Source organism: Theobroma cacao, chromosome 9 (assembly GCF_053813885.1).
Source record: "Theobroma cacao isolate CCN51 chromosome 9, ASM5381388v1, whole genome shotgun sequence".
Classification (NCBI taxonomy): domain Eukaryota; kingdom Viridiplantae; phylum Streptophyta; class Magnoliopsida; order Malvales; family Malvaceae; genus Theobroma; species Theobroma cacao.
In genome coordinates this window covers 1,669,171-2,211,789 of record NC_142647.1, presented here as the reverse complement: position 1 = coordinate 2,211,789, position 542,619 = coordinate 1,669,171, and the positions used below count along the sequence as shown (strand labels likewise).

At 36.1% G+C, this 542,619-nt stretch overlaps 88 protein-coding genes, 2 long non-coding RNA genes, 3 other non-coding genes and 7 pseudogenes across 155 annotated transcripts in view; 46 read left to right on the top strand and 54 right to left on the bottom strand.

Moving 5' to 3' along the window:
- The window catches only part of LOC18587963 (protein JINGUBANG-like), a 1,534-nt gene extending 434 nt beyond the window's left edge, over positions 1–1,100 (top strand). The window contains exon 1 of the mRNA XM_007012049.3: positions 1–1,100. This exon is cut by the window's left edge and continues 434 nt beyond it. Within this exon, the coding sequence (XP_007012111.1) occupies positions 1–943 (943 nt within the window). The 3' untranslated portion in view covers positions 944–1,100.
- A 1,117-nt stretch (positions 1,101–2,217) lies between these two features.
- On the bottom strand, positions 2,218–3,485 carry TIP4;1 (tonoplast intrinsic protein 4;1). The gene is made up of 3 exons (XM_007012048.3): positions 3,255–3,485; positions 2,888–3,126; positions 2,218–2,747 (listed from the first exon to the last, which is right to left on the bottom strand). Exons 1-3 carry the CDS (start codon positions 3,379–3,381, stop codon positions 2,370–2,372), a joined length of 744 nt encoding a protein of 247 aa, XP_007012110.1. The 5' UTR covers positions 3,382–3,485; the 3' UTR covers positions 2,218–2,369.
- A 4,445-nt stretch (positions 3,486–7,930) lies between these two features.
- Positions 7,931–10,992, top strand: LOC18587961 (putative lactoylglutathione lyase, chloroplastic). The gene is made up of 9 exons (XM_007012046.3): positions 7,931–8,207; positions 8,793–8,985; positions 9,085–9,209; positions 9,344–9,408; positions 9,733–9,945; positions 10,069–10,116; positions 10,213–10,320; positions 10,429–10,569; positions 10,671–10,992. Exons 1-9 carry the CDS (start codon positions 8,042–8,044, stop codon positions 10,710–10,712), a joined length of 1,101 nt encoding a protein of 366 aa, XP_007012108.1. The 5' UTR covers positions 7,931–8,041; the 3' UTR covers positions 10,713–10,992.
- Positions 10,900–15,803, bottom strand: LOC18587960 (phosphoinositide binding protein). Of its 10 annotated transcripts, none has more exons than XM_088810314.1 (12): positions 15,664–15,803; positions 15,410–15,493; positions 15,204–15,330; positions 13,607–14,874; positions 13,239–13,510; positions 12,994–13,059; positions 12,602–12,670; positions 12,145–12,517; positions 11,739–11,894; positions 11,581–11,630; positions 11,290–11,347; positions 10,900–11,210 (listed from the first exon to the last, which is right to left on the bottom strand). In XM_088810314.1, exons 4-12 carry the CDS (start codon positions 13,734–13,736, stop codon positions 11,008–11,010), a joined length of 1,377 nt encoding a protein of 458 aa, XP_088666440.1. In that variant the 5' UTR covers positions 13,737–14,874; positions 15,204–15,330; positions 15,410–15,493; positions 15,664–15,803; the 3' UTR covers positions 10,900–11,007. The 10 variants fall into 10 exon arrangements, with proteins under 10 accessions (XP_088666440.1, XP_088666437.1, XP_088666439.1 ...); XM_088810311.1 differs by having other exon boundaries at positions 15,444–15,493; XM_088810313.1 differs by having other exon boundaries at positions 15,410–15,443; positions 15,664–15,797.
- LOC18587959 (casein kinase 1-like protein 3) lies at positions 15,553–19,832 on the bottom strand. Of its 2 annotated transcripts, none has more exons than XM_007012044.3 (15): positions 19,463–19,832; positions 19,311–19,351; positions 18,884–18,953; positions 18,626–18,774; positions 18,390–18,485; positions 18,229–18,299; positions 17,973–18,034; positions 17,822–17,885; positions 17,554–17,638; positions 17,328–17,454; positions 17,013–17,095; positions 16,671–16,731; positions 16,415–16,536; positions 16,025–16,204; positions 15,553–15,918 (listed from the first exon to the last, which is right to left on the bottom strand). In XM_007012044.3, exons 1-14 carry the CDS (start codon positions 19,536–19,538, stop codon positions 16,028–16,030), a joined length of 1,284 nt encoding a protein of 427 aa, XP_007012106.3. In that variant the 5' UTR covers positions 19,539–19,832; the 3' UTR covers positions 15,553–15,918; positions 16,025–16,027. The 2 variants fall into 2 exon arrangements, with proteins under 2 accessions (XP_007012106.3, XP_017982801.2); XM_018127312.2 differs by having other exon boundaries at positions 15,553–15,892; positions 19,463–19,831.
- A 711-nt stretch (positions 19,833–20,543) lies between these two features.
- LOC18587958 (Major facilitator superfamily protein) lies at positions 20,544–23,722 on the top strand. Of its 2 annotated transcripts, XM_007012042.3 has the most exons (4): positions 20,544–20,804; positions 20,909–21,126; positions 21,996–22,543; positions 22,673–23,722. In XM_007012042.3, the coding sequence occupies exons 1-4, from the start codon at positions 20,702–20,704 to the stop codon at positions 23,559–23,561; spliced, it is 1,758 nt and encodes a 585-aa protein (XP_007012104.3). In that variant the 5' UTR covers positions 20,544–20,701; the 3' UTR covers positions 23,562–23,722. The 2 variants fall into 2 exon arrangements, with proteins under 2 accessions (XP_007012104.3, XP_088665529.1); XM_088809403.1 differs by lacking the exon at positions 20,909–21,126 and having other exon boundaries at positions 20,549–20,804; positions 22,673–23,720.
- A 1,353-nt stretch (positions 23,723–25,075) lies between these two features.
- LOC18587956 (bark storage protein A-like) lies at positions 25,076–26,691 on the bottom strand (annotated as a pseudogene). Its single transcript, XR_016028435.1, has 5 exons — positions 26,451–26,691; positions 26,253–26,320; positions 26,008–26,161; positions 25,651–25,902; positions 25,076–25,571 (listed from the first exon to the last, which is right to left on the bottom strand). The product of XR_016028435.1 is annotated as a bark storage protein A-like (transcript).
- Positions 26,692–26,820: 129 nt separating this feature from the next.
- VTE1 (tocopherol cyclase, chloroplast / vitamin E deficient 1 (VTE1) / sucrose export defective 1 (SXD1)) lies at positions 26,821–32,184 on the bottom strand. 2 transcript variants are annotated; one of them, XM_088810064.1, is made up of 10 exons: positions 31,768–32,184; positions 30,999–31,243; positions 30,020–30,099; positions 29,798–29,874; positions 29,113–29,282; positions 28,781–28,909; positions 28,547–28,632; positions 28,203–28,319; positions 27,840–27,989; positions 26,821–27,306 (listed from the first exon to the last, which is right to left on the bottom strand). In XM_088810064.1, exons 1-10 carry the CDS (start codon positions 32,073–32,075, stop codon positions 27,130–27,132), a joined length of 1,539 nt encoding a protein of 512 aa, XP_088666190.1. In that variant the 5' UTR covers positions 32,076–32,184; the 3' UTR covers positions 26,821–27,129. The 2 variants fall into 2 exon arrangements, with proteins under 2 accessions (XP_088666190.1, XP_007012099.3); XM_007012037.3 differs by having other exon boundaries at positions 28,547–28,654; positions 28,812–28,909; positions 31,768–32,181.
- Positions 32,185–33,190: 1,006 nt separating this feature from the next.
- TRNAS-CGA (transfer RNA serine (anticodon CGA)) lies at positions 33,191–33,272 on the bottom strand. Its single transcript has one exon. It is a non-coding gene; the product is annotated as a tRNA-Ser (tRNA).
- Positions 33,273–33,631: 359 nt separating this feature from the next.
- LOC18587953 (putative beta-1,4-xylosyltransferase IRX9H) lies at positions 33,632–38,007 on the bottom strand. The gene is made up of 6 exons (XM_088810398.1): positions 37,686–38,007; positions 36,292–37,519; positions 35,301–35,550; positions 34,709–34,917; positions 34,060–34,197; positions 33,632–33,782 (listed from the first exon to the last, which is right to left on the bottom strand). The coding sequence occupies exons 2-4, from the start codon at positions 37,200–37,202 to the stop codon at positions 34,747–34,749; spliced, it is 1,332 nt and encodes a 443-aa protein (XP_088666524.1). The 5' UTR covers positions 37,203–37,519; positions 37,686–38,007; the 3' UTR covers positions 33,632–33,782; positions 34,060–34,197; positions 34,709–34,746.
- A 3,920-nt stretch (positions 38,008–41,927) lies between these two features.
- On the top strand, positions 41,928–47,634 carry LOC18587952 (uncharacterized). Its single transcript, XM_007012030.3, has 12 exons — positions 41,928–42,161; positions 42,281–42,408; positions 42,541–42,603; positions 42,802–42,923; positions 43,329–43,444; positions 43,551–44,358; positions 44,823–45,554; positions 45,948–46,169; positions 46,253–46,348; positions 46,440–46,634; positions 46,799–46,912; positions 47,191–47,634. Exons 1-12 carry the CDS (start codon positions 42,064–42,066, stop codon positions 47,449–47,451), a joined length of 2,955 nt encoding a protein of 984 aa, XP_007012092.3. The 5' UTR covers positions 41,928–42,063; the 3' UTR covers positions 47,452–47,634.
- A 235-nt stretch (positions 47,635–47,869) lies between these two features.
- Positions 47,870–49,779, top strand: LOC18587951 (ARM repeat superfamily protein). Its single transcript, XM_007012029.3, has one exon. The coding sequence runs from the start codon at positions 48,410–48,412 to the stop codon at positions 49,481–49,483; it is 1,074 nt and encodes a 357-aa protein (XP_007012091.3). The 5' UTR covers positions 47,870–48,409; the 3' UTR covers positions 49,484–49,779.
- A 1,012-nt stretch (positions 49,780–50,791) lies between these two features.
- LOC18587950 (L-gulonolactone oxidase 3-like) lies at positions 50,792–53,503 on the top strand. Its single transcript, XM_007012028.3, has 3 exons — positions 50,792–51,708; positions 52,072–52,327; positions 52,428–53,503. Exons 1-3 carry the CDS (start codon positions 51,031–51,033, stop codon positions 53,246–53,248), a joined length of 1,755 nt encoding a protein of 584 aa, XP_007012090.3. The 5' UTR covers positions 50,792–51,030; the 3' UTR covers positions 53,249–53,503.
- A 619-nt stretch (positions 53,504–54,122) lies between these two features.
- LOC18587949 (L-gulonolactone oxidase 3-like) lies at positions 54,123–56,566 on the top strand (annotated as a pseudogene).
- Positions 56,567–59,273: 2,707 nt separating this feature from the next.
- Positions 59,274–66,979, bottom strand: EMF1 (embryonic flower 1 (EMF1)). 3 transcript variants are annotated; one of them, XM_018128034.2, is made up of 7 exons: positions 66,699–66,979; positions 65,564–65,735; positions 64,444–64,865; positions 64,248–64,361; positions 62,689–64,133; positions 59,980–61,727; positions 59,274–59,857 (listed from the first exon to the last, which is right to left on the bottom strand). In XM_018128034.2, the coding sequence occupies exons 2-6, from the start codon at positions 65,722–65,724 to the stop codon at positions 60,003–60,005; spliced, it is 3,867 nt and encodes a 1,288-aa protein (XP_017983523.2). In that variant the 5' UTR covers positions 65,725–65,735; positions 66,699–66,979; the 3' UTR covers positions 59,274–59,857; positions 59,980–60,002. The 3 variants fall into 3 exon arrangements, with proteins under 3 accessions (XP_017983523.2, XP_088666137.1, XP_088666136.1); XM_088810011.1 differs by having other exon boundaries at positions 59,274–59,854; XM_088810010.1 differs by lacking the exon at positions 66,699–66,979 and adding an exon at positions 66,326–66,609.
- Positions 66,980–68,835: 1,856 nt separating this feature from the next.
- Positions 68,836–70,720, bottom strand: LOC148760616 (uncharacterized). 2 transcript variants are annotated; one of them, XR_016028405.1, is made up of 3 exons: positions 70,353–70,708; positions 69,542–69,628; positions 68,836–69,361 (listed from the first exon to the last, which is right to left on the bottom strand). It is a non-coding gene; the product is annotated as an uncharacterized LOC148760616 (long non-coding RNA). The 2 variants fall into 2 exon arrangements; XR_016028404.1 differs by lacking the exon at positions 69,542–69,628 and having other exon boundaries at positions 70,353–70,720.
- A 2,728-nt stretch (positions 70,721–73,448) lies between these two features.
- LOC18587947 (protein tesmin/TSO1-like CXC 5) lies at positions 73,449–78,674 on the top strand. Its single transcript, XM_018128381.2, has 9 exons — positions 73,449–73,615; positions 73,724–74,132; positions 74,558–74,665; positions 75,236–75,413; positions 75,709–76,065; positions 76,508–76,611; positions 76,722–76,819; positions 77,280–77,699; positions 78,083–78,674. The coding sequence occupies exons 2-9, from the start codon at positions 73,732–73,734 to the stop codon at positions 78,346–78,348; spliced, it is 1,932 nt and encodes a 643-aa protein (XP_017983870.2). The 5' UTR covers positions 73,449–73,615; positions 73,724–73,731; the 3' UTR covers positions 78,349–78,674.
- An 801-nt stretch (positions 78,675–79,475) lies between these two features.
- LOC18587946 (uncharacterized) lies at positions 79,476–83,596 on the top strand. The gene is made up of 13 exons (XM_007012021.3): positions 79,476–79,771; positions 79,879–79,955; positions 80,031–80,111; positions 80,207–80,335; positions 80,422–80,508; positions 80,741–80,794; positions 81,053–81,143; positions 81,232–81,302; positions 81,385–81,454; positions 81,882–81,934; positions 82,612–82,705; positions 82,835–82,932; positions 83,339–83,596. Exons 1-13 carry the CDS (start codon positions 79,504–79,506, stop codon positions 83,423–83,425), a joined length of 1,260 nt encoding a protein of 419 aa, XP_007012083.3. The 5' UTR covers positions 79,476–79,503; the 3' UTR covers positions 83,426–83,596.
- A 796-nt stretch (positions 83,597–84,392) lies between these two features.
- Positions 84,393–88,332, top strand: LOC18587945 (uncharacterized). Of its 2 annotated transcripts, XM_007012020.3 has the most exons (13): positions 84,394–84,649; positions 84,788–84,864; positions 84,951–85,031; positions 85,343–85,471; positions 85,548–85,634; positions 85,986–86,039; positions 86,235–86,325; positions 86,418–86,488; positions 86,575–86,644; positions 87,071–87,123; positions 87,232–87,325; positions 87,697–87,794; positions 88,090–88,332. In XM_007012020.3, the coding sequence occupies exons 1-13, from the start codon at positions 84,475–84,477 to the stop codon at positions 88,177–88,179; spliced, it is 1,170 nt and encodes a 389-aa protein (XP_007012082.3). In that variant the 5' UTR covers positions 84,394–84,474; the 3' UTR covers positions 88,180–88,332. The 2 variants fall into 2 exon arrangements, with proteins under 2 accessions (XP_088665717.1, XP_007012082.3); XM_088809591.1 differs by lacking the exon at positions 85,986–86,039 and having other exon boundaries at positions 84,393–84,649.
- Positions 88,333–88,412: 80 nt separating this feature from the next.
- LOC18587944 (peroxisomal fatty acid beta-oxidation multifunctional protein-like) lies at positions 88,413–94,911 on the bottom strand. The gene is made up of 18 exons (XM_018127641.2): positions 94,715–94,911; positions 94,040–94,111; positions 92,767–92,829; positions 92,616–92,669; positions 92,424–92,491; positions 92,260–92,341; positions 92,080–92,135; positions 91,690–91,992; positions 91,459–91,545; positions 90,675–90,849; positions 90,424–90,545; positions 90,141–90,304; positions 89,798–90,052; positions 89,585–89,706; positions 89,348–89,463; positions 89,080–89,228; positions 88,843–88,981; positions 88,413–88,741 (listed from the first exon to the last, which is right to left on the bottom strand). The coding sequence occupies exons 1-18, from the start codon at positions 94,815–94,817 to the stop codon at positions 88,721–88,723; spliced, it is 2,151 nt and encodes a 716-aa protein (XP_017983130.2). The 5' UTR covers positions 94,818–94,911; the 3' UTR covers positions 88,413–88,720.
- A 2,293-nt stretch (positions 94,912–97,204) lies between these two features.
- PEX4 (peroxin4) lies at positions 97,205–100,242 on the bottom strand. Of its 4 annotated transcripts, none has more exons than XM_088809628.1 (7): positions 100,043–100,242; positions 99,757–99,839; positions 99,477–99,596; positions 99,258–99,386; positions 98,633–98,762; positions 97,864–97,981; positions 97,205–97,691 (listed from the first exon to the last, which is right to left on the bottom strand). In XM_088809628.1, exons 2-6 carry the CDS (start codon positions 99,760–99,762, stop codon positions 97,893–97,895), a joined length of 474 nt encoding a protein of 157 aa, XP_088665754.1. In that variant the 5' UTR covers positions 99,763–99,839; positions 100,043–100,242; the 3' UTR covers positions 97,205–97,691; positions 97,864–97,892. The 4 variants fall into 4 exon arrangements, with proteins under 4 accessions (XP_088665754.1, XP_017983055.1, XP_017983053.1 ...); XM_018127566.2 differs by having other exon boundaries at positions 97,898–97,981; XM_018127564.2 differs by lacking the exon at positions 97,205–97,691 and having other exon boundaries at positions 97,769–97,981.
- LOC18587942 (uncharacterized) lies at positions 100,223–101,426 on the top strand. Of its 2 annotated transcripts, XM_007012012.3 has the most exons (3): positions 100,223–100,541; positions 100,711–100,829; positions 101,044–101,426. In XM_007012012.3, the coding sequence occupies exons 1-3, from the start codon at positions 100,378–100,380 to the stop codon at positions 101,061–101,063; spliced, it is 303 nt and encodes a 100-aa protein (XP_007012074.2). In that variant the 5' UTR covers positions 100,223–100,377; the 3' UTR covers positions 101,064–101,426. The 2 variants fall into 2 exon arrangements, with proteins under 2 accessions (XP_007012074.2, XP_088665755.1); XM_088809629.1 differs by having other exon boundaries at positions 100,711–101,426.
- Positions 101,427–101,588: 162 nt separating this feature from the next.
- LOC18587941 (ENTH/VHS/GAT family protein) lies at positions 101,589–107,697 on the bottom strand. The gene is made up of 10 exons (XM_007012011.3): positions 107,342–107,697; positions 106,422–106,500; positions 106,187–106,285; positions 105,990–106,103; positions 105,636–105,793; positions 104,850–104,931; positions 104,386–104,471; positions 103,819–104,010; positions 102,823–103,286; positions 101,589–102,559 (listed from the first exon to the last, which is right to left on the bottom strand). The coding sequence occupies exons 1-10, from the start codon at positions 107,440–107,442 to the stop codon at positions 101,982–101,984; spliced, it is 1,953 nt and encodes a 650-aa protein (XP_007012073.1). The 5' UTR covers positions 107,443–107,697; the 3' UTR covers positions 101,589–101,981.
- Positions 107,698–109,801: 2,104 nt separating this feature from the next.
- Positions 109,802–112,765, bottom strand: ADCL (D-aminoacid aminotransferase-like PLP-dependent enzymes superfamily protein). The gene is made up of 5 exons (XM_007012008.3): positions 112,459–112,765; positions 112,320–112,366; positions 111,889–112,067; positions 110,663–111,336; positions 109,802–110,103 (listed from the first exon to the last, which is right to left on the bottom strand). The coding sequence occupies exons 1-5, from the start codon at positions 112,628–112,630 to the stop codon at positions 110,009–110,011; spliced, it is 1,167 nt and encodes a 388-aa protein (XP_007012070.3). The 5' UTR covers positions 112,631–112,765; the 3' UTR covers positions 109,802–110,008.
- Positions 112,766–116,902: 4,137 nt separating this feature from the next.
- Positions 116,903–119,738, top strand: LOC18587939 (uncharacterized). 2 transcript variants are annotated; one of them, XM_007012007.3, is made up of 3 exons: positions 116,903–117,663; positions 118,380–118,439; positions 118,939–119,738. In XM_007012007.3, exons 1-3 carry the CDS (start codon positions 117,279–117,281, stop codon positions 119,355–119,357), a joined length of 864 nt encoding a protein of 287 aa, XP_007012069.3. In that variant the 5' UTR covers positions 116,903–117,278; the 3' UTR covers positions 119,358–119,738. The 2 variants fall into 2 exon arrangements, with proteins under 2 accessions (XP_007012069.3, XP_007012068.3); XM_007012006.3 differs by having other exon boundaries at positions 116,905–117,663; positions 118,359–118,439.
- Positions 119,739–120,104: 366 nt separating this feature from the next.
- On the top strand, positions 120,105–123,571 carry LOC18587938 (RNA polymerase I-associated factor PAF67). The gene is made up of 8 exons (XM_018127157.2): positions 120,105–120,628; positions 120,707–120,865; positions 120,997–121,328; positions 121,493–121,832; positions 122,478–122,626; positions 122,732–122,825; positions 123,139–123,210; positions 123,327–123,571. The coding sequence occupies exons 1-8, from the start codon at positions 120,257–120,259 to the stop codon at positions 123,369–123,371; spliced, it is 1,563 nt and encodes a 520-aa protein (XP_017982646.2). The 5' UTR covers positions 120,105–120,256; the 3' UTR covers positions 123,372–123,571.
- A 698-nt stretch (positions 123,572–124,269) lies between these two features.
- LOC108663434 (tetraspanin-19-like) lies at positions 124,270–126,686 on the top strand. 3 transcript variants are annotated; one of them, XM_018127165.2, is made up of 5 exons: positions 124,270–124,738; positions 125,244–125,323; positions 125,598–125,678; positions 125,959–126,063; positions 126,384–126,686. In XM_018127165.2, exons 1-5 carry the CDS (start codon positions 124,690–124,692, stop codon positions 126,636–126,638), a joined length of 570 nt encoding a protein of 189 aa, XP_017982654.2. In that variant the 5' UTR covers positions 124,270–124,689; the 3' UTR covers positions 126,639–126,686. The 3 variants fall into 3 exon arrangements, with proteins under 3 accessions (XP_017982654.2, XP_017982651.2, XP_017982652.2); XM_018127162.2 differs by having other exon boundaries at positions 124,277–124,738; positions 125,224–125,323; XM_018127163.2 differs by having other exon boundaries at positions 124,279–124,738; positions 125,224–125,323; positions 126,387–126,686.
- Positions 126,687–126,940: 254 nt separating this feature from the next.
- On the top strand, positions 126,941–131,223 carry LOC18587937 (aspartate aminotransferase, cytoplasmic-like). Of its 2 annotated transcripts, none has more exons than XM_088809585.1 (12): positions 126,941–127,082; positions 127,711–127,782; positions 128,243–128,304; positions 128,386–128,469; positions 128,749–128,848; positions 128,924–129,044; positions 129,336–129,499; positions 129,575–129,712; positions 129,826–129,947; positions 130,371–130,441; positions 130,589–130,709; positions 130,908–131,223. In XM_088809585.1, the coding sequence occupies exons 1-12, from the start codon at positions 126,984–126,986 to the stop codon at positions 130,990–130,992; spliced, it is 1,239 nt and encodes a 412-aa protein (XP_088665711.1). In that variant the 5' UTR covers positions 126,941–126,983; the 3' UTR covers positions 130,993–131,223. The 2 variants fall into 2 exon arrangements, with proteins under 2 accessions (XP_088665711.1, XP_017982648.2); XM_018127159.2 differs by having other exon boundaries at positions 130,347–130,441.
- Positions 131,224–131,525: 302 nt separating this feature from the next.
- Positions 131,526–134,583, top strand: ASP3 (aspartate aminotransferase 3). The gene is made up of 11 exons (XM_007011999.3): positions 131,526–131,835; positions 131,931–132,002; positions 132,089–132,234; positions 132,321–132,420; positions 132,524–132,644; positions 132,863–133,026; positions 133,200–133,337; positions 133,591–133,712; positions 133,887–133,981; positions 134,151–134,271; positions 134,368–134,583. Exons 1-11 carry the CDS (start codon positions 131,644–131,646, stop codon positions 134,447–134,449), a joined length of 1,353 nt encoding a protein of 450 aa, XP_007012061.3. The 5' UTR covers positions 131,526–131,643; the 3' UTR covers positions 134,450–134,583.
- Positions 134,584–134,659: 76 nt separating this feature from the next.
- Positions 134,660–140,391, bottom strand: LOC18587935 (transcription factor MYB3R-1-like). Its single transcript, XM_007011998.3, has 12 exons — positions 140,212–140,391; positions 139,670–139,884; positions 139,414–139,468; positions 139,162–139,219; positions 138,984–139,078; positions 138,766–138,869; positions 138,301–138,429; positions 136,289–138,080; positions 135,615–135,961; positions 135,337–135,451; positions 135,034–135,261; positions 134,660–134,943 (listed from the first exon to the last, which is right to left on the bottom strand). Exons 2-12 carry the CDS (start codon positions 139,750–139,752, stop codon positions 134,818–134,820), a joined length of 3,132 nt encoding a protein of 1,043 aa, XP_007012060.3. The 5' UTR covers positions 139,753–139,884; positions 140,212–140,391; the 3' UTR covers positions 134,660–134,817.
- A 2,147-nt stretch (positions 140,392–142,538) lies between these two features.
- Positions 142,539–143,532, bottom strand: LOC18587934 (dynein light chain 1, cytoplasmic-like). The gene is made up of 2 exons (XM_007011997.3): positions 143,014–143,532; positions 142,539–142,929 (listed from the first exon to the last, which is right to left on the bottom strand). The coding sequence occupies exons 1-2, from the start codon at positions 143,149–143,151 to the stop codon at positions 142,774–142,776; spliced, it is 294 nt and encodes a 97-aa protein (XP_007012059.3). The 5' UTR covers positions 143,152–143,532; the 3' UTR covers positions 142,539–142,773.
- Positions 143,533–143,869: 337 nt separating this feature from the next.
- LA1 (La protein 1) lies at positions 143,870–147,266 on the bottom strand. Its single transcript, XM_007011996.3, has 10 exons — positions 146,993–147,266; positions 146,812–146,890; positions 146,548–146,697; positions 146,302–146,444; positions 146,014–146,162; positions 145,656–145,757; positions 145,207–145,570; positions 144,722–144,869; positions 144,320–144,398; positions 143,870–144,179 (listed from the first exon to the last, which is right to left on the bottom strand). The coding sequence occupies exons 1-10, from the start codon at positions 147,041–147,043 to the stop codon at positions 144,080–144,082; spliced, it is 1,365 nt and encodes a 454-aa protein (XP_007012058.3). The 5' UTR covers positions 147,044–147,266; the 3' UTR covers positions 143,870–144,079.
- A 559-nt stretch (positions 147,267–147,825) lies between these two features.
- On the bottom strand, positions 147,826–150,493 carry LOC18587932 (coiled-coil protein). Of its 2 annotated transcripts, none has more exons than XM_007011995.3 (6): positions 150,179–150,493; positions 149,906–150,033; positions 149,697–149,800; positions 149,513–149,600; positions 149,163–149,224; positions 147,826–148,545 (listed from the first exon to the last, which is right to left on the bottom strand). In XM_007011995.3, the coding sequence occupies exons 1-6, from the start codon at positions 150,289–150,291 to the stop codon at positions 148,393–148,395; spliced, it is 648 nt and encodes a 215-aa protein (XP_007012057.3). In that variant the 5' UTR covers positions 150,292–150,493; the 3' UTR covers positions 147,826–148,392. The 2 variants fall into 2 exon arrangements, with proteins under 2 accessions (XP_007012057.3, XP_088666381.1); XM_088810255.1 differs by lacking the exon at positions 147,826–148,545 and adding an exon at positions 148,930–149,031.
- A 994-nt stretch (positions 150,494–151,487) lies between these two features.
- Positions 151,488–157,461, bottom strand: LOC18587931 (sulfite exporter TauE/SafE family protein 3-like). Its single transcript, XM_088810327.1, has 13 exons — positions 157,276–157,461; positions 156,477–156,640; positions 154,665–154,875; positions 153,781–153,940; positions 153,346–153,546; positions 153,194–153,258; positions 152,892–152,916; positions 152,729–152,808; positions 152,524–152,647; positions 152,114–152,370; positions 151,918–152,010; positions 151,656–151,797; positions 151,488–151,573 (listed from the first exon to the last, which is right to left on the bottom strand). Exons 1-13 carry the CDS (start codon positions 157,459–157,461, stop codon positions 151,488–151,490), a joined length of 1,794 nt encoding a protein of 597 aa, XP_088666453.1.
- A 2,698-nt stretch (positions 157,462–160,159) lies between these two features.
- LOC18587930 (sulfite exporter TauE/SafE family protein 3-like) lies at positions 160,160–164,434 on the bottom strand. Its single transcript, XM_018127985.2, has 12 exons — positions 163,765–164,434; positions 163,492–163,651; positions 162,635–162,835; positions 162,479–162,543; positions 162,119–162,146; positions 161,950–162,032; positions 161,792–161,878; positions 161,655–161,705; positions 161,290–161,511; positions 161,011–161,104; positions 160,676–160,816; positions 160,160–160,565 (listed from the first exon to the last, which is right to left on the bottom strand). Exons 1-12 carry the CDS (start codon positions 163,966–163,968, stop codon positions 160,480–160,482), a joined length of 1,422 nt encoding a protein of 473 aa, XP_017983474.2. The 5' UTR covers positions 163,969–164,434; the 3' UTR covers positions 160,160–160,479.
- A 9,934-nt stretch (positions 164,435–174,368) lies between these two features.
- On the top strand, positions 174,369–176,848 carry LOC18587928 (Rhomboid-related intramembrane serine protease family protein). The gene is made up of 7 exons (XM_007011990.3): positions 174,369–174,992; positions 175,214–175,338; positions 175,559–175,644; positions 175,807–175,847; positions 175,950–176,116; positions 176,264–176,326; positions 176,429–176,848. Exons 1-7 carry the CDS (start codon positions 174,749–174,751, stop codon positions 176,618–176,620), a joined length of 918 nt encoding a protein of 305 aa, XP_007012052.1. The 5' UTR covers positions 174,369–174,748; the 3' UTR covers positions 176,621–176,848.
- Positions 176,849–176,947: 99 nt separating this feature from the next.
- On the bottom strand, positions 176,948–180,266 carry LOC18587927 (Tetratricopeptide repeat (TPR)-like superfamily protein). 4 transcript variants are annotated; one of them, XM_018127333.2, is made up of 4 exons: positions 180,119–180,264; positions 179,233–179,795; positions 178,235–179,159; positions 176,948–178,008 (listed from the first exon to the last, which is right to left on the bottom strand). In XM_018127333.2, exons 3-4 carry the CDS (start codon positions 179,096–179,098, stop codon positions 177,118–177,120), a joined length of 1,755 nt encoding a protein of 584 aa, XP_017982822.2. In that variant the 5' UTR covers positions 179,099–179,159; positions 179,233–179,795; positions 180,119–180,264; the 3' UTR covers positions 176,948–177,117. The 4 variants fall into 4 exon arrangements, with proteins under 4 accessions (XP_017982822.2, XP_088666517.1, XP_007012051.3 ...); XM_088810391.1 differs by having other exon boundaries at positions 179,697–179,795; XM_007011989.3 differs by lacking the exon at positions 179,233–179,795 and having other exon boundaries at positions 180,119–180,266.
- Positions 180,267–180,420: 154 nt separating this feature from the next.
- On the top strand, positions 180,421–183,788 carry LOC18587926 (uncharacterized). Of its 4 annotated transcripts, none has more exons than XR_001929441.2 (5): positions 180,421–181,045; positions 181,563–181,603; positions 181,837–181,928; positions 182,286–182,752; positions 183,430–183,788. XR_001929441.2 is itself a non-coding variant. In XM_007011986.3 (3 exons), exons 1-3 carry the CDS (start codon positions 180,896–180,898, stop codon positions 182,692–182,694), a joined length of 651 nt encoding a protein of 216 aa, XP_007012048.2. In that variant the 5' UTR covers positions 180,440–180,895; the 3' UTR covers positions 182,695–182,800. The 4 variants fall into 4 exon arrangements, 1 of the variants encoding a protein (XP_007012048.2); XR_016028648.1 differs by having other exon boundaries at positions 180,422–181,045; positions 182,286–183,323; XR_001929440.2 differs by having other exon boundaries at positions 180,423–181,045; positions 182,286–182,756.
- Positions 183,404–187,233, bottom strand: PERK14 (Protein kinase superfamily protein). The gene is made up of 8 exons (XM_018127332.2): positions 186,022–187,233; positions 185,479–185,934; positions 185,221–185,307; positions 184,936–185,006; positions 184,577–184,662; positions 184,318–184,465; positions 183,874–184,035; positions 183,404–183,671 (listed from the first exon to the last, which is right to left on the bottom strand). Exons 1-8 carry the CDS (start codon positions 186,854–186,856, stop codon positions 183,426–183,428), a joined length of 2,091 nt encoding a protein of 696 aa, XP_017982821.2. The 5' UTR covers positions 186,857–187,233; the 3' UTR covers positions 183,404–183,425.
- Positions 187,234–188,092: 859 nt separating this feature from the next.
- On the bottom strand, positions 188,093–194,300 carry LOC18587924 (adaptin family protein). Its single transcript, XM_007011983.3, has 11 exons — positions 194,119–194,300; positions 193,451–193,967; positions 193,232–193,356; positions 192,869–193,067; positions 192,266–192,494; positions 191,980–192,146; positions 191,632–191,841; positions 190,963–191,073; positions 190,677–190,853; positions 189,117–189,563; positions 188,093–188,706 (listed from the first exon to the last, which is right to left on the bottom strand). Exons 1-11 carry the CDS (start codon positions 194,169–194,171, stop codon positions 188,416–188,418), a joined length of 2,526 nt encoding a protein of 841 aa, XP_007012045.2. The 5' UTR covers positions 194,172–194,300; the 3' UTR covers positions 188,093–188,415.
- Positions 194,301–194,407: 107 nt separating this feature from the next.
- Positions 194,408–197,625, top strand: LOC18587923 (P-loop containing nucleoside triphosphate hydrolases superfamily protein). The gene is made up of 4 exons (XM_007011981.3): positions 194,408–195,009; positions 195,405–195,474; positions 196,809–196,971; positions 197,167–197,625. The coding sequence occupies exons 1-4, from the start codon at positions 194,526–194,528 to the stop codon at positions 197,383–197,385; spliced, it is 936 nt and encodes a 311-aa protein (XP_007012043.1). The 5' UTR covers positions 194,408–194,525; the 3' UTR covers positions 197,386–197,625.
- Positions 197,626–199,754: 2,129 nt separating this feature from the next.
- On the top strand, positions 199,755–200,444 carry LOC148760615 (putative F-box protein At1g67623). Its single transcript, XM_088810325.1, has one exon. The coding sequence runs from the start codon at positions 199,755–199,757 to the stop codon at positions 200,442–200,444; it is 690 nt and encodes a 229-aa protein (XP_088666451.1).
- Positions 200,445–203,152: 2,708 nt separating this feature from the next.
- On the bottom strand, positions 203,153–204,365 carry LOC18587921 (large ribosomal subunit protein eL37z). Its single transcript, XM_007011978.3, has 4 exons — positions 204,226–204,365; positions 203,995–204,130; positions 203,454–203,555; positions 203,153–203,356 (listed from the first exon to the last, which is right to left on the bottom strand). The coding sequence occupies exons 1-4, from the start codon at positions 204,226–204,228 to the stop codon at positions 203,310–203,312; spliced, it is 288 nt and encodes a 95-aa protein (XP_007012040.1). The 5' UTR covers positions 204,229–204,365; the 3' UTR covers positions 203,153–203,309.
- An 8,223-nt stretch (positions 204,366–212,588) lies between these two features.
- On the bottom strand, positions 212,589–216,664 carry YUC6 (Flavin-binding monooxygenase family protein). The gene is made up of 4 exons (XM_007011976.3): positions 215,472–216,664; positions 214,251–214,499; positions 213,745–213,867; positions 212,589–213,601 (listed from the first exon to the last, which is right to left on the bottom strand). Exons 1-4 carry the CDS (start codon positions 216,165–216,167, stop codon positions 213,410–213,412), a joined length of 1,260 nt encoding a protein of 419 aa, XP_007012038.2. The 5' UTR covers positions 216,168–216,664; the 3' UTR covers positions 212,589–213,409.
- A 13,831-nt stretch (positions 216,665–230,495) lies between these two features.
- Positions 230,496–232,413, top strand: LOC18587918 (BURP domain-containing protein 3-like). Its single transcript, XM_007011975.3, has 3 exons — positions 230,496–230,657; positions 230,752–230,857; positions 231,338–232,413. Exons 1-3 carry the CDS (start codon positions 230,619–230,621, stop codon positions 232,204–232,206), a joined length of 1,014 nt encoding a protein of 337 aa, XP_007012037.3. The 5' UTR covers positions 230,496–230,618; the 3' UTR covers positions 232,207–232,413.
- Positions 232,414–236,761: 4,348 nt separating this feature from the next.
- Positions 236,762–255,185, bottom strand: LOC18587916 (MUS308 and mammalian DNA polymerase-like protein). 7 transcript variants are annotated; one of them, XM_088809769.1, is made up of 32 exons: positions 255,037–255,185; positions 254,340–254,767; positions 253,991–254,204; positions 253,041–253,913; positions 251,985–252,049; positions 251,673–251,778; positions 251,380–251,580; positions 250,997–251,197; positions 250,447–250,608; positions 250,089–250,328; positions 249,691–249,903; positions 249,148–249,498; positions 248,853–249,005; positions 248,327–248,548; positions 247,729–247,947; positions 247,327–247,444; positions 245,887–247,043; positions 245,513–245,710; positions 244,793–245,052; positions 244,351–244,540; positions 244,127–244,234; positions 242,863–243,215; positions 242,175–242,283; positions 241,958–242,098; positions 241,630–241,726; positions 241,380–241,547; positions 241,084–241,292; positions 240,912–240,977; positions 239,441–239,531; positions 237,456–239,320; positions 237,176–237,294; positions 236,762–237,032 (listed from the first exon to the last, which is right to left on the bottom strand). In XM_088809769.1, exons 1-26 carry the CDS (start codon positions 255,070–255,072, stop codon positions 241,450–241,452), a joined length of 6,513 nt encoding a protein of 2,170 aa, XP_088665895.1. In that variant the 5' UTR covers positions 255,073–255,185; the 3' UTR covers positions 236,762–237,032; positions 237,176–237,294; positions 237,456–239,320; positions 239,441–239,531; positions 240,912–240,977; positions 241,084–241,292; positions 241,380–241,449. The 7 variants fall into 7 exon arrangements, with proteins under 7 accessions (XP_088665895.1, XP_088665898.1, XP_088665897.1 ...); XM_088809772.1 differs by having other exon boundaries at positions 237,558–239,320; XM_088809771.1 differs by lacking the exons at positions 236,762–237,032; positions 237,176–237,294 and having other exon boundaries at positions 238,098–238,278; positions 238,353–239,320.
- Positions 236,803–238,663, top strand: LOC18587917 (BURP domain-containing protein 3-like; annotated as a pseudogene). The gene is made up of 3 exons (XR_016028346.1): positions 236,803–236,856; positions 236,951–237,056; positions 237,518–238,663. The product of XR_016028346.1 is annotated as a BURP domain-containing protein 3-like (transcript).
- Positions 255,186–259,282: 4,097 nt separating the features above from the next.
- LOC18587915 (bromo-adjacent homology (BAH) domain-containing protein) lies at positions 259,283–266,785 on the top strand. Of its 6 annotated transcripts, none has more exons than XM_007011969.3 (14): positions 259,283–259,518; positions 259,895–260,279; positions 260,572–260,740; positions 260,843–261,987; positions 262,553–262,579; positions 262,712–262,804; positions 262,958–263,036; positions 263,546–263,636; positions 264,212–264,311; positions 264,478–264,594; positions 264,678–264,760; positions 264,854–264,937; positions 265,022–265,688; positions 266,363–266,785. In XM_007011969.3, the coding sequence occupies exons 2-11, from the start codon at positions 259,935–259,937 to the stop codon at positions 264,726–264,728; spliced, it is 2,217 nt and encodes a 738-aa protein (XP_007012031.3). In that variant the 5' UTR covers positions 259,283–259,518; positions 259,895–259,934; the 3' UTR covers positions 264,729–264,760; positions 264,854–264,937; positions 265,022–265,688; positions 266,363–266,785. The 6 variants fall into 6 exon arrangements, with proteins under 6 accessions (XP_007012031.3, XP_088665937.1, XP_007012032.3 ...); XM_088809811.1 differs by lacking the exon at positions 266,363–266,785 and adding an exon at positions 259,615–259,668 and having other exon boundaries at positions 265,022–265,283; XM_007011970.3 differs by lacking the exon at positions 266,363–266,785 and having other exon boundaries at positions 264,685–264,760; positions 265,022–265,283.
- On the top strand, positions 266,667–270,458 carry LOC18587914 (DNA ligase (DUF630 and DUF632)). Its single transcript, XM_018127698.2, has 4 exons — positions 266,667–267,878; positions 268,526–268,701; positions 269,005–269,228; positions 269,509–270,458. The coding sequence occupies exons 1-4, from the start codon at positions 266,858–266,860 to the stop codon at positions 270,311–270,313; spliced, it is 2,226 nt and encodes a 741-aa protein (XP_017983187.2). The 5' UTR covers positions 266,667–266,857; the 3' UTR covers positions 270,314–270,458.
- A 4,347-nt stretch (positions 270,459–274,805) lies between these two features.
- GLB3 (hemoglobin 3) lies at positions 274,806–276,648 on the bottom strand. The gene is made up of 4 exons (XM_018128307.2): positions 276,245–276,648; positions 276,006–276,136; positions 275,158–275,302; positions 274,806–275,034 (listed from the first exon to the last, which is right to left on the bottom strand). Exons 1-4 carry the CDS (start codon positions 276,379–276,381, stop codon positions 274,938–274,940), a joined length of 510 nt encoding a protein of 169 aa, XP_017983796.2. The 5' UTR covers positions 276,382–276,648; the 3' UTR covers positions 274,806–274,937.
- A 924-nt stretch (positions 276,649–277,572) lies between these two features.
- On the top strand, positions 277,573–281,224 carry AME3 (Protein kinase superfamily protein). 3 transcript variants are annotated; one of them, XM_007011962.3, is made up of 13 exons: positions 277,573–277,689; positions 277,804–277,925; positions 278,061–278,166; positions 278,271–278,297; positions 278,393–278,546; positions 278,638–278,686; positions 279,049–279,163; positions 279,327–279,418; positions 279,511–279,658; positions 280,152–280,216; positions 280,299–280,396; positions 280,476–280,581; positions 280,651–281,224. In XM_007011962.3, the coding sequence occupies exons 2-13, from the start codon at positions 277,839–277,841 to the stop codon at positions 280,786–280,788; spliced, it is 1,185 nt and encodes a 394-aa protein (XP_007012024.3). In that variant the 5' UTR covers positions 277,573–277,689; positions 277,804–277,838; the 3' UTR covers positions 280,789–281,224. The 3 variants fall into 3 exon arrangements, with proteins under 3 accessions (XP_007012024.3, XP_088665939.1, XP_017983173.2); XM_018127684.2 differs by having other exon boundaries at positions 277,585–277,925; XM_088809813.1 differs by lacking the exons at positions 279,327–279,418; positions 279,511–279,658 and having other exon boundaries at positions 277,584–277,925.
- A 43-nt stretch (positions 281,225–281,267) lies between these two features.
- Positions 281,268–283,910, bottom strand: LOC18587910 (Tetratricopeptide repeat (TPR)-like superfamily protein). Its single transcript, XM_007011961.3, has one exon. It carries the CDS (start codon positions 283,602–283,604, stop codon positions 281,526–281,528), a length of 2,079 nt encoding a protein of 692 aa, XP_007012023.3. The 5' UTR covers positions 283,605–283,910; the 3' UTR covers positions 281,268–281,525.
- A 134-nt stretch (positions 283,911–284,044) lies between these two features.
- LOC108663467 (uncharacterized) lies at positions 284,045–285,539 on the bottom strand. The gene is made up of 2 exons (XM_018127685.2): positions 285,277–285,539; positions 284,045–284,897 (listed from the first exon to the last, which is right to left on the bottom strand). The coding sequence occupies exons 1-2, from the start codon at positions 285,464–285,466 to the stop codon at positions 284,221–284,223; spliced, it is 867 nt and encodes a 288-aa protein (XP_017983174.2). The 5' UTR covers positions 285,467–285,539; the 3' UTR covers positions 284,045–284,220.
- A 676-nt stretch (positions 285,540–286,215) lies between these two features.
- Positions 286,216–290,526, bottom strand: LOC108663179 (DDT domain-containing protein DDR4). Of its 2 annotated transcripts, XM_018126663.2 has the most exons (11): positions 290,181–290,525; positions 289,964–290,074; positions 289,522–289,608; positions 289,395–289,432; positions 289,201–289,282; positions 288,866–288,969; positions 288,627–288,786; positions 288,460–288,552; positions 288,214–288,337; positions 287,535–287,577; positions 286,216–287,014 (listed from the first exon to the last, which is right to left on the bottom strand). In XM_018126663.2, exons 1-11 carry the CDS (start codon positions 290,364–290,366, stop codon positions 286,480–286,482), a joined length of 1,563 nt encoding a protein of 520 aa, XP_017982152.2. In that variant the 5' UTR covers positions 290,367–290,525; the 3' UTR covers positions 286,216–286,479. The 2 variants fall into 2 exon arrangements, with proteins under 2 accessions (XP_017982152.2, XP_017982153.2); XM_018126664.2 differs by lacking the exon at positions 289,522–289,608 and having other exon boundaries at positions 290,181–290,526.
- Positions 290,527–292,313: 1,787 nt separating this feature from the next.
- On the bottom strand, positions 292,314–315,706 carry LOC18587909 (zinc finger FYVE domain protein). 2 transcript variants are annotated; one of them, XM_007011959.3, is made up of 36 exons: positions 314,555–315,706; positions 314,046–314,190; positions 313,246–313,524; positions 312,944–313,111; positions 312,633–312,848; positions 311,545–311,639; positions 310,417–310,588; positions 309,638–310,056; positions 308,944–309,073; positions 307,092–307,187; positions 306,931–307,002; positions 305,842–305,979; positions 305,547–305,700; positions 305,041–305,408; positions 304,267–304,730; positions 303,838–304,179; positions 303,366–303,590; positions 302,478–302,568; positions 302,253–302,330; positions 301,858–302,148; positions 301,555–301,752; positions 300,807–301,292; positions 300,243–300,404; positions 299,723–300,052; positions 299,553–299,635; positions 299,331–299,435; positions 298,838–299,066; positions 298,050–298,415; positions 297,397–297,498; positions 296,839–296,982; positions 296,028–296,116; positions 295,213–295,295; positions 295,001–295,116; positions 294,128–294,213; positions 293,203–293,302; positions 292,314–292,739 (listed from the first exon to the last, which is right to left on the bottom strand). In XM_007011959.3, the coding sequence occupies exons 1-36, from the start codon at positions 315,475–315,477 to the stop codon at positions 292,674–292,676; spliced, it is 7,611 nt and encodes a 2,536-aa protein (XP_007012021.3). In that variant the 5' UTR covers positions 315,478–315,706; the 3' UTR covers positions 292,314–292,673. The 2 variants fall into 2 exon arrangements, with proteins under 2 accessions (XP_007012021.3, XP_007012022.3); XM_007011960.3 differs by having other exon boundaries at positions 308,950–309,073.
- A 1,088-nt stretch (positions 315,707–316,794) lies between these two features.
- On the top strand, positions 316,795–324,572 carry KAT3 (potassium channel protein). Its single transcript, XM_007011957.3, has 13 exons — positions 316,795–317,099; positions 318,475–318,690; positions 319,396–319,557; positions 319,723–319,780; positions 319,867–320,184; positions 320,522–320,761; positions 321,103–321,201; positions 321,281–321,313; positions 322,233–322,418; positions 322,750–322,827; positions 322,973–323,039; positions 323,646–323,798; positions 324,257–324,572. The coding sequence occupies exons 1-13, from the start codon at positions 316,927–316,929 to the stop codon at positions 324,358–324,360; spliced, it is 1,887 nt and encodes a 628-aa protein (XP_007012019.2). The 5' UTR covers positions 316,795–316,926; the 3' UTR covers positions 324,361–324,572.
- LOC18587907 (polyamine-modulated factor 1-binding protein) lies at positions 318,684–326,161 on the bottom strand. Of its 2 annotated transcripts, none has more exons than XM_018128202.2 (4): positions 326,021–326,161; positions 325,515–325,566; positions 324,659–324,814; positions 318,684–318,771 (listed from the first exon to the last, which is right to left on the bottom strand). In XM_018128202.2, exons 1-3 carry the CDS (start codon positions 326,082–326,084, stop codon positions 324,664–324,666), a joined length of 267 nt encoding a protein of 88 aa, XP_017983691.1. In that variant the 5' UTR covers positions 326,085–326,161; the 3' UTR covers positions 318,684–318,771; positions 324,659–324,663. The 2 variants fall into 2 exon arrangements, with proteins under 2 accessions (XP_017983691.1, XP_007012018.1); XM_007011956.3 differs by lacking the exon at positions 318,684–318,771 and adding an exon at positions 321,583–321,824.
- An 807-nt stretch (positions 326,162–326,968) lies between these two features.
- Positions 326,969–327,989, bottom strand: LOC18587906 (uncharacterized). Its single transcript, XM_007011955.3, has one exon. The coding sequence runs from the start codon at positions 327,849–327,851 to the stop codon at positions 327,327–327,329; it is 525 nt and encodes a 174-aa protein (XP_007012017.2). The 5' UTR covers positions 327,852–327,989; the 3' UTR covers positions 326,969–327,326.
- Positions 327,990–333,112: 5,123 nt separating this feature from the next.
- LOC18587904 (ENHANCED DISEASE RESISTANCE protein (DUF1336)) lies at positions 333,113–346,833 on the top strand. The gene is made up of 22 exons (XM_018128038.2): positions 333,113–333,636; positions 334,866–334,937; positions 335,215–335,268; positions 336,576–336,641; positions 336,767–336,825; positions 337,127–337,203; positions 338,125–338,250; positions 338,719–338,753; positions 339,204–339,304; positions 339,381–339,476; positions 339,759–339,823; positions 339,921–339,992; positions 340,386–340,556; positions 341,125–341,321; positions 341,486–341,552; positions 341,798–341,973; positions 342,736–342,837; positions 344,053–344,100; positions 344,683–344,826; positions 344,917–345,012; positions 345,507–345,608; positions 346,310–346,833. Exons 1-22 carry the CDS (start codon positions 333,328–333,330, stop codon positions 346,400–346,402), a joined length of 2,328 nt encoding a protein of 775 aa, XP_017983527.2. The 5' UTR covers positions 333,113–333,327; the 3' UTR covers positions 346,403–346,833.
- A 3,737-nt stretch (positions 346,834–350,570) lies between these two features.
- Positions 350,571–354,122, top strand: MOL1 (Leucine-rich repeat transmembrane protein kinase family protein). Its single transcript, XM_018128151.2, has 2 exons — positions 350,571–353,124; positions 353,551–354,122. Exons 1-2 carry the CDS (start codon positions 350,571–350,573, stop codon positions 353,856–353,858), a joined length of 2,862 nt encoding a protein of 953 aa, XP_017983640.2. The 3' UTR covers positions 353,859–354,122.
- A 133-nt stretch (positions 354,123–354,255) lies between these two features.
- Positions 354,256–355,422, bottom strand: LOC18587903 (uncharacterized). Its single transcript, XM_007011951.3, has one exon. It carries the CDS (start codon positions 355,353–355,355, stop codon positions 354,450–354,452), a length of 906 nt encoding a protein of 301 aa, XP_007012013.3. The 5' UTR covers positions 355,356–355,422; the 3' UTR covers positions 354,256–354,449.
- Positions 355,423–355,514: 92 nt separating this feature from the next.
- TRNAD-GUC (transfer RNA aspartic acid (anticodon GUC)) lies at positions 355,515–355,586 on the top strand. The gene has a single exon. It is a non-coding gene; the product is annotated as a tRNA-Asp (tRNA).
- Positions 355,587–356,928: 1,342 nt separating this feature from the next.
- On the top strand, positions 356,929–370,107 carry DCL4 (dicer-like 4). 4 transcript variants are annotated; one of them, XM_018127929.2, is made up of 25 exons: positions 356,929–357,275; positions 357,651–357,828; positions 357,998–358,108; positions 358,383–358,523; positions 358,631–358,706; positions 359,075–359,139; positions 360,273–360,416; positions 360,503–360,631; positions 360,955–361,093; positions 361,420–361,516; positions 361,944–362,136; positions 363,104–363,264; positions 363,364–363,570; positions 363,699–363,964; positions 364,110–364,387; positions 364,466–364,899; positions 365,052–365,152; positions 366,051–366,256; positions 366,405–366,614; positions 367,170–367,628; positions 367,771–368,040; positions 368,531–368,857; positions 369,082–369,436; positions 369,506–369,620; positions 369,740–370,107. In XM_018127929.2, exons 1-25 carry the CDS (start codon positions 357,121–357,123, stop codon positions 369,888–369,890), a joined length of 4,968 nt encoding a protein of 1,655 aa, XP_017983418.2. In that variant the 5' UTR covers positions 356,929–357,120; the 3' UTR covers positions 369,891–370,107. The 4 variants fall into 4 exon arrangements, with proteins under 4 accessions (XP_017983418.2, XP_088666118.1, XP_007012011.3 ...); XM_007011949.3 differs by having other exon boundaries at positions 356,930–357,275; positions 364,113–364,387; XM_088809992.1 differs by having other exon boundaries at positions 364,113–364,899.
- Positions 370,108–371,116: 1,009 nt separating this feature from the next.
- MCM5 (Minichromosome maintenance (MCM2/3/5) family protein) lies at positions 371,117–376,248 on the top strand. Of its 2 annotated transcripts, XR_016028511.1 has the most exons (19): positions 371,117–371,541; positions 371,631–371,774; positions 371,854–372,033; positions 372,119–372,217; positions 372,311–372,447; positions 372,536–372,641; positions 372,863–372,997; positions 373,080–373,157; positions 373,356–373,460; positions 373,612–373,703; positions 373,785–373,917; positions 374,016–374,111; positions 374,342–374,433; positions 374,541–374,631; positions 374,815–374,924; positions 375,105–375,234; positions 375,335–375,436; positions 375,727–375,950; positions 376,073–376,248. XR_016028511.1 is itself a non-coding variant. In XM_007011947.3 (18 exons), exons 1-18 carry the CDS (start codon positions 371,251–371,253, stop codon positions 375,808–375,810), a joined length of 2,205 nt encoding a protein of 734 aa, XP_007012009.3. In that variant the 5' UTR covers positions 371,117–371,250; the 3' UTR covers positions 375,811–376,248. The 2 variants fall into 2 exon arrangements, 1 of the variants encoding a protein (XP_007012009.3); XM_007011947.3 differs by having other exon boundaries at positions 375,727–376,248.
- Positions 376,249–377,127: 879 nt separating this feature from the next.
- On the top strand, positions 377,128–379,981 carry LOC18587899 (FAD-dependent oxidoreductase family protein). Of its 2 annotated transcripts, none has more exons than XM_018128380.2 (9): positions 377,128–377,422; positions 377,504–377,561; positions 377,656–377,764; positions 377,954–378,035; positions 378,238–378,289; positions 378,388–378,534; positions 378,620–378,731; positions 378,997–379,123; positions 379,506–379,981. In XM_018128380.2, exons 1-9 carry the CDS (start codon positions 377,331–377,333, stop codon positions 379,957–379,959), a joined length of 1,233 nt encoding a protein of 410 aa, XP_017983869.2. In that variant the 5' UTR covers positions 377,128–377,330; the 3' UTR covers positions 379,960–379,981. The 2 variants fall into 2 exon arrangements, with proteins under 2 accessions (XP_017983869.2, XP_007012008.3); XM_007011946.3 differs by having other exon boundaries at positions 377,891–378,035.
- A 392-nt stretch (positions 379,982–380,373) lies between these two features.
- On the bottom strand, positions 380,374–383,197 carry DRS1 (DROUGHT SENSITIVE 1). Its single transcript, XM_007011945.3, has 5 exons — positions 382,999–383,197; positions 382,142–382,910; positions 381,620–382,023; positions 381,011–381,109; positions 380,374–380,878 (listed from the first exon to the last, which is right to left on the bottom strand). The coding sequence occupies exons 1-5, from the start codon at positions 383,127–383,129 to the stop codon at positions 380,665–380,667; spliced, it is 1,617 nt and encodes a 538-aa protein (XP_007012007.3). The 5' UTR covers positions 383,130–383,197; the 3' UTR covers positions 380,374–380,664.
- Positions 383,198–383,933: 736 nt separating this feature from the next.
- LOC18587897 (ATPase 8, plasma membrane-type) lies at positions 383,934–388,650 on the bottom strand. Its single transcript, XM_007011944.3, has 13 exons — positions 388,158–388,650; positions 387,700–388,056; positions 387,293–387,607; positions 386,872–387,198; positions 386,664–386,783; positions 386,449–386,571; positions 386,231–386,335; positions 385,823–386,132; positions 385,207–385,721; positions 384,944–385,117; positions 384,655–384,837; positions 384,392–384,564; positions 383,934–384,270 (listed from the first exon to the last, which is right to left on the bottom strand). Exons 1-13 carry the CDS (start codon positions 388,212–388,214, stop codon positions 384,174–384,176), a joined length of 2,856 nt encoding a protein of 951 aa, XP_007012006.3. The 5' UTR covers positions 388,215–388,650; the 3' UTR covers positions 383,934–384,173.
- A 2,371-nt stretch (positions 388,651–391,021) lies between these two features.
- On the bottom strand, positions 391,022–391,791 carry LOC18587895 (large ribosomal subunit protein eL39x). The gene is made up of 3 exons (XM_007011942.3): positions 391,671–391,791; positions 391,366–391,469; positions 391,022–391,254 (listed from the first exon to the last, which is right to left on the bottom strand). Exons 1-3 carry the CDS (start codon positions 391,671–391,673, stop codon positions 391,206–391,208), a joined length of 156 nt encoding a protein of 51 aa, XP_007012004.1. The 5' UTR covers positions 391,674–391,791; the 3' UTR covers positions 391,022–391,205.
- Positions 391,792–393,792: 2,001 nt separating this feature from the next.
- On the top strand, positions 393,793–396,997 carry LOC18587894 (uncharacterized). The gene is made up of 11 exons (XM_088809492.1): positions 393,793–393,805; positions 393,904–394,003; positions 394,425–394,509; positions 395,092–395,166; positions 395,250–395,286; positions 395,399–395,482; positions 395,596–395,656; positions 395,772–395,878; positions 396,016–396,081; positions 396,415–396,554; positions 396,675–396,997. The coding sequence occupies exons 2-10, from the start codon at positions 393,973–393,975 to the stop codon at positions 396,514–396,516; spliced, it is 648 nt and encodes a 215-aa protein (XP_088665618.1). The 5' UTR covers positions 393,793–393,805; positions 393,904–393,972; the 3' UTR covers positions 396,517–396,554; positions 396,675–396,997.
- A 1,387-nt stretch (positions 396,998–398,384) lies between these two features.
- Positions 398,385–399,650, top strand: LOC18587893 (class V chitinase CHIT5 pseudogene; annotated as a pseudogene).
- A 537-nt stretch (positions 399,651–400,187) lies between these two features.
- LOC18587892 (class V chitinase CHIT5b-like) lies at positions 400,188–401,781 on the bottom strand. Its single transcript, XM_007011937.3, has 2 exons — positions 400,525–401,781; positions 400,188–400,428 (listed from the first exon to the last, which is right to left on the bottom strand). The coding sequence occupies exons 1-2, from the start codon at positions 401,633–401,635 to the stop codon at positions 400,400–400,402; spliced, it is 1,140 nt and encodes a 379-aa protein (XP_007011999.3). The 5' UTR covers positions 401,636–401,781; the 3' UTR covers positions 400,188–400,399.
- An 8,745-nt stretch (positions 401,782–410,526) lies between these two features.
- Positions 410,527–414,615, bottom strand: LOC18587891 (uncharacterized). 2 transcript variants are annotated; one of them, XM_088809479.1, is made up of 8 exons: positions 414,398–414,615; positions 413,040–414,215; positions 412,496–412,624; positions 412,213–412,388; positions 411,725–411,935; positions 411,356–411,593; positions 411,124–411,274; positions 410,527–411,014 (listed from the first exon to the last, which is right to left on the bottom strand). In XM_088809479.1, the coding sequence occupies exons 2-8, from the start codon at positions 414,154–414,156 to the stop codon at positions 410,706–410,708; spliced, it is 2,331 nt and encodes a 776-aa protein (XP_088665605.1). In that variant the 5' UTR covers positions 414,157–414,215; positions 414,398–414,615; the 3' UTR covers positions 410,527–410,705. The 2 variants fall into 2 exon arrangements, with proteins under 2 accessions (XP_088665605.1, XP_017982538.2); XM_018127049.2 differs by lacking the exon at positions 414,398–414,615 and having other exon boundaries at positions 413,040–414,244.
- Positions 414,616–415,695: 1,080 nt separating this feature from the next.
- Positions 415,696–416,755, bottom strand: LOC148760614 (cysteine-rich receptor-like protein kinase 19). The gene is made up of 3 exons (XM_088809914.1): positions 416,441–416,755; positions 416,211–416,361; positions 415,696–416,115 (listed from the first exon to the last, which is right to left on the bottom strand). The coding sequence occupies exons 1-3, from the start codon at positions 416,671–416,673 to the stop codon at positions 415,807–415,809; spliced, it is 693 nt and encodes a 230-aa protein (XP_088666040.1). The 5' UTR covers positions 416,674–416,755; the 3' UTR covers positions 415,696–415,806.
- Positions 416,756–417,756: 1,001 nt separating this feature from the next.
- On the bottom strand, positions 417,757–419,827 carry LOC18587890 (G-type lectin S-receptor-like serine/threonine-protein kinase At1g61390). Its single transcript, XM_018128441.2, has 5 exons — positions 419,404–419,827; positions 419,073–419,201; positions 418,789–418,964; positions 418,300–418,510; positions 417,757–417,821 (listed from the first exon to the last, which is right to left on the bottom strand). The coding sequence occupies exons 1-5, from the start codon at positions 419,825–419,827 to the stop codon at positions 417,757–417,759; spliced, it is 1,005 nt and encodes a 334-aa protein (XP_017983930.2).
- Positions 419,828–420,480: 653 nt separating this feature from the next.
- On the bottom strand, positions 420,481–424,526 carry LOC18587889 (class V chitinase-like). Of its 2 annotated transcripts, XM_007011932.3 has the most exons (7): positions 423,132–424,512; positions 422,437–422,571; positions 422,162–422,343; positions 421,635–421,845; positions 421,320–421,557; positions 421,070–421,220; positions 420,481–420,971 (listed from the first exon to the last, which is right to left on the bottom strand). In XM_007011932.3, exons 1-7 carry the CDS (start codon positions 424,216–424,218, stop codon positions 420,663–420,665), a joined length of 2,313 nt encoding a protein of 770 aa, XP_007011994.3. In that variant the 5' UTR covers positions 424,219–424,512; the 3' UTR covers positions 420,481–420,662. The 2 variants fall into 2 exon arrangements, with proteins under 2 accessions (XP_007011994.3, XP_088666039.1); XM_088809913.1 differs by lacking the exon at positions 420,481–420,971 and having other exon boundaries at positions 421,068–421,203; positions 423,132–424,526.
- A 1,098-nt stretch (positions 424,527–425,624) lies between these two features.
- Positions 425,625–427,113, bottom strand: LOC18587887 (class V chitinase-like; annotated as a pseudogene). Its single transcript, XR_016028384.1, has 2 exons — positions 426,098–427,113; positions 425,625–425,996 (listed from the first exon to the last, which is right to left on the bottom strand). The product of XR_016028384.1 is annotated as a class V chitinase-like (transcript).
- A 759-nt stretch (positions 427,114–427,872) lies between these two features.
- On the bottom strand, positions 427,873–431,602 carry LOC18587886 (cysteine-rich receptor-like protein kinase 10). Its single transcript, XM_018126451.2, has 7 exons — positions 430,327–431,602; positions 429,820–429,951; positions 429,477–429,661; positions 429,175–429,385; positions 428,776–429,013; positions 428,537–428,687; positions 427,873–428,435 (listed from the first exon to the last, which is right to left on the bottom strand). The coding sequence occupies exons 1-7, from the start codon at positions 430,679–430,681 to the stop codon at positions 428,127–428,129; spliced, it is 1,581 nt and encodes a 526-aa protein (XP_017981940.2). The 5' UTR covers positions 430,682–431,602; the 3' UTR covers positions 427,873–428,126.
- A 1,764-nt stretch (positions 431,603–433,366) lies between these two features.
- Positions 433,367–437,457, bottom strand: LOC18587885 (putative cysteine-rich receptor-like protein kinase 20). 3 transcript variants are annotated; one of them, XM_018127073.2, is made up of 7 exons: positions 435,732–437,443; positions 435,149–435,283; positions 434,804–434,982; positions 434,441–434,651; positions 434,067–434,304; positions 433,839–433,989; positions 433,367–433,749 (listed from the first exon to the last, which is right to left on the bottom strand). In XM_018127073.2, the coding sequence occupies exons 1-7, from the start codon at positions 436,807–436,809 to the stop codon at positions 433,441–433,443; spliced, it is 2,301 nt and encodes a 766-aa protein (XP_017982562.2). In that variant the 5' UTR covers positions 436,810–437,443; the 3' UTR covers positions 433,367–433,440. The 3 variants fall into 3 exon arrangements, 2 of the variants coding, with proteins under 2 accessions (XP_017982562.2, XP_088665630.1); XR_016028243.1 differs by having other exon boundaries at positions 433,609–433,749; positions 433,839–434,003; positions 435,732–437,457; XM_088809504.1 differs by lacking the exons at positions 435,149–435,283; positions 435,732–437,443 and having other exon boundaries at positions 434,827–434,918.
- Positions 437,458–438,153: 696 nt separating this feature from the next.
- On the bottom strand, positions 438,154–439,819 carry LOC18587884 (class V chitinase-like). The gene is made up of 2 exons (XM_018126708.2): positions 438,478–439,819; positions 438,154–438,336 (listed from the first exon to the last, which is right to left on the bottom strand). Exons 1-2 carry the CDS (start codon positions 439,559–439,561, stop codon positions 438,314–438,316), a joined length of 1,107 nt encoding a protein of 368 aa, XP_017982197.2. The 5' UTR covers positions 439,562–439,819; the 3' UTR covers positions 438,154–438,313.
- Positions 439,820–440,701: 882 nt separating this feature from the next.
- LOC18587883 (Calcineurin-like metallo-phosphoesterase superfamily protein) lies at positions 440,702–444,104 on the top strand. The gene is made up of 9 exons (XM_018128419.2): positions 440,702–440,944; positions 441,053–441,103; positions 441,553–441,574; positions 441,945–442,059; positions 442,200–442,232; positions 442,581–442,706; positions 443,051–443,157; positions 443,236–443,307; positions 443,529–444,104. The coding sequence occupies exons 1-9, from the start codon at positions 440,816–440,818 to the stop codon at positions 443,924–443,926; spliced, it is 1,053 nt and encodes a 350-aa protein (XP_017983908.2). The 5' UTR covers positions 440,702–440,815; the 3' UTR covers positions 443,927–444,104.
- A 3,438-nt stretch (positions 444,105–447,542) lies between these two features.
- LOC18587882 (alpha/beta-Hydrolases superfamily protein) lies at positions 447,543–451,062 on the top strand. The gene is made up of 5 exons (XM_007011922.3): positions 447,543–448,293; positions 449,327–449,363; positions 449,610–449,846; positions 449,941–449,988; positions 450,331–451,062. Exons 1-5 carry the CDS (start codon positions 447,995–447,997, stop codon positions 450,607–450,609), a joined length of 900 nt encoding a protein of 299 aa, XP_007011984.3. The 5' UTR covers positions 447,543–447,994; the 3' UTR covers positions 450,610–451,062.
- A 7,729-nt stretch (positions 451,063–458,791) lies between these two features.
- Positions 458,792–463,397, top strand: LOC18587881 (two-component response regulator ARR18-like). The gene is made up of 6 exons (XM_007011921.3): positions 458,792–459,416; positions 459,808–459,960; positions 460,211–460,603; positions 460,712–460,788; positions 461,260–462,525; positions 463,115–463,397. The coding sequence occupies exons 1-6, from the start codon at positions 459,269–459,271 to the stop codon at positions 463,187–463,189; spliced, it is 2,112 nt and encodes a 703-aa protein (XP_007011983.3). The 5' UTR covers positions 458,792–459,268; the 3' UTR covers positions 463,190–463,397.
- A 448-nt stretch (positions 463,398–463,845) lies between these two features.
- Positions 463,846–468,628, bottom strand: LOC18587880 (calmodulin-binding protein 60 E). 2 transcript variants are annotated; one of them, XM_018128306.2, is made up of 7 exons: positions 468,118–468,628; positions 467,394–467,469; positions 466,941–466,999; positions 466,197–466,690; positions 465,725–465,885; positions 465,386–465,589; positions 463,846–464,947 (listed from the first exon to the last, which is right to left on the bottom strand). In XM_018128306.2, the coding sequence occupies exons 1-7, from the start codon at positions 468,213–468,215 to the stop codon at positions 464,222–464,224; spliced, it is 1,818 nt and encodes a 605-aa protein (XP_017983795.2). In that variant the 5' UTR covers positions 468,216–468,628; the 3' UTR covers positions 463,846–464,221. The 2 variants fall into 2 exon arrangements, with proteins under 2 accessions (XP_017983795.2, XP_088666157.1); XM_088810031.1 differs by lacking the exon at positions 467,394–467,469 and having other exon boundaries at positions 468,118–468,261.
- Positions 468,629–469,198: 570 nt separating this feature from the next.
- On the bottom strand, positions 469,199–471,931 carry NKS1 (ubiquitin-associated protein (DUF1068)). Its single transcript, XM_007011917.3, has 3 exons — positions 471,597–471,931; positions 469,920–469,943; positions 469,199–469,748 (listed from the first exon to the last, which is right to left on the bottom strand). The coding sequence occupies exons 1-3, from the start codon at positions 471,787–471,789 to the stop codon at positions 469,447–469,449; spliced, it is 519 nt and encodes a 172-aa protein (XP_007011979.1). The 5' UTR covers positions 471,790–471,931; the 3' UTR covers positions 469,199–469,446.
- Positions 471,932–472,654: 723 nt separating this feature from the next.
- On the bottom strand, positions 472,655–476,656 carry LOC18587878 (alpha/beta-Hydrolases superfamily protein). Its single transcript, XM_007011915.3, has 10 exons — positions 476,069–476,656; positions 475,637–475,817; positions 475,161–475,294; positions 474,951–475,063; positions 474,236–474,359; positions 473,972–474,127; positions 473,414–473,566; positions 473,232–473,311; positions 473,030–473,079; positions 472,655–472,929 (listed from the first exon to the last, which is right to left on the bottom strand). The coding sequence occupies exons 1-10, from the start codon at positions 476,441–476,443 to the stop codon at positions 472,799–472,801; spliced, it is 1,497 nt and encodes a 498-aa protein (XP_007011977.3). The 5' UTR covers positions 476,444–476,656; the 3' UTR covers positions 472,655–472,798.
- Positions 476,657–478,096: 1,440 nt separating this feature from the next.
- LOC18587877 (temperature-induced lipocalin-1-like) lies at positions 478,097–479,084 on the top strand (annotated as a pseudogene). Its single transcript, XR_016028439.1, has 2 exons — positions 478,097–478,729; positions 478,896–479,084. The product of XR_016028439.1 is annotated as a temperature-induced lipocalin-1-like (transcript).
- Positions 479,085–479,740: 656 nt separating this feature from the next.
- On the top strand, positions 479,741–481,108 carry TIL (temperature-induced lipocalin). Its single transcript, XM_007011912.3, has 2 exons — positions 479,741–480,364; positions 480,670–481,108. The coding sequence occupies exons 1-2, from the start codon at positions 479,993–479,995 to the stop codon at positions 480,853–480,855; spliced, it is 558 nt and encodes a 185-aa protein (XP_007011974.1). The 5' UTR covers positions 479,741–479,992; the 3' UTR covers positions 480,856–481,108.
- Positions 481,109–481,509: 401 nt separating this feature from the next.
- Positions 481,510–485,023, bottom strand: YKT61 (SNARE-like superfamily protein). The gene is made up of 6 exons (XM_007011911.3): positions 484,664–485,023; positions 484,193–484,290; positions 483,530–483,634; positions 483,310–483,375; positions 482,256–482,342; positions 481,510–481,882 (listed from the first exon to the last, which is right to left on the bottom strand). The coding sequence occupies exons 1-6, from the start codon at positions 484,854–484,856 to the stop codon at positions 481,832–481,834; spliced, it is 600 nt and encodes a 199-aa protein (XP_007011973.2). The 5' UTR covers positions 484,857–485,023; the 3' UTR covers positions 481,510–481,831.
- Positions 485,024–486,434: 1,411 nt separating this feature from the next.
- LOC18587873 (glycerophosphodiester phosphodiesterase GDPDL7) lies at positions 486,435–490,212 on the top strand. The gene is made up of 10 exons (XM_007011910.3): positions 486,435–486,586; positions 486,917–487,047; positions 487,153–487,449; positions 487,632–487,741; positions 487,858–488,359; positions 488,495–488,533; positions 488,644–488,925; positions 489,013–489,155; positions 489,339–489,822; positions 489,920–490,212. The coding sequence occupies exons 2-10, from the start codon at positions 486,933–486,935 to the stop codon at positions 490,210–490,212; spliced, it is 2,265 nt and encodes a 754-aa protein (XP_007011972.3). The 5' UTR covers positions 486,435–486,586; positions 486,917–486,932.
- LOC148760613 (uncharacterized) lies at positions 489,184–490,037 on the bottom strand. The gene is made up of 2 exons (XR_016028390.1): positions 489,901–490,037; positions 489,184–489,804 (listed from the first exon to the last, which is right to left on the bottom strand). It is a non-coding gene; the product is annotated as an uncharacterized LOC148760613 (long non-coding RNA).
- Positions 490,213–491,710: 1,498 nt separating the features above from the next.
- On the bottom strand, positions 491,711–495,727 carry LOC18587872 (Calcineurin-like metallo-phosphoesterase superfamily protein). The gene is made up of 9 exons (XM_007011909.3): positions 495,033–495,727; positions 494,039–494,122; positions 493,847–493,881; positions 493,560–493,671; positions 493,032–493,120; positions 492,588–492,699; positions 492,304–492,434; positions 492,171–492,219; positions 491,711–492,008 (listed from the first exon to the last, which is right to left on the bottom strand). Exons 1-9 carry the CDS (start codon positions 495,225–495,227, stop codon positions 491,931–491,933), a joined length of 885 nt encoding a protein of 294 aa, XP_007011971.1. The 5' UTR covers positions 495,228–495,727; the 3' UTR covers positions 491,711–491,930.
- A 225-nt stretch (positions 495,728–495,952) lies between these two features.
- ABCI1 (non-intrinsic ABC protein 10) lies at positions 495,953–497,908 on the bottom strand. The gene is made up of 2 exons (XM_007011908.3): positions 497,689–497,908; positions 495,953–497,197 (listed from the first exon to the last, which is right to left on the bottom strand). The coding sequence occupies exon 2, from the start codon at positions 497,053–497,055 to the stop codon at positions 496,366–496,368; it is 690 nt and encodes a 229-aa protein (XP_007011970.1). The 5' UTR covers positions 497,056–497,197; positions 497,689–497,908; the 3' UTR covers positions 495,953–496,365.
- Positions 497,909–498,036: 128 nt separating this feature from the next.
- FIP1[V] (FIP1[V]-like protein) lies at positions 498,037–507,499 on the bottom strand. Its single transcript, XM_007011906.3, has 9 exons — positions 506,455–507,499; positions 504,703–504,953; positions 504,319–504,445; positions 504,169–504,237; positions 503,913–504,050; positions 503,535–503,636; positions 503,093–503,433; positions 500,600–502,238; positions 498,037–499,312 (listed from the first exon to the last, which is right to left on the bottom strand). Exons 1-9 carry the CDS (start codon positions 507,307–507,309, stop codon positions 498,764–498,766), a joined length of 4,071 nt encoding a protein of 1,356 aa, XP_007011968.3. The 5' UTR covers positions 507,310–507,499; the 3' UTR covers positions 498,037–498,763.
- Positions 507,500–510,038: 2,539 nt separating this feature from the next.
- LOC18587869 (Transport protein particle (TRAPP) component) lies at positions 510,039–513,739 on the top strand. The gene is made up of 8 exons (XM_007011905.3): positions 510,039–510,232; positions 510,664–510,752; positions 510,987–511,050; positions 511,838–511,915; positions 512,108–512,184; positions 512,285–512,351; positions 512,435–512,542; positions 513,396–513,739. The coding sequence occupies exons 1-8, from the start codon at positions 510,161–510,163 to the stop codon at positions 513,423–513,425; spliced, it is 585 nt and encodes a 194-aa protein (XP_007011967.1). The 5' UTR covers positions 510,039–510,160; the 3' UTR covers positions 513,426–513,739.
- Positions 513,740–515,478: 1,739 nt separating this feature from the next.
- Positions 515,479–517,225, bottom strand: LOC18587867 (putative CCR4-associated factor 1 homolog 7 pseudogene; annotated as a pseudogene). Its single transcript, XR_016028625.1, has 2 exons — positions 516,945–517,225; positions 515,479–516,827 (listed from the first exon to the last, which is right to left on the bottom strand). The product of XR_016028625.1 is annotated as a putative CCR4-associated factor 1 homolog 7 pseudogene (transcript).
- Positions 517,226–518,618: 1,393 nt separating this feature from the next.
- On the top strand, positions 518,619–518,692 carry TRNAT-AGU (transfer RNA threonine (anticodon AGU)). The gene has a single exon. It is a non-coding gene; the product is annotated as a tRNA-Thr (tRNA).
- A 189-nt stretch (positions 518,693–518,881) lies between these two features.
- On the top strand, positions 518,882–520,227 carry LOC18587866 (RTF2 RING-finger protein). The gene has a single exon (XM_018128471.2). The coding sequence runs from the start codon at positions 519,029–519,031 to the stop codon at positions 520,058–520,060; it is 1,032 nt and encodes a 343-aa protein (XP_017983960.2). The 5' UTR covers positions 518,882–519,028; the 3' UTR covers positions 520,061–520,227.
- Positions 520,228–521,459: 1,232 nt separating this feature from the next.
- LOC18587865 (small ribosomal subunit protein eS12y-like) lies at positions 521,460–523,404 on the top strand. Its single transcript, XM_018126415.2, has 5 exons — positions 521,460–521,590; positions 521,791–521,834; positions 522,241–522,529; positions 522,924–522,989; positions 523,156–523,404. The coding sequence occupies exons 2-5, from the start codon at positions 521,827–521,829 to the stop codon at positions 523,207–523,209; spliced, it is 417 nt and encodes a 138-aa protein (XP_017981904.1). The 5' UTR covers positions 521,460–521,590; positions 521,791–521,826; the 3' UTR covers positions 523,210–523,404.
- A 3,180-nt stretch (positions 523,405–526,584) lies between these two features.
- ALDH11A3 (aldehyde dehydrogenase 11A3) lies at positions 526,585–530,253 on the top strand. Its single transcript, XM_007011900.3, has 9 exons — positions 526,585–526,876; positions 527,077–527,270; positions 527,372–527,500; positions 528,445–528,564; positions 528,685–528,821; positions 528,926–529,081; positions 529,179–529,557; positions 529,653–529,769; positions 529,858–530,253. The coding sequence occupies exons 1-9, from the start codon at positions 526,732–526,734 to the stop codon at positions 529,969–529,971; spliced, it is 1,491 nt and encodes a 496-aa protein (XP_007011962.2). The 5' UTR covers positions 526,585–526,731; the 3' UTR covers positions 529,972–530,253.
- Positions 530,254–537,254: 7,001 nt separating this feature from the next.
- LOC18587863 (bHLH transcription factor RHL1-like) lies at positions 537,255–540,711 on the top strand. Its single transcript, XM_018128316.2, has 7 exons — positions 537,255–538,094; positions 538,178–538,282; positions 538,402–538,563; positions 538,762–538,827; positions 539,272–539,337; positions 539,601–539,669; positions 540,084–540,711. Exons 1-7 carry the CDS (start codon positions 537,561–537,563, stop codon positions 540,489–540,491), a joined length of 1,410 nt encoding a protein of 469 aa, XP_017983805.2. The 5' UTR covers positions 537,255–537,560; the 3' UTR covers positions 540,492–540,711.
- The last annotated feature ends 1,908 nt before the right edge of the window (positions 540,712–542,619 follow it).

Sequence of the window (542,619 nt, the reverse complement as noted above, 5' to 3'; positions counted from 1 at the left end):
TTATGGTAACATGCTTTTCTCTACACATAGAGACTGCAAGATCAGGATTTGGAACTACACAGTTACAGATAATTTTAAATTCAAAAAGATCTCAACACTCCCTAAGAGAAGCTCATTTCTTCTGTTTTCTAAGACGAGCGGCCAACAACATAAAGACTGCGTTTCTTGCATGGCTTATTACCATGCTGAAGGGCTTTTGTACACTGGCTCTTATGACAGAACAGTTAAGGCTTGGCGTCTTTTAGATAAAAAATGTGTAGACTCGTTTGTGGCTCATGAAAGCAACGTCAATGCAATAGTGGTCAACCAAGATGATGGGTGTGTTTTCACTTGCTCCTCCGATGGCTCAGTGAAGATATGGAGGAGAGTATATAGAGAAAACTCTCACACTTTAACCATGACGCTGAAATTCCAACAATCACCTGTTAACGCCTTAGCCTTAAGCACAACATTCAACAACTGTTTTCTCTATTCGGGTTCATCTGATGGCACCATCAATTTTTGGGAGAAAGAAAAAATGTCCGGGAGGTTCAACCATGGTGGTTTTTTACAGGGTCACCGTTTTGCAGTTTTGTGCTTGACGGCTATAGAGAAGTTAATATTTAGTGGCTCAGAGGACACAACGATTAGGGTGTGGCGGAGAGAGGAAGGAAGTTGTTTCCATGAATGCTTGGCAGTGTTGGACGGACATAGAGGCCCTGTCAGATGCTTGGCTGCTTCTTTAGAGATGGAAAAAATTGTCATGGGATTTTTGGTATACAGTGCTAGTTTGGACCAAACTTTCAAGGTATGGAGGGTCAAAGTCATGCCCGAAGAGAAAGTCTGCTTCGATTTTGCAGACCGAAACGATTCAAAGTCGACAAAGACGATGGAGTATGAGATGAGCCCTGTGTTGTCTCCTTCTTGGGTCGAGAAGAAGCTTCAAGGTAATCATTTCCAGTAATTTAAGACAATGTTTCCCTTGCTAGTTCATTTTTTGACTTTTACATTATTAGTTCCGGTTGGTAGTTCTTTTCTCAACAATCTTGTACAAACAAAGGCTAGCCCAAAATAAAATCTCGTTATTTCGAGGAGCTGCCACGGCGTTTACTTGAGTTTCATATACATATAATTAGTATTATGCATGGCCATATTTCTCCGTCCGCATGCTTATAAAAAATATCAATATGATCACTTAATCCGAACCCATGAGCTTTCAGACCATAAATTTCAAGCAGGCCTACAGTTCACCCCAACCGTTGAGGCAAAATTAGATATTGACGTAACAATCGTCATTCATTGTACTGCTTAGATTCACCTAAGCTTAGCGTTGAAATCAATATTCCAGACAATGCTTCTCACATGCATTCAGAGGCCATCTCGATAATTCACTGCAATAATTTCTTGATTTCAATGTGACATGAGAAAGACCAACTCATGGCCGAGAATTAGTCAAAGGCTCAGATGATCTTATTAGCCAAGAAAATGGGTTTTTTCTCTCTCGTTTCTTGAGGATGGGGTCGGGTTTGGGTATGTACTTAGAATTTCGTTTTCGGACAACATTCAGTCAAGAGATTAGGTAGCTTCCATAGGTGCCTTGAATTATCCCACATGGCCCTAACTACTGAAAATAAAAGACGATATAACATTTGGCAGATCCATTCTCGGAGTGACTACTTGCCATAGTACGATTGTTAAAGAGAAATAAATATATATGCATCCCCGCATTGATGAAACATCCATGTCCGGACTCCATACTGAAAGGATATTAATCTGGCAGAACGACTTCGCACCTAAAAATTGTAGTGGCTATTAATTGGACCTATTCACCTGCCTCCATCACCATCGTCTCAGCTACTCGACAGGGTATCATTTAAATAAGAGTAACAAGGGATTACGACCGCAACCTTGGGAAAAAAAAAGGTAGGTTCTTAAATATCGAAACTGAAATGGTAAATGGTAAGTGCTGTCAAGCATTGGCAGAGTCACGGTGAGACTATTGGCTCGATAGTATTCAATTCTCTTTTGTCTAAATGGTCAAGGACCTTGGCTGGTTAAAATCCTCCTACACAACACATTGCCCCATTGGAATTGTTCAGATTTGACGAAGGATCTCTATTCACCAAGGAATTTGTGAGGCAAGGTTTGAGTTCACGACATAATGCAAAGTTTTATCATATTTTTGGATTGGGTGCTAATGCTTTTCAGTTAGGCAGCATGTAGCATTTGCCCTTGAAATAGAACAAATTAAAATTCTTGATTAGTTATAGATTAATTCACAAAAAGGTAAACTAAACAAAGACCCAAAGTACATAGAGCTATCATGAGAGAAAGGAAACATGCAGGGAATTTGATACATTGAGACAGAAAAGAAACTTTAATGTAGGGGATTAAAAAGCTTCTTCCTCGTGTGGAAGGGGAGCATGAGTTCTAACGATGAAGAAGTACTCGTAGATGAAACCAGCAAGGCCACCGCCGATCAGGGGTCCAACCCAGTAAACCCAGTGATCTGTCCAGTCCCAGCTCACCAAGGCAGGTCCGAATGACCGAGCTGGGTTCATTGAAGCCCCGGAGAAAGCTCCACCAGCTAAGATGTTGGCACCAACAACAAACCCAGTAAGCATTGGGCCTAGCCCATCGATGGAACCTTTCTTGGGGTCGACAATAGTGGCATAGACTGTGAATAACAAGGAGAATGTCAGAACAACCTCCCATATAACACCCTGGAGGAAGCCCACTCCACTTGCCAGTGAATGAATTGGAGTATTCTGCATAATAAAAGAAGGAGATATAAAAAATGAACAATTCCAATATGCAGATTTTGTTTGTAAGGGAAGTTTTGTTCACAATTTGTTAACCCAAATCTGTAATACAAATTCATCAGAATCCTGAAGCTCTTTAAACTTACTAATCCTCCAGTGAGATACTTGAGAAGAATACAAGCAGCCGAAGAGGCTAACAATTGATCGATCCAGTAGAGGATGGATCGGACCACGGTGATGTGACCTCCGAAAAGCAAGCCAAGCGTGACTGCTGGGTTAAGATGGCCACCGGATATGTGTCCAGCAGAGATCATAACGCCTACCACAAGGGCATGAGCCACCGCCACCGCAAACAAGCTCACCAGTGTATTTGCCTCCAGCTCACCTGTGATCATCACAGCACGTTAAACCCCCCGCACCCCCCCCAAAAAAAAAAAGGGCACAAATCCTTTAGCACAAAACAAGTTGATTAACGATAATGTTGCAAATTAAGTTAATTAATTAATTGATCACCAGCAGCCATGGAAGTTCCAACTCCTACAAAAACGAACAGGAAAGTGGTGACAAACTCGACTACAAGGGCCTTGATGCAGTCAGTCTGAGCAGCCTCCCGGCTTGTTCCTAAAGCGATTTTCGGCATGGTCACCGGAGAGTATCAAAGGACTGAGCCTAGCTAGAAACGACAGGCTTTAAGATAATTGAGAGCTAGCTCGGCTGTACTTGTTCGACGACGATGCTATATATAAGCCTGATGGTTCGACTATTTCTTTTCTTTTTGCTTTTTTTTCAGAAGTGATGGCACGTTATCATGCAATACAATTATTATGGTAGGACACATTACATAAATACCTGTTGCTCGTTGACTTGCTGTATGCGTATTGGTTATAAATTTGCCAATTACTGTGAGGATTAACATTTGGTTAAATTCAATGTTTACTTGCCAATTTTGGTGTCGAAACGCCCTGTTTTGTATTATACCAGCTAAGCAATGGTATAAAGTATAAGGAAAATAACTTTTACAGCTAATTTGTGATGAGAAAGAGTACATCCTGAGGAAAGGAATGAACACAAATGGAAGAGAATCTTCATCTAAAGATAGGAAGAAGCAGGACATTGAAAACCAGTTTCTCAAATTTGGTGTGAGTCTCCCATTGTGCATGTCTCTCCATAAAAGTCAAACAAGTTGTTGATGATAAGGTTACCCAACTTAAAACAAAATTAAAATTTGCATGTTATTGTCAAGTAAAATATATATATATATATATATATATTGTAAGATTGAAAATAAAGAAGTGGATAATATTTTTCTACTTATTTTACTAATCAAATATCTCTATTCTATCTTTTTACCCTTCTTCCTCTCATAAAAGCATGAATTTACTTGGGATGTCCTTTTTTTAAATTAAAGGAATAATAGTTAAAAAAGTTTTTAAATTAATTATTTAAAAAAATTTAAAAAAGCTTTTATTTTTTTATTATGAATAATCAAGCTTTTATATTTTTATTTTGAGTTAAATAAATCCTTATAACTAAAAATCCACTAGTTGTTATTAGTTAAAATATCATTTATCATTTTATGTCACGTGATACTAACATGTCTTAATATATGATTACATGATACGTTAACATGACATAATGACATGATTATATGACATGATAACATGATTATATGATATTTTTACTATTCACATTAGCATCAAGTCAACAGCAACATGAGTATAAAATGACAAATGATATTTTAAAACAATTAGTCAACTATTACTTATAAGAGTCTATTTAATATAAAATAAAAATATATGGACTTGATTGAATATAATAAAAGAATAATGATTTAGTTAAATTTTTTTAAATAATTTAAAAACTTTTTAAAATATTATATCAAAAATAAAATAGAAAGGTACCTTTGCATTACATTATGTAATGAAAATTATACATAAACCATTATCATTATTTAAAAGCTTGGTGCAAGATTATTATGGATCCACCGCGCGTGTAAATGAGAAAAGCAAAACAGTGATGAATGAGGGATTAAATGTTCATTGGTGTACATACTGCCACTAGAACTATAAAGCAATTATAGCCAAGACCAATGGAATGGGTATATTGTGTTTCTTTCTCTTGAAACCCTTTGCTTTCTAAATTTAATGCTACTTTTGTGAATAAAGAGAAGATGGGTTTTGGGGTTTCAATCATAGGCATCACTTTTCCACATTCCACCGCCAGAAGAAAAAGCTGAGCTTTTCCGAGTTTGCCATCCACTATGATTTTCCATCGCTCAATCTGTGTCGTTTTGAAATGAATATGTCGAGTTAGTGAAGAGTTTGGTGCAGTCTTCTTCACCTTATCTTTCCATCATTTTTTTTTTTTACTGTCTTTGAGTCTACATTTGAGGTCCCAACAGTGAAAGATTGAATCCATTGGAAGCTTTAATTCCTTTCACTGACCATATCCTCTTCATCAACACCAAGTCCCCCCACTTTCCCTCTATTTTTTCTCTTGTCAAGATAAAGGTGGCTAAGGTACCGGAAGCTCACCTAGTTGACTTGTGATTAAAAGCAAAGCCTCAATACTTAACCAAGACAAAATATGAAAAGCATATTTAAACTACCGGCATCATGATCATTTTCCCATCAATAAAATATGCAATAACCCACGCTTCTTCTTCCTCAACACCCGCTGAATATCATCATAGGACCAAGTTATCCCACATCAATTGGCATCATCACTACCAATGCCATTAATTTGAGAATACATCAAAGTCTTGGTCCAATCATAAGCCTCCTAAATGATCTTTTAAAGCTTAAACTCATCCTTGATTTTCATGAAAATTTAGAATAAAATATACTTGGTACAAGCCAACATTGACCTCTGGCAATGACATGTTTGTTGTCCAATAAAAAATGGGCCTATGGGTGTATGATTACTGCAAAAGTTGGTCACTGCTTTGTCATTTTGTTCATCATGACTCCACCGGGCCAGAGCTATGTCAATTATTAAAACATGAAAGAAAATAGTATTCAATGTATACCAATACGAAAAAACTGGCAAAAAATGGGTTACTATTGTTCAATATATCTATGTATAAACTACTCAAAAGTAAAGGTTTGTTTATTAAAAAAAAAAAACAATGGTTTATTGGATCCAAAGAGGATGCATTCCATTGGGGCCTTGATCTCTTATAATTTTGAGCAAAATTTCTCTCTTGATGATCACAAATTACTTACTTATAAACATAGCAATACTCAAGATTAATATGACTATATTTAACTTGAGTTATTGGTTAATTGTAATTGTTACTGAAATTATAAAAAGTTGCAGCATCAAATATACAGTTGTTTGTTCTCTTGTGCATGTCAACGAAGTCGTGCGTTGATGCGTGATGAGCAGATAGGAGCCAGCGCCATTGATGTTGATTAAAAGCTGATTAAAGAAAGGCTGAATAATTGTTATCACACGTTTGAAGAAAAAGGCTGTCCAGTTGGACACCAAATCACACCCTCTATTTTATTGAATGATAAAAGCATTCATTGACCAAACCCTATGTATAAGTGCATGTGTTGTTAAATATGATAAAGTTTTAGTATATTTAAAGTCCTAGGTAACTTTCTAGCCAAAAAAAAAAAGTCCAAAGGCATTTCCAAAGGATATTAATGACTAATTAATGACGTTTTTTCTTTGAAAAAAAGGGTAAAAATCACTTCCTGATGAAGATAACAGTACATAATAAGAGCATGTTAAAATAAAACAAAAATATTCATTTAAACTAACAATAAGTTTTTTTTTTTTTAAGAAATAAATTTATAAATGATTGAAAAACAAATTACTCTAATGTCCATTCAAGTTTACTATCAAAATTATCAGACTATAAACTCATTGCAGCATTATGAACGTAAAACTCAAAACCCCCCTTAATTAATATAGAGATTGCTCTTACAGGGCATCATCCATAAGAACAAGGAAAACAAGAAATCAACTGTAAATAAACACTAAGTTAACTAATTACCAAAATCATATTTTGTGTTTGTTTAAATTATTAGCAGCTCGAGAAATGTGTTAAATTCGTTAATTTTTTGAACTTGTTACCGATAGTAGTGTGAGGTTAACTATTTGTCAATTTTTTTTTTAATTGTGAAATGTCAATTCATAGTATATCTTTAAAAGCAATCTTGGAATTTTGTGAAACTGAAGCTCTGGTTTTGGAATCAAGGCATGTGCAACCTAAACTCATCATAATTCTATAGCACATATTGAAGGGGGAAACCAACAGAAATTTAAGGCAAACTTTGGTTCATCACATGCTTCTAATTTGATGGTTTATACGTTTTTTTTTTTTAGTAAATGAGATTTGTATTTATCCAAAGAAGTAGGCAAGCCCACTTCACTATAATCAAGCTGCATATGGCAGCAGATGAATGAAACAAACCCTTTCTTGGAAAAACATGTGGTGTGTTTCAATTTGGAAATACTTGGAATCCTTCTCGTCATTGGCGGAGGTAAGGAGGGTTACTAGGACTCTCATCTTTTTAAAAATTTTAAAATTTTATAATATATTTTTATTTTTTAGAATTTTATAATTTTACTCTATAATATTTTTTTATGAGATATCTTACAGTAATTAATTAATAATTAATTTTAATAAATTTAAAAACTAAAATAAAACCTATAACAATAAAATTATTCATCAAATCATACTACCTCAATATTCTACGACCAACTCATTTCTTTTTCGACCCTAAACATGAAATTTTAACTCCATCACTGATTTCGGTGCTTTTCAATGTGAACACAAGAGAAAAATGTAAAAGAAAAAGCTATTCTAATTTGTTTTCTTTTGCTAGCAATGAAAAGACCTCGTCTCACATCAATAAACTATCTTCAATATGATGATTATATCAACTTAGAAAGGCCTAAAGAAATGATCATGGTTCTATGTCCTTTGGTCATGATAAAATACTCTCTTTATTCTCTAACTTTGTTTTCTTTTGCTATATTTTATTTTGTCCTTAGTAAATAACAAATCAATGTCAGGTCCGAACATTTTCAACATTAACCCTTGGCCAAGGCCCAGCAAACTAAGATCCAAGGCCGTCTACTCCTTGAAAGCCCACGGCCTTGCCTTGACATTACTGGCCGTCTAGGCCAAGCCCGTTGTTTAAATACTTTCAATTTATCTGTAATCTGTTGGAAAGGCCAAAAACAGAACAGCAAGCCAGAGAAGTTTATGACCAAACAAAGCTCTGGATTGTGTCGGACAGTCGGAATAAGAATAAGATACTGGGAACAAACACAAGGTAGAGGAAATGCTGATGGGAACATTGCCAATTGCATCCGCTTCCTCCCTGAGTTTCTCAAGGAAGAGGCCTTCTTTCCCATCAAACTCTGTTACATATTCTTCTGTTTGTTATATTCGTAACTGTTACAATCACGGTCCTTCTCGAAGACTCGCTCTCTTCCAACTTGGCACTGGTAAAAGCTCTAAAATCCTTAATAAGGAAAAACCCATTTCTTTTTTTTCTTTAACTGTTTCACATGTTCATTTATGTTTTGGGATAGAATTTTGTTGCGAAAGCCAAGGAAAAGACAAGAGAAGCAGAACTTATTTATATTCCTACAATGTGGTAGCTTAGATTGAGTCATTCAAATTTTTAATGCAGTTCATTGAGCTCAAGAATATACCATTTAATTTTTTTTCACTTGCTTTCTTAGTGAACCTTTGGGGGTGTCAAGGTTGTTATTCAATCTGCTGCAGACTGATACGTATAATTTTAAGTAGAGTGTGAGGCTATTTTTTTTTTTTAACTTTCTTTAACAATGTTTCCAGCGATATAAATTTTGCTTGTATATGTAAGCTCTTTGTGTTCAGTGGGATGTCACATCATGGTTTTTTCACTTGACAAAATGCCAAAATCCAGTTTGGCATTTGGTGCTATGGATTTGATGTTTGGTTCATTGATTTAAGAATAGGCTGTTAATTCTTTAAACACTTGTTAGGCATATTTATGCAAAACGGATTATTTCACCAATGCTAATGGAATTTTGATGCTTGTTCAGCTATCCCTCAGTCACAGTTGTTTGGTTCAAAAGCTGCTAAGTTATTAAGAGCAGAAGGAAACTCAATTGAGAGTACATCTGGAAATATGGCTACTGCTGTTAAGGAGCAAGATGCATTAAATTGGGTTCAAAATGACAAAAGAAGAATGCTTCATGTTGTTTACCGTGTTGGTGATTTGGCGAAGACTATAAAGTATGCTTTCTCATAGACTGGCACAGTGAATAATTGACACATATACTCTTTGGTGATTCAGGATATATTCAGATGACTACTTAATTTGTCAAACTGCAGGTTTTATACCGAATGCTTAGGAATGAAGCTGTTAAGAAAACGTGACATACCAGAGGAGAAATATTCAAATGCTTTTCTTGGATATGGGCCTGAAGATTCTCATTTTGTTGTTGAACTTACTTATAGTGAGCCATTAGCTCATTTCAGCATGTTTGAATGCTTATATGTCTATGTCACGTTTAACTACTGATGAGAAATTCATAATTTCACATGTTAAAAAGGTTGGTCTCTAATATACTTTTGTATTTTATTTCTTCAGATTATGGAGTTGACAAATATGACATTGGAAATGGATTTGGTCATTTTGGTATTGCAGTAGAGGATGTAAGTTCTTTCATCAACCTGATCTTCTTGTAGCTGCAATTAGTGAAAACTATGAAAGAAAGAAATGTAGTTGCTGTTTTGATGAGCATGCATCTGTTTGTATAGCCCATACTGCTTATTAATCCAACATGTTCTCTATCATTTGACTATATCTGAAGCTGTTGCCTCTCACCAAAGAACTGATATAGGAAAGAGGGCCATGCATAATTTTAGTCATGTCAGTTTGGAGTCATCCATTTCATTTCAGCTCTGCCTTTTCCATAAAAATAGTTTCATTCATGCAAATTGATGTACTTAAAACTTTTGTATTCTAATTGTTTGTAGGTTGCCAAGACAGTAGATCTAATAAAAGCAAAGCGGGGCAACGTTACCAGGGAACCTGGCCCTGTCAAAGGTGGGTATACAATAATTGCTTTTATCGAAGATCCAGACGGTTATAAGTTTGAACTTTTAGAGAGGGGGCCTACACCTGAGCCACTTTGTCAAGTAATGCTTCGAGTTGGTGATCTTGATCGCTCTATTAATTTCTATAAGAAGGTGAGTGGCTTTTTACAGTGTAAAGGAACCTTTTTTTTTTTTAGGATTACCAGTTTTAATTACTTTTATAGCTCATAGCACTATAAAATGCTTATATCCCAATCTTTGTTCCTGGATTTGTAGGCTTTTGGCATGGAGCTTCTTCGTAAAAAAGATAATCCTGAGTATAAGGTAAAGATACCCCCTTTCCCACCACCAAAATATCTGAATATGTGATCTTATCTGGTCATTTTCACATTTATGCGAATATTTGTGCATAAATTTCAGTATACAATAGCCATGATGGGCTATGGTCCTGAAGATAAAAATGCTGTGCTGGAACTGACGTACAACTATGGGGTCACAGAATACGATAAAGGAAACGGTTATGCACAGGTAAACTCTCTTTTTTTTTTTTCCTGCATTGTTTTTTAGTGTTCCAGTTTGAACCCACGTTAGGCTTATTCTATGTCATATGTAGACTGAAGTTTCGTATCTTACCAGATTGCAATAGGCACGGATGATGTTTATAAGACTGCAGAAGCAATTAAGCTATGTGGAGGAAAGATTACCCGTGAGCCTGGGCCCTTGCCAGGCATTAACACTAAGATTACTGCTTGCCTGGATCCAGATGGCTGGAAATCGGTATGGCTGACAATGCTTTAGCAGACGATGTATGTCTTTGTGGGTTCTATTTCATGTGATTTTATAGTTGTTTTAATCCCAATGAATTGATTTCCTTACAGGTCTTTGTTGATAACATTGATTTCCTCAAGGAGCTAGAATGACCAAATATAATGACGGCTGATACCCATATTGATTGAATCCAGTGAGAGGTTCATAACAATTTTGATCATTAGGTGCTGCCATCTGCCAAGCTTTTTCTTTCTCAAACAAAAACCTTGAAGGAGAAGCTCAATCCCATCTTGTATATTTTTTTTCCCCTTCTTTTGTATGGTAGCGTAGAAGTTGCTATTATTGGAAATTAAACCCAGTGCCTGGGGAATCAGATATATACATGTCAACGTAATTGCTTTACAGAAATGACAATCTACTTTTCCCATCAAATCCATTTAGTTTCCCTCAGAAATATGCTAAGTTGTTACAACAATTCAACATATGCTGGATCCCATCTGTCCACATCTGTTTGTCACCTTTACTTCTGCATTCAAATTCTATTATTCTGTCAGCAGTTTTAATCCCAAAATAAGCTCTCTGCTCACCATTGTCTTCCCTCTCCCTTCTAGGCCATGCTGGGATGTCACTATGGACTCCTGAGATCACACCTGGAAGCACAACACAGACTGTTAACGCAGGCACGAGAAATAAGGAAATTGATTTATTTGAGTATGAGGCTTAGCTTACTCTTCTTCTTTTTAGTGTATGTGCCTGCCATATGCTTGCTTTTCAATTTAGCCACCACCTATTTTTTTTTTGACAATTTTGAAATAATTACTCACAGTGATCTTTTCTAACAGATCAAGGTAAAAGTATGCATTGAAAAGAAAAAAAAATTACCACCTTGTGCCTATGTAGCTAAACTTGTAAGCTTTTACATTTTGAGGATCAAAAATCCATATAATCAAATTCGAAATGGTCTTAATTCTTACAAGCCTGTAATATGGTAACTAGGATTTCTTTTCTCCTGCTTTATACCTGCCAGTTAGAGTTTATGTAGAAAGAAACTTGCTTCCAGTGCAGAGCTCCTGTCATCAACATAAATAAATATAGTGATGAGTGCAAAGTAATATTGTTACCACAACTGAAGACCGAAGATTTGATATTTCTGACTAATGAGACTTGTGAAAATGTACCTTTTCTTGTGCGCTTGAGTAGTTCCCCTCCTGTAGCAACAAAGTTCAATGCATATGAGATGTTAGATTCGATGCCTCGTTCACCCTTTTCCTCTCCTAGAGCAATTGTTGTAGTCTTTTGCAGCCTTGCCCTTAGTGTGGCAGCTCCTCGCAAGGCTGCATGAATTTGTAAAATTAAAGTTGACAGACCTCTGAAATCATTTGAATATTGAACTATTAATGATACGTTCATGAAGTTTACTGATAATTCATTCCATTATCATGTTTCAGCTATTAACCCCTTCGCTTGTTGGTCTCTAATTCAATTATGGCTGTCTTGCAGCCATGGAAACAGTAAAGTCAAAACGTGAATGGTACCATATATATTTTCTGGCTAGATGATGGAATTTAGATGCGATTGAACAACCTGTAGCTGCTCCAGCTGTTAGTGTCATGATATCTCCATTTGTTCTTGCATTAATTGCAGAGTTGACTACCGTTAAAATTTGGTCATGATCAGCTCCCATGTCCTCTGCAATCTCAATGCAGTGCGACGCAACAAGAGCCGCTGCAGACGCAATAGCAGTTGTTACTTTAGAAGATGTCTTCTGACAGGTAGTTGCCATTTCCGGCAACATTGCACTTGAGGCTGCAAGTGCCGCAACGGCAGCTGCAACTCCAGCAACTGATACGGCTGCATGCAGTTGTGCGTTGTGGGTTCTGATTTCCTGCTTCTTCCTTTCTTTCTGATCCTTCAACCATCTCCCCATTGTTCGCCCTCTTACTATGCTCTTGTATATCTTCAAATTGGTGATAAGGTTAAGTATGATGATTCTGTTGAGTAAATTAATGATTATGATGAGGTTGAATTAGGAGACACATACCCCATATTTAAGCAGTTGTTGATTAGAGAGAAATTCTGGATGCAGTGCTTGACGAAGTAAAACTAATTCCTGCACATTAAACAAATGTTAGAAGTTAGTGTAAGTGGTTGTAGGAGAATCAGATAGATTATTTTTCCCCCGCTTTGCATATTCCTGACAATCCTCAACAATATAATATTGTTACACACGACTACAATCTGGTGAACAGTATAATATTCTATCAATTGCTGCAGGACAGGAGCCAGGGCATGCTAACTGTTGCAGCAGAATCTGGCAAACTAATAATAAGGGCTTGAAGGGCATTATCAGCTTGCGTCTATATCTTTTAGATGAACATTATCATTAGCATCCACCAATGCGAGGCCACATAAAGAGAACAGGAACCGAGGTACCTTAAAATCTTCACTCTCCCTTGGTGATATTGGAGGGCTACCGCCACTAGGTAACTGCTGAACTAGCTGTACAGAACAACCAAACAAACATGAAATTTTTCATACTAATTATCGCTTTCTACATATATAGCTAAGTCTTTATTTGAGCTGATCCCGAGAACATTTAAGCTCCTGGTTCTCGTATTGAAACCAAAAACTATGTAAGAAGTCGTCTACAACAGGTTGAATTAAAGAAGGGATCTTACAGGTTCCCTTGAAGCAGTAGAACTTGCATCATGCGTTTCATTTCCAACAGAAGAAACAGATGGCTTCTGATCAAGACCGTCGGAAGCTACATGCGTCTTCGCAAGAGCTGTGGAGAGTTCCATAGCCGAGAGGCTCCATGATCTGGCAAGAAACTCCATGGACTCTGTAGGAGTTTCAGGCGGGGGGCAGGACAGTGGTAACCACCTTGCAGGACCATTCTCATCTATATTTTCCAGCCTCTGTGACGAGCTCTTTATACTGCATGAGCTCACTAACGCCATAACAAGTAAGTAAACAACCATTCAAAAGAGCCAAGTTAGTGGTCTGGTATTGATGGCAACCAAGCTCAAAATAGTAAAAGCCTTACTTTTAAACTTGTCTGCTTCTCCACTTTCACTCAAGCTGAGACTTCGATTCCAGCAAACACAGCAAGAACAAGCCAAGGAAGAGAAAGAAACAGTTTGACATTTAACATGGGAAGTGAATCTAAGCTGCATGGTTTCTTTATTGGGAAGAACTAAAGGAGAGAAAAAAATAAAGTGCACGGGATATATTCTATTGTACCGGAAAGGCTCCCATGAAACGCAGTTCAACTTTGTCCTCAACTTCCCCCGTTTTCCAGCTTTACATAATAATTTATAAAGAACAAAGGATATAAAGGGTGAGCGGCGTAGTCATAATGACCTGAGTTCTCTTTTGTCACCATTATCAGTGACTGAAGCTAGTGGCCAGGGCCCTCTCGCACGCCCAATACACCCTTTGGAGTACAAGGTGTACCCGAAGCTTGCCATTGAACAGATGTCTAGAAGCAACTGCAAAGCAAAAAACAGGGGCCCCAACACGCACCTAGGCTCAACAGGGCCGTACCTGAGCACTTACAGTTTCTCCGTTCCTTTTTTTTTTCTATTGCACCGACTTTTTCTCTCTCTACTCTAAAAAAATGTTGATATCTGATAGGTTTCTGGAAAAGTTTTTCTTTTACTTTGTACTAAATTCTGTCAAAGGCAAACGGTGTTTCCCAGTTAGGGTTGTGATTTTACTGTTTTTGTACTCAGTGGGAAACATTTTGGAACAGAAAGTTATATTACTCCTGGAATATTGAATACTGACCTGACAGACCTTGTTTCTTTTGCATAGTTTGGAATATACAGTTTGGACCAAAATGAGCTGAAAATTATCCTGCTCAATATGGTAATGGAGTATGGTATTTGAGTGTGGTCTCATAATCCAATTTATAATGTCTATGGACTACCATCTGGTCATTTACCAAAGAGTGTCGCCAAACAAAAACCTTCAAATGCCTTCATGACTTGGAAATAGTAATAAAATGGAGCCAAGTCAACGATGCTTTTGCTGGGAAATACAGCGCATCCAGGCACCGAAATCAGACGACAAATACTGATTTTATCTACGTCTAGTTTTTAATGGATGAAAAATATCCAACAAAGGGTAGGGTAGAACTCAGGTTCAAACTTGTGGACTTCTTGATTTGGGGAAAACATTGTTGAACTTCCACAGTACCTTTGGTGGAATTCAACGCAAGCATGCTACCTAATACTCAGGACACCTTGACTGCTTAAGTTTCCATCTTATAATATGTGCCATGGCCCTCAGCATGGCTCTTTCCCCTTTGACCTGTAACAACGCAATAAAACAATTACTGATAGATGCAAATGTTAAAACAAAGTTACAATGGTTCATACACGGGCAAAATGACATGAGCATAAAAAAAATATAGGTAAGAAACTGGAAAACAGTCTCATTGATGACACCCTATTCTACCTGAAAACGTTTATGGTTCTCCATCGCATTTAAGCTCCATATGTCATACCAAGGAATCAATAGAGCCCGTAAAAATCAATAAACAATAAGAGGGTTTCAAAGTTCAATCAGAACAAAATTAATGACTGGAAAGGTGCTGCAATACTTTGATTAGAAAGAACAAATTAAAGCGGTATAATTACCTCAATTCTCTAAGGTATAAACCTCCCAGATCCATACCCCAAATGGATAATTACAAAACTATCTTCATATCACTTCAATATTAGCAGTGACTGCTATTGATCAATTAAACTCTTCTCATATCCACCACTGGCAAATGAGAGACAATTGTATAAAGTCAAGCAAATAAAATTCCAAAACATATAGTTATAAAATAATGACAACTTACAGAATCTCCAAAAACTAACAAGATAGTCCAGTACCTGAAACAATAGATTACAGTACTTTTTCAGACTCTGGTGAACGCAGGTACCTAGATTCAAATTGATCCAGGTAAACATCAAGGGCTCTGATCCAAATTATGAAGCAATGAGAAAAGAAAGCAAATGCATCTGAATTAAATGAGATACAAGGTCAAAACAACCGTATCACACAAATGAAACCTTATCATCTATTAACAGAAGAATGGAGAAAACACTTTACACATCATTCATCGAACAATTAAACATGAAACTGGCTTAACCATTCTCCCCATCTATGCATGCAGAAAAAACCAGGCTTTGATGGACCAGATCCCAGCACAATCCCACACATTTGCCCCCTCATGACCACCTTGTTGAAAGCAGATAACACAATCTGCCATCTCTCAGCAAAGATCTTGAGCTATCCAATGTCCAAACTTCATGACACTTGCAACACCAATTATGGTTCCCTAAAATCCAAAGCCGAAATCACAACCTGAGGTTAACTGATACATATAAGTCTATGCATTGACTCCTTAGAAAGTGAGAATATATGCAAAATAACTAATAATGAGATAGTTTTGAAAGATGTATTTCTATACCAATCACTTAGCTGAAGATATTCTGTGAAATGATGGCATCCAGCTGCTTGAAGCACCAGTCTTGTTGGCCCCACGGCCATTATTTGCAGCTTCAGTTGGCCCCTCTGCTTTTGGCAGATTTTTTTTCAAGGAACCAGGCAGAGCAACTGAAGTGGGTAGCATTACTGAACTGCCCCCCATCTGCAATAGCCATATCCCACAGCAGTTATTTTAAATTGACTGACTACGGGGATGAAGCTACATTATACTAAAACTAGTAAACAGAAATGGTATGGAACAGAGCCACTTTAAAGCATGCCACATTAATTTCAATACATTTCATTTTCTTTAAACTGGCAGATTACAAGTACAAATGAACCAAGATATAGCATGATTCATTAGGTAACGTACATGTTTCTCACTCATATTTTGACCAACTGAAGGTCTAAACTGCATACGAACGTCTGGACGACCAAGGTTACGTGGTCCTCTCTGCTCCATAGCTTCACCTGAATAAGAAGCATCCTTAATTCCTGAAATTCAAAAATGAGTTAAGGCACGATGTGCTTCACAAAAGACAATTTCCTACATGAGGCATAAACAACCATGAGCTACCAAATGGAAAAATTATTATTAAAAAATATCACTAAACGCTTGAAGCACTTACCTTTAAGCTTATCCATAGGCATTGCTTGACTGTTACTTGTTCCAGAAAAAGGCTGCAAATCCTGAAAAAAATCAAAAGAAAAGAGTATAAACTGTATAATCATACAAGATGGAGTAAGAGAACCAATTAGAATTTGAAGTAACATTAAAAAAAAAATTAGAATTTGAAGCAGCCTCTATCACTGAGCCATTGCATCTCTAAACAAATCACTCCTGATACATTTTTGGTTGAAAAGCTTTGTGAAATACTTGTGCCACAAACAATTCATCAAATGCAAGTCTTTTAAATCACCAATCAAAGGGAAAAAATATTGTAATAAAAAGGAATTCAGAAAATACTAACAGATGATTGAAGACGTGTCTTTGTCCTTTGTGTCTGCTGGTACTTTAGAATGGTCCAGTCAAATATGTAATCAAACTCATATCCTGCCGCATAGAATATAAGGGAGTTGAAAACCAGCAAACACAAATATCAGTTTGATATTGTCCGGACAGAGACATGATTTGCAATAAATGCCAGACAGGACTTCAAAACAAAAGGTAGCTGGTTTGAAAAGTCTAGATCAATGAAATATTATTAGTTGTGAACATACCTACCCAAACATGCAATTTATTGGAGAAAGCATGAGGAATATAGTGAACTTAAGTAGTTCATTACCTTCTCGAGCAAACAAATCTTGAAACAAGCGCTTCAAGAATCCATAATCAGGCCTTTGATCAAATGTCAAAGAGTGGCAATAATGAAAGTATGATGCAAACTCCACAGGGTGTGACTTGCACAAGACCTTTTGAACACAAAACAAATTATATGTAAGTATTGAACAACTACTGATGCTAAAATCATTTGTCTTTTGTGGGTAGGGAGATATCTATAAAGGAAATACCTCTATGGGTGTTGATAACTTCTTCTCACATATTTTATCATACTTCTGCTTCTTTGTAGCAGCTTTTAGTCCCTGCCAAGGCAGGCTAAATGCAGAAATTAACAAAATCAGTTAGATAGGTACATTCAGAATCACAGTGCAGCAGAACATCTAAATAAATGAAGCTATTAAGATGAATAAGGTACAGATTACAGCAAAACCACGTCCAACTACAAACCCTTACATAGTTTGAGTCGCAGAAGATGAATGACAGTAAATTAGGGCATACCTTCCTCTCAAGAAATACAAAAGAACATAGCCAAGCGATTCTAAATCATCTCGACGGCTTTGCTCTGTGGAGATTAAAGAGAGAATAAAGACAACTTCAGAAGTCTGCCTTGTATTAGAATAGTAAAAAAAAAGAACGTAAAAACTCTTACCAATTCCAAGATGAGTATTACAACTTGCATACCGTGCAGTCCCTGTTAAATTTTTATTCTCCCTGTAAGAGTCATCAAGGGAAAATCACAACTTAACCAGGGAAAAGAGAAAAAATAGAAATTAAAATGAATTAAGAAAAATATAAATTAAAATGGAAACAAAAATGGGGCCTCATCAAGTAATTTTGATTGATAATCACGTTAAAAAGGAAAGCCAACCAGATATTGAGAAAGAACATGGTAATTTAATCCTTACCTGTAAGGAATATGACGATTTGTGGTGGGATCACGATATCTTTTGGCAAGACCAAAGTCAATGATGTAGACCTGATGAGGACAAAACAGCAATACAAAATAAAGCAGAACAGAAAATAAGAGAAGGATTATCTGTGCAAATCAAACATTGAAGAAATATACCTGATTCGCTTTCCTGCCGAGACCCATGAGGAAATTATCCGGTTTGATGTCTCTATGCAGAAACCCCTTAGCATGCATAAATTCTATTCTTGTAATCTACACCTCATCAAAGGAAAAAAAACATTCAAATGGAATAGCATGTAAATACTAACAGCAAATTGAAAGCAACTAGCCTATTGTTATATAAGACTAGAAAATATGAACAACTCTTCTTTGCAAAATCTTTATCTGATTACCATTTGATCAGCCAACATTAAGACTGTTTTTAATGAAAATTTTCTCCCGCAATAGACAAACAAGTCTTCCAGACTTGGTCCCAGCAAGTCAAGAACAAGCACATTATCTTCCCCATTTACTCCACACCACTTCATATGTGCAATACCACCTAAAATGGAAGAAATTTGAGTAAATATGAATAGTATTAACATAACTAAAAGAACATTTATACAAAAATCTGCATTCCCAACATAAAACTACCAAAAACTTGTACTTACTTCCTCCTTGAAGAATATTATATAGCTTGGCTTCATATAGCAATTGTGGATGTTTTGTCTGCCTGTTTTCCTGCCACCAACCCAAAAATAAAATTTACTAATTTATATCAAGTAGATTTTACTCTCTTCAAATAATAGATATTTCATCAAAATGATGAAACTGAAAAGTTATTTTCAAGTATAAAATCAAGCTGCATAATCAATTTCACAACTTGACAAAAATATTGACTAATTTCTGTGTCACTATGCAAAAATTAGGCAAAATTTTAAATATTACAAAATCAGCTAAATTTTGTGTTACAGAATTCAGTATCCACCTCACCAGCTTAATATTTCAGCTAAATTTTCTTTTTATGTTACAAATTCAAATAAATAAACGAAAAAAAAAGAACTTGCTCATAAATTCACTTGTAGAGTGAAGACTTACAATCTTTACCGCGACAGTTTCACCTGTGTCAATATGAGTAGCTGAAACAAAGCAAAAACAAAACCAAAGAAAAAGCCTATGTTAGAATCTGATCAATTCGAGCTGAATTAGCATAATAAAAGAAGAACTACAGCTAAAAAGAATAAAAATACCGAGAAAGATTTCGCCAAACGATCCGCTTCCGATTTTGCGACCTAGCTTGTACTTCTCTCCGACGATCCTCTCCATATATCAGCCGGATTTCTTCCTCTCCCTGTTTCTCTCACTTTCCCGAGGATCAGTCGATTTGTGGTTGGATTCGGGAAAGAGAGAGAAAATTAGGGCTCGCGATTGAGAAATTGATGAAGAAAAGGGAGATTTTTAGGGATCGAGGGAATGAGGTGAATGAGGGAAAACGGTGACTTTTTGCGAAGGGCGTTTTCGGGATTTTGTTGAATTTAGAAGAATTGAACGGAGATGACGAGAGGGAAAGGAAGTCGGGAACGGGAAAAAGGATTGGGGAGCGTTCTGAAATTTTAAAGAATCACAGGGAGATAATTACATTTTGACCAATAGGGTAGAATTTTGAAATTTAGAGAAGTAATGGGGTTGTCAAATAAATTAGATTATTACACTTTTTTCCTCAAATTTGAGTATTTATTACATCTTACCCCGTTAGAAGGCCTTAGAAGGGAGAACAATGGTTCACGGATGGTAATAAAATGTTGATCTAATTTTTGAAAAATCTCTTATTTAATGGTTAATCAAAAATTAATTAATTATCATTATTTAAAATAAAATTTATTATTTTATATTTACATGACGATGATACAATATTGATATGAAAAAATAAAAAATAATATATGATCATGTTATCATATCATATTAGCATGTAGCATATCATATTATATAAAATGATGATAAATGATATTTTGATTAATAATAATTATTTAATTATTAATTATAAAAATTTACTTAAATCAAAATAAAAATGTAAAAATTTAATTAAATATAATAAAAAATAAAATTTTATTTAAAATTTTTTAAATAATTTAATTTTTTTTATATTTTGTTACTCGAGTATTTATATATCTTTTCTTCCCTCTTTTCTAACTATCAAATGCATATATTTTTGTATAATTAAATAATCTTATTTGAATTATTTTTCAAAAAAATATTATTAAAATCTATATACACACTTACACTAATATAAATACAATAAGCTCGCCATCCACGTCGGCATGATTGATGAAACCCCTCTTGTTTTTATAACTAGAAAATCAGTCACGTTGCAGGAGGCCTAGATTCAATATTGAGACCATCAATAGGAGCAGCACTCATCTTTCATTTTAATTCTCATTGTTCTGAGTAGTGCAGCAACTCCTTTGTCAACGAAACCGAAGAAAATCCCAATGGAAACAACTCCTTCAGATGAAAAGAAGACGATCAATGAACCCCTCCTGATCACACCCTCTCTCTCGAAGGGTGGATTCAGAACCTTGCCTTTCATCTTAGGTACGTACGCCCCGAAAACTTTCCCATTTCTTTTTCCAGTGCATGCATGATCGATGATTCTTTTCACTTTTCCATACACATTTCATGCAATTTCTTTTGATTAGCAAACGAGGCCTTTGAAAGGGTGGCGACTTTGGGGTTATCGCCGAACATGATACTGTATCTGACGAGAGAATATGGTATGGAAACTGCTAGAGCGGCCAAGGTGATCTTCATCTGGACAGCTGCCAACAACTTCACCCCGATCCTTGGTGCTTTTGTTGCCGATTCTTATGTGGGAAAGTACCGGATGATCGGATTAGGGTCCATTCTTAGTTTTCTGGTAATCCTGTTTAACTTCCTGCCGTCTTGATATATGCTTCCATTTTGTTAGGTTTAAGTCAGTGGACAATGTTGTGACTTGTCACTTTGTGTTGTTGTTGGTTTACGTTATTGGTGGGGGGAGCCTAATCTTTAGGATGTCTCTTTCATGGCATTTCTACGTGGGGGTATTGAAAATAACTATATTCATTGAGCGAGACCCTGCCTGCGTTTGTCCAACGCAAGTGTTTGCTTTCACCTTCTTTGAATGAGACGGAAAGTAAAACTTTATAGGAAGCTCATTGATTTTTTAATAAATCCAAATCTGAGTTTCTTCCTAATCCCATTTTCCTACCATTTCTTTTTTCTGCTAAGTTTGCAGCATTTGTTAAATGGGAGTGAGAAAACAAATAAATTATAAAATTTAGCCAACGACAAAAGGTAAGACCAAGAATGGTGTGACTGGAAACAAAGGGCTTAAATCTACTAGCGTCTTCAATCGAGTCAGATAAAATAAAAAGGAACCAAGGGAACTAGCTTGGCATTTCCTGATGGAACCAACAATAATTGGCTGTTTCCCGAATTAGTCAACCGCTGATATTGCAGCAAGATTTTCCATCTGTGATAATTGTTTATATCTGGTGGCTTGTTTATGCCCGAGTAGGTTGCTCCATTGAAGTAAACATTGGAGAAATTGAGTATATGATATGTTGAATTCTGTACAATACTATCCAGAGTAACATGTTAAACACTGCATGGGGAGTGCTCTGTCCGGGAGTTCCTGATAAAAATTTTGAAGTTTTTATGTAGAGATATGCCACCATTCTCAAAAGGAATCTCTATTTTTTTTTCTCATTGGTTAGTTTACCTGATTAATTTTTTATGTTACAGGGGATGGTTCTCTTATGGTTAACAGCCATGTTTCCGCAAGCAAGACCTTATTGTGACCAATTTAGCAGCATATGCGAATCCCCCACGGCACCTCAACTTCTATTTTTATATTTTTCCTTAGGCCTAATGTCTATTGGAACTGGTGGCATAAGATCGTCTTCCTTGGTCTTTGGTGCAGATCAGTTGAACAAGGGAATCAATCCGGAAAATGCAGAAACCTTACAGAGCTTCTTCAGTTGGTACTATGCTTCAGTCTCATTTTCAGCTCTCATTGCAGTAACCGGCATCGTTTATATTCAAGATAACCTGGGGTGGAAAATGGGTTTCGGCGTTCCTGTCATGCTAATGTTCATTTCAGCTCTTTCCTTCTACTTGGCATCTTCTCTCTACGTCAAGTTGAAAGCCAGGACAAGCTTGTTCACTGGTTTTGCTCAAGTTCTAGTCGCCTCTTTCAGAAATAGACACATTAACTTACCATCCCAAGCCACAGATGAGGTGTACTGTCTCAGAAAGGGATCAAGGCTTCACATGCCAAGTGAAAAACTAAGGTATTACCAGAATTGCCTGTTCATCATTGCAAGGTTGTGAAGCTGGTAGAAATATATATATTGCCTTGCTAATCTGCTAACTTTAGCTTAATCATCCTTCTGATGAGTAAATTTTTGTAATCTGTCCAGGTTTCTGAATAAAGCTTGCCTGATAAAAAATCCTCAACAGGATTTAACCTCGGATGGAACCGCTTCAAACCCATGGAGTCTTTGTACAGTAGATCAAGTAGAAGAGCTTAAAGCATTAATCAGAGTAATACCACTCTTCTCTACTGGAATCATGATTTCTGTGGCTCTTACTCAAAGTTCTTTTACAGTAATTCAAGCAGGCACCATGGACCGACATATTACTCTAAAATTTGAAATTCCAGCAGGTTCCTTCAGCATGTTTTTGATGATCTCTCTGATAGCATGGATTGCTTTCTATGATAGGATAGCACTCCCTCTAGCATCGAAAATGAAAGGAAAACCAGTTCGTCTTGGTTTGAAACAAAGAATGGGGATTGGAATTCTATGCTCTTGTGCATCCATGGTAGCATTAGCAATTGTAGAGTATATTAGACGGGAAATTGCAATTCAAGAAGGACTTTCAGATGAACCACAAGCCATGGTGCACATGTCTGCACTATGGCTGCTACCATATAATGTCTTGAGTGGCTTGGCTGAGGCTTTTGCTGGAGTTGGACAGATTGAATTCTTTTACGCTGAGTTACCTAAAACAATGTCAAGCATCGGATCCAATCTTTTCGGATTAGGAGCGTTTGTTGCAAGTCTGGTGGCAAGTTTTATAACAAGTGCAGTTGATGATGTTACTAAAAGAGGAGGGGAAAGTTGGGTTTCAAGCAATGTCAATAAGGGCCACTATGATTACTATTATTGGCTTCTTTTTGGCTTGAGCATTCTTAATTTCATGTATTTTCTTGCTTGTAGCAAGGCTTATGGTCCTTGTCGAGGAGACGACGAGGTTCAGTCTCAGGCAACCAGAAGAGGAAATCATGAGAGGATAGATGAATGTTAGTCTCTCATAACATTATAGCACTCCAGTTAGATATCTGCACAGTCAAAACAAAATCTAACTGTATGAGTGAATACACAGAAATAAAAGATTTTGGAAAAATATATAAACTCTTGATTTAGGAAGAGAACAAACTATTTTGATAATATGGTGCAACACTGATATATTATCTGATCTTTTTCAAGCACTTTTGTTTCACTTGATAAACTCTACAATTACATTAGCAGAATTATCTGCAGCAAGAGAAATGAAAGTATAAGCTCTATTAATTTGACTCGGCAGAGCCACCACCAGACAAGTCGGAGAGAGCCCTAATAATGATAGAAAGGAACCTGCAGTCATATCAGTCATTAAACTGTACATGAATCATTTTCTTTAACATACATCTGTAATTAATGAAACAGAGAAAAATGAGACTAGGGAGGAGAAGAAATCTATAGGAAGCAAGAAGACAGTAGGCTGGTTTTAAAAACAAGAAAAAAATGTAAAAAGGGTTAAGTTAATATGAGAAAAGGAGAGTTTTCTTGAGAGTTTTCTTTCATAGATAATTACCAGCAGCATCTATGGCTAAGTCAATGGAAGTATAGCTTGGATGTTGAAGAGGGTTCATTTCGTAAAAGTTAGGAATGATCACCAAGCCTGGGTAAGCTTCATCATCAAATAAGTTTTTGTTCATTAAGCATCAATATGAGAGCAATAAGCATCATGGAAACAACTTTCATGGCTGCCATCTCTCAGAAACAGAGAGAGACGGTAGGTAGAAAGGTTTGTAGAGAGTCGAAGTGACCAGCTAGGTATCAGGTATTTTGTAGAGGATATGGTGATGCAGGTTAGGATGAAATTCATAATAATCCTGTAAGGTGTAAACCAATGGAAATGATATAGTTCCTTCGAGAGCCATTAATGTGTTCCAGCCGCTGGGACTATATTCCACGTTAAGAAATAAAAAATTATAATACTTGGCTGACTTATCGATGGAACTTGCCTAGCATATTTTATGGCGATTCTGGATTTTTATTTTTATTATTATTTTTTATTTTTGCTTATGATCAAAATCGAGGACGAAATCATGCTGTTTCTTTGTTATTATTATAAAAAGTTAAAGCATGCACAACCAAATCTGTACGCAACCAATAGATTAACACATCGTGGGTGCTCCCACCATGGAGCAGGGGACCCTGCACCAGGCACTGCTACTCCAAGATATTAAGGACCACCATCAGCTATTGACCGGGCACCTAACTTTTTTTTATTATAACATGCTTATAATCATCCAGCTTGCCAAGAGAATCAATGGTGAAAGGGCATAGACTCTGTTAATTTTTTACTTTCAACATGTTTGGTTGGCAAGAAAATCGAAACAGAAAAGCATGTCGGTTTTCGTTTCCCAAACTTAATCACTATAAATCTCCATTCACAACTAGTATAGATTATTTATTTTGTGATACCAATCCGGATCTAAACCAGGTTTTCATCAGCATGAACTTTGACAAGAGAGACAGTATAGGGTTATACTTTTAGGTATCATGAAGGTTCTTCCAGGCTCTTTGAAAATGAAGGCACATCCATGCTGTACATTTATTTAGTAAACAGTATCTATATATACTCGCAGAAGCATATCCAATTTCAGTGAAGTATAGACTATAAGCATGAAGATTATATCAGCCTCATTTAGGCGGACAATTGCTTAATAAACTCTATGACCACCGTGACAGCATTATTTGCAGCAAGAGAAGTGAAAATATCAGCCTCATTTGATTCAGCAGAGCCGCCTCCTGCCAAGTCGGAGAGAGCCCTGATAATGATGAAAGGTACCCTTTGCAGCAGACATATCAGAGCCACCGATGCGCTCTCCATGTCGACAGGGCTTACGTTGAACTTGCTGTAAATGAAGCTGCGATAAGCAGCATTGTCTAGGAAAACGCTGCCACTTGTTCCTCTTTGGACAGTGACCACCCTCGGTTGCTCATCCAAACATGTCGTTGAGTTCAGGCAACCCTCCAATTTCAAGTCCTGCTCATATAAAGTACCAATACCTTAAACAATTTTACTCCAAAATTGTTTTAGGACAATGAAACTAGAGAAACAGTACCGCCAGAGTTTTAGCAATTCTTAAGTATTTGGAATCAACAGGGACCCAAAAGGCATGCTGTCTTTGTTCAGGAGTTCCATCTATGAAAAAAACTTCCTCTGGCTGATACCAAACATTGTTCAATAGGTTGTCATGTGAGGGGCTGGCAGTCACATTTGTGGTAAAATTAGCAAATTTAAGGAACCCAAGTTCCCTGGTGTAGTCTCCATTTGATTCGAGGGTTAGCTCGTCTGAGGGTCCATCTCCGTACCTCTGCTTTACATCACACGGAACAATTTAACTGCATTCTCCCTTATTAATGAACAACTAATTAGTATAACTGTGAAGCATACCAAATTGGATACCACAATGCAATACCTGCCAATACCAAAGAGGTCTGTGACCAATATTTAGGAATAGTGACATCTCCAATGTTCAGGGAGGGATTGGCATTTCCAGCTATTCCATAATGGACAACCCCTTCGATCTTGAATAAAGTCGGCAATAGCTGGGTGGTTATGCCTGCATTTATCTATTAATGAAACCCCCTAATTACATTTACATACACACGTATTTACCAGATAGCAATAGGATATCACTTCGTCTGAACTTTATATATATACCAAGCTCAGTCCGGTCATGACTAATATGACCCTTTTCTCTCCAATGGCTCCAAACCGGAATCTCCTTCCTAAAATCCAGAGTCAGAGAGAAAAAAAGCATCGTAATTAAGTAAAATGGCAAACAATGAGCAACAAACAAAATTAACAAATAGTAACCAAAGGGTATGATTTCCTTAATCTGATATATAATTAAGTTACCAGAAAAAGGTATAGTGAAGTTGGCGGAAGTGAAGTTAGGATTGTGAAGAAGAGGGCTCAATTCGAAAAGGTTTGGAATCACCACGCCTACGTAAGGGCCATTCAGTTTGGCTTCATGGATCAGCTTTTGCACTTCTGCCGACACCGCACCATCTGCTTGGCGTTCATCAAGCACCAACATGAGAGCAAGAAGCATAACGAAAGCATGTCTCAAGGTCATGGCCATGGCTACCAATCTCTCAGAACTCAGAAGTCAGAAGAGAAATTATTAAGAGAAGGAGATGAGGTTGCCAATTAATTATGAAGTGATAGGGGTTACGTATGTGCTAGTATAAATTTGTGGAGGAACATATCAGATAATGTGGGGGTATGAACAAACAATTTCTTATCCATTTCAGCAATTTGCCAAATACCTTGCCTAACTACAAGTTCAAATTGCCATTAATTAGGCCAGAGAATTAGGTGATAGGACGCACCACGCTAAAAATTTAGCCAACCTAACTATTCAAGTACGACCTGTCTTATACAAATTGTTACTATATGATTTATACTTGTCATTGTGTTTTGCCAGTTGCTGAAAACCAACAGACTAGCATTGATCATCAGGCTACAACACTTTCTCATGGAACCATGAAGATTGAAGAGTATATTCCTCTCTGTGAACAAACGCAATGATCTCTTATAGCCCGGGGGGTTTGAAAAATGGAGCCAAACCAAAAATCCCTTCCACATCAACATCAACTTGTAGAGCATTTTTAATGACCTCTGGTGTTGTAGTCTCGCCCTTCCAAGTGTTGAACCACGGCCCTCCTCCTACTTCTAGTGCTGCCATGTCACTTTTAACATCCAAGATTAGCTGCATATTGAAAAGACTGGAAGCGTAAATATATTATATATTATATATCATCACTTTTTTTCTTTATTAGAAGTCAAATTATTGTATTAATAAGATAAGAACTAGACTTGAAGATGTTGAGTTCAATGAATTTATCAAAAACAACTTCAGGCTTCAAATGGTTTAGTTGTTGGATTCATCAACCCCGTGTTATAGAATAAAGCTAAGCGATTTGCCTTGAGGACAACATGTAAAAGTTACACAACTAGTGGCTTTGTTACACCAAGAACAATATTAAAACTAACAAGGCACTTTTGCATTTTCAAAATTATCCATTCCTTGATTCCCGTCTCAATTGGAGCAAATTTGGATGAGCAGAAAGCCTCAAAGGCAGTATGCCATAAAGGTAAAATTAATATGTGAAAATTTTCCGAGATTTAGAAAAGCCAATGTTGTGAAAATAATCATCGCTTAGCAGGAATTGGAGCAGATAGTTTTTCCTATCCCTAAATTGATGAAAAGGTAAACTCATAATTGTCAGGAAGATAACATACCTTCCCCTTAGTGCCGCCAGATTTTTTTTCCCAGATCTTCAATCTTAGATCACCAAAACAAGTGTCCTTACAGGCTGGAGCAAGGCCAGCCACTGTCGTTGGAGCACGCAATGTTGTACCTGGATCATTTGTTGTAGCTTCTAACTCAGCCTGCTCATAAATTGGAATCAATAAGAGTGCATAAATAAATAATTTTAAATAGAACAGAAGCTTTATCAATCATTCAGACCCCCTTGCATAATCTACTTTCCAGGTCCACACATTCATCAATATTATATTTCCAAAATTAAGATTTCTGGTCTGAAAGCTCTTGACACTAGCACAATGGAGGGAAGAAAATATCAGTAAAAGATGCAAACTTACCATATGTGTCTCGTTCTTCGCCTCCATGTACCATGAACCCCATTGAGCAATTTCCCAAGATACAACACCATTCCATGGCACAAATTCATAGAAAACTCCATCATAGTGCACTCCTATCTGCACCAGCACATGTATGCCAAGATGTAGAAAACAAACCAATAACTACAAGTTTAAAACACTGGCCAAGTAAAAAAACTACTAGTTTAAAACAAAAAATATTGTTCCCTCCATTCTATAGCTGATATCTTATTTTCTTTCCAACAAAACTCTTTTCATGCTAAAGGAAAATTAACAGAATCAAAAGAAAGCAAACCAAACATAAAAATGGCTACAAAAAGACGTACCAATGCAGCATTTTCAAAGGTCTCAGTCAGACCAGGCAGTTGCCTTAACCCACCACCAGCAGTCAGAGAAACTTCCCCACTTGCACCTTCAAAGACATTACATTGAGCCTGTAGTGATATGTTAATGATGAAATCACCGTGATTAAATCGCAAAAATTAGGCTTAATTCAATGCAAAACCTAACACAACCAAAAATGTCTTTGGAAACGTGAGCGATAGTTAGATAAGCCTTACTACAGGGAGATGTGAAGGAATGAAGATTTACCCAGAACCATTTTCTAGGGAAGCCTCCACCCCAATTCTTTTCTGAATATGAAGGGGCATTTTGAAACTCAAACCTTTCACTGTCCCACTCTATCCAGCCTGAAATTCAAAGTCATAACCTGAGATAATATTCTTATAGCAAACATGGATTTCTAAAGAGATCAAATTTCAATCAAGGTGATAGGCAAATAATGGTGAATAATGTAGTAAACTGAGCATAAATGTAGACTATACAGAATAGAGCAAGAAGAGGAAATCAATTCAAAGTATAATTGACAAATAGGAAGGAGATAAGCAAGTGCCTGTTGAAAGTCCACCAGCCATGCAAATTTGCCAATGGGGTTCAAATATGGGAAGAGCTGCAAGCCAGCCAGCTGTTGACTTCTGCTTGGACCCAACATTACCCCATCCATAGATGGGGCGAGTACTGTACTCCCAACGTGCAGTTTTAACAATATTAGCATAAGTTGTCCTGCAATTAAAACCTGAACCATGTCAACAAAAATGCGGACATAAGTGGTAGTAAGTAGATAATTTTGCTCAATTTGTAGCATTGATTAACCCAAAAAGTAATATAATCACAACATAAAACATTGGCTAAAAAAAGGAAGTGGGACTTAATCAAAGAACCACTTCTATTCTTTGGCATGTTCTTTATGCCAAAGACTAGACAAGGGAAAGAACTTGCAAACTATGCAGTAAGAACTCCTACGAGGGAGCGTAAGCACATCAACCATCAAAATTAACACTTCTTCGATACTTCTCACAAAGCCATAACAATCTTAAATCTTTTAAGATATCCAAAATTTAAAGTATTTGTTTATTCACATCCTCGCACACAAGTCTGGGACACATTCAACATTAGAGTTAATTGCTTTCTGTTTCTGCATAAAAGAAGAAAAATAACAGCAGATAAAAACAAAGAAGGATTTATTAGTTCTGTTTAAAATTAAAACCATGCTTATGGGTTCAAAATATAAGGAGCACCTGCCATCATCACGAATAAAACCTTGATGCCAAAGTGGGCTAACTTGGAAGCCTTCCAAAACTTTTCTATTGAATTCCTACGAGGAACAACCACATAAAATATGAAAAACTAACAAAGGATCAAGATTAACCAACATAAAATATCATCATATCAGCAGCATTTCGGCCTGCTTTGCAGGTATTTTCCTTCAAAGAGTAGAATCCCAGAAACTGCTTGTTCACCTGCGGAGGAACCTCCTTACTTGGAGGTCGTGAGTCTTTGTTGGCTAAAAATGTATTCCCCAATATTAACTCATGCCTACCTATGCATTAAAAAAAGTTAATTAGGCACAGAACGCTACCATATATACATTTTGTTGTTGCAACTATTAAGGTAATAATACCAAAACATAGAATGATGATAGTAGTAGATTAAATACTCTAGCTAACAACTACACTGAAACAATTGAGTTTTTAAAATTTATTAAGAATGGGTTATATTGATGCAGAACTGTTCAAGAACGCGTATCACGTTCTTAACTAACAAGACAACATAGAGGAAACAGAATCCTTTTTTGAAGTCCAAAGCTAAAGTTAATTGGACTCAGAAATTAACATGATGGATGGAAAATCACAGAAAAACTAATGAGAGGCCATAATAAAATCAATTTGGATAACCCAAAATTAAAAGTTTAAAAATGATTAAAAAGAATCTCTAAAAAATTATTAAAATCAGATATGACTCCTTATATGTTCGAATTGCTAAAGTCTAACAAAACCAAAGGATTAAGTGACCATGATGCATTAAATGGATGGAATGTCACAGCACAATAAAATTCAGAGGTTGAAGTGAATCAACGTTGAGTTAAATTTCCTTGGTAAAAAAATTAATGTATCAGGCATTTTATTTCAAAATTCAGGGCAAATGCCTGAGAAGCTTTTCATATAGGTTAACCTACTAACTTGCTACATACTCAAGAAGAAGGACAGCCACCATAAATGCTATTTTCGTTTAAAAGAGTAAAGGATAAAATATTTTACAATGAAGTCGACAAGGTGTCATTCCTGCAGCCACTATACCAAATAAGAGATATTGACACCTAATAGTAATAGATCACAATTGCATTACTGCATGATTAAAAGCACAGGCACAATGGGGCGGCCATAATAAGATTATATCTTAGATTCAAATCTCACGAAGCCAATAAGGGAGAAACCTTACTTCCCCAAAAGTTTTGAGATTCCTCAGTGTATTGACATATATACTTGTCATAAGCACCAAGAATTTGAGCCCCAACTCCTGTAAATCTAGGTCCATGCTGCAGCATTTCCAATGGCGTCAATTTCCTCCTAAACGCAGGATTCTCAACCGAGTACATGAAGCAAAAGCTCTGTCTTTGTTCTGGGATTGCTACCTTGAAGTACCAACCCTCGAAAAATTGTCGAGTAGTTCCATCAAAATGGTACCTATATACAACTTAAGCTTTTCAACAATTGGAATTAGATAAAACAGAGCCGTTGAGTAGCTGATCACCATGAATGGTAGTCTGAGGAACCCCATATTAATATTATCAAATGAAATTTAGACAATAGTAAAACTACGCTTCCTTGATACTTAATAGATTAAACTAAAAAAAATATTACGAACCTAGAAAAGTCTTTAAATTTAAGCTTCCAAATGCACTTACTAAAAATCTGCTCTTTAAAGTATTATGCTTAACTTTACTACTTGCTTTTAATTTCAGAGAACAAAAGCAAAGAACAAAACATATTTAAATAATAAATAATTGAAAATATGATTTTTGTAAATAACGAAATGCATGATAATCAAATTGTAGTATTTTCTTTACAATGATAACGAATCAAACTAAGCCATTTTTGGAAAGGAAGAAGAAAAAATTATCACCCAAGTCAAACTAAGACTTGAATACAAAAATTACTAATTTTCAACCGAAATTATTAAAAAATCATTAAACAACAACTCCAAGTACCCGCTGTGAGGAGTACGAGCGTTTCGATTAGCCGGCGTGGGGACATAAACCGGATTGACGGAGACGGCGCTGCTCTCGGCTGCCGGGGAAGAAGTTCCCGTTTCAGGTTCTGCTACAGAGCTGCAGGCGATAATCCGCGAGTTCGACCGAAACCCCACCCTCAGAGGGCGGAGGCCTCGAGGAGAGAATCCATTGAAGGTTGAAGATTGAGAAAATTTAACGGTGGGTTTGGAGTTCAGAGGGCGAAATCCAATACAACATGAAGAGAAATGATGAAGCTCGTTGACCGAGTAAATGTTTGGCTCCATGGAAAACTAGTCGTAAGTAAACTGAACTCTTTAAAAAGAAAAGGTCTGGAGGTTCAGTATATAAATGTATTAAAAAAATATTAACAGAGGTGAGTGAGGTGTGGCGCTAAAAAGGAAGTGCCAACTGCCAACTTCTGTCTCCTACTTATTCGTTAATTAATCTTCAATAACGTCAATCAATTATTATACGTTGACAACGCATTGGGATTTTTTTTTTGCATAAATTTTATTACATTTTTGCTATTTTTGTCGTATCTTTCATGTGGTGATCGTCGTCACACGCAAAGCATTTAAAACAACATATACTACATATTAAAACAGGGGATTTAACAGTAAAATCGCATGAATAACATTGAATTTCTTCTTAGAATTTGCATGCAAATCTTTAGATTATTCTTCTTTTAAAACTATTGGTACTACAATCTTCTAGTGTGGACTAGCAGCGAAGCGTCGACGCGATTCATGGCACGTTGGGCCTTGACTCTGAGTTGAGAAACCAGGCGATCGACTGATGGCTTTGAAGCCATAGCAGCAGAGATCGCATACCGCATCAGACTGCAGAGAAGTAGAAGGAAACCCAGTTCGAGATTAGCCTCTATTGATCCAACATACCGAGATAGCAAAGAGTAGACGCTGTATAAATCGAGGAAAACAATGGAGAAGGTTGAGAAAGAGAAAGCGAGCAAGAGGGTAATCAAGATGACAAAGGCGACCACAAGAAGAACGCAGGCAATGAAGGAGCCATAGAGAAGTGCTGCCAGGATCAAGTCTAAGTTGGGAACCATTGGCAGAAAGGAAGTGAACCAGGATGAAGCTCATGGGTTGTTGAGTTGAGAGTGATGAAAAATCAAGGTGAATTTGAAGGAAGAGAGCAGAAGAGAATGACGTGAGTTGCACTCATGCTCGTTCTGCATATGAATTGAATTGCCCCCAATACCCTTTTCATAAAATAATCTTTGGGTGTATATGAACCAAATAAGGAAAGAATTATACCAAGAAGAGCTCATTAAACATTTCAATAAGATTGCAGCAATTATATATATATATATATATATATACACGAAGTTCATGCAAGTGAATTGTCATAGAAAGACAAAAAAAAAAAAAAACCATTGCGTCGACAGCAGGATTCGAACCTGCGCAGGCAATGCCCAACAGATTTCGAGTCTGTCTCCTTAACCACTCGGACATGTCGACGGTTGTTCTAGAAAAATTTTCTTACAATTACTTATTGGAATTTCCCATTCTATTATCAATGAGACCGCCTACCACATGTACTTTCTATGATTGCAAAGTTGATTCGCATTGCTAATGGCCGAAGGAGATAAAACAAAGAAGACTTTTGTTGACAAAAAAGGTACCACCGTGACTGGAAAAGTTCACATGAAAACAGGATGTCAATGCAGCAAGAGAAGGCCAACGTTAGGGGGCTAACCTATACTGTAACTATAAATACCTTTGCTTTTTCTAGCAGATGTTCTCTTATTCGAGAAAGCTTAGAGAAACTTATTTGTAACAATAGCATAGAACAAACCCCTCATAGTAGACAAACCAACTTAAAATATACTCAAAAGTCCTTTCATAATAGGGCATCATTATAGTCTAATACAGTCATTTGTTGTCCATGTCTAAGTTGGTACTCTGCAGTTTAGGATAATCTTAGTGGTCTCTGCCACCCTGAGATGGCATTTGCTGCTGAGTTCAAAGCTGCATCAGAAATGAAGAAGATAAATGCAAGATAAAAATGTAACAAAAGCCAGAGCTGGAGATAACAAGTAAATAATCAAAATTGCTTTCAGTTTTACTAGAAGGAATTGCTAAAAACAGAATGAGAGCCAAAGTAACATTACAGTCTGTATCACACAAGGATGCTTTTAATTTGACCACCCTTTCCTAACTAGTTCCATGAAATTTCCCTCAACCAAAATGAGCAGGCAATGCAGAAATGGAAAAATAATATACTGTACAAAGAGTATGTTTACACCTGTCTGCAAAATACCCTGCCATTTCAGCTAGGAGGTAAGTACATCAACGAGTTGTATGCTTGGCCATTTGGTGTCGGTATCAGCCTAGTTATGAGTCTCAATTCGCTGAAATGATATGCGATTCTCAGCCATCTTTCCTACAACCCAAAATAATCACCATGAAAAATCAGATAACTAAAACTTGAGATATAACACTTTGCTCACATGTACAGAATAAGTACAGAAAATTAATCATTCCAGCTTATATACATAGTTTTTAAATTATTAGGAATAAAGCTTGAATCAGCTCATTAGAAATTGGTTGCTATATTTCTAAACCCAACGGTGGTAGAATCCAGCTAAGTCTGCTTGCCAGGAGGCTAATCTCACACACTGGTGCAGCTTTCATTGTTCAATGAATTGGCCCACCAGGTCTAAACTTGAAAATCTGAAAGCAAGACAGCTAAAAGTTTGGTTTCTTATTATCCAGTAGATAGCCCAGAAATTTATGTTTTATTTTCCTGTATATCATTTGGTCTCACTTTGATGATGAATAAATTGAACTGAAGATAATATAAAATTACTTTAATTTCCATGTCAATTTTTTATATTTCATATGCAAAACTTTTTGAACAAATACGTTGATTGCTTGAGAAGAACTGCACTCACCTTGAAAATCAAAATTAACTCCTTCCACATCCAGAATTTCATGCAAGTGGAGCAATAATATCTAAATTATTCTTCATTGACCATTTTTGGGGGTAGAAGGAATTAGATGATTCAGCATTAAGCTCCCAAACCATGACTCTTGAGCAGTCCTGCAGCAAGCCTTCCATCTGGCTTTCATCTTCCACAACTTGTTCAATAAACAAGCTTGCCTGAAAATTCAAATCAATAATTAAAACGATGAAGTGAAGTCCACCACCAATTTGTGACAAGGCATTTCAAATAGGTTATGGTGCAAAATACTCTTCTATGGGTTGATTTTTGAAGAACAAAGCCTCCAATCATACACACCAAGTTTGGGAGATTACTGCTCACTTTTTTGTGTGTGTGTGTTTTATTTTTGTCTCCATTTTTTCACTGCTCCAATATCAAGAATTCTTATCTCAACTGCCAACATCCTTTTCTCTTTTTCTTTACCTGCCCTACCCAAAATTGGCTTAAGTTGCAGATGTAGTAAATCAGCAGTGGTCACTGCAGTAAGGTGAAACTATATGAAACTTAAAGGACAATCAAAGAACAGTCAATAAAAACTAACTTGAAAGCCATCTTTGACTGTGTCGAGTTGTCTAACTGGTTCAAGAGTTGGTCGGTGCCATCGCTTTGGGTCCCAGAGTATGGTACTGTTGAAGGCAAACCCTGACATTTCAGCATGGAATCTTCGGAATCTCCTACTTAATCCATTTAGGTGCCATCCAATGACTTGAGTTCCATTACAAACAGGGCCCTCCAATATAGCACTACTTTTGTCCCACGTTTGTTTGGCCACAGTCCATGTCCCAAACCGCCTAAACATAGAAGGCATTGAGAAATAAACTGCTGTATTTAGACACATGTAAAAGGGAGAAGGGGATTGTGGCAATGACACGTATAATACTTAAGCAAAGTGGTCCATGCAAAGAATGAACAGCAGGAAACCCTATGGAGAAGACAAACGCCTAACTGGAGGCATCTTCAGTGGTTAGAAAATGAATGGAAATAAACTGAAGGGAATAACTAATTGCCCATGAGAAATAACAAATCAAATAAAAAGTTTCGTCATTCCTTTCATATTTCCATGTTGGTGGTAAGTTGTATGTATCTAATTCATATTTTAGTCTAGTGCTAGGATAACATATCATCTCAATTCTCAACCACTATCAACTATCATGCTTATAATAAGTCATGTTACGTAACCTGTTCCCAGTTAAAGACATAGCATCACCAAGAGAGATGCAATTGCTTTAAGGAATTTCAGGATTATTTCATAGTTGTTCAGTTCCTTCTTTTTGTCCAATTAAAACCCCTTATACTAATGATTCTCACACTTCACTGAGAGCTCAAAAAGAAAGAAGAAACAAGCTATGATCTAAATAAGCTAACTTTCTGCTTTCTTTCTTGTCACTCATTAGGGTGTCACAGTAGACAAACCAGTCACCAGATTTGCATTAGAATACAATCAAGCGAGAAATGAAGTAGGAGAAATTAGGAATACATAATAAGCAGAATTATAATTATTCGACTGAAAAATGAAAATATAAAGGAGATACCTAATATGCCTCATTTGCTCAAAGAGATCGATCGAGTAGATGTTATCCTCATTGGCAAAGTAGACAATTCCATCAAGATGATGAGTTTCAATGTGAGACAGTGCCACATTTCTTTGGTGAACATTTCTGTCTTTTATATCAGTCAGATTTTTCTTGCAAACAAGATGCCTGTACATAACACTGCTCCTTCTTAGGATGTCAGCTGCTTCCTCAGACTGGGAGGTCATCTCCACAACTACCCACAATAGAGGAGGTTGGACCAGCCTTAATGTGTATGCCAAACGATTTAGATAGTAGGCTTGAAGTGGTCGAGCATATGTTGGAGTCACAACTATTAAAAGCTTACGAGATTCCAGATCTATATCTTGAGGAAGTGACTGATTAGTGAAGGCATTATCTAAATTCCCTTCTATCACTTTCTGTTTCTGCACTAATGCCTCCAGTGTGACATTACTTTCAACCTCCGCTTTGTCCATTATTGAAGTTACATTTCTTGCTGAACTGTTAAGCGTTTGAAAATTCCCAGCAGTTGATACTACCTCAAAGGAGAATGCCTGGTGTTTTGAAATGGGATTCATATAAGAAAAGTCCATGGAAATGAATGGTGTCAATCCAATAAAAAAACCAACTATGAAACAAATGAAGAAATGACAAAGAGCCCTCCTCCAAACTTGTCCTTTCTGTTTTGACCTGTCAAGAGGCCTAGAGGATCTCGGAGAGAAAACACGAAGAACCAAAGATTGAGAATCCGCTAAACCAAAAAGAGAAGATAGCAATCCGCCGGAAGGTGGGTAGTTCTGATTACATGATGAAGACTTGGACAAAGGAGAAGGAACTGAACGTTCAGCCTCCCCAGTAACTAGAGTCCCCTGCCGAGGCACTGGAGATAGTGTTCTTCTAATTGATGCCATCGACACTAACCTGATGTACTCCTTGATCAATAAAGAATCACGACAAGAGAACAACCAAATTTATCACAACCTCGTTTTCTTTATCAACACACATCTTAAACATGATCATCCAAGTATGCAATGTCTGCTTCTTGCTTCTTTGCACGTTATTTAATATAGCTTTTTCGCAACAATCTAGTGACCAAGAAATATTAAATCAATCCTACCAGATACATTCACCTATCGAAATCCAATTTCAAAAAGACAACTTTCCCTCCCATCTTAAGAATGCCGGTAAATCCACCAAAGCCAAAGCAAAGTTCTTGATCTACAATGAACTGTATAAGCAACTATCAGTAACTTAAAATCAAACAGAATGAACCCAAATACTCCACTTAAACAAAACAAGCAAAAAAACACACCGGTCTTGACTACAAAACAGTGAGATTCCAAACCAAAAAGTTGTCAAGACTCCAACCTTAATGAAATGGGCAACTGAATTACCTTCCAATGAAAAATGGGTCTTCGATCTTCTTTCCCAAAAGTCACAGAGGAGAGAGAACCGGTATCATCTCTGAGCCTTCGTTCAATGCTCTAACAGAGATTTTTAAAAAAGAAAAGAAAAAGAAAAAAGCACTCAACATTTTCAGATCTTCCGTCGCCTTTTTTAATAACCAAAGGTCAAACTGGAGAGTAAAATAAGAAGCTTTAAAACAGGTGCTCCAGGAATCTTTGTAATGGCCTTGAGAGTTGAGAGCCTGCAAAAAGGAAGGAGAGAGAGAGAGAGACTTAAAAACAGTTCAGAGAACACGGTCCCTGGCTCCCAATCACGAGATTAAGACAGAACACAATAAATTCGATTATTTTTTTCCTTATTATACGAGGATAGTTTTAGGTGACCCAGGGTAAGACTGAGTTGGGTGAGATTAAGGCGTTGCATACACTTATAAATTTTCCATACACTTATAAATTTTCCATACACCTATAAATTTTATGAATCTCATGAGAGTTTTAAGTATATAATTAAAGACTTTTCTCTATCTAATTCGTATATGATTTGGTTGAAAATATGATCCGTAACAAATGAGATTAAATTTTTTATGAGAGATGTTAGTTTTAAAGTAAGTCGAATTAAGTAAATTTTTTTTTTAAAATATTACACAATTAAATAGAATAAAATATTACGAATCAATAAAAAATATGATGAATTTTGTATTTATCAGTAAAATATTTCCTTACCTAACAAATATATATATTTTGACATAACAATATCAACTGTGACATAATCATGTGCTAGATGCACAAACCTTTCCATGACCCCAACAGTTTGAACTTAATTTCCTTACCCTTTGGGCAATTGGAGTTTGAGTGTTGATTATTGACTTCCCTAGTCCAATAAAATCGACTCCCAATGATAATGGTATTTTTGGAGACCGTTAACAAAAGGAATAATGGAGAGATGAAAATAATTTTTTTTTTATCAAAAACAACTACTAAAAGAAGGGTTTTAGCTTTATATGGTAGAAAAATAACTATAAAAAAAAAATCCAAGCTGTCAGACCATGACTTTCTAAAAAAAGCAATAATTCAATAATAATGGTACGGTATAAAAAAGCTCTTAAAATGAAACTTGGTTTGGAACATTGTCCCACTGTTTCTATAATAAATTTAGGCATGTTAGGTTTGATCCTGACCCGCACCTTGGTTAGGAGTAGCATTTAATTAGTTTTATTTTACCCAAATAACTTTGAAATCTTAATATTCTTGTCAAAAAATTAGTAATTTTTGAAATGTATATAATATTTTAAAGTATTGGAAAAAAAATTTAAAATAGTCGATTTTAGTATAACTACTTAACGACTGATTCATTAAGAGGCTAAAATACTTAAAAAGTCATTAAATTATGTTTACTTGTACAATTAAACTCTTATTCTTTTTATTGTATTTAAGTAAATTATTTATCTTTTGATTTGTATTCAAATAAAATTTTACTTTTAATAGGAAATTAATCATTGTTAAGTCTAATTCAGATTGATATTTTTTATTTATATGGTATATGGTATGACAATTGACGTAATCACATGATAATTTGTATAATTACACATCAAATAATATAAAATTAATTATATAATCATGATATCAAGACACTAGATGGATTAGATGAAAAAAATGTTAACTGTTATTGGCACCCTTAAGATTAAGGGTTTATTGTGTGTGTGTCTAAGGTAAAATATAAGAATTTGTTTAGATATATTAAAAAATAGGAATTTAATTAGATATAATTCAATAATTTTTTTATTAGTTAAGGATTATTATCTAAACTATAATGATTCTAAGCTACACAAGTTCTCTACATTTTATTAGACTTGATAATTTTAAACATGATACGTTAACACGACACGAAAAAATATGAGTTAAATAGGTTTTAGATTTAGTCTTAACGTATTTCGTGTCTAATCATGTTTGACACGTTAAGACACGAAATTTTTCGTATCTTAACGTGTCAGACACGACAAACACATTTAAAACACGTTTAAACACGTTTACTTAATCGTGTTTATCATGTTTAAACGTACATACGTGACACATTTATTAACCTATTAAAAATTAAGAGTTAAAAACTATTTTAACCTTATATAAAAATTTTAAATAATTATTTTAATAAGTTTTTTTTTAATTTTATAAAGGGTATAATGTAATTATACATTATCAACCGTAATTTTTAACTTTTGATGGTTATTTGATGTTATTATTAGTTTTGTTTTGTTATAATTACTTTATAATTATAGATTTTAAATTTAAATAATAAAATTATATTTAATTGTAAATTTTATTATTTAATCGTGTTAATCGTGTTATTAATCGCGTCGTATCGCATACTGATACGTTTAATAAACGTGTTAATCATATCGTGTTACACGTATATTAAACGTATACGTATATATTTTTTAAATTTAAGATACGAATATTAAATGTGTCGTGTTCGTGTTTAACTTTAACGTATTTCGTATCTAATCGTATTTGACATATTTACGACGAGTTAACACGAATTATTAGATCTACATTTGATACCTGTTTTTGAAATTTCAAGATATTTAAAAGGTATTTTTAGACTTTCTGTCTCTTTTCTCCTTTTTTTTTTTTTTCACCTTCCTTCCCCTCTAATTAAGCCATTGCTCTCTTTTCTCCCTTTCAACTCACTTTCAACTCATCTAAACTATAATGACTTTCAACTACACAAGTTCTCCACACTTGACAACTGTTTTTAGAGTTTGATGATATTTAAAGGGTATTTTTGGACTTTCCCTCTTTTTCTCCTTCTCTCTTTACCTCCCTTCCCTTCTAATTAAGCCATCCCTCTCTTTCTATCATTTCCATTTCAACTCATCCCCATTCCTAATGCAAACGTTCTCAAGTAATGAGAGAATTATAAAGGACAAGGGAAGGTTTAGGGGAAGAAGGATGGGGAGTTGGTAGGAGTTGGAGGTGCTTCTGTTAAGAATACGTTAAGCATGAAATTGATGGTTAGGACTATGTAGCCATCGTACTTGCAATTTGAAATCTAAACCCATCCAATTTAGAGCATGACAAGAGAAGGAAGGTAGGCTATGGCTTATCTTTAAGGAAGGTTTCTATTACCTTCACTAAAATGGCTTTTGAAAAGGGTGAGAGAGGGATGGAGACAAAATAAATTAGAGGAGTTTGGAGTCAAAGTTTGTTTGGTTAGTGAGAAAGTAAAAGAAACTATAAGAAATTCTGTGTTCTATGTCTTTGTCTACAATTCGGTTTCATGTTAACAAACTTCAAAGATTGGGAATAGAAGAATAACTAAGGTGAATTTATTTGTGGTTTGTGAAGAAAAAAAAGAGTTAAATTTTTTGTTAATTTTTTAATTCTAAAAATAACAAGAAAGAAATGAAAAATGAAATAGACAAGTAAAACAAGAAAAAAATGAAATTAAAAAAAGAAAATAGTTAGTCCATAAAGATAAAATAAATAAAATAAATCTAATCGTTGATCTCTTGTTTGCATGGCCTAATTACTTGATACAATAATTTCATAAGGATAGAAATTCAATGGGCCACAAGGCTCAGTCCAATTTCCTATGAGTTTTACATTTTTTTATTTTCACAAAAATTAACACACAAATTATTTGAAATATTTTCATCAATATAAATATTCAATACCTCTTACCATGAAAAATATATTTATAATATGAAAAATAAAAGTTAAACATATAAAAATAAAAAAAAATTATTTTGAGAATTTCAAAAAGAAAAAAAAAAAGAAAAAGTAATAATTTTCCTTCCTGCATAAAGGGGACGTTGTAATTAAAATCATAATTATGTTATCCAAACACTCTTATCTCTTAAATTCAGCCTAAAAGAATTTTTTAATTTTTTATTATCATAAGAATAAATAAAGATTACATTAATAATTTTCATGCTTTCAGAATCTTTTCATTCAAATGGATAAGGAAGCCTTTGGGTGATTAATTCAACATTTTTATTATATCCAATGAATTAAGATTTAAGTAAATTTTTTCGACATAAAGTTTATATTCGAAAATCCCCAATCATTAATTTAAGGCATATATATATATATTAGGGATATTTCATAATGTTATTTTAAAATTTTAAACTTATTAATGTTCTCTTAAGAAAAATTAGAGTGCTTATTTTCTTTTCCGAATTTTAATTACCAACAAATAAAGGAAAAAAAAAAAACCTTAAAGAGGCCGGCTTTTATTTTTTGTAAGTAAAGCGGTGTTCTAGTCGGTAGTCCTTGCAAACTCCTCCCCCGACTTTTCTCAGATCTGTTTCTCTTTTCCCTCCGACATATAGAGAGAAACAGATAGAGCTCTTCTTCAATCGCCATAGCCATGGCAATTAGGTCTTTTCTTTTTCTTCTGCTTCTCTTCTTCTCTTCTCTAAATCCGATCCTTTCTCTTTACGAAGATCAAGTAGGCCTCATGGATTGGTAAGTTCAACTTCTCCTTTCGTATTCGCAATTGATTCTTCCCGCTATCTTGATTTTATTGAATTCTTTATTCTAATTTAGCTTTATTTTCTTTATTCTGATTAATTGTTTAATCTTAGGCATCAACAATTCATCGGGAAAGTGAAGCAAGCGGTGTTCCACACTCAAAAAACTGGTCGAAAACGAGTGGTAGTGTCCACTGAAGAGAACGTTATAGCTTCACTTGATCTCCGCCACGGCGAGATTTGTAAGTCCGATTCTATTCAATTGGTGCTGATTATTGAAATTTATTTTATTTAATTTATAGTTTTCTTCTTCAATTTTTTGTTTCAATCACTACTAAATTCTTAATGGATTTATGTTTGGTTGTTTTATGAAGTTTGGAGACATGTGCTTGCGACTAATGATGTTATTGATGGAATTGATATTGCTATTGGAAAATGTGAGTATTTTTTGAGTTGGTTTTTTTATTGTTAGTAATTGTATTACTCGTTTTAGTTTCCAGCTTGTGTTTGTTGAGTGTTGATCAGATATTTTGTTTGATTAAATGTTGGTTTTTCCTTCTGTTGTCAGTAAGGGAAGGTGTGCCTTCTTGCTTGTATAGCCCATTAAGTTTTGAATAAACATTTCATTCCTGCAGATGTCATTACTCTTTCATCGGGAGGAAGTATTTTAAGAGCATGGAACCTTCCTGATGGGCAGATGGTCTGGGAATCTTCTCTTCAGGGTCCAAAGAACTCAAAATCATTGTTATTGGTGCTGGTTAGTATTGGGGTTTTCATATGCCAAATTCTTTCCAGTTAACATAGTTTTTGTTCCTATCTCTTGGACACAGAGTCTGTTTTCAGTGGATCATGGTTTCTGAAAGTTATACCCTGCTATACTCTATTAGTTATCCTGTTATACAGTAAAGATTATTCTCATTAAGTTTTCATCTAAAAGATTTTAAGTTGTCTGTAATACATCCTATACAGCGAGGCTAGTATCTACAGAAGTGTGCTTCATTGAACATTTCTTATTATTGTAACTTGTGTCTTCCTGGAACTTTGTGCCCTGTCTTTTAACCAATCTTTAAAGCTGTATTTTGAGGGGTAGATAGAAATCATGGTTTATAATTTATTCTATAATTCTAAAAGACTATGGGATGACTTTATTAATATTATGCAGACAAATTTGAAAGTTGACAAGGATAATGTTGTCATTGTTTTTACCAATGGCCGTCTCCATGCTGTTTCTAGCATCGATGGTGAGGTTCTCTGGAAGAAGGATTTTGAAGCAGAAAGGTTAGTCCAGTTCGAAAGTTTTACATTTCAACAGCTTTCCCCTCCTCCCACTCCCCTTTGAAAATAATGGTATCATTTATGTATTGCATTGCTATGCTACCTGCAGCCTTGACGTTCAGCAGGTAATTCAGCCTCCTGGCAGTGATTTAGTATACGTTGTAGGATTTGCTGCTTCATCCCAGTTTGAGATGTATCAAATCAATGCCAGGAATGGAGAGTTGTTGAAGCATGAAAGTGCAGCCTTTTCTGGTGGGTTTTTGGGAGAAGTTTCACTAGTTTCTAGTGAGACACTTGTGGCTCTTGATTCCACAGGGTCAATTTTGCTAACAATAAGTTCTCACAATGGAAAAATTAGCTTTCAACAGACACCCATTTCAAATCTTGTTGGGGATTCTTTGGGACCAGCAGTAATAACACCTTCATCAGTTACAGGAATATTTTCACTTAAAGTGAATGCAATTACTATATTTATTAGAGTGATAGGTGAGGGAAAGTTGGAAGTGTTGGAAAAAACAAATCTTAAAACAGCTGTTAGTGATGCTCTCTCAATCTCTGAGGGCAAACAGGCATTTGCATTGATTCAACATGCAGGCAGTGAGATTCATCTCACAGTGAAGCCTGCGGATGATTGGGATGGTAATTTGCTTAAAGAAAGCATTAAAATGGACCGGCAACGAGGGCTTGTCCACAAGGTTTTCATAAATAATTATATCCGAAATGATAGGTCTTATGGATTTCGGGTGTTGATTGTGATGGAAGATCATTCATTATTGTTACTACAACAAGGTGAGATTGTCTGGAGCAGGGAAGATGGTCTGGCCTCAATAATTGATGTAACAACTTCAGAACTCCCTGTGGAGAAGGATGGTGTATCAGTAGCAAAAGTGGAGCACAACCTCTTTGAATGGCTTAAGGTATGGAATATGTATCTTTTAAATGATTTCAAGAATATTATGAGTTCTCATTGAAAAGCACATTTGTTGTTTACATTTAACTAAAAGCAACTATAGAATGCAATTAAATTTAAGTAATGCAACCCTTTTGATTGCTTTCAACAGGTTATTGATTATTGATTTTGTTTCTGATACATGTTGGATTTTGATATGGTACGAAGTCTTTCATGTGGTTCTGAAATTAGAAAGATTATGGATAGACAATGTGCGAGCATACTTTTTTGTGTATTCACCACAGAGTTTGTTAAATGGTTTTTAACTCTTTGAATGGTATTGTGTTGTGTTAGTTTTAATAACATGAACTTCCTATTGTCAAAGCATCCATAATTGCATTCATTATTTGAAAATGGACTTGAAGATGCATTTCTTTGATTGAATCCTCTCTGACAATGTGATTTTGACAAGATGCTCTGTTTTTTTTAAAGGGACATATGCTGAAGCTCAAGGGAACACTAATGCTAGCAAGCCCTGAAGATATGGCAGCCATACAAAGTATGAGGTTGAAAAGTTCTGAGAAGAGCAAAATGACTCGAGACCACAATGGCTTCCGGAAGCTGCTCATAGTACTAACAAGAGCAGGGAAGCTCTTTGCCTTGCATACTGGAGATGGACGAATTGTCTGGTCTCACTTGCTACAGTCTCTACACAAACCACAGGCGTGTCAACATCTGATAGGACTAAACTTGTATCAGTGGCAGGTTCCTCATCATCATGCTATGGATGAAAATCCATCTGTGCTTGTAGTTGGCAGGTGTGGTCCAAGTTTAGATGCACCAGGTGTACTTTCTTTCGTTGACACTTACACAGGAAAGGAGCTTAGTTCTTTAAGTCTCGCCCATTCTGTTGCACAAGTTATTCCACTGCCATATACAGATTCAACAGAACAGCGACTGCATCTGCTAATCGATGCTGATCAGCATGCACATTTATATCCAAAAACTCCCGAGGCTATTGGTATTTTCCAACGTGAGTTCTCAAACATATACTGGTACTCAGTTGAGGATGACAATGGCATCATCAAGGGGTATGCATTGAAGAGCAAGTGCACTAGTGAAGTGGCAGATGAATTCTGCTTTGACAGTAGGGAATTGTGGTCGGTTGTGTTCCCATCAGAATCAGAAAAGATCATTGCAACTGTCACGAGAAAATTGAATGAGGTAAAGTGTTTTTTCCCCTTCTGCTTATTTGTCGACCAGTGTGAGTCATCTTAGGAGTTTTCCAGACTCATTTCTACCATATAGCATTGTGCTCAAAGTAACTGCTCTCATGAGTATAGCTTTTGGTTATGCACTTCTCAGCCCAAGACTTTGAACCATTGCATGAGACATTCTTCATTTTTATTTTGTTTTGACTTCTTAATAACCAATTGTAGATGATTTTATTGTGCTTAATGCCATGTGGTTAATGGGTGTTATGGACGATAACTAAATTAATGTTGTTAATTCCCTATTGTGCATATTCTTCTGCATGTTTTGAATGTTAATTGGTGCATTGCTGCTCGTGCTGCATGTATAAACCATAATGAATGCTTTGTGATTTGAGATCTCCAGGTGGTTCATACTCAAGCAAAGGTGATAGCAGACCAGGATGTCATGTATAAATATTTATCAAGAAATCTACTTTTTGTGGCTACCGCTGCACCCAAAGCCAGTGGTGAAATTGGATCTGTTACACCAGAAGAATCGTGGTTGGTTGCATATCTTATTGACACTGTAACTGGTCGTATATTGCACCGGGTGACCCATCATGGTTCACAGGGCCCTGTCCATGCTGTAAGTTCTCATTTATTCCTCATATTAGTTTTACAAGCGGCTACAAAAGGGATGCAGTTGTTAATGCTTTTTGTTTCTTGTAGGTTTTTAGTGAGAACTGGGTTGTCTACCACTACTTCAATCTTAGAGCGCACAGATATGAGATGTCAGTCATTGAAATTTATGACCAGTCTCGGGCTGTAAGCAGACAAACTTGAATTATTTATGTTGAACTGCCTGTACCTCCAGTTCTGTTAAATTTATCTTTTCCAACTTAAATACCCTCCACAGGATGACAAAGATGTTTGGAAGCTTGTTCTTGGAAAGCACAACCTTACTTCACCGATTTCTTCATATTCTCGACCAGAGGTCATAACAAAATCACAGTCCTACTTTTTCACCCATTCTTTGAAATCTATAGCAGTGACATCAACAGCGAAGGGTATAACTTCAAAGCAGCTTCTGATTGGTACAATTGGTGATCAGGTTCGTTAAAATTTTCAGAAAGACCTAAATCATGAATATCTTTCCTGCTAATTATGAGCTGTTCATGTCTCCTTTTTTGAGAATTAAGCGTTATGCTCATTTCTACAAATATTAGTGTTGTATGGTACTTCTGCCTGTGGCATGATTTTAACCTTGTTTTACAGGTTTTGGCACTTGATAAGCGTTTCCTGGATCCTCGGCGATCAGTCAATCCCACACAAGCAGAGAAAGAAGAAGGAATTATACCACTAACAGATTCGTTGCCAATCATCCCTCAGGTTAGATTTGTTATGTTCTGTCCCCCATGCGAGCTTTTTCTTTCATTCTTTTTTTTTTGGGTATCATTATCTTCTTGAGAAATACTGTTCTATTGAGATGCTCCTTTAGTATGCACGAGGACATATACATATGGTGGAACTGGCCTGGCCAACCATGAGCATTTTATCAATTTAATCCATCCTTCTCTCTCTCTCTCTCTCTGTGAACTGATGGGGGTTGGGATAAGGGAATTGATTTTAAGTAGCATAACTGATGGCTGTTCGTAAATTGTTTCCAGTCCTATGTAACACATGCCCTTAGAGTGGAAGGTCTTCAAGGTATAGTGACTGTGCCTGCCAAGCTGGAATCAACAACCCTTGTCTTTGCACATGGAGTGGACCTCTTTTTCACCCAGCTCGCACCCTCAAGGACTTACGATTCGCTCACAGAAGATTTTAGTTATGCCCTACTTCTCATTACAATCGTGGCACTTGTAGCAGCAATCTTTGTAACGTGGATTTTGTCTGAGAGGAAAGAACTACAAGAGAAGTGGAGATGAGTAAGTCTCTGCTCATTACATTTGTGTACTAACAATTTTCCATTTTTATTAGATGACAGATGCTTTATGATTTGAATTTAGATTTAGGAGGTTCCCTCCTGACTTGTAATTCTTCTAAATTTTGTAGCATGCCCCATCATTTTAATTTCAATGTTTTACACGATGCAATATCTACGGTAAAAATCTCTTATTTTGTTGGCCTTGTTCTTGACCCGTAAACACCTAGCATGCGGGGTTTGTGGGGATGTGGTCCACTTGGCCCGAGTTTGTTCATCATTAATACAGCTAGAGTGGAGGTTATCATTGAAGGCTGGCTGAAGCCGTCAAAGACGTGGGCCATATATTGCAGCCCACAATGTCTCGACATGATTGATTCCCATCCACTCTAGCAAGCGAGTTAATGTTTTCTTGCATCGTGTCCAAAATCCCTTCTCAGAGTTCACACGACTTTCCCAGTTTTCTTCCCTCTCCCTCTCCCTCTCCCTGCCTCAGCAAAGTCCAAAACTTCTTTTAGACACTGGTTTTCACAGTGTTTGTTACTGTTTCTCTGGTAACCACATGTCCAAGCCACGCGTATCCATCAAAGGCTTAACAAAGAAGTTGAAGGATGAAGAATGAAGACTACAAAATGTCCATCAAATATTCTAATTAACCAAAGTTGAAAGTGACGTGAATCACAGAACTTCGATGTTTGAACTTTGAATTGGGATTGCCCCGTTCGCCACCTGCATTCCCCCTCCCCACCCCCAAACAAAACGACGACATATCCTGAAGGTCCTCTGTTTCTTCTGCCCCCTGAGTACCCCTGCCACCTCTGCAAACTGCTCAGTTCCCCCCCGGCCCCCCTCACTCTCGCAGTTGCATTATTACGTTCTGCTATTTCTCTCTCTCTCAGTCTCCTTCACTCCCATTCCCATATCTCCACTAAAAAAACCTTCGCTGTTAGCCTGAAATCAGCATGAAAACTCATCAACACCACCCAAAGCTAAAAACCCACCCACGTCCACTCTTCTCATGCGGATTTTTCCGTAATTGCACTCAATCCACCCTCAGCCCCACCACCCCCCACTCTCCTTCCCTCCCTCTTTCTTCCTCCCAACCACCACCTTCCTCTCCGCCGCCATCATCGACGCCACCTCATCCTTCACCGCCTCCTCCACCACCAGCGCGACCACCGAAAAACTCATTCCAGCAACGCCCAGAATCATCCTCTTCCTCCTCTTCGTCCTCTGCTTCCCATAGCTTCACTCAATGGAAATTCCCCATCCCCACTTCCCCGCTCCACCAACACCCATCTCAACCTACTCCTCATTTTCAACCACCGCCGCCGTCTCCTCCCCCTCCTCCGCCGCTTTCCTCCGCAAACCTCCAAGAACTCTTCCACATCGCCGAGCTTCAACTCAGCACCGGTTCACAATCAGAACAACTCGCTGCCCTCCAGCTTCTAGACCGCTCTCTCGTTCCCAACCCCCCATCCGACCCGATTTGCCCGCCTGAATTGATGCGCGGGATCGTTTCGAATTTAAAAAACGACGCAGGGGTAAAGCCAGCAACAAAAATTCTACTAGCGTTATGTTTGGCGGAAGGCAACCGCCACGTGGCTGTGGAGGCTGGAGCTGTGGGTGCGGTGGTGGAGGTAGTGGCGGAGCTGGAAGGAGCGGCGGCGGAGAGGGCGTTGGCGGCGCTCGAGCTCATGTGCACGGTGGCGGAAGGAGCAGCTGAGGTGAGGGCCCACGCGCTTGCAATGCCCGCGATGGTATCCGTCATGGGACGGTTGGCGGGAAGAGGGCGGGAATATGCCATAAGCGTGATCTCCGTGATTTACGGAGGCGGTTGCGTTGGAGGTGGCGGTGGGGAAGAACAAGAGGAGGAGATGGTACCGGCGCCGCCGGAGGAGGTTGCGCGGGCGGTGGTGTTGGCTTTGCAAGGGGAGTGTACAGCTAGGGGCAGGAGAAAAGGGGCCCAGCTCTTGAGGACGCTTCAGGAGTACGGACGGCTAGATTTAACCCAAGATGGGAATGAAGGGTTCTGATTCGTCCATGATTTCGGGGCTGTTTTCATTTCTCGGGAATTTACCAGTGTACTTTAGAGTTCACTACTATTTAAAGTTGGAAAAAAAATCCAGTGTGGGAATAGTGCGTTATTCCCACGTCTATAGCTGGACGTAATTAAAAAGTAGAAAAAGTTAGGTGGTCCAATTTAGAATATTATTGAAAATTTTCCGGTTCCTTTTATTCCACCCATGTCCTCCACCATCAGATGTGAAATTTGTCCAAGTAATCTTTTTGCTTTGTATCAAAGGGTAGAGATTCCAGAGTTTAATACTCATACGATTAGAAAGCTAAACTCTCCACACCTTAATTCTTTTTCCTCCTTTTAGGTGAAAAAGATAATTCAACTATTAGCGTAGAAAGCAAGAGTGGAGAGACATGTCCAAGCAAAAAAGCCAAAGGAGGTATGATTTTGTGCGTTGACGGTAAGATCCTGATAGCCTCAGCCGGCCTGCATGATCTTCCCATTAAGTAACAGCAAGGCAGTGTTACCCAAAGTGGAAAATAAACATTCTATGTAGTAATTTTAACAAATTTTCACCTAATTTAAATGAATAGTCCTAAGGACCCAACAACAAAACAATCATTTAGTTTCATTCTCCTAATCTCAAGATAATTATCTTTCTAGTTTCTGCAGAAAGCAAGTAAAGGTTCCATTAAATACAATTAGTGCACCAATGAGCCTAATTAACCGTCCATTTATTGCGGAAATAATTACTCTATCAGTTAAAACACCAAAGAATGCTTGACTTAATATTGTTTTATGATACGAGGACCATGTACCTGATGGCAATGCTGCCGCAAACTGACATGATTATACTCTTATCAACTATTAATAGTTTGCTAATTAACTCATCATCTTCATAGTCTTTTATAAGATAAAACTATAGTTTTAGGGTAAAAAGAACAAATTAAAACAAACATAAAATTTTAGTCATAAACTAACCAAATCATCCAAACTTTAATTAACAACGTCTTAGTTTTAGCATAATCTGATATAAATCAATTTTACTGTATACAAAATTATAATTTTAATATAATTTTTAAAAATTAAATATTAATATCACATCAAATATTGCAAAAAATATATAGATTTCAATTTTATTTCGAACAATTATAAAGATCTTAAGCTACTTATAAACGTTAAAGTCAAGTTAACAAATTTAAGAGAGATTAATGATCCCTTTAACATTAGAATTGACCCTACTTAAAAGTGGAATGAAAGTGTTCAAAACGTTTTGGGTTCTTTATACCCTCACCATCATGAAAAGAAGATGATTTCATAAAAAAGTCCATAACAAAGCATCCATCTCTGTATATTATTTTATTCTCTTTACCCTTCCAAATTCTATCTTGGTTTTCAATGCAAGTACCCTTCTTTTTTTTTTTAATCTCATTTTTTGTTCTAAGCATTGCCTTCTGTTCTGTCCACCTTCCTCTACTAGTACATTCTCTTTACCGAATTGATATTCTCCCTGTCACAGTTCAAATCTGCAAATACTGCTAGAATTATCCAGGGACTAGCTAGATGTATTCTTTTCGGTGGCTCCTAGGTGTTCTGCACCTGGTTGTATGGGGTTCAACCTTGCAAAACATCCGGGCCATTCCACCACGGGATCCGGTTCAATGCAACGGAACAGTCTGCACCCTCTACAATTCCTATGGTGCATGGGGAGATCGGAAGGACTGCCACTTCAAAACTGTTGCATACCCAACAACAGAAGAAGAGCTTCGCTTGGCCGTGGCCTATGCCAATAAGAACAAGTTCAAGGCGAAAGTAGTCAGCAAATTTTCACACACCATCCCAAAACTAGCCTGCCCTTCCTCGCGGTCTGATGATTCGTTGTTGATAAGTACAGCAAAATATGATTCGAACATCGAAATTGACTCGGCCAATTTCGCTGTGACAGCCGATGCAGGAGTGGCCCTACGAGAGCTGATTGATAAGGTTGAAGAAGCCGGGCTAAGTCTAGTGGCTGCGCCGTACTGGGAGGGCGTGAGCGTTGCCGGGCTGATAAGCACCGGGGCGCATGGGAGCTCATGGTGGGGTAAAGGAGGAGCTGTTCACGATCATGTCATTGGCCTCAGCCTTATAGTTCCTGCTAGTGAATCAGAAGGGTATGCAAAAGTAATCCAAATTGGAGCTCAAGATCAACTTCTTAATGCAGCAAAAGTATCATTAGGAGTTCTGGGGGTCATCTCCAAGGTCAGTATTTCTGTTCTTTCTTTGACTTGCTGTGCTAATCATTGATTAGGATCTTGGATTATATTAAAGCTGGTGCCAACAATCTTCAGAAAAGGTGTACGTTAGAGTTTGGCAGATGGCTGGAATCTTGTCTAACCAAATCAATGCACGCGGAAGAAATCAAAAAAATCCAATAGAATGTAAAAATCTTTAAAGATTTTCTTTGGAAACTCAATAGAGGAGATATAGCTAACTGCTTTCTAGGAAAAGTACAAAGAAACTGATAATAGGGACTGCCTTAATTGCATTTGTCTGTATTATGTTATGCCCTTAATTTTCTTTCGCATTGCTGCTTTTCATATCCGTTGTCTAAATGAACGATAGGTGAAGTTCTCTCTAGAGACAGGATTCAAGAGAATCATTACATTTAACTACACAGACGATTCTTTAATTGAAAGTGAATTCATCGAACATGGAAAGAAATATGAATTTGGAGACATCACTTGGTACCCATCAAAACATACAGCTGCGTATAGATATGACAGCAGAGTTTCCATGGACGCCTCTGGCGATGGAATTAACGACTTCCTTGGTTTTCAAGACAATGAAATTTTGGCCTCCGAATCAGTCAGAGCAGCAGGTAAAGCTTCACTTGTCACTAGTATTTCACACGCACCTTTCGCTAGGAAGTGAAAAATAGATATTAATGCCTTGGTTTCAATTATGTGGAAATATTGCAGAAAAGGCATTCGAGAGTGCCAAAAACGTCAATGGGAAATGCACGCTGGCAGCCATTACTTTGGGGTACAAGAAACTGATTGCCAATGGATTGAAGAACAATGGCCTGATTTTCACAGGCTACCCAGTTGTGGGCCGCCAAGGAAAAATGCAAGCATCTGGTTCTTGTTTGTATTCACCTATCACGAGAATCGATAGCTCATGTGCTTGGGATCCAAGATATAAAGGGCTTTTCTTTTACGAGTCAACTGCAATATTTAGTGTTTCAAAGTTCGGAGAATTCATCCGAGATGTTAAAAGATTAAGGGACCTAAAGCCAGAAAAATTTTGTGGGGTTGATCTCTATAACGGGTTTCTGATTCGTTACATCAAGGCTTCAAAGGCGTATCTAGGTCAATCCGAGGACTCCATAGTTGTTGATTTCAACTATTATCGTGCAGATGATGCTTCCACTCCGAGGTTAAACCAAGATGTAATTGAAGAAGTTGAGCAGATAGCCTTCCTCAAATATGGGGCTCGGCCACACTGGGCCAAGAATAGGAACCTGGCATTCTTGAATGTGCAAACTAAGTACCCAAACTACAATAAGTTCCTTGCAGCAAAGAAGCAATTAGACCCACAGAACATGTTCTCCAGCGAATGGTCGGACCAGATATTATTCGGAAAAGAAGCTGTTAAAAGTGATGGATGTGCCTTGGAAGGGCTGTGCATATGCTCGGAAGACAGACATTGCAGTCCAAGCAAAGGGTACTTTTGCAAGCCAGGTCTTGTTTACACTGAAGCAAGAGTATGCAGATATCCACCATCCTCCACGCTGATTTAGTTTTCCAGCAGATTCTTTTGTTTTCTTAAATTAAGAAACAATTCTTAATTAATTCATTAATTAATTTGAATTGCAAAGCAAAAGGATCTGTGCTTGTGAATGGAAAACAGGAGTTGTGGCCTCCAAGTCCTGGAATTATTGCAACATTCGTGCTTTCACCGTCCTTTACAGTTTTGGCCTATTGGAACCAATTCTGTATTTAAAAAATACTTCAAATTGTTTATTTAATAATAAGGACTTCTCCATAAACATAATCACCCTTATTTTGTGTCATCCAATTACTTAGATGAGCTGGTTTAAAAGAATAAAAAAAAACTTTTTTAAATTCTTAAAATGATATCTTTCATGATTTTTTTTTCATATTTTATAAATAGAATATTCATATCGTGAAAATTATATATTTTTCACTTATGACCGCTTGATAATATACTATTATTGATCATAAATTTTTCTATAATAAATAAATACGCATATACATATATATATATATATATATTTATATTTTATGTGTACTTGTCGATAAAAATAAATTATATTCATAATGTCTTATGATTGGTTGTATATATATACATATATATATATATATATATATACATATATATATATATATATATATATATACATATATATATATATATATATATATATGGAATCAAAATGCAAAAGAAGCCTTATGTTCTGTCAGCCAGGCTGGCCTAATCTTTCTCTTGAAGCTATTTGCTGGTTGCTGTTATCACCATCGCTATCTTTAATTTTCAGGAAATATGTTATATCTTCTATATATATATATATATTAATTTTAAAAACAAAATAATTTAATTATATTAAAAATACGAATCACTTAAGTGGTGGATTAATAAAATCTAGGTGTACCATGAGAAATGGCTCTCTATACCACATTGTAACGCCTCCGAAGAGGCTCACACTCGTCTTCCTTAACCTAAAAGGTGTGAACAACCCTCTCAAATACCACTTCTCTGTTGCTCAGCCAAAAACAAGTTATTCAGCAACCCAAGATGGAAGAAAGCTCAACCTTCAAAGCTAAGTGCTAAGCTTATCTAGCAGCAATACTGCAAAAGCTAGGAGAAAAACTTTTTGCTGCAAATACAAAAACAGAACACATGGCCCACCCGAAACTAAGAAACAGAAAACAGGTTCCATGTGTTAGATTTGGTGTTGGGCAACTGCTTGTGTGGGGCTCAACCCTGCAAACTATCCAGGCCTTTCCACCGCTGCAACGGAACAGTCTGCACCCTCTACAACGCCTACGGTGGTACATGGGGAGATCGAAAGGGTACTGCTACGTTACAAACGTTATATATCCAACAACAGAAGAAGAGCTTTGCTTTGCTTAGCTTTGCTCAAGGTGAACGTACCTAGTGAGCAAATTTTCTCATTCCATTCCGAAACTAGCCTGCCCTTCAACACATTCCGGAAATTCATTGTCGATCCGTCCAGCAAAATATGATTCGAGCATCAATATTGACTCAGCCAGTTTGGCTGGCTGTTTCAGTAGATGCTGGAGTAGTGCTAGAAGAACGGATCGATGAAGTTGAAGAAGCCGGGCTAAGTCTAGCCGCTGCGCCTTCTTGGGAGCGTGTGACCCTAAGTACAGCAAAGTCCGGAAATTCATTGCTGATAACTACAGCAAAATATGATTCAAACATCGAAATTCACTGGTCCAATTTGTCTGTGACTGTAGATGCTGGAGTAGCGCTATACGAGAACTGATTGACAAGGTCGAAGAAGCTGGGTTAAGTCTAGTGGCTGCGCCTTATATAGGAAGGGATGAACGTTGCCGGGCTGATACGCACCGGGGAGCATGGGAGGTCATGGTGGGGGAACGCAGGAGCTATTCATGATCATGTCATTGGAATTAGCCTTATTGTTCCTACTACTGAATCAGAAGATTATGGAAAAATAATCCAAATTGGACCTCAAGGTCAACTTCTTAATACAGCAAAAGTTTCATTGGGACTTTTGGGGTAGTTGTCTATTCTCGTAGTATTCTTTATTTCTTTGACTTGCTGCTATATTATTGTTTAGGATATTCCTGGCTTATAGCATAGCAGGTAGATGCAAGTGCAATCTTAACTTTAGTTGGAATCTTTTCTAGGAAAACTTCCAGTCAGCCTTAAATTTGTTGAGAACTTGGAAGTTGGAACTAAAGGAAACATAGAAGAAAAGCAATCAAACTTTTGAGTGAGCTTAGATATACATTTTCCTATTTGTCTAATGAAGTAGATTTATAATTGCCCGAATAAATAATAGTAGGTGAAATTGTCTCTAGAGCATAACATATAACTAATGGCACAAGCGATGCTCTCATTGAAAATGAATTCATACAACATGCTAAGAAATATGAATTTGCAGACATTATTTGGTATCCATCAAGACATGCAGCTGCGTATAGATATGACAGCACAGTTTCCATGGATACACCTGGGGATGGATTAAATGACTCTATTGATATCCAACCAAGTTCTATCTTGTTCTCCCTATCGGTCAGAGCAACAGGTAATTAACCATCACATGAAACTGATCTCCTGCAAGTTAAGTCATATATTAATGCATAGATTTAAATATGTGAAAACTTTGCAGAAAAATCGTTCGAGAGTGCCAAAAACGTCAGTGGAAAATGTTCGTTGGCAGTAACTAGCTAGTGTGGAGGCGCAAGAAACTGGTTGCCAATGGATTGAAGAGCAATGGCCTGAATTTCATAGGATTCCCAGTTGCCGTTCGCCAAGGAGAGATGCAGACATCTGGTTCTTGTTTATATTTATCCACAGCTGATAGTTAATGTATTTGGGACCCAAGGAATAACGGAGTCTTGTATTCACCCGAGACGTGCAAAGATTAACGGATCTAAAGCCAGAAAACTTTTGTGGGGTTGATATGTACTTTGGGTTTCTGATACGTTACATCAAGGCTTCAAAGCCATATCTAGGTCAATCCACAAGGACTCCGTTGTTGCTGATATCGACTGTCATCGTGCTGATGATGCTTCTACTCCAAGGTTAAACCAAGATTCTTTAAGGATGGGGCTAGGCCACACCGGGCCAAGAATAGGAACCTGGCATTCTTCAATGTGCAAAGTAAGTATCCAAACTATAACAAGTTCCTTGCAGCAAAGAAGCAATTGGACCCACAAAACATGTTCTCCAGCAAATGGTCAGGATGGATGTGCCCTAGAAAGGGCTGTGCGTATGCTCCGAAGACAGACATTGCGGTCCAAGCAAAGGGTACTTTTGCAAGACAGGTCTTGTTTACAATGAAGCAAGAGTAGGTAGATATTCACCATCCTCCGTGGTACTGTAATAACAATGTAATAAACCTGTTGTGTTATCTAATTCCGAAGTGACAACGGTGATCATTTTGAACCTTAATTAAATTGAAGGTCATCGGTTCTTAATTTGCACTAATTTTCTTAAGATGTTGGTTGGGCAAAGATGTTAATTATTATAGCACATAATTATCAGAAATATGCCATAATATATAGTATCCAAGTAATTTGTTCCAAATCTTACCTAATCCATGATTGTTTCTTAGCTTAATGTAATAATTTTGATATTTCAACTTTTCGACCTCAAATAATAAATTGATCATAATATTATTTGACAATCTTAAATTTAGTATAGTGAGATGATGATATATTAACAAAAGTTCATAGTATGAGAATTATTATAATTTCTCTTTAATATATTTTTAATGACCACATTCAAATTCGATTCATAATGAAATTCAATTTAAATAAATAAACAAACATATATATAGATTTGGATAAAAAATATATGTATACGTAACAAAAATAATTTAGTACTAATGGTCAAGGTAATTAAGCCAAAACTAGGATAAATTGGAAACATGGGTGGCAAGATAGATTGGATTAACTCATTGATCACTGTATAATCAAGTAATTAATCTGCACGAAGTAATGTGAGAACTTAATTAATTATATAGTCAAGGAAATCTTAATTAGGTCTACTCCTAGGCTTGTGATTAAAGAAATAAATTAACCAAAGGAGAAAATTACTACTCTAGAATCCCCCTAATTAAGGCTTAAAAGAAAAAACTATACATTTTGCATTGCTATTTCCATGCAATTTCTGTTCACATCTTTGTTCTTTTACACTTTCAAAAGGGAATCATCAGCCGTTCATTGTTTTATTTGTCAGTTTATGAGGAAATCTGCAGGAGAATCAAGAGCCAGCTGACTAGATATAGGGAGCTCATGCAGAAACGGCCACCAGTTATATGTACTCCAATCAAAGGGTCATTCCTTACAGCAACAAGAGCTAGCTCTGTCGTCCCTGCATTCTTCAACAACTTCCTCCAGCTTACTTTTTCGCGACCTGACTCACCAGCGATATGCCTTTTAAACCTAGCTAGCTAGGCCAGCGTTCATGAAGCACTGAGCTGCTGACTAGTGACGTAATAATATATGTATATATACATATATATTGATATTGTATGCATTTACAGCTACAAGGGCAGAAGGCTAGACTAGTGGCAATTCGGTGGGAATTTTGCATGAAAGAGGCGCGCGCGTGATGATCCTCAGGAAACCTCAAGCTATGGAGTAGTAGTATGTACAACTACAGTTGAGTTTTTTCAACATTTTGCTTTGCGACCTTAATGGCTGATGAAATCTGCTCCAGAAAAGGAAAAGTGATGGCGTAGATAGGGTTCATGACGTGGCTGCTAAGGAGTTATTTCTGCTTTGTAGCTATGGGTATAGGTTACATAGGCCTGCCCATTTGACTTCAAGCAAGGCTCAAAAGTTTCATGCAGTGTTGAACGAATGAGCCTGATGAGGACATGGGTGAGCTGAATTATTAGTCATTTCGACTTTTTGGGTGTTGTTTTCACAGCAGAATACATACATACATATATATATATATATACATACATATATATACATATATATATATATATATATATATATAGAGAGAGAGAGAGAGAGAGAGAGAGAGAGAGAGAGCCAGGCAGTAAGGATAACAATAATGTCTTGGCCAACTGCGCCCCACGTATTTGTACATACTACTCCACTTAATCAAAGCCTATATTTAAGGGGCAATCAAATACATATAGTAACAGTGGAACGCATGATAAAGTTGATCTGATGATAAGTTCAAAAGGAGAGGCAAAGCCCCACTAGTACGTGTCATTCTCCATAGCGGCATATAAGCTGATTTGATGTCCATGAACCATGAAAAATGAATATGAATATATACTGACATATATCGGTTGTCTCAAATACTACTTAACTTTATCTGATATTTTTAGCTCATTTGGACAACTAGATGTACTGGTACCCTCCTTTTTTGTTAATCTTCACCCCAACCATTATTTTAGCTAGTTAATTGCTGGCTAAACTTGGTTAACTTAGAACATATTAGAGCAATTGGCAGGGAAAGGTATCTTCCTCATTCAATGCTGTTACAGTAATTGATTCATAATACTTTCAAATGGTAACTAAGGGATGAAGCAGGCTTAGTTTAAGCCAAGAGACTGAGGATTAAGTTCTGGTTTTTGGCTTCTGCATTCTGGTATAGTTAAGGTATCATAATCGTAAAATATAAATCCACCAATGAAATGTCCTATCCACCCCTTACACTTCTAACCCCATCTTCAGGCCAGGTGTGTCGCCAAGATAAGACCTGTAGCTCATTTTTGTAGATTGTATAGTGTATAGATACAGATTATTATGAGACTTGTCTCAATCACTGTTTGAAGTGATGATAAAGAATGATAGAGTGCCAGTTTAGGGCTTTTAATTGGCCACTTCTCACGCTAAAGGGATACTCCACCATTTTTGAATTATTCCCTTTTTACTTTGATAATCTTCAGGATTTTGCCTCTAGTTAAATCTTAAAGCTTTTGTCCATTGGTTATCAAAACAAGAATCATGTTAGACATGCACTCTAGCATACATCCCTCTGAATGTCCATGAAAGTTTAACTTCTCCAGTTTAGTTATCAACAGGGAAAAACAACTGAAAAGAATAAAACCAACAAAACTAATACAACAGGAAAGGAAATTTCTGCTTTCAGTAACTTGGTAAGTATCCCAATAGGATTCAAAGTTACCATCTCTATCTCTCTATTTTCAAATCTTAGAGCTATAAATTACAACTGAATAATTACTAACAGTACTGATATTCCTCTGGTGCTCTTCAGATTCATGCTTCAGATCATATGTAATTAATTGGTGTTCTCTGTTTCCAATCCCACTAGCTGCTCAGGGATGGAGCATAGACCAAATTATTTAACTAACACACAAGCCCTTCTGAGTATTAAAGGGCAGTATTTAGAATTTACAAACCCTTGTCCAGCAGAACACTGGCATACAACATCGAATAAGTTCAGTTGGTACATAAGGGTGGTGGTGCAGGATCGAGGCATAAGCAAATATTTACAGGCCTTACCTTGCACCTAGCAATGTTTTTCATGTTCTCTTGGAAATGGAAAAATGCCGGCGCAAATAGAACAATATTAGTTCGAGAATGAAAAATCAACTTGTGTGACTGGTTTGATGTCTGACACTTCATAAAGCTTTTAAGCTTTTCTTTTTTTGCAGCAGCAAGGAAGGTGCTTCAGATTTTGCCTGCTGAAAATTAAACAAGTCAAACACTGATTGAAGAACTCAAGAAAAGGAAGTGCAATAACTGGGTGTTTGGAAGAGATTAATTTGAATCCATAATGATAATGAAAGAGGTTCTGAGATGCTACCAGCATATATAACGATAACAGTTTCACGAGGTTCGATTTCGTGATTGCTCTTTTCTACCAGTAAGCTTCCTCTGACGCTTGTGCCCAATCAATTTTATTAAGCCAGATGAGGGAGCTTCCCTTCCAAATTTCAGGTCTTCACCTCCAATCATGTACATGTTTCCTGCTTCAGGCACAGTAAAATCAGCAGGGTTTCTGTTAATGCTGCAGATTTCATTCTCTGAACCACTTTTGGGATGGAAAAGAGTGGCACTCATAGTATGAGCCTCCTGTTTGTGTTTTGTTGCACTCTCCATTGCATGAAACTGTACAGGAAGCATCATAAAATCTGAAGTGTCATGCACCATTTTTGGCATACTATGTACAGGAATAGATCCACAAGTTATGTTCAAGCCACTACTTAAAGATGCGGGCTTTTGTGATTGGCGGTTTCTGTTCTGTCGTTGTGAGTCTGAGCATTTTTTCTTCTCTTTCTCTCTAGACTTCAGTGAAAATTGACCTGTAAAATCTGTTGCCTTCTTGAACCTTCTGTCATGTTGGAATGAAGTAGAAGGACCGACCGTTGGAGTGACTGACATACATTCACAGAAACTCTCAGGCTGGTGGTTTTTACCATTACAATCATACGATGGATGTTTCATTGAATTGGTCCTATGTCCCCCAGACGGCAGGCCTGCAAACTCTTTAGAGTGATGACCATGAAGAAAGGACGTTTTCTTAACGCATCTTTGGTTTCCATCCACATCAACTGGTGCACCTGACGTTAACCGTGCATCCATAAGGCTAAGTAAATGCATGGCTGGTATGGTTTCATTAGAATACAGATCTAATGACCCCATCCCATTATGTTTGCAAGCAAATGGGTAATCTGCATGAGTCCTTCTAAGGGCTTCAGGATCAAACTTCCTACTATGCTTTTCAAAGTTTGAAGCCAGATTTAAGAAGTTCCGATCATCATTTCCATTTATATTTCCCTTATGCAGACTGCCAGGGCAATGTGAAAGCACATCTACATTTGCCACCTGATTTGCACACTTCTGAGGGATGCCGTATAGATAGGGCATGCTATTTGTTATCACAGATGGCCATAAATGAGCTACTTCTTTATTCTGCTGTGGAGCACTCTGGCATGTGTTACAAACTCCCAATGTCTGCATGCTAGCGTGGGAGGACCTCTGCCCAACCATGTTCCCAATCCACTGGCAATTTTGAGCACTGTTTTGCCTGCTGGAATTGGTGGCAGAAAATTGGATTCCATTCAATGGCTTCTCTCCACACAGAGGAAAAGGCCTAAAGCCTGCAGGGGAATAACTTTGTTCCATTTGGCTCATATTGTACTGGTTTCGGTCCATATGAGAGAAATAATCAACTGATTTTTGTCTGCTGGATCCCACATTATCACCTCTTAAAATTTTGCCAATTCTTCCATTTTTAACTCGAGGTTTTGGTTTTTGAGTGGTCTCATGAAACAGGCTCATTTTTTCATTTCCAAACACTTTATTAAGATCCACCCTCTGATCATTTCTGGTGTTATTGGTTGTTTCTGATAGCTGATTATCAATTTCAGTATCAGGACGACACCTCTCAAACTGATTCTTTGCCATGAGTTCAACGATTTCCATTGGGATGTCATCTAAAGCTCCTTGCTCAGATGACATTTCAGCTCGTTGATCATACTGTTTCCTAGCAGCTGCTGAATGCTCCTGAAGCTCCACTGTTTTGCCGTTGTTTCTTGTACCACTGTAATCCTGCAAAAGGAACAGATAAAAGGGAAAAAAATCTCCTCTTAATTTCACAGAAATAAAAAAATGAAAAAAAAAAAGATGCATTGACTAGCTGAATTAATCCTAATTACTCAGGAAACAGAGGGAAACATCTGCCATAAAGGTCAATTATGTTTTCAGGAAAATGTTTAACCCACTCACAACAATGAAATTCACATGATTGATTATGCTAATTAATGCTACATGTATATGCCATTTTCAAAATGATGAATGAGAATGCTAGTATCTAAGTTTGCAGATATAAGATGGCATGAACTTATATCAGAACCACAATGGTCAAAAGTGTCTAAAAATGTTCCAAGAGAAATTTATATTTTGGTTTATGGAAGCAGAAGTTGTTCCAACGTCTAACCAAGATAGGGAAAGATTTGATACTTAATCTTTGCAGATACTATCTAGTGGAACACTCAAGGCTGGAATAAGCAAAAGACAATGGCTTCACTTTTCCATAGAAATAAGTATGAAAGTCATAGCAGAGTTCTCAATTATGTCAACCTGTTTTCTCCAAAGGAAAAAGAAGAAGAAGAAGAAGATATATATACTTTTTTAGTGATTCTTATATGTCCTACAGAATCCCAGCATCAAGGCAATAGTGTCTTAACTGTGTTAGATATAACAGCTTACCTTCTGATTCAATTGTTAAAAACTAAAGATTTATAAGTGATAGTGGAAAAGGGAATGTTTGTGGCTCAAAAGCCAGAACCATTTAATCTGAATGTTCCAGAAATTTTACTCTGAACGTTAATCATAACTTGAATAATTCATGTATACCTAAACTGACTGTAAAAACATCTTATCTACAGAGGCAGAAAACCAAAATTTGGGGAAAAGATCACAAAATTTGTCCTGCCACAAATCTTGTGCATTCTTTTTTTCTTTTTGAGTGCTAGTTCGATAACTGGAGTAACAAAAGAAAAGCTCATACCATTTGCTGAATCAGTGAACAACTCCTAACTTCAGCATGAGAGCTGTGCTTTTGCTTCTCATTCAGGAATGGAATTCTGTACATAGTTCGGTTACTATTGAGGTCAACATGTTCCTTCCAAAGATAGGCATCTAGTTCAGATTTAGATGGGAAACTAGAGTCTCCAACATAGTCCAGCTTTGGATCTTTCCTCCCAATCTCATCTTCTCTGAGAACACCCCCTTGCCAAGGTAATAAAGATGGTAGCCCATCTCTGATTGGAGCAATATATTTTCCATCATATCTTTTAGCAGGCAAGCAATTATTAAGAGAATAATGAAATCCTTCTTCAGCTGATGCATCTTGGTTTACTTTCAGTGGAACAGCAATGGACCCAATTTGTTTTATTTCGACATCTTTCCTTGAAGTCAGACCTTCTCTGAACATGCCATGGTTCCAAGGAATCGGAGAAGCATGCCCATCATGATCTTGATGCATCTTGATCTTTTTCTTCGATAAACTAGATTTTTTCTCTGCCTTTTGGGCAGATTCAGGGAAGGGATCCAACCCACTGCCTGTAGATACAGCATTTGATTTGTACAGAACAATATCAGTTGCATTGCTCTTACTGGCATCTCCAGTCTTTTTCTGTCTTTCTTTCTGCAGATTTTCTTGAGACAGACTCAAAGACAAACATTCATCAAAATTCTGGGTCATTTTATTTTTCTTCTTTCCTAAAATAGGACTTCTATCAACTTTAAGGTTAACCAAATGGCTCTTTGCACCAGTTTGTGAGCCACTTCCATTAACTGTACCTTCAGAATCAGAACTAGCAATTCCATTGGCAGTTTCAGCGCCTCTGTTGAAGGTCCTAAGGTTTTTGTGCCCGTTATTGGGAGAGCTCATTTCTGCAGGTCTCCATTCTTCATCCTGAGGCAACTTTCTTTTCCTACTATGACCCAAACTGCTTGTAACATTTCCTTGCAAACTGACCTGACCTTGGGGAGCAGATATTGAGTCTACAGCAATAGATGCATCAGGAATGGCATTGGAAGGAGAATCTTCTGTACTTGTGAAATCAGTTTTTTCATCACCATTTTTACCCAACAATTCAGTCAGCAGGCGCACCTTACGGTTTTTTCTACGATGCAAGCTGCCAGATGTAGTTCCAAGCAATACCTCGGCACTTTCAGATGATGCATAATCACAATCATCTAATTCCAAAGAAGGATGTTCGGCTCTATGAGTCTTGGTAGCAGCAGGAACCCTATTAACCATACTGGTTATCCCAAAGGATCCACAAACTTTCACTAAATCCATCTGCTGATCAAAGACAGAAGCATGTTTTCCTGTTTGATGTGTTTCAGCGGCATCCTTAACTGTGCACTTCAGTTTTGAATCAGGAAGCTTGACACCAGCAATTTCATTATCTTTTAAATCAGGCTTTTGAGGTTGCATAGAAGCCACTGTTGCAGAAATCAGAAGCATTGTTATTGCAACCACTGCAGTTCTAAATTCAGTTGCAAAGCAGAAAAACTGTAAAGCTTTTTTAACTGGTCTTTTATTCATAGTAGACATACCTTTATCATCTATATGAAGTGTTTGTTGCATAAGGCTAGCAATAACTTCGATTCCAGCATAATTTGAAATATGGATTTCCTTATTAATGTTATTTTCTAAGACATCTGTTTGCCCTGGAAAAAGCACCAAAAAAATTAATGCTCTAATGTAGTGGTAATCACATCAAAGTAGATTGAGCTAGGAATAGAAATATACCAATTATTGGTAAATTAGCAATTTCAGCCTTCTTTTCACTTTTATCACTAAATAAAGGATGACAGTCACTGGTCTTGACATTGACACAAGCATTAGCATCATGTTGCCTTGATTCAGCATTAATCTTTGCAGCCTGCTGCAAATCTGATAACCACATTGCAGCATCACCATGGGATGACACATGGGGACAAATACCAAAGGACTTCAATTCGCTACTATTTTTAGCAACAGCTCCTTCTTCATTTACACTTCCTTCAGCCCCAATTTCCTGCAGACAGCTTTGGCAACACCACCATCTGAACTTCGGAACAAGTAAAGGAGGAAGCTTACAGTTTTGTTCTTCAGATATTTTCTGACCACCATCTAAAGCAAATGGCCAACATTTCTTCCAGTCTTTTTTACGCATCTCAGATGCATATCCACTGCATTTAAAACAAAGAGAACTTATGAAGAAGGCTTTCCAACATGAACATTATTGTACTACATAGCAAGTCAGAGAATTAGTGCACAGAGAGCTATCTTATAAGCCATTGATACATATCAAATCTTGCAATAAATTCCCCTCAATATCTAACTTGCATCTCTTTAAATGCCATTTCATAAAATAGCAATTTAGTATCCTCTCCTACTTCTTGGAGATATGGTCCTATCTGCCACTATGTTAGTCCCATATTCATTCGATCTTATGCTAATAAAGAATAAAATACTTCAGCTGATGCTACTAGTTAAATAAAAAGGAGCTCCAAAACATTCTGGTCCTATATTCTCAAAATTATAGTATCCATAAAAATGGGAAAAAGAAAAACTCATGTACACACACAAACAAGCAAGTGATGAAGTTTGTGTGGAAGCATAAACAACGGAAAAAGAAGTTAATTCATTTTAATAATTTAGAAGTCATTTGTTTATAAAAAGGGAGTGACCCAATATGCATGCAGTACCCTCATTTATCAAAGTTTCTGCTGAAGAAAGACATCTCTCGCAAATACATAGTTCATATAGCTCCATCACTCAAACAGACACCATACCAGACACTTATTTTCAAACACAATGGCAACGTAGAAAGGATAAGATAGTTCAAAAAAATTTAGAAGACGGAATAATAAGGATCATGGCTTACCGAATAGAAAAATGCTCACACTTCCCAGTATCAATGTCATCATTAGCATTAATGAGATCTATAGATATCGAGTCAATCTTTATCGGTGATTCCACAGACTTGGCAACAATATTAGAACTGCTGCTCTGATGAATGTCCTCAACCGCAATAGTTCTCTCCATGTTATGAGTAACTAATTAACACCACCAATGTGCAAAAGTAAGACACCCTATGTGCATAGAATAATAACATGTAGTAACATTGTAAATATGTCCATATGCTATGTGATCGATATGCATGAAGCCCTAAGACATCAAGTAGATCACAAGAACTTAAAGCACAGCACCAAAAAACCATGTTAGGGTTATTCATAATTCCTAGGAAATTCATAATGAAAACAACATAGTCATAGTAAAACGGATACACAAAACAGATGAGAAGCTGGAAAGCCCTTATATATGGTGATTTATTACATAAAATAATAACCTATAGCAGTAGACAAGTAAATACTATTGAAAAGGAACAAAATTGGAAACCCTAATTCCAATGAAATCAAACATAAAGATGTTTGTAGTTACTGCATTAATGTTTTAATAAAATCTTAATAACTTACATAGCAAAACCCATCCATTTATGATACAAAGTAAATCATGAAATAACACAGATAAGATAAACAACGTGTTAGGGTTTTATCAGATAATAAGAACTAAGAAAGTTCGCGACGAGCAGAATAGTTTTGTTAATCTCCCCTATACCAAAGAAATAATCCACCTTAAAACTCACCTCCAAAACCTTCGAGTTAGATGGTAAGATAATCCACATCAATCCATAAAATGAAATTTTTTCTAGGGTTTCGTCATTTCCAATTCACAAACCAGTGACCAGTGAAAACCATTGCTAACACCAGAAAACCCATCAAAAGCAACACAAAATATCCACAAAAGCGAAGAGATTACCTCAAAAAGCAAAACCCAGATGCCAAAATGTTAACAAAAGACTAAACATAACGTAATAAACACAGTAAACTAACCCCAAATAACTGAAACAAACAAGCTCCAGCTGAGTTTAAACTGATATTAATCAAAACAAAACCAATTTAAAACCAACGAAAAAAACCCAGAGCTTTAAATTGTAATTAGATTAGAAAAAAACATACCTTTATTTCACGTAGCTATCTTCTAAGACAATCTAAAACCAACCCAGCCTCGATTCTTCACGGCCAGTAGAGAAAATGGTATCAAAACAAAGAACATTGAACGACCAAGGAAAATATACAATCTTTTTGAAGAGATCTGCAGCTTGTTGCTTAGAATTTGAGTGCGAAGTTTGAAGAAACCCTAGCTTTAACAAGGAGAGGTTTTTCGATTCTTTTAGAGAGAGAGAGAAAGAAGTAGACAGCAAAAGAGTTTTTATCTTTTGTCCTTGAAAGAAGGGTCTTTGTTGTTGTATTAAAATCCTCTGTTAAAAAAGAAAAAATATATTTTAAAATAGAAATGAGGAAGAAAGGACATGGCCATGCCATGTCATGAACACTCAACCATGCATCCATGTGTAGAGAGAGAGTAAGAGAAGAAAGTCAAGAGAGAGAAAACCGATGTGGGGGGACAAGTACCAATGGTTTTTGCCCACGTGGAAGGATGGTGCGGTTCTTATCACAATCCATTATGGGTGTTGTGTCTTAAAGGAAAACCCTAGAGCGAACAGTGGAAGAGCAGTATTCCCACGCGTTGTTTTCACGCTCCTGTTCCCCCACCCCCGCATCAAATTTTATTAGTCATTGTCGTATCATGCGGTCTCACAGATGCCTTTGCACGTTAACAACCTTCCATTGGAGCGTATGATGAACTCTCCAAGGTAGCGCGTGGAGTTAGTTTGACATGAAACCCTAAAGCTAACATTTTGATTTTTTTTTCTCTGAGAAATGTAATATATAAATGTAATGTGTAACCCTAGCTCTAGCCCATTTTCTTCAATAAATATCTAACCCTAACCCTGGCCTAGTAAACTAGTTGGTGAATTGAGGTGGGAGGGGGAGGGTGAGGGTGTGAATTACATACTGTTGGGAATTGGGGGCTTCCAATTATGGAAATATCACTTCTTCTTTTTATTTTTCTTTATATTTATCGTTTGAGGGCACTCTTTTGCTTTTATTCCACCCTTGAATGTCACCCCACCTTTCACCTACATTGTATGCTTTAAAACTAAATTACAATCTCCTCATAATAAATTCTTTCATTATCTATACATATAAGCAGATAATGTTTCAATACCAAATGACAGATTCTTTACTTGTAGAATAGGGAAAACTTAAATCAAGTCATAAAAATAGAACAAGGGGAAGAAGTTTTATCCTTTTGAGTAGGTTGGGGTTTAAGGTAGTGAAGAAAAACAAAAAGAAAAAGAAAAAGAAAAACACCCTAGGAAATGTAAGTGAAACAGAAGATGACTTTTGTTAATTAATTATTAGGTGTTGGGTGAGGTAAAAAAAAGTTGGGATCCTTTACTTATGGATTAAGTATAAAATTGAATTCAGGGTTTTCAATTTAAAAAGAGATCATGAAATCCATTTATGTCCAAATATGCATGATATCCTCCCCATTCTAATTAAGTGCATGACAATTGATTTATCGAATTAGGATTGATTTTCATTACGAAGATTTTAATTATGTTTTAATTTTCGTTATCAATAAATTTTTATGATCAAACTCCCTTTTAACAAAATTTTCATTTAAAATCTCAATATTCGGAAGATATATGTGGAGCTATGGTATAGTTAGTTCAATCGTGTGTGGTACTGTTAGCACATGTTCCCAACTAAAAAGAGTAATTAGGCTGCAAAAAAGAAGCCATGCATGACTTGGATCGACAAAATCATGTCAGCCATATGTTTCCTACTTCCAACAGCAAAAAATGACTACAACTCACTTTCAGGGTCGAAAGAACAAAGAAAAAATATCAGGGCCGGCATCAATTGTTTTCGACTAGTAATGAATGGTTCTAGACATGGGTTTTGCCAACTTTAATTTATTGTAGTAATTATATGTAATACGGACTCTTTTTATAATTGTGTACTAGGAATTAAGACAAAATAATGGAAGAAGAATTAAGTGGCATGGATGGTGTGGCTAAGGTGGATCCAGAACAGTACCATTTCTTCATAGGAGCTTGGGTTTTTTTTTTTTCTTTTTTGGTTTCAGTTTCTGGCTCTGGATCCAGGGTCTGTGAACCCATTGATATTTGTGTTGAATTTGGCAAAAATATGTCATAGATCTTGAGGATTTGTTGGGTCTAAATGGCTGAAAGGGATACATCATCCTTCTTGTGGAGAGGGCCCTCCTTATAATGTTCTGTCATCATAGGCACAGACCCAACACACATCCAATTAAAAAAAAAAAGGAACAAAAAAAATATATCTGTTTCCAAGAGAAGTGTTTTCTTTTAGATGACCTAAGTTCCCCAAGCTGCCTGTTTTCCTGAAACTTCTCAAACGGCTCATGGCTGCAGTTGCCGCACAAACATTAAAGTTGTGTGAAAACTTTAAAAATGACTTGGAATATTATACGTACAAAGCTCAAATGAGGGTAAATTAACCCATTTGATGTAGGGTATAGCAGTTAGATATTTTGGGCCAATTAATCAAGCAGCAGTATCTCACTCAATTTGTCTGGGATATCTCTGATTTTCTGGCTCAGATAATTTCTCAGAAATATCTCACCTGAGATTTTGGGTAAAGAAGGCATAAACTATTCGACCAACCTTGTTGAATCAATGTTGTAAATGCCATAAACCTTCCCCTCCTTTGCCTTTTGCCACCAAAACCTGCAGAAAAAATTGCTGTTTTTGATTTTTTCCTAGTTGATCTGTTGTTCTTTATTTACTTCAATTTGCAGAACATGGAGTGGTTTTGCTATATGTATAATCTGGGTAAGAGCCAGCTAACAGAAGACTCGTCAGCCAGCTAATACATAAAGGGAAAGGGGTATGTCATCAATCACGAACCTCTTTATGCTGGAAATGGTTCAGGAGCATTATTTATCTGAAACCCTTTGGGGCAAAAACCCAAAAAAGCATTTTGAGTTTGTTTCTCTGACATAAAAACAAAACCAGTTCAAAGTTGGAACAGTTCTTCAAAAACCCAAGTACATATACATGGCTGGGTACTACATATTCAGATGAATCTACTCATTTCCCTACCAGATCTCTTGTATATACTTTTCGTCTCGTTATGCCTAATGTGCTGTGGCTTATGATATCTCCTTATTGTACTTTTAATTTGGCTAGAACCCGAGTTTCCCATAGCTTTTTGACAAGTCTCCGTAAGTTTGTCTTCTTTTATTCATGCATGCGTCCATGCTTGTATTACTATATATTAGTACATATGCATCCCATTCATGGATATTTTCTTTGGCAGGTTTCTTTCTGCTAAGTTTCCTTTTTAGGTTAATTATAATCAGTAGTGATTGATTGTCATATAAATAAATAAATAATCCTTAACCCTTGTTATGATCATAATTAGAATTTCAATTTTATTTTTCGAACCATAAATTATACACTAATCATTAAATTAAATGCTCGTATACTTTTTATGATCATAATTAAAATATTGCAAACAAAACTTTACTTATGTCAAAAATTAATTAAATACTCACACAAAAGGTGGCATAAACTGGCTTTACTTATCCCCAAAAATTAATCAGAACATAGAGCAAGAAAGATTCCAAAATTAAATATAATTATATGGGAAAGAAGAACAGTTGCCCTAAACAAGGGGTTTAGGCAAAGAAAAAAAAATACTGGGCATAGATTTTACCGAACAAGAAGGTAGTTGATGATCACATGGCTACACTGTTGCATATACAAAGAAAGCCTGCTATGGGGGGGAAACGATTTGATTGTGATCAGACAGCTGCTAGATTGATTCAGCAGATTTTAATCACTTCCCTTCCTTGTCCAAACTATCACCACAGAGGTCTACCATAGACATGCATGCCGGACATTTGTGGTTGCATGCAGCGTGATTTCGGCTCCAGCTAGCCTCTAGTGATTGAGCGTAGATAAGAATTCATCTCTCCAAAAACACAAGTACCCCAAGATTTGTTTGTATTTTTCTTTCTTTTTTGTGGTTTAAAAATATTTATATTAATAATATCTTTTCCTTTAAATAAAAACCAAACCAGGACTTTGCACTTTAAGATTTCAGGATGTAATGATGAAGATCCTGGGCCAGTAAGATTCCTGAGACTATGTCCCACGTATGATGTATACATGGATAGGGTTTATCTATATATAGTTCATCTTCTTTTGTCTGGATTTAATCTTGGGATTCAATCTTGGAAGATAAATATGCACTTTGGGCACTAATTTGTTTGGAAACACTAAATTAGTTCTTTTTTTTTATAAGATGGGTAACAAATTAAATGTTTAAATTTTCATTAAAATTATAACTATATTACTATTAATTAAATTAAATGTTTAAATGAGATTTTTGTATTGATATGTTGAGATACGATGAGTCATGTCCGTTCCAGTTTTTTTTTTTATAATCAAAAGATTAAATACTTAATCGATATCTTTGTAAATCCGAATTAATGATGAATACAAATATAAATATAGTTCAACAAAATTTAAACAGAGATCATACTTACTAAACTAAATCTTTTCATTTAGGTTTGTTTAAAAGAAATTAAATCATACAACCACATGACTTGCGAAAAAGTATATCAAATATTTAGTAATTCGATAAAAATGTTAACTTCTATAAGGTTGGGTGATTAAATTAACATTTTTATGTTATGGGATCAACAAATCCTTGCACCCCCATTAACTTAATCATAGGTTACATTACCATGTGATACCATAATCATTAAATTTCTTGAATTTTTTAATTTCCTCCATTATTGTTTTCTTTTGACATTATCTTGTGTACATTTATTTCATTTTCATTATTCTCCCAAGGGGGTGTTGTCATGGTAGGTGAGGTCTTTAAAATAATTAACCAATTGCATATACAAGCAAATGACGTTTGCCAATGGCGGATTGAGGAGAGAACAGGTGAATATTGAAAGAGGAAATTATGAAAACGATTCTTGCAAATGAGAATACCATTATAGCTTCGTTCGACCACCAGTGTTGCTGTCAATCTTAATTAATATATATGTTGTGGAGTAGTTGTTTAAGTCTTTGTGGTCCTCCCAATGGTAGCAAATTTGAGTTATAATATATATATATATATATATAATTATTTTTTATTTCATATATTAATAAAAGCTCGCAACCATTCAAAATAAATAAAGTCTTTTATTAAGTCGATCAATGATACATTACGACAATATATAGTCATAATTGTCGTCGAGAGGATCGGACACAATCAAACAAACACATGTATCAATCTCTTAAAAATAACGAAAATTTATAATTTCATTCAAGTTTATTAAATTTATCATTTTGTAAAAAAAAAAAACATTTATGATTATTAGCTTAATTTATACATTATTGGAACTCTTTGAACAAGTTAGAAGCATTTGCATTGGGAGATACACGTGGTTCAGAGAGAAATACTTTGTCGATAGAGATTAATTCTAGTATAATTATTGTATATAAGGAATCAATCCCAACAATAATTGATATGGAAATATGTTAGTTATCTTTTGTCAAAAGTAATCTGCATAAAAAGAAGATCTAATGTTTATTAATTTATTAATGGTATAGTTAGAATTATTGATTTTAATACCATATGATTCATTTATATTTTTCAATTACATACAATGTAAGCTTGTTAAGTTTTTAAATGAAATGATTCCAACTTAATATTATTAATTTCATTAGATTAACAAAAATGGTAAATCCATGATAAGGAATGAATTATGAATTTATATATTATCAGTGAAATTTTTAAACTTTTAAAAATGAGATTAAAATATTATCACTTTTTTTATTTATTAAGTTTCATAAATATATCATAATAAAATGTATATAAGATAAGATAATAATTTTAAAATAATTAACATGATATTACTAATTTTTAATTAAGATTAACACAAATAATAAATGATGCAATAATAGATAAAATACTTATTTCTACTTAATTATCCTTACCATTTTTTTTTTTACATTTTTATGTATTTTTTTCTAAAAAAGAAAGATTGAGCATTATTTACTTCTCATAAATGAAGATAGTTTATTTATATTTATGATAAGGAAACATTCTCAAATACTACCACTATTAATGTCACCTAACATTACCTCGTGCATCAAAAAAAAAAAAACTTTAGATTTTTTTGTGTTTAGTTATATTAAAATTAATCATAATTAGCATATTATGATTATTAGTTAATAACAAATTTTTATACTATATATGTGCTTTATGCATTTAAAAAAAGAAGAAAAAAAAGATGAGAGGATAAAGAGAAAATTCAAATTGAACCCTAGTCTTAAATAAAATATCTTTTTAGGGGGCCAAATTTGTTTCATGGAGGGTCCCGCCATAAATCCGGTCAGAACAAGGTTTGAGGTTTTAAAAGCGACGGCGTCTCTCCTTGCATTTTGTAACAAATTTCCGTGGCAAAATAAATTTTAATTTGAAATGTTACTGGAAGACGTATATTGCTTTTTGATATTCAACACTTGGAAATATCTTCCGTCCATTTTACAGAAAACCAATCTTAACCGTACACGTGTGGAAGAGAAACAAGAATCCAATCGCTTTCGGACTCCATTAGCGCCAAATTCCACTTCCCTCACTTTCCCAGAAAAATAAAAACCTAAACATATCTTAATCCAACGGTTGTCAATCACTCCTGACTCCTCTCCGGAATCTCATCCGTCAATAAAAAATTTCAATTTTGTCCGTCCGATTTAACCCAAAACAAACTGAACCGTCCTTTTTTCTAAAATTTCAATTTCAAAGCGCTGAGGGAGAGAGGGAGTGAACCCAAGGATGAGGAAGAAAAATAAAAAGCCTCACACTTCCGTGCAGAGCTTTCGCTAATGGCGGCTTAGCTCCCAGCAAACTCTCTAAACCTTATTTTTTTCTTTTTTTTTTCTTTAGATTTTCGTTTAACGGAATTTTGAACGGTAAAAAGAAAGGAAAAATTCATAGGTTGCGTTTTTTTTTTTAAAAAAAATCAATTTAATTACATGTGATTTTAATTTTTTTATTTAAGTTAATTTATTTATATGAAGATTGAATAATGGAGCAAGGAGAAACGGTTTCGGATTTTGCACCAAAGAAATTGGCGAGGCAATTAGATTTCACAACGATGTGTCGCGCGTCGGCAAATGCGATGTTACCGGATCACCCGATGCACTTACAGTCGCAGTCGCAGCCTCAACCGCAATGGCCATCACAAACGCCGTTGCAGACGAAGCATCAGCAGCAACCACAACCGCAGGAACTGCAATTGCGGTTATATTTCCAGCCGCAAACGGTGCAGTCGCCACCGCAGCCACAGCTAAAACCTCAGTCACCACCAATGCCACAAGTTCAAACGCGGCCGCCCCCTCCGCCGCCGCCGCAGCAGCAGCAAGTTGCTGTGGTGCATCGGGTGCCTCACCCAGTCCAGAAGCTTTCACTGCCGACATTTCAATTGAGGTAGCTTTTCTTAAAATCTTTAATTTGCCTCTAGATTATAAATATTTTTTTGTTAGAAAAAAAATCACGATTTTATTTATGCCTTAAAGATTTATTTATCGTGAAAACAAACGTAATTGTTTTTTGCAATTTTTTTTCTAATTTATAATCTAGAGGCAAATTAACTATTTATCCTAAACAAATTCATTTGTTATTTTTTGCAATTTTTTTAATATCAAAATGTAAATATTTTTCTGTCTTATGCATAAGCAACAACAGAACTTCTAAAAGTACTGTTGTCTCTTTGGATTTTTGGGTTTTTCTGCTTAAAGAGAGACCTTTTAGATTGTTGTGGCACTGTAGAATGGTGAGAACATTTTGTACAAGTAGAACTATATTTATAGCATAATGTTGTTTGAAACCCTTGTGCGTATATGTTTTTTCAGCAAACAAGAGTCTCCTAGGTCCGGACCACGTGGGCACGTTGATGGTAAAGATGGGACTCCAAAGAAACAAAAGCAGTGTAACTGCAAGAATTCTCGGTGCTTGAAGTTGTAAGTTCATTAACACCTATTTAAATTCTACGTCCTCTTTCTATCTACATGTATGTTCAGTTCTGTGATAGATATTGAAGTGCCATGTGATAAGATATTGATTATTTGTGGAGACTAAATGTTGTCTACTTGAGTTTAGCCTTTAGGAAGCATTGTTTGAATAAGAGTGACAGGTCAAAATGCTGCTTGCCTTTTGGTTACTCCATTTTCTTCTTCTGCATGTGATAGAGGATCTGTTGTTCTCCAAGTATATATGGAGTTCTCTCTAAGGAAAACGTTTTTGTCACATCCAGTAATCGTTTCCTCCTATTAGTGGTTTGTTTGTTGAAATGTGACACAATCTCCGTTTGGTTACAATTAAACTAATGCCCATTTGGTTTATATGATCTTTCCTTTGCAAATATTTGGGTTATATTAGTCAACTGAACTAGCTGATCTGAAATGGAGCAATAAATTCGTGGAGTTGTTAGTGTGTGTTAGAACTTGTTACTTTACGGTTGTGTTCCATCTGATTTTTCCTGCATTTCTCTCTCTGGTATTAATGTGCATTTTGTTTTTGGTTATTATTAGGTACTGTGAGTGCTTTGCTGCTGGAATTTATTGTAATGGTTGCAATTGCATAAATTGCCATAACAATGTGGAGAATGAAGCGGCAAGGCAAGAGGCAGTTGGAGCAACCTTAGAACGCAATCCAAATGCGTTTAGACCGAAGATTGCTAGCAGTCCCCACAGACCTCAGGATGCTAGGGTATGTCATCTGACACCTTCAAGCTGCCTCATTAAAAGTCTTACTAGGTGACAGCAATGAAACTTTGCGGTTATTATTTCCTTCCATGGGGTTCAAATGTGAAGAATAAAGTTAATCTGAGCCTATTTTAATTATTCTTTTCATTTCATTCTTTTTAGTTTAAGTTTGGGTATGTGTCGTTGCATTGTGCAACCGGGAACGGTATAAGCGAGTGCTGATATATTTGTTTATATAGAAAAATGAAATTTGATTTTGCCAAGTTTTGATAATTTCTTATGTCTGAAAATAAATCCAGGATGATGCACGTGATGTCCAAATGGTCGGAAAGCACAATAAAGGATGTCACTGCAAGAAATCTGGTTGTCTCAAGAAGTATTGTGAGTGCTACCAAGCGAATATTCTATGCTCTGAAAATTGCAAGTGTATGGACTGCAAGAACTTTGAAGGAAGTGAGGAAAGAAGAGCTCTCTTTCATGGGGACCATAACTCCATGGCTTACATGCAACAGGCTGCAAATGCTGCCATTAGTGGTGCCATTGGATCATCTGGCTATGGTACTCCTTTGGCATCCAAGAAGAGAAAAAGTGAAGAATTCTTATTTGGTGTAGCAGTCAATGATCAATTCAATCAAAAGATTGTTCAACATCAACAGGTAAAACATTGAATCATGATTATATGCAAGAGTCATCTTGGTTGATCAAGGTCACTGATTTGATGCTTTTTCATCCTTTTTATGTTTTTGGATCATCTATAGCCACCTTTTCTGCTTGGAATCAAAGATTTTTGCATTACTGATGGTGTATAAATGAGAAATAATTGCATACTCTCATGATTCTTGTGCTGGACTCTGTGGCTTTCCCATCAGGAATCTTCTATTCTATATGGTACCTTTAAAAATTGATTCAAAGGATGACCTTTGGAGATGAATGGAAAAAGCACTGAATATTTCAAACCTCAAATTTTGTCTCAGCTGCTTTTAAGCTTCTAAGTTGTTACACCATGCAGCTAGAAGAAAAAAATCTGGCATTTCTGTTTCCTCTCTTTTTTTTTCAAGGAAAAACTGGATACTAATATATTTCTCTGATTCCTACTAGGAAAATCATCTAAAAAATCCTGTGGCGACATCTTTTCCATTTTCTGCCCCTGTTTCTCGTGCTGCTAATACAGCATCATTGGGATCTTCGAAATTAACATACAGGTAGGAATTGCTTGTATTTTTTGTTCTGCCTGTAGTTAACAGAAGCATCCTTTTTCTTCTATTTCACCCTTCTTTTTGGAGCTAACCAGTGTCAGTATACATTATTGAAGATCTCCATTGGCGGACATCCTCCAACCACAGGACGTGAAGGAGCTGTGCTCAGTTTTGGTCTTAGTTTCATCAGAAGCTGAAAGGGCACTAGCTGCAGGTACTAATAAATCTGAACTTCTTGTTGTTTCTTTTCATCTCAGTATTACTTTTAACTTATTAGTTAATCATATTACTGAAATTGCCAGACAATGAATGTGTTGTATGTACTATCAGTCTATCACATGTTTGCAAAAAAAATTCAAATTCTTGAACTTGCTTCCCTTAGACTCCTAGGAATGTCATATTATTTGTAGCATCTGTTTCAGAAACATCAAGCCAAAAAAAAGGAAAGTGTAAAAGATGGTTTCAATTCTGTTTCTCGCCCAAATATATATGGTCCCTCCATGATTTATTAGTCATGTAATGTAGATTGTTAAAAAAAAAATATTTTCCATACTTGATTCACCTTGGGCTAGCGTGGTTAATTTTTCAATTTTGGATTCACAATTTGAATCCATTTTGTTATTTTAGCTGAAGATAGCATATAATAGTACTTATGTGAAAGTTACAATCTCCAGAGAAAAGTAGCAAAATGGATTCGCAAACAGAGAAAGGCTCTATTGAAACTATTGTTTCATCTGGTCAGGCGGGTGAAATGTGTCAGCAAGGTAATGGTGTTCATAGGGGTGCCACTAATGACCGCACCAGTGAGAACCAGGCAGATGCAGATAGAAGTGGCAACTCTGGAGCGGATGGGGATGATGTGCAAAATGGAAGGCCATTGTCTCCTGGAACACGCGCATTGATGTGTGATGAAGAAGATGCAATGTTTATGGCAGCTGGGTCATCTAATGTATTGGCAGACCATTCTCAAAACATGACTCAGAAATCATCAAACGGGCATGAGTGCACAGATGTCTATGCAGAGCAGGAAAGGCTTGTTTTGACAAGGTTCCGTGATTTTCTCAACCAGCTCATTACGTGTGGGAGCATAAAAGGTAAGCTATTTGGTTTAACAATTCTCGACTCCAAATTTTGATAATTTATTAGGGCCAAAATTTAATCAGGGTTTCTTCTTGGAAACTTTTCTCCAAATGGTTAAGTTGCTTCCTTATATCCATTACTGTTCTCAATCCGTTATGGGTGTTGTTTAGGGCTACATATAAACCAATTAATGCTGAAAGTTTTAATTACCGGATGTTGGTACTAAAATTGAAAGAAATAAAATAGTAGGTGTGTGGAAACTTTGAAATGGCTGGTCTTTCATTTCCTCTTGAGCTTTAGTTGATTTTTCTGACCTAGATTGTGGATATTCTTATCTAACTTGTTAGGTGTTCATTTTTCAACTTACTTTTGATCATTTTTCTCATCCATGTTGCAGAAACAATGTGTTCGCCGTTGGCCATAAGTGAAAAAAGAAGTCAACAACAACCTGTGGAGAATGGTGCTGTAAAATCTGGAAATCAAGGAGGTGGGCAAAAGGAGCCTTATCGTAACGGAATTGTAAAATCTTCAATCCCGGCACCCGTAGAAATTGGTCAGACTGTCTCTGCAGCCTGTTCTGCTTTACATACTGATCTGCCTTCAAAGCATAGATTGCCCATTGGAAATGGAGACACAAATGTAGAGATTAAGGGCTGGAATTAGCAAGGAAAATAGTTGGAAGTATCAGCATTATTTCTTAAGCTCATGCCCATTTTCTCCCTACATTTGGGTCCTATAGTTAGAAATGTTGGTTGAGGAATTAACCATAGCTAGACGCCTAGACCCTACAGTCCCTCTTACAACATTAGGAACCACTAAAATAATTCTTTCTAGGTATATTTTTGGGCTGTTGCGCTAGAATATGCAGGGTAATGAAGTTTCTGTTGGCCCTAATTTGCTTTGTATATTTCGTAATAATGTCAGTTTTGTTAGACACGCCTATGTGACCCTAAATCGATTAATCCAGTCTTCACCTTTTGTTCTGATCACATTTACCTTTAACACTAAGCCTTTTTTTTTTTTTTAAAGTTTTCAGTTTTCTGTAGGTGGTCTGTTACTGAAAGCATTACTTTTTGGCAAAAGCTAGTCTTCCAAAACTAATGCATACTGGAATTGGATCGTACCCATCTGAATTCTGAGGTATAAAATGCAAAAAAAAAAAAAAAAAGATTAAGAAAAAAAAAGGCTCGGATTGTACTAAGTCTGGGTATAGGAGCTTCCTGGCAACTTCCTATACTGGTTTTGCATTCTGAAATAGAAAAAGCTATGTAAGAAAATGGAGCTTCCAGACACTTTCGCCCCCTTTTTCAGCTATGAATCGAACAAAACTTGGCTTTTATTTCAGGGTTATCTCTGGGTTTCCTTCCCTTAATTTCGCTTTAAAGACAGTGTGCATGGCATATCGAAAATGATAAACATGTTTTTATTGAAGTATAACTTTTTACGAGACATATTAGGGTCGATATAAATTCGAATCATGGTGAATTTTTCTCTTTTATTAATGAAAGAGTTAATATCACAAATCTCTAATAAATATATATTTTTTATATTTTTGGTTGAAAGTATACAAATATGGACAAAGGAAGAAACAGTGTTACAGTTTATTATGGACCTTCTCTTTGGTATAACATTTTGGGCTTTATATCTTTTGTCTAATTTCCATTTTTCAATCGCATCCATATGTGGACAAGAAAAGGCTGCTTCCCTCCACGTGCCACGTTGTCTTTCTTTTTCATTTTTTTGGGTGTTCGCATCCATCACTTTCATAATTCCTGTTTTTCTATATAAAAAGAAAAAAAGTGAAAAATAATAAAGAAAATGGCTGCCTCTCACCTCCCGCACCCTACTATAACTAGATTTCTGCTACCAACGACGAGACACGTGCCCCCTCTCCCACACGTGCAACCCCACCTTCCAAAAACCATTCGCTATAAATACCGGATCCAAATTGTAAATTCACCCATTGCCAGCAGCAGCAGCAGCAGAGTGAGTGGAACTGAAATGGAAGTAAACTGCACCGTTCCCGATGCTGCGGAAATCCAATCTCAGTTCCTTCAGTTACTTCGTAGCAGACGAAATGCTCAAGGTAAGCAAGAAGAAAATCATTAATTTCTCAAAAATATTTCCAATTTTGTTTCTTTGTTTATACTAATTACAGTAATGTGAACTTCCTCTCCTTTTTTTTTTTCTCAGTTCCTTTGACTGTGGAACCTGCAAAACCTGTAGTTAACCCTTTGTATCAAGAAGTTCCTCCCCCAACCTTCAGTAAGGTAAAATTCTCTTTTACTGTGATCAATAACATGTTCAAGACTAAAATCAAATGCATTTGTTTGTAATTTTATCAGGAAATGGAGTCTTGTCCAAAGGCCAACATTGGAAACATTAAGGAACTGCTTAAAGAGGAAAATCTTTATCTCCATACTGAGGTAATTAATTGGTGCAGTAAAATAAGCTAATTTTAATTATATCACTTTTTTTTTTTGTGAAAAATGAAAACTTACTGTATCTTGGTCATGTATAGGCAGGAGAGCAAGGGAAATTGCCCTTGTTGATTTTAAGTATGAAGGAAAGCAATCAACAAAAGAGGCCTGCTGTTGTTTTTCTGCATAGTACACATAAGTGTAAAGAGTGGTTACGCCCATTGCTTGAGGTAAGATCAGCTAAGCTTTTGAATTTGTCAGGGTCTTCTCTTATTAGCTATATTTTGCTAAATCCAGTTTTGTCATCTTGTTTAAGGGCTATTCTTCACGGGGATATGTAGCCATTGGTGTCGATTCCCGCTACCATGGTGAACGTGCCAGCAGTCTAACCACTTATCGAGATGTATGTAAATTTTGTCCAACTTTTATTCTACTAAATCCAGCTTATCTAGTTTAACCGTGTGATTTGAGAAAAATGAATCAGAATGTGAACTAGTCAGACTTGTATAGTTGTATTAGTGTAACAGGTGCCATTAAAAAGAAAACTTGATTCTTAGTTGTACTTTTTTGTTATTATATTTTGAGATAAACGATTAGGAAGTGATTCTAATGTCATTTGTGCTATCTAAGTGCAGGCCCTGGTATCATCCTGGAAAAATGGAGATACAATGCCTTTCATATTTGATACTGTAAGTCCTTCATTTTCAATGAATTTCTGATAGGAAGCTTCATGAGTAGTGCTTGATAAAAAATAAAAAATAGAAAGGAAATTTCATGAGTAGTCAGGAGTTATGCGAAACTAATGAAGTTCTGTTGTATAATTTTCCTCATAATCATGGCTTGCAAAAAGATGCTTTTTTAAGTTTTCAATGGAATTTTAGTCCTCAAACTGTTGTGGTGTTTTTTTTTTTGGCATTGCAATTTATTTAAGGTTTTCATTCTTTCAGGTCTGGGACTTAATAAAACTTGCAGATTATTTAACCCAGAGAGAGGATATAGATCCTACTAGGATTGGAATTACTGGTGAATCACTTGGAGGTTTGTTGACTGAGATTTGAAGTGCCTGAAATAATAAATATTTGCTCACTATTGCATGTTGAATTTATGCAAATCTTATGAAATGCAGGAATGCATGCATGGTTTGCTGCTTTTGCTGACACTCGCTATGCAGTGGCTGCCCCAATAATTGGCATCCAGGTAATTGAAAATTTATAATTCCTGTAAACATTAATAAATATTTTTTAAGTTATTAACCAAATTTCATATTATGTATTTGCAGGGATTTCGATGGGCTATAGACAATGACAAGTGGCAGGCTCGAGTTAACAGTATAAAGGCTGTATTTGAAGGTAATCTGTGCAAGGATTCTGGGAAAAGGGAATTTGACAAGGTTTGGTTTCAGCATGATCGGTTTCATCAATTTATGTTCATTCTGGGAGAGCTATCTTTTCTCCAGTTTGGGACTCTGCATGAAGCTACCTTAAATATTTCTGTGTGTACTTAAAAACAATTTAGATTTAAAATTTACCAACTTCTAGTTATGCTGAACTTCCTGAAGTTAAAGCCAGTGTATAGCAAAAAGAAATGGCTAATATCTGATACAACTCTGATAATTTTGTATAAATGATTATATTTAGTAGATTTATACTGATTCTTTAGATTAGAACTGGTACATTATGTCACTTAATTAAAGCAGGTTACTTACTCTGGCTTCATTTCAGTGGGAATCTGTTTTGGCTTTTGTTTCTCTGATGTTCTTAAATAATTTTGTTACAGAAGCAAGGATTGATTTAGGCAAGAATGAAATTGATAAAGAAGTGGTGGAGAAGGTCAGTTATGTTTTTCCCTGCACATATATTCCATGTAACTTGCTATTCACCCCTTAAAAAAGTGGAGTATCAACATTTCTTCATGACTCGTTTTGTGCACTTTCTTTGTCTCATTTTGTATGTTACAGTTGTCCTGAACATCATTTTAGGATGATCAATATAGTTGATTTTACTTTTTTCTTTTTGTAATGGATATTTTCTAGAACTTTTAGCTAAACTGTTTAGAGTTTTTTTTTTAAATGTAAAATAGTTTTAAAAATGTAAAAATTCATGAATCAAAGTCCTTAAATTATGAGAGCTAACATTCAGTTTGGGATATCCAGTAAAGTAAGTGACGTATTATCATTTTTTATATACTTTCCTAGATGAAAGAAAACCCACCCACAACTGAGATTCACAAGTCCAATCAAAATTATGATGTTAGATAATGGTACATAAGCATAATGTACAATCCAAAACCACATTCAAAAGGCCTTAACCTTTGGGAGAGTTGAAGTTAGATGGAGTGACACATAAGTCATTGACCTTTTATCGTGTTGATAGAGCCAATTCTGCTATCAGACTTGGTGTTTTGACACATTGTCATACATTTTCATCTTTCACAAGCCTCTTTAAGGTTGGTTCTTTCATGCTGTCACGATGTCGATCGAATTTTATGGTTCTACTTTTCTGACCAGGTCTGGGATAGGATTGCTCCTGGTCTAGCCTCCCAGTTTGATTCACCTAATACAGTCCCGGCTATTGCACCACGCCCTTTACTGATTGCAAATGGTATAATACCTTTTTCTTCGTTGGTATTCCTTCTAATTGAATTGCTTTGGAAATTCATCTTTTACTGGTAGTTCCTGATGTTTACATATATGGTTAAAACTCTCTCTTATTGGTTTTAACAACTTTTAGGAGCCAAAGATCCTCGTTGCCCTACTGATGGCCTAGAAATTCCCAAGACAAGGGCATGCAAGGCTTATGGAGATGCCCATTGTTCAGATAAGTTTAAGGTATGGAATTGCTGTTGAATAATTCTGAAATCACCAAAATCTGTTTCTTTTTATGATTGCAAGTAAGGCCTGTAACCAAGAATGTCTGCTCACATAGCCAATAGTTTCATGGGAAACACCCTAAAGATTGAAAGCAGAGAATTGCTCTGCTAGTACATCTTTTTATGGGGCATCTTTGGAAACTATAATACGTCCTCCCTCTTTGACATACACAAGTGTGCTAGAGCACGAATATATGGGTCATGTGAATAAGCATGGGTCTGATGGATGCATGTGCATGTACTCCATTTAACCATGTTTGGCATCTTGGAGTACATGCTGTATCATATCATTTCAGACGTAGTTTCAATCCCATTGGACCTTTGGGCGCTTTTATCTCATATCTTTTGCTTCCTTAACTTTGCAGCTCATTGCGGAACCTGAAATAGGGCACAACATGACACCATTAATGGTGAAGGAAGCAAGCGATTGGTTTGACCGGTTCCTCAAGTAATAGTGTGGTCCTAGTAACGGTTTCTTTGTTTGTACTTGATAGATGGAGGTGTATTTTGTAACCGGGATCCTGAAAAACTCAATTTGAATGATGTGATGAACTCTGTGATAAAATAATCCTTTAATAATGTAGTTCTAATTAATAATAATAAGAAAGCAATTCCATTGTACAGATTTTGATGCAATCTGTGTCAGTTTTCCTTATAGCACCACATCCTTTATAGTTGAAAAATCAATCAAAGCTAGTGAGTGCGGCCCTTAGCTTCAGTATCTGCCAAATAGAAACAACAGTAATAACAAAGGTAGGCAAAAAGAATGAAGAAGAGCGACCATGGATTTGTGCCCGAAAGTCCAATATTAAAAATGTTAGGTTTAGGCTACTTGGAGGCCCCAACACCACACTTAGGTCTGCATTATGGGTGTGTAAAAGTTCATATTATTTGCCATGTTTTCTATCTGTTGGTATTGAAAAGGCTCACCTTGAAATAAATAGAGATAATAATGTTTTAAAATAAATTTTTATATACATTTTTATCATATTTAATCAAGTTTTTTTTTATAAATATTTATAATTAATACTTGACTAATTGTCACGTAATTACGTTACTATATATTAATATGTCATGTTACTATTTAATATGATATATTAATAAAAAAATTACGTGTTATTTTGATAAATCATAATAAGTCAAAAATTAGTTTAAAATTTAGGTATGACTGAAAGTGAAAAAAAATAAAAAATTATTTGAATTATTTAAAATAATTTAATTTGTTAAAAGTATTATGGTGAAAAATATTAAAAATAAAGTAACTTTGTTGTTTTTTATTAAAAAAAAAAAAAAGAAAAGGAAAAGCGGGCTAGTTTTAAATAGGACGAGGTTTCAACGTGGGAGTTTGACCGACAATGCCTGTAGGGCCTTGTTGCATTTTGCACCAGACATTGCAAGTCATTTATTACACCATGCAACTAAATGCGCAACCTCATCCCGTAAGCAGAGAAAGAAGTCAACCATAGAATGGAAGACAATTGTCTTTGTTTTCCTTTAAAGAATGAGGAACAGGATATCTTCTTCTTCTTTCCCAGCCATTTGGCTCTTCTTCTTCTTCTCGTTGGGCCTCGCAGCATTGGAAGCAGAACACAGACACAGTTCTGGTGTTGTTGATGACGCTGACAAGATTCGGGCTCAGTTCCTTCATCTTCTCCGTACCAGACGATCTCCTCAAGGTCGAACCACCCTTTCCAAATGAATTTTCTAATGCTCTGTCTGCTTTTTGTTTTATACAATGATTGAACTTACTTATATCAGTACATGTACTGAAAAAGTTTTTTTTTTCCATATATATATATATTTTAAATTCTCAGTTCGTCTGACTGTGGAACCTGCAAAACCTGTGCTCCATCCTTTGTTTCAAGGAGTTGCTCCACCACCCTTGAATAAGGTCGATTTCGCTTTTTTCAGCAAAGGGTGTATTTTGAGTAGTTGGCTAATGCCTAATGTTTGATTAATGTACTTTTTCTTCACCAGTCAATAGTGTCTTGCCCAAAGGCTGATATTGAAAATCCCAAGGAACGGCTTAAAGAGGAAAACCTTTATTTGCGAACTGAGGTAACTGGGGCTCTGACTACCGTTCATTTCATCTCACTTCGTTTTTCCTTTCCTTCTTTTCCATTTTAATTTTTCGTTGCCGAAATTACTTATTCAAATAACTGGACCACTCAAGTAATTTGATTTATAAAATATGCTAGTTTCATGTCAGAAATTGGTAATCTTTCATTCAAAACCTTCTAAAGCTTATTAATTAATTGACATGATAAATACATGTACCTGAAATTGCATGTGTGGGATTCCACCAAATACACCATATGGCACGTGAAGTAAGCTAAATTACTTCATGGTTTTTGGCTTTTCACTGATAGGCTGCAGAGCAAGGACGGTTGCCTGTGTTAATCTTAAGCTCGAAAGACAGCAATCAGACAAGAAGGCCTGCTGTTGTTTTCCTGCATGCTACCAATACGAACAAAGAGTGGTTACGACCATTGCTTGAGGTAGCTATATGTCTCTGGCCTTCCTTATTTTCTAGGATGAGCTCAATCTTCTTCATTTTCCTCCTTTTTGTTTCAGGCATATGCTTCAAGGGAATATATAGCCATTGCTATTGATTCTCGCTACCACGGTGAACGTGCCCACCATCAGACTACCTATCAAGATGTGTGTATTTATATCCCATTTTTTTTAGTTTAAACTGTGTTGAAGTCAGTTTCACTTCAATATTTGATGTTGAAGAAAAGTTTTAAATTTATATGCTTATGCTCTCCCATACTCTAATGAAGGTCGGATTCATGTATAAATGTTTGTTATTGTTTTAAAATAAGTGTCAATATAATTGATTGCTTTTGAGGAGAGTAGTTTTCTCTCAGCTGAAGGACACTCGTACTTGTATTCATGTGCAACCTAACATGCTTTTAATTAAGTGATAATGTGGACCAATCTAGGGTATGATTTCCTCCTACTTTTCTTTTAACCAATGATCCTAATAGCATAATGCTATTCAAAGTGCAGGCTCTAGTGTCATCATGGAAAAAAGGAGATACAATGCCATTTATATTTGATACGGTAATTCCTCTGTTCTTTGTTTTTATTTCTTTTTCTTTTGTCTTGTGTCGTGTGAAAATTATTGTTTCTACCATGTAGTTCCTATGGCTGAAAAAGGAATGCTGCTTAAAGCCAGGGGAGATTTAGAACTTCATAAGACTGTCACGGTTAAATTTCCAAAGTGTTCTGCTTCATCTAAGGTTTTCATTCTTTCAGTTGTGGGATTTAATAAAACTAGCAGATTATCTATCATTGAGGAAGGATATAGATGCTTCTAGAATTGGAATTACCGGCATATCACTTGGAGGTTCGTTAACTGAGATTTGGAATGATGGTGATATAGCATGTATGCTTACTATATTAAGCATGTAGAATTTAAGTGAACATCATGAAATGCAGGAATGCATGCTTGGTTTGCTGCCTTTGCTGACACCCGCTATACAGTGGCTGTTCCAATAATTGGAGTTCAGGTAATTAAAATTTTTTGGATTCTTGAAAGCACAAGAAGATATATATTTTTAATAATGAACAAAACTTTCATGTTATATATTTGTAGGGGTTTCGATGGGCCATAGACAATGACAAATGGCAGGCTCGAGTTGACACTATAAAGGCTGTATTTGAAGGTAATGCTGACAGGAGTACTTGGAAATAAGATTTTGATTCGGTTTGCTTACAAATTTCCAATTTATTCTAACAGAGGTATCTTTTATCCAGTTTAGGCTAATGCTGGAACTATGAAAAAAATGAAGCTACTTTGAAGACTTTTATCTGGACGTGAAAGGTGTCTGGATCTATAATTAGCTGACCTTTCTTAAATGGAGTTCCCGAAGTAAAAGCTTGCATGTAACAATGTGAAATGTCTAACTGATTATGAAATTGCACAGATATTATGGAAATGATTACATTTAGTCGAGTTAAATAGTGGGTTCATCTGACTATGACCGGCATGACCTATCAATTCCTTGAAGCATACTTGTTCCTCTAGCTTCATTTCAATGGAAGTTGCTTCAGCACTTGTGTGTCTGATTCTCTTTAATACTTTTGTTCAGAAGCAAGGATTGATTTAGGCAAGAGTGCAATTGATAAAGAAGTGGTGGAGAAAGTCAGTTAGCTTTATTATCTTTAATAGTTTTCTTCAGAAGCCTAATTAACTTTGTTTTCTTTTATGCTGTCTCTAATGTCAATATTATGGGTCTGCTATTCTAACCAGGTCTGGGATAGGATTGCTCCTGGTTTAGCTTCCCAGTTTGATTCACCTTACTCAATTCCAGCTATTGCACCACGGCCTCTGTTGATTTTAAACGGTATAATTCTCTTTTCACACTTTGAGTCACCAGAAATTTAGGGGGATGTTTGAATTTTTATCCTTGGTTTCTCCCCTATTGCTCTTGAATAGTTTAATTGTAAGCCTAACTCGCATGCGATGGTCTTTGCTTTCAACTCTTTCCAATTTGTGCATGATAAAATTAACTTCACTTAGTGGAATGGCTGTGGCAAAGCACTTTGAAAACTTACCGGGCATAAGAACAGGATGCTCTAAAGTCATCTTATCATATCTCTAAGTTAATGTTTTTGCATGTTCTTTAATTGAAATCGCTTGAAGGATAATTCTTCTATTATTTCCTAATAATGTAAATTTTGGGTTAAAAGATGTTTTGGCTTTGACAATTATTAGGTGCCGATGATCCACATTGCCCACTTGATGGTATAAGAACTCCCGAAAAAAGGGCTCGCAAGGCTTATCGAAAGGCTCATTCTTCAAATAATTTTAAGGTATGGAGTATTAGTATGTGCCAATTACTCTGAAAGTACTTACATCAGTTCCTGTATTGACCCTTAAAGCACGTATGGTTCAAGATGTCTACTCAAGTAGGTAATTGTTGTATGCTAAAAAATTGAATGGCAGCACCCACTTCTTTTCTGTAGCGAATTTGGGACCGTTTAATGCCCTCTAACACAGTCACACACGCCCATGCCAAATCCTGGAGTTGCGTCCACACACGGGAAAAAGGGGAATGGCACTATCACGAGTTAGTATATTCATGTGTTTTGTTTCCTGAATACGCAGCTCATCGCACAACCTGGAATAGGCCACCAATTCACACCGTTAATGGTGAAAGAAGCATGTGTTTGGATGGACAGGTTCCTCAAGCAATAATTTTTATAGTTATATGTGTGTGTGTGTATATATATATGTATCAGCTGTCAGTGGAAGGGTCTGCTGTAACTTGATTTGAATGATGCAATGAGCCTGTGATCAAGACTTTGTATTAATCTTAAACCAATAAAATCATTACTCTCCATTCCACAAGGTTGGTGCAATCTCTCTCTCTCTGTTTTCCTTATGCAACCACACTTTTTGCCGGTGCCCATGGCCTTTAATCATGAAAATTATTTTCAAAAATGATTATCGGTGACTGCAACGCTTGGTTGCTATTATTATCCTTATAAATAGAATCAGATTACATAGCTTGGTTTGATCAGCAGACCTATACAGTAACTATTTGAAAGGATGGGAAGTATTTTCCCTTACATGTTGAGGGGAAACTTTGCTCAAAAGCCGCTGCCACTAGTAAAATACTATACCTATAACTTCAGTCTCACCTATACAAGAACAAATGCCTGCAGATTTGTTTCTTGAAAGACGAGCACTTTTTATTTCTCCTGCGTTATCCTGCTAGGAGTCACGATCTCAAAGCTTATGCCTCAACAGGTGCACCCTGCAGCAGTTAAATGGGAGGTTAATTTAGTACAGATAATCTACTGATCTCTGCACGAAAAAAATGGTTTCTAGCACTTCCTTAAAGATGCCAATTCTTACCAATGGGATGCCTTTCATGGCCCTCTCTTCCAAGAATCTTGAGGGTCTGAAGAAGGGGCCGTACAGAGCTGACCACTTTTTGAGACTTGTGTATATGTACTTTGCTCCGATTGTGTCAGCCCAGAACATTATACCTCCCCTGGAAATGTAACATAAAGAGAGAGTAAGCAGTCTGAAAGGAAGAAAAGAAGCAATGCATAGATTTCTTTGAGCAATAGATAGATGTAGAATACTGACAGGCGGGAAGGGAAATTGAACCCAAGAACAGATGCAACGTCAAGCTCTGATGCCCGAGCAATCACTCCCTCCTCTATAATGCGGCATCCCTCATTCACCACCGGGAAGAATATCATCTCCACGATTTCTTGGTCGCTTATGGAAATGGGCTGAGAATCACATTGATATTAACCTTCTTTATGAGCACAAACAGCAACTCGGTAGAAACATACACATGCCCCTGCAGTGGGGGATAACTATATACAGTAAACAGAAATTTGTGACTTACGTTCTCAACCAGGTTTGTAATTCTCCTGGACTCCTCAACTATTGGTAGCACGGTGTAATCAGGCTTTGGCTTGCTTCCCTTCTCGAAAATGTAATAGCCTTTTCCATTGCTTTTACCTGTACCGTTTTCAGAACGTCCAATGAATCCAAATACAATGTTAGCAAAACAGTTTACATTAATCTTAGCTATGCCATTTTGTCTAAGAAAAATGTGAGAAAAGCAGTTTCTTTGCTTTACCCTGTCGGCCATGTTGAAGCATGAGCCCATGTAAAGCAGACTGGAACGTCCTGTCAGGGAAGGTAGCAGCCATCTCTTTGGCAAATGCAATAGCCAAGCCATATCCAGTTACATCATGAAGCCTGAATAGATAAGAACATTGAAGTTAGTTTAAGACAAAAATGCTAAAAACTAATATATATATTGCATGCGATCAGGATCGATGAACTTAACAGGTAAGGCCCCATTGACAAGCCAAATGAGCAAATCACTCTGTCAATTCTGAAAATGTCGACACCTAAGTCTGCCAACAGAAATGGTCCTTGAAAATAAGGAGAGAAGGTACGATTTACAGCAAATCCGGTGCAGTTTCCAACAATGAGAGGAACTTTCTTAATGGCCTTCCCAATTGTCATAAGATCAAGCAGAACTTGTGTCGAAGTTTTCTCTGTCCGGACAATCTCCAAGAGTGGCATTATATGTGCGGGACTGTTTATTAAAAGAGACAGAATGTAAGCACCCAAACCCAAGAAGGCAACAAGAAACTACTATACGCAATAGAATGCTGTGACTTAACCTGAAAAAATGAGCTCCAACAATGCGATCTTGAGAGCTGGTTCTCTCTCCAATTTTATTAAGATCGATGCCTGATGTGCCTGATGCCAAGATGCAGTGAGGAGGACAAACCTTGTCAATTTCTTCAAAAATTGATTGTTTGAGTGACAGGTCTTCAATCACAGCCTGAGACAGAGTGAGACTCAGATAGTAAATAATAATCTAAACAAGAGTAGCTAGGAAAGAATGATCCCACTCATAGTCAACACACTAAACATTTTTCAGAAGCCTCAAAGACGACTAACCTCTATTACCAAATCCACATCTTTGAATTCTGAGTAATCTGATACACCTCTTAGAAATGAAAGAGCTTTCTTGACCCCATTCTCATCCAACTTCCCTTTCGTAACTAAGGCTTGGAGATTAGCTGCAAGACAAGGCCATGAGCAGAACAATTACTTTTGATTTTAGACAATATTCTCAGATGACCCCCTGCAGTCAAATTCTCAGGAACTTAAAAGAATTGAAAATCTGTATCTATGAAATGAAAAGAGACCTTCAATCTTTTTAATCCCTCTCTGAAGGTATTCAGAATTGAGTTCCTTAAGAACGACATGGATATTGCTCAAAATGAGAGCAGTGGTGATCCCAGAACCCATCAGACCAGCACCAATTACACCAACTTTCCCTATTGGCCGTGGTTTAAGCCCAGCATCAGTCACACCACGCACCTGCACGTGCATTGCACAAGTTAGGAGAGATAATGTTATGCTTTTTCTTTGGGTCGTATTACAACTCGGATTATGAGGGTTTTCCATCAAATTGAGTTGAAATCTGAGATATTTCCTTACCTCCAAGATAGCTAGAAGAAAACGCAATGTTATAATAATAAAGCATGGGGGATTTGTTGTCAGTAATCCATTTTTAATTAGATTTCTCCTTATTTAGTATCTATTAACCATCAATGATTGGATTGTCAGCCCAGGCTCTCAATCTGAGCTTGCTTCTGGTTAAACTTGTTGGACTTGAATCTTTAAGCCTAAGCCTGGTCTGGACCATATATATGTATGCGGGCACTTGAGTTAAGTCTTCAAGGACATAACAAATTAGCTGCCTACAAACAAGTGGTCATGGAAAGCCTCTCCTTTGACCAAAGTTAAAACCCTTCCTTGACCTCAGAAAAGGGGGAAAAGTTAAGTCGTAACATGCCATCGCCGCCTTAATTTATCCAAAATCTACTTTGTCTATTTCCTATACCTTTGAACAAATTTACGGCCACTCTTATGTTCTATCATCAATGTCAGTGAAAAAGAAAAAAAGGGAAAGAAAACCTTGTCTACCTGAGATGTTGCACGTTGGGCACAGGAGACATGGACAAGAGCTTTTGCAGCGGTTGAGAGCACCAACTCTCTAAATACTTCCATTTCCTGCATCATCCAACCATGCATGGAGAATTATTCTTATTATTATTATCATTAATTAAGCTAGTATCCGTAATACTAGAATTTTGATTAGCTAGCTTTTACCATTCATTCATTAACAAATGCATGCTGGAAATTATTTTGTACTACCTTTAAAACGCCAGAACGTCCTCCAGAAGTAATTCCCTCTCCAATGACATCAAGACAGGCCAGTTTCTCAGGCATAGTATGAGCAGTCTCTTTCGCCCCCTGCCGAAAGCCCTCTAATATCTCCATTGCTTGTTCGGTAGAACCAAGTTTATCGGTTCTTGAAAGAGAGGAAAGGCGCGGTCTACGGCTCTCTACAATATCTAGAGCCAAGTCGCATGCTACTTCCAACAACTCTTCAGGAGAAGCTATGGCATCAATAAGCCCAAGGCTTTTCCCTTCCTCTGACATTACTGGCTTCGAAGTCTGCAAGTAATAATTTAATGTATTATTATATGCACAAGCCAGAAAATTGTATATTTGAGGACCAAGAACGAAGATTTCAGGTTTTACCAGCAACATTTGCGCAGCCTTTGAAACTCCTACGAGCCTTGGAAGACGTTGAGTGCCTAAGAGCAAAGACCAATGATATATCAGTTATGGTAATTGTTCGGCTCATTTTTTGCGTCTGAGCAGCAGAAAAAATGTGTCAAAAGGATGTAAGAACTTAGGGAAGGAAGATATTAGCAATACCTCCAAGCCCTGGACTGAATCCAAGTGTAAGCTCTGGCAAACCCAGTTTAGCTCCTGGAGTGGCAACCCGTGCACAGCATCCCTGCGCAAAATTAAGAACCATTCTTAGCAAATTGCCAAAGATAAAGTATATAGTTCATCAGCTTAATTAGGAATCAACAAACCATTGACAGTTCCAAGCCCGCTCCCAGTGCATATCCTTGAATTGCAGCAACAGAAGGTTTTTTGCCATCTAAAAAAGATTACCCAAAAAAATAACAAAGATTTCAGTCTGTATAAATGTTTCAAGCAAACGGAATTAATAGCTCGCTAGCATGATCTTGTTGTACAAAAGGGTAGTTGATTAAGGCTTTCACCTTCAACTTGATCGATTAAATCATGAGATATTTCAGCCAGAACCGAGTCGTCCCCTGCCAGAACAAGATATGTTGATCAATAATTCCTAATTATGGGAAAGTATTACTAAAAATCTAGCTCAGCTCCATCGTGAAATGCTACAACATTTACCAGTTCTCTGAATATCTTGCACTAGACTCATGTCCAAGCCACTACAAAATTTGCTGCCAGCACCTTCAGAGGGGATAAACAAACCATGTTATTACACATCAGAGATTCTTTCAATACTGATTTAGAAAGAAGCTATCATTGTCCCCAATCACACAGTCAGGATTTTATGTTTGGGGGGCAAAAAATTGAAAAAAATGTTCATAAATTAAACAGTTGTATTAGAAATTTAATGTTTGACAATAAAATAAAATAACTTAAGCAAAAAAAATTCATATGAAAATTATATAAATAAATCCAGAAAATTATTCAAATGAATTAATCTTAATAATTTACTTAAAGAAATTAAGTAGTATAATCATAAATAATTTAATAATGACAATAATGTCAATTTCTAGATAACCTTAACAACAAACAAAAATTAACAAATATAATAACAAAAATCTCAATGGGAAGCAATCTCTTAAAAAATATTAAAGATTATCGATAAATAATTCAATGAAGAAGCAATCTTTGAATAAAAAATTTAATTGTTTACAAAAATCTAAGCAAAAAAAAAAAACGTAACTAATTTGTAAGAAAAAATCAAGCAAGTGGTGGTTCTAAAGTTTAGGAGTAGTGAGGTTTGAAAATAATTTTATTACAATTGATTTTTTTTATATGTAATTAGTTTCATTTTAATTCTATTAAAATTAGTTGTTAATTAATTATTGTACGACATTTCACTAAATAAAAATATATTGTAGAGATAAAATTATAAAATTTTTAAAAAATAAAAATATGTTAGAAAAAATTTTAAAAGTTTTGTAAGGCTGAAATGATAAAATTTCTAAAAAATAAAAATAAGTTATAAAAATTTAAAAATTATTGAAGAAACGAATTATAAAATTTTTAAAAAATACAAATATATTATAAAAATTTAAAAATTATTGAGAGGGCGGGGCCCTCTAACCCCCCCCCCCCCCTCCCCTCCGCCTCCGATTGTCCCAGGTAGGGTGCTTACGAAGAAACCATGAACAATGACAAATATTTTAATTTAATACTATGTTGAAAGGGTATGTAAGAACATCCCAATTGCATATGTACTCTTTGATGGTGACATGTCGAACCCTTCTCTCCATTTTGAAGCAATCAAATAAGCATATAAATAAATAAATAAACACAAACATAGCATTATCAGATTAGAAAAAGTCAATTATAAAATATAATACTACGAAGTGTCTATCTTGGGTGGCTACATGACTTGGACAACTTAGCCTCAGAGTCAACGATTTACCGGTCAAAACGACAGCTTTCACGTCATCTCTCTCCATTGATTCCCTGTGCATCCTCTTCAACTCGGTCAGTGCTGCAGACCGGAAACGACAGGTACGTTAATTCTAGAACGAAGACCCCAAACTCATCACAATCAATGAAAATTGCTTACTATTTGTTTTGTTCTTAATATCCCTTTTCTTTTATGATACTGGGTAATGAGAGTTTGCACCAGTTTCAGGTTGAACAGATAAAAAGCACCCAGAAAAAAAGAATATATGTAGCTAGTTAAATGCCTTCCTCAGGTTGAACAAGTGTAACTTGGTTGGCCTGCTAGGTTACTGGCTTTGGATTTGATACAAATAATGATCATGTGGAGAGTAGAGGGAAGGTCCACTGTTTGATACCCACGGCACATATAGGTATTCTCCCAAGTTGAGAATTGACAGTGATATAACTCGACGTGAGATTTATGATTTTTATTTAATTTATTTTTTTAAACGTAATTTAAAAATTTTTATTAAGTTAAAATTTGAATATGTTAACATATATTGAGAGAAAATATCTCACGTTAAAAATAATTTTATTTTACATAAAACAAATTTGATGCCTTACCTCTTTGCAAAATGGGGACAAATATAGAATAAAAAGCTTTAACACAAAAACATAATTAGAAAACTGCTTATCTAATACGCACCTGGGATGTGCAACGCATTAACAGGTGGACTAGAGAAGGCGATGACAGCGATCCCATCACCCCTAACTTCCATGGTCACTCGGTGAGCTTCGCCGCCGGCCATTGCTGCAAACTTGTTTGAAACCTTTACTGGAGTTATAGGAGGAACCAAAGGGCTTGCTTCACTCGGCTCTGTTTGCTATGGTACAATGAAATGAAAGCTGATTACAACTCCTATTTATAGAGAGACCAAGGAAAGGTAAATATCTACGATGATCGTCCCACGTGTAGACTTATAAGTGTTTCACTGTTTCTCTCCGCCTGCCTCTCGGTAGCACGGGGTATAGATTTTGGAAAAATCAGCGTACACGTTTTAATTAACGTGATGCCTTTGGACCAATCAATGTTAGGTTAATTTGCCGCCATAATTAATTACACTGACAAAGCAACTTAATTTATTTATTTTTTAAGTATATTAATTAAATGTTAAATTAAACTCAACAATTTAATAAGACCGTTACCTTTTAGGTAAATGTATAATAATGTCTCTATACAATGTTTAATACTATCCCTATATGCACTGTACACCTACGAGTTTTATATATTATTCATTAATCAAATGTTACGCATTGCTAATATATAAATTAAGAATGGAAAATTTTTTGAAACAAAATATTTTATAGGTTTAAAAATATTTATTTAAAAAAATTTAAACTTTTTACATTTCATATTAATGAAATATTACTTTTATAATTTCATGAAGATATACACTATAAAATTATAGTAGATCAAATATAAATCCTTATAAAAACATATTAGCTTAGATTTTACTTTGTAAATATAATTATAAAAATCGAAACAAATTCTAAAGTTTGGTTTGTAATGTTTTGGAATTATAAAATGTCAAATTAGTTTTTAAATAATATTTGAATATTTAATTTATTGATTGATACATGATGTTTTATTTAAAAGAATAAAATTTAAATTTTTTTTAATTAAAAAAATTAAATTTTTAAATTTTAAATTTAAATTAATTCGAGGTGTTCCTAATTTAGAAATGAAGCAAAATAAATAAAAATATTTAAGCTAATTCAAGCTATGCAACTGGCGGCATAGCCAAAAAAACCTAAAAAATAACAATACTTATAATAACATCGTAATTAAACCCTTCTTAACTTTGAATCGATGATTTGGGAAGAAAGCATCTTATTCCGTACCCTATAACGTAAGAACCCGACAAGAAGATGTGTAACTTTTTTGACCGCCGCAAGTTCTGCGACGTAATATCCCAGAAATTTGACCACATGATACAGTAAAGTTTGTTGACCTTGTCTTGGATCTCCGTCGACGGTCGTGGTTGATGGCAGCCTGCCAAAGGACTTGTTTTTGGAGCAAGTTTGACGTTGGGATGGTATAGACAAAGAATTCATTATTCACGGAGATGGTTTGGTCAAGTCTACACCAACCATGAACCCAACAACCCATCATGTGGAGCTTGGAAGACAAGCAGCCAGCTGCGGCTTGGAAAATGGAAAATTTTATACTCAAATTGTCTCCTTCTCCTGGCTGAGTTTCAGGGAAATTTTGGGGTTATTGATGACTAAAGTTTGTGCTATATTTGAAAGATTTGAAAGTTATTTAAGTTATATAAAAATTTTTATTTTATTTTATAAATTGAAACTTTGATTTCACGAATTTCGTTAGGTGAGAGTTACGAAATCTTATAATCACAAAACCTTAATTCATAATAAATAAATAAAAATTATTTTAAATATTTCAATTAGATAATTTTGATTTTATTTTTTATAAATCGTTGGGATTTTTATAACAATTAATTATGCAGAAGGTAGTGCTAAGGGACAACCGCGTCTAGCAGTTGCTGGAGGTGCATCGCGGGATGCAAATAGCAACCGGCTAGCAGGTTTTACCTTCTAGTTGGGTATCTCCTTTTCACTACCTGCCGAATTGTGGAGTATTTATCAAGAATTAAATCTTCGTTGGATTAGAGGCTATAGAAACGTAGAGGTTGAATCAGATTTCTTATTAGTTCTCCAAAACATTGATAATCACAGCTCAAAGTTAGGTCAAAATGCTTGTTTATTGCAAGATATCAAGAAGCTGATTGATCGAGATTGGAATTATTCTCTCATCCACATTTATCATGAGACTAATCAGTGCACCAATTGAATAATCACCCATCATAAAAACTTCTTTTCGGATGACATAATATGAACTCTCCACCAGCAGGAATATTCAGCTATCTTTTAGTCAACAATTTAGGAATATCTTATTTAGACTGATGTAATTTGTTTTATTCCACAATATATATATAAAAAGATTCACCAAACTATTAAACTTAAGATAAAAAAAATATAGATATAGATATATTTTTTTTAATTCCTTCGTAACGTAGTATGCAAGTGATAATGCATGTTTGAAATAGTCTTGGTAGAGCCTTATCAAGCTGCATCTGGTATGGCGGAAAAGAGTTGACATAAAGTAAGAAAAAAAGAGAAAACTTTGACATCATCTCGTTTATACTTTATATGGAGAAACGCATTAACGTTTTGGTTACCCAATCTGGACTCAAACAAATACTTAGGGGGTGGCATTGTCGTAGCCGAGTGGTTGAAATTGAAAAATGCCTCTACTTCTTCTAGTTCCAGCTTTATGTTATCTATCTTCTAGTTCCATTCATTCATTAAAGTACTCTTTATTGACTGGAAAATTAATGCCTGCTGATAGACAATAGACTGACCCATTCCTCTAATGCCTTCTGTCCAAAATCTACAAAGAAGATATCTAGTTTGAATTTGATGATAAAGTTTTCAATGCTCCTGAAGATCTCTTCATTGACTTCTGTTACCCAACCCTTGTTCTTTTTCACAGTCGAGCCAAAGACGTAATGCATTAGGCAAGATACTGGAATGGCAATTGTAACAATCTTATTTAGACAGGATTTGATTGCCCAGTAATCAAGATAATGCGAGCTGCTAACCTGGAGATGAAAATCAGTGTTGTTTCATTGCTTTAGGAATAAACATCACATGAGAAGCTATAGCTAGAATTTAAATGTTGGAACAGAAAAGCTGGAAGTATTCATGAATTTCTATCACAATGTTTGAAATGTGCACAACAAGTTTAACCGCAGATAATAAATCAGCTCTTACGGTTTAAGACAGCTTATAGTGCTACAAGTTCAACCTTTTTTGGGCATGGCAGCAAGTCTGGTGTACATTCTTGCCATAGACTGGTATCCTCTGACATCGCCAGATCTTAATAGATTGCCTGTCCACAGGTGGGAGTGGTGTTTGTTAGGGATAAACATCAAAAGTAAACGCAGCTCAAAGTTCCATATAATCTATATAGCCATACAGATGCCAACATATCAAACCTTCAAAGAAACTACTAGTGCATAGATATGCCTACTCGATGTACTTCTTTAGCAGGGACCTAGGGGTTTCAGTTTCTCTCATATTTTTCCTTCAAAAAGGATCAGCCTCGTTATCAAGAAGTTAAAATGCACATAAATTCTAATAAGATGCCACGTTAATAACTGCGCAAGCATCAACAATTCCAGTTCCTTCTCTAATTTACTTGGAAGGAGCAGGAATGATAGAAATGAGGACAGCAAAAAGGGCAGGAGAAAAAGGACACTGTGGCTTGGCAAAACAGGAGAGATCTTAAATGCTTATGTATCCTTTTTGGAACAATAACATACGAAATTCACTTTTCATTTCTCCAATTCACCGAGGCCTTATTATTTGGCTAAAAATACATTTTTGAAACCACTGCCTATCAGAAAGAAATACATTCTTCAAGGACCAAAACTTTCTTGCATGATGATATACACTTCGGACATTCTTTTACAATTCCCCTAGGTAAAGTCATAATGTTGAAAACAGGGGTAAAAAAACACATTAAAATAGACCAACTTACCAGAATCACAATTAAGTGGGCTATCAGGTTCCGGGTGAGCCATTAAAGCTATTATAGCCCTACAAACAGACTGAAGTGTCCAAGCAGGGCTCCATGCATTCTTCAATATATCAAGGCAAATCTCTCCTGTCTGTAAAAGAGATTAACAAAAAATAAGACTAAATTCTCATATGAGCATCTTGGAAACTATTATGTTTCACATATCAATAATCTGTAGACCTTATCAGAAGAGGGATTCCTATGATATATATGGCAATAGAATGGATGACCAAGCTCCACCTTTTTCCACCAGTAAAACATGTCCTAGAGTAGAGTTTTCATTTATATACAAGATTGTAATGTTAAATTTACTGATTTTTATTCTCAATCTCTGACATTATGACTACCATTCCTCCATCAAGATCTCTCATTTTGGCAGTCATGGCTGCCAAGTTGAAAATCACCAAGTATCCCATATCCCCAATGAAGGAACAGAAGAACATTACATTTCAGTTTGATAGATATTAAGTTGCTATCATGGGCATTGATATATTTTACCTTCCTTCCATTTTTTTTCTGTCTTGATATTCAAGTAGAGCATATAAGGTTATGACTTATGAACTCATCGTATCAAAAGAATTCATACCTTGAAATGCACGTTGGGATGAAATATTTTCGTCAAGAAGCGCACTTGAGGAGGTTGCAAAGGATACTGCTCAGGAACAGCAAAAGCAAGCTGAAAGACTCCACCTTCATAAGGAGTCTCAGATGGTCCCTATATAAAACGTTATAGTTCAAACAAAATCAAACCAACTACTAAAAGCCTACACCATTTTTTTTCTTTCACTACTTTGCTTGAGCCAACCTTGATAAGAGCAGTCCACTTGAATATGTTGGAATCATCACAAACTAGTTGAATGTCCGGATCGGCCGCCTTTTCTCGCTGCACCTCTTTGTATTCCTTAAACAACCTTGCTCTTGATGCCTTCACATGAACATTCAACCATATTAATCAAGCAAAGAATTGCTTTTGACAAAAACCCACACTCAATTCTTAGGTAATCACCATTTATTTAATTAAATACACAACAAAATTACATAATTACACCAAGAAGAAACAGCAATCTACATAAATATCAGCTAACCTGCATCTTTGGGTTTGTTGCTCGAAGGAAGTTCAATTATACTTCAAAAAGTATATATATTTAGATATCAGCGTGACAGATTGCTGCAAAATTGAAAGCAAAACATAACATTGTTAACAATTTTACACCACAAAGCTAATCAGAGCCAATTTTTCGCGTAAATAATTAATTATCACCGGTTTGATAGAGATCAGATCAAAGAAGATATGGATTAAAGAAATTAAATTGAAACGATAATTGAAATTTTGAAAGGAAGAGAAAGGAAAGAGCTCATTAGAATCCTGACCTGGTGCTGAAGTTACCTGAGAAGAGAGAAAAGGAAAAGGCTTCTTTGCTCGTCTTTTACTTAAACAGAAAAGCTCGATGAGGGAGTTTTGATTCTGTGTTAGACGATCTATTTTTTTAATTCTAAATCGACGGTCAGAAAAGCATACGCGTGTACTAGGTTGTTGATGCTTGACCCGACCCGAATAAGATAACACTCCTGGAGGATGACGGAAGATGCGTAAGCAAACTTGGGGAAGTTGTGGCATAAACCCTAGACATTAGGAAAGCTTAAACCCCTCTGTGACAGCAGCTTAGGATCGCAAAAAAAGAAAAGCAAGAAAAAAAAAAGTTTCAATGGCTGGTTCGACGATTCTATCGAGATTATCATCGGCTCGGTTAAATGCGCTTGCTCTCAAGCTTAAGAGCAACAAATCAGTGGTACCCACGATTTCTCCATTGAAACCGAGCTCTCAGTCTCAGGTTTCTTCTTCAGTGAAGCGCATCACTGGGATTTCAAGGTGAGCTTTTTTACAAGTAGAAGTTTTTGGGGTTCTAAAGTTATGAACTTTACTATTCTCTTTTCTCCTTTTTCTGTTTGATTTCTGAGAGAAATGAGATGAAGGGAAGGTTAAATGGATTAAGTATTATAACAGTGTCTCTTTTTCCCTTACTCGCACGGAATTTTAGATTACCAGTGGAGCTGAGCTGCTTAATGTCAATGATGCCATTACACAGTGCAGTAGCTTCGGCTCGCCTCAGATCATTTCTTGCCGTAGAATCTCAGAGTTGGGGTTTGATTTCTCAAGGTCTCTCTCTCTCTCTCTCTCTCTCTCTCTCAGAAAACACATGAGGAATGATTTTATTGCTGGCACCCAGTGTTCATTGGCTTAGCATTGCCAATCATTAATAGAAAAAATGAACTGATTAAAGCGACATTTTGATCTCAAGAATTATTCCGGATGATTGGCTCTTGATCTCAACATTTTGATCTTCTAATCCGACTTGTCTTCAATGTTGCAGGTATCTCCTTGCCTTTATAACAGCACACTCTGTTTGTGGTTTGACAATGGACAAGATCTTTGTCATCACAGTGAAGTGTAGTTCCTTTCTGAAACTTGAAAAAATCTGTAAGGGTTAATAATTTTTCTCATTGTTTCATAATGATATGATGAACGCTGGAAAGTGTTGATCAATGGGGAGACAGAGAGACTTGAATTGTTATCAAGAAACCAAATCGATCTCTCGGATTGAGCTGAATCTTTTATCAGTTTCTGACTATGGTTCCCTTGTTGTCTTGCATTATCTTGCAAGGCTTGGTTTTTCTTCCTCGCTGTTCTACTGCTGCATTTCTATGAACATTTGTAATTTCAGACTGTTGGCAGGATGATCTCCATGCTCTCAAATGTTGGTATTGAATTTCAGGTTCTGAACGTTTTTTGGTCTTAACAAGAATTCTTGCATGAGTTAATCCAACTCAACATATAACGTACTAAGGCAAATGGTGCATAATCTGTTCCAGCGCCATTTATATGGAATTCAACACCGCCCTGCAATTCAGTAGGCCAAAAGCAAATTCCAGAGTGTAGCATATATTACAACGGCCATACAATTAAAAATGCCTACAGAAAATTTATGCCCCTGTTAAATTATATTACAAATGAAAATATAATGTCCATAAGCCTGAGAAGAAAAAGAAAAGAGCCTAAGAGAAAATCAAATCTCATAAAATCAACCTAACTCAAAAGAGTCGATCTTTCCATTTTCTCTACAGGGAATGTACATGGTTCCAATGCCAAACATGCAAAACAAATGGGCCAAGGGGCTGGTGAAGAATATATATATATTAGAAATTTAAAAAATATTTAAGATGAGGAAAGGGAGAAAATGAGAAAAAAGGAAACAAGTTAGCAACCAAAAAATATGTAATATAAAAAAAATGCAAAAAAGCAATTCCAGGTTCACATGCTACCAGCTCTTCCGGGAGTGGTTTTGGTTGATTTAATTTTTGCCATGTCAACAAGGTCTCCAAACAGCTTATCCTCTGGTTTTGAAGGCTTGCTTGGTGGAATGTAAGACGAAGTGGAAACCTGGTAGGAAGAATTTTTTAGGCCATTGTCATCTCTGATGGATAGCCCATACATTTGTTGATCAAGATACTGTTGCTGACCATAGCCATATACTCCCATCTGGTTGCCATACATTTGTTGAGGATACATAGAAGCCATCTGACCAGCTGGCATTTGCTGTGGAAGCATGCCCATATACTGTGCTCCCTGGATTGGTTGGGGTTGAAAACCAACAAACTGGCTCCCCTGCACAGCCTGGTTATTAATTGCTGACAAATGACCAGTCGTGATCGGCCGAATGTACATACCCACCACCTGATCACTTCCCATATGTTGAGGTCCTTGAGGTTGGGCATGTGTTACTAAAACTTGAGTAACCATTGACTGGGGATACTGAGCACCTGATACTAGGCTAGTGTCTGCTTGTGCTTCCCAGGGTGGTGGTGGTAGTGAGCCACTACTCTGGGCACCTTTATCAACATGCAAAAAATAAGCTTCATCAATTTTACGCTAGTAGTAGCAAGAACATAACTATTCAGACAACCAAAGAAGCCTAGAACATCACTACATGAATTTGGTGAGGGAAAAGTCCATGAAGATGTATATTAATGATTTCCCAAGTGAATGTGGCATGCTGTGATTACATGCATCAGTCCCTAAAAACAAGAAGGGCCTGTGCCAAAAGTAAAATGCTCTACTCATGCATAGAAAACCTCTTATAAACAGAACAAACCATAGACAGGTGAGGGGGGCTGCTGCTGCTGAACTAGCTGACCATTCCAAGCAGGACCAGTGCCTTGAGCATATGACTGCTCATATCGAGGTGATCCCATGTTTGGTGCAGTTCCATTTGCATGATAATTTTGCTGCTGCTGAATTTGAGGAGTCAAAGGGTTGGTTTGTCCAGCCAAACCTGAAGACTGGATGTTAACAGAATTGGACGTGTTGTTACCATCAGAAAACATATCAAAGAGAACAAGGGCATTCTGCTGTGATGCAGGAGTTGTTTGTTGCAGTTCCCCCAAAGGAACAAGGGCCAGTGAATCATCTGCCTTAGGTGAATTGTAGTCATCACCACTAAGCAGGTCCATTTTGGGATTGACTGCAGCTGGAGGAGTTGAACCATTAGTTGTAGGAGGAGCAGGAAGCAATAACTGATTAAATGGATGAGAACTTGCATCAGTGCTTGAAATGGATCTGCAAAGAAATCCTGTTAGTTAAAGCTTGAGCTATCAGAAACATCTGTTCAAGGGTTTCAGATAACCCCCAGATTAATTCAATGTCAATCCTAGCAACCTAACATTGGATAAGCAAATAAGCCATGCCTGACAAAGAGAAATACATGATTAAATATAAATAATTAAATCCAAAAATGTTCAAAGGTTTCCACTCCAACACAATCAACCACCTGCAATAAAAGTATCATATCTCAAAAACCTCAGCAACTAAACTCTGCTGAGAATTCCTCCAAACAAAGAAAAATTGGTGGTGTAGAATAACAAAAAAACCTTGTAACCAAGTTCCAGGGTGCTGACAGGGTGCTGACTACAAGAGCATGATTAGCACCAGTATTCCGGTAATGCTTAGGACAAGAAGTGTAATGCAGCACTCAAAACAGAAGTTATTATCCTTAGCATATTCTATCATTTTCTATAGAAACACAAAAGACCAATAATTTTAATCACCAAATCACTGCATAAGGTAATCCAGTTCAAAGAAGCCTAATTACCTCCCCTCAGACTGCTTGCTGCTATCCCCAGTATCAACTAGGGGACCATTGACATTCACGAGCTCTCTTGCAGGTTCAGGCTTAGGTCTCTCTGCTTGTAAAGAAGTTCCTGAAGCTATTGCTTCATGCTTTGCTAGTACCCGCTGCAAATCATCATTCAATGCTAAGCCTTGACATAGCAGTGACTCATCCCTACAAAAGATAAAAAGAATCAAAGGTGATAGGTGTTTTAAATGTAACAATATTTCACACATATCCTTCTACCATCCCGCAGAGGTTAGAAACTAACTACCAATGAAACTCTTACACCAGGCAATAAAATTACAAAGTCCTTAGGTCTCAATACTCCTGAGGATTTCACTCCCTCTTTTGGGCAAGCATTTTAATAAGTGATACTGGCACAATCACCTTAAGGACCAGGTAATACAAAAAGAATGCATCAAAAAACCAACACAGACAAGCTTGTCTGGGCCATGAAAACAGATGAGAGCATCAACGTAGAGAAAGGTACTAAGGGCCACTAAGCATAACTAAAGGAAGTTATAGTAAAAGAAAGGCTGTCCTTACGATGTTGAATTAACAAGGTGTACAACTCTTTGTTTGTAGGCACGGCACTGGTCCACTAAGTCAACAATCACCTCCTGCCTAAGTCCCTGAAATTGTAGAAGAAAGATCAATCAACATTAAAATAGAAAATGAACTTATAGAAAACCACAACATGCATTATAAGATTAGCAGAAGATTTACCAGCATGAAACCTCACAAACTTTTGGAAAGGTTTTTCACTATAAAAGATGAAAAAACATAAAGTTTAAACTGAAAAACTGTTTCAATCTGACCAATTTGAGCATTACAAACCAAATTATTACACAAATGTTTGTTACATTAAGACTTAAGTAGTCACTTTATATAAAATTAATGGCTTGTCAAGTAGAAACTACATTACTATGCTCTTGCGGGAACACAAAATCGTTTTAGCAAGTAAACAAAACATCTTCTTTTTCTCTAATTTCAATATTGTGAACATCTACCTCCTTGTTTCCAGGATCTAATGCATTTAGCATTTCTGCAAGGACATCCATAATACCCCGCGCGTTCTGAATTTCTGTCAAACTAATAAAAGAAACTCCAGTTAAAAGACTAGATGCATCATCAATGATAAAATACCAAGTAGGAAAAAGTGAATTAGCAATGTAATGTCTATCAATAGTATGACAGAACAAGTAGTCCACATTTTCGACTATTATAACTGCTCTAGTCCATGGAAAGTCCCTACTGCTTTATTTCCAGGTGAAAAGGGTATGCATTGCTGTGACAACACCACAGCCAAGTTTACAGGCTAAGGACAGGTAGCACTGCTGACCAAAACTGAGAAATTAAAACAAGTAGGAATTTTTCACGTAACAACTCACTTTGATCTCTCTAAAAAGTACATTAAGGAGTGCCTAAAAAGTTTGTTTTGACAATTACTTTATTTTAATATATAGAAGACATTAAATTAGCCATATGCAGTGAATGGAAAGAAATAGTATCCTTATTAAACAATTGAAATTCACTGCAAAACCGATATTAAAAACATAACTCAATAAACTTTGTAATTTATTTATTGGGTAATGATAATATGAATTTATTATAAGCAAAAACTTTCCGCTTAACCAGATTGCTGCAGCACAATCTCTAACAAAGACATCATTCAGCAAGGGAAGTTTAAAAAAACAAAACATAGGCCATCATAGAACTGAATAGGAATAATGAAAAACCAAAAAAAAAAATCACTCTGCTTTTACTACTCAGACAACTTAGGAACAACAAAATACCTCAGGGTTGGGAACTCAGACTCTGCAGAAGACTCGGCTGTCTCTGGCCGATCAGCATTGCGAATATTTTGAGGATAAGAAGACAAAGGTTGTGATTGAGGAGGTGTAAATACAGGTGCGGACCTCTCAGATCTCTGAGGGAATACTGCCCCAGCACGCTGAAATAATAAACCAATTTGGCTCAGAGAAAAAGAAGAGGAAAAAGGCCATATTATGTAAAAGTATTACTTCCATAACTGCATGTTTTAAATATAATGAGATAATCATGAATAAATGATAGCATATGAGGAAACGAATCCCAAGAAATGCAGCATGTCTGATACAGTTTGAGATGAAAGGCCTCAGCAGACATACCAACAACTCTTGGTATGCAACATAATATTGTGGATATCTTGCCCTTGCTCCTCCAAAAGCTTCTTGCCAAGTGTCAATAAGAATCAATATCTTCTCTTTGACATGAAAATCAGGCTACAAATGAGCAGAACAAAAACTGAGAACAAGTTTGACTAGAAGAAAATAAATACAAAATGGGAATTAAAATTACTTCCTACCTTTTTCTTTACTATTTTGACCATCTCATGAAGAACATCTCTCTCTGCAACATGCATATGGACAATGTCCCCACAGTTTTTTATGATAGTCTCTAGTAGCTAAACATAGCAAGTAGATCAAAATTTTTAAACAAGTTTAGTCCTATGAGACCAAAAGGTGCTAACAAAGATGAGAGAATTGATAATTATATCTAGGGATTAAGAGAAATCAATGTAAAAGTTCTCAAGAGCTTACAGTTAGTGCAAGAAGTTGAACTTTAGCATTTTTACTTCCGAGCTTCTTTTTTATGCCTTTCACAACATCTTTTGCTTGCCTGATAATAAAAATCATATTTGAATACTAAATTTAGTAAAGCACAAAAAATTCAAACTTAAAATATATAAATCCAACCAACTTCGCCTCCCTCCCTAGAAAGAGAAATTGAAAAAGAAATGCCAATATTAACCAGAAAATGAGGAAATAAACCATTTGGACCTTTCGGCTTTCACAAGAAAGCACAGTAAGTAAAAAGCAACCCGAGAAAATGATCAAAAGTAATTAAAACAACAATATTATATAACTTAATTACCACTAAGCTGACCATGTAAAAGTAACTCAAAACCTGGTTCGAAATTAAGAAATGAAAATCAACACATTAGGATGATAAGGTCACGGCCGCTAAAAATCATCTATCACATAGTAATCTTTCAACTCTAAGAAAAGTAGCCGAGCTCTATATCACCAGTCCATTTTTACATGAAATTAAATCCTCTAGCAATCAACAAGCGCCATATTTAAGAGCTGTATTATCAAATACATCAATGAATTAAATTACATATTGAACAAAGAAAAAGCAAAGCAAACCGATCAATCCTGATAAACTTCTTAAAACAAAATCTCTTACGTGTTATAAAAGAAAAGTCGGTCTTTAAATTTCGCTTAAATCTTCAATTAGTTGCAGAGTTAGAGGAGAAAAAAATTAAAAAAAAAAAAGAAATAAAAAACAGTCTAAGCAAAATCGAATACCGAAACAAGAAACCACACTAGATTCACCAATCATGATTTTCATTCGTGTAATAATCATCAAATTCACACGCAATCGTCAATAGAATCATAAGAGCTACAACAACTTCTCAAAAAAGAGAGGAGAGATTGGAATCCAGTGCGACGCGTACCCAGGGTCGTGATTGAGCATGTCGCAGATCTCGATGTTCCTAGCCCAATCAGGCCCGATCAGCATATCGCTCGTAGCCCTCTCCACCATAGAGTTCACCATCTTCGCTCACTAAAAGCAATTCGCACACGCAAAAAAGAAATAAAAGAAGATCAATCCGGTTCCGGTCACCGTTCGGCGCGATCGCAACGAACAGCAGAATATTCCGGAGACTCCTCCAAAAACACCCTCTCTTTATCAAACAAATCGAACAGTCCAAAAATCGGCAGGTCTCTCTCCCCCTTTCTCTTCTCCCCACCTCGCTTCCCTCACCTATTCTCTCTCTATTCGAGATCAAATCAAATAGTTTTTTATTTTTCCGTTGAGAGAAAAATTATTTCTGTTATCGTTTTTTAACTTTTTCTCAATTATTTGGAAGGTGAAGTGAAAAAATGAATGACCAAACAAAAGCGGCCACGTGTTATTAAAAAGGGTGCACGCACGAGCCGTATCTAGGTGTACTTATATTGATACCGATGGTTTTGCCGACCGCTTACATCAAACGGTTTTCTTTTTTTCTCGTTTACTGGAAGACTCGGTGCTTCGTGCGGGTGATTGCTGGAGTTTAAAAAACAAAAAAGGAGCTGCGGAACGGTGCCGTACTGATCATGTTCAACTTTGATGGAACTACTTTTACGTCACCGAGTGGGGATAGATCTATTCTTCACCGGCCAATGAAAAGACAGATTGGTTTCTTCTGAGTTGCGACAATAGACGACCTTCTATTAAAAAATTGTTCTTTGTTTTCTGATCATATTTTTTGGGACACATGAACTGTTTCCAAGTCAGAAAGCTTGCCTAACATTTACTTAAACAGAATAACTTTCTTTTAAGTAAATATATACATTTCGTCAAGTTTTAGTAATTCTTTTATTAATTCAATATAAGTATTAAATCAGTACATCAAATAATAGTCTATAGATTAATAATATTAATTAATTAATTTAATCATAAACATTTATTTAATTTAAAATAAAAAATATAAATTTAATAAATAAATATGTATTTATTTGATGTAGTATCTGATTTGAAGGGTTATTGTCAAGTTGACGAGAGTTCTACTTGTTTTGGATGTTCATAAATTCTACAAGGGGACAGTAAAGTACGAAAAGGATATATGATGATGAATTAATAAATTGACAAGAGGTCTTTTAGAAGGAGAATTTTGATAAACATGTGATCTTGGACTTTCAATTCTCTAAGTTGAGAGAGAATCATTCATTTATTTATTTTTTATAAATAATTTTACTTTTTTATTATTAATTTTAATTATTAAAAAATATAAAATCTTAAATCATATATGTAACAGTTCAAATCTAAGTATTTTTTCAAATTTAAATCATAATTCACGTCCAACGACATATTATTTATTAGTAGTGATTTATTTAAATTTTAATGTAAATTTTAATAATTATATTTACAAGAAATTTTAACACTTTTTGAAGTTATATTTTTTTTATTTAAATAACTTATGCAATCTTATTTAATTCCCGACCAAAATGAAGGTCGACAGAATCTAAGCAGGCACGGAAACGTCGAAGAGGAAAGCAACAAAATTACCAGAAAAACAGAACCACACAAGGTGTTGTCTTCCCGTCATTATAAAATTCTGATATAAATCTCACCCACTAATATCTCGACTGCCTACAGCCCACTGCATTAATTTTTATGCGGTCACGAATAATATATTTTGTAAAGTTGAAAGAACAGTAGGCATCACTTTATGGCAAGGCCAATGGCTTTGGTCACAAGTCACGACCACGGCATAATCGAGGGCCTGACTAGATTCTTCACTTGCTTTTTTAGGCCTAAATTTCGGGTTCCTTGCATGTTTCAATCATCATTGTCAATATCGAGTTTTGTTTAACAAAGGTAACAGCCTGCCAAGCAACAGGGTTCCAACAGTTTTGGCTGATCATTGAGCTTTGAGCAAATCCTTTTGGCAAAGGTGCAGAGGGGATCAGGGCCCCCATTTTTGCTTTTATGAACTCTACTTTTGCAATCTCCAATATTGGGTGCAAAAAAATTGGAAAATGCGTCCAGTTTCAGACAAGTTTCCATGGAAAGGAGACAAGGGTTCTCTCTCTAATCTCTATCTCCACCTCTCAAACCTTTGGGACTTTTTCCCTGCACTCCTGGGGTTTGCCTAGTGGTAAAATAATAGTAATAGTAATAATGATGATGATATCTATTGCAGATTAAGCGCTCTCCTTGCCTGGTGGCTCAGGTAATAAGTATGGATCTCTTTAGATTTGATAAAATGTAGCATTTTGCCTGGACTTTTATGTTAATAGTCTTCTTTTAATACCAAGCAAAGAAGCTATTTTCTCTTACCATTATCTCTTTATGGACTTGTAGATCTAACTTGGGTGTGTGAGTTTGTGCAGCTAGAACCCATGCTGGAAATTTGGAACAATGGAGATAACTAGCATTGGATCAGGACCAAAGGCCTTAAATTGCTTATTTTGGCTAACTGTTTAATTTCATACAATATATAGTGCTTTGGATTACAGAATTACAGAGTCGTTTGTCTATCTGCAAAGCTCATTGGCAAGAGGCAGATTCATGGCAAGACCTCTCACAATTTGTAGCCATACCTTCTGATACCAAGATGCTGAATTAAGCTTGCTCAATAAGGAACAGGTACTCGGACCGAAGAGGGACCAGATTTCATGTCCTCTAGGATGAAATTCAAGAGCATCTGGGATATAGGACCTTCTTTGCCTACAGATAAACACATAAAGGAAATTATTAATGCTATACGTTGTGACAAGGTAAAAGTTAAAGACCCTTTGTTTCTCGCTAAATGACTAAAGAATGGGAAACAAAAGATCATATTAAAAATGAAGTAATGGCTTTGGAAGGTGTTAGAATATGCCCAGTGATCTATTTAACATCTCTTTTAAGAAGAAGAGTGGTGCATCAGCTAGAAACTACCAAAGCAGCATGCTTTAGACTTCTTCCAACAAAGAGACCCTTAGCAAATAAGCCTGACTCCATAGAACAAACTGTGGATTAAATAGGAAAGGGCTTTCTCTTGCTACTACTTAGAAGGAAACAGAGGGGGACGAAGTACTCCAGGATCAAATATTTTAAGGCAGTTTGGTTAATGACACATTAAAATTCCAGAGGAAGCGCTTTTAAGTTATAATCCATCAGGAAGAAATGATGCAAGTCAAGTGTCAATCAACCAAAATGCAAGCCTGGTGTACTCCAAGCAAATTTCAATACAAGAAACTAGTTAATAAAGGTTGCACCTAATGTCACAGAGGAAATTTCTTACCATCACCGATGACCTGTTCATCCCACTGCACTACAGGGCGAACAAGGACTCCACTGCCAATAAGCATCATTTCATCTGCTCTTTTCCCCTCCTCAACACTCACATTATCCACTCTTATTCCATGAAGCTTCCCATCTCTCACCATTCCCTCTGCAAGAGCCAAAACTCTCTTAGCTGTGCAACCACTCAAAATTTTGTCAAAGTTGGGCATAAGAAGCTCTTTTTCCTTTGTGACAAATGCCACATTCATATTAGGCCCTTCAGCAACAAATCCATCATTATCCAGCCAAATTGCTGCATATGCACCTTTTTCTTCAGCTTCCATCTTTGAAAGCACATTTGGAAGGTAATTTACACTCTTCATGGTGGCAAACTGGGGAGGTTTCATGGGGACCGACGAAGTGACTACTTTGATGCCTTCTAAATCAAACAAAGATTGATCTTCAATCACTATGGCATAAAGAGCTGGTTGACAGCAGCCGGAAGGTGATAGTTGGAAGTCACCCGGTCCAGCTGAAATCCAGTATCTCAGTGATCCTTTTATACACTTCGAAGCACATACAGTTTTAACAAGGATTCTTCTTATAGTCTCACGATCAAATGGAAGGACAATTTTTGCCATGGATGCTGACCTTATGATACGATCAATATGTTGGTCTAATTCATAGAGGTATCTGCGATGTGAAAAACATGTAATGGAGCTTGATAAGTACAAAATAACATGTGAAATTATATTGAGGAATGACAAAGAGAACGACAATGACATGGGATTGCAATGACTTCTTCATTCTAACAATTCACAAAAACCTCATAAAGATATCTTTTCTCTAATTAGTTGCAAAAAACTCAATTTTCTTGACATCAAAGCCTCAATCTTGGTACAAACAAAACATTCTTAAACATATTCTAAAAAAATTATTAAATTCTTAGGGATAATCGTATTGTTCCCTGTTATGGACAGAGTTTAAGACTTGAATTAGCTACTTTCAAGGTTTTACTGCTTGGAAAGTAACAACAGAATGAAAGAATTTATCTTGTACTTCTCAAACAAGAAGGAAACTGCAACCTGACTACTGAACCATCATAGTGATGTAGAAAATAGTTGCATCTTAAAATTTATAAACATTAAATTATAAGATTGTGATTGTCGACACCATAATTTTAGATATAATGCCATTCCAACTTAGGACAAAAATAGTTCATTTTCTGCTGACAGATTCACTAACCCGTCCATTATTGCAGCAGTATCAAATACACCATGCCCCCTATGAACCATGTGATCATCCACAGGGATCACCATAGCTGCTGCATCGGTTATTATTCCACCAAAAATGCTTGAGTACATCGCCAGGAATTGCTGCTTTCCTTTATGGTTTTCTCTGTTCTGTTTTAGTTTTTCAATAGCCTTAACAAACAAAAAGTTTAGATTAAGAAAGAAAAAACAAACACTGACACCAAAGTATAAGAAAGGTAAAAAGAAACATAGATCTAATCAAGATTCAAGAAAGCAATAAAACCATATGATCCAAAGCTGTCAACTTTATTTCGATGTGCATCAAATTTTGATTCCAAAATTTCTTAATCTGCTTTATAGAATTGTCATGTAAGAAGAACAAGACTCTTGAAAAAGAGAAAAAAGGTGATTAAGAAGATAAACCTCTGAGCAAGACAGGAGAGGAATGTCTGATAGTTTATCAGTAGAATCTGCCAGAAAAAAAATAAAGACAAAATGGTCATACCCCAAGAGAAAATTATCCAAGCAAATGATGTGATACGAGCTGAAAAAAGACACTAACCGATCAAAGGTTCAGTTTGATTAGAACTTGTAGCGATTCTCAATTCTCTGACAGACCCTTCTTTCATAAGTGAAAGATTTCGTGGAAAAACACATAAATCATGCAAGTGATGGGTGTGTCTTGGAGGGAAAAGGGACATGTATTTTGGGAGAGAAGCTGACAGAGATGCCATGGAAGCTATAGAGTCTGTTCTTGAGTGACTGATGAACGAAGATGTCTTGTTTCTATTAGTAGGCTACTCAAGTAGTTGACTATAGTTTTAGCGGATTGGATTCCAATTGCCAAGAGTGAGATGACGGGATCAAGTACAAAACTTTGGCGGAGGAACCAGAAATGATGCTCAGCATTTATAGTGTTTAATGGCGCGTGGGGTCAAACCAAGATTCCTCGACCATCCTGGACCCATGGACCTATGGACCCTGGTCCATGGTCCATGGCGTGTACTTTTTTAATTTATTTTTAAAAAATTTTCAATCTCTTTTATTGAAAATGAGCAAATATAAGGTATTAGTGATTTATTTTGTTTAATTCGAGTATTGGTGATTATTTAGAATTTAAATCTTAATAAAATAAATAAAGAAGTTATACATTTTCGTCTTGATTCAAGATTTAAAATAATTAAAGTATATTTTATTGTTTGGATTAATTCCATTTCATTATTATAATGTTTCAATGATTGTCAATAAATTAAGATATAATCATTTAAAAAAATGTGTTTATATTTGATACAATGACTATCAATTAGACACTCAGGTGTGGACTCAAAAAATTTTTTAAGTAGTGTTATTAGGATGATACTCAAAATAAAATTTCGTCATTTCATGATCTATTAAAAGAGTACTCAGATTAAATTTAACACAATTTTTCTTAAAAGAATATTGTTAAGTACTATTATTAGTAGAATTTTGTTGCTATTGTCTGGAATCTGAGTATTGTAAGAAATTTTTTTTTCTTTTAAAATATCTTTTCATTATTTATTTATCTAAAATTATAAAATTGGTTAAAAATTACTACTCATTATTATAAATTAAAATATTAAAATTATATAATGTTACGTAGCAAATTATCAGGTTCAGTAACTAATAATATGACAATTATCTATTCATTGTTCAAAACTAAATATAAATATCCACAAGCCATATAAATTTAAATATGAAAATCAAATAATCAAATAATATATCTATAAAATAAAAAAATAAAAAGAAAGACTCCAAATTTTAAGATATTATTTGACATACAATATTATTTTCTGTTAGCTAGATTATAATTATGAACTTAAATTATCAAATTAATAAAAAAAATATTTAGACATTAAGTATTTAAAATTTTAATTTGAGTTGAAAATTACTTACCATTAAAATCTAGATGAGTTGTTTTGAGAGAGTAAAAAACACATCCAAATACCGAGAAGGGATAAGACTTCAATTTTTATATAGAGAAAGTAGTTTAGGATTTCTTTTTACCTGATCATATTCAAGATTAGTTTAGATTCCTGGTATACCTGATCATATTTTAAATCTTAAAGTAGATTGTGTGATTATGGTATTGACAAATATAAACCAAAATTATGGATTATGCAACGGCACTAGATTAATCATTACCCAATTGGCTTCAAACATTAGAGAAGGCCTAAATTATATCTGGTATACACGCTAACAATAAATACTACATACCTATAATAGTATTAGTAATAAAACATCAAAAATTACCTTTTACTTTTAATAAAAAACAAATTTCAATTAGATTATATTACTGTATAAACATCAACACAAGTTAAGGTCAAACACTTGACAAGGTTGGTTTATATTTACCTAAACTGATTTTACACATGATCAACTATATATTACTCTTTCAAGAGTTACTTCACGTCAAGAATTGAAAATTTTAATTATATATGATGATGGACAACCTCTAAATGAGACAATAACTATCGTATACAAAGAAATATTTAATAATTTACCTTCAGGTATATAATTTTTCTTCGCAATCAAAAATATTTCCAAACTATGGCTTTTAAGTTGTTCAAACACAAGTAAATAATTTTTACTTATGTAATACAACCCTCACAAAATTTTCAATATAGCATACTTTACTTTTTTTTTCCCATAATTGGTAGTATACTATATCATTTACCATACATATTGAATATTACACACTTTCTTATCATCTATGCATACTTTAATGTTAATAATTTAGTTAATTGTGTTGTTCTGATAACATCATCTACATAATTTAACAATTTGTTCAACTATGTTCTTCTAATAACATCAAACTGATGATTAAACTTTGTTCAAAATAATGATAAATTTTCATATAATATTTTGAATTATGTCCACAAAATAATGATGTTTTAGTGCAACATGCGGGAAACAGTCTAACAATAACATGGATTGAAAGACACTTTTATGTATAGGTACTAGAAGTCTACCCGTGCTATGCAACGGGTTTATAAAATTTTATAAACAGTTAATTTAATAAAAAGTAAAATTTGTATTTGAAAAAGCTTTATAAACAATTAATGAAGAAATATATACTAATTCATATCAATCCTATGTAGTAAACACATTACTTTGATGCCTTATAATTTAAAGCAAAAGATACAAATGATTAAATTATAGACTTGAGATTCTAAAAATAACTGAATCATACGACAAAATCTTAAAATAAATTTCTCTCAATATTAACAAAAAACAAAATAGTACAAATGCAATCATTATTCATTTTACTTTACATAATATTTATAATTCTCTTATGTTTCAAGTACTTAACTATTGTTCCTTTTAACTCATTTAAGCATTTAAAATGAAATCAAATGAATTTGTCAACAATTGATTACATTAACATCAAGACATAAAACAAAATTGCTTTAGTAAAATCACAAATTATTAAAATTCCCTAAATCAAGCTCATCAATTGAATTAAAAGCTTGAATAAAAAAATTAAATAAATCAAATAAATAATTAAACAATTCATTAGTTGATCTTCCGTATCTATTTGTATTACTTAAAAAAAATTCAAATCCTTAGATTGACATTCTCTAAAGTAAGCAAGTATTAATAGTGCATCTATTTGTTTTCAAATTGTTTTCATATTTTATTACTCAAATAATTTTAAATATTATGCTCAATTAAACTAATTTTATGAATGTCACTCGATTGATTAGTTAAAATAGACATGATTTTATTGGAACTAATTCTTAAATTATCAAGTACATCAATCAAATTTCATTGAGTTGTTGTGCTTTTTCTATGAACACGTGAATATTAAGCACTTTTTTGAATAGCAAGCTCACAAGTATAATCTCTTATGAATCTAAAAATTAACCATTTGTTAACTTTCTTGAAAACATAAATCATGGCTTTGCATCAAACTCTTGTCTCATCAGGTTGGGCTTGAAATCTATATTCTCTTCCAAGATTTTTTTTGCACAATAACTTTTTTTCGAACAAACAAATTCTTGCCCGATAATCACTTGAGTATTTTGAGATTTCATTATATAACCTTTACAGATTCTAAATCTTTCACATTTTGCGTACTTTGTATAATATTTTAAAGCCTTTTCTAATAATTGAAACTCCATTATAACAAATGGCTCTAAACATTTTTAATTATTTTGTTCACTTCTCGTGTTTCGTATCAATCAAATCTAAAATATTTTTACAACCATAATCATGATCAATCCTATAAACACTAAACTTTTCATCAACAAAATTGCCATTATAAATATACAACAAAAATTTAAAATTATCTTTTAGGACTCAAATTTTATTTTGAACAAAGAAAAGTAAAGGAATAACACTACATTGAAGTCTCCTAAGCTCAAAAATTGAACATGAATCAACGGTTGCAGCTGCCAAGTTTTTAATTACTGATAATTTGCTAGTTGTTGAAAATTTACTCCCCTCGAAAATTGAAATATTACGCCACTCCTAAAGTTACCAACTTGTGATGTCAGAGAGAACTGGCCAAGGCATTGTTTCAACATTCTGCTGGTGCCTATTTAAATTAGAATACAGCCAATCAACCAATCAAATAAGTTCAACAGTCAAAACATCAAATAAGTTAAACTTCATAACTAAAAGACATCATTGACATTGGATAGTTACCTAAACACTACCAATCATACTTAAACAAAACATAGACACGATGCAGCAAATATGTAACATTCAATTTATAATCCGTTTACTTTTCAAAAAAAAAAAATTATAATTTGCTCATACATGCAAAACCTTTTAAAAATCATATATATATATATATATATATATTATTAATGCATTAAATATATTCCTTTAAATAAACAACCGTGAAAAATTTTTACCACAAATCAATACGGTAATAAACAGAAATAGGAATTTGTACAGCAAAATTTTACAAATTATAGTATCGGTATATCATATTTTGTGTCAAATATAATCCCTTGAATGAATTGGGAGACATAAAATCATATATAAGACCAACCATTCACGAATCGTATTGTTGGAAACCGTACGTGCCCACCCCGCAGGGAAAAACGCGCCAAATCCCAGAAAAATGGCGTAAAATTGCTGTTCCCAACTGAAGGCAACGCAGCACCGACAACCGCCTCTCCAACTTCGATTCAAGAACCCAAATTGAACCCCTAGATCAGTCATTTTAATCAAATTCGTTCTCATCCTTTAAAAAAAACTAGGTCTATCTTTTTTTTTTTATTCCAAAATAGGCAATTAGGGTTGTTCAAAACCCTAGACTTCACATTTCTTGCATTTTCTAAAAATACCTATAGGTGGAAAAACCCTTGGTCAATTGCCTACTGGGTTAGTGTTTTCCAAGCGAAAGCTTCGATGGCGATCATTGGCGACGCGCTACGGCAAGCGTTTATGCCGAAGCACGAGTACGAGAGCCTAAGAGAGGAAGACAAAGCTTGGACGAAGCTTCAAAGACCGATCTTAATAGGTTCTATTGGGATCATTTGTCTCGCGATCTTTGTTTGCACAGTTATAAGCTTGAAGATCGTGTTTCCGGGAGATGATTTGAAGCGACCGTTTTGCGACGACCGGAGACTACAGCCTTTGCCGGTGAATGTGAAAGGAGGAGGTGGTGGCGATTCGGATCTGTTGCCCGGAGCGTTTTCTTTGACTGATCAAGAGACTGTGGATTACTATTGGATGGTTGTGTTTGTTCCATCCATGATCATTTTCTTGGCTTCGGTTCTGTATCTTGTAGCAGGTCAGTCAAGATTCTGTTATTTACGCTTTGTTTCCTTTAAGCGAAATTTAGAGCGAGTATGACAATTCTTTCGAGGTCTTGTTGAGAAAAGTATGGAGGATTCAGAATTGCACATTGTGAAAAAGAAGCATTTTGAAAGGAGGAATGTTGGCTTTGGATTTTGAATTGGAGAGGCTATAGAGTTCACTTTTTGTTTATTCTTCAGTATAAGAAATTTGTGCCTGGAGATTGGATTATCATGGCTAATAACCTGAAAATCGCCCCTGGTTACACATTTTGAAATAACTTGGGAATATAGATGGAATACCATTCTTAGACGATATTAAGAAAATCAAGATTCTTATTAGACCTGCTCAATGGTTTAGGAGGATATTATTGGTTGTCTGGTTTAGTCTTCTCAAAATGAATTGATCCTTTAATGGTCTCCACTCCCATTTCTGTAAGTTAGGTTCCCGGTGGTAAATGGTTGATTTACATATTCTCTGCCTATTTGGTTAGCTCTCAATTAGTCATTGCTTCTATTTTATACACTTCACATAAATTTTGGGTAACCTGTCTATCGACCTCTAATATTGACTTTCTGTTGTTATTGTGAGGTTAAACTGGCCCCAAGAATTTTGGAACTTGAATTTATACTTTTGTGTGTGTTATGCCCTCTGCCTTTTCTATTTCTAATGGTTTTAGTCATGATTCAGGAATTACTGTTGCTTATGCAGCTCCAACAAGGCATGGATGTTTAAAGGTGGTTGAGAATAATTACTGTGCTTCAAAAAGAGGTATGCCTATTTGTTATTTCTTTTACGTGATCTCCTATTGGTATTGGAACTTTTGGCCCCTTCTAGGTTTGTTATAATTCCATGGACATTGTTTTATCACTGCTCATGTTTTGGAGATCTAGAATATAACTTGGTAATTTAAAATGGTGCTACTTGTTGAAAACTGTTGTTTTGCCGGAAAGAAATGGGAAGATGGAATTTGTACTTGTTCTAGCTACTGCTTCAAAGTAAATGACCAGATCTTCTTGTCTTTCTCCTCCTGAAAATTAGTGTAAATTAAATTATTGAAATTTGGCTCTATAAAGCTATGAAGACAATTAACAGCTTGAATAGATATACTTATTCATTTGCTAGGCTTTCTTTGAGGTCATCTGAACTGCTACAATTTGTTACCGTTTTATCTCTGTTATTATGTTACTGTTTTTCATATGTGCAAATGTTACTTTCATAGATAAGAATGCATGTTGAGTTATCATATTAACTTTATTGCAATCTACAGGTGGGGTTCGTTGCCTGTCCATTTTGAATGTGGTTTTTGCCATCATCTTCGGTCTTCTTGCTTTGTTCTTGGGTTCAAGCCTCCTCACATTAGGGAGCAGCTGCTCATTGCCCTTGTTTTGGTGCTATGAGATTGGTTCGTGGGGGCTGGTGATTCTATATGCAGGAACTGCCATCTTCTTAAGGAGGAGAGCTGCCATAATTCTTGATGAAGGAGAGTTTGGTAGTCGAAATCTTGGTTTAGAAATGTTAGAGGCTAACCCCTTGGAAGTGACCCCAGATGTGGAAAGGCGTGTTAATGAAGGCTTCAAAGCATGGATGGGATCATCCCTCCTATCGTCTGACGATGAAGATGAACCTGAGACTTATCATGATGCGCCTCATTTAACACGTACAGCTTCTAACAGGCAGAGAGTGTGATCTTATATCAAGTCACACCTAGTTACAGACTTTCTGTGGAAAATTTCACTACTTTGCTGTCAGCAGGAAGCTGGTTCAATTTTGGAGTGTGGAAGCTCACGTGTAAGAGTTGTTCAACCAACAGCACATGAATTCTAATTGTAGTTTGTCTGGTTGATTGTGCTGTCGATTGCTTCTCTCCTCATAGGTGACCTTCGTAGCTTGTGAATAGTTAACCACAGTGACTCATTGCCATTTGGTGTTTTGCGCCTTACTCATGAAAAAGTGATATGCATTTTAGCTACACTTTCTTGTAGAGCTCGTGTACTTGCCCAGCTGGGTCATCATCAAAGCTTCAAAATTCAGTAATGGCAGAAACCATTAAAAGCTGTTCCTTGTGCCTCTATCATGCTTTGTTGGAGGATGAATGTCAACTGATTTTAGTGTGCTGTGCATGTCATTTCGCAAATTTGACCAGGTGCAGCTGATGTCTATGTTTAGTAAAAATAAAAAGAAAATTGTAAAAATATAGAATTTTGCATTTTCTCTGGACAAGTCTGGCATTTGGACTTGGCAAGGTAAAATTGGTTAGGCAAGGTTTTTTGTGGGCCGAAAAGGGATTATTGCAAACTTGCAACAAAGCCCAAAACGTAGAAAGGGAATGAGTAGCCCAACTGCTGACTGGCTCAGCAGTTTCGAGTAAGATTGGGCTTAGATAACAAATTGAAAGCCCAAAATCCTAAGTTCCCCACATCACATGTTCTTTCCTCACTAAACCCTAATCTCTCTCTCTCTCTCTCTCTCTCTCTCTCTACACCATCGTTCACAGTCGACGGTCCTCACTCCCAAATCTCTTCGTTGAGGTGCAGATCTCCTTTCTCCTCAACATCTTCTAATTACTTGACAATCTCTCCTCAACGATGGCAACCAACTACGACTACGAGGAGGCCCCAGCCAACTACGACGAAACCCACCGCCAAGACCTCGGCTACGACCCCAACTTCGTCCCCGACTCCGTCAAGTCATTCGTAGGCCACCTATACCGTCACATTCGCGAGAAAAATGTCTACGAGATTCACCAGATGTACGAGATCTCATTCCAGACCCTCTCGGACCGTCTCTTCAAAGACACTCCCTGGCCCTCCGTCGACGCCGTCGCTCATTACGTCGACAACGACCAAGTATTTTGCCTCCTTTACCGTGAGATGTGGTTTCGCCACCTCTATGCTCGCCTTTCTCCCACTCTCAAGCAGAGGATCGATTCTTGGGATAATTATTGTAGCCTCTTTCAGGTAATTATTTTTAATTTGTGATCATATCTGTGATTCTGTGACGTGGAGTAATTTGATTGGGCTTTGGTTTTATCTTAGGTGGTGTTGCATAGGGTAGTTAACATGCAGTTACCAAATCAATGGTTATGGGACATGGTGGATGAATTTGTGTACCAGTTCCAGAGTTTCTGTCAATACAGAGCCAAAATGAAGAACAAAAGTGAGCAGGAAATCGCGCTTCTGAGGCAATATGATCAGGTATTTCAATTCCCCGCAACTTGCTTATTGGTCTTTTTGCATTATGAAATTATGAAAGCAAATTGTCATTTGAACTGTATTTATTCTCATTGTCCTTGTGGGGATTTGATGTTTTTCTGTTTTTTTTATAGGCGTGGAATGTGTATGGGGTGCTTAACTACTTGCAAGCCTTTGTGGAGAAGTCGAATATTATGCAGATATTAGAGCAGGAGAAGGAGGGTCTTGAACAATTTACTGCTACTGATGGGTATGATTACAGTGGTGGAAGCAATGTCTTGAAGGTGTTGGGATACTTCAGTATGGTGGGTTTGTTACGTGTACATTGCCTGTTGGGTGATTACCAAACCGGGCTCAAGTGCTTGCTTCCTATTGACATTAGTCAACAAGGTGTTTACACCAGTGTTATTGGAAGTCACATTACAACCATATATCATTATGGTTTTGCCAATCTCATGTTGAGGAGGTATGTTTTCATTTTGCCATATTTACCATGTAATGAGTTCTTAATGTATAATAACTTTTTCTGCCTGTACTAAAATTGTTATTCAACTTTAATTCTTGTGTCGTTTTTTGGTTGAGCTTGATAATAATAATTTTTTTTATTAAAGTTAGTATTTCTTATTAAAGGTATGTGGAGGCTATTCGTGAATTCAATAAGATTCTCTTGTACATTTACAAGACCAAGCAGTTTCATCAGAAATCTCCGCAGTATGAACAGATACTGAAAAAGAATGAACAGATGTATGCCTTGCTGGCAATATGTCTTTCACTTTGCCCCCAAGTGAAGCTTGTTGAGGAGACTGTGAACTCTCAATTGCGGGAGAAATATGGTGAAAAGATGGCTAGGATGCAAAGATATGACGATGAAGCTTTTGCCATCTATGATGAGCTCTTCTCATATGCATGTCCCAAGTTTATTACCCCTTCAGCTCCAAGTTTTGAGGAGCCCCTTGTAAATTACAACCAGGTACTTAGGTTTGTTGTTTTCTAGGCAATCTTGAGAAAGATTTTGGTGGAAGCACATTAAATAAATCATTTATGCTTATTCCTTTCAATATTTACACCCACAGTCCTTTCAGTTATTTTCAGCCTACATGTTTATGTCACATAAACTTGCAGTAGTTAGGCTCTTTTATATTTCTTATATTGCTAATAGTTTAGTTGCCCCTAAAACAATCAATTATCAGGCCATAGGTTGTTTACTATTTCTTGGAACTGTGAGGTTGTGCACCCCTAGTTTTGGTATGAAAAAAACATACCTGCAAATTTATCTTGTTAGATTCACAAATAATGCGGATGTAGAGCTTAGGCACATGTTATGTTGGTTCATTGTATTTAGTAGATGATTAGCTTTCCTCAATCTAATGTATTTAGTTTCAGCAATAATTGTGTCTCATTTGGATGGAGACCCTGTCCCGAGGACAAAGCTTAGGCGGTAGTAGGGTGGGAGAGATAGCGTAGATCTTAAGTTCAGATACTTATTTATTGTTGAGGAAGGGAAGCAAAAAGGTCACTTGGCATGTTCTTTAAGCTTGGTCTTCTTATATTGGCCTTTCCTTTTGTTTGTGTTATGTGAGTTTTACCAACTGCTATTTAATTTATTTTACTGCAGGATGCCTACAGACTTCAGTTGAAGCTGTTTCTTTATGAAGTGAAGCAGCAACAGTTGTTATCAGGTGTCCGGACTTTTCTTAAAGTGTATTCAACTATATCACTTGGGAAGCTTGCAAATTACATGGAAGTGGATGAGCCCACTCTGAGGTGGACATTTTTTTTCTTCCTCATGTTCCTTTGTATTTGATTTAACCATGGTTGCTTAATTTATTGTGTATGAGGTACTGACCTCCTTTTTGTCATATTTTATAGGACTATCTTGTTGACATACAAGCACAAAACTCATGCTGTTGATTCTGATGGAAAGATTATCTCTAATGCTGATGTGGACTTCTACATTGATGATGTATGTTAATTTTTATCTTAAGCAAGTATCTATGTGCTGTTTTGAAAATATGCTTTTAAGTCATGATGCCATCTTTAGAGCTATTTTTAGTTGCAGGCACAGATAGCACACACAAGCAAGTTTTTGTTGGTATCTCCATTGGAAAACAATAGCTGAATTTCTTTCAGACTAGCTAATGTAAATTAAAACTTAAAGTTGTGTCAAGAGATGGTTTTCAATATATCATATTAGGCTGTGAATTCCCTTTTTTCTTTGGAGGTTAGCTAATTTCTCTATTTTTTGGCATTGCAAGTCACACTCTACTTTGCTGCAGGATATGATCCATGTTGTTGAATCCAAGCCTGTGAAACGTTATGGTGATTACTTCTTGCGACAGGTTGTCAAGGTATGGTATATATACTTCTTGCTTATGCATGCATAGCCAAGCATTCTATAGCCAAGCATTCTGGGTTTATTCTACTTACTACTTATGGTGATCTTTTTTGGACCTTCTTATTACAGCTTGAAGGAGTGATAAATGATATGGATCGGATAAAGCTGGAATAGGTTGCCAATTTATCTCGCTTGGAGTAGACAGATTTTACTTGATGGTTTTACCTTCACACTTGGCAGAGATTTAATTTTATTTACATGGGCATTTTGATGCCTTATTTTTGAATTAGTGGAATGTGCTTGGCTTCAGATGTAGTTGTGTACCTGCTGTGTCGAATTCAATTTAAGATATAAATAGTTCCTTGATATGAGCACCGTAAGAACTAAGAACGTCAAAAGAGGTTTAATCCTAGTTATGCTTTGCTGGCATGGCAGAAAATTTTTTGTCGTGATACTGTAATCATCTATCGAGCAATCAATGAACTGAACATTCAACCGTGCAAAATGAATGTCATTAAGTACTCTGCTCCTTCCGTGAGGGACGAAGCTGATTTCCATCCAATATTACCTACATTGCCTCTCATGGTTTATATTAGTTGCAGAAGCAAGATTTGGCATCGATGACGATTCTTTCCAGAAGTTTTGTGCGGACCATAATTTTAAAGGAAAAATATTCATAATTCACTAGAAGGTTTGGTGACTTGTTTTTCCATTGTGGGTTAGACGACCATTGGCTAGAGGAAATCGAACTTGCATTATTCAGAAATTCAGGAAATGTCTGTGCTCTTTCCAAAGCCTTGGATATTGCCATAGGAGTTGGAACTGGTTTGGCCTTGACGATGCTTTCCTTCCAAAGGGCTATCGTTGTTTTACACCTAAAATATCAAAGACTCTGTAATTTCAGTCCCCATCCGCTGCAGGAATTGTTTGACTTGTTTCACGTTTTGAATGGCAGATGCACCCGCCCCTTGCTTCTCTTCTTCTTCGTCTTCTTCATACTGCAGTCGTTGTTCGTATCCCATCTAACTTTCAACGTAACCACCATTTTGGCAATTACATCTATTTCTCTCTCGATCATCACTTGCTCACTCGCTCTCTCATAGTCAAGCGCACGTGTCGACTCCAAATTGCCCAGAGAACAATTGTGTCCCTAAAAATATGGAAGCCTTAAGGCTACCTTTTCTCTTCTTTTTCTCATGAGACACATGCTCCTCTTCTCTTCTCGGCCTAACCGCATGGCTGGGGCCACCACCACTCTGATACATAAAGTCTCCGTTCAGTGGTATCTCAGATCGAAAGGCAAGTCAATGTTTGCTTGCTTACCAAAAGTGTTTGTGACCAATTAGGGACACTTATCTGCCGGCCAGCCAGCCAGCCATGACAAGGTGCGGCAGGTGCTGCTTGCACTACTCAATGAAGATAGTCAACCTCGTTATGAATTTTCTTGGGATTGCCATTATTGTCTACTCTCTCTGGCTCCAAAAGAAGTGGAATGATGGTTTTGCTGGACTGCCGTTTCACTCATCTCTTCCCAAACCATGGTAGACTCTTAATATCTCTTTCTCCCTATAATAGTGTATCAGTTGAAGCATGTTTTACCTGCACTTCTTCTTGGTCTATGTTGAAATCATATTATTCTCATGTTTGTTGTTGTTTTCATTGATTATTTCCTACTATAGCATGTTTCTCTTCTTATTCATAGTTTTGGGCTTATATACCCATCAATGTTCAAGGCAAATTTTCTCTTTTCAAGTTAGATGTTTATGTAGAATTTCCAATTTAGCATTGGCCAAGCTTGGTCGTAAACATAGATAGCTTAGCTTGGTCAAGCACTAAATGGAAAATTGTACATAAACATGGTTTACTTTGAGTTATTTACATATATCGGCTTCTTTTAGTTCAATTTGTTCAAATGGACTCTGACAATCAACTAGCTTCAAAACATGTGAAATCACTGCCTCACCAACTTTGCTATCTTTGGTACCAAATCTACGCACTTCTGAACATTTTTGCCTCTGTTTAACAGGTTTATCTATACATGTTTAGGTGTGGGAATTGCTGTCTGCTTGAGCACGCTGTTCAGTTATATGGTCTCTAATTATATCAACAATTCCATTCTTTGCATAGTATCCTTTTTAATGAGCTTGGATTTCCTTAATTTGTAACTTGCCATGATTAAGAGAGAAGAAAACTGAAGAAGGAAAAAAGGATATCTAGGATTCTGAAGTTTCATTTATTGAAACTTTTATGGGAAGATGGCAATGAAGTTGCTTTCGTCATTGCTTATATGTGCTGTGGAAAGAAAAGAACACTTTTTTGGAATAACTAATTATTTCAAATTTTTTAATGTAGTATTTCCATTCAGTCATTGACCAAGCTATTCCTCAACCAAGCTTTCAGTACATTTTCAGCATCTGCTCCCTTCTTTTTCTGGAAGTTGCTGTGATTGTCACAACTTTCTTCAAGTATGACTGGAGTTCGGTATGCTCTCTCGACACCCATATTAACTACCATGGTGCATTTTTTGGATATCTCCTGTTTGAATATAGCTTCACATGTTAACAATCAATCAGCTTAATCTCAATCGACATGTTCAAATCCTGGAAAAGGGTTTAACGTTTGCTGAAAGTAAAATATTCTCATTTCTTTCTTAAAGTTGCTTCACAAATAGCTCTCTCGGTTGGTTCAAACCATTCTTCTAGCTTGGTTGTAAATTCCTCTTACCTCCTATCTAACTTCATCGATCGTTCCTCTGTGACAGCTAATCGCTAAATACATTGATGAGAGCCATGAAGATTTCAAGAGTTTTATTATCTTCCATGAGAAGATGTGTCAGTTGATTGCTCTCATGATTTTAGTGCCACAGGTAATCCTATCTTTTTCATGCTGTCCTGTGATTACATTTCCATCAATCACAACACTGCTTCTTCTGTACAAAACTTGTATGCAAGCTTTTACTTTCTATGTTGATGGGAAAGCAACCCAAAATTTTTGTGGTTAATAGCCACAAATGTGTTCATAGAAAGAAAATCATTTCCTTACAATCCTTTTCACTTTTTAATTGAGAAAACATCTTGGAAGTGACCATAAATTAAAGTAATATTGTTCAGTAATGGCTGTTTGTTGTTGCATACTTGCCAGTCAAAGATGTAAGACCATTTGGTAATTGGACCATTTTGTTTTTAGCAGGTCAGTGTCATTGCTTTAGCAATAATCCTGTGGACTGTTGGCATTGAGAGAATGGCCCAGACCCGGCATTGGGAAATACCCGATTTCACCAGGTCCTTTCTGGTGGGAACCGGGTCTGGTATACTCGTTAACACCAGACTGAATTGCGGCAGATGTGAAGTTTTGCGTACAGGCCACCCAAGACAAAGCTTGTTGGCATATGTTGAGAGTGTTTTTAGAATGCAATCCCAAAGAACACCTATTGTTTGTTGAATTTTTTGTTACCTTAATGGCAAAATGTCAAATTCTTTTTGTACTTTATTCTGGGTTAATTGTTAAAAGAAGAATCATCTCTTGGCTTTCCCCTTTTATCTGATTGTAAACTGGAAGTTGTTGGCGGTGAAAAGGCTGGTCTTTATCGAGATATCCAAAGGGGACCAAGACCAATAACATTAGCTCTGTTTGATGAACAAAAAAACCAAATTAGCATTGAATTTGCTGCATATCCGAGTTCGCTCCATAAGGCTGACCCTGACCCACTTAGGTTTCCACTTGAGAAACCATAAAAACACATTTGTTGCGGCAGCTTAGCTTCCATTCTTCATCTTGATACTACTTATGGAGTATCTGAAGCTTAACGAGATGACCACAACTGACTCAGCTGGTGATTCTCTGTTCCATAACGTACCTCCAGCTCCTGATATTCCAGTCTACGCGGTACTGGCTTTTATGCTTTTTCCAAGTAATTGTACCAAATTCTGACTGCTTGTTCTATACCCTACTGCTTTCTTTTCAAATTCAAGAGGTTTGGAGTTCATTCACTGCCTAGGAGTAATTTGCTGTTGTCTATGGAGCTTACTAGCAAGTACTTGATTAGGAACTCAAAAATCCAACCTGGTTAATGATCGTTTCAACACTTCAACTGGGTTTTGATTACGGAGCTCCCAAAGGGTCCTGGATCTGGATTTTTTTTTTTTATCTATTTTGATGAATATATATGTCAAAATTGATTCTTAACTGTGGCCAAGTTCCAATTGAAGGCAGAAACACAAGGAAATGTCTCAATTCTGTCTTGTTAAGCTTGAAATTATCACCAACCCTGATTTTCAATGTGAGGTATACACAATGTAAAGATTGGGGCTAGGAAACAAGTCAAGTTGATGTTAAATTTTTGAATAAAAAATTTGAGCCGTATTTTTTAGATTGGTTTAATCAAAATGATGGGAAGCTTGTGCTGCAGCATTTCTGACCATTGTCCAGTATTAGAGTCCCTTTCTCTATTTTGTTTGTTGCTTCTAGAATTAAGATTTCCTTGGTTTTTAATGCTGTTATATTGTATGAAAAGACAACAGTCGCTTACAATAAGGATCCCAGCACAAATAAGCTGCACTTGGGGATTGGTGTTTATCGAACAGAGGTGAGCATTTGTTCCCTTTGCCAGTTTTATTGATATTTCTCTCACCCACATTGACCACTGCAAGTATAATTCTGGACGGAATGTTCATGATATGGGGTTGCATTCATCCATAATGTGTATTTATCTATCCATTTCAAGATTTTGGCATGCTGCCAAAGGATGTGAACTTTTATCATGGTTATAGTCTTTGCACTTCGATATGATCATTCCTATCACCAGCTTCTCACCAGAAAAATGAAGCCATGATATTGCTGCAAGGCTGATTCTTTTAGGTATCGTATTTAGTGAAATAAACACGATACCAAACCATTCAGTTTCATTAGGCTGTTGATGGCTGGGCAGCAACTCTATAATTATGGATAAATGTTAGAAAGATAACTTTCATGAGCATTTCATTATATCACAATGCTTATTGGTCTTTGATGCAAACAATAGATGGGCTTTGTTCATGGCATGACAGGACGGAAAATCTCATACGCTGAATGTTGTTAGACAAGTGGAGCAGACACTAGCTAATGACCTGTAGGTATTTCATTATTGTTTTTCCAATCATAACTTTGCTCGAGTCATAACCGAATTCCATTTTATCTGACTGATATTTAGGTCTGCTGATAAGGAGTACCTTCCCAGAACAGGAATGGCAGAATTTAATAGATTAAGTGCTGAACTCATATTTGGTTCTGGCAGGTACAGCACTACTAGCCTGGTTTAAAATATTTATTAGACCAATTTTCCCATCTCATGGTGAGGAAGTATTGAAATTTTAAAAACTAAAAATACTGACTAGAAGATTGTGTATCATTTAGCAAGGCTGCAGTTTGCGTATTCAATCTTAAAATTATAAAGATCTCTGATGCTATTAGGCTATTTCATGAACTTTTTTTTTTTTGGCTTCTTTAAGCTTTGATTTTTAGCTGAAGGTATTTTTTCTGTTGCTGGCTGCTTATATCATTTGCTTTTGAAAAGCCCTGCCATCAAGGAAAGTAGAGTGACTACTGCCCAGTGTGTGTCAGGTTGTGGCTCACTGAGGCTCGGGGCTGAATTTTTAGCACAACATTACCGCCAAGTAAATGACTTACCCCTTGTTCCTTTATGCCATGCAATCGGACTGTTTAACCTTACTGTCTACCTTAATTTGCAGCTTGTGGTTTACCTTCCTGAGCCAACATATGGAAATCATCCAAATTTGTTATCTGCAGCAGGACTAGCTTTGAAGACTTACCGTTATTATGATCCTAAAACACGTGGGCTAGACTTTCAAGGTCTACTTTTTAAACAAATTTCATTTGTGGAAGCTTAATCTTGCACACTGCAATTTGATTTGGACCACCAGTTTCTATATATCATATTTATTACAAGTTTAAGCTATAATTGTGTGTCTGAATTTGGATAGCGCAAGAGATACCTAATTTTATTCTAATGTCAGTTGTCTTTTGCTGAACAATGATTTATTCCAAAGTGGTTATAACATCCCCCCTAACAAAGTATTTTGCACTGGAAATGATTATCATCATTGTTCTCATGGATTAGATAATTCATCTTGGTGGTGATAGGCCTTTTGGAAGATCTTGGCTCTGCCTTAACTGGAGCCATTGTGCTTTTCCAAGCAAGTGGTCATAATCCTACTGGTGTTGATCCAACTTGTCAGCAGTGGGAACAGATCAGGCAGTTAGTGAGACTGAGAGGCTTATTACCTTTTTTTGATTGCGCTTATCAGGTAATCAACTATTAAATACTCATGGCTTTAGGTTTTTAATTGAACCTCATTTAGTGATTGATGGACTGCTTGTAGGGTTTGGTAAGTGGAAGTCTAGATGCTGATGCACAGTCCATTCGGATGTTTGTTTGTGATGGTGGTGAAAGCCTCGTAGCTCAATCATATTCAAAAACCATGGGACTTTATGGGGAACGCATTGGTTCGCTTAGCATTGTAAGCCACTATGTTAAATCTCCTAACAGCTAATATCCATCTGTTTTACCGAACAAGATTGTCCAAATATCTGCATATTAGTCACTACTATAATAATCATAATTTGGATATAGGTTTGCAAGACGGCGGATGTGGCAAGGCGGGTTGAGAGCCAGCTCAGGCTTGTGATCAGACCCCTTTATTCAAACCCACCCATTCATGGTGCAGCCATAGTTACTGCCATTCTGAAGGATAGGTAATATATTATTCAGTTACTAGACTTTTAATTAACTCAGGTGTCTGCCTTGTAAATGTGGCATTGGTATTCTAAAATTTTTGAATTATTGTTTTATGTAAGAAGAAGATTACTGAGGGGTAATATAAAAAGGTAAAAAGACAGTAGAAATGCGTTCAAACGAGTATTTCTGAAATAACACAATAGAGTTGAGGCGTATCTGAGAATGTAAATGAGGTTGGATTCCCTTTCCAGTGGCAATATGAATAAATGTTATGATTATTAGAAATAATTATCAAAGATAAGTCTCCAGTATACCCATGTTTTGGAGCTTTTAATCTCAATAGTGTTAGAAATGATTTATCTAGCATCGAATCCATGCTTTAAACTCTTGTCAGTTTGTTAATTCTTTACCTGTAGGGACTTGTACAACGAATGGACTAGTGAACTGAAAGCAATGAGTGATCGTCTTGCCAAAGTACGCCAGCAACTCTATGATGCTTTATGCAACAGAGGTAAATCCTTCTAAGTTCTGTCAATTCTTTACCTCTATGTTGACTGTTGGATGAGTTGCTTTTAATCATTCAACCATGAACATAATAGTTATTAAGAGAGGCTCTCAACGGTTGCTGATTAGGCCTTTTTACCTTTTCTTTTGGCAGGGACTCCAGGGGATTGGAGCCATATTATCAGGCAGGTCGGAATGTATACTTTCACCGGATTGAATGAAGAGCAAGTCCGCTTCATGACTAAAGAATACCATATCTACATGTCATCTGATGGGTAGTTTCATCTACTACTCATAGCTTTATGTTTAGTTTTTCTTCCGGTCGAGTCATCTAGCTCATGTTCTCTTGCTCATCATCAGCCTTTGTGCAACGTTTACCCTAAACCATCTTTAGATCTTTGTCATGTTTCTATCAGTAACTAAAGCAATACTCTTCATCAAGTTTCCTCATCACTCATCGTTTTAACTTGCAGGAGGATTAACATGGGAGGCCTAAGTTCAAAAGCAGTTCCACATCTTGCGGATGCAATACATGCTGCAGTTACTCGCATCATCTAAAACCTATCCCTGAGCTCTCGCATCTTCCCCAGCTTCCATCCGACCGAAACCTGGACGGTAGCCTATAGCCTACACATACTACTTGATCCTTCAAGCTGCTCACAAGAGGAAATTCTGAACAATTTGTTTGAACCTGTCTAATGTTTTTCCAATCTATTATTGAATAACTGAACTGAATTTTGCTTATATATGGAGATTCCCCCATCCCCCATCTCCTTCCTAACAGACAAAGTTGGGTTTCTGAAGGTATGGAAACGAAGGATACGTGTTGCATACAAATAAGAAAAGTCGTGACACTGACCATATATATTCGTAGAAAGCGTTGAATATAACTCTGCCTTGGCAAGCGTGCCAGAAACCCGACTGCTCTATCACCTTAGGAATCGATTCGCCACGTGGCATTTTCCTCTTGCCCACTTAGAAGGCGCGCATATTAACTGCAAAGGTGGGCCCCATTGAATCATGCAAACTTTAGCGGATAACGGGCAGAGACCATCAGTCGCCGCGTACTGGCGTGAGCTTTTTGTCAATCTATTCTTTATAAAAACAAAAACCCAGCTATCAGTTTCGGCAAGCAAAAGCAAAAATATTTGCCAAAGACAAAAACGAAGAAGAGTAGATTAAGCGTTCAAACGCATCAACAAAGCTAACATGCGCCCCGAGTTTACGTCATCTTCTTCTTCGCCCACCGATAGGCGGTTAAGCGCTCTGGTCAGACACCTTGCAACCGCGTCGCCGTTGATGGAGTCTCAAACCGCCGTATCATTTTCTGCCACGGCCAGTTTTCACGGGGAGTCGGTTTTCTCTCACGTCGTTCGTGCCCCTGAAGATCCCATTCTCGGAGTATCTCTCTCTCTCTCTCTCTCGCTTTCTTTTTTCATTATAATTAAAATAACTAAGCAGTTACAGTTAGTTAATCCGTACCGTTGGCTAATTAGGTGACCGTTGCATATAACAAAGATCCCAGTCCTGTTAAGTTGAATTTAGGAGTTGGTGCTTATCGAACCGAGGTAATTTTCGTCTTTTACAGAGAAAGGTTTGATTTTCTTGTTTCTTCTTGTTTGAAATGTTCAATTTTTCTGTATTTTGGTAACAGGAAGGAAAGCCTCTTGTTCTTAATGTGGTAAGAAAAGCAGAGCAAATGTTGGTCAACGACAGGTCACGTGTTAAGGAATATCTTCCCATTGTTGGATTAGCAGAATTCAATAATTTAAGTGCTAAGCTCATTTTCGGTGCTGACAGGTTTGCTAATTGGATTTTTGATCTTATCAAAGAGTTTACATTAGTTTTGTTACATAATCCCTTTCTCTTTTTTTGTTTGAATGTAGCCCTGCTATTCGAGAGAAGCGGGTTACTACAGTTCAATGTTTGTCTGGGACCGGTTCATTGAGAGTTGGAGCTGAATTTTTGGCTAGGCATTATCATCAAGTAAGCTTCTTGTTTATTTTTATTATGTATTTATTAACCTTTGGGCCAATTTAGAAGTAATCAATTTTCATTCTCGACTATACTTTTTGGTGTTGTTTTGCAGCGCACTATCTACATTCCACAGCCAACATGGGGAAACCACCCCAAGATTTTTACTCTGTCAGGACTATCTGTGAAAACTTACCGCTACTATGATCCAGCAACACGTGGATTGAATTTCCGGGGTATGAAAACTTCTACAAATGTGTGTATTGTTTTTTACTAGCTACATCGATCCAATTGTGTATTTTCTATCATTATTGTTGAAGTTGCTTCTTCATACTTAGTTATGCATACCTTGTTTTTGATTCTTCCTTCTCTGGAGTCCGATGAGGACCTGATAGATTTAGTTGTATTCTGTTAATTTCTTGATTATATGATATTCTTTTCTTGTGGCTAACAGGGTTATTGGAGGACCTTGGTTCTGCCCCTTCTGGAGCTATTGTGCTTCTTCATGCCTGTGCTCATAATCCCACTGGTGTGGATCCCACCCTTCAGCAGTGGGAGCAAATTAGGAGGTTGATGAGATCAAAGGCGCTGTTACCTTTCTTTGATAGTGCTTACCAGGTAGGTAGAAACTGAATGCAACAATGTGTATATTACGTCTGCATATAAAAAAAATATATATATATTATTACATTTGCATATCAAGAAATTTAAACAGTTTGAATCATTTAATTGATTGGATTTGAAGGAAGTTACCATTTCAACGTGGATTAAATGCTGTCCTGTCATTATAGGGTTTTGCTAGTGGCAATCTGGATGCAGATGCACAGTCTGTTCGCATGTTTGTTGCTGATGGTGGTGAATGCTTTGTAGCTCAGAGTTATGCGAAGAACATGGGCCTCTATGGGGAACGTGTTGGTGCACTAAGTGTTGTAAGACTCTAAGATTGATGTCTATGAGATTTAGTATTCACTAAATCACAATCTTTTGATTGATTATAGCTTCTCTTTTTTCCTTTTTTCTTTTTTTGTGTTTCTCTTTTTGTACAAGTCATGTGTTATCAAGATTTTGTCACCACAATGTACAATTGCGACTTAGTAGATCTACTTGTGTATCTTTCTCTGTCTTGTTTGTGGACCTGCAGAAGTTATTCTGATTGTTTATCACAAATTTTATCATCAATAGGTCTGCAAGACAGCTGATGTAGCAAGCAGGGTTGAGAGCCAGTTGAAACTTGTTATTCGGCCCATGTTTTCAAATCCACCGATTCATGGTGCATCTATTGTGGCTACCGTCCTGAAGGACAGGTACATGTTTATGGTTATCCACATCGCTATTGCTTGCATCTTGCAGTTTGCAAGAACTCTATTTGTTAATTGGGTTTTGCGGATACCATGTATGATGTATCCATGAGGAAATAGACTCAATAAATTACTCCTGAAAGGATGTCCTTAATTTTCTTTTTCCTTTTCCACCAACAGAAACATGTACAATGAATGGACTATTGAGTTGAAGGCAATGGCTGACCGCATCATCAGCATGCGCCAACAACTTTTTGATGCTTTGCGCGCTAGAGGTAATCTCAAAGTTCAGTATATCTTACTTCAATTTCTTGCCTACTTTTGTTTTGATATTCTGCCGATATACCATGCAACAATATGCTAGAGGTCATTCAACTTTAAGGCATGCTTAGCTACTTTTGAACAACGTTCATCCTTGTATTTATGTTTCTTTCTCGTTGGCAGGAACACCTGGTGACTGGAGCCATATTATCAAACAAATCGGAATGTTTACCTTCACTGGACTGAATTCAGAGCAAGTAGCCTTTATGACCAGAGAATACCACATCTACATGACTTCTGATGGGTAAGAAGCTCATTACTTGCTAAACCAAATTATTCAAATTGGGTTGTTTACTTTTGCTGGATTGTGATTCCCATTCACATATTTTCTCGTGTACAGGAGGATTAGCATGGCAGGTCTGAGCTCCAAGACTGTCCCTCATCTGGCTGATGCAATTCATGCTGCCGTTACTCGTATGTAATAGAAACCTTTCACAGCCAATCATATCAATTGTATTTGTTTTTCCGCTTCTCTGTTACCATTTCAATAATAATTGCAACCCTCAATACACTGAAAGGGCAAAAATAAATTCACTTCAATAGCTTTTATGGTGAATATTACCTTTCCTGCCTCAGTTTCTTTGTCAACCCTTCCTTGGGACACAAGTAAAAGTGAGGAGAGCAGGAGAAACTTTTATGCGCTTGAACAATCTTTTTATCAATTAATTAATTAGATCCACAACAAATTGAATTCAAATTTTTAAAAGGAAAAAAAAATGACATACATATATATATGGTATAGACTACAAACAGTAATGCATTGGGAGGCTTTTTAAGCCAAAAGAAATCACTATCTGCAACCTTTCAAAAGATAGGAGGGGCTTGAGAAACTACTCATGGAGGTTGACGACTTCCCGTTTTCAGTTCCTTTTCCAGGTGTTCCACATTCGCTGAAATCAAGAGTCCGGCGCTCTGCCTGCAAAAGTTTGCATACCATTTTCAAGTAATTGCTCGATAATAATAGCAAAAGAAGAGGACGAAATTAAGCATAGTTTCTTAGTAATACCAGGATATTTGAAGCCAAATGTGACCGGCTTTCCAACTGGTTATTCTCCTTGTCCTCGTTGACGTTAGGATTGTTTGATCGTCTTCCCTTTACAATTGATTCCGGAGTTTCATTTCCCAAAACCTCCAAGGCATCAGCATAAGCAGCCGCGGTATGCTCACTTAATTGCTTCATCAACCCAATGGCATCATAGCTTCTATCCCCAGGGCTCATAAGATATCCTATGTCCTGGAAAGGAATTCGGATTATTAGTAAGCATAAGCAAAAAATTATAGATTCTAAATCTACCTGAAGTTGTTATACCTCGATTGTTATTTCTGTGTCAATCCTTGGACCCGGAACAAAAGAGTTGATGAACCAAGGAGACTTCCACGCTGATGGGGATTCGATACTTCTTTTGAATGGAGTTTCACCAAATCTGGGAATCCACATCAAGTAAGTTCATAAGCAACAAATTGATTTATCCTGGCATTTGAAGTAGAAAATAAAAGAAAAGCAGCACTACAAGCACACTGAATAGCAAAACAAAATAGTATAATACTATAACAGCATAATGACAATAGGGAGGAGTGGAATCTAACATATTATGATTTTCAATAGCAGCATCAATCCCAGCATTATCAACCAAATTCTCTGCGGTTGCTGATGAAGTCACACATTGCACAGTAGTAACAGCAATTGAGTGGCCTTCGCTGTTCTTTATTTTCAAAGTAGGAGAGCTAACAACTATGCATGCATTTCCGGATAAGCATTCAGAAGCAAAACCCTGATTTGATATAGCTCCAAAGCTTTTATGATACTGATTTCTTGGAGTTCGTGTGCTTGAAGCCAATAATGGTCTGTCCACTTTAAGACCAACTTGATCAGGAGAAAACAACAGTAGATCATTTATATTATGCTCAATAAGCACTGCTGAAGGCCGTTGGACCTGTCAAAAGTAGAGAGGGAGAGAGAGATTAGTAAATAATAAATAATTCAACATTTGATGCAAAAAGGAAAAGAAGAGTAATAAAGAAAGAAGAATTATGACCAAGATTTCCAACATAAGACCACAAGAGAAAACAGTGTAAGATGTACTTAGAGCTATCAGCATTATGTCTGAGTTAAATAAACAATCACCATTACTGTATTATTACTCCTAATCAAATCATCATTAAATAATAGGTCCAAAAAAATTGACAGGGATTTAATCAAACATCTGCACCTTAAGCTAGAAAACTAACATCAAAATAATAAATGGACAAAAAAAACTCACAACTTTATTCGAAGCATCAGCATCAGTTTTGGCCTTTGTATCAATATCGCAGGCTTCTTTTTTCATATTCCCATGGGAATTAATTCCATTAGAATCTTTCTTCTGAGCTTTATCATCTAACGATTCAGTGCGATCTCCCCCATTGTCTCGCTCCCCATCAAATGCTTGACATAGGTTTTCTTTTTCTTCCACGGAGGCACCAGAGTGGGTTTTAGGTTCAGATTGAGAAGGCTGAGATGTGCTGCCAGTCCCACTCTCATCAAACATAACATCCAAACGAGAGAAATCTTTAGTCAAACTGGATGTCATGTCAGTTTCCAGCTTTTTGTCACTTCTTCTTTCTGATAAAGGTGACAAAAGGTCACGGTGGCGTTTCTTCAATATGGATGGTGTACCAGTAAAAGTTTTGGCAGCACTTTTTAGCACAGCATCAGGACTATCGTCTCGAGATGGCGAATCCCACAACCTAAATGGAGTGATGCAGTTCATAGAAGACATCATCAGCTGGCGAATACCAAGGGGACTATATTCTTGCTGCATATCACTGCCAGATGGTATAAGATCACAGCTGAAAAATGGAATATCCAAGCTTGGAAATCGAGGTGGCTCATAACATAGAGCTCCAACATCTTGTTCTTCAGGCAAGTTTGGCTTATCATCCATGGTGGGACAAGTTTGCATTGCATCAGATTCTGAACCAAAACTATTCACCGCAACCAACTTCAGAGAATCCTTGGCAAGGTATGATTGCTCTTGCAGGTCTGTATTACCTGTATGATCATCATTAGTATAGATAAAGCCATCATATGCATTCATAGTAAATTCCTGCTCTTGAGTTCCAAAAGGTTGACCATTTAACTGACTGGGCTCTCTGCCGGACATAAGTGAACCATACTCGACTGAAGCAACTGACGGAGACACAAAATATTGACAGCATGAGGTTGCCAATACTTCAGACCTTGAAGGACAATTAGATTGTGAGGCTGGAGTTCTTCCAGTTTCAGATATTTGGATGTCTGAAGCCTGACAAAGTGATGAACTTGTGCAGCCACCCAGTTCAACAATATTAGATCCTTGTGTAAAATTTTCAGAGGCAAAGCATCCATCATTCACTGCCTCCGAGAATAGGACCCTACAACATTCATCATCAGTTATCAACATATGCTCTGGTTTGTCAGAAGTTGTAACCATATTTACAAAAGATGTAGGAGCATTTAATCCTACAGAAGTTTGAAATGCAGCATTCATCATTTCATGGCTTTCGCTAGCATCTATACAGTGAGTTGGCAACCCTGATGATTCTTGCCCCAGTTCTATGGAAGAAATATTAGGTAGATTTGGTAAACTAAACTGATAATCCCCACTAGCAGAGTACCCTGCTTCACAAGATATTTCTGGAATGGAGAAATTGACATCTTCCAAAGATGGGTAATACTCTTCTGAACATAGCGCTGGACTGGAATTCTTCTCCTTTTCCACACCAGGCATTTCAGACAAGTGGAATTGCTGCTCTCTTGTATTTACAGCAGCATTAGCCATATCACTTGCAGACTGAGAGCAGCCAATCATGCTCGATTCTTGGCTGCATTCTGATATGTCCTCTGCTTCTGTCCTACTTTTGGCACCACTATCATCTACATTGCTCTGCACCCTCGAAGAAGATGAAGGCATAGGCTGGCTTTGATTTGCAAGAAGGGGGAACTGAAATTGGTCTAGAAGGCCGGATGCTATGTAAGAGTCCAATTTCTTTTTTACCGAACTGTTCCAGTGATTTTTTATAGCATTGTCTGTCCTGTTACCCATACGAAAAGATGGAGATAAAGCAAGTCATTGGCAAGTCAAATGCAAAAATTATATTAGCTTCTAATTAGTGGAACAATACAAAAATATCAGACGATGACTTGCAATCACTGGAGGAACTAAGAATAAGAGAATATAGAATATAGGTGACCTCTACACAACATTGAATTGATGGAAAGGTATGGCCTCTCAAAAATAATAAGTCGACATACCTTCCTGGCAAGAACTTTGTGAGCTCTGCCCATCTGTTCCCAAAAATCTGATGAGCACGAATCAGAGCCAGCTCTTCTTCCTGAGTCCATGCCTCTTTGTTTATGGCAGGATTAAGATGATTATGCCACCTACATTGGTATTTAGTTGTATGAGCTCAAATGTAAGACAGGAACAAGTTTTTTTTTTTCCTTATATTTTGGTTGAAAAAGGGAGCTTTGCAACAGCAAAATACTTTTATGCAATCCAGCAGAATATGTTTACAATAACATCCAGAAGGAAAAACTCTCACAAACTGTAAAAATTCAACAGGTTTAAACCAATGCATCCAGGCTTAGCCTAGTGTTACCACCCTAACAAAGGTCAGATTCCAAGAATCCCAAATTCCCCCTCCCTCCTTGGGCTTTTTCAAAAGTTCCAAATATAAGTGGGGTTAAATATTAAAATTAACAGCTCTACAATCACACCTTTCTCTGCATTGTTTTCCAATACGTCCAGGTAAGTGCTGAGCAATGGTTGACCACTTTTTAGGCCCAATTTTGTTCACCAACTCAATTATTAGCTCATCCTCCTGTTTAAATTTCACAAAAGCAACTCAAAATGCCATATCAAAGGAAAAATGGTTCATTTTATCAAGAACAGTCAATTCAAGGAATTGTGAGAAAGTAAGTAGCAAAAAAAATACCTCTTTTGACCATGGCCCTTTAACAAGTTCTGGATTCAAGACCTTTTGCCACCTATGTAAACACTGTACATCAGTCCGATCCTTGAAACACTCCGCTGCAGATGAACCAGCTTTACAATTAGATCAATCAAAACGACACACGAAGAGCTATGATGCCACTTCGATTCGAAAATCATACCTATCTTTTTCCAGTTTTTTCCTTTGAAACGTTGAACAGCTTTACGCAGAATCTCATCCTGGAAGCAAATATAATATGTTTGTCAAATAGAAAATCATCTAAATATATACATATACATACACTGAAACAGACACACACACAAATAAATTAAAGGATGGGACTAAAATCACTGGATCCATTGTAATAAAGTTATCAAAAGGTAGTCTTACTAAAACACAGGAGAGCAACCATAAACTAGGGAAAGATATATACCTCTTCAGCTGTCCATTGTCCTTTTGTAGAACGTCTTGTAGGACCACTAGTCCTCCTACGGAAGGATTGCAAAGTCAGAAAAATTCAGCAGTACATAAAACATTCAATTTCTTGTAAGAGAACTTACCAATTTAGTAATAGAAAAAAAAACCACTATGAAAAGGACGAGAGCAGCCAAGAACACGAAGAATGGTTTTAAATTTTTCAAGTAAGAGGTATTAAAAGTAACAGTCATTATGCTTTTAAGAGAATATACCCATGAAGAGCTCGCATTGTCTGAGCACCATCGCTGATGCTGAGCCCAACTGAAGGAGTCGATATTGTTCTATCACCTTCCATAGTTTCTTTGTAGATGAATAAATCTGCATACCCCAATTCCCACTCGACAACGTTTCTCTTCGCAATAAGCTCTCCAAATCATTATCAATCAACCTAACTACAAATTTCCTCCCCGCGAAACAACAGAGCAAACTAGCATAGAAGGGTAAAAAAAAAAAGGAATCAGAAAAAAGAAAACAATATGAAAGTTATTTTATAGTAATTAAAAAGTCAGAAGTCAACGATTTGAAAATTTGTAGAGAATTCGAGTTCAAAATTAATCCTTTCTCTCAGATTCAAACCCTAGATCATTATCAAAATTTGATTTCATTCAGATTTCAACAACTCAGAAATTGAATTAAGCTTTTAAAGCAAATTGTTTAGTCTTTGGAATAGAGATCAAGATCGATGGAAGAAATTTCAAATTCATAAGATGATGAAAAAAATACCCTACAAAAAGAAAAGAAGTAAAGCACTCACCGAACTAAGCTTCGAAAACCGAGAAATGGAGAATCGGAGGAGAGAGGAAGTCGAAACGCCGCGCATTTGCAGATCCAGGCGAAGATAGGGAGATAAACTAAAGACAGAGATCTGCAAATGCACTGCGAAGATTACAGAAGATGAAAAGATATGAGAGAAAGCAAAGAGAGAGAGAGAGAGAGAGAGAGAAAATGAAACGGTCTAGAGAGCTATTCAAACATAAAGGGGCGGACTAATGGAGTTTCAAACCCTATGGTTAAAGATCGAACATGTCTTGAATTTAAAGGTCTGGATTTTTCCACGTTGGAATCGTGGCCGTCCATAGTTGGTACGCTAGCCTTTTTTTTCAAATTCCCAACGGCCAAATTTATTTTTCCACCTTTTTCTTTTTTCTTTTTTTAGATTAATATTTAATACATGATACACTCTCAATCCACTAAATACTGCCACCTCATTAATAAAATAAATAATAAAAATGATAAGAATTTAAAAATAAATATTAAAAAAATTAATAATTAATTAAATAAAAATAAAATATTTTCACTTATTAGCAAGCCTCTTTCATATTTTTTAACTCTTCACAAGGCATTCAAAATTTTCTTGTTCTCTTTTTAGTTTTCTCTTCAAATTTAGTTTTATGGATATTGTCTGTTCAGAACCAAAAACGTTTTAGAGCAATAGATTTTGAAACTTTAAATTTTGTTTAAAATAATTCGAATCAAAGTATTTCTCAATTAACAAAATTGAATAAAACTAAAAAGAAAGAAAGATGAAATAGTCAACAATTAAACTCAAACATGTAAACTCCGATATCAACAATTCCAAAAATAAGATTATTACAAAAATACACAAAACCAACCTACAACATAATGATTATGTTCAATTAAATTAAAACCCTAAACCCAAATCCAAATAAAATAAAACACTAATTTATTTATTTGAAAAAAAAATTAACATCTCTTTTAAATCTTTGATTATCCTCTTATTTTTAATAGAAGAAGAATAAGAAGAAAAAGAACAAAAAAATATTTTGAATGAGTTGAAGAACAAGAAAGAATATGGAGAAGTTTGGAGAAAAGTAAAAATATTTTATTTTTATTTAATTAATTATTAAAAAAATTTATATTTATTTTTAAGTCTTTAAAAAATGTACTGTGAGGTGGTAACGTTTGATGAATTAATAGCATACGAAAATTATCGACAGTAGATTAAATATTAATTTTTTTTTCTTTTCCGTAATGAGTAATTATAGAGTAAATCTGAAATTAAATACGTGAAGGACTTTTCCTGATACATATTGCCCAACGAAGCTTAGCATCATCGACAACAAGTACACGTGTCCCCAAACAAAATAAACGAATGTATTGTATTTTCATAATTACAAGTTTTTTTATTCTTTTTTAATATTTTATTGTCATTATTATTTTATGCTTAAGCATTCGGTTTAATAATAATAAATGCGCTTGTATTTATTTGAAAAGTTAAATTTAAATTTCTTTTCCAAATAAAAAAAAAGAAAATATCGTTTTGGATTTATTTTTTTCTCTTGTTTACAAGTGTCTTGAAACTCAAAATGAAAATGATGATATCAGGTTTGGATTTTAATTCGTGACAATTAAATTAATTAATTATTGATTTTTACAATATTAAATTTGGTGTTCACACATATTTAAAAACTTCATCTAAATGATAGATATATTTATTTTGAAGTCAGATATTTAAAAAATAGTAAGTACCTTGCCTATTTACATCTTTACTTATTAGACATTAGAAGTTTTAGTACTTAATCCGTTTCTAAATATTTGTTTTTTTTTTTACTTTGATAAATATAAAGATAAATTTTTTTTTTTGATATATTTTATATTAAAATTTGAGAAAACTTATAATATAAGTCTTGAATATCTTAAAAAATGAAAAAGGACTTTAGTTTGAGACATCCAAAAAAAATATGAACAAAGGAAAAAAGATGGAGGGAGTAATAGTATTATAATTGACAAATTATGATCATTGTATTCAAAGATTGTAAAGGTTTCTATCAAAGAAGGTAAACAATGATATAAAAAGAAAAATTTATGAAAATTATATGCTTATCTTTAATTAAACATAGAAATTAAACAAAAAGTCTAGACATAGGGTAGTATTTACAATATAAAATTGGGGTGTGGCTATAGCAATCTCATATGGAAATGCCCCTGTCTTAATAATTAATTAAACTTGAACATCTTAAAGAGTTCAGAGTGGAGGTAAAGAAATTAAGAAGCTGCCATATTTATAAAAAAAGAGAGATGATTGTGTATGTATGTATGTATGTATGTTGTTGTTATCGATTTGATCAATGCACTGCGTTTCAATTAATTCCACTTGGGAGAAAATGGAAGGTAGTGATGGCAATGACTAGCATCAATTTACATAAGCAAACAAAAATAGGCCTTAGACATGCAGCTTCAAAGTATTCAATGATTCATCATCCAACAGAAGGAAGAATCCAAAGATGGCCACCTTCCTATCTCATCAAGGACTTTCTGTCTTTCTTTCACAGTCCGCCATCAAACCAGCTCAACTTCATGAAGAAGTGGAACTACAGCTCCCCTTGAAGATGAGAAAGTTGAGAGTGGCCAAAGCAAAATAGATGAAAGTTCCTTTTAAATGGATGAAGAAGCAACTGAAGTTTGTACCCACCACGCATTGCCATCCAGGCCCATACATCTTGTCGAAATCCTGTAAACAAATATGAATCCGGAAAGTTGTGTAAGGGAAAAAACAGAGAACAAAACAAGGGATGGTCTGAAATGAACTGATAACCTTTATAATATAGGCAGCGATGGGAATGCAGTCAAAGACTTCATAGAGATCAAGAGCCCGAGAAGCAGAAGCCAGGGCTTGAGCCTGCATCTTCAAGGGCATGTCTGTCTCTTCAATCACAGCTTTACCTTCCAACATCTCTTCCTTTCTTTCTCTCAACCAGCTGATATCAAATAAACCTGGGAGACTGGGAGGAAAGAGATTTTAGCAGAAAGAAACAGAGAAGCTTACTTCTCTCTAGTCACAGCCTCGTCCCTCTTTCCTAGCCTGAAGGAACAATCATCCGATGTTCCTTTGGACTTTCAAGCTGCCATGTTTCTTTTTCTTTTTAAGAATTTCCCTTTCACCTCATCTCCCACGTCACTGTATCTGTAACTATATTTTGAGATGTTATGGCAAAGGGTAAAGCAGGTGAGGCAGATATTAAGCAAGGAATCAGTGCCTTTACTAAGTTTAGAATCAATGAAAACAATGTACTATTTTGTATTTGGGTTCTAGACTTCCTTTTCCAATAAATAATTATAGTGATAGAATTTTAAAAAGTAATTAAAAAGAATGGAATATTTTCTTGCATTTCATTTTTTGTAGGGTCCTGATGTGATAAGATTTGGGACGATAACTTATGACTCAAAGAACTTACTACCATGGAGTAAAAGGGTTAACATTTCTTTCTCCCACAAAAGAACAAAACACAAATCCACAGATGGAAGTGACATGATTCATTTCATCCAAATACAGTACCTTACTATCCTCTATGTTTGCAAACCAATAGGCCATGGCTACACCCCTTTGATTATCTTGATGGTAATAATTAGTAAGTAGGCAGTGTAATGTAATTCACATCTTCACAGTTAACTTGAAAAACTAAAGGGCATCAAAATAACATATGTTAAAATTATTCGACATACAAAAACGTATGGCAACATGTTACATTAAAGCAAATGAATAGAACTTATGGCTAACTTCAACCAGAAATGAACAAGCACCATGGCTTCTTTCCCCCCAAAAATTCTCAAGCTATGGTGCACAAATGATCTCAAAACCCATCTCAAGTCGATAGATCCTCTCATGCTGATCCGGTTTTTCTAGCTTTATTTGGACGACCTCCTGGAGAAGCGTTTTCTCTACCATGGGAATGTTTTCCACCCCTGTAGTGCTTTCCTCCCCTGAGAAGCATAAATAAAAGATAAAATAAAAAAAATTAAACAGGTAACTTAAATAGAAGAAAGACCATAGAATGGGGATTTCCTGGGCAATTTCTTCTTCAAACGAAAGAACGAAGCTGTATAAAGAGTATGGCACTGACCTTGCTGGATAACGCTTGCTTTCCCGATGCTTTTCTTGGTTACCACGAAGTAGACTCCAATACTCCCTCTCAGCATCACCTATAAAACATTACCCAGCCCTTTTATCAGTTCCTCATCTAATACATCAGGCTATCTTGACTTGAAGTCCTCAGCTCCTCATGCAATACATATTTTTCAGCGTTATGTAAGATGAAAATTAGTCGATAAGGATATCAACTGTGACATCACAGTGATCATGGGGCTTTCTAAGCTATACACACCAAGTAACTGTCATAGAATATAAAGGTAACCATCCTAGTAAAACCTTCTAGTAACAACAGGAACAAAAATTACACAACATGCAACAAAAAAATTCAAATTAAGGAGTAAATGAGATATAACGGAAGTTGTTTCTGCCTTACCAGTTACTGGTTCTAAAGTAGCAACGAAATTTTTGACAACCAAACCACCTTCTTTAGCCAGGACCGCAGCAGCACGAGCTTTCTGGGCTGCTTCAGGTGCATCAAACCGTATGTAACCCTTATCCTCTCCAACTTTGAAGTCAACATACTTCACATGTAAAAAGATACATCACGAGTAAGAAGTAAATAAAGAAGAAGAATTATCAAGTTAATAAAAAAGAACCTAGAGAAACAATTATCTAGTAGAAGGTCTGTTACTTTATCTTTCTTTTAGTTTTTAGTTATTCATTTGTATAGAACTAAAAAATGTAAAACAAATTACGATATAAGTAAACAATCCAGAAAAGAGAGACCAATTTCAATTAACACTATTAAACCTCATGAAGTATTAACAAATGAATTTTGGTAAGGATCAGCACAGAGAAAATAATGAAGGCTCTAAATCTCAACAAAACAGAAGAAGAAACCATCATCCTTAATAATACCTTTACAGTGCCAAATTTTTGAAAGACACCCTTCAAATCCTCACGCAAAACAACATTCATATCATTTTTATAGATAGATGCAGTGGATTTATCTTCCTTCTCTTCAACCTTTTGAATGGGATTTTTGGTGTTCATTCCTTCACTCCACACAACATGTTTCTCTTCAATCTTTTCTTTGTTGTCATTGTCATTTTCTGTAGTCTTCTTTTCACTGCTTCCAGTAGCTTTCCCTGAGTCTAACCCTACTTCTATTTTACAAGCATTAGGACCATCCTTAGCGAGTTCATCAGAACCATTTTGCTCTGCAGAGTCCCCAGCTGAAATGCTCTTTAATGTAAATCCAACAAGTAAGCCCTTGGGGTATCTGTGATAATCATTACATGGAGTTTGGTTACCAACATATGACAACAAAAACTAATGCAAGTTGAAGATTATGATTAATTACTTACTTTTCTCCTCCATTTGAGTTGTAATCACCATTTGAACCTGTGCTCTGACGATAATCCTCAAGCTCCTCTGCTTCTTGTTCTCTTATAGCATCAAAATCCTTCCTGAAATGAAAATTGTGAGAACTATCGCATCAGAAAATAAAATCATAACAGCAACTACAACCACTTATTCACAAGCAACATCTATTTCCAAATCAACTATATCACACAACTTGATTATATTTTCTCATTCATTTGCGATGTCAATACTGATTATATCTATTTCAATATATGACACCATTAGGTAAACAAATTGCGACAAAATACATGATTAGGTAAACAAATTGCGACAAAATACATAGCCACAAGTATAACTTACTTTGGTTTTAGTTCCAGCTCAGCACCTGCAAAAACCAAGCTTTGCTCCAGCACCTTTTGAGCATCCTCCTCAGCTGAGAACTCAATCAAAGCAGTGCCACAAAAGTACTTTCTGTGTGCCACATGACGAGGCAACCTTACACTATTAACCTAAAATAAGTAAGAAGATAATCAGTATGCATTAAACCGCAAACATACCCATAACCCCTAAACAAATTATTGGCTTTCACGAATGTAATTACACAAGAAAGTAATTGAAACCAGAAAAACTATTCGCATTGAGCAATACCTTAGCATACTGACCAAAAAGGGCTTCCACATCCTCCCTCTTGACATTGCACTCGAATGGTGAGGCAGCAATTGTTCTACTGTCCAATTGCTCTATCAACTCCTCGTGCTCTAATAGCTCAGTGCTTCTACCAACTTTCTTCCCTGAAAGACAAAAACCCAAATTCTTAATTAAAAAAAAAAAAGTCTTTCTTAGCTTACAAGAAAAAAAAACCCTTTTTCTTCTCTTCGAGTTTGTAAAACTGACCATCTTCAGAAACCTTGAGGGAAGAGGAAGCTCTGAGAGTTTCAGCAACGGCTTTCAAAGTAAGCTCTGGTACATCTTCTGCCTTCACAGCCCCTAAATTCAAATGTGCTCTCATCTTTGAAAACGAACAAATCAATGCCAAACTGACCACTTTTTATTCACAGTCAAGATCAACAAAGACTAAGCACCATGAAATAAATAAATAAATAACATACTCTCTTCACATACAAACAACAGGTAACCGAGTTTCTTAAGAAAGGATACTGCCATCTTCACTCTCGCTGATTTTTTTCTTGAGAAAATCGTCTCTTGGAATATTGCTATCGCTGAAGTAAAACTCCACCTGTAAATTGATTAAACAAAATTAAATAAAAATCATTTCTGAAGCGAGTCAAGTGCAAAAGGAAATTACGCTTAGAAAAAGATGGGAGAGGAGGATTTTGACCTGGCGAAGAACAGCCTTGGCAGTATCTTCGCCCAAAGAAGCCGTCGCCATTGTTGTACGTTAAATGCTTGGGAGACAAAGAGAGAGGGCTCGAAGAAGAGAGAGCGTCGCGGGATGTTTAGGGTTTAGGGGTAGTTTCGGTTAAGAATTATATACGGTGGGCTTTTTTTAATGTCGCTGTTTCCATTGTATCGACTCAAAAAACTCGAACACGAGTCCGACACGACCACATGGGAGATGCGGGGTGAGTTTACTTTCCCGCACGAACTCGGAACTTCCCCCTGTCATTCTAAGTTTGAGTAAATTTTCTTTCTGAACTACCAAATACCTTTGTCCCTTTGCCACGCCAACACAAAATTACCCATTGACGCTCCCATTCCAAGTCAAAAAAAAAGATTTCTTTTTTCTTTTGGCCAGAAATTAGGAAATAAATTGAATTCAAGAGAAAAAATAAAATAATTAAAAAATTTAAAGTATTGTCACTTTTTTTATTTACAAACCATTTTTAGTTAAAAATTTTTAAAAATTTAAATAAAATAATTTTTCAATATATATTTGTTAAAATTTAATTTAATTCACAAAATTAAAATAAAGCTATCTCCCGACGGTAACACAGAAAATCTCTATCACAAACCACCTTAAAAAATACATTGACTGTTTAACTCATTGAACCTTACGACCCAAGATCATAACATCTGACATACCATAATTGACCTAATTTGATATCGTGCTCGAAACAGAATCATTAACCAGAATTTCTCACTACAAACATGGACATGAAAGAAGAAACACCACAAGAAGAACAAGAGAAACATCATCACCAAAACCAAAAGTCAATCAACCTTAGTAGTCATCTTCTTGAAAGTGCAATAGGCACAACCATATAACTTTATCAACAATTCATCTGCAGTTAGACATTTCCACATTCTCAACCCTTGTGCATCCTGTGATGGCACTGTTAAGATTTTGTGGTAAACATTGACAAAACAAAATCAAAACCATGGTAATATGGCATAATCATTTGCAAATTTGCCATCAGAATAAATATGAAAATGAAAAATGACCACACGTAAACCAGCAATGGAGATTTGAATATGTTTAGTACAATATATAGCAACCATAACAGAAGTTCATCTCCCCCACCCTCAACCTTGACTCCATTTACTCTTCGAAGTTAGTTTCCATTCCATGTTTGTCTTTTTTTCTGATCAAACCCGATAGAAGTAAATATTCAGGACTTTGGTGACTTATTTATGAGGGAAATAACTTCAAGCCTGCAATAGAAAAGTAACAACAAACCACCCTTCTTTGAAAGCCAGCAGGTTTTTGGCAGCTAGCATCTTTTTTTTTTTTTTTTTGCTCAGCAGCTAGCAACAGCTTAATTGGCATTGAAATATGCTTCACATAAAATCCTCTTCAAGTTCCTGCAATGACTTGCTTGTCTCTGCAATTTGTTTGTTTGATGTCATCTTTTCAGAGACCATGAGACCCTTATAGCTTCTTATCTCTGCTTGCCTTTCCTTCTCAAGCTTTTCCAGCTCCTCATGTCGTTTCTACCAGAGATATCAAAGGGATTATCATTTTAGACACATAATCAAGAACAGATGTCATGTGTGTACATGCATATGTGATCACCGATAACCAAATTTCTTTATCAAAATCCAGGAATTGTAAATACAATTCGATGTTTAGCACCTGTTGTATTGGACAAACCACATCATATCCCATAAACACCTACATGAAATTATTAGGTTTTCAAGACAAATATCTGAATTATTAGCCGCACAGAAAAGCTGAACATGAGTCCATTCAATCATTGTGGCATCCTGACCATAATTTCCAGTACCTCACTATATAGATCCGTATTGGTCTAAGAAAGTGAACAAGAAACAAAACCTGAGTGTATTAACATAATAAAACTACGACATATAGATGCTATTACCCTTTATTCTTTATAGATTATCCTGCACCTGCTTCAGCTCCATAAATCTGCTATGGTGTAAATCCCTTTTTACCCTAAGCAAAATCCTGTAGGATAACTTTCATTTTCACGCTACAGCCATTTAGGATATTCATGTTCTATAGTATACCCACATAAACCATCAACTGATTTAGCTGCCATCAAATTGACCAAATAAGGAAAAAAACAGTCTAAGGAAAAGGGGCTTACTTTTTCCCTCAGCTGTTGCTTTCTCTCTGCTCTTTCCGCTGCATTAACAGCTTCTCTCTCAGCTGCAACAACATATCATAATAAGTGCCCTCACTGACATCAAGATTAGATAAAACAATACTAATTTCAAGAACAGTATACCTAATGTAAAGAAGTGTAGAAGACGCAAAAGGCAAAACAAATATAGAATAAGAGTATGCATACTATGATGGAAAACAAGATGCAGAAAACGGAACAAGCAAAATACAAAACCACAGAAATCTCACCAAATTGCTTTCATAAACAATGATAATTCTATCCTTAGTAGTACTAAGGCATTCCAGAAAATGAAACCGCATTCATTTGCATACCTTTTAAATCAGGTTTCCTTTCCACTTTAGTCCTGTTCAACCTGTTAACTATCTCATTTATCCGCTTCTCCACTCTCACAGTCCGTACCTAAATCACATGATAAAATCAGGCAAACATCCATTCCAGAAGAAAACACAAATGAGCAATAATAATAACAATATTAATAAAAATAAAGAAGTTTACCATCTTGGGATTGTGAAAGCCAACTTGTCCAACATCCATGGAAGCAGTTTTCTTCAAATTGGACCATGGAGTGTAAACAACATCAATATTGTTCACTTTGTTGCCTAACCTCACACAATAATTAAAGAAAAAAAGAAATTCCAACTTATTATATCAAACATATTTAAATTACATTTTACAAAAAGAAATTGATGAAACTAAATATAAACCTTGGATGGAATTAGCTTTAACAAGCTGAGCGCAATCTTCGAGCACACCTTCGCTTATATCATCGATGGTTTGACCTTTCTGAAGTCGTAAATAAACATGAGCAGATGACATTTTATCCACATGGAACCTGTAATAAAACGAAATTCAATCACCCAAATTTCCTAAATAAAAAAAATCGAAAAAAAAGCCCTAAGTACCTTTATTTATGGCAAAAATGACGAAATTTCAAAATTTTTTATTGCAATTGTAAACAAAATCATGAAAGGAATTACCAAATGTCTTCGGGGAATCCGTATCTGATGAGTTCCTCGTTCTCGTACTTGTCAAGTCCCATGAAAATGGTGTAATCGCCAGCTTCTGGTCGGGCTTTGAAGTAAAACACCATTTTTTTTTGGAAAAAAAAAAAAGTTCTTCCTTTAACCCTTTTCTCTCTTGTGAGACCAGAAAGGAAATTAGGTTTTCTTTTCCCCCTTCAATTAGGGATTTGTTGAGAATAATGATTACCTCAGGACTAAGGAGATCGGTGTTTGGTGCTTTGCCTTTTTCCACATAACAGCGTTTCAATTAAGCTACCGGCCGCTACCAGTACGTGACCACGGCGTTACGGGGTTAAATTCTTTTTTTATTTCTTTTTCCATTGGTATTAATCTGAGAAAATAGATTTTTGTCATTTTTAATTAATATTTATATTTTTTATTTTATTTAAGTATATCTTAATCTTAATGTAATTAAATTTTATTAATAATGATAGCTTCGATTACAAATGGAAGGATAAAGTGAAGTCCATTAAATTATTTTTCAAAGAATTTTTGATAAAAAATGTCATTATAAAAATTAAAATGAATTTTTAATAATTATTTTTATTATGATAGTTTATTTATTTAATTTACATTGACAAGAATACTAGTCGTATTTATTAAAATTAAACATAACAAATGAATGGTACTTTTTTTAACTTTAAATTTTTTTAATTTTTATGGATTTTAAGATAATTTTTTTGAAAAGAAGGCAAAATTTTTTATTTTGATGTATTTTACATTAATTCGTATAGATATTCAATATTTTTAATATAAAAAATTAAGAAAAATAAATTTAAAATATAAAAAACAAGAATATTAAATATTTAAAGAAAGATTTTATTTCAAAATATTTTAAAAAGTATGAAATGTTAAAAAAAATTGAAATGTCTTATCAAATGTATTTATTTTACATCAAACATTAAACTATTAATCGTATTTACGTAACATTAAATAGTAAATGAATAGTAATTTTTCTTTTTCTAAATGTTTGTCTTTCTTTAATTTTTATGAATATTAAAATAAAATTTGAATTTCTTTTACAATATATATTCAATATTTTTAATATAAAAATTATAAAAAATAAATTTATAATATAACAAAGTAAGAATATTAAATGTCTAAAAAATTTTTATTTTGAATATAGGCCTAATGTATTGTTTTGGGAGACAAAAAAATTCTTCAATTAACAATCGTGAATCTGTTTGCATGCTGTGGTAATACAGGAAACAAACACAAGTGAAAAGTAGTTGCTGTAAAGAATAAGGCATTAATGGTATCTATTCTATCCCTCGTATTTGCGGAGGTTCTCAAATCCCATGTAATCATTCTGCTCAATCTTCTCCATCGTGCCTGATATGCCAACCCCTCCTACAATCATTAACAAAAGGGACAAAAATAAGAGCACATCCAAGGTAGTAAAGAGAAACCAGAATTACAGGGATGCTCTCACCTAGTGAAATAGCGCTGACGAATATCGTGAAGGGTAGAGCAAAGATGATAATGGGTTCCCTTCCGGTTAATCTGATCAGCTTATCGACAGTGTGTTGACCTATTAAGGCCGCAATGACTGATACAACGATGAAGTACAGAGCCGCCATAACAGGTTGCAGAATGATTTATACCATCACCCGGAAGTTTGAATAATGGATTTTCATGGAAAACAACCCTTTTTGACTCCCCTTCGTAGAGGTGCTAGGATTATGTAACTCACCATAAGGAACTGGGAAACCGTTCAGAGGGTAGTATTCTACAACAGACATTGAGGAGGAGAAGGTCATCCCGAATGTGGCTGTGGCACTTGCGACCTGCACAATTTGGAAGGATCTCAACTCAAGGAAAACAACAGCTTCTGCTTTCTGAAAATGAAATTTCTAGACCAGACCTATTTGTTTTTCCCTTATGTTTTACCGGAGGAGGAATTCCCAGCTCCAAAAACAATCGACCCATAGCAAATCCTCCACCTATTCCAAGAAGTCCACCAACTATTCCTGCTACCATGCCACAAGCACAGCAGAGAACAAGCTGATACCCTTTCCAATTCGTGCCTTCATCACCCTTGGAGGCAATCACTTTCCATCCTTTGCACAAGCCATTTGCCTCATATAGATTTATCCCAACAGAAACTGGTACCTGCAGATGCAAGATTGTAAAGATAGGAGTAGCACCTTAGCTACAATAGTAGAGGGAGGAAGGGGGGGTGTTAAGTATCTGCAACAAGTTTAATGCCCAGTACGATGTTAAAACATGTAGCTGTATAGTTCTGTTACCAACAAGGCATGCCTTATCAGTATCAGTTAGTTCTGAAATTTATTAACAACATGCATGTGAGGACAGAAGAAAGAAAAAATCCTTAGCAATCTGAACTGCAAGATATGCAAACCAAACGAAACAGAGAAGTCCAAGTTCTTTATATTTCCAACGAATGTTTTCTAGAATTGTGGCCTGCCATTGGCAATAGCCAATCATGGTTGCAGATTAAGATAGTTATCACAGGTCTACAACTTAACCAACGTTTTTACCTACCTCTCGTCTCTTGATTTCCTTTCCAGGCTCATTGCTTGGGCCAGCAGGAAGAGTTTTGTACACGATTGGAGTCACAGTCTCTTAGGAACAAAAAAAATACAAGCAAGGTTTGCTCTATGTATTCTATTACAGTACTGAAAGGAAGAGCGAATGAGCTCATCACGTGATTCCAACAACTTGGCAGCCTCCTGCATTTATGAAACGAGGAAATGAATCCAATATCCAAATGGGTTTGCATATTGTTTCATACCACGCTTAAGGTTACTAAGTTATAGATTCATGTTATTGAAAAATAATATGCATTTTAAGGTTACTGCTTTAGGTGCTCGACGAGATTAAGTATATAAGCATTAGATATTTCAGTAATGAATATCTAATATTTCAATAACATTAAAATGCTGTAATGTTATAGAAAATAATGTCATATCTTAATGTTACTGAGATAATCTAGAAAAGTTAGTTTACCTGTTTCAATACAGTCTCCCTTTTCCGTGTCTCAACACCCTTAAAGTATGCCTTAACAGATGTATCTGGAAACCAGCATAATCTGTCTTGGATGTTCCATTGTTACTAAAGCAGAACATAACACAGGAAACTGTAACTCAATTAAGATTTACCTGTACAGAGAAGAATTAGCAAAATTGTGAATGTCCAGTCTGGAAATATCACATTGAAAGTGACTCCTATGCTAATGCCTAGCAGGAGCATCGGCTGGATAATCAGCACCAAATCATAGTCAATCATGGGCATGTCAAGTCGGGGATGCCTTTGCCTTAATTTATAGTAAACGGTTGAGGCTGGTGCCCCCATGATCATACCTGAACAAACCCAAATTTCAGGTTTTTAGCTTGTGGAAGTGATTTAGGAAGCAAAAAATTCAAGCGAACTGCCTAAAGGAAAGGAAAGAATAGGAAACATGTCAAGCAGTTGACAAATCGTCCAGGCCCTATCATGTATCCTTGTTTTAAACTGTATCTAAAGCAAATGCAAAACTATTCCCTTTTCATAGATTCGGAATCACATCCTGAGATAGATTTGCATTTGGTTCATACATTTTGATATAGCTGTTGATGATTTTTTATCAAACCCAATGATTAGAGTCAGCATGGGAACAAAAATGCCACCACCACCCACACCACCTACACTTCCAAATGCTGCTCCAAAGAATCCAATCACGGTACCAACAACAATTTGCCAGCCAAATTTCAGTTCCTGAAGAGTTATTTGACGGAAAAAAAAAAAAAAAGAAGATACATTGATTGAAGTGAATGATGTGGAACATACGTGTAATAAAATAGTACACTTTTGAAAACTAAGCCTACTGCAAATTCAACTTACAGACTAGACATGTTGATGACCAGATTGTTTGGTCATCTGTAAAGGAATCATGGCTTGTAAGACATTATCAAATTTGGTGTCTTCTCCTCTTTTTTTTTTTTTTTGAAAGTTAAATATGAAATAATTTCATATCAAAAGGGAACATCCCATTTACACAAAAGGGGAGGGAACCTGGCAATAAAATCAGCCCAGGATCCTACCCTAGGCTTGTTTACAAAAAATTGGCCAGCAACAACTTAACCTGTACAATAATATTGACAAACAAAAATACAAGGCAAGAACCTCTTGCAAATCAGAATTAAGGCAAGGGATAAGTAAGAAGAGGAAACATAACCGTTAAGGATGCTTCTTCCTCTTGCAAATTAGAGTTTGAGTCATTCCCTAGGATGGTCCATGCCTTTCCGTGAAGAAGGAAGCCCAATTAACTCTCAGTCGTGGATGACCTACATCAACAACTCAGGAACAAGACTATTTGCAGCCTCATTATCTGACCTTGAAATGTGCCTAATTTGCCAACCGCCAGTAACTCTGTTTTTAGTGAATGAATCTGGAGGATAAGTTGTCTCAACCGCCACGGGACTTTACTAGGAGACACAACCTTTTTAGAAGAGTCGGATTCGATGATGATGTTGGTGGAGTTCACCCAAGAGGAGGCTGCAAACAGGATCATGGCCTCCCTCACTGCTAGAACCTCTGCAAGGTTAGCGTCACCCCAACCAGCTTTCTTATAGAAAACGAGCTTAACAGCACCGAAGTCATCTCGTAACACCCTTCCAATGCTAAGATGTCCTAAACAGTCCCTAGCAGCTCTGTCAATATTGAACTTGAACCAACCATTAGGCGGACAATCCCATGAAACTTTGGGCTTATTGTGCTTCCTTGAGGTAAAGGTAGTGGCAAAGGATTGATTAGGAAGATATCAGTAATGGAAGCATTATCAGGCCATCTGGATTTAACCCACCATGCCAATCGCAGTTTAATGATTTCCATCACATTCATAGGATCCCAAATTTTGCCATCAAAAATCATTTCATTTTTATAGAGCCAAATGGACCAAATGATGGTGAAGAAAGACATTCTCCACATTTTTCTTATTGACATATCGACTTAGTAGGAGTTCCAAGCCTTAAAGAATGAGACAACATTTTTTGCCATGCAAGTGATGATATCCCATTCACACACCAAGAGTTCCATATTCTCCAAGATTCATAACAAGTGAAGAAAAGATGGTTTATCGATTCTTTTCGATTATTGCACAATGCACACAAGGATGCCTCAGGTTGCAAAAGGTTTCTTTTGACAAGCTATTCTTTGACAGCCATTCTACCCCTGAGAACTTGCCATACAAAGTTCTCCATCTTTGAGGGAGCTAAATTAGCCTACACATACTTCCATTATTCTATATCCGCATCACAATTACTTAAGATAGATTTGCAGAATGAGTTGGCAGAGTAGTTTCCATTCAGGGTGAATTTTCAAATTAATTTATCGTTAATCTCTAGGTCGAGGTAAATACCCTGTAGACAGCCCATGAATTGCTCCCATGCCTTTTTCTCCCTGTCAAATACGTTTTTTCGTAACTCAAACATGACACTAACATACCCGGTTGGTCCAAAAGCCAAACTCACAAACCTTGTTGGTTTTGTTTGTAGCAAAAGCGAAGATGAGAGGGAAAGCCACTTTGAGGGTAACGCTTTAAATCCACTCGTCATCCCAAAAGTAAATATTTACACCGTTCCTGATCAAATAGCCAATACTTGCACAAAAAAGAAGAGAAGCTCCCCGAAAAGGTAAGTGCACGTGTAATGTTTTTTCAAATGGTAGACATGTGCCTACCACTCGAATTACAAGGTAACAAACTCAAATTATCCCCCCGTTTTTCCCTATAATCATTGAGCGCCACAAACTCTCATTTTTCTCACTATATCTCCAAAGCCATTTATTCAAGAAAGCTCTATTCTTCAATCAGAGATCAATAAAACCAAGTCTCTCATGATTTCGGAGATTACAAACCGACTCCCAGTTCACTCAGTGCAAGTGCCTCCTCTCGTCTAAGCTACCCCACAAGAATCGTCTTTGAATCCTATCGAGTTCCTCTTTCACCCCAGATGGTATTTCAAATAAGGATATAAAATAAATCGAGAGGCTTACAAGGACCAATTGAATCAGTGTAACCTCCCATCAATGTAACCATCTGACAAGTCTCGCAGCAAATTTTCAATTACCGGGTGCCAAATACTGATGGAGTGATATCTTGCTCTTAATAAAATACCTAAGTAAATAATAAGAAGGGATCCAGCCAAACATGGAATTTTATTTGCCCAAGCTTGAATAGCATCTCCCACCTTAATGCCGTATAAACTGTTTTTTTGAAAGTTGATCTTTAAGACCAGAGATAACCTGAAAGCACCTTAGAACCCTCTTAACATTTAGAACACTCTTAAGATCCAGTTTGTTCAAAATCATGGTGTTGTTCACATATTGCAAATGGGAAATAGTAAGACCACTGTTGCCAATTTCCACTCCTTTACATAGCCTCATAGCAACAGCCTTGTACATGAGAGCGCTAAACGCCTCAACAACAAGATTGAAGAGAAACGGAAAAATAGGGTATCCTTGGCGTAAACCTTAACTCAGTTTAATTTTTTGAGATGAGGACCTATTGACCAAGACCAAAACAGCAGCAATAGTAATTCATGACATGATCCACTTCCTGCACCGTTCATCAAATCCCATTTTACTCATGACAAATTCAAGGAAGAACCAGTCCACACTTGCCAAATGTCTTTTCGAAGTCCACTTTAAAGAAAACCCCATTTTCTCTACTTTTTTTAAGACAGTCAACAAGCTTGTTGCCAATGAATGCGCAGTCCGTAATTTTTCTACCTTTGATGGAAGCAAATTGGTTCAGACCATTAACGTTCTCAATAACCAACTCTGAATCTATTGACTAAAACCTTCACCACTACCTTGTACATGCTCCCCACCAAGCTGATTGGTTTGTATTCTGTAAGTGTTATGGGGTTATTTTATTTAGGATTAACAATAATGAAGGAAATGTTTATTTTTTCATCAAAATTGCCAATATCATAGAAGGTGTTCATAAATGACATAACCTCCCTTTTAATCTTCGACTACTAAGATTTCAAGAAATTAAAGTTAAAGCCATTCCGTCCAAGTGCTTTGTTTTCATCACAACTAAAAATTGCCTCCTTCACTTCTTCCTTAAAGAATCGGCTTTCAAGATCATGGGATAACTGCTTCAAAAGCATTCTGAGTTCCACATCCCAATCAATAAGTTTAGCCATCAATTTGTGCCCGTAAAGCTTCTCAAAGTGTCGTGCCACCTCCTCCCTAATGCTCGGAGGGTCAGTGATCTCGATATTGTTGACCATTAGCCTATCAACTTAATTCCTCCTTTTTCTTACAGAAACGATAACGTGGAAATATTTGGTGTTCTTATCCCCTTTCAGAAACCATTTAATCCTTGATTTTGGGTGCCAAGATCTTTCTTCCACTTAGTAAAGAGACCAAAGATCAACCCTCAACTTAGCAATTTCCACCTTATGTGACCCACTTTCACTATTAGTTTGCCACTTTTGTGGCTTCCTTTGAATCTCAACCTCCAAGGGGTTTAATTTTATGTTGATAACTACCTCTTATTGATGCTTGCCATTTCTTAATGGCTTAGTTTGGCGGCTCGAAGTCTTTGCCAAAGCTCACCACCTTTACATTGTTTTTTGCCACTTTCCTCCCATGCCGCAGCAAAAACCTCTTTAAAACTCTCCTCATTAAACTAATGGTTGAAGAATCGAAAAGGTTTTGGTCCTCAATCAACATCAGCTTCACGAAGTATAATCGGATTATGGTCAGAGAGAGAGAGAGTGGGGAACATACTTGCCTCAAGGTTGGAAATCTCCCTAGCATATCAACATCCATGAGAAATCTGTTCAACCTACTGAAAGAAACCTTCTCCTTATTATTACACCAAGTGAATTTATTACCGCTCAAAGGAAGATCAATATGACTACCATCGTCCACAAATTGCCTAAAGTGTTCCATTTCCCTCTTATTCGATAACCCTGCTCTCTCATGGTCCCATAAGACAGCATTAAAGTCGCCTCCCAGACACCAAGGCAATGATGTCTCTCTTATAGTCCCATAAAACAATTCAGTCCAAAGGTCCTCTTTTATCCTATCATCATTTGGTGCGTAAATGTTACCAAAGTCGCATAGCTAATCCCCCTCCTTAATTTTGCCTATCATGAGAATATAGTTTCTGCCCACATAATTGTTGTCGATAGAGAAAAATCTTCTTACCATAAGTTAATAATCTCCCAGATGCCCTATCTTACTCCACTGCAAGTAAAGTTGTCAATATGGGTTGGCTCGACCCAGCCCAAGCACTTGTGCGCTGAGAAAATATAAGTCGGGTCGGGTCAGCCCATTTTTTATATGGGCCTTAAAACCTCAACCCAACCCACCCTTTGCTAGCTCATAGGCTGGGTTGGGTCAGTTCATTTTTTATTTTTTTCAAAAAAAATTATTTTTATAATTTTATAATAAAATTATTTTATGATTTAATTTATAAATTAAAATTATTAATTTGATAAGTAAAGATTAAACACATTAAAATATATAAAATAAATAATATTATTAGTAATTAAATTATTAATCTTATATAATTAAATATATAAAATTATTAAATTAATTAAAATTATTAATTTTTTTAGCTCACAAGACTAGCCTGCCCTAATCCACCCAATTCACTGATTTGATGGATTGGTTCATTTAGGCCCTAATTCGAATATGAACTTAAAATTTTAGGTCCAATCCACCTCATATTTGATAAAAATAAACCGACTCAATGAACTAAGCTCATTTTGAGAAGCATAACTGCAAGGCCCTTGAACTTTCCCCTCTCACTTAGCATATTGAAGGGTTTTTTGTTAACCTTTTTTAATTTCATCTCCTGAAACATTACCACATTTGATTGCTCATAATCTACCAATTTTTTAACAGCCCTGTATTTATCATTCCTGCCAAGGCCTGTCTTCTCCTCTATTTTAGCCTCAAAGCTTCATTTCCCGCGCCTCTGGCACCAGAAACAAGCACAAAAAGAAACAGGGAGCAGGAAAAAGTCATCAATATCAATCTTGCAATACCCCATTCAGGTGCAAAGACAACCATCCGGAACCAAGAAAATGGTGAGAGAGATGGCGAAGCAGACTGCAAGGGCGAGCAGGAAAGACGAGGGGATGTTCAGAAACCATAATTACAAGACTGCACGTTTCTCCTTCTCCGACTTTATACTTTTTACTTTATTCGCTGTCTTTCACTTTATGGCAAGATACAACCGTTATGAGCTCGTTTCTTCTTCAATCCTAATTCTTGATCAACCTTGTTACTTTGGGAAGAATATGACTGGCGATGTGACGAGGAATTTATGGCTACTTTTTCATGTCTTGGAAGCCATTTGAACCTCTTGGAAGTCTCTTACTTGATGGAATTGCACGTTCTAATATGAAAATATCTACTATATTTAATACTAAATAAATAAGCTGCAAGCATATGTAAAAATCTATTTCTAGAGAATAGAAAAATGGATCAAAGTCAATTTTGCTTTTTGTTTTGCTCAATCAATCAAAGCCAATTATTAGAGTGGCAGAGAAAATTGTGATCCAAAATGAACCTTTAATGATGCACCAATCAGCTGGGATTTCGTAGCTTGGGTCAGTTCAATTGAAGATTCATTGCCCAACAGTTGTCAATCTTTGTGACAACTGGCATATATAGTCTGGCCATAGCCTGAAGTGACTGCGGACCAACTTGGCGGGACCTTAGCAGGTTCATTGTAGACAAGCTAGACTAGTTTTAAATTGTTGAAATGTAGTGCAAAATCATGCAAAGATTAGATGATTGTTCCAACTTTTTGAGTAGAGGTGACAGACCATTGTTCAAATAGCCCTACAATCCAAAGTCAGTCAAGGTTGCCTTGAATCTATTGGGTGCAAATCAGCCAAAGGCAATGTCTACAGCATGAGGGTGCTTTTACACCAGGGAGGGTGAAGAACCAGAGAGAACAACTCCAAATAAGACAAAATTATACACTCCATTCATTGGTTTTCTAGGCAAACAAAAAATTTCTGATGTTTGTCACTACAAGTCTCTGTTTTGAACATCCCTAAAAAGGTCTCTGTTAAATATGACATGGAAAGTGAATAACAACAGTAGTGTAAAAAATTGAGACTAGTGACCATCTTTCTTCCCCATAACCCAAGAAATGGAACGAAACAGAAGGCAATTTTTGTTGCCTCTGAAAAACAAATACAACACTAGGCTAATTATTAGAGGGGAATTAGAGGGTCAAATGAAAAACAAAAAAAAAAAAAAAAAGGTAAAAGGAAGACATGTCAACCCTCATACATGCAGAGGTTCTCAAATCCCATGTATTCATGCCGCTCAATCTTCCCGATCATGTTTGATATGCCAACCCCACCTACCAAATATAAGCAAAAATAAATTTTTAGAGTTTGAATTATTTTGCATAGTTTGAAGCAGGGAAAACGTGTATTTTGTCAAATCAATAAAAGGGATATCGAAGCTCACCTAGTGATACTGCACTAACGAATATGGTGAAGGCTAGAATGAAGATAATTAGAGATGCCCTTCCAAATACAATTATCAGCTTTCTGACAATATGCTGTCCGATAAGGGCGGCAATAGTAGCCACAGCAGTGAAGTAGAGAGCTGCCAAATAAAAAAGGATCATGTAGCACCATAAAAATACGGAACAACCATATCCTCACCTAGAGGCAAGATTACTGGCACCACTACCCCTATCCCCACCACATCCCTTGAAGGCCTGGATGTTTCCCTTTATTTCCTAATTATGAAAAGAAACTTCAATAAAATTATCGTGTTGCTGTGAGCTTCCAACTTACCATAAGGTACCGGAAAACGTTTTAGAAGGTAATATTCTACAACAGACATGGATGAGGAGAAAGTCATGGCAAAGGTAGCAGTAGCACTTGAGACCTGCACATATGTCAGTAAGAAGTCAACAATCAGAATTAAGAAACAATGGATAAACTTCAAGGCTATAATTGAGAGGAGAACAAGATTTTTCCCCTTATGTTGCCATTATTCAGATTTATATTTGTAGGATAAACGTCAAGGTTATAAATTCATGCCACACATCTCAAGGATATAAAGAATCTCACCTGAGGAGGGACACCCAGCTCCAAGAAAAGTGGACCCATGATAAATCCTCCACCTAGGCCAAGTAGACCACCAACAATTCCAGCTAGTACTCCAAAAGCACAGTAGGTAACAAGCTGATGCACTCGCCAATTTGTGCCTTCATCTCCCTTGGATGCAATTACTCTCCAACCTTTATATAGACTAACTGCTTCATACAGAGATACCCCAAATGAAACTGGGATCTGGAAAACAGAAAGGACACCTTAAACCAGGTTTCAAAGAAATTGCTATGATAAGGATGATCCTTAACATTCAAGAGTTATGTCTTGATCATGCAATTCGACAAATATTAAGAGGCAATAGAGATGAAAAAGACAGAATGTACCTGCAACAAGTTCAACACCCAATATGCCACTGAACAAGTAGCTGTATGATTCTGTTGCCAAAAGTCATATTTGATCAGTTACGCCTCAACAATTCATATTCTGAAAAAATAAATCAATAAATAGAGCAGAAGATAACCTTGGCGATCTGCAGTACAAGGAATGCAACCCAAACAAAACAAAGAAGCCCAAGTTCTTTCCAACAAACATTTTCCCAAACAGTGACCTGCAATGATTGCATTAAATTAATATTGAGAAATATCGGTACTGAATAACAACAGGTTACAGTTTACTCACTTCTTTGTCTGTGTTATCCTTCGGGGGGTCACTGTTTGGGCCACTAGGAAGAGGCTTGTATTCCACATCCCCGCTACCAGTATCTGATATCATATGAGAAATATATGGACTTACTTCAGGAGGAAAATCATTATGAAAGGATTACTGATTAAAGGATTAGGCAACTGACCATTTGATACCAAACGCCTTGCAGCCTCCTAAAATCCAAGACAAGCAGCTTTTAAGTATTCAGCAATTAATTTTAATAATATAAACACACCACACACTTAATGAGAGAGTTTCCTCTTTGTTTTTAGTGCATTAAGCTGGAAAGGCATGACATTCTGAAGGAAATTATCTGGGTTGTCAGCAATTATGATATTTTGAAATCAAACATCCCCAAAATATTTTGATCTCTCATTCATGAAAATGGAAAGGAGTTGTTTAAAATATTGTGGAAGGAATTCTTACTTAAAATCACAATGGAATAGAGAAAAAGATATACAGAGCTCAAAATTCTGCACACACCAGTATGAGTTAACAAAATTACCTTTTTCAGTATGGTTTCCTTTTTCCATGTTTCAACACCCTTGAAGAATGCCTTTGTTGATGTTCCTGCAAGCCATCCAATCCGTCGAAATTAAATAAATAGTACTACAATAACATTATGCCCACCAAATACAACAATAAATCAGCAAACCATTACCTATAAAGAGAATAATAAGTAAAATTGTGACCATCCAATCTGCAAAGATCACGTTAAAAGCAACTCCTATGCTAATTCCCAGCATAAGCATTGGCTGGATAAGCAAAGCCAAATCATAATCGATGATAGGCATATCAAGTGTAGGATGCCTTAACTTAAGGTTGTAGTAAACAGTTGAAGCTGCTGCACCCATGATCATACCTAGGAAAATGCCAAAAACATAGAATGCATGAATTCATTTAGTGTAACAGAGTAATCTGTTTTGTTAACAATTTTGCTAATAATTTCTTAATAACATTCAAAATTCTCAAAATGCTGCAGTTAGAACTTACATAATTTTTGGAAGCATCTAAATGCACCTATTTATTTCTCTTCTTTTGTCTTGGCAAGGAAATTTCTAAATCTTAAAATCACATCACAGATAGCTTACAAGCATATGGTAAGTGTAATTTTGAATCACTGGAAGTATTGGGCTTACACAATTCTGAAAGTTTTTAAGCAACAAGATGAGTAAATTTCAGAAAAAAAAAATCTTTAAAAAGAAAATTAGCTTCAACAAGTTTATACTGATAATTTCGATTTTTCGGGTAATCTGCAGCAAAACTATTTTCCCTACGCTCAATGACAAATCAAACCAGATCAGAAAGAGTTCAGAAAGAAAATAAGGAGGAAGTCCTTTTCTCTTGAAAAGTGAGAAGGCAAACATTTTTACCCAAAGGAAATAAAGTACCTTTTCTCTTTTTTCGTTTTTATTAGCTTCATCAAGTTCTTTGCATCTCCTAATTCTTAAATCACATCAAGTTCAAATGTAATTTTATTTCTCCATGCAAAGGTGAAAAGAACATAACCCATCTTACATTTTGAAATAGCAGTTGATGACTTTGCATCAAACCCAATAATAAGGTTAAGCATTGGAACAAAAATGCCACCTCCACCAACTCCTCCTACACTCCCAAACGCTGCTCCAAAGAATCCAATTATACTTCCCAGCACAATTTGCCAACCAAATTCCATTTCCTATAAACCAAAAAAAAAAAGCATTAAAAAAACTTTAAAAATAAAAATTATGGTGGTCAAAGACGTTAATATAGTGCAAGCTAAAAGGAATACATTGGAATATAAAAACTTACAGGCCAAACATGCTGATAACCCGATTCATCAGATCGCCACAAGAAATTAATAGCTTTGAGGAAAAAATTTGTTTCAGAGTCCTTGGCTGAGTCTCCATTCTTCAAGCTTCTCTCAGCTGAAACTAACATGAAAGCTAAAGCAAAGTTGAGCAAATTCAACATTATCGATTTCAAAACACTCCGTTTCACTCCAAATCGCGCCATCTTGATTTCAAACAATTCGAGCACCTTTCTCTTTTCTTCTCTGTCTCTTTCTTCAACTTCTTTTTGAACGAATTTTCTTGAACTTCGACACTTTTTCCGACTCAAAAAGTCTCACCCTTTTTTATACGTTTAAAAATTCTCTCTCCAAACCGTCAGCCTGTAAAGCACAACGTCAAGGCGTTTGGCTTGCAAGAACCCAGGGAGGAAAATATTTCCAAGAAAACAATATCAGCTTGGGAATCTAAAAAAATCGTTTAATCATTTAAAAAAGAAAAGAACTTTGGGATTTGAGATTGGCGAAATGCTTGGAAAAAGCTTGCACGCAAGATCAACAACAAGAAAAGAAGGAACCTTTGGCTCACGTCTCTGTCTTCTCTCTGGGAATGAGTGAGAAGAAGACGGTGAGATTTTATGTAATCAAGTAATAGAAGAGAGAAAAAAAATAGGAGATCCTCAGGCTGAGCTCGGCTGGGCACGTTTACCATTAATTAATTCTTTTTTTGTTCGGACGCAGTTAATTTGTGGATGGGTGGTTGACTGCTTGCCTCTATTCGGGTGGACCTCCACGTCCTCAGCCAGTCAGACTTCCATTTTACTCTCCCAAAATTATTTTATTTTATATCATTTTAATTTCATATAAATAAATTTTACACACGTCATTTTATCAAATTTATATATATTATTAATAAATTAAATATTATCCTCTGGTTAACAAATAAATTTTAAAATATAAATATTTGTTTTAAAATATTTTTAAACTTTCCCATATACGATCAAATCATAATGTATTGATAAATATAAATTTCGATTTTGCAATTATTTTGATGTGACATATATAGTTGTCATTATATTATTATAAGCCGTGTCTTATATTATTAATTTAATGTTGAATTGAAGTGTCACCTACCATTAAAAAACTTAAGTAGGTAATAGGTATACTCACATTTATTTTCAAAAAAAAAATCGTCACATTTTTCTCATGAGTTATAGATATTTTACAGTTGCCTATCTAGGATTGAACTTTAACACGGTAAAGATTTTAAAATTATTTGTTTATGTACTCAAACCTTTTAATTCCATCACAAAATATACTGGTCTCTAAAATTGGGATTAAAAGGAAAAAAAAATTTACATACAATATCTTATAATTTCTAATACCATTCAATATAATTAAGTTTAATTATTAAATATTTTATTAATTTTTCCTTTTTGGTGCATGATTTATATCATCAAATTTTGCTTGGAAGGCCACTTGCTTACTTAGATTAGAAAAATACTCTAAGTAAGAGAAGAAGAAAAAAATATGCCTATGATATATTAGTCCAATGATGACTTCAAAGATTCACTATGATTCAAAGTTTCAAACTTTGGGGACCACCCCTTCGCTTTTTTTTTTTTCACATTTTCATGCTGACAGGTTAGGATGCTGTTTTTCCAGCGAAATTATTACGCTATGGGGACAAATTGAAATAGTAATGCATATGACTCTCGTTTATTTGAATAAAAATAAATAAAAAGTGATTTATGATTTATAAATTGTCGAAACAAAATTGAACAATAATTATTTTTAAAATTTATTCTATTTACATTGTCGAGGTCCCGACTCCCGAGTAATGATGCCGTTTGTTCTAACAAAGGACAATAATATTGGCTTGCGAGTTGAAACTTGACAAGACATTACAAAGGCCGCCTCTCCCTCCTTTTTCTTTCACCATCCCAACCGGTAACATTGGGGCTGAGTCTGACCGTGACATGAGTCACAAGTTATACCAAGGTTGCTTGGTTTTATCCTTCCCAAGCTAAATGATCATTTTGTGGTGAGGAATTTTTGAGAATATACGTAGGCTTGCTTATCCTCTCCTCTCAGTATAATTCTTTCGTCTTTTCTGTGGCTGCTGCCTCTATTTCCATTTGTAAACTAGTTTTAATTCCGTGAGATATATGAGATACTGAATTTTATTAATTGTTAATATAATTAATTAAAATATTTTAATATATATTTTAATTTTTTAAAAATTTTTAACAAAATTTTATTTTTTATTATATTCAATTAATTTTTTATATTTTTATTTAAAATTAAATAAGTTCTTATGATTATAATAATAATAATAATCTAATTATCAATAGTCAAAATATTATCATTTGTCATTTTATATTACATGATGTTGACATGACATACTGACATACCATAATGATGATAACATTACATGTTGATGTAGTAAAATGATATAATCACGTAATATTTTTTACTTTTCACATCAACATCACATGTGCATAACATAGCAAGTGATATTATAATTAATATCAGTTAGTCAACAATTAGTTATAAGAATTTACTTAATTCAAAATAAAAATATAAAAAATTAATTGAACTTATAAAAGAATAAAAAATTATTTAAATTTTTAAAAAAAAATTCAAAGACTTTTTAAATCATTATACCTATACAATCGAATTATCATTTAATTTCTTAATATAATAAAAAAATTGATAATGAATATTGTTCAATCTTAATATTATATTACATCCTAATACAAGTATTCATATATGATTCTCTATTTTTTGGGCTCAATTATTCATATATGATTCTCCTTGTTTTTTTTTTTTTTCAATGTGAGAGTTTAGCCGTAAATTTTGAAGTTTAGAGAACAAGAGTCAATGATTCATAACTGCAGGCTGCAGCTTAATACCTTTTAAGTCATTTTCAAACAAATAATTGCATTAATGCAGACAAAAACATATTTATAAGAGTCAAGATTAAAACAGAATAAAATAGAATGATTTATTGCTTTGAATCCACACATGAAATCTCAACCTCTTTCCCAAATTATAAACAAATACTAAAATCCATTGAATAGTCCACGTGCTATATAATAATATGGAAAATAATCTAATTTATTTTGTTTTTTTTGTTTTTAGAATTTTTATTATTTTCTTATCACATGAGGTACTCAAAGTCTCAATAGATCATGAAATATCAAATCTTTTAACAAAAAAAATCTAATTTATTTGTACCATCCCTTGAATAAATTCGAATCTACCGTTCATTGCGATCCACTTTCCCCTTTTGCATGTTAGATCACGTGAAATTGTCTCCAAATTATTTAAACGAAAATGATGATGATGACTTCCACCTAAAATCCAATTCAAGACGAAACTAAAAAGTTAATTAATCTTAATGAATTTAGGTATGTTAATAATCAAAGTGTACATGCACCTGTCACGCAGCAGACCAAAAGAGGGATACTTTGGGAGTATCAAGAGCAGGCCGTACCAGCGGATATATAGAGTTAAAGTCTCAATTAGTATAACAGGTCAGATTTTGAGATTATAATATGATCGTAACTCAATTTCATTAAAATTAAGAAAATATAATTTAATAAATTATCAATGATTAGCACAGTGCTGTATGTACGGCAGTTTCAATTAATCGAAGCCATATGCTCGAACTGACGGTGGGAAACATCCCCGTGAATTCTGAGAGTGATAGGGACAGCTTCGTTTGGGTTGGGAGCAATTGTCCTTATTATAAACTCTTTGTTACTCTGTATGTTTTAGTGCATATTTGGTTTAATTTTTTTTAGTTTATTTATTTTTTAAAAGTAAAAATTAAATCAAACATTATCTTTTTATAAGTTCTTAAAAAAAAGTAATTTTTTTAAAATTAAATTAAAAAAAAAACTCAATAGATGAGTTTTTTTTTATATTTTTTAAAAAATATAAGAGAATTTTTATTTTTATTTTAAAAATATCTTCATTTATTAAAAATAATTACAATATTATCTTCTTAAAAAAAATATATTCTATGATAATTTTAATAAAAATTATAACTTATTAAAAAAAATTTATAAAAAGAAATTTACCAAACAACTTTAACTTAATTTTAAAAATTATTATTTTCCATACGAACTTCATAACAACTTTTAAGTTAAAAAAAAAAATCAGACCAAACAAACTCTTAATAAAATTTGGATCACCAAGAGTTCTAGATGAGTTGTAATTGGTATCTTTTTTTTGTCTTGAACTAAGTCAAATTAACAATGTAAAAGTAAAAGGACATTCTCATGATTTGTGAGATAGGAACGACCTGGAAAAGTCACTACCAATCAATAACTTTGAAATCCTTTTGTTATTAACGAAGATAATTGATTCTTGGGAGTCAATAATAACATGGATGGGAAATTTAAGTTTGAAAAAAAAAGTCTTTTTTTTTTCACGAATTGGAACAACAAAAAGTTGAATGTCGATGGATGGTAACGGTAAAATCACTTTGTGCTTGTCGTATATTTAAATCATCTGTAAAAGATTTCACTTAACATGGTGAAAATTATAATTTCAAGAAAGTCAGTTTAATAGTAGAAAAAGTTAAAGTAAACAAACTGTCTAAATTCATATTAATGGTTAGAGTTTTAATTGAAATTAACATGGTGAAAATTACAGTTTCAAGAAAACTAGTTTAATAGCAGAAAAAGTTAAAATAAACAAATTGTTTAAATTCATATTAATGCTTAGAGTTTTAGTGGAAAAGATGAAAAAAAGAAATGAGTGAGGCTGAGTGTCACAGTCCACACCAGCTCTTGTGAAGAATTGTTCATTTTGACCTCTTACAAGTTGAAGGTGATGTGAATCCTCTCTCTAAGACCATAACATCCTCTTCCCTTACTTTACATGTGAGACTTTGTAGCTCTACTTGTTGGAAGCATTATTTGGACGATGTAAGATTCACGTCTACATAAGAACCGTGACATCTTCCTACTTCAGTAAGGGTTCATTGTCCTCCACTCAAGGATCGTGATATTTTTTTCACTTCAATAAGGGTCTATTGTCCTCTACGTGAAGACTGTGATATTTTTCTCATTTCAACAAGGGTTTACTATTCTTAATAGCACATTTATAGTACTCATAATTTACTCTGATATCAATTGTTACGGTTCATACCAACCCTCGTGAGATATTATCTATTTTGATCTGTTGAATTTACATTATCTCATAGATTGAAAGTGGTGTAAATCTTTTCATTCTCAATATCACTTTCATATATAATCGATGTAAAATTTATAAAAAATATGACATTCTCTTTTATTCTTCATTCAAAATTTTCTTCAATATAAAACTTTGTGGCTCTAGTTATTAAGAGCGTTATCTTGATCACGGAGGTGTCGTGACGTGTGGGTCCGGGAACCCGTCCGCCAGACGCGGGGCGAAAATTAAAATCGCAGGGTGTGGGAGTCGCCACCAATCTTTTTTATCTAGGTGTGATTGGTCACCTATTAACCCGATTCTTAATCGACGAAGTCCTAAATTAATTTTAGGTCCGTCGAAAGAACGAGAACTGGTCCACGTTTTAGAGATGGGTTCGGGAATGCGGTTACGCACGGAGAAGGGTTAGCACCTCCGTGACGCCCGTTCTACGAACGGTACCATTCAATCTTAAGTTATCTTAATATAGCCTTTTCTTAGTTTAATCCCTATTTCATTAAAATTTTTTATTGAATTGTCAGACTGAGTTATTCACCTGGTCTTACGTATGCATATGATGCAAGCGTAGAATGATGTCGTGACTTGTTTATTTTAAATGATGGAGTCGGTAATCTTTTATTGGAAAATTATTCGAAGACTATCCCAACGCTTTGGTGAAGTCTCGAAATTCTCCTCACCTAGAGATATCCCCGGAAGAACTCGTCTCTACGAGCTCCTCGGGGAAATCCCATCATCGGGATTCCCGCGCCATATGCAAAGTAAGGGTGGCGTGCGATGACAGTATAAAATGATGGTATCTATGTGCACGCGTTTATTAATTGTTTAAAAAATTTTGGTTATTTATTTATTATTTATTATTTATTATTTATTTTTTTTATACTTTATTTTTTGGTTATTTAAAATCCATGTTTGTTGTTGGTCAATTTTTTACTTGATTACAAAGCTTATCTAATAGATAATTAATTAATTTTTAAACGATTGGATTAACTTTATTTAGTAATATTTATTTAAATTAACGAAATCTTTCTACATATAATATTTTCTAATAATGACTATTTGACTTAATGAGTTTTGGAGTTTAGAGTTCGGATTTATCCCGACGCTTCGGTGAAAATCCGCCTCGAACTTCGTACCCGAAAAACATCCACCCGAAAGAGGCAACTCTTTGCCCCTTTTTGGTGGTAATACTCAAATATTTATTATATTATTTATTACATTTATTTATTTATTTTCTTTTTTATTATCATCATTATTTTTTATTTTATATATTTTTATTTTTTTATTTTTCCATTTTTTTTATCTAAAATATAATATAATATATATATGTATATTGAATTATTATTATTATTATTTATTTTATTTTATTTTTATTTTTTAATATTAAATATAAATATTTGTTCCTAAAAAATGATAAATGCATTAAAATGGGCTAGACCCAAGTAAAAAAGAAGTTATACCTTGTTGGGCTGCAATCGGCCCAACCCGGCGGCCCGTGGGAGCCCAAATCCAGCACCCGGCCTGTTTCTGGAAGCCCGCAAGGAGAAGTCCAAAACGCACCGTTTTGATGCCTGCGAAGCCGCTCAAAACGACGCCGTTTCGCCCGGTCCTTCCAGCTTCTGCTTGCCTCTCTGAAACGACGCCGTTTTGCCCACGAACCCTAGGTATTTAATCCCCTTTTCTCTCTTTCTCTCTTCAGTTTCACTCCTCGCTTTCTCTCTCTAGCCGCGGCGCCCTCTCCCTTCTCTCTAGAAATCTCTTCTCTCTTCCGGCGCCGGCGTCTTCTTTTCTCGGTTTTCTTTCTCTCTTCTCTCTCTCCCGGCGGATCTCTCTTCTTCTCTCGGTTTTCTTTCTCTCTTCGCTCAGATCTGAGCCTCCCGTCGGTCTCTCCCTTTTCTCCCGGATCTCACCCTTTTCTCCTTGTTTTTCTTTGTGTTGTTTTTTGTTCTTTGATTGTTTGTGGCTAACTCTGTTTTTTGCTTTTTGCAGGGTTTTAAAGAGCCGGGTTGTCCAAATTTTTGGACAACCCGGTGAGGGGGGGGTTCTGGCACCCCTGGGGTTGGTGGCCAGAACCCCCCATCCCGCGTAGTGGGTGGGGGATGGGACGTACGCCCAGCCATCCCGATTTTTTTTGATTTTTTTTTTTATTTTTTATTATTTTTTGTATTTTATTTTATTTATATTTATTTTTAATTTATGATTTATGTGTCTACAGGAGGGATGATAACACTGAATCACATCACATGTACGATACCGGTCCCGTCTCTTTTCTTTCGACTGGGAAAGATGAGGCAAAGCTAGGGCCCGAATTAAAACGGAGAAAATCCCCACATAACCACTTGCGATGCCGAAAACAATGAAAACTGAGAGACAAGACGCGTTATAATTGTCGAATGTAGAAATGGCAGGTACAAGAATGATTGCTTTGCATGCTTTAAATTATAGCGTTCTCGAGACAGGAATTTAGCATGTGTAATATAACTTTTGCTTTTGAGCTAGGCCAACGAAGCAGAGCTCGATTGTATGTATGTATGTATAAGCAAAACCCAGACTTTGCTGCTGATCTCAAACAAAGAAATTAAAGGAAAAGAAACTCCCTCTGTGACCCAAAACTAGAGTATCCTACTAGTAAGTAATCATTACCCTGACATGGCATGGCATGGCAACTGATGGTGATTATGGCGTTAATTGACAAAAGGAAAAATACTTGCTTAATTACCAATAATTCAGCAATGAAAATGGGCTTCACATTCATGGTCCACGTTTGGTTTTTTATTGGCATTGCCTGCAAAGGCCAAGGACGGAAATGGACGGTGTGAAGTGTGAAAACAAGTGCAGGGTTGGCGTAATAGGGATAGGGTCACCAAAGAAGTCAAACTCCACATGATGAAAAAAGGAGTTTACTTATCAGACCCCGAGAACACTACAAACCTGGATTAGCTTGAATGGTGATAATTGACCAGAGGCTTTGCTTTTCATCACGTCCGTAGCTATATTTGCAATCAGTAGCCAAATTTCCTCGCGTAACATTATAAGATTCTTTTCAAATTCTTGCCGTCCTGGTTCAGGCAACCGCACAAACGCTAACAAACAAACCAAGCCGTGGGACTTTGTTTTTTTCCTTGGATTGATTCAGCACTCGCTTTCATTCCACATGGCCTGGAAACCATTATCTTATATCACTTGGACGAGATCGAGCTGAGGCCAGTGTTCAAATTCGGCACGCATTTAACATATGAGAAATTCAGAAAATTTATGACATGTACGGCATAGGAGTATTGACTAGTCTTCCAGCATTGTCAAGGGCATGTTGGCTATTTCCTTTATGCTGAAGGGTTTATGATAAAAGAATCTAAAAGAATCTAAAAGAATCTTACCTTTATGATAAGGGGTTGAAAATTTTTCTGGGTTTTAATTTGTTTTCTCTTCCTTTCTTTCTGATCTGTTATGTAGAAATTAAGTATCTTTGCAATGATCAAATCTGACATATACATATATATATGATCCATGATCAAGATCCAAGAAACTAATTAACAAATCTTAATAGTTCATTAACATAATTAATTTTTTCTCACTGTACTTACATGTGCAAAATAGCTCACTAGTCATGATGATGATAATTAATTAAGTAATTACTAACTAACTAAACATATGATTCTGCCAGTGCCAGGATTTAATTTAATAGTGCTCGTGGACATGTTCATGTACAATGAGGTTAAAATTGTAAAGGGCCAATACATTTAATTTCGACAACTAGTTTCCTGTCCTAAATGATTTCTCTTCTGATTTAAACCTATTACGTGGGGGGTTTTCCATTCAGTTTCACAATTATAGAATATGAACAATATTGTCCTCGTCAAAGCTGCTATTTGATTAACTCCATCCTCGGACAGACATTTGGCGTTTCAATTTCATGTTTGTCTTTCTGCCCCTTTGCCAAAAAGCAAAGATACCCTTTTGTTCAGAACAGTGTGAATGGTCCCCTTATGCCTTAGTAACTTTTTATGATTAATTTGACATGATTACTTGCCCCATTGGCTCCAGTTTTACCAAAGCAATTCAACAGGTCTGCTCGGCCGGATTTTCATAAGCGTTGGCCCCTTTAATCAGTTCATTCTATCATTTTAGGACTTGATTTTTTTATATTAACATTTTAGGCAGGTACAGGAAAAGGAAGTAAGTTTAGACTGCAGAAATAAATATTCATAATTTTATAAAGATTTATTTTTAAAATATATATATTTATAAGATAAGATTTGTATGATTAAGTACTCAGGGGTGGAGGGTCAAGGCGCGCCCCCCCCCCCCCCCCCAAAAAAAGAAATTTTTTACTTAATATATATATTTTTAATTGTTCTGAAAAATAGTATATTTATGGGGTTGTGGTCCCTTTAAAATTTTTGAAATTTTATATGCATTATATATTTTTATACTCACAAAATAATTTTTTAATAATTTATATAAATAAAATAAAATAAAATAAAATAATTTCACAAACTCTACTCAACTTTACCTTATATTTTAATTAAGTTTCTTCACACCTCTTTCACTCTTTTTTTTTCTCTTTCTTTTCTACTTTATCTTTTATTTTTACTTTACATTTTTTTTATATAACTCACAATTAAAACACATTTCACTCTTTGAAAGAAATTTATAAGCCTAGACAATGACCGCGCATAAGTATTGTGTGGAATTGAGAGGATGTAAATTTTTTTTTTTATATTATTTAACTATTTATATATTTAATCATTATGTGAAGTCTTATATATCGTTTTTATATATTTATACATTATAATTTAATATTTAGTATTTTAAGTTTAAATATAAATAAAATAAGAATATTAGATGTTGACTGTATTAATTTTTTTTAGGTTTGATTAAAGTATGAGTAAGTTAAAAATAATTGACAAATTCTTTAAAAGAAAATATGCAAATCATCTAAAATATTCTTCTATAGTTAAGCCATCAAGCCTAATAAAAATTGTGAAAAGAAACTTTGGAACTAAATGGATAATGAGTTTCTTGTAAATAATTTAATAGTTTATATTACAAAAAGACATTACTAACCTTTTCAGTATAGAATCAATAATTGATGAATTTGAATATCTGAAACATTATCGAACACAACTTTCATAAAAAACTATTATAATTTTTTTTTTATTTTTTTTATTTACATGTTATATAAAATTATCTATTATGAACCTTTTGATTGTTCGTTAAATTCAACAATTTTTAGTTTTTATTTCTCTCCATCTTTTGATCTTTCAACAAAAATTAGTTGACTCTACCACTGTAAGTAATAATGTATAAATATTATACATGAATAATGTGTCGAACATAAATTTATTAAAAAAATTTTTTTAAAAAGGGAACGGGCCAATTTAGTACTGTAAGTAGAGGACTCATGGTGGATTTCAATATTTTGAAACGAATGCATTGTTGGTGATGGCAATGATGAATTTTCTGTCTTCCCTTCACTTTGCCAGATTAAAGGGGACAAGGAACATGGTGCAGGGCTCACGGTCGTAATGAAAACTTTCCATTTGACGCAAAGAAATAGAGTGAAAACTTTCCGGAAGAGGAAACCCAGCCATGGGACTGCTTCGTCTCTCTTCTCCGAACTGTTTACTGGCCACTTGAAGAAAAGTGATGATCCTATTCTTTGGGCCTGGTCCTGATCCTTTCTGGACAGATTAAACATTGCTCTGGAAGTAAGGTCCAGAGCAAACCTGAGAAGCCCGTTCGGCCTGTTTCAACTCCAACAAACCTTCTTTAAGTTCCCGGGGGTTTTTTGAGTATCCTCCAATGACCGTTGTTTCCAAAGAAATGGGGCAGTTTCAGCTGCAACAGGCCTTGACACTGAAGCCATATCCATGCAAATTCATGCCTTTAGCTTCTTTTTCTTATTCCCCTTGTAGTCTTCTCCCAAAACTTTCCACAATTCGTCGTTTTCCCGGTTCTACGAGACTCACTGAACCCGTCAAGTTTCCTCTTCTTCAGTCTCTGCCCACCGTTCGACCTCGCTTGGTATGCAAGATGAACGGCTCAGGTTATTTTTACTTCTTAGAATCTAGTTATATGAAATCCATACTTGTACTTTTCAGTAATTTTGGATCTTTTTTTTTAGTAAGGAGAATCATTTGCCTGCTGCCTTTCGAACAATCTTGTGTCTGTTCGGAATTTTGCCGAGCAGTTTATGTGCGAATGTTGATAAATCTTTGTGTCTAGAGAAGGGAACAATTTAATCAGTCTAATGTTTTACTTATTTAGATATTGTTTCGGAGCTAGAACTCGGAAAGTCAGGGGATAGACGAAAACCAGAGAAGCGGGTTAATGGAGTATTTTGGATCATACTTCTTAATCTAGGAATATACGTGGCTGATCACTTGTTTCAGGTATTTATGTATTTTGGGTTAGTCTTTCTTTGTTATTGATGGGCATTTTTCTTAATATAAACGATAACCCGAAAAAGTTAATTTATGTGAGCTATATATCGGCCAAGGAAAAATAAAGTTTTCCATAGGTTCCATTGTTAGTCTTCTTGTTTTATATAGCTGGAACTGTCATGCTGACTCCAAACTTTCCTTCTCATTTTTTGTTTCTTTCTTTCAATAGGTTCAGGGCATTCAGTCACTATACTTGTACCACAAATGGCCTGCTTGGTACCAATTTTTGACATCGACGTTCTGTCATGCTAACTGGTAAGCTCTCTAATACTACTGGATTGCATAGCATCAAATATCAATACAATAGAAAACCAAGTAGAAAAAGCTTGTTTTTCTTGATAAAGAATTGCAGTCATTCTGCGAGTTTGTCTTATTTTTTCCTTAGATGTTCATTATTTTGCTTATGGTCTTTTTCAGGAAGCATCTTTCTAGCAACCTTTTCTTCTTGTACATTTTTGGTAAGCAATTTGCTCTTCTCTTTGATTTGAGAATGTTGTAACTTGTAGACATTTGAATTAGTTGATTTTAGGAGTTTGATGTTATCCTTATTTGTAAAACAGGGAAGCTCGTTGAAGAAGAGGAAGGGAATTTTGCATTGTGGATTTCTTACATTTTCACAGGTGCTGGAGCAAACATTGTTTCATGGCTGGTTCTACCAAGAAATGCAGTTTCTGTTGGTGCTTCTGGTGCCGTTTTCGGGTTATTTGCAATCAGTGTCTTTGTAAAGGTATGCTGAATTCTCCAGACGTATATGAAGAATGTAACTAAATCCCCCTTTCTCTCTTTTCCCTTTTTTTAGTTTTATTTTTATAAGTAATAATAAACTGTCAGACACTGGGGACAAACTTCTTTAACCCACTCTTTCTTGTTCTAGATGTCTTGGGACTGGAGAAAGATCCTTGAAGTGCTTATATTGGGCCAATTTGTTATAGAGAAGGTGAGAAATTTTAAAGGGTTATCATCAGTTTTCCATGATCCTGAAAGACTGTGTTGAACCCAAGGGTTAACCTCCTCAATGTTATGTTCTTGGCTTTGACAGGTGATGGAAGCAGCCCAAGCTTCAACTGGCCTGTCTGGCTCTTCCTATTCCTTGCAAAGTGTCAATCACATTGCACATCTCTCTGGTGCTCTTATTGGTGTTCTTCTAGTATGGCTTCTCAGCAAAATTCCTTCTCAACCTCCTGATAAAGAAATATCAAATTTGCATAGAAAGAGAGGCAGAAGTTCTTAAGAATTGAGTTGCTGATTAAATGATGATGGAGGTCTAATGCAATGAAGAGCTCGGATGGTGGATTAAATTGTTGAGGAACGGAATTGTAGCACAATTGCTTTATGCATGTAAATAATTCAATTATAAACAGGTTGTTGTTGTAAAATTTAATGATTCGATGAATTTTGAATAGCTTCCATAATTATTGCTATATTCTGAGAATAATAAAGCAATTAGCATTTCCAGTAAGATTTTGCACAAGCTATGTGAGAGAATTTTGTAATTTTCCTATGTTTTTCTATATAGCATATTTGTTTACAAGAATATATAATAAAGAGATTGTGAACAGATACAAAGAACAATAGTAACTTGCATTTCCAGCAAGCCAAAAAGAATAAAGTAGTTCATCATTGTGGAAGAGCTCTGTGCTATCTATAGTAAGTATTTTGATAAGTATTTCTGTTTCTTTGGACATGAAGTGACCCTAATTACACCAAAAGCTCATAAACTTGATTTCCTCAGTTAAGGAAAACCACTGTACATGAATGTGTAAGCTGACCATACATTCCAAGCTGCCCCTGACATTGCTTCCGGCAGACAATTGGATACCTTGCTCCAAATTTACAACCTAGTGGAAGGTACATTGATTTTGTAGCAAGCCATGAGCAATCCAATGGAAAATCAGCATCTCTCAGTACCATGCGACCTTTTCTAAGAGACACAGCTGACCCCTTTTGATCACCTGCAACTACACTTGGTATCTGTAAAACATTGGAATTTGAGGCAGCCATAGTTTGCTTGTGATATAATTTCTCTAAGCTTTCAATTGGTATGTCTTCTTTTGTCTCCATTTTCTGTTCCTTACTTTTAAAGGTCCAAAGTATTCTATTTGCCTCTTTTGTCAAACCAATGGCACGCCAAGCTTCAGCAATGAGGAAGATAGTGGATTTCTCAGGCTCAACCTCAAATTCTTTCATTATTTGGAGAATTTCTTCGGCTTTCCATGGCTGCTTGGCTTCACTATATCCCCAAACTAGTGTCTCAAAGGTCTTCAAATTGGGAGAAATTCCAGATTCACACATTTGATCAAAAATCTTGATTGCAGAATCCATTCTTCCAGTACTGCACCACCCACTAATAACAGTTGTAAGGATTACAACATTTGGGCGGGATCCTGTTTTAATCATGATTGTTAGGAGTTCTTCAGCTTTCTCTGGTTCTTGTGCTCGCACATAACCTTTAGCAAGAATACTATAGGCATGAATGTCAGGCTGTATACCTGCTTTCACCATGTCATCAAAGATTTCCCTGCACTTACCCATGAAACCTGCTGAACTCCATGCATTCATAATAGTGCTAAAGGTTATAACATCAGGTTTGACCCTAAATTCTTCCATCAGAGTAAGTACCTGCAGATCAAAGCTTAACATGAGTTTATGTTCTTTTCCAGATGGAAATATTCAGCAGACAAGCACATATATTTAAAGAAGAAGAAGAAGAAAATGAAGACTTAGAAACCAAAACAAGCAGAACCACAGCTCAAAAGCTGTAGGAATTATAAAAATCTTGTATTGCTCTAAATGTTTGCTTAGATGAAAGGAATTGGAAATAAGTATAATCATTGGTCTAACTCACCTCATCAACCCCATCTCTGTCCATGATGTCAACAAAACCTTTGATCAGTGAGTTAAAAATCACAAGATTAGGATGTAATCTGAGTTCCTTCATCCTATACACAAATCTCAAGGCATCCTTTATCCTACCTTCTTTACGATATCCACTAATAATGATGCCGCAAGTTCGCTCATTAGGCTGCACACCATTTTTCTGCATCTCTAAAATCATTCCTTCAGCTCTATCAGTCTCATTATTCTGTGAATAAGCAGTTGCTATGGTATTGTAAGTAACAGCATCAGGTTGCATGCCAGAGGCTATCATCTTATTAACCACATTCCAAGCTTCTGTCATGTTCTTCTTTTTGCACCATGCTCTAACAAGTACATTATAGGTCCTGAGATTGGGTTTGACATTCCCCTGTTGGGACATCAGGTCTACCAGCTTAAGAGATTCTTCAGGCTTACCAGCAATGCCATACCCTTTGATTAATGTATTATAAGTGCTAGTAGTTGGTTTCAATCCATTCTCCCTCATCTTCCAGAAAGTTTCCATGGCTTTTTCAATGTTTCCAGATTCAGAGAAAGCATTTATAACAGCATTGAAAAAAATTGAGTCAGGCTTCATTCCATTTTTTTCCACTTGAGAGATTATAGAATGTATGGAACTGAAGTGCTTCTGGATGGTCAAGGCAGCCAAGAGAGTTGTGTAAGTTACCAAAGATGGTTTATGACCTCCTTCAACCAAACTGTCAAAAATAGACTGAGCTTCCTGAGGTTTTCCTCTTTCTATTAGAATATTCATTAGCTTTGTCTGGGAGCGCACAGTTTGGCAACTTTCTTTTGTCGTGCAGATGGAGCAATGAGATTGATTTTGGAGATCCATAAGGGCAGCAATGTGGAACTACTATTTTTTATCCAGCTCTACATATCATCCATGGAAGCTTCTGAACTTAAAACATACCACATTAAAACCTTAACACCGGCAAGTTAACAGATAAAAGTAGTAAATCAATCAACCTCAATGCAGAAGAGCCAACGTGCAAGAATTCAAGCAGAGACCATAATTCCAGTAGAAAAGTTTGGTGAAGAACACATTAACATCAGGAAGAATAAGTTAATTCCATCCACGTGGGCCCACCGGAAAGCAGATATACAATCAATACAAGCATGGCATTTCCCTACATGCATAAATGAAATGCTATACTATCTACTAGTAAAAGCAGATTATGAAAATGGAAACCCACTTTTTCCCCGATTAAATGCTTTACTTTGATTTTTTTTTCCTTCAACAAGAATACCCAGTCATTAGAACATGAAAAACACGTAAATTACTTTCCTGAAAAGTAATTTGCCAAAAGTAATTATAAAGAAGACAATAAATACCATATTTGGATTCTAGAACTGGAACCAATCATTCGGATTTCTTTCCTAAGCGTTTTTCATTTCTGAAAAACAAAAACTGAAACAAAATAAAAAACGACCTGTTCTTGGAGTCCACCAAAGATTTCAACTAAAGAGAATCACCAACCAAATTTCACAAACTACTCCCAAATTCCCATCTGGGTGTTTCACATTGTTTCCTATTGATCAAGAAAACAAAAAGAAGGATTCACCACAAAATGGCAAATATATAGTAAAAGCACTAAAATTCAATGCACAGATCAAGTATCCATCTAATCATCTACGATACATAAGATTTACTGCTTCACTAGACCACGAAAAGGAAAGCATTTAAAAAAAAAAAGCAAAACAGCAACAAAAAAGAAATAACCCAAAAATTTGGCATTAAGGGAGTTCTGATAATAATGGAAAGGAGCTTAATTTATGCAAGAAAAAAGTCACCCTGATGAATAATGAGCAATGGAAAAATGGCAGAGTGAAAGACTACGTGAGTGAAACGTACCTGACGGGGCTAGTTGTATCTTGGGTTCTTGCCAGAAAATGTAAGAGAGTAAAGAAAGAGAAGTTTTTGATTGGTGGAGTTATGATGTGCATGGAGTAGGTGTCGTGAAATGCAATAAAATAAATGTTATCCACATATTAAAAAACAAAAAAAAAACCCATTGGTGACAAACATATGGAGATAAGAAAAACAGAAAGTGCGGCTGAAATTTTTGAGATATATTGCTTCTTCTTTCCCTTTCTTTCTCTATTTTTTCTCTTAAATTTTTTTTATCCATTACTATTTTTAGAATTTATTGCATCTCTTTTTTTTATCTGAGAGAAAGGTCCAGGTTGACAGGGCCGGGCTGGATTGGATCATGGTAGGTTAAAACCCAAAAACAAGAGATAGACGAGAAAAGGAAGAAAGCAAAGATTTGACGAAGTCTGGCCCAGTCTACAGTTCCTCGGACCGTCTCATCTTGCAAAAGGAAAAAAAGAAAATGTTTTTGTTTCTTTCCTTGTATCGTATGTCTGAAACACACTTCCCGGAAAAATGGTTTTGTCCTGGAAAGAGAAATTCGAAGAAAGAAAATTCTTTCTTTGATTTCATTATGACCCAGAAAAAAGAAAGTGCTGTAATTAAAAATATCAGATCAGAGGTTTTTAGTTTTACCCTACTATGATGAGGATGATGATAATGCATCTGAATGTTCGTCCCTTTTTGTTTAAATTCCATTTCTTCATCTAGAATCTTCTTTTCTTCATCGTCCTGTCTATTCTGTAGTAAAAGAAAGAAATGTTGAGGTTGTGGAAATGGTACCAGAATTGCTTGGCAATCCACCCGGTGAAGACACAGGTTATAAGCTCAGGCTTGATTTGGGGATTTGGAGACGTAGCTGCTCAAACCATTACTCATTCAACTGCCAAGAAACACCGTCATTTACAGGTGAAGCATCACCTTTCCTACTTTAATATCTGATTATTTTTTTCCCAATGTCTCTTCTTTTTCGTGCTGTTTGGAAAAATGGGCAGTCTTTCAATTTCCAATTTCTCCTGCCCTTGTTGCTGCACATGTTTTTCCTCCCCTGATGAGTTTGGTTGGTAGGTTCTTCTTGGAAGTAAGGGGGTAATCAGTGTTTCTTGGAGTATAGTTTTAACATGTTGCTCTGTAATTCAGGTTTATCAGTTGATACTTGTTCCTTTTGCATTTCGTCTGCGGTTTTGTAAAAAGTTACGATGAACACACTGCAGCCCTTCTTTTAAAGAGAAAACTAGAACCTAAATTTACTGGGGTTGAGAGAGAAAACTAATTTACAAAAAAGAAAGAATTGTGAGTTGATATATTTCATTTTACTTGGTTGGCATTATGATTCCTTGAAAAGGAGGAATTTTCAGTTTTTTGGTCTGTTGGTTACATGCATGAAAGAATCTTTGACATGGGAGCTTCAATTTAATGGGTGCAGTTTTGCATCAGTCGCCACTTGATGAAGGTCATGACATTCAGGTAACTGCAATGCAAGGAAGAGCATGGTTGCAGAGTTTCCTTTGATCCAAGCCCCATTGTTCCTGTTGCACAAAGTTCACCTCTTTAAAATAATTTAGCTGTTGTAAACATGTCAGTAATATAAACATGCATTCTGACTTATGTATATTCTGAGCATCTTTAGTTTTGTGAGTATTTTACTGTTAATCAGCTTATTTATTTTGGTAGACTGAAAATTTCCCTTTTTGTACCAGGAAGAGGATAAAGAATTAAAGATCAATTGGAAAAGAGTGGCTACAACAAGCTTGTTTGGGTTTGGATTTGTTGGACCAGTTGGCCATTACTGGTAATTATCCACTGCCTTTTGTGGATGTATTTGGCTAAAGAATGTTAAGTTCACATCAAAACTACTGTTAACTGCTTACTCATATATCTTAGAGCTAGCAATATATGATTCCTTCCATGCATCAAAAGATGTGATGTGGTAAAGACTTACAATCTGTAAGGGGCTTTATTCTGGGAACAAGAGATGGTTCATGGTGGCCTAATTTTTTCTTATTTTTGGATTGGCTTCCCAACTGGGAGGTCAAGGAATTCTTCCATGGTTAAGATAAAATAACATTCAATTCCTAACTCCCTTGTGCATTTTTATGTATGTGAAAACCTTTTGTTGGGAACTCTAATTTTTTGGTAATGTTTGTAGGTATGAAGGTTTGGACCGATATATAAGGTTAAGACTTTGTCTACAACCAAATTCTTTTCGTTTTGTGGCTACTAAAGTTGCAATTGATGGGTTCATCTTTGGGCCATTGGATTTACTTGTGTTTTTTACTTACATGGGATTTTCTGCTGGAAAGAGTTTCCCTCAAGTCAAGGAAAATGTAAAGAGAGATTTTGTCCCAGCCTTAATGCTTGAAGGGGGTGTATGGCCAATTGTACAAGTTGCAAATTTTCGGTATATACCAGTGAGGTACCAACTACTATATGTAAACTTCTTCTGCCTGTTGGATAGCTGTTTCTTGTCATGGATTGAGCAACAAGAGGATGCTCCTTGGAAGCAGTGGCTGAATTCTTTGCTACCTTCAAAGGAGAAAAGGGGTCAGGGTGGATGAATTATCAAAATTGAATGCTCATGCATCCAAGGACCCAATATCATAATGCAAATACATAGTAGGTAAAAGATAATACTATGGAGAATGCAAAAGTTTATGGTTTCAATAGTTGAACTTTCACTATCTCTCAGTTTTTGTTTTTCCCCCTCTGGATATAAGGAAGTCAGTTATCATTGTTATTCTCAATCCACCTGATAAAAGATTTTGATAATTCTCCTTGCTAGGGAGATATATTTGGCTGTTGATTCTCTTGCCTGGCTCCCCTGCAGCACTGTTGCTTTCTACTTTATAGTCTTGAATTAGCAGCATGACGTCCCCATTACGCTAGATCTCAGTCTCATACAATCGTGAATTCCATTCCTGTGTTTATTGTCATAGATCAAATTACATTTTAGCCTACAATGCATGTGACAAAACTATTCAGTACTTTATCTATCCGTTGTTGCTGCATGGAGTAAGACTATGATTATGTAGAAAATATGCAGCAGAAATCTGGTTGGGAGGCTTAACGTACTGCACAACCTCAACTTTCCTGGATGAATAAATAAATAATTAAAATTCCTGTACTGAATTTAAGAACAAATACCACATTTAAAAGAAGAAAACGACCAAAAAGGGTGGATGAATAGGTAAACAACCAGTTAAACTATCGGCACTAAATCAAGTTTGATGTTAAGCTTGCGCATAGATTATCACTAATTCTCTCTGCTTTCTGTTTTGTCATCTGTTCCTCAGTTTGCTCTTTGGGATTCGCTGCTTGAGCCAGATGGGTTAAGGCCATATTCACTGGTGGTTTCACTGTTTCCGCTGATACCATAGTTCTTACTGCCCATTGATGTATTAATTTTCTTCATGTTCTCGTATTGTCGGGCTTTTTGAATCGGAGTTTCTGAAGACGTGTACATTGAGCTGTTCCAGGACCTTCCTCCTACATCAAGATAAGAGAGCGAAAGATCTCCTTCTAAAGCACGAACTACCTGCATTGGTTTTGCGACTGAGTTGAGACAATCTGGGTGTTTTCTCTGTTCTTAACTGCTGGTGCGAATTTTATTTTAACTTGAGCAAATAAATAAGCACCGTTTCTACCTATGAAAGCCCTGTGAACTTGGAATCTCCTTAATTGCATGTAAGTTTATATTCCACTACCCCACCAGAAAAAAGAAAAGGGACTGGAGATACCTGGCTCATTCGAGGTCTAAGCCATGCTGACTGGCGTATGCAAGCAGCAGCACAAGTGACCATGCATGCCATCTCTCTCTTGTTGTAAGCGCCCTGTAACCTTGGATCAGCAAGAGCATCAAAATCATCGTCTTCGAGTGCACGACCTAGCAAGGGCCTCGTCTATGCCCAAAAATATAGTAACAGAACTCGGTTAATCAACTACTCATAGTCATAGCATAAAGCACTGCAACTACTATTTAGTCTTGACAATGCAAAACTGGAATTGAGAAGGGACAATTTGGGTCCAAGCTTCAAAGGCAGAAACTTGGTCTAATAGTGGAGGAACCACGACAAGCACTTTGCAGATCAGATAATCCAGAACCCATTTTAGTAAACTAACTTGGTTTTCCATCATGTGGTAGATAATATCAGTTGATATGAAAAAAATGCAAGAGGACTTACCCAGTCAACGAGGCTCTCGTTTATGGAGAATTCTTTCTTGATGATTGGTCGACGCCCAGTTATAAGCTCTAAAAGCATGACTCCATAGGAATATACATCTGATTTATCTGTTAATTTGCCAGTCAATGCATACTCTGGAGCAAGGTATCTGCAAGCCGTTTGCTGTTAAAGCAAATGTATCCTCCAATACGAATGAAAATTAACAAATATGCGTCCTATATTGGAAAGGGGGAGGGGTGAGAAAAAGAACGGATCTAACCCAAAAGTTCCCACCACTCTTGTGGAGACATGAGTGATGGAGGAACTCGCATCGGAGAAAATCTTGGCAAGGCCAAAGTCTGAAACCTGAATGCAAGACATAAAGAGTCCATTAACAAGGTACACAAGTCAACAGCAAAAAATCCAAATAAGAAAGGAACCTCACTTCAGTGCTTAATTGTTAAGCACTGGATCTTATAGGAAAAGCAACACAACTTACTGAACACCTCCTACTTTTGAGCAATCAGAAACATATGTAATAACAGAAGTATCCTGAAATTACTTTATAGTTCATACTACAAGTTAGGACAAGCCTGCACTGTAAAACTAGATAACTAATACAGAGATTTGGAGACCTACCTTTGCCTCAAATCGAGGATCGAGAAGAATATTAGCTGCCTTGATATCGCGATGAATGATTGTCGGACTACCTGTAGATAAAATCTACTTTAGTCAGACCTAGACTCTGAAAAGATGTCCTAAGTAGTGATTTTGAGAACTATATATGTGAAACGAATGCCAGCATTGAATCATTAATGATAGCTCTTCCTTAATTCATCAGGTTCATCCATTTGTTGATTCTTAATGCAGGAAAAGAGCCGCAAGTAAAATTTTCAGAGACAGAATGTTAAGAAACGAACTCACAGTCCTCATGGAGGTATGCTATTCCTTTTGCAGACCCTATAGCAATTTTGAGTCGGCTTTCCCAAGCTATAACCGGCTGACCATTTCCTACAACCAATTGCGTTCGATGATTAGTGCCACATCTTAAGCTGAATTGGTAACATGGTTGTGCATAGAAATAGGCATCATGGCACCAAAGACAGAATTCTAACTATCCACAGGGAAACCTACAGCTTATTGAGAAATCACTCTTCAAATGAAGAGAAGGAAATGACTAACCATGCAAGTGGAATTCCAAGGTTTTGTTTGGAACAAACTCATAAACAAGCAACCTCTCAGCCCCAGTAATGCAGTAGCCAACCAGGGAAACAAGATGTTTGTGATGCACTCGGCTAATCGTCTCGACCTCAGCCTGAAATTCACGCTCCCCCTGATGACTCCCAGCCTTTAATTGCTTAACTGCAACTTCTTGCCCACTCGGCAGTACTCCTTTGTGGACGTAACCGAACCCGCCTTGTCCAAGGAGGTTGGACTCAGAAAAGCCATTGGTGGCCACGAACAATTCATCATAAGTGAAAATGCCATTTGAGGACCCTGAATTGTTAGTGCCAGAACCTTCAGCATTGGTGAGAGGCGGTTGAGGCAGGGCAGTTGGTGGCACTGTGATAACATGGACTCCTGGCGGTGGGGCAACTTTTTCTTGTTCATGTTGGATTGGAGCAGCACAAAGGTCATCTAACAACTCAACCAAACATTGAAATTCCATCAGAAAGTTAGAGAAAGTAGTTTTGATTGCAACAATTATTTACCAATTAATCTCACCTTTTGTCACCAAACATTGTTGTTTTCTTCTGTCCTCCAAAGGCTTCTGTTTTCTCCTTCTACTTTTGCAACAAATGCAGACGAGTGCAAACACAACAAACAGTAGAATTCCAACACCAATGCATGAAACTATAAGCCCAATTGGAGAATCTGACCCCTGCTGAGTGGTTGGCAATCCTCCTTTTCCAACTGCTAACGGTAATGGTGGTGGTGGTGCAGGGAGCGGAAATGCCTGAGACGATCCTAGAGCGTCAGGAACCCCAACAGAATGAGAACCTGCAGGTGGTGGTGGATCAGTAGGTGGCCTTGGTGGAGGCAGAGAGGGAGCTGTTGTTGCTGGAGGTGGAAGAATAATAGATGGTGGAGTTGGAGGGGTGGGAGAGGGAAGTGGAGAAGTTAATGGCAAGGATATAGGGGGTTGAGGAGTTTGAACTGGAGTTTGGGGGGGCGGTGGGGAAGAAATGACCAATGCTGGTGGTGGGGGATGCGGTGGAGAAGCTACTGGACTAATGGTATTAGCTGCAGCTGATGGTGGTGGAGGTGTAACAACTGGCGGTGTTGGAGGCTGTGGAGGAGCAACCGCAATGACTGCAGGTGGGGGAGATGCCACAGGGAGAAATGGAGGTGGAGTTTTCGGGGTTGATATAGGGGCCAAAGGCGGAGTCAGCAAGGGTGGAGAAACAACGGGAGATGCAGAATTTGTTGGCGGAAATGGTGGGGAAACGAGTGGTGCTGCTAGAGGTGGCTGCACCACCGGAGGTGACTGTTGAGGAGGCGGTGAAGTGGTGAACGGCAAACCTTCCGGAGATGGGGACGATGAGGGTGCTAACAACATTGTTGAATCTTATCCCCGGAAGAATTCTTTACAAGTTCTTTTGGGTAGTCCACATGCAAATCACTTGATTAACTATCTGGGTGGATTCCATAGCTGGAATTCTTCTTTCTTTCTTCACAATTCATGAATCCATAAACAAAAAGCCAAGTAATATTTTTACTGACAAAAACTAGAAACCAACCACTCAGACAGAAAGAGACAGGAAGTGGTTAGTACTACTTGCTGGTTTCTTAGTAAATTTCAACACTCTCTAGCCTGAGCTAATCTAACAATTTTAAAATAGTTATGATAAGTCTAAGCTAATCTAAGCAATTTTAAAATAACACTAATTCACGGACCACGAAATGAGAACTCGTCTCTAACAGGTGGGACCACCTACCCACTCGAAAGCGGGGACGTGGATAGTCACTTACTAGTTATTTTGTTTTATTTTCATCTATTTAACGGACCAAATAATCATGTAAAGTTTTTATTACTTAAAAGTGATTCATATCTTATTACAATTTTAGCATTTTTTTAATTTTAAATTATATATTATTTTTTTCTCTAAAAAAAAAAGCATTATTCATTATCTTAAGTATGCAAGAAAGCTCTCCAATTACCTTATAAAATCGTCAAATGAAATTTTTAATATTTTTCCTCGTAAATAAATTTTACTAAAATGTAAAATATGTAACAAAAATTATCATATAATTTGATTATTACTAGAAGAAAAACAACTTTTCTTTCTCTCTTTTTTATTTCTTTTTCATAAAAAATTCATCTGTCAAGAGAATTTCAAAATTATCTCATTTGAAAAAAATTAAAAATTAAAATTATTAAAATTCTTGAGAGTTGGATAAGTGATTTTGAAAGCTAGAACATCAACATTTATTATATTTCTTTTTTTTTTACATAATTTTTATTTTCTTTAACTCTACCAACAAAAACTTATTTTTAAATATATTTCTTAACTTTTTTTTATATTATTAATACTATTTATACATTTAAACAAATTCACTTACATCCATATTGCATATTTTTTTCTTTTTTTTTTATAATAATTATTCTTTTTATCTCATCAGTATCCAATATTCAAATTTTAACTTAAATTAAAATTATCCAAACAATTTAATTAATAACTGAAATTTGTCTTTCTATATATCTACAAGTCTGCTTTTGATATTGTGCCATGTCCTACACAAAGAACGCCAGCCATCATTCAAGGAAAAAAAAGTAGGGAAATAACAGGCGATCTTGTTAATCTCTGAAATATAAGCATGTATTAACCTTTGAAAGGAAGAAACTTGCAAAATTTTGTGCTAAGGTTTAGCTAGAAAGCCAACTCACTCGTAATCTAGTCGTGCAGAATAACACAATGAACTAGGATGGAAATCAAGAAGGACAAAAGATGTTAATCACATGCACACATCTACACCTACAAAAAAAGTGTTTTTATCAATTCTTTCTCGGTAAAACAATTTTCTCTTTCAATTTCTTCCTCAAAGAAAAGAAATCAATAACATTAACAACCCACATCTTCTCGTCGAGCCATTATATGAAGAATGCGTTTAAAGTCCTCATGGAATACCAAATCTGGACAAGGCTGATTGGAAAACAGTTGAGAATGCCGAGGATGTACTTTGATCATCAGCTTTGATCTTTATTTGGGCTTTAGCCGATGATGTGTTGATTACACATTCCACAAGATAATTCGATGTCTCCTCCGCCTTTTGTGCAAAGAAGAAGAACTTGAAATTAGGGGATTGACCACCTGATGCAATGCAGTGAATGGAGTGGCTTTGCATGTGCCGAAGGAGAGCTTGAGGAGATGTAAATGCCGCAACACCTTGAGGGCTCACTGAGCATTCCTGCACCGATTAAAAGACGAGTTTTGAGAAAGGTGGCATATGTAAGCAAAGTTTCTGCCCCAAGTATTGAAAACAACATAGAGGACCAGGCATGGTTTCCATTCTAGGGGCCATCTGGTGGTTGGTTTTTGTCCCGAACTCTGAGGATAGTTTTGATGCTAAGGATGTAATACTTTCATAAATAGTTCACTTTCTAGACATAAGGTTGTAGCATAAGTGGCCATCAGCCAGAAATAAAATTCAGGTAATAATATAAAGATAGTATCCAACTGCATTATCCTTGCTAAAATTCAGCCAAGAAAAGGTTTTAATGTCTAAGAGAGAGCAAGCAAGAGATAGGGATGACCAACAGGAGGTCGTAACAAGTGAAAACAAATCAAACTATATATTGTTATATTTGACAAGCAAACCTGTGACAAAGCAACTGGTAACTGGCGCCACTTTTGCTGAAATGCGCTTGGATCTAGAACAGCTTTTGAACTAAGCTTCAACTGAGGAGACGAAGGAGCAGGTGCTGCTGGTAAACCAAGACCAAGTAGATCATCAATTCCCAAGCTAGCTTGTGGAGCATGGCCTGCTGAGGTGGGATTTGAAATCTCCAACTCCATCCGTGTTTGCAAGGCAAAGACAGATGTAGACGAACTATCATAAGGAGCAGTATAATCAGTACCGTTATTACTCGAACCTCTAGTTTCCTCTTTCTCTGAAGTAGTTAAAAGTAGATCCTTATCATTTGCCTCCACTCTCTGAGCCGAAACAACATTATCTGCTGCTTCTCCACCAATAGATAGATTTCCAAGTTCATCTGAAAACTCAAAAGGACCCCTGTGCTCCTTATCTGTAAACATGTAAGATGGCTGCAGATATTTACAAATATCAGTTAACCCTGACTCTATTATGATTCAAGTACAACAACTGAACCACCTAGATTCCTTAAAACAAAGGAAAAGAAACACAAAACAGATGCAGAGTGGATATAGTACACTACACTGTTTAATAGCAGAAAGGAAACTTTGCTTTAAATTAAGAAAATGCTTTGAGAGGCACAATACAGTGATTAGAGCAAAAAACCTATATTTCATGAGTAGTCAATTTTTTAGCTCTCAAGAGTACAGAAAGTAAAGTTGTAGCAAGTTATGTCACAGCTGTTACACAAACTAAAGTTGCAAGTCCATTCCATAGGTATCCTCATTGGTTCTTCCATGGGTTATTACCTTTGACAATTATGCAGGAAATGGAATTGACAAAGGTAAGGATAACTTAAGAGATACCAGTACTTTGAAAAGTAAAACTTCACCTTGTTTAAAAATGCACCTTTCACCAAGGGAAAGAAAAATTCTTTGCCCCTTAATTCCATGCCTAAGTGGCTTGTAGATGAGGAGATAAGTAAATAAGACTTATTTTTGGACCCTCACCTAATGGCTTATACATTTTGGTCTAGTGGTTCCCAAGAACAAATTTCTTACACATCAAGGGGAGTGTTAAATATGTAATGTCCCACATATATTTGGTTGAGATTGCATGTGATATTATATTCTAGTTTTTTAGGTTGTTATGTTAGAATAACACTTTCCTGGCAAGCTTTGTGGCACACCTTGAAGCAAGGCAGACTCCCTCTGCCATGAGGCTTAGAATAAAAAAAGGCCTTATTGAAGAACTATTATTATTTCAGGAAGTACTATCACTTATTGCGAAACCCCAATCAGTTTTCACCAGCATGTAAGTTATGAACGAATAAACAATGGTAATAGATATGGATTTCAACAACCAGATCCACATCATCAACTTTGATTAAGGTTGAAACTACAAACTATGTAATTAGGTTATTGCATATGCCTTGTCTTTGCCTTAATTTTTTCCTTTGAATACACAAATTGGATGCTTTAACAACCCACCACAAGAGCTTTCTAAACGGTCTAAAGTACACAAAAATGGCCTATAACATAAAGTTGGAAGAAGCTAGTAGTTACCTTCTGGTATACAACAGATAAACTGTTAAATTCATCAAATATCCGATCTTTAATTTCACTGCTCTGAGTATCAGCAAAAACAGAAACAGCTTGCTTTGGAGGGTTTACCACATGTTCTGCTACAGATACATTATATTGTAAAATCCTATAGTAGAATAAGGCTCTGTCATGAACATCCTGCATTCAAGTTGAAGATTTAATTTATTGTTTCCAGAAAACAACTTGACAATTCAAACGATATTATTGATGTAAGAGGGAAAAGAAAGACAAAAAGACAAACTCATACCTGGTGAAAATCAGCAATACCTGCGGCCAAAGCAGCTCCCAAAGCATTTTGAGTCTCAGGTGGCCTTTTGAAAAAGCACTTCATTACTGCAGTGAGAAGATGTAACCGAACCTGTCCAATGGCATCATCCATCATCCAAGTAAATGACGTAATTCATGATGCAGATCGTTGAATCCAATTTCCAAAATTTCAGTATAAAAAAGAGGCTTTAATTCTACTGCCAATGGAAACTTTACAAATACTTAATCTACAATAACAAAATAGCAGTGCCCTTCTGTTGTGGAATGAGATGAGAGGAAACAGCTGGTGGTTGAACATGTGTGTTAAGTAAACACATAGAATAATTAGAAACAATCAGAGTACCTAAGATGTTATACATTTGCTAAGCAACTATACTATACTAGTATGTAAACCATATTAACACATTTACTGCACCACATATCCACTAGAAAGACATGAATAAGAACATCTGAGAACCAACAAGGGTATAAGAATACCGTAATAGATACAACTGGCAGTTGAATAAAATGGCTCAACAACCTTTTCTTTTCTCACAAAAGCAACCAACTCCGAAATATAAGAAGTATTAACTATAATCAGAAATGGTTCAAAACAACAGAACATGGCTTAACATGTGATCATTGGACAATATCCAAGCAGGTTGTTTACCTCAGCAGAATGCTCCTCATCCCAATTTTCAACTAAACTCTCCAAAATATAAGGAGCATCCTGCATATCCTGAGAATATTCCCCCAACATCCATATAAGAGCTGCCTTCGCCTTGGGTTCCTGTACATTTTTGCTGCTTATGTTCCCAACCACAGCAATGCAATCATGGCTCCACTGAGGATATTTTCTAAGAAGATCTTTTACAAGTACCTGCACAAAAGAACTTATATCAATCTAGCTGGCAATGGTGAACTAATCATGCTTTTGTGGGAAGACAGTAAGGTATGTTAATTATGCATATATTTAAAATCCCAAACTTCTAGTAGTGGCAGAAATATATTTATTTACCAGAGCTTCAGCAGTAACATAGTCTTTCTCCATTTCAAGAAATTGAAGAAGCCTATCAACAATTGCATTCACATCATACTGCTGCAGTGCTATTTTGCCAACAGCTCTTATTGACTCTCTGGCAATGGGAATATCAACATTTGCAGCATACTCACATAATTCCGTCACTGAAATTGACTCAACAAGGTTACATATCCGAATACACAAGAAAGAAGATTGACAATTTACAGATGTCATCTTTTTCCAGAGAGGCCCTCACAAACAAACTGCGAGGCTATTTGCTTACCAATTTCATAAGTATTGCTCTCATTTGCCACTGCAGTCAACATTTCAAGCTTCAACCTTTTGACATAATATGGTTCATTATACTGGCAATAGAAGTGTTTGTAGTCTGAGGAAAATATATAAGGTGCCCGCATCACCAAGATATGCAGATGACTTAAAACTGCATAAGACTGTTCTGGGCTTCCTGAACTCACAAGGGTCAACAAGGGTGCTTTGATACGTTCATAAACCTTAACATAAAAGAATTGTGTTAGCAAACTCCTGAGCCCACAAACAAAACCAAGTGATATGCGGGTACTATTAATCTAACTAATACAATCAAAGTATGGTTTAACATCAAGGTCATGCAGGATGATTCAGGGTCAAAAACACCGGCCCCAATTTTTTTTTTCCAAATAACAAGAAGAAATAACTTCTCTGTTAGAGATAAAAGTAAGGAAGGTATTGATGACTGACAAAAGAAGCATGAACCACAATCTCATAATTAACTGAAAAGCACCTCCCTGATTGCAGATATGCAAGCAAACTGCTTTTGCAAAGTAGAAATTTAACAATATTCCACACATTGAATTAAATAGTTAGATAAAAGAAGTTTGATAGGCACCTGCTGATGAACATCAGTCAAGGATAGAGTCAACTGTAAAAACACTTTGATTGTGGCTAAGACAACAGCCCCGTTGGCATGCTGAAGTCTATCCTCAAGGAGATTCATAATGTCAAAAATCTCATCGCTCTCTAACGGCATGTATTTAGCTACCAACTCCAGCACAAGGCACTGTGCCCATTCACTAAATTCCTTGATCCTACACATCAAAAAACGTTGGAAAGCATTCATTTAACATAACATCACAGAAATTTTTATTAATTGAACAGCACGACTAAGTATTGAACCTCAGATAAATGACAGCATAATCACCACAACATCTCAATTTTCCCCTTAATTCTTGATTTTAACTATACAACATACCGATTCAATAGGTAATATATAACCGGCTTGCTAATCAAAGCTTCCCTTTCCCTCGATGCCTCTTCAGAAGTGCTAGCTTCCGCGCTCCAAATCTCTTGTAAAGCAGACAAACAATTTGCAACTACCTAATGAAACAAATAACTCAATAATCCACGAGCTAATTCAACATACAAAAAAAATATTTTGACGATCAATTCTAGCATTTTAACTAGCTCTCACTTGAGTATCTGAGTCATTGAGCATCAGATGCTTCAATATTGAAGGAAAATCCGCATCGACACAAGTGGAAACTGAGATATGATATAGCTTCAAAACTCCAATAACCGCCACAATTCTCACGTAACTATTACTATCTTTCAATCCGGATCCTAACGGCCCCACCAAATACTCCACTAGATTTGCGACACGTAACGAGCACAAGCTCCGCAAGGCAAGCCCTCGGATCATTGGATCTTCATCGTGGCAATCCCTTTGGAGGAAATTGATGGTCAAGAGAGCGAGATCAGGGTTGACTTTGGCGTAATTACCTACGTAGAGATAACACATTTTCTTTAAAACGATGTCGGATGTGGCCGAGCACATCACCATCTCGCCGAAGAGAGACGACACGTCGATTCCGATCGTCATATAGGAGATCACTTTTTTGAATAGCTCTCGCTTCGAATCGTCGACGCCCGGTGCTCGGCTGCCGGCCAGCTGCCGGAGCTGTAGTTTCAAATCGGAGACTTCACTTTTACTGTTCATAGTAATTAGCAAGTTTAATTAGAGGTCCATCAAAAGAGAACAAAAATTAAATAGGAATTTAAACCAATGAGAACAAAACAAACACCGAGTAAAAATTGCTGTTAAAATTGAAGGCTTGGGGTAAGGGGAAATGATAGAGTTACCCGGAAGGTTGAGACGGTGAGGATGACCGTTGAGACTGAGCCGGGGGAGCCATGGCTGGTGGCTAACGGAATCCGATGTCAGCTCAAACCAAAGATCCACCAAACCGTAGGCTGATCGGCCGTGGAAGGAAGACAATAGTGGTTGGAATTTGGAGTTTAAGAGAGATGAGACAGTTACAGTTTTATGACACGTTTAAAACCTCTCCGTTTAGTGTTTTTCAGGCCATACGACAGCGTTTCCTTAACAAGTTGGCTTATTTATCTATGTTAGTGTTACTCTTACTGGGTACCAACCGGTGCGTTTTAACTCAAGAATATCGGCCTCGGCCCAGATTTTTTGCTTGCCTTTGTGGCTTTGCCTAGCAACGGAGAAGAACTACTCATCGGTTTGGTTGGAAGAGAGAGTGATGGTTCTAACTCAGCTTCCAAGATTTCAATATTTGGTCTTTAAAGGACCGCCGCCAAATTTAAATTTTTTCCCCAAACCAAAATTACCCATCAAAGTCACTTGCCCGACACTTTTCTCTGCTCCAAAATCGACTCTTTCAACCACTGAGCCAATACCCATTAGTCAGTTTTCTGTTTCCGAAGAGCCGCGGGTGGAGATTTCACTGGACAAGTTGTTTGTTCCTCCAGAGACAGAGGTTTCTTTTGACGACCCTAACTTAAGTACAAGAATCTTGAAAGGGTCGAACATAGTGGTGAGCAAGTATGCAAGGGAGGCTCAAGTGCTTCAAGCTGAGTTTGTGAAGAGTAGTGTGAGGACCGAGGATTGTCCTTCTGATGGATTGCCTGAGTTTGCGCTTGTTGGTCGGTCTAATGTGGGGAAATCTTCGCTTCTCAATTCGCTTGTAAGAAGGAAACGCCTTGCTCTCACGTCTAAGAAACCTGGTAAGAGAGGTTTAATGTGCTGCTGTTATCATTATTCTTTTCCTTAGGCTACTGGAATGTTTCTTGTGCGAGAATCTTCCAAACTTAATATGTCTGCTTCTGCTTCATAACAAGATATTTGTAATTTGTTAATGTCAATTTATCATTTCAGGAGGGGTATTAGAAGCAACAAATTTTTGTACCCAATTTTACACTGGCAGATTTAGTAAGGATTTAAGTAGTAGCAGTTTAGTGTTAAGCTTCTTGGTGTTTAATGGTTTGCCAATTCTTGGTGGGTGAGCAATCTTAGGATCGGGACAGTCTTTTTATTGGTTCATTCGATTCAAAGTTTTTCATTTTAGCTTCAAAGTCCGTGAGGAGGTGTATATTGACCAGTAGTACTTTTATCCTTGCAGGGAAGACACAATGCATCAACCATTTCCGCATCAATGATAATTGGTACTTGGTGGATTTGCCTGGATATGGGTATGCTTTACCAATTGCCTCCTATATACTTGTCCTATATACACCTTATATAAACAGTAACATGCTATATTTAAAACAAACACTAGGTGACTTCTGTTGTTTGTGTAAATCTGATTTTACCATTAGTGGAATCTCAGAAACTTATATTTATTAAGCTTATTCACTGTCTTGGAGAAAAAGAATTTATGTACCTGTCTCAAATGATTAATCTGGGGCTAGGGCTTAGTTGAATCAGTTTTTTCAATTTTAAACAGTGAGAGATCAATATATTGATTTATAATTGTATATGGGCTTAAGTCTCTTTTCTAAGTTCATTTCTTAAGATAAGTCAATTACAGCTTGAGATTATTTAAGATGCAAATGGTACTAACAAAAATGATATCGAGTACAATACTTCCCTTCTTTTGTTCAAGTTGATGGTAATAAGCAGCTATGCCAAGTTCTCTTTGAACCTCTTTTTTTTATAGGTAAATTTGTATTTGTTCAAAGAAAGCAGGATAGACCTGCTACAAAAAGAAATCCTGCCAATGCAGGAAAACCATGCACAAAAAATCAAACAAGTATATGATCACCCAATCCCCAGTTTTTAAATAGCTCCCTATTTACATCATCTGCTGCTATCTGTTTTAAGCCATTCAGTTTATATCTAACAGATTTCACCATACAAAGCAGAATACCCTTGGGAGACTTCCCAGCTTTACCAAAAACTCTCTAATTCCTGTCTCTCCAGATGAAGTAGATATAGGCACACCACACAAGTCTTATGACAAATGACAGGAGAGCCTTGCCTTCAAACTCTATTTTGCTTGTCCTCCATTGAATCTAAATTATAACTCTCAGCTGTTAAATTACATTCTTTTCCCCAAATTTTTTGTGGACCGATGTCACCCAGCAAGAGGATTTCCTCTATGTTTTAATCAGAAATGGTTGTAGTATGTGTTTCCTAGTGCGTGACACTGTGTCCTTTCCCATCAATAAATCTTACTTTCAATTTATGTATATTAGTTCACCATTTTAGCTGTTTAGGACTTCACACGTGATTCCAAACTTAGGCAAATATTGCCTTGAGTTGGTTTTTGTCTTAACTTTCATAGAACTTGTTCAAGTGTAAACTATAACTTTTGAGCTAAGCTAAAGTGTGCAAAGGGGAACAAAGCTGGCATATTTTATTGAATCGGCTCTATCTAACATCCACCAGCCATCCCCAAAAGTTCATAATATGCTGTTTCAAAGATTTATGCTATTATATTCTTACAACCAAACTGCAAGTGTTGAGGACTATGCATGGGGCACTTCTGCAAGAGTTAAATTGGATTACACTTTTTCTTGAACAGGTATGCAGCTGCCCCTCAGGAGCTCCGGACAGACTGGAGCAAGTTTACCAAAGACTATTTCCTGAACCGTTCAACATTAGTCTCAGTTTTCCTGCTTATAGATGCTAGCATTACTGCAAAGAAAATTGATCTTGAATATGCTAGTTGGCTTGGTCAGAACCAGGTAAATTTTCTTCGACCTATAACAAGAGAAACGTATATGGAGATGCAACCGACTTTGATATGTCAACCATACCATCTTCTCAGGACAGCAGGCGAAAGCCTGTTGATCCTGAGTACTGACTTCTTCGTATAAGGATGCTAATTGTTCATGAAGCATGTTATCTGCTTTCCTCCTAACCCTAGTTGTGGTCTTCAGATCCCCATGACACTAATCTTCACCAAATGTGACAAGCGGAAGAAGAAAAAGAATGGAGGGAAAAGGCCTGAAGAAAATGTGAGTGACTTTCAGGAGCTGATACGCGGCTTCTTCCAGACTGCACCACCATGGATTATGACCAGCAGTGTTACAAACCAAGGTCGTGATGAGATATTATTGCACATGGCTCAACTACGGAATTACTGGCTGAAACACTAAAGGGAAAGAGTGCAGAATCAAGCATTTGCATGTTGCCAATATAGTGGATTTTTTAGCCTTTTTATATGTACATTAGCAACAATTTATCGTGTAGCTGAAGCTGTTTAATATAAGTTATGGACGTTTTATGCCATACGCATATGTTGGAATGCCATCAAAGCCCCAAAAGCTAGCCTTTGCATCAGGATTTATGTAATCAAAACTTCTTGTTTAATAATAACAGAAAACTTCTTCCTGGGAGTTGCTTGAGTACCTGACAATAATTCAAGAACATTACTACAAATCATCCAACAAACACAGATTTTCAGTTCAAACAGCATAAGATTCAGTAAGAAGATCATGTACCTTCTCTGAAGCCAGTCTTGAACCTCAGGGGGCGGTACCTCATGCGGCCAGTCCTGGTGTTCTTTCCTATGATAGCCTTCTCTCCAGTTATCTAAAGCCATACACAACCAAAATTCACCAATCAACCAAACAAGCTAATGTTTCCAATAAAAGCCACTGTTTCAGCATGCAAAGTTAGATGAGCAAAATGGACTGAAACAAATCAGGATAAATCCAGGAACCCATTAATGACAAAGCAGTGAAATTGACAATCAATCGAAGATGGCTTAATGTAATAATCTTCTATGCAAGCAAAAACGATATAAGAATGACAGGACAGATCAAAAGAATCGACATGGAAAATGTTTTATGATTTGCTGAATCTAAAACAAGAAAACAAATCAAAATAAGTTGAATTAAAATTAACAAATTAAAAATAATGGTTCAATTTACATAAAATATTGCATAAGGATTATGTTTACATTTCTGTAAAATATAAAGACTAATTGTATAATTTAACCAATAAGAAACATATACACTTACTTTGAAATCAAATACTCATGTGTGTATCTCTTATTAAAAAACTATATATATTATTTTTGATGATATTATTATAAGAAATAATTATATCAGCAATGAAATGACTTTCAATAGTTTACATTTATGAAAGATGTTAATAAACAAATATATAAACAAACAACCAAATGCAAATAAAATAAACTTAGTTTAAACCCACAAATAACCAAATGTAAACTTGGGATATAAATGTTTCAAGATTTATATTCACTTATTAAGTAATCTATTTTGCTATACTTTATAAATGATTTTATGATGCCAAATAATAAATAAAAAAAAATAGATGCAACTAAAGAAGGGTTTTAAGTGCAATCAAATATTTGACTTATTGATTAGTGTATAATTTTCTTACAATCAAACATTTGCCGTAACAATAACTCACTCTCATGGGACGCCATTAAAACAACAATTTTTTCCTTTCCTTTTCTTTCCTTTTTCGTTTTTTCTTTTTCCTTTCTTTTTTTTTTTTTACATTATTTATACAAAACCACTTTAGTAATGTAAATTTTTTTCACAAATTAATTTCTTTTGAAGAATTATAATTTAAATTATTATATGAAATTAATCGATTATAATTAATATAATAGATTTATAATTCAATTGAACTAATAAGAACTCAAATAAACAACAACTAATAGTCTATAGACATTAATTCAACTGATGATTTATGAGAATAAGGACTTAAATTTTTGTACTCTAAAATTTTGATTATTTATGTGAATATAAAAACTAAAATTAACTTTTAGGAAAATTATAGTTGAAAGTTATTTATGGAATTGAGTTAATATTAAAGTAAGTATATTTATTAGTTAAGTTATATATTTAACTTATGTACGTAAAAATTAAAATATCTTTTTTATTTAGTAATTTCAATTTGAAAGTCAATAAAATATAACTATATATAATTTCGTTAATTTTTTTTCAATATTAAAAATTTTGACCGCAGCATGCGTAAGTATTTTCCATATAACTTGTGAATTCTAATAAAAGCATAAAAAGAGAATCGGTTTAACATGTTTCTCATGCCACAAATTTATCTGTTTGAAAAAAAAAAAAAAGAAAAAAAAACAATAAATTATTTATTTTTAACAGGGGATACAATCTAAATAAAACAATAAAAATGTCAACTGAGGAATTATTATTTTCTACATTATCTGTGAAGTTTTCAAAATTTACAAATAGTATTAAAATTGTCACATATTTTATTAAAATATATAATCAAGCAAAAAAATTAATAAATAAATATAATAATTAGTAATTAAACGGCCAATAGAATCAGTGGTCAAAACTCAACGTCGCATTAAACCCTGATAAATTAGGATATCTGTTTTCCTAATCCTCAACAATCACCGAGTCCACCTCTTGCCCTTCCTATATATAACTAGCTTTCCTCTTACCTTTCTTTTCACGTATTAATTTGCATAGCTTTCTTTTCACGTTCTCGCATTGCAGGGTTAATTGAGAATACAATGAAGAAAAAATCCACCAACATCAATTCTCTTCCAAGGGAGATGTTGGCAGAAATTCTTAGACATGCAGCTTCTAATTCAATTGTTGATTTCCGCAATGTTAAATTAAGTTGCAAGGCTTTTCTTGAAGCATCAAATGATAATCATATCTTTGAGAATGTTTCGATGGAGAATATCAGTCTTGTCCCATGGTATAAAAAAGAGAAAATCTTTTTAAAAAGATGCAAAGATGCCAAGAATGCAGAAGCATTATACAGGACAGGGATGCTCAAATTTTTTAACAAGAAGAAACTAGAGTCAGGATTGCGTTATTTAAAGAAAGCAATCAAGAAAAATCACGTCGAAGCCAAATATGTGTATGGCATTATCTTGATTTGTTTGGGAGGTGAGCTTAAACAAAAGGGTCTTCAAATTGTGTCTTCTCTCGATCGCACGAGCTCCAGCACAAGAAGTAAAACTAAAAAGATGTTGAGGATGATGTGGGTTCGTGTGTCTTTGGAGAGGCCAAAAGAATCTTTCCACAATGCAAAATTCGGCTGCAATTCTGATGACAATTTGAGTTCAGATCAAGGCCAAGCTTGGGAAGCAAAGGACAATCCATTTGATAACCTCTCGTGCTGTAATTCTTGCTTTTGGGATAGTGAAGCAATTTTATTTTCTGATATGGTTAGGAAATACCTAGTTAGATAAAGTTAATTAATTAGTCCTTGTTGATCTAGTGTATGTAATATAAATTTTATATATGTATTTGTTCTTTTAATCTTGTAGTGGAAATATAGTTAGATTTACCGATTACCAGTTTCTAATGCATAAGATGTGAAAAGATTCATGAAAGCAACAGCAAAAATCAATTCTAAAAACAATAGCTCGAGACGAAGAGAGTTTCATATATATTTTCTTTGTCTTCAAGCAAAAGCAATAGAAGGCATAGTCCACCACCGGGAGGAACAAGGGCGCTAGCCGTTACGGCTCATAAGGAGACGTAATACATCAGAGCTGTCGGCTCACATGCATCGTATCGTTTCATGGCTTTCTTTCTTTTAAAAGTGGTAAGAATTTGCCGCCTGGCGGGTTGTAGGAGCCTGCCACTGCTACCTTGCATGATGTTTACAGATTCCTGCAGAAATATTTTTGTCGGGGTCTTTCCCATATAGCCTCTCACATCTACCCTTCATATGTAAATGCTTCTTAATCCCTGGGTAATGCCTTCTTATCACTTCATAATCTTTACTTATATATGAGCTTAAATCTCTTTTCTAAGCATTACAGCTTGAGATTATTTAAGACACAAATAGTATTAAAAAATATGATATCGAGTATAATACCTCCTTTCTTTTGTCCAAGTTGATGGTAATAAGTATTTTTGTCAAGTTCTATTTTTTTTTATAAGTAAATTTGTATTTGTCCAAGGAATAGACCTGTTACAAAAAGACATCCTATCAATGCAGGAAAACCATGCACAAAAAATCAAACAAGTACATGATCACCCAATCCCCAGGTTTTAAATAACTTCCTAATTACAGCATCTGTTGCTATTTGTTTCAACCCATTCAGTTTATTTCTAACAGATTCCACCGTAGGAAGCAGAATACCAGTGGGAGAGAGACTTCCCAGCTTTACCAAAAACCCTGTAATTCCTGTCTTTCCGGATGAAGTAGAAATGGGCACTCCACACAACACTTAAAGACAAATGATAGGAGAGCCTTGCCTTCAACCTCTATTTTGTTTGTCTTCCTTTGAATCTAAATTATAAACCTCAGTTGTTAAATTACATTCTTTTCCCAAATTTTTTTGTGGACCGATGTCGCCTGGCAAGAGGATTTCCTCTATGTTTTAATCAAAAATGGTTGTACTACACTGTGTCCAGCTTTGCCATCAATAAGTCTTACTTTCAACTTATGTATATTAGTTCACTATTTTAGCTGTTTAGGACTTCATTGATCCCAAGCTTAGGCAAATATTGACTTGAGTTGATTTTTGTCTCAACTTTCATAGAACTTGTTCAAGTGTAAACTATAACTTTTGTGCTTAAGTTAAAAGAGTACAAAGGGGAACAAAGCTGGCGTATTTTACTGAATCGGCTCTACATAACTAACACCAGCAGCCATCCCCAAAAGTTCACATTATGCTGTTTCAAAGATTTATGCTATTATATTCGATTACACCAAAATATGCATGTGGCATTACCGCCAGAGTTACATTGGATTACACTTTTTGTTGAACAGGTATGCAGCTGCTCCTCAGGAACTCCGGACCGACTGGAGCAAGTTTACCAAAGACTATTTCCGGAACCGTTCAACATTAGTCTCAGTTTTCCTGCTTATAGATGCTGGCATTCCTGCAAAGAAAATTGACCTTGAATATGCTAGTTGGCTTGGTCAGGACCAGGTAAATTTTCTTCGACCTATAACAGGAGAAAAGTATAGGGAGATGCAACCCACTTTGATACGTCAACCATACCATCTTCTCAAGACAGCGGAAGAAAGCCTGCTGATCCTGAGTACTGACTTCTTTGTAAAAGGAAGCTAATTGTTCGTGAAGTATGTTATCTGCTTTCCTCCTAACCCTTTATTTGTGGTCTTCAGATCCCCATGACACTGATCTTCACCAAATGTGACAAGCGGAAGAAGAAAAATAATGGAGGGAAAAGGCCTGAGAAAACGTGAGTGACCTTCCGGAGCTGAGACGCAGCTTCTTCCAGACTGCGCCACCATGGATTATGACCAGCAGTGTTACTAACCAAGGTCTTGGCGAGATAATATTAAACATGGCTCAACTACGGAATTACTGGCTGAAACACTGATGGGAAAGAGTGCAGAATCAAGCTTTTGCATGTTGCCAATATAGTGGATTTTTTTTAAACCTTTTTTATATGTACATTATCAACAATTTATCTCGCAACTGAAGGTGTTTAATATAAGTTATGGACGTTTTATGCCATACAAGTTATGGACGTTTTATGCCATACACATTTGTAGGAACGCAATCAAAGGCCCCAAAGCTATCAAGGTTTAGATAATTAACTATTGAAATCTACTCAGCTCAAGATGCCAAGCAATAACATATGTTGTTGAACTTGAGCTGCATTTGGGCTGAATTGGAGAGATGAGTTTGGGCTGTACTAGCGATAGTCATTTATCAGGCAAGACATCACCCTGCTGCTTGAGTCAGCCATTGGCCAAATCCAAAAGAAAGAATCAAAACCCAGAGAGTTGTGATGCTTCTTCAAAGAGAGTGACGCTTGAGTCTACCATTGGCCAAAAAGGAAAATACAAAATCCAAAGCCCTCTGATGTCATAAATGGGCAATGGGAAAAAAACGAGATGTGTTAAAGAGTAAGATGGAAATGACATAAATTATACCATCACACATTGCACAAGTGTGCAAATTATACTCAGTAATCAAAATTAAATTGTTTAAATTCATAATGAAACAAAATTTAATGTTTGCAGGGATTACTCAGAAAACCAAAAATAACACACAACTGATAATAACAGAAAACTTCTGGTTTGTAAATCTCAAAACAAAATGCACTAGCATTGCCCCACAACGAACTTATGAGGCAGCAACAGCTGCCTTCTTCCTGGGAGTTGCTTGAGTACCTGACAATAATTCAAGAACATCCCATTACTACAAATCATCCAACCACCACAGATTTTCAGCTCAAACAACATAAGATTCAGTAAGAAGATCATGTACCTTCTCTGAAGCCAGTCTTGAACCTCCGGGGCACATGACGGAGGTATCTCATGCGGCCAGTCCCGGTGGTCTTTCTTCTAATAGCCTTCACACTCCAGTTATCTAAAGCCATACACAAGACCAATTCACCAAATCAATCAAACGAGCTAATGTTGCCAATAAAAGCCACTGTTCAGCATGCAAAGTTAGATGAGCAAAGTAAACTGAAAGAAATCAGCAGTAAATCCAGGAACCCATTTATGACAAAGCAGTGAAATTTACAATCAATCAAAGATGGCTTAATATATTAATTTCTTATGCACGAAAATACGATATGGAAATGACAGGAAACATCAAACGAATCGACATGGAAAATGTTTAATGATCTGCTGAATCCAAAACAAGAAAACAAACAAAAATAAGTTTCGTGCGATGATTACCGTGAATTATTTAATTTGCCTACCTTATCAATGTTCAGCTAAGCAACTAAAAACCGAGCTAAAATTACTATTATATACATGGATTCGAAAAATCTGAAGTATAGAAGCACAAGAAAGATTACATTTCCGGATGCGGCTAGCAGGGTAGCCACAAGCACCGCAACGGCTCTTCTGGAGATGGAAGCTTCGGCGTCCACATCGAACGCAGAGAGTGTGAGTCTTGTTCCTTCTCTTTCCAAAGCTTCCAGTTCCTTTTCCCTATCAAAAAATCAAACTTTCATACAATCAATTTCAATTTCTCCATAACCAACATGAACAAAAAAAAAAACCGAATTCAAATTTAATAATAATACCATTTCTTCTGTTGATGCTGCTGCAAAAACCCTAAAATTGCGAGGGGCTTCGGGAAAAGTTTTGACGAAGAAGAGGTTACGATATTTATATAGTGATGAAGGAAATTAGGGTTTTTCTTCACCTTTGCTTTAGGACCAACACGCCGGGGGTCCAAGCGAATTCTTAAGGCTTTTCTTGCTTAGCCCATTTCAGACAAACTCCCACCAAAGCCCAATTTGTTTTTGGGAAAATTAAAAGCCCAAAATCTTTAAAACCATACTTGGGCACGTAAACCAAAAGGTGTTCGGAGCTTTACGCCTTTTGGATCTTGGACTACCAAATAAAAAGCCTGAACTATAGAAAAGGAAAATTTTGGTGAAATAAGAGAATGAAGCTCTCATTTTTTTTTTTGTTATTTAAATTAAAACCAATGCAATTGGAAATTATGCTTTTTCATTTTCGAAAAATTGTCAAAGCTATCTCCCAACAACTTCTACTCTATAAAAAGGGTTAAGAAGTTTTCGATTAAAATCAAAGTAATCAAAAAAATTCGATTAATTCAAAACTAAACGCTATTAAATTGATTAATTCAATCGCTTTTGGTTTTGAAAATTTTTTCCCTTAACTGAATTAAGCAATTTCTATGTAAATCATTTATAAGTTATAATATACGTAACAATATTAAACTTATTATTAATATAATATATTATAAATTATTTGATTAATTTGATTATTAACCAAATTAATCGGTTACAATTTCATTTTCAGACTCTTCGATTAATTTTTACAGTATTTTTTATTAATTTGATTAAAAAAGTAATCGTACTAACTGTTTGCACTATTTAACTAGGTTGATAGACTAAGCTTGCACTACATCATCCGGTTATTAGCATGCGATTCAGAGACAATAATGAATTAGGATTTTGAATAAAAAGTAGATAAAAAATAATTATAACAATAATCATATTATTTATTAATTTATATCTATAATAATAAAAAAAATACAAATTAAAAAGTGACGATCGTCACCACTTGTCACCCCCTAAGCTCTTTCCCTATTCATTGATCTCAAGGTTAAACTGTAGTATTCTCCTCTTTCACAAATTATTTTCCTACCAAAATTAACTTTTAAAAAAAAAAGCAAGAGGAGGAATCAAGGTCATAGGAAATAGTAATAATAATAATAATAATAAAAACTACAACAGAGAAAATACTGACACACTGTTGAGGATTAGGCCCAAGGCCCATATTGAAGAAACACTCTCCTTAACTGTTGCTCTCACATTAGAAAGTTCCAAAAGCATAAATGATCATCTCAAGGAAGACCAGCAAGGATCACCTTTGCCTCGTCGACAAAGCCAGTTGAAGCTCATCAATATACTTTGTTAAAAATTAAAAAATAAATAATCTTAAAATAATATAAAAACACGATCAACTTAACCTTACAAAATGTAATTATATTTAAAAAACAGATAACTTCGGAGTAATATAAAAATACGACCAACCAAGTTTAACTTGAAAAAAAAAAAGAAAAAAACGAAAGCTAGCATTGAAATTGCTATCACTGGCACATAATAGGAGAAGAACAACCACTATAGAGAGATATTAAGCCCTAACAAAAGATATATAACCTCTAAATATCTCGAGTTGTTTGCACTAGTTAAACTTGCTTCTTTTTTATATGTAAAGAAATTAAGCACCCAAATATATATAACACAAGGTCGAGAGGACAAACAGAAAGCCAACCTTCTGATCTCCTTGCATTGATATAGAAACTTGGTGAATGTTTTTACCAAACTATTACAATATCCCAAGTGCGTGATACTACTTTTCTTTTCTTGGGTGCTTTGTTACTTTTAATCTTTAAGAAAACATGGAGGAGTGTTAGTATATATACCGATCATTCAACTGAGAATTGGGTAGAAAATTGACACAAAGGGAATCAGAAAGAAAGTCAAAGAAGAAGCAATGTATTGGTCCAAATTAAGGATATGAAGTTCAAAAAAGGGAAAATGTGAGGGCTTTTGAAAATTCCCACTTGAACTGCAAAGTGCAGACCATGCAAAAGGGCTCCCAATAATATTCATGCGTATACTTGGAATAATGAGCAAGTAACATGCATGCAATGGTGCAAAAAAAATTGAGTGGAAGAGAAAATGGATGGTGTGAATGAGTTCCACTTAATTCTCAAGATAATAGCAACCTGGAGAAGAATCCTTGCTCAAGACTAGTCATCTAGATTCTTTAAAGAGAAAGTGCAAAGGAGAGGGGGAAAAAGTGAGCAAGTGGGTTTGATGCTTTGCTTTCACCAAGCACATAAAACGTCCCTCTTAATTCCCTCTAGCTCTTTCTCTCTTTGCTCTGCATTAATTAGCTGTCTCCCTCAATGCACTGACATAGAGAAAGAAACCTTAGGGACTGAGACATAACGAAGAAAGGAAAGGAAGATAGCAAAAATCTATACTAAGTACAGAGAGAGAGAGTGGTGAAAAAGCTTGTTGAACTTTTTATAAGGGTTCAGATTGCGCAAAAGACCCTTTTTTCCCTGGTTTTCGCCAAGAGAGAAAGTGTATCTAGGACCCTGCAAAACACCATTCACTTTGGAATCTGCATAATAGAGCATGTGAACTGAGGATTGAGTTATGATTGGAAGATTAGAAAGGTCATGGTCTTGCTTGAGAGAGTGGCGGTCCCAACTCCCCCAACCTAATTCAAGAAAGAGCGAGAGCGAGAGATAAAAAGAGTAGCACAAATTTGCATGAACTCTCTAGTCTCTAGCTAAGTCTCTCCCTTAGTGTGACATGATCTTCTTCATATTAATAGTCTGTCAATTTCATCTACACGCACGCGCTTGCTCGTCTTGCCCTTTTCAGACACGCAAAAAGTTCTCCCCTTGCAGCAAGGAGTTGGTGGACTTGGGAAGCCATGGCAATACCTGGGGTAGAAATCCCATTAGTTCCTGAGTCATATCCCAACAGCCGTGTCAACCAAGACTTCCTGTTTGAATGGTTTAATTAGAATTAATGATCAGATAAGATTCTTCTAACTGACTTTTTAAGGAGTTAATTAAGCAATTAACTAGTACTTAATTGTCTATGTAAAAGAAACAAAGAAGATAAAGATTGATCCATGTTCCATTTTGACCACTGTTCTTGTCTTTATGATAAAAATTCTGGGAATGGCAACAAACCAAAGTGTCTATTTTCTGTCCTTGTTGATACCTATATGCAATCAGGAGTGAAAGACGGTGGAGATTTTATGTTAGGAAGAGTTGTGATAAACTAATGGATCATCCATCTCAATCGTGAATACAACTCAATGAACTTGACACTCTGATGATTGAATCGTTACATCTTTTGGAAATACCTGTGATGCATGCCAAGCTGCCAACACTATCAACCACCCCAGCACTGCAATGGTGAAAGATCAATTTTAGTTTAGTTTCTTTGATAGAAACTAGTCAAAGTTCCACCAGCACCTGATAACCCCACAATTTTATTTACTTTTTTGAACGGTTTTTTCTTTTTTTAAAGTAACTTTAAGAAAATATTAAGTAATTAACATATTATGATATAAATATAATGTTGCACTTTGTTTACAATTTGATTATTCATAACAGTAGACTCGAAGTAATATTTCTGTAAATATTATTGTCAACTTGTTAATATGAGTTATATTTTAAAAATAAACATATTTTTTTATTTGAGTAAAATCACGATGAATTTAGATTTCATTGTGAAAACAACTCTTTCACATTCAATAAAATTAAGCCACTCTCAATATTTTCAAATTAATATCAAAATTATAAGTCGAAAGCTTTATACCGTTAAAATATCTCTTCATAATTCATACATATACTTAATAAAGCTATACCAAAACGAGTTAAGCCCAATTAATATATTCAAGAACTAATTTTTCAAATCTCTACCACTAAGACTAAGAAAGAAATTTCAAATACTAAAAACATTTGAATTATTCAAAAAATTTAAATAAATATTTATTATAATATATCAATATGATACATCAATATCAAAGGACATAAAATGATAAATAATATTTTAATTAATAATAATTAATCAATCATTCAATTATTTTAAATATTATGCTGCTATTTTAATCTTTAATAAAATTTAAAATATATAATGATTCAAAATTAGAGCTACTCACCTGTCACATGAGTAGACGAGCAAATCCTCTTTTTTTTTTTTTTTGGGATAAATCTCTTCCATAAATGTCGCTTAGGGGCTACCAATTCCCTTTGCCAACAAGTCAATATATTTGTGGTGCTAAAGAAAATTAATTAAACAAAATTAAATATTAAAAAAATTGTAACAAAATTGATAATTACTCCTGAAGAATTAAATGAAGATGGAGACACCTCAAAATATCAGAAGAGCAACAACACAAATATTCATTCTATTTTATTTTTCTTTGAATTTCCAGCTCAATCCATTGCAATCTTTAATAATATTTGTCTACTTGTCAGAACACACATATATATTTGGGATCAAATCTAGCCAATGGGATGGGATCTGTATGCATTTTCGTGACAGACATTCCAGGATTAATCATCATTTTGATCGATTCCAATCATGGGTTTCCGATTGTTAGATGGATGACCGTTTCGTTTAACTGATAACTCCCCACCATCCGATCTGATGCTGACTTCTGGTAAATGGTCCATGGTTCAATTAAATCTTTCTTTGTTTCTTTATTAATTTTTTTTTTTTTTTTGGGAAGAAAAAAGTTGTATCGATCAAACCGTTCGGATAATCAATTTTGATGGACCACAACCAATTAAGGCTGCTTAACACATCAAATGGGAAAAAAAATAAAATTGGATGGTCCTGATTTGCCCACCATGTGCCACCGTGTGTACGTACACTAAGAAAGAAAGAAGTAGCGAAATTGCCTATCATCAGCTTGTGGATGGTATACACGCCTTATAGCAAGGACCACTCTAGCTGGTAAAGTAAAGGGCTGCCCTTGAAAGGATGCCTTTAGTTGGTTCACTAAACCTAATCATTTTTCTTATTTCTCCCATCTTTTTGTTGATGTTCTTTTGTTTTAAATATCTACACATGAAATTTAACAGACGCGGATAACAACTTGACATTGTCACTGTCTACATTTTTATACGAATACAAACAAACTCGAAGCATTATCGACAGTTTTGTTTGTTCTGATCACTTTCATTGTCTAAGTAGATATAGAATAATTTTATCGGTCAATGATATATATTTGCTTACATATTGAAGAGAAAACTATGTGTTGTTGGAATGCATAAGAATATATTCATATATCCTTTCTAGGGGTTTTGGTTTGGTGGGATTGTGATTGATGATAGACATTTTTTTAGTGAAAAGAAAAACAGTTCAATAAATTACAAATCTTAATAATTAGAAGAAATATTTCGTCAATGTGATCTACTGGAAAGTCCTAGCTAGTTCCTTTTGTCAAATAACAAAAGCCAGCTAATAGCTAGATGTCTATGTCAAGCTTTGGAAACAACCACCAAATTGGATTTTTCACCAATTTAAGTTAATTGAATAATTTTTTGTATTAATTTGGTGAAAGTTGCTAATATATCTATCCATCAATGAAAACTAATGACAATTCCTTTGGGAAGACAGTAATCATGACCAAAGAAATGGTAGATTTGGTTCATGCTAAAGTGTAAAGAAAAAGCAATTCTCATTTCATGCGTGAATCCATTTGTGAAAAAAAAGGAAACAAAACAACAATATCAGTCTCTTCAGACACATCCAATAAAATTAGAACAATTTTACAAATATTTAACATGATCCCTGCTCAAAGAAAACATGCACAAATCGAAATTTTTAGATGAAAAAAATTAAAACAAAACAACATCGAACTCTTAAACACTGCCTAACCATAATTTTGGAGGACAGGTGGGTAAGTGAGGATGGAATTGCAAAACAAAAGTTTCCCAAGCCATGGTTTGGAAAATCTATTATATGGTACATCTCCGCCCTTTTGATATCAACCGTTAATTACATACCAAATAAGAGCATTAAGGTTAAAAAAAAGCTCATTAGGGCGGTGTATATTTGCTTTAGTTAAAGGGGTCCTCACAGCATTATCTTTTCGATCAGAGGCATTAAAAAAAAAAAAAAAGGTAAGATACCCATATTTGGAGCTAAAGTCGGTTGGTCAGTCATCAGATTTCCTTACTACTATTTGTATAATTGCAAGAGAAAAGGAACAAAGGATGAGCATGGGAAGTGACAGTTGATGGTAATAAAGGCCCAAAGGGGTCCAATGCAGATGGCCATATGGGATCTCATGGGCCATGCAACTGCTCGTATCCTCTCTTTGCTTGCCTTAAATACTAGAAGAAAACCAACCTTTTGATGCTGAAATCTCTCTTTTTATACCTCTTATATATTTTAATTTTAGTACACACTATTCATATATATACATATAAAATAAGATACTCGATATTTTAATTTTCCAATCAGCTTGTCGCGTTAATTGAATCAATCTGGCTCTAAACATATATATATATATATGTATGCATGCATGGGAGACATTTAGCCGTAAATTGTAGGTAGCTGAAATTGGCCCACATCAGATTCGTGATATGCAAAAGTGTTTGATGCTAAGTTCTGTACATAGAAGTTACAAGAGAGAAAAATTAAGACAAAAGAAATTAATTACTACCAAAATGAAACGATATTTGTAATTCAAATGATTGTGGCTTAATGATTGGTTCAATTAGAGGAAAGAGATATTTTTCCCGGGCTGAAATGGTTCGGGGGTGGCACATGCGGCCGATGTACCTAGATAGATCACTAGAGGTGAGACATCCCGTCGCTGGCTCGAGCCAATCAACCCAAAAGGGTGTGGAGATAATATCACGCCCCTGGTCAGATTTGACATCATATATGCGCATGCATACGTGCACATAGAAAGACAAAATAGTAATTACGATTTCTATAAGAAAAATTGGTATATGATGAAGTATTTGGAAATATGATAACATATCCTAAAAATTTATTTTACACCTTAAGATAGATGGTATGGGTAATTAATAAACTGCTTGAATCTTCCTCTTTTTATCTCTTATATGTTAAATTTTTTTTTGTGTTAAAATAAAAATTATAGGAGATGGACCACATTGTAATATCTTATTGATCCTCTTAATTTGGGATCTTAACAGTCTATTTTCAAAAGGATAATGTGTCATCGAAATAGTGGAAGTGGAATACCCAAGCCAATAGTTTTGGAATTGAATAGCTTTTTTATGAGGAGAGTTGGTCCAAGCTAATCCTGCCAACATCCACCTGGATTCTAGCCAACACATGCTAATTAGGCTCCTTGATGAAAGGGACGAAAAGTACGACGCATTCCTTTCTATCTTTACAAAAGCTGCTACTACACTTCTTAATTTGACCTAATTTTTTTTTTGTATTTTTGTTGTTTAGAAGCTATGTTTCATGGTGATAATAAAGGCAGAAAAGTTGTTCTAATGCCGAGATTCTTGCTTGTCTGACCTAAAGAAAATGGGGTATCCAGGGGACTCAGGCTTTTGGGTTTTAGATATCTACCTTAGATTCTGAAATTGATTCTTACTATCCATAAAAAAACAAAAACCCATAATAATTAATTTTAAGAAAGAATTGGATTTCTTTTGTTAGATACAAATAGTTTTTTGTTTGTAATTATTATGATGAGGATGAACTTTGTGACAGGCTATCTACCGAGTCCAGCTGAATTGTCAAACCAGCTCAAACTTTTCCAGGTGACAACATTGGTTACGTACAGATATAGGTCGACCCTTTTGCCTTGATGGTGTGGAAGCTTTATGCAACTTTTTTAGATTATAAAAAAGAAAGATTGGGGGTAGGGGATATCACATCTGCTTGCCCATTTCCAGCTTACCCCTTTCCCCTCTTATTTTCCAAAAAGGTAAAATTAATTGCCTTCATTTATGCTGGAAGCATTTGCTCAACTTGCAGGGCCAAACCGGGTTTGTACTAGCTAGCTTACTTCCTTTGAACATAGATTGAAAAGAATTGAATTATTTCAAGTAATGATGCTAGCTGCTCCTTGCCAATGGAAGTAGCAAGGATATATCAGCCAAATTTAAGCATAGGGTCCATGGAAAAATGTAGTATTTATTGAGTAATTTACAGCATTATGGCATTACCCTAGGAGGAAAAATATGAGAAGTTTGGGTGTTGCTTAGGCAATTAATAAGGTTCTGCTGAAATTTAAATGCACATGTTTAACTTCTGATCGAAGTGGTGGTCCAAGCTTCTACATGGAATGAAATCATTTTGACAGCGATATTGCCTGAAGACAAAAAAAAGGGGAACATCTAGCCCTTGAAACAATGTTTGGTATGAAGCATTCACTATACCAAGCAGAAAACAAGAAGTCATCACTTCACTATATGAGTGTAGTTTTTCATTTTTGTAAAGTCATTTCTTCAATATCTCAAGTCACCTAGGAAACACACCCCTCCAAAAACAAAGGAAAAAGAAAAAAAAATCCTGATAAAAAGAAAAAGACTGAACCTGGCCGCTAGCTAGGCATCAGATCAAATTGTTATATGACTCTCATATGGATCCCAATTCCCAAGCCCCATGGCAGATAGAGGGTAAGAAAAACACAATCATATCGCTTTGCAATACAAATACCAAACACCCTAGCAACCTTGGCTCTGAATCTCTTTTTCTCTCTCTCTAAAAAGAAAAAAAAAAAAAGTCATACCTAATTAGAGAAAAATGGTAATGTACAAGCTGTACAGATAGTCTGAGGTCCCCCCTCCCTGAAACAAAACCAACCCCTTTTTTGACACTTTGAATTGAAACATCTTTCCTTCCTCCTTCCCAAGGCCATGGCAGGCGGGCAGCTGGCTGGTGTCATCTTGATAAAGATAAGGGTTCACTGAGACACAAGTACTCTCTCCCTTTTTTTCTTTTTTTGTTTTGCTTTACCCTTTTTCTTTCCCTCTTCTTCTTCTCCTCATGGATTGGGGGGAGCAACATCGATCTTTTGATGTGCCTGTGGCATGTATCAATCAAAATCCACCGCTGCTGCGCTTGTGTAGTATAGTATCTTCAACAAAAAATCTCTATACATCTCCGATCTTAATCCAAAAAAGAGCCAAAATCATGATGTCGATTGCGGCAAAAGTGAACGAGTGAAGGCCATACTACGTTTTGCCTCCTCTTTCTAACGTTGACCTTGTTTTGCCTCCGCTTTCCAACACCGTTCAATGTCTTCTGCTATCCTCTTAGCGTCCATTGATGTACCCAGCAGTCCCCGTTTAGTGAACCCCACGGCGTATAGCCCACATTCACCTTTCCACCCATTAGGGAATGGCTTTCGAGGGTACCCATCTTTCTCTGAGAACATATTTGTTTCCTGACAATTCAATTGCCCTTTATTTTTTAGCGCTTTTTGCACCAAGTTGTTGAAAAATTTAACATATCTTTAAGAATCAAGAAAATAGATAAAAAAGAAACAAAGTAGTAAAAAGGAAAGGGAGAGAGAGATAAAGGGTATACCTTTAGCCAAGAGGGTACATTGCTTTTATAACCAGTTGCTAAGATGATTGCATCAAAGTTCTCAGTTTTGCCATTCTCAAACTCCACAGCATGTCGTTTTAGGCGCTTGATGCTGGGACATACCTACAGTTCCAAATTAAGAAATATTTGGAAATTTATATATGAATAATTGGGCAAGAAAATTAAGTTCCAAATGCAAAGAAAATACTAAAAATTCAATAATTACGACTCCCAAAGAAGTTAAAAAGAAGTATATGATTAAAACCACTCATCATAACCCTCAATGCCAAGCCTTTTTTATTGGAATAGTTAATTTGCAGGTTTTGAAATGAATTACAAGATCCAAAATGGAGGGGAATTATTGCGAAACTATCTTGTGTGGCATAAAGAAAAGCAAGTGGTACGATTGTTTTGATTGAAACACAGTATTATAGGCTCAATCAAACACTTGCTAGTTAGTTGCCAATGGAAAAGTGATGTGATTTCAATGACAAAAGTCGAAGTACCTTAATGTCTCCACTTTTGATTTTGGCAAGCGTGCCAACATCTAAGACGGGGGTCTTTCCAGACAGATTCTTGAGTTCAAGGGGACCCAACCGCGGCCGGTCCAATCCAAAGCGAGCAGTATCACCGAGCATCAACCATGACACAATCAACAAGAAGCGGTCGACAAGCCGCATGGGCAGCCACCTGAGCAGCCACATGGACAACCCGAAAGTCGATCTTCCCAGCATCTCTCGTGGGAGGACGTGCACCTTCATTCAGTTCATAAACACACACACACACACACACACACAAAAAAGGTTAATTTTTACCCACAAAAAGTTCAATGGTCTAAAAAGAAAGGACACATAAAAAAGACTGAGTTGATGGGATGATTCCCCTAGTTGTGTAGTATGGGCTAATTGCATCCAGGCCATTCCTCCACATTTTGGGAGTTAGGCTCTTTAGTTCTTTACAGAGAAAAACAATCAATCATAGCGGAAAAAAGGGAGGAGATTCATGATTACGACAACATATATAAGATCCTAAGTTGTTTTTTTAACCATGTCGCGTATGCTTGGGAATCCCAAGAAAGTGAAAGATCAAAGATCTCTTTCTTCTTCACCTAGTAATATATGTAGCAGCAAAAGCTTTCTTCAACGGAATAACCCTTTGGAACTTGAAGTCACCAACCCCGGCAGTGGTGAACGGGTATTCAAATGCCATGAATGAAATGTTTAGGTGTCAATGACATGGTCTTAGATGCCTTGTTTTACTTATGTAAATCTCTTTGAAAGATTTAGACAACGAAAAATCATGTTACCGTTTTCCTTTTTCAGATGATGGTTTTATTTGACTATAGTTACTAAGCAATACTGTTTATTATTTTATTGCTTTCTTTAATACTAATAAATTAGGAAAACAAATGAAAATCCATCTGGGTTTTTGCCCAATGTATAAGCAAATTTAGAGGGGAAAAAGAAAATTAAAAATTGAAAAACTTGTTCAATCAAAACTACCTTTTTTTTTTCCTTCTCAAATCAAGAATTCTAAAACCTGAGGGGACAGCTTGAGAACCCTTTTTTCTTCCAACGACCTTTATCATAAAACAATCCAAAAAAATTTAATAGAAATCCTTTAGTGGGGGATTTTTGCTTTAATGTTTAGAGGGAAAGAGAAATTAAAAAAGAAAAAGGAGCAAGAGAGAGAGACAGGGGGGAGGCGCCATGGTTTAGAGTTCTTACTGTGTCTCTGACCACGAGTGAAGGCCTAGCATTATGATTGCAAAGATCCAAACACACCTCCATTCCTGAATTCCCACACCCCACCACCAAAACCTTTTTTCCTCGGAACTCCTCTCCACTTTTATAAGAACTTGTATGCCTTATGTCCCCATCAAATTCTGCCCTTCCTTCGATCGCCGGCACCATCGCCTCCGCATTCTCTCCTGTCGCCACCACCAGCCACCAGCACACATATTCCACCTTCTTCCCCTTCAAATCAGAACTCCTCACGCGCCAAAACTTGAGCTTGTCATCGTACTCAGCTTGTGAAACGGTCTCATTGAACCGTGGCCTAATATCGAACCTCCTTGCATATGCTTCCAAGTAGTCCACAAATTGTTGCTTAGTAGGGTAAGTAGGGAAATCACTAGGGAATCCCATCAACGGAAGTTCGCAAAACTGCTTTGGCAAGTGAAGGCGTAGACGATTATATGTCTTGAGTTGCCACAAAGATGCTATGCAGTTAGATCTCTCTAAGACCACACTTGGAACACCTTTCTCTTTCAGACAAGCGGCTGTGGCTAGACCCGAAGGCCCTGCACCAACGATTACTGGCCCTGGAACCATTATGCAACGCGGCTTGGACGACTTGTTCATCTTCTCAATGAACATGGGATCATGAGCTTGTTTGCCTTCTATTTCTCTCAAGCAGTCCATGAACAGCGCCAATTTCAGACAACTTTTTATACCACTATACGTACGTAGCCCTTTTGTTAGCTATACGTAGCTATACAACTAATAGCTACAGCTGAGCTTAATTTTGAGGTTGAGGTTTTGATGAGTTTCCAAAGCCAAAAAAAAACCTGGTTGTCGAGTTCAAGAGAAAAGGCAAAACTGAAGAGAAACCATATTAACAGGAAAAAACGTGGTGTTTGTTGTAGCACAGAGTGAGTGGAGGGGGACTGAGTTCTGGGAGATTAGGCCGAGATTTAGTGATAAATTTCTCTCTTATCTAAAGAAAGATTAGGTTTTTTTTGTGAGGGAATTCTTCCCTTAAATATTGGAGTGGATTAAGAGGGTCTTATCCTCTTGTGTGAATGAGTTGTTTGAATCTCTCTGTATATGTCCTATGAAGGGTTGAGCGGAAGATGAGCAAGAAGTACGGGGCTTAATCAGCATTCAACATAGAGAGAGAGGGAGAATAAAAGAATGAAACAAAGAGAGAGAGAGAGAGAGAGAGAGAGATGGTGATATGTCTATAGCTCTCTCTATATATATATATTCCTTCCGTTTGCGAGGAATTCATCCTGAGGGGAATGAAGTTTATGTGGTAAAGAAGAGCAAAAAGAATTTTTTGTGGGGACATTTAATTAAAAAAAAAAAAGGAGGGGGAATGTAAACTAAATATATTTACTGCAACACACCATCGCGACGTCACTCTGTCTGTCATAGTAGATACTTAGAGACCTCATTTGGTGTGGCTTAGTAAAAAAGAAATAATCCTTAATGGACTTCCCTTCTTTTCACAAAATCCCTAAATTTATAATCCTAATTAGGATAAGTTAAACAGTCATTAATCTAGAAGATTGTTGGTACGATTCTCACAGGATTCGGAGGTTTGATTATTGTTGGCATTGGCAATCATGGGTTGGACCGGACCAACTTGGGGGCTGGTGGATTTTGAATTGTAGCCAAGATGTCCTCCACATCCAATGGTCTTCAATTTGGACTATTACTAGTAGGATATTTTTTGATTCTAGGGGCGATTGTATAATCATGGAAGGTTAGATTAAAGACGTTCAAGTGAAAAAAAAAAAAAAAAAAACCCAAAAGTGAGTTCAATGCATGCGCATTTGGTTCAGTTATGCACATAGCTTGCCCCCCTCATCAATTTTTCAGTTTGATTTTCCGCTGTTTCACAGGGCTAGCTTTCTTTTCTTGTCTTTCTTTTTTTCCCAAGAAAATGGCGATGTTATATGAATGTTTCAATGCTCCAAACTCAATTTGGGTTGTCCACTGCGTATGAAAATGAAATCGGATTCTGCTTGTCATTCTCAGATGGTAAACTGATGAAGTGATGATCTTACACTATAATGGAAATCAGTTAGTGTATATAGCATGGTGGTGCTGGTTACAGTGACGGGTCAGAGAAGGCAGAGTGCCATGGTGGTGGGGCGGTAATGAAGGTTAATGTGGCGCGGATCCGATCAGTGGCAGTAGTCCCTAATGGTTATTGTAGCAGGCAGTGACAACGGGACCAACACAGAATATTTGAGGTTGGTTGCATGTTTGCAGTGGAGGACCTACCAATGTCCAAGGCCTCCTGCTGATGTTTTTCTCTGCCAACAGGGTGGCAAGAATTTGAAACATACTAGACCCCCATTAAGGATTTGATTTGATCATTTCAACAAAATCTACATATTAATCATAGTATTTAATTTCATGATGGTGATGATTTTAATATTTAAGACAAGTTAAAGGTGGTGGAGTTTAAACCAAAGGTTAAAATGGTTTCTTCCTGCTGTTTTGGATTGAGAGTTCCTAGTACAAAATGGTTTTGAATCAATGTAGCTTTTACCCTTTAGACACATGGGATTGTTGAAAGATTCAACATGGCAAAAGTGCATTGATTAACAGCTGTTAAAATGAGGAATGGGAAGCAGAGAGAGAGATTCAGCTGTTGCAGAACACGTCAAAGTGAGAGTGAGCTGAGCCCGCAGGTCTGATCATTGGAAAATATCAGCGAACAATTCGAAGAAAATGAAGCCCAAATGGGTGGCATATTACTTGGGCGACAGAGGGCCACCCCCGTAGACATGACAAACTTAGCTGGTTATTAACTACCTCTCTGCAAGGTAATCATTTCCTCACTCATCGGTCACGTAACTAACTGTCCCTCCAACCATAAATTTTCCTCTTTTTTTTAAATTTCTTTGCTTTTTTTGCCTATAGTCTGAAAATCGTATTCAATATGATATGAATACTTCCAAAATTACTTTTTTATTATTATAAATCGAGATTTTATTAAGAAAATAGAGTAAAAGTTATGTATCAAAATAAAAATTCAAAAACTATAAATAAAAAAATTTATTTATATACAACTTTTCAATTTTTATCAATCTGTCTACGAATGAATTTATCTTTCTTACAATGTGATTAAAAGACAAATCAAAGATATATAAGTTCAAAATTTTAACAATTATATATATATATATATATATATATATATATTAAGTTCGCTCTTCGTGAGGTTGTATTTGGGAGTGAGAGATTCGAATTTTACACTTTAAATAAGGAATAATGTATCAATTAATGAGTCAAATGTTCAAGTATCTAAAAGATAAATAATTTGAAATGCTTTTCAGCATAAAATAAAAAAAGGATTGAAAGAATTTAAAAAGAAAATAATTTATATGGCTATAAAGTACAAGATGAATATTTGAGCATATGATGAAGTTTAAACTTTTAATTCTTATTATTGTCTCTTCCTGTCAAGTTGATCAGTTGACTTTCATTAAACTATTGTTTTCCTTTGTTTTTTTTAAACTTTTTGATCAACAATTATTGCTGCCATATTTTTGCATACACAAAAACATTGTACTTTTCAACCCCAAAAAAAAAATTATATAGTACTACTTGATAAGAGTGCAACATGATGTCCGGTGGCAGATTGTAATGCTATTTTAATCTAATACCGTCCATTAAGATTACAGATTCAATTTGACATTCTTAGAATCATATGTTAATTAATTATACGAAATTATTATTTAAAAATACAAGAAAATAAATGGCTACATATCTCTCTATCCTATACTTTAAACATTTTTTTCTTTAATATCTAGAAGGATTGCAGCTCCTCGGATTGAGGAAAAATACTAATATAACAAGTAAAAGGTTGGGGTTTCTGCCAAAAAGGGTATACTCTATGCTTTCTAAGTTAGGTGCTTGAGAGCTTATAGTCATGCTGAAATGTTACTGTAGCACTGACAGTAGATTCAAATCAATAATTATATATTTATTTTTAGTTAATTAATCGAATTATTTAAAAAAAAAAACCATGAAAAGTTTTTACCTCCCAAAATTCTTGGTAACTATTTTTTTTCCTTTTTGGAGGTTTTTTCACTCATGGGGGTGAAGGAATTGAAGCAAACAAACAACATTCGAACCATATCTTCGAAACAAACAATTTAAACTTATCTTATTATTAAAAAATGGGAAAAAAAAAAAAGATCTACACATAGGGCATTGTTTCATAGCCCTGGTTAGCAAAGTAGGCAAACAATAAAATAAAAAATCACATGATTTTTGAAGAAAAGAAGAATCAATGAAAAGAAGAATCAAGACCAGCAAATTCATCTGGCAAACTTGAGTCTTTTCACATTTCCAATCAATCAAAATGCTCTAAAACCCACAGAAGATAACACACCCACACATTGCTCCAAAATCCGATAAGAGTATCTAGTTTTTGACCCACCATCCAATCACTTGGAACCAGGTAAAAAAGGAAATACAAAAACCCTTTTGAGCATCCCAGTCAAACTTAATTACCGTTGTGATCTCCTGACTTTGTCTCAGTCACCCCCATCATCACGGCGAAATAAATGTGTATAACAACAGCAAATATGTCTTCTTTTCTTTCTTTATACTCATTCATTGCATTTATTTATGTTTATGTGTCTTTTTTTTTAGTTTTCTTTTTGTTTGATATGATGAGAAACAAACCCCAAGAAATTTAATGTGAAAGCTGGGAGTAGGTGAGTAACAGATTGGAAAATATATGGATGCTTGACGAAGCCGTACGCCTTTGATTCTTTTCAGTGTCTCTGAAATCTTTTGGTTATATTTTTGTCACAGCTCATGAATTCCACATGCAGCAGACAACAAATTAAAAATTTGTATACCTAAGATTCCATAGGATGATTTTCCATGGTCCAAAGTTTAATTAAACATGGCTAATGAGTCTTTTTCAAGTGTTCAATATCTTTCTTGAATAAGGAATGGGATGGCTATGGAAACTTGATTTTGGTTTGTTAGTTTTATGGGATTCGAAACTTCCGGCAATATGCCGTATAAGGAAAAGAAACTTCCAGTTAATGTTGCAGGTGCACCAGTTAGTGTGATGTGGCAACACATTGATCAAGCTTTTATGTTTTGATTTAGTTTCTCGGGGTTTTAAGAGCGTTGACCCATGCATGTATCTCATATATTCCCTTTTGTTTTTGATTGCTTCCATGTTCAAAATCCAATTATAACCCAAGGGGGACCAACATTCTTCAATTTGAGATGTCATGTTTGTGCTAATTCGACGACACACGTTTTCAACCAGCAGCAACGTCCTGAAAAATATGTATGAAAACAACTACAACATATATATATACGAAATTTCTCCATTTATAAATGGGGAAAACAATACCATTATGATGAGATCCTTGCCCCCTGGGATGTCTCATCCTCCTATTGGTTGAAACATATGAATGGAATTCAGTTTTACATGGAGTATTTCGATAGTAAAAGCAAAGTTAAAAAAGATTGTATGCCTTTGGAATTGACGTCACGTTATCTCAATACTGTTGGTCTGCAAAATCCACCGACACCTAATTCGATCATAAGGGCACAGCTTGAGAATATATATTGTCGAATAAAAAAAAAATGGACTTGCCATCGATTTTGCAGTCCAGCAAGCATACGTTCCCTAATAGACAAATTGTCACCTGCTGGGGGAGGCTCCAGATTAAGGCCGGGCGGGTCGGCCTTTTCCTTACAATGTCATACATATCTGTGTACGGAGAGAGGGGTAGGGACATCGAGGGGGCTTGTATCATGCAAGAAGGGAGGGACTGCTATATATGCTAACACCGCTAGTTTTCGCTCCTGACGTGAATCCTGATCGTTTCATGAACGCCTGTGAGCAACTGAAACATCTCGTCAAGCAATAAAAAATTTAAAATGTTGAAATTAACCTCAGGATTCTTTTCCTGGCAATATCTTTCAATGTAAGGACGGATTCACCACGTATAGGATAAGATATTTGCTCTAAACAACAACTAGTACTGCATGAAGAATGCAATCAAACAGCGGCAGCAGCCTGTCCTTCTCATGGTTTGCCTTACGTCTGCACAGTATCGTCCCTCTCTCTCTCTCCAGATTACTTTAAAAAATTCCATTTTCGACAACTTGGACTCTTGGGGGCGTTGTCTCATGAATGCATTGAAAAGTCATGGCTGGATTTTATCACAAGTTCCTTTACCACAAGTAGTAGTAATGTTTGCAAAGGAATTATTAATTCAAAACCTTTGATTACCGGTGCAATGCTTGTCTCCCAAACCCTGGTTGTCAAAATCAGTAAGCAAATTCAATTTGTTAACTTTATCATGTCCTGATGTATGTGGAGAAAGAAAAAGAAAATAGCTGTTGGACTCCTCTTTTTTCTTTTTTTTTTTTCAAAATTTTTGACTGAACTTGATTTCTATCTTCAGCCTGATTAAATTTTTGTAGATTTTGGCTGTGCTTAATAATTAGGCCAGGGTTTGGGTGATTGAGTTGGACCCCTTTTGTGTAAATGTCCCAACCCTGAAAGATGCTTCTGAAATTTTCTAAGCCACTTAGAGGGCTGAGGACACATGGAAGGGAGCCCTTGGCACTTGATATTGCAGCAGCATAAATCAGGGTCTTAAATGAAAGCCTCTGCCTAATAATTTGGTGAGCAGGAACCATATGTTCTTTAGAGGCCTTGAGAAGATTTGTATCTTGCTGCTGCCCCTTTTCCCCGACATCTGTACAGTGACATCTGCACGACATTAAAGGTTAGTTGATGAGATTATGGCTTGTTTTTTCTCCTGCTTGATGTGTCACTTGGGACAATTCTTGCAAGGTAAAATAAAGAAAAAAAAGCTGAGAACACCCAGTCTTCCTTTACAGCAAGTGTTAGAAAAGGCACATACTATAAAAAAACATAAGGCACATACTATAAAAAAACATAACAGCAGTAAAGGGAAACCATCAACTCATGTCTCACTGTTTTTCCTTGGTTTTAACACACTAAAAACATCATCTAAAAGGAGTGCAACCTAATTAAATAACAAAAGGAAAGGAAAATATTCACACCTCAAGTGGTCGGAGTATACTTTTCTTTTATAAAATGAAGAAATTTTCATACAATTTTCATCCTCAAATTAAGAATCCTTCAACATATTTGAATCCCTTTGATCAAATTACCTGGAAATCATCTATAAGCAAAAGATGCTGCAATCTATTAATATAGTATATATGAGTGTAAAAAGAGAACAGAAAAGAATGCTGTAATCGTATGGAAGTAGCTAAAAAGTATGTGAAAAATTGTAATGGGGAAAGGCTCAGGAAGAGCCGAAAGTTTAAAGTGCATGATCATTGATACGGGTATAGTAGCATCTATTAAAAGAAGAAGAAAGGGGAGGCATAAAGGCCTAGAGACCTATTCTCCAATATAGAAGGAAGTGGCGCAAGGAGAGGTGTATGTTATTTACAGCTAAAAAACAATAGCAGTTTGAGATTAAAAGTTGATGCTAAATATAGTAACATTCCTTAGTCCCTCTCAAGTGGGAACGCAACTGGCCTCAGCTTTGGCCTTTAGCCTATTGTGCTAGTGCCTTGTAGCCAAGACAAACCACAGATAGAGAAAGGATTTTTAATTTTGATTATTGTATTGTACCCTTACATGGGGTGGGATGGGGCCCCTGAAAGGTAGTTCCCAAAGCCCAAACCAGCCAATAATATGGGCTTCTTTGGAACAAGACCTACCATGTGGGCCTCTTTAAGAAAATATAAATATATAATTAAACAATCTGATTACGACACGATTAAATATTTTTTAATGATGAACAATTTTAATTCAAAAAAAAAATACTTAGAAGGATAGAAAGATGTATAAACCATATAGAAAAATTTAAGCTATATGCCTATCATGTTCATGTTTAATAATTTTATTGATTAATGGCCAAAAAAAGTTGAACATTTTCTTCCTAGTGGGGATATTTGTATGGGTTTGAAGGAAGGGGGGGAAAAGGCACAATTTTGTGGAGAAAAATAGAAAATAGTAATGAGGATCTCAAGGGATCTACCTCACCTCACTTCACTTCACTTGTAAATTATTTAAAGCATCCATTCAAGACTCTCAAAGTCAGCTTTGTTTTATTTAATTATTTATGCTTACTTTACCTAAGCACACTGTTTTTGTTGGATGTATAATAACTTTATGGAAGAAGAACATTGGAAGGCTTGAATACCACTAAATGGTTACAAAGGCACCCCATGCCTATCTTCTTTTAAGTTGGTCATCATGAACATATATATATATATATATATATAGTCCACATGAAATCAAATCATAGCCATAGAAACTCTAAAAGACTCTTAGAAGCTTCATCTCCATCTCTATCACTGTCATCATGTGAATTTAATCAACAGATGATATAGTTCCCAAACAAGCCCTAATTCGGCACTATCCTTGGTGATGAAATTTGAAATCATTTATGGGTCTATTTTAGTCAACAAAAAATGATCTAATACAACTAGTGGGGCCATTAAAAGTGGAGGCTTAATCATATTTAGGGGTATAAAATAATCAACTAAGATGTGCTTACCTCCCCCCCCCCCCCAAAAAAAAAAAGTTGTTTAACCTAATAAATCTTCATCGAAACAACAAAATGGAAAGATCGTAAGCAAGATCATGTTAACCCCACCAAAACCCTCTCTTCTTAAAAAAAAAAAAAAAAAAAAAAAGGCACACGTATCCTTCCAACAAAACATTTTTTCTCAGTTGCCAAATAATGTTCCATTTTTATTCAAAACTTTCCAATCACAATTCATACAAATAATTAGTTGATCTTTGATCATGATTCTTGAAAGTCAATCAATCAAAAAAATGTGGAAAAAGTTTATGATTGAGTAATGTAAAACAAAAAAGACTCAAACCCCCCCTGGTTAATGCAGTATGACTGTAAGACAACATGAATGTGATAAAGTCTATGCCGAAATGATGATTAAACAACAAAAGGGAGGAAAAAGATACCACCGAAATCTTGGTTATGCAAGAGGGTTTGCCCCAATTGTAAGTCTAGAATCGTTTTGACTTCACAAAAATCAAATCATCAAGTCATGAGGCATTCAACAACATACTAATTTGGTCAGCCTTCTCCTTTGTCTTTGGCCGGCTACCTCAACATACTTGAGAAACAAGCCAAGAAAGATCCTCTTAATGTTATTTTCCCCTTCGATCTGTTTCTTATTGTAAGTACTCTTAATTCTTCCTCTTTTGGTCATAGCTCAATTTGATTGGTTGAGTTTAAGTGCAAAAGATTAAACCAATTATAGCTAAAGTATTACATACATGAATATAAATACATATACTTAATTTTTAATCAAAAGGATCTCCATTCCCAATCTTATTTGTGCTTGCTCTCTATGAAATCAACTATTCCTTTAAGCTTTTCCTTCTACTTTTTGGCTGGTGTTTTCATATTTCATTATTGGCATTGAACTGCCAAGTTTCCAAAAGGAAAAAAAAAAAAATTAAATACTGATATGCATGCTTGTGATTTATATAGTCCATGCACTCCTAAACCCATTAATTATTATCTAATAGAAAATAGTGACTCGCATGCGCAAAGAATTAAGTAGTTTAACTTGTAAAAGTACTTGAAAAAAAAATTTTCAATATTGATAGTTGACGATCTTTTTGCTATTTACTTTGATTAGACAAAAAAATTAATACCGAAAGCAAAATGTAATGATCCTCTAAAAACTATCATTAGCAATTTAATATTGGTGTGATTAGTGAAATGAAATATAGATTTATTCAAATCAAACTAATCATCATGAAATTTAGTGGGGTCGTGAGGAAAGATTAGGAAACTAAAGCAACACACTTTGGAAGTATTACTTAAGTAAAGTTATACACCCAAAGATTACTAATAAATTGGTGTTTAATGGGAAAAAGGTGGTGTCTAGCGTGATTAAGCACAATGAAAAGTTCTCAAATGAAAGCAGCTTCACTGTGAAGTTAGGACCCGTTTAAAGCAGTAAAAGACAGAAGGAGAAAATAGTATTTGAAACCAATTTTACATATTAATTAATTTCAATATTTAGAAAAGAAAAATGGGAATTCTTTAGTCTGATTAATTTTGTCTTGATATTGCCTTTTTTTGAAGCTAACTTTCATGTTAGAAAGCAGAAGAGAGGCTGCCGTTCATATTGCTGCAAAACAACTTCTTTTTCATCTGTTGTTGACTTTGTAGGTTATAATTAAAAAGTAATGGTTAATTAATTTGCTTAATATGCACAAAGAAGTTTGATGTCTTCTTGTTCTTCTTCTTCTTCTTCTTCAATTCCTATTTTATTCTCAATTCTGGATGTTTTATTAATTCAATTACCTACTCAAGCATTAACTTTATCCAGCTAGCTTCATGCTTTTCTACTTTACATATTTTTAATCTCCTGAGTACTTAAGTGATAAAAATAACATTAATAAAGGCACGAAATTAATTATATTTATTATACGGTTCTCTTTCCACTAATTAAAGAACTTAAATGGTAAACGTCATCCTAAATAATCAACTACATACATATATAATCAAGTCAAGCACATTATAAGTCTTTTTAAAACATTTATGTAAAATACTGGTTTTAAGGGTTTGTTTTCTTTCTTGCTTTTGAAGTGATAAAACAACTCATCTCATCAAATCAAGCTTAACATATAATACCTTTATTTTGCTAATAATTCAGATTTTTTTTTATTATCAAGAGTATTAAATCTCCGCCTTAAAATTTTTATCCAAATTCTCGCACATCCGATTATTCTAGATTTATACAAAAATTAATTTTATTGTAGCTTTTTATATTAATGAAATAATTCTATGGTCATGCTAATTAATAGTGTTGGAAACCACATGAGTCTACTAATAATTAATTAAGATATACTTTTATATTTGCTGACTCTAAAAAGGGCATTATCATGGTTGCTCAATCACACACCCCATGTTATATATTGCATTATATTTTGACATAATTAGGCTTTCTTTATGAACCCTATAAGCAAAAAGGAGGAAAATATCTACCAATTAGGTTGTTTGCATGCAGCAGCTGCAGCTAGCCTCCATTGAAATGCTGGACACCTTGCATTAGTTGCTAAACAATGGGAAAAGAAATGAACCCATTAACCAATTAATATGATCACTAGTAATTAAATTTATTTGTTATTGGTTTTCTCTCTGTGGTTCCATTAATTTTTTTTTTCTATACTATTGCATGCGATTTTTCCATGGGCAAAAAAAAAAAAAAAAAAAAGAAAGTGTGTAGATGATGAGAAAAGATACTTTGATAAAGAATAAAAATTTAGGTGATGAATTTGTCCATGTGGACCTTTGCCCACATGGAAAGCTTTTCTCCATGGGTTCTTCCCACCTCATATGATTGCAAATCTCCCTCACCCCCTCCTATTTAAGAAGTTCAAATATGAGCTTTTTAAGCCCTTTTTTTAAACAAACACAGAAGAAACACTTTGGGTTCCATCAGAAATCATTGTGCACATATGATGTATCTATTTGATAAAGACATGTTGATATGAGAACAGAAAAAGGGGTTAGAAAGAAAAAAAAAAATACAAAAAGAAGGGAAAAGGAAAAACAGATTAAATAAACAAAACCCAAAGTAAGCAAAGAAATTCCCCAATAGGCCATGGGTTTAATTTTTGGGAGGAGAGAAAAATCTTAACTTTATGAGAATCATTTCTTCCACTGCCTTGCTAGGGCAACTATATTACTATATAAGACATAGAATCTGTGTGGGTCATATATTCCACTCTTTCAAAGCTTTTATCTCTTTTCCCCAAGAGACTGAGTATCTGTTTATGGTTTTAATCACTTCACAAAGCTTGATTAGACAGTCGTGGAGACTTGCCTTGCCTCCATCATTTAAAGCATATTTGTCCAAACCAATTTGCAGATTCCTTTTTTTAGGAATATATGTATATTAATAAATTATTTATTACCCTTTTTTCAATAGACCATACAGATTCCCAATCCAAAGAACAGTTAGCTCAAGGATCATATATCTATCTATAAGCAATCTTGACAATTAAACTTATAGGGAACCTTAGCAATGGAGAAAAATATAGAATATTAATTGTATCAAACAATGAAAAAAAAAATTAAATATTCTTATTTTACCCATTATTGTTCTTTCTAAAATTGGGAAATTCCCTTTTCCTTTTGGGTGGAAAAGATTAAAACCCATTGAATATTATCGTTGCAATATTGTGATTGTATAGTTCATGAACCTTGGCTTTTGCTAAGCATAATTTTTTTTGCTCTCATCCTTTTTGTGAATTTGTTCTTTTACTTTATTAATTCTTTCAAAAAGCCACCACTCCAAGCAAGAAAAATCAAAATATAAACTAATAAACAACTTTAGGGTAAGTTAAATATTAGAACTATCTTAATTCTTAATTTAAAGATGGATCAAGTTTCCCTTATGTATCAAGAAGCTTGTCTAAGTGTCAAATTGGTGTGAAACTACTTAATACTAAATATAAGAGATATGGGTTCTGCACAAACTTTAGTAGTATGGCCAATTGGAAGCTCTTAACATGCTAAACTTGATTAAAATTTTTCTATTAAATAAAAATAAATGAAAGGACACCCTTACACTCCCTCATGTATAAAAAGAATAGATTAAATATAAGTTCGACACTTATTTTATAAGTAACATTATAATCATCAGAGCTGCGAATTTTAAAATTCGAACTTCGGATTGTTATATCTAAAAGACGTACAAAATCGAAAGAATTAAACGAGGGATAGAACGGGAAAAAAAAAAAGAAAAGAAAATAGTGGTAATATGTTGTATTAGGAAAAGGAGAAAAAGGGTTTCAATATCTCTATGGATAGTGATTGATTTGGGGAATTGAGTTTCCATCAACTGAAGAAAGTGGGGGGGTGAAGAAATGCATGAAGAAACAACAAAAGAATTGGTCCCTAAGATGAACATTTTTTTACATACACAATGAAGTTGCTTTAATCATTTTTCTTTCCAATAGAAAGAATTTTACTGCTTTGTGCTAGTGATTATTACTGGCAACAAAGAACAAAATTGGGGCATTCTTCAAAAACCGCCCCACCAATGTTGGTTTGCCAAGAAATATATCCCAACAAGATTGACTTGATAACTTGATCACCAAAATTGCAGTGCTAAAATCACAAGAAGAAATTCTTTTAATGAGTGGATGACACAAATCCCCACCCAGAGCAATTGCTGATGCAAACAAACAGGGTCTTAATTAAAGACTAAAAATAAAAAGACAGATTATTAGTGGGAAAAAAGGAGGGTTTTAGACACACCTAAATTGGCTTACATGTGAGAAAGATGAAAAAATGAAGATAGTGCGCTTAGCCCACCGAAGAGATAGGATTGAATGTGGGTTCATATAGGTGTTAAAAAAAGAAAGAAAGAAAGAAAGGCAAGGCCATTGCCAAACCTTTCTTCCCTCCCAAAATTTAAATGGACGGCCAACCATGCATGGCCTTCAAAGTTCAAGCCACATGTTCATTTTGGTTTTAGGGTTGAACTTTTGTTGTTTTAGGCACATAATCACATGCAAGAAACCTAAAAAGCTTTGCTTAACTTAGAATTTAGGTTAGATGCTGGACAAAGCATAGAGACTAAAAACAAAGAACCTAGGGGGCTAAACCTGGCCCCCCCCTCTTTGACACTTCTACCGACCTAAACAGGAGGCTACAAAGATTGGGTTTTGATCTTAAAGCCTCGTTATTAATTTGTAATACAAATTTCACCATTAAAATAGTTGTCATAGGCCTTTTGACATTCAGCTCAAAAATCCTATAATCACATAGCTAGTAGGTTTTGAATTCCGGATTTCTCTTTAATTTACAACCTATCTACCGAAACTTGGTTGGGTTTTTCAGGCCCAGTTTTGTGTCTACGAACTATGGGTTCAGGCAGCATGGAAAGTTAGATTTGTTGGGTCACAGACAGAATTCAAAAGAACCTAAATGGTCCAAACCACTTTCTAAAAAACATGTAAATTAAGGTTTTAGTTTCGGCTGTAGGCTTCTTCCAGCTTCTTCTAGCCTCGAGGCCTAGAATAAAAACCAGAGACTGATCATAAAGAAAAGGAGAAAAATGGCTTCCAAGTTCTAACCTCTAACTTCCAGTCTCCATGACACGAGCGTGTATGGTCTCAAGTGCAAGGGCGGTGCACGGCTTTTCATTCGGTGGGGATATATTATTTAAAGAATATATTTTTATAATATATAATATCACAGATGAAATACTTGTTGTAATCTTATCTGATTAGGAGTTAGGACTATAGGTTCGGGTGTTGTCAGGTGCTATAAACATTTTCTAAGTAGGCAATCCTCTTAAATTCAGTTCCCAAATTTGAGGTGGCAGCCCAGATCATAAATGCATGTTGAATTATCTTCCAATGCATTTTCGCATACAATTTCACGTATTTCACATCGGGTGGCTCATGTTTCATCTAATATCTCCCAAACAATTTTCATAAATACTAGCATTGATGGGCAACTACTGACAACAATCCTGTCAATCTGCCACTCCACAAAATTTTCCTAAAGACAATGATCTTACTAGAATGTGAAACTCTCCCAAATGTAATACAATTATTGCTAAACGAACCCATTTAGAAAAGGCCAAAACCCATGCTCAATTAGCGAAATACCAGATAAGAACGCAAACTCAACCCTCATAAATTTGGGTAGTTGTTAGTTTAGTAAATGTCAATGAAAGTCCACAAGAATTAAAACAGATTCTTGTTGAGACTGCTATTTCGTCCAAATTAAAGCCATCGCTGGTGAGACAATGGCCCAATCAATTATGTTAGCCAAAGCAAATTGAACACACCGTTCCCCGTCTCTCTCCACCGAAGCCCATATGACACAGACTGCATTTAAGTGAAACCAGTGGCAGTTGAGGAGACACTATTTCGGTTGAATACTACTGTTGGACTGTTGTTCCTAAGTACTTGGTCTTAGAACACCTCTTATAAATTAGGAGCATACTTAGCTCTTCTTTCCATGTAATCGTAGGTTTCATAGTCTCTTTTTCTCTCTGTCTTGCTCTTCTTGAGGTCTTGCTATTGCATACACTCGGTTCTCTATGGAATTTAATCTCTCCCCGGTTCTTGCTTTTCTGGCTGTAAGTTTTGTCTTTGAAGTGGATTTTGATGTGAATTACTTGTTGTTTAAGAGTGCCAGAACTAATGAGGTTTGATTTGAACTTACTGTTGCAGCTAGCGGTGGTGGCAAGCCATGCTGCTTTATCACCTGAGCAATATTGGAACTATGTGCTGCCAAATACTCCAATGCCGAAGGCCGTCAAAGTTTTGCTACATCCTGGTGAGTGCTCAATACCCAAGGATTCATTTTCTTAAGTCATTTTTACTGACCAAAAGGAAGCAGCTACTGTAATAGTTTTGTGCCCCCACCACCATGGTTTATGAGAAAAAACTCTTACCTTGAGAGGTTCAGGGAAGTGAGGACTTAAGAAGTATCACACCTTTCTTTTCCCTATAGGATTGGCTTAATAGTCTAACAGAGCACACAATCATGTAATCAGTGAAGCAGGCTGGTAATCTGTGTATCAAAAAGTTCAAATGTAAAGTGCTAAAATATATTATGTTTTCTGCAATTTAATATGAGAGTATGAACAAAAATATGTTCCGTGTTGCAATTTTTTCAGGAAAAGGAATGGAATATATGTTCTGTATGTATCAACTTATCATGAAAAAACTTAAGTAAACTGCTGCATTCATGAGCATGTCATAGTACTATTAAGAATCATCTGAGCTCTCCTAGCACATGTTGGTATATTTGCAGACTTCATGGAGAACAAAGGTACCTCTGTCAATGTAGGGGGAGGTGGTGTAAACGTCAATACAGGAAAAGGAAAGCCGGGTGGTGGCACCTCCGTAAATGTGGGTGGCAAAGGTGGAGGAGTATCTGTGAACACAGGACACAAGGGAAAGCCGGTATATGTTAACCCAGGACCATTTTTTTACAAATATGCAGCCACCGAGACTCAAGTCCATGATGATCCAAATGTTGCTCTTTTCTTTCTGGAAAAGGATATGCATCCCAGAGCAACAATGACCCTGCATTTCACTGAAAATACAGAGACGGCAACTTTCTTACCTCGCCAAATTGCCCAAAAGATACCATTTTCATCTGACAATTTGCCAGAAATTTTGAAAAAGTTTTCAGTGAAACCTGGATCAGCGGAAGCTGAGATAATGAAGAACACAATTAAGGAGTGTGAACAGCCCCAAATTCAAGGAGAGGACAAATATTGTGCAACCTCACTAGAGTCAATGATTGACTTTAGTACTTCCAAGATCGGGAAAAATGCTTACGCAATCTCTACAGAGGTGCAAAAACAAACCCCCGAACAGAAGTACACAATAGCAGCTGGAGTGCACAAGATGGGAGGTGACAAATCTGTAGTGTGCCATAAGCAGAATTATGCATATGCTGTCTTCTATTGCCACAAATCAGAAACAACAAGGGCTTACATGGTTCATTTGGAGGGTGCTGACGGGACAAAAGCCAAAGCAGTAGCAATCTGCCACACAGATACATCAGCATGGAACCCAAAGCATTTGGCTTTCCAAGTCCTTAAAGTTGAGCCAGGAACCATTCCTATCTGCCATTTCCTTCCTCAGGATCACATTGTTTGGATCCCCAAGTAAAAGCCTGAAGAGTACACTGAGACCCTTTAATTTCATCAGTCAACTAAGTATAGTGTGCATTAAAACAGCTTAAAGCCATATCCAGTTTGTTCTATAATAATATACCTCAAACCCACGGGTTTAGTTATCCACAATCTATTTGTTCACTTTTGTAATGAATGATGAATCATGTACTCAGTAATAGATAAAATGGTGTTACTTTTTGTATCACAACGGTTTGGTGGTAAATCTATTAGAGTTCTATCCCATGATGAAAACCACTTGAGAAGGTACTAAAAACAAATAACCAAATGAAAAGACAATTCAATAGCAATGATATATATCATTGACATGTGAATGATGGTAAATTCATGGGGAAAAGAAAGAGGGGCCACTTAGGTTCCTGGAAACAATCAACGCATCCAAAAGACACATTTGCCCAAATGATTAGCCATGAAAGCCTCAGGATGTTGCAAGTAATGAAGTAATAAAGATGATGGGGTGGATTGGATGGCAGATTTTTCACCCTCATGAATCTTGAGAGTCACTGATTAGAAGGCTAGAAAATAACCACATTTAAAGAAGAATCATGGCTCAGATAGAAATTAAAACATAAATAAATACATACATGCATACATATATAACAAATACCGAAAGTTTGCTGGGACTCAAAACTAGCAAGAAAGGGCCAGAAATGTCAGCAATGGAATGTGGTCATACCTGACGGCAAAGCAGCACCGTCACATAAATTTGGTTTGTTGAAGTAGCCCAAGTGAAAGAGCACCTTCAATTCATTCCACACCTAAAGGTTTCTTTCAAGGTTAACAGCACACTGCCATGAAAGTTACGACAGTGACAACAACACAAAGTTTGCTGGGACTCAAAACTAGCAAGAAAGGGCCAGAAATGTCAGCAATGAAATGTGGTCATACCTGACAGCAAAGCAGCACCATCACATAAATTTGTTTTGTTGAAGTAGCCCAAATGAAAAAGCACCTGCAATTCATTCCATGCGTAAAGGTTCTTTCAAGGTTAACAGCACACTGACATGAAAGTTACGACAGTGAGTAAGAAAAATATGAGGTGAAAATAAAAGATGTCCTCTGATGATGCATGTCAATAAACATTTAATTCAAGCTACAGAAGTAATGTAAACCATTCTGATCCCTCAAGTGTAAGTATCAACCAAGCAATCAAGGTTACTATTAGAGTGGCAATTCAACATAGAATCACTCATATCATAACAGGGAAAAGGCCCTGGTGCATTAGAGTCTATTACACCAAGTTTCCCTTAAAATTTTCTCTTCATCTTTTACCATTAGAAAATTTATGATTTCATCAGAACTAACTGACTAATGCAAACATGTCTTCCAATTTTTTCTTAATCTTTCTGACAGTTTTTTTTCTTTTTTATATTCATCACCATTAACTATCAGAAGTTCAGCACATTTGCAATCAATTCAGCCCTCAAGATCTATAAGAGGACAAAAGGACAAAGCTAGTTAATTTAACCGTTTAATTCAATCAAAATACTGAAAAGGCAACAAAAAAATTTCAAATCAAAGCATTAATCGTAAATGTATGGACTGCAATGTTTAGGTGCATGAAGAAAACAGATGGAATGAGATGTAAAGCGTTCTAATTCCTTGTACTCAAAATTGTGAGCAGTCATTAGGTCACCACTTTTGAACTATTGCTGTGGGTTTGCTGGATGGAACTAAGTTCTTCAGCAATGGCCCATCTGACAGTGGATCAAAATATACTATTCCTACAGGAGGTAACAACTATCCTGGCTGCTATCGTGGTTGTACTAGTGAACCTAGGATCTAGTCTTCTATGTGCCATGGTTTGAGGGGTTAAGCAAACACAAGCTTAACCCCTGACTGCTCGTGCACACATGTAGTCCCAAAAGGAACAATTGGATAGATTTCTTTCAGAGGCTGAAAGCTCAGACTACGGCAGCATGGAAAGTTAGATTTGTTGGGTCACAGACAGAATCCAAAAGAACCTAAATGGTCCAAACGACTTCCCAAAAAACATGTAAATTAAGGTTTTGAGTTTAGGCTCTAGGCTTCTTCTAGCCTCCAGGCCTAGAAGAAAAACTAGAGACTAATCAAAAAGAAAAGGAGAAAAATGGCTTCCAAGTTCTAACCTCTACCTTCCAATCTCCATGACACGAGCGTATGGCCTAAAGTGCAAGGGCGGTGCACGGCTTTTCATTCGGTGGGGATAGATTCATTGAACGATTTATTTTACGGTAAATTACCAAACCTTGTTAAATTTTAACTATAATTCAATCTGAGTCCATTAATAACGCTGTTAACAGACTTTAGAAAGAGACTAAAATGCCTATCAAAACAAAAACACCTGAGCCGGAATCACCGCAGGCTTTTGGTTTTAGTTTCTTCCTCTCTCTAAAACCGTTTCTTCTCCTTGAACTCTTTCTCTCTAGATCCGTTTCTTCTCTTCGAAAGTCTTACCTTTTTTCTCCCCTCTCATGGCATTTCCTTTCCTTGGCTTTCCCTTCCCTTCCCTTCCCTTCGCTTCTCCTTGGTTGAAGTCCTGACAGCTTTAGCCGACTTCTCTTAGCCAATTTTTCTTCTTTTTGCTCATAAAATTAAATTGAAAAATTATACCTAACGAGAAGTCTAGAGCACTCCAATAAGGTTAGTCTTGGAATATCCTTCCAGAAACCTCTTACCATTTCATCTGCAGAAAATGCTTTATCTTTTATGCCACATAGCTATTGAAATCTGCTAAGGACAGTGATGGTGTTAACCGCTGGTAACTTTTATGAGCTTGAGCTGCCAAGGACAGGGAGTTGGATAGCTGTGGTTTTTGTTTGGTTGTATACTAAATGGAAATTTGGTTGTGGCTGGACGACTCTATGATCTCTGGGATTTGTATATGCAACTCTTTTCTTGGCACTTGATGGGGGTCATGTCCTAAAGGGTTTGCCTGCACATCTGCCACAAAGGTAAAAAAAAAAACCTATTGAAAGCCATTGAAATCTGCAACAGCTTAGCAGATTGACACCTAGCCTCCCACATGTCACTCTCTAGCCATGTCCAAGACTAAAATGAACTTCTTCAATGCAATCAATTATCCACTTTTGAAGTTGATTTGTAACTTCTGATTGTGAGTTAAAGAGAAATTTTGTTTTGCTGGCTGGTTTTCTGTGAGGATGGGGATTGATGCTGGTCGCCGAGTTGGTGGTCTTTGGAACGGGTGCATAGACAGGTTTAAAAGAGCTGCTGCGAAAAGACAGCACCTGGTGTTTTCTTTTTGTGTACAGATCCTTTTGTGTTTTCTAATTGGAATCGGCTAAGAAAATTGTTCATGAAAGTAGTGTTTTAAGGGGAGGATTAGCATTTGGAGAAACGGAGGTTTGGGGGTTTGACAGAGCAGAGCATTCATGTGTCATGAGACGAGATGAACAGTAAATAGAAGTATTAAATTAATGTCACATCGATAACGACAAACTTTATGAATCCGATGGAATATATATTTTTGAAACAGGTTATTCATTTTCAATCTTAATGAAAAATTGAATTATGATGAGAACTTAAAAGGTTTAGGTGTTTTACTTTTTATTTTATAATATATAATTTCATAAATATTCACAGATAAAATACTTGTAGTAATCTTATCAGATTAGGAGTTAGGACTCTACAGGTTGGGGTGTTGTTAGGTGCTTTAAACATTTTCCAGGCAAGCAATCCTCTTAAATCCATCTCCCAATTTGGAGGTGGCATCCCAAATCTTATATGCTAGTTGAATTATCTTTCAATGCACTTTCACATGCACATAGCTTTCACACACTGTATTAACATTCATGTATTTCACATCCGGTGGCTCTTATTTCATCTGACATCTCCCAAACAATTATCATAAACACGTAGTACTTATAGGCAACTACCGAACACAATCCTGTCAATCTGCCACCTCCAAAAATTTTTCCTAAAGACCATGATGTAACTAGATGAAAAACTCGCAGATGTTATATCGTAAATACGTTCTACTGATGGGCAACTGCTGAACACAATCCTGTCAATCTCCCACCCCAAAAATTTTTACTAAAGACAATGATGTAACTGGAATGAAAAACTCCAAAATGTTATAATTATTGTTCATTGTCATAGTGAAAACATGTAGAAAGGCCAAAACCCATGCTAAATTTGGGAATTACCTGGTAAGAACACATATTCAATCCTCATAAAATTGGGAACTTTTTAGTGTAGTGAACTTCAAAAAAAAGTGTACAAAAATTAAAACAGATTCTTGTTGAGACTGCTAACTCGTCCAAATTAAAGGCATCATTGGTGACCCATGGCCCAATCAATTATGTTCGCGAATGCAAATTGAACCCACCACCGTTCCCCGTCTCACTCAGCCTAAGCCCAAATGACACAAATTGCATTTAGGTGAAACCAGTGGCAGTTGAGACATTATTTCAGTCGAAAAATACTGTTGGACTGTTGTTCCTAAGTACTTGGTCTAATGGTCCTCGAACACTTTTTATAAATTTGGAGCATACTTGTCTCTTTTTCCATGCAACCCTAAGTTTTAGAGTCTCTTTTCTCTTTGTCTTGCTCTTCTTGAGTTCTTTCTATTGCTTACACTCGGTTCTCTATGGAGTTTCATCTCTCCCCGGTTCTTGCTTTTATAGCTGTAAGTTTTGTCTTTGAAGTGGATTTTGATGTGCATTACTTGTCGTTGAAGGGTGCCAGAACTAATGAGGTTAGATTTGAACTAACTGTCGCAGCTAGCGGTGGTGGCAAGCCATGCTGTTTTATCACCTGGGCACTGTTGGAACTATGTGCTGCCAAATACTCCAATGCCGAAGGCTGTCAAAGTTATGCTACATCCTGGTGAGTGCTTAATACCCAAGGATTCATTTTCCCAAATCATTTTTACTGACCAAAAGGAAGCAGCTACTGTAATAGTTTTATGCCCCCACCGCCATGGTTTTTTGAGAAAAAACTCTTACCTTGAGAGGTTCAGGGAAGTGAGGACTTAGGAAGATCGCATCTTTCTTTTCCCTATAGGATTGGCTTAATACTCTTAACAGATCACACAATCATGCAATCAGGGACGCAGGCTGGTAATCTGTGCAGCAAAAAGTTCAAATGTGAAGTGCTAAAATATATTATGTTTTTTGCAATTTAATGTAAGAGTACGAACAAAAATATGTTCTGTTTTGCAACTTTTTTGGGAAAAAGAATGGAATATATGTTCTGTATGTATCAACTTATCATGAAAAAACTTACGTAAACTGCTGCATTCATGAGCATATCATAGTACAATTAAGAAATCATCTGAGCTCTCCTAGCACATGTTGGTATATTTGACTTCATGGAGAACAAAGGTACCTCTGTCAACGTAGGGGGTGGCAGTGTAAACGTCAATACAGGAAAAGAGAAGCCTGGGGGCACGGCTGTGAACGTTGGAAAAGGTGGAGTAAGTGTGAACACCGGTAAACGAAAGCCAGGAGGTGGCACCCATGTGAATGTTGGAGGCCAAGGAGTTGGAGTGAACACTGGAAAGCCAGGTGGTGGCACCTTCGTAAATGTGGGTGGCAAAGGTAGAGGAGTATCTGTGAACACAGGACACAAGGGAAAGCCGGTATATGTTAACGCATCACCATTTCTTTACCGTTAAGCAGCCACCGAGACTCAAGTCCATGATGATCCAAATGTTGCTCTTTTCTTTCTGGAAAAGGATATGCATCCCAGAGCAACAATGACCCCTACATTTCACTGAAAATACAGAGACGGCAACTTTCTTACCTCGCCACATTGCCCAAAAGACACCATTTTCATCTGACAAGTTGCCAGAAATTTTGAACAAGTTTTCAGTGAAACCTGGATCAGCGGGAGCTGAGATAATGAAGAACACAATTAAGGAGTGTGAACAGCCGCAAATTCAAGGAGAGGACAAATATTGTGTAACCTCACTAGAGTCAATGATTGACTTTAGTACTTCCAAGATGGGGAAAAATGCTCAGGTAATCTCTACAGAGGTGCAAAAACAAACCCCCCAAACAGAAGTACACTATAGCAGCTGGAGTGCAGAAGATGGGAGGTGACAAATCTGTAGTGTGCCAGAAGCAGAATTATGCATATGCTGTCTTCTATTGCCACAAATCAGAAACAACAAGGGCATACATGGTTCCTTTGGAGGGTGCTGACGGGACAAAAGCCAAAGCAGTAGCAGTCTGCCACACAGATCCATCAGCATGGAACCCAAAGCATTTGGCTTTCCAAGTCCTTAAAGTTGAGCCAGGAACCATTCCTATCTGCCATTTCCTTCCTCAGGATCACATAGTTTGGATCCCCAAGTAAAAGCCTGAAGAGTACACTGAGACCCTTTAATTTGATCAATCAAATAAGTATAGTGTGCATTAAAACAGCTTAAAGCCATATCCAGTTTGTTCTATAATAATATACCTCAAACCCACGGGTTTAGTTATCCACAATCTATTTGTTCACTTTTGTAATAAATGATGAATCATGTACTCAGTCATAGATAAAATGGTGTTACTTTTTGTATCACAACGGTTTGGTGGTAAATCTATTAGAGTTCTATCCCATGATGAAAACCACTTGAGAAGGTACTAAAATCAAATAACCAAATGAAAAGACAATTCAATAACAATGGTATATTTCATTGATAAGTGAATGATGATAAATTCATGAGGGAAAAAAAGAGGGGCCACTTAGGTTCCTGGAAACAATCAATGCATCCAAAGACACATTTGCCCAAATGATCAGCCATGAAAGCCTCAGGATGTCACAAGCAATGAAGTAATAAAGATGATGGGGTGGATTGGATGGCAGATTTCACTCTCATGAATCTTGAAAGTCACTGATTAGAAGGCTAGAGAATAACCACATTTAAAGAAGAATCATGGCTCAGATAGAAATTAAAACATAAATAGACACATACATACATGCATGTATGTATAACCAAAAATCAAGGTTTGCTGGGACTCAAAACTAGCAAGAAAGAGCGAGAAATGTCAGCATTGGAATGTGGTCATACCTGACGGCAAAGCAGCACCATCACATAAATTTGGTTTGTTCAAGTAGCCCAAGTGAAATAGCAACATCAATTCATTCCACACCTAAAGGTTCTTTCAAGGTTAACAGCACAGTGACGTGAAAGTTAGGACAGTGACAACAGCTCAAAGTTTGCCGGGACTCAGAACTAGCAAGAAAGGGCCAGAAATGTCTGCAATGGAATGTGGTCATACCTGACAGCAAAGCAGCACCATCACATAAATTTGTTTTGTTGACGTAGCCCAAGTGAAAAAGCACCTTCAGTTGATTCCACACCTAAAGGTTCTGTCAAGGTAAACAGCACACTGACATGAAAGTTACGACAGTGAGTAAGACAAATATGAGTTGACAATAATAGATGTCCACTGATGATGCATGTCAATAAACATTTAATTCAAGCAACAGAAGTAATGTAAACCATTCTGATCCACCAAATGTTAAGTATCAAGTAAGTAATCAAAGTTATTATTAGAGTGAGAATGCAACATAGAATCACTCATATCATAACAGGGCTGGAAAAGGCCCCAGTGCATTAGAGTCTATTACAGCTAAGTTTCCTTTAAAATTTTCTCTTCACCTTCAGCATTAGAAAATTTATGATTTCATCAGAACTAACTGACTAATGCAAACATCTCTTCCAATTTTTTCTAAATCTTTCTGACAGTTTTTTTTTTCATTTTTATATTCATCGCCATTAACTATCAGAACTTCAGTACACTCTAGCATTTGGCTCATTGATTGGTGCATTATCCCCCTGTCTAAAGAGTAGGGTTCAAATCCCCCTTCTCCCAATTATAAAAAAAAAAAAAATAACTATCAGAACTTCAGCACATTTTGCAATCAATTCAACCTTCAGGATCTACAAGAAGACAAAAGAACAAAGCTAGTTAATTTAACCGTTTAATTGAATCAAAATACTGAAAAGGCAACAAAAAAATTTCAAATCATTAATCATAAATGAATGGACTGCAAATGTTTAGGTGCATAACGAAAACAGATGTAATGAACATGTTCTAATTCCTTGTACGCAAAATTGTGAGCAGTCATTAGGTCACCACTTTTGAACTATAGCTGTGGGTTTACTGGATGGAATTAATTTCTTCAGCAATGGCCCATCTGGCAGTGGATTAAAATATACTATTCCTACAGAAGGTAACAACTAGCCTGGTTGCTATCGTGGTTGTACTAGTAACCTAGGATCTAGTCTTGTATGCCCCATGATTTGAGGGGTTAAGCAAAGGGAAGGTTAACCCCTGACTGCATGTGCACACATGTAGTCCAAGCCCAAAAAACTCAAAAGGAGCAATTGGATAGATTTCTTTCAGAGGCTGAAAGCACAGAAAAAACAATTTTCGAAACAGGAAACCAAGAAAAGCACTGAATCCAAAGAAGTAAATGTATCTTTCCACTCTTGCTAAGCTGATGACAGCCCTAGAGTACCCTAAAGTGAATTGAGCGAGCAGATTCCAAGAAATTTAAAATACATCACCCAGCAAATTGATGACACCAAATGATGGAAAGCAAGGCTCAAACCAGTTTTCATGATTCACAGGAGCTTTGATGCCACGTTATTTAAGATAGCAGATAATGAGATAAACAGAGCTTGCATGCCACGTTATTCAATGATTATGTAAAACACTTGGACAAATAAAACATTAGCAAAACCTGGCTTCTACATCATTAGGGCTGTGAAGGCCAGCCATCAAAGAAACAAGCTCAGCAATCCCCACTCTGCAGCAGTTCCAAGACAAAAAACAAATCACATTAAAAAAGACATGCTATTGTTCTCTGCAGATCACCTCTTATATACTTCAACATGAAGCTTCAGACAACTTACTGATGCTACTTAATCATATGTATAAATAAAGATAAATCTGTGGGCTCAACAGTGTTCTTATTATTTTGAAGCATTTATTGCACCACAACTATCTCCTTCAATAACATTTCTTCCAGACGATGGCAGGAGAAAAGTTGAAGGCTTGTAATTGCACAATTCCATCCAAGCACACTCAACTTATCCCTTTCCATAGATGTTTTTTCCTTAACCTGTAATAGAAGACATTGGAAATCAGAAAATCTCCAACAAGTTAAAATATTGTGGAAGATATGACTTGCCAGCTCTTCATTACATACATGCTCTTCATTTCCATCAATATTTGCTGTAACTGTAATCCCAAAATTACGAACAAGGACATCTACTGATCTAAGATTTGGACACAGCTTCCTCAATTCCTTGATCAGCAAGAAAAGGCTCCAAAGAGCCCCATGTCTTTCCAACATTCAGTTTGACACGCAAAGGAACTGGAAACAAAAGAATAAAACAGAAGACCATGGAAATGTGTCCTGAAAATATCAGAGAGTCATTAAATATGTGAACACCTACCCAGAAGAGAGACAGCACTTTCCATACTCATTCGCAGCATCCATGCAGCTTCCTTTATCACAGAGGGATCAACTTCCAGTACTAATTCATCATGCACCTGGAAAATGGTAACCTGGATTTTCAGTCAACTATATTTCAAAATATAAATTTTAAGATAAAATTTGAAGAATAACCTAGCTAAAGTCACAAGCAAACAGGATGAAAATTTCCAGATTAAATTAATTCAACTGATTATTTTACCAAAATTCAAATAGTAGGAATTGCTTCACTCAAGAAAACATAATGAGGAGGAAAATATAAATTAAATGCAGCAATTTCTAAAAGAAACCTGTAAAAGGATTCTGCACCGGCCCTTAAGCATTTGAAATTTAGTAGAAATTGAAGAGCCAGAGTCTAGCCTACCAACCCCTTCAACAATCAGAGAATACACTTTTATCATTGCTATTTTGATTATGTCAGCAGCAGATCCCTGTAGATAAGAAACTATCAGCAAAAGGAGACTATGATATGCCACCTCAAACTTGCAAAACAAAAGATTGTTATACCTGACAAATAGAATTCACAGCTTGCCTTTGAGCTTTTGATTTTTCTTTACTGTTTCCAAATTTTATTTTGGACAAGAAGCGCTTTCTTCCCTTAAGAGTTTCTACATATCTGGATCACAAGCACATATAAAAAAAATCATTTAGTGTAGTGCTTTGCTAAGCGTAAGTTTTGACCATGGTGCAACATTCAAATTTTAAAAGAAAAATGCAAGAAAAACCTTCTTTCATTACAGATATTTATTTGCTTATGCCTTACTGTGTTTAGATATAAAAGCCTCTAGAGAAAACATATTTAATGCCAATGACAAAAATGTCAGAAAATAATACATTAACCACTTATAAATCAGTCAAAGCACAGATGTGAAGTTTATAAAGCATAAGCCCTTAATATGAAGCAACAACAAACAAAAACGAAAGAGAAGAAAAGAGGAATTTTAGGAAAAAAGAAACATATGCATTAGAGAGAAGGCAGATTAGACAATCAATAATAGCACACAATTCTTTACTTCTGTTCTTTTCTTTTTCTTTTTGGTTTAGCCTTCATAAATAAACAGTTGCTGCATTTTTGTATACTTGATGAGTCAAGAAAGGGAATAGAATATGAGCAGATCTTGGAGAGTTTGGAAGGCATCTCAGACAAAACTGATACATTATCTAGTCTTCTTAAAATATCAGAGAAACTCCTTACCCCTTTTGACGACAAGATGAAATGGCTTCACAAAGCCAGGATGCAACACCAGGAAAAGAGATTTTAAAGCTTTTAATTTTTTCTTTAGCTTCATCCGTGGTGCAGTTTAGTTGTTCAGCAAGAGTGTCAGCACCCATTCCATAAAGAATGCCATAGATTAACCTTTTGGTTTGGTCTCGCTCATTGGAGCTGACAGAATCTTCAGCCCTCCCAGTCCATATTGCTGACATCATGGTAAAAACATCACCCTGCGGCTTGCTTAGGAGTTCAATTAACGCAGAGTCCATCGAGAAGTGGGCCATCAACCGCAGTTCTATTTGAGAATAATCTGCCGTTAATAGTAACCAGTCATCCTGCAACAAAAATTAGGAAATACTCACCAAGGTATATACAAACAACTTCTAAATAATGATCTTTTGATCAATAACTAGATCAAAAAAGAAAAACAAAACATAAACAAAAAAATTTCCAAATACACCTAACCACAGAGATTTGCGTGGATATTTATCTCCCCTGCCCCAAACCCCAATTTCCATCATTGCCTAGAATGCAAAACCAGTTAGCTACCCCAATTACAGCCTTACAAAAAAAAATGCTGCCTGTGTTACAAAGTTCAAACCACTCTTACACCACCTATGAGTCTACAAAATTCTCACCTCCCTTGATTAAACCAACAATAAGCAGGTCAACTGCCTTAATCTCTTTACGAGCCACAATCCAACATAAATGGGAAGATTCATAGATACGGAATCCCCAGCATAATTTTACACCCAAAAAGTAAGAAATTCTGATCTATTTTCAAAAACACCACTCAACAGATAATCTATCAATAAGACACTCTGTTCTATCTTTAAACACATCATAAACTTGTTGAATAGAAACATAAAAGGCTACAGAAGACAAACTAACTCCATTTCTACAAAGTAACTCTTCCTGGTAAATATAGCAAACAAGAAATAGGCACTTCAACCTCTTCAAGGATTGGAAGATTTTAGGTTTTCAAGTTACAAGGTAGGGTCATGTAAGCAGAAAAAGGGAGAGGAAAAAGTTGGATACATACATACATACACTCATCTATAGATAGATAGATAGAGAGAAAGACAGAGAAAGAGAGAGAGAGAGATTGCACATTGTGACAGCATTATCTGTGCAAGAACCCTGTTTTCTGATAAGCAGCTCTTTGGTCGATACTTGAAAGTATATAATAGCATTGCACAATATGATCAAAAGCACTTTGAAGGAACATGAGCTACACAGCCCTTACCTGAGTAGGAACAAAGAAGTCACGGACATTAACCTTATAGTGATCAACATTGGCATCACTTCCATTTTTATCTTTGCTCAGGCTGAATTCAACCATATGCTCGACACACTACATATCACAGAGAAACAAACTGCTAAACAAAATGGTTCATAACATGAAATAGAAAATGCTAGTTGTAAAAGAAAAACAACAGGACAGATAAAGTGTGAGAATGTAACCAGAACCTGAAGATTAGGCTCCTCCATTGAAAGACGTCCCGTTGCTGTCGATGTTTGGAGCCAGCGGCCATGTAGTGTGTATTTGTGCGTACTCCGAGACAGCCTAGCTAGTGAACAAATGGATCCCAGTGTACAGTTTAAGAGCTTTGCCAATGTTCGATGCTCTCTAATGACTGGAATAATTGGATGTTCATCCCTGAAACAAAACCAAATCCATATTACAATAAAATCAGCATGATCTAAATAATTCATAAAAGTCAAGGGGACGTTGTGAAAATAATTTTCTAGTTTGTACTTGCAGGTAAAACAAAAGGAAAATGCATGCATAAACAATTACCAATATCCTTAGGACATTTTTAGAAACACCATTTTACACAGTCTTATATAAGCACTTAAGATTTTCCATCTATGAGGAGCACAAAAAACAGAAGCCAAATCTCTTAAATACCTCAGTAGATCCAAACACTGTTTGTCAGTACTTGGATGTTGTTTTCCTTTATTGCGCCCCTCTGGCACAGGCAACTTCAAGTGCCCATACAGGACATTTGCAATATCAGCTGCTGTGTACAATGAAAATGTCATGCCAGCCAACTTATAAGCTTCCTTCTCAAGACATCTTAGTTTTTTCCCCAACACATTTCGTGCCCAGAGGCATCCCTCCATGTTGATGCCTATTCCCCAAAGTTCCATCTCAGCAAGGACATTAACCTGATATATTAAAACCAACATTATATTACTATAAATTGCTTCAAGCATATAACATGTTAAAGTGCAAAATTACTACATATCACTCCGTAGGTTCAAAGATGAGAAACTATCATTGCCACATACTGGATGGCCAAGAAAAAGTTCAAGGGAAACCAACAGTCATAAAGTACACTAGAACCACTAGAAGAGGCAAGAAAAATATGATTCGAAACTAACAACAGCTCAGGAGCAGTACACCAAAAGCACCACCTGAGAAGCAGGACCCCTGAGGAACCAGCCATCTCTGCCTCTAAGGGGCCAGAGATGGGATTGATTTCAATCAAAGACCAAGGTCAAGGACAGGGATGGGGAGCATTAAACTCCCCACCCTCCCTTTTTTTTTCTGTTACATTTTCAAGACCTGACATGCCTAGATCTAATATTTCTTCCTCAAAGATTGAAAAAGTATAAGAGAATTTACCAATGGTGTTTCAATATATGTAAACACTTCGATAAGTTTTTCAGAGATGAGTAACTTCCAAAGTGTAGAACACAAGGCACGTGTATGAGCAACTCGACGGCAGCAACCATTATGTGCAGCTCTTCGCATCTGATTCTTCCACCTACCACTCTGATTAGCAGCTGCAGCAGCCTCACTGGATAACCTTTTCTTTACTTCCTAATTAATCATAATAACAACTTCTTAAGCTAGCTTGAACAATAATGAACATCTAATGATTCCCAGGTCTCTAATAATAAGTTAGGCTAGCCAAAAATTAAAACTAAATAAGAAACATATAAAATATGTAAAACTATTAACTCAAAATTGTTAATCTGTCGATCTCACAGAAGTACCTTCTCTAGGTTGGGACTAGAGCTTCTCTCCTCATCAGGCCAAACAACCCATGCTGCAATGGACATATCAATTCCATCATTAATCAGAACTGGTGGAAATAACAAGTATGAGTTGTCAATAATTTCTAGACCCAAATCTTTCACTCCAAGATTCATGCCACCAAATCTCTGAACAGAAATTGCAGGACTTTTAAGCACTTGAATCTGAACTTTCAAGTTCCAAGAAACTTTGCGGACACCACTTTTCCCCATTATATCAACAATTCTCTTCCATCTCAGTTTAGCCATCTCCAAAAAATGCTGAGGAGGTAGGCTATCATTTTTATCACTAGATGCACATGTTGACAAGAAATTGTTTGTTCTGTTGTCAGACCAGATTAAATCCTTGGGCAAATTTACATAGTACACAGGAGAATTTTCCCAACAGATTGCTATGCCATGTACCTCAAAGGAAGCAACAGAGTTCGGTTCTGATCGTCTGTTGTAGTGAATATCAAAACAGAATTCTGCTGTCGTCTCCCACAGTTCCAGGAAAGAATCAATTCCACCTGGAGTATTAACTGCATTTAAAGGACCTTTCCTACAAGCACTATCCACATTGCCAACACAGAGATCTTCATTGAGCCCGTCATGCACTCCTTGATCCAGATATCCACGAACTGTTGCCATCACTATACTTCTGCCTCGATCAATGACGGCATTGACCTCATCACCAGTTACAGGCCCTTCAACTGAAACTCCAGGATTTTCCATACCCAAGTTACCTTGCAAGGTAGTAGCTAAGTTTACTTCTGCTGAAGCCACTAAGGTATCAGCTGAGGTTTTTGTCACTATTAAACCTTCATTAGCTGAAGAAACATTCTCCAAATTCTTACTTCTTTCTGCTAGTGGCTTGGCTAACACATGCTCTATTTGCTCAACCCAAACAACACTACCAGGAGAGTCATCCCCAACACTGGTAATTGCAGCTTCCTGTTCTCCTGGACTGCCATTCAATACCAATGGTCGAGAAAATTGTGGGACACTATATCCAAGCGATTTAAAAGCTGAGAAGGCAGCGATCCTCGCCTCTTCAGCTTTGTTAAGAACAATTTTACGCGCACCATTCTTGATCTTCTTTGCCACTCCCAATTGCATGCGCCGCTGTGCTGAACTTTCTAAAGATAAATCTAACTTCTCAATATGGTAAAAGAGAGCAAAAAAAATGCAAAGAAAAAGAACAAAACAAAGAAAGAAGGGGAGACATAGCAGCTTTTCAGCATAACAAAGGAAAGTACTACAACTATGCCAGAATCCCAAACCAAAACATAAAAATAACAAAAATATAGTACTCTTAAATTAAGAAAATGTCAGAAATAGGTAAGAAATTTCAGACGGTGCAACAAAATAAAGTCTCACTGTGTAATCATAACCCTTAATCAGAGAAGCCAAAAACTTCACCTTGTGCAGCCCATGATGAGGATTCAAAAAGAGCTTTAAAAATCTCGGGAATAGATGCCTCCGCAATTGCTAGAGGTGTGCGCAAACCAGCTTTATAAAGAGCTCTTGCCCGTGATCCCTAAAAATAAGATGATAAAAGTTGCAAATATAAGACAATGATAATACTAAGTTCATCAGACTCTCTACTAGCCATCAGCAGTAATAAATCACCATGATGATATCTTTGTGTACTCACATTACAAACACATCAAACATTTCATAACATTTTTCCTTATAAATGAAGGATCATAACCAAACACGCATGTCAGTTCAAGGCATCTGACTGCATATTTGTTTGAAATGGAGAACTGAAGTAACATAGTCTATAACAACCCAAGTAACAACCCAAAAATTAAAATTTACCTTCACATATGGAATAGTAGTAAGCTCTACAATCTCTGCTCTGACTCCAAAAGAAACACGATTTTGGAACTTTGCAACCAAGCCCTCTAGGTCATGCCATCCAAGCCTCTCACAAAACACAGAAACCATTGACGCAAACCTTCCAGCATTCTCTTGTAAGGCTTGTACCATGCCTTTTGCCACTCGAAAAGCTTCACAAACCTCACCTACTGGAGCTTCCTTCATTGCAGAATTTAGAGAACATTAATTTAAATAGCAGGAAATATTTAAAAAAAAAAAAACTCTTAGATTAAAAACAGTTGTAACCTTATAAAAGGAAAAAGGTTAAGAATGATCTGCTGCATCAGGGAATTATGTGCAGGCAACAAATCAATGGAACTTCTATACATATTAATCTCATGGTTGAAGATTAAATGAGATGGTTTTATGGAGTTTGTGATATAGATTTGCCATGCCAGAAACATATGCATAAGATTTGTGCCTTAAATTCAACTAGCACAAACATGTAATAGCAGTAATGAAAACATATATGCTATGTGCTAACAATATTAGTGTAGCAAACATCTATTAACTTGAAGGCAAAAAATGGCAAAGAGACCTGCACTAATCTTGATAAAATGAGGGCAACATAAAATCTTTTGCACACTCGAAGTGTTTGCTCGTCTGAAAGCTTAGTGTTGTTGCTGATCCCAAGGTGATTTTCAAACTTTCCGCGAAGCCTCTTCCAACCATCTCTTAATCCATTTGAAATGTGGATAGGTGCACCATGTGCCATGCGCATCAAAAATGGTTCTGCTACTCCAACTCGATAACCAACAGACTGCATATCATTAAGCACAGAAGAAAACAGAACAAATCAAATATCTCTTTAGCATAATTGCTCTTTAACAAACCAAATATCTCTTCAGCATAATTGATGCATCCACTCAAGAATTAAACTTACAGACACATAAATGATATCAAGTACAGGGTCGCCCAGCCCTTCCATGTAATACTAAAGATGACTAAAAGAGAGCAACTGGGAACCAGGTTTTAGTTTAAGACTAAAAATGGGCTTACCTATATACTAAGGCTAAAATTTACTGTTACAATGCACCCAATTTTAGACAGGTAGCAAACATTACCTGTTCAAGAGCAGACAATTCCATGAAGCGTTCATAATACAATTCCCAATCTGGTTCAACTTCAACATTGATTGGTGTTACTAGATAAACTAAATGTAAATCAGAAGCAAGCACGAAGCCTTCTCTTGCCCTTGAAAGATCATCCAACACAATCTGTGGGATAAGCCAAATAATTACACTTGACGACAGCACCACAAATCCGTATATTCCTACTACCAGGGATCAGATCCACAAATACAGTACTGATAAAAGAGAAACAATGCTGAAAACTGAAAGACCATAAAAAATGTAATACCAGTGACTCCTCTGGGCAAAGGGAACTGCCAAAAGCTGCACGTCCGAGGGGAGTAGTACCATACAACTTGGTCTCATCATTCCATTCAAGAAATTTTCTGTGACACAGCCACCGAAGGGAATCCTGAGCTGATTTCACCACATCTTGAAATGGTTTTGTAGAATTGAGAAGAGTACACTTAACATAGCGGTTAATATCACTAGCAGTTTGAACCATTCCACCGGCCACAACTTCTAAAATTGCATGAGTCATTCCGTTCTTATCTTCAGATAAACAAGATTGCAATGGTGGGCAGCCTTCATTAAGAAGTCCCTTAATTCTTTTTATCTCTTCTGGCTTGCAAATAAGCATCTGTTTACATGAAAACATTAGAAAGTAAAAAACTAATGAAACAAACAAAAAAGAATAAAAGCTGTTTCAAATACAATGACAAGAAATGAAAGAGAACAGTTCTAACAATTGGAGTCAAGCAGTTACTGTATTTGCCCAGAATATAATAAATGAGAAGACAAAACCAGATGTTAGTAAAATTATTGAACCTACACTTTCTCCTTTTGTATCTATACCAGTTCGACCAGCCCGACCAGCCATCTGTTTGTATCTAGTTGCATCAATAAAATCACGGCCAACCCGGGGTTGTCGAAAAATGACTCTCCTAGCAGGTAGGTTGACACCAGCAGCTAAGGTTGATGTGGCAGTTAAGACACGAACAAACCCTCTACGATAGCATGCTTCAATAATCTCTCTTTCCTCAACCTTTACAAAGATAAGAAGAAACCTTGACCATTAAAAAGGGAATAGAGCTTACAAGATTGGACAATCAATTAGCAGCTAACAACTATACATTATTGCAATTTGTACAGGATAATAAAGGAAATAGGAAACAAGCAAAAAGTTGCTATTAAACAAAAAGCAGTAAAGATAAAAGTGGGGAAAAGTACTGTAAGGCCAGCATGGTGATATGCAACACCACAAGGAAGAGTTTCTTCCAATATTGGATCCAACCCAGCAGGACACCTTCGCAAGGCATCAATTGCTGAAGAAATATCAACAAACTCACAGTTATCACCATGGACATTGACAGAAAATTTCTTGAGAAATTTTGACACATGCTTTGCGGTTGATTCACATCCTTTCCGACTAGAACAAAATATCAACACTGAATGACCCTCTTGAACAACCTGAAGCACATTCCCAATATTCAAAATTGGTCAACACTCAAAATAGTGCCAAGCTAGAGCTTTGCTCAAAAAAAAAAAGGAAAAATATAACAGAGCAAAAAATACCACGAGTCCCAACCTCATTGCACAATTCGACAATATGATCAGGATCTTTACCACCAAGGTCAACAACCTTTGGAATTGTTCTAACGATGTCCAAATTCTTGTCGTAAATGGTGTTGCCAACTTTTATAAATTCCTCCAATGGAACTGGTCGAAAATCTGTCTGGTACAATGCTGCCTAAACATGGAGTTGTGAAAAACAAATGTAAAATCATTAACAACATAAGAAAGCAGATATAATATAAAAAGGAGAGGAGTTAGACAAAATTTCTCTATCACCCCTTTCCTTTTATAAGTCCAACACCTCTCCTTTGTATATACAGCAACCAACACTTTTTTCTTTCTTAAAGTACAGCAACATGTTAAAACCAAGTAATCTGATAGATACATCCACAGACCATCAGTTTGACAAATACATAAACATTTTCCATGTAGACACCAATATCATGCACAAAAATGTACAGGAGATAAGAGATATTTCATGAAACTAAATATCTAATGAACAATGAAAAGGAGAGAGCAGCAGGAAAAGAAGAAAAAACTGATACTTTGTATGTCTCACTTACTTGAAGCCAGTCGGCAACAGCTTCCACATTTGGCATTGTTGCGCTCATCCCTACAATTTGTAAACCATGAGCTGGATCAGCCTTACCACTACTGGAACCTGAACTTTCTCCGCTACTTGATTCTGACATGCCTTCCCCAGCTGCATAACGAAGCTTTGTCAACAGAAGTTCCAGAAGATAACCCCTACTCTGATCACCAACCTGTCACAAATCATAGGTACGGAACTATCGATATTAGTCCATCAAAATGGTAAAAGACTGAAGGGAGAATAAGGACAATTAGGAAAAGACATTGAGAAGAATGAGGGTGTACATTGAGCAAAAAAAAAAAAGAATGAGGGTGTACTAATAAGTAATGACAACAAGATTTGTTCTGAATATACCATGTGTAGTTCATCTATCACAATGATTCCAACTTCTGATAGACGACCCTCTTCCAGCAATCTGTTAGTTAAAGAGTTTGCCTTCTCTATTGTACAAACAGCTACAGAAGTATCTTTAGGAAGTGTTCCACCACCCTGATTTCCATAATAACTACGAACTTGTTTGCCGAGTGGTTCAAGAAGGACCTCCAGATGTTCTGCCTGCAGTATGTTTAGGCAGTAAGTAAAATCAATTGCCCAAGAAGACTTATTTTGTATCAGCTAATATCTGGTGGGAAAAAAAAAAAAACAACCTTTTCTGCACAGATTGAAACATAAGGAAGAACAAGTAACGCTACTTTTCCAGTTAATATCACCCTCCGCAACATCAAAATTTCTGCCACAAAGCTTTTACCAGCACTGGAGCAGAAAGAACAAGATTAAGCATAAATAATGCAAGACACATATCAAGAACAAGCAAAGACCTATACAACTTTCTCCTTCACTACAAAAAGTAAAGTTGCTAGAATGTCAGACAAATAGAGGATTGAGAACAATAAACATTCCGACCCACAGAAGATGACCATGACAAAGCTTATGCTGAGTCCTAACTACTTATGAAGTACCTTGTAGAAGCACAATATACAAGATTCTTTCTCTGCAGTACACCATCTACCTGAAGGCAGTCAACCTGGAAAGGAGGCATTACTATCATGCTTTCAGTGAAGCAAATAAAATACTTAAACACAAGATACAAACAGTAAAAAAGATACCAATGCTTGAAAGTACTTCAGCATTCCATTTTAATAAACAAGGCAAGTGTGAGTAACGTAAAATTAATGAGTAGACTTTAAAGCAAAACTGAAAGATCAACCAACAGAAGTACATAAGGAACAGAGACCAGAAGCAGAAGTCAGAAAAATAACAGATATAAACACGTGTGCACATAAATAGGTAGCATCGCTAAGGCAAGAAGTAGAAAAGGATTATTAATACCTCAGCATTGCTTTTAACAACAACATAAAGTGTAAAATACAAATGATAAAAGCCAGTCTCAGTGTGTTCAAAGTGAAAATTTTTAAGTTGTAAGATAGAAGAAAAATAGTTTTGCACTGAAAAGACAGCAGATAAACAAAAATGAAAAAGCTGGTCATTTTCTCAACATAACATAAGTAGAGGAGTCGAGCATGGTCTATGAAACCATTTATACTTGAAATTTGTACAAATGAGAGAGCGAGCAAATGAGTGAGAGAGAGAGAGTGATGAGCACTTGAGCAGTGGCCACTACCATCTCAGAATAATTCCATACAACTAAAACTCAGGCACATGATAATCACATGAATGTCAATGTACAGTCTCATTAAGAGTACAAAAGGACAAGTTATACTATCTGAGAAAGCATGTCTATAAATACAATTGTGTCTTGAAACATGTAAATATAAGTACAATTCAAAATCCAAAAACAAGACCAAGTGCTTTTTAGTTTAAAACCAAAAATCAAAACTCTAATAAAAAGTGCTGAAAATATCTTGTAAAAGAACATGACACCATGATAAGTCTGAACCAAACTGTCCCATTTAATCCCCAATTCCTTTCTAGAAAAAGACAGGGAAGAAGGTTGAGGGGGAGGGAGAAAAAGGCAATCATGATTTATTTGAATTCATTCAAATATTTATATATACCTGCCATGGATATAGTTCTGAAATTCCTTTCTTTTTATATGTTCTGCATATTTCTAAAGGAAGCCAACTACTGAGACTTAACCGGTCTTTAAGCGCCACAAAACTTAATGGAGTAGTGGTTTCATTGCATTCACCAATTGACTTATTGGCTTTGTTAGCTGCTGAAGTGGAAGTTATGCTATTATTATCTTGACTTGACAAATTGTTTTCCTTTTTGGGTACCACATGAACAGAAGCCCTTTCCTGTTGTTCTCCTTGCACCTCTTCAATTGTCTGAAGTTCATCATGATCTGTCAGTGTATTAACGATTGATGGACCTTTATGATTGACAATACCACATTCAGTCACTTCACTGTCCCTCTGTATAATGTGAGGGATACTTCCATCCAAAATTTTGTCGTCAAATGAAAAGTCAAGATGCTTAACAGGCAGCAGGGACACTTCTTTATCCATTTCTTTCTTCTGCTTCACTGCTGACTCCAAAGAAGTACCAACTCCCTTAAGTTTCACTCTGCTCTCACATTCATCTGGCATTTCCTTTGACTTGTCATCAACAATTTTATTTCCTAAATTGTATGTATTATTAATCTCATATTGGCTCTTTGGATTATTAGTTTCTTCAGCAACTTGAGCAGATAATGCATCACTTCGAGAAAACAAACCATCAGCTATTTCAATTGCTTCGTTCCAGAAAGCTTCCCCAGGCGAAAACATGGAGCTCCCTCGCATTGACTGCGGTGTTCGATAAGCACATGCTTTAACAATTGAAGAACCAGGTGTACTGCATTCCATTGTATTTAGGACCGGTTTGGTTGTTGTAGTGCATTTTCTTAAGCTTGCTTGAAGCTCAATGAGATTACTACCCGTGTTTACCTTAACAAACAAAAATTAGTTAAACAAAAAATCAGGGGAATTTCAATCATCAAAACTGACACAGAGTGGTTGCTTACCTCTCTTGAAAGGTTCAAAATGAACTCTCCAGTTTCATTTTTGAGATTCTTCTTAGTAGAACAAGCAGTTTCAACTTCTGTTTGTAACTGATGGGATATCAGATATCTTTTCTTGAATCTTTTATCCTCCTCACTCAGCACAGATAGACTACCATGTCTCTTCTGGTCATTCGCTTTCAGCTGTGATGGTGAACCTACATGTGGTTGAACTTCACTGCATACCGACACAAATAGAAATAACAATAAAATGTTTCTTTCACAGAGTTGAAGAAAAGGCACAATTTAAATGCTAGAAAAGTCTAAACTACCATAGAATTTTTTGTAAATAAATGAGATACAACAGCATTACCTACAATACAAAGACAAAAAATCAGTAGCAAATTGTTTTAGTTCTGAATTTTCCCTGCCTTGCGCAGCTACCTCAGCAGGATCTCCAAAGTCAAAATTTCCTTCCTCAGATGAACCCAGATATATTCCGTTATGAGTCACTTGAAATGCTTCACAACTTCGAGACTTCACTTCAGCCAACAAAAAGGACTGTTCATTCTCGTTTTCCGAAGATTTATCAATCTCCGATGCCAAGCTTCTTTTAACAGGATCCTGTCCAATAATCGTGCATGAAGGTTGCACGATTTCATTCTCTTGTGAAGTTCTTAGGTAATTGTCTAGAGTGCCTTTGGCACTAGGAGAGCCTTCGACCGTAGTTTTTGCATTCTTTTCAAATCTCCCTGTCTTCAAACAGGGTGATTGGGTTTTCCTCTTCTTCGAGGCAAAAAACTGAATAACCAATAAGACAAGCAAATATCATTTCAAGCTTTCTCATGTTGAGTTTTCTTGGGAATATCAATTTCCCATAGTGCAGCATTAGGCCAGAAACAGATATCTTCCTTCTTGTAATTAAGAAAATTAATCGAAAAAGAAAAGAGAGTATAGTCCAATCTTTAAATTGATATTCAAGAGCAAAACGAAATGATCGTTGGGAAAGATAAGTAGGGTTTTGAAATTTTCTTTTAAAGGAAAAAAAAAAGATGGGATTAAGGATAAACCTGATCGATGCGGGCTCGAGGCGAACCAGAAGCCATTATCAGAGATGGGAAAGATCGACGACGATCTGAAAAACCCTAGCGCCCGCCCTCTTTCCTTCTGCTCTTTGGAGTCTCAAATGCGACGCCGTTGAGATGTTTGAATCATGCAAGTGGGCGCCAAGGAGACACTGTTGGTGAAAGTGAACAGTTCTGACACTTGATACACAGAGTTGTAATTCAAATATATTAGGAATTTGCAATGGTGCCCTCCGTCTTTACCGTATTTAGCTTTTTCACCTTTCTACCTTCACCAATGCTATGGGCTCGCAAATTAGGTTTAGTTTAATGGCAAAACATCGGATCAGTGCGTCAAACAATAGTTAAATACGCAGTGATGTTCCTACGAACTAAACTCCCTCTCTCTTGCCTATGTCACTCTTAGGGATGGTAATGGCTACCTGGTTGTAGGGTACCCACAGATATTCGATCTGGTTATATAAGATTATGATATCTTATAATCAGATTTGGGATGAGTCTGGATAGTGATTTTACTATCTGCATTGGGTTCAGGTAAGATTTGGGTACCACCCATTATTCGAACTCGATAACTATATATAAATATTTTATTATTATTTTAATAATTAAATTAAAATTTTATAATTTTTAGCAACTTTACAAGTAATTTTTTTTGTTAAAAATTAACAAATATATGAAAAGTATGGTTACTCTAATTATTAATATGTTGACATTAATATATTTAAATTAAAAAATTAAAAAATTATTAATTATGTTTAAATAATTTGAATATTATATCATATTATAAATTAATATAATTACTATTATATATATACTCTTAATATAAATATATTTACTTTTTATTTTGTGTTAACATTATAACAATTATGACTTATAAAATCATTAATTATAATATATATACTATTGTTTATATAATTTTATAATATATATATATATATATATATATACTTAAAGAAATATTTTAAGATTATAATAGTTATGAAACCTAAGTGTTTTTTTTTTTTCGTGAAATTAAGAACAAATCCTTATAATTAATTAAATTAATTCATGAAACTATTATTATTAATTAACTTGTAATGTCTTTTAATATATATAGTTTATATATTATATTAATTTATAAGAAATATAATTACTATTATATATATTAAAATATTTTTAGTATATATATACTTTATATATAAACATATTTACTTTCTATTTTTGGTTAACATTATAAAATTATAACTTATAAAATTATTAATTATAATATATATAACTTTGTTTTATATAAACTTATATAAACCTAAAAATAAGTTGTGAAACTATAATAGTTCTAAAACCTAGTTATTTTTTTAATTTTATGTAATTAAGGACAAACTCGTATAGTTAAATTAATTCATAAAACTATAATTATTAATTAACTTGTAATATCTTTTAATATTATATATATATATTAGATTCATTTATAAATAATATAATTATTATTTTATATATATTAAAATATTTTTTATGTATGCGTATGTGTCTATATATATATACTCTAAATATAAACATATATACTTTTTATTTTGTGTTAACATTGTAAAAATTATAACTCATAAAATTATTAATTACAATATATATACCTTTGTTTATATAAATTTATAATATATAAATCTAAAGGGAAGTTATGATATTATAAAAGTTAATTAGGTAATTGGGTACCATGAATAATATTTTAATATTTTTTTTATTTAATCGAGTATTTAAATGAGTTATGGTAATTATAGAGTAGTGGGAATGTATTAAGGTTCTGGTAGTAATTTTTAAAATTATTCGGGTAGTTAATAGGATTAGATTATTTGATTTTTAATAAGATTATAATTTAAATACCTCGAAATTAACGAGTACCTTACCCATTGACATCTCTAGTCACTCCGTTGGCTCTGCCTATCAGATCTTTCTCAAGTTTCAAAATATCTCAAATATTTTTTAAACTTTATATAACTTCACGTACAAATATCACTTATAAACCACACCTTCATTTTCAATAAGACATTTAAACATTTAACATTTGGATCACATAATACATTTCAAAAATATAAAATCATGGGAAATATATTAAATTAATAAACTTAATTCGTAATCTCTAAAATCAATTACGGTAAATCATTTCTAATCACTTTACCATATTTTATATTTCGAATTTTTATGTCTTTCTCGATTTTTCAATCTGATTATAATTTAAAATGATTTAAAAAAGAAATACCAAATTTTCAATCCGATTACAATATCGATTTGAGAGATAATCATTAATTAATAAAAAATAAATAATCAAAGAGAGAGAATTGATAATAATCAAACAAATGATCCAAATACTTATAAGCATTTTTTATTTGTCTTAACAGGTTAGTCAAAAATCTTCATTGTATAATCATTACATCATTTTTTAATACTAAATCATCAAATTCAATGTCACAATAGTATAGTTAAACATTATTTCAATATAGATAATTAAAATATTTTAACATATTAATAATTAAATTGACGTTGTTAATATAAAAAATTACATGAACCCAAATTTTGCAAATTATTATACAATAATTAATTCCCTACTTTGAGAGAGTACAAAAATAATTACATAATTTGATCAAAATCTTTATATAAAATATAATCTTATTTTCAATTATTAATATAAGTTGAAATCTATAACTTACATGTTTGCAACTCAATTTCTCTCACATTTTATTTTCTGTTATTTTTTCCATTTTTAAAAATTAAAAAAAATTTGTAAATTATCATTCATGTCTCGAATATAAATTTAATTTTTGAATTTTTACAAGTTTTTTTCCTTAACATTTACTAGCATTAAATTGAATAAATTTGTTAATTTTGAACAAAAAAACTAAAACACCTACAATTCAAAAAGTGTAATAAATTTACTAATTTTTTAATTAATTATACTTAATAATGACATACATGAAAAATACATGAGGTTAAAGTGTAATTTTCTTCATATTTTTTAACTACCGTCGTAGTTTGACCAAAGCAACTCGCGGGAAATCCAAACCTCCAACTGGACCAACTCTCGTGTTGAAGTCAAAACAGAAAAGAGTTTTGGGGTTGAATTAGAGCCATAATCTAATCTCTAGGCACAAGCGATGTGTTCGGTGAAGGAAGGACACAAGCATATAAAGAAATTAATTTAAACTCAATTAATTTTATGTATAAAATTCAATAAGAAATCTTAGACTCCACTTAATTCTAAAACTAAAAAAATTACATAAAACATTAATCATAATTTTAATTATCAAAATTAAAAATTTAATAATATATTAATTGTATATAAAAAGAATTTGTGTTTGAAATAGTGCAACATTTCAGTTATTAATTTATTTTTTATATTTAAATTAAATATGATTTTGTTTTTTGAGTTTAAGTTCTATAAAAATTGCTTCTAAAATCTCTTTTTTATGTCCTCAATAATTATATTGTTACATCAGTTAATTTTTACTTTGTATTATAAATAACACAGCAAATCATTCTTTTATTCTTGTATTATAAATTATTTTGTATTATAATTTTTACTTTGTATTATAAATAACACAGCAAATCATTCTTTTATTATTGTATTATAAATTATTTTGTATTTATCATTTCCAGCTTCTTCTCCAATAGTAAACCTTAAATTAAAACTTCCACTGTATTATTGGGATTTCAATATATCAGTAATTGGTCTCTTCCTATAAATTTTAAACTTTTGAGACAATTAACCAATATTAGAAGAACATACACGACAATTAATCAATGTATATATTTTTATATTATTTAAAAATATTATTTATTATTTTATATTATTTAATATTAATGCAATATTAATGTGGATTGTGAAAATAACATGTGATTATATTATCTATGTAAGTATATGACATTGTTATCTATTAAGATATGTTGATATTTTAACGTTATTAGAGATGACGATTTGATTAATAATAATTAATTAATTATTAATAATAAAAATTTATTTTTTTCAAAAAATATAAAAATTTAATTGAATATAATCAAAAAATAAAAAATTATTTAATTTTTTGTGAATAGTTTACGTGTTTTTTAAAAAATATATATTTTTTATTTTTTTTGTAAACTACACTTGCCAGTGAAAAAAAAAAGAAAATATTTCAAAATTTTATTGAAAATTTTTTTTTATTATTGTCGAAATATAAAAAGGAATTATTTTGTTGACGAAAAATAAAAGAAAGATTGCTCTATACTATTATCAGTGCCGCCACTCGTAGATTTGGAGATGGTAGGAACAAACACGTCACAATCGCACATGTAAATACGATTATAATTAAGAAGGGGAAGGAGTTTACCAAATCGATCGGAGAGAAGAGGGAAACTGAGCGTGCTTTTCGCTAGGGTTTTTTTTTAGTTTTTTCCTCGCCAAGAACAACAGAAAGAACAAGAAGCTAAAGCAGACACGCCTCACTCTACACCTCTTCTGAAATCGTAAGTGAATTTCCCGCCAAACACTCTCTCTCTCTCTCTATTGAAGATTTGAATAGCTATTGCTCACGGCATTGTTTCCTATGAAATGAGTTTAAGGTTTTATTGCGGCTTTTGGCTTCCCCCGGAAAGTAGTTTCGGGAAAATGTTATAGTAAGAAATTGTTTTCTTTGCAGTCTTTGACGATTTTGTTTTTATTTCGAACTTTATTGGTATTTAATTTTTTCATTGTGTAATTAATTTTGGGGAAATTATTTATTTGCATTATAATGGTTAGTCTCTTTTGTTATCTTTTAACAAAATACGTAAATGTTTTTCCATAGAATTGCAATGCTGTTGTTGCATGCTAAATCATTCCACTCTGTTATCTTATTTCCAGGTTTTACTACTCTGGTCAAGGAGAGGCCTGCTATGAGAGTATGGTAGAAGTTGATGAAGTCGAGAATCTTGAATTTAAGTGGGGTAAAAAAAGAGGACTTGGTGGCGGAAAGAAAGATGTTCAGTTTTATGAATCTTTTACTTATGATGGTCTCGAGTACACCCTTTATGACAATGTTTTTATTCGCAAGGAAGGTGACCCAAAGCCTTATCTCGGCAAACTTATAGAAATATGGGAGAATCCTGATACTTCAAAGGAAGTGAAGGTTTTATGGTTTTTCCGACCTTGTGAGATCTCAAATTTTCTTGTGGTTAAATTGACTCATTCCAATGAAATATTTTTGGCGTCTGGTGAAGGAGTAGGCCTTGCCGACATTAATCCCTTGGTAATTGGAATTTTATAAATTGTTTCAGTATTTGATCTTTCATTTTCAGGGTTTTAATATTCTATACCCTCTGCAGTTACTTGTTATGTTACAGTCTGATTTCTGAGTTTTGGTATTGACTGACAGCTAAATTTTTATGCTTTCTTTTGCACTTTATTATCAGAAGTATTTTGAGCTTGACAATTTTGAGGGGTTTTTGGTTTTCCATTCATCTAAACAGTCAAATGTTAATTTCCCTGTTTTGTAAGCTGTTAAGATTTTGTTAACAATTTGCTGGAAAATGCAATTTCAGGAAGCAATTTCTGGAAAATGCAATATAGTTTGCGTTTCAAAGGATAGCAGAAACCCAGAACACTCAAATGAAGAGCTCCAAATGGCTGACTTTGTGTTTTACCGTACTTTTCATGTTGGGCATTGGATTATCTCGGATAAGATAGGCGATAAAATTGCTGGAATTGATGGTATTTCTTTTAATCATCTAACGCTCCTTCACAGCAATTTCTAGTTTAATTCTGGTTAATTTGACTGTTGAAATTCCTTTTTTGTCCCTCAAATGGTTGCAGTTAAATTTTTCTTTAACCGAGCGGGCTCTCAGAAGCCCTGTTCTGTTTGTAACCTTGGTATAGACAATACACATGCTAGGGAGAATGCTATGGCAACAAATGAAAGGGATATTTTGTGTAAGCTAAATTCATCTGATGATCAATTTCCTGAAGATGATGAACAAGAGGGACAAAAACCTGTGGTTGGAGAGAAGCTAGCTGCCAATGATAGACAAGAGAATGTCTTTGTTTGTAAAACTGCTTCTCCTAAAGTTGAAGAAAATTCAGATGTAAACGTGCGATCAGTTAAACCAAATTTCTCCCTGGGAGAGAAGCCTGTTTCTGTTGTAGCTACAGAGTCAATTGAACTGACCAACATCAATGATAGACAGGAAAATACTTCTGGTGAGAAGATAGATTTGAGCTGTAATGTTAAAGAAAATGCATACTTAAAAGTGTTGTTAGTTAAACAGGAAAGCACTTCTAGTGAGAAGATAGGTAGGGTTGGTAAGTCTTTTGTCAATCAAGTCAAAGTTGATGAAAACTTTAAATCAACTAAGGATTCAGGTGAGGTAGATCAGAGGTCACAGAAGAAAGCAAAGCTTGATAGTACTGTGAAAGTGTCCAATGACAAGAACACGAATAAGGATTCAGGTGAGGTACATGAGAGGCCACAGAAGAAAGCAAAGCTTGATAGTACTGTGAAAGTGTTCACTGACAAGAACATGAATAAAGATTCAGGTGAGGTAGATGAGGGGCCACATAAGAAATCAAAGCTTGCTAGTGCTGTGAAAGTGTCCAATGACAAGAACATGAAAAAAGATTCAGGTGAGGTAGATGAGAGGCCACATAAGAAAGCAAAGCTTGCTAGTGCTGCAAAAGTGTCCTGTGAGAAGAACATGAATAATGTGCTTAACCCAAACCATGATTTTGATGGCAATAATTCAAAGCCCTCAGTGCTAAATTTCACTGCTTCTGAAGATAAATCAAGACGTGCTATAGATCCTCTTGGGACAACTGGAAACTCTTCCAAGAAGGTGAAGGTTGATGATAAATTCACAAAACCTACTAATGGCAAGCAGTCCAAAGAATGTCCTGCATGGCCTCCAAAGGATGGCATCAAAACTGGTGATAAAGCAGTGGGAGTTACCAGTAGGCCTGATTCTGTAAGTGCTATTTTGGGGTTGCCTTCTCCTTTCCTTTCCTATCCTTTTGTTCCTAATCAGTTTCATTTTAATAGATCTTATGTTAATGAACATGGGGTTCTAATGCATATTTAAGGTATAAGCAAGGGGATTGGAATGTATCTGATAAGAAAGATGTGATTACTTTGCAAAATTTTAACAGCTCTTTTCCAAATATCTTAATTTGGAAATTATATTGTTCTGAAGTAATAGTTTTATTGCACTTTTGGTATTATCATATAGATGATAGATAAATCTTATGAAACTCAAATTTACATGGAAGAATAGTGTGGTCTCATGTGAATTTTTTGCTACCTTAGTTCTTGTTTTTACTCAAATCCCTTTTTTGGATGAATAAGTTTTATTCTGGTCTTGCTCATTGTGTCCTGGATAGTATTGTGCTTGCAAGTTTCTGCTTTCCCCCTTTTTGTGGATGAACTTACTATTGTCCTGATATCCCAGTTTCGTTCTCCATGATGTGAAAAAATTTGTGGAGATGAGATTTTTCTTTTAGTTCTTACAATTTATTGTTTATGCATGCTGACAGGATAGGAGCAAATGGTTTGCAGAACTTGTAAGTAGTTCTCTGTCACTCTTGCATTTGTTTAAATTAGTTTCAGCAGTCCACATTGACAGTCATTGCACTTGTGAAAATTGGTCTACTATCTTTAGACTGATCTGCAAATTACCTCATCCAATGTTTCAGCCTTGGGAAGAAAGAATGCAGGATGCACATGAGCATGGAAGACTTGTCCTGTTTCAAAATTTGGATCCATGTTGCACTTCGGCAGAAGTGGAGGTAGTAGCTATATTTTGAATCACAGTGATTTTGTTGTGTCTGGTAGTATTTCATATTTCCATGCATACATTTCTCTTTTTCTTCTCCTCTTCCTATGTTTTTGCCTTGTTCTTTTTGCTGCTTCCATCTGAAGAATTTAGTTTTATATTTTAGGATATTGTTTGGAGTGTCTTCAAGGAAACTTGCAGAGCAAAGGTGGTGCAGCGGACTGCATACTCTAGCCCCCATTCTGGTATAAAAGCATCCTATATGCAACTTTGATGATTTGATAAAGTGCTAGAAAACAGTTTTCTTCCCTTGGAACTATCCAAAAGTAATACCATGGCCTTGGATAGTTATCTGAAGCTTGAAATGAAATATTGCCAAAATTTATAAATAGCATATGATATTTTGAGTATCTAGAGGTCCTGATATAGAACTCTGCTTTTTTCCTCGTTAAGACTAGATATATAGTCATGTTTCTGATATGAAATGTCAAAGAAGATATCAGAACAGGGAGATGAGTAAGGCTGGCCTGAGTGTCGTGCTGAATGCTTTTGTTGTTTGCCTTAGGTGTTTTTTGAAAATTTGTTGTGTTGTTGTGTCTGTGTCATATAATCTTCATGTCCTATGTCCCTTTTTGTGCTTCCTGTCCTAGTTTTTCAAAATACCAATATTTAAAACCTTATCCAGAACTAAAAGGAACCTCTTTTGGTCCATCAAGTATAGCAATTATTGATGCACTGTGTGTTCATGTTGTAGCTCAAGCTTTGGCTATATTCAAAACAAGTGAAGTAGCAGAGGGGGTTGTTACAAAATTGGATGAGGGATGCTTGCTGCTACCGAATCGGAGGTATGGGTGCAACCATAATGAATCAGTGGTGTTGTGCAAATGTAATCATTGTCATTACTCCAGTTTCATGCTTTTTGACTAGTGGCTTCAACTTGTCAAGTAATGCTGTGGTTTGCTAGTACTCATGTCAGTTAGAGTATGTTGCCTGAAGTACTAGTATGCCCCTTACGACCCAGATGTTGGGTTTGAAAAGTTTTATCTTCACAACTTACTAGAGGCATTTTCATTTTCATTTTTATTGCTGTTTTTTCATACGACCTATGCATTCTTGATCAGCTTTTCTGTTTCTGCAATGAAAAGAACTGGTTTAGGTCTTCTGGGTACATGATCTCATTTTCTAGTGTATGCAAATTCACCTCTCTTCGTTCGCTCATCCTTGGCTCTTTCAATTGTGTACTTTGTTATTCATCTTGCCTGTTTACACCATATTGTTAGTCTATGCCGGTCCCATTGTATGGTAAATTTCTACCTTAATCATGACCTTGAGATCAATTTATGGCATTCAGAACCAGCCTTAGGAGCAGTTAGGATGCTCCTTGTTTGCTTTTTATGTAACTTTATTTCTTGTTGTGTAGGCCACTTGTTGCCAGCATGGCAAATCCTTGCTTTCCCAGGAAGCAATCAACATTTGTAGGCCATCTCATTCTTGATAAACTCAAACCCCAACGGGAGATGGTACCTCTTTCTCCTCTCTCTTTCTCTCTCTCAGGTTACAGGTGTTTGATTGATGTTATAACATGGTTGCTAGGTTACACACACCTTCAATTTTGACTTATTTAGTGATTTCTTTTTCCTTTTCTATATCAGTTAATTGGTTTCTGGGTGTTCCTTTTGTTTCCAGAAAGAAGCAGTATCTACTTCACATTCTTCCCAGCCTAACACACTTGAATATGATATGGCAATGGAATGGTGCTTGCTTGTAGAAAGATCAGATCAGTTCTGGAAAAGATTATATAAGGTCTTAAATTTCTGTTGTTCTTATTTTGTGCATCTGCCTTTCATGGTTTGTGTTTGGTAAACTGAGTATTTTGAATATTTTAGCGACAAGGGGAAGAGCTGGAAAAACTGAAAGCTAAATTTACGTCCAAATGAGCACTAATAGTATTTTGCTTCCCCTAATTTTGGTAAGTAATTGCAAAACAATTTACTACCCGCTTCTGTTGTAAGAATATTGTGCTTTTCTTTATGAATGATATGGCTGCTAATGTTCTGGACAGTGTGTACTTTTGAACCAAAAAGAAGCCTTTTTGTGAAGCAAAACCACCAATGTGGACTTTTTGTTCAGACCATCTGATGGTATGGTATGGTCTCTAACTAACACATCATTTTCTTTGTTTGTTGCAAATCCGCTATACTTATCACTTCTTTTGAAAAATATATTCCAGTGGTCAAGCTGGTGGAAACCTGATTCCAACTCTGTTCTCAGATGCTCTCCAACCAGGTTTTGCTTGCTGGAACTGATAGAATATGCACAATCAAAGGCCCGAGCTCCTGTCCTAGGCAGTGGAGGCAAATTTTGTGATGAGCGGATGTAAATATAATTCTCCTTTGCGGCTCAGTTTTAGCATGATGTGCTAATTCCTTATACATACATACATACATACATACATACATATATAATTCTGATATATAATTTTGAAAAATACATACATGATGTGCCAATTATGGGTGGGAACTTTGAGAGTTAATTCTGATATATAATTTGCTAAGTGAACGTTTTCAAATGGTTGCTGTCGGGGGAGTTGGGTAACTCTAGAATTAGAACTTAGAGCAGTTGCTCATCGATTGAAGAAGGGATGCAGTATTTAATGGTTAGGTGGTTTGATTTGGACATCCCTACCACCGAATTACCTGTATGCGTTTTGTCCGTCTTGCACTTTTCGGTAGAAAGTCGACAGTTCAGATATTGTTAATGGCTTATTTAAAGGGACACTGACATTGACTTAATTTGCAAAGAAGAAACTCGAGACAACGTTGGTTCATTGATTCTCAATGTCGAAAGAGCAAGGCGGTGCGCTTTTAAGACAATGAACGTGGTTCAAGACTCAAAAGGTAAGTCTTTTTCTTTGAAAAATGGTGCTTGGGGACCGAATATTTCAAACTGATTTGCGTATAATTAGTATGTATGAAACATCTGGCGGCCGGCATCTAGTGCCAAAGTGCCCAATGCATGCTGTTCTTTCCTTAGACAGAGTTTCATAATTCCTCTTCTTACAAAAAAAAATGTATAATGGTGGAAAATGTTCATGGATTATTTTTTTAAAATTTTTTTATTATATTTAATTAAATTTTTTATTTTAAATTAAAGTAATTTTTATAATTTAATTAATATTAATTATAATATAATTTATTATTTTATGTTCACGCCATATTGATGTGATATGATAATATTATCTATATTACTAATTTATCAATGTGTTAGTATGGGTATAAAGTGATGATATTTTAATTAATAATATATTATTTAATTTGGAAGAAAGATATAAATATTTGATTAAATATAATGAAAATATCATTAATTTAAATATTTTCAAATAATTTAAAATTTTTTTAAATATTAATCCAAGCTTTATCATTCGATTTTACCGACCTGTAAAGAATAATCCAAGAATTCTCAGCGCACCTAATCGTAATGCCCCATGCACGGAGATTATTCGTTAAATTTTAGGGTAGTTTGCTTGGATCTGTTTCTTACCTTTTATCTTCTCTGTATGAACCATTTATAGTAATGGAAGCCGAAAAGGAAGATGAAATGGGATGATAGAGCAATTTAAAACCGTCGTGGGTGATCAGAGCCGTCCATCAAGAGGATGCGATGCCAGTTGCAAGACATAATCGAGCAATGAAGAAAACGACGTCGCAAAGCTTTAAAATATGTGACCGTTAATTTAAAAAACTGAGAGACAAGGACACCTCGTAATCAATTACAGCGAGTACAAACGCATACCCCACTCTCATCACTGCTCTTTTCTTTCTCTCTGCTGCGTACCATCTCTCTGCAAACCTCTCTGTGCAAGCTTGGCAGTATTCCACTCTCTTGTCATGCTCCACCTCATTCCCATCTTCCTCTTCTCGCCCCCCACCAATCCCTCGTCTCTCTCTCACCTCTAACCCAGACTTATTTCCTAACCAAACCAAAACAAGAAAAAGTAGTAAGAGAGAAACCGAACCACCGCACCGTTCGGTGTTTACTCTTTTTTTTTTTAAAAAAAAAAAGAAAAATGGGTTGCGCCCAGTCCAGAATAGATAACGAAGAATCGGTGGCTCGTTGCAAGGACCGCAAGACCTTGATGAAAGATGCGGTTATAGCTCGCAACGCCTTCGCGGCTGGTCACTCTGGCTACGCCATTTCCTTGAAGAACACGGGCGCCGCCTTGAGTGACTACGGCCACGGAGAAGCCGCAGAGCCTCTCGAACACCAACACCAGATCCCTCCTCTTGACTCCACTCCTCAGCCGCCTCCACCGCCTCCTATGATTGACAACCTGCCTCCGCCTCCTCCACTTCCTAACTTCTCTCCTAGCCCCGTCGCCCCCATCAAACGCGCCGTCAGTATGCCTGCTATGCCCGTCAAGAGTCGTAAGGAGTTTGATTCTTCCCTCGCTATTGAAGAAGAAGAGGAAGAGGAAGAAGAAGAGGAGGAGGAAGAAGAACATCATCTAGGAAACGAGGAGCGTGGAAATAATAATAATGAAGATTTGAGAAAAGATTCAAGAGGACCCAACAGGGAGGAGATAACCCCACCAAGGACTCCGGAGAACAACAATGTGGGCCACCAGCCGCCTCCGATGCCCGAAGCTAAAAACATGGCTTGGGATTACTTCTTCAGGGTCGACGATAACATGCCCGGTCCGAGCTTGGGTTTGGACAACATCAATAATGAAACTGAGAATACAAATGCTGATGCTTTAGAGAAGAATGTTGGTGTTGGTGTGGGGTTTGACGGCCATGGGGGAGTTGATAGTGAAATTGAGCCGAAGACGCCGGAGAGGCCGGAGGAGAAGGTGGCGATGCCTGTGGAGGTTGATGATAAAGGGAAGCAGCAGGTTCATATTGAACATTCGAAAACTGCTCCCGCAGATTTCAGGGGAGTGGTGAAGGCTGTTTCTAGTGTGAATTTAATGCAGGTTCTGAATGAGATTGATGATCATTTCTTGAAAGCATCCGAGAGTGCTCAGGAGGTTTCTAAGATGCTGGAGGCTACAAGGTTGCATTATCATTCCAATTTTGCTGACAATCGAGGTAATTTGCTTGTTTTGCCGCATTGATTTGGTCGTACGTTATATAGATTATTGTTAATTTGCTAATAAGTTTTGGCTGTGAAGAATTTGAGTTTTTTCATGGTTGATGTCCTTGGTTGTGTTCGATCAAAGCAGGAATTTGTCTACATCTTTTCTGTGAAAGATTGAAGCTTGAAGTCTGTTGAGATCTGAAAAAAGAAAAAAAATTGTAATTTTGGATGATTTAATGGGCTTTTTGTGTTGGGTGGCTTTACATTTAGATCTTGTTGTCCTTTAGCTTTATGTGAGAATCTGACCTTGACCTCAGATCTTTTTGCTTTATTCTTTACAAAAAAATAAGCTGCTATATTTTTTGGGGGTCAAATGGTGCCTGGTTGACTATTCTAAAGTTACCAATATTTTACTCTCTGTTATTTCATAGGTGATAGTCATCACGTTGCCAGTAGAATAATGCACATTTAGCTTTAAAAGTTAAAAAACAATTCTCTGTTGGGTTGATATTTAAGAATATGTGTATCAAGCTCACAGAAATTATGGATTTTGGCTCATAATCTTGTTTTTTTAAGTTGTAATTGCAGTTACAATGAAAAATGCTTCAATGTATTATATGACATATATTGATCATGTTTGTGATCCTGTTGATTGCAGGACATATTGATCATTCTGCAAGGGTCTTGCGTGTCATTACATGGAATAGGTCTTTCAGAGGTATGACAAATGGTGAAAATGGGAAGGATGAACTTGATTCAGAAGAGTATGAGACTCATGCCACTGTTCTGGATAAGTTGCTGGCATGGGAAAAGAAGCTTTATGATGAAGTTAAGGTATATTTTAAATCTTGGGTTTATCTGTTTCTTCTTTTTCAAATTATATGGCCTGCTGCATACCATGGCTATCTATATTGCTTCCTCAATAAACACCTTTCTCTGTATATTTGGATTAATTATACCTATGTAGATAATAGCCATGTCATGTTAAGTTCCCTGTTAATCAATCACAAAGCTAATTTCTGCTAAATGTATATTTGCATAAATGAAAGATCGTTTTAATTTTAATATTGGTAGGCTATTCTTTTTCTTGTATTTGACCTTGTTCTGAATCTTATGCAAATTTGGTCCCTGTTGTAGCAAGGAGAGCTGATGAAGCTCGAGTATAAAAGGAAGGTTGCTTGGTTAAACAAGCAGAAGAAACGAGGAGCTAGTGCTGAATCATTGGAGAAAACAAAAGCGGCTGTAAGTCATTTACATACGAGATACATAGTTGACATGCAGTCCATGGATTCAACAGTGTCAGAAGTTAACCGATTACGTGATGAGCAGCTGTATCCAAAACTTGTTGTGCTTGTTCATGGGTAAGTTTTTCCTATAAAAATATCAAGAAAGCCATGTATTGCTTCTAATTTTGCTGTATAATATCTTTGATGAAGAGATTATGCTTTCTTTGTATTTGGCATCTTTTCTTCATCAACTTATCCTCAATTGTTTGTGTTGCTTGTATGTGTTGCGTTAAGAAACCAACTTATCACCAATGACTTTTGCTGGTTTTGATCATGTACCCTTATTGCACTTAAGTGCGTGCAAATCTTGAAGTGAATTTAATCGTGACCATGAAATTTGACATCTGTATTGCAGGATGGCTAACATGTGGGCAAGTATGTGCATACATCATAATAGCCAGCTCCAGATTGTTGAAAAGCTTAAACCTCTTGACATTGCTCATGCTTCCAAAGAAACGACAAAGCACCACCATGAGCGCACCATCCAACTTCACAATGTTGTCCAAGAGTGGCATTTACAATTTGATAAGCTAGTGACTCATCAAAAGCAATACATCCAAGCTCTCAACAGCTGGTTAAAGTTAAATCTCATCCCTATTGAAAGCAGCTTGAAAGAGAAAATCTCATCTCCTCCACGTGCGCAGAATCCTCCAATCCAAGCACTCCTCCATGCATGGCATGACTATCTTGAAAAGCTTCCTGATGAGGTTGCTAAATCTTCAATCTTGTCATTTGCTGCTGTGACAAAAACCATAATTATTCATCAAGACGAAGAGATGAAGCTAAAAGAAAAATGTGAGGAAACTAGGAAGGAATTTTTTCGCAAGAACCAGGCATTTGAGGAATGGTATCAGAAGTATAAGCAACGGAGAACCGCATCTGATGAAATAGATGCTGAAAGAGGTGAAGATGCGAATGCAAAGGATCCTGTCTCAGAGAGGCAATTTGCGGTTGACAGCTTGAAAAAGAGGTTGGAAGAGGAAGTCGAAGCTTACCAAAAACATTGCATTCAAGTGAGAGAGAAGTCTCTGGGAAGCCTTAAAATTCGCTTGCCTGAGCTATTCCGGGCTATGTCAGACTATTCTCGTGCGTGCTCTGATGCTTATGAGAAGTTGAGGACCATCACCCTTTCACAGAAACCAAATGGTGCCCCCTCCTAGAGACATCAGCTCCGTTTTGTCAGTAATTTCCTCTTAACTTGTATCTTAGTGAACTGCAGTTTTTACGCCAGACGGTAGTTCTTGGCAATGCAATGTAGCTATCTTTTATTTATTCATCGTCCATGTGCAAAAGAATTTGGTGTTATGCTCCTTTCCACTGCCTTCTTCAACACGAAAGAAAAACAAAATCCAATTCATTGGATCCTTTTGGTTTTGGAAATACTAGAAAATTGCCGGAGGTTGATGCGTGACAATCAAAAAAGAATTCAAAGTCTAATGTTCTATCTACTCGGTAGGATATTCTCCCATAAATTATCAAGGTCAGAAGGATATTCAAATAAAGTAAAACTCATCCTACAATCCCAATGCAAGGTTGTATACTCAAATCTTCCCAACTTTTCATTTTACTTAGAAGTGGTTAATGATTAATTTGTTCTCAAAGGATAAGATTATTATTTGAGTTCAATAAAAAAATTGAACAAACATGATTAAATATATAGATAATTAAAAATACACAATAATACGATTAATTAATTATATTTTAAATGAATCTTAAACGACTTTGACACAATTATCATAAATTTAAGTCTATTTTAAATGAAAACCGTGTTCGTATTTAATTATCTTGTTGTATCTTGGACATGCGTCTCGCCCAAAGGTGAGCCGGTTAAACCTTCAAAGCCATAATTCTTTATTCATGAATGTTGGTTGAGATGGTTGACGTCAGGTTATTCAGGCTCCAATATACATTTACGATGGGGACATAATTTTGGTATCTGAAAAGATAAGCAAATGACCAAAAACTTGGGTGAATAATGGGATTAACTTTTTGCAGTCCACCATTCTCAAAGCAGGAATTCACAGGTCCATCTTGCAATGGAGAAAGAGATTATGTATGATGGCGACTGAATAGCTGATCAACTATAATTTCAAGAATTACGATTCAAGCCAGCTTTTCAAACTTGGAAACTATGGATTTAGTGTACTTTTCTACAATTGACAGTGCTTGTCAACAAAGTGTTACTGCCATTGCTTACCACTCTAATCTTATTGTATATATATTTGTATTTCCATTGCTGATACAAAAACTGGCACGCCGCTGGCAAAGGAAGACTCTTTCGGCGGTTTAACTTTTGACTCTTAAAGCTGGGAAATGTGGTCCTCTCTTCTGTGGTAGCTTACCTTTAAACTCTCTTATGGCTGGAGCCTTTAGCCTGTTAAAGTTCCTCAATTTCTCTCTCATTTTGTTCACAGGATTTCGGGTCCATCTTTTCTTCATGATTCCACCTTCACCAAACGTACGTTTGATACCTTCTTATCAAGATTTATGTTATGATTTTTTATTGAAAATTTCCATTGAATCAGCTGTTAAGTTGGGCATAGCCAAGCCGCTTATGCATCCAAGCTAATGGCTTGACACAAACTCAGAAATCAGTTGATCAGATAAAACTTTGCTTTTTGAATGAAATGATAAATGTACTTGGGGGTCATGAATATATATGTATGCATATCATAAAGTCACGTTACATGCATTTATATAAACCTCATCTTGCTCTTACCAAAGTCTAGACCATGAGTTAAGAACCCAAAAAAGAAAAGAAAAGGTCAAAGTTTCTTCATTTCTAGCCATGGAAATCAAAGTATGGCTCAGGCACAACTCAGGCACAGAAACCATCACATTAGGCCGGAGCTACAGCCAACGTGGGAAAGATGCCTCGAGACCAAAGTGGAGAACGTTTTGGAAGAAATTCAGAAGAGAAAGGAAGAAGATCTTCAGTTCTCCTGTTGCATTCCAGGCTTCTTATGACCCAGATGAGTACTCACAAAATTTTGATCAAGGAACAGGATGGGCAGAACCCGATAATCTTTCTCGGTCCTTTTCAGCTCGGTTTGCTGATCCGTCCAGGATCTCAAAGAAAGTTGCATTGATGTGATTAAACAAATGAATAGGAAAGTCTTATGTGTTTAGTTTATCTTTTGAGTTTGCTCTTTGTAAGAATTCAACACCTCATGATTTTGTACATAGTTTTCTTTTCTGTTCTCTTGTTGCTGCTCTCAATTTTTGTCTCGGAATCATTAGTTTGAACTCTCTTTTCTTCCGCAAGCCCATTGGATTGAAGTCAAAAAATTTCAATGGCTGTGAATTCTCAGAAATAAATGAGGCAGGCAGTCCTAATAATGAATGGTTCGTGCCATTATTTGAGTCAAATCCATATCCTGTTTTGATCCAAACTCATGAAAAATCATTATAGAATCAGCCATTCCAATGTGTAGTTCCCACTGCCAGGTTTTCAAGGAAACTTTAGAAAATTATTAAACCGAGAAATATTATGTTTCTAAGCATGTTCGAGTGTTTCTCGCTCCTTTTCTTTTTCCTGTTAAATTACTCTTGTCGTTCTTGGAAATACTAAACAATTTTACCTTGGTTTATGATCTCAATGAAAAGTGAACTACACAGAGACAAAAAAAAAAAAAAAAACATGGAATGTTTCCAACTTTTACTTACTCTTTGCTTTGGTCACAAGTAGATGAAGATGCTTTTGAGAGGCTTCACCGCCTCTCCCATTTTACTATTTCACTTAGTGGAAGACACCATGATAAAAAAGCAAAGAGAATCTTTGCAGTATTTCGTGTTGGTTTTCTTTATATTTTATGGGGATGGAGTCATCTAGGTATGTTTTAGCGTGTTCCAATGTTTCAATCCAACTTTAACTGCTTCACGTTGTTTAACAGTGATTTTGCACACACCCAAATCTCCATAAGCTTCAAAGATATCTCTAGAACTGAAAATAACCAAAAGTAAGACGAAACGTTCTCAAACCTCTGTGGCGTTGACACCGTTGGGCCAGCTGTGATGATGGATCCTCTTGAAGCCTATTGTCAGCCATTAAATTATGCCTCAAAAGTCTAATCAAGCAAAAGCCAGCAAGTTTTTTCCTTGTACCAAATCTAAAAAGCAATTAAAAAAAGGCAAGGTGATCATTCACTCATTGTAGTTGAAAGGATTACTTTCTATATGCAAATATTCTCCAAGCAGGGGTTAATTATGCCGTCTTTATCATGCAAATCTGCGTTAGAATCTGTTGTTGATTTCTTAACTCTGTTACACTTCTACAAATATTAGTCATCAAAGATTCCAAGGGAAAAAGCAGGGCAACTTTAGTTTCAATTTGCAGTCTAAATGAATATATTTATCACTTAATTGGTAGAATATCACTTTAGAATCATGAAGCCAACTTAATTAGAGTGTACTATAATGATAATTATATTCCCAGGCAACCGCAGCTTATACCTTTGACTTTTGGTGACCATGCAATCTGGATTCTGCTATATGTGAACACTGTTGCATTGACTCGCAACTTGGGGCGGTGGTCTGCACAGTCGGTGATGGACCCAGAGCCAGCCTCAACCTCTCTTGGTGAGAGACAATGCCCTCAGGAATGGGTAGACATGTAGCTGAGTGCCTGAGTCCCATCCCATCATCAATTTACGTTCAAGATGTAAAACGACAAGCCTCAAATAAGTATAAACGTTTGTGGTTATTGTGAAGAAAAATCACAATCATAAGAACTTAAACTTGGAAATCAACTAGTATTAGCCATTGACAAGATATTGACCAAGAAACCATCAGCAACGAAAGCTGTACATATTAAACAATGCTTATGACTTACTAGAAAAAGTCTAGAATCAAGTGCAGATGTAAAATGTTCTCATCTTGTGGCGAGGACAATGAGCTCGAGCCATCAATCTTCTTCTCATCCCCTTAGGCCGCAGCATTAGTTGGAAGAGCGTCCTGAAGCGCGTTCCAATTTCCATACAGAAAAGATTTATATCCCATTTAGAGTAGCTGCAAACCATTAGCTGACTTAATGGAAAAGTGCCCAATTGCCCATCACTAAATCGACTGCCAATAATCAAATCCTCAATCCAAACACTTGCCATGACAGAAAGCACATTTTCTGGCAAATAAGGCCTCAAACATGTCCATCACTAGCGCAATAATCTGAAACACTACAGGAGCAGATTGACAATGGAGCCTTTTCCAGCATTAGAAATTTTTGGCAAGTATCTGGACTCAGTAAATAAATCAACTGTAACAGGATTTCAGACTAGGCCTAATATCAGAATGAACAGCAAGGTGCCAGGCGGCAAGGGAAAATTAATTGAACCTGATCGACTACCGCAGTATACTAACCATTGAGTTTTTTGAAGTTTAACATCATGGTAAAATCGCAGAAACAAGTTTGGCTACTCATGCTCATTAATTACCGTTTGGCCTGACCTCCATCATCCAAAAGGAATATGATTAAACAAGCACAAACATGTCTAATGAGAATTCTAGACAATGATCACCATTTATCTAGAGACTCTACTTACATTTTTCCATTCTCTCTAGTAACATGTGACAGCCACAATGAGAATTCAGCTTAGAGCAAGTACATGAAATTATGGGCAACCAATAATATTTTCATCAATATATAAAACAAAGTCATGTTAAAAATTCATGATTTATTCATATAAAAAGGTTGTTTAAGTTACAACACTATCATAATTAAGTGGTTAATGAATGGCAATATCCATGTTTTCTCTCAACAAAGGAATGAGGAATTCCTGCTAAAAAAGTTTACACTGCAGCTGGCTTGCTGGACCCATGCTTACATGGAACTCGTTGGTTTTGATTCTTCAACTCATCTCCAGCCACAAGAAAGAATGCAGTGTGCCTGAAAAAACAAATTATAATGTCTCATGAATTTTGAACAAGAACAACACAACAAGCGTCCAAACACAGAGGCAAGTAAAGCACATATATTAGCACAAAGATGGAAAGAAGATAAAATATGAACCTGAAAAAATTCATCATTTTGATTTTTGAATCAGCATCAATGTCTGGGGTGCTCTCTAATGCCTTTTCCATATGATGCAACCATCTCTCTGCAGCTTGATGCGTAACCGGAAATGGTCTATGACGTCCAATCAATGCAGGATGACCTGCCAAGGTATCACAAGGAAAGGAGAGAAGAGCAAAATAAACCCCAGTCCAAGAAATTGTTAAGAGAAAGACTAAAAGACAGAAGCCTTATTAGCGTCAAGTAAGTGGTAAGAATAAGTTGAATTCCCGTAGCCTCAAACTTTATTCTCTCTGTTATTACCCTAAGGACAACATCAATAGGGATGTTTTATCCTTCTATCACTCTCATATAAAGGAAGAATAAGCATAAAGCTATTAAAGAGAGTAAAAAAGCAAGGCTGCACCTAATGTTATCAAACACACCTAATTGTCTGAAGTATGGAAGTAAAATTAAGGCAATGATCTCCCTTTCTTCACCGTATGTCTCACAATCGAATACAAGGAGAACATTATGAAACAGCCAGAAGATTATAGGTTGCAATTTGCTCGAAGGTTGTGAAGTCAGTTAAGTAAACAATTTAGTCAAACAAGATCTGTTGAAAAGGCCACACCAGAGTATGATAGACTCTACTTTTGCCCAGTCTTATCTTGGTATTCCAAAACCGTCAAGAAGAACACCTAGATTAGCCCCATGAAGAGTTCAACTTACTTCTACTGTTTATTAATTGATTCCCATATTCCAATATTTACTCTTAAAATGGTTCCTCTCAGTTTTTCATTCTTAAACTAAAGTTCAACTAATGGTAACAAACACAGTATAAACAAAATGGCAAATTTGCTAACCTTTCCTCTGAGAATAAAGAGGAGGCCCTCCCATTCGTTGCACAAAGAATTCATATTGATTCTGAATGGCTTCTTCTTTCTTGGAATTAGCAAATATTGATCGAAACCACTCTTCTTCATCATCATACACCCTAATTTCCAAGGCAACCAATCAAAAAACAAGATCTTGATCATAAAAAACCCAGTTCAAAAAGACAGTTATGAGCTTCGAAAAGCCAAAAAAAAAAAAAAAGAGTAACCTGGTATAAAAATTGGTGGAGAGGTTGATGAAGGTTTGGAGTCCCAATTTCTGGAACAAATTCGTATCATCAATGGCAAAGGCATCGGCAACGTCAACGCCACTCCACTCAGAAGCCTTTTCCTGCAGTGACTGCATTTCTCTTTGCTTTTTATTTTGTATGTGTTCGGTCCGACGGGCAAACCGAGGAGCAACGGAGAACCAGTTCAGTTCCAGTTGTTGACTATTTAAAGGCGGCTCGTTGTGGTCGAGTGGTAGGAACGCTCCTTCTTTTTTTTTTTTTTCTGGTTTTTGGCCTTTTATTTGGGGTCGTTGGATGCGTTACGAAAACGCGTAGAATCTCAAAATCTATGTTTGGGAATGGGCGAAGAGCTGTGGGCTGTGACTGGTTTGTCTCGGGCTGATGGTTTTGGTTTGCTTTTCTTTATTCTTTAAATGAAACCCATGCTTAGCTCATTATGTCGATAACATGGGATGGACCAACGTCGGGAGTTCCTACGCTACGCTATTGGTTAAATTTTACATGGAATCTAGAACCAGCATCATGACCACATCAGAATATCAGTATCAACTTTCACAAGTTGTTCCTTAATCCCTTAACCTTAGGCAATTAATTTAAGCTAAATTTAAATATTTTCAATAATTAACGTATATTCCTTTGTTATATTAATAGTACCCTAAATCATTTATTTTTTTCATAAATCATACTGTAAAACTAAGATTATGGCCTATAATCGAATATAGAAACTACCCATCATGAGTTCAAATAATGATTCAAGTATTTTATCAAATGATAGAGTATAAAGTTCACGTAAAAATCATAACTCCTTGATTGCTGAATAGATCTTATTTAAATGTAGCAAATAGAGATTGAACAGATTATGTGTATTTTTTTGGATAGTATGAAAGGTACGAAATAACTTAATTTTTAATTAAAAAAAAATACACTCACAAACAGTGATTGAGTTAAATTTTAACATGGAACAACAATTTAGAGAAGCAAATATGTCTACAAGAATTAATGAAGTTGAGGTGACGAATGCTGTGTGTAATGACACTCTCCAATACGCAAAAGGTATACGTGAATTTAGCATCATGGGATATTACGAGCCTGTGATATTAATGTAATGATTTCATTATTAGGTGTTTAATGAAATGCGCCTCATTTCCAAAAAACAAAATAAGGGATACCTTTGACATTTTACATGTTGATGGGCCTGTCTGCATGTTTCAAATGCTCCATAGAGGCCCAAAAAGAAATTTCTGAGTAGCCCAACGGACCCACCAGCCCAAAAGTGAAAACAGTTAGAGTTAACCGCCATACGGAGAGAGAAGCAAGGGCAAAGGAAGATATATCACAACGGGAAAACCTACGTGCAATTAACAAATTCGCGCAAAAATCCCCAATCGCATGTAAAGTGAAAAAAAGCCCTAACCGTTAACCGGGTAACGGCCTCTGTCCTCAAAGAAAAAAAATTCATTTTTGAAATCTCCCGATTGCTTTCCTCGTGGAAAGATTACAGCAAAATCTGTTGGAAGTTTAAAGATTCTGTGTTGCAGATATATAAAGGGATCGATTGCCAGAAGTTTAAACGATGGTAATTGAAGTGGAAGAGATGGAGAAGGCGCGAACCAGGAAACGGCCTCGTCTTGGGTGGGACGTGGCACCATCTGGGCCAGAGGTTGGTTCTTCATAAAAAAGAAAAAAAATTAGGGTTAGGGCACAGCCAGAGCAAGAAGGGAGAAAGCTAACCCTATAAGGCTAAAGTTGTTTTCTTGGATATGAAATAAAAAATCTGACTTTTTGGGGTTTGTAGGCGCAACGAGTTCTGGTGACGGCTCAACGTTCGTCGCCGCCGAAGAGGGATGATGATCACGAAGGCCATTACGTTTTTAATCTCGGCGAAAATCTCACTCCAAGATGTAAGTTTTTTTTTTTGCACCTTAATTTTCAGGTATTTTTTTCTTTTGCATATGTTTAGGATTTAATTTTTTATTAATAATTTGGTTTGTTAATGTTTTGTCAGATAAAATACTTAGTAAGATGGGTGAAGGTTAGCTGTCAAAGTGCTCTGCTCTGCTGTGAGATCTTTTAATTTTTGTGATTCTGGTTGTGGCACATTTCAGCAAAAAATTGCTAGTGTTGTAGGCACATTTGGCCGAGTATTGGAATGTTGGGATCGGCAAACACGAGAGTATGTTGCAATTAAGGTAGTTAGAAGCATACGTAAATACCGTGATGCAGCAATGATTGAAGTTGATATACTTCAACATCTTGCTAAGAATGATAAAGGAACCTCACGGTACGAGTATTACTAATTTTAGTCTATAGGTATTGTATCTCATCTCATCGTTTGCTGTTACAGACTCTTTTGGTTTGGTCTCTTCTTGCAGCTGTGTGCAGATTCGAAATTGGTTTGATTACCGCAATCACATTTGTATCGTAAGTATTAAACTTCTTTAACCAATTTGTGTTTCTTTTCATTCATGCCTTTTCTTTAAGGAAATTATGGAACTCGTAACTTTATTTTAAGTAAGAGGTTAACTTAACAGTTTGCTATGAAAGCTGTGGCTGAAGTGTTGAAGTTGCTTGTTCTCTTAGTATGCATGATGCTTCATTCCTTTTCAGTTTGCTGTGATTCTTTTCAGGAGAATTAGTGGATGAGTCCTTATCTTTGTGCTGTGAATGAATGAAATAGTTAAATCTGTTACGATGCCTTTGTTATTGTTTGTTTGTGGACTTCATTCATGTAATTGGGACTAAACACAAACCTTCCTGTGGATGCATTTTAATGGTGTTATCAGGTGTTTGAGAAGCTTGGGCCAAGTTTATTTGATTTTCTAAAGAGAAATAAATACTGCCCATTTCCTGTGGATCTTGTTCGGGAATTTGGACGTCAGCTTTTGGAATCTGTAGCATGTGTGTGGATTGTTCTTGGCTCCTATTTTATCATCTTTCTTTTTCTACCAATTACCCTGTTCTGTTTTTTGGCCTCTTTTGTTTGTTCAGGGGTAGCATCAGGTTACTTATTGTGTCCCTTTTGTTTAACATTTTTTTTTCTATGCTTTAATATATCTGGCAGATATGCATGATTTACGCTTAATCCACACTGACCTGAAGCCAGAAAATATTCTTCTTGTATCATCTGAATATGTAAAGCTTCCTGGCTGCAAGGTATATGGCCTTTTATAATTGACAATTTATGCCATTTTAGATTTGGGTACAAACTCAGTTATGACAATAAAAAAATGCTTCGAATGGTACAGAGGAGCTCTTCAGATGAAACGCATTTCAGGTGCTTACCAAAGTCAAGTGCCATTAAGCTGATTGATTTTGGTAGTACTGCATTTGATAATCAGAATCATAGCTCCATTGTTTCTACAAGGCATTACAGAGCCCCTGAGGTTATTCTAGGTAACCAATTATTGTGTTGGTAGATTCCCATTGTTTTCTTAATGTTGTGTGCTAATTCCAAGCATAGGAGCCATTGGGTAGTCTCTCTTCTATTCTCTTCCCCTTTTTTCTAGGATTAGGCAGAAGAAATCACTTTTAAATGATAATTTCCAGGTGCTATTTGAGTAAGCCTCTCAAGGAAGCGCATTCGAGGACCACATTTTTAGAATCTAAAAGCAACAATACTAGATAGATTGATTCCGTGGTTCCCTGAAAATCCTAACTGGAAATTGCATGAGTCATTTTCCTTTTGCATGTCATGTCTTGGTTTATGTCTTATTGATTTCAGTTGCTGTCTGGATCTTTAATTCAATGTTTGATTCTCTATTGGTTCCTTTCAATCTAGCTTGTTTCTGCATTTGCTTTAAAATTATTTTCACACCCTTTTAGTGTGCATTGTTTTATCTCATTTTCATATCTTATTTTTGACACATTTTTAACTACATTGATGCAGGTCTAGGTTGGAGTTTTCCATGTGATCTATGGAGCGTTGGTTGTATACTTATTGAACTCTGCATGGTCAGTCCTGCATTGTTTCAGATGCATTTAGCGTCATTTAGATGTGAAACATGGGATCTTACGCTGCTTGAATTTTGTGCAGGGTGAAGCATTATTTCAGACCCATGAGAACTTGGAGCATTTGGCGATGATGGAGAGGGTATTAGGACCTCTTCCTGAGCATATGATTCGAAGGGCCAAGTAAGTTACGAGCATATGTTTGATCTCATAATTAACTGATTGTAACTGCATGACTCACCCTATTTTGGGTTTAATACAGCCGGGGTGCTGAAAAATATTTCCGTAGGGGGTCAAGACTAAATTGGCCTGAAGGAGCAGTATCTAGGGAAAGTATTAGAGCTGTTAAGAAGCTTGATCATCTGAAGGTCAGATTCCTGCCTGCTTTGATATGTGTTTATCCTTTCAATGATATTAACACTTGTTTTTTACTGCAGAATATGGTATCACAACATGTAGAGAGCTCAAGATATTCACTTGCAGACCTGTTGGAAGGTTTATTAAAATATGATCCATCTGAACGTCTCACAGCACATCAAGCTCTAAATCATCCTTTTTTTAAGAATCCAAGTTAAGCGGAAATAGTAAATCAATGATTTCATAATGCTTGGGATATCCGGGTGACAACTGACGAAGGCCACAAATTTTGAGATTCCCATATATGTATGTTAATGTTGGTTTCAGTGAAAATATAGAAGTTGCATCTTCTGTTGTGAAGTCCTCAATAGCCCTTTCTTTTGGGAAGTATAGGGTAGGGCTTGTGTTTGAATTGTTCAGAAGAAGTGCTCAAAATGGAAGAAAAAGGACGTTAAAGGGCTTCATTTGGGGAAGTAAAGGTGGGGCTCCTGTTTGAATTATTTAAAAGAAGTGCGCAAAATGGAAGAAAGAAGGAGTTCATTGGGATAATAAGAGTGAAGGGAAGCAAATTATTACTTAAACATCAGATGAGCAATTTTGTTGTACAAATAAAAATATTTGATTCAATTTGGAGAACAGTTCAGACGTTTTTTTCTTCTTGTGTGTCGTGGTTCACATATTATCTGCTTTGACCCCATCAAAAAAAGCCTCGTTGGATTTTATAGTTCTATCTTACAAAAGCGATTTATAGATTGACAATAGTGTGAATTCTGAAATATTCGGTTCTAGTTTAATAATGCCTAGATAATGTGAGATTTATAATGTCAGTTAATGTAAGATTAATGACTCAATTCAGTTAATTTAAGATTTATGAGTCAATTCATGACTCCCCTCTCCGTCTGGAGACCAAAGAGATTTTGAAGCCTAGGAATAGGTCAGCAATGCCAAAACAGAATCACCAATAATCTCTGCAAGAACACAGGCCATCCTTGAAGTGGTGAAATCTGTTAGCATCCCTCACCACGAAAGCTTCCTTTAGAATCTTCGACAGACACTTGATGAAATCGTGACAATCCCCACAAATTCTCAAGTTCTTGAAGACCCGAATCACTCTTCCTTCATCCCATCCCCCATGGAGAAGCGCCAACCCAATTGCCAACTTCTCACTGTGAACTCTCAAGCTCTCTTCCTTGGACTCCTCATCTATATCACGCAATGCAAATTTCACCCCATGAACATAACCCATTTCTTGTTTCATCCTCTTCTCCATCTCTGTCAGTACTTCATGAATTTTCTCTATCAGCGGGTGTGTGCTGTCCCCGCCATAGAAAAAGTGCACCTCCTTATCAATCTCCACCCAACTACGCCCTGCCTCTTTCCTCAACCCCTTTGTTTTCGCCACTTCTCTTACTCCCTCGTAGTCCTTCCAATAGCCAGCCTCAGCATATATATTTGAAATCATCACATAATTGACAGGGTTGTCGCTATCCAATGTCAACAGACTTTCGCCTACTTCTTTCCCCATTTGCGGGTCTCCATGTACTCTACAAGCACTGAGCAACGTTTGCCATATCCCTACATTCGGCTTTAAGGGCATGCTTTCGATCAGGTCCTTGGCTTCTTTCAAGCGTCCATCTCGACCCAGAAGATCAACCATGCAGGCATAATGCTCTATCCCAGGCTTAACCCATCGATTATGACACAGCTGTGAGAAATATTCTTCACCCTCCTTAACGAGTCCAGAATGACTACAGGCTGAGAGTATAGCCAAGTAAGTCACCGCATCAGGGTCGATATTATCCAATCGCATTTTGTTAAAGAAACGAATTGCCTCTTTGCCCAAACCATGCTTTCCAAAGCCAGTGATCATAACCGTCCAAGAGACCACACTTCTTGCTGGCATTTCATTGAAAAGTCTTTCTGCCTCATCTAGTATTCCACACTTGAGATACATATCCACAATTGAATTGAAAACAGATATCTCTAAACCAGAAGGTATCTTAACAGCATAGGCATGCATTTGCTTCCCTTGCTCCACAAGCGCAAAATCAGCAAACACACCCATCATACTTGATAGAACAAACCCATCCACTCGCATGCTGCGGTTTTGAAGCTGCCTAAACAACTCAATGGCCTCTCCCAAGTTCTCTTCTTGAGCATACCCCAGAATTAATGCACTCCATGATATAACATTCTTCTCCCCAATCTGATTAAACACCCTTCGAGCCCCAACCAAGTTCCCACATTTTACATAAAAATCGATGAGAGAACCTGCAACGGCTGCCTTAGCTGAACATGGAAATCCACTAGTGATCAAATAACCATGAATCACCGATCCTTCCCTAATCTTACCAAGACCACTACAAGCTTTCAACATGGTTGTCAATGTATACTCGTCCAGGATTTCTCCATTGTCTTGCATTCTATGGAACCAAACTAAAGCTTTCTCACCCTGGCCTGCAAGTGTATAACCTGCTATCATTGTGTTCCAACTTATTAGATTCTTAACCGGCAAAACATAAAACATCTTCGCTGCTTCATTAATGATTCCACATTTTGAGTACATATCAACTATTGAATTCCCCACCACAGGGACACTTTCAAAACCAGATATTACACATATACCATGAATTTGCATTCCAATCTTAGGAACATTCAAAATCCCACACGCTTTGAAATTCGTGGAAAAAGTAAACTCATTTGGCTTAACACATGAGAATACCATCTGACAGAAAAGTGACAATGTTGCTCTGGCATTAGCATTCTGTAAATGGCCACACATGAGCGCTGTCCAAGAAACCACATTTCTTTCGATCATTCTATCAAACACAAGACAAGCCATGTCCATTTCATCACATTTCGCATACATACCTATAAGATCATTGCTCAACATTAAGTCAAAACCAAATCCCATTCTCAAGGTAGCAGCATGAACCTGAACTCCTTGATCAAGCAATGAGTTTTTTGAACAGTATCTTAAGAGATTGGCTAATCTCTGCCTCTTACTCCAAATAGGAAACAACAATCGGGTCATTGATTACCCTGCAAAACTGCACTTCAGTTCAAGTCCGTTCTTCAGTGAAAAAACTCTGTACCCATGTTGCAAAACTGCGTGAGCTTAGCGGGATTGAGGAAAATTGATGCCCATGAGTGGTTTCTTGGAGACAAATATGGTGGTATGCAGGAAAAGAGAAACTTAAGTTTGTAGTAAAATCATGTGCTTGGATCACTTCTCAGTCTCTGGGTAAGTTCCATAAGCACATATATGGACTAAAACCGCAATCTTTGTTAATATAGTTATGTTTGAGGCAATGACTCATAAAGATTCCATGTCTTGGAATTGTCTCACTTGTCGATATCCATTAGCATTAACTATGAAACAGAACAAGAGCCTTATCTTATAGCAGGACCGCAATTCCTGGTATCTGGTAAATCAATTCAGGTACCACACAATTGCAGTGTGAGAATTACAGATATGCAAACCGATACTTTATTATATATAGTTTGTAATATTAAAAAAAATGACTCACAAGTACACAAAAGAATATCATTCTTGATCTATTCAGCTCGGAAAAGTTCGGTGGGGAGCTAAAACATACAACACCTAACACATGGCGAAACTAATCAACAGAAATATGCTTGCTGAATTGCTATGTGAAGGAGAGTCCACATATGACAATTACTGCATATACACTGCAATCCATGAACACCGCATCAATCACCTTCTGCGCTACCAATCCAACCTCCAAAGTCTTGCTTAATTGCTCAGCCCAATTATTTTCCTCTGTGGAAGCATTCCTGTTCTCTTCTCTGATAGCTCTCTGAGAACCTCCACAATCACCAACAAGAAGTCTCGCAATCAGCACCGTTAAATTGGTTAGCAAAATGAAGCAAAGAGGCCTAAAGCTAATAATGCTGCCTAAGAATCTGTTTCCTAGAAAAGGAAATCCCAAATGTGACAATATGACTAAAATAGCCACAGTTGCTGAACATAGAAGGCGTGTCTTCTCAGATGCATCAATGGCAGAACTTATTTGCTTAGGAGTGAAAAAATTGTTTTGTCGTGTCCGTGTTTCTGACTGCTGTTCCAATCCTGAAGTAGAACTAAATGAACCTTGATCATCCAACAAAACTGGCAATGAATTCGCCTCAACACTTGCATCCAAGGCAGGATATTTTGAAGAATCAATGCTCGTCCCGCTTCTGTGCAAAACTGATCCCTCACCAATTTCACCATTATAAGCACTGGTCGGACTCTGACCAGCATCAAAATAATCATGTTTTGGCAACACAGGACTAGCGGCTTTAGCATGGGCATCAGGAGAAGCTGCATGATAATAAAAATCCAAAAGCAATTAGTCAAAAGAACATGCAATCCATCAACAAAACCACTAGCATAGTACCTTTTCAATTTTTGTTCGTTATTTCAGTTACTTGGGTGACACCACCAAAGGATATGTAATTGCACATGGACATACAACAAGCAAGTTCAATACTTTCAAGAACTCAGAAAGCTAAACCTAAAAAGAGACTCTGACTAACTTTCCCAAAAGTAGAATTTTGTTACCATTGTATATTCAATAGTAGGATTCAACTAAACCTTGATCCTCAATTGACCCCTCTGATTATCAAAACATGATAAACTGAAACCACCCTTTGAAAAGATATTTAAATTGGAACGAAGGGAGGGAGAGGAAGACGGATACCGGCGGCTTGAGTTGCGATGGTGGGTGGAGGATCTTGGTCGTGGGGAACCAGCGGCTGAAGAGGGTCGCTGTCGGTTTGGTCAAGCGACTGAGAAGGCAGGTTTTCGATTCGACCCTTAATAAAAGCCAAGCGGTCGAATCCTCTTTCAACGATTTTCCTCCGCCGACTTTCTCTGTTGCTTGTAGCCATGTTGACGACAAATCTTCGTTTCAGAATGGCTGCTCTCCGTCGAAATTTTAGTATTAAGCAGATACATAAAATCTTTGATTCCACGAGCAAGGAAATAATTGGGTTTGGTATGGATTTTGGTTTGCCGTGGATAGACATTTGGGCCTTGCTTTGCCGTCTATAGGACATTTGGGCTGCTGTCCCTTTATCATTGGGCCAATAGCAAAATTTCGTCGCGTTTTGAGTCAAGTAAAGAAAAATTTAAGAAAATGTACCCTCTTTCAAGGGCCAGAACATGAGTCGTAGACCACTCAACCACACTAACATGTAAAAATTTCTCACAAAAATAGAGATGGCAATGGGTACAGGGTCCGTATATATCCAATTTGATTATATAAAATTAAGATATTTTATAATCAAATTTAAGACGAATTTGGATAATGATTTCACTATTGGTATTAAGTTCGAGTATTACTCTTAAATATATAATATCCGCACCAGATTATTATTTGTAAATATTTTATTATTATTTAAATAATTAAATTAAAAATATACCGTTTCATCAACTTTGTAATTAATTTTTTTTGTTTAAAATTAACAAGTATATAAAAAATATAATTATTCAAATTATTAATGTGATGATATTAACAAGAAATGAATGACGACAAAGGCAAAAGGTGCATGGAAAATTGAGTTGGCATTCTCTGCTATCGAAGCATAATTCTCCATCCCAACAAACCCCCAAACCTTTTCTCTTCAAACAGTAAAGATGTTTATGAATGGTGATTTCTCTATTTGGAATAAGGAAGCCTTGCTGGCTTCCATTAATACAATTACTGTTCCTCGATCAAACTAAAGAGTCGAAAAAATTCAAGAACCATGGATTCTCATAAATTACATCCAGAAACCAAAATGGACAAAACATGCCACTCTACAAAAGTTATCAAAATTTCCTGGCTGTTGGAAAAAAAGTTTGGAGGGCAAGCACTTTGGGCACATTCGCTGAGCTACATTCTTGGTTAATTTTGAAACTTTTAGCTGTCACTAACCTCTTCTGGATCAGCATCCCTATGCAGGTTTTCGGGGCCTAATATCCCACTGTTTGTATGTTCTAACGAGATATCATCCTCTGAATCAGGCACAATAATGTCAAGGGCAGAGTTAATAACTGGCCTTTGCCTCAACCTATTCTTTGTGCCCAAGTTTCCGGTTCCCACAGCAGGATGGATAGCAACTCCAGACAAGCTCTTACTCCAGCGAGATGCCATAGACACATCTTTCTCGTGGTTCTCGTAGCCCAAATTTTCCTTTCCATCTGCAGAATTGCCTGAGTCGCTACCAGTGTCATCATCACCATCCTTGCTGCTACTATAATCACCATCATCCTTATTACCGTCACCACCAGCTTCTTGAAGCTTGTCATCTTCAGTGTCACTACCCATAGAGTTACCTTTCCCATCTGAACTGCCTTCTGAGACTGAGCCCTCCACATCAGAACCTCCGTTGGAGGTAAATGTTTGCTTCGCAAGCTTCTGTACCTGCCTTTGCTCCTCAACAGTCTTCCTTCTCCTGTACCACAAATTAAGGTTAAACCATCAAAGGAGAACACTCAGACCAAATTGGCTATTTCAGTTGAAGTAGAAGTAATAGTTTGGTGTTAACGTCCTATCTCAAGAGCAACTGTTTAATTCCATGTAGCAATTTCAGTTGAAGAGGAACCACAACCATACAGAACAAGTATACATTGAGCAAATATCACAAGTCTTGAAAAGGGCAGCAGACATTAACGCCCCAGCAGTTTTAACAGTTTTGCCAAATTAAATCACTTCTTATATTTTGATGGGGCTAGAGAACCTATTATTTGCAAACTTTTGCAGAAGTAAAATAAAATGAGCTCGGTAAACCAGACAGAAAAGGCATGACTCTGTTCTTTTACACAATGAATCTGCTAATTTCATGAGAAAATTATTGAAGGATATTTGCGCACATTCCAAAAATTACATCTCTGAAGTATATATGATTATATCAATAAAGATATTTGAGAAGATAAAGATAAACAATCAATGTAATCAGAATAAACAAATCTTACTTTGTTAGTTCTATAGCCTCATCAATGGCACGGTCATATTCATCTGCATATTCAAATCTCAAAGTAAATGACACTTATTAGCACAAATGCACTAGCTAATTTGAAAGTGAACTGAGTCAAGGAAAAAAAAACTAAAAAATTCCCATATTCATCTGCAACATAATAACAGGCTCTCTCACAAATGCAAAATTCAAGCATTTAAGAATCAGTTTTGTCACATATTTTATGTGATAAGTCAATCAACGTGAATTTAATAAAAAAAAGTGCTACAGTTTAGCTAGACTAACAGCATAACATTAGTGAACCACTCTGGAGCAAAACCAGAGCAGATCAATAGCAAGATTTAACTTTATCTGATTGACCTGCCTGAGCCTTAACTTTATAAAAAAAATAAGAACTAAAAGCCTTTTTTTAACCTTTTAAATATTAAGTAGAGCGTGAAACCTACTTAAAACAATTATATCTAAGCCCATGGTAGAACTTTCATCATTTCCAATCACCCAACATACAATTCAGGTTATTAACTTGATGTTTTCTAGTAAGCATGCTGAAAGGAAGCTATTAAACTAGACAAAGATAGAACCACTTACACAGGTTTATAGTTAAAAGTTGAAATTCATCAAGAAACTATGACACATCATTGGATTATATCAATTGTAGATGCAAAGTTCCATCATACCAAATGTGTAACTGATGGGCCTACGATTGCGACATGAACGGGTAATCCCGGCACCACAGGTACTTCTCAAGCCATTCAGGAGCATCTCTTGCCTTTTCTTCTGTTTCAGTGCCCTTTCTTTCTTCTACATAACACAATAAAGAGAATGAGTTTACCAACAGATTCAATAAATAAAACAGAAGCACATGAAACAATGTGCTCCACCAAGATTTTACCAGAGGATGAAAAAAGGAATTTCAATCTTACCTTATGAAATTTCTCCACAACAGGAAGGGCATTAGTATTGATAGTCTTGCCAATGGCAACTTCTGCTGCAGTCTTACTAGCCAAGAGTTTATCCTGCCATTTACAGAAAGAAAGAAAAGATTGACTTAACATTTCAAGTTGAAAACTTTAAAATATTATGAACTTACCACAACTCCACGAAATTCCTTAAGATCCACTGCAAGTGTTTCCCAGTGAGAACAGACAGTTGGTAATTTTAAACATGCTTTCCCCTTTGCTTTTGTTTGAGGCTCAGTCCTGTTTACTTCCTTGTACAATCTATAACCAAAGACTGTATTTCCATCATACCTACCATGAACAAAAGAGAATTTATCAGCACCAATCATGGCACAGATTTTACAAAATCCACAACAGGGTCAACACTTACCAATATGAAACATTTCCATTCCCCCCTATCTTCTCTTTTCGAAAGCAAGAAATTTCCTTTTTACTTTTTAAAGCATCATTAATGTATGACACTGTATCAGGTTGCTGTAGAATAATAGAATCCATTAGACAAAAGTTAAAACAGAACAGGATTACCACAACCAACATAAATTCATCTTAAAACTTTCTGCACTAAAGTTAAATCAGACATTGATTATGGGCTGACACAAACAAACCATTTTAAATAATGCATGGAAGAACATGATGACAGAAAGAGTCACAAAATCAGTAGTTTCAGTTAAAAACAAGACAGAATTGAAAGGGAAGATAAATTACATCTGCTCGAATTTCACAAAGTGCTTTTAGGAGCAGCAACCGACTTGCTGGATCAAGTTCTTTATATCTGGATATCTCTTCTCTGCAAAACAACGAAATGACCATGCAAAACAGCCTCATTAAAAGCTTGATCTGACACCAAGGATATTAAAGCACAGACTTAGTTAAAACAATGACAGTAGTGTCATTAATACCCATTGTGAGCAGTGAGTGGAATCTCTCCTTCAGCAACCTGCAGTAATAGACAAATGAGTATAAAAATCACAAAGTCATCCAGATTACCATGAAGGTGGCATATTCAATAGCAAAAATTTGCCTCACCCATGGCCACCACATGGCAAGTTTCTTGCAAAGTGAAGTCACCCATGCATCAGAATTATTCAACAATTTACTCACAGGTGGTATCCCCTGTCAACAAACAATATTATAAACCAAGATATTTTAAAGAAATAAAACTCCCAAATAAGACACTATTTATAGGGAAAATTTTGACAAAATGAGGAAGTCAATAGCTTCACACTTGCCAACAAAAGCAAGTCCATTCCGTAAGTAAGTCAGCTAGCTCCACTGGCATTATGACAGTCATTGTTTTTAATGCTATTAATGTAAAATATTTCAATAAAGGCTCCAATAATGTAATTACAAACTAGATTCATAGCACCATAACATGGTGTAGAACAAGCATTAAAACAAGGTATTACTATGACAAAATTGACTTATTAATCTCCATATTTATCAAATAATAAGAAGAATATAGCCGAACCTTCAAGAGTTTGATATGAAGCGCAGCAATTGAGGCATTAGGTTTAACAAGTCCTAACTCGATCTCTTCCGCTGTTAGCTTCAAATCATTCCCGATCACAGGCTCAAAAACCTGTCAAAACGCACGATCATTCTCAAACACTAATATCTGTTTTCTGATAATCCACAGTGAAACGTTGCGTTTCTGAAACAAAAACAGAACGAAAGATCGATCTTACATTAAGGAAGTTGAGAACCGAGGCGAATTCCCATCTGCCACGTAGCTTAGCGAGCTCCGAGTCGGAAGACAAATCGTCCAAAATCAAGACTGAGTCATTGCCGATTTCCTTGCCTTTCATCGCCAGCATTGCTTCGCCGGCAATTTTGCTCGTTAATGGCGTCGGTTTTCGGCGATCAACGACCATTTCTAGAGAGAGAAAACGATGATAAAAGATTCACGGAAGTAGAGGGTCATTAGAGAGATGTTGTGGTTTGAGGTTATTGAAAGAGGAAGGGAGGGTAAAAGTTGGGATTTTCCCGCCTAAATAAATCTTACCTTTGATCTTGGTTAGGTTAATTTTTGGAACTGTCTTTTCAGAATTTACCCTGTCATGAAGGTAATGTTCTTAGGGAGGTAAATGTAGTTGTAATTCAGGTATCCATCGGGATTCGGGCATTTACAATCTATTATAGGGTAAGTTCGATTAAAACTTCTAATATTTTATTCAAATTTAGATAAATTTCAAATATCACCGTTTTGAATTCAAATATATTAATGTTATTATATAAGATATAACTTGTATATATTTAATATACTATATTAAATTAATAAATAACTTATGCATATTGATATATAAAGTCACTAATATTATTAGTATTTAATATATAATATATATTTATAAATACTATTTTATACATATATGAAATATTAGATATAATATTTATAGTTTATATAGTAAAATTTATTATAAATATGATTTAATGTAAAACATTTTTTATTTGAATTTGAGTTATTGAATGGATATCCATATATTAATAGCATTTGGTTTTGAATAGTATTTCATAATTTTAACCAATTTTTAATAAAATTTGAATATTCAATGAGATTTCAATACTTCAAAAATAATGAATACTTTACCTATTTATAACATAAAACATAACGTTTTACCTTGCAAACTTATTACTTTTACAGAGATGAATAGATCAGATAGATCCGATTGATATTTTGAAAATTTAAGTATGGCTCGAGGTTGGTCAAATACAATCCATCTATTTATAATTTGACTTATTTTAAATATTTAAATATTTTTTATATATTAAAATTTAATTAAATATATATTATTTATTTATATAATAATATTTTCAAATCAAATTTGAATTTTAAAAAATATATCAACGATTTAACTCATTCGAGTCAAGCTCGTAAACTCGACTTATAAATTCGACTTGTAAACACCTCTAAAATGTAAGTATAACTTCAATTGTTTTGCATTATGTATTATTAAATAAAAGGTCAAACACTTTCACTTTTTTATTTTTAAACATAATTTCACATGATCTATTGAATTTTGAAATATACAATCTGTCTTAAATACGTAAACAACATAAATAGATAAATGTAAAATGTCAAAATTACCCTTTTTTTCTCCTCTTTTTTTTATTATTTTCTTTTCTTTTTTTTTCAAGCAGGCCAGTGGTGCTCCCCTTACGTTGGCCGGCCACCCCTCATACTCCCTAGGGTAGCTGCGCCCCCCGCCCCGCTCTCGTTTGGGAGTGTGAGGGAGGGGCGGCGCGACTCCCTAAGAAGCACGAGATCTGCACTCCCAGGGGAACACAAGGGTGGAGGGGGGGGCACGGCGCATAGGGAAGGGAGATCCGACTAGAGTTGGATCTGGCACTCTCAAGCCAAAGCTGGATCTGACACTCTGATTGCAGCAAGAGGTAAGGGAGAGGTTTTTTTTTTTTTTTTTTTTTGAATTGAAAAAAAATTAAAATAAAAAATTTTAATTTATATAGTATGATTATTTTTTAAATTAATAAATAATAAAATTATTTTTTTCATATTTTCACGTCATTAATCTAACAAAAATATTAATAATTAATTAATAATTAAATTTATGTGCTCAACGTAAAAGATATTCTTTTGAGATAAATTATTTATTTTAAAAATTAATAAATTCATGTAAAATTATAACTAAAAATTAAAAAAATTTAAAACATTTTACCCTTATATAAAGGAATAAAAGCTATCAGTTTTGTCTCAGTCCATGTACTTGCTGCTTCTTTTTTAGGTTAATTTGCTTCACTTTTTACTGGAATTTGATAGAATATAATATATACCAATAAAATAAAATTGAATTCAACAAGCTATCTGCTTTTTAAACCTTCGATTAGCTGCTTGCGCTTCAGTCTTATGATTGAAGTTTCAAGTTAAGATACCAACTTCACAATGAATCATAACTATAAAAAAGTTTCCATCTACAAGTGCTATGGATGGCAATCCAAGTGAAATATACAAGTTTTTTTTTTATAATATATACAACAAAAACCAATTTAAATTGCCTGTAGTAGTCGCCAGTGCCGCTGGTTTCCAAGTCAGCTGCTTGCATCAAGTGACTTCTGTAACCATCGCCTTTTAAGTGATGCCATGAATTTGTGAATTCAAGTTCTTGTAGTAGTGAAGTTAGCAACCATGTCAATGTTTTGTAGCAGAACGTTTATTCAGCAACAAGTTACATGTACTGAGACAGCCATTGTTTACACATATCTAGCACGGGGAGGGCATTTGTATGTAGCGCCTGAAAAGTATTCAAAGAACATCTCTCATCATCAATACCGTTAATAACAAAAGGTTTCATTCTACATTTTAAACAGGATCATTGGGGATTGACAGAGGAATATTTCATAAAATCCAGGTCACAGAGGCACATTATGCATCAACCCGAAGCAGGGCAAAGATAAAACCTCAATTAACTCAGTGGTGTCATGAGTAAACTAAGGTCTCCAGTCAAGGACTCAAGGAAGCATTTTCATGTCTTCAGTTACCCAGTAGGAGAACTATAGACCCCATTCCAGTTGGTGATATGTGAGTGAGTCTACTAGGTGATTAGATTAAGGGGTTCATTGAGCTAGACTTGTTTTTTTGTCTTTTGCCCACAAGAAAAGGGCACATGATACCACTGGAAAATCAGCAGAAGAATGTCAAAGAACTATAACTCATAAAATTGTGACACTAGGAAACAGCTGAGAATAAGGGACAACCTGGTGTGCAACATATTGGACATCAGCCACACTTCCACTTCGAGAAGCAATCTGGAAGGCACTTTTTAGGCGACCACAAACCACACATGCCAGCACTTTCCTGCACAGAGGAGTTAAGAACAGAAGCACACACAAAAAGGCATTAAAAGCATCATATGGTGTTTTAGAAACTGATATAAACATAAATAATGTAATCAAAGACTACTTAATGCAAAATATATAACATATTCATCAAAACTGGCAGTGAAAAATGCAAACTATATATATGCTAAATTTCTTCTGAAAAGTAACTAAAGATGAATCCTTGTCCCATTAAATACCCCAGTTCAAAGTCTTCTATTGCTCAGTAATTGCTGCAAGAAAGAAATATGGATATAACAGCAGAGTAGAAGTGAGGAACATACTCTAAGTATTCAAATAACCATCTATCAACTAAGTCAGAATTTATCCTGATAAACTCGGGACAAGTAAACTTATGGCATTTTTAAGCAGCACTTTGAAAGGATTCCCTAAATGATACACTTGGTCCAAGGATCTAACTTGGAGGGAGTTTAGTATCAAGTTGCCCTCACACTTTTCAACTTATTCACTTAAATGAATAAGCCAAACAGGCTTGATTCTTTTGAAGGCAAGGAGGAATGAAACAGGAATAGTTGGAGATGCATAGCATCCATGAGTCTATTTAAAAAATACAGCATTGACTAACTCAGTTGTAAAAGATTGGATTGCCAGGTAGAAGTCCATAAAGCATTCACATTTTATAATTTTTTATAGTTGGAATACTACCTAGCTGACTGGTTCACCTGTCTGAGGATCCAACAAAGTTGCCTAACCTAAATGAATAGCTACCATGTATGACCTATTGTTCCTTGGAACAAACGCAAAAGTAATAACTATGAAATATTGAAACAAGCAAAAGAATTACCTGTGACTGCTGGTGAGCATGTCTATGAGACGATCAGGGCGTTCTTTGTGTCTATTAGCATACACATTAATAGCAGCCCCTAAGACCTATAATTCCAAAAAGTACAGTATAAGTCATATTCATCAAACAAAGAATCTTGCTCAAAATAGGGGGTGAAAAGCCTATATTCTGCTCACTTAATTGCTGGTTTCATTTTAATGAGAAAACTACCAAATATACCTAAAACAGTCATCATTGAGCTCAATTTGATTTAACTTGTATCATTTCATGGATCAGATGGCATTTAGACTCAGCTAGACTAATAAGCTGAAATAAGATGAAGAAGCTAAACAGGCAACCGTGCTTATAACACCTCTATATTTTAATGAATCAAGAATACTAATAATCAAAGCAGCTTTTACACCTTGTCAAGTTTGTTTACTATTTTGGACCATATAAAGTATATTCAGTCAAAGCTAGTAGTCTAAGGATCTTTTAGACCAGGAGATGCTAGTGGAACCTTTTTATATAAAGTTTCACTTTAGAGCATAAGTACACGTTAATTGGTAACAGAAAGAAAATTTATTCCTCAGAGTCAATTGAATGCACTTTTGTGCCTTTGATTTGTAATTATATTAGGTGCCATTCGTGTCTGTGCACTGAGTTCTTTATTTTTGCGGCTCATTGCATCTAACTTAACAATGTCTAATATTTTATTCCATTAAAAAATTTCTTTTGGTTAAGAACCACTCGAACTATCAAAATATACCTTAACAATGTCTAATACTATATTCCATTAAAAACTTTCTTTAGGTAAGAACCACTCGAACTATCACATACCCTCTAGTAAGTACCAATATATTGACCATACCATATCAAAAGAAAGTACGTTACCTGATCCCAATCATCATCATCAATTGTTCCTTTTATGTTTCTAAAAAATTCAGTCAACTGGCTGCCCCTTTTTCTTTCAGCAAGTGATGAAGCCACACCAGCATATATATCAACAGCTGCAAGGCGTGGAGAAAACTTCGAATGTTAAAAGCACAGCTGCATTAACTTAAAACTTTAAGAACTTAACAGAAAGGAAACCAATATGTCACCACCTGGAAGATTAAATTCATATATCACTTGAAATGCCAAATCAAAGTTCCTCTCAACAAGAGTTTCTGCAATCTCGCACCTCCTCCTGAAAAGCACCAAGCACAACAAGCCAGTCAATTCTCATTCTCATTTTCATTAATTTTTTAAGTGTGCTCCACTAACAATGTATCAAAACACACAAAGCGAAATAGTCTGAAGTGTAAGAGTATTCCATTCTATGCATGGTACACCATCCTCATGTAGATGCATGGAGAATTTAATTAAAATACTTCAGCATTAAATGTTGACAACTGGTGTTCCACAACTGTTAGCAAACCCTGGATTGCTAAATATTATATTGAATTTTTACCCAAATCATAATAAAGATTATAAAGGCCTCTTCTCTTTATGCATTATTTCTTGAGTTAAACTTTCTACAACAGAATGCTAAATAAAGCTTCAATTAATATACAGTGATGATCTGGAGATATTTAAACTAGCTGTATTTTCTCATCATATCTTATGAGAAAAACAAGGCAACGGCTCAGATGAAGTCGAGTGGGTAGAGTTAGATAAGATCCATGTTTCACGATGGGCTTGAGCCATATGTTAGCCCACTGGGTTGCTCAATGGCTTGAACTAGTAAGATTGGGCTTCTACTAATATCCTTCAGTAATTCTGATTAGCTTCCTAATTAAAAATATATTATTGGTGTCCTAATTACATCAGCATCCAATCACGGTGTCCTGGTTGTTGACCAACTATTCCAAAAAGTAGAAAGACCATAAAAATCTTTTTATTACTCTGATGCCTAACCATAATTCAAAATGACAATAACCTGAAGGTTTCTAGATCATTTGGATTTCCAAAAAGTGAATGTCTCCACTGTGGTCCATCTGGGTCGTTAAAGGATTTCACAACGTCCACCTGTAAAGCCCAACAAATTTAAACTAAAGATGAGACTTGCCAATGAAAGTGAAATTAAATTAAAGCAATTGGAGCTTGTATTTATTCTTTAAAATCCAGTTTTAATCAAATACAATAATCAACATGCATATACATCCAAGCTACTTATTGTCTAAAAAACCAACAAGAGCAACATTAGACAACTATTTATAGCTATATCTCAATTATCTAATATAATACTAGGACAAGAACTTCTATTGCAGCAGGCAGAAATAGCTTTACTGTGATGTAGTAAGGACTTGTTCATGCACAAAAAACACTAGGTGATATCTGAAAAAAGATTCTTTGACCACATTCATAAATTCGCTGCATAAATTTCATTCCATATTGGTTTTCATATTCTATAAATGTTTTGGGGTATGCAGAGGTGGGGTTTCATCATAACACCAGGCAACAATATGTGTACTCAGATTTTCAGCAAAATAGCAGAGCCACAGCCACACCCATAAACATGTGAAAACCATATTATCTCCTTGTTTGTATTTATAGAGAATTCTAATATGTGTTCCACAATTTCAGCATATACTTGGAAATTTTTTCTTCAATGAAGGAACTAATCTTTTTATTATTTAAGAATATGCACATCAAATTCTTTCCAAGAAGCAAAATGCTTAAATGTATGCCTTGAGCCTTTCCCAAATCCATTTACCACAAGCAGAATATCTTTTCTGGAGATGTTGTACCTGGATGGACACTCTAGCTGAAAACTTGACAAGTCCTTCTTCTGTAAGCTTCTCAGAGGCACTTTTTCCTCTGACACCCTTCATGACAAGCTTGGTAGATTCTCCACCTTTGGATCGTGCTGATAATCCCTCGTCAAAATGCATCTACAACAAATGGAAGGGTGAGTAGCAGCAGAGCATTTAACAGTATTCAGTTTCATGTAATTTTGTAAGTTTAACAACTAGCCTTACTCATGCCTAAGATATCTATATGGTTGATAGTTTGTACATTTTTATACATTGACCATATTACTACCATACTGTAGTTTTTGGAGCATCTTTCTTCTTTTGGGATAATTAAACTTTTTAAAACATCAATTTACACTACCATGTAGTTTTTTTCTGAACATATACTTTTTCGAACATCAATTTACACTACCATGTTTCTTATTTCTGAACATGTACTTTTTTGAACATCAATATACTCTATCATTAGTTTTCTAGTAGATTCTCTTACATATAACTAGGCATTTCAGATCCCCGGATATAAAGAAAAAAGAAGTGGTCATAATGAGATACCTTAGCACGTTCCAAATGTCTGATAGCTTCCTCTTGAGAAGAAGAATTCATGAATAACTGGATACAACAGAGTCCAGCTGCAACATGGTCCTTCTTGATTACCTGAACCATCAAATAAATTTAAGAAAATCAATGAAAAACTTTGCTTGACAATAGAAAATGTAAAACAATTACCATATATTCAGGATTTTTTTTTTAGGGGGGGGGGGGGGGGGGGGGGAGGGGGGGGGGGGGGGGGGTGCGGCAACATTTCACACCAATAGAAGACAGAAAAGAGTAAAAGCAGGTGCTTAATAAACATGAAATATACAACTTCTTATCCATCCAATTTCTTTAGCTATCTATTCCCTCTATTTACCATCTCATATTGGTAACGATAAATACATCAAGCTCCAAGGAAGGAGAAAAATATCCTTGTTAATTGTTCAGTCTGCTCCATCAACAAGATCAAGATGAGAAAAGAGTTTTACATGGGAAGATTAGAAAGAACACTCAAGAAAAATGTTCTCTCTAATTGTTAGCACAGCACCCCCCCCCCCCCCCCCCAAAAAAAAATAATTATAGCAGTTAGCACATGCATTGGAATGATGGCCTGAAACCCAGATCTTTCAGCAGCATTAAAAAAAAAAATAAGTAAAGGTGGTTCCAGTTACCTGAAACTTGTATAGATAATTGAAATGCCTGTGAGTTTCACAATACGTGCAAATACGACCAAGTGCAGCAGCTGTATATTGATTTACTAATGCATCCTGTTGTTTTGCAACTGAAATTCTTGTTGAAATCACTTCCTCTAAGACCGGCATAGCACCATAGCCAATGCACAAGTCACACAAATCATCAATGGTCCCATAATCAGTTGCCAAAGGATCTGGTCTTTGAGGGGACGAGGATGAAGTTACTACTCCCATTGTCGAAGGTTGAGCAGGTGGAGGAACAGCATTAGGAGGAAAGAATAACAAGCAAGCATCGTTGAAGTGACCATGTTTAAACATAAATCCAAGCAAATGCTGACGAGCATACTACAAAGACAATCATATCAAAGAATTGATCACTGGGAAGTAACCAGAGTAACATATATTTACTATCATGAAGAAGGAAGAATGGGCAACAAAATTTATGGCAATGGACATGCAGGTTGTTAATAAAGGTAAAGTGAACCCATTTGAGAAACAAACTGCAACTGAACACACTGCATGCAATTACTGAGTTGACACATAGCAAAAGCAGTTTGAAATATGACTAATTTCGTCTTTTTATATTTAAATAATAGCATCTATCATAGAACTTTCAGCATAAACCCTTAGGTTCAGGTGCATGCAAATCTATGAAAAGAGAAACATAATTGACTAAAAGGATAATCAGAGATGGTAGTTAAAGTGATAACAAACTTAATGGAAAACATGCAACCAAGCACCTGAAAAGAAAAAAGAGTTCAGCTTACTTCTTGCAAATAGTTAACACACTCAACATAACGAGCGCTGTCCAAGTTACTACGTGGTCCATCTTCACAGTCAGGGCCATATGGGGAATTACTATTTGTGGATTCTTGAGACCGCCTTGATCTCTCTGAACGAGGGAAGGTAGATGGCATGTACAGAACATTGAGATATGAATCAGCAGAAAGAGAATCGTCCAAGATTGTTGGTGCACTTTTGGCCAAATGTTCATACCTGCAGCATAAATTGCATTAGAAGATTCCATGCCATCATAAACAACCAAAGGTTTCCACTCACTTTTTCTTTTCACATGATAAGGTTCTCAATAGCTTAAATATAACTCTGATAGGAATACTAATAGGTGCCTCAAAGAGATCCAGATGCAGGGTGTTGTCATCCAATTATTAATCCCTGCCTCATGTTAAAATTTTTGGACAGCAACACACAACTTCTTGCTTGTTAGAAAAGTATTGTAACTCAAGTTGCAGATCATCTTACATGGAACGAACAGCTGATACATCCACAGGTGGGCCTCCTTCCATTGTATTAATGATCTCAGTAATAACTGGTGCAGGATCACCCTTGTACAATTGAAGAGCTTGCCTGAGCCATAAAATAAGTGAAAGAATATCAACGACTTCAGCATCACATGAATCCAAAGAAGCCCTTATATTCTCCTTGCTTACTGAATAATAACAATTAAAATATATCTAAACATACTTGAACTTTACACGAGCTTGTGCATAGTGCTCCATCCGAATCAAAGCAAGTCCCCACGCATTCCACACAGGAAAAACATCAATCTGAGAGACATACAATTATTTAAAACCCCAAGACATCCAAACAGAACAGTAGAATTAAGTACTAGAATCTCTGCACAATATAGTTACCTTACACTTCTTGCAAGTATAGACAGCCATGCTGTACCGTTCATCAACAATCAACCTGTCACGGAGATGGGCAGATGACTCCTTGTCAGCAATATCATCAAGAGAAGCAGCTATTCCTGATCCTAGAAGACTTTGAAGAAGCTCAGCACGTCCCAGCCAAACATCTGCTTGTGACAAAACTTCAGATAACTCATCCGTGGACTGACTACCGACACTCGAGCTACCAGCATCAGAGGATGTATCATCAGCATCCCTGCTTCTTTCAGAATTAATGGCGAGATCATTGCCCCCAGTAAGTTTTCTCAGCAGTGATTTAGCATATATTAGTCCCTGCACATGCAACATAAGACAAGATTGATAACTAACTTGGATAATTATCCGCGCTCTGTATGCAAGTTAAAACAAAAAAATATACATCATTGCTTCGGTTGCTGTGGCATTTAAAACACAAGAAAACCAGAATCAGGAATATAATTACTTCTAGCTATTGGCAGTTGAAGGGCTCAGGGTAGCCAAATACCTGGACAAATGTCTCTGTGGCGTGATATGCTCGACCAATTGTTTCCATAGATGCATTCTCAGGCAACTGCTGGGACCCCAAAACAGACTTCATCTGATTAACACATAATTCAAGGGCACTTTTGGCAGACACAAACTCATCAGAACATAAGGAAAGCAGTGCCTAGAAACAAGGAAAATGAAGAATCAGCAGATCAAAAGGTCCAAAGAACAAGAACATAATAATAATAAAAAAAAGGTGCCACAAATTGCACTTATATTTCAACACCATCTCCAAGCACTCTAAAAGCCTAGGAATACTACAAACTAATGTAGTTGGTTTAAAATAAAAGCCTAACATCAATTTTCCTCTTAACATACATACACAGAAAATTTGTTATGAAAATACTCAACACTGGAGATCTGATCTATCTGATCCCACAATGAGGTAGCATAAACATTCCCAGAGAACTGAAGTACTTCTACCAGGGTTTGCACCACAACTTTTGAGCTAGAAACAAATAGAAATTTTCCACACAGTTCAGCCACATTAATTAAAACATATTTTCCCATTCCATTACCACACCTTGAAGAGAATAATGTCAGGGGAACTTTCATATCTGTGAGATGTTCGAACAATGTCATCTTTACCAGTATCACCCGTTAGCATCCATTCCTCAGCAATTGAGACAGAAGGAAACCGTTCTTGCCCATCTGCATATGATGATACACGATCCTCTTGAATCCCAGCCATTGCTTCCCACGCAACTCTATCAGAAGGTGACAAACCAGAATTCTTTCTCTTCCGATAAACATCTTTGGAGGCAGTCTTGTCCCCAGTATTACGTGGAGTCCAAGAAAAAGCTCTACGAGCCTCTTTTTGCAAGTTGCTTAAACTACTAGTGAAGGATGACCTTGCAGGTACACCTAATCTTGGTTTTGGTTTTGGCCTTGTTCCAGAAACAGCTATCCGTGGCTCCCGAATTGGAGAGCTAATACTGACAGCAATAGCTTTGGCAGCATATGATATGATTACACTGTTGTCTCTCAATGAAGGAAACTCTTTAAGGATCTATCAGACAGATTACCAAATACAGGATTCAGGATTCAGCTGATGGGGATATAAGCCAAAAAAAAATTCCAATGAAAGAAAAAGTGAAAGAAGAAACAAAAAGGAAGTTGCATAATCTTTGCTCTCCAGATACAAGATGAGGAACCAGGAACCAGTAGTCAACCTCTCATGTAACCATGAATGGAATTATCTAGAAACTACAAAATGTTATTTGAAATAAAAAGCTGGAAAAGGCATCTAAAATGTTCTTTAAGTATAATACCAGAGAGGCCGACTGCAGTTGTTTCCTCATCAGCAGAACCTCCAATATTAAGTGCGGGTGCTCATGCAAGGAAGAACATCGTTGCTGCCATGGCAATGGCAAGGCAGCCAGAACACGAAGACCTAAAGCCCACGAGTTAAGTCGAGAAACCTCAACATCTGACAGATTCCCATCTCGTCGCTTCAAGAAGAAGTGAACCTTTACAAAAGGACAGAGACGTATCACTTACAATTTTTTTCAACCTTAATGTAACTTACAGGACACAATATCCCAAAATAGAGGCTGATGAAAATAATTAATTACAAGAAGTTGCTTTGACCGTAGGTTGGGTAATAGCTGCATTGCACCCATAGCAACTGGTAGAGCATCATCAGAGTCACGTAGTGATGATAAAAAACGTGAAGCTTCTGCAGGACCTCCACCATTCAAAGGATCTGCTGTCAGAAGCTTCACAAGCTGTCGGCCCTGAAGTTCTCTCCGCAATTCTGTTGATAATCCAGCACTTTCAGCTACTTCTAAGGCAGCAGAAACAGCTCCTTTCCCAGCTAATCTTAGTGCTAAGCCTTCAGGATCTTGCTTACACTCAGCTTCAACCTGACATTTCCAGGAATAGGAAGACGCACAAGAAGGGTAAGTTAAAGTCAAGTATGAAACATTTACCACTTTCTCATTCAGTTCAGCCACAAAAGAACTACAACCTCTTGCCAGCTTTCATGGTGATGATCTACACTTAATATATGGCTGTACCTCTGCAAAGCTTGTCTTCTTTGCAAGACCTGCAAAACCGAAAGAATACGTCATTTACCCAGTAATTAATGCAACAATGCAGAGAAATCATATCAACCAGCTTCTATAAGGGGAAACAAGAACACAAGTTCCAGCAGTAAGAAAAAACAAAGCAAATTACTAATCAAATCCAGAACCTCATTCCTAACTGGATCACTTTGAGGCAGGTGGCAGCTGCACATGGTTAGAACATCCAAAGCAGCATCAAGTTCCCATCTGTGCATGCACCTGGGGAAAGAAATTGAAATTTGAGGGAGAGTCCACAAGTCTAGGAAAACTATAAATCTTGCATGCATTGCAATTAAAGCATGAATGACATTATTGCTAGTGGCTGAAACAGGCTTGAGAAAAATAATGCTCAAAGATGAAGGTTAGCTATACTCAATCCCGATCAGTGTAAAGCCTAAATGGGATACTTTGTCAACTGCTCTTATTTATTGTAGTCTAAGGATCTCTTAGAAAGCAAGCAGCTGGATTTTGTTGGCAGCTGGATGTTGACAAGGGATATACATTCTTACACCCTAAACATCCCTAGAATAGCCACCTTCTATTTTGACACCCACATAGACTAGTCTTTTCTTGCCTCATCAAGGCCCACAAACAATACCTTTGACACTCATCCCAGCTGTCCAACTCCTATAGAAAACGAACTTTTGGTGATTTTTCAAATTGTGAGATCGACTGACATGAAACAGCAAAAAGAGCAAAAATTTTTCTTAATCAAAACAAGGTGTGCCCAGATATAATTAATCAGGATTTCAAGGAACAAAAGTATCTTGCCAGTACCATAAAGTGACAAAAACATACATGTTTCTGGCCCTACCATGCAAAGTAGCAAAAGTCCAAGTTTAGAGATCTTAGGTATCAGATATCATGGAGAAAATGACTACAATGGATTAGAAACAAATCATTCTTTCTAGCCCTTCTGTGTAGCCTCAAACTGCACAAAATAATCAATCACTTATTACAATTACATTAAGCATGCATCATTACAGCAGAGAAAAAAGATGAGAGCTTTTACATACTTGAGGGCAAGTCCAGCTGCCAGTTGTTTATCCTTCAACCGCAGGCAATACTGCCAACTATTGCTCCAGATGCCATGCCCCCCATAACCTTGAGGCTGCTCAGAGGTTGAATGGTTTTCTTCTCCACGTTCAATTAGTAGTTGAAGCAACCGGTCTGAGGCTCCATTACGTAGAAAGCGATCAGAGAGTGCAAGAGCATCCATTAGTTTTCCTTCATCGATCAATCTGATAAAGAGGAAAAAAATATTGATAAGTAGTATGACATTCCAATTGCAGCAAATGATAAATACTATTCATAACTGCCGCTAAGCTCAATTCTTTGTTCCTCAAAATAAGGGTGTAAGTTTTGTATCACTACCAAAACTGAAACCTCATATGGTGACACTCGTAAAAATAAAAATCATTTGCAACTGAAAAGTAATACATTAAATGTCACAATATTGGACAAAAAACGTAAAGGAAAGGATAGTACCGTTCCACAGCTTTCTCATATGGATCTTCATTCTCCAAACCAAAAGAAAGAAAAACTGTACTATCAACTTCAGCTGTTTCAGGTTTTAAGCAATCATGCCATGGGTCTGGAGAAGTGCTATCTATAGCATTGAGGTCCAAGGATGTTGAGATGTTAGAGTTACCAACGATTTCATCAACTTCTGACTCAGTGTCACTATCAGGTTCACGCAGCCTCTTAATAACAGTTCTTGTTTCGGGTTTAACCTTGCCATCATCAGCTCTTTGCCTAGCTGTAACAGCAAATTCTGAAACCCGGTGAAGGTTAGTCTGCATTTGTATCCATCTATTCAAAGTTGGGAACCTGCTCCAGAAAGAAGTGAAAATTAAACAAAGTTCTGAAGTAAAAGAGATACAAGTGCATTAACATTCTGCCAGGCATGTATAGCACCTTTCAGATTGATCGAGAGCAAACTCGTAAAACAACCGATCAGCATCAGGGGCCTGCATTAAGTCATCATTCAAGGAGCTAGATATAGTAGAGTCACTGCCGCTGTATAACATACTGCTTCCAAAAACACATGCCAAGACAGCCCTGACAGGAGATATTTTAACTAAATGTTTTATTATATCCAGTTGGAGAGGGTACAGAGGGATCCCAGGTGTTGCAGAGGAACGACTATAACAGCTAGGCTTAGCTTCTTTAGCAGAAGGAGAAAGTGCTTTATTTTCTGAACAACTACTAGGACATGTGGGAATAACGGGAATGCATGCCCATCCATGACCAGACCGCGGAGGATAAACTGGAGGTACACATGCTGAAATCACTTCATGAACAAAGTCAGCAGACATTATTTCTGCTACTTTGCCAGCTGCATCTGTGCTGCCTCGGTCGAAGACCAAACGAGTTAAAAGCTGAAAAGCAAAATGGTAAACAATGAATATTTTTGTATGTAGGAAAGAAATCAAGCTAATCAGCTAAGGCTATTATTACTAACGTTCACTCTTGCCTTTTCTTGGGTACAATAAAATATCATTCCCAAATTATCCTTGCATTCAACTCAAACAAAATAAACAACAGAAACAGAGGGATCCTTAACTATGCGATTCCATCCAGAAAAAAGAAGAAAGCTATTGACAACATGACAAGAAAACATTGAAAAGCATGGCAACATACTCTGCTTCAGGAAAATAATCTAGGAAGCAGGGAAAGAAAAATTCTTACATCTTTAGGCCACTCATACACAAGTGAGAAAAAGTTAAAATCATGAGTTGTATCTGTTCCATCCACTATGTCACCAATTGCAGCAATATGGAGAATAAATTGTGATAAATAGGTTGTGGGCTTTGCACTTAAAGGACCAAACAGTCTCTTCCCACTATCCTTCATATCATAACCAACAGGCTGGATACTACTATCTCCAGCCATGGAAGTTGATGATGTCTGTTTGACAGCTTTTAACCCAAGCCCAAGAACCCCATCCTTGTCAAGACTGGACTGTACTTTCCTATCGGTACCTGGTCCTTCCCCTTTAGTGAAATTTACTTCCATTTCTTCATCGGCAATAGCTCTCGCTAGATTGTGAAGCTTACCTACGGTTTCACAGCACAAGGACACATGAGAACCATAGGAACACATTTACTGCAGCAAACACCAAAAGAACAACAGCACCACCAGGAAAACATTGTGTAGGATCCTTTTCACTGAAAAACCTAAAAGAGAGTAAGTACCACTAAGAAATTGTCGCTTGCCCATATGAGCATCTTCAATCATCTGATGTAGCAGAGCAAGAGCACGTTCTCTTTGTCCCTGTCGATGAGAGTCCTTAGTTGATGAAATAGAGATCTCCCCTGTCAGAATGGCCTGAAGGGCTGGAGGACTATCCTGGAAGAAAAGGTCACACAGAAGAATCAGAAATCCTGCAATTATCTCCCAAGAAAAGCACCATATGAAAGAGAGAGGGGATAGGGAGGCAAGAGGTAACTACAAGCAAAAATGAGCATTTGAAAATATTCAAATACTTACCTGTTCCAAGAACTCATACAGTCGTTTGAGGACACGTCGTAATACAGAAATAACTCCGACTTCATGGATCTGATCCCAGTAAGTAGAACCCACCTTTGGAGAACCTCCTGGATATATCTCAGATAACATAACTTGAGCCTGAACATGAACAGAATCAACAGTCAATAACAACATGTATAAAACTAAACACATCAATTAATACATGAGAATCTCATTAAATTAGAAGTAGAAACGAAAGTTAGAGCCTAAAAGTGTTTTTCCGGCCACAAGAACATAAGATCATGAACAATGACGTAAATGAAAAACTGTTTTTGTTTCATACTCAAATCTCACTTAACAAGCCATACTTAATATAAGAACATGTTCAATGATGTTATCCTAAATACCACAATGGTTTAGTTTGGGGTTTGCGCAGCCTCAATTCAAGTTGACCTTTCCACATACTATTAATTGGGTTCAGTAGGAAAGCTTAACATGGTATTGGAACCTGAGTTGTTTGTTGCTCCCCTTATTTACTCCAAGTCATAGGCTCATTCCTCTCAATTGTTCTATGGGGCCAATGCATGAGAGGTAGGATTAAGTGCTGCTATCCGACATTGATTTAGTTTGGGATATGTAGTGGGCTTATATTCAAGTTGAGCTCTCCTCCTATGAGATAGCAATCCTCTCTATTTCACTCTAAAAGCAATATAGTGTCAGCAAAGAAGTGACCAGTAAGTCAATCTGTCTTGCCTTTCTTCTGTCTGTTCACCTGAGCTGAGCTAATTCTTACTTGCTATGGCACGTCAGTGTTGGGAATGGAAATTTTCATTGAGAAGAGCATGAAATATGCTTTCTGTTGAAGATCAGTCACATTGATAGTAAAAGAATGTTGTTTTGGCTACAATTATCACTCAATGCTATAAGGAATTGCCAAAAGAACTGGAAGAGGAGAAAAGTTAGTTCCATAAAATTTCTTATAATGATAACAACAAAACTTTATAATCAATATGGCCAACTAGATATTAAAGAAATTATGTTAAATTTCTAATATTAATGGAAAAGATAACACTAGATTGTAACAAACATATAAGTATACTGAAGAATTGCCTGATCTAGAAGCTGTTGAGACATATTGGCAGACCTTGCTGAAGTTGCAGCAACATCAATGCACAGAAGAATCTGGCAGGAAAAAGGACAAGATCTAACATTTTCCAAACTGGAGATATGAAAAGGAGAAGAAAGAGTCAATAATGTAAGTAAGCACTCACGGTAGCCAAAGGACCTAATTGAGAGCGCAATGAAGAAAAATCCAGATCCTGTACCAGAGAAGTCCCATCAGCTGCACGAGACACTGCTTTTGCTACCTGCACAATCACATACATGAGCTGGGGAGTTTTTCACAGGGGTAATAACGGGAAAGGGAAGGGTCTCAAAAAACCAAGTCCTGTGCACCACAGAAAAAAGATAATTTGCATCAGCAAATGACTTCTGTTTCTTATTTGTTACAACAATTGCAGCAATCTACTAGAAATACAGGGTCACTAATTTCTCTGCCACCTCAGAGAGGGCACCCCCATGCCCAGTGCAGCGATGCTTTTCTAGGAAGAAACATTCTCGTCAACTATCCAAAAAGTCATGCATAACTTTCTTATCAGTATCGTTGTTGAAGGAAAAAAACTAGTTTGATTCACTTCAATATCTCAGGCCACAATCTTCTAAAAGCAAATATATGGTAAAAAGAGCAAATAACCATATATCTCAAAGTGGTAAGGAAGCAGACCTCATTACATAAAATTTTGACTAAAATCAAAAAGCATGATGATAGATCTTAATATAAGTGCAGATTGGACTTCACTTAATAGAAACCAAACAGAATCATGGTTCCTACGAGCACACATGGAAAATCTGAGAACTGGCTCAATCTGTATTAGCAAATAGGATATGGTAATAAATTGCTTACAAGAATTAACAATCAAACCCTTAAGGAGAAGACCAATCCCAAAATTCCATTTATCGAAACAAAATCTCAAATTTGAAACAACCCCTAAAAGTTCTGGAAATCATTAAATCATTATATTGTTAACTTAAAACTGAGTCCGCCACGCACAGCCAGAAAATAACAGAGATTTCCACACAAAACACTCTAAAAGAGAATATTTTCCATGATTTCCCCAGAAAACATTCTTAGTTCATCACCTCCACGCCCCACATCAATTTATTTTCCTAAGAGCGTTTTAATGATGTCAAAATCATCACTCAAAATATAGGTGGCTGCAAACGTCAAGATGGCTAAATTGATCATTTCAAAATTGTCATCAAATCCTGTTGGAGTAATAAGCCAATAAGCAGTAATATCTACAAAGCAAAGCACAATATATACACTAGGAACAAGTAAGATCTCATATTCATATCATGGGTCAACCAGAGAGGGAAATAACCATGTTGCCAGGAAACACACACACACATGCAACCTCTAATTAGATGGCCTATAACCAAGAAAGTTTAATAGGATTTCACAACATATTCTGCCTTCCCAAGTCATATTTTAAGCCCAAAACCTTGGAACATTCCCGATGCAATCTTTATGAAAACAAATAACCAACTATTTCAAATAAAAAAGCTTAAAAGAGTATAACTTACTTTCTAATGACCAATACTTGTATTTTGCTAGATTAATTGGGCACAAAGCCCCTTGGAACTTTCCTGGAGGTGGGGCTAGAACCTAGGCCCTGCTGGAAGATACCCCTAAAGGGATGCACAAATCACTGAGACAGACCCAGTTGTTCTCATCACCTATTCTCAAACCAGACTTAGCATGCCAAACCCTTATTTGATTACAAAAAGTTCATCTCTCAATCATCCTAACAAGGGAATATCCAGCATTTTGCTCTGACATTGCTTGAACCTATTTAGAACTAAAAAACCCACAGCCTGATATACATAGAAAATTGTGAAATGAAACCTGACTCAAACTAATTCCCAATAAAATTACCCTCCACAAGTGTGTTAAAGAAGATAGTTTTCAAGTACCATTAAAAAAATCCCTAAGCCATAAAAAGTATTGTGGAAAAAACCAATGTGAAAGCATATCTGAAGAAGTTATTTGGTAACTGATCTTACACTTACATGCAGTTCTCTAAATGCACTATCCACCCACTCAGCTAATTCAAGGGTAGCTCTATCTTCTGCAGATAATGAAAATCGATGAACTGCCTCTTCTCCAATGTCATATTTCGCTCTTTGCATGCAACTGACAAAGAAAAATATAAGAGAACCTCAATACACATTCTAAGTTTTATTGATAATCTATAAGGGAAAATCAATATTTTCACAGCCAAAAGCATGATTAATCATAAATATGAGAAGTATGCTTTATTGGATTACTTCCACTTTCCTACTACAACTCCTACTCCAATTTATATCATGCCATAGTTTTCTCCTAGATAGTTTTTACTTTACAAGCTCCAAGAAGATGTTCTAAGAATGTTTCAATGCATTATGAAGATCATAAAGGAAATTTAACCTCTAAAAACAAAGGATTTGGCTCACCAAATATAACCAACTCAATTAAGCTGTACGCTAGCAGCTTGCTAAATCATGCTGAGATACCATTTTTAACTTAAAAAGTTATTTCCGCAGCAATCGATGGTGATTACCAATTCAAACAGATATTTTTCCATATAGAATTAACAAACTTGATTAACAGGTTGATATCACATGAACCCTGCTATTTTAATGAGAAACACACTTCCAACACCACTTTTTAATTAGTTGAATTAACAAATTGTTTCAAAAGTGTTATCATCAAGCTTACAGGTTAAGTAGCTTGGATGGGGCTGCTCGTAATATAGTCAATGCCTCCTTCCAACTCCATGGCCGTTCAGATAATGGGAGAAGGCGCTGCAAAATTGATAATCGCCATTCCAAATCTTCAACGAAACTTTGACCCATTGAGATTCTCCATTCCAAGGCCTGCCTTGCAGACATGCTTAAACCATCATTGGATACCTCCTCAGTCATGCTTGATGGAAGATTATGACGTACTATATCAAGTAACAACCCTGTGAAAGATATAACCATTTTGTTTCCCCCTTCATAAGTAGTTAAATCAATATGTTCCCAAGCACATTCAGCAGGTAGTTCAAAAAGGCTCCCAGGTGAGGCACAATGTGTCAAATTGAGAGAGATATCATCCATATGCAAAAGTGAAATTATAACATTCACCATCAGTATCTGCATGTGAATAAAATCAACATTATTTAAATTTCGAAAATAAATAATGGGAAACTAAAATGGGAAGTCTAACAACACTAATGGAAACTAAAGAATTCAAATACAACAAAAAATGATCAACCATATGAAGAACTAAAAGTATAACCTAAAATTTTGCTAAATGCAAATAATGATAATTGAGTTACTAGCAAAGGAGTCTGATATATGTATAATCATCTGAAAACATTTCTATAGATAATCTACAATCCAATATAAGTTTTTGAAGAAAACTTGCAATTTTCCATCAATGAAGAAAAGCACCACATTAACACCAGCAAGAAAACAAAAATTCTTCAAAAACTGCAGACCGTAACAGAATACCTTGCGTGGAATATTTTTTATGCCTGCCAAGTGGTTCTTTAGGTCTTGCAAATGACAGAGTGCCACTTGATGAGTCTCTTTTTCACCATTCATGCTCCTTCCCATTGCTCCTAGTGCAAGAACAGTTGATTCCAAAGCATAACGCATGTGCATAAGTTCAATATCTTGCATCCTACCGCATTAAGGAAATGTAAATAAAAAAACATCATAGTAGAGAAAAAAATGGTCTTTTTCATAAGTGACACCAGGAAAAACAAAATGTGCGCAAAGTGGAATAAGTAGCCGCCAGCAATAATGAGATATGTTATATATGAAAGCACAGCAAGCATAAGCTATGGCAACCTAGGCCCAGTTGTAAATTTATATGTTGACGTTTAAGGGCACATTCAAATAGTTTCAACGTCCTATTCTTATACTAACTTGATAAAAATGAAAGCTGTAAGAGCAGTATCTTTAGCCAGATAGTTGAATTCCATGTAATATTTTATAGATATCACCCTTTCAAAAATTCAGTGATGTAGACATCTCTTGAATTTATTGGACAAAAATGTTAAGTAAAACATGAAAAAACATGAAATCAGAAAAATGCTTTACAACCGCATCATATACCATCTGTCTGGCACCAAGACTACCCCCATACAATTGGCTGCATTGTGCTCCACCAACAAAGACCAAAACAAATTGCATTTGTGCTGATGTAAAACAAAGAATCATTTGTGTGCCAATGAAACATTATAATCTGTTAGCATAACATTTTAGTTTCAATAACATTCATTCTTAATTCTATATATCTTTTTTACAGGGGCAGATTAAATAATACCATCTGCCTATGTAAAACACAATCAATAATGCATATTCAGCTAATAATATCACAGGAAGTAACATTATTCTGATCTAAAGGCCAGAGCAAATAAATACAAAACCTACAAGTAAAATCCAACAGCCTGAACCAACCACATTCACCACCACAGTACAAGTAAGCAACAAAATTTAATTCTCTGCAATGCCTACCATCATAGTTGAAACTTCTACCACCCAACAAGCCTTTCAAAATCAAATCAAGCTTTGGGAATAGCATATATCCCTAGTATGACAATAATATCAAGTGAAATCACTCAGTATAAATACCTTTTCCGGGCCTCAAGAGTAGAAGCAATTGGCTGCATGCTAATCAATTCAATAGCATCCTGAAATTTTATGCCTGGAACAACATCAAACAGTACCTACAGCAAAGAAATCTAGTTGCAACTTAATACCACATTAAAAGGAGAAAAACATTGTTTACAACTTACAACAAGTAAAATTTCACATACAAGTTACTATAACCAAAATCCTTTACATGTTAGAAACACACAGACAAGAAGATAAGCAGGCTGTTCACTGAACGTCAATTAACTCTTCAAATACCAAAGAATTGACTTGTCAAATAGAGGTAAACTCCACATGGAAATTATTTACACTAAGACATATAAAATTTAAACGTTAAATGAGGAATTCACTTCATCATTTTCTTTGATCCGTAATGACTCTAGATTTGATAAGCCTTCATGGCATTGATTTGAAATCAGCCGGAACTAGAAGTCCCATTAATAAATTTTAAGTCAGGAGGTATTCTGTTCATGCTTTCACTATTGACTATATAGCATCATGGCTATTTTGACAAACAGTTAGTTATCCTCCTCTTTTAAGTCTTCGATTACTAGTAAGTCATTATTAGTAGAAGGAATGAGGTAAAACCATGCAACATAGACCTAGCCAAGTTCCACAGAATCTTTTCTTTTTTTTTTTTTTTTTGAAGGAAGTTCCACAGAACCTTGACCAACCTCAAATGAAAAAGATACATTGAACAAAATGTACAACTATTTATAGTTGCATACAGGTTATTGGTAATGTGACAGACGTAAATACAGTCCTAATTACTATTTAGATTCTCACAACATGCAAACATTTTTTTATTTGATGGTAAAACCACATGTAGCGTGTCATTGTTATTTATAGTGATGATGTGTGTCTGAGTGTTTTGGGTGTGGTCAAATATATATTTTGGTCCATTTATTTAGTTATTGTACTTTCATGTTTGATTTAAAAGTATGGTGCTTTATATTGCACCAGACACAGCTTTACTGTCAACAGGGTGCAAATTTTGATATTTTGTCTATTCAGTATTTAGTATTATGAATAAAGTTGTACTAGGTAAAGTGGTTATGGAGCCTTACCCGAAGGGGAGTTTGAACAGAAAGTCTTTCCAACACAAAATTTTCAACAAATGTGTCTAACTGAGCATTTTCACTTCCAGATGCTATATTTTCATCCCCAGACAATAGTAATGAGAATTTTGAACTCCATGGTTGACCAGAATTTACACAAGCTACGAAAGAGGCAATATCAAGGTGGTAGCATAGTGAATCACAAAGATGTTCCACACACGATACCTGTTCAAAATATAAAGAATACAGCATGAAATTTTCATTTCTTATCTATACAATATTCAACTATAAGATCATGAAAGCTCGGAAACAAGAATTACCTCATCTGGCCAATTTCCATAAAGAGAAGATTCTTCCAGCTGAAACACTTTTGATTTACTTCTCCAACACAATTGCATTAAGTTCCGCCTCAACATTGTTTTACCAGACAGCAAATCCCATCCCATGGCAGCTACAAGGGGCCGAAGCCGAGGAAATAGTACAAGAACCTACAACATCGTAAACAAAGCATATTAAAAAAAATAGCCTGGTATTCACGATTGGCAAAGGAAATGAGTAACTCATATAATAATGAAAGTTTTTAGGCTGACTCATTAACTTAAAAATAAAATAAGACACGTACATTTGTTGCTTCTTGAATGTGCTCCCTTTTTATGGCAGACAAAGCTGTATTCATCACACACTCTAGTATATGTAACCCAGAAATACGAGCATAATGGAACATGTCTCTCAGGCAAGAACTTGCTGCCATATTCAAGGGCAAATGCTCGTTATTTAAATCTGCATCAAGTTTAAATTCCACTAAATGCTTTTGAAAATGCTCAAGAGGTGGTGGAATTTGGTTGTTATCAAGAGCTCTATACGTATCAATCTCTTGAAAAAGCAACCCGTCGTGAATAACCTGCAAGAAAGCACAGTAATATACAATCTACAAAGGTGACAATATGGAAAGGATTTAAATAGTAGTACTATATCTTATTACCACAGCAGCATTTAGTTCTATGTGAATATTGCACTGCATTTTAGCCAACATTAACGTCACAAGAACCAAACAGCAATCATATGAAAACTAACCAAAACCACTTGGAGGCTTTAGAAAACAGACCAAAACCAATCAATTAAATTACAAGTGAAACAAAAATGAAATGACCACAAAAGTTTATTTGCAATTTTTAGGTGTCCCCAGGAATTTATCCAATATAGTGAGAGTTAGAATTCCCACCAAATATGATGATATGAAACTAGTAACCAGGTTATGGCATCTCCAAAACAGAACTCATATTAAGCAAGTTAACATGGCTCAAACAAAGAATTATATGCAATACACAAGAAGTTCACCAGTATTGAATCCTCTCAACTATAGAATAGCAATTGAAATGTGGAGACTTATTGGTGTTAGAAAAGGAGAAAAAAAGGTATCACCTGAATCATTTGAACAAGATGCCTGCAATTTGATGAGAGAGATTCTCCATAAATCCGTAACAGCTTTTCTTCTGTGGAATGCCGGGACCCTCCAAATCTTTCCATTTCTGATAAAACCCTCTTGAGGAGATCTTGCAGCAGTGTGCTATTAGAAAAATCAAAAGAAATATAAACAAATACCAAAGAAAGAAGGATGAAATTATCTGAAGTGCAGAGAAGATCTAAAATGCTTTTTAAGGAGAATGCAACAGTGGTCATGTCTCAATAGTTGAGCCCAAGCAGAAAAAGAGGGATGTTAATCAAGGCTCTTGGCTACACTTGTTTTACTATACTTGCTGAAACCAATAGAAGTAGAACAAGGGCAAATACCTAGGACAACCTCACAGTTGGATCTAATTTTTTTTCTTATCTAGCAATGACTAGATATCATAAGCTAAGCATCATGAAGGAGAAACTAGATTGCACTGAAACAACAACATTGGACTCATTTTAGCAATAAATGCACATACCGATACTCAACCTCCTCAACCCCATAATCAAGATGAAGAAAACGAATAAGTGATACTGCTCCTTCAATATCCCCATCCTTCACACAATTCTTGATAGCATCCAAATGGGCTAACTGCACATTCTTTTGTATCAAACCAAGAACCCTCTTATGTTCCTCATCGACTGAATCCACTCTCACGTTATCCTCTCTTCTTACCATTATAGCCATCCCCAAATCACCTCCCTCCAATCCTTTCAATTGCCTCTGGATATTCCCACATAACGCATCGAAAACATCCGCATAATCCATAATCACCTTCCTCAAACAAACCATTTCTTCTTCCTCAATCAAAACCTCCTCCAAAACCGCCTTACTCTCCTCCCGACCATCTTCATCACCACTTTCCATGACTACATCCGCTTTCAACCTCCTCATTCCCAACTCCAAAAACCTATCTAGAACCCTAACACAATCTCCCAGGTCATCATTTCCCTCTTTCAAATCCTCACTTTTATCTAACAACTCAGGTTTCTCTGCCTCAAAACCCTCACGCTCACATTCCTTCTCTTTTTCGATCTTATCCAAATCAACATCTCTTCTCAAACTAGCCAACACCTTATCGATCAAAACTTGAACTAACAACAAAAATTCCGCGCGTAGCCGCAATGTATCGGGATCGAAACTCCATATCGAAGTAGGATCGTTGAATTGCAAGAGTTCGAGAGTGGAAAGATACGTTAGAAGAGATGGGGATGGACAAGAAGGTGACCAGACAATGTTCTCGAACCGGGCCGAGTTGGCGACGATCGTTTGAAGGATTGCCAGAGCAAGGTCGGGGTTTTTGGTCCGTAGAGCAAGAAGCGTTGCTCGTAACGGCTCGAATTGAGCTAGGTGGAGATGGTTCGCCGCTAGCCGCGAGAGGAGCTCGGTTTCTTTGTCCATAGCAAATAGAAATGGAAACAAAGTTGGGTTTTGGAATTTCGGATATTTATCTTAAGAAAATTTGTGATTTGATCAGGTGATGTTGATGCAGCATGATTTGGAACTGGCTTTCAAGATTCAGAATTTGGTATTTGGGCATTGGGAAAACGACTGAAGGAAGTACACTGGATTCCACTTCTGGTTTTTGGCGCAGTGAAAGTTTGAAGACGGTTAAAATGGGGGAGTGGGTTTGATTCGTATCGGGAAAGTGCTCGAGCTAAACCAACGGGCAAATTGGGGATAACCGGATCAGGATGGTTACCCCCCTTGGCGGTGTTTCTCTGGACCTAACCCTTTGAGCCTGTTTGGCAAAAACGCCATTGGGTCCTATGACGTCTGAAAAAAATAAAGGCCGGATACAGACATCCAGGGCCCAATCCAACTTTGAGTGGATTTGGTTTACATAATGAAAATATTTTGTTTATACGAAATTATGAACATCGTAATATTTAAAAAATTTTAAATTATTAGGAAATTTTTATTTTTATTATTTTTTTATTTTTTAAATGTCACTTGTTAGTTTTATGACACGTGATATTAACATGATATACTAACGTATCATAATAGATGATATTTTTCACTCTCAAAGTAAATATCAAGTGAGAGTATAAAAATGATATGTAACATTTTGATTAATAATAATTAGTCAACTGTTAATTATAAAAGTTTGTTTGATTTAAAATAAAAATAAATAAACTTAATTAAATTTAATAATAAATAAAATTTTTTAAATAATTCATGAATCTTTTCAAACATTACGTATTTTTTTCCTCATAATTATCTCATAACAAACCAAATAGAGATTAGAAAATCAAGGTAATTTGACAAAGAGATATACACACATATTTTCTAGCTTGCTTTGTATGAAATATTCGAGAGTTATTTATAATCAATTCGATAAATAAATTGAAAAAAAGGGTTTTGATAAACACAATTGAATATGTAGCTTATATTTGATTTTGACTTGGTATATATATATATATGTTACATGACTCCTATTGCATGCGAGCACTAACCCTAAGACGTGAGAGAGAGAAAAAGAGGAAATTTATTATTAAATTACGATATATAATAGATTATTCGTTTATATATTTTCAACGATGATTCTTTGTGGGGATTAATTTAGGACCTTCACCCTCAATATGTGGCCGAATATTGTTAAGATAATTAATAATAATAATAATGATGACGATGATGATGTAAGATCCCTTCATTATTATAATATGAAACTCAAAAGGCAGGTTGAAAGCTCATTTTCACCTCCTCCTTAATATTCTAATGATCTTAGGACTTTTCTCCCTCGTCAATTAGATCTCTTAAGCCCAGATCCTATGACTTTATTAAACAAACAATAAGCAATCAAGCTAGCTAGCGAGCGAGCCAGTTTCGATCTCTCTCCAAACAGACGCAATGGCAGAAACGAACTCACCGTTACCGTTACTTTTCCGGAGACGATCAAGCGGTGAAATGAAGAATCTGGCCTCCGTTTCCAGTAGCCTCTTACCGGCGTTCGGAACTGTGGTTGACGATGGATACCTGCACCTCAAGAAATATGTCATCGCTCCTTATGATTTTAGATATCGGTGAGTCTCTTTATTAATTTTCCTTCTCCTATTGACTCAATATTATTCATACTGTGTTTCTCTTTGCGTTCTTCCGGCTTAATTTCATCGTTTAAATCAAAGAAAAAAACATTTAAAAAATATTCAGGTTACTGACTTTCCACCTTTAGTTTTGCATTTCCTAGATTACCTTGAAAGCCTAAATGGTGCAATTAAAGTTTAAGTTTTCGATTCAAGAAGAGTACCCGTATATAATACAAATCCTTCACGTAGCTTCGTAGGAAGTGAATTAAATGATGGGTAAAAAAGTGATGCCGCAACCTCTATAGCGATCAAATCATTTCATTAGAAGAGAGAAACTTCTGCAAAAAAAAAAAAAAAAAAAAGAAGAAGAAGAAGATGATGATAAGGATTCTAAAGGGTTTTCGAATGGAGTGTTTGACTAGGAGTAGGAGTTTTCATTTTGGGGGTTTTTTGGGTTGGGAGTTTCTCTGGGATCCCCCCGTCGGGCTTTGGTTGGTCGAAGTATGCACATGCTGGCGTGCTTTGCGTTATGATATGAATTCTCAACATTGCCCTTGATCGGTTTTTTGACTTTTGTTTGCCGCTCACTGCTCAAGAGGCAGATGAGAACGAAGGAGATGAAGACTTTTTTTTTTTTTTGGTACATTTTTAAAAAGTTTTAAAATTTGAAAAAGTTAATTTTTTTATTTTTTATTATATTTAAATGAATTTTTATATTTTATTTTAAGTTCTATAAATTTTTATTATTAATAATTAATTAATTATCATTAGTTAAAATACTTTTTATTATTTTTATATTTACATGATATTAACATAAAAAATATCATAAATTGTATAATCATGTCACATCATCATCCAATCTAATATATCAACATATCATGTTATCATTTATTATGATAAGTCAAAAATTAACATCGTATGATAAAAATGACAAAGTGACGTTTTAATTAATACTGTTAATTATAAAAATTTATTTAATTCAAAATAAAAGTATAATAATTTAATTGAACATAATAAAAAAATTAAAACTTATTTAATTTAAAAAGAAATAAATTTGATTTTTTTATATATTATGTTTTTTTTTTCTTTCCTATCTATGTTTGAGTTTTCCTTTGATAATATACAAAGTTCCAAAAATGATAATGTGCATAATTGGTTTTACATACTGTTCTTATCAATTATTTTCTATTTCAAAAAACAAAAGAAAGCACCACAATAGACATTTTGCTAATTTCCACGTCAACTTGAAGCATATTTTCATCATTTAAAGGAACAATATTCGATAAAAATCTTAAAGGATTATGTTTCCTTTTTTTTAAATCTTCTAAAGAAAAATGTATGATTTCTTGATATGGTAATGCAAGGGGTGCAGATGGTGGCAAACGTTTTTGGTAGCGCTGGTGTTGTACTCGGCATGGGCATCTACTTTCGAGGTAGCTTTCAAGAAAGCAGCCAAAGGGGCGCTCTTGATCATTGATTTGGTGGTGGATGTCTTCTTTGCCACGGACATCATCCTAACTTTCTTTGTCGCTTACTTGGATAAAACAACCTATCTCCTTGTTGATGATCACAAGAGAATTGCATTGCGGTATGTCACTACATCTCCTTTGCATAGCTGATTACTCTCTTCCTTTCCATCAATGGATGTTATTATTTTATTCTTATCTCGCTGCAAATAGAGAAGTTATTTCAATGAAAATATTGTTTTGATGCCTAGTAAACATTATTTCTTGACTTTTTTGATGAATTTATTAAGTAATTTGAGTCATTTTATCACAATTTCAAAAGAAAGTTATGAATCTCACATTAACTGTGTATTAAAATACAACTAAATATTTAAATATTTATATCATTTTCAACATTCCTTTTATACAACAAAATTATAAAATTCAATAAATTCAAATAGATAATACTTTATACTTTACTTTAACACATATCATCAAATTACATGAGCTGGCCTATGATTTTGGTGAAATGCCAAAAAGGCCAAGGTTTGGATGAAATGCGCGCTGCCCTGGTCCATCAAACAAATGTGCCCCGAGAGAGTTGAAACCCAAACTTAAAAGGCTGAAAACTGCTGAATAAGCCCACCAAAGAAATGAATGCATAGATTTGGCGTGAACTGTCATTAGACAAAATGTGGAGATTTACACAAAGTAATCTCACGTGCATGAAATGATTTCTAAAGTTCTAAAGTATTAATTCTGTCTTAACCTAAAGATTTATGAGTGTGAATGTTTAATAATTGCAAAAATATGCGTTCTAATATCTGAACAAAATTTTGTTCTTACAGATATGTGACACGGTTCTGGTTCTTTATGGATGTAGCGTCTACTCTGCCATTCCAGTTCATATACAAAATCGTCACTGGCAAATGGCATGCTGGTGAGGTCTTCAGTTTCCTCAACTTGCTTCGTCTATGGCGTCTCTGGCGTGTTAGTGAACTCTTCAAAAGGTAAACCAATGTCTAATTTAACAACTACACAGTATTCTTTTAAGCAAACCTCATTTTCCTCTCTTTCTCTCCTGTGTCTGCTACATTCCTTCAAACTTCAAGAGATAGACAACGAGGGATTGAACACAAATACTATCTTATCTAATTTGAAGTCATTTTTGATAGGTTAGAAAAGGACCCACGGTTTAGCTACTTTTGGACAAGACTCCTTAAACTAGTCTGTGTGAGCATCATGTTCTACTCCTACTTTCCTACTCTCCATCCCCAACCAAACATTTACAAGTAAATTTGATTTCTACTCAATGGCAGGTCACGGTATTTGCGGTGCACTCAGCTGGTTGCTTCTATTACTGGCTGGCTGCACGCCACAGAACACCAGCTAAGACATGGATTGGAAGCGAGGTTGAAGATTTTAAGCACAAAAGTATCTGGGTAGGCTACACCTATTCCATTTACTGGTCAATTGTCACTCTCACCACAGTTGGCTATGGAGACTTGCATGCAGTGAATACAGGAGAGAAGGTTTTTAACATGATTTATATGCTCTTCAATATTGGCCTCACTTCGTACATAATTGGTAACATGACAAATCTCATCGTCCATGCTGCAGTCAGGACCTTTGCCATGGTGATTCTCTCTTCTCTCCATTCATTTTCAAAGAACATCTTCCATCTCATAGCTAACAATAGCATACAAGATTAGCAGCACATAAAGTACTTGATGAACCTAGAAATATATTGATAACTCCTTGCTTTGTTGGTCCTAGAGAAAGTCTCTATATAATCCTAATGTTTTTTGGATTGATATGATTCTACCTTCTTCAGTATAGAGATTCAGGTAGCTCAATGCTAGTCAAATTTCACTCATGTATTTTAGACCTTGCATGATGTTGGAGTGCTACTTCACATTTGCATTTTAATCCAAACATATCAAATAGACCATAACTAGGATCATGTCTCGACAGAGAGATACCATCAATGAGTTATTGCGTTACGCAAGCAAAAATAGACTTCCAGATGGGCTGAGAGAACAAATGCTGTCACACATGCAACTCAAGTTCAAGACAGCAGAGTTACAGCAAGAAGAAGTGCTTCAGGACCTGCCCAAGGCAATAAGATCAAGCATTTCCCAGCACCTCTTCCGCAGTACTGTTGAAAAAACCTACCTATTCAAAGGAGTCTCTGAAGATTTTGTTTCTCAGCTGGTAATAATATTTCCTTCTTTATATATATGTATGTATGTATGTATGTATGTATATATAATTCCATGCAGGATTCAAATCTGAAACCTCCCATTTGGTCTGTGGTGTGGGCTACCGTTGAGGCGATGCCTCATCCACCTAAAATGCAAAAAAAAAAATATACTTCACCCTAACCAAATTAGGTTCCCATATTTAACAGTGGATTTTTAGCCGTTAAGTCACCCAAAAAATAATTTGTAATCAAAAACTGCCCCCCTTACTATAGAAATACTATGTTAAAACAAAACTTTAATCGCCTTAGATATCTATCATAAGCACTTTTTCATAATATATTCTTCTTACAGGTATCAGAGATGAAAGCTGAATATTTTCCTCCGAAGGTTGAAATTATTTTACCAAATGAGATACCCACAGACTTCTACATTCTAGTATCTGGAGCAGTGGTATAGCATCATTCCTAGTCATATTTTTATGCCTTCTATTTAACCTCAGATGCAGAATCTAAACTCTCTGAAACTGCAGGATATGCTCACATACAAGAATGGAATGGAGCAGGTATATCTTTGGATACAAGGGTATAATTTCCAAATGCTTCCATTTATAGAACTCAATAACTATCGGTCAAACAGTTAGATGGAACATCTATAAACTCAGAGCATAATATTCCTATTGACTCAGAATAATGGAAAAGGAACTATAATAACAGATTTGAAGGAGCATATATGTTTTCTTTTTCCTTTTGTTTTTCTAATGTTTTAGGATGCAGGGGTAGGGGAAGCACTATCAAAGTACCATTTTTCGTAAATAAACAAAGATATTGATGAAACATGAACACAGATAAAGATGCCTTATTTTGATATCAAATTGAAACTAAGATATGGCAATTAGAGTATAGTAAAAACACAGACCTTCACTATAGAGCCGATACAACTATTGCCAAACAAATATTCTGAAAGATAATGTCTCACAGACTGCTAAAAGTTCAGAAGTAACTGCTCCCATTGCCCACCCAGAACTTCTCTAAGAGGATGTACTTGACCTTATCATTTTATACTTTCAACAATTGCTGCGGTAAATAAAAATAATTAGTTTAACAAAGCAAGGTAGACGAAATCCAGGAAACAAGTATCAATAACTGAACCGCAAGCTCAATTATCAACATCTTTTACTTCTAGCCTAAAAAAGTGTACATGAAGAATTGCTGCATATATCTTAGACCAGAAAGACAAGATACGATCATGAAGAAACCTTCTGATAATTGATTGAGAGACCCAATGAATTTTAGTAATAAGAGAGTTGCTTTCTTGAGATTATAACCACCATCATAAACAAGCATTTTGGACAGTGAGAGAGCTTTTTTAGGGAAAAAAAAAAAGTGAAAAGGCCAAAACACATGTCATATTGTAATGTTAAATTAAAGCTTCTTTCTTTCCATTTGTCATCTTAAACTAATTTCCTTTCTTTCCTTTTTAAGTTTTTGTCAAAACTAGGATCTGCAGATATGGCAGGAGAAATTGCAGTGATTTTCAACATCCCCCAACCTTTCATGGTGAGAACGAAGAGGCTCTCCCAGGTTATCCGGATAAGCCACCACCATTTCAAACAAATGGTGCAACCACAGAGTGAAGATGGAAAGATTATTATTGCTAACTTCATGGAGGTTTGTAAACATTATCATCTTACATACCCATCCATTGCCAGTTCTACACCCACAGGAGAAAAGAAAGCAATAAAGGGATCAAAAGACACGAACTATAAGTGAAAGAAAATTTTTTATGGGAAATCATCCACATGGGACCTAAGGCTGTTGAAAATTATTTTAGACCAGAGCATGTAAAAGACTTTAAATTTGAATGAGCAGTGGGTTGGGGAAAACAAAAAAAGCAATGAAGTATTACAATGAATTCATGGATGATACACAATCTTTATCCATAAATTTTTTATGCCTTTAACCAAAACCTCAAGAGCACTTCTGACTCTTCTATTCTCAGCACTTGAAAGGCTTAAAAGAAGACATGCTACAGGAAATACCTTTCCTAACGGAATTGCTGGCAGAGCAGAGTATAGAGGTATGTCTTCATACTGAACCAATTAGAGGAAAGTAAGCCCCAAATGTGATTATAAGACATGGAATAAAACAGCACTTTATGAAAAATCTAGACCATTCTTGTTTGATCAAAAAGTAGATTAGATTCTATTATGTCTCTTTTGCAGCCTATAGCACAAAATGAGAAGCAACAAAGCAGAGAAGCATTGGATTCCACAAATGCAAATCCAGAAGGTAAATCAAAGCTCCTTGATCAATGATAGCTAATGGAAGCAAGAAATTTCAAGTATATACTATGCAGATAATATGTATGCTCCCATAAGCCCACACAAATTTGATGCACAACCAAAGAATCACACCCTTAAGTTGATAATTGCTAAACCTTATAGTAGCAGCCACTGGTTATTTTCTTATGAAACTAATATAAAATATTCACTTGTGTTCCCTATATCATGTCAACTCTTAACTTGCATCTAATTTTGTGTTTGACATATTTGAGCATATGGGTCAATCTGGTGTTTTAAGGAGGGAAAAGGGTGAGTCTATCATCCATCTAGGATGGAAATAAAGTCTTCCCATGCCATTTAAAATAAATAATATGATCTAGCCTTCCTAGATGTATCAAAAAATAATGAATATGAATCCACAAATGATTGTCTTAAGGTGATGATGAGATTAGTTTCTCCATTTAGTTGTGCTAAAAGCTCAAGCTCATGGATTAGCATGAGATGGTATGCCTATACCAAATGATTTGTTAAATAAATCCAGATATATGTTCTTTTAATAAAATGCATAACATTCTGTAGATATTTGCAATTTAATAATTCTACCATTTTGCAGGAACACCAAACGCTTCCAGTCCTTCACTAAGTGCAAGCACCATCCGGGTGATAATCTATGGGCATCATCCAACCGAAGGAACAATGTCTAGTGACAGATTGGGAAAGCTCATATATTTGCCTGACTCAATCGAAGACCTCTTCAGACTAGCAGGTATCACAGAACTACAAGCTTCTCAAAAAGCCAATACTTGTTTTCTAACTTCCACATGACATGCTAAAAGACTTGAAGGAATGGGAAAAGATGCAACCAACCCAACAAACAAAAAGATATAACCCAACTAAAACTCATTCCTACGAGAAGGTGATCGAGTACATAACAGCATGTTGAAGGATTTGACCTTGAGACCTCAAACATGAAGCTAAGCCTACTAAACCAATAGAAGCAACTTTCCTTTCACACGTCACAACAACACAGACTAAACACTTAACAGATATGATGCCAATTCTAGCAAAAGTGATATCATTAATCCACATATTTGGAAAGGTAATGAATTCAAGAGGAAAACAGCATGTTCTTGGATACACGAATATACACTTAATGAACGAAAAAAAAGGGAGAATGGAGCATCAATGCAGTATACTGAATTTTGTTATACTTGGTTAACGCAGAGAAGAAATTTGGAAAGAGAGGGAGCACAATTCTTATGGCTGATGGCTCAGAAGTTGAAGAACTGAATGCTCTGAGAGAGAATGATCACTTATTCATTGTTTAAATGTTAAGGTACTATTTGATCAGTTATCCATACATTAATCTGTTTATGCAATGATTCTAAATGCACTGGCTGTAAGAAGTTAGGTAGATGATATTTCTAAACAACAAAAGTATTTGCAATACAGCTGCATGTTTATATAAATGGTTGTTTGTGTGTGTATGCATTTGTTTGTGGACAGAGGAGGCAATGCAATGTTTAGCCATTGGGCTTAAGCTTCAATCCTAATATTAACCTATCTTCAGTTACTATGTTCCCCGTAAAATAATGGGAAAGCGGTGATGATAACTACAGAGCTTACAGTTTTCAATCTCTGTTACTCAGCATGTCCAAAATAGTGTACGCAGCTTTCTGAAGCCGCTCCTTCTCTTCCTCCAAACCTTTCTTCCTTTCAAGAGCAGAGTCTTTGCACTTCTCTATCTCTTCCCTTACTCCTGAAGAGTTCTGATCAATTTCACTGCAGAATTTTAATTTAAAAGGTAAACAAAACTTAATTTTCAGGAGAAATGGTGTTTGCAACAAGCTAATGATTTGATTAAACCTGTCTCCCAGAATCTAAAGAATGAGGGAGTGACGAAATGCTGGATCTGAAAAATAGAGATTGAACAATCTTGCAGAAGCACAACATAATACGGGACTGAATGGGTTTAACAAATAAATGTTCTTTGCCATCAACTTATTGCAGGATCATAAGTGAATAAAAAAGCATAGGAAAAGTGATATAAAAGACATGATTCCTGAGTATTTTAGCAGCATTAGGTAATTGATAAACAGAGAATATTATACGACAAAAGCATAGTAGCACAGATGAAACTGTTTCACTTCCATAAAAAGTATCAGCTTATTCGCTAAGGAGACAACAAAATCGAAAAATGAAAACCAAGTCAGCAAGAAGTCCATTCACGAAAACACAGTTTCTCAGCCAAACAAAAAAAAGTAAAGATAGTGCAAAGAGACCAAAAATGATACCGACAAGAATGCAGAGAACAAGAAAAAGAAGAAAGTGGTTATACATGATAATACACCAATTATTTCTTTGTGTAATTTTGGCAAGAAAGCTGAAGTTAAAATGAAGAAAGAAAGATAATAACAAATTTTCCAAAATAAGTTCCACATCGACGGTGTTTACCAGCTGAAGTTACATTCATGATACTCACCTTATCATCTTAAGCATGTTCTCCATTGCCGTCTGAACATGCTGCGACATCTCTGCATTAATTAAATACAAGTTACCATCTATTATTCTGATATAAATAAATATCTATATACGGAAAATTACACGATGTGAGAAAAGTAACTTTGTAAAAAACTTTATAAGCACGTATTTATAAAAATGAAATTTGTCTGCTCAACGTATAATCCTCTAAGGTATAAAAAAGACACAGAAATACAAGGATGACAACCGATCTCAAGAAATTATGCAATTAAAAACTGATTCAGGCTAAGATCCTCACGTTTCACTCTGTTTGTTATACAATTTGAATTGCGCAGGTAAATGATGATAACGAAATGCATTTCTTCAACGTGAATTTTTCAATCATGCGATGATTTCAAGTAGAAATCACATAATAACAGAGAATATTCAATGTAGTTTGAAATCATAACCGTAATGAAAGTAATTATGGGAGGAAGGAAGAAAAAGAAAGTGACGAAGAAACTGAACCATAGACGAGAGAAGACAGCTGAGATTCAGCTTCTGCAACAGCCTGAGATGGTGAACTCGCCATTGCTTTCTTTTCGAGCTTTTAAGAGAGAGTTTTTGAATTCGGTAGCAGAGAAACTGAGAAAAAGTGAGAGCGAGATTCTAAATTGTTTAGTAGGCGCAATTGTTTGGCGGCAATATATTTGCTTTGCCTGCCGCTATTTCTTCCCGTACCTTAGATACGTATAATTTTATCTTCTCTAATTTATTTTATTTTAAAATACGGTATTTCCTCGAGGCAGGTTGACGGGGAAAAAAATAGAAATATGGGCTTTTGGCCTTCTGATGCTAGTGGCCCAGTCCTGTAAAGCTTGGAGCAGGACCAGCACTTCAAGCCTTGAAACCCAATCAAATAGTGGTATCAAACAGATTCTATTTACTTAATTTCCTCAAAATAGAACTCTCCAAATTAGTTACTGCACCTGCAATTCGTTGTGCGAAAGCATCTGGACTTGTTTACAGCCCATTTCAGAATTCTGTTCCCATAGCCCAAACTTGCTTTTCTTTCGACTTCATCATCAAAAACACCTGCTTCCCACAGAAATGACCAACAGAGCAAGATCAAATCTTATTTCAAGCCCTGCCCGAGCATTCACCGGCGCCGGTGGAATACAACGATACGTTGGAAAAACACTACCTGAATTTCAAAGCTCTTTGTTGCCGTAAGGATTAAATGGCAACTGGTACGAGTCCGGATTTATAAAGCCTGAGCATTCAATGGCCACACAGGAATTTGAACAATACATTGGAACAACACTACCTGAATCTCAAAGCTTCTTGTTGCTGTCAGGATTCAGTGGCATCTGGAACGAGTCAGTATTTTACTAATTAATTCAGTGGTAATGGTAAATTTCAGTATTTTATCATGGAAAATTGAAGCTAACAACTAAAAGAAAGGAAGGTAGCAAGTTTCTCTACTAAGCCTACAACAATATCGCTAAATTAATAGTAGTTACACCAAATCAAAGTGATAATTGGCAGTACATATTGAATCATGGAAAAACAACACAATACCTAAATACATTTCTGTCACTAGACAAACGATTACCTAATCAAACAGACAAGTACACGACGGATGGCACTGACTAGTACTGATTCTTCTACTCCTTCCTTTGCTTGCACTCAATACTCTTCCTCTTGAAAAAATAAAGGAAGAATATGAGATGCAGTAGCAATAAATTCCACAGTAAACCCAACGCTAATTCCAATCTCCTGATTTTTCTAATGGAAATCATTCCGAAACCAGCTCTCATGATCGCCGCAACAATTACGAGGATGTTCTTTCGGTCTTTCCCAAAAAACAAGGGACCGGAAGCGAACTGGGCGGCGGCGAAACAAAATTAGAACCGGCAAAAAGATCGTTACGAATCTTGAATTCCTTGACCTTAATTTGCTTTTGCATCGTTTCCGGATCTGGACCCAACCGGTTCGTGGACCCCAACGCCAAATCAGACTCCTCTTCACCACTCGATCCGTGGATCCTTCCACGATTCGTCTTCTCAGCAACGGGGATCAACTTTTCCCCGCGTTTAAGGATCTTGACCTGGCCCATCACCAGATTCTTCCCAGGCGATTTGACCACCATGGATTCGGATTGTCTTCTGTTATTCGATTGGAACCTAGCTGAACTCCTCTTCCTACCACGAGAGCTAGAACCATCATTGCCGGATTTAGGTTTGATCGTGTTAGGGTTAGGGTTTCCACGAGATCTCAAAGGACGAGCTAGGCTCAGGGTTTCGTGGCGTAAACGATTACCTACACACTCTTCGGGGAGAAGAATCGCCGTTGCCATTGGATTTTAGAAGGGGAAAAGAAACGCCAAAGACAAATGAAGTTCCAATGCGATAATACGAAGATTAGAGATGCGATGGGGGTATTAATAATAGGTTTTCAATGCTTGTTTGATGGGAATTAGGATTTCTTTGGAAATAGGAAATATGTAATTATTCTCACGTAAGTATCTACCACCGCCAAAGCCTCAGGGTGATGATAGGGTCACGCGGGTTGCAGCCTGCTTACGTGTAGCTGTTTCATTGGTTACATGGACGGCCGGTCTTTTCTTTTCTCTCTTTTTATTTAGTAGTGTAATAAAGCCTAGCTTATTGAGTCGGCAAAACTCAAAATGCTAGAAAATTTAAAATAAAAATAATTTTTTATTTTTTATTATTTTTAATTAAGTTTTTTTATTTTAAATTAAATAAAATTTTATATATTTATTTTAAATCAAATAATTTTTTATACTTAATGATTAATTAAGTCAAAATACTATTTAATTAAAAATAAAAATATAAAAATAATTAAATATAATAAAAAAAATTTATTGAAATTTTTTTAACGGTTTAAAAATTTATTTAAACATTATATCCTTAAAACATGATTGAAAAAAAATATATTAGTACTTGTTTAGGGCAAACAAAAAACTCTACCCACTAATGAGTAAATGGAAAGACCTTTTTTTCTTTTGAAATTATTATTTTGACAAAATATACTTAATTTGCTTCACTTATCGTCGACTCAACTCAAAATTATTAAAAAGGTTAATGTAATAAACAAACATGATGAACCCTTAAAATGACATAAACCCAATTTCAATTATAATTTAAGAAGTTTTGCATGATAAAAAATTTGTATAGTGAAATGTAGCAAAAATTGATCAAATCTTAAAAGACTTATGCATATTGCTAGAAAATTTATTTTAACGCAACTTGGATTGATTATAAAAATTATTTGTCAAATTTAGATATTGGTTTGAATCTCAAATAATTTGAATAGGAAGAAGTTTTGAAAAGATAAAACATAAAATTATTGGATCAATTTAAATCCAAGCTTAAGATGTAAAAAGAAAACGGTAAAAGATTTTAAAAAATCTTTAAACCATTAAAGACAATTTAAATAAACTCATATTATTTTATTATGTTCAATTATATTTTTATATTTTTTTAATCAAATAATATTTATATTTTTATTTTAAACTAAATTAATTATTGATTTAGTCAAAATATTATTTGTCGTATTATATCACATGACGTTAATGTAGCATGTTAAAATATCATAATTGATAATAATGTGATATTTTAATATATCGTAATTAATGATGAGATAACATTTTAATGTAATATAATAACCTAATCATATAATATTTTTCACTCTAGAATGAACCCCACATAAGTAATATATTAATATAAAAAGATAAGTAATAGTGTAATTGATAAAACTTAATCAATCATTAAAAATTTATTTAATTTAAAATAAAAATATAAAAATTTTAACTTAATATAATAAAAAATAATAACTTATTTAAATTTTCTTAACTAATCCAAAAGTTTTTTTAAACATAGTGCTAAAGAAAAATTAAACTTGACAAATTGATACCAAAACATGGATAATTAAAAACTTAATTGTTGACGGGCAATAACAAGCCCATACCCGTTACAAAAGTAATCTAGATGTTGTGGGCTTGTTAAGGCCCGTTTAACTAGCAACGAACTGGAGCCCAACACTGTGCTGCAGAGCTCAACCGCGCAAGAGATGGTTTGTATTTGAATCCTTTTCTGGATTGACAAGAGTCCTGGTTCGTGGATTTTCTCTCTTGGTTTGGTCAAATTTCTCTCAGCTTTCATATTCTCCCCAGCGTGCAATCCCCTCTATGTCGGCATGCTGCCATTGAAGCCCCCACGTGAAGGAGGCATTGATATGGCTTGATGCTGATAGAATTGGTGGGGCGAGAGGGAAGGCACGTTTACGACAGAAAATGTTCTTAAATAACTTCGTCAAGTACATTTGGACCTTTAATTTGTCTTAAGGAATCAAGATGCCCATGGAAGATATATACTATGATATGCAATATTTTCTTTTATGTTTTATCTTCGAATTTCAGAGTTTTGGTCAATATTGCTTTCTTTCTGTACGCATTGCTTTAATTTCTAGCTTGACGTTTCCCCACTTGTTCGTTGCCAGCTTTTCCTGTGCTTTTTATATGTCAGTGTTGCAGATTTTTTAGATTGCGATTCACCAGGTAACTTCCAAAACCCTGTCAGAGTTTGTAATGTGGTCTAAAATAGGAAATGCTGCTTAAACATCTGAAGAATATATAAACCTTACGCGAGTGGCTGCTCAAGTCAGTAAAGCCATTTGAAATGAAGCATCTCGTTTTCTCCAGCTATAGGACTGTTCATCTTTGACTTGTTGTAAGGCAATCAGCCACCACTTCGTCATCATTCAATGTCTTGTCCTTATGATGTCTTGTTTTTGTTCAAGTTAAGTCTTATTGTGGGGGAATTCTAAATTTTCCAGTTATCACGATGCGTGTTTGTCGCCATATTGTCCAAATTAGATATGGAGTCTTCTCTAAGCAAACGGACTGCCATACCTTAATTTGGTGAATATCACCAACTGAAAGAAGAGTTATCACTTGATGATTGTTCACCTTCCAGTCTTAGCAGCAACCAGGGTGAAAGTTTTACATTGGGTTGAAATGTGAATTAATGAATTAGTGAAATAAACTGCTATGCCTGTTTGTATATATCATGCGATGGTACAGGCCGGGTCAACTGATGCAGATCATAAGTTGATAATGATGTGTCCATACTCGATTTCATCAAGGAGCTGCATTAGTTGAACATGGAAGCTACGCTGATGCACATGCTTGGTTAGACACCGAGACACAAAATATGGACTGGAATTTCTAGTGAAGCTGATTGGAATATGGGAAAACTGAGTGCTCAGGAAAATTCCCGAAAGCAGCTTGTAGGGTTATCAGGATGGTGATGAAAACGATGAAACCAAAACAGAGAGGACAGAACGATGATGAAGATGCCATTTTCTAATCCGAATTTGCATACCAAGGTCAGACCTGCGCCTTTTTTTCACTCTGTCAAGTTCACCGAAACTCTGACGAGCATGCCTAGGTTTAGTACTGATCAATTTGATAAACGTAGGAAGGCCATTAGGATTGATGATTTTATAGTATCATTCTTTCTGGTAACAAAAAACTTGTACGCGGCCTCCTGATGGACCTGTTTGATTCAAGACCTCGGCCCAGCTATGCCCAACGAAGCTGATGAGTTCACAAACGTTTCAAGCGAAGGTGGGTTGCCAGTGGCCTAGCTGGTTTTACGTATAAACACAGGCACCACTGTCCCAGCCAAGGGGAAGTCGGTTCCTGATTGACAAAACCAAACAAAACTAAAGAGGGGCACGTGCATGACTGCTTGAGAACTTTGGTGGGCAGAGAACGTGTCCACCAGCTGGTCCATTATGAAGTGACAGATCATAAATTCCTGGTGAACAGAACTAGACAACCAGAAGTCATTCTCTACTGGGAATTTGCATCCATATAATAATTTTCGAGCTTTCTCAGTCCTGCTTTACGTGGTTCCCCACTATTAGCTCTTGCAAAAGGCAATATATAATATCTCCTTTGCTCATATGGTTTTGTCCCATCATCGCTTTTCCTTCCATAAAAGGATACCTTATTCCACAGAATTATACATCTATGCTTTTGAAAAAGCAAAATTTTAATTAGGGTATACGGAACTGATTCCAAATTTGTGGCTTGAAATTTTATCATTTATTTACAGTTATTAAGGAAGGTCTTTGGCTACGATGCCCTACCAATAACCACACAAAATAGTGTTAGAAACAGAAAAACGAATTAAATCAAAGTGTGGGATGCGTCGGCATCCTAGTTCTTCACCAAATGAAGAAACGACAGATCATTCTTCTAGACCAAACAGTTGGATTTGAAAGGTCAGAAGATTGATTACACAAAGCACAAATCAACAAGGTTGGGAATTATTATATGTCCGGAATTTTGGAGGGATTTAAGAGATAATTTCCAAACTGACAATGTCTGATGTTATCATATTAAAGAATCAATCAGCACTGCTATTTTGTTATTTTTTTCAACTGTTACTGGGTGACTCTGTACAATGTTGACTCATGACGAGAAAAAGTTTCCAGGGAAAGTTTTTACAGGTTTTTGACGGGGGATTACTTAATCCAAGAAAATCAATAGAGCTTTCTTTTTCCTTATAAATTAAGGAGACTCGATCAAACTATTACCAACCAAAATAACATTAACAATGATAAGTAAAGACCCAAGCTTTTTCACTATTGGGGGATTTACAAATTGGGACGGTGGAGTAAAAATAATACATTGGTTACTACCATAGCCAATAATCTTTATTATCAAGGAAATGCCAAATTACGATATTGGTATATAGGAAATTGCTTTTACTATTTTGACCCTCATGACAAACTGGTGTGCATGATGTACGATAATTTACATATTCTTTTCTTTTTAATTTGAAAAAAAAGAGAATTTTTAAAAAATTATTTCAATTAAAAGAAAAAGAGAGGAATTGAAATTTTATTATGATTTTGACATTCAAGCTATTAATAATCTTACTTATGATCAAGATAATCAACATGTTACGTGAGTAAAAAAAATAATTATTATTAAATTTAAAAAGTAAGTTATATTTGTGTTAATTTTAAAAAATTATCTAATTAAAAAAAATAATTTAAACAGTCATATATAATTTTGAAATTTTTTTAAATATATAGTAAAAGCAGTTTCTTTATTAATTTTGCAACTCGACATTTTTCCTTCATAATAAATAAATATTTTTTGCCATTGTGGTAACCAATTGTTATTTCCGTTCCACCGGCCCAATTTTGTAATTTCTCCCATTTCGTAATGAGCAATAAATAGGGGATAAATGGGTAGTTGAAAATTTGAGATGTAAAAGTCTCTTTCCGTGTCATGGGAGTGGGTCCTTCTCCTATTACCGACAGTCGCAATTATCCAACCCGATCTTGCCACGTCATATAAGTACCAAACATTAGTGATGCGGCAATATGGTAACCGAATATCTGACCACGTGGCAAGACCATTGTTCGAAAAAGACAAATTTTTCTCAGCGACGTTGACGTCTTTGGACTTTTTACCAAATTCGCCCCTCAACAAGTTTAGTCAATTGACCCAAAAACCAGCACAATGGACCCCACATTGCCAACTATGTTCGAGAACGGGGAAAAAAAAAAACGAAAAATGAAAAAAAAAATGCTGACAACAACAATAACCCCCTTGCTTCCTCCCTCCCTCCTCCTGGCCTCTTTCTGCTTACCTTTCCCTCCCTTAGATCCGCTCTCAATCAAATAAAAACAAAACTATTTTTATGATTCAAGGAAAAAAAGCTTCTGATTTATTAAATTAAACACGAATTGATATTTTTTCCCTTTCATTGGAACGGAAAATTTGTAATATGGAAACAACGACGGCGTTGAAGAAGGCGGGAGGCGAGGGAGGACATGAGAAAGAAGGGTCGGATGGCAGCACCGGAAGCAGCAGTAACGACAGCAATAACGGCAACAATAGCGGCGGTCATAAACATGGGCATAGCCGAAGCATCAGCTATGGCGGGGACGAGAGGGGGATTTTTGAATATTTCGGGTGGGTGTATCATATAGGAGTCAACTCGATCGGCCACGAGTATTGCCATCTTCGCTTCCTCTTTATAAAGGGCAAATACGTTGAAATGTATAAAAGAGATCCTCACGAGAACCCCGGCGTTGTACGTTACGTCACCTTTTTTTTTTTCTTATTTGTTTTGAATATATTGCTGCTTGTGATTGTTGTCTCGTCGAGGCAATGTAGATATGCTTATTTTCCAGGGGGTTTTTTAAACTAAAGTATGGTGAAATTTTGATTTATTTCGTTATGGATTCTTGAGCTGTAGCAGGATATTAATTATTGACAGCTGAAAGTTTGTTGAGTTGGAAATAAGTTTCATTTCTAATTACGGTGGTTTAGTGAATGGATTAAGATTAATTAGGGAGATGAAGATTTGAGGTTGTTGAGTTTGGGGTCCAAATATTTGATCTATCTCCTAAATTTTGTTGAATTAGTAAACTGAGCTTGTATACAAGGCTGCCTTTAGCTAATTTATCATAAGCATAGGAAAAGAAAGAAGGTTAAAGACATTTCTGATTGTGAAGTGTATATAACCTTCATGAGTCGTACTGATTCCTGTACATGCTACTTTTTGTTTTCTTGGAGAAAATCATGTAATAAATTAAACATAGAAATGAAAGAGGAAGGAGAATGTATAACTTTTTGTGTGGAATTAACATACTTGCTTCCAGGGTATCCTTCAAAAGAGAGTGCAATTCTTAGAATGCTAGATGCATTTTTGTTTGTAGGAAGATGATTAAAGTTCATAAAGCAATATTCAACGAGATGCAGTGAGGCTGTCAAAAGTGAAAATAAATGACATATATTATTGTGCTTGATAATATGTGATTTTTTTAATGATCACATAATTTAACTAACATCGCTTCACTATTGTATTCTTTAGAAGTTCCCATTTCAGTGTTAATAGAATTTAACTTCTTGTTACAATGTTATAAAATTTGGCTTTTAAAGATCTCTTACTCAAGTTATGGGTTGCAATGTTGGGGCCTTTGACAGTAGAACTGTCATCTGTTATTAGTAAGTCGCATCTCACTTAGGTCTACAATTACAAAGTTCAATTTCAAGGTTGTTTTGTTTCTAACTGCCTTTAAAGGAGATCCCTTATTTATTTGTATATTTGTTATAATTGTAATGTATGAGAGATCTTCAAATACAATATTATTTATGGAAAATTTTTTTTATTCTGTTGCATGTTTTTCATTGCTATGATGCTATCTATTGCCAATGTGCATGAAGGAACAATTACTTAATTTATGTGTCTCAGAGAACTCTTCAAATTTACTTGTTTATGTATTCTAGTCTTGGTTGCTAATATGTTACCTTGTCCAGAGACCAATCAGGAAGGGTGTGATAGGACCTACACTGATGGTGGAGTTAGGGCGTCGCCCAGTCAATAATGGGGTAAGTCTGTATTAGTTGTCATTTGATTTATTTATTGTTATTATTTGACAATTTTGTTTTCTTTCACTTTGCTCTCAGGTGGTACATTGTGGTTCTTCTTCTTCTTTTCCAGTTCTCTTTTCCCCTTTTTCTTTTGGGTCTTTGATTGTCTAAACTGTTTTGTGAAGTTGGTCCACTTCATGGTTTTCTTCTCTATTGGTTATTTTAATGTTTATGGTCAATCAATAATGAAGCTCAATGCTGTGCTTGATGGTTTTCTTTTGTTAAACATTTGTAGGATCTATATGTTATACAGTTTTACAATCGATTGGATGAGTCCAAGAAAGGAGAAGTAAGTTTGTTTCACATAATTGTATTTATAATAATTGCTCGATGCTGGCTTTCACTGTACATGACATATGACATTCTGTTCGTATGTATAATCTTTAAGTTTGTTGAGTTGGAAATTGTGGGTCATAGGTTATTCAAATGTTTTGGGTGATAGCATGTCTGTCTTGGCTCACTTTTTCTTCCACCCCCTACAATGAATTTTGAAACATGTTAAGATATTAAATGCTGTAATTGGGTTCTGTAACTGCATGAGGTTTTATAAGTACTTCCTCTGGCCTAGTATGTAATGTTGAAGGGAAAGATGTGATTATGACAGGAGCTCTTTTGAAAGAACATAATGAGGGGGTTAGACAAGTAAACTTATATGCAAAGAGCCGATGGTTGTAAGGGTTGAGTAGCACCAAATTCACTGAGAAAGTTTAAGGATTATTCTGCAGGAGAAGTGTCAGCCTGGTAATCTGGTGTGCTTACTGATTGGAGAGAAAATAATCTGGGGGAAGAAATAAAATTTGTGTTTTATAAGCCAATTAGATATCAAAGCCCCTCATTTTGCATGTAATACTTACAGTTCCAAAGTTTTGATAACTTGGGAGTCTAATCTAAGTAATGCTAGCATTGTATAATACTACAATTGAGGGTTGTCCAGAACTCTTGAACCTTGAGAACCACTTGTGATGCTTCGAGAGACCTTGAGGAGAGTCTACAATTTCTACGGGCATCCTAGTAAAAGAATACCTAATTGACTTATTTTTTCCTTTTTTTTTTTTCTTTTTCCTTGCTTGATGTTTATTCTTAAAGTGCAACTGAATCACTTTGGAAAGCTATCTGTTACTGGTTAAAACTGACGAGCAGAATCACTTTGTTCTTTTCAACTTCAAACTGCCAAACTGCCATTGGGTGTGACAACAAGCCATCTTTGAACCATGGTGCTAAGAAAGAGATAATGGCCCCCCATTCTGCTACAACAGTCAAAAGGAAAACCTCCTTTGTCTGTCTTTGTGAATATAATTTGCTCTAGAATCCTGATTACCTTGTTCCCAGAATTGTCATTGTTTCAGTAATCAAAAACCATATTTTATTTGTTTCTTTAAATCATAGCTGTAAAACCATGTCATATAGTAAATTAATGAAGCATTTTGTTGGTTCTGCAATGATGTCTACTCCATAGAATAGGGGAATGGGAACTTTCCACTTATCTCTGCTGATGATTTGCTCTTGGAGTCACTTTTCTTTCTTATTAGTAGTTAGATATTCTTTTCTTGTGTGCTGGAGTGGCTCATGACTGACTTACATTTTTTCTGCTTGAAGATTGCTTGTTCCGCAGCTGGAGAAGCTCGAAAATGGATGGAGGCATTTGATCATGCCAAGCAACAGGTACGAGGGAGTTAGTTAAAACGGCTTAGTTCATATATGTGGCTGCTTTCTTAGAAGAGAAGAATTTGTTTTGCTCTCATGATTTTTTCTTATGCATTGACGTAACTTGCTACCTATTTGGACAGGCTGAGTATGAGCTTTCAAGAGGAAGTAGTACCAGAAATAAATTAAACATGGAGGCTGAGTAAGCCATTTTTCCTATCTATCTTGCTATATGAGTCTTACTTGAGTTTGTTAACGGTTAAAGATTGATTTTAGATAAATTTTGTGGGTAACTGATTGCATTTATGAAGATTGAGGGAAAATTCCATTGATAGATACCATTTGATAGGTTGAGCAGAGAAGATGGAAGTATACTTATCTGTGAGAAAATTAAGTGCAGTATAACTACAGATTCCTACATGCTTCTATGTATCATACTTAGTTTTTGCCACATCTTTTTTTCTAAAAGAAAAATAAATTACTCTGCCTGTTTTGTTCTGAAGTATTGATTTAGAAGGCCATCGACCTCGAGTAAGGCGGTATGCGCATGGGCTAAAAAAGCTTATAAGAATTGGACAAGGTGAGTTGGTATTTGCCATCATTTTGATGTTTGGCCATTGCATTTTTTAAGGTTCAAAGAGAGAATTTTGGTTTGTCATTTTCTTATAAAACTTTTAAATTTTAAAGAAGATTTCTTAGTGTCCACTTTGTGGTATAAAATAACCTCTTAATGTATCATAGTTAGCATGTTTCCTCGCATAAATTGTTATGTGAAATCATTTCAAATGCAGTTTATTATGTGCACCTTTTAGATATTATCAATAAATTTGCAGTCAACATCATTGTAAGCTAAATGCTTCATGCTTGAGTCTTCAATAAAGAGTATGCTGCATCACATAGACACTATTGCATGTTTGGTGTATTTTAGCTGAGTCTTGGTGGATTTTTGCTTCTTAAATGAAGGTAATAAAAAAATTAAGTGTGCATCTCAAGTTAGTTCAATTGGAGACTTTTGAGAAATTAAGCTTTGTGACATGTTGAAAATCAAGATAATGATTTCTTAAATTTGAAGATACCTTGGTATTAGGACATTCAGAGGTGGCATATTGATCATTGTTGTTATGTGAAGGACATAGAAGAACCTTGAATGAAATTTATTATGAAAATTGATGATTTGTGAAATTGGAAAAAGATTATTGTGTCATATTCAAGCCAGAAAATGTGCTAGGAAATTAACAGCTAAATTTAGGAATTAATTGATACGAAGGACCTATTCTGTCCAAAAACGTTTTCCTCCTTGAGGTTCTTTGCTATTTATTTTTGAAACATAAATAAATTATTAACAAAGACTATGCAATTGTAATTCTAATTGTATTATCTTGCATTTTAATATGATAACTTTTGATATTTCTAATGAGTATATGTTAAAATTTTCAACTCAAGATAATAATTTAAGTGCTGAGTTGAATTTTTAGTTTTCTTTTATTTTGGCTGTTCATAGGTCCGGAGATGCTTTTGCGGCAAACCTCCAACTTGGGCGGTAATGGTACATCAGATGGATACTTTGATGGGGAGTTTGGAGATGCAATTGAAGCACATGAATGGAAATGTGTTCGTACAATCAATGGTTTACTTCTTATACCTTTTTTTTTTGGTTAAATGAAATTGCATTAATTCAAAAGAAAAATGGCAAGATAAGAAAGTGTAAGGGTACCAATACAATTGAACCTTTGGGATTGGAGTAATGATATATAAAAAAGCAACTCAGACTTTAATCCATACAGAACTCGAAAAACTATAATGGTGTATTCCTCATACTCTCACTATTAATAGTTTACTTCAATCTATTCATGACCTTTAATCATTCCATTTGTGAGACCTGCTCTAGCTTTATCATGTGATCAGGCTGGTTCTGAGCATGTCAAAATAAGATTTGAAAATTTCTTCTCTTTAAGATGTGAAAAATGAAAGATTTCACTATTTATAAAAGATATGTTATTTTGAGTCTCTCAATATGCTAAGAATATGGAATGGTCCTAATGGAGAAACAATTTATTTATCACCATCTAATAATTTGCTTTCTGTTTGGTTTCAGGTGTTAGAATCTTTGAGGATGTGGCTGATTTGAAGGTATCAATACGATCATACTTATTATTTCCCTTTTTCTTTCTTTAGGAAAAGCATCATGATAGATTCTCCCACATACTTATTAGAACTTTAGACTTGTCCTGTTCACTTTGTAAAAGAAAATGTGTACAGGAACATTTCAGATATAATACAACTTTAGATGAACCTGTCTAGCAGTCAAAAACTTAATCCATTTTCTTCCTGTATCATCAAATATGTAAATGTTGATTTGTTTATGTCAATGCAAAACATGCAGTTTATAGATATTGTGAATTGAACTTATAGATCTAAAATATCTCAGTGCCTGTGTTAGTTGCAGCAGGTTTCTTTCACCCTAAAAGTTATCATTGAACACAATTTTCCTTATGTTCCCTAACAATATCAAAGTTTCGCAATTTGTCTTCATCAGATGAATGACTCAAGCTCTTTAAATGTTCTTTGGATTATTTGTAGAGTGGAAAAGGTGCTCTTGTGAAGGCTGTTGCTCTTGTAGATGCAAGTGCAGATACTGTTTTTGAAGTAATCTTAAATCTGGACCGCCATAAAAGATATGAGTAAGTTGTTCCACCTATGTTTGTTGATTTCATATTTCCCAGTAAGTCAAGTTTGCTCTACTAACTATCTTCACAGGTGGGATATGTTGACAGGTGACTTAGAGCTGATAGATTCTTATGGTGGACACTATGATGTTGTCCACGGAACATATGATCCAAAATATCTCACCCGGTAATTTTTGCAGAATGGACTACTTATTTTTCTCTTTGAAGAACTGTTTGCCAACAATGTGTCGTGCATATGCAGTTAAGATATCGATTAGTTTTTATCAAGCATGTTCAAAGTTTGCACTTCTGATTGGTTTGATGTATTCTCAGCATTTATTTTACTCATTAAAAAGGATACTGGAAGGCCAAACAATATTAGGTTCCTTAGTTAATCAAATTAGCATGAATCTATCTTGTCTCTTTTGTCATTGGCTGGCATTTATTTGTCCTATTACATGATTTCTAGATGGCAATCCAAGAGAGATTTTGTCTTCTCTAGGCAATGGTTTCGCGGGCAAGATGGAGCATACAGTAAGAGAATACGCTAATAATATTTAGTTTATTTATATGAAAATCAAAATGTTGCTTGCCTCTACTTGGCTCACATATGATATAATTTCTTTGGCAGCAATTTTGCAATTTCCAACTGTACATAAGAAGCAGCCTCCAAGATCTGGATACCGACGTACAACAATTAATCGTAAGGATTTGTATTCTTAGTTGGTTAAGATTTTATGTCTGAAGCATTTGCTGATCTCTATAGCTTGATTGCTTTGTGCGTTTAACATATGAGGAAATGCTATTTTCTTCTTTGGATCTTTGTAGTCTCTCTAGGTACTTCAAATTCTGAAGGGATTGAGTGATCCATGAATGTGATTACTTTTATTATAAATTCTATTGGTAGCAACAAATTCTGCTTTTAGAGGTTAAATACGTTCTGTGGCAACTTGATTATTCATAAGGTGGTGCTTATGGCTGTGGAGCATTGCGAGATGACTCTTTCATAGATTTCATTGGGAAGGAGGCCTTGTGCTTGTTGTAAATCTTGTTTATTTCTGTATGTAATATATATGTATATATCTATGAATGGCAGCGTCTACTTGGGAGATTAGAAGTTTAAATGCACCCATGGGTTCAAACACTGCAAAATGCCTTGTGACGCAGATGTTGGAGATTCATAGTGCCGGTTGGTTTCGATGGAAGAAAAGTAGCAGCTCAAAGTTTGAAAAGACCATCCCATACGCTTTATTATCCCAAGTTGCAGGTTGAGTTATCTAACCAAGTCTTTATTATCTGACTTATGATCTGATACTAACAATTAATGGCTTAGAGACATCTAGAATTATGTTGTCTCAGCAAATCAGGTCTGAGATCTCTGTTAGACAGGTGGACTTACAAAATTTTTTGTGCATTTTTAGAGACTTGATCAGTTAAGACAACCTAACCTCATTCATCTCCAATGCGTGCAACTATTTTTCCTATTCCTAGGACCTCCGTGATGTAAGGGAGGAAGGACCTCTTTCATTTATCTCTGCAGTGATAGATTCTATTTGACAGGATTGATGTTTGTGTCAACCACTTTATAGGGTTATTATGAGTATACATTGGTGTGACTTTCTGTCAGTGTGACTAGAAAGGAGTGCTTTTATTTCCTCACATTTCACACAGACAAGGCTGCAAGCAACAGCTAGAACATAGATGACAAATTTCAAGAATTATTGTAAAGAACAATATCGGAAGCTAATGCTCAAAACCTGCTGGATTTTGTCACTGCTATCATTTATGCCATGTTCACTCAGTGTCAGTTATGTTTTCTGTAAATCTTATTTCAGGTTTAAAGGAATATATTGGAGCAAATCCCTCACTCAAGTGTGAATCTTCCACCATTGTCCAATCAAAACTTTCCGATGTTTCAATTTCCAGTGGCGAGTTTGAGGATGTAGAAGTGCATGATGAATTTTATGATGCAATTGCTGGTGATTCTTCATCATCATCAGAAGATGAAGAGAGTGACGGTGGTGCAGACAAGGTAATCCCTTTTTGCTTTGCCACATTGGAATACAGAAGTGTCTCCTTCTCCTCGAAAAAAAAGAGTTAAAATTGGTTGCACTATTAGTTGGATTGGTGTAACCCAATTATTAATTGTTTCCTTGAAAACCTCTATCATTGATAGTTTGCTCTCAACCTTATCAGGAAAGGAAAATTAAGCTGAAGAACGTATCTTGGGCCATCTCAAGCTTAGCTCTGAAGCGAGCTTCAGGTTCTTTCTTTTCTTAAAATTTGTATTGGGATTTGGGAAAGACTTTCTATCTGTACATTTAACTTTACATGTGAAAAGGAAGATTTTATCTAGGAAATCTTTTGCTATTGAGTCATGCATTCTGTTTTCTTTTTTGGTGTTGTGTCAATAACAAAGAATATAGCTTAATGGCTTAAACAATGTCTTATCCTTAATTTCATCATGAGCTGTTCAGAACACTAAATATTAGGTCACTATTGATGCAGCTCCAGATGCAAATAAGGAATTAGATCCTAGTGTACCTCCTGTCCATATTGATGCAAGTCAATTCAATGGTTCCCTCCACAATGGAAAGGATGAGGCTGACACAAATTGTTGGACTTCTCCTAGTGGTAGGGGATTTATGATCAGAGGAAAGACTTACTTAGAAGATAATGCCAAGGTGAGTTTTTCTTTTCTTCAAAATTATTTGACATGTATTGTCCTTGTTGTTTTATTTGTTTTGAGTGCATTCTATCTCATCATCTTATATCATCAAAGCTTAAAATAAGATTTTCTGGTATGTTATTATTGCAAAATGAGATACAAATTGGAACGATAGTTGGTCTCTGCTTGGTGCATATCTGTTCTCATCCTCAGTTGATATCCATGCTTCTATTTGCCAGTTCTCATTAATTTGAGGTGGGTATGAATTTCAGTTCCTTTTATCCAATCTTGGCTGGTCTGGTTTCTAAAATTGAATAATTGACTGCAAATGGCTATAAATGGGTATACATTAGCAGAATTTGCTGTCTTACTGTTGTGTTGTTTATTTGCTTTCAAAGTTGAGATCGTCTTGTTTAGTTCAGCAGTTTCATGTGCTTTGTTCGAGTTATTATTACATTGAGCCTTTTATTAGTTTTACCTTTCTTATTGTATGAGTTCTTTGATTGCTTTTAACTATAATTAAGTTGGCTTAATGAGTTTTCTGTTGCACACAGCTGCAGCTTTAAATACAATTTAGAAATTGCAGCTTGTCGTTATGAATAGAACTTTCTTGTTATTTCTTTGTTGAATTAGCTACTTTCTTTCTATGTCATATCTGACAGCCTTCCTCCTGTTGGTTTTAGTATGCTTGTGATGTGTGCATTACATTCTTTATTCTTGCTGAGATATTGTGCATTCTGGGGAGAACAATTAAGTAATGATATAAACCTTTTCACAGGTAATGGGTGCAGATCCCCTTCTCAAGCTCATAGCTGTTGACTGGTTCAAAGTTGATAAAGCCACAGATAAAATTGCATTGCACCCGAGGTGTCTAGTTCAGGTATTATACTAGGTTTCATACTTTGCTCCCCTTTCTACACGTGTGTGTTAGCATCGTCTGAAGTTTGCTTCATTTCTTAGGAATTGGCTGCAATGATTGATGCTTTTAGTTTTTTTTTTTTTTTTTTGCTTTCATCAATTGTTGTGTCGAAAAGTCATACTAATATAATTTTATGGAATCCTTCTTGATTTGTGTGTTTTACATTCTAAAAAATTTTGAGTGCTAAATAAAAGTAACTGGTAGCTTTCTGTGTTTCACAATTTTTAAATGCTATAGCATTCCTGTGCCAAAGGAATTTGTTTTTGTTTTAAGCAAAATTTTATATTTTTGTAGGTTTGGCTTAGAAATATATTAGTGTTCCTTGAAAGTCATCTTTAGCCTTGATTTTGTATGATAAATTTAATGAATGAACCAGGATTCATGCAGAGAAAGTCAATTTGGTATCCTTGTTACTCTTTGTTACATTTGCTTGATGACAGTTCTGAGCTGAAATAAAGAGGAGAAGGTCTCTTCAGTTGGGGTTTTCTTAATTTTTCCAAACTTGAGTATCCTTTTCGACTGGATGACACAATCTTTGAACTGACAATGGAAATCTTTAAATTTTCAGCTTTTCTGGCGATCTGTATAGTGTATAGTTTCTTCTTTCAACTTATATTTAATTGAACATTTTATATTTCAATGTCTAACAATAAAATCAAAGCCCTTTTACACTTTCAACGTATCTCCCTCATTCTGTCCTAGATCTCACTAACCCCATCTTGTCCCAAATCATTGGTTTCTTGTCTTATCTTTTCTTGTTTAACCACACTGCCATTGCAGCATCCTTATCTCAATTGCACTCACCTTCTATGTAAGATTTTTGGTGATGTAAGATTTTTGTTTCAGTTTGGAAAATTTCTAATTTGAGAATGATTAAACTTACTTTCCATACTTCTTTCATATTTAGGATAATATCCATTAGCATATGGTTTATACTCCCACAAGTTGTTAGGGACTGTACTACCTATTCTTGCATCTTTGTATTCCCAATGTGTTGGGCATTTCTGTTTTACAGATAAATAATGCACTGGAATATTTTTTGTTACACTGAACAGTAAAAGTTCCTTTTCAGATGGAACAAGCTAATTTGAGAATATTTGAGCTATCATGCATGATTTTGCATAATTTAAAATCGGCTTTATGAGTTATGACCTAACTGCTAGTTTTCATTTTCAGTCAGATGCTGGAAAAAAGCTTCCATTTATCCTTGTGATTAATCTCGAGGTACGCATGTGGATGCATTTCAACCTTCTTTATTTAGTACATGTTTTTGAGCACAATACCTGTTATCTACTGGGAATTTTGATTAAACTCTTTCCTATGATGACATAAGATAGGTATGAACATTTTCCTATGTTAAAGGGTTACTCCTGTGGAAATTTAACTATTAAAAGCTGAAAGTTGTTTGTTTGGGACATATAGGTTTGAGTTTCTGACCTTTACCACCCTGCTGTGGTAGGATCATTATTGGTGACGCTTAGGCCTTAGTTTTTAGAGACAATATGATGAATTCATTTAAAGTAATGTTAATTCAGAAATAGGCATGTGTATGGTAAATAATAAGGCTAAAGAGGGAAATTTTGAACAAGTTTTATTGTTGTGGATGGTCAACTCAGATCACTCTTTGGCCTTTAGACTTGCTTCTAGTTTCCACTTTTCTCCCAGGAATACTGATTTTGGAGGATGACAATGGGAGTTATAGCAGCATAAGGAGAATTTCAAATAATGGATTTCTTTTTTTGGTTGCAACAAGTTTCATTTTGGTCTTTCAAAAAAAGGATATATGTTTTAATTTCTCTTTTTCAGGTTCCTGCAAAACCAAACTATGGTTTGGTCCTCTATTATGCTGCTGAAAGGCCTGTGAATAAAAATTCTTTATTGGGAAAGTTCGTGGATGGAACTGATATGTTTCGTGATGCAAGATTTAAACTGATTCCAAGCATTGTTGAGGTACGAAATGCTATATCGTAAACATCTTAAGTGGCTTTTATTAATTCATTCTAGCACTATAGAAAGGCTCATTTGTTTTCAAATGTACAGGGGTATTGGATGGTCAAGCGTGCAGTTGGAACAAAAGCTTGCCTACTTGGGAAAGCTGTTACCTGCAAATATTTCAGACAGGACAACTTTCTGGAGGTAATACAGCCTTGGTTTTTTTTTTTTTTTAATTTTCTTGCCTTACTAGGGAAGCTAATATTTGCTGCATCTGCATTTTATTTTAGATATGAAAATGATGCACTTCATCACTGAAACTACAATCATATGAAAATTAGATTATTTCATGGTTTATATTAAGCATGCATTAACTGCGTGGGGTCAAGTGGGAACTTGGAATCTCATATTTTCTGCCTTATATTAGAAGACAAAGTCTTCAGATGTTATTATAATCTTGAAAGGCTAGGTGGTATCAGGATCTAAAGTCTTGAGATATCTCTACAATTTTAGAAGTTCCACTGCAGTGATATACACCGCAAGTTATCTTTAACATATTTCTTTATTGAGAAGTTAATGCCTACTCTTGCAATTCCAAAGTTGACTTGCAATGCTACATTAGTATCGAATTATATTGACTAGTTAGATGGGGACTTTTTGATCTTGATGATATTGTTGCTGAATCTTATAATATGCAGATTGATGTGGATATTGGGTCATCATCGGTAGCAAGAAGTGTTATCGGCCTCGTCCTTGGATATGTCACAAGCTTAGTAGTAGATCTTGCTATTTTAATAGAGGTTCGTGCCTTTCTGCTGTTAATCTGTGAAAGTACTGTCTTCTAGTGTGGGTTTCAGACTAATGGAAGTTATTACTAAGTGTTTTGGGAACTAAAACAGAAAACAAAACCAACTCTAAGTAGCTCTTTCTTATGTACTTTTTGTTTGTCTAACTTGAGATTGCAGGAGCTTCCTCAAGCATTTGAGCTCTGAGTTGTGTGGTTTATCATATTGCTTCTTGCAAGTATATTATTCAAACAATTTGTTGCTTTTCTGGTTACTGTTTCGAATTGCCGAAAACCCTTCTTTGGATTTTCTTTTTCTTTGGATTTTCTTTTTCTGCTTGGGTCTTGTTTCACCTGCGATAGGCATGAAATGCACAATTTTAGTAGTCCATAATTTTAGTCTTCTCTTGGTTTTTCTTCTCATAGTCACTTTGGTAACAAGCAGTTAAAAACTCCCAAAATTTTGGCTGCTGATTAGAAAATCCTTAATTTTCACTCTCGACAAAATTTCACCATGTTTCTTGATAGTTAATTATTCTTTGAGCAATTTCCTTGTTGGGATTTGAAATTTGTTATCAAGTTTAGTTACATAATGATGAAAGCACTCTAGAATAAACCCTAGATATCTAAAGTGCTGTGAAAGGTTGAATTGTTTCTAATTGTTACCTTAAAATATGTATGTTGAACCGTAGATATTCATACTTTCTCCATCTGCAGGCAAAAGAAGAGGCAGAATTGCCTGAGTACATTCTGGGCACTGTTCGACTAAATCGTGTGAGGCTTGAATCTGCTTTACCACTGGAGTTTTGAGGTTTTCCTACGTTAACGATCTTTAATTATCTTGTGCTCCTAGGTTACTGTCACTATGTGTAGGGTAAGACTATCAAATGGGTTGTTCCAGATTTCATATCTTTTCAGTATTCAGTTTACTTGATTTGAGGGGATAACCGTTGGGTTCATACTTTATTTGTTGCTGAGTTATGTTTTACTTGGTAGATTCAGTGGCTAAAAAGTCGGCTATATTCATCCTTGAACGATATCATATTTGGTGAAGAACAATGGAATATTTTGTACATAAAATTTACATTACAGAATTTGGGACACCCTCCGGTATACATACCACATTGTCACTTGAGACTTACTTGGAAGAGCCGTTGGAATTTATTGTAATCCGCATATCTAAAAGCATTTGTTACAATAATATATTTGTGAGATAGCCATTTTTCCTTGGATCTTTCCAATTAAGTTTGACAAATGATCTTTCAGTTCTCATTATCACGTTCCGGCACTTAGCCATGTACAATCTCTTTTTCTTCTGTTTTCCCATGTTTGTTTCCATTTGAGGATTCTATGATGGTTGTATTACATTCACATTTGCTTGGATAAAAGCCTGGTTACAGGTAAGTTATAGAAATGAGCTTCCAACTTTCAGCTAGCATGCGATCCCGGGCGAAAGAGAATATTGTTAACGTCTGGGTTCAACCCTGTCTTTTGCCACCATATATGAAACTAGAAATCACTGGCACTTGTATATAAATCTACAATGACTCTGCATACTTTTCCTTTTATGAAGTTGCATTGATCTTTTACCATTTAATGCTACTGTTACTACTCTGTCTGATTGAGTTTATAGCTGGCATACGGTATCCTCTCTTCAAAAGGTTAAGTTGCTTAAAGCTTTTCAAGATTTTCATACTTGTCCGATCTAAGATTGAAACGCTTGGTGTGACACTAAAGCATTGGTTCTCTGTGGAATAAAGCCGATTTTGGGGTAATAGGAATTTCTCATAGCATTTGCAAATTGCATGGTTTTGGGTCCTACAACAAACGAACAAATTTATTAGAGAATTCTGGTAAAAGGTAGTAGAAAATTTAAAGGATGTGTCCCTTTCTTCAATCACTTTACTAACTCCACTTACTCTCTTTTGCTACAGCTAGTTTCTCTTCACACATTTTATTTGTCGATGCTTTTCTACTTTCTTTGAATGTTTATCCGTTGTGCTTGGCTCGTTAGTTTCAGCACCACCTATTTTTGACTAAATGTTCCCCAGCTTCTCACTAAAGCTACCTTCAAAAACTCAAACATACCCTTCAACTCAACCCATAGGCATAACCCCCAATTCAAGGTTAGCAATGGTCATTTCTGCCACCATTAAAGCCCTACCAACTTAGTTGGTAAACAGATTTGGTTGTACTTTTTCTCATTTGATCAAGATTAATACATCAAATCAGATATGATCTAATTAAGCTCCTTCTCTTTTGACTAAATGAGTGGGAATCCAATTCAAGTTCAAAAACCCAAAAAAGAAGGATAATTTTCCCCTTAAAAGTTGTGTTCCTCCCACAACAAACGGCCGTGCAGTCGGTGCAGGGTCTTTTTCAATCCTGTCAGGGGTAAACTCTTTGGAACTCTTTACATCCAGCTCTGACTGCTGAACAGGGTGTAGCTATTCAACCACAGTAGTTGATCGATCTTGATCCACCCCCTCGTGTGAGTTTAACGTAATCTTTACGAAATTAACTTTTGGGGTTCTTTTGCTTGTGCTTTGCTCAAAGTTAATCCTCCCTCAAGGACACCTGAAATAAAGAGAAACCCCTTTCAGAAACAACATAATGACAGTACATTGGCCTCCGATTCGAATTATACATATCAAGTTTAACCTGAATGGAAGCTGTGAGTCTGTGACAATGCTTTGGTTGAAAGATTAGTTCAGCTAGTTTCTTTAGCTGGGGGGGTGGGTGGCGCGGCATGCCCCTTTAAACCATAGCACTAGCAGCTGCAACAAGAAGGGAAGTGATAACACAGTCTAGGCTTTTAATGGCACGCTAAAGCTCTCTCTGTCTCTGGGTCTGGGGTATTGCATTTGGTTTGCAGAGTTCAGAATAACTCTGGCAATGGCAGATTGTTATCACACCCCATTAATTGAAACCTAATTATAGCACGCAACTGGTTGGTTCTTCACGGGGCCACTGTGAAATTCATGCAGGCTTACTGCCTCTCGTGAAGTGGACCGTGGGTGCCGAGTATTTAAGGCCTTGCACTGTCTTCCATGATGAATATGTACGTGAGCTCCGAAAATTTCAGTGATGGAAACATGAAACCAAAATTTTTTTAAAAGTAATGATAGATAAAAGGACAAACTTCCCCATTGTGTCCAAAATCTCTTACTACTGAGTCTGTACTCTTGTTTTTTACGAACAATTTGATGTCTATGAAGTTGAAAGCGAAACCCAGAGAATAATAACCCCCATGGCTCTTAAATACTGGAGGCTTTTCTCAGTGTTTGCCAACTTGCATATTTATTCTTGTGCCCCACTTTCCTGGATAGGGAAGAAATGTACTGATCAAAAAAGCAAAACTGCCAATGGAGAACAAAGATCATGCAATCCACCTAGCCTGATTGTAGGTTTAGAGTTGGATGAACAAAGAAAAAGTTTTACTGCTATCAGATTGAGTTGTTGCCTTGTTGGGTGCGGAGAATTTTGCTGGTTTACTGGATTTGATGAGGTTTAGAGCCACTCATACTTTCAGCTTGTTAATGATAAAAGACCTCCATGGCTACTTCCCTCGAGAGATTCCTTTTTTTTTTTTTCTTTCTTTCGTTGTATAATCATTGGATCGCATGTGGACCAGGAAACCCCGAGCAGTGACTGCCAAGGAACACACATGTCAAGGAGGGGGCTTACCTTTTTGATTTCCTTCAAAAACACAAAAGGCTAAGCTCATCATAAATTAAGGGAAATGCTGCTGCTTTTATCACAACCCTTGTCTTTACTCTTTACCTTCTCCGCACCTGCTGCTGTCATCTCAACAACATGATCAAACGAAAATCCTGGCAAAGATCTTTATCTTGTCCCTGCATATACTGCCATTGCATACATGTTGAAATTAATCCACTGATACACTTAGTACATAATCTATTTTCAGTTATAAACCGTAATTGTCTTTGGGGTATAATTAGAACTTATTTTCTTGCATGGAACTTTTACAACAGGTGGACATTCTAGACATGCTGGTGAAAAGAAAAAAGAAGTAGAAAAGTAAAGAATTTTATCCTTCCTTGGTCAAAATTCTGGTAACAGCTCAAGTCTGCAGGAACAGCTTTCATTTTCCCTCTGGAGCAGATGTCAAGGACATTTTCTTTTCTTCTTTCCTTTTCTACGGTTTGAGAGAAGTTGACCACCACCAGGCTGCTGCTTTTGTAGCTGAAATACAACAGTGAGTATGTTGCTCATTCTGCATTTTCCTCACACCTGAACCACCAATTAAATATAGATTTCCATGCCCCCTTTCTTTTACCCCATGAACAACAAATCATTTCCATTTTCCATCCATATATTCTGTCTCTAGCTATAATGATTGATAATTTTTGCTTTCTCGACTTTCATCCAAATACAATGTGGCACCACGGGTGTGATACAATAATTTACACAAGGTATAATCATTAACGGTCCAAAGAATGGTTCATAGCAGCTGTCATGTTAATTGCCTAATAAGTGCCTAACTGAATATGATTTACTTTATCTATGAGTTTGCAATTTGGCTTCAACCACAAAAACCCTTTTCTTATTTCTGTAACTAAACAATGAAAGTTGATGATTTCGAAGGTGTCCCACAGTGATTCATATACTAATTCAAATTAAGACACTGCTGATAATGTATAGGATTCTCTCCAGTGGAAAAAGGAAGAAAAAGATGGCTCAAAGATATGAAAGCTTTATTCCGTAATGGCAAACACCATCCAATAAACTTAAGACCGCAAGGCCCCATCTTGCCCCAAAAAGCAGCTGGATAATATTCTCATATCAACTAATCACTATACGTATTCCCTCCTTTTATGCATCTTTCCCTATTTCCCATGCATTAATTCATCTAACAAAAACACGGAAACGCAGTTTGCAGTGAGCTGACTTACCTTTTTTTTTTTATTGGTTGTGTTTGTAGTTTGTCTCTCTTCCTTCTTCACTGCGAGTTCCAATGGAGATTTCTCAATGGATTTACTTCAATCTTCTGTTCTCTTCCATGTTAATTGCAGTGGTAATAGCTGCTGATCCTTATTCAGATGCTCTATTGAGCTTAAAATCAGAGATTGATGATTATAACAGTCTGGATGATTGGTTAGTTCCCCCTGGAGGAAATCCTTCAGGGAAAGTGTATGCATGTTCCTGGTCTGGTGTCAAATGCAACAAGAATTCAACCATTGTTATTGGTTTAAACCTTAGTATGAAGAATCTTGCTGGTGAATTACCTGGAAAGCAATTCAGTGTCTTCACCGAGCTTGTTGATCTCAACATCAGTCAAAACTCATTCTCCGGAGAACTTCCTGTTGAAATCTTCAATCTCACCAGTCTAAGAAGCTTAGATATCAGCAGAAACAATTTTTCTGGCCACTTCCCAGGAGGAATCTCCGGTCTTAGGAACCTGGTTGTTCTTGATGCTTTTAGCAACAGTTTCTCAGGGCCGTTGCCTGTTGAGCTTTCCGAGCTTGAATTTCTCAAGATTCTCAATTTAGCTGGCAGTTACTTCAATGGACCAATCCCTTTAGCGTATGGGTCTTTCAAGAGCCTGGAATTTCTTCACTTAGCAGGAAATTTCCTCACTGGAAACATACCACCTGAACTGGGAAATCTCAAAACAGTGACGCATATGGAGATTGGCTACAACTCTTATGAAGGAAATATCCCATGGCAGTTGGGCAACATGAGTGAGCTTCAGTACCTTGATATTGCCGGAGCAAATCTCTCTGGCTCAATACCCAAGCATCTCTCCAATCTTACCAAGCTTCAGTCACTTTTTCTCTTCATGAACCATCTCACTGGATTGATTCCATGGGAGTTTAGCAGAATCGTGCCACTTACCAACTTGGATCTCTCCGATAACTTAATTTCTGGGCCTATTCCTGAGAGCTTTTCAGAATTGAAGAATCTAAGACTGCTCAGTCTTATGTACAATGAAATGAATGGCACTGTCCCAGAAGACATAGCAGATCTTCCATCACTGGATACCCTGTTTATATGGAACAATTACTTCACTGGGTCACTTCCACGAAACTTGGGCAGGAACTCAAAGCTTAGATGGTTAGATGTTTCAACCAACAGTTTCATTGGCAGCATTCCACCTGATATTTGTGCAGGTGGTGAGCTATATAAATTAATCCTGTTTTCGAACGAGTTTACGGGCACTCTTTCACCTCTATCCAATTGTTCTTCGCTTGTTCGCATTCGACTTGAGGATAATTCATTCTCGGGTGAAATCCCTTTTAGGTTTAATCATCTTCCTGATATCACATATATAGACCTTTCCAGGAACAGGTTTGCTGGCGGAATTCCCTCAGATATTTCTCAAGCTTCAGAGCTTCAGTATTTCAATATCTCTAATAATCCAGAACTAGGGGGAATGATCCCAGCACAAACATGGTCCTTGCCACTTCTTCAAAATTTCTCTGCATCATCTTGTAACATCTCAGGGAACCTACCTCCGTTCAGATCTTGCAAATCCCTTCTTGTTGTTGAATTGCAGATGAACAATATGTCAGGAGCTGTCCCAAAAAGTATTTCCAATTGCCAGGCGCTTGCGATGATTAATTTAGCTATGAATAAGTTAATTGGTCATATACCTCAGGAGCTTGCTAGTCTTCCTGCTCTAGGTGTTGTGGATTTGTCACGTAACAATTTCAGCGGTCCAATACCTGCAGAGTTTGGCAAGTCTTCAAGCTTAGTACTTCTAAATGTATCATTCAATGATATCTCCGGTGCCATTCCCTCAGAAAAGAGGTTGCAATCAATGGGCCGAAGTGCATATGTTGGAAATCCAGAGCTCTGTGGAGCACCTCTTAAATCATGTTCAGGTTCAATGGCAATCTTGGGAAGCAAAGGCAGGGGAAAGCTCAGATTAGTTCTGTTGCTCTGTGCAGGAGCAGTCATATTCATTGCAGCATCAGTTTTCTGGCTAATTTATCTCCGCAAAGGAAGCAAAGGCCAATGGAGAATGGACTCGTTTATTGGACTCCCACAGTTTACAGCAAATGACGTTTTGAGAAGCTTCAATTCCACTGATTCCATGGAGGAATTGCCACCGCTATCAGCTGCAGTTTGCAAAGCAGTGCTGCCCACTGGAATAACAGTTTTGGTGAAAAAGATTGAATGGGATGCAAAGAGAATGAAGGGTGCCTCAGAATTTATAACACAAATGGGAAATGCAAGGCACAAGAATTTGATCAGATTACTTGGTTTCTGCTACAACAAGCATTTGGCTTATCTGCTGTATGATTACTTGCCTAACGGAAATTTGACTGAGAAGGTGAGAATGCGAAGAGATTGGGCGACCAAGTACAGAATTATAATTGGTATTGCAAAGGGACTTTGCTTCCTTCACCATGACTGTAATCCTGCAATTTCTCATGGAGATTTGAAGTCAAATAATGTTGTCTTTGATGATAATTTGGAACCCCGCCTAGCTGATTTTGGGTTCAAGTATCTGATACGGTTGATCAAAGGTACTGTTCCAGCAACAACTTCCAGAATGGGAACAGGTAAACTTAACTATTCCCTTTACATGGATTCCTTTTATTCAAAACTTTGCCATTTCAAACAAACAAAATTAACTTTTGAGCAAAAGTTCCTTAGATATTCAAAGCTGAGAGAATGTCTGAACAAACTGGACCATATTTTTTTGGGTCTATGACATAGAATTTGCTTTCAAAGTACGACTAGACCATTAACAGTTATTATTCCCTCGTGAGCATTCCCTACAATACAAACAACTAGCAACTGCTTCAATGTTCCAAAAGGAATAGCAAAACGAGTCTATTTTCTACAGAGTTGATGGAAATACATTCTTGCTTGAAAAGACATTATCCTGATTTGAAGCAGTGGCTTAATTTCCGTTGCTTCTTTTGTCTTCCAATCTTTCGTTTCTAGAATCAGTTCTTGAAATTCTTTTTTGAAACCTGAAACAGGTCAATCCAACGATGCAATCAAGGAGGAACTATACATGGACATATACAACTTTGGGGAGATCATTCTGGAAGTATTAACTAATGGTAGGCTGACAAATGCTGGAGCAAGCATACAGAGTAAACCGAAGGATGTTCTTTTGAGAGAAGTATACAATGACAGTGAAGCTGGTTCCACCAATTCACTGCAAGAGGAAGTAAAACTGGTTCTCGATGTTGCTATGCTCTGCACCAGAAGCAGGCCAGCTGATCGACCATCCATGGAAGAAGCATTGAAGCTTCTATCAGGATTGAAGCCGCAAGGTAAATAATAGCACTATTGAAGCAGGAGAGTTGTGATATTAGCTTTCACCATTACAGTGGAAGGACCCCAACAGATACATATGTAGTAGTAAATAGTTTTTGATGAAAATATTTGTATTTTGATTTGGTTGTTAGCTTGTTTATATAATCTCTATAGTGTTTTTCTACTTAAAATTCTTATGATAGGGACAGAGCAACTGATATCATCTTGTTCCTTATACAATGTAAAATGTGGAAGTTTGAATTTGATCATATATTATTTCAATTTGACAGCTTTAATCTCGTTAAGGTTTTGGTGCCAAGCCTGGGTAAGTTGGATCAATCAATGCTGTGAAATTCTTCTTCAGTGAAGCTTTAAAAGTGTCATCTAAGTTGCTCATCTAAATGTAACTTTTCAAGCTAATCTGTACCCAAAGGAGTATTGCTTCAAGTAAGAAAATTTGCCATGGGCATTCTTTGATCTTTACATGGAACCAATGACAATGACAGATATATGTCTTTGTTCGGTGTTCCCTTTGGTTCTAACATTCCCAAAGTCTTCATCATTAGCCAGAGACATATGATGATTATCAAGAATCCTATGACTTATTTCAAACAAGTTACATGCAATCCTGTTCCTGTCCCAGAGCGTTCAAACAGACATCAAGCGCGTCAACGACACCCTGAAAACTATCAAAATTTGAACTCACGACGTCAACATCCACTCCCAACCTCTTCGCCCCCACCGCGGTGACCGGCCCATGAGCCGCAACCACTAACCGCGACCACCTCCTTCTGACCATCCCCCAATCCCATCCGAACTCCCTTAAACTCTTCAAAAACCCCTCCACTTCCCCACTACTCGTGAAAACAACGGCGTTCACTTCCTCCTCGTGCTCCTCCCCCTTCCTTACCACTTCCTCCGCACAACTAGGCCCTACCCACCTCGTCTCGTACGCGTCAACACGAATCGGGACCCACCCACCACTCTCCAAATCCTTGAGGAAATCCGGAACAACTGGAGGCTCGTTTAGTCCGACAACTTTCGGAACCGGACACAACACTCTCCGACCATATCCTTTCCCGAGAGACAAGGCTAGGCTGTTGGGAGTAGCGGTTGGAGGGACCAAAACTTTAATCCGTTGTAAATTGGAACAAATTTGAGAGATAAAAGGGGTGTTGATTAACTCTGAATCTTTGCCTAAGGCAGCGAGAATGAATGTGGGGCCATGAGAGGGGAGAAGGGGTTTAGGGAGAGAGAGGGCGGCAAGGGAAAAGGAGGTGATGGAGGCGCGAGAAGGGAAGGTGATAGCGGATAGGAGAGAGAGGAAGTGTGGGGAAAGGTGGGTGGAGAGAGAGTGGGGAGTGGGATGAGTGGTGATGGTTGGGCACCAGAGAGGAGTGTGGCCTTTCAGAGTGAGGAGGTTGGAGAGTCTGGCGGCGTAGTTTGGTGGCGTGGTGAAGATGACGGTAGGCTTCACGGTGCTGCTGGAAAGAGGGGTGAGGTTGGGGATCGGCATTGCCATGGAGGTTTGCTCTTTGCTGCGGTGGTGCTTGGTTTTATCAAGCAGCCTGTTCGTCCTACGCAGCGAGACGTTAACGTTTAACTTTTGCTTCCACAAGGTGGGGGGGGAAAAAAACATCAACCAAAATTTATGTGCTTTTGGTCCGCGTAAAAGCCCAAAGTCGTTGTAGTATAGTGGTGAGTATTCCCGCCTGTCACGCGGGCGACCCGGGTTCGATCCCCGGCAACGGCGATTAAATGTTTTGCAAGCCAAGACTTTTGTCTGTACTGGGGATAATTGATAAGATAAAGATATTTCAAAATTTATTAATTGATAAAATAATTAAAATTTATAAATATCTAATTAAAATTAAAAAATATTTATTGAGATTCATATTTTAATATTTTAGACATAACTCATTAAATACATACTTGATTTTACAAAATAAACATCCAATCAAAATTTAAAAATATTTATCAAAATTTGTATTTTAATATTTTATATATTACTCATTAAATACATACTCGATTTTACAAATTAAATATCTAATTAAAATTTATAAATATTTATCAAAATTTGTATTTTGATATTTTAAACAGTACTCATTAAATTCTCAAATTTACAAGTTTAAATTTATTTATTTATTTATTCATGAATATTTGATTAATTATTTTAAACTGAAACCTTGAACTCAAAATCTAAAACAAAAATAAAAAAGATAAAAACTTTCTACGTTCAAAATATTTGTTTCTACTAAGGATACCAATAGTAAGTTATTAGTTATTTTTTAAATATCCTATATCAAATTTTATTAATTGTTAAGTTAACTAAATTTTATAAATATTTAATTAAAATTTAAAAATACTATATGAATCTGTACCTTAATACTTTCGACACTATGTAATAAAAACTTTCAATTTTATGAATCCAAATTTATTTATTTATTCATTAAAAAATAAATTATTTTTTAGTGAGTCAAGAAACTTTCTACTTTCAGAATATACATAGTAAAATTGAATTGGATATAAGTTATTTTAATTTTAATGAATTTACATGTCAATCTACTCATCAAACAACAAAATATTTGTTTTTTCCTTTTAACCAAAAAGTCAAATAAAATGGAAATAAAAAATTACTCATATTTTTCTCTTTGTTTTTTAAAATATCTCAAAATAAATTGTTATATTATAATATGTTTAGTATAATTTTTTAAAATTTAATAATAAATATATTAAAATAAAAACATTCAATTTAATTTTATAAAAATAAATCAATAAATATTTAATGACGGAGAGAAACAGCAGCGGTTCACGTGGGCAAGTATAGAAAGAATCTGACAAAGATCACGTTGATTGGTTCCTCAATTCAATTTATGTGGGACAAAATAATTTAGCAGTAATATCTTCAATTAGTATTTTTTATTTAGGATTTTCTTTAATATTTTCATGATTAACTTAGAAAATAATTCAGTTAATATTTTTAATTTTGTATATAATTAGTATTTTTTTTTCAAAAAATAAAAAAAATTGAATTTTAGAGTTGTGAGATTTGACTTTCCATTGACTTCCCGTTTCCCACGATTCATTCATGAACATTAAAGCAAGAGAAAAAAGGAATGAAAAAAAAATCCAACAACACCACACCGCCTTAAATATCCGAAAAGAATTTCGTCATCCATTTATCAAAGCACGGTGTCTTTGTCTCACTATTTTCTTCTTTTTCGAGTCTTCTACTAACGCTGGAAAAAACACTTTTTAGTAGCGGTGAAGCCAGAATTCCCCCATCGATGCCGGACGGCGAGTTGTCCGCCGACGGAGTCGAACCGCCCGTTACCGCTAAACCTAAAGCCTATGCTAGCCCCTCGCCGATCGCTGAAGTTAGTGAAGAAAATGGAGCGAAAGTGGAAAAGAAAGAGAAGGACCCGAGAAAGATAGCTAGAAAGTGAGTCCTGTTTTGTTGTTTTGTATTTGTAAATATTTATGTTTGTTTATTTCGTTTTTTTGGAAATGTGAGTTTGCTTTGGTTTGTTTCTTTCTGATTGCTTCGTGTCAGTTTAGTCGAAGAAACAGAGAACTCTCTGTTTGTCTGGGGAGAAATTTGAGTGAAAACTCGAGAAATACAAGACCTTTTTGGTTGATTATGTCTCAAAAAATGTTGAAAGCCATGTAAAAGAACCAATATTGGCCTTTTTAACTATGTATTGAGGTGCTGTTTCCATCAAGCTTTTGGAGGCTCAACCTTTTTGTTTAGTTTGGTTTTATTTATCATTATTATTAATATTTCAAAGTTGCATTGTGATTTATGCTTTTGTTTAAGGTACCAATTGGAGTTGTGCAAGAAAGCCATGGAAGAGAACATAATTGTATATTTGGAGACTGGTTGTGGGAAGACCCATATTGCTGTGCTGCTTATTTACGAGCTTGCTCATTTGATAAGGAAACCCCAGCAAAAGATTTGCATTTTTCTTGCCCCCACGGTGGCTCTTGTTCAGCAGGTGGGCTACTTTCTATGATTTTCTGACTTATTAATGATTAGGTTTATAATATTGTTTTGGCTGAGTTTGGGATTTAAGAGCCAGTGCGGATTGCCAACCTTATAATTTTAGATTCGAAGTAGCAGTGGGTCATGCATGGTTTTGAATCAAATCTGTTACTGTTGTGTAGCAAGGCAGGGTTATAGAAGATTCTCTTGATTTCAAGGTTGGGACTTATTGTGGGAACTGCAGGCACTTGAAGAATCACCAGGACTGGGAAAAAGAGATGGAACAATATGAGGTGATTATGTTCTTTGGTTGACGCAATATTCATATTTATCCACATTTTGTTCAATATCCTATGATGGACTCTATTGAATATGGAAAGATGAAATATTTTTTTATTGAACTTGAGACTTGTCTTATGAAGTTTACCAAATTAAGTTTATTCCACTTTATTTTTCTTTGTTTTTTCCCCTATGGAGGATGTTGCGTTTTAGTAGGTATTATGGATCTTTGAGGCTGTGCTTCGTCCTTGGCTTATATTTCTATTCATGCTGATTGTTTTGGTGCAGGTGCTGGTTATGACCCCTCAAATACTACTTCGTAGCTTGTATCACTGCTTCATCAGGATGGATTTAATTGCCCTTCTGATATTTGATGAGTGTCATCATGCTCAAATTAAAAGCAATCATCCTTATGCAGAAATCATGAGAGTAATGTGCTAAACATATTTATAATTGTGCTCTCAATGATAGAATCACATTAGTTTCTTTCAGTTGATGTATTTTGATTTCTGTAGATTACCTTGACAATCATGTAGGCTTTCTATGATAAAGCTACTGCATCAACGCTTCCTCGTATATTTGGCATGACAGCATCTCCCATTGTTGGTAAAGGTAATTCAGAATTTCATTTCTATTGAATCAAAATCATTGAGTTCGTACCTGACTTTTTCAATCCTTTTGTCATACAAATTTTTTATTCTTATGGGAAATGTGACCAATGAAAGGTGTTTTGAGGATGTGTTATGTGTAAAGGTGGAAGAAAATGAATTTGAAAAGCTAAGGTTTCAACTTCCTACAAGTTATCCTTTAGCTTATATGAGACAAATATTTTGGATTACACTGCATCGTGTAGTGCTTTCCAATGATATATCTTCACTTGACTGACTGGCTGTTCAAGTTTTATAGCTGATAGCTGTGATCTGTTAATAGCTACTTCCATGATATCCTTAAATCTTGGAACATATAATTTATGCTTTCAGATGCTTCTAGTCAAATGAATTTACCGAAAAGCATCAACAGTCTCGAAAATTTACTTGATGCTAAGGTGAGTCTTCAAAACATTTACTTTGAGGTATAATATGGTTTTTTGCAGTCTTTTGTTTTCCTTTCTAAAACTAATTATGGTTGAAGATTGGGATCTAACTATCTGTTCTCATGTTCAATCATAAATCTTGCATGATGAAGGAAACACCTAATGAATAGTTTATGTAGTTCATAAGAAGGTTTTGGGTGCCTAAAAGTTTCTTAGTTTATGTAGTCAGGTTTTTGTAATGCTAATTATAGATGTTGTGGCCTTCTATAGCTTGTGAAGTGGTAGTCCTGTTAGCCTGAATTGAGGACTTTGGTTTGGTCAACCCTTTCCAAACTTTTATAAGCTGGAGTAATGGCTGGTCATAGTCCATCTTGGTTTAGTGAGCCGAGGAGGACCAGAAGATATATTGGGCTTTCCTCAACTGGAGTCTAACCTATCCCAATGTACTTGATATGGACTTATGTATATATAGCTATAGGAGAACCATCTGTTTTTTTCTATGCAGTGGATGAAACATGTGTTTGGCTCTCTTCACAATTGAAAACGCTCACTCTGGTCCTCTTCACATTTGAAAACACTCACTCTCCTAGTAGAACTGCATAGGTTGAATGATCTAAGTTCTTAGTTCATTGTATAATACATAAAGAATATTTTCAAGTATTGATGAGACTTAATTGGTATGAGTTAACATTTTTGGTGCAACCTTAATAGTGAGGTAGATGAAGCAATCCTGAAGCTTTTTATTTTCTGCTGCATATGGATGCATGTACTTAGAGCTGAATAAGTAAATAAATATCTTATTTTGAGTCTATTGTGGTTGATATTTCTACCATGACAGTTCCAAAGATTCACGCAACCACCATAATTTTGGCTCAGGAGGGTAATGTTTGTCACCATTTATTGTTGTCATTGTCATCATCATCAATCTATTTCTCTCTCCCTTGTTCTGTGTGACTGTTTTACCATAGATCTTTGGAGATGTGGAAAACACTAGTTGCCTTGTAATGAGGAATGCCTTTGAAGAAAAGACTCTTTGGTTATAATCAAAATGGAGGGGGGAAATTTTTTCTTAAACACCATTGTTGTACTGATCTAGATGCTCACAGTAGTTGATTTTGTAATATTTGTCTCGCCATAATTTGTAGGTCTATTCAATTGAAGATAAGGAGGAATTGGAAAGCTTCGTAGCATCTCCTGTCGTTAGAGTATATAATTATGGTCCTGTTGATTTGGGCCCTTCTAGTTCCTACATGCTTTGTTGTAGTAAACTCGAGAAGATGAAGCGCCAGGTATATTGAATTGACGGATTGCTCTTGCTTTAACTTCATTATCTTGAAATAAGCTTTAAATTTCTGTTTCATTGTGGCAAGAGCAGTGCATATCAACACTTGGCCGGAAGAATGGCGATTCTCAATGTGCCAGGAGCACAAAAAAGCTACTCAGAAGAATGCATGATAATATAATCTTTTGTTTGGAAAATCTTGGCCTTTGGGGAGCATTACAAGTAAGATATTGCAAAAATAACTGAATTTTGTTGTTTCTGTTAATTGGCATTTGACAGCCCTTCTTTAAATTTTTAATTCTGTTTTTAGTAAATGTTCTGTTTATCTTATATGCTATTCATTAGAGTTTTGTTTTTATATGGTGTATTTAATCTATAGGTTATTATTTATGACTTGCATTTTTTGTGTGTGAGCGCTAAGCATTTTTGTTTTTTGGCTTATCTCCTTAATGGTGTTCTAGATGAGAAAGTGGAAATATTTTGTTTATAGGGCAATTCTTCCCTTAAATTCTGATTTATTCTTCTCTTTCATCTGCATTTTGTAGGCTTGCCGACTTCTTTTGACTGGTGATAACTCTGAGAGGAACGAATTGGTAGAAGATGAGGGAAGTTTAAGCGATGACTCTGTGTGTGATCGATATCTTGCTCAGGCTGCTGATATTTTTGCTTCTGATTGTAGGAGAGGTATATAATCTGTTCAGGCATTTTAAATTTTAGCTTCTACTTCATTTTAGCTGTCGTCTAGTTTCTTAGTGGTTGTGTACATAATCATATTGTGTGCTCCAAAGTTGAAGTTATATAGGAGAGATATGGTAATCTGTTCAGGGACTTTTTGATTGTAGCTTCAACTTAATTATACCTGCTGTCTCTGTTTTTCTGATGGTTACATACTATTTACTACTTCATTGTATGCAGTAAACTTCTAATAATCTGTGGATTAGTTTTGTCATTATTGTTTGAGCAAACTCGAGTATGAACTCAGCCATCAGCCTTTGTTGCTAATATTGTAGATGGGACTGCACATGATATATCTGATGTAGAGATTTTGAAGGAACCATTTTTCTCGAAAAAGCTTTTACGCCTTATTGGAATTCTTTCCACCTTCAGGTTGGTATTCAAGAATGTAAAGCGGTTTTCAGTTATTTGTTAGACATATTGCATATAAATTCTGTCAATCCCAGTTCAATAGTTTTATTACATAGTAAAAAAACTGTTTATTTGCATATAATAACGGATGCAGTTCTTGCAACCCTTGGAGGCAAGAGAAGGGACTTAATGCATGAAGTGTGATGGTAATTTATTTATATTTGGAGGGGAGCAGCCATTTGTGGTCAACATAAATGCAATTATAGCTCTTCGTATTAAATTTGTGTTCACACCATGTCTCATTTTCTTTCTGTCTGGTTACTTACAAACAGACTCTACCATTGTGTTTTTTAATCCCTTTAAGCTTTTTGTTTTCTCATTATTTTGTTAACAAGTAATCTATATATATAACTATTTCTCTTACAGACTTTCATAACACCTTTTGCAGGTTACAGCCAAATATGAAATGTATAATATTTGTGAATAGGATTGTTACCGCTAGATCCTTGTCATACATACTGCAAAACCTTAAGTTCCTATCATCTTTGAAGTGCCATTTTCTTGTGGGAGTCCACTCTGGTCTTAAAAGTATGTCACGGAAGACAATGAAGAAAATTCTTGAGAAGTTCAGAACTGGAGAGGTAATCCTTTTCTGCTAGTATTAAGATTCCGCCCCCCAACCCTGCCCCCTGTACACCATTGAATTGTTGTTTGTAATTTCGTTTCTTAGCTGACTGGCTAATTCAATGCTTTGGGCACAATGTACAGCGATATTTGTTGTTTTTGAAAACGTACTTATCATTATCGTTAATGTTGCTAAATGCTAAAGGAGGTGAAATTTCCTAATCTCTCAAAGTTTTTATGAGACAGAAGCTCCTACATTTCGTTATTATTCTTGTAGGTTGAACCTGTAGTCGTAATCTGTTGTAGCCATTACGGAAGAAACAGAAGTGTAGAAATTGCTGTGGCCCACAGAAATGGCTTTTTTTCTATTGTATGAGCTGAATTGATTAGGGAAAGATTTGAAATGGAAAACTAATTGTAGCTATGGAAATACTTTTATAGATTAGACTTTTTTTCTTACCACGTGGGTTTATTTTTACCAGTAGTAGATGGATGGGCGTCTAATAAATGTTTTGTCTGTTCTGTCCTCTTTTATCTGGAGTATGCTCCATCTATCCCTACATACAAACATGTATGAGTGTATTAGATTCTATAATGTAACAAAATGATATGACATTTGATTATAAGCTGAAAGCTTTTCCATTCATATCTAACAAAAAGTCTGTATGCCTTAGCAGTTTATAGCAACTGTTGCCCATAGAAGCAGACTGAAAAGGCTGTCTATATATAAAAAGATCTTTTGAAAAGGAACGAAAAGATGCATCTTGAACTTGGATTACCACCAGCGCCAATGTGTCTTTAAAATAATGTGGTGCATCAAACAGCTGAGACTTTGATGTTGTTTGCACGTTGAGTTGCCTTACAGTAGCTTTTGAGAGGATGGCTGTTATCTGCATGGGAAAACCTTGTGTATGTATTGCTATTGGCTCTCAGCAGGTTGAGGTCAGTTATTAATTCTTGATTCTCTGCACACTGAATTCGCAGTTGAATCTTTTGGTCGCAACTAAAGTGGGTGAAGAAGGACTTGACATTCAGACATGCTGCCTTGTGATACGGTTTGACCTTCCAGAAACTGTTGCAAGTTTTATCCAATCGAGGGGCCGTGCAAGAATGCCTCTGTCTGAGTATGCATTTCTGGTGAACAGGTGCTTTTGATAAATGCATATACTATTTGAAGGTCTTTTCATTTGGTTCTCTTTCTGTTATTGGAAAAAGAAAATAAGTTCTTTCTCTTAATTTTGCAGTGGGAATGAGAGGGAACTAAATTTGATTAAAAATTTTAAGAACGATGAAGATCGTATGAATATCGAAATTTCTTTCAGAACGTCTACTGAGGTATTTACCAGTCTTGAGGAAAGAATGTATAAAGTTGATTCATCTGGTGCTTCCATCAGTTCAGGATATAGCATCTCTCTACTTCATCAGTACTGCTCAAAACTACCCCATGATGAGTATGCCCTTCTAACCTTTTTATTGTTACCTACTTTTAAACTTTTGAGTTCCACTACATATGTTTCTGCGTGGAAATTCTTTTACTTTTTTAGATTACATATGTGAGTTTTACTCATCTATTCTTCAGGTACTTTGACCCCAGGCCAAGCTTTTTTTATTTTGATGATATAGGAGGAACAATCTGCAATATAGTTTTACCTTCCAATGCTCCGATAAATCAAATTGCCAGTACACCTCAATCTTCAGTGGATGCTGCTAAAAAAGATGCTTGTCTAAAAGCAGTTGAAGAATTGCATAAATTGGGAGCCTTGAATGACTATCTCTTGCCATTGCAAAAGGATGCTTTTGAGGAGGAGACAGTGCTGGAGTCTTCTGATTCTGGGAGCTCTGAAGGTTGATGCAGAGCAGCTTTTTTGTCTTCTTTTTTTTTTTTTGGGAAAGACCGGGGGGGGGGGGGGGGGGGGGGGGGGGTGACCAGTACAGGATAAGATACTTTTGGTTGTCTTTTATCTCAACAAAATTTGATTTTGTTTGTCAGCAGATGAGGATTCACGTGGCGAACTACATGAGATGCTTGTTCCTGCTGCACTTAAAGAACCATGGACAAACTTGGAAGATTATGTCCTCCTAAATTCTTACTATATAAAATTTATTCCGGATCCTGAGGATAGGAGCTATAAGGAGTTTGGTCTCTTTGTCAAGTCTCCTCTCCCCAAAGAGGCTGAGAGAATGGAGCTGGATCTTCACCTAGCTCGCCGTAGATCTGTGATGACCAAGCTTGTCCCATCAGGGGTTGCAGAATTCAACAGAAAAGAGGTAATAGTATTTTGTGCTGTGAAGTTTGTTCTAATAAGCTTACTTTCCAAAACTCACTGTCTATACCTACATATGCAGATCATGCAAGCACAGCATTTTCAAGAAATGTTCTTCAAGGTCATCCTTGATAGATCAAAATTCCTTTCTGAATATGTTCCCTTAGGAAACAATGAAGTTTTTGCATCAAGCTCCTCAACATTCTATCTGTTGCTCCCTGTTATTTTGCACAATTGTGAGAATAAAGTCATGGTGGACTGGAAGATTATTAAAAGATGTTTGTCATCTCCACTTTTTAAGACTCCAGCAGAAGCTGTAGAGAATGGAAATTTCCCTTCAGGTGTTTGCTTGGAACTTGCAAATGGTTGTAGGGATGTAAGAGATGTTAAGAATAGCTTTGTATATGCTCCACACAAGGTGGCATTTTACTTTATCACTAACATTGTTGGTGAAAAAAATGGTTACAGCCCATACAGAGATTCAGGCACTTTAAGCCATGTGGAGCACTTAAAAATGTTGGTATCTCAACTTCTTGATTCACTACTGTTAGCATTATCAGAAATTAGTTTGATTTCTAATGGAAAGTTTATGTACACCAAGTTGTTCTAGATTAGGTTTTTATCTAGTATTCAATTGAGGGAGTTTTAATATTAATGTTGTGAATTAGGTCTGACATTCATCTTAAGCATCCTGAACAACCTCTTTTGCGTGCAAAGCCACTTTTTAAATTGCGGAATTTGCTACACAATCGAAAGCCGGAGGACTCAGGTAGCTTTTTGTTTGCTTTGGTTTTCATTTCCTTTTACGGTTCTCTTTTTCCTTAAGTAAATTGTTTGTTGTACTGGATTTATCTTCGTTCTAAATATGATAGTTGGGCCTTGCAACTATCTTCATGGGTATATTGCTATTTGTTTTCTTCAGATTGTATTATTATTTTATGCTGTCTACAATTCTCTATTGGGTTTACAAGATTTATAGTTTATTATTAGTTTGTGCTAAATTGCCTGTTATTGACATGTAATGCTTGAGTAGAAATTTGATGTTTGTGTAAACCAAACTTTATTTGGTCCTAGTCATTGTCCTTATCTCTTTGATCTATCAGCATCTTCATCAAGAAAGCTCTAGAAAACAAGAAATCTACCAGATTTGGAGTGGCTTACCATCCATGTTGATAGAGCAAGGAATTACATTAGACTCATTTAGCTTATTTGATGTAAAAGAGATATCATGAACTGAATATTTTTTGGAAATGAGAAATACTCAAGTTGGAGTCAATGGAATGAGACAATGGGTTCTCATGTTGTGGTAAGCATCCTAATCCTAGACTTCAGGATTACTAGCTAGTAAGTAGAATCAGGCTATTGCAACAATATAACACATTATAAGCAGCTTTACTGGCCGTTCATAACCTGCTTCAGTAGTTCGACTTCTTGAGTTTTTTAGTTAAGTTTGGCAGAATAGTAACTAAAATGTTAATCTGTAATGTCAACCACTCTACAATCTAGAAAACTATGGTTTTCTTGCTGTTGGACACTCTGGGTCCTCCCTCCCCTCCATCCGGTCTGTCATTTTCTTTATCAGCAAATTAAATGAATGAAAAAGTTGTTTTCTAGTTGACTCTCTTGGTCTCTCTAATCACTTATGGCTGTTTCGTTGCCATAAACAGAATCAAATGAATTGGATGAGTACTTCATTGATTTGCCTCCTGAGCTTTGTCAGTTGAAAATAATAGGCTTCTCCAAAGATATTGGGAGTTCACTTTCTTTGTTACCATCAATTATGCACCGCCTGGAGAACTTGCTTGTGGCGATTGAACTGAAGCATGTTTTTTCTGCTTCATTCCCTGAGGGAGCTGAAGTTACAGCCAATAAGGTAAGGCCCTCTTTGCATGTGATAGTTCAGTATTGCTTTTGGTTAAGCAGCCATTAAGTTACTTACCATGCTACTTTATTCAGTCAATCATGAAATGCTAAGATATGCATGAATCTTTTCTACTACTAACAGTTTGAAGTGATGTTAGGTCCTAGAAGCACTCACTACAGAGAAGTGCCAAGAGCGTTTTTCTCTTGAAAGGCTTGAATCACTTGGTGATGCTTTCCTCAAGTTTGCTGTAGGCCGCCATCTTTTTCTTTTACATGATGCTCTTGATGAAGGGGGACTGACTAGGAGAAGGTCTAATGCTGTAAATAATTCTAATTTGTTCAAGCTAGCAACAAGGAGCAATTTACAGGTTTGATTGTCTTAGAATGTATCTTCATTATGCAAAAGTTGTTAATCTTGTTCTGGTTAGCATAATAGTTCTATTTTGGATGAATTGTAGTAGTTGTTCAACATACTTTTTCAAACATAAAACATTTTTGGGATTGTGGTCTGCGATTGTTCACTGCTAACAAATGTGAACCGGTTGCATTAAATGCTGAAGTGCATGGTCGTGTCACTTGTCCGATATCGATAAATGATCTTTAGACCTATGGACATAAAAAATTATAGAAAAAATGTATTATTTACAGAAATGATTGAACTAAAACATGATGTGTTTGGCTAGATCCCTTGTCTCCCTTCCTTGCTCCCGCCTCCCTCCCTGCTGGTTTAGTCTAGATGTTTTGCCCATTTTGGAATTGTTTACATCTGTTGTTTGAGAAGTTTTGGGCATAGTCAAATGCTTCATGTTAATGCCATTTGGAAAGGATAATTCGACTAAGAAGATTTAATTTGTTTGATGTATATTTGGTGTTTTAAGATAAACAATAAATCTTTATGATGCAGTGTTTCCACTAATTTTCAGGTTTACATACGCGATCAACCTTTTGATCCTTGCCAATTCTATGCTTTGGGCCATCCCTGCCAAATAATTTGTACCAAAGAAACTGAGGGAACTACTCATTCACAATATAATTGTCAAGCAGATCATGCAAATAGTGAAGTCAGATGCAGTAGAAATCACCACTGGCTACATAAGAAAACAATTGCTGATGTGGTTGAGGCTCTTGTTGGAGCATTTATAGTTGATAGAGGCTTCAAAGCTGCAACTGCATTTCTTAGATGGATTGGCATACGAGTGGACTTCCAACACTCTCAAGTTAATAATGTTTGTGCTGCAAGCAAGAGGTTCATGCCGCTCTGCTCTAAAGTGGATACTGGAGCTCTTGAAAATTTGTTGGGATATCAGTTTCTTCACAAGGGTCTACTCCTTCAGGCATTTGTGCATCCTTCTCACAATAAGCATGGGGGAGGCTGCTACCAGGTATACAGCATTTCTTCTTTTCTACTTAAAGGAATTAGACTGGTTTGTTCTTTATTTCTCATATCTTTCACCTGACTCGTCAGTTTTATTAGCTTTATATTTTCTGATGCTACAAGGAGTAATACTTTAATCATTTTCCCAGAGATTGGAGTTTCTTGGAGATGCTGTCTTGGATTATTTAATCACATCATATCTGTTTTCAGTCTATCCAAAGTTGAAGCCTGGCCAGTTGACTGATTTGAGATCAGTGTCAGTAAACAACAAGTCCTTTGCCAATGTTGCAGTAGATAGATCCTTACACAAATTTCTTATCTGTGATTCTTGTCCCCTCTCCGAGGCCATAGGAAAATATGTTGACTTCATTACATCATCACCAGAAAGGGGATTGTTTGAAGGGCCAAAATGTCCAAAGGTAGAAATTATTAACTATTATGGTTTGCGCTCATGCACACATTTTTTCCCCTTTATAACATGTAAGATTCTATTTTAACCACCCTTGAAAGAATGAATTTTACAAATGCAAAGCTTCACCCCTTGCATATAAAAGTCAAAAAGTGTAATGTCCTGATTCATTTTTCAAGATCATATGCTTCCCTTGGAAACTACTTTATTTTCATGCCTTTTTTCTCATTTGTGGAACAAGATATATGGATGGTGGATTTTGATTTCTTTTTTTTAATTTAATTTATGAGGGTTAGGTTGAATTCTAGATTTTGATTAAAGCAAATCATCTTCACTGATTTATTTCATCATGCCTATTGTCTCATTTGTGGAAGAAGATTTTGATTTTTTTTAATTCAATATTCTGATTAAAGCAAATCTTTAAAATAAATGGACAATGCTACTAAATCATACACTTTAAGAAGGGTATTTAATTTAATAGCTTTAATGTATTGATCCAGGTTCTTGGTGACTTGGTAGAGTCTTCGTTTGGTGCTATTCTCCTTGATACAGGGTTCAACTTGAACCGTGTTTGGAAGATAATGCTATCCATTTTGGATCCAATCAAGAGCCTTTCAACGGTGCAGCTTAATCCTATTAGGGAATTACAGGAACTTTGCCAGTCTTGCAACTGGGATCTGAAGTTTCTAACATCTAAAAGTGGCAGAAATTTTTCAGTTGATGCAAAAGTAAAGGCAGGAGATGTTCCTCTAGCTGTTTCTGCTATCAACCCTAACAGAAAAGATGCTATCAGAACTGCTTCGCAGCAAATATATGCGAAGTTAAAGGTAAAAAGAGTCCTGCATGCTTTTCTATTCCCTGTTTGTTGACACCAATATATAATGCTTTTGGATGTTTTACTTGTTTTTAATTCCTTGTCGAAGTTAATATTGTTTGTGGCCCAATCTTCAATATTAGTGGAGGTACACTCCAAACTTGCAAAGTTTCCTTTATCTTGCTGACAAAATGACCTGCAGCTTAATCCTGGTAGCTCCTTGTCTTTGATGTGCAGGCTCTAGGTTATGCACCCAAGTCAAAGTCCTTGGAGGAAGTTTTAAAAACAAGCCGTAAGATGGAAGCCGAGCTGATTGGATTTGATGAAACACCAGTTGATGTTGCTGATCCTGACACTAATGGATCAGCAAAAATGAAATTGCAACAATCTGTTGAGAATGATTTCAACCCCAGAATCCATTTTATCAATAAGGCAATCAATCTCTGTAAACCCCGCAACTCTCCTGTTAGCAGCCCTATGCCGTCTTTTGAAGTCAAAGCAGGATGCATGCCATCACCTATTGAAGTCAAAGGAGCACTCCCCTGTTCCTCCAATGTTGATCCTGCTTGTGGGATTGACACGCCATCCAGAGGTCTGTGATAGTTATACTTTTTGTGAGTTAGTGTGGAGGAGTTCTCTTATTCGTCTCTTCATTTCTCAGGTGAATCACTTCAAAAAACTGCTAGATCACGATTACATGAAATCTGCGCAATCAATTGTTGGAAACCCCCTTTGTTTGAATGTTGTGAAGAGGAAGGACCAAGCCATTTGAGATCGTAAGTCCATGACCTATATAAAAAATTTGATCGGTAGAGCTCAAAGGTCTCATTTAGGATAGAATGAAAACTGGAAACCTTGATATTATTTCTCAAATTCTACTTGAAAACTTTTGCAGGTTCACTTTCAAGGTGATGCTTGTAATAGAAGAAGCCCCAGATATGATCCTGGAGTGCTTTGGCAGTCCCAGGACCAAAAAGAAAGCTGCAGCAGAGCATGCAGCAGAAGGTGCACTCTGGTACTTGAAGCATGAAGGTTACTTGCATTAGATCAACTTGACAGGCTTTTGCCTCATTGCTCCACATATTGGAGTTCTTTAATTGGACAACAATTTTTGGGTCTTTTTATCATCTTAATTTAATTCTAATGAATTTAATCTCAGCAATATCATCAAAATCGATTTAAAGATGATTCATAATAGTGTTAAAATTTTGCCCTTTTAAGTTGGATGACGTGACATGCTGAAATGGATTAATATTTTGATCATGTGACATGTATCAGTCTAAACAAATTTTACTATAGTTAAGTTAAATAATAATTAATATATTTATATAAAATAATTTTTAGTGTTTTTTTAATGAGAATTAAAGTTATTTTTTGTGCTAACTAGTGTCACATGATTAAAAAAAATCCGGTTGACATGTCATGTCATTAACAAAAATTTTGTGTGATCGAATTTAATTATAAAGTTTTAATATTGTTTTTAATTATCTTTGAAATCGACTTTTAATAAAATTATAAAGATTAAATTTATTAAAATCTAGATTGAAGGACTAAAATGATCAAATTAAAATACTACTCCATTCCGGTGGCTGCTGAAATGTACATTATCATAATTTAGTTAATAATAGGGTGTAAATTTAACCACAACCAAAGTGTTCCATTTACGAACATGACCAAGAATAAATAACTTGTAATTCTAGTTAATGATACCTTATTAATTTTATTGGGAAAATACGGGTTTGTTTTTATTTTTATTATCATGATCGAAATTTACATAGAAAATAATTTTTAATTAGTAAAAATTTAATTATTTATTTATAGTTGGATATAAATTAGGAAAAATGTATTATTTGAAATAATATGTTATAAAGTGTGACTTTTGAAGTTACGGATATTTTTTGTTAATGATCGGAATATATGTTACATTTCAAATTATTTTAATTAATAAAAAAAGAATTTATTTATTTATTTATAGTTGGATGAATACATGTTAATTAAATAAGCGAATTTTAAAAAAATTTCATCATCGATAAAATAATTTTGAAAATCTTAAAGAAAAAACTATAATAGTTTAATCTAAGTAATCTCTGCTCGACACGTGTCATTTGCAAAATCATTTAGGCTATTTACAGGCTGGGAAATGGGATTGCCCGGGTGTCTCTGTTTTATTGGGCCTCGTAGCATGGTAACAAGAAGCCCATTAGACCCACTTAATCCGATCCGCTTTGCTCAACACGTGTGTTTACGCAGGTGCGTGACCATTTCCCCGCCAAAACTCCATCACCTTCCCGCCAAAAAGATCCCCCCAGATAATTAACATAGAGGAAAAAAATCGCCTCAGAAAGAACGATTTCGCTTCTTCATTTGAGAGAGAGAGAGGGCGAAAATAATCGCAGAAAAAAGAAAATGTCAGGATGGGACGAAGGAGCGGTGTATTACAGCAACCAGGCGCAGTTCACGGAGGCCTCCTCGGAAGCGGAAGCCGCCGCTGCATCTTCCACCGCGAGCCGCCACTCCGTCCTCCTTAAATTCAAGGAGTTCATCAGAAACTTCGAGAAGGAGAAGAACGTGTTCCCGTACAGAGAAAGCCTCGTCAATAATCCTAAATTCCTAGTGGTCCATCTCGAAGACCTTCTCTCCTTCGATTCCGATCTCCCTTCCCTCCTCCGCTCCTCTCCCTCAGATTACCTGCCTCTGGTAAAAAAACACTCGTACAAATTTTACCATCAATATTATCAAAATAGATCCAATGAGCTTAATGTTTTTGGTTTTAACAATTGGTGCAGTTTGAGACGGCGGCTGCGGAGGTTTTAGCGGGTTTGAAGATGAAAGTAGCAGGAGATTCAGGGGAAATGGTGGAGCCACAGACGGGCGAGGTTCAGATTTTGCTTACATCAAAGGAGGATCCAGTTTCTATGCGTTCACTTGGGGTAATTGTTTTGGAATTTGTTTGATCCATTAGTATGCAAGGAATGGTTATTTGCAGGTTTAACCGATTTTATTTTTTAGGCTCAATATATATCAAAATTAGTTAAGATATCGGGAATTACCATTGCTGCTTCAAGGGTTAAGGCAAAGGCAACTTACGTGCAATTAATTTGCAAGAACTGTAAAAGTCCAAGGACAGTTCCCTGCCGTCCAGGTCTTGGTGGGGCAATTGTTCCACGATCATGTGACCATGTTCCCCAGGTTTATTCTTTATTACAGTTGTTGTTTTTCTATATATTAGTATTTTCAAATCAAAGCTCTGATAGAAGTTATGAAATGTATGTAGCCTGGAGAAGAACCTTGCCCTATTGATCCCTGGCTTGTGGTTCCTGATAGGAGCAAGTATGTTGATCAACAAACCTTGAAACTGCAAGAGAACCCAGAGGTAAAGACCTTGATTTTAGCAGAAATAATAAATGAAACGAGTGATGAAGTTTTTTTTTTTTTTTTTGGTGATGAGTTCATGTTAAATCTGAAGGATGTACCTACTGGGGAGCTTCCTAGAAATATGTTGCTTTCAGTGGATAGGCATTTGGTTCAAACGATTGTACCTGGTACGAGACTGACAATAATGGGGATTTATAGTATCTTTCAAGCTGCCAATTCTTCGACTAAGTAAGTGATTATGCCTTGAGTCGATTGTTTAATGTGTCTTGATTCTCATCTTTGTCTTCTAATTTGATATGATATTAATTTTATGCAGCCATAAAGGAGCAGTTGCAATTAGACAGCCTTATATCAGGGTAGTGGGAATGGAAGAGACAAATGAAGCCAGTTCCCGAGGGCCTGCCACTTTCACGCAAGAAGAGGTAAACATGACTGCATCTTTTCCCATTGCATCATGGTTTGTGTATTTGTATCAACTGGATGCATGATAGTGCCATTCTCATGTTCCTTAGCCAGTTTATTTTTGAATTGAGTTGATTTTTTTAAGTTGGATGTCTGGGAGTTCTCTGCACAAGCACTTAAATAAAATTACAATGTATTCCCTTTTCTTAATCATGGTTATTATGTTATTGATTACGTGCAGGTAGAAGAATTCAAAAAAATTGCCTCAAATCAAGATACGTATGAAGTCATATGCTCCAAGATTGCTCCCTCTATATTTGGTCATGATGATGTCAAGAAGGCTGTTGCTTGTCTTCTCTTTGGAGGAGCCAGGAAGGTAAGTTTCCATATCCTTAACCTCTATCCTGTGATATTCCTACAATCTACAGTCATCATAACTGGCTTTCACGAATGTGTAGAATTTGCCAGATGGGGTGAAGTTGAGAGGTGATATCAATGTGTTGCTTCTGGGTGATCCATCTACCGCCAAGTCCCAGGTTAGTTACATGTTTCTTGATTGGTTGAGGTTGCTGAAATCAATTGTTGTTTGCTTTGGTGTCTCCTTTAGCCCTGTCTCTGTTGTTCTCCCAATTAGTTTTAGGGTCTCTGGGATTCTTTAAATTAAGCTATTTCATACTATAATTTCTATTGCTTGCCACACAAGTTGATGCTAATTCTATCGTTACCTTGTAAAGTTTCTCAAGTTTGTCGAGAAGACGGCTCCAATAGCTGTTTATACTTCTGGAAAAGGTTCATCAGCTGCTGGTCTTACAGCTTCAGTTATTCGAGATAGCAGCTCTGTAAGTTCTTGATATGCTTTGGCTTCTGTGCAGATAATTTTGTTTGACTGGTTGCTTTTCTTTTTGAGAAAAGTTTCCTTCTGAACTTTTATTTCCCTCTACCCTTATGAAAATGTTTCTCACATTGATTCAATTGTTTATGCAATTCCAGCGAGAGTTTTATCTTGAAGGAGGAGCCATGGTTTTGGCAGATGGAGGTGTAGTATGTATTGATGAGTTTGATAAGATGAGACCAGAGGATAGGTAAGTTAAATTAATGTTAAAACTTGGTATGCCTTACCATGTATAATGCTTATGGAGTTTTACTGACTTTATATTGCATAGGGTTGCTATTCATGAAGCTATGGAGCAACAGACAATATCTATTGCCAAAGCAGGAATAACAACTGTTCTCAATTCCAGAACTTCAGTGCTTGCAGCTGCTAACCCTCCTTCAGGGCGTTATGATGATCTTAAGGTCTGCAGCTATACTTCCTGTTCCGTTTTTTATCAATTTCTCCAATTTATGCTTGCTATTCATGTGAAGCAACTGAAAGAAGTATAATCACCTTGCAGACGGCACAGGATAATATTGATTTGCAGACTACAATTCTTTCAAGATTTGACTTAATCTTCATCGTCAAAGATATCAGGATGTATGAACAAGACAAGGTAGTCTATGGTTATTTTGCTCACCTTAGATTTTCCCCAACTACCACCAACTTTTTAAATGACATTATTCAGCTAACTAAGAATTGGTCAGCCTATTTCTAGATCATTAAACAGTAATTCTTCTGTTTTAATGCTATAACAACAAAACAAAAGCACTTGCTTACAGTTTTAACATGACTTCCTAATGCCTCTACCAAGGGCTTTGAACTCCCATTCTCCTTTTCTTACAGATTATAGCAAGTCATATCATAAAAGTTCATGCATCTGCAGAGACAGCTTCCAGTGATAGTAGAGCTTCTAAAGAAGAGAATTGGCTGAAAAGGTAATTTTAAAGTGAAGTCACTTTTTATTTTTGGTAATTAAAGCTGACCATATCCAACATTTATGCTACCTTGTATGTGCTGCTAAACTGAGCCACAAATTTTATAGGTATATACAATATTGTCGTGCAGAATGCCATCCTCGCCTTTCAGAAGCTGCATGTGCTAAACTTCAGAGTGATTATGTTGATATCAGAAGAGTACTCCCAAACTTTAATCATAAATGAGTATATTCTTCATGAGTTTGAGCTCAAATTAAACTAGCAAAAGGAGCCCTTGCTGCCCATTACCACCAGAAGTTGTTAAAAATAGATTTAAATATATCTTAAGATTATTTTCATGGGCTAATTAACATTAGCCATCAACATGGGTTATTCTTGTAGGCAATGAGGCAGCAATCAAATGAGACTGGAGAGGCTGCTGCAATCCCCATTACTGTGAGGCAGCTGGAAGCCATCATCAGGTTAAGTGAGGCTCTTGCAAAGATGAAATTGTAAGTATTGGTGCTAGCAAATCAAGTTGAGTTACGATTGTTTAAAACTAGAAACCCAACTGAAGTTAACTCATTCTGTGAATTTCTCACATTATAAATAGATTAATCTCTAGCGGCCCTTGTTGATATAAATAGATTAAATGTTGCCTCTTTTGTTGGTTAACTGGAAATGTATTTCAGGTCACATGTTGCCACTGAAGGTGATGTAGCTGAAGCATTAAGACTGTTCAAAGTTTCCACAATGGATGCAGCACGTTCTGGAATTAACCAACAAATAAATATCACTCCTGATATGGCCAATGACATAAAGGTTTGTAGACATTAGTACCATTCCTTCTACATTATTGCAGGGTTTTTTCTCATAGGGTTGTGCCCTTTCTCAATTTGTTAACAAATTTTAACATGAACAGCAAGCAGAGAACCAGATAAAGAGAAGATTGGGGATTGGCAATCGCATATCAGAAAGAAGGCTGATCGATGATCTTATTAGAATGGGGATGAATGAATCAATGGTAAGTAGTTTACTTAAATGCTGAGTCATTGACCTTTTCTTTAAGCTGCCAGATGTTCTGACCATTAGTCATGCTTAATCTTGACTTCAATAGCATGCTTTAGGAGTACCCCAAATTTTGGGTGGGATATTTTTTCATCTGTCGGTACGCACAGATGGAAATATTACTTAAGAATATGATAATATCTTTGGTTAAATCGGCCTTATTGTGTATTTGTTCAATATCCCATCAATTGATATAGCTGAGTTTCTTCAGAGTTTCGTATTTGTAAGTATTGTTATTTTCGGCAGGTTAGAAGAGCCATCTTAATTATGCATCAGAGAGGTGAAGTCGAATATCAACGAGAGAGGCATATTATTGTTCGAAAAGTATAACCTGCTGTTCCTGAGCATGAGTTGAGCCAGGGCTGTGTTTCTACCACAAGCTCCAATTGTAATCTTGGTGACATGAAGTAAACAGTTTCTCAATCTGGAATGGTCATACTAACAAAAAGCTATGTTATACTGCAACTGAGGTTTGGCTTCCAATCCTTGCCCAACGGTAGCCTTTCTAATGGAGGGTCTTAATGTGTTATTTCATGCTTTACATTTAATGTATTCTATGGATGGAAAAAAGCTATGTTATACTGCAACTGAGGTTTGGCTTCCAATCCTTGCCCAACGGTAGCCTTTCTAATGGAGGGTCTTAATGTGTTATTTCATGCTTTACATTTAATGTATTCTATGGATGGAATCAAGTATTCTCGGCATATCTGACTGTATGTTAAGCATGTAAATTATCTGAAGACTTGACTGGAGAAACTACTTAGGCTATTTTCAAGTGTTTGATTTTTATTTCTTTGTTGCAAGAGTGCAAGGTGCAACGCCTACATAAGGAGACTCTTAAATGTGGAAGCCCAGCCCAAGTCACTCGACAATTAGCCTTCTAGTGACATTAAAACCTTTACAATTCCAATCCAACTCTCTATTGGTGTGACCTTTTAAGAGATTAAAAGCCTTTGCTTGTTTGTCAAACCACTCCACTTCGTATGCGAATTTTAAACAGAAATTGAAGTCACTTACCTAGTTGTTAATTTCGTCAATAATATTGAAATCCCAAGGATTTACATTATATTCAGAGTTTTTAAATTTTGATTTGTATTTAAATAAGTTTATAATTTTAATAAAAAATTAATAAAATATATAAATGGATGTGCTTATGTGATATATAACAGATTCAATGTAATAATCATGTTAATTGTTCATGTTATACATATAAATTGGTTTTAAATGATTGGATGAATAATTTTTTGTTAAGAGTTTATTTGGATATAAATTAGAAAACAAGAATTTGTTTGAGTGCGAGAAAAGAATAGACAAATAATTGAAGAATTGATCATATATTGAATTTTGTTTTTTTTTTTTTCTATTTAAACCTAAAATCTTGAGTTAATCACAAGAAAACCTGTTAAGAAATTGTGCAATTACAAATTTACAATCAATTTGTAGGCCTCAAAATGTAGACGTTGATTCCAATGAGAAATAGGAGGAAAAGAGATTGTGGAAAAAGTTTTTCCAATTCGAAGTCAAATTAACCTTCAAGTTTAGAATCTAAATTATGCTATGCTTTAAACTTAATAACATTAATAATTACGTACTATAACGTTTCTAAGTATTTATTTCTTTATTTAGTTAACTAATATGAACATGAGCCTCAAGCCTCTCCCTCGCACTCCTACCCTATGTAGTTCTTCCATTTCGCATCTCCATTCTAGAACGTTGAACTCGAACCTCCATTATCAAATTCAAAGACCGTAAAAGGAGAGGCCTATTCTCCTCTGAAAAGCCTCATATTACAATCATTATCCTTTTGAAGTTTACACCTTGGGTTCATCCTGGTAACCCCACAGCGACAAATGCTTCTCTTTGATTCAATATCTCCCTTAACCCACTCTGGAAAACTCACTTCCCCAGTGCTTCTCTCTTGTCTCTCCCAACGTCCTCTCAGGTTCCTTTAACCTCTTCCACGTTTTTCTTTCAATCCATAGTTGCAGTTAAGTTCCAACTTCAATGTTGTTTATGGATGCAGATGTGCAGTTCTTGGTGCTGGTTTTGCTGGCCTCTCTGTTGCTTGGCATTTGCTCAAGGTAGACTCTTTTTTCTTCGAAATTGAAAATCATTGTCACCATAATTAATGGGTTTTCTTCAAGTTTTCTGATTGTTATGGAATTGCCTTTGCAGCAAAGTCCTATGGATTTGCGTCTGCACATTGACTTGTATGATGAAGTGGGCGTTGGAGGAGGTGCTTCAGGAGTCTCTGGAGGACTCCTTCACCCCTATTCTCCTAAAGGTTTTCCTTCAACTCCTTTCATTGTATGCGAATCCTTTATGCTATAAAAAAAATCAGTTTTTTTTCCTTCAAATTGGCCTTTTTTTGTTCTGTCCCCGTTAAGCTTAGCAGTGAATATGCTGGCAGTTAAGCTTCTATGGAAAGGTGCCGAGTGTTGGAAAGAATGTCTAAAGCTCTTAAGCATTGCAGAACAAGCCGTTAGTTCCGAGGAGTTAGATTCTGAAACTGGACAATTTGGTCATGATTTTGGTGGTTTTATAGTCCGGAGAAGGTTTGTTTTTGTTCTCTGTTTAAATATGCTTCCTTTCCCTCATTGCACATGCAAATGTCTCATTTTCACCCTCCTTTTTTAGTATCTTGACCTTTTCAAAGGCATTTCATCTTCATCAATTGCCTAAGCGCATAATTGCTGGTGCAGTCTCAATTTAATTATATATATTTGCGTATGCTTCTGATGGAATCTGTGCTCACAGGGGCATTTTAAGACCAGCCACAAACATGAAGACTTTGAATGTGTTAAATGATGTAATTTCTTCAATCCTTTTAATTGCAGCCCTAATTGCTTAATATATGACATCAATTTTCGAGCTTAATGTTGCCCCTTTTTTGCTTCATGTAATCAGAATGCTCAGAGCTGCCTTGCCAGTTGCAAGATAGAGATCATTGATAAGGATGCTGCCCAAAAGCTTGTACCCCATATACATGTGCCTTTCAACTTGGCTTTTTATATGCCTGAAGCTGTAAATGTTAATTCTCTGCGTTATCTCAAGGTCAGAGGAACTTGGCCAGATGTTGTTTCAATTGACATCTATCTACTCCATTTTTGTAATCTCCTTTTTTCGGTTATTCTACCAGGCACTCTTCTTAGCATGTCAAAATTTAGCGAAAGAATTATCTGCTTCTGGCTTTGGAAGGAAAAAGCTATGTTTGCTGAAGAAATCTGTTTGTGAACTCCGTGAATTAGAAGGTAACCACCTATAACATTGTTATCTACTTTTTTCCCCAGTAGAATGTGCTTGTGAGAAATGGTGGTCAAAACATTTCATAAACAAGTTCATCCTCTGAGTGCACTTTCTTTTATATTTAAAAATTCTGAATTCAGCCAAAACAATGGGGAAGGGGGGGATTCGGGATAAAAAGCTGTGGAAGCTTTTTAGGCTTGACAAGAGAGTATTTGTGGAATGGTTATTTTTCTCTTAATTAATTAATTTATGCTTGTGTTTGTCTATTAGGGGAATATGATGCTGTGATAATATGCCTAGGTGCCAAAGCAGACTTGCTTCCAGAGCTTGCCGGGAGGCTTCCCTTGAGGTCATGTAGAGGTGTTATTTTGCACCTGCAACTGCCTGATAATATGGGGTAAAACTTCTCTTCTCTCTTGAACAACAAAATCAGAAGACTGGTAATTCAGGCAATAATTCCAGATCTGAAATGTGGAATCAAGTCTTCACATAAGGCAATTTCTCAGAGTTCAGAAAGTTTGATAATAAATTAATTTAATTCAGTGCATCAAAATGCTGGTAAGAGTGATATAATGCCTAAAGGATTCAAACATGGCATAACAAATGATAACGCGAGTTTCCTTTTGCTTTCGTAAACCTCCCCAAACTGGTCTAATCCTATCCCATAGGAGAAAATTGAATACAACTAAATGTTGTCAAGTCATCTGGTCTCCAGATGGCCTATGCTTTTCTCTCTCTGTTTGGGTTTATTCACATAAATCTAGCATAATGTTCCTCAGGGAAGATTATCCAGACCATGGGCCCTCAATACTGTCAGATGCATGGCTTGCTATCCAGGGGAACCATAGTTTGTATGTAGGTTCCACATGGGAATGGAAGTCAAGAAATTCCTCACCAAATGTCTCATCTGATGAAGCTTCGAATGCTCTTCAAGAGCTTCTACCAAAGGCATCTGCTGTTTATCCAGGGATAACGGGCTGGACTTTAGCTGGAGCAAGAGCAGGTTTGAGGGCAATGCCGCCTCTCACTCCTCATGGATCACTTCCCCTTTTAGGTTGTGTCAACAATCTTTTAAGTGAAAATCTTAAATGTAAATATTGGTTACTCGGAGGACTTGGTTCAAGGGGTTTGTTTTATCATGGTTGGCTAGGTAAGTTGACGGCAGAGGCTGTGATCTCTTGTAATGAACAAATAATCCCTTCTGAACTAACCTCATGGAAGAATAAAAGATAATTGAACATGATTTTTGATAAAATTTTTGCATGGACTGCCATTTCAAACATTAGTTGATCATTGAAATTGAACCACCATGGCGTTTGAAGATCTGACATAATTTGATCAAACTCAAATGTCAAAAGGGAGCAGCAGATGTATTACCAACTTAGTACTGATGATGTAAGGTCAATTTTGCATAATTTGACTTGTCTATCTGCATCTTTCCTTATATAGCACCTTTCAAGGTTTTAGCTATTTTATTGCACTATGACAGTGTTATGAAACTTCTTGTTTGATAATTATGGATTCCTCCCAAACTCCCCATTGAACAGGAGAATGGGAGGATGAAAGCTTTCATGCATGTCTACGACCATTACAACTACTGCTTCCAAATATAGCATCATGACGATATTCTGACTCTGATCATGGTGATTTATGGCACGTTTGAGCACTTGTCTATGTGATATTGAATCCAAATTGTTCAATCAGTCTGCTATTTCCTAATATTTAGGCAAGGAACAATTATCACCCCCATTTCCCCATGGCAACACGAGGACAAACGTCTGAACAATCAGAATAATTCCACATAATACAGACCATATCCTGAAGTAGAGTACATTGATTTCCTGCTGTATAGAATTGTCATTACCTATAAGATACAAAATCACACATGTTAACACTAGCTAACAAGTGTAAGCACTCATTCCTCAGAAATCAGTATTTCTATCTTGGCGTCCATATATAAACTTGACCCCCACTCGTGGCTCCTGCTAGCATCCCAACTTCAGAAGGGTGCGAATGAAATCTGCAGGGAATTGCAGACATGTGCGGACTCTGTAAAGTCATAACTACTCTTCTTTGAGCTGGAAAGATGACATCAACACCTCTTTTCATGTTGCCAATGAAGATGTATGAATCATCCCACCCCCATATTGCTCTGCTTACAAAAAAATATATGATGACAACGTTATTGTTGACCATCAGAATTGTCAGATTCACCAGAGAACATCAAGCAGATTACTTCAGAAGAAAATATATATTAGCACATGGCACACTAGCAAAAGCCTACCTGAAAGAAGAAAGCCATCTTCCTGTATGATTATCATGGTATATCATAGAAATGTCCTCAAAATTGAGTCCACTTATTATACCAACCTTGTTGTCCAAACTAAATGAAAAGAAAAAATATTAGTCCAACAAAGACCAGGATCGCATTAAGTACTAGTTGCCTTAAGGTAATTGTAGAAAACACTATGCAACCATAACAAATTCTCCAGTTATCCAGATAAAATCACCAATTTTAAGCAATGAATTCCATTTACATGTATAAGCCAAAAGCATGACATCAATTCACAAATAAGATAACGTTTCAGAACAACCTACGACAAAAGACATGCCCAAAGGAATAGAAGCTATGTCTCAACACAGAGGGACATCCATTCAAGTTATCTTTATTTGACATATAATAAGTTTCTCCTGCAAAGCAGGGTGCTTAATCAGTGTCGAAGATAAATTCTAGGAGTAGATTTTAAACGAAAAGTTATCAGTTAACAACTAAAGACTCACTATTGGCAAAGTGCTAAAACTGAATACTCAAAAGTAGAACGAAATTTAAGCATCAATATATTTATCCTGAAAATCACCAAAAGAGGGTTTAGGTTCCGACAAAACTCAATACCTAGTTGTTGCGAGAGAGCTTCCAGAGGGTGAGAAATAAGCAGAATGAACAGCCCTACTATGGCTCACAGTCTTCAAGGTTTTGGGTTTATGTGCACTCATACTCCTTAAATCCCATATGCAAGCAGTTCCATCGGTGGAACTGGTTGCCATAATGTTGGGGTTCTGTGAGTTGAAGTCTATGGTGTTGATCCTGTCTTCATGCAACATCCAATTTTTGCTGGACTTCCCTGTCCGAATATCCCAGATGTTCAGCCCTCCCCGGCCCTCACCAAAATACATGCTTGTAAAATTATCAGGCTGTTGAGAGATGGAAAATATATCATCGCCGTAATGCACAAGATCAAATACTTCCTTCTCAGCATCCATCATTCGAAGAAAACCATCATAACCGCTGGTAAAGATCTGCACTCAAATGCAATAAATATAGAGAAAACATTATATTTAACAAATTGTTAACCCTGAAGTAATAATTCTGCATCTTCAAAATTCATGAAAGTAAACCCTCTGAAACCAAAAGTACCTTTGACATTGAATACTGCGGAATCAAAATCCCAGAAATAGGACCTGTATGCGGGCGATACAGATATATCCCATCTTCTTTTTCATCCTCGCAATCCACATTCCAAAATGCAACATTCCCAAATTTGTTCCCCGCTGCAATCATCCTCATACTGCTGCAAGGGAAAAACTTAACCACTATAATCCTTCCAGGCAAAAGCCGTGCTACATTCTCTGGTTTCAAATCCAATGATTCCAGCCAAGGATCACTCTTTTCAATATTAACTGAACCATCAAAATACTCATTTTTAACCATACCCTTAACCAAACCACAAGAAACCGACTCGCTTTTTCCACCTTCAAACTCTTCTTTAACTTCCTCCACCTTCACTGGGCATTCCGAAACCTCAATTTTGCAAGAACCCGATTTTCCTTTTTCATCAATATCAATCAAAATCTCCTTAACATCCTTAACATCATCAAACTCCTCCACAACTGAAACACCAACTTGGGTTTTCTTTGAAATACTCAAAATTGTCTCAATCAGCATTTTATTAGACGCCATTTCGTCTCCACTAAAAGCATCACTCATACTTATAGGACCCAAAACACGCGGCGAATGCGGCTTTAAAGGGCTAACAGATTTTGGGTTTTTATCAAAATTGTCACAAAAATCATCAGCCAAACCCTTTGAATCTGGCGGCATACCTCTTGTTCTCAACGATCGTCGGATTACAATAGGGATCTCAGCCTTGGGTTTCTTCACTGGACTCACTTTATAAGTTTTAGCCCTGCAAACATATTTTTTTAAAAAAATAAAAATAAAATGTTGCATCAAATCATAGTAACAGAGATAGATGAAAATGCAGATGGATTTACCTTTGGCGTTTGGCAGTGGCAGAGAGAGTGGCGGCTTTGGAGTGGATTTTGAGGGCGGCCATCATTTCATCGTTTCTCTTTATGTTTTCGAGTCTTTTACGTTCATACTCTGTTAGATTCTGAGACGCCATAGGAGACAAAGATTTGATAACAGAAATGAGAAATGAAGAGAGGAAAACGAGAGGGTTTTTTCCTTTGTTTGGTAATTATTATTGGCTAATTCTATTTCGTGGTTTTTCATTTATATAGGTGTTTAGATATAAGATTATTGGCTGGTTTTGGGCGGGAAATAATCTTGGCGGCAAAAGAATACTGTACTACCTACGTGGCAAGTATCCAGCCGTTTAATCTTCCGGGCTTTGGAAAGTGGGGGAAATGGACTTCGAATCATCTGGAATGTGGGGAAATTGGCCCACCTTTGAAAGATAAATGGGCCATACGCCCATGAACTAGAAGACAGGGCTTTATCCTTAAGATCGGACTTCAGGGCATAGTGCTTGGACAGCTGACTATTTTGGCACTGGCGTAGACAAGTAACACCAGGTATAGATTTTGGTATTCTAGGACTTTAACCTTTAAACGTCTTCTTGGTACTCACAATCAAGCAAAGGCTATGGCTTTTATGAAATTATATCGTGTTACAGTAATTTATTCGGTAACTTCGTTACAATACTTTTTCTTCAGTAATATTATGATTTATAATAATTTCATGTGATTTTCGTTTATCAAAATTACAATCGCAGAACATTCTGCATATTACTATTTACTAGACTAGAGAGAGTAATCAAAGAGACAAAATTTAAAAAAACATAAAGTATATTTCACGAGGGCATATTTTACAAAGATTACTGATGACACTTTGATGGCTGAGGGTGAATTTATGTTTGATAGACAACTATAATAGAAGAGCTTGTATGGGAAGAAAGAACATGATATATACAGTAAGATAAAAATTATAATAACTATACTTGGTGTAACAATTTCTTTAATCTTTTCTTTCATTCCATTCTAATAGGGTTGTCAAAATCAATAACAACTAATCCCGATTTTTTGTCCCTCTCCCAAAGAAAAAAAAAATCAGGACAAGAACAAAGCAGGGAAGAGAGAAATATTAAAATCGCCTAGTCTCTCAGCTTTCCCTGTGCTCCATCCTTAAATTTGTTCCACCACTTGAATTATACTGTGTAGTGCTGCTGGATGGTATCAATGTCCAGCCCCTTCAACTTGACCACTGACTCAACGTGACCCTTGAGAGTGTGGAGCTCCCTCAGCCTGCCAAAATGATGTTTTCAGTTAAGTTGTGATTTGTGAATCGTGTATAGTTAGAAACATATAATATAAAGCAATGTTCCTTATAATGGTAGCTGGCTGGCTCAGGCCCTTTGGACTTTACCTTGCAACCTCAGCACGCTTCTTAGCCTGCTCAGCTATTTCTGACAACTCGTGGTAGCTCTTGTCGTTCAAAATGGTTTCTGGGGGTGAAAGGCCGTGAAGGGTACGTTGAGCCGCTGCCCATTGTGCCTCCCTCTCTCCCTTTCCGTAGTCCTTCTTTGTCGTGAATGCGGTCTAAATTGATAATCGGAAAGAACAAAATGAAATTAAGCTCAAGATGTATACAGAGGACGCACAAATATGTCTAACAAGAATATTTTTGACCTTGTTCTGAAGCAGGTTATCCCAGGCTTTGCCACTCAAGGAGTAGCGGATGATGAACTTGAGGATATCAAGAGGGATGTAGGTAATCAAGCTGAAGAGCCAGATAACTCCTGCCCATCCCCATCCAATGCCTTGGATCCTGGCGAAGCCCCAGCTTGCATACACGGCTATGAGAGTAGCCACCTGGTGGGACAAAGCAAAAGAGTCATAATTTTGGATAAAACTTGCCTATACTATGACTATAATCAATGCATAGAAGTGAAACTTAAAAAAATATAAATGTAGTCACCAGCTGTGCTGCAATGAAGGCTCCGATAAGCAAGAGACCAGGGCGCTCAACAAAGGACCAGCTCCTTGACCTTGTCACAAAGATGAGTGCTTGACTGATGATACTCACTTGAAGGTAGAGAGCCGAAGTAAGCTCATCTATGTTATCATGGATTGGCCTCACGCCAAACTTCTCCTGCAAAAATGGAAAACGATATTAATTTTTGTCATCTTTGATATAGTATAATTAATTCGGTTAATTTGTTGTCAGTGTGATTCACTCACAGTGAAGAAGTCAGTGTCATGAGCGAGCCAGAAAAAGAGCACGGAGATGATAGCCATGTAGGCCCCAAGAACAATCCCTGTGGCGAAGATTTCATTCAGCTTCCATGAGTCGGGCATAGGAGATGGCTTGACCCTGTCCTTGGAGATAGTCATGATGGTTCCATCATTGAGGATGGCAATGATCAAGACCATGAATGGTGAGAAGTCAAACTTCCAGATGAGAGCAACAAGCATGAATCCCATCACAATACGAATTGTGATGGAAACAGCATAAATTGTGTAGTTCTTCATCCTCTGAAAGATGGCTCTGCTTGTCAATACTGCGCTCACAATCACACTCAATCCTGGCTCGGTTAAGACTATGTCTGAGGCGCTTCTGGCAGCATCAGTTGCATCAGCCACAGCAATACCAATATCTGCCTTCTTAAGTGCTGGGGCATCGTTCACACCATCTCCTGTCATGCCACAGATGTGCTTCCGATCTTGGAGCCTTTTAACAATCTCGTACTTGTGCTCTGCATACAACAAAATTTTCAGTAATTAAATTAAGTACCTTCCTAACACATTTCATTGCTGTTTTTAGTAATTTGAGAACTCGAGATGATTATCCAATTACCAGGGAAGACTCCGGCAAATCCATCAGCCTTCTCAATGAGCTCATCAACAGGAATGGCGGCAATAGCCTCATCCTTACTCTGTCCAAGGAGGGAGGAAGAAGGATACATGTTAGTGCCCATGCCAAGTCTGCGACCAGTCTCTTTGCCAATGGCCAGCTGGTCACCAGTGATCATCTTAACATTAACACCAAGGTCAAGGGCCCGTCGAATAGTCTCAGCACTGTCATGCCTTGGAGGATCAAAGAGAGGCAAAAGACCCACAAACTCCCAAGGTCCTCCAGCGCTCTCCTTTGTTTTCTCTGGAATTGTCTGTGAAAAGGCAGAAAAAATTGGTTAGAGAAGTGGTCAATCTTAATAGACACTCGTATAGAATCATGTATGTGCATATTAGATTTAGGGTCATCCACCTGTCTAGCAACTGCCAAGGAGCGAAGGCCACGGTCAGCAAAGTTGTCAATGACACCAAGCGCCTTCTTCCTCAACTCTCCAGTTAGCCCACAAAGGTCAATGATCTGGTACCAAATAACATTAGATTTTGGATTGAAAAGCCACACTTGTACAACCAGTGATAGTTTAGAGATCAGAAATGAAATATCACTGCAGTTCAATTGTTGTAGTATCTTACCTGCTCAGGAGCGCCCTTGCTGCAACGATGCCACTCGCCATCACTGTCGATGTAGGTGATAGCAGTGCGCTTATCCACAGGGTTAAAGGGAAAGAAGTGCAACTCAGTGATTCCAGCCCTTGCCTGTAGATTCAAAAGAACAAAATATTAGTAACTCAATGCAATAGCTCCGCTATTTCAGCCTGTTTGAATGAAATGGGGGCCGTATCAGATACCTCTTTGGGGTCGCCCAACATCCCTACAATTGAAGCGTCAATGGCATCCTGGTTTTCAACCCTGGAAGCCCTTGCAGCAAGCAGCATAAGGGTGTCCTTGTCAATACCACTTGCGAACACCTGGAGATATAAATATACTCATAAATAAATACCAAGTTCATGCACTTGAAACCTTGTTAAAAAGTTAGCAAAACTGCTAATAACCAACCTCAATGAGACTCCTGTCTACTGTTAGCTTGTTGAGGGTGAGGGTCCCGGTCTTATCACTGCACAGGACATCCATTCCTGCCATTTCTTCAATGGCAGTCATCCTCTTGGTGATGGCACCTTGCTCTGACAAGCGGTGAGACCCAATAGCCATTGTCACAGACAAGACTGTAGGCATGGCGATCGGGATTCCTCCAATGAGAAGCACCAACAGGTTGTCAATACCATCTCTGTACCTCCTGTGCTGGATTGGGTACATCACTATGATCTCAATGAGCATTCCCACAGCAATCGAGCAGATACAGAAGTTACCAATGGCAGTCAACACCTGCGCCATTAAGGAACATGAAGCAATGGGTTATTACATAATGTAAACATTATCAAATTGAACCATCATAACGAAACAACCACATCGATGGTACCTTTTGGAAGTGACCAACATTGTTGGTGCTGTCAACAAGGTGAGCAGCCTTGCCAAAGAAGGTATGGACACCGGTGGCAATGACAACAGCCTCAATCTCACCTTGTTTGCAGGTGGATCCAGAGAAGACCTCATCACCTGGATTCTTGGTAACAGGTAGGGACTCACCAGTGAGGGCAGACTGATCAATCTTGAGTGCATCACCCTCCAAGAGACGAGCATCCGCAGGGATGATATCTCCCAATTTGACACTAATTACATCTCCTGGTACCAGAATTGCTGCATCTTGCTCACCCCATTTGCCATCTCTCAACACCTACAAAAGTGAAACATGATGTTGATAGAACCAGGAAAAGAGAATCCCAAGAAGCAGTGAGACATGTATAAAAAGGAACAAACAAGAGTTACCTTAGTTTTGGGGGCAAGACCAGCCATCAAAGCAGCTGCCGCGTTGCCAGCGTTGTTTTCCTCAATGAAACTGATAGTTGAGTTGATAAAAAGCAAAGCAACGATACCAACGAAGTCTTGCCAGTCTGGAGGCTTGCCTCCTCCGTTGGCCAAAACAATGGCCATGATAGCAGCAGCCTCCATAACCCACGACAGAGGATTCCACATGAAGCCCAAGAACTTGAGAAATTTGCACTCTTTCTTCTCTTCAAGCTTGTTAGGGCCAAAGATTTCGAGCCTTTTCTCTCCTTCTGCTGTTGTCAAACCCTCTCGCGTACATTTCAGCTGCTCAAAAACCTCCTCCACGGGGATGCGCTCCTACATAAACACCATTTTATCAACATTTTTAGAAACAAAAACCAACAGAAACCATACAAACGGAAGCTAACAGGAAAAAAACAATGGTTTCAAATGCTTACAAGGTCAACAGTCTCGTTTTTTATCTGCTCCAAAGAGGTGTCGCCATCGGAAGCCATGGCTACGGACAATCCGGAAAACAGAATAACAAACCAGGACCTTGTTTAAGAGAAGAAAGAAGAAAGCTCTTGATCACAGGAACTGATCTTTGAGTTCCTTCTTTCTTCAGGTTATTGTGGTAGCTGCCCCTGGTCAGGCTTCCCCGTCCTCCATAACACTGGACCGGTGCCGAGAGGAAAATGAGAATAGGAGATTACTTGTTCTTGAAGGAGACAGCAGTCTTTGGCATGAAGTGTAATGGTTTTATAACCAACATTTGAAAGAAAACGAGAGGAAGAAAGTAGCGACATTGAATTCGGGGCTGGTCCTATCTTTGATCTGTGGCTGGCCAGAAGTCCCGGTCTTTTAGTTGCCGTTAACTGTTTTATTAGAGCATCTGACAGCCTTTTATATTACAGAACTTAACTGTCCGTAAAGAGCTTTGAATGAAGCTTTCTATGGTTTGTGTCGAAAACAAGTGTCACCCCACATTCTTCTTTTTCTACTGAAGGGTTGACATTTCATTTTTGGGCGTCAAAATGTCAGCCACCAAAAACAAGCTGACAAGTGAAAGCTAATGCTGGCATCAAATGGTAACCAAGAAAGAGGAATTTCTGCAGAAATACAAGGAACCATTAACAGAACGAAAAGGGTTGGATCATGGAAGTACCTTGTTCCTGTCTCTTGATAATCATATATCTTAGGAAATTGGGATATCTCAGCATTAGTAGTCATTTTCTTTTGGCTACATGTTAAATTCTGTTAATCGCACTATGAAAAATTGACAATAATCTAATGAGAAATAAGAAAAATCATGATTATTTCTTTACAATCATTTGCTTCCAACAGGCCATTAGGCCATAAAGGACCATATTTATATGACACAAATCCTTCATAGTCCACGGAAGCTGCTTAGCAAATGTAAAGATGCTCTCGTGAAAGGCGTCACAACAACTAAGACAACAGGCAAAAGGGCTGACATGTAGCACAGAAGCAAAACTCAATGGGGAAGCTCCATATCTTTTCTGCTCCTTGTACGCAAATTACAAACTCACTGACGTAGCATTTAATGTGAAGATACGATTCTGAAGAATCTGCACAAATATGATGCATGTATATTATGCCAAAATGTCAAAACTATAATGCAACGTAAGTACATTGATGCATGTGTATTATACTAGGAATTACCTATCACACCCACAACTAACACAATATCAGCGTTCATTCGTTTTGAAGGAAAAACTTTTCCGAAAAACATTTTCATGAGGTAGTGGTGTTTGGATGACTGAAAATGAGATCCAAGAGAAAAATATTTTACGGAACGTCCCTGAGGGGTGTAAGATAATTTTCAAAGAGAGCCAAAAAAGACTCTGTCATTCCTGCTTCTCGACCGTCACACCCTCCTTCCTTCCTTCCACCTCCACCCTCGGTTCCTGCATCAGCGCTGTTTGGGCTTCCTCTGGCAGCAAATCTCTCTTCCTTCAGCCAGATATGCTTTGCTCTCCTTCCTTCCTCAGATTTGAAACAGCCCCTGATGGGACTTTTGTTGTTGCTTCTTTGATCCTCATATCTGCTCTTCTCCCCATCTGAAAATTTCAGATTGGTTTTTTATTGTTGGTACTGCATCTAGGATGTTTGATCGGTGCACCGTTTTGCCATGCGATTTTGTGTCTTGCCTGTTTTAAGTTTTCTGGATAGAGCTGTCTAGCATGACTTAGTTTTCTCACACCAGTCTTCTACCAAATCCAGATTATTAACAACGAACTTGATGGAACTGTTTTTTATCCATCTTGGTTTAATATATATTTGCATGGCTTAATGCTAAAGAATTACAATGAATTTATCTTGAGATCAGCGGACTTGATCTTAAATAGATTAATGCTAATGTTGTGACAAATATTTTTGACAGTAAAAAATATTTTCGACAGTCCCAACTTCAAAACTTTTTCATTCTAACACTCATATAAGTCTCCTCTATTCCTCTAAAACATCGAGTACTAACACACACTTGCACAAATTCTCTGACCATATCTCATCTTCAACTTAACAGCTATCAATCAACCATGACCAATTGACCATCACACCCATCATGGAACCATGGGCATTACTTGCAATGTCGCTTATCTCTCTAGTTCCCATTGATTTCTTATATCTAAATTTTACAAACTCTCCACTTCCAATCCAATGTAAATAGCACCACTATATTCCTCTATTAATCCATCTACCTAAAGTCACTCAACCAAGGTATTCATTTGCACAACTTACTTATATGACCTTATTAACTGTGAACTTCCCTACTCAAAGTATATTCCATTTCAAACTACCTAAATGCTCTCCTAGTCTATAAATATACAAAGCAATTGCCCCTATCAAACAAACTTCATGATAATCTTAAATGGAAAAGCCAGTAATCCACTCTTCAAGTCACAGTCCTCTCCCTACTCTGAACCAAACTCCTACACTCTTCATATTGTCTCTAATAGTCAATATAACATACCTCACAAGTTTTTTCAATAACAGATGAGCAACACTGCTCTGAGAAAACTTAATGAATCATGTCACTCAAGAGTACTGGTTTAAGCAATATCACTATTACCTAAAAATTTCAAGTTCATTAATGCAACATACGCCATTACAGTGTTAACTTATTCTTAACAAGGCAACAAATCAGTTTCAAATAAACTCAACAAAGTCTCTCGAGCACATACAGATCATCCAGGTGAGAACAGCTTATCCTATCAAGCTAAGTTAAATCAACCAGCACAGCCAAATTCAACACTGGGCACTCAAATGAAGATAAAGATAATAATGAACTAAAAGCAGAATATAGAATCAAATATTAGCTAAAACAAAGTCGAACCTACAACTTGAAGTCTTGCCAACAATCTCATCAAAATATCTATTGAAAGAACCTCTCAGTAGTTCCCAATATTAAATGCCACATCAAAAAGTCTGCAAATAAACTTGGAAAAACAAAAAAGAAAGCTTGAATCCAAATAAGCCCATCGAGCTTAGAACCCTAGCTTGGTGCGGCGCCAGTGCCTACGCTTCGCATTGTACCTGCACCCCAAAAAAAATTTGAAAAGAACCCATCAACACATGCTCCGAAAATACCTTAAAAATGAAATAAAAACAGAACCTAATGCAAATAATGAAGAAAACATGTTTGACCTGATGGTGTTGTCGGTGCGCATGCGGATCCAGTAAGGGATAGGCCTGTTCTGCCTCATCTTCTTGGCCAGCTTCTTCTTGATCATGAAAGTCTTGTGCGAAGGCTGCCATGTCAAATAAACCATTCAAAACATCAGAAAGGTATACCATTGACAACTTTGCTCACATATAAACAGAGATAACCAACCATTTTTGCAGAAGGAAAATGAAGAAGAACTACAGCAATTCAAAGCTTAAAACGACTAGCTCATACACTTATCCAAGGACTAAGATGAGGTAGAAGAGGAAGGAAGGAGGGAGATTACCATCTTTAGCGGTTGGGAGCGGATGCGGCGCTAGGGTCTTGAAGCTGCGGAGTGCTAGGCTCTGAAGATTGAAAGCGCTCGAACATAAATTTGTGCTGCGTCTGGGATTTTAGGGTTTTCCTTGTTGGGCCTTTTGGTGGACTTTGACAGCCGTGATATGGACTTTTGTCGGTGATTTAGGGCCCAAATCAAACATTTTAAGCCCATATTTTTTGGGCCTTCTCCAATATTTTTTAAACTTGTACTTAAAACAATCTTTCAATAAGAACAAATTCCTCATAATCCTAACTTATTATGATTTCTATTGTAATTGATTAATTAAAAAAAATCATACTTTCATCTTTTAACTTTGTTTAAAATGTTAGTCACATGTTCTAAAAAGATTGTTATACCTCTTATTAACCCTTTTTTTCTTTTTTTTTAATATATGTGAGATATTATTTATACAAACGATAAATAAACTTCTCTCAATTTAAAAATGATAAATCTCATTTTGCTTGTATCAAAATTAATATTCGAAACCTTTAAATTAAAATCTCAAGTTTTGCTCCTCAGAATCTATTAATACTTCTTTTTATCTTGCTTAAAAATAAGATCGAAACATCTTTTTATCAAAAGATTGAAGACATTGTTTTAAAAAAATAAATAAAAACATTGATAAAGTATCGTGTAGGGATGACAATAGGTATTTTATAATCAGATACTTGATACTATCTAACTTAATTAAGTATGATCAAAATATCTTATAATTGGGTTCAGATATCGATCCGATAATAAAACTATCATTTGTCACTATTTTGGGTTAGGTGTAAGTAGTGGTCATAGGGTATTTCAATACTCAAACCTAATTATAAATAATAAAATTTACTGTTAAATTTTAATTTTATATATTATATTTTTGTTTATAAATTACTTTAATTAATATACTAGTTATTAAAATTTATTAATCATATTAAATTTTTAATTTTTTTACAAGCCACTTTAATTTATTAATTTAATTTTTATTAATAATATATAAAAATTTAATTTTTTATTTCTAATTTAACTTTAAATTCGTGTTTTTAACAAATATTAATAATCGAATTTAATGCTATTGATTATTTGATTTTGATGTAATGGATTTTTGACCCAATGGGCCTATGACAGTCCAAAATAGATTCCAATGTGGGTTAAAAAATTCGAGCCCATTCGTGATTGGTGATCCATCCAAATCATAATAGCTCACACACCCGCCAAGCGCAGATGCTCGGGTCCAAGGACAACACCTCCCCCTAAAAGAACCTGGCCTTGTAAGGAAGCTTCTGTCTCTGTAATATTCAGATGTTTTTTGTTTTATTTTTTTTTTCAGTCTCTCTCATCTCTTATATATAAACAGTACAAAAGCCAAAATCCCCACCAACCCAAACTCGTCTACTCTCTCATTCTCTCTCTCTAAAATTATTGGATCTAGGGTTCTGGGTTTTTCTAACTTAGTCATTGGTCAGCAAATCGAGTGGCTGTGGTTGCTCCTCCGCAGCATCTCTTTTAACGCAATGCCTCCTCGCGCACCTAAGCGAAAGTCGGCCCCACCCAACTCCTTATCGGTCACATCATCCGACGGTAGTTCTGGTATTCCCCCCCCCTTCTCCCTCTCTATTTTCTTTTTCTTCTTTTTTGAAAAGAAAAAAAGAAGAAGAATTTGTCTATGTTTGGTACGCGAGAAAGAGCGGGAAAAAAGATTAAAGAAAATAGAAGAATTTAAGCGAGAATTACGGTGACCCGATTGATTTATGGCTAGTTATGATGAAAGGTTCTTTACTGTCGTCGGCGTTGGTTTGTTTTCTTTTGTTCGAATGTTGAATGACGATTTATTCTATTCTGATCGGTTTCTCAGAAACCGCGGGAAAAAGAGAATATATTAAATTGAAAAATCGTACGGTAACTTTATTTTTAACGATCTTCGGTTAACACTTTTGTCTTTTTGTTTTTTTAGATTACTTTTTTTGCAGCAAAGAAACGTCTTAGTTCAAGAAAAGAATATGAATTGATTAATGACCTAACAAATCTGATTCGGCTCTTGTTTTCTTCTTTTCCTTGATTATTATCTTGGCATCATTGGGTTAGCATTCATAGTTGGTGGGTTTTGTGGCTTGAATGTAATTGCAGCTTATTACTACCTCTCCACTTAAATTTAGTTACATACCCTTTAATGAATTTTTATTAAAATTGATGTTTATGGTTTAACCTTTCACAGCAAGTTAGGGAAAGTAGTACTCTTTGTGTGCTTGGAGAATGCTACATCAAAAAGAAGGGTCTGATTGACATGGAGTTGTTAACATTAGACTTTACGTTAGGTAAGGAGTAGGGAAGACAGGTTGAATCTTGGACCTGTTGAAAAGGACCTTACTTTTATTTAGGATAGTTCTAAATAGGACACAGTGACCTTATAGGTTATATTGTCGGTAAAGTAGCATCCTGAGAATGTTGATTCCTATAATATGGTAATCTTGGTAGAGACCCGCTTGCCTGATGTTGTCACCTGAAAACTATTGGAATCGGCATTTTGTATCATATTGCAATTTAAATTAAATGTTTGTTAAATAGATAAAATAATGATAATGCCTGTTACCCTCAGTTGATTGGGCTATAAGAGTTCTCCCCCCCACCCCCCAAATATGCTTGTTATTATTCCACTAAACTTTTGTGGGTTTTTTATTTTGGAGTGTCTGGTATTTCTAATTCAATAATGCTATTTCTTTTTTCTTCTTTTTTCAGTCTCAAGTAAAGCTAAAACAAAAGGGTTTGTAAGAATAGATCGCATGTTCGATTCATATGCTAATAGTTCATTAGGCATGATTGAGTAAGTATATTCTGTCTACATTTTTTATATTTGTAGAGTTACTGAATAGTATTATGTTCACACCAGCTATGTCAACAGTGATTGGTGTCCTTTCGATACAAATACAATAGAAGAAGAAGTTAAATAAATTCACTATATTTATCCAAATCATACTGTTATCATTTTCAAGGTCAAGGATCTGTCTCAGTATTGATCCTTAAAGATGTTAGAATTCATCTCTTTTCTGTTTTAAAATGTGGAACATAATGCTGATGAAAAGCTCATGAACCTTCTTAAATTAGTGGTTTTGAACATAATGTCTCAGCATTTTATTGTATCATATGTATATTTAAATTTCATATCAATGTACTTATTGAAAAGTGCTTCCATTAAGAACAACTTTCAGTTAAGGATTTTTTTTAGCTGCATTTCCATTGGGTGAAAAAGTGATGAGTTCCCTTGAAAAACATGAAAGAGCTATATTTTTTCCTTATCTATTTGATCTGAATAAGTTAACATAAGCCCCATTGGATGTGCAAGAGAGATTTTCTTTATAGGATTGCATGCATATCCTTTTCTAATACTCTTTGTTTGCTTGACCAGTCCAGATGGTATTGAAGCATTCTGTTCAGATCTAGGAGTGGACTGCACTGATGTGAGGATATTGATGCTTGCTTGGTATAGTATATTCTGTGGATATATTACTGGACCCATACTTTGGTCTGGGTTTCTTCTAACATCATGTGCTCTGCATATCTCAGGAAATTAAAAGCTCAAAGGCAGGGCTATTTTACCCAGGTGAGCAGAAGCACTACTTATATGATGTCCGCATTTGATAGATAACACAATAGAAGAAGTGAGCTGTGGGTAGACGAATGACCACCTTATTTCTTCTCTTGCACTGAATCAGGATGAGTGGCGAACTGGCCTGAAAGAGTTGAGGGTTGATTCAATTAGCAAACTAAAAAAGGCACTTCCTGAACTGGAGAAGGAGGTATTTGTATCCGTTGGAACAGTTATTGCAATCATTATATAGTCATTTTCCAGTTGACAAGTAAGCAATTGAGTGGTAGTACTAATTTTATATTTTCTATATCTGAAAAAAAGGTGGGGAAGCCATCAAATTATGACAATTTCTATTCCTATGCATTTCGATACTGCCTGACAGGTTTGTCCTTTAATTGAATAAAATCAGCCCTTTTTTTTCACCATGCCTGGCTTATCTATTCTTGGAATTTGTTTTTGTTTTCTAATAGAAAGCTGACATTGATCAATTGCCTCAGAGGAGATGCAAAAGAGTGTGGACATTGAAAGCATCTGTGAATTGTTGAATCTTGTTCTAGGGGCCCAATTTCGTCCCCAGGTTGATTTACTAATTGAGTATCTAAAGGTAGGTAGCCAATTTTGTTTATGAGGCTGTTATTCTCTAATCTTTAGCAAAAGAAATACTGATAAGATGCACTGTTTATAATCAGCATTTATGTTCCACGACATGTTTTGTGATGCATGGCCATGATTTTCTGGCAGGTACAGAGTGATTACAAAGTAATAAATTTGGACCAGTGGATAAATTTTCTACGTTTTTGCCAGGAGGTAAGCCTATTGAAAAAAAAGGAAAAATTTATTACTGTTAGTTTCCTCAAAAACTCTTTAGCATGAATTGTTTCTTTCCCTTTGCATTTAAATTTAGTGTCAGTTGCCAAAAGGAAGAAAGAAGTAAAGCAAAGAAAATAAGAAATGACATTCAAAGGGATCAAAAATGCATCCTAGATTCATTTGGTGGTGGTTGACGTATGTGCTTTTATTTTATATTGCATTGATAAAACTGAACTATGTATGATTTTTGATGAAAAGGTATTAGTTTGCCTTTGTTTTTCCCTTCAAGCAATCTAAGGCATCAATAATAATTTGAATCCTTGCTAGCAGATTAATTTTCCAGATCTTGAAAATTATGATGCAACCCAAGCTTGGCCCTTGATCCTTGATAATTTTGTTGACTGGATGAGAGAAAAGCATAGCTCGTTTTAGCATCATTTGTGTGTCTCTCAGATAGCTGATTGCATAAGGTAAATGATCTCTGTCTCTTTCTTGCTCTCTATCTATCTATCTATGTGGATTTGTTCAATTTTAATTCTCTTGAAAGTAGTTAAAGAAAGATCAAATTCATTTTATTCATCTGTCTGCAGGACCTTGTGGAAACCCTAACCAGTAATCATGGAGCTGGCTCATATCGTAACTGATTAAACTGATTTTGCCGGACCTTTTCTCAGGTTAAAGCTACAATTTTGTTGTCCGGAGATGAGTTAGACATTCCGCATTCATTTTACCTATCTTAAGCAGAAAAAATTCGTGTTACTCTTATCAAAATAAAGGATAATTCTCTAAATATAGCGTTAAAGCATCATCTCTCTCTACAGTTTCATTATGGATTGTGATGTTAATCATCTACTAATTTGCAAAACCATTAGTAAGAGCTTCTGCTTTAGTTAAATCCAGTGGCTTGAGTGCAGCATGGATTTCCTAGCTGAGCATATCAGCAAGGTGGTGTCCTATTTCCAGCAAATATTTGTGAAACTCAATAGAACTTCTAAAAGAAAATACAAAGTTGTCTTTCTCCTAAGGTCAGTTTACTCTTGATGTTTTCGAGAATGTAACTATCCAAACTAACAAGACCATTTTTCAATACAAAAAAGCTGGCCGAAATAAAGGCTTAAAACATCAAATTTAACAGTTAGCGGTCATGAGTCCCTGTACGGTCCAAGCCCCAATCCTTGTCACCTCTAATTCTGGACTTCCTTGGCAAGTCAATATCACTAAAAGGCCTAAGCTACCAAAAAGTATCAATGAATTTACATCAAAATCACATTTTTTTTTTTTTAATTGAGGAGAGATGATTCGAACTCTGTTCTTTAAGCAGGAGATAATGCATACATAGCTTTTTAGGAAAACAATCGGTGGTTGCATCAATGCCATCCAAGTTTAATTAATGGAATTATGTGGGTTTGTTCATGGATCCATGTATCCAGACCTTGGGGCAAAATCCAACCAGCAACAATATAGGATGCAAACAAAGAAGCAATTCACTAAAATTTGAGCGTGGGTTTGCCTTTGTTTAATGCATTATGCTTTACGCAAATGCCAAAGATCACTCTCAAGTCTCAAACTCATGATGGTCGAGCTTATTACGTCAGTTCATGGAGTACTGTAATAATGTTGGACCATTGGAAGGGTCGCTTTTGTATCATTCATATGACCAAAATGAGCTGTTCGCAGCTGGTTTTCCGAATATCTGCTTGTCGACGAGTATTTTTCTGTTTGTGATTCTATTTCGTATCTATGTGAATGGGTTTATTGATTCATCCAAAATATAAAATACTTAAGAATGAATGCCAAAGAGAAATTGAACTTGTTACCAAGTTATTCCTCTATTGAGAGCTAAAGTAACAAGGAAAGATATTAACAAAGCAAAATTGGATTGGAAAGTAGCTTTTGGACGAGGGGAAGAAGGAAAAATGCTTGATGCCATTGAAACTTGCTTAACCTTCATTACTGCTTAAGTACTCCATCATTAAGGAAAAGCTTCACTGCCCAATGCCCCGTCCAGAACAACAGTTACTACAATATTTTTGATGTTTTCAAACATGATTGTTTAATTAACAAGAAAGCTGGCCGATAGCAAACCTCGGAAACAACATGAGGATTCACAAGAATTTAAGTTTCTGCCCGACATATCCAAACAGAACACTCCAGACACAACAAATCCAGTAAATCGATGAAACCATAGCTTAGTTATACTACTGCCACATGCTCTATATACAACAGCATATACTCCATTGGTTCTGACAACTGGAAAAAAAGTCATTAAATTTCAAGTTATCGTCACAATGTCCTAACCGATGGCCAAGCAAAAAATTGCATCGTTCGTCTTGGCCGTTGTCTTAATCCTTGGTGCGAATATCTCATTCTCTGCTGCTTCATTTCCTACTTTGTTGACTCGTAATTACTGGCAGAATTCTAGACCAACGAAAATGATTGGGTGGCCACCGGGCGCTGACCCTGAAAATATTTCCCCCTCTCCATCACCCCAACCGGCTCCTACTCCTCCACCTTATTCTGATGATGGAATTAAAGGTGGCTATTGGCCTTCATGGCTAGCTTATAGTTTCCCTCCCTCCTCAATCCCTACCTTGTACTTCACGCATGTGTTTTATGCCTTTGTTGGCATTGATGCCTCTACTTACAACTTGTCCACTACTCAACCTGATGATGAATGGATGGGAAACTTTACAGCTACCCTTCATGCCAAAAAGCCCCCAGCAAAAGCCCTGTTATCCATAGGAGGAGCGAATTCAGGCTTTGGTACTTTCTCCGGCATGGCTAGTGACCCTGATAATCGTGCTGCCTTTATCAAATCTACTATTGCTACAGCCAGAAAATATGGTTTTGATGGCCTTGACATTGATTGGGAATTTCCTAGTAACCCAGATGACATGTCAAACCTCTCAGTGCTGTTTAAAGAGTGGCGTCAGGCTGTTAAGAGTGAGGCTTCAGACTCGGGCAAGCCCCGCCTTCTTTTAAGCGCTGCTGTTTATTTTGCTTCCAGCTTTTTATTTGATCTGCCTAGGACATACCCTGGTGATGCCATTGCAAAATATGTTGATTTTGTGAATCCTATGTGCTTTGATTATCATGGAAGTTGGGACACTACCGTCACTGGTGAGCATGCTTTGCTTTACGATAAATCCAGCAATATCAGCACAAGCTATGGTATATCATCCTGGATTGAGATTGGGGTCCCTCCAAAGAAGCTGGTTATGGGCATGCCCCTTTATGGAAGAACATGGGAATTGGAGGACCCAAAAAAACATAAAATTGGAGATCCTGCTATTGGAGTTGGGCCTGGAGATAATGGCATATTGTTGTACAAGGACATTGTAACTTACAATGCTGACCATCATGCTCATGTAGTGTATGGCGGGGACACCGTATCAGAATATTCATATTCAGGAACCGATTGGATTGGTTATGATGGGCCAACATCAGTTGCAAAGAAGGTTGAGTATGCTAAGGCTCATAACCTTGGTGGTTATTTCTTCTGGGCCCTTGGATATGACATGAACTGGACTCTCTCAGCAGCAGGTAGGTTAAGGCAGAATATTTGAATATAAACTTGATCATCGGGATAATAGAGCTTGAACCTTCGACTAATTCCCAGAATCTCACGTTAACCTTTTATTGCTAGATCATCATTCAAAGCATATTGGCCTTAGACTAACATTTTTCATTCAAGTTAACGCTAGAGAAACAGAGGATCCAATGATCAATTTTGCAAAACATATTAAGGGTAGTTAAATAGGTTTGTTGCTTATACACTTCCAGGTCTTTTATGATTTATGTGCTTGCCTGGCAGCATCAAATGCATGGGAAGGAATATACTAGCAGCTTGTGAAGTCAGAATTCGGATGAAGTCTTCACCAAAAGTCTGGAGCTTTCACGGAGCATGATTCAGTGGGAGCTCTCAGAAACTGTTTCTCTTTCTTTCCGTCCTTATATAAGCTCGTGTGCACCATGTTATAAATAAATTTCATTATTCCTTTATTATTGTGAACTATCGTTGGTTTGTAATTTTTTTATATCGTGAAGTAATGAATAGATTATTTTCTTTGTTGTTTATTGATGGAAATAAAAGATTTGAGAAGTTCGACGAAATGAACTAACGTGTTCAACTCGGATTGATCAATTAGACATTGTTTTTATCATGATTTACTGGATAAAGGCATAAAAAGATAAACTAAGATTCTTCCATTGTACCAGCATAACTCAAATCCATGTTCAACTGGCATTTATGTATCTCTTTACCTGGTACTACTACTAGGCAAATACAGTATACAGACCGAAGGAGCTTCAGTTTTCATTCACCAAGAATCCACGCTCTTGAAGCTGCAAAAGCATATCAAGCACAAGAAAATGTTGAGTAACAAAATCATCAGGTTAGTAATTGTATGTCAATAAAGGAGTATATAACGTCAGTATTACCTTGTCTAGAGATTTTCCACTCGTTGTCGTAGCTAAGAGCCCAGAAGAAATAGCCACGAATTCCAAGGGCCTGAGCAAACCCAATCTTCAACGTTGTTGATAAAGCATCATCATACCCAATCCAGGTTGACCCAACGTAAGAATATGTGGATACGGTTTCCCTGTCATGTATTACATTGGCACCATTCTTCTTGTTGAACTCCTCCACCTGGACAAACGTCAACACCCCACTGTCTCCTGGACCGACTGCAACTGCGGCCGATCCAATCCCATGTGAATTTGGGTCCTTGAGCTGCCAAGTCCTACCATAAAGGGGCAGGCCCATAACCATCTTGCTCCTAGGCACCCCAGCTTTGATCCATGACCTAAGGCCATAACTTGTACTCACATTACTGTTTGGGTCATAAAGCGCAGCATGAGCGCCTGTCTTTGAAGTGTTCCATCCTCCATGATAATCGAAACACATTGCACTAACCCAATCCAGATTTTGATTGATGGAGCCCACTGGGTATTTTCGGTAGACTTCATCCAAGAAAAAGTCTACGGAGAAGTACACCGCCGCCGTGAGAAGCAGAGGAGCTCGGTGGCTGGCCTTAGCTTCATAGTTGATTGCTTGCCGCCATTCCGTAAACAAAACGCCCAAGTCTTGCATATCTTTTGGGTTTTTAGGGAACTCCCAGTCGAGGTCCATCCCGTCAAAACCAAACTTTCGTGCCACCTCTATGGCTGAATTTATAAAAGCTTTACGTGTCTTTGCCTCAGAAGCCATGCGAGAGAAGACAAGAGGATCAGCACCTCCGCCACCAATAGAGAAAAGGGTTTTAACCAGCGGCTTTTTGTGATCGAGGGTGGTAGTAAAATTTGACAGCAGATGAGCTGTTGAACTTGGGATTTCGAATGTATAGGTGATGTTGCTTGGCATGAGAAAAGCATAGTAAATATGAGTAAACAAGGATGTATCTATGGCCGATGGTGGGAAAGTCGTCGTCCATGAAGGCCAATAAGCTGCTTTGACAGCCAGTGGCAACGCCATGACAACTCTTGTAGGCACAATTAAGAAAACAATAAGAATCGAAAAGAGCTGAATATATGTCTTGATGAGGCCTGCCATTATTGCAATGAAGGCTTATCACTAATGATTTTCATCAAAGAGTCCAGAAGAGACACATATATAGCAATCATCTGGCTAATAGTCTGGCCAGAAGAAACTTTGGACACTTCTTTGTTTATAGTTTTGGATCCTTGCCTTTATGCATTAAACATAATTTCTAGATTATAGGGAAGTTAAAATCGCATATATTTTGGCTGCCGTTGACATTTATTCGGGTAATTTTCACTTATATTTCTTACAATTCTAACGTTTTTCATATGATACCTCCAGATAAGAAATGTGGGATTAGACATTTCATATATTGGTGGGTTGGGTGGGCGTCTCCAGAAAAATTGACCTATTCTATTCAAACATTGATTAGAAAATGATAAAAGGGTTGTCCAATTCCGATTGGAATCAAGGTTAAAATTGAGTGCATTGGGTAACTGTTCAAAACAACACTAAATATAAAATAGGAGAGCAAAGTTTTTATACTCATAATATAGATGGTGGTGTTTGAGCCTTACATATAGTGGGCTTATGTGCTTGTCTCGCACTCTCCTTTGGTAGTGGGAGAGGGCATGCATATGAGAAAGTGAAGGGACAAGTGGAAGTCACAGTCTAGCACCTTGGCTCTTATTACTGCTTTTGTAAAGTCTTAATTAATATCAACCCAATGGACTTCCGAATCTCTTTCAATCATTTACCAAATGCAAGTGTATTTCATTCTCAAACTCTTAATATGATGGCTACCCTTTGATTTTTCAAGATTTGATATTTTTTTCTCATTTTTTATAATTATATCACATAAATATATTTCATCATCATTTATTATGATATATCAATATGTGACGTAAATATCATATAACATAAAATAATAATAAATTAAATTTTAATTATCTTTTAAATGAAATTAAGTAAATACCTTGAATTAAGATTTTTTTATTATCAGATTTCACCTACATGTTTTTCTTGTTAAGATTAGGATTATCATAACCTTTTTATGATCATTGTAGCCTGTTATTTAGGAGCTCCTTTCCTCATTTCTTTTATGTTTGCTGCCAAAGGTATTTTGCACAACATTCTTTTGCTAATTGTACAAGGGCAATACCCTCTCCAAATGTGGCTTTCTATGCTAAGAGAAGTCAAGTCTTCTAACAGTTAAGGTTTTAGACTTGGTGCATGTTTGGCTTAACTTTTTTTTAACTTATTTATCTTTTAAAAGTAAAAGTCAGACCAAACATAATCTTTTAAGAAAGTCTTAAAGAAAAGTAATTTTTTTTTAAAAACAAAATTTTTAAAAAAAGAGCTTAAAAAAAAGCTCCAAGGAGGAGCTTTTTCTTCTCTATTTTTAAAAATACAAGAGAATTTTTATTTTTGTTTCAAAAATATCCTCATTTGTTAAAAATAATTATACTATTACCCTCTCAAAAAAATACATTCTATGATAATTTTAACAAAAATTATAACTTATTAAAAAGAACTTATAAAAAGAAATTTATCAATTAATTTTAGCTTAATTTTAAAATCTATTATTTTTGATAAGAGCTTCATAATAACTTTTAAATTAAAAAAAAAAAGTCAAGGCCAAACAGGCTCATATGACATTTTAGTTTTTAACTTAATAAAATTTAATTTTCAAAAAAAAAAAACTTTGAATTAATCCTTGAGTGGATTGCGCCTAGATGGCCATCTAGCAGTCCAAACTTTTCAACCTAACACTTTTGTCAACCCATGTTTATCACTCTAAAAATTTTCAACCTAATAAATTTTGTCAACCCAAAATTTTCAACCTAATACTTTTGTAATTTGGTTATCATCTGACATGATGTATTGTAGCCTATATTCAACTATATGATTTGGAAATATAATTGTTTGTTGACAAAAAATTCGAAATCCAAAGGCATGTATCGATTTAAGTAGCATCTTTTCTTTCCTTTCAAAGCAAAATCCGAAATAGTCTAGAGTGATTAAAGCCATGGATTAGTCCATGATGAGTAGTTCTGTGAAGTTGTCTTTAGCCAATTTACAATGGGCAAAACCAGCCATGACCAACTTTGTGGAAAATCAGAACTGCTCTTCTATAGCCTTACCGGAACTGGACTCATCCTACTTTTGTCCTTGAAAGTTCAACTATTTTATGGATAGTTTTTGTATTATTTTATAAAGATCAATAGCATGTGCTACACCTACTTTGGTAGATGATAGAATTCAATTAAAGACAGTAATTAAATGGAAGAGATATTGTTTCTGTTCTGTACTCTTTGGGCTTTTTTCCTGTACACTGCTGCAGTATATTATTGTTTCTTTGTAGCAGGGTTTGTTTGCCTCTTTGGGTAATAAAATTTTTTAATTATCTAATGTTATGAAAATTACCCAAAAAATAACAAAGATAAAATACAAAAAAATCAAGCAAATAAAAAAATATAAGAATTTACATGATTCAACCTCTTACTTACGTTTATGGAATGAAACTGTTCTTTTATTATTAATAAATTAAAGAATAATAAATTGACCTCTATGTTCTCCAAATCAACTCAAAATTCCTTGTATATTCTTTCTCAATAACCTTTCAAGAACACTCATTCAAAATACTCAAACTCCATATAAACAGTGCCGGCCCTTGGGTGAAGCCACCCAAGTAGGGACTTTAGGCCCTCAATTTAGGGAGGCCCCAATTTTAGGAAAAATTTATAATTTTATAATAATTATAATATAATTAATTATATTAAAAATATATATAAATTAAAAAATATATAAAAGTAAAAAATAATTAATAAAATTATTTATTCTTTCACTTTTTAAATTACGTGCCTAATAAATCTCAAATTTTTATTATTTTTTTATTTTTAAAATGCTATTAATTCTCAACTATATTCTTATATCTCCAACAAACTAACAGTCATATGTATTTAATCATCTCCAACAACTAGTTTTTTCTCACTTATTTCTCTCATTTTCAATCAATGCATTTAATGATTTTTAATAGCTATTTTTTTCCTATGTATAAAACTAATTATTATTTTTTCAATGTATAATATCTACTTTTGAAATCTTTATTTCTTATTTGCTTTAATTTTTCTCTAAAGAATACACAAGAAGTCTGTTTTTTTATTATCTTCATAAAGTTGTGAGCCTCATTTGTGGTTTGTAATAAGCATTCAATAATTAGGTACTATTCTTCTAATCTTTATAGATTTTTTTACTTTAATTTAGAGTTTATATTATATTGTTATATTATTTTTATTTTATGTTATAGTTGATTTATTTGAATTAAAAATTTTGATTGTTGATTTTATATTAGCCATTAAAAAAATATAAGATAATTATAATAGTTAAATATTTTTGTACCTCATGTCAAATCGAAAATATGAATATGGTTATTCAAAGCTTAAAAAAAAAAGAAGAATTGAAAGTTTAATACAATCTCAAAAAGGAGCTCTTGATAAATTTTTTACAAGTAATAAAAATAATGAATAAAAAATTATTAATAAATGTCCCTTAAACGAACAAGTTAATAATCTTAGAGAGTTAGATGATGATTAAATCCTAGAACAAGATGTTAATGAAGAGATTCAAAATGATCATAGAAATCATGAAGAGATTCAAAATGATCATAGAAATTATGATGAAGAGGATCAACCTATTAATTTAAATGATTGCATTCCTAAAAATATTTATGATCCAAGTCAATGGACAAAATATTGATACAAATTTAAGAGATTTATTAGTAGAAAAAGGTCCAATTAAAGTTAATGATTTAGATTTTCCCAAAGATGAATTTTCAAGACATTTTTTTGTTACATATTATATTCAAAAGTTGGCAAATGGGGAGACACATGAAAGAAGATGGCTAGTTTATTCGAAAGACTTAGCTAGAGTATTTTGTTTTTTTTTGTAAATTGTTTAATTTGGCTTCTAGTATAAGTAAATTAGCAAATGTAGGCACCAAAGATTGGAGAAACCTTAGTGCTAAGCTTAAGAGTCATGAAATGAGTAATGAGCATATTACTAATATGAGTTCTTGGATTGATTTAGAAATGAGATTATTGAAAAATAAAACAATTGATGAAAGTGTTCAAGAACAAATAACAAGAGATGAAGAATATTGGAAAAAAGTATTAACAAGAATTCTTGTTGTAATAAAAACTCTTGGTAAAAATACTTTGGCTTTTTATGGGAAAAATGAAAAGATATATCAAGAAAATAATGAAAATTTTTTAAGCCTAATTGAAATGATTGCAGAATTTGATCCAGTGATGCAAGAATATATTTGACGCATTAAAGACAATAAAATTCATACTCATTACCTTGGACATAAAGTACAAAATGAATTGATAAATTTGTTAGCAAGTGAAATTAGAAATAAAATTATTAAAAACCTCATAGAAGCAAAATATTTTTCAATAATACTTGATTACACTCCAGATGTAAGTCATCAAGAGCAAATGTCTTTTATATTACGATGTGTTAATATTTCATCAAGTCCAATTAAAGTTATGGAGTATTTTTTTGAATTTTTAAAAGTAGATGATACAACTGAAAAAAGTCTTTTTGATGCCATTGTGGATGAAATAAAAAATATTGGGCTTGATATTAATAATTTAAGAGGACAGGGATATGATAATGGATCTAATATGAAGGGAAAACAATAAGGAGTGCAAAAAAGAATTTTAGACTTAAATACTAAATCCTTTTATACACCATGTGGTTGTTACAATCTAAATTTAGTACTTTGTGACATGGCAAATTCTTGGACTAAAGCTACATCATTTTTTGGAGTGGTACAACAAATATATTCACTATTTTCTTCTTCTACCAAACGATGGAAAATTTTACAAGACAATATACCTAGTCTAACTCTTAAATCATTGTCACAAACACGTTAAGAAAGTCATGTTTGTCGTAACGTGCGGGTACAGGAACCAGACCGCTAGACGCGATGTGAAAACTCACTAAAAAATTAAACTAGGAGTCTCCACCAATATTTTTTATTAGGTGCGATTGGCCACCTATTGACTCAATTCTAATCGATGAAGCCTTAAATTAATTTTAAGCCCACCAAAAAGAACCTTCAACTGGTCTACGATTTTCTAGATCTATGCTCGGGAGTACGGTTACGCTCGGGAAAGGATTAGAACCCCCGGGACGCCCGTTCCATGAACGGTACCATTTTTAGATTATCCTATTGAGCTTTAATTTTTAATTTCACTATATTTTTTTAGTTATTATTCTCTTATTTTATCTCCTATTAAACCTAAAATGGAATGCAAATGGGTGGCAAGATGAAATGCATGACGTGAGATAAAAATGCCGGACGAATAACCTTTTTATCGAGGATATTTTCCCAAATCCGCCCATCATACTAGTAGGACTCGGAGTATTCTCTCACCTAGGGAATTATCCGAGAAACTCGTGTTTGCAAATTCGATGAATAATTCCCATCATCGGAGTCATCGTACATTTTTTTTTAAAATAATATTTTCGTGCATAATGAACCTAATTCGGGCAAAAACCTTTTATTAAAGATGTTTCTCGAGCCCTCCCATTATATTTGTGAGACCCAAGGACATCTTTTTACCTAGAAAACTTTTCGAGAGATACTCGCTTTCGCAATATCCTCGAAGATCCCATCATCGGGGCTTAAACTCGAAAACAAAAATATTTATATGCAATGGTATGCATGATGCAATATATATATGTTATGCTAATGCAATTATCTATTTTTTAGATTTATTATTGTTTAATTGTTATTTTCATTTTATTTTATTATTTTTTTATATTATCATGTTTTTCTATTCTATTCCTTATTATTATTATTATTTTTTATATTTCATAATTTAATTTTGAACTTCTCCTATATTTTCCTTTCATAATTAAATAAATTATTTATGATTTTATGTTATTTTTAATGAACTGAAAAACTTATTTTTATTTTCATTCTTTTTTATCTTATTATTTTTTTTATATTTTTGTATTTATTATTATTATTATATTTTTTCATAGGCAAACTTTTATTCAAACCTAGTGCCTAAAATCTTATTTTATATATTTATATTTAATCATTTTTTATCTTTGTCTTCATATTTTTTATAATATTTATTAATTCATAGTTTATGCCACTTGAGATTTAATGCTTAATTTTAAATTAGTTATTGTTTTAATTTTTTTTATTATTTATTTTTTAATGTTATGTTTCTATTTATTTAATGTCATGTATATTGCATTTTCACAAATTGATTATTCATTATATATTCGAACTATTAATATTATTTTTATCATTTTTTATTATCTTTATGTATTTATTATTTTTATTGAATAATTTTTGTATAGTCAAATTCTTTATTTATTAAAATTTTCAGGATCTTGAAATCGAGGCTCTCCCATCGTACTGGTGGAGCCTTAATTCAGATTCCAAACCTAGGGAATATGGGCCCGGGATTGCGACTTCTCGCGTCTCGACCGATCATCCCATCATCGGTATCAAATTAAGCAATTATCTTATTTATATTAAATAGTTCTTTATCTTATCATTTTTTCATTCTCTCTTCATTTGTATCCTTTTCCATTTTATATAAAGCTATCTTTTTCAACTAATTTGATATTTTCATATTTTATTTTATCACATTTTAATTCTAATTCTTCCTAATTTATTATCATTCCTATTATTCTAAATAAATTTACATGACTATATATCTCATAAATATATTCCACATTTCATCCTTTCCTATATTTATGTTTTTCTAAAAAATATTCTAAACCAAAATATACACTCCTCTCATATGCATATATTACTAATCTAAATAAATCAATTCCTAACATTGGGCCCAGCAAAATCACGAAGAATAGGCCAGAGATTTACCTTTTACGGGGCTAAAAGCGGCCCAAAACAGTCGACCCACTCCCAAAGGTCTGACCAACCCCCACACTCCACCCGCAAAATGGCGCCATTTCAAAGCTCTAGTTCTTAGCTATTTAAACTTCATTTTCTTCCTTTCTTCCCATTTTCTTTCTTCAATTTCTCTCTCTAAAGTCCTTACTTTCTCTCTTCTCTCTACAAACCGCCGGTCAACCAAATGGTCAGCTATCTCCCAAACCGACAGCGTCACTCTCCAACGATCGATTCTCCCCCAACCGACAGCTCCCTCTCTTCCTTGCGCCGGATCTGGTGGCGCGACCGTCGGGCTTCCTCTCTACTATCGATCGGGTATCTCCCCTCTCTTCCCTACGTTGGATCTGGTGGCGCGACGGTTGGGCTTACTCTCTACCGCCGATCGGGTGTCTCCCCTCTCTTCATTGCGCCGAATTTGGTAGCGCGAAGGTCGAGCTTCCTCTCCTGCTGACGCAAATCCTCTCATGCCAGGTCAAACTCGAGCCCCCAAAACTCTCTCAATCACTCCCTCCTTTGGCCGGCAACAATAAGATCCTTTTTCATTTTTTTTTATTTGATTTTTTTTGTTGTGGATATTTTCGGTTGCTAGTGAATATAGGGTATATATTTTTTTGGCAAATTTTTGGCTTTCTCTTTGGCTTCTCGGTTGTATCCCCCGATTGCTACAGTGCCCCCTCCCCTTTATACCCGGTTCCTGGGCTCTGGAAGGGGCATGCTCCACTACCTTACCAGACGCGAATTTTTCGCGTCTGGCAGGGTGAGGGAGGTGTTTGGGTACTAGCAGGGGGCACGCTCCACTACCCTGCCAGAACTCATCATTCATTTTTTTTAATTATTTATATATTTTATTTATTTTTTTAGTGTCTACAGTGTTGAAAGTGTTAAAGCAATAAGATTCCAAGCTTTACAAATAAGAGATGCTTTATTGAAATTAGTAGAAGTTGATGAAAATCCTAAAACTAAAAGTGAAGCTAATTGCTTAGCAACATATGAGCTTGAAAATTTTGAGTTTTTATTAGGCATGACTATTTGGTATGATATATTGTTTGCTGCTAACTCTGTTAGCAAAAATTTGCAATCAAAAGATATGTGTATTGATGTTGCTATAGAACAATTAAAAGGTTTTCTTTCTTTTTTGAAATATATAAAAAAAATGGATTTGCATCTGCTATGATTTTCTCTAAAGAAATTGCATCTGAAATGAACATAGAACCTGAATTTCGTGATACACGTATTATTCGTAGGAAAAAACAATTTGATGAGAATGTTGATAATGAAGTAACTAGATCTCTTGAAGAATCATTTAGAATTGATTACTTCTTGTATATAGTAGATCAAGTAATTTTTTCACTTCAAAGTAGATTTGAACAAATTAAGATATATGAAAATATTTTTGGTTTTTTATTTATCGGTAAAAAGTTGAAGTCATTAGATGGTAATAGTTTGAAAGAATATTGTCTTAATCTTAAATGTTCTTTAAAATATAACAACTATTCTGATATTGATGGTTTAGATTTATTTTCAGAGTTGAAAATTTTAAAAGAAATTATACAGGAAGAAAACAATTCAATTGACATACTTAATCATATAAGAAGACTCGATTCTTTTTCAAATGCATATATTACTTTTAGAATAATGTTAATAATTTCAGTAAGTATTGCTTCAGGAGAAAAAAGTTTTTTAAAACTAAAATTAATAAATTCTTATTTAAGATCAATAATGTCTCAAGAAAAATTAAATGGATTGGCTATATTATCAATTGAAAAAGAAATATTAGAAGAACTTGATTATAAAAATTTAATTAAAAATTTTACATCTGAAAAAGCTAGAAGAATAAAATTTTAATAATTTTTTTTTAATTTCAATAAAAAAAACCTCATTTGAATATTTCGTTTTAGGCCTTTGAACTTATGGAGCCGCCCTTGCATATAGAGTAAAAAACAGAGTTATAAAGTGCTTTCTTTAAAGCTCTTAAAACATTATTTTCAATTCTAAAACTTTCACTTTTATAATATAAAAGTTCAAAATAGAACGTGATTAAGATTCTATATGGAATAAGAAATTTAAAACCATACAACTACTTAATGTTATACACAAATAATAATCCTAATCAAATAAGAACTTAAGACTTAATATCTAAAAAATTATAACTTGTTAAGGAAATTTATGACTAAGATAGCTTGCAAAAAACCTGCACTCTCATCGGGGTTCCAGTTCGGAAATTTGTGGATCATTGAAGGAGTATATTTCTTGCTTCGATGTGGATGTGCTCCCTGTATTTTTATCTGCTTTAACGGAGAAAGCTGGCCTTCTAGGACTGGTAGTCGGCATGGAATCATTTTTGAGCATGGTGAACACTTCTAACATGGATGGTCTGTCCCCTGGATTTTCTTGGACACAGAGCAACGCGATTTGCATGCATCTCATGATTTTACAAGGTGACGATGAATCATCCAGTGATGGATCAATAAATTCTGTGCCCCTCTCATCATTCCACAAGTCATACGCCTGCATCAAACCAATGAATTCAAGGGAATCATGGCCAAAATGGTTGTGATCTTTGAACCCCTTAGGCCCCTTATACAATATCTCAAAACATTGGTTTGATAAAACTTACAAATTCAAGAAGGTTTAAGTTCTCATGGGGGCCGTAATAACATGTATTCCTCTTGCCACTTATGATTTGCAGAAGTAGAACTCCGAAGCTGTAAACATCATACTTCATGGAGTAGGTACCTTTTGTTACATATTCAGGAGGAACATAGCCGCTGCATTGATGTGTTGATTAAAACGCTAAGCAAGTGAGCATACATCAAAAAGGAGCAAATTCTGTTTCCAAGTTCACTTACTATGTTCCAACAATTCTGCTTGTGTTTGCTTCATATGCATCTTTTCTGAAAAGTCTAGCCATCCCAAAATCTGATATCTTGGGGTTCATCTCATCATCCAGTAATATGTTACTAGCTTTTAGATCCCGATGAATCACTGTAATATTTGCATATTCTTGCAGATACAAGAGCCCTTGAGTGACCCCTTCTATGATATGCACACGCTTTTTCCAATCCAGCCTACTCCTCCTGATAGGGTCTGCACAAAATTTTAGCAGCTCAGTTGAAAATTTTAGAACCCAAAAAGACAACAGAGGAAAAGAAAAAGCCATTTCGGGTCCATAATGTGCTTTAAACTGTAATAGAAGACATAAAATTAACTTAGCGTACCAAAGAGGTATAGATCTAAGCTTTTATTTGGCATGTACTCGTATATCAGCATCTTTTCCTCTTTCTCAGTGCAATATCCCAAGACTCTTACTAGATTTACATGTTGAAGTCTCGCCGTCAAGGTAACCTCATTTTGGAACTCCTCAAGTCCTTGAGAAGAAGATGCAGAAAGTCTCTTTACTGCTATTTCTTGGCCTCTTGGAAGTTTACCCTATAAAAGTTCAAAAGGGATACTCATAAATTTGCATTGTCTGCTACCTAGCTAGCTTTACTGTCGAAAGAAAGTGCATTAAATAGATATAAAACTCCAACCACCTAACAAAGCCAATAGAATTATGTGTGCTTTTCTACATGCAGAATGCAAAATTCGCCCTTCAACAGTCAGTGGAGGTTGTAGTTTTTATTCTGGTTTGAATTACATGTCCTGCTCTATCTTTTCATGTGCTATCTATCTCAACACCTTCAGAAGTAGTTCACACATACAGTACCTTGTAAACGGGACCGAATCCGCCTTCTCCAAGCTTGTTTGCACTTGAAAAATTATTTGTAGCCCCTTTGATGTTGGCAAACCTAAACACTTGCAAATGAGGAGCATCACTGGCAAAATTTTCAGCAGCTGATGTAGAGATTCTTAGGCCAGGAATGCCTCTTAAAACCATTTCCTCTGTAAAAGAATTGCAAGGAAAAACCAGAAGAATGGTTCCTTTCATGCCTTGATATCAATTTAAATTTTTGTTTCAATTCCTATCCTCAATGGTTGAAGGCAGTTACCTTCGGATTTGACCATTCTTCGTCTCAAGTAATACAGGATAGCAGCTGCCAGGACAACAACTAGAGAAACTGGAAGGATGATTTTAAGCAACAACCGCTGCTTGTTTTCTTGAAGTTCTCCCTCTTGAGCTGTCAATGTAGTTTAGCATATTAATTAGAGTCTGCCATCAAAATTGTTAAACTTTTCGGTACCTACTTTGTTTGATTTCTGTAAGATTGATTTGAGAAAGTTCAGAAAGATCTTAAGCTACACATAGCAAGCAAATGACATAAACCATGTCCTAGCTCTCTGTTTGATGCAGAGTTCTTAATACCGAGTGAAGCACAAAATCTTCTGAGATGATTGAAAGCAATCTGAGGAATGAAATTCCTGCTGGTCTAATTTAGTTCATAAAAATGATTTGTTCTCTCCAGATGTTGTACTCTTCTTAAGACCAGAATCTTACAGCATTTGAGTCAGCCTCATGTCTTAAGGGATTAGACAGGGGTGCCAAACTGAAACCGTCATATGCCTGATAACATTAATAAGAAATTTAGTACCTACCTGCCCGTGATAGCGCCCAATTATCATCATTGGAAAGCTGAAACGCATTGTAACCAATAAGCCTTTTCTCCTTTGCATAGGCAATTTTTGTTTTGACAGTCTCTATACCATCAAAATTGATCCAAATTGTTGGAGAGGTGAACAAGTTCACTACATAAGTTGCATTGTATACAGAAGTAGCTCCATAACCATAATCTCGAATATATGATTTGATAGATTTGTAGCCCATAGAACCATCAATGGTGATGGCTGGACCTGAAGCATGTGCCCCAACAGCATTATCTTGGGGGCTCACCAATTTCCATGCCCATCCATGGTAAGGCAAACCTAAAACCAGCTTGCTTGGTGGAAATCCTTTGTTTAACCATTCTCTGATGCCAAAATCTGTATTAGCATGACTTGATGGATTATACAAAGCAGCATGGACGCCTGTGAAATTCTCCCTTGAAGGCAAATGGTAGTCATATGCCACAACATGCGCCCAATCAACATTTCTACTCATGGAGTCGATTGGATAACTTACCATTTCAATTTCTGGCAAGTAACGAACAGCTATTGTTAAGATCAATTGTGACTCGCTTGGTTTTCTTGGCTCAGAATTTATGGCAGCTCGCCACTCATCTAATAAAACACCAATATTGGCCAAGTCTGTGCTGTTAGGCCAAAGCCAGAACAAGTCTATTCCATGAAAACCATAACGCCTAGCTGTTTTTATTGAGGAATCAACGAAAGATTTCCTTTTAGAAGATTCTGAGATCATTGAAGATAATACCGAGTCGTTTACCTTTTCACCAGTTATGGATTTTCCTGTTGCAGATATCCCATTCCAGACGGACAACAACGCTTTAACAGACGGGTTTTTACGCTTGACGATACTTGTAAAGTTTGAGAAGTATTGTTCAGAGGCAGAGGGGATAAACAGCTGATAAGTTGAAGGGTTCACTTCAGCAAAAGCACATGAAAGGTGAGTAAACAACGCAGAATCTATGTCTTGTATGGGAAATTCACCATTAGCATACCAGTAGCCAGCTTTAACCCAAGTTTGTGCTTCTGAGAAGTGCCATAATTGAGAAGAAAGGAAGATGACAAGAAGGATGAAGATTGTTTGGGACGCCATGGAAATTGGACTGCGGATATTTTTTTTATCTCAGCGAGTAAGGTATTTTTATTAACAATCTGCCCAGAATAGGAAGAGTACTGTAAACTGTTCGTATTATAATTAGAGTATAACTGGTGTGAACATACATAACACCAGCGAACAAAACATATATGATATGAAAAGTACCACAATTCTAAACTAAGCTTTACAATATCAAAACATTGTGGATTGCGGATATTTACCGGGGATTGATGCCTACCAACGACTATTATTTCTCATCTTCAGTACATCACGTGTTGACAGTAACTCCTCGGTTACGCAACGGTTCCAGAGTGGGAATGGGAAGTACTTCAGGGTAGATTAAAGCACACCCTTTTTTTTTTTTTTAAATGAAGTGAATTTCATTATCAGAAACCAGGAATAGGTTCCCTGGAGAACAAAAGAGCACATGATTTTAAGATGCTATGCCTTGATCAGCATATCATCTCAAAATCTTGTCATCTTGCCAAAAGAAAGCCAGCAATTAAAGGACGCTATTGGTTGCTTCTGTCCTGGAGGATAATAAAAAACCTACTTTCTTTATGACTTCAATGTTTTATAACATTGGGGTTTTAAAAATCAGGAAAGATCAATATATGGACTAAGGAGAAAGAACCGAACCAAAGTTAATGTGCTGTGACTAAGACTTCCCGGTTGGGTAGTAATGAAGAGGTTCAGGGCAAGATTTTGAAGAAGTTACCAAAAAACTATCAACTTCTTCCATGCAGCGGCAAGATTTGGGCTTTTGTCATTGGAGTCACAAGCTTGACTAATAAACTCTCTCTTTAACGTTTCAGGAGTGTCTTTGTTGATGGACACTTGCATAAAGAGACAGGAACACAAATCAGAAAAGACACGACCCACGTAAATGACTGCTACTGTTTGCTTAAAATAAACCTGAGAGTTGGTAAGTGGTTCTGACGCTGGGTGTTTCGTAGATTTTCCATCAACCTGTGATTGGTTTTGACTTGGTCGAAAGCCTATTTGTCTAGTTCGCCTTTGTTCTCCGGTTTAAAACTGTTCCCTTAATTCGGGAACTCCTAGCTTTCCTTCCCTTAAATCCTCGCTAGAAGTCTAAACAATCAAACCATCCTTTTCTCAGACGGTTGCTTTCCCGTCCCTTCCCTCAGGCTGATCAGTCTTAAAACAATTTTTGGCAGTCATTACGTCTTTTGATTTGACACGATTACGTTAAAAGTGGACTACTGAAGCAAAGGGGCAGCAGCCCTCCTTCACGCAGAGAAAATTTAACTTAATTAATTTTCGTTGTCCTTTTCAGCTTCAAATTAATCACCACAACACAACCTTTCGTATACGAAAAGGCCACTTGATCTTGGGTTAAATTCATGTAGCAGCCTCTGTGCAATGTGTGTGAGTGTGTCACGTGTCACAAAAATAGGCCTATTCTGCTTAAGAGTCCCCAATGTCAACTGGGCCTAGATGCCCATCTACCGGCAGCCCAAATTTTCCCCGAACATAATGAGATAGAACTACCACTTGGGTTTTATGCTTGCTTCTTTGGGTAATAAAAATTTTCAACTATTGTAACTAAAAAATTATAACTAGTTGCCAGAAAATACATTTCAGAGGAAATTTATGGCTATGACATCTTCAAAAAGACTTTCACCCTCACTGGGGTTCCAATTCGGAAATTTGTGGATCATTGAATGAGCATATTTCTTGTTGCGATGCGGATGTGCTCCCTGTATTTTTATCTGCTTTCACAGAGAAAGCTGGCCTTTTATGAGACGAAGCCGCCATGGAATCATTTTTGAGCATGGTGAACACTTCTAACATGGATGGTCTGTCCCCTGAATTTTCTTGGACACAGAGCAACGCGATTTGCATGCATCTCATGATTTTACAAGGTGAAGATGAATCATCCAGTGATGGATCAATAAACTCTGTGCCTCTCTCATCATTCCACAAGTCATACGCCTGCATCAAACCAATGAATTCATGGGAATCATGGCCAAAATGGTTGTAATCTTTGAATCCCATAGGCCCTTATACAATGTTTTGATGAAACTTACATATTCAAGAAGGTTTAAGTTCTCATGCGGACCGTAATAACATGTATTCCTCTTGCCACTAATGATTTGCAAAAGTAGAACTCCGAAGCTGTAAACATCATACTTCATGGTGTAGATATCTTTTGTAACAAATTCAGGAGGAACATAGCCGCTGCATTGATGTGTTGATTAAAACGCTAAACAAGTGAGCGCATCAAAAAAGAGCAAACTCTGTTTCCAAATTCACTTACTATGTTCCAACAATTCTGTCAGTGTTTGCTTCATATGCATCTTTTCTGAAAAGTCTAGCCATCCCAAAATCTGATATCTTGGGGTTCATCACATCATCCAGTAGTATGTTACTAGCTTTTAGATCCCGATGAATCACTGTAATATTTGCATATTCTTGTAGATATAAAAGCCCTTGAGTGACCCCGTCTATGATATGCACACGCTTTTCCCAATCCAGCATATTCCTCCGCATAGGGTCTGCAAAAAATTTTAGTAACTCAGTTGGAAAGTTTAGATCCCAAAAGCCAACTGAGGAAAAGAAAGAACCACTTTTGATTGTTGAATTAAGACTTGCGTTGAAAATTTTCAAGCCAAGACAGCAGACATGAGTCCATGCTTCACTATTTTGTAATGTGATAGTTAATTATTCTCATGCCTTCTATTAGATGCACCTAATGTACGGCTGAACTGATGTTTAGCCTCTGATAGTATATTGTAGTATATAATGTGATAGTTGACTTTGGTGAGACCTTTGCACTAGTTGCAAGATTTGAGACAATTAGACTACTAGTTGCTTTGGTAGTTCTTCTTGAGATTTCAGTTAGATTAGTGTGTTAGTGGTACTTTCTTGTCTTAGAAGAGGTATATCACTGAGGTCTTTAAGAGGTTTAATATGGATCTATGCAAACCAATTTGTTTTCCCATGGTAGTGAATGAAAAGCTTACAGCCCCCAGCTCCTCTAACTTATCAGAACCATCACTACATAGAAGCCTTATTGGTTGCTTTCTTTACATATGTGGTTCAAAACCTGATATGTTGTTTCCTTTTAGTTATCTGTCGAGGTTCATGCAAAGTCCTACTGTGCTGCACTTTATAGCAACCAAAAGAATTCTGAGATACTTTAAAGGGACACTGGACTTTGGTTTGCACTTCAAGCATGTTGATACTGTCAAACTCACTGATTATAGTGACAGTGATGAAGCAGGGAGTGTTGGAGACTCCAAAAGCACATCTAGTTATGCTTTTCATCTAGGAAGTGCTATATTCAGTTCGAATTCAAGAAAGTAAGAGGTTATGCCTAAATCTACCGTAGAAACAGAATACATTCCTGCTACAGCTGCCAAAAATAGGCAGTTTAGGAAACTACTTTGTGATTTAAAATTTAATCAAAAGAAAGCTGCTGAAGTGTTTATACACAACAGGTCAGCAATTGCCCTTGCGAAGAACCCAGTGAATCATGGAAGAGCAAAACATATAAGTGTAAGGTATCATGCCATTTGAGAAACAGAGAAGAATAGAGAGGTTGAATTCAACCACTTCAATTCTGATATGTAGTTAGCTGACATATTCACCAAAGCTCTGCCAAGCAAGATTTGAAAACTGAGAGCTATGCTTGGGGTCTGCAAAGCAAGTCTTAAAAAGGAATGTTGAATTAAGACTTGCATTGAAGAACTTTTTCAAGCCAAGACAGCAGACATGAGTCCATGCTTCACTGTTTTGTAATGTGACAGTTACTTACTGTCATGCCTTATGTCAAATGCACCTAATGTACGGCTGACCTGATGTTTAGCCTCTTATAATGTATTGCAGTGTACAAGTTATGGTTAAACTTTGCTTTTAAGTCTTGTATGATGTATGTATTTCCAAGTTAATGAATATCAGGCTTGATTAAGCCTGTATACCTCTTGCTGTTTTATCTTCTTAATTTGTTCTGTTTTCTGTTTGTCCTCATTTATGATTGCTTGTTCATCTGGTATGCAATGCTGAGTTTCATTTACGTCATAAAAACATCATTGATCATATCATTAGATATAAAATTTATGTCCAAAATGTGCTTGAAAAAACTGTAATAGAAGTCATGAAAAGAACTTAGCATACCAAAGAGGTAGAGATCTAAGCTTTTATTCGGCATGTACTTGTATATCAGCATCTTTTTCTCCTTCTCTGTGCAATATCCCAAGACTCTTACTAAATTTACATGTTGAAGTCTTGCCGTCAACGTAACCTCATTTTGAAACTCCTCGAGCCCTTGAGAAGAAGATGCAGAAAGTCTCTTTACTGCTATTTCTTGGCCTCCTGGTAGTGTACCCTATCAAAGTTGAAAAGGGATACTCATAAATTTGCAATGTCTGCCACCTAGCTAGCTTTACTGCTGAACGAAAATGCATTAAATAAATATAGAACTCCAACCACTTAACAAAGCTAATACAATTGTGTGAGCTCTTCTACATGCAAAATGCAAAATTCGCCCTCCAACAGTCCGGGGGAAGTTGTAGTTTTTAGTCTGGTTTAAAGTACATGTCATGCTCCTCCTAATCATGTGCTACATATCTCAACACCTTCAGAAGTAGTTCATACATACAGTACCTTGTAAATAGGACCGAATCCGCCTTCTCCAAGCTTGTTTGCACTTGAAAAATTATTTGTAGCCGCTTTGATGTTGGCAAACCTGAACACTTGCAAATAAGGACCACCACGGGGAAAATTTTCAGCAGCTGTTGTAGTGATTCTTGGGCTAGGAATGCCTCTTAAAGCCATTTCTTCTGTAAAAAGAATTGCAAGGTAAAACCAAAAAAGTGTTTCCTTTCATGCCTTGATATCAATTTAAATTTTTGTTTCAATTCCTATCCTCAATGGTTGAAGGCAGTTACCTTCGGATTTGACCTTTCTTCGTCTCCAGCAATGCAGGATAGCAGCTGTCAGGATAACAACTAGAGAAACTGGAAGGATGATTTTAAGCAACAACCGCTGCTTGTTTTCTTGAAGTTCTCCCTCTTGAGCTGTCAATTTAGTTTAGCATATATTTTATTTTTTTTGAAAGGCGAAAAAAAAATAATATGCTAAACTAAATTAGAGTCTGTCATCAAAATTGTTAAACTTTTCAGTACGTACTTTGTTTGATTTCTGTAAGATTGATTTGAGAAAGTTATGATGTGGTCCTTTGATCTGTTTATGGCCAGCTCAAGTCTATTCCATGAAAACCATAGCGCCTAGCTGTTTTCATTGAGGAATCAATGAAGGACTTCCTTTTAGAAGATTCTGAGATCATTGAAGATAATACCGAGTCGTTTACCTTTTCACCAGTTATGGATTTTCCCGTTTCAGATATCCCATTCCAGACGGACAACAGCGTTTTAACAGATGGGTTTTTACGCTTGACGATACTTGTAAAGGTTGAGAAGTCTTGTTCAGAGGCAGAGGGGATAAAGAGCTGATATGTTGAAGGGTTTACTTCAGGGAAAGCGCACGAAAGATGAGTGAACAACGCAGAATCTATGTCCTGTACGGGAAATTCACCGTAAGCGTACCAGTAGCCAGCTTTAACCCAAGTTTCTGCTTCAGAGAAGTGCAATAATTGAGAGGAAAGGAAGTTGAAAAGAAGGATGAAGATAGTTTTGGACGCCATTGAAATTGGACAGCGGATATTTTCCTCGGATTGATGCCTACCTACAAGAATTATTTATCATCATCAGTACATCCCGTGTCAACATTAACTCCTCGATTATGCAACAGTTACCGAGTGGGGACTGGCAAGTATTTTCTCTGTTGATTCTGCGTTGTAGCTAGGAATTGGGTGTTTTATTACTTCTTGTGGCTATTGTATGACGTTGTTTATCAAAAAAATTTGCCATTTTTATTCATCAAAATAAGATTGCCATCGGGTTCCTCTAATCTGAGGTTTGTCAGACTCCTGGAGCAGGGACGAAGTCTACCACTTGAGCTGGCGCCAAGTAATAGAAAGAACATAAAATGGGCTCGTAAGGACTAAGGAGAGAGAACCTGACCAAAGTTGATGGCCTATGAGTAAGACTTCTGAAGATTTTGTTACAGAAATTGGATTCTGTTAATATTCCGAGAAAAAATTGTTAACAGAAAAATATCAGCTTCCCCTCTACAGTGACAAGATTTTGGGCTTTTGTCTTTGGCGTTGTATTTGTTTGACTAATAAACTCTCTCTTACAATATCAGGGGGGTTGTTACATTGTATCTAACGCTGGGAGTTTCGTACATTTTCCAGGAACCTCTGATTGGTTTTTACATGGTCTAGAAACTAGAAAATTTGGCATCCCAATAATTAGCCTTATATTCAATTGTAATCAATTTCTTTTTTGAATTTTTGTGAGCAAAAGAGTGAAAAAATAAACAGCAGATTCAACACTTTGCTCCAATCATCAATATCTATATTTGCATGATTAAAGATTGGTAAACCATAATTCTTGTCCATTAGGTCTCCCATACTGTCATCGAGGCCCCACTTGGGTTATAGTGGCATCATTGACTGAAAACACCTTGTCCCTGGCAATCTCTTTACTTCCCTCTTTTCCATCTCTTATGACCGAAAAGGCAGGCTGCTTAGGGATGGAGATTGCAACAGTCTCGTTCTTGAGACTTGCAAAAACTTCAACCATGGACGGTCTATCTGCAGGGATTTCCTGCACGCACAGCAGTGCTACTTGCATGCATCTCATGAGCTTACACGTCGAAGATGAATCATCCAGTGATGCATCAAAAAACTCTGCCCCTCGACCTTGTTTCCACAATTCGTATGCCTGGAATTGTTCAATGTTAATGCATTTTGGCTTAAAAAACAAAAGATGTTATGGTATGACAAACAAAGGGGAAAAAGGGGTGTGCAGAAGTAACTTACATATTCAAGAAGATTCAAGTTTTCATTGCATCCATATATGCTGGAATTCCTCTTGCCACTTATAATTTGCAGAAGCAGAACTCCAAAACTATAAACATCATACTTCATAGAGTACGTTCCTTTCTTAACATATTCTGGAGGAACATAGCCACTACATTGAATGAATTAATTACTAACAATAACATAGATGCAATGCAGAAAAGAAAAAAAATCCAATATTTCATCATTTGAAAGCCACTGGTTTACTTACTACGTCCCAACAATTCTACTTGTGTTTGCTTCGAGTTCATCCTTTCTGAATAATCTGGCCACACCAAAATCTGATATTTTTGGGTTCATATCATCATCTAATAAAATGTTGCTAGCTTTTATATCACGATGAATTATTGTGAAATTCGAGTATTCTTGTAGATATAGAAGCCCTTGAGTAACACCTTCAATTATGAAAACACGTCTCCTCCAATCTAGGAGATCCCTATTAAATGGATCTGCATATATTAAATGCATGGAAGGATTAGTTAATCACCTTAATCATACTAGGTGTGTAGAGTACAGTATTGCTTACCGAAGAGGTAGAAATCCAAGCTTTTGTTTGGCATGAAGTCATATATCAGCATTTTCTCTTCCCTCTCAGTACAAATTCCCATGACTCGAACTAAATTCACATGTTGAAGCCTTGCAGTAAGTGTGACCTCATTTTTGAACTCTTCAAGCCCTTGATTAGAGGTTTTTGAAAGTCTCTTTACTGCTATTTGCTGCCCTTTGGGTAACATGCCCTGTTACAGTCCACATTCTTTAAAAGTTAATACCAATCATATGTTTGATTAACAATTGTTTTGTAAGTAAAAGAGTAGTTTCATTGTTTGGATGTTCTGGAAGTTATAATCTCTGCAGGTAAGCAGAGTGCACATACAGTAAAACATATGGTTCTTATTCTAATGCAGTATCGAAGAATGCTGCAGATTCCTCACCCAAGGCTGAATCTGCCTGGTCATCATAATTTCATGTCTACCAGATAATAAAAATTAGAGATGAAAATACTTTTCCAATATTCATTTTCAGGCTTCCTATAAAAAGTTAGCCTCATATTACCTTGTAGACAGGTCCATATCCACCCTGCCCCAGCTTATTCTCACTTGAAAAGTTATCTGTGGCTGCTTTAATGCTATTAAAACTGAAAACTTGGAGATTAGGAGCACTGTTGTCTTGCTTCTCATCAGAAGATATTTTGGGTCTCATCCGAGAGACTGACTTTTTCAAAGTAGCCAAAATTCCTGCAGCCAAAATGAAAGAGAGTTACCTGTTGGAATTAATTTAGCACTTATTCTTTTTTCTAAGTGCAAATTTTCACTTGTCCAGTAAGTTACCTTGTGACTTGAATATTTTTATTTGCAGGTAACAAACGATAGTCCCCATCAGGAGAATCACTGCAGCAACTGTAACCAGAACAATCACCAATAACTGCTGCTGCTTCTCCCGTTGACTGGTGCCTATTCCATAAGCTGTGGACATTGTTCATTATATTAATTACAAAGTCCAGTAAGGATCTCCAAACTTTACCAGGTTCTGTTCTTCTTTAGCATGCTAACATGACATAATAATGATAACACATCCTTATTGTTTACTTGGAAGGCAAGGTACTGCACCATACTCCACCATGCTCAAGCTGAAAGGCTTTTAGTCAAGAGGTTTTTCCTTTGTGTGGAAATAAAAAAGTGACTGCTTGACTTGAGAAAGCCCAAAAGTCAGAAAATACAAATAGAGGCAAAAATGAGTTCAGTTGACAAGTCTATACTTGAAAAACCAGTCTTGTCAAGGCATTGAATAAACAAGAAAGAAAATGAAATGGTAAGATGTTCCATTTCCACATCTTTGATTAATTAGGTGTAATTTTTAGCTCCCTTAGTTAGAATTTTGTGTAAAAGAAACTGGATTAAGTTCAATATCTTTCAAATAGAACTTGATTTGGACTATTGCTAATCCTGTATCCAGAGAGGCTAAAGAAGAATGAAAAAGAAAAGATTAGAGAATCCACAGAACTAAAGGGAGATAACCATCATACCAGCTTGAGAGAGCAGCCAATTTTCGTCATTGGAGAGTTGAAACACATTGTAACCAAGTAGCCCCTTTGCCTTGGCATAAGAAACCTTAGCTTTAATAGCTTCCACATCATCAAAATTGATCCAATTTGATCCAATTTTGCAGAAACTGACCACATAAGTAGAATTATACACAGATTCAGCGCCATAACCATAATTTTGAATGAATGATTTGATTAACTTATAGCCCATGGAACCATCAATTGTGACAGCGGGCCCTGAAGCTGGTGAACCAATGTCATTCTCACCAGAGTTAACAAGTGTCCACCCAAAGCCATGGTAAGGCAAACCTAAAACTAGCTTGTCTGCAGAAAATCCTCTCTGTAACCATTCCCTTATACCAGCATCAGTGTTAGCCCCGCCAAATGGGTCATATAAAGCTGCATGAACGCCAGTAAACCTGTCTACTGTTGGCACATAGTAGTCATATGCTATAATATTTGCCCAATCCAGGTTTCTCTTTGCAGAATCAATCGGATAACTCACCGAGTTGACAGTTGGCACGCGACCAAACGACATAGTTAACAGCAACTGTGTCTTACCAGAGTTTCTTGACTCAGAATCTACCTCAGCTCGCCACTCATCCAAAAAAGTTCCCAAACTGGTCATGTTGGTGCTATTTCTAGGCATAACCCCAACAAGGTCTAGGCCATGAAAGCCATAAAGTCTAGCTGTTCTTACGGAAGATTTAATGAAAGATTTTCTATTGGAAGTTTGATTTATCATCAAAGAAAAGGTTGTCGACTCACTTTTTCCAACCCGAATGGATAAAAGTGTAGTAATCGATGGATTTTTGAGTTTTACAGTGTTGGTGAATTCAGAGAAGGGTTGTTCCTTTGAGGAGTTGATTAAAAGCTGGTAGGAAGTAGAGTTTACATATGCAAAAGCGCAAAAGAGATGAGTGAAAAGAGCAGAATTTATATCAGAAGCAGGAAGCTCACCGCTAGAGTCCCAGTAACCAGCTTTGATCCATGTTTGCGGGCTTGAGCATTGCAGTTTGAACGGTAGAAACAGGAGGAGGAGAAGGAGGAACATGGGTTTAGAAGCCATTAATGAAAGAAGCAAGCCCTTGCGCCTAGAAGTGCAGGTGAAAGTTCTGCAATTTGGTTAAGCAAGTGACACGTCGAGTCTCTAATCTTTATCTGACTACATGTAGATTATGTGAGAAAAATCAAATTCTTTTCGACTGTTGTGGGCCGACAAATACTTTTCGTATCGAAGGGCTTTGAGTATTTTTCCGGGTATTTTCATTGAAGGAAACGTCTGTTTAAGGTTGGAGAAAAGGAAAAGTCTACAAAAAAACTTTCTCTGCCTTAATTCAACCATCAGATTCGAGAGTTAAAGGGCGTCCAGTAACAACAGAAGAAGCTACCAAATGAAATAAGTAACAACTTACAAGCCTGGTCATAACCAAGTTGAATTTCAACAGGAAAAAAAGGGTTAGTTTTTTATTGCATTGGACAGGTGCCACCCGTTTGCCTACTTTAAATCAAAACTAATTAACATCACGAAAACCTTCTTTGACCGTTGTTGTTATGCAATTACTGTTCTTGTTTTCTCTCTTTCATTCACGTAACACGTCCATGAACATGTGGCATGCGGCCTCCTATTGCACGACCATGTGTTTGGCCGTTCGCCCATCTCCTTCGATGAATGGTTTGTGAGAAACAAGAAAAGAAAGGAGGAGACTTTCACTGATCAGGACCAAATTTCCTGGGACGACCCTTGCCATATGAAGACAAGAGAAAGGCCCATCTGTTGCCATCAGGCCGATGCCGTTGATTTCATTCCACAGTAACCCTTCCCCGTGGATAAAAGTAGAAAATATTTTCAAGTTAGAAAACGATTAAGCCTACTGAATGGTCAAGCTTTCCCTTCCAGAAAATCTGTTTCTCCTGCGGGCAAGAATTCTCAAGCCCAGTTTTCATGAAAGGTCTGTTGTTTGGAAACCGATGGGAACCCAGAGTTCGCCCAACATATGAAGCCCTAAACCCACCAAGAAAAACAAAACCCGCCCCACCAAGTCAACAATTACACGTAATAAAATCCGATGATCTGATTAGTTGACGTGGGATGCTGATGCTTGCCGTTGTCGAACTTATAGTATTCTTTTGGCCGTCTATATTTAGTAATAGTTTGGACTAACCATGCTTCCATCAAGTTCAATCTATTTACTTTTAGCTCTGCAATTTTGCTACTAAAACAGCTAAAATGTTGCAGCCAGTTGGGGCAAAAAAATTACGATCAAAACAAATGGAAATTTTTCTCTTTGTATGTTGTGTTCGAACTTCAAAAATTGGAAATGGTGAACTCTTCCCCTGCTTTTTCCTGTTCATGTTTAGGTATATAGATATGATATAACTTGTGGTAGTTCAATACCATCTTGCGGCATAATGTATCAAAAGTAGCACTACTTACAACATAAAGCAGAGAATATTGAAATATATATCGAAATATGAACAGCAAAGAAACTTTTTTATTATTAAAGTTAAATTCGATAAAGTATTAAAGTATTTGATTTATTGATTAATACATTATCCCTCTGTTAAAAAAAAAAGATTCTTACGGATAAAATTTTTTTTTAAAAAAAAATTTTGGGTAGGTAGGGTGCCGCCAGGTAAGTAGATGCGATCACTTCATCATTATTCTCACCATTCAAAAGAAGTAAGCCCGCAGAAACCAGGCAGAAATTTCCAATCCATCTCAAAATCCATGGACCATTTGTTCCATACGTGACCACCAGTTTCTCAACCATGCTTTTTGACTCGGTTTAATCATTTGTTCATAATCAGATACCACATGCTGATGACTACCCCATATTTGTGAAGCTGCAGGTACAATGAAAACAACACCCACTGTTACATGATTTTCCAAAGAAATATGTCAGAAAGGAGAAAAGAAATGAACTAGTAGAAGGAATTACACTAACCTCCTCGTGAAAGTCCCCAGTTGTCATCCAGGGCAACATGCCAAGCAAAGTAACCAAGCAACCCCTTATCCTTAGCATACCTGACCTTCGTAACAATAGTCGGGTAATCATCATAACCAATCCATGTTCTTCCAGCATAGCAGTAGTCCCCAACCACAGCAGTATCATGCACAGTTGTGGCACCATTCTGAACTATGAATTGCCTGATTTGCTTGTAACCTATTGATCCATCCTTGGATATAGCTGATCCAGTTGTTGGCGCAAAATAACCATGGTTATTAGCATCTGCAAGAGTCCAGGCGTATCCATAAAAGGGGAAGCCGAGTACTATTTTTTTTAGAAGGCATGCCAGACTGAATCCAGGCTCTGATGCCAGAATCCGCATTAACTTGACTTGAAGGGTTAAATAAGGATGTGGTCCGGTAACATCTGACCACCCAGGGCCATAAAAGTCATAAGCCATTACATTGATCCAATCCAGGCTGTTTGCTACAGTCTGAACTTGGTAATCCAATGAGTAATAATTTGACGAGTAAAAAACTGCTGCGGCTAGAAGCAAAGGTGACCTGCCAGTGTTCCTGGCTTCATTGTTAACGGCTACTCGCCACTCTCTAAGCAATGCTCCAAAGTTAGCCATCTCAGTCAGAGTGGATGGATACTCCCAGTCAAGGTCAAGGCCGTGGAAGCCATAAGACCTTGCCAACCCTATTGATGAATCAATGAATGATTTACGAGAACCAGCCTGGCTAGCCATGGAAGCATAAGCTCGCTTGTCAGCACCACCACCACCGATGGACAGAAGGGTTTTGACAGAAGGATTTCTTCGTTGGACAGTTTGTGTGAAAGTAGAGAACCTGTTCAAGTTCCCGGAAGCAATGGTAACTTGGTTGGTTTGGGCATCTAGATCAGCAAATGCACAATAAAGATGGGTAAACTGGGTGGAGTCTATATCAGAAACTGGGAATTCACTTCCGGAAAACCAGTAGGCTGCTTTGACAACATTTTGCCCTGCAGCTAACTAAAGCTGATGATGGAAAAATATGATAGTAGTAAAGAGAATTACAAAGGACTTGCAAGCCATTTTGCAAAGATGTAGCTATTGTAGCTATGAGAAGCTGCTGTTTGAATGCAGGCAGAAGCCTGAAAACGTATATATGGCAAATGCCAAGGATCAGAGGCTGCTAATACTGATAAATTTATTGATTTTCCAACAACTTGAGGGACAAAAAGGATTGTGATAACATAAAATACTTCTAGCAGCCCATGTTGTCTTCAGGATAAGGCCAAAATTATGTTACCTTAAAATATGACAATCAATCTTATCAAAACCCCTTTTTGTATTCAGTCTCTTAATTAGTTTGGGTCATAGATTAAGTAGTTTGCATATGTTGAAAATCCAAAGAAGAGGTCATAGGTAGACATTTTATTTGTATATAGAAGACAACATCAAAGCAATTTAATCATGGTGTTTGTCCAGCGTTAATAGATAGGAGGTGTCAGACCAGTTTTTTATTTTAAAAGTAAAACAGATCATAGAAGATGCTTGGTAAATTCGTTTTTGGATTTTAAGATATGATTACTTTATGGATCAATTTTTGAATAATTGCTGTCAAGAGTCAAAACTAAATGTTTGATAAAAGACATATTACATAACTGTTTGATAAAATGTATTTTATATCAGTTAAATTCAGAATATCTTGAGATCTATTATCAATTGATGTTAACTTAAATATTCGTTTTAAAATTCAACAATATTCTTCTTGTATCAGTACAAGAAAATTAAACATTCTTTTAATTTACTAGCGAAAAAACTTTGACCAATACAATTTCATTATTAATTTGAACCCAAATTCATTGCTTTAAAATTCTAATGGTGTTATTCAACCACCTAGAGCCTAACAGATTTCTAGGCAAAGCTTAGAGAACAAGGCATCTATATTCTGCAGTGTGTAAACCATGGTCCTCTAAGGAGAAAACTAGTGACTGGAACAAATGCTATTAAAGAATTTTGTCTTGCAAGCCTAAACTCTCACCGAGCAACCACTTCTGAAATTGTAGAATCATCAACTGAACATATTGCTACCTGCAATTCAGGTCTCTTTTCCTCATCTTCATTGCTTTTCGTAGAGAAAGCAGGCCTCTTTGGGGCCGCCATTTGAGCGGTTTCATTTCTCAGCATTGAAGAGACATCCAACATGGTAGGTCTGTCATTTGCATTTTCCTGGACACACAACAGAGCTATTTGCATGCATCTCACGAGTTTGCAGGCTGAGGTTCTGTCATCCAACGAGGGATCCATGAATTCCAAGCCTTTGCCTTCCATCCATAGGTCGTATGCCTGAAATCATGAAATTATCATGAACCTTGCACGTCAATGAACAGAGTATTTCGTTCACCATAATGGTAGTAAAAATGTGGTTGTAATCAAGAAAGACTTACAAAATCTAGCAGACTTAAGCTTTTATCCACCCCATATTCACAGGCATTTCTCTTTCCACTTATAATTTGCAAAAGTAAAACCCCAAAAGCATACACATCAGATTTGAGGGAGTATAAACCTTCTCTCACATATTCGGGAGGAACATAACCACTGCATTGTACGAGTCAAAAAAAAAAAGGATAAGTAGTATTTAAAAACAATGTTCTTGTGTCAAAAAGCTGTGTTTGAGTGTACTTACTAAGTCCCAACAATACGACTTGTGTTTGCTTCAAGTCCATCTTTTGCGAAGATTCTTGCCATGCCAAAATCTGATATCTTAGGCTTCATGCCAGCGTCCAGCAAGATGTTGCTAGCTTTCAAGTCTCTGTGAATAATCGTAAATCTAGAGTATTCTTGAAGATACAAAAGCCCTTGAGTAACCCCTTCAATGATCTCAACACGTTTTCTCCAGTCCAATAAAAACTTTCTGAGCGGGTCTACATCATAAGAGGTTATAAGCAGTCAGTTAAATATATAACCAGCCAGAATCTAACTCAAACACAAAAATTGTAAGAGAAATTGCATGGATTTTCAATGCAAATTGTCATCAATAGCTACTTAGTTACTGTATTTTCAGCAAAACAAGATCGGGGCAGACCATAAAGGTAGTAGTCCAGGCTCTTATTTGGCAAGTACTCATAGATCAACATATGTTCTTCTCTATCCATGCAGAATCCCAAAAGTCTAACAAGATTTACATGCTGTAACTTAGCTGTAAGCATAACCTCATTCTTGAACTCTTCAAACCCTTGATTAGACGTTTTTGAAAGTTTCTTCACTGCTATTTCTTGACCATCTGGCAGCACGCCCTGGAAAAAATAGAATCCCATTTTCATTGCTTTTACATGACCAATAGAGCACTATTACTTTGTCTTGCCAATTAGAATAGCCTTGCATTACCTTGTACACTGGACGATATCCACCCTCCCCAAGCTTGTTTTCATTTAAAAATCCATCCGTAGCCACCTCAATAGCAGAGAAAGCATATACTGTCAGATTAGGAACACCGCTATTAAAATCGCCATTTGCTGCTGTATCTTTTGGTTTGGACTTTGATTCTTTAGCTGTTTGCTTTTGCACCATACCTATAGATCAACCAAAACAAAAGAATGAGAAGCCCTTTGTTAGATTCCCAGAAAATATTTCATTATATTAATTAGGTTCGGGTATTAAGATTTGAGTTGAATTTTACAATTGTCAAACATGTAGTACTGAAGTCTGAAAGTAATTCAGAAAGAGTAACCTTTTGACTTGCTCTTTGTTGTTCGAAAGTAATAACTCACAGCGCCAAGCAGAACTACGACCGCAACAATTGGAATCAAAATAATTAGAATCAACAGCAGTCTGTTCTTTCTTCGGTTTCCAATGGAATTTGCTGACAGAGATTAAGGAAACTTGTCAGGAACAATTACGATGTTTTTTTTTTATTATTTTTTGAAATTCTTCTCGTTCTAGTTTTCTTAATTAACCCATTTTGTTTCCATATCATGCCAGCTTGGTGACCAGTATCTTCCTTATCACAAAATTATCTAATGGATATTACCAGATTAAAAAGGTGAAAATCTTATGACTAATTCATAATCCACAGATATTTATATTCAGTTTGACAAACTAAATCTAATTTTCTATAGTTAGAACAATAGCTCTCAAAATGGGTTGTATAAGCATTAAATTGCGAGCTTTATGTTGTGATTGGAAAGAGGGAGATAAATATTGCATTGGTTGGAAAGCGTAAAGCATAGTTTCTTACCAGCTTGGGAAAGCACCCAATTGTCATCATTGGGAACTCTCCAGACAACATAACCCAGAAGCTTCTTCTCCTTGGCATATTTAACCTTGGTCTTCACAGCCTGAACATCATCAAAACAGATCCAGGTTGCCCCGACCGTGCAGTAATTCACCACGTAAGTCGCATTGTATTCTGTGTTTGCACCATGTTCCTGAATGTATTTCCTAATGTCTTTATAGCTCACGTCTCCATCCTTTGTCTCAGATGGCCCATTAGCGGTCCTATTAGCTGGCCCATTTGCTCTAGCACCAATAGCATTATTTACAGGATTTGCCAGCGTCCACGCGTAGCCATAGAAAGGCAAACTCAGCACCATTTGGTGGCTGGAAGTCCACTATTAATCCACTCCCCAATACCATAATCTGTGTCTGCATTACTATCAGGATCATATAAAGCTGCATGAGCTCCGGTGAGCCTATCCCGAAAAGGAGTATGGTAGTCATAAGCCATAACATGTACCCAATTCAAGTTTTCCTTCATTGAGTCTACTGGAAAACTAAGCGACTCTGATATATGGGGTGAGTATGGAACTGACGCAGTCAAGATCAACTGAGACTGGCTAAGGTTTCTTGTCTCTGAATCTATTGCAGCTCTCCATTCTTCATAGAGAGTAGCCATATTGCTAATATCAGAGCTTGTCTCAACTGAAACCCAGCTAAAGTCTAGGCCCTGGAAGTCAAAAAGCCTAGCTACTTTTATTGAGGAATCAATGAAAGATTTCCTGTGGGAAGAATTGCTTACCATTGAAGAAAAGTCTGCATTTCCACCGCCGACGGATAGAAGCGTGGTGATTGATGGGTTTTTCTGCTTGACAGTGTTTGTGAAATCAGAAAAGTATTGTTCATTAGCCGAGGAAATGGAAAGCTGGTAAGAGTAGGAGTTTAGATCAGCAAAGGCACAAATAAGGTGAGTATAGAGATCTGTGTTTATGTCAGCAAGGGGGAATTCACCGCCAAGCAAGTAACCAGCTTTGATCCAGGTCTGTGCTTTCGTAGGATGCAACACTAGACAGAGAAAAATGTATAAAAGAACAATTATAATTTTGTAAACCATGGCGATGACCTGGTTGATCCTTGCTACTAGATGTTCTAGATATACTTGAAATAAAAGCTTGAAACAAAATAATGCTACAAAGTAACAAGGCGTGCGTATATGAAACAAAAGGCATTGGAAGCAAATATCAGCTTGGAATCAAAACTCTCTCAACTTTAGAAAAGTCTCATTGTAACTAGTTTTTTTTGCTCAGCTGTAAGACTAGTTTTGCTTGGATGACTTAGAAAACCATACACCGAACAAGTCAAAGGAGGTCACATCCACATCTGCTTCCGTGTAATGCATAGCAACTTACCAAGATATTTCAGCACAGAGGGTTAGTTAGGTGGGATAGAGGCAGAAGTCAAAGCAAACACCAGCGTCATTTCCGGTGCATTTTTCCTTTTCATTTGAAGCATCATGCTCAGCTACTTGGACTTGGCGAAGTTTATTCAATAATCCATTATGAATAATTACTTGAAGTTTTCTATTATTTTGACGTGAGCGAAATTTAGCGGTTTGGGCGCAGCGAGCCTCATCGCACCGGGGGCCCTAAGGCGGAATGTAGATACTGCCTCCCGAAGCCCACAAAGGATTGATTGTTCCTTATTTAAATTTTTGATTAAATTATATAATTAGTCTTTGTATTTTATAAAAAAAAATATAAATTTAATCTAGTGATTTGTATGTAAATTGAGTTTTTGAAGCTTAACTTTGTTAATTTCAGCTCCTAACTCTATCACTGTTAAATTTCATCCTTAATACGTTGTCATGGTATTAATTGAAACGACATGACATTAATAATGTAATGTCATGTTGATTATGTATTAATATAATTGGCATTTATATTGATGTGGTATTTGTTGACATAACAAATACATTAACATGACAAAGTGTTGAGTTTAACAAAAAAAAAACACCTTAACCTTAAATTAAATAAGATTAAAATAAAAATTAAGAGAGAACAAAAAAAATTAACAACCCAAAAGGAAAGAATCAAGAGAGGGAGAATTGTGTTTGGTTTTGAATTTAGAATTGAAGATAGGGAAAATAATGCGCTTTTTAAAAGTTAATGGGCTTTCTTTTTTAAGATTCAAAAGGTTTTGAATCTGTATTTGTCCATTGAAGATTCAACTAGTGTTGCAAACTTAACTCAAGGGGTGTAGTTTTAGGCTCTGTAAGACACCAATCTTCTCTGTCCAGAAGGTGAGCTTGATTTTGACATGGTACGAGATGAAAATGATTTTTTGTTCCGATGTCTTGACGGTAAGATATTAGGAGATCTAAAATGAGAGGCCTTTGTATGGGGAGCATTGATCATCTATTCGAGAACCATGACCAGATTTTAACCCCTCATGTATGGCAGGTCGTTTATCTCTAAGACTAAGACTTCGAATAAGACTTTGGCTCTAACTATGAACCGGGTTGCAAGAAACACTTCTACTTCTATGTTGATCAGCTACAGGCCTTCTTTACCATGTGGTTTAGTTCAATAGAAAATAAAATAGAAATTTTCAAAAAAGAAATATGATGTTTTTTCATAAAATAGTGATTGTAAGGGTTATCTCAATTTTATTTTTTTAAGTAATTATCACGTCAACATGATCATGTTACATTATCATATAGTCAATGTTATATTAACAAGAAGTGATGCATTAGTTTGATCAAAATGTTACGTTAATATATTTAACGGTGTGTTAGAGTTACAAATTGAAATTAACAAAATAAAAAATCATAAGATTCTAATTTACCCAAATTATTGTATAAAAATTAAAGTTACATTTTTTTAATAAATTAAGTATATTGTCATTCACCACATTCAACAGTAACTATCTATCCCCATACTTCCGACGGACCACATGTGGAAGGAAGATATACATGAGAATGAAGAAGCATTAAAATCAAAATATTACTGGAAGATTGCATGAGACCAACAATTCCGTGAATCAAAAGCTTGAAACGACAGCAATGGCGAAATCTTTGATAAACTAATATTACCTTATCGAGTCATTTAGTACTGAACAATATTTTTAACGACATATGTCATCGACCGACCACTTGTGTAATCGGAGAAGTATCGATTGAACATATTTCTAGTCGCAAGTTAGATTTCTTTCGCTCATCTTCGCTGTGTTTTGTTGAGAAAGCAGGTCTTTTCGGAATGGCGACTGGTGTGGTTTCATTTCTAAGCATTGAAGAGACTTCCAACATGGTAGGCCTGTCGTTTGCGTTTTCCTGGACACACAACAGAGCTATTTGCACGCATCTCAGTAACTTGCAGGATGAAGCTGTGTCATCCAGCGTGGGATCCATGAATTCCATGCCTGTGCCTTCTGTCCATAGCTCATATGCCTGAGATTCATTTAAGCATTATCACCCTCTAATTTCACAAAATAATAGAAAGGGTGTAGAGATATACGTATGTTAGCAATGACACTTACGAAATCAAGAAGACTTAAATTTTCATGTGAGCCATGTAAATGTGCATTCCTCTTTCCACTTATGATTTGAAGAAGTAGGACCCCGAAGCTATACACATCAGATTTGGTGGAGTATATACCTTTTTTAACATATTCAGGAGGAACATAACCACTGCAGCAAAACGGCTAAAAGTGGTTAACAATAATAAAGTTCATCTGTTGAATTAGCTTTGATTTAAATGCACTTACTATGTGCCAACAATTCGGCCAGTGTTTGCTTCAACTTCATCTTTTGTGAAAATTCTAGCCATACCAAAATCTGATATCTTAGGTTTCATGTCTTCATCTAATAAAATGTTGCTAGCTTTCAGGTCTCTATGAATAATTGTCAATCTGGAGTATTCTTGAAGATATAGAAGCCCTTGAGTAACCCCCTCAATGATTTCAACACGTTTTTTCCAGTCCGACAAATGCCGCCTTACGGGGTCTGCATCTCAGCATAGATTACGAGCAATCAGTAGTGAACAATCATTCTGAACCTAAGTAAATAAAGTTCAATGCAAGTCATCACCAAAAAATGCTTATGTATTGTTTTTGGAAGAAAGACAGATTTAGCTGCCAACCATAAAGGTAGTAGTCCAAACTCTTATTTGGCATGTACTCATAGACCAGCATCTGTTCTTCTCTGTCAATGCAGAATCCCAAAAGTCTAACAAGATTTACATGCTGTAGTTTTGCTGTAAGCATAACCTCATTTTTAAACTCCTCAAATCCTTGTGTGGAAGTTTTTGAAAGTTTTTTTACTGCTATTTCTTGTCCATCTGCTAACACACCCTGGCAAAGGAGAAACTATTGTTAGTCCCTTTTAAATGATGGGCAGAACCTATCAATATTTCCCATGTCTTTATAGCTAGTGTCCTGGAAAAATGCAATGTGATTTCCAAAACTTTACACCAATATAGCTAGATTAGCCTAGCTAGCATTACCTTGTAAACAGGACCATACCCACCTTCCCCTAGCTTTTTTTCAAATGAGAACCTATCAGTAGCCACCTCAATATCAGAGAAAGTATAGACCATTAGATTGGGAACATTGCTATTAAAATCTCCAGCAGCTGCCATGTGACTTGCTTTGTACTTGAATTTTTTAGCTACGTCCACCATCCCTACCAACCAACCAACCAAAAAGAGTGAGGAAAATACTTTTGGTTAACTATATTTGAAATAGGATTTAAACAGGAATAAATAAATAAAGAAGGAAAAAGAGATTTTTTTTTTAAATGAAAGTTCCCTGGTCAATGATGCTGCTAAGTGCTAAGTCGAAACAATTACCTTCCCTTTTCCTCTTTACCCTTCGAAAGTAGTATGTCAACACGCCAAGCAAAATCATGACCAAAGCAATTGGAATTAAAATACTGATCAGGAACAACCGCCCTTTTTTCTGTCGATTGCCACCGTTGGCATAAGCTGATGCAGAAAAACGAAGCATATCAGGAAAATTGTTTGAAAACATTGTCATATGTTCGATGTTTATCTCTTGGCTTCTTTAGATGTTATCTTTCTTAATTAACTAATTTTGTTGTCCTTGTCATGCCAGCTCGGTGAACCCGTCCTTCCAGATATTTTCTATGGCAGTACTCCCTTTGGATTCTTATGTGGCAAACAATTAAGTCAAATGACCTGACAAATCCTAAATCTTAAGAAAACCTATGACAAGGACTAATTTATTGTCTGGACGTTTTGGCTAAACTTTCAGGATTAATTTTTAATATTTGCTCTGCATCTTAAAATAACCTGTCTGGTTACCTTAACTGATCAGGTTATTGAAGATGAGCTCGTTAAAACATTGAATTCTTAATACTTACGCAGAAGAAGATAGAATTGGTTAAAAAGAGTGAAGCATCCTGTTTCGTACCAGCTTTGGAAAGCACCCAGTTGTCATCATAGGGAACTTGCCAGACAACGTAACCCAGCAACTTCTTTTCTTTGGAGTAGGAAACTTTAATCTTGACAACCTCGACATCATCAAAACCAATCCAGGTCGATCCAACAGTGCAGTAATTCACTACATAAGTAGCATTATACACTGAATTGGCTCCATATCTTTGCATGTAATTCCTGATGTCCTTGTAGCTCACCGCCCCATCGTTTGAAATAGCTGGACCTGATGCCGGTGCGCCAATGATGTTATCCTTGGGGTTCACAAGTTTCCACGCATAGCCATAGAAAGGCAAGCTCAAAACCAACTTACTGGCTGGTAATCCTCCATTAATCCATGACTCTATACCAAAATCTGCATTAACATTACTGGCTGGGTCATACAAAGCTGCATGAACCCTCGTAAAGTTTTCCCTTGTTGGCATGTAGAAGTCATAAGCCATAACATGCAGCCAGTTTAAGTTTCTCCTCAATGAATCCACAGGAAAAATTGACGACTCTGAATATTGCGAGTACGGAACTGCCGCAGTCAGTATCAACTGAGACTGGCTAGTGTTTCTTGTCTCTGAATCTATTGCAGATCGCCATTCGTCAAAGAGAGTAGCTATATTGCTCATATCAGAGCTTGCGTTGGCTGAAACCCAGCTAAAGTCTAGGCCTTGAAAGCCATAAAGCCTAGCCATTTTTATTGAGGAATCAATGAAAGATTTCCTGTTGGAAGAATTGCTTACCATCGAAACTACGACCGAATGGTTTGCACTTCCACCCCCAATGGATAGAAGCGTGGTGATTGATGGGTTTTTATGTTTGACAGTGTTTGTGAAAACGGAGAAGTATTGCTCATCAGAAGAAGAAATAGAGAGCTGATAAGAGGAGGAATTCAAACCAGCAAAAGCGCAAATAAGGTGGGTAAAGAGTGCAGAATTTATATCAGCAGCGGGGAATTCACTGCCTGAAAACCAGTACCCAGCTTGTATCCAGTTTTGTGCCCTTGACGGATGAAATCCTAAAGAGAGGAAAATATGGAGAAGAACTATAACAAATTTAGGTACCATAGAGGAAACTTGCAGGTCGATGCCTTCCTACTAGAGTTTAGATCTAATTAAAAGGTGAAATTCCATTGACCAAATACATAAAAGTACAAAGGCAAATGGTCAGAATATATGACCACATGCATCTCAGCTTTCAGGCAGAAAAAAATTAACAGCACTAGGTAGAAGGATTTCTCCCAACCAGAAATATTCCATGTAAAGCCAAAACCAGAAAGTGTCCTGAACCCTCAGGATTCACACATCATTTTCATGAGATCTTAACTTAGAAAAATACTGATAGGAAAGACTCACCCGTGGCAATTTACAATGGAATGCGTTATAATTTTCAGAGATAGAACCAGTTAACAATTAATGAACATATACAGTTAAGTCAGAAAGTCGACAAGCTTGCCTCTGTGGAAACGATGCCGGCATTTGACCGGAGAACTCGTTCGGGGCCTGGACCTTTTGTTGCAATCGTACTAGCTCTTGGCAGAAACGGTGGCAGATTTTAAGCCATGTTTGGTCTTTGCCAGAACTCTGGTTCAGCTGCGTTGTGTAGAAATCATAAATGTCCTTCAACCAATCAACTTCTAAGTAAGATATTGAATTAAGAATTAAATAATTAGCCTAACTTACATAATTAACTACCTAAATGACATCCCAAAGTCCCAACAGGAGTAACAAGAGAGATGCAATACACTTTGGCTATGGGGAAACCCTTGTTTAATCATTCACTAAACATGAAGTTTCACGTTTTAGTTTCACAGAAAGAGAGATTACACCCCCCTATGCATGGAATAAAAAATTATTTTGATTTGATATTACTTTTTTGTTATTTTTTTTATATGTTAGAGTGTTCGATTATCATTTTGTTAGATGTTTGGGTTCTCTATAATCATTATATCATCTTGATATAAATAAAATTTCTCTCAAAAAAATGATTTGTTTGACTTATGAGATGGTCATAGTTATGTGAACCAAATTAAGTAAAAGCAATTTAATTAATATTATGAATTTCTATCATCATAGTTTGTGAATTTCAGGTGGGAAACTGGTCAAAAATCTTGATGAATTTATCTTCTGATCAATCTTTATAGTATGCCTAATGTCATTGCCAAGTGCACCTCATTTCTTCTATGTTACACAAATATATGTTTTAATTGTGTGATTCTTTCTTTAATTATGCACATGGAAATGATCCAACCGATAGTGATTCTTTTTTATTTTTGGTGTAAATAATGGATAATAAGGTTCCACTCGATCAAGTTCTTTTTTTTTTTTTGCTTGGTTAAAATGGGAATTGAAAGTAGTCAAATTAATTTGTGCTTAATTATCAACTGGAGCCAATAGTTGAAAACTACTATGTTTTCTTGAAGTTTTGTCTACTATATTTCATTAGCAAACAGGAAATTAACATCATTATTCTTATTTGGGGCCTTCAATTACAAATGGCATAAACAAGAAGGATCATCTTATTTCCATAACTCCTATCATTAAATTACCACCATGGGCACGCAATTGACGTCTATGATCCCCATGTTTCCGATGCTGTACAAAAGAACAAACAAGAGGCACGTAATTAGGACTAAGAAAACTTGAAATATAAGCAGAAACTTAACAGTTCTGATTGAGAAGCATGTTGATTATCAAAGTATTAGGAAAGTCTGATCAGAATGAGTCATGACTGACCTGCTTGAGAAAGAGTCCAACCATCATCTGCACCAACATGCCATGCGAAGTAGCCGAGCAAACCATTGTCCTTGGCGTACGAAACCTTGGTTGTAATACTTTGCGTATCATCAAAACCAATCCATGTCGTGCCAGAGTAGCAGTAATTGGAAACCACTGTTGAGTTGTAAACTTCTGTGGCGCTGTTCTGGGAAATGAAATCCTTGATCTGACCGTAACCCAAGTCTCCATCTTGTGATATAGCTGGTCCGCTAGTAGGTGCAAAAAAACCATGGTTATTTGCGTCTACAAGCCGCCAGGCGTAGCCGTAGAAGGGAAAGCCGAGCACTAATTTATTCGATGGAATCCCTGCTTGAATCCATGATCTGATCCCATGATCCCCACTGACTTGAGTTCCAGGATTGTATAATGCTGCAGGAGGTCCGGTTATATTTGACCATCTTGGACCGTAAAAATCATAAGCCATCACATTGATCCAATCCAAGCTGTTTTCTATAGCCTGGATTGGATAATCCAGAGTGTAGTAATCCGAGGACCGGAAAAGTGCAGCAGATAGAAGCAACGGTGAGTTACCAGTGCTGGCGGATTCATCATCCACAGCAGCTCTCCATTCATTGAGAAGCAAACCCAAGTTAGTCATTTCGGTAGCAGTGGATGGGTACTCCCAATCAAGGTCAAGGCCATGGAAGCCATAAGACCTTGCTAAGTTTATCGAGGAATCAATGAATGATTGCCGTCTACTGGCTTGGCTTGCCATGGAAGCAAAATCTGACGCCCTTGAATTTCCCCCTCCAATTGACAAGAGTGTTACGATGGAAGGATTCTTTTGTTGGACGGTTTCAGTGAAGGTGGAGAATCGGGGCTGATTTGCAGAGGAAACAGAAACTTGATTGGTTTGAGGATCAAGATCAGCGAACGCACAGAAAAGGTGAGTGAAAAGCGAGGAATCTATGTCCGAAACAGGAAACTCACTTCCTGCAGACCAATAAGCAGCTCTAACAACGTTCTGCCCAGCAGAAAATTGCAGTCGAAACAGAAAATGGAAGGTGATCAAAAACAAGAAGCTAACAAGTTTTGCAGCCATTGCAAAAGTAGCAAATGCACCTTGCCTGGTATAACAACTAGCTTGGATACCTCCAAATATATATAGGGGGCGATGCTTGAATATGACTTCTGAAAGCTCATACAATTCCTTCAATCCATATACCCTTTCTGTAGTGGCAATTGACCCTGACAAGTTGAGAAGATAAAATCTGGCAAAACCTTTTACAAATCCCACTTAGGCAAGGTACTGAATATTCAAGAATAGATATCCAAAGACAGGCATTGCAAAAGCTTGCTTGGCTAAATCTGTTGCCGTCTGATGCAATTTGGATAATTGGGTGTAAAACACCATTAATTGAAGGAAGCGGTCGAAACATGCCACGGACCAACTTGCCTTCTCCAGTCAAAAATATCAGCTATATTCGTTTAGGAAATTGGTCAAACATACCCAAGTGGGACAACCTACGATGCTAGGCTTTTATTCTAGGACAAGTTAAAGCCCTGTTCCTTTGCCGTAACACTTATGTGACTTTCGAAACCGGACAAGAGATTAACTAAATGGGCAACTAAAAATGTTTATTTCATCTCATTTGACATGAGATTATCATTAGCCCACAGATATGAGTTTAAAGGGGCTTATTGGCGTAGAATCTAAAACTTCTTCCTAAACGTTGTTGACATTTGGATGATTTACAAGGTCAATTTAATAACTGAAGTCAATTTGATAATATCCGAATTTATTTTTTTAAATAAATTTCACTAACAATGTTCGTAATTTCAACTTATTTAACGTGACAATTTATGATTTTTTTTCAATTAGTATTTTGATTAACATATTACGTATAACTTCTGTTTTTAAAAAAAAATTAGATTATTAATTTTATTCAACAAAATTATGAAATTACTCTTAAATATAAACAAATATGTTGATTTTAAATCGAGAATTTTAGTAATTTTTTTCATAAATTTAATAATTTAATCCATTATTGAAATAAAAGTTATTTACATGCTAATTGAAAAAACTATATTTATAAGGTACTAATTAAGACCAAAAAAACATTAAATGAATTTTTTATATGATTAAAATCTTCAAAAAAAATCAAGATGAATTCTTTTTATTTTTTATTTTTTGGTTCAAATAAAATGAATTCCTTTAAAATTGAGAACCTAACCGACGGCCCCAAGGCCTCCTTTCCTTGCCTGATCAAGAATAATGGGTTGACTTTTTAATGTTTTGATCAGCCTGTCAACCGATTGTCGGTTATTATAAGCGGGAAAACTACCACAACAACCAATGTTAAGCGCGTTAATCCACGCGCCGACTCTCAGTTTTCTTTGCTCTTCTCCTCAGCCAAAGCTCGGATCTTGTCGCTCTTCCATGGCGTACTCCTCTCTCGTTCGAATAGCTGTCGTCGGAGACGTCGTAAGTTCTTACCTCGTTCTCTCGCTAGGGTTTCCTTTTCGTTATATGATGATATATTTTGTAAAAAAAAAATTGATTCAATTTTTTTTAATTGGGGTTTTTTTGAAGCACGATGATTGGGACCTGGTAGAAGATACAAAGGCACTTCAATTTCTGAAGGTAATTTTTTTATTTTAAATTTATACGATTTCGAAGAAAAAAGTGTAAAATGCTAACGTTGTGACAAAAGTTTGGATTTTTGAGAGAGAAAAGGAAGAAAAAAATAGGAAAAAGGGATCGGCTTTAATGTGAAAAGTTAGAAGTTTTATAATAGAAATGGAATTAAATTGATCCCAATTCTGCATTACAGTCTTTGCTAGTTGCCAGGATCAAGTCGATGCACTATTACTCCACCCCTGCTTCTAATTAACTCTGCGTTCTAGTTTTGAGGATTCTAATTTTTCAAACTGCTTTTCTTTTTTGTTGGGTGTGGGGACTAATTAGGTAACATTTTCATAGATTTGTTGCTTGTTTACGAATTGCAATTGAATTAAAGATATGTTTTTTATTTGAAATTTTGTATATTGATCTTGGGTACCTATCTGATATAAAATTTTGTGAAAATGCAGCCAGATTTGGTGCTCTTCACAGGCAGGTTTCTTATTTCTCATTGTATATCCACCCCAATGTCTGCTATGTGTGGTTCTTCATTCGTGGTGTCTGTGCTCTATATTTTGCTGGCTCTAAATTTTGAGTCAAATAGAAAGGACACATGTGATGGAATCATGTCGGTGCTGGACTCTATTGCTGCTTGACACTCTCAGAAATGTGCGACACAATCTAGAGCTGTCCATTCATTTCAAAGAAAATAGATAACTGTAGCTTATTTGCCTGAGTCACACAGCCAATCTCCAGCTATAGCACTACACAACCAACTTGTTATTAGATTCATTTCACTCAAATCTAACCCTGTAAATCTTGTCTCCTTTTTTCCTGTTTCACCTGCTTTTACTTTATTTAGGTGATTTTGGTAACGAGAATGTTGAACTAGTTCAAAATGTTGCTGCTCTCAACTTTCCGAAAGCAGTTATTTTGGGAAATCATGATTCTTGGAACACTCAACAGTTTTCTGGAAAGTAAGTTACTGATGGCCAATGAATCCACTAATATGGGGTTTAGGGTGTGTTTCCTTGTGGATGTTGCGGTTTTCTGTGCATGTCTATAGTAGCTAGCACAAGCTAATGATTTCTAATCCAGCGCATCTTTTCATGGTTAGGAGGAAGGATCGAGTTCAACTTCAGCTAGAATGGTGAGCTTTGCTGACCTATAATAAGGAATTATATGGATGCATGCTTTTATAGTTTTTTCTATTCTCTGTTTTTCATGTTATTTTTTATTGTCACATTTTGAGGCTTGAATTAATCAGGTAAATTTGTTGCAGATCTCAATATAATTCTTGGAAATAATGATATTCTGTTACAAAAAATAAAATAAAAAGAGAAGATGTGGATATAGGGACTTTGAGTACAGAAATGGTTAATTGTATGCATCAAAATAAGAGAGGAGAATCATATGGCCTTTGGCTACATTATGATCATTTGTAAGTTGTAGAATTTGTGGGGTATCAGTTGATAATGACATTGCTTTCATGCTCTAGTCTTGGACAGGAACATGTAGGTTATAAACGTCTGGACTTTCCTTTACTAAAGCTCAGCATTGTCGGTGGTCGGCCATTTTCATGTGGGGGTCAGCAAATCTTTCGGAAAAGGCTTGTGTCTGCAAGGTGGTATTGCCAAATGGCAGCTATTAGCTACCCTTTTGTTTTACCTTATATATATTCCTGTTTTGTACATTTGAGTCCTTTGTCTCTTTCTCCCCAATGACACACACATCTTTGCAGGATTGTATTTGAACCTTCATCTACTATTTCCTTTCCACTTTACATCTTGTTTGGCTTTAGTTTTGCAGAACACTTAAATTGACTTTATTAGATTTAAATTTTTCTGTAACCTAATAAGCTATCAAATTAAGCATTTAGTGCTGAGAAGATTCTTGATTGTAGAGTTTTGCTCTTGTTTTATAATTTATTATTTATATTGCAATTTATGGAATTGGCGTGTCCTTTAGATATGGAGTCCAAGATATGGAGGGAAGTGCCAAAAGAATCTATGAAGCCGCAGTTGGGACCCCTGAAGATCATTTAGTTATATTACTTGCACATAATGGACCCACAGGTTTATGGCCTTGCAAACTCACCTTTTGTTTAGACAAATTGGTTGTTCTTATAAAGTATTAGGCGTTACTTTTTGCAGGTCTTGGCAGTGAATTGAATGACATTTGTGGAAAAGATTGGGTGTTTGAAGGTGGTGATCATGGTGATCCAGGTAATTTATCAGAGTTCGTGTTCTACCTTTCCTTAAAATTATGTGGTTATTTCACTCTGTCTTTCACTTGACAAAATTGGTGGCATAATGAACCTGATGACCAGATGTAGAAGGGTGAGAACTAATATATTAATGTCCTTCCTTATGCTATATATTTGTCTACACTTAGATAGATTAGTGGCCTCATTTTGTCATGCTAACCATATCATCTTCTCATACAGATCTAGCACAAGCCATCTCCCACTTGAAAGAGACTAGTACATTCTCTATTCCACTTGTCGTGTTTGGTCACATGCATAAAGAGCTGGCCTATGGGAATGGTCTTCGGAAAATGATTGTAGTTGGAACTGACAACATTATATACTTGAATGCGGCCATAGTTCCCAGGGTTAAAAGACCTATAAACGAACAACAAGCATCATATCGAAGCTCCATAGATAATGAGACCTCGCTGCACGCATCCAATTCCGATGGCACAAAGCGAGCCTTCACTTTAGTTGAGATATTAAACGGACAAGTGGATAAAATTTCAGAAAATTGGGTTTCTGTTGTTGGAAATGAGACGACATTAACAGAGGAGCACACACTATTTAAATCTAACGGGCGGTCTTCTCTCTGATTGGAGGTCAGCTCGAGTCCTTGTAGCTTTATGAGACTAGGAACAGAATTAGTCCACTAAAGATGACTCTTGGATCTTGCATACCACTCATCAGCATGTAGCAAGCACGTGACTTTTATATGAACTCTGTAAACAATCATTAACACGAATAAGAAGTTATGGCTGTTATGTTTGGAAATGGTATACTAGTTTTTTAAGAACTAACCTGAAGGATGTAGTTTCCCTATGTGCAAACTTGAAGCAGGAAAGCAGCAGGACGATTGATCAACGCCCTGGCTGGTTTAACTTCACAGAGTCTTGTTGATGTTACCACTATTAAGCCTATGCTCTCACAAGAGGTCTTGGGGAAGAGTGTGGTGAAAGGAAAGAGAACAATTAGTAAATGGGGCCGTTATGTTCCAACTTTTTCTGCTGTTCCATTAATATTCCGATTCATTCAATCTCTTTTTCCAGGCAAATATTCAGAGATAAGTTTGATCCATGCTTTTACATTTTATGTGTATTGCTTGAGTATTGTAACATGAACCCCCTAGTTCCATTGTGGCAAATAGAAGCAAGGGTGAGGACCCAAAAAAAGAAAAGCTGAAGAGACAAGTCAAAAGGCAAGTAGGGTGGCAAAGGTTGACCATTTTGTTGATGATTTGACATATGCTCAATTTTTTTTCCTATATTTAATAGAACAGTAGAACCTTTTTCTTGGTATTTCTTTACCTTAATTCATTAGTTAATCATGGCCAAAAGGAAACATGGATTAATTAATCAATTATATTTGCCAATGAAAAAGGTATTATGCACATGAAAGTGATGATCCATTTCCTAGATTTCTTCAATCAGGATGTTAAATAAAGGGGAAAAAAGGGTATGGCAACTAATCTTAATACATTAAAATAATATAGTCTGTGGGACTTTTTCTTTTTGGTTAAACCCCTTTTAAACAGTTGTCTTTCTAGTTAGCACATACATTTTTTCAGAACTAATCTTTATGTCTTTAGTCATCTTTAAAACCTGGCTCTTTTTTCTCTTTTCTTAGTGTGCACCAACTCCCAAGTATTCTATGGGGGGCTTTTTGACTCAAATCTCTTCCTTTGGACTGAAGCTTACTCCCACTTGATACCAACTGTTGAATAGAAAACTCGCCCTGGTACCATCATTATTGAGGGTTAGCAACCAATCCAAATGCAGTTTAACTTACCACAACTGCAATTATTTCATACCCTCTCCTGCTTTCGCTTTGGAATCTCACTCCTTATTCCAAACTATAATTACGAGCTTAGTGTATCAAACTCAATAATTGAGGTCCAAAATCATAAAAATTAGTACTAATATATACTAGGATTATTATTCAATGTCTTAAATGAATATAAGATAGTCGTATAAATCCGTTGGAGGAGTTTAAAAAGACCTGACAAATCACTGCAGAGAATGATAATCCTATCTACAATAGTGAATGTTGTGATTACAACTGTTTTTAGACGAAGTAATCTTGGCTTCCTGCATGGAACTGTGCCCTGTTGCGTAATTGTAAACGGTCTGGGTAATCAAAACCTGGCCAATGGAAACGAGAAATCTTGTTGCAGACGTAGCAGAAGCTCTCCTGTCCAGTGTGCACTAAGCCTTTTTGAGTGTCGATTATGGAGATGGGGAACCAATAATTTTTATGGCTTGTAATGAATGCTTTTTGTTCATTTATCAGGTCTCTCCAAACTCTTCATTTTTCTATTAGTTCTGGATGATAACAGGAAGGTCCCCCCCACCCCCCACACCCACCCCACTTCCAAGGACCACTGTCCCCTGATCTACTGTTTCTAAAGACAAAGTCAATTAATTTTGTTCCTCCACCTACCCAAAACGTCACACCAAAAAAATTCCCCATTTTTCATATTTTTAATCTTAATTACCCCTTTTTCAGTTCAAGTTATTCAACTTCATTTTTCAATCTTTTCACAATTCAATTAAAATAGTTTAAACTCGTTCATTGAATTTTATTTCTAGTGCATAAAAGGCAGCAGAAAACCTCAGTTCAATCTTACAAACTTGCTGTTTAAAGGATAGCACATGAGAAAGTTAATGATCATTTGCCTATTGTCTATTTTAGAGTTTTTTTTTCAAAAAAAGAATTGAAGATCAAAATCAAACATCTCATCTCTCACGAGTGACAATATTGTTTTACAAATACATAATGCTTTGAAAAATACCGCGTTGATATAAAAAATAAAAAATATTATGTAATCAAATATTATCATGTCATATATACATATCATATTACCATTTACTATATCACATTAGTATTACATGGTATATAATGATAAGTGAAGTTTTATTAATTATAGTTAATCAATTATAATTTTTAATAACTTATTTGATTCATTATAAAAATTTAATCTAATATAATAAAAAGATAAGAATTTTTTTATTTATGTTTGACAGCAATGGTACATATAGAAAAATAGATCTGTCCATTTTATTAGGAAATCTTGTAATGTTTGAAAAATAGCTACAAAATGCACAACTTTACATGCTACATTACATGAACTTCAATAATTGGTGCAACCCATCTATTAAATCTAGGCACACCCACTTGTTCTTTTAGACAACGACTTTACAATATATCTTTGCTGAATCTTGATGTCAACAAAAATAAATAAAAAGGAGAAAAAAATATGAAGATTTTTCCATTCTTGAACAATAAAGACCCAACCCTTTTGGGTAAATATTGGGAGGGAGGGTAGTAAATTTGGGGAGGACCAATGAGTGGAAAACAAAATATTTGTGGTAAAAATGGTCAAAGTTGCAGAAAGACATTTTGTTTGTTAAAAACTTGGGATGAAACAAAGCAAAGAAGGGGAATGTCTGACCCTGACAATTTCTCTGATATCTTCTCCCCCTTCCTAAAGATCCCCACCCCCACCCGCCTTTGACCAAATCTCAGCCCTCCATTTTCACAATTCCTTCTTGCCCTCTTTGCTCAACTAATCCATCCACCTTCCTTAATTTTGAGTATAATTTATAGGAGCATATTTTAAGGGCACTAGATTTTAGGGAACGACCCGCTGTTTTGGATAAAGGGAACGTTCAATCTAATCACTTTAAAAGTCCAAAACACCCTTCCCATTTTCATCAAAACTCTTCAATCTCAAAAAGATTGAAAAATCTTTTGTTTTAGGGATTAAGTTGATTTAGTATTATCGGATTTCGGATTTATGTTTGATATATTATCGGTTTCTAAAATTTATATATTATTATTTAATCACATAAGGTCGGTTCATAAATGAAATAATAATATTTGATTTATTTAAATAGTGTATAGAATTTACTTACTGATAATTCATAAAAGATAAACTCCTAAACCCTTTATTTAAACTCAACTAGCTAAGTACAAAAAAGCTTACATTCCTAGACAGAGTTATTATGAGAGAAATAAATAAAGAGGAATCTATGGGTATAATTGGCATCATATTCTTGTTTTTGTTTAATTAGCATTAATTAAAGTAATAAAGAAAGGGCAAATTGGATATTTGGAAAAATAGTATCCCAAAACAAGGTGTTGTCAATCAGTGAAAAAATAGAAGCCAGATCATCATGAAGCCAGCCATTGCTTCCAAGCCCCTTGAAAGCAATAAAACAAGAGGAAGGAAGGGAAATCAAAACGAACAAGCTTATTAGCTTAGCTAATATTTCTAGGCCCCTGTTCCTCTCCGGCAACACTTCCAGCTCACCCGCTTAGATCGGATCCAATTTCCCTTTCTCTTCCATCCCCTTTGATTTTTCACCTTTGGATTTTTGCTTTTCATCATCCCCAGTAAAACCAAATGCTATTAAACAAAACTGAAGAAAAGAAAAGAAAAAGATAACCCACCAATCAGCCGAGAGGCCAGAACCCAAAAACCACTCCCCCACAAACAGAAAATTTGCCAAAACCAAAAACACAAAGTGAAAACTCAAGGAAACATAACAAAAACAATACCTTCAAGCAAAAAAAAAGGCTGTTGCCCATATGTTCATTGCATGTGTTTTCCAGTTCCATATTTAGAAAAACTGGGTTTTTCCTTCTCTTTGGTGTGGTTGTAAATGGGGAATGTGACGTCGAGTGTGGCTGCAAAGTTTGCGTTTTTTCCACCAGACCCACCGACGTACGATGTTTACAGGGAAGAAAATGGGAAGCTGGTTTTGCCAGGGGTCTCGGCTGACAAGAACATGGATGTTCATTTGCTTGATACCAAAGGTGGCAATAAGATCGTAGCAACCTTTTGGAAACACCCTTTTGCCAGGTTCACGCTCTTGTATTCCCACGGCAATGCTGCTGACTTAGGCCAGATGCATGAACTCTTCATTGAGCTCAGAGCCCACCTCCGTGTCAATATTATGAGGTACCTTTCCTTTATTTGTTTCATTGTTTTGTTTTGTTATTATTATTATTATTATTATTCTGGCTTTTGATTGATTTGGGAGATAGGCTTTCATCTTTTATTTGGATTTTGATTATGGTGAAATGGGGTTCCACCCCCTCTTCCCTTCCCCCCAAAAAAAGGGCTATTTTTTTTAAAAAAAATTGTTTTGATATTGGTTTGAGACCAGTTTTTGGTTTCTGCTTTGTTATTCTTTTTCTTCTTCCAAGGTTATGTTTTTGGTTTAATGTATTCTGAGTTCGGTAGTTCTGTTGTTGTTACTTGTTTTTGCTTATGTTGTTGTGTTCTGTCTGTGGCGACTTATCATAATTTCCTGTTGGAGGAACATGTGTTTGTCGTATGGAACTTCTTTTTTAGTTTTCAATTTGTTTTCTTTTTTGTCTTTGCATATTTGGGAACCATTCTTTTCGTCAACTTTATTTATTATAGAAAACCAATTTTAGATGTGCTGCCCATAATTGCTTCAATTGAAGGTCGGTCGGCTATAGCTTTTCCTTTTCCTTCCTCCCTCTGGAATTAGCATCTGAAACTACAATGGAAAAGAAAAGTAAAATGAAAATTAGAAGAATTATGATAGTAATTTTCAATTTGATTAATGTTTTTGTTTTCATCAGAGCTCTCATATTTGCTAGCCTTCTTTTTCCAAGAGCTGTCATGAAATGGCTTCAGCTCCATTCGTCCTACGCATAAATTCTTAGATACCTTTTTCCCACCAAAAGAAAAAAAGGGAAAATTAAATATTGAAAATTTTGGTTGTTGGTGATGTTTCATGATAGTATCACTTTCTTTTCTCTGTGACTACTGACTAGATTAGGAGGTCCAGTTATCTTTCAAATTGTATGTAAAACGCTAAGGAGCTGCTTACCCAAATTCGTAGCTATTAGCTAACATAATTTTCTCAGGGTAGAATCTGTCAGATGTGGCTGTGATGTGATAACATTGACTAAGAATCTTCCTCTATTATTAACTTTATCTTTTTGCTTTTGTTTTGCAGTTATGATTATTCAGGATATGGAGCATCATCTGGCAAGGTAAATGAATCTTTGAGATTGTCTGCATTTGTATTTTCTTGTATCTCTCTTTGTTTTGAGGGCTTACAACACTTTGGATCAACTCAAATTGCTTGAAAATTTTCTATGAACAGGTTTTTAGCTAATAAAAAAATAACTGGAATCAAGGAAAGGACTGATAACTTGGCTGGCCAAATCTTTATTCAAGTCTTTTCCTGCCTGACTAATTTTGTAACTGATAATATGCTTTTTCTGCAATTGCACTAGCCAACTGAGCTCAACACATATTATGACATCGAAGCAGTGTACAATTGCTTGAAGAAGGAATATGGAGTTAAACAGGAAGACTTGATAGTGTATGGCCAATCTGTTGGAAGTGGGCCGACTCTGCACTTGGCTTCTCATTTACAGAGACTAAGAGGAGTTGTTCTTCATAGTGCCATCCTTTCAGGCATACGGGTCTTGTATCCTGTCAAGATGACATTTTGGTTTGATATTTTCAAAGTAAGTTTGATTTGGTGTTCCTGTAATCTTCCGTTCTGCTGCAAGCTTAAATGATTTGGTTTGTATTGAGGAAGCTCTTTCCAAATATTTACAGAATATAGACAAAATACGGCGGGTCAACTGTCCAGTTCTAGTTATACATGTAAGTATCTTTTCTTCTATTTAATTATTTTGGTTAATTTCTTTGGTTATATTTCCTTCAATTTGTGGAAATCCGTCTTGTAGACAGAAGACCATTAGCACTCACATTTAGTTAATATCAGCAAATTCCCTGTTAGGTTTGATATCGTATTTCACTTTGATATGTTTCATATTGAATAGATCTAATAAGTTTTATCATGTTGTGTAATCCTCCTAGATACTCTCAATAAGGAAAAACTGTTAGAACTTTTGGTAGTATTATCCTCCAGTTGCATATGAGCTAAGGTTCTTCTAATTTAATCTCAGGCATCATTGATGCATATTTGTTGATCAACGCTTGCAGGGTACAAATGATGACATTGTTGATTGGTCTCATGGAAAGCGATTGTGGGAACTTTCCAAGGAAAAATATGATCCTTTGTGGGTCAAGGGTGGCGGCCATTGCAACCTTGAAACTTATCCAGAGTACATTAAGCATCTACGCAAATTCATAAATGCGATGGAGAAGATATCCATTACAAAACCAACAAAACAACTTACCTCTACCCCCAGTCTCACAGAATCTAAACACAATAAATGCTTGAGATTTAAGAAAAAGGTAGCTGTACCGAAAAAGGAGTGAGTTGGAACAGGTAGTTTCCATTGTAATTTTGAAGACCAGCTCCCAGAATTGATCTACTGGCTAGCCTGCTTCATGGACCCAATGACTGGCAGCCAAGGTTGTTGTGCTTGATCTGTTTCTCGGAGATTGTGAACTGATAGGAATTATAGATATATATGTAGTCTTTTTGATCCAGATCCTGTTTTTGAACCATTTATGTGGGTAGGGAGTTCTTGCTCTTTCTTGTGGCCATAAGTGTTCCATCAGAAAATCCCAGAGAACATGCTTCTTGGTCTGGGTTTCACTTGTGACAGTTTGTCTATGTAAAAACTATCAAACATTTAGAAAAGAAAAAAGGGAAATAGGTGGATTACGTTACTTCAGTTTCATATTAGATTCAATTTGTTTATCCGACTTCTGTACCTTTTATGTTTTTGTCTAATTATGGATAAATACCAGCTTCAATTTCATCCACGTCCTGTATTTTTCCCATGATACTACAGTTTTCTCTTCTCGATAAAAGTTTCAGCAAAACCTTGGTGAAGGAGGAAACACCCATGGACCCATGATCCAAACCTCCATTCAAGATGGACCCAAATCTTGTAATTCTACCCAAATCCTGAAAATCAGGGCCCAACCCATTAACAATGACGGCCTTTCCTGATGCAATACCTGTTGGCAGCTTGAATGGTGATTTGTAAACATGTTGCCCACAATCACATGGGGCCCAAATGAAAACAAGCCACTAAAAACTAAACCATTGAAATTGAGATGCACTCCTTGTTGATTCAAAGGTTTTTTTTTTTTTTTTTACTATTTTTTTGTGTAGTTGGGCAAAGTTTAAGAGTCAATTGGCTAAACAAATATGTTTGTTAAGAAAAAGAACAAAAAAAAAAAAGGTTTTTATTCTTTAATAAATTTGAACTGGGTCTTTGGTTTTAGTTTTCCTTTTTAAGTGTTCATCCATGAACAACAAAATGACAGCTACCTAGCTAGATATGCAATATCTACATCCCAAAGGTACACATGCCAAACTGCCCATTGATATCTCAACAATTTTAAACAGGATTTTAAAGGGCCTTTCAATAATATTATATATATATATATATATTTTTTATAACCAGCTATCAACGTCTCAATGTTACACACGGTTCTTCAAAAGATGTAGATTGAGATGTTTCAATCTTATATCGGACATATAGGAGGTCTTGAGATGTTGTGGCTTTTGCATACTCTATCGAATAATCTTTTTAGAGAAAAAGTAATGATTTCGTTGTTGGTGATATTAAAACAAACTCGATTTTGACTTAATTCACCTCAAAATACTTTTAGAGAGAAGGGTTGTTTGTTAACCTTTAGGGAAAAGGTAATGTCCCCAACCTAATCATTTTATTTTTAACGGTATTAACAAAATTCTAAAAAAAAACTCAAAAGGTGAATATATTTCGTTTTAAGGAAATTCCAGTTTTTTTTTTATTTATTTACCTAAATGAAATGCCAGCTTTCCCACTTTTAAGGAAAAACAAATTGTTGTTAGTGAAAGCTTACATGGGTAGTTCATAATCCTCACATGGCTAAGCATTAAAAAAAAAAACCCAACGTTAATTACTTTATTATAAGGTTTATAAACATTATACTGATGCTACATTGAGATGGAAGCTCCTAGGAAGCCTCCCGGGACAGAATATTCTTGTGGAGACAATATTTATTGGGCAGATCCAACAATATAAGGTTAGAGTGAGATATTTATTTTTAAATTCCTATTTTTAATCAAACATATGACATGTTTTTAGTAGAAAATTTTGATGAAAATGACATAATAAACAATAGTAAAATGCATTGTTTGGTTCTTTTTTAAGCTATGAGGCTTAGGCTTTATTTAGGCTGAGTTGTTTTCCTAACTATTAACACTAGCATGAAAGATTTCTCTTTGTTCATGAATTGAAAAAATGTTTTTATTTAATTTTTTATGATTTTGGTATTGATAGACAATCGAGAATTAAGAATCAGTAATTAGTGATTATGAATTCTAATTCTGTAACGTATACAAGATAAGGACAATTAGTATTAAATATTACTGTAATTACATTTTCATTAGGTTAATGATGAAAAAGTTACATGAAATTTATGAGTGAGTAAAGGTTAAAAATTGCTTTATGGGTATCACAAACTTTATCCTCCCAAATAGACCATAGATAGTCAACAAAAGAAAGAACCAAAAGCAGCACAAAGTGTGCGAGAAATTCCTACACCAGGGAACATGGAAGTTTGGAAACATATGCAAACAAAAAGAGAAAGCAAAAACAATAGAATCTCCAACATCAATGAATACAAATAAGGGGATAAAAAATAAGAAGAGGCAAAACGGCTAAAAAGTCTTGACAGACCAAAATAAGACATAGTCATGATAAAAGGGAAGGGAACATAACATGTTTAATGGGGGATTCATGTCTCCAACTGCAAGTATTTGAAATAAGAAATTGGTGTCAAAACCCCCCAAATCAGCAAATGAAGCTTCAAACCAAGCAATGGGTACCCTTCAGATATCAGCAATGGGAGGTGTCTGCAGGTAGCTTAATTATAATTGTTTGATTAGTTGGGTGTGAAGCTTGTTGGCTGTTTTCCATCTGTATTATGTGGAATGAATCTTTTTTGTTTCCTTAAGAAACCCATGTGAGAATCCTTTTGAAATAATATATACAAAGAGTACTTTCCACTTTGAAAAAAGAAACCCTTTGTTTAAACGTTAAAACTCTCACTATCATCCACTAAGTTGGAGAGAGAGAGAGAGAGAGAGAGTTAGCCAAAATCCTTATGCATGATCACCAACTTCTCAAACTTTTATGAAGCCAAAACCATTATTATATATTGAAATTTCTAGCCACATGGATTTCATTTCTCCAATAAAAGAGCTTTCCCTCCACAGCAATGTAATGGGCATTCAAGTGTTTGATGATTTGTTCACATAATCCACTTTTTCCCCACCAAACAAGTTAGTTTAAAGTTCACCTTTCTTTTTGTTTTTCTTTTACTAATTAATGGTTCTTGTTATGTTATATATGCTGATTCTAATTTGGAAAATGATAGATATGAATTGAGAGTTGAAGATTTTGGGATATTCCATTCCATCCCAGTAAACTTCAAGCTTTTGTTAGGCTTGAAGTTGTAGTATTCATTTAAGATACATAGTGTTGGACTATTTGGTATACCTGTACCCATATTTAAAAATAATAATTTTTTTTAATCATATGTTCCGCGAAACAGTTTCTAAATTATAAAATTTACGAGAAATTTAATTTCGATCTTATTAAAAAGAGACATTAGGATAATTAACTTTGTGGGGATCATTATCAGGGCCATACTACATATATGAAGTGCATCACCACTCATGTGGACCACTAGAATGCTTTATTCATTGTTTGATTAAAGTGAATTGAAAACCAAAATCTGTCTCATAGTTTTTGCTTTTACAAATCTCACAAGCCTCCCATTGGACAGCTTGGAATTATATCCATGCTGTTGAAAGACTAATTAAAAAAATAAGAGGTGGAGTCTGATTACTCAGGGGACTGGGGCCAAGCTTGTTCAATGAAATTGAGTCTAAGTGTGATTCAGACCACCCCCCTCCCTTCCCTAATCCCATCATAAAATCATGTTCCTGGCTCTGAATCAACTCCCTCAACCTCATGGTTTACACCTTTTATCAACTTGGTGTCCATACCATGTTGTTAAACTTACTTCTAATTTTCATCATGATAGTTGATTAAACACCCATTGTTACTTTTTAAATAGATATTGGTATGAATAATGTCACGCGTTTCAAAAAAAAGTAGATAAGATATTTCAATTTCAAATCAGACAAGTAAAAAAATTTTTGAAAGTTTTATAAGCATTATACTGCATATCCTATCAAATTAATCTTTTGAAAAAAGAATGATGATTTCATCACAAAATAACATTAAATTAAACCCAAACTAATCGCGTCAAATATTTCAAAACAAGTATTTAACTCTCGGGATATGAATCCCATTTCCACGAGCAAATAACTTGTCACTTTCTTCTTTCTTTCCCCCTTACTTTCCATGCTTTCAATCATCAAGTCAAACAGCAGCCCCTCACTTCCTAAATTGGAGGCTAATCCAACCACCATATATATCTAAATTACACTGTTTCCGTTTGATTCCGAATTGCCCCTGATACATATCCCGAATGGGGTTGGAGAGTTTTTGGAAGGTGATCAACAAAGCCAAATGAACAGTGACTTTGAAAGAAAGAATAGACCACATGGGGCTCAAAAAATATGTTCCATCAAAGGTAGCATTGCTGTATTTAGCTGGATGGCAACCAAATTTTGTCAAGGATCTTGGGTCATGGACATTAAAGTATTAATTAATCATTAAGCAACTTGCTTGAATCACATAACACATGTCTCACCTTGTTGGCTCTAAATACTTTTATTAGCTAGATGGCATCTAACTATGGATTGTTAATTATGATGATATGACCTTTAATTTTTCATTACCATTCTTAAGCTATGATTTTTATTTTATTTTATTAACTTGAGGTGATTTGAAGTTCACATGAAATAGATCATGTTTGTCCCAAACTCCCAATACTTGCATAGTCCCACTAGGTAAATAAATCACTCATTTCACTTCCTAACAATAACCTTATGTTAAACTCAAGATCTATAATTAGATGTAAAATCTTATATAAACAAACTATTATTCTCTATACATCATTAAAATAAATTTAACTTTATGACAAAAGATTATGTATAACTTAAAGTCACTCAAATTAGAATTTCACACCTCATTTTGTTAATTTTGAAGCACTCGAATTGCTCAAATTCAATTTAAATTTAATTACTCATATCTTCCCTAAATTCAGTTAAAAATCAACTTTTAATACTCGAACACAATTATTAACACGCATAAGAAATTCAAACTTGACATATTAAATTATAAATAACATGAGTTTCTTTAACAAACTCGATTAAAACTTGAAGTAAAATAAAAAAAATTAAATTAATTTTTATGTATATTATTAATAAAAATTAAATTAATAAATTAAAATTAACTCATAAAAAATAATTTAAAGTGAAAATTATATTCTAATTAATTAATTAATTAATTACAAAACATCATAATCCTGTATGAACGAGTGTAATAGCATCAAATTCTATGGTACTTAATCTTATCCCCAGCCGAAATGCGAAAGGGAGAGAAGCAACGGCAGGGGGGGTCAAAGCGTAAAAGGCAATCCAGTAGGTGCGGGTGCAGTTTTGCTTGACAAATACATATGATGGTGGAGCCCACAAAGTTCCGAATACCCAGCAAGTCCCTATCTCTGATATCCTGCGACCGACGTGTCGTTATCAAAAAAGGCTGCATTTCATTCTGGGTTCTGGACTCTGGAATCTAGCATGGGTCCCATCTTTAGACCGTCTAGCCAATGGGAAGATGAAACGTGGAGGTGTCGGCCTTTAAAAGCCGGACTGGCCCTGTCTTACCCACGATAGAGCCCAAAAATTAAAAATAAGAAAAAAGTGTACTTCTCTTTGGTACTTTTCGTCTGGGGACGCGCTGACCTACTCCCCTTTCTTACTCTCCTTTTTTATTGCGTGGGAATCAACCCCCTTCTTTGAATTTTACTATAAATTTGATATTTAAATGTTGAAATATGGGATTTTAATTAGAGGGTTGGATGAATATTTCATAAACGAATATTATTATATATTATTAATCTCATCAATCCAATTAAATAAGATTATAATATTTTATAATCAAATTTAAATATTGTTTTGATAATAAAATTATTATTTGAACACAATTATAAATAATGACACGATATTAGAGTATAAAATCACATATTTATAATATTCGAATATTCAATCAAATAATAAAGTTTCGGATTTAAGTATTTCAGAAATAATAAATACTTTGTTAGAATTTTTTATTTTCGGGTAAAATTCAGCAATGGTATTTTCTTGAATTAGTGAAAGCCAAAATAATTTTAATTCAAAGGAGTGTTTAAATCTAATGCTTGAAAAATGAGAAAAAGTCAACGATCATATTTAAAATAAAATAAAAGCACATGAGAAAAATGAAAGAAAAAAAAATAGAATTAATGAATGCACATGTTGAAATTGTATTTCGCGGATGCAACTTTTTATATCTTTTGCTATAACATTTTGAGTGCTATTACTGTCATACGCGTAATTACAACCTTATATTATAAGGAAAATGGATTATTTCAACACCATTTTTTTAATATTTTTTCCTTGAAAATAAATAAAAAATATGAAATGATTGGGGAGTGAGTGGAAAACGAGGAAACAGGGTGAATAAACAAAACCAATCAATAAAATGATTTGAAAAACGTGCAATGTATTCAGACCTAAAATATATTATTTTTTAAAATGATTATCAATTTATGATGATATTGATAAAATATATTGTCCCCACAACTTCTACTAATTATTTAAAAATTATTTAGTAACAAAAATATTTAGGGAGATAGAGTAGCTAGGGCGGGAGAGAGTTACATAATGAGCTAGATCACTGACTATGAGGCTAAACAAATGAATGTGATCATGATTAGCCAATAACAAAAATCAAGCAGCAAAACAACACACATTTCTACTATATTGATTGTGTGAAGAATTTGGTTTTTTTTTTATGATATTTTTTTCTATTTAACTTTATTTGAATTTTAAAAAGATTAAAATCTGATTTTTCATGTTAATTTATTGATTAAAATTTTTAAAAAATAACATGTTGAAGTCAAAAAGAGAATCTGATTTTTTTAATAATTTTTGTCTAAAATTTAAGTCTTAAAGATTAAAACTCATAAAAAAATAATTTATTATGTTTCAATTGAAAATAAATAAATAAATAAATTTTTAATAATTTGATGAAAGAACTGTATCGTTTCGTATCGTACTCATGTTGTGCGATACTTTATTAAAACGATAAAATATATCGATAGGTATTATTTTTCATTAATATTATAACGGATTGTATAGTACGTAACGTATATCATATAATATTGATAACTATGAGTATAGCAAGCCATTAGAGAATAATTGTGTATTCATTTAATTTAGTAGATATAACTTATACTTAAATCGAATATTCAGATACAATACTTTGTAGAGTTTCTAAATTTTTTACATGATTATAGAAATTGATTTAGCTTGGGACAATTATCAATGGCAAAAAATGAAAGCATTTTTGTGCATGGATTCTCATTTTACTATAAGCAATGTTGCATCCTTGATTAATTTGAAGAGGTTTAATTTGGATACACAACTTTAAAATAAAATCGAAAATTCTTTTTGAAGGATTTATATTTGATGTATTATGAGTATATAACGAATTGACAAAATTTGATTTTAGATGCAATGGTAGTTACTATTTTTCGAATGCTTTGATTATAAAATGACAATTATACATTTGATAAACTTCTTCAGATACTACAAAAATGAAGGACCAAACTGTCTTTTAACGAGCTTAAGTTTAAACATGGAAATTCTTGAAGCAAATCATGGGACTATTAAAGGAAATAATTTAAGCCAAAAAGGTTATAACTAGCTTCCCAAAATAAGGCCAATTAGTATTTAAAGATACTAAATAATTATCATAATAATTAGTTTAGATTTTCTTGCTGACCATCTTTAGTAAATATAGCCCTCTTTTGTAATTAATTTTTAAAATTTAAAATTTGAAATATTTAAAAGTCTAGCTAAAGAAATAAATCCAGACTTAAACATGAAAAATTATGTTAAAGGAAATAATTATATCATTTTTCTCATTTTTATTCCTAAATTTTGTTTGATTTATTTTTAAATAAAGTATAATTATTCATTAAAAATGTAAAATAGTCCATATCGATTTTTTTATTATTAATTATTTACATCAAAATGTTATGAAATAATTAACATCGATCCTTCTTGACCAAAAAGGTTAAAAGACTGCATAAGGAAGGATTACCTTTAAAAAGGTTTATATTAGACACAAATAGACATTAATATTTTATTCGTTTTAGCTAAATCTAAAAGCACGGTCGAGATTTCATAATTGATCGAATCATGCGGCAGAAATGGTAAGGTCTATTTATGGTGGATTTGATAACGTTTCCACGATATTATTTCTTTGGAAAAATAGGGTTGCAAAAAAATATAGAAATAAATAAATAATAAAATAAAAAAAGGATGCTCTGTTCAGTTGACAAGAAAAAGCTAAAGACAAATACAGAGGAGAGAGAGAGAGAATTGAAACAGAAACTTAAAAAAAAAAAAAAAACACAAAACAGACCGAGAAAGAGAAAGGACGAGAGTGTTGCACCCAAAAGATTAAAAGAAGAAAAGGTTTCTGTTTGTTTGGAGGGTTGAAACATCTCAGCTCTGTTTTGGCTATCAACATCATTGTCCCTTTGTACAGCTTTTACTTGCAAAGCTCTCTCCTTTTTTCACGGTTTCAGGCTTCCAATTCTCTCTCACTCTCAATCGTTGTCTTCGTACTTTTTTTTATATAATTTTTTTGCTTTTTAGGGGTTTTGGCTATCTGGGTTTATTTTGAAGTTTTGATCAACAGTGGATAAACTTACAAAGATTGAAAACTTTTATTCTGTGATCTCTGTTTTCTTACCTGGGTGGTTTCAATTGCTTATTTTATCAATGGCTGTGGAGGAGAAAATGGGTGGTTCTAATGGTGAAGATGGCGGCAAGGACTGGTTTCCACTTGGTATGCGTGTTTTAGCAGTTGATGATGACCCTATTTGCCTCAAAGTTTTGGAAAATCTGCTTCGTAAATGTCAATATCACGGTTAGTTGTTTCTCTTTCTTTTTTTTTTTCTTTTGAATTCTCGTGAAATTATCATTTTTTTTTTGCTAAAAGTTTTATTTTGAATTAGAAATTCACTCTGATAAGTTATCTGTTTACCGTTCTGTTGTTCTCAAGCTTTAATTCAAGGTTTCGTTTTTGTTCTAAAAAAAATGTTGCTTAAATTGTTTTGATGTGTCTTCTCTTTGGGTTTATGGTGTGGTTGGTTTAGATACTATTTCTGTCAGGGAGATCTGTCTATTGTGCTTTGCAGTGTGAATTTGATTTGGATCTTTATAATTGTAGTATGCAAGTTTTGACTCTTAACATTGTTAGGACCTGGAGGCTTCCTTTTGACATGTCATTTATGGTTTTTTTTTTTGTTTGTGTGCAGTTACTACCACCAATCAGGCAATTACAGCCCTCAAAATGTTGAGGGAAAACAGAAACAAATATGACTTGGTTATCAGTGATGTTAATATGCCTGATATGGATGGCTTTAAGCTTCTTGAGCTTGTGGGGCTTGAAATGGACCTACCTGTAATCAGTAAGCATTTACCCTTTTTCCATTTATAGCACTGGATGATACTCATTTGTTTTTGCTTTTCCCCCCTTTTTCCTTTGAATTATTTGTGGAATGAATGAATTTTCTTTTTGTGACTCTTCATTCCCTTTAAAGGTTCAAGTTTAGTAATTTTCTAAAATTGTAATTATTCTAGGTTTGCTAAATTGAGCAAAAGATTATAATTGTTTCAGAATTTATTTAACATAATTTCTTTCTTCTTAATGAATTCCAGTGTTGTCAGCTCACAGTGATACCAAGCTTGTAATGAAGGGGATTACCCATGGTGCTTGTGACTACTTATTGAAGCCTGTTCGCATTGAGGAGCTAAAAAACATATGGCAACATGTGGTTAGAAGAAAGAAAACTGACTCTAAGGATCAAATTAAGGCCCCAAATCAAGATAAGGCTCGGGCAGGAAATGGAGAATTCGGTCAAACATCAACAGGCAGTTCTGACCAAAAGGTCAATAAGAAGCGAAAGGACCAAAGTGAAGATGAGGAAGAAGAGGGTGAAGATAATGGACATGAGAATGATGACCCTTCAACTCAGAAGAAGCCTCGAGTTGTTTGGTCTGTAGAGCTGCATAGGAAGTTTGTTGCAGCTGTCAACCAATTGGGTCTTGACAGTGAGTTTTCTGATGTTGAGATTAGTGTCTTATATTTCTGACACAGTAATCCTCATGCCCAACTGCATTTCTAATTTTAGTTTCCCTTTTCTTTTTATTCAAATGCAGAGGCCGTTCCAAAGAAAATTCTGGACCTGATGAATGTTGAAGGACTTACAAGGGAAAATGTAGCAAGCCATCTACAGGTAAGCCACTTTCCTCTGTTCTTTACCATCTGCATTATAGATTCTTATATATTGCCCTTGGAACAATTATCAATTATTAGTATACATGTTAAGGTTATAAGTATGCATGGGATCTAGTTAAGAGGTTGCTGGTTCTGAAGAAAATTGGATACTCTATTGAGAATAGCTGAATAAAATACAATAGCAAATCTGGTAAGTGAAAAAGCTTCACTTACCATAGGCTCGTTATTGTCTCCTATTTAATTGGCTGTACTAGTTTATAAGAGAGAGAGTTTCTTTACTGTTCTACTCCATTGTAAGATCAACTCATAGTTTGTGAATTTATTGCAACTCCAATTCAAGCTGGTAAGAGCTAGGCTGGACCATACACTGGGAAAAATTCAGGCACTTGAATCAGGACCTCTTATAAAAATGTGCAGTGACTGGGTACTTGTCACTTCTTTAGGTTTAATGTCTTATGATGTCTTGCAGAAATATAGGCTTTACCTGAAACGACTCAGCAGTGTTGCAACTCAGCAAGCAAACATGGCTGCTGCATTAGGCAGTAAAGATCCCTCTTACTTGCGCATGAGTTCACTAGATGGCTTTGGAGATTTTCGCACATTGACTGGACCTGGAAGGCTTTCGAGTGCTTCTCTATCCTCGTACCAACCGGCTGGAATGTTTGGTAGACTGAACTCCTCAGCTGCTTTAAGCCTACGTGGGATTTCTTCTGGTGTCATTCAACAGGGACATTCTCAAACCTTGAACAATTCTATCAATGGTCTTGGGAAGATTCAGCCAGCTGTGTTGCCTGCAAACCAAAATCAAAATGGAACTTTGTTTCAAGGGATCCCAACCTCAATAGAGCTCAACCAGCTGTCACAGAACAAGTCCACTAACCACTTTGGAGAATTTAATCGTGTTAATGATCCAAATGTTTTTGGTGTTGCCACTAACTTCTCTGATGCCAGAGTGCCAGGTGGTAGCTCAAGCAATTCTCTATCTACTGCCTCAGGCAACCCTTTGTTGTTACAAGCAAACACACAACAGACACACGCTAGTGGTTCATTTGGAAATCAATCATCTCATGGTGTGGCATCACTGAATCAGGAATCATTTGACATGGGTGTTCGTGGTTCTTCTAATTTTCTTGATCATGGTAGATGCAGTGAAAACTGGCAGGGCGCAGTTCAATTATCCAGTTTCCCATCAAGTTCATTGTCAACAAGTGAAGCTTTCAATCACGAGCAGTTGCCACCTAATAATTTGCAGGAAAATCTCTCTTGGACGAGCTCTCATGTTAGTAACAGCCCTATTGATCTTTCTTCTTCCATGGCAAATTCAGCACGTTTGGATGACTCTAGAGGAGACATGCAGTGCCAAGTTGGCCTAAATAATAATGTTATCCAGAATATGGGTTACACGGCAAAGCAACAGTGGGGAGACCGCAGACATGATTACAATGGAAATTTAAATAATTCATTTAGCAGGCTGGACTCCCTCATTTCTGCAAGTGGTGCTATGATGGACCAAAGTAATGCCGTCACCAGTAAAAGGACTGATGTCTCTTTGTTCAGTCAGTTAAGTGGTGATGCTCCTTATGTTGTTCAGCACCCTGAGGGTGAGAAATCAGCTTTTGACGCAAAATTGAGGTCCAATGAGGACTATCTCTTCGAGCAGACAAAGCCACAAAGTGGTTTCAGTCAAAATAATTTTGAATCCTTGGAGGATATAATGAGTTCCATGATCAAACAGGTATGACAAGAGAACTTCCTTTGCCTCAGTAGTTTCATTTTTGATGTTTTCGTTTTCTTGTCCGTGTCATAGTCTAAATTGGGTGTTGAATGTGAGACTCTATAAAGCACGGTAAGCACAATAGTTAGGAGTACGAAGTTTGGCATAGATTAGATACAGATATAGAGCTTATATTGCCTTGACAAGTATTACGCTCCTTCCCCATGCTTATATTTTCCTTCTCCATTAGTTAACTATAACAATTAGTGCCAAATGGTGAAAATCGTGCATTCTTAAAAATTGTGAAAATGTTCATTTCTCTACATGACAAGTTAGATACATGATAAGTTTTTGAGTCTCTAGAAGTACAAGGGATGGCATTCTTGCTATCCCAGGATCTAACTAGCAGTAATTGGCATTTGGAAAAGTAAGTGAGGACTAATTTGTCTCTGGTTAAGACTATTTAATTTCCTTGAAAATGTAGGAAAAATTATTGTGACTGAACCTGGTTTACTTTTAGCCTTGGTTAGGTAATCCTTTTGTATTTGTTAAATATATACTTATTCTTTATGAGCATAGATTCTTTAAATTGACTGTATCTGAGATGCAGGGACCAAATAATGAGACAGCGTTGATGGATGGGGAATTTGGGTTTGATGCATACCCCCTTGGGTCATGTATATGAGACAGTTGATGCTGATTCTTGAACAAAAGACGGTGACAATGGCATAAGTCTACCTCTCTTTATGAGAGTCTGTATCATTATGTAATTTATTCTCTATTGCTACATTTGATTTCTGGTTGAAATTGATGACAGCATCCTTTTTGGAATTCTTTCTCCATGTCCTTTTTCCCCATTGATGGAATAGTAGCTTGAGAAATTGACACTTTCAGTCTTTCTTAGTTCCTAGTTTCATTTGTATCTCGCTTCTCATAATTTTATTTGAAGGTAGTAGCTGTAAGGAAAAAAAAAGGGGCGTCTAAACCATCATTTGAAAATTCAAATTTTCAGTGTTTCACCAGGGAAGAAATATTTTCGATATTTAAATTGTTTAGATGGAAGCCCTGCACGTGTGCATTGAAAGGCTACATTGCTTTGCTATTGCCTCTTATCATTAAGATTAGCATTGGAGGTGTGCTTGAAGGGTTTATCTGCTTTTCTTGATTTGGATTGGTGTTAATTTTTTCCTTGATAGTTTGATACTTATTTTTTCTTGGGATCACTTGGTTTCATTCAGATTTAATGGTTCATTCAATTCCTATTCCATGTCATTAGCCCTGGAAGCCAACCATGGTGTTTTTTCCGCATCCTGAAAACAATCATATATCCTATTGCTTGGATAATCAGGAATAATAATATCACCTTCTTTGGGTTGAAACTTTACAAAATAAAGCTACATTTCCTTATGGAAAAATAAAACGAATGAAATTACGTGTTAAAAGCATGAAAAACATTATCCTGTCAGGTATCTGGAACAAAGAGAATGGCATAAAAATGGCCTCTGAGCTTTCATATACAGAAATTCTTTTGACTTCTGATCTTCTCTCTACTTGTCATCAGCTTTCTTTGAGTGCCTACCAGATATTGGCAAAGATTAGAGAGCTTGGAATCATGCAACAATGTTTCCAACGATGGTTAATGATTTCTGAGCCACCAATCCTTTGTTAACCAGCTAAAAATATGGTAAAAAAAATAAGTTTAAAGCATCAGAGTCAACTAATCAAGCTCAACAAGCTGAGCTCTTCTCTCAGCAGCTCTCTTTCTTATAAATATTCCCCACCTTAAAGCAGCTTTCAACTTAAGCCACCCCACGACCGCCTTCCCTGAACCTCTGCCACGTTCCTGGGCGTAAGAGTGGTCTATCTGATGATCATAAGGTATGGTATAAGTGTAACAAGCCTCGTCAGAATGACCAAAACCGGCCCCCATACCAACTCCCACTCCAAATGTTTTCAGCAGTCTCTGCATGTCATCACTCTCCAACATTTCTGAACTCCTAAGCCGGATTTCCTCGGCAAAGAAATCTTCCAATCCCTGCCCATTCCTTGGCCTAGACCAATCTGCTGCAAAACCTGACACTCCGGCTGTAGAGTTGCCAATTTGCATGTAATTCGTGCTACCAGGTAATAGTTCTTTTTGATTGTTCATTGTCATTACTGCATTCTGATCAGACCTTCCAAAGGGAAATTCAATCAACTGAGGGACTGCATAGTGGGTATTATTATTCTGGCACTGTGGGCTTGGCTCTGAGGTGATATACTGCTGCCTAGTCTTCTGAGTAGTCGTGGTGTAGTAATCTGCATCGTGGTTGTTCTCATTTATTGATGCAGTTGAGGGATTTGTTCTCTTTGTACTTGCAAGGGAGTTGAGGACCGTGTCATCATATTCTATTACTTGATGCCAATTTTCATATGCTCTCTTCACCAGGGAATCTACAAAAACCTGTAGGCAAAATTTCATGTCAATGAGTTAAATTTTTTTCGCTGGGATATCCGAATAGGTAACATGAACAGCAAAAAACAGGCCTGGAGCTTATGTTATGAAAGGCGCAATGCCAAATAGCTGAGTGCCATGAAGAAATTGATTACAACATAGCAGACGTGAGAGATCTTGACAATCCATTCATTACATATTTTAAGGGACAAACAGACATTATTCTCCCTGCCTGGCCCGGTCCAGCTCAAACCCTTAGAAGACATCAATAATTCTGAAGTAAAATCTATTCTATCCTGTCAATTTACTTCTATATTTTTTATGCTACTTGTCGGTTCATCAGATATTTTGATGCAAGTTGCTTTCCAGTATCAATTTTAAAGAAAAGAATAGCAAAATAAATGTTAAGAAACGTCAGCAGCATTGCAAATATAAAGAAAATCTAACCTTTTGACTGTCGTTAAGTGATTCCAAAGCAAGGAATTGCCCATCAGAGATGAAGCCTCTGAGTTCATAAATGTGATTGAAAGCAACACCGGTGCTATTGGTTTGATCAGTGTAGTAAATGTAGAGCTTTCCTCCCAAGACGCAAGTCTTAGCATGCTCCACCGTATTCTCCCACATTCTATTGGACATTCCGCTTCCCAGGATCTATATCAGGAATTTGAAGTGATTTAAGAATTATCAATCCAAAGAAAGAAAGACTTTGAATATAGAAGTAAAAAGTCTATATGAAGACATATTGAGAGGGGAAGGCAGAGATCTAAGGGAAAGGAAATCCCTTACATTTCTTAATCTTTGTGGATCCCTGACAAGAAGTCGAAGAAAATCTTCAACTGTTACAATTTCAGCCTTTAACAGCTTTTTATGTAATGCTCCATCCTTGGCTATTCTGTCCAATCTCCATACTTCATCATGCAGTGCAGGTGGGTAATGTTTCTTGTACACTGCAAGTTAAAAAAGAAGGAAAGATCATGACAACACCCAGACTAATGCAAGTCAAACAGAAAAGCAGTAGGAAAATGCTGGAGATTTTTTAAAGAGCAGCAGCATGTGAAATAATTTCACCTAACGAAACTGGTTAATTGCATTAATCAAGAGGAGAGGACTGCTAGAGTGTTATATAGCAGAGAAAACAGCTGGAGAACTATTAAACCAAATGCAAAAGTAGCATATGGTATGATTCAGGACATGCAGCATGTACGGTTCCTAGAATTGCCTACCAATCACAATGCAAAAGCTCTACTGGAATACTCACATTCTCCCCTATGATCTTTAACAGCGAAAGCCTCTGTTTTAGCCTCACGCACACGAATCCCTTCACAAAACCCAGGAGCAATCTTCAAACCAAGCCTAAATTTTCTACTCCTAATCCAGCTTGAATTGTCAGTGAAAGTAAGATCTCCTAGAGTTCCTACTCCTTCCTTGAGGGTTACTTGTAATTCCCCAGTCAAAAGCGGCCTTTTCCCGTCACGCTCTTTTACTTCATAGTTCTCAAAGTGCTCTTTACTCCAATCCTCATCAGCTTCCTCATTGAAGTCACCTTCTAGCACCACAACATTTAGTTTGGCTGCTGATTCTGGTCCAGTTTGCACCACAGTGCCTGTGATCACATCTAGCAAGACGACATGGATGGCTGCTCCTTGCTCACCCTCCACCTTCCCTCCTGTGAATAGGTGAGGTGGCATTCTTGTTCTGAATTGAAGTTGTAGGTTTCTTCCATCTGCACTTTGTAGTCTCGGTGGTGAAGACCTGTTATAGGTAGGACTACAGTTCATTAGAAATATATGACACCCAATTCTGTTTGTTTAACAAATTGAGGAAACTTTTAATTACCAAAAACACATTTTTGTTCTTCCTATATAACTCATTAGGATTACCAGAATCTGTTTCAGGCATTCATCAGGACGTCTATCACTACTGTTTATGAGCATCGTGAGGCTCAAAGAGAGAAAAAGAGAAATTCTAATTTTAATGCCCAAATATTGGTGTAGAAACAAACCTTCCAGTCAATTTGGCATTCCCTATTCTTGTCAAAGCCCGCTCCACTTCCTCACTGACCTGAAATTCATTCAAAATGCAGTATCAGTAGGAGCAGAGTCAAGATATAACACAAATATATTTCTTAGTACTGTTACTTCACTGAAACAAAAAAAAAAAAAAAACCAAAAAACAAAACTTTACCCTCAAGATACAAGCCAAAATGAAAAATAGCTGAGGCAGCATCATAAACAAATGCTGCTTATTATAAAAAAAAATTTACATGAGCAGCATGCAGGCTTGGTTGCTGAGAACAGGCAATGTTCTCCAACGTTTTTCTTGATGAAAAACAACAGTAAGACTTCATTGAGACAAGAAATAAGTCTAAGAAGGGATTGATGAATCCCATTGCGCAACAATTTATATGGGAATAATTCTGCAATGGCTAAGTACTGCCAAGAAACATTTGACTCACAATTCTGCGTAACATAGGCTCCAAAGATGAGCAAAGTCTTTGCATACTATCCACCTTCAGAGCTTCCACTATTACACTGCATGTAGATCAATTTGTATATCACAGTAGTGGACTTGCAGAAAAATTTGGCATTCAATCACTTGCAACAAAGCATGTTAAAAAAAACTCACAAGAATTAACAAAACCTGTTCATCTACTTGATCTTGAACTGTGAAGTTATTGAAAAATCTATAACAATTTCGATGAGAACTAAATCAACCCCTAAAGATTTTGAATTGTTTTTTGCAGAACTAAGAATGAACACAATGTGTTCATACCAGTTCTTGACATAGCCATCTCCATAGCTTTCTGATTTATTGAAGTCACTGAATCTTCTCTGGCATTTGAGACATACAAAAAACAAGAAAGAAAGAAAACTAGACGATCGCCTGAATCAAAGGTCAACCTTTGTTTAAAGGTGTTCAACAGTGCAAATAATCAGATATATATGTGGTCAAGAAAACCTGATTCAAGAACTCAGGCTTATATCAATCAAATTTGATCTCTAACACTAGATATTTCTTAGAAAGAGCAAATCATGAATCACCCAAAGCGGTAGAGTCCATCCAGATCATCCAAAGCAATTCAAGCACCTCAGTCGAAAAGTCAAAACTTAGTTTCTATGCTAGGTAAAAAACAATATGAAGATCGCCCATTAGCAAAAGTTTGAAACTTGAAGAAGTACCTTGCCAAAGCGGGTAACTTTGGTTTTTTGGGTTCTGTCAGGTAGTCTGCATCTCCAACACCCTCCTCGTATCCTCTCTTGTTCCTTGAACTTTCCATATAACCAACTCTCTTCGACCTCTACTTTTTGTATTGTTACTTGGAATTAGAAGGAAAAAAGGGAAAAAAGAAAAACAACCCAAGATAGTTCTAAAGATCGCAGGAAGCTTCAAAGAGCAAAACTTTAGAACGTAACTCAAAGTTTGCTATATCAAAGTCCAAAGAAAGACCCCATTTATTGTTTTTATTATAAAAAGAGAAAACCCCACACTTAATGACAATTATAGATCTAGATGCTGTAAAAATAACTGATATTACAAGACAGAAAGATCTGTTTTTGGACAGTGTTTTTTGGGTAGATCTAGATTTATAGTATTTTATTTTATTTTTTGTTTGTGATCAAATATTATACTAATAGCTTTGATATAATTGAAGAAGAACACAGCTGTGTTTTGTGTTTTGAGGGTGGATGCATGAACGTTGAAAGTTGAAACCGCGTCTGCTGGTATCCTACTGTCGTTTTAACTCAATTGCTACGCATGTGGCATTTGACTATTTTTTGTCTTTCGTTTCTCAGGGAAAGTCAATGGTTGGTCCACGTATATCCATTGCTGACAATATTTACATGTTTGTCTGTTTGGATACTCACCAAAAACAGAAAAATTCTACTATGTTTTCAGATTAAATGTACTACTGAAAACTCAATGTTATCTATCTACTTCTTCATCCTAAACTCAATGAGTGAAATGATTGATCAGGGATCAGGGATCATTGTTGGGTCAAGTTCATCCATTTTCATCCTATCTTAGACCTAATAAAGATACTGAGATGATTCCATTTTCCTAATGTTCAAAATTATTTTCCCTGCGTCGGTGTTACCTCCCCCGATGCCTTTTTTTTCTTTCTCTGAATACATGCAGACATAACATATTTTTGACTATGGCAGCCTCAGCCTCTCAGGCAGGGCAGAAAAGAAATTACCACAAAAGCTTTTGCCCAGGAAAGAAAAAGAAAAGACTTTTCTTTTGTAGCTTTGCTTCAAGTGAAGAAATTGAGATGATATTATAGTAAGCGGTCCACAAAAACATGACAGTTACAGGTGATAATTCTTTAGAAACTTATATCATCAAAGGAATTCATGCAACTACAAATGGAGGATGCGAGGGAGAGATTGAGGGGGCCTTTTGCCCTTACAAGACTACTCAAGCAACTAGCTTGCCTGATTGAATAAAAATCAAGGTGGAATGCTTCGATTTCTTGACTAGGATATTTAGATGAATTATACAAACAGTTATTCCCCTTCCCATCCCATTTGTCGAGCTCTCTGCTCCCATAATGTTGTAACTTTCCTCTCCCTAATCAGCAAGGCCTCAGCCCGCTCTCTGGCCCCCTCACAGGTTTCTGTGGCAGCAATACATTTTTCCGCCTCCCTTTGGTACTGGGAAGCTACTCTTTTTGCTTCACCAAAGGTAATGTTCACATGGCGAGCATGCTCTGCCGTAACAGCTTCCTGCAACTTCAACTCCTCTGTCAGAAGGTCCACAAATTGCTTCTCCATCTCTTGCTTGAGATCAGGGTCACTGCTTCCACAATCTGTGTCACCATAATTCATATCATGCGTACATGATTGTGGTTTCACCAGATGAATTGACAAATTAATTACAAGACAAGAAGCAGGGCAATGACTTGATCGAAATTAAAAAGATGAATAGGAAGAGATAAGTCATAAAGTTAACAATTAGAGATGACGGAATAAACTCTAACCTGTAACTGAGAGATTGGCCAACCCTGCAAAAGAATAACAAAAGCACAAGAAAACATATAAGTAATTCAAACAGATAACCAAAACTTGACACAAAATTTTACAAGCACAGCCCCTGTAACTAGCAGGAGCACATAAAAACAAGGAAATCAACAGCTTAAGGAGCTGCAGATTCTGCATGCCAGCTTATGATTACACGGTAGTATCGTACAAACACAAAAGAAGGCATACAATCGTGTATAGAAGAAAGAAAGAAAATTGAGCTTGCATGTATTTATCTAGGCAGGTTAGGAATGTGAGAAGTTCCCCCCTTCTTATGCCAGCTTATGATTACACGGTTGTATCGTACAAACACAAAAGAAGGCATACAATCGTGTGTGGAAGAAAGAAAGAAAATAGAGCTTGCATGTATTTATCTAGGCAGGTTAGGAATGTAAGAAGTTCTCCCCTTCTTTTGAACACCAGTGTCAAGTAAGAGGCAACTAGAATTTTGACATTTTTCAATTTGTGCTCATAATTTCTATCAATGTGGTTTGTGAAGAATTGAAACAGCCCAAATGCAAGTATTTTTTTCATGATCAATATCACATTTGTTCATATTCTGGTCACACACCACCACAATTGTTAATAAGTTAAAAAGCAAGATCAATAGTGCAACAGCACTGCAAATAATCAATGAAATTCCTAAATTATAATCAATTTCCATCATTAATGAACAAGTCATCTATATGATCCTGATGTCATTCTGAGTTTCAATAAAATCATGCAGTTCATTACTCTACACAAGCTCACCAACACAGTTAGGCAAAGTGTAACAAAATTCTATAAAGAGATCCATATTAAATGTTACCAAAAATGAGTCAAATCATAAAGGACCAAGGCAGGAAAAGAATATCTTCATTCTGAAGTTATAAGAAAGAGATGGATTTTTAGAAGTCAACATGCTATGACATCTCAATAGTCATTCTACAAAGGTAGAGATCATTTCAGTGCCGTTGAAGTAAAACCCAAAAAAATTGTTGTTTATACCTCCTTCCTTATTGCATGGTTATTTGGCCCCTAAATTCCAGAAAGGTCTCACCTAACTCAACTTCCTTCTTTGTCATATGCATCAGAAATGGACCTAGAAGTGTCATTTTTCTTCCAATTAATATTAATAGAGTCATTCTGCACACAAGGAAAGAGGTACAAAGCAGAGGGCTCGGGTTCTATAGTTAGTTACAATGAAAACAAACCGGGTGCCTTTGAATTCCTCCACTCAATATATGATTAAACAAGCATTAATTTAAACTGAAATTTGGTTTTACTTGATTACATCCTGTTGGCCAGGCAAACAGATACCTCCAAAATTAGCAGCAGCAGCAATGGATCAAAACCTCAAATCGAAGAAACAGGAATTTCTCAAAGAATAAAACTTAAATCCAAACCTAACTTGGAGCGCACCCTGTCACTTCGTAAAAACTAAAGAAAATATAACATTCCCAAAGCTCAAAATGCAAAATTAGCAAGAAGAGCAGATCCAGACCTCAAATTTTCCAAAAGGGTATTCCTTATCTTCACTCCAATAAACAAAAAACCAATCAAAATCAAATTTTGGCAACAACCCAGAATCACAAAAACAGAAAAACATGAAATTTGATTGAAAAAATAAGAGGCCCTAAACAAGAAAGGAGTAATACCAGGGGCAATCTTGAGAAGGGAAAGAGGAGGAGGACAATCACAGATGCAAGGAGGACAAGAGGATTTGGAATCACCCAATCTAAGAGTTTTCTTGAATCTCCAATAAAGAGCTGGTCCACACACTCCCAATGCTGAAACTACAGCAAATATTACAAGACATAACCTCAAGCAAGTCCCTGCTCGTCGTGACATGTTTCTATCTCTCTCGCTTTAGTTTCTTTCTCCTTCTCTCTCTCTCTCTCTCTCTCTCTCTCTCTCTTCACTCTGTGTTTATGGAATAGTGAGATCTAACCAGGGATGCATTGATTGATAGCTATGAATATATGAAATCTACTGCTTCAACTGTCCTTTTAATGGTTTTATTATTCTCATGCATTTTTTTTCTCCTTTTTCACCTTTGGTTTTGAAGAAGTCAGTGTCAGCAGGCCAAACTTCATCTCACCATTTTCAAAATCTGAGGCTGAGGTGGTATTGACCCACCGCCCCTAAAAAGGAAACTTATCCAGGCCCAACAAAAGCCATATGTAAAAATTCTGTAATGTCGGTGTCCGTTTCTCAGTGGTCACTGTCCTGTCGGTTTTGGGCTTGGGTTATTATTTATTCTATTTTAAGAAAAACAATTATCAGTCTGAAATTGGATAAATTTGTACTAGTATATCATAGTAACAATTGGTTCGATAAGAGAAAGGACATATCCGTTTTCTCTCAATGAATTTGCAGACAAAGTTAATGTGTTGAGATAGATGTCTTGAGTTTCACATTGTCCTTGATAATCATAGTCTGTTTCTAGCAAATTATGAAGCTTTTGGGGAATGACGGGATGGGGGGGGGGAGAGAGAGAGAGAGAGAGAGAGAGAGAGCAGAACAGGAACAGCCAACACGCACTTGTGTCGGTGCCATCAGGCTTTATAAGTAAAGAAGGCCATGGCACATAGCTCACAGCTGTTGACTACAATTAGCAATACTTCTAGTCAACCCTTGATCCTGGAAAGGCTGGAATGCAATAGTTTTTGAAGGTTTTTCATAAGATTGAGTGCACATAGCTTGGAGACATGAGTTGCCTGAATTCTTCATGAGCTTAAAATTAGATGAGCATTTCTGCAAATTAGATGACACATACAGCTTCAGGGAAGAAGAGCTTCAAAACATTGACTAATGCAATTAACCAAGGGTTTACATCAAAACTTCTATCATCAATTTATTATGCATGTCTGAGATCTGCATAGTACTCATTTAACCACTTTTGAATGATCTCAACTTCTTGTCTCCTCTGTTCAACAAGCCAGTCCGGGTCATCTTTTGTTGCGGACCGGAAATCAACATGGTGAGCTCCTAAGAAAGAAGAATGAGAGAGTTTCTTAAAGTTCATAACATTGACAAATGTGTCAAAAGAACAATGTAGGACAGAAATATTTTGTCATAATTCACATACCCTTTTTTGTGACAAGAGCAATGATGCTGGCAGATATATTTTTCAGCACGCTGTATGATTCAAATCATGTATCAGTTTCTTTATGACAAAAATCGTAATCTAAGAAGCTAAAGGAACAGGATGTCTGGTCACCTGGTAGTCAGCATCTGATCTGTTTTACTGAATCAGAAAGAAAGAAAGGATTTAAAAGAGAACTACTTACCCTCCTCTGCTCCATGGATCCTGCATTCCATTGGAAAATATGATATTGCTGCCAAATTTCTTTAACACTTTCTGAATTCTCTGCACAGGCAAGAGACGGTAAGTTCAATTTATCTGCATCTTCTCGAAAATGGGATATTTAAATAGAAGGAATTAAGGAGAAACATGGTAAAAGAAACTTACTTCGCCACCAAATTCAGTTGTGATCCAGTGTGGCCGAGGCAAAACTTCATATTTCATTTGGCATTGTTCTGCAAACTCTTCATAATCAAAGCCAGATGGAGGAAACATGCTCTCTTTAGAGCAAGTCATTGGCATAACCATCTCTGTGCATGTCTGCATAATCAGTTATGCTACAATGCATTAGGGGTGAGTAATCAAACTCTAGTTAAACTGTTATATTATTCCTAAACAGATATTGATTATTTGATATGGTTTGAAACTGCTTCCATAAATTAGTGATCACAAAGAACTAGATTAATTAAAGCTCATCAATCATCAGCAGGCTCCAACATGTACACTGATGCGATCTGAAATATAACTACATAGAAAAGGCAGTAGCAAGCTCTAAATTCTGGACAAATTTTGGATCTACAACCTACTACAGGAATACTGCAAATGTTGTGACCATGTCAGCTTTATGATCAATTCCTCAATAGGTCCAGTTGCATCTGTCTCCAATCAACTTAATAAGCTTTGAAATTGGTACATTTTGTATTAGATATCAAACAAAATGTTTACCTGCCAGTCCCAACCATGAAGGCCATGTGTATCGACTTCATGTTCTATCTCAAAGCAATTTTCTGCACGGGAATAGTTGTAGTATAAGCTCGCAGCTGCAAAACTGCGACTAAGCTTTGTTGCTCCTGATGGAAATTTATCAATTATCTTGCACATCTACATGTAAATAAAGGTTAAATGCCAAAACAAAAAATCAAGAACAGATCTTCGAAAATGTTCAAACTTAAAGCTTGCAACAAACCAGCTCATGTACAAAAGTCTTACCTCCTGCACAGGATAAGCAGGTAATGGCTTCAGGAAATTTGCTTCAGTTGGATAATTAACCATGGCTGTGTAAACAAATGCAGTCCATAGCCAATCTCGAGCAGAAGCTGTTGAATGAAGGCTCCTGAACTTTGAAGAAAGAAATATAATTAATTTTCAAGAAGTAAAATACATCATATGAATAGCTTCAAGGCATAAGAAATGTTAAACATGACTGTAATTGCTGGTCATTAACTTGGCTGAAGGTTAGAAGAATTTTTTATGGAAAAACTGAACTTCATGCGCAATTGTACCAATGAAAGTTGATCTACAATGTCCCCAGAGTACTTAAGAAAAATTTTCAGCATGCTTATTCAGATTTCAGGACTTCAACCAAAGCAGGACCCCAAAGAGCAACTCTTCTTACTAGACCCTAAACTTTCAACTGCCCAATCTTGGCTGTGCTAATTCTTGGCTCTGTTGACCTCCATCTCCCAGTTGTGGTCTCATTGCACCTAAATTGCTTCATTATCATATAATTCCTTTTTGAAATGTTTACAACATACAAAATATGTATTAAAGGAAACCAAAACTAAATGACAAAATAATATATTTATTATCCCTACAAATGAAGGCTTACCCATTGCATAATCAAGCCACTTTTAAAACAATGGAAGGATCAAAATTAAACTCTAGGAACAAGTTTACTGAATAAAATCCGGTTTTCATGACTCACTTGCAGGTTCTGAAAGCTTTGCTTAGTTCAGCCAAGGCTTCTTTCTGAGTTGACATTGCCTCCAGTTCTTCCCAGCTCCCCTTTATCACTTCATAGCAATTCCAGCTTACATCCTGAATGCCCATGTTAGTTACAGAGGAGAATTGAAGAACAGAAAGAAATTTATAGTTCAAGCACAGATTCATCTCTATGTGAGAACTAAAGATAGACCTTGAAATCCTGAGAAACAGCATCATAGAAGCTTGACCATGGAATTATCTTATCAAACTGCAATATAGGGGCTGAAGAAGCCAATGCACCAATTGCTATATGAGGGTATTTAAGTCTAAACCACGCTGCCAGCACTGCGGAAAGAGAGAAAATTTTCATTAATGACAGGAGATCATAGAAACAGTAAAAAGAAACAGCAATATAACCATTTTTCTGATAAATTCACTTCAAGTACCAGTATACCAGTATCCCACATTCACACCAGTTACCAATAGATGTTTCACTAATGTAAGATGTTCCTTGAAATTCTGTACTGATAAACAAGTGCGACTCTACTAGAAGGAAAGGGATGTTCTTCGCTAATTGCTACCAATATGAAAGATAGATATGCTATCTTTAATCCATACATCGTAGCCATAACATCTTGAAAAAGACTAAGAAAATGAAAAGCTATATTTTGTTTCTGTTGAACTTACTTCCTCCATAAGACCCACCAAAGACCACGACAGGGGATGCTTCAGATGACAGATTCTGCTTCAAGTTCCTTATCAGAACTGCAAAATCAGCCAAGGCTTGCTGTGAATTCAAGTATCCCAACGTTTTCGCTGACTTGTACGATTCCTTCCCAAATGGCGTTGACTCCCCATAAAATCTATGCTGAAAAATCACAACAAAAATACAATGAGTTACAAAAAAAAAGAAGATAATGTTTTTGAGAAAGACATGGGTTTTAGGATATGTTTTCGGTTTTGGAAAAACGCCCACAGAGTTACAATAGACCAGGATATTTTCTGTGTTTTCAAGAACACCAAGAAACTATTTTTAATGATGTGAGTTACTCCCAAATAACTTTTTTCTTTTTAAACTATGATTATGGAACCCCGAGGAAGTGATTTTGTAAACGTTACTTCAATGAAGACAAGGAGAGCTTTGAACTTGGGAGCAATGTCAAGCATGAACCCGGTGTTAGCAGCAAACCACTCAATATCTCCTTCATTTCCAGTGTAGACAAAGATAGGAGCGCCTTTGTGCCAGTAATGACTGTTGATTAGGTACTTTTGGTAGAAAATTTTGGAGCTCTTGGGCTGGAAAGTGAAGTGGTCTAAAGTCTGAGGGAAGTAGTGAACCTTGAATGGAAGCTTTGGTTTTGGAGTCTTGGCTTGTTTGATTAAAGATTGATAGGTAGCTCCAGGGAAAAAGGTTGGCAATGAATTGGCTGGAGTTATTAGTGTTGCAGAACAAGTAATGAGGAATAGAAAGAAAGGAGATAGGCTGGAAGCCATTGTCTCACAAGAAGCAGAGTGCTGGTTCTGGGCTGCTACTACCTTGCCTTCAGTCTTCACATGGGTTACATCTTTTGTAAGTTAGAACAGTTGGGGAAAGGTAGAAGTTAAAAAATATCAGTTCTAGATTCCGTGTACATGGATGGTTATGGGCCATGAAGTGTGCTAAACCTCTTTGAGTTGAATAGCACTAAGTTGTCAGCTAGCTGCCAACTGCCAGCTGAGACTAGAAATAGCAGATTAGCAGGTGACTGGAGAAAATTGTCTTAAATAAGCATCAACCAGATCATAAAAGAACAGATACTAGAAAATACCAAAGATGTTATAATTCAGGTAAGGCCAAGAAGAGCAGGATGTCAATTTCTAAATTAAATAGGGGATTAAAACTACTGGGACAAGGTTGTTGTTGTAGAGAGGGGCCTTGATTCCAAACAATCAAAGAATTATCAGTATTTCCCCGTCACACTTAATGTACAAAACGCCTACTCAATATATGGACCTTGAAAACTGTGACACTCTAATCCTAGAGCAAATGCAACATCTTGGAGACATGAATCAAGCTAAATATAGATCCCAATATTTAGAGAAGTTGGCAAGCTTAATTATCAAAAACAGAAAAAATGTTGGTAGTTTCAGCGTTGACATCAAAAGAGATAGACCTAGAATTGACCCCATGGCCATGAGAGACACTAGCTAGGGTCCAAGAAAAATAATGCATGTGCTTACAACTTCCAGAGAAAAGATAGAACCTGCCCTTTGCCAATATCTAGATTGTCAGATCAATTCTCTGGCATCAACATTTTTTGTAATTATTGGTTTTTCTTAAGGATAACTTGGTGGCATTCAATATTAGGTTCAGGTGACCAAAAACAAGAAGATTAATCATGGTAGGCTATCTGTTTTTATGATACTTCAAACCCAATCTAAGAGACATTTTCTTTTTCCAGCTAATGAAGAGAGAGAAACTTTTAAGTTTGGCAGGAACAATAAATATTGCTCCTACTACTATCTATTTCCAGTATGCTAAAATTCAATAATAGAGTTTCTTTTAGTTGGATGTGATATCAATTTAACTTTCTTGTTTTCAAGAACTTCAACTTGGGGGGTTCATTACCATTTATAGAGGTTAGATGTTAATCAATTATCAAACCAAAGAACAATGTTACTTTCAGATCATTTACAGGTATATCATAACATCTACTAGCATTCATTTCTGACTGAAATGCACCAAAATATTGAAGTCTAACTTGCCCCGGGGACCAACCTATTTACTTGACAGTAGTTGTTCAACAGTAGAAAATCTCAGTTGGCCTGCCAACCTTCATTTCTTTCCATCCAATGAAATGAAAACTAAATGCAACACATTACACATGATTAACACATCTTGTCTTTGTTAAAGGACCCATCATTCACTGTTCAAAGGAGATTAGTGGGCAATCATTATGACAGTTCTTTATCAATTTTGAATTATTGCAGACCCTCAATCAAGGCATTCATATTTTCTTTTGACCTGACTTGGTCATATGCTCCTTGAGAAAGTCTAGCTTTTCTTGTAACTTGTAAGCAAATATCAAAGTCCTGTCGACCTAGCCTGCAATCAAGAAAGTCTAGCCAGTCCTGAAATCAAACACCAAGGTCCTATTGTGTCCCACCTCCTTGATTTGTTATTGAAATCTACCTTTAACTTTGGAATGCTATTTTGATCTGGACTAAAAATTGTAAGACTATAACTGTTCCCTTAAACAGAGTCAAAGGCTCCCAGAAGAAATCTGGCAGTTTGATTTGTTTAACCATTCAAAGCATACACATGTTAAGATAGTTACTCTTCCACGTCTCACTTAAGGCTCTCCACTGCACCAGGAATATCTCTATTTACTGAAACCTCCCAAAAACCTGACCAAAATCTGTGGTATTTGTAACAAATTGGGCAATGCAAGCGGTGAAGAAACTCAATATCAAAAGGTACATGGAAGATGGTATGAGATAGCTCCATTCCCATCAAGATTTCAGCCCAAAGATGGGATGAACGCAAGGGCTACGTACAGTTTAAGTGAAGATGGAACTGTGAATGTGCTCAATGAGACTTGGTCTGGTGGCAAGAGAGCATACATCGAGGGCAGTGCCTACAAGGCAAACCCCAGCAGCAATGAGGCCAAGCTCAAAGTGAAATTCTATGTGCCTCCTTTCTTGCTCATTATTCCGGTTGTTGGGGATTACTGGGTTTTATACATTAGTGGTGATTACAAGTATGCTTTGGTTGGCCAGCCTAGCAGGCAGTACCTTTGGGTATACCTTTATGGCACTCTCTCAAATCTGTGTATCTACTAGTATGTTTATGCAATAAAAGATTTTGTAGTAGCATTTCTTGAAAAAGGGTGTCGGGCCAATGAGCTGGATTTCACTATGAGTATTTGATTCTCTTCAGTTTTGTTTTGTTGTGTTGCTTTTGTAGATATTATGCAGGCAGAATCATCTTGATGATGAGATATACAACCAGTTGGTACAGAAGGCTGAAGGTGAGGGGTATGATGTTAGCAAGCTGCAGAAGACACGACAAACTGACCCTCCACCAGAGGAAGATAAAACCAGCCCCGAGGACACCAAAGGCATTTGGTGGATCCAATCCATCTTTGGGAAGTAGGAATCAGTTACTGATAATCTAGGTCCTAAAAGGTAACTAGTAATTTATGATAAAAAAATAAAAGCTAGAATGATGAGCCTCAGATAGGGGTGTGGTTCAGCTTTTGTTTTCTTTCTCTCTTAACTTTTGTTGAGAAATAAACCCAGCCTTGGAAGAGTTACAGATATCAGTATCATTTGTTAGGCATGATTCCATTTGCAGTATTCTTTCAAATAATGGCATTTTGGCGTTTGCCTTTTCTGTTAAGATAGGATAGACCCATAGCCACTAAGAAATAATCAAAGTCCTTCAATCAACTATGTTGCAGCAATTTCGGCAGTACTTGGTCCAGGCCCACTGGAATAACTACAGCCCCCCATGGGCATACAAGCTGCATCAAATATTGAAAGCTTGGGCTTATAATTGACCTTCAGCAAGACCTAACAAGCCTGGGCATAGATTGTTATGCATGGTGCATGGACAGTTCTACTTGCTACTTTGTAAGTATTTGATTGAGTCCTGCAAAAGCCCAAAGAATGCAGCTATCTGTTGCTAGATGGAAAATACCATCAAAATCCTTCCTCTTTCCTGAGGTGAACGTAAGCTGAAATCGACTCATTTGACTATTCTTACTCCTTTTCTTCCTCCTTAAGTTTGCTTCTTTGCAATCTCCACATGACCCAAACCTGTTTCCTCTTCCCATAGATGGGACGGCCTAGAAGCTTCCATGTGGATCTGGTGGTTAAAACCAGACATAAGCACACATGTAGGGCTCTTAGTCCTCCACGTCTCACTTGAGAATCTCCATTGCACCAAACGTTTTTTCCTATTTTACCTTATCAAGAATCAGCAAAAAGCAGATTACGAACCGTCTTGAACCCCAACCAAAATCTCTCCTCTCTCGCGATCTAAAACAGGAACCCGGAACAATGTCCCAGAAACCAATGGAAGTGGTAAAGCATTTGGACATCAACAGATACATGGGAAGGTGGTACGAGATCGCCTCATTCCCGTCGAGGTTTCAGCCTAGGGGTGGGGTGAATACGAGGGCTACCTACACTCTGAGAGAAGATGGAACTGTCCATGTGCTTAATGAGACTTTCACTGATGGCAAAAGAGGGTATATAGAAGGCACTGCCTACAAGGCTGATCCCAAGAGTGATGAGGCAAAGCTGAAAGTCAAATTCTATGTTCCCCCATTCTTGCCCATCATTCCTGTTGTTGGGGATTACTGGGTTTTGTTCATTGATGATGATTATCAGTATGCTCTCATTGGTCAGCCTAGCAGGAAGTATCTCTGGGTATATCTTTTATTCTCACAGTCTCTTTTAAAAGTTCTAACACTTTAAACCCAGACATAGTCTGAGTGCATACAGGAATGTCAGCTGGAATTATAGAGTATGTTAGCATGTTAACCTGAATTCTTAAGATAGATTCTACTCAATTATAGAGGAGAAAAAATTGAGAGGTGAAAGTGCTAATATAGGACAAGAAATGAACTGACTGTTTCTATTGGGATAATTGTAATTCTTTAACATAGCTCGAGAAATAATTGCTGCAAGCACTGATTGGTTGTCTTGGAATATTTTTGGTTGTTTTGTTGTAGATTTTATGCAGGCAGCCACATATGGATGATGAAATCTACAATCAGCTGGTGCAGAAGGCCAAAGATGAGGGCTATGATGTGAGCACACTGCACAAGACCCCACAAAGTGATCCTCCACCAGAAGGAGAGGAGACCCCCAAGGACACCAAAGGAATATGGTGGATCAAATCCATTTTTGGAAAGTAGGACTCAGTATGAATATGACAACCTTATGGTTTAGTATAAATATGCAAATAAAATATTGGGTCAAAACCCAGTTTGAAGCATAGGGCCTGCAGTCGATTCCTATCTTTTTCTTTGTTACATGTAAACAATAGGGTCTGTGAACTCATCTTATAGCTGTATGCAAGTTTGGTTTGGTGTGTAGGGTGAAGCATGATGGGGAGGATTGTAAGACTTGGACACTACAGTTAAATTAATTTTGTTTGTTGGAATCCAATGATGAACAGCTGAATATCTGGGTGCAGTCTTGAAACTCTCCCCTTTTCCGATGTGACAGCATGCTTATCGATAAATCATATAAAGCAATCAGGAGTCAGGATAAAGCTTCCCTCCTCGTGAAACCATTTTTGCAATTATAGCAGGCGAAATTTCTAGTAAAAAATACGTTCATATGCCTATCTGATTGAAGCTCATCTGCTTCCCAGATATTACAGAAGTGCACTTTTCTCCATTTCGGGAAATGTGACCCGTGACTTGATGCTTTCAGAATGATATGTTTGTTAGTGTACGCAAGACCTGATCAAAGGACAAATGTCGCCTGATCCCCACACAGCAAGCATTGGACCTTCGAAGGGTCGATCTATTAGCAATAAAGATGGACGGAACAGAAGAAACAGATTTGAGCAAACAAGCCAAAGATAAAGTATACTATTATCATAACAGAAGAATTGCATACATCCAGAAAAACCAAGAAATGAAATCTACTATATGTCAGAAGACAGCGTACACGTAATAAAAATATTTATAATAGGAAAATCTTCTTGTAAACATTTTGGTTTCCCTTCCCTTTTCATCCCAGAAAGAGAAAGCCACGGAATTCTCTCAAACAATCAATTGATAAAACCATATAAACAAGTTACAGTCACCATCTTGTCATACATCAGCTTCAGACGCTAGAACAAGTGAATGCCATCACAGCGTAGCTGCTTTCTCCACAAGTTCACAGTATGGTACAACATTGATTGGTTTTCTTAGCCTGCTTGTAGAACATCTGTTTCAGCACACCAAAATTAGGTCTGATGTTAGCAACAATATATGGTTGTTCGATTGAGTATGGATGATGATTGCTCGGTGAAATAAAATGGATTTCAAAAGTTACACTCCATCGGGATAAGTGTATAATTGTCACAAGCCCACCATTTGAAGAAACAATACGGGTATGCTGACTGGCATAATGATATCAATTTACAGTGTAGTAAAGACAACAAAAAGGTGGAACGGGACAAAGTAAAACTAACACTAGAGTGGAGAACTATTAATAATCGTGAAAAATAGGAAAGAAACATGGGCCTTCCAAACTATGGCTATAAGCATATGTATATTAATAAATGCATATGGGATTACATTAAGTCTTGCACATGTACCTGAGATGCCGCACTCAGATCCGAACTCTTCTCAACTAAACTGTCCAGCCTCTCACCTCTTGCAAGCACACTATCAATAGTTTTATGCTGCATCAAAGAAACAATAATTTCTATGAATGTGAGAAGAAATATTAATCAATCAAATTCTGACACAAACATAATAATTCTTCAACACTTCATCTACAAGTTACGCTTTTAAACAGCAAACTTTAACAGAAAAGTACTAGACATGAAGAAAATACAAGGAAAGAATTCAACACAACTAACATAGGTTGCTATTTAAATCATCAGCTAGCCAATATTTGTTAAAAATCCTCAAGTTAAGGAATGGAGTGAAAGTGAACACACAGCGTTAACTGCTTCATGTGCCAACTGCCAAACATATCAAACAATGACACAATCTGTTGATAGATCTGTAATCAATTCCACAAGGAATTGCTGCCAACCGTTAGCAATATTTGCAAGCATGAACGAATTTGCAAAAACCATATGCCAAGAATGGAACCTGAATTTACTTCAGTTAGCAGTAACCAAAAACCTATTTCTCTTTTCTTAATAGCCACTTGGCAGTTGACGTGACTAAAAGTTAAGTATTTCATAACATATTTCTCCCCACAATCACAAATAGGCTATAACTATAGCTCAAACTCATTTGACACTTTCCAGTTAACTCTGTGACAACAGAATATGAACACGAACAATTTAACAAACCAATAGACTTGCAAATTGTACTCCTATCATCCCACCAAAAAAACACTAAATTAGTTACCATAACATCACTCATAGTTATACAACATCAATTATGACCTTAACTAGCTTGCTATTATAAACAAATCTTTCTATGAAATGTTATCAGTGTATCACAATATTAAATCAAAAACAATTTCAATCTAAATCATGTGTTTCGTATGTTACACAATCAACAGTCAACAAAAGTATGAATTGTCAACAAAATGATAATTCTAAGGTGAAGATTGCATGGTATAATAGCTCAAAGCTAAAGGAAAGCACGCAAAATCATCAAATCTATAGACAGCAGCGGCGAAATACTTACCAGGATGATTTTCGTTTCATCCAACTCCCTCTGAATTTTCAATAATTTATCTGCCTCTGCAGGGTCCTGAAGATGAAAAAAAGTGTGTTCAAAAAAACTTTTCAAATATAACTCCTCTAAAACTCAAGTGCATATCCTTTAAAAATAGCTTCCAAGAAAGTATAACTCCACATCCTGAATTAACACTACAGCTGACATGTAAGAGAAAGAAAATAGATACCTGAAATTTGGTCAAAGCTTCGTTCAAATAGGGCCAAGGTTGAGTGCTATCAGCTTGCACAGTCCTCCATGAATCCCCAAAATTTTTCTGATATTCATCTAGAACCTGCCAAAGATTATGATTTGAAATTTATCAAAGAAACTAAAGAAGATACTAACTAATAGATAAGCTTCTGAAAATCAAAGCAAAGAACAAGGAAAAATAGATGCATACCAGATGTGATCATATGGAAGCCACAAACTCTTGACATCATCTTACAATCTTAATGCATACATACACACAATATCTTCATCCCCTAGTTATCACTATCAGATGCAAAGAAAAGGGCAACAGAACCTCTATCTATCTATCTATCTATCTATCCACAACATGAAAAGGATAACCATATCCAACACATGTGCCAAGCAACAAGCATACACATGAGTGCATTACTAGTGAACATCCATCAAAAACTAACAGTGTTTAAAAGAAAATTTACTGTCCGTGATACTTTCGTATAATTTCTTGAAACCTGGGACTAACACAAGGAGTGAGAACCCTTTAAATTTGTAGTCATACAACCAATGCAAAACACCAGAAATTGCAGTCCATAAGATTGGATGAAACTGAAGCATAAAGCAAAATATGAGACAGAGAAAATCAAGTTGCACTTTGTTCCGATACCTGGTTGAGAAGCGAAAAAGCACTTCGAACAGGATAGTGATCATCCATAAATGCCAAGGCACAAAGTCCATTTCTGTTGTAAGCATGTACCTTGTACTCTACAATTGCATCACCAAACAACAAATCACAATCATAATTCTCATATTCTCATCAAAATCAACTAAAGTCATATTCTCAAACCTAGAAAAGTTACGAAATTCACAAAAATAAACAGATCACATATACATCTAAGGTCAGACCTTCATTACTCGCTAAAAACACATCCGAATTATGATTTCTTTTACTACTAAAATCACTTCAAAATTTCCTCTCAGAACAGATAAAAAGATTCACAATCCAACACAAAAGATCCAAACACGGTCTTATTAATCTAATTGCCAAGATATTCATAATCAACAGAACAAAATTAAAAAACTCAATCGGGTTGAACCGGAAGGAAAATAATTGGAAAAAAAAAAGGGGGGGATGGACCTTCGTGCTGGACGGACTGGCGCTGACCGGGAGAGGTACGTTTGGCGACGGTTCGAGACACAAAGACTATAAACTCCTTGACGCTTGACCTTTGGAAGTAACCGAAATGGCTCACATCGATTGCGTTCGCTAGTATTATCGGATCGGATCCTTCCGGATTGCACTTCAACACCAATAACGACGTGATCTTCATCTTTCTCTCTCAATTCTCCCAAAAAGAAACTATTAACAACAACAAATTTCTATTTCTTTCTCTCTCTCTCTCTCTGCCTGCGAAAAATTCTTCTGCTTTGTTTGGTTTCGTGTGTAACAGTGCCTGCCTATAAGATTCGCGTGAGGAGAGGAAAGGAACCAAGGAAGAATGGGAATAGCCGAATAAGGATCTGGTGTAGTCGCTGCCTTGTTCGGATTCCTTGCAATCGCTTGGCTGGCGCGCATTTAATTATGTGCCGACACCAAAAAAAGCGGTTGCGGGCAGTTTGAAGATCAGGACCGCTGATCTTTTTGGTCCCACTAGAATCTCGCGTTATTGGCCGTCCGATTTTCAGAATTGTACGTTTCAAGCTGGACCCACCCTGTCCGGTTAAAACCCAATCCACTTACGAAGTTTGGGCTTTTTCGGCCCCTTGGATGGTAGCAGGCCAAAGCCCAATGTCTCTCTCTCTTAAATTTAAGGATTAGTTTTTCTTTTTAGATGGAAATGGAAATTAAATGGAGAGCTTATTATCCCTTTAATTTTTTTTATTATAAATTATTAAAAATATCAAAATCCTATAAAAAATAATTAAAAATAAATGTGATATTGGGTAAAAAAGGACCTATTTCCAAAAAAAAAAATGAATAAAGAGAGAGTCCTTATCAAATTCTCTATAAAAAAAAGTTGCAAGTTGTTATTAATTGGTAACTAATGAGAAATAAATATAGAGTCTCAAGGTTCCAACATAAGATGCTATGTTATTTACTCTTTTAAGTATTCAAGATATTTCTTTTCTTTGGTCAAACAAGATCCTTTATGTTTTGGAGTTATGTTAGAAAACCCATTTATTTTCCCTATTTTTTTAAGTTACCAAAATAAGCAAAAACAACCAATTTCCAATACCACATGACCAAACTTTTTAACCAAAAAGTATATATATATATATATATAAAAGAACATTTTCGATGAAATTTTTCATTAAAATTTCATAAAAAAATTTATCAAAAAAAGTATTTTTAACGAATTTTTAACAAGTTATTTTGAAAGATTAATTGACGTCTAAAATCGGTTGGAATTTCATGTTTAATAAACAAAAAAGGAGCATTTTACAATTCAATAAATTAGTCTTTTTAGAAAAAAGTAAGTAATGATCCCATGACACGTATATACATAATCTCCTTAGATTTTAATTATTCATTTTTAAACAATTATAAGTTAAAAGTTTGCTCTGTTATAATCTGTAGGATGTAATTATCATAGTTGAGTCCCAATTCTTTCTTGTAATTTTAAGCCTTGAACATGGAACAGGATGGACAAAACACATCTTAAAAGCAAAACCATAAACAAGGTTTGAGGAAGGGAAGTGGGAGTTTCAAAAAACGGTTAAGCCGTTAATTGTTTTTGGAGTTGTCCTTTCCCGCTTAAGTCATTTGTTGTCCAAGAAAACAGGAACAAGAATAGCAAATAACTATGAGCCCCCTTTAATATAAAAGAAAAAGAAAAGAAAAAAACTGGCCTCTCACTTGAAATAAATTCAGACCAGCTATTAATGCCAAAAAAAATTTGTGGGGAGTTATTAAAGAACAACTTTAAACCAGTTAATCTGTCTCTGCCTCTCTTTTGTTTTTTTTTTTTCCATTACATTCCCTTTGAGAGTTTCTTCCATAGTTTTTGTGAAACTTGACAGGGGAATGTTCTTTCCACACATCTAATCAATCAAGGTTCAAGTAAGTTCACTTTCCCTTGTTTTTTTGGTTGGGAGAAATGTGTAGACAGGATTGTGTAATATATGTTTGATGATGATGTTTCTGTTGCTTAAATGGTTATAAAGAGATTGGGTGTTTATCAGATATTGGCTTCATGGATTTTAAGTGACTTGTGACATCAGATGAAAGATATATCAGGAAGAAGTTCTGAAATGTAACTCACAGAGTTGAGATTATGCACTAGGTTCTGAAAAAGAATATGTTGATTGTTTCAATCAAATGAATCGATATATGAATTGTTCTTTTTATGTCGATTAGGTGACAAATGATAATCTTGTGAATAAATCGCAGGATTTTTGGAGGAAAAATGATCAGGTGTTTGCTTTTCATTTCCCTGTTGATCCATGCCTCTTTGGCTAAAAAACAAGCACCTCAGGCCGCTGGGGCTCAGGCTCCTGTCAAGAAATGGCAGACTTTAAGCGGTAACACTATTTCTTTCCCCCCCTCCTTTGATAAGCAAATAGATTTGCAACGTGAACAGGGTGGTGAAGTAAGATAATCCCTTGTGTTTCCTGTTTGGTCTCCAGGTCAACCACCCCTTGTGATTGCTCGGGGTGGATTCTCAGGGCTTTTTCCTGAATCTAGCTCATTTGCAAATGACATGGCCAATCAGTTAAAATCTACGGATGTGGCTTTGTTCTGCAATCTGCAGCTGACAAAAGATGGCATCGGCATTTGCCTGTCAGATATCAGGCTTGACAATTCAACAACCATAGGGATGATCTTCCCAAAAGATTCCAAGACCTACAACATTAATGGACAGCAGGTTAAGGGTTGGTTTGCTGTGGATTACACATCTGATGTAATATTCAACAATGTGTCATGTGAGTCTCAAATCTTCCTACTTTATTAGCAACATCTTGTTTTTTATCTAATGAAAGAATGGTGAAGAGGTCAAATTGGTGTGAAGTCACAAATTTATAAGGTTTGAAGCTAAGAATTCAATTATAGTTTTTGGTTTAAACTTCCTGACAACTTCTGCTTTGTCATGTTCTTTCCCTGGCAGTGGTTCAAAGTGTATTGTCTCGAACAAATGCATTTGATGGTCAACTGCCAGTATCTACTCTTGAGGATGTCACAGGAGTTAGACCCTCATCGTTTTGGGTGAATGTTCAGGTTTCATATTTCTCTTTAAGCTCCTTTTAACTTCCATTACTACCTTAGAAAGAAAACGCCTGAGAGTAACTCAACAAGTGACAGGACCTCCCTGATTGGTCTCTTCTATCTTGCAGTACGACGCTTTCTATACAGAACACAAACTCAGTGTGTCAGGATATCTGGAAAAGGCTATGAGATTTATGGGGATAAACTTCATTTCATCTCCTGAAATTGGTTTCTTGAAGAACATGAATGGAAAAGTGAACAGAGCGAGGACAAAGCTCATCTTCCAGGTCCTTGATCCAGATGTAGTTGAACCCACAACCAAACAAACATACGGTGCAATATTGAAGGATCTTGCAGCCATCAAGACATATGCATCAGGGATTCTTGTCCCCAAAGGATACATATGGCCTGTTAATACAAACAAATACTTGGGAAATCCTACTACTCTTGTGGCTGATGCTCACAAGCTTGGCCTAGAAGTCTATGCCTCTGGATTTGCAAATGATATGCCAGCAAGTTACAATTATAGTTATGATCCAACAACTGAATACTTGCAGTTCATCGATAGTCCCCAGTTTTCTGTCGATGGCTTGCTTACAGATTTCTCTCCTACAGCATCAGCAACCATTGGTGAGCTTATTAAATGCTCTAGTGCTGTGCCATTTTTCTCTGTTCATCACAAATCTTATATAAATATATCAAAGAAAAATCATTCAACCAGTGAAACTTGAGATTAACCCCTTCAAATGGTAATTTTTGATGCAGCATGCTTTGCAGCCAATGAAACCGCCAAGCCTAAGAAAGGTAAATGCTAATTTTGAATCCTTCAAATAAGTTTTCTTTCTGCAACATTAATGTTTATAGATACTCGAGTACAAAATATGATGTTTTCCTACGATTTTGTTCCTTTGCAGGGAAAGCTTTGATCATAACTCACAATGGAGCAAGTGGGATGTATCCTGGTTGCACTGATCTCGCTTATGAGCAAGCAGTAAATGATGGAGCTGACATAATAGACTGCTCAGTCCAAATGTCAAAAGATGGAGTAGCTTTCTGTTTGGATTCAGCCGATCTGACAGGGGAGACTACTGCGATGCCTACCTTCATGTCTCGCTCTTCCTCCATACCCGAAGTTCAAAAAGAGAAGGGAATATTTTCATTTGATCTTACATGGAGCGAGATACAAACCTTGAAGCGTAAACTTCTTAAACACGTTGCTACATACAACCATAAATTTTCAATCTTTTAGTACTCCCACTAATGGTGTATCTGTCTTTCTCCAGCTCAAATTGTAAGCCCTTTTGGACAAAATGCTGGCTACCAAAGGAACCCTGAAGCCCAGAACAAGGGTAAATTCATGACACTCACAGACTTTTTGGAGTTTGCTAAGGCAAAGGCAGTTTCTGGAATCTTGATCAACATAGAAGTAAGAACTCTTAATTTTTCTAACACTATTGTTCCAGCTTCCAACATGCAACTCACATTTCTTCACAAACATAATCATTCACCAGTAGCAGAATCTGTTGAATTTATGATTTATTTACATCAATCATGCCAGCTTTCATTCTTTACCACTGTCACAAAATCCTAACACTTAATGCCTCTCCAGAATGCTGCTTACCTAGCATCAAAGAAGGGTCTTGACATGGTAGATTCTGTTACCAAAGCTTTGGGTAATGCAACCTTTGACAAACAACAAACTCAACAAGTTTTGATCCAATCAGACGACACCTCAGTGTTGTCCAAGTTCCAAGGTGTCCCAGCTTACAAAAGATTGTTACGCATCAAAGAGGAGATAGGTGATGCGCCTAAACTGACTGTAGATGAAATCAAGAAGTATGCTGATGGAGTTGTTGTCGCAAGACCTTCCCTGATTTCAACTGATAATGGCTTTGCTAAGGCTCAAACGAACGTCCTCCAGGAAATGCACGCAGGAAACATCTCAGTATACGTCTTTGTTTTGAGAAATGAGTTTGTCGCCCTTCCATTCGATTTCTATGCGGATCCCATGGTGGAGCTTGCTACCTATGTTGCTGCACTAGAAGTTGATGGGGTTATAACTGACTTCCCTGGAACTGCCAGCAGATATATGAGTGAGTGCTTCGAATGCTATTTTTCATAACAAGTGATGATTTCATTATATGCAATGCAATGTAACATGTGCTACAAACTTTGGCTTTGGTGCTGCAGGGAGCCCATGCGTGGATCTCAATGGAGAGATTGCCATCATACCAGCTGAACCTGGTGCGCTGCTTAAGCAAGTTCCTCCTATGGCATTGTCACCAGCAAATCCCCCCAATCCCCCCCTCGAGGTTGCAGATGTTGTTGACCCTCCACTACCGCCAGTAGCCAATGTGTCATCATCCACAGCAGATTCACCGGGTGCACCTGCACCTTCTTCAAGTGGAATGGCGATTACTGCCAACTTTGGTCTTGGTCTAGCAGCAATTACGGCGCTTAGCTTACTATCTCGGGGATATTGACCTTAATGACTATCAACTCTTGTCACTTTGATTTTTTTTTTTTTTTGTTCTCCTACAGCTTAAGTATTTCATGATATAATTTTCTGTTTCTCAGCTTAACATTTCATGGTAATTTGTACTATAGCGAACAAACAACTGCGATAAGTTCTCAAATTCTTATACCACATGAATTTCATTTGAATCTCTGATCCATAGCCTATTCTCCATTTCCTTTGCTTTTCTTTTTATTAGGTAACCAATTAGCAATTGCAGTATGTTGGGTTGGAAGTGAACTTGAAATCTCCACTATGATAGTAAAATCTTATGGAAATTCATGCTTTAGCTAGAAAAATTACAATTCTGCATCATATCAAAATCATCCAACTGTTACAGAATATGCCACAGTGCACATCCTCCACCAGGCAGGAAAACTCAACCAAGCAAAACCAAACACAGAACCTGGAGAAAAAACAAAAGAAAATGGGGAGATGGGGTTAGGGGAAGGAAGCGAGGCTCAGATTCGCCTTTTATCAGGCAGGTAAAGGAACAAAGGCCGGTGGCTGCAACAGAAACGAGAGTTGCCCCGCCAAGCTACGGCCTTTTTTCCTCAAAGCCTGGACTTTCATAAGCAAAAATGAAGTCATCATAGCCTTATTGCATTCGTTCTCAGAGAAAGAGAGACAGAGAGAGAGAGAGAGAAAAGAAGAAGAAAAAGAAGTAGAAAAGAAACAGGCAATGCATTAGCAAACGAAGCAGACAATGATGATGAAGGAAGAGAGAGAGAGAGAGAGAGAGAGAGAGAGAGTTTCCCTGTGTGTTAGTGTGGAAAGAGGGACCAAGGGCTGTTGCAGATTGAATGTTGGGGAGTGAAATCATAGGCTCCGCTATCAATCAGAGGAGGGGGGCAACCACCCTTCAGAAACCATCCACCTCCCCGAGAGCAAAGCCTCATTCTTAAACTAATGAGCCTTGTAACCCTAAATCCACCGACCCGCCTCTGCTTTTATGTTGCTCCTGTTTTTTGTTTTATTCCACATTTATCCTTCAACCCCTCCTTACAAAACAGGGTGGAAGACAGAAACAAGTGTTGATAATCCAGTCATTTCACCATTTTAGATGGTACATTGGTTGGGTATTAAAAGCTGTTCTTTTATCGACTTTTCTTCTTCAGAGTCAGAGGTCTCGATTAAATATTAGTCCTTTTTTTAGTATCAAAATCTCTTCTTTAAAAGAATTAATTTCTGGGAAATGGGGAGGGTCAGGTTTGGTAGCTGATTATCAAAGTGAAGGGAAAAAATAACAAAATAACACCTCCGCCATGGCTGCAACAGACTGGTTTCCGTGAAGAAAGAACCCAAAGAAAGGTAGCTCTTAGCCCTCACTTTAACCTCTCCCTCTTCCCTGTAATTGCAAACTTTAACTTAAATTCAGGGTATTTTTATCGCTTGGTATGCAACCTGATAGCACTGGACTATGTCTGTTAGGATCATTCAACATATTTTGAAGAGAAGAAAGAACATTTGATGACAAACAAAATTTGTCAGTGCTAATTTACAAGGAGGAACAAGCTGAACAATCACCCCAATAGAGGGTGGAGGTCTCATCAATTGAATGCCATCTACATGAACTGTTGAAAAGTTTGGGGTTAACTCAGAGAAGATCAAACAAAACTGAAAATTCTGGAAGCAGCTGAACACTGGCGTCAGAGAATTGTTGAATGTGCTTTCACCACTAGGCATTTACATGACCCCTTTGCCCCTTTCTTGGACTACAATTTTGTTCACGACCTTCCCTTCTGAGGTAACAAAGTAGGTCACCTGTCATAGAATGATAGAATGATGCATCAGCATTCAGTCATTAGATTTAGAGCTTTGACAAGAACAAAAGCAGTAAGAAGATTTAGTCATCCAATATATGATTTCAACAATGGAACATCAAACACCCATAAGTCTCTTCGACATAAATCAAATACTACTTACCATCTCCAGCAAGCTGAGTCTATGGAGAAGAAACCCATTACTCATTTCTCTGAGAAACAAAAAGACAATGAATTTCATTTCATGATGAATATTTGAAACAGAATGACATGAGGAAATTGAACAAATAACTCACTTTCTAACTAGGTATCTTCCATTGGCAGAAGGCAAATGAGAGTTCTCTTTAATCAAACCCGGGTTACCTATATAAGCAACACTATCTTGAAGGGCATAGCTAGAGCAACCTTGCTGGCTTAGGTAAAGATTCTAGAAACAAGCACAAGATTAAGAGTCAGTCCAAGCATCAAGATTACTAGCAACGTTATGTTGAAATTTATTGACTTCAAATTGATGTGGATCCCAGAGTTGTTAACTTGGGAATTGATGTTCACTCTAACACTGAACTTGAAGAAGACTAACCACTCCAAACTTCATAAATATTTGGTGTAGAGGCTCATGAATCTGCTTTACAACCATTTGCTCCTCACTCTCTTCACATGCAACCAATGGGTGGAATCCAACTACCATGCGCCTGGTTTCATCGAACATAAAACAACAATCAATACTAGGGGTGGAAATCTTTTAGCATCCAAAAATAAGGAGCTGAAGCTTAAACAGGAAACGTCAGGAAAAATCAGTACAAGTCAAGAAAATATGGACCATTTCTCGGAGTTTTAACTTCTGCAGGCTGGAACAGTTGCCAAAGAGCCAAAAATTCAAGATTTCACTAACAACCACAGGACTAACCAAATTGAAACTATATTTCAATTTAGATCTTCACAATTATCACTGGGATCAGAAACCTTGTCAATGCTTAAGTTAAGACCTAACCACAACCAGCCAGCAAGATATAGACTCATTTACCAGCTACTAATGGTGGTTTCTAGTGTCCTTGTCAGCCAATTTAACAAATTGTCCATCATGCCACTTGATGATCCCACAAGCATTGTATCCTTACAGTTTCAAAATGAGACCAAATTAGAGGGAAGAAGAAAGATTATTAATACAAATGCTTATGCTCACAAGAGAGACAAAAAATAAGTAAATTATTTCTTGACAGTATACTTCAATAAACAGAAACTGTATATTCTACAGCTAGATAGCAGTTGAACACATTCAAATTTCTGAGAGTAGCAACAAGACAGAGACATACTCCAGCATGTAGGGGGCCTCTAACCATGGCAATATCCCTATAGCCATTCTATAAGGTTTGAAACCAAGAAGTATGATAAAAATGCTATGCATTAAACGGTAGCTTAAGCAACTAAGACTGACTACTATATAACTGCCATTCTAAGGGATGGTGCAGGAAGGCTTTTCTTTTTATTCTCATCATACTTGCAGTAAATAAAGAATGATTTTAAAAGCTGGATTTGACAAACAAATATCCACCTGCAATGAAGCAGTGTTCAAACTGACAATAGCTAATGTTCTCCCATTAGGTAATTTGATTTGCTCGAGAAAGCAACCAAGTCCGTCCTGTTTAGAAACTCCAGTGGTGTACCTACAAGCATCATTATCCATCACTACTGACTGCTGCAAGGCTGACAGATAAATGAAATCATCTTATTATCTTTATAGAGCACTGGATTTCAAGACATTGCAGCAAAAATGACAACTTTTGCATATGATGCTAATGTATTCAAGTTAGAGACTTGATTGGCAAGAAGATATAATACCAGGGAACTTTCAGTAATGGAGAGAGCCTGGTCACCTGCAAAAGATATTTCTAGAGTCATTACTGGCTATGGAAACCAAGCAAAAGACAATTTGTATATTATTTTTCGAAAAGGATTCTGGCTGTATACATAGAATCTAGCGTTTATAAAGATTCAATCAGACAAGCAAGATAAAATGCAAAGAGGTCTTACATTCTGAAGGAGTGGATCACCCTCCCCAAGCTCACTAATGTTCACCACAAGCTTTACATCGTAAGCTTTCGCCACATTCTCCATCTTTATCAAGAACAAAAACTTTAGTAAATACCAGGAAATACACACTACAAATATTCTGAGGCATCCTCTGACTATGATTTGATGAAACCATATCAGATAAACAGACCAAAGATAGGAAACCAATGACAATGAGCTAACGACAATCAAGCAAATAGAATTGGAAATCAACATGAAAGAATTAAAGGTAATTTTATTTCGCTAAAACAAGAAAGCCTTAACCCCCACCCCACCGATTCAGTATCAGTATCCTATTAGACTAATTCAGCTTAGTTACTGTAAAATTCTCTTTTCCATAACCATATCAGCATATAATAAGCCAAAATATTTGTTTTCTGTTCATCCCATTACAACAATCATCAACTCCATTATCACAGGAAGTAAATGGTAGTGCTGGATTGTGTCTAAAGGAAAAGTTATATATGGTAGAGTGACTTTCCAACATAAAGCGCAAGATGGGAACTCATTTTTAGACATGCTTGCTAAACAAGGTTTTGATTGAGAGTCTATGTTAACAGCATGGTGGCAGCTTTCACTAGCAATTTTCTTTATGAATACTTTTACTTCACAATGTTTTGATATTGTAAAGCTTAGCCTAGAATTGTGGTACTCTTCATACCAGATATGTTTTGTTCGCTGGTGTTATGTATGCGTACACCAGTTATACTCTGGTTGTAGTCGGAACAGTTTGCTGTACCCTTACTGCCTTGGGCAGTTTATTAATGTAAATACCTTACTAGCTGAGCAAAAAAACAAGGAATAAATAATTAATCCGTGCCCAAATCCAAACACCAATAGACCATCCACAGGAAAAGGAGGAAGAAAAAGGCAAACGATATCAAAATTCTCCAAGGAATAGAAACTTCAAAGTGAAAACAAAATAAAAAAAGAAGAAAGAAACAGAGAAACTGACCAGTTTGAGAAGATGGTTCTGTTCTTTAAGTGGTCTAAAGCCTCCTCTAACACTGATAAAGTACAGGTCAAGAGGCCCACTATTATCGTTGTATACCAACTTTTCAGGCTGACCCAAGTTGATAACTATGTAGAGAGCAAAGCAAAGAGATAGCTGAGTAGCCAAAGTACAAAGCCATGATGTTGATCTCTTCATCTCTGGGCGCTGCAAATTTGTTTCCTTGATAGATCTATTTCTTCTAAGCGTGGGACTCCCCGTCTGAGATCCAGACAGCCACTTTTGTTTCAGCTAGACAGTTGATAAGCCTCCACATGGTGACATCACTGGTATGGGGGCCATGTTGCTGTCTTAGGAAATACCAGTCCAGTTTCCTTCCTTGTCACGACAGGAAAACTTTTAACTGACATATAGATTCATTGTCCTTTCTGATCGGAAATAAGGTTGGGTTGGTATCATGTGGCAAAACATTGGATCCTAAAAATTTCTTATTTTCTCTGTATTATTAACTATAAAAACCTCAATGGAATTCCTTTCTTTCTTTCTTTCTTTTTTCTTTTATTTCTAGTTTATAGCAATGGAATTGTTTCAAGGGATGGAATCGAAAAAGCAGGCTTGATTGTGCTAAACTAAAACCTGGCCAACTCGGATGCCATTTTGCCACTACTTGGATGGAAGTCACTTCAGCATTCCACCCAACTACAGTATGCGCCCTGCTTTTCTCTCCCTTGACAAATTGTGTTGTAACCTTTTACTACTAGTTTCTGTGATAAGTGGTGGGACATTCAAGACAGGGTTTCTAGCCAACCATGTTATTCGGATTTGAATATTTGAGCCATCAATCACAAAATGTTATTCTATTGCTGAAAAGGATGAATGGAAACAGCAGATTGCAGAGGAGAAACATAGCCTGAAAACAATCAGAGTTCAATCGGCAAGCAGGCCAGAAGCTGATTTCAGGCTATGAAATAGATTACGAGTTCAGAGATCATCGACCCACCACATAGAAGGCCCCGTTAAAGCTGTCTCAATGAGGGTCTCGTCTCCTCAAGAAGCATTGAGACCCATAGTTCAAACAAAAGACTAAATCAGAAAGCTCAATGCGCCCAAGCGCACCTGTGTTGTGTCTCGGTCTCTGTGTAGACCTATATTTCTTGCAAGATTGTACTGAATGGATGGCTTCCTAACTAGATCATTCCAGATTCTGTGTCGAGCAGTATCACTGTGGTAATGGCTTTAGCACAAGGAAAAGTTTTCTCCAAGACATTAAGAATCACCAAATATGGGAAAAAATTGGCCAAACTTGTCAGGCAATCGGAATGTTACTTGGTCTGGTTTATGCAATGTCTGAACGATCAAGCATATCTACCAAAGTCATCCTTCTAGGGAACCTTGGTGGCAACCTTAAATTCATGGCATCTTCAATATGAATTGGGAGATGTGTCGCAACAATTACAATCCCACCCTTCTTTCTATGCTCTGCAATAATGTATTCCAGCAACCTCACCCCTTCATCATCTAATGCAACTGAAGGCTCGTCTAGCAGCCAAATCGGCCGATCAATGGCAAGCAACCTTGCCAGCTGGAGCCTCTTTCGCTGGCCCATTGAAAGCATTCTTGCCTTCTCTTTTGCTAATCGTCCAAGGCCCATCAACTCCAGAGCAGGCAATGACTTACCATGCTTACCTTCAAGAATCTCAAACCACTGAACGTTGTCAAGGACGGTAAACTTTTCTTTTACAGCATCCTTGAGGGAAAGCCAATTTAGTTGAAGCTTGTACTGGTGGAATATGCCCGATTGAGTAATGTCATGACCGTTCCAAAGGATCTGACCAGCTGAAGGTCGAGAGAATCCTGCTAACATACGTAGGAAAGTGGTCTTGCCGGAGCCATTGCTGCCTGTCAACACAAGTGCTCCACCATCATGAACAGAAACATTCACATGTCGCAAGATTTGTTGGGCATTTCTCATGCAAGAGACATCATTGAGAAGGATTCTAGGGAGTGGGGGCTTCCGCAGAGACATTGAAGTTACAGAAGAAGAATATTATCCTTAAGTTTGGGATTCCGTAATAGAACTGCAAACTGTAGGACTTTGTGCAACAACGCAAACCAATGAAGATTTCACGAGAGACTCTGGTCGAGAGCAACAGACAGAACTCCTAATACTGTGGAAAAGCAAAATAACTCATGTTAGATGCTAAATAAGAAATGCCATGGTTTTCAGAGTAAACGAAAACAGCCCAAAATTTTCACTAGCTTCAATGCAGAAACTGACTTATAACATGAAAAACAAATCTCCCAGAATATTGAATTTAGCGGGAAATAAGATCAAACACTTAAAATGCAATCCCCTTTCACCAGGATCGGACTACAGAATACAGGTTGAAAACCAAGGAAAACAAACAATTGACTGTATTAAGAAAAGCACAAAGAATCCAGTCTGTCTTGTCAACAGACAATCACAGAAACAAAGATCCCGTTGATTAAAACTACGTATCGATTTAGACTGCTGAGAGTGATTTCGTAGAAGCCAATGCAAACTGAAACTTTTCTGCTCAATGCATAGCACTAACAGCAGCCAATCAAAGCAAAAAGAGAAAGAAAAAGCATACTACTGTTCATGTTAGTTACTAAAGAGAGATGGAAGAAACTTGACCGGTTTCTTCTCCCCTCAGAAAGATGTTCCGTCCCGCCGCGGCGCCTCAATTGCCATTGCCAGTGCTAAATTAAGCTTCTTATATTTCAACCGGACTGGGCTTTCAAAACCCAAATTGGTTTTTGCCTTTTCCTTTGCTCGGATCATCATTCATAGACCCACGGTTTCCAATCCACTTAAGACTCAGCACTTTAACCGCACTGGGCTAACTGACCCCAAATTTGTTTTTTCTTTCAACTACAATTCCTCTGTAAGATCAACAAGTTCATTTACGCCGACACTTTGTGATTTTGTTAATTGTTTACATTCGAATAGCAGGATTGACGGAGCACTCCCATGGAATGGAAATAACTCAAAAATTATCCCTTTTTTATCATTTCATCTAACTTCTTTCTCAAATTACAAAAGCTTTCAACACAGTGTTTAGGGCTACCCCCCCAATTGCCAAAAATGAAATGTAAGAAGAGCAAAAAAAGTGAGAAAAAACAAGGAGAAGATTGATAAAACTCTAATCAAGCTAGGGTATACAAATAATGGTTACCAACCATTCACCCATGCCACCTTCTTCAAGGTATCTTCTCTAGCCATTGCAAAGGTACCTCAAACGCTCTCACCGGTTTGAACGAATTTTTCTTCAAACACCAAAGCTATCAGAACCGAAGACTGTAAGCATCAAAACAAGTTCCTCATCTCTGATGCCGCCAACTTCTACACAAGGCCAGATGAAAGGACCCCGTTACCAAATTTTCTTTTCCTGTGTTTGACCTTCATCACAGCCCAGATTAACTAATCTGAGCAACACATCTCAATTTGACACTAAATGGAATATGTGCCACCGTTGTGACTAGTTCAATGTTACATTCTCTGGTATATACACATAGGACTGAGAAAAAGTACATGGCAGCCGCATTGTTACAGTATCCTACGACTACACTGGTACATGCCCATCCCTGGAACCCTATAGTAGCCAAATCAAAATATATGGCATGACAGGACCTTTGGGGTTCTATAAATTGAATAATCAGGGCCAGTACACGTTGCAACACAGCAAAAATGTAGGTTACTTATTCCATTATTAGTTGCTGATCCACCTTCGTTTTCGGGCCGGCCTCTCCGGTTTAATCTCTGAATCTGCAGGAGTTTCATTCTTGGCCGAAGGTAGTGCCTCGCTCTCCATCTTCTTTATTGCCAGGGCATCTTTCTCACTAGGCATTGGAAGTTTGAACCTCTCACTTCGCTTCTTCAGCTTCTCAACAGTGTCAAGGTGCCGATCCTCCAATGGTCTTATATCAGCATCCTTGATCTCTGGCTCACCAACACCTTTATCTTCGGATAAAGGATGATGGTTCTCAGCAGGCTCAATTGACTTACCACGTTCATCTGGAATTTTGTTTGATTCTGAAGATGCCACATTATTAATCTTCTCAATCTCCTTGAACTTCAAGGAAGCCGATGACTTGCTGTTGATACTGTAATCCCTCTCCTTATGACTTGTCCAACGTTCCAATTTGGAGCGCCCTCGCTTCGACTCTTGCTGTTCATCATCTGAAGAAGCATCTTCTTTATGTTTTCTGGAAGAGTTATAGTGCGCTGGGTTCTCGTTCTTCTCACCACTTTTCAAGCCCTAACCAACGCAAAAGGTAATAATAATAATGATAATAACAATTATTATTGTTATAACTATAATGACAACATTAATAGGTGAGTTCTGCAGCAGGACAACTCCAGCATTTAATTAAGAAGGGATCACAAAGTTAACCTACCTAAATTACATTTGAATACGCTATGTCTTTATAATGGCACAGGAAAAGTCCAAAAACCAAAGTGTTAACCATAAGTGTTAAGTTCAAAATTCAACTTTCCTTCGTGTTCAAATTAGATCATGTTATCTGAAATCAAGCTTATTGTCAATGATAACTCATTGTTTTCTTTTAGAATTACAACCTTTACATATTAAAATGAACGGTTAAAATAAGAGTAATTTTGTCTACACAGTCAAAGAAGTTTTAACAAGGAATCCTTCCCCTCCAAATCCCCCTGATTTGGAGTGCTTAAAAAAAATAAAAGTTGAAAGGTCTTCCCCCATCCCCTCCCCTCAATCCAAACAAAGCCTTAATGCCAAACCAATAACAATACAAAATTCATACCCAAACAGCAGGACTTTAAAGAATTCACTTTGCAAGCCTCAAAAATGATCGAGATCATGACAGCCAAATATTAAGCTAAAAAAAGAAGTTACTAATAAAATAAATAGAAATTCATGTCCAACAGTGGCAGGCTTTATAAACAGCAGTAAATTATTGATAGCATCCAAATCACACCAAGTTTGACAGGAGATAATGAGTTTGTTATTAAACATTGCTTCCTGAAACTTTTGCCCAAACTGATTGAATGATCATAGAAATTGAGATGGCTGGTGTGTTCTTGCTGGAGCATTTTAAAAAAAAAATTGAAAAGACAATATCTAATGACCAGGATGATAAGATTGATCTCATCATGAGACTAACACCCTCAGTATATCCTCAGCAAATGCTTAAGACCAGGAAAAAAAATAACTGCACCCATGATAGGTATCTACCCTAACAACAAATCCTATCTGCTTGGCAAAAAGATTCATGAATTAGGTGCTTTTAATTACTCTCAATCTTAAAGTAAATGTCTGGACCCGAGAATTCTGCTAGTAGCCACACACAGTCCTCTAAACTCTTAAAAGATATATATTGACGAAAGAAGATATTTCAACCAAAGACATCAATGATCAAGTAATCAAAACCAGAATCTCTAATTTTGAAGAAACTGCATCAACTTTATATAAGTATGCACATGTATTGGCTCGTTTCCAGAAAATTGCTGTGGTATTTTTCTCCTTATTACTAAAGAAACATTATGTCCTTGAGTCTATGAAACATACCGTTTCATTGTTCTGACCACTTAAATCTTCTTGATTTCTCTTGGCAGAACCCAAAGTGATTGGATCTCCACCTTCAGATTCTCTATCCTTCCTAGTGTTTTCTTTATGTTTCTTCTCCCCTCTTTGGCTATCTGAAGCATTGGCAGCATGGTCATTCCGAGTGCTTGACCTTTCCTGCCTGGATCTTCTCTCCTCATTGCCAAATTGGTGTCCGCGTGCATAAGAATCTTCACGCCCTCTATGGCGTGAGAAACTTTCATCATCATTCCGTTCCCTTCTCTTCACCTGTTCACTGTGACGTACTGTCTCTTTGAGTTGGTATTCTTTTTCAGAACCTTTATATTCATCCTTTGCCCTGGTATGGGCAACCCATGCTTTGTCTTCTGAACCACGGCCACTCCTCACAATACCTCGTACTTCTTCTCTCTCCCGTTTTGGTAAACTTTCATCATGGGATTGCTTTAGCCTATGCCATTCATCCCTCTCTCGCTGCCTCTCAACCCTCTCTCTGTGCAACCAGACCTCATCTTTATGCCGAACTGAATGATGTTCATCAAAATTGTCTCTAATTCTTGGTCGCTCATTTCTCTTACGCTGGTCTGTAATTTCATCCCTTTCTCGCTTCCTGCGACTGCTGCTGGATTCTCTGTGACCATGCAAGATTTCCTCTTTGTCTGCATGGTCCCTTCTCAGATATTCCTCATCTTTCCTTCTTTTGCTTTGGTAATCATCCGCTGCTTCATACCTACTCTTCAAATTATCATCTCTTTCCCTATGTCTAGCACTGACATCCTTATCATGATGAACTTTAAAACTGCCATTATCCAACTGTTTTCTAGAATGCGGATAATCATCTTTGTCACTCCTCTCACTTTCTCGAATCTTAGCCCTGTTCCTAGAACCCATTTCATCATCACGCTCTCTCTTCCTTAAGTCCTCAGTTCTACTTTTTCTATTGTAAAGATCATCTTCTCTCCGTTGCCAAGTACCATCAGGGTTGTCACGCTCCCTTCGCCTATCAAAACCCTCTGCTTTAGTGTGCAAATTATGTGACAAGCTAGCATCAAAGTCCCTAAGAGGATAAGAATCCTCCCCTGGTTTACCTACCATGCGATTTCTTTCAATCTCATGTCTCCCCTCTCGATCTTTTCTCCGGAAATTCTGATCATGTTCATCAAGATGCTTCTTGACAATTCCCATGCGGGACAAACGTCCACCTTGAACAACTTCCTCTTCAGCACCATCTCGCCACTTCTGATAATCTCTGCTGCTGCCAGATCTTGCTTTGCTGTTTTCACTACTTCTTGCAGCCCTAGAATCCTCATCATCATCAAGTTCTTGAAGCATCCGTTGCTCCCCATGGGAACTTCTTTTTTCATTTTTCATGGGATTAGGAGAATTCTCAACTTCATGGGTCTCATTTATCTGTTCATCCTTTTCTGTAACAGGGTTTCCATCAGCCGGGTCAAGCTCATCATCAACATCATCTTTACGCTCCACACTTATCTCCCTGGCATCAGGAGATTTAGCATCCATGCTTTCAACAGATTCTTCCTTCTGGGCATCACTGAACTTCTCACGTCTACCTTGAATAGGTGTCATGCGAGGGGATCTCTCGTGTGCTCTTCCCTGTTGATGCCTGTTTGGAGAAGAGGGTTAGTGGTATTTATACATGCAGTTGTAATATTACCACCTCAATAATGAACTAAAACATCAAGCTAACAGCAACCCTAAAAATAACCAAAGACAATTAAGTAAGAAATCCTAGATCAAAGTCACAACCAACCTTTCAAACCAAATTGTATCTCTCACTATCAAATTATGAAATGATCATGAAGGCTGGAATTCATTATGAGCTCAGCAAAAGATACAAAATAAATAATGATAACAATGACCGGAGTTCATTCCCCTTCACAGCCAAACATTCAAGAAAGTAATCCATCTGCTTAAAGAAAACAAACCATGATGAAAACTGCTACAGCTAAGTTACGAAAGGCAAAAGTATCTCTATCAATTAGACCTATATGGTACAAGAAATAAAGAACTGCTACCAACTTCATCAATTTTCACCACAGCCATTTTGGTTCACATTTATTTTCTCTGCTTCAGATAAACAGGAAACTAACACATCATCATTTCATTTTAGATGACTCCCGAAATCCGTAAAGTTCCTTCATGCTTCTCAAGGCACATGAATTCTTAACAGAGCAACTAATATATCTCTTTCACTATAGAGTGTTTCTCCACGAAAATGAATTATCAATTTATCACAACTACGTCATTTCTTTAGCATGCATTTATTTTTCTAATTGAAAGATGCCAAGGAAAAAGTGTACAATTGAGATCTACACAACCAGTACAAGCAAGTGTAGGATCATGTTTGAGGTGGACCAGTGCTTCACCTCTCTACTTGAAGAAGCGTAGTATCACCAAAAAAGGTAACAACATACATGATATTAGACAACACTATATTGATTCGAGGTGGCTTCATACCTTTCATCACAAGGGCTACTAAAGTTTCCACTAGAATACATAGGACTCTGACCCCTAGATCCAGGACCATATGGAAGTGATGCTTCTGCAGGGAAGGGCAAAATCCCATCTTCAGGCTCATTACTCTGAACAGAGTTCAGAGTCCTCCTTCCAACTACCTCCCTCTTTTGACTATTATAAGCATCTGGAAAACCATCAAAATATTCAGCATCTTCACGTGCAACATCAGCTTCAGATGCAAGATCTCCTCTAAGATCCCCTCTTGGCAGATCATTTTCTGTTTGGTCTACAACAACATTGCCTATGGAGGAATCATCGTCTAAAGTGTCCTGACAGACAATCTGTTTACAAAATTATGAGTTCAACTATATTGGATAAGTAACACATAGATACTAAATAAGACTTAGGCTAAGCGCAATCCAAACAAGATTTGACTGGTAACCTCAATAATTGCATCTGAATCACGGATACGAGGTGGCCGAGTATCAATGGATGGGAGGCGTTCACCATAACCACCCTCCACCTGTATTGCTCTCCCAGTTGGCTGGTACAATAAATAAAAAATGGTAAATTATCAAACAGATAAAAAAATAGCAAAAAAGGTCTTATATGGAAATGGAGTTGTCTATTACACTCATAATGAAATAGTTACTTGATATTGGAGAGCAAGCGAAGAGAGGATACAGACACAGGTCATGGCATATCTCAAGTACCAAGATATATATTTCCAGGCAAAATATAAATATGGTTAAAGAATCTACATCTAACAGGATGGTTTTTATAATTATGCTTTTCTGTAAAACTGGCGACTGAAGCTTACTACTGGTGGTCGCACTCGAGCAGTTCCTTTTGTCACGTCATGTTGTCCACCATCTGACTTTGCAAGATTAGCAGCATCTGCTGGAACCTCTTGCCCAGTTGCTGCTGCCAATTCTGGAGGCAAATCCGGATCATAATCCTAAAAGAAAGCAAGACAATTATAACATTAATAGCAATAGCAGAACCAATGCCATCAACCTATGCACTTAACTGTTACACAGAAACATTTTCTCAGATATGCGTAAACACCTAATTACCTGCTCTGTTCGCCCACTTTCATAAACACGAATTTTGCTTTGCATGGTCGTCTCCAAGCGGTGTTGTTCCTACAAGATTTTAAAATCCAAACTTCTTAGACCTTAGTTCCCACAAGAAAGAAATAAGATATCATTAAAGCTAATAATTACCAGTTGTTTGCAATAATCTTTCCAGCTCTCCTCATTAAGACCAAAGTTGAAGAAGTCAGAGAGATCTACACCAGGATATTTCCATGGCTTTTCCTCAAAACTATCAATGTCAACATCAAATATAGTCCTGAAATCACATAGGGATTAAACAAAAATTGGTCAGGTGAAACCAAACAATGAAATTACAAGAGTTTGGACATGATATTAGAAGAATGAAACATAACAAAGTTTGACAGAAGCCAATAGGCATCCTGCAACAAGCAATTTGTCTCCATTTTCAGCTTCTACAAGCCAAAATAAAATGGATTTAATACATTGTGCACAAAATTCACACTACCAACTAACATTAAGTAATAACACAATTATTGAAAACTGAGCAATTACTTGTGAGAAGGAAGCGTGAATTCCAGCCCACCACCAAAACCTCGCCCCGCCATATTGTTACCCCAACCAGGCATTCCAAAACTAGTATGGAAACCTTTTTGCATGGGAGGAGCAGCTTTCATTCCAGGTGGCCTCCAATCACCTCTACCACGACCAGACATAGCACCCATGAGTGGACGAACCTGACCCGGAGCTCCTCCAGGACCACCTGTAGTGGCTCCAGGCATTGGTGCTGCACCAGGTCTTACGTACTGCATGTAGCAGAAAACAGATCAAAATATAAATCAGAAACCAAAGTGAACAAGCAGCATAAGCCCCATAATAAAAGAAATGCTACGATCATCCAGCAATGCAATTTTTTCCCTTCTGCTATAAAAATTTACAGTTTACAACAGATGACCAGAACCTTGACATATATGCAGCTTCTTAAAATCAACTTTCCATTGGATATCACATTCCAGACTAAGGTCAACTTTTGCATCACATTAGAAAGGAAATACTAACAACCATTAAGATTTAAGTAAAAGAGACTGCTAAATCAAAATTTCTTAAGCCAAATCAAAACAAAAAATCCACTCTATAGCATGCAACAAGACAATATACAAATCAAGAAACAAGAATATCAGAGGATACACTGATCATAACACAGAGCTAACAGCTCATAAAGTCATTGACAAGGAAGAAGTTGCACCACATACGTGTGCAACCAAAATGTCGATTACAATAACAAATTTCAAGCTGGAAAAAACTTATACTCTGTAATGCAACCAATGAAAAAGTATAGGTAAATCTAATCAACTGCTGCTTGAAAATGGTTGGGAACAAGTGTGAAGAGAAACATATTTTCACCAAGGTTAGCAGTTAATCTTGCGTTTTGAGAAACAAAAAACTTTGTGTGTTCAAGTTACAGAGTATAATGTTACTCTCTACAGTTTCATCCAGTGTACCAATAGGTTTGCGTCCACTTTTTCTTTGCAGAAGTATCTGGATTTGCTTTTGTCCACAAATTACTTGACACACAAATAAACAAATAGTTCTAAACATAATTGTGCATCTTCAACAGCTCCTACAGAGAATTGTTGCTGCAGGTGACACATGAAAGACCAACAGCCATATCTTCACAGATTACATTAAAAAAGCATTAACTGTAGTTGCAGTTATATACCTTATCCGCAAAGGTTTTACTATTGACATTTGACACCATTAACTAACGTGCCCCAGAACATTTTGAAAATCAAAACGTATGACCAAAACCCTTTTTTTAAGTTGTCATGTTCAAGTTTAGGATAAGAAGAAAGATGAATCAAATAATTCTTGCTTACAAGTCAGTATTGCATTAGCCAACAATAAGTGGAAAAGGTTTGACCCTTGGAATAAGTGAGGTTTCTAGCGAAGCAAAAAAACCAGCATGTTACTGTTGATAGATGTAACTCTGAGCCTACACAAGCATCATTGGAGGTAAGGTTTTATGTTTTAAGGATACCCATAATGATTTCTGAGTACAACATTATGATCTTCGATATTCAAAAATAATATCAAAATGAAAAACCATAGCAATATACTCCCCACTCAGGGGGAAAAAAAGAAAAAACTGTTATTCATCATTTCATTCTGTACAAAGTTTACAAACCAACAACTATACTAAATCCTAATCATTCATCACACAATTGGGGCATATGACAAACAGAAACCCTATTTTCGCCCAAATGTTTCCAAATTGTTTGATTCAACAACACATGTTAACACACTGACCTTAAACTGAGAATGAAACGGATGGTACCCATGATTGCTGTACCCAACTTTTGGCGGAACCACACTTCCTCCTCCGCTGGCTCCACCGCCAACCTTCCCTGCTTCTCCGCCTTCTTTCCTCTCCCCATCAGCCACCTGCCCTCCTTCTTCTCCCCATTCCTGCTCCTCCACCCCTTGGTTTGCATCTCCATCAGCCACTATCACGAGTGCGTCCCCATCTTCGTCGTCGTCTTCCCCCATCATTCCTCCTCTTTCCATAGCCATCGGGCCGTGGTTGTTGTCGTTTAACACTATCTGTAGATCATCTTCACTGTCACTATCCCAATCATCCCCTTCTCCTTCGGCTTCCGCTTCACCCTCTCGAATTCCGTTATCGTTTCCGTTATTGTTCCTTACAGAATCTTCCTGGCAAACCGATTCGGTTAGACCCGGGATTATCGGGTCATCTGAGCCGACATCCTCAATTCCATTACTACCCCCCTCTTCAATATCAAATTTAACGTCTTTGCCATCGTTTGCTTCTTGTTTAGAATCCAGAACCATTGGTTTGGGAGCTGAATCGCGTCTAGGGATCGAATCCGGAACAACAGCAGCAGCAGCTGGAGGAAGAGAAGGAGATTTAAAAGGAGCTAGGGTTTGGGTAGCGGGAATTTGACGTGAACCTCCGAAGAGGGAGATGTCATCCTCTTGGGATTGAACGTTGAGATCGATCGGACGGTGGACATTTGAGGGCGTCGGGGAAGGCTGGTGGTGTTGCGGAGCAGCGGACGCCGTCGCCGATGATGTCGTGGAAGTTGATGAGAAAGGCTTGAGAACGTCCGTGTACAGATCTCCGAACTCATCCTCGTCTTCCATCGGAATTCGCTAAAAGAGAAATACGGGGAGGCCGAGACAGCAAAAGTGAGAAACAGAGAAAAGAAGGGGACGAGAGAGTTAGGGAAAGGGTTTTGATTGCGTTTGTTTGTTAAATGTTGGCGTGCTTCTGCTTTTGTAAGAGAAGAGGCTTCATTTTAACCTTGTTACATTGGGTTTTTCTTCTGACGTCTACCTGTCTTTTCTTCACTCCCTTTTCCTTTTATCCCCTTCTATGGTATTTTGATGATTAGAAGGGGAATTTCGGTCCATAGATATTAAATTTATAAATAATGCATTTTAACATCTAATAAACATGTCTTTTAAATTTAAAATATAAATTTTCACACACAAAATAATTATAATTAAATTAAATAAATCAACCTAATTCAATGATAATTAAAAAAATAAATATGAATTATAAAACTTTTTTATAATGAATGTCAATTTTTACAAGCATGGTCAACGTAAATCGATTTACTATAACATATAAGATGATTTAATGTGTATGTGTATGTTTTTTTATATTTTTTAATTTTGAGAGATGAAGATTATTAATGTAAAAATCAATTTCAATGCTTTAATTGAATTATGAGTTATGTTTTGAAGTGATTAATTAAAAGCATAATATTCAAATAAGTATTTAAAAAATTCAAATAACCTTTTATTTTTTTATATCAAATTAGCATATTACGATATCATTAATTATGATATGTCAATATTTCATATTATCATCAATTATAATATGTTCGCATGTTATATGGTATAAAATGACGAATGACATTTTGACTAATTCAATTACTAATTATAAGAGCTTATTTAACTTAAAATAAAAATATATGAATTTATTTAGCTTAAAATAAAAGTATAGAGGTTTGATAATATAATAAAAGTATACAAAATTATTTGAAATTTATTAAATAGTTTAAAAGATTTATTAGTTATTATGCCTTAATTAAAAGTAATTCAATCAAAAATAAATAAGTAAAATGTATCAGTAACTCTATTGTTTTGAATTTTTGCCTATCTCTAGAATACCAATTGAATATACATTCAGTTTGGTAAGTTGCATTCAAGTGGGAGATTCACCTTTAGCGTAGAAATGGCTTGTGCTTTTTTGTTGTAGGAAAACATGTACAACATTTATAGCTAGCACCCAAGGTTTATGACACTACATAAAAGCTAGTAATTGGTTCCAAATATCAAAGTGCAATATGATTCATGCGTATCTTATATTTTCATTTTTTTTTTTCATTTATTATTTTATGATTTTTCTATATATAAATATATTTGATGAATTAAAATTAGTTCATCATGGCAATTGTTGAACACAAAGCTATAAAAATTAAGAATAACAAAGTTAATCTCAAGTTCAAATTGCAAATTACAAAAAAAAAAGTGAATGGAAATTATAAAGGAATCAAAAGAAACATCTAGAATCAATCTCGATTGAAAATAATTGAATTTAGAGTTAAAATAAAGATTGAATTTGATAGATTCATGTATTCGATAAATGATAATTATATGTGAAAATACACACCCATATTTATTTTAGGATAAAATATTATGATATTTAAAGTTTTGATTATAATTTCACACGAGTTCATTAGTATTCGAAATGAATCATCTACTAAAAAAAATATTTTTCACTAGACATATAAGTCCAGTCATTAATCAACCATTAATGTTTATGTTAGTTTGATACATAGTAATATTTTCTCAGGTAATTTTATTTTTTATTAATTTTAAAAATTACTATACTATATAAATTATAATTTTTCATTTATAAATTTTTTTCTCTCCAATTCAAAAATAACAAAAAATTTCTCTAGGGCATGTTGCATTGGGGCCATACTCCCTTAGAAGTGTCAACCGTAGGGGAGTATGACCTTAGATCACACTCCATTAGGAAGATCTGATTAGATATGACGTTCCACAATCAAATCTGCTTGCAGAGTGGTCAATTGGTATAAAGGAGTGTCGTTAATCAGTATGAGAAAAAAAATAGTGAAAAAAGTAAAAAGAAAAAAAATATTTTAGATATTTCATGTTTTTTTGTTGTTTACACGTTTAAGGTGAATTATTTATTTTGAATACTAATAAATCTGTATAAAATTGTAACTAAAATTAAAAAAATAAAGATATTTTACCCTTACTGTTAACATGATAATTCAATTGTATAAAAAAAACAAATATCAAGATACTTTCATAATATTTGTTTTAATAGCGTGTCATATGTTTATCAAAAAAAAAATTTAAGAGAGAAGTGGTGATTCAAATGTAAATCCATATACTTCGAATGAGTATTTAACTTTAGACTACTCTTTCCATTTTAAATTAAATGTTCAGTTTTTAAACTATATAACAATTTAAAGAAAGAGTATTTTACTTATTACTTTACAAAATTTATTAGTCAAGTGATGTAAAAAGCTAGCTGTCCAAACTAAAACTAGTATTTTAATAAAATATAATATTGAAAAAATAATTTTTATTTTAAAATATGAATATTATTTTAAAATATTTAAAAACACATAATAAGATGAATATTCAAACTGATATTTTTAATACTTTAATACAATAATAAACTTATTAGTATTTTTTTTAAAGCTTGGAAATTAAAAAAAAAAAGAAAAAGGGAGGATAAGAGGGGGGGGGGGGGGGGGGGGAGGAACGCGTGGGCGCGTGTGTGTTCGATGGGGAGGAAAAACCAACTAGACCGGCGGTTCAAAACGGGCTTGCGTTGTGAAGTGCACACGCATAGTCGCGCTCGGTGCTCTCATAGCTCATAGCTGATTCATTTTTCCTGCGATTTCTCAGCAGCCAAACAGAAAAAAAAATTTCCTTCCAGTAGAAAATGATCGGAGTCGGGAAGATCAAGCAATACTCTAACGTCCTCGACAAGCCCCTCAGCAAGGGCAAACAAGAGGTTTCTCCTCTCCCTCTCTATTTTCTTCTTCTTCTTCTTCTTATGTTTGGATTCCTGCGAAAATGTAGCAAAATACGATGTAAAATTTAAATTAGGGAGTTACAATTTTTTGTTCCTGTTATTTTAGATAAAACTCTATATTCAGCTTCTTAGCAAGCAAGCTGAGTTTCAAATATTTTCGATCTTTACTTTTTTTTTTGTTGCAATATTTGAGATCTAACTGTTTTATTTCTTTTAAATAGTATTATTTTCTCATTGAACTATTTGAATTGGACATTAGTTGACAAGTTCTGACCCAATCACACAAATTAGGCACAAACTCAAACTAACCGAATCAACAATAGCTTTGATTGGGGATTATTTTTTTTCAAATTGGAGTCAAATTCCAAACTATACTTTTGCATTAATGGATGGTTGTGCTTTCATTGCAGGTTAGCTTGAGTGCATTTGCATTCTTGTTTTCGGAGCTTGTTCAGTACAATCAAACACAGGTTGATAACATTGCCGAATTAGAAAGAAGGTAGTGATATTTTTACCTTTGATATATCTTGCTTGAATCTTTCCATTGGCAACCGATGTGTACTTGAGACTAGATTATTTATTGAAGCATCCAATGACAATGAATAAATGAAAGAAAAAGTAGAACAAAGAGCTCCTTATGTTTAATTATATGCAAATTTTTTTACAATGCTTAGTTCAGTCGGTGGTTCTTCTAGTGTGAATGAATCTAATATTATTCATGGGAATGGATCAGGCTGGAGGATGCAGGGTATGCAGTTGGAGCTCGAGTTCTTGAACTTTTGTGCCATAGGGATAAGGTACAGCACATTCACAGATTATACTTGAGATGAGACTTCAATAGCAATAAGGTTCTCCTGTTTAATCTTCATTACTGTTCTTGAGGTATCACTTGCAAGCTAGCATCTAACTTTTTAACGTAGAGTTTTAATTCTGCTAATTAGGTGAGAAGGTTATGATGTAATACAAGTCTGCCAGTCTTACTCACCTTATATGCTTGGTGGTGGTATCTGAATTAAATTTGCTTTCATTTTGTGTATCTTGATTTGGCAATGTGTTTGCAATGATGTGTGCTCATTTGTATGAATATGTGTATTCTTCCATGATGTCAACTTAGGGGTGTAATTGAGCCAATCTAGTGTCAGGCTCAAGCTCGGTCGAGTTTTACTTTAGGTGCTCGTGCTTGGCTTGAAAAATAATTGAGCTACTAGAACTTGACTCAATAAGGCTCAATTATGATTAATTTATATAAAAGCTTGAAACTCAACAGCTCAAGTTCAATATAAAACTCAAATAAAAATTAAAATATGTAAATAAATATTATATTTTATTTATATATGTATTAATATTAAAAAATTTAAAAAATTCAAAAGCTCGATAAGACTCAGAGCCACTTTAGTTGAGTATTGCAAAGCTTGAACTTGGCTCAACTCGTTTCTCAAGTAGCCCAAGCTCAAGCTCAGCTCGACAATGAACGAGTCGAACTCATGTACTCATCGAGTTGAGCCTAGTAGCTCACAAATAGCTTGACTTGTTTACATCCATATGTCAGCGCCAGTACTAAACTTATGTTCTTTTATGCCACAGGGAAATAGGAGGGAGACTCGATTGTTGGGTATTTTATCTTTTGTGCACAGCACTGTCTGGAAGGTGTTATTTGGAAAGGTAAGCCTGCAATCTTGTCTATTGGTGCAACGGTTGAAAGTTTGTTGATATTGTCAAACAGATTTGTGTATTTTCCTATAAGCCAATAGGCACGGCAACTCTAGCTGGCTAACATTTTCAACATGTGCTTAAAATCAGTGTAGCCTCCAATAAAGTACATCTCTGACCTGCTCCTTTTTCGTACTATGTTAGGTGGCTGACTCGCTTGAGAAGGGCACTGAACATGAAGACGAATACATGATCAGTGAGAAGGAACTCCTTGTGAACAAGTTATGCATTGCCCACCACTTATCACTTATAATGACGTTGCTTCAGGTAGCTAGATCTGTAGTTTAGATTAATAACCAACTGGTCTGTATTTCATTGTAGGTTTATTTCAATTCCAAAAGACATGGGGACTTTTAATTGTGGGGCATTTGTTGCTGGAATAGTGAGGGTAAGTGCTTCATTAATTTTTTTGTATGAAATGACTGATCTGGTGGATGAAAGCTCTTATAGACTCCTTTTGTTGGTTGGAAGGGTGTTTTGGATAGTGCAGGATTTCCAGCGGTGGTAACAGCTCATTTTGTACCTATGGAGGGACAGCAAAGACCTCGAACAACTATTTTGATAAAGTTTGCTGAAGAGGTGGGCACTACTCTTATGCTCTTGCATCATATTGCCTCCTTAAACAAAGTCTGGTGTGCCCAAGTTCAGTTGTCCCATTTGATAAAAAGTATTGATGCTTGGTATTATGTTTGTGATTCATTCAATGATGTCTAGCTTACCTGTCTCTGAGTTTGTTTTGGACTGGGATGATTATAAACTCAGTTTATTCTTATGGTTAGATCTCTACAGTATCAAAAGAAACATTTTCACTATTTTAGATTTAATTATTGAACAACTCGCTTACCAAAAAATAATTATGAACTACTGGTAGAGGCTCAAAAAGTGTAGTTCTAATAGAAGAGAGTTGCTTGGGATGTGAAAAAAAAATTTAAGTAGAAAATTTAGGGCTTGGTTTTGAACTCTTATTACAATATATACAATATATTTGAGTTCCCATTCTCTGAGCAATATTCAGCTGGTCATGCAAGTTTCTTTTTCTTTAACTTTTCAAAAACTTTTGGCACTGCTGTTGTCTTTTCACACTAACATATTTCTATACCTATCATCATCATCATCATCACCATAACAGCATGGAAGGGGAAAAAGTCCACATATGTTCTATTATATTTGTGAAGAAGGCTTTAAAAGCCCAAAGAGCAACATGTAGCTTGCATCAGAATATGGTATTTTTGCTTCTATGTAGCATAGCATATTGACTTATTGTAGTGTGGATTACATGCATATTACTGAAGAAGGCATCTCCAGTTAGTTCTAAGTTAATGGTGGCTGCATCATAAACTAACATTTTAATGTTTTCCCTGGGAATAGATTCTTATGTTCCGGCTGTTGCTAAAAACTTGATTCAAACCTGCTCCCTTTTTTCCTTAACCAGGTATTGCAAAGAGAAGCGAGGTTAGGTTGATTGCTATGCCTGGGTTATCTTTGAGTTGTCCATGTTCTGCTACACTGGGAATGGAACAATGAACTTCTGCTGGTTTGTTAATCTAACGAGGATTTCACCTGCCAATCACAGTGGCAAATCTATATTCCTCTCTCTGATTAATGATGGTTGTGTATTATTCTTTATGGCATCGTGGGTACTGATATGATAGCAAAAGATTATTGCAAGTGCAGTTGATGTAAAGTAAATGTCATCATTACTGTTAAGTTTTGTGTTAATATGAACTGAAATGGATTATTACTGAGGAGAATACGATTTGAAGGATTTGTTGCTGACTGATCCCTCCATTGAATGTAAGAGGGTGAGAATATCGCTTTACTACGGGCATCATATTACTACAGATTGTGGAACATCATATTACCACAGTGACAAACACCCTGCATCTCTTCATCTCTCTTATTTGCCACAAACCTCAGCTGCACCTGGCCTTGTTGCCGGAGATCGTTGCTGGAAAAACGCCTCACTTTTATCCTTTTCTCTGCCCCCCTCAACTGAAGCATTTTTCTCTCTCAAACATGTTACCTAAAATGGAAAACTCATCTGTGGAGCATGAGACGGAGAACCAAAAGGGAGCTTAGAGACAAAATTAAGGAAGCAACCACCCCGTACGTGAAGAAGCAAGAATGAATATACATTTATTTCATCTTCATATTTTTTTCTGATGGTTCAATTCTCTCTTCTTTTTTTCCATTTATGGTTTTGATTCTTTCTTTTCTTTTTCTTCTGTTAATTATGGAGATTATTATTATGTTGGTAAGGTTTCTCTCTTCTAATTATGGAAATTTGTTAGAGGTATTTGGCACTCCCCAAATTCATAACATAAACTAAAAAATAAATAAAAACAAGAAGAGACAAAAAAGAAATTGTAAATGGAAATCGAAAAATTAAAGGGACAACTAAATGTGCTGGAGTCCATGGGAGGTGGTAATGGTAAGGGATCGGAATGCAGAAATGAGGCGGGACATGGAAGAAGAATCGAAGGAAAAGGCCGAGGCATTGGAAGATTCTGGAATCTTTGCTAATTTGAAGCCAGACTTTTTGCATTATAGGGGTTGGATGGGCATCCGACTCATCATCCTACAGTTATCGGAGTCAAGAAGGTGGAAGAAGCCATTTCAAAATGCATTTAAGAAGAGATATCCAATGAATGAAGCACCTGGAGGAGGCTGCCAAGTTTAGCCCCATTGGCAGGACATTATCCAGGATTCAGGGTTGAAGGGAATAACCGAGGTATGCCTCTGATCGAGTCTGATTTTTCAATGTGCTGGTATTTTTCATAGCATATGCCGACGGAAATGTGGATCAGTTCTTTCTGTGAACAAATGTCCTAACCCGTGATGTTTTTACGGGTTCCAGGAAGCTTTGGATGAAAACGACGAGAAAGAAGAATTAAACGAAGACTGGGTTGACGAGGTTTATAAGGCTGTGGTACCAGCTTTCAAAGAGTTAAACGAGTGCAACCCAAGTTGCAGATACCCTTTACGTGAGTTCTGAAACTTCAGAAAAGATTGTACTCTTAAAGCCAAAGGAAGCCACTACTTTATATAGAACAGAGAATTGTCAGGAAACAGAGGAGGAGATGATGTAAGGTAAACCGCTGGATTGAATTCTATTATTCCTTCTTCAATGCAAATATCCAAGAATATCATATAATGGCTTAGCAAGAATATATAGTTTCAGAGAGTCCTATGAAATCATTGTCCCCCTCCTCCCCTCCCCCAATTTTACTTCATTTACTTAATTGTGATGATGATGACTGATGAATCTTACAGTTTATTTCCCCTAATTATGTCCCTTTTTTTGCCTTTTTTAAGTATGATTAACAATAGCTTTATCAGTCTGCAATCTTTGATTCAGCATCTGCTTTGCAAAATGGCAGTGTCTTCGCATCAAATAATATAGCACTAGAACTAATTACATACAAGAAACTCAAGTTACATCACAGTTGCTCCTTAGCAAAGCTGAGTTATGGCTGTTGAACTGAGACAGGATGAAATAATTGCAATGAAAGAAAGAGCCATCAAGTAGAATTTGATCTTATACACACATCTGGATAAGGTTACCATATCAGTAAACAAACACATAGGAATAGGTCAAAGCCACCAAGAAACTATCCTTCCACCTATTTCATTTGAATGCAGTTACTCAGAAGACCAGGGCATGACACATCTTTGTCAGGATTCTGGAAAGTAAGCTTAGAATTAGACAGAAAATGTCAAGAGAAAGGGCCTTCTCCCTTGGCTATTCTGAAACATTTCTATTTCTTTCCCTTCCTCCTCTCCCTCCACTCATATGCATTCTTGGATGACCAACAAGAGTAAAACAACCAAGTATAACAGGTCTACCAATATAGGCTGATTATAAGAGAATTGATAGTAGAAGTAGATAGCAAAATGGAACACAAAATCTAAGGAAAAGATTTTATTTCATCTTATTTCCACAATTCTTTGCTTTCTAATGTGCATTCTGTCCATTCTCAACACCAAGACCATACAAAACACCAGCATATTTCTCAGTCGACCCACTAAAGAAATTTTCTTTCAATTTCATAAATGTACAACTAGTAAGCAAACTATCCGAACCAGCTTGGTGACAGATACCAATCCTCTCCACATCTAACAGCTCTGCAAGCTTGTTCAACCCGCCGTGAAGGCTGTTGCAAAACTTCATCAGATGCTTGATATCATAAAGAGTAGGGAAATAGATATCGATCAAACTAAAGAACTCTGCTTGTGTCTCGGGAAGATTCTTGCAAGTAAGCAACTTAAGCAAATACCCGAAATCATAACCACTATGAAAAGTCACCCAATGCACACTATCATTCAAAACAACCCCAGATGACATTAACAGTTCACTAAACCGATGAGCACTAACACCCTTTTCCTTGTTCTTCTTAAAATCAATGCCACTTTGAGATAAAAGCTCAATGGAATCATTAGCATAAACATCCTCATTGGGATCGAATTCACGGAAATTGAATTGCCAAACACAGAATTTATCAGTTCCACAAGTAGGTAAATTCCCTTTGTCATCAGAGAAAGTAAGGCCCAACTGAATCAATTTCAAAAGATCAACATTTGCTTTCAAAGTTTGGTAATTGTATTCAAAACTACTCTTGAAATTGCCTATTGGGCGTAGAACAATACCCGGGAACTCAGTGTCCATAGCGATGTAAGGGTACTCGTCCACAGTATTTTTAATTAACTCGATTTCACTTCCTAGATTCTCCTCCCAAACTTCCCTAATGTGAATCGATTCACTCTTTGGCAAAATCGACATCTTTCTTCACCAAGAAAGGAACAACTTTTGATTCTATGACAAATAGCAAAAACCCAAAATCCTCAAAATCTGCAATAACAAAATCTAAAAAAAAAAAAATTAATTAGTACCCATTTCTCCAAATCAACAGAAAAACCAATCAAAACACTGAAAATTCAACAAACTTGAAGAAAAAAGAAGGCAAAGAACATGAGATCTTACCAATGTCAGATTGGAGGCAATGAAATGGGAAGTAGATCGAAACTTGTACAGGGATTAAGGGAGATGAAATGAAAGATGATAGAAGAGGGCTTATGGCAAATTTCTTATCTCAGAAGAGGAAAATCTGAGGGAAAATTTTTTGGGGCTCAAAATTTTCCTTTTCATGTAATGATGATCAATGGGATGGTGAAGAGGAAGAAAGCTCCAAAAGCTTTCCTGGTCTTCACATTGCAACAGCATGGAAGGGATAAAGAGAGAGAGGAGCAAAAGACCAGGCACTTTCTTATGAGTAGACAGGCTTTAATACCCCTACAATGTACTTTTCACTTCTGTTGCGTCAATTATCACTGTTTCTTTTTCTTTTTTGGTAATTTACTTTTTTTTTTAATTTAATTTAACTATTCTTTTACCAAGCAATTGGGAGGACATAACTCTTATAAGCAAGCAAAATAAAATAAAATTAATTATTCATTCAAATTAAAATATAATTTGAGTAAAATAATTTAGTTTAATTAGTTTGTTGGATCGATTGATCTAAAATGTTTGGTTTAATTGATTTTTTTATCGATCTCGATTTTAAAATTTTTAAACTAATCCACTCAAAAAATCAAACTAATTATATATATGTATATATTAATATATATTAAGAAAAAATGATAGTAAATTTAATTAATAATATATATATAATATATTAATTTATTATACATACTTATATAAATTATAATTATAGCAATAGAACTTTAATTATATATATATATTTATTTATAAATCTATATTAATACGAAATTAAAAGCTATATATTTTAAATTATATAACTTATATGTTAATATTATAATATATGATAGTAAATATCGTACATATTAATATGTTATAATTATTACATCTTAATAATATTTCGTAATATAAAATTTTATAAATATATATATAATTGTATAAACATCATATATATATTTAATTTATATATAAGCATTACTATAACTTATAATAAACTTTATTTATATTATTACACTTAATAATCTTATTAATTGTTACCTTCATTTTTTAACATTTATTTATAATTTTTATTATTTATACAAACTTTGATATAAAAACATTATAACATATAAGTTGTGCCATTAATTTCATACATACATAATAAAGTAATATAATATATATACATATATTTAATTCATATATAAACATTCTTGTAACTTATAATAGATTTTATTTATATAATTACATTTAATAATTTTATTAGTTATCATCTTAATTTATATAACATATTGTATAAATTAGTTACTATTATACAAACCTTGATATAAAAATTAAAATATTGTAACATATAAGTTATGTATTTAATATCATATATATAGTAAAGTAATATATTATATATATATGTATTTAATTTATACATAATTTATATTTTTTTAATTATGTATGAAGTTTATAAGTTTTAATATTGTAACTTGTAAAATAAAAAGATAAAATTTTAATCTATTGATCCACAATCAAACCAATCAAATCAATTTTATATTTAATCAATTTAATATTTTTAAAATATTTAGTTTATTTGGTCTTTAGGTATAACGAATTAAACCATCCAATCAATCTATTTACTCATCCTTAATAGCTTTGACAAGCTCTTATTTGTACTATTTGATTATAGGTAATTTACTTTTTTTCGAAAGACAGGAAGCTTTCATAGCTCAGTTGGTTAGAGCACCCGTTTAGTAAGCGGGAGGTCTTGAGTTCGACTCTCAATGAAAGCACGGCTTTTTATCATTTTTTGCTCCTACATGGGCTGGCTTAAATCTGGGCCATTCTCTTAAATTCCAATATTTATCTTGGGCCTGAACCTGAGCCGTCCGATATCCTATTATTCTCTGTCCCTTCATTTCCAATATTAGGCCTACATAAATTGGGTTTGAGCTTTTACCCGATCATTAATATGTTCCCCTCCGCCTTTCTTTCTTAGTTTCCATTCGTAGACGAATCGCCGAACCGCTGTCGTTTCGAAAGTCGGTGTTTCTTCTCCGCGATCGGCTATAAAAGTGACCCACAAGATTTTTCGTTAATCAAATTCACTGGCGAAATCTCCTGTAAAGATGCATCTTCAGTTCTTCGTCCGATCCCCAAATCACCAAACCCTGACTCTAACCCTAGAAGCAACCCAATCCTTAACCCTCCACCACCTCAAATCGTCTCTCCTTCCGGAGCCCCAGTTGCTCTCCTCCTTCTACTTTACCCTCAATGGAAAACCTTTGTCCGATTCTACCCTTCTCCCAAATTCCCAACTCACCCCTCTCTCCACCCTCTTTCTCGTCCCCCGCCTCTCTGGCGGCGGCGGAGATGGCGGAGCCACGGGAGCGGAGTCCCGTGACTGTTATCTCAAGATGTACGCGGTTAAAAAGCCCGATAAAGTCGACCCGAATGAGCAAAGGCTCGGTAAGTGGCTCAATTGCGCGTTATCTAATGAACCCTTGAGAGAACCTTGTGTGATTGATAAATTGGGGAATATTTTCAATAAGGAAGCTCTTGTTCAAGCTTTGTTGGGCAAGAAATTGCCCAAAGAGTTTAGACACGTTAAGGGTTTGAAAGATATGGTCAATATTAAGTTGTCGGTAATTCCCGGGAAGGAATCGGATGCTGCTGATGGAGCCACGTTTCAGTGCCCGATAACGGGGCTTGAATTCAATGGGAAGTATAAGTTTTTTGCATTGAAGAATTGTGGGCATGTGGTTAGTGCCAAGGCTTTGAAAGAGGTTAAGTCATCAGCTTGTTTGGTTTGTCATAAGGAGTTTGTGGAGTCTGATAAGATGGTGATTAATGGGAATGAGGAGGAGGTAGCTGTGTTGAGGGAGATGATGGAGGAAGAGAAGGCGAAAACAGTGAAGGAGAAGAAGAAAAGGGGTATTGATGTTTTGGATGGGGAGAAGGGTTGTGGTAAATTGGAAGGGAATGGAAAACTTGAGAATGAGAAGGCATTGAGTAATGGTGGGGTGAAGAAGTTTAGAGCTGCGGATTTGGCACCAGCTAATGCCACAAAAGAAGTTTACGCATCTATATTTACTTCTTCAAACAAGTCGAATTTTAAGGAAACTTTCACCTGTAGATCACTCCCGCTTGGTCGGAATTGATGGTGTCAGTTGTATTTCTAGTGCTTCCTTGTTAAGGTGATGTGTTGGTGTTTTTCTTTGTTAGTTCATGAATGGAGAATGTTGATGTGTTTTGAGGTTGCCATTCCCTCATTGTATTTTGTGTTATTTATAAAAACTGAATTGAATTATACTTGTTTAGCCTACAATTCTAGTATCTACCTAATTTCATCTATGAACTGTCATAACATGCTTTATAACTGTTGCTTTGGTTTAGTATGATGGCTTTTGGATGGCAGTGTTATCTTTAGATGCTGTTGTTGCTGAATTTGAGTTTTGTCCTATATTAGCTGAGTACAGAATAGGGGAAAGCATTAAGGATGAATCAACAATAGCTTTCAAGACACGGAATAAAAGAGGTGTTGAGAGCAATTAACATCAGTCTTCAGTATTCTTATGTAGTTCATATCAGATGAATCCTCTGATGGAATAATGTTGTTAAATATTTGTGTTGATTTCAAAGATCAATTGTTGGCCCCATCGCTGGATTTGGATGGATAATTTTAGACATTTTCCTCATGATTTTATTATGTTGGTTACATTGTCTACCAAATCTTTTTCATAAATTACAGCTCTGCTTGAAGCCTATTTGAGATGTTCATTCCTGGTCAATGGTAATAGCTATGTTAAGAGAATTTGGAGCAAAGCAAGGGTATCTATGTTACTCATCCTAGTGATGTATGGTAGTGAATGACTTGAACTTTGAATCATTGTAGTATCAGTTTCGTTTTCATTTCTTACCTTTCAACAGGGAGATAAGTGCTATATAGTAAAATTTTTATAAATTAATACATGGTGAAAATTTATTAATTAATGAGATATTATTTAATTGATAGAAAAATAATTTATTAAAGTTTTTTTTTTTCTAAAACATTGAACTTGATACATGTATTATATATTGTGATTATATGAATATTATTTAATTATCGAATTACGATATATCATTGTTGTGCATATTTATTTAATTAAAATAAGTTTATGAATATAATTAATCTTATTAAATAGAAGTCATGAATTTATTTATATTTTTAATATTTTAAGTTAAATATTCATATTCATCAAATTTATATTGCTAGATTTAATATAAGAGGTTTATTTGTTCTGTGAAAAATGTCTTATGCTTCTTAAACGCGTAAGAAGAGTAAGACATTTTTCATAGTTTGTTTTTTTAATTAACTCGTAAAATGTTTTACATTTAAAATAAATTTTTCGTTTTTCAATCCAACATAAATCTTGAAAATACTTTTATATTTTCTAAAAATTAATTTACGTTAAAACAGATGAACTTACTTTTATCAAAGGCAGACAAAGCAACAGGGAATGGAATCCGGCCCAATCGAGCCGAAAGAAAGGAGAAGAAGAAAAAGGCCCACGGCCCATAAAAGAAAAATAAAATTAAAGATAGGGTTTGAGAGGCCGTCTGCGTTATAAAATCTCCACTTTGCTAAACCCTTCCCATTCCTCCGCCCCAGCAGATTAGCGCCGCTCTTCAGCTTCTTCACTTCGTCTAAGGTTAGCTCTCTCTTGTTCTTTAGCCCTTTTCCGGCAAGTTTGATTTGATTTCTCTGTTTTAACTCGTCCATGGATCCTTTTGATTTCTGCCACCAAAAAGAATTACTGAATAACAGAGTAAAATCTTTTTGCTCAGCTTTCAGTGTCGTACTCTAAAAGATCTGTTTGGTTGACTTTGTTTTTTTGTCTTTTGGCACCAGGAAGCAGAACCTCTGATCCCTACTTCAGCTCAAAAAATGTCCGGGTAAGTGACAAGTTATTCCTATGTAAAGATTTAGGGCCGTCTTTAGTAGAATATAGGTGGTATTTCCATTGTATTTGCTCTGGTTGTTGGGTTTGTTTTAATATCTCCATATGCCTTCTAGCTGCTTGCATTTTCAGTTTATACACTTTGGGTTTAGTTTGCTTTAAGCGTAGAATGAATTGCAATGGTACTTATTTTATGCTAGGATGTGATTACTCTGTGTTTTATTTGAGATGTTTTGCCTGCTTGTTTGAATTGTTTAAGATTTGTTAGAATGGGGGAATCAAAGCATCATAGGATTTTTTGGGTATTTGTGTATTATATCTATCTTTGAAAGATATAAACTTTTGTGTTTTTTTATATTATCTGCATGTATTTATGCTGTTTTTGTTTATTTCGTTTCCAGAGAAGAAGTTGCTGTTGCTACACCTGAGGTACCAGTTGCAGCTGGTGAGCCAATGGACATCAACACAGCCTTGCCTCTTGTGGTGAGGAAGTCACAAGCTCACGGTGGTCTTGCGCGTGGCCTCCATGAAGCTGCCAAGGCAATTGAAAAGAACACCGCACATCTTTGTGTTATTGCTGAGGACTGTGACCAGCCAGATTATGTTAAACTGGTCAAGGCACTCTGTGCAGATCACAATGTTAAAGTGCTAGTTGCACCGAGTGCAAAAACCCTTGGCGAGTGGGCTGGTGTAAGTGACATGCCATTGCTCATTTATATTTTATATATGTTCTTGCATTTCAGGACATGCTGAGGGTGCTATCTGATGTTTTAGTTGTGTGAGTTTTTACAGTATGTTTGGTTGTTCTTAGTTATATAGCAGACGTCAGTGATTCTTCCTTATTAAATATTCATCAATTTGTTTTGGTTGAGAATTTAAATAAAAAAGAGAAGAACTGGTGTCTGTTTGTATGATATGAAGCATGAGTTATTTCTCAGCTCTCTCTAATTTGTACTTACAAGCACATCCCTATGACCATGTAACTTGTTCCTCCTCTGTAAAGAACGTCACAGACTCACAATTAAGTTATGCTGCCAAATCCTAATGATGTAAATGCTAATTGTGTTTCCATCTCTGTATGCAGTTGTGTAAGATAGATTCTGAGGGGAAAGCAAGGAAGGTAGTCGGTTGCTCTTGTGTAGTTGTGAAGGTATGAACATATGCATGGAATTACATTCCAGTTTACTTTGACAATATTTGTTTCATCAATCTGTTTTCTTACTTTTCACCGTATTTTGGCTAGCAATTTGTAGATAACTATGGAATGCATATTCCTAATTTAATGATTGATGGGATTTATTTCTTTTCCCCTGCAGGATTACGGGGAACAACACGAGGGTGTTGAAGTTGTTCAGCAGCACAAGGATTAAGGAATTCATTAGAGGAGGGTTTCTTTGCTAGTAGCAGAGTTCATGTTTTTGATCATTTATGATGTTTGATAGTAAACGAGAGAGTACTTTGCTTTTTTTTTTCTTCAAAATTGTCATGAGATTGCGATGCCCAACTGCTTGTTTCTTCAGTATGCTACCTTTTTAACCTTTCAATGAACTTAAATTATTGGCTTAGGACTTGCAAACCATTTTGAAATTCAACAATTTTATCTGATGTTGCTTCCTTTTTGCAGTCGAACTCACCAAAAGAACACTCTTCCTCTCTGTCGGGCTCACAAAATAAATAGTTTGAGAGTGTTTGCCGTTTAATTGGGATTAAGGCCTATCTAAATCAATACAAGATGATGTCTGGTTTTTAAGCCAACATTATCAGGGTGGGCTTGGTTGGGCCGAAATCATTCCCGGGAATTTATCCGAAGAATTTTTAAGTACCATAAGCTGAGTTAAGCCAGTCCAAGTCGAGTTTGACATTTGATTTGGGTCTCAAAGCTGGATGCTATGTAAAATGATTCAGAATCTTCAGTTCAAAAGTTAAAACTAAAGATTTAGTAAGAGTCTGCGTCTAATATCAGTATTTTAACTCCAAGTACTATGCCTAATCTACGCCTCACTAATCATCAAAGTTTGATGCTGTTGCCAAAGATGATTTTACATTTCATGTAGGCTTCCCTCTAGGCGTGGAATTTATGGTTCTCCCGATCAGGGCTCTTCGCTTGGAGCTTAACATTGTTCCCACTTCAACAAAGGTTTGTTATTTTTAGTGACACATTGTTAGTATTTCAAAGTTTATTCTAATACCAATTCACAGTTCACGAAATTATCCACTTTAACTCAATGGCCTCATAGTTTTGAAGCGTGACATTTTTCCTCGAATCAACAAGAGCCTACTACATCATTCCTTACTTCAACAAGGGCTTATTATTATCAATGACACATTGTTGGTATCCTAGAGTTTACTTTAATATCAACTGTCACAGTTTACACCAATCCTTATTTGGTATTATCCATTTTAGTTTGCTAGCCTCGTAACTTTGTTTCACAACAAATGCCTTGTAGATTAATAGTGATGTGAACCTGCCCAGCATTATTTTAGCACATAGTTTCTCTTCGATGTGGGATTTATGGCTCTACTCCTTGAGATCATGTATTCTCTCTACTATGAGATTCACAAGGCTCATTGTTGGGAGGGACTGTAACATCCTCCCCAGTTTAATAAGGGTCTATTATTTTAGAGACACATTGGCTATATGGTGTCACAATCCCAGCAAGGAGTCATGTAAATCCCACATCGTATGCTCTTAGCAAGTAGAGCCATAAAAATCTCACATAAAAAGAAGGTCAGAGGAAAATGTCATGATCCTAAAGTGATACTAGGTATTTAAGAGTTCACACCACTTTCAATTTGTGAATTATTTTTTGTAAAACAAAATCGTGAGACTAACGAGTTAAAACAAATAATATCTTATAGCGGTTAGTGTGAATCGTGATTGATGTGGATCGTGACAATTGATATTAAAATAGAGTTAAGCCTTTATTGAAGTGGATCGTAATAGTTGATATTAAAGTGGAGTTAGACCCTTGTTGAAGTGAGAAAGATATCAATGTCTCAACGATGAGCCATGTAAATATGTTATCGGTCGAGCTGTAAATCTCACATTGATATCATCGTCTCAGAGGGGAGCCATATAAATCCCACATCATATGCTCGTTCCTGGTAGATCTTGGTAGAATTATAAATCCTAAATTGATATTCTCTTTTGTGAGATAAAATACTACGAAAGTAGCGAGCCAAAATGAAACAGACGATATAACGGGTTAAAGTACATGGGGCAAATCCAACTTTTGGGCGAGACAGTGACTGCAATTTAATGAAAACATGGTAGTAGTTGTTTGATGGGCTTTTGTGGGTAAATGGACTCGTGTGCCAATCAGTTTGGTAGCATGGTCAGGTTTTGTGGTCCATGAAACCTGACCCATCATTTGGACATCAACCACCTAACTTCCGTTTTATGGCTCGAAATCATGAGGTGATCCTCCACCAAGAAGCCGACGAGGTTTGTCAACCACTAACTATGCTTTGAAGCCTCTCGCTTCATCTTGCAGCTACCTCTTCTATCATTCAGCACTACTCCTCCTGCTTTGAAATTTAATTGATCCCTTTGATTATGAGTGGCCAATTTGGAAATGGAAGACATTTTCATTTTAAGAAACGGATAAAACGAGTTCAAGAAGAACATGCATCCATCCCCTGCAAAAACTGTGTTTGAATTGCTGTTGAAGCTCCAACTGGGGGTGGTGGGAGACTTTGGGCACAGCATTTTATGCAGGATGAATACTAGGTAAGGTATGGCAGTTGCATGGTGATGGATGAGGAAAACAGTTTGCTGGTAAAGGGGGGATGCCCATCCCTCTAAAGGATAAACCGACGAATATATTCATTGCTTTAATCAGTCGTGTAGCTGTCTGCAATTTTCATCCTGTTTCACATGGCAGATAAACTCTTACACACACATCCAATTAATATTCCATACAATGGGAAAGGTATTGAATATCATATTTTTGGAAAGAATTGCCAACATTAAACTGTTGATGGTAACCATAATGGAAGCTGTTGAATGATATGAGCTCTTGTATAATTAAATCATGGTTTTTGAGTGTTATTAACTCAATTAATACCATTAATAACCCAGAAAATACATAGCTTCATCATGAAAGCATAGTGCCATATCTGATTTTGGGACAAGTTGGACGACTGTGACAGGGAAATGGGGGCATTTTACATAGACAAGAAACTACCGTTTGTTTCTGATAGCAGCAAATGAGCAGAAGAACTTAGTTTCCCATGGTTGCATATCTTTCCTATCACTTCCATTTTCTATCTGGAGGCACAAATTATAACCAACTTGGACTCATCACTATGTTAAGAGCTGATAAAACCTGTAAAACTAGTACAAGAAGAAGAAGAAAGAGGAAGAAGAATGGCTCAGCTCTCCCTTAACTTTCCTGTACCTACATCCATTTCTGCTATTTCTTGTCACAGAATAGGAAGAAAGGCTTCACTAAGTTACATGAAGGGTAAAAGAGAGGAGTAAAAAACCAAAACAAGTTAGAGCTGAGTCCACGCCGAGAAAAACGAGGCTAACTAACGTTTTTCATAGTAAGTTATTGAGTGGTCAGGCGCAAGAGTGAAGTTTAGCGACAAGAGAAGGGTTAGAACCATTTACTTCTAACTTGGAACAATGTGAACCACCTAACACAAAAGTCCTTTGTCCGAAGTAGCTGGAACCAAGGCAAGGCGTGGCTCACCTTCTCCCTATATATTTATATTTCTAACACCAAACTCACACCAGACACTCACTGCCTCACCTTTCATTCTCTTTTCTCTGCTTCTCTAGCAAAGTTTCTTTGCTCTTAGAGCAAGGAAATCTAAGGAAACAAGTAGACAGAGTTCTTTCTTTTTTTCTGCGGGATTGTCTTTGGTGGGTGAGTTTCTTTTTCATAATGGCTGGGACTGGAGTGTTTGCAGATATTTTGGACGGAGATGTTTACAAGTACTATGCTGATGGAGAATGGAAGAAGTCTTCTTCAGGGAAAGCTGTTGCTATTATCAACCCAACTACGAGAAAGACTCAGTACAAGGTTCAAGGTAAACAGCTGAACTAGTAGACTCACTGGTCTGCTAAGCAAGTGATCATATGCATGCTCTCATTCAAAATATTGTTAACAAGTTTTGCTTTTCTTTAGAACGATGGAGTGTTTTTTTTCCTTCATTCCATTTTTCTTAGATGATGCTTCCATTTGAAACTTAACTTTGTTCCTTAACGGAATTGTGTGGTGCTGAAACAGCTTGTACACAAGTAGAGGTGAACAAGGTCATGGAATCTGCAAAAACTGCGCAAAAATCATGGGCTAAGACTCCACTTTGGAAGCGAGCAGAGCTCCTTCACAAAGCTGCTGCCATCCTGAAGGAGCATAGAGCACCTGTTGCGGAGTGCCTGGTTAAGGAAATTGCAAAACCAGCCAAAGATGCAGTTACCGAGGTATATACAATTTGTTCTAGCTTTTGTCTATGCTCTTCTTTAGTTCAGAAGTGAACAAGTCATCTTAAGGGAATTGGTTTTGGTGTTCTGGTTTCGTGAAGGTTGTTAGGTCCGGGGATCTTGTTTCTTACTGTGCTGAAGAGGGGGTCAGGATTCTTGGCGAAGGGAAATTCTTGGTTTCTGATAGTTTTCCCGGGAATGAGAGAACCAAATATTGCCTCACCTCCAAGGTAAACTTTCTTTTCTTATTCCATATTAAATTTCTTCAGGTTCTTGTCAAATACTAGTATTGAACTGATATAGATTACGAAATCGATTCATCCCAATATTTAACTCAACCAGATATATTAGAACTCAGAGACAACATTTGCATATACAGATGATGTCATCTGATAAACCGTTTTCTTTTTGCAGAATGTTCTGTAAGGTGGAAAAACCTTTGTTTATATATATGTCCAATATTTTAATTTAGCCTAGGTCCAAACTTACTAGCTTGACTCATTTAACCATACTGTTCAGACTGGTATAATAGCCATCCACATCTAGTACATAATTTGGGAAGGGATGGATGGGAGATTTTTAGTTGATCTTGATTCTTTTATATGCAGCAGTCGGGCACCTTTGCAAGTGCCTTTCTTGCCCATGCTTGAATAGCATCAGCAGAGAGTTTGTTATAAGTGGCAATCTCATCTGATACTGTGTCATACTGAGAAGATAAGACCTAGAGTACTAAAAGCCAACCTTTCGAAATGATCTTTTGGATTGCTTCCCATTACATTTGTGTTTCACCATACTCCTAAGTTTCCATAATTCTTTCAGTTACTTCCTTTTTCATTGAATCATCAATGAAAAGTTCCTGTTCCATTTGTTTAAGTTCAATGGAAGATGTTTTACTTTCAGATTACAAATGTAACTAATTAAGAAACACGAATTCTGATGCATGATTGGCTGGGAAGTTATGAAGCACATACGAAACTGATTGAATTAGTATAGAGCTGGTGTAATGAGAAATGATTAACAAAATGTTAGTCCTCCTCTGGTTGATCAATTTATAACCAATTAAGATGGTTAAGTCTTTGACTATAAAGTATGAACATGACTCTCCTATTGTTTCATATCTTATCAATGTTTTGATGATGTAGTTTATGATATAAAGTTGCATCTTAAACTGCAGATTCCACTTGGAGTGGTTCTAGCCATTCCACCATTCAACTATCCTGTCAACCTGGCTGTTTCAAAAATTGCACCGGCATTAATGGCTGGAAACTCCCTTGTACTCAAGCCGCCAACACAGGTATCTTCTAGAAACAAGCTGATAACACATGTTGAAACGCATATCTCAATCGAAACAAATGGTGTCCTAAAATTACTTCTAGCAACAAAACTCTAAATGTCTCCAGTAACCTTCTTCCAGGGTGCTGTTTCTGCTCTCCATATGGTGCACTGCTTTCATTTGGCTGGTTTTCCCAAAGGGCTCATCAGCTGTGTGACAGGGAAAGGCTCTGAGATTGGTGATTTCCTTACTATGCATCCTGGAGTTAACTGTATAAGGTAATTCCAGTTCATCTTGTGGACACTATATTAGCTCCCTAGTAATCTTCGTTTTACTATATAGCTAGTCATACATATATAACTTGCATTCCCTTCTTGCTCAGCTTCACTGGTGGAGACACTGGTATTGCAATCTCAAAGAAGGCAGGAATGATCCCTCTTCAGATGGAGTTGGGAGGAAAAGATGCCTGTATTGTACTTGAGGATGCTGACTTAGATTTGGTTGCTGCAAACATTATAAAAGGAGGATTTTCTTACAGGTTAAAAGGAAAACTGTTAAAGAGACAACACTAACTCTTTTCATTTCTACCATAAATTAATATAGTCTTAACTCTTTTGCACCCACAACTACCACAGTGGTCAAAGATGCACTGCTGTTAAGGTTGTCTTGGTGATGGAATCTGTTGCTGATGTTCTGGTGGAAAAGGTGAAGGCCAAAGTGGCAAAGTTAACAGTTGGAGCACCGGAAGATGACTGCGATATCACTCCAGTTGTGTCAGAGTCGTCTGCAAATTTCATTGAAGGGCTGGTGAAGGATGCCAAAGAGAAAGGAGCTACATTTTGTCAGCTGTACAAGAGAGATGGCAACCTTATCTGGCCATTGTTGTTGGACAATGTTCGACCTGACATGAGGATTGCCTGGGAGGAACCATTTGGACCGGTTTTGCCAGTTATAAGGATCAACTCCATTGAGGAAGGAATCCACCATTGCAATGCCAGCAACTTTGGACTCCAGGTACCCATGATAAACTTATCAAAGTGTTGAACATCTCTCTCTTTCTCCCCATAAATATTAGCTTGATACTGGAAAAAAATGCATATGAAATTCAGGGATGTGTCTTCACTAAGGATGTCAATAAAGCAATATTGATCAGTGATGCAATGGAGACGGGGACGGTTCAGATCAATTCTGCACCAGCTCGTGGGCCAGATCATTTCCCATTCCAGGTAAATAAAATCCACAGAGGACCCCACCTGGAAATACTTTTCTTCTTACATGTGCTTCATGAACTTCAACAAATGCTTTTGCTAACAGGGTTTGAAAGATAGTGGAATCGGGTCACAGGGGATTACCAACAGCATCCACATGATGACCAAGATAAAGAGCACCGTCATCAACTTACCCACCCCATCTTACACCATGGGTTAGTATTGCCAATTAGAAAATACATAATATCAGAACCAGTGATTTTAGATAGATGGTACAATTATGCAAGTAACTTTTGTGTTTTAGACTTTATTGCCTAGTGAAAAAGGCTGAATAATGGAGACACGTAAATCAGCAGCCAGCTATGTTGTGTGTTACTACATGTAGCAAGTTTCTGCTGACTTAGCAAGGAAATTGGATCTGTTGTTATCACTGAAGTCACTGCTTCTTTTCTCAGAAGGGTGATTATGGTTAAAGAAGAAAGCCAAACGCTTCGCAATTAAACTGCTTTGACATGTGATTGCTAGTTTTTCAAAGAGGGTAAGTTGGCTGGTTTCTTGACCAAAGAACAAAAATCATGCAGGCAATGGACATTCCAAATTATGAGGGGGCGTGAAGGGGGCTGCATCTCTCATCCCTGTCCTCATCAAATTCCATCATCCATTTGTTCATGATTTGCAACTTGGGAGGAGTTTTGTCTCCATTCTGAAACTACCACCCTTTGTTTGTTGCACTCAACTTCGACAGTCTTATCCAAAAGGTCATCCCTGCCTAAAGCAAATTTTAAATGATTAAAATAAAAAAATGATAACAGATAAAGTATTCGTTATTTTTTAAATATCTATACCCAATTTTTATTATTTATGAAAATATCTGAATCTTATAACTACTGTATTAATATTAAAAGGTTACCATAAATGTGTATGGACATTTCCTTTCCACTTGATGGTGCAAATCTGGTAATAAGCAGTCCAAAAAGAAGACACCCAGAGTGTTAAAAACTGCCAGAAATTTTGCCTAAGCCCAGACAAAAGCCATTTATGCCTTTTTGGGTGGAAATTTTCAATCTTCAGTTTAGTCAGTGTCATGAAGAAACTTGTTCAAATCAAACCCATTCCGAGGCCCAATTACCTTTTATCAACAAAAAATTTTCTGTCATTGAACCCCATGGGTTAATGATTTTCCATTACTCAAAATTAAAAGACAATTCATTTTTCTCCAACCCAATTTCCCATGATTGGCTAAAACTTTCATGGACCACAACTTGTTATATCTTATCCAATCTCCTCACCATTACATCACATTGAAAGGAGTCTTAGTCATAAGGATGACTATGTGTTTACTCTCTAAATAATCTTTAATAGTTGTTGCATCTCTTTTTCTTGGGAAAAAGGAGAAAAGAATCCTGGGGCCTTTTGTTTGTTTTACCTCAAAATTATTCCAGGAATGTAAGCATTAGCATAAACATATATAATTAAAGGGCGAGTCAATTAATGGAGCCCATCTCCTAAAAAAAACTTAAAACCCCAAAAATTAATGGTTGATGCTTAACTACCCAATCAATGGCCCTTCTTTAAGACCCCTTTAGGCCATGGAAGGATTCTCATTTCTTTAACAATGGCCATAAAATTTCACCCACCTGCTTTTTACCCAAGTTTTCAGCTCTACTTTTTCTTTCAAGCCCATAGTATTAAAATATTGGGAATGGGATTTGCATTACAATATTGAAATGATTTTATGCTTCAAAATAATGATTATTAAGTGGGCATAACAGTTTGGGGAACTTAATTTATGGGGTATTAAAACACTAATATAAAATTTTATTTATATATATATATATCCTCTCACCCTTCTTCTTTCTTTAATGACACATCAAATTAAACAAATATATATTTTGCAGAAAGCAAACCCTAGAGTTGACTACAAGATATTTTTTTATAATGTTTAAAAAGCATGTTCTTCCCTTTCTTTTTATCTTTATCACATTGCTGGAGTGGTGCTAGAATTCCCATGTATTATTTCAAACAAAAGAAAATTTAAGTTAAAACGATATATTAAAAAATGAATAACGAGACAAAATTGGACTGAAAAATTGATCAATTACTCTCGAAGTATTAACATTAGACTTAAAAAAAAGCTAACACACCCGACAGCTCCCATAAAACATGTGATTCTTTAAAAACTAGAATCAGCTTCTAACTTAAATTAATATTACTAAGATACTTAGATGTTATTAAGCCTTTTTCTAATATTATTTGTTGCATAATTTGACCTAATTATAATAATTTATGCTACAATCAGTTTGCTTTCTGCTGAGGCTGATCAGCCAGGCTGAAGAGATGAGCTCAAATGCAGATAGAAAGAGGCTGCATGGTTCTCATTTTAATGATGCTATAATTCAGTGATTTAATTAAGTAAAGTTGGCATGGAATGAAAGCTTATGATAAAAGAGAGAGAGAGAGAGAGAGAGAGAGAGAGAGAGAGAGAGAGAGAGGAGACCATGATTTTCAATCATGAGAATCAATGGACACAGAGCCCTTGATTCCACTCAAGCTGTATATATATATATGCTTCACTCATGTTGAGGCTACTTCTCTTAAACCTGGAATATTTTGATAAAGAGCTAGGTTCTGTGTGTAAGCAGTATGGAGTGTTGAACATGTCATGAATTTTTAGCATGTTGGCAATGATTGATTGAACGTAAATGGAAATGGGTATCATGAAATTTGATCTTTCCCATTCCCTGATCACCCCATATATACATATCCTATAGCACGTTACTACCTTTTTCTTTCATTATACCAAATGAAGCCATTTGGCAAAGGGAACCGGTATTCAAAAGGGTATCTCAATACATGGAAAAACACACACACACACACTAGAAAACATGCTTGTTGCTTCGGAATTCCACGACATTTTCTGACCTAAGCAAATTATATTGGAATATATACGATATCATACTCTTTATTCCTCTTCACTAGTACTAGTAAGATAGGCCTTTTGCCATCATCAGGTAACTGTGTTCATTTCATTACAATAATTACTCTTCCTCGGAGGTTGAAACACGTTTCCAACCACATATCCAAAGTTTCTACACATCAAAGCCAAAATTTCAAGTCTCTTTCTCAATCATGTTATCAGAGAAACAAACCTTATGACAAATGGGTTGACTAAATGACAGATGGGTTTTAGGTTTTGTTTTATAATAATTTCTTCTCCGATATGTATATCATGTCTCTAGTCTTAGGATCTTTAACCCTGCTGCATCTTTACTAATAAAATCTTTATTGCTTTTCAAAAAAAGCAAAATTATTAATCTTCCTCTTAAGAACCAATATGTTAACAACAAATAAGGGTTTAGATTAGATAAGGCTGTTGTTTGATAGACTATATATATTCCAAAGGAAGAACAGGTTTCCCATTAGAAAACTCATTGATGATTGCTTCAAAAGATAACCATGCCTTAGAACTTTGGGTTTATAATCAAAACTGGGCGTGACCGATATATGTGTAGATTTGTGGGTGGGTTTGATGTGTAAAGAGGGCTAATCACCTGAAGAAAAGTGGACAAAGACAAGGACGTATACCTACAAAAGCAAAACCTCATCTCTCTTTTGCCAATGTTTTTCTTTCAAACTGGGTTCGATCGTCTGTCTTTCAAAGTCTTCACACCCCCTTTCCACCAAAGAATATTTTTATATTTTTGTAGGCCATCTTAATCTTTTTTTCTTTTACAAAGAAAACAAAGGAAGATTTGAATCTTTAATCTAAAATCTCTTAAAAAAAATAACAACCGTTAGACTAAACCTGATAGCACCGGCTGGGGAATTTTCTTCCCTGCCTGTAAAGTTTATTGCAAACAGGATTAATTAATTGCCATAGATACGAGGGATTAAGAGAGTTAATTGAACTGTGTGAGGCAATTAATGGCAGATCAATTGCAGCCAAATGGGGGATTTCAAGATATATCGTTGAAGTAATTATATTGGAAAGCTTTTGTCAAAGGTGCAGCAGCAACATTGCAGAAGAGATGTTGAAAATTATGAAGCAGATGATTTTTCAGTTGACTTTCAAAAAAAATATTAATTGTGGAGGGCTTTCTGCACATGGCACATGCATGATGCAAGTGAAGAGTAATATTGCTGGAAAATAAAATTAAATCATGTTAAAATTTCATTTATTTCCTGTCAATGGCCAAGAAGAGTATGAAATGTAATTAATGATTTGTAACCCAATGAATTTTCTAAGGAAAAAAAAATAAAATTAAATCATGTTAAAATTTCGTGATAACTCTTTATGAAACCGAGTCCATTAGACTATTGCTTTGACCCTTAAATGAAAATATCTCTACGCTTTGATAATATTCTTGTGGTGGTGTAACTCTTGACCCCATTACTAGTTTTGTATCAGCTTTGAGACAAATGTTTGTTGAACCTGTTCCTCTAATTTTGTCATGTTTTCCCATGAGTTCATGACATGCCAAAAACATGCAGGGGGGGTTACAAAGCCATTGTCCGTCGTATATATTTTGGTGTTGTCTATTCACTAGAACAGATTCACGAATGCCAAAAGTCAAATAGGGACGGGGTGTAGTACTCGAACCACCAATGACAACCCCCTTTATTAATGAAATTATTTGACTAAATGAAGTACTACTTCTCGTTTTATGTTTTTTTTTTAAAAAAATTTTAATATGAAAAATTTAGAAAACCCGTGACGTAAAATTATGAAAAAAAAAACAAATTCGAGTATAAAATTTTTACTCTTTATAAACAGCATGAACACAGACTAACAACACTTGCTTTGCAAGAAAAATGATGATAAATGCCAATAATGATGAACGGATTACTGGCAGAAAAGAGTGCAAGGAAATGATTTAGGAGGCACACACCATGTTTGCATAGCTATCTATTCCACCCAAATATTGCTCTTATTCAAAGCAATAGCTAGGGTTTCCAAGAAAGTTCTTGGGGACAAATTGTGATGAAAGATTTCCAGAATCAGATGATCGTTTTCTATTAATATCCTCCCCTGTGTACTTGCCTCCTTCATTGGTTGCTTGGTCAGCTGAAATTTCATATGCATACAGGTCGAATGAAATCATAATTGTAAGATCCATACAACTAAGATGGTATCTTAATCATGCATAAAATGATAACAAAAACACAATGTGATCATGCTTTGCCTGGTTTGGTTGTGGTTCCAGCATACAAGGTTTGAGCATTTGAGGAATCACAAGACATATATCATATATAATAAATTATTGTCGACCATGCAATTCTTACAATGAAACTGAACCATGGAGGTTGTACCAGGATCCATGCGTATTGTCATGTTTTTGATTCTGATCTCTGGGGTTTTTCTTTTGTTAACATAAAGGAAATGAAGGAGGGTATGTTGGAGAGATCCTGGCCAGTTATTTTATTTATTTTTTAATTTAGTATTTCTCATCGGGAAAGCAATTTTTTTGGTTGGGACTAAAGAAATATACTTAACTTCATGTCTGATGGTGTGTGATTTCAAGAATATTTATTAAAAATAAATAAAATTATACTATTAGTTTATATATTTTGTCTAAGTAATGGATTTAACCTTTATATAATAATTTGTAAAAGTTAAATTTTTTTCCTCTTGAAATTGACTAGTTCAATCATTAAGAAAGTTGCTATATTGATTTACTATTGAATATGATGATATGGTATTAAGAATGCTGCAATGATCATTGCATCATTATTAAATAACATATCATCAAATTCAATGTCAGATCATTACAGTCAAATATATAACATTGTTAATAATTAGATTGATATTATCAATTTCAAAAATTACAATCACTCAATTTTTACAAATTATTATATAGAAATTAAATCTACTACTATAACAGAGAGTACAGTAATTAATTACATAATTTTACCAAAAAAATTATGAAAAATTATTACATTACTTGGAGTTATATATAAAGTCTCCATTGCACTAAATACTTGTTTTGGTTAGAATCTATCTCAATATTAGTATCTCTCATGCGTGTCTCATATCAATAAAGAATTCGGTATATCACTTATTATGAATTCGTATTTCTAACTCAAAATATATGTTTATTAGCTGAAAATAAATCTTTACTTATAAGCTCAAAACCTTAGAATTGATATCTAACAAATTTGTAATTTTAATTGATTTTATAGTTGAAGTTAAATATTTTTCTCCCTTAATAATGAAAAGTTGTGATTGCATTTTAGAAAAATCCTAACTAATGGAAACTGGTAAATGTTTTCAATATTTTTTTTTCAATTTTCATCTGAGTATTAATAAATTCAACCAACTCACCCCAAATTGAGGAAGAAAAACAGATATGGAAATGAGAAAAAGGGAAAAAGAAAAGAAAGAAAGAAAGAAATTATGGCGGCTAAATCTGGGGCAAGTGGGGGATGCAAAGCCGATCTCGCGATTGGGTAAACGAACGGTACTCGCTCGCCACAGACGACACTTTATAAGTTGATTTGTATGATTAGATAGCAGTTGGTAATTATGAGTTGTTTTGTCTCTCTAACGAGAATGTTGCTTTGGAGAGGCACTTAGCCGCGTGGGATATTGAGGGTAGTTTCGACAATTCGTGTCGAAGTTGATAGCAAACCCTAGTGGGACACTGGCCGACCACGCGAGGCTTAGGAGTGATTGTGCCATCCCACGCGATCACATTGCACTTGCCCCAAACTCACGCTTGAGTAGTCTTTTTCCTATACTCTTTTATTTTGGTTAGTTATGTTTTGTTTTTGGTATTTTGTATTCCTTTTGAATGTTTAGACAGTACTAAAAAAACTAATGAAAATCTTAACAAAAAAAATATATTTTTATCTATCTAACATATTTTATTATAAATAATTTTATTTAATATTTTTAACTCAAAAGAGATATTTCGATTCAATCTACTTCAATTTTAACATCTAGTGTAAGAGTTTCACGTCAGTTTAAAATTGAGTGAATTAGCATTTATTATTAATCTACGTTTTTAATCTAAAAAATATATTTGTGCTATTAAAAGTATTTTGATAACATTGGCATATATTTTATGATATGTAATTAAAAATGTAGTTATAAAAAATTACCTATTGTAAAAAAATTATACTTTTGATATAATTAATAAATATGAACAAACACAATTAAAATTTTATATAATTACACTATTTAAGATTTCACTACATAAAAAAATGTTACTTAAAGATATGTAATTAAAATCTAAATTTGTTGTAATATTTATACTAAACCAAAGAATGTATAATTATTAAGTGATGAAAATTTTCAATATCTTTAGGTTATGTTGAGTCAATTATAGGGAAAATGAAAGGGAGAAAGGTTAGTTTTATTATGTTTGAAAAAAAGAAAAATACTCAAATATTTCTAAGAGCAGATGAATGTGCGTGCACGCGCTGGGAGTGGGCCGTAGGATAAATGAGTGGGTATGTCACTAATTTTGTATTTACATTAAAACCTGAGGGAGGGATGATGAAGAGGCAATGAAGCGAACTCAAAAACAAAGCTAGCTCTCGCCCTTTCCCTTGTATTTAATAATCCTTAACCCAAAGAACAGCGAAGAGACTCGTTCCTTCATCTTCACTCTTCAGCAACGAGCAAAAGCGAAGGAAAAATCGAAAACATTCGAAGCCCAGGGGCCTCTCTCAGGTTCCCTCTTGGGTTCCTCTCTCATCGGTTTCCATTTCTCTAGAAATCCCTGACCCCGGAATCAAGCTAGAAACACTTTCACCAACTCTATCTTATTCAACTCTTTCAGTCTTTTTGTTTTTTGTGTGGGAATTATGCAGCCTTGTAGCCGGGAAATGCAAGCAATGAACTCGCTTCTAAACCCAACCCAACAAATTCCACTCCAAGACCTTCAGAACAACGGCAACAGCAACGGTCACCAACAGATCCAAAACCCACAGTTCGATCCCACATCGTCCCACGACGACTTCTTGGAACAGATGCTCTCGACCCTCCCTTCTTGCTCTTGGTCCGACCTCAAGTCGCCTTGGGACCCGCCTAAAGCCGATGAAACGGGTGGTGCTAATTTGGACAACAATGTTGGGTTCCACTACGATGAGATTCTAGCTTCCAAGCTTAGACAACATCAAATCAACGGTGGAGGAGGGTCTTCTCCCGCTACTGCAGCCATGAAGATGATGATGCAACAGCAGATGATGTTAGCAGGAAGAGCCGCCGCGGCCGCCGCTGCTGGTGGTGGTGGAGGAGGAGGAGGGTTGACTATGCCCTTGTCTTTGGGGAGTTCTGCAGCTGGGTCTCATCAGAACGACATCGTTGATGGGTCTTCGTTTAAATCCCCTAATCATCAGGTTCACGTCGGTTTTTACTTCTCTTTGTTTCCTGTTTGGGTAATATATGAACTTCAATGGCAATATATTGTTTTTCTTTTCAGGGAGGAGAGGGTTCCGTGCAAGCTTTGTTTAATAGTTTTGGTGCTGGATCTCTGCATGGGACAAATCAGTCATCGAACCAGCCTCAGCATTTTCACCATCCTCAGGCACGCCTTGTTTTCTTTTTATTTTCTTCATACAAAGAAAGAAAACGCTACGAGCCTACGACTCGAACTCAGTATTTAGAAAACATTAGTAACAGTCATGACTGCCTTGTTGTTTCCAGGGAGGGACTATGCAGCAGGCACAAAACTTTGGAGCTCCTGCAGGAACTGTGATGAACCAAAGCCAGGCAATTGGTTCCACGGGGGGTACACCGGCTCAACCAAAACAAAGAGTTAGGGCTAGGAGGGGTCAAGCTACTGACCCCCACAGTATTGCCGAAAGAGTAAGAGAACTCGACTCTTAAACCTGTTCTGTGGGTTCTTTTTTTCTTTCTCCTTCTTCTTTGAGGTTGCCATGGAAGTTCATGAAGATTTGTTTGTTTCTTCTTGCGTTTTGGTAGTACAGTATAGTACTAACAAACCAAACAAAGCTCAAAAATGATTTTATTCGATCCGTATTATGAAATGATGTGTTTTGGCAGTTACGCAGAGAGAGAATTGCAGAGAGAATGAAAGCTCTACAGGAACTGGTTCCTAATGCCAACAAGGTACACTTCTTTTTCTTTCCAGATTTCCCCCCTTTTTTTCTAAAAAGAAAAATTAAGTTAGTAATTAAGCTTACTACCCATTGCCTTTCACCATTTCATTTGAACCGGAAGCTTGACAGCTCCGTTCTCCGGCTGGAAACTCTATAAACAGCCGGTCAATGTTAGGTTACTCTTAGTCACCAACACCCATTTCTGTTGGACAGGTGTCAATAGTAGGATAAATCAATTGTCACAGTTTAGTGTTGCGCTCTCTGACTTAACCATGCCATCCGTACTTCAGGAAGAGTGCAATTCGGAACCGATAGCATCGGGATATTTATTAAGCTTTGGTCATATCTTTAATGATATAATTAAACAAATTAATCGGGTGTTAGTATATATTTAATGTTTTGATTAGTTGAACAAATTGATTAACCAAGCATTGTGATCTGTGCGGAATGACAGACAGACAAGGCTTCAATGCTTGATGAGATCATCGACTATGTCAAATTCCTCCAGCTCCAAGTCAAGGTTCCCTCTCTCTTAATCAATCTCTCTCTCTCTCTTTAATTTTGTAGATCTTTTTATTCTATTCTGTTACATACTACTACTTAAAAAACCCTTTCTTTTATAGAAATAATTAACTTAAAAATAGTATTATAGTAAGGATTCCCTGTCCTGGTTGACATTGTTTTTAGGATGGGTTTATATAATTATTTTAATCCAGTTGTTATGGGCCTCTGAAAAATTAAAATTCCTTTGCTCCCTTTGTGCTGTTTCCTGGAAATACACAGGTTCTGAGCATGAGCAGATTGGGCGGTGCTGCTGCTGTTGCTCCCCTTGTTGCTGATATGCCCTCTGAGGTATAACTCCCAACCCATCACCCCCCATTTTCATTTTTGGGTTAGAATTGTTTACTTTGACTGAGAAAAACCCAGAACTAAGGTGGGTTGGTTTCCATAAAGAGAAAGAAAAAGGAATGAGTAACATTTGCATGTGATCTTATGAAAAAATTTGGAAGCATTAAAAAGGGTTTTCACTGCTCTTCTCCCCCAACCCGACCATGTCCTCAACCACACCACAACACGACAAAACGAAAAGTAGCACGCGTGCCCCCACTTGCATAGATTCCTCCCTCTTTCTCTCTTTTTCTCAAGCTTTTCTTCTTTTTCTTCTTGTTTTCACTTCGAAAGTTTTTATAGGAAAACAAAAAGACGACTGATAAATAGAATAGTAAATGTTAAAATAAAAGTACAATGGTTTTTTTGTCCTTGTAGGGTGGTGGTGATTGTATTCAAACCAGCGCCAACGGTGGGTCCCTTCCGCGCAATTCTAACGGCAACCAAACGTCGTCCAGTAACGACAGTTTAACGGTGACGGAGCAGCAAGTGGCGAAGCTGATGGAAGAGGACATGGGCTCCGCCATGCAGTACCTTCAAGGCAAGGGCCTTTGCCTCATGCCCATCTCCCTCGCCACTGCCATTTCCACCGCCACGTGTCATTCCAGGAACCCCATGATCAACAACGGAAACGCGAACAACGGCGGCAACCACCCGCTGCTTCAATCAACCGGCGAAGGGCCTTCCTCACCTAGCATGTCGGTGTTGACTGTCCAGTCAGCCACGATGGGTAACGGCGTTGTCGACGGTTCCGTTAAAGATGCCGCCTCCGTTTCCAAGCCTTGATAACGGCGTTGACTAACTTTGGGCTCGGTTGAAAGGAAGAAAAAAAAAAGGCTCATCAAAAGGGAAGAATGTGGAGGGAATTCAACGGCCGCTGAAGTCTATGAAAATAAGGTGGTCTTGTCTTTCTTTACACGGCGCCGTATTTACTTGGACTTTGGCTAAAGCCTAAAGCTAACCTCACCTACACCATCCTCAAAAGAAGAAACAACAAAAAAAACAAGGAGGAGAAGATCAACCCAATCCCCAGAGCAACTTTTATTATTATAATTAAATAATTTTTAAGTGTTTTTGGTTTAGATTCTCTGTATTTCAATCTATTTTATAGTATTTTTTTTATAAAAATTTGAGCTGTTCAATGTAATTTTTTACTTGATGATGTTTACTTGGTATTAAATTAATAGAGGATAAACTACTTTAAATAATTAGGGAATTATTATGGGAGCTATTATGGGAGCTTTATCTGCAAAGCAACGACAGCTTTGATTACTGTTCGCCCTATTCTTTCGACCCTTTCTTTGTTTTCTTTACTAGGCTACATTAAGCAATTTGTGTAAAGCAAATGTGGATTAGCTTTCAGGTCAACGCCCTGTTACCCACTTGCCCTTTGTTTTTTTTTCTTGTTCCAGGCCATGTCCACACCCTTTTTACAAAGCCAAAGACATGTAAAATTGAGGTTGTACTTGGACAAATTACAGGCATTAACATTGGGGTTTTGTCTTGTTGGGTTTGGATAGATATCCTGATTAAGCAATCCATTTGACACAAAAAGTTGTGTTGACCTTTTTTTTTTTGGTTTGGGTTCCTTTGGAGTCTTTGATAACGTCAAGTGCATTGACCCTGTCCAAGTTTTCCGACCCTTTGTTTTACTTTGAACTCAAGGCTGTCTAATCCATCATCTTAGATAATCAACAGTGGTCCGACTCTGACCCCATCACCAGGTTTGAGCCCTTCAACGACCCTACTAGCAACCAAAAACATATGACGTCTGTGAACACAAGTTTGTCATTACAAGGCGTGGGTCTCTTTCCTCAATCTTCAAATAATAATAGGGTGAATTTGGAGTTACGTTTTGGCAAGTATTCCAAGGGAAGAAGAAAGAATACATGTGTTTCTTTACTTCCTTTTGTTTATTTTTTTAATTGCAAGAAGTTCATTCAAAACAGGAATATAGAATTGTTAGGTCAAGAATCATCAGGGCCACGAACTTGCAATTGATTACAGGTTTGACGAAGAAGAAAAGATTGAGGAAAGGAAGAAGTGGGCAGCGACTAAGGAGTGTTGGTTATTGTGGGGAGGGGGCTCGACGGCTGAGTCAAAGCGTGTGGAGGTCACGGTCCTATAACCAGACAATTGCGGTCCCAAGCTGCCTCACAGCTTCTCAGGGACGTTCATTTGCTTTTAGATTAGTCGGTTAAGTTTCAATTCATTATCATGGTATGCTTAGTGCATGCTTGCTGATTACTACAGAGAGCTTTTTAAAATCTCAGAATCCCGATAAATAAATGTTCCTTAGAATGTTTCTCTACTGTAAGGAATCGTACGACTGATGGTCATGAGGGAACACTATGACATGCCATTGTAACCAACATTAGCGGGAGCAAGCAATTCTCCCATCCTGGAGCATAATCAAGAACATATAAACCACACCCATGCACTGTTACACGTAGAAGAAGATGGAGAGAGAGACTTAAAGTTGCAACATCGCCAAGAAGGTGAGTTTTATCAACAAAATTCAACAGGCTGGTTCGATGTTGTTACATCACAACTCAGTAGTAGTTATGTTCTACGAACTCTTCATTTCACCCTAACGTAAAGCATTGTACAAAACATTGCGTACCCATGTCCGACACATTCCAAATCAATGTAACATAGCAAAGTAGAGCCATGGCCATCTTAAAAAATGGTAGGTAACCCAGATTTTACACAGCTGGAGGCATATCCCAAATATTATCAAATTTATTAGATCAATGGTAGGCAGAGTTCAGAGTACATTGGTTACCAACAGCTTCTTCACATTGACTTATCACCCTGCAAAGAATATCTTGTGTGCATGAGAGAGAGAGATGTCAACTAATCTTGAAGCTCAATCTTCTTGGTATCTACTAAAATTATACATCCACATCGGGCA

Bases quoted from the DNA above. Each gene is read 5' to 3' on its own strand.
- LOC18587961 (XM_007012046.3), top strand. From the start codon at position 8,042: ATGCTGATGGGAACATTGCCAATTGCATCCGCTTCCTCCCTGAGTTTC. The intron at 8,208-8,792 runs GTAAAAGCTCTA...ATGCTTGTTCAG, and splicing joins TCTCTTCCAACTTGGCACTG to CTATCCCTCAGTCACAGTTG. The intron at 10,570-10,670 runs GTATGGCTGACA...ATTTCCTTACAG, and splicing joins ATCCAGATGGCTGGAAATCG to GTCTTTGTTGATAACATTGA.
- LOC18587960 (XM_088810314.1), bottom strand. From the start codon at position 13,736: ATGCAGCTTAGATTCACTTCCCATGTTAAATGTCAAACTGTTTCTTTC. The intron at 13,511-13,606 runs GTAAGGCTTTTA...TTATGGCGTTAG, and splicing joins AGAAGCAGACAAGTTTAAAA to TGAGCTCATGCAGTATAAAG. The intron at 11,348-11,580 runs GTATAAAGCAGG...AAAAAAAAATAG, and splicing joins ACATAAACTCTAACTGGCAG to GTGGTGGCTAAATTGAAAAG.
- LOC18587959 (XM_007012044.3), bottom strand. From the start codon at position 19,538: ATGGAGAGGATCGTCGGAGAGAAGTACAAGCTAGGTCGCAAAATCGGA. The intron at 17,886-17,972 runs GTAAGAGTTTTT...TAATCTCCACAG, and splicing joins TAATACTCATCTTGGAATTG to AGCAAAGCCGTCGAGATGAT. The intron at 16,732-17,012 runs GTTAGTATTTTC...GATTTTTTTCAG, and splicing joins AGACACGTCTTCAATCATCT to GATTTGCAGCCTTTTTCTGG.
- LOC18587958 (XM_007012042.3), top strand. From the start codon at position 20,702: ATGGAAACAACTCCTTCAGATGAAAAGAAGACGATCAATGAACCCCTC. The intron at 21,127-21,995 runs GTAATCCTGTTT...TTTATGTTACAG, and splicing joins GGTCCATTCTTAGTTTTCTG to GGGATGGTTCTCTTATGGTT. The intron at 22,544-22,672 runs GTATTACCAGAA...TAATCTGTCCAG, and splicing joins ATGCCAAGTGAAAAACTAAG to GTTTCTGAATAAAGCTTGCC.
- VTE1 (XM_088810064.1), bottom strand. From the start codon at position 32,075: ATGGAGCCAAACATTTACTCGGTCAACGAGCTTCATCATTTCTCTTCA. The intron at 28,633-28,780 runs GTAAGGCTTATC...ATGTCTTTGAAG, and splicing joins TTCCTTCACATCTCCCTGTA to GTGCAAGTGGGGAAGTTTCT. The intron at 27,307-27,839 runs GTATGTTATCTT...TTCAATATGCAG, and splicing joins CTGGCGGCACTAAGGGGAAG to CTAATCTTGGATGTTAAAAG.
- LOC18587953 (XM_088810398.1), bottom strand. From the start codon at position 37,202: ATGGCATCAATTAGAAGAACACTATCTCCAGTGCCTCGGCAGGGGACT. The intron at 35,551-36,291 runs GTATCTCCTTTA...TTCTATGTTTAG, and splicing joins GAGCAAATGAGGCATATTAG to GCGGTTTGGGACATGGACTG. The intron at 34,918-35,300 runs GTTAGTTTTTAT...TTGAATTTTCAG, and splicing joins CAGTCAAAGATGGCTTTCAA to GCAAGCTTGTTTATTGAACA.
- LOC18587952 (XM_007012030.3), top strand. From the start codon at position 42,064: ATGGCAATTAGGTCTTTTCTTTTTCTTCTGCTTCTCTTCTTCTCTTCT. The intron at 45,555-45,947 runs GTAAAGTGTTTT...TGAGATCTCCAG, and splicing joins TCACGAGAAAATTGAATGAG to GTGGTTCATACTCAAGCAAA. The intron at 46,170-46,252 runs GTAAGTTCTCAT...TGTTTCTTGTAG, and splicing joins CACAGGGCCCTGTCCATGCT to GTTTTTAGTGAGAACTGGGT.
- LOC18587951 (XM_007012029.3), top strand. From the start codon at position 48,410: ATGAAAACTCATCAACACCACCCAAAGCTAAAAACCCACCCACGTCCA.
- LOC18587950 (XM_007012028.3), top strand. From the start codon at position 51,031: ATGTATTCTTTTCGGTGGCTCCTAGGTGTTCTGCACCTGGTTGTATGG. The intron at 51,709-52,071 runs GTCAGTATTTCT...AATGAACGATAG, and splicing joins TTCTGGGGGTCATCTCCAAG to GTGAAGTTCTCTCTAGAGAC. The intron at 52,328-52,427 runs GTAAAGCTTCAC...GAAATATTGCAG, and splicing joins CGAATCAGTCAGAGCAGCAG to AAAAGGCATTCGAGAGTGCC.
- EMF1 (XM_018128034.2), bottom strand. From the start codon at position 65,724: ATGGAGAGAACTATTGCGGTTGAGGACATTCATCAGAGCAGCAGTTCT. The intron at 64,866-65,563 runs GTAAGCCATGAT...TTTTAAATGCAG, and splicing joins TGTGAGCATTTTTCTATTCG to TGGATATGCATCTGAGATGC. The intron at 64,134-64,247 runs GTATGTCTACTA...TTTCTGCAACAG, and splicing joins ACTTCATATAGATGATAAAG to TGGCTTCTATGCAACCTCAA.
- LOC18587947 (XM_018128381.2), top strand. From the start codon at position 73,732: ATGGAGCAAGGAGAAACGGTTTCGGATTTTGCACCAAAGAAATTGGCG. The intron at 74,133-74,557 runs GTAGCTTTTCTT...ATGTTTTTTCAG, and splicing joins CTGCCGACATTTCAATTGAG to CAAACAAGAGTCTCCTAGGT. The intron at 76,612-76,721 runs GTAGGAATTGCT...ACATTATTGAAG, and splicing joins TCTTCGAAATTAACATACAG to ATCTCCATTGGCGGACATCC.
- LOC18587946 (XM_007012021.3), top strand. From the start codon at position 79,504: ATGGCTGCCTCTCACCTCCCGCACCCTACTATAACTAGATTTCTGCTA. The intron at 79,772-79,878 runs GTAAGCAAGAAG...TTTTTTTCTCAG, and splicing joins TAGCAGACGAAATGCTCAAG to TTCCTTTGACTGTGGAACCT. The intron at 81,144-81,231 runs GTTTGTTGACTG...TATGAAATGCAG, and splicing joins TACTGGTGAATCACTTGGAG to GAATGCATGCATGGTTTGCT.
- LOC18587945 (XM_007012020.3), top strand. From the start codon at position 84,475: ATGAGGAACAGGATATCTTCTTCTTCTTTCCCAGCCATTTGGCTCTTC. The intron at 85,635-85,985 runs GTGTGTATTTAT...TTCAAAGTGCAG, and splicing joins ATCAGACTACCTATCAAGAT to GCTCTAGTGTCATCATGGAA. The intron at 87,326-87,696 runs GTATAATTCTCT...GACAATTATTAG, and splicing joins GCCTCTGTTGATTTTAAACG to GTGCCGATGATCCACATTGC.
- LOC18587944 (XM_018127641.2), bottom strand. From the start codon at position 94,817: ATGGCCGGCGGCGAAGCTCACCGAGTGACCATGGAAGTTAGGGGTGAT. The intron at 91,993-92,079 runs GTAAAACCTGAA...TATTACTTGCAG, and splicing joins AGGCTGCGCAAATGTTGCTG to ACTTCGAAGCCAGTAATGTC. The intron at 89,229-89,347 runs GTAAGTCACAAA...TGTGATTCTCAG, and splicing joins TTACAAACCTGGTTGAGAAC to CCCATTTCCATAAGCGACCA.
- PEX4 (XM_088809628.1), bottom strand. The intron at 98,763-99,257 runs GTATGAATTCTT...TCTCTTTTACAG, and splicing joins ATCCCAACGTGCATTTCAAG to ACAGGAGAGATTTGCCTTGA. The intron at 97,982-98,632 runs GTAAGTTGGTCT...ACCTGTGGACAG, and splicing joins CCCACTTAATTGTGATTCTG to GCAATCTATTAAGATCTGGC.
- LOC18587942 (XM_088809629.1), top strand. From the start codon at position 100,378: ATGGCTGGTTCGACGATTCTATCGAGATTATCATCGGCTCGGTTAAAT. The intron at 100,542-100,710 runs GTGAGCTTTTTT...ACGGAATTTTAG, and splicing joins CGCATCACTGGGATTTCAAG to ATTACCAGTGGAGCTGAGCT.
- LOC18587941 (XM_007012011.3), bottom strand. From the start codon at position 107,442: ATGGTGAACTCTATGGTGGAGAGGGCTACGAGCGATATGCTGATCGGG. The intron at 104,011-104,385 runs GTAAGGACAGCC...TATCTTTTGTAG, and splicing joins CACCTTGTTAATTCAACATC to GGATGAGTCACTGCTATGTC. The intron at 102,560-102,822 runs GTTTGTTCTGTT...ATGTTGATAAAG, and splicing joins GCCCCCCTCACCTGTCTATG to GTGCCCAGAGTAGTGGCTCA.
- ADCL (XM_007012008.3), bottom strand. From the start codon at position 112,630: ATGGCATCTCTGTCAGCTTCTCTCCCAAAATACATGTCCCTTTTCCCT. The intron at 112,068-112,319 runs GTTTATCTTCTT...TTGTTTGTTAAG, and splicing joins CTCTCCTGTCTTGCTCAGAG to GCTATTGAAAAACTAAAACA. The intron at 110,104-110,662 runs GTAAGAAATTTC...GTTTATCTGTAG, and splicing joins TGAACAGGTCATCGGTGATG to GCAAAGAAGGTCCTATATCC.
- LOC18587939 (XM_007012006.3), top strand. From the start codon at position 117,279: ATGGCGATCATTGGCGACGCGCTACGGCAAGCGTTTATGCCGAAGCAC. The intron at 117,664-118,358 runs GTCAGTCAAGAT...GTCATGATTCAG, and splicing joins GGTTCTGTATCTTGTAGCAG to GAATTACTGTTGCTTATGCA. The intron at 118,440-118,938 runs GTATGCCTATTT...TGCAATCTACAG, and splicing joins TTACTGTGCTTCAAAAAGAG to GTGGGGTTCGTTGCCTGTCC.
- LOC18587938 (XM_018127157.2), top strand. From the start codon at position 120,257: ATGGCAACCAACTACGACTACGAGGAGGCCCCAGCCAACTACGACGAA. The intron at 121,833-122,477 runs GTACTTAGGTTT...ATTTTACTGCAG, and splicing joins CCCTTGTAAATTACAACCAG to GATGCCTACAGACTTCAGTT. The intron at 122,826-123,138 runs GTATGTTAATTT...ACTTTGCTGCAG, and splicing joins TGGACTTCTACATTGATGAT to GATATGATCCATGTTGTTGA.
- LOC108663434 (XM_018127162.2), top strand. From the start codon at position 124,575: ATGACAAGGTGCGGCAGGTGCTGCTTGCACTACTCAATGAAGATAGTC. The intron at 124,739-125,223 runs GTAGACTCTTAA...TCTGTTTAACAG, and splicing joins TCATCTCTTCCCAAACCATG to GTTTATCTATACATGTTTAG. The intron at 126,064-126,383 runs GTAATCCTATCT...TTTTGTTTTTAG, and splicing joins TCATGATTTTAGTGCCACAG to CAGGTCAGTGTCATTGCTTT.
- LOC18587937 (XM_018127159.2), top strand. From the start codon at position 126,984: ATGGAGTATCTGAAGCTTAACGAGATGACCACAACTGACTCAGCTGGT. The intron at 128,470-128,748 runs GTACAGCACTAC...GCTTTTGAAAAG, and splicing joins CTCATATTTGGTTCTGGCAG to CCCTGCCATCAAGGAAAGTA. The intron at 130,710-130,907 runs GTAGTTTCATCT...TTTAACTTGCAG, and splicing joins ATCTACATGTCATCTGATGG to GAGGATTAACATGGGAGGCC.
- ASP3 (XM_007011999.3), top strand. From the start codon at position 131,644: ATGCGCCCCGAGTTTACGTCATCTTCTTCTTCGCCCACCGATAGGCGG. The intron at 132,421-132,523 runs GTAAGCTTCTTG...GTTGTTTTGCAG, and splicing joins TGGCTAGGCATTATCATCAA to CGCACTATCTACATTCCACA. The intron at 134,272-134,367 runs GTAAGAAGCTCA...TCTCGTGTACAG, and splicing joins ATCTACATGACTTCTGATGG to GAGGATTAGCATGGCAGGTC.
- LOC18587935 (XM_007011998.3), bottom strand. From the start codon at position 139,752: ATGGAAGGTGATAGAACAATATCGACTCCTTCAGTTGGGCTCAGCATC. The intron at 139,469-139,669 runs GTATATTCTCTT...ATCCTTCCGTAG, and splicing joins ACAATGCGAGCTCTTCATGG to GAGGACTAGTGGTCCTACAA. The intron at 139,220-139,413 runs GTATATATCTTT...ATTTGCTTCCAG, and splicing joins GACAATGGACAGCTGAAGAG to GATGAGATTCTGCGTAAAGC.
- LOC18587934 (XM_007011997.3), bottom strand. From the start codon at position 143,151: ATGTTGGAAGGTAAAGCTGTGATTGAAGAGACAGACATGCCCTTGAAG. The intron at 142,930-143,013 runs GTTATCAGTTCA...ATTTGTTTACAG, and splicing joins TCGCTGCCTATATTATAAAG to GATTTCGACAAGATGTATGG.
- LA1 (XM_007011996.3), bottom strand. From the start codon at position 147,043: ATGGCGACGGCTTCTTTGGGCGAAGATACTGCCAAGGCTGTTCTTCGC. The intron at 146,891-146,992 runs GTCAAAATCCTC...ATCAATTTACAG, and splicing joins CCAAGGCTGTTCTTCGCCAG to GTGGAGTTTTACTTCAGCGA. The intron at 145,758-146,013 runs GTAAGTTATACT...TTTTCATTTCAG, and splicing joins GAGCTGGAACTAAAACCAAA to GAAGGATTTTGATGCTATAA.
- LOC18587932 (XM_007011995.3), bottom strand. From the start codon at position 150,291: ATGGTGTTTTACTTCAAAGCCCGACCAGAAGCTGGCGATTACACCATT. The intron at 149,801-149,905 runs GTTTATATTTAG...GTGTGAGGTTAG, and splicing joins TAAAGCTAATTCCATCCAAG to GCAACAAAGTGAACAATATT. The intron at 149,225-149,512 runs GTATGCAAATGA...ATGTTGTTGCAG, and splicing joins AAGGAAACCTGATTTAAAAG to CTGAGAGAGAAGCTGTTAAT.
- LOC18587931 (XM_088810327.1), bottom strand. From the start codon at position 157,461: ATGGTCAACAATATCGAGATCACTGACCCTCCGAGCATTAGGGAGGAG. The intron at 153,547-153,780 runs GTATGAACCAAA...GGGTTTGTTCAG, and splicing joins ATCAACAGCTATATCAAAAT to GTATGATCATGGGGGCACCA. The intron at 153,259-153,345 runs GTAAATCTTAAT...GCTGGTTTCCAG, and splicing joins GCTAATTCTTCTCTGTACAG to ATACATCTGTTAAGGCATAC.
- LOC18587930 (XM_018127985.2), bottom strand. From the start codon at position 163,968: ATGGCGCGATTTGGAGTGAAACGGAGTGTTTTGAAATCGATAATGTTG. The intron at 162,033-162,118 runs GTCAGTTGCCTA...ATATGATATCAG, and splicing joins AAGGCGTTTGGTATCAAATG to ATACTGGTAGCGGGGATGTG. The intron at 160,566-160,675 runs GTGAGCTTCGAT...TATATTTGGTAG, and splicing joins CGTTAGTGCAGTATCACTAG to GTGGGGTTGGCATATCAAAC.
- LOC18587928 (XM_007011990.3), top strand. From the start codon at position 174,749: ATGACCGTTGTTTCCAAAGAAATGGGGCAGTTTCAGCTGCAACAGGCC. The intron at 174,993-175,213 runs GTTATTTTTACT...TTACTTATTTAG, and splicing joins ATGCAAGATGAACGGCTCAG to ATATTGTTTCGGAGCTAGAA. The intron at 176,117-176,263 runs GTATGCTGAATT...TTCTTGTTCTAG, and splicing joins CAATCAGTGTCTTTGTAAAG to ATGTCTTGGGACTGGAGAAA.
- LOC18587927 (XM_007011989.3), bottom strand. From the start codon at position 179,098: ATGGATCTCCAAAATCAATCTCATTGCTCCATCTGCACGACAAAAGAA. The intron at 178,009-178,234 runs GTGAGTTAGACC...TTTGATCTGCAG, and splicing joins ACAGAGATGGGGTTGATGAG to GTACTTACTCTGATGGAAGA.
- LOC18587926 (XM_007011986.3), top strand. From the start codon at position 180,896: ATGTTGAGGTTGTGGAAATGGTACCAGAATTGCTTGGCAATCCACCCG. The intron at 181,046-181,836 runs GTGAAGCATCAC...TTTTTGTACCAG, and splicing joins AGAAACACCGTCATTTACAG to GAAGAGGATAAAGAATTAAA. The intron at 181,929-182,285 runs GTAATTATCCAC...TAATGTTTGTAG, and splicing joins GGACCAGTTGGCCATTACTG to GTATGAAGGTTTGGACCGAT.
- PERK14 (XM_018127332.2), bottom strand. From the start codon at position 186,856: ATGTTGTTAGCACCCTCATCGTCCCCATCTCCGGAAGGTTTGCCGTTC. The intron at 184,466-184,576 runs GTTAGATCCGTT...AACGGCTTGCAG, and splicing joins AGAGTGGTGGGAACTTTTGG to ATACCTTGCTCCAGAGTATG. The intron at 184,036-184,317 runs GTAAGTCCTCTT...TTTTGGGCATAG, and splicing joins ACGAGAGCCTCGTTGACTGG to ACGAGGCCCTTGCTAGGTCG.
- LOC18587924 (XM_007011983.3), bottom strand. From the start codon at position 194,171: ATGGCTCCCCCGGCTCAGTCTCAACGGTCATCCTCACCGTCTCAACCT. The intron at 191,842-191,979 runs GTAAATAAATAT...TCTTTTGTGCAG, and splicing joins ATGTTACTGCTGAAGCTCTG to GTACTTGTAAAAGATCTTCT. The intron at 188,707-189,116 runs GTTTGCTTGTCA...TAATCGGTGCAG, and splicing joins TACCAGTTGCTTTGTCACAG to GAATGCTCAGTGAGCCCTCA.
- LOC18587923 (XM_007011981.3), top strand. From the start codon at position 194,526: ATGGTTCTAACTCAGCTTCCAAGATTTCAATATTTGGTCTTTAAAGGA. The intron at 195,010-195,404 runs GTAAGAGAGGTT...TTATCCTTGCAG, and splicing joins TCTCACGTCTAAGAAACCTG to GGAAGACACAATGCATCAAC. The intron at 195,475-196,808 runs GTATGCTTTACC...TTTCTTGAACAG, and splicing joins GTGGATTTGCCTGGATATGG to GTATGCAGCTGCCCCTCAGG.
- LOC148760615 (XM_088810325.1), top strand. From the start codon at position 199,755: ATGAAGAAAAAATCCACCAACATCAATTCTCTTCCAAGGGAGATGTTG.
- LOC18587921 (XM_007011978.3), bottom strand. The intron at 203,556-203,994 runs GTAATCTTTCTT...GTATGGCTTTAG, and splicing joins TGCTAGCCGCATCCGGAAAT to ATAACTGGAGTGTGAAGGCT. The intron at 203,357-203,453 runs GTACATGATCTT...AATTATTGTCAG, and splicing joins CAAGACTGGCTTCAGAGAAG to GTACTCAAGCAACTCCCAGG.
- YUC6 (XM_007011976.3), bottom strand. From the start codon at position 216,167: ATGGACTGCTTGAGAGAAATAGAAGGCAAACAAGCTCATGATCCCATG. The intron at 214,500-215,471 runs GTAAGAACTCTA...AACTGAATGAAG, and splicing joins CACTCGTGGTCAGAGACACA to GTGCACGTCCTCCCACGAGA. The intron at 213,602-213,744 runs GTATACCCTTTA...TTGAATTGTCAG, and splicing joins ATGTACCCTCTTGGCTAAAG to GAAACAAATATGTTCTCAGA.
- LOC18587918 (XM_007011975.3), top strand. From the start codon at position 230,619: ATGGAATTTAATCTCTCCCCGGTTCTTGCTTTTCTGGCT. The intron at 230,658-230,751 runs GTAAGTTTTGTC...TTACTGTTGCAG, and splicing joins CGGTTCTTGCTTTTCTGGCT to CTAGCGGTGGTGGCAAGCCA. The intron at 230,858-231,337 runs GTGAGTGCTCAA...GTATATTTGCAG, and splicing joins CAAAGTTTTGCTACATCCTG to ACTTCATGGAGAACAAAGGT.
- LOC18587916 (XM_088809769.1), bottom strand. From the start codon at position 255,072: ATGGCTTCTGGTTCGCCTCGAGCCCGCATCGATCAG. The intron at 249,006-249,147 runs GTATTACATTTT...CTTATCCCACAG, and splicing joins TTTGCCCAGAGGAGTCACTG to ATTGTGTTGGATGATCTTTC. The intron at 248,549-248,852 runs GTAATGTTTGCT...AATGATATGCAG, and splicing joins AATTGTCTGCTCTTGAACAG to TCTGTTGGTTATCGAGTTGG.
- LOC18587915 (XM_007011969.3), top strand. From the start codon at position 259,935: ATGGTAGAAGTTGATGAAGTCGAGAATCTTGAATTTAAGTGGGGTAAA. The intron at 261,988-262,552 runs GTAAGTGCTATT...GCATGCTGACAG, and splicing joins TTACCAGTAGGCCTGATTCT to GATAGGAGCAAATGGTTTGC. The intron at 264,595-264,677 runs GTCTTAAATTTC...TGAATATTTTAG, and splicing joins TCTGGAAAAGATTATATAAG to CGACAAGGGGAAGAGCTGGA.
- LOC18587914 (XM_018127698.2), top strand. From the start codon at position 266,858: ATGGGTTGCGCCCAGTCCAGAATAGATAACGAAGAATCGGTGGCTCGT. The intron at 267,879-268,525 runs GTAATTTGCTTG...TGTTGATTGCAG, and splicing joins CAATTTTGCTGACAATCGAG to GACATATTGATCATTCTGCA. The intron at 269,229-269,508 runs GTAAGTTTTTCC...TCTGTATTGCAG, and splicing joins CTTGTTGTGCTTGTTCATGG to GATGGCTAACATGTGGGCAA.
- GLB3 (XM_018128307.2), bottom strand. From the start codon at position 276,381: ATGCAGTCACTGCAGGAAAAGGCTTCTGAGTGGAGTGGCGTTGACGTT. The intron at 275,303-276,005 runs GTTAGCAAATTT...ATACCTTGGCAG, and splicing joins TCTTTATTCTCAGAGGAAAG to GTCATCCTGCATTGATTGGA. The intron at 275,035-275,157 runs GTTCATATTTTA...TTGTTTTTTCAG, and splicing joins AAAATGATGAATTTTTTCAG to GCACACTGCATTCTTTCTTG.
- AME3 (XM_007011962.3), top strand. From the start codon at position 277,839: ATGGTAATTGAAGTGGAAGAGATGGAGAAGGCGCGAACCAGGAAACGG. The intron at 278,687-279,048 runs GTAAGTATTAAA...TGGTGTTATCAG, and splicing joins ACCGCAATCACATTTGTATC to GTGTTTGAGAAGCTTGGGCC. The intron at 280,397-280,475 runs GTAAGTTACGAG...GGTTTAATACAG, and splicing joins CATATGATTCGAAGGGCCAA to CCGGGGTGCTGAAAAATATT.
- LOC18587910 (XM_007011961.3), bottom strand. From the start codon at position 283,604: ATGACCCGATTGTTGTTTCCTATTTGGAGTAAGAGGCAGAGATTAGCC.
- LOC108663467 (XM_018127685.2), bottom strand. From the start codon at position 285,466: ATGGCTACAAGCAACAGAGAAAGTCGGCGGAGGAAAATCGTTGAAAGA. The intron at 284,898-285,276 runs GTATCCGTCTTC...ATTATCATGCAG, and splicing joins CATCGCAACTCAAGCCGCCG to CTTCTCCTGATGCCCATGCT.
- LOC108663179 (XM_018126663.2), bottom strand. From the start codon at position 290,366: ATGGTCGTTGATCGCCGAAAACCGACGCCATTAACGAGCAAAATTGCC. The intron at 289,433-289,521 runs GTGAGGCAAATT...CTATTACTGCAG, and splicing joins TTGCCATGTGGTGGCCATGG to GTTGCTGAAGGAGAGATTCC. The intron at 287,578-288,213 runs GTATGATGGAAC...TTGAATATGCAG, and splicing joins GCCCATCAGTTACACATTTG to ATGAATATGACCGTGCCATT.
- LOC18587909 (XM_007011959.3), bottom strand. From the start codon at position 315,477: ATGGACAAAGAAACCGAGCTCCTCTCGCGGCTAGCGGCGAACCATCTC. The intron at 297,499-298,049 runs GTAACTGGAACC...TTGATGGTTCAG, and splicing joins ATTATCTATACAAGTTTCAG to GTAATCAAGAAGGACCATGT. The intron at 296,983-297,396 runs GTATCTCATTAT...CATTTGTTGTAG, and splicing joins GACATTTGGAACGTGCTAAG to ATGCATTTTGACGAGGGATT.
- KAT3 (XM_007011957.3), top strand. From the start codon at position 316,927: ATGGCAGAAACGAACTCACCGTTACCGTTACTTTTCCGGAGACGATCA. The intron at 320,762-321,102 runs GTAATAATATTT...TTCTTCTTACAG, and splicing joins AAGATTTTGTTTCTCAGCTG to GTATCAGAGATGAAAGCTGA. The intron at 321,202-321,280 runs GTATAGCATCAT...CTGAAACTGCAG, and splicing joins TTCTAGTATCTGGAGCAGTG to GATATGCTCACATACAAGAA.
- LOC18587907 (XM_018128202.2), bottom strand. From the start codon at position 326,084: ATGGCGAGTTCACCATCTCAGGCTGTTGCAGAAGCTGAATCTCAGCTG. The intron at 325,567-326,020 runs GTTCAGTTTCTT...TAATTAATGCAG, and splicing joins GCTGTCTTCTCTCGTCTATG to AGATGTCGCAGCATGTTCAG. The intron at 324,815-325,514 runs GTGAGTATCATG...AAAATTCTGCAG, and splicing joins AACATGCTTAAGATGATAAG to TGAAATTGATCAGAACTCTT.
- LOC18587906 (XM_007011955.3), bottom strand. From the start codon at position 327,851: ATGGCAACGGCGATTCTTCTCCCCGAAGAGTGTGTAGGTAATCGTTTA.
- LOC18587904 (XM_018128038.2), top strand. From the start codon at position 333,328: ATGGAAACAACGACGGCGTTGAAGAAGGCGGGAGGCGAGGGAGGACAT. The intron at 339,305-339,380 runs GTAAGTTGTTCC...CTATCTTCACAG, and splicing joins GACCGCCATAAAAGATATGA to GTGGGATATGTTGACAGGTG. The intron at 344,827-344,916 runs GTACGAAATGCT...TCAAATGTACAG, and splicing joins TGATTCCAAGCATTGTTGAG to GGGTATTGGATGGTCAAGCG.
- MOL1 (XM_018128151.2), top strand. From the start codon at position 350,571: ATGGAGATTTCTCAATGGATTTACTTCAATCTTCTGTTCTCTTCCATG. The intron at 353,125-353,550 runs GTAAACTTAACT...AACCTGAAACAG, and splicing joins AACTTCCAGAATGGGAACAG to GTCAATCCAACGATGCAATC.
- LOC18587903 (XM_007011951.3), bottom strand. From the start codon at position 355,355: ATGGCAATGCCGATCCCCAACCTCACCCCTCTTTCCAGCAGCACCGTG.
- DCL4 (XM_088809992.1), top strand. From the start codon at position 357,121: ATGCCGGACGGCGAGTTGTCCGCCGACGGAGTCGAACCGCCCGTTACC. The intron at 357,829-357,997 runs GTGGGCTACTTT...ACTGTTGTGTAG, and splicing joins CGGTGGCTCTTGTTCAGCAG to CAAGGCAGGGTTATAGAAGA. The intron at 358,524-358,630 runs GTAATGTGCTAA...ACAATCATGTAG, and splicing joins CTTATGCAGAAATCATGAGA to GCTTTCTATGATAAAGCTAC.
- MCM5 (XM_007011947.3), top strand. From the start codon at position 371,251: ATGTCAGGATGGGACGAAGGAGCGGTGTATTACAGCAACCAGGCGCAG. The intron at 372,448-372,535 runs GTAAGTGATTAT...AATTTTATGCAG, and splicing joins GCTGCCAATTCTTCGACTAA to CCATAAAGGAGCAGTTGCAA. The intron at 373,704-373,784 runs GTAAGTTAAATT...TATATTGCATAG, and splicing joins AAGATGAGACCAGAGGATAG to GGTTGCTATTCATGAAGCTA.
- LOC18587899 (XM_007011946.3), top strand. From the start codon at position 377,331: ATGCTTCTCTTTGATTCAATATCTCCCTTAACCCACTCTGGAAAACTC. The intron at 377,562-377,655 runs GTAGACTCTTTT...TTGCCTTTGCAG, and splicing joins TTGCTTGGCATTTGCTCAAG to CAAAGTCCTATGGATTTGCG. The intron at 378,290-378,387 runs GTAATTTCTTCA...TCATGTAATCAG, and splicing joins CTTTGAATGTGTTAAATGAT to AATGCTCAGAGCTGCCTTGC.
- DRS1 (XM_007011945.3), bottom strand. From the start codon at position 383,129: ATGGCGTCTCAGAATCTAACAGAGTATGAACGTAAAAGACTCGAAAAC. The intron at 381,110-381,619 runs GTATTGAGTTTT...CTTTTCATTTAG, and splicing joins AGCTCTCTCGCAACAACTAG to TTTGGACAACAAGGTTGGTA. The intron at 380,879-381,010 runs GTAGGCTTTTGC...TTTTGTAAGCAG, and splicing joins AGATGGCTTTCTTCTTTCAG to AGCAATATGGGGGTGGGATG.
- LOC18587897 (XM_007011944.3), bottom strand. From the start codon at position 388,214: ATGGCTTCCGATGGCGACACCTCTTTGGAGCAGATAAAAAACGAGACT. The intron at 387,608-387,699 runs GTAACTCTTGTT...TCACTTTTGTAG, and splicing joins GTCTTGCCCCCAAAACTAAG to GTGTTGAGAGATGGCAAATG. The intron at 384,838-384,943 runs GTGACTACATTT...TTGTCCCACCAG, and splicing joins CCTTCATTGCAGCACAGCTG to GTGGCTACTCTCATAGCCGT.
- LOC18587895 (XM_007011942.3), bottom strand. The intron at 391,255-391,365 runs GTCAAACATGTT...TTTGGGGTGCAG, and splicing joins CGCACCGACAACACCATCAG to GTACAATGCGAAGCGTAGGC.
- LOC18587894 (XM_088809492.1), top strand. From the start codon at position 393,973: ATGGAGTTGTTAACATTAGACTTTACGTTAG. The intron at 395,167-395,249 runs GTATAGTATATT...TGCATATCTCAG, and splicing joins AGGATATTGATGCTTGCTTG to GAAATTAAAAGCTCAAAGGC. The intron at 396,082-396,414 runs GTAAGCCTATTG...CCTTGCTAGCAG, and splicing joins TTCTACGTTTTTGCCAGGAG to ATTAATTTTCCAGATCTTGA.
- LOC18587892 (XM_007011937.3), bottom strand. From the start codon at position 401,635: ATGGCAGGCCTCATCAAGACATATATTCAGCTCTTTTCGATTCTTATT. The intron at 400,429-400,524 runs GTAATACTGACG...ATGCTTTTGCAG, and splicing joins GTGGAAAATCTCTAGACAAG to CTTCAAGAGCGTGGATTCTT.
- LOC18587891 (XM_088809479.1), bottom strand. From the start codon at position 414,156: ATGGCGTCCCAAACAATCTTCATCCTTCTTGTCATCTTCCTTTCTTCT. The intron at 412,389-412,495 runs GTAACTGCCTTC...ATTCTTTTACAG, and splicing joins AAGAATGGTCAAATCCGAAG to AGGAAATGGTTTTAAGAGGC. The intron at 411,015-411,123 runs GTAAGTTTTATC...GGTTTGATGCAG, and splicing joins ACTTAAACCTTCTTGAATTT to GCGTATGACTTGTGGAATGA.
- LOC148760614 (XM_088809914.1), bottom strand. From the start codon at position 416,673: ATGCGGAGGAATATGCTGGATTGGGAAAAGCGTGTGCATATCATAGAC. The intron at 416,362-416,440 runs GTAAGTGAATTT...ACATCAATGCAG, and splicing joins GACAGAATTGTTGGAACATA to CGGCTATGTTCCTCCTGAAT. The intron at 416,116-416,210 runs GTAAGTTTCATC...GGTTTGATGCAG, and splicing joins ACTTAAACCTTCTTGAATAT to GCGTATGACTTGTGGAATGA.
- LOC18587890 (XM_018128441.2), bottom strand. From the start codon at position 419,827: ATGGCGTCCAAAACTATCTTCATCCTTCTTTTCAACTTCCTTTCCTCT. The intron at 418,965-419,072 runs GTAACTGCCTTC...TTCTTTTTACAG, and splicing joins AAGAAAGGTCAAATCCGAAG to AAGAAATGGCTTTAAGAGGC. The intron at 417,822-418,299 runs GTATGCTAAGTT...CTTGCTTTGCAG, and splicing joins CTTAGATCTCTACCTCTTTG to ACCCCAAGCATAGCTCTCAG.
- LOC18587889 (XM_007011932.3), bottom strand. From the start codon at position 424,218: ATGGCTTCTAAACCCATGTTCCTCCTTCTCCTCCTCCTGTTTCTACCG. The intron at 422,572-423,131 runs GTATGATGGTTA...CAATGTCCACAG, and splicing joins TTGGCTGCTCTCTCAAGCTG to CTTATGGAATAGGCACCAGT. The intron at 420,972-421,069 runs GTAAGTTACTTC...GAACAATTCCAG, and splicing joins ACTTGAATCTTCTTGAATAT to GCATACGAATTGTGGAAACA.
- LOC18587886 (XM_018126451.2), bottom strand. From the start codon at position 430,681: ATGGTGCTGAGTTTGCCTTTCTATGGCTACGCGTGGACGCTGGCAAAT. The intron at 429,662-429,819 runs GTTACTCTTTCT...GTTGATCTATAG, and splicing joins AACAAAGAGCAAGTCAAAAG to GTATGGTGCAAAAGCAAACA. The intron at 428,436-428,536 runs GTAAGTCTTTCT...TCATGATTTCAG, and splicing joins GCTTAAGTCTGCTAGATTTT to GCATACGACCTATGGATGGA.
- LOC18587885 (XM_018127073.2), bottom strand. From the start codon at position 436,809: ATGGTACCTAAATTTGTTATAGTTCTTCTCCATATTTTCCTCTCTTTA. The intron at 433,990-434,066 runs GTAAGTGCATTT...GTTTTGCTGCAG, and splicing joins GGCCGAATTGTTGGCACATA to TGGTTATGTTCCTCCTGAAT. The intron at 433,750-433,838 runs GTAAGTGTCATT...AATGAATCTCAG, and splicing joins ATTTAAGTCTTCTTGATTTC to GCATATGAGCTATGGACAGA.
- LOC18587884 (XM_018126708.2), bottom strand. From the start codon at position 439,561: ATGGCTGCAAAACTTGTTAGCTTCTTGTTTTTGATCACCTTCCATTTT. The intron at 438,337-438,477 runs GTCAGTCATGAC...TCTTTTGTACAG, and splicing joins TTGGACTCTTTCTCAAGCAG to CATCGGAAACATGGGGATCA.
- LOC18587883 (XM_018128419.2), top strand. From the start codon at position 440,816: ATGTTAAGCGCGTTAATCCACGCGCCGACTCTCAGTTTTCTTTGCTCT. The intron at 441,575-441,944 runs GCAGGTTTCTTA...TACTTTATTTAG, and splicing joins AGATTTGGTGCTCTTCACAG to GTGATTTTGGTAACGAGAAT. The intron at 442,233-442,580 runs GTGAGCTTTGCT...TTCATGCTCTAG, and splicing joins GTTCAACTTCAGCTAGAATG to TCTTGGACAGGAACATGTAG.
- LOC18587882 (XM_007011922.3), top strand. From the start codon at position 447,995: ATGGGGAATGTGACGTCGAGTGTGGCTGCAAAGTTTGCGTTTTTTCCA. The intron at 449,847-449,940 runs GTAAGTTTGATT...AAATATTTACAG, and splicing joins TTTGGTTTGATATTTTCAAA to AATATAGACAAAATACGGCG. The intron at 449,989-450,330 runs GTAAGTATCTTT...CAACGCTTGCAG, and splicing joins GTCCAGTTCTAGTTATACAT to GGTACAAATGATGACATTGT.
- LOC18587881 (XM_007011921.3), top strand. From the start codon at position 459,269: ATGGCTGTGGAGGAGAAAATGGGTGGTTCTAATGGTGAAGATGGCGGC. The intron at 459,961-460,210 runs GTAAGCATTTAC...AATGAATTCCAG, and splicing joins AATGGACCTACCTGTAATCA to TGTTGTCAGCTCACAGTGAT. The intron at 460,604-460,711 runs GTGAGTTTTCTG...ATTCAAATGCAG, and splicing joins CAACCAATTGGGTCTTGACA to AGGCCGTTCCAAAGAAAATT.
- LOC18587880 (XM_018128306.2), bottom strand. From the start codon at position 468,215: ATGGAAAGTTCAAGGAACAAGAGAGGATACGAGGAGGGTGTTGGAGAT. The intron at 467,470-468,117 runs GTACTTCTTCAA...ATCTACATGCAG, and splicing joins AAGTTACCCGCTTTGGCAAG to TGTAATAGTGGAAGCTCTGA. The intron at 465,886-466,196 runs GTGAGTATTCCA...TTTAACTTGCAG, and splicing joins TAAAGATCATAGGGGAGAAT to TGTACAAGAAACATTACCCA.
- NKS1 (XM_007011917.3), bottom strand. From the start codon at position 471,789: ATGTCACGACGAGCAGGGACTTGCTTGAGGTTATGTCTTGTAATATTT. The intron at 469,944-471,596 runs GTATTACTCCTT...ATTCTTTTGCAG, and splicing joins CCTTCTCAAGATTGCCCCTG to GGTTGGCCAATCTCTCAGTT. The intron at 469,749-469,919 runs GTTAGAGTTTAT...ATGGTGACACAG, and splicing joins GGCCAATCTCTCAGTTACAG to ATTGTGGAAGCAGTGACCCT.
- LOC18587878 (XM_007011915.3), bottom strand. From the start codon at position 476,443: ATGGCTTCCAGCCTATCTCCTTTCTTTCTATTCCTCATTACTTGTTCT. The intron at 474,128-474,235 runs GTAAGACTTTTG...ATTTACATGTAG, and splicing joins CTGCTTATCCTGTGCAGGAG to ATGTGCAAGATAATTGATAA. The intron at 473,312-473,413 runs GTAAGTTTCTTT...TTGCCTGTGCAG, and splicing joins CAACTGAATTTGGTGGCGAA to AGAATTCAGAAAGTGTTAAA.
- TIL (XM_007011912.3), top strand. From the start codon at position 479,993: ATGTCCCAGAAACCAATGGAAGTGGTAAAGCATTTGGACATCAACAGA. The intron at 480,365-480,669 runs GTATATCTTTTA...GTTTTGTTGTAG, and splicing joins CTAGCAGGAAGTATCTCTGG to ATTTTATGCAGGCAGCCACA.
- YKT61 (XM_007011911.3), bottom strand. From the start codon at position 484,856: ATGAAGATCACGTCGTTATTGGTGTTGAAGTGCAATCCGGAAGGATCC. The intron at 483,635-484,192 runs GTATCGGAACAA...AATCTTTGGCAG, and splicing joins CTTTTTCGCTTCTCAACCAG to GTTCTAGATGAATATCAGAA. The intron at 481,883-482,255 runs GTACATGTGCAA...GTGCTGAAACAG, and splicing joins ATCTGAGTGCGGCATCTCAG to ATGTTCTACAAGCAGGCTAA.
- LOC18587873 (XM_007011910.3), top strand. From the start codon at position 486,933: ATGATCAGGTGTTTGCTTTTCATTTCCCTGTTGATCCATGCCTCTTTG. The intron at 487,048-487,152 runs GTAACACTATTT...TTTGGTCTCCAG, and splicing joins GAAATGGCAGACTTTAAGCG to GTCAACCACCCCTTGTGATT. The intron at 487,742-487,857 runs GTTTCATATTTC...TCTATCTTGCAG, and splicing joins CGTTTTGGGTGAATGTTCAG to TACGACGCTTTCTATACAGA.
- LOC18587872 (XM_007011909.3), bottom strand. From the start codon at position 495,227: ATGAAGAGATCAACATCATGGCTTTGTACTTTGGCTACTCAGCTATCT. The intron at 494,123-495,032 runs GTCAGTTTCTCT...TTCTTGATAAAG, and splicing joins AGAACCATCTTCTCAAACTG to ATGGAGAATGTGGCGAAAGC. The intron at 493,672-493,846 runs GTATTATATCTT...TGATGCTTGTAG, and splicing joins CCATTACTGAAAGTTCCCTG to GTACACCACTGGAGTTTCTA.
- ABCI1 (XM_007011908.3), bottom strand. From the start codon at position 497,055: ATGTCTCTGCGGAAGCCCCCACTCCCTAGAATCCTTCTCAATGATGTC.
- LOC18587869 (XM_007011905.3), top strand. From the start codon at position 510,161: ATGATCGGAGTCGGGAAGATCAAGCAATACTCTAACGTCCTCGACAAG. The intron at 510,233-510,663 runs GTTTCTCCTCTC...CTTTCATTGCAG, and splicing joins TCAGCAAGGGCAAACAAGAG to GTTAGCTTGAGTGCATTTGC. The intron at 510,753-510,986 runs GTAGTGATATTT...GGAATGGATCAG, and splicing joins ATTGCCGAATTAGAAAGAAG to GCTGGAGGATGCAGGGTATG.
- LOC18587866 (XM_018128471.2), top strand. From the start codon at position 519,029: ATGCATCTTCAGTTCTTCGTCCGATCCCCAAATCACCAAACCCTGACT.
- LOC18587865 (XM_018126415.2), top strand. The intron at 522,530-522,923 runs GTAAGTGACATG...CTCTGTATGCAG, and splicing joins CCCTTGGCGAGTGGGCTGGT to TTGTGTAAGATAGATTCTGA. The intron at 522,990-523,155 runs GTATGAACATAT...TTTCCCCTGCAG, and splicing joins GCTCTTGTGTAGTTGTGAAG to GATTACGGGGAACAACACGA.
- ALDH11A3 (XM_007011900.3), top strand. From the start codon at position 526,732: ATGGCTGGGACTGGAGTGTTTGCAGATATTTTGGACGGAGATGTTTAC. The intron at 529,082-529,178 runs GTTAAAAGGAAA...CAACTACCACAG, and splicing joins AAAGGAGGATTTTCTTACAG to TGGTCAAAGATGCACTGCTG. The intron at 529,770-529,857 runs GTAAATAAAATC...TTTTGCTAACAG, and splicing joins CAGATCATTTCCCATTCCAG to GGTTTGAAAGATAGTGGAAT.
- LOC18587863 (XM_018128316.2), top strand. From the start codon at position 537,561: ATGCAGCCTTGTAGCCGGGAAATGCAAGCAATGAACTCGCTTCTAAAC. The intron at 538,095-538,177 runs GTTCACGTCGGT...TTTTCTTTTCAG, and splicing joins TTAAATCCCCTAATCATCAG to GGAGGAGAGGGTTCCGTGCA. The intron at 539,338-539,600 runs GTTCCCTCTCTC...GGAAATACACAG, and splicing joins TCCTCCAGCTCCAAGTCAAG to GTTCTGAGCATGAGCAGATT.